The 509316-nt window shown below is 43.3% G+C and overlaps 1 protein-coding gene, 1 long non-coding RNA gene and 1 pseudogene across 2 annotated transcripts; 2 read left to right on the plus strand and 1 right to left on the minus strand.

The window, feature by feature from the left end:
* The first annotated feature begins 18365 nt into the window (after positions 1 to 18365).
* Positions 18366 to 18516, plus strand: LOC112209971 (U4 spliceosomal RNA; annotated as a pseudogene).
* A 15603-nt stretch (positions 18517 to 34119) lies between these two features.
* On the plus strand, positions 34120 to 441330 carry TMEM178B (transmembrane protein 178B). Its single transcript, XM_527984.9, has 4 exons — positions 34120 to 34748; positions 172691 to 172804; positions 398532 to 398669; positions 431486 to 441330. Exons 1-4 carry the CDS (start codon positions 34367 to 34369, stop codon positions 431734 to 431736), a joined length of 885 nt encoding a protein of 294 aa, XP_527984.2. The 5' UTR covers positions 34120 to 34366; the 3' UTR covers positions 431737 to 441330.
* Positions 441331 to 461638: 20308 nt separating this feature from the next.
* On the minus strand, positions 461639 to 479058 carry LOC107971679 (uncharacterized). The gene is made up of 3 exons (XR_010158690.1): positions 478958 to 479058; positions 475992 to 476155; positions 461639 to 461963 (listed from the first exon to the last, which is right to left on the minus strand). It is a non-coding gene; the product is annotated as an uncharacterized LOC107971679 (long non-coding RNA).
* Positions 479059 to 509316: the final 30258 nt, after the last annotated feature.

Below are 509316 nucleotides of genomic sequence, written 5' to 3' on the forward strand. Positions count from 1 at the left end.
AAATCTACATCTGATTGGTGTACCTGAAAGTGACGGGGAGAATGGAACCAAGTTGGAAAACACTCTGCAGGATATTATCCAGGAGAACTTCCCCAATCTAGCAAGGCAGGCCAATGTTCAGATTCAGGAAATACAGAGAACACCACAAAGATACTCCTCGAGAAGAGCAACTCCAAGACACATAATTGTCAGATTCACCAAAGTTGAAATGAAGGAAAAAATGTTAAGGGCAGCCAGAGAGAAAGGTCGGGTTACCCTCAAAGGGAAGCCCATCAGACTAACAGCAGATCTCTCGGCAGAAACTCTACAAGCCAGAAGAGAGTGGGGGCCAATATTCAACATTCTTAAAGAAAAGAATTTTCAACCTAGAATTTCATAACCCGCCAAACTAAGCTTCATAAGTGAAGGAGAAATAAAATACTTTACAGACAAGCAAATGCTGAGAGATTTTGTCACCACGAGGCCTGCCCTAAAAGAGCTCCTGAAGGAAGCACTAAACATGGAAAGGAACAACCGGTACCAGCTGCTGCAAAATCATGCTAAAATGTAAAGACCATCGAGACTAGGAAGAAACTGCATCAACTAACGAGCAAAATAACCAGCTAACATCATCATGACAGGATCAAATTCACACATAACAATATTAACTTTAAATGTAAATGGGCTAAATGCTCTAATTAAAAGACACAGACTGGCAAATTGGATAAAGAGTCAAGACCCATCACTGTGCTGTATTCAGGAAACCCATCTCACGTGCAGAGACACACATAGGCTCAAAATAAAAGGAGGGAGGAAGATCTACCAAGCAAATGGAAAACAAAAAAAGGCAGGGGTTGCAATCCTAGTCTCTGATAAAATAGACTTTCAACCAACAAAGATCAAAAGAGACAAAGAAGGCCATTACATAATGGTAAAGGGATCAATTCAACAAGAAGAGCTAACTATCCTAAATATATATGCACCCAATACAGGAGCACCCAGATTCATAAAGCAAGTCCTGAGTGACCTGCAAAGAGACTGAGACTCCCACACATTAATAATGGGAGACTTTAACACCCCACTGTCAACATTAGACAGATCAACGAGACAGAAAGTCAACAAGGATACCCAGGAATTGAACTCAGCTCTGCAACAAGTGTACCTAATAGATATCTACAGAACTCTCCACCCCAAATCAACAGAATATACATTTTTTTCAGCACCACACCACACCTATTCCAAAATTGACCACATACTTGGAAGTAAAGCTCTCCTCAGCAAATGTAAAAGAACAGAAATTATAACAAACTATCTCTCAGACCACAGTGCAATCAAACTAGAACTCAGGATTAAGAATCTCACTCAAAACCGCTCAACTACATGGAAACTGAACAACCTGCTCCTGAATGACTACTGGGTACATAACGAAATGACGGCAGAAATAAAGATGTTCTTTGAAACCAACGAGAACAAAGACACAACATACCAGAATCTCTGGGACGCATTCAAAGCAGTGTGTAGAGGGAAATTTATAGCACTAAATGCCCACAAGAGAAAGCAGGAAAGATCCAAAATTGACAACCTAACTTCACAATTAAAAGAACTAGAAAAGCAAGAGCAAACACATTCAAAAGCTAGCAGAAGGCAAGAAATAACTAAAATCAGAGCAGAACTGAAGGAAATAGAGACACAAAAAACCCTTCAAAAAATTAATGAATCCAGGAGCTGGTTTTTTGAAAGGATCAACAAAATAGACCGCTAGCAAGACTAATAAAGAAAAAAAGAGAGAAGAATCAAATAGATGCAATAAAAAATGATAAAGGGGATATCACCACTGATCCCACAGAAATACAAACTACCATCAGAGAATACTACAAACACCTCTACGCAAATAAACTAGAAAATCTAGAAGAAATGGATAAATTCCTGGACACATACACTCTCCCAAGTCTAAACCAGGAAGAAGTTGAATCTCTGAATAGACCAATAACAGGATCTGAAATTGTGGCAGTAATCAATAGCTTACCAACCAAAAAGAGTCCAGGACCAAATGGATTCACAGCCGAATTCTACCAGAGGTACAAGGAGGAACTGATACCATTCCTTCTGAAACTATTCCAATCAATAGAAAAAGAGGGAATCCTCCCTAACTCATTTTATGAGGCCAGCATCATTCTGATACCAAAGCCAGGCAGAGATACAACCAAAAAAGAGAATTTTAGACCGATATCCTTGATGAACATTGATGCAAAAATCCTCAATAAAATACTGGCAAACCGAATCCAGCAGCACATCAAAAAGCTTATCCACCATGATCAAGTGGGCTTCATCCCTGGGATGCAAGGCTGGTTCAATATACGCAAATCAATAAATGTAATCCAGCATATAAACAGAGCCAAAGACAAAAACCACATGATTATCTCAATAGATGCAGAAAAGGCCTTTGACAAAATTCAACAATCCTTCATGCCAGAAACTCTCAATAAATTAGGTATTGATGGGATGTATTTCAAAATAATAAGAGCTGTCTATGACAAACCCACAGCCAATATCATACTGAATGGGCGAAAACTGGAAGCATTCCCTTTGAAAACTGGCACAAGACAGGGATGCCCTCTCTCACCACTCCTATTCAACATAGTGTTGGAAGTTCTGGCCAGGGCAATTAGGCAGGAGAAGGAAATAAAGGGTATTCAATTAGAAAAAGAGGAAGTCAAATTGTCCCTCTTTGCAGATGACATGATTGTATATCTAGAAAACCCCATTGTCTCAGCCCAAAATCTCCTTAAGCTGATAAGCAACTTCAGCAAAGTCTCAGGATACAAAATCAATGTACAAAAATCACAAGCATTCTTATACACCAACAACAGACAAACAGAGAGCCAAATCATGAGTGAACTCCCATTCACAATTGCTTCAAAGAGAATAAAATACCTAGGAATCCAACTTACAAGGGATGTGAAGGACCTCTTCAAGGAGAACTACAAACCACTGCTCAATGAAATAAAAGAGGATACAAACAAATGGAAGAACATTCCATGCTCATGGGTAGGAAGAATCAATATCGTGAAAATGGCCATACTGCCCAAGGTAATTTACGGATTCAATGCCATCCCCATCAAGCTACCAATGACTTTCTTCACAGAATTGGAAAAAACTACTTTAAAGTTCATATGGAACCAAAAAAGAGCCCGCATCGCCAAGTCAATCCTAAGCCAAAAGCACAAAGCTGGAGGCATCACACTACCTGACTTCAAACTATACTACAAGGCTACAGTAACCAAAACAGCATGGTACTGGTACCAAAACAGAGATATAGATCAATGGAACAGAACAGAGCCCTCAGAAATAACGCCACATATCTACAACTATCTGATCTTTGACAAACCTGAGAAAAACAAGCAATGGGGAAAGGATTCCCAATTTAATAAATGGTGCTGGGAAAACTGGCTAGCCATATGTAGAAAGCTGAAACTGGATTCCTTCCTTACACCTTATACAAAAATTAATTCAAGATGGATTAAAGACTTAAACGTTAGACCTAAAACCATAAAAACCCTAGAAGAAAACCTAGGCATTACCATTCAGGACATAGGCATGGGCAAGGACTTCATGTCTAAAACACCAAAAGCAATGGCAACAAAAGCCAAAATTGACAAATGGGATCTAATTAAACTAAAGAGCTTCTGTACAGCAAAAGAAACTACCATCAGAATGAACAGGCAACCTACAAAATGGGAGAAAATTTTCGCAACCTACTCATCTGACAAAGGGCTAATATCCAGAATCTACAATGAACTCAAACAAATTTGCAAGAAAAAAACAAACAACCCCATCAAAAAGTGGGCGAAGGACATGAACAGACACTTCTCAAAAGAAGACATTTATGCAGCCAAAAAACACATGAAAAAATGCTCATCATCACTGGCCATCAGAGAAATGCAAATCAAAACCACAATGAGATACCATCTCACACCAGTTAGAATGGCAATCATTCAAAAGTCAGGAAACAACAGGTGCTGGAGAGGATGTGGAGAAATAGGAACACTTTTACACTGTTGGTGGGACTGTAAACTAGTTCAACCATTGTGGAAGTCAGTGTGGCGATTCCTGAAGGATCTAGAACTAGAAATACCATTTGACCCAGCCATCCCATTACTGGGTATATACCCAAATGACTGTAAATCATGCTGCTATAAAGACACACGCACACATATGTTTATAGCGGCACTATTCACAATAGCAAAGACTTGGAACCAACCCAAATGTCCAACAATGATAGACTGGATTAAGAAAATGTGGCACATACACACCATGGAATACTATGCAGCCATAAAAAATGATGAGTTCATGTCCTTTGCAGGGATATGGATGAAATTGGAAATCATCATTCTCAGTAAACTATCGCAAGAACAAAAAACCAAACACTGCATATTCTCACTCATAGGTGGGAATTGAACAATGAGATCACATGGACACAGGAAGGGGAACATCACACTCTGGGGACTGTTGTGGGGTGGGTGGAGGGGGGAGTGATAGCATTGGGAGATATACCTAATGCTAGATGACGAGTTAGTAGGTGCAGCGCACCAGCATGGCACATGTATACATATGTAACTAACCTGCACAATGTGCACATGTACCCTAAAACTTAAAGTATAATAATAAAAGAAAAAAAAGCAAACAATATATTGTATTCTTGAAAAATGCTAAGAGAGTGCATGTAAAATGTTCTCATCATAAAAATGATAACTATGTTAGGTAATGCATATGTTAATTAGCCAGATTTAGTCATTCCATAGTGTATGTATATTTCAATTTTTTTTTTTTTTTTTTTTGAGACGGTCTTGCTCTGTCACCCAGGCTGGAGTGCAGTGGTGTGATCTTGGCTCACCGCAACCTCCGACTCCTGGATTCAAGCAATTTTAGTACCTCAGCCTCCTGAGTAGCTGGGATTACAGGTGCCCACCACCACACTTGGCTAATTTTTGTATTTTTAGTAGAGACGGGGTTTCCCCATGTTGCCCAGGATGGTCTTGAACTCCTGGCCTCAGGTGATTGACCCGCCTCAGCCTCCCAAAATGCTGAGATTACATAGATGAGCCACCACACCTGGCCATAATGTATGTATATTTCAAAGCAATATGTTGCACACAGTAAATACATCTAATCTAATTTTATCTGTCAACTAAAAAAATTTTAAAATGGTCATACTAATTTCCCAGTAGAAATATATAAATATTTCTGTTTTCTCACTTCTAATTTTCATATGAGCAGATTTGTTAAGCTTGGGGAGAAATAACATCTAATATGCATATTCTGGATTATTAGCAAGATTGTATCTCATTTATCTCATTATCATTCCCGTCTCTTTTGTCACACTAAGCTGTTCCTTCTTCCATGTAATTCATCTCAGTGATGATACCACTATCCTTCCAGATGCTCAGGTCAGAAGTCTGGGGGTTATCTCTGAGTTCCCATGCCTCCTCCCCCACATCCACCCTCCAAATCCCTTTGTTTCTTATCCACAGCATTATAATGACCTCCTAACTAGTCTCCTCCCTCCAGCCTACTCTCCCTCCAGTTGATTCTGTTCACTGTAGCAAGAGTATTTGTATTTCTGAAATACAAATCTGATTACGTCACTCCCCACAGCCCCAGCATTCTCTGGTGGCTTCCCATTTCTCTTTGGCCATTTCTCTTTGGCATGGTTTACAAGTCTCATCACAAGCTGGCTTCTCTGCCTACAGCCTCATATTTCTCCACTCCCTTCCTCAAAATTCTCACTCTGGTTTTGCTGAGTCGTTTTCAGTTTTAGGATGTATCTCTACTTGGAACATTCTCTTTTCTCCTCTGACTAATTCGTCTTTTTTCTCAGATGAGGTAGCATTTCTTTCAAATAGACTTTCCTGCTGCTCTAAAACTGTGTTGGTGACTGAGTGAGTGTGTGTGTGTGTGTGATTGTGTAGTGAGGGACAGGGTAGCCTGCAGGTAAAGTCTGTGGCTAGACTGAGTATAAAGAGTGCCTAGGTTAGAATCATGGCTCTGCTATTTCTCAACCATGGCACTTTGGGCAAATTCATTTCTTCACGACTCAAATTTTCTTACCTGTGAAATGGCAATAATAATAGTACCCACCTCCCAGAAATTGTTGTTAGAATCAAATAAATTAATACACATGTAATATGCTTGGGACAGTGATGGTCACAGAGTAAGTGCTCATTGAATTCTAGCTGTATAAAAATGATATTCCTTTTTTTTTTTTTTTTTGAGACAGAGTTTCATTCTTATTGCCCAGGCTGGAGTGCAATGGTGTGATATCAGCTCACTGCAACCTCCGTCTCCTGGGTTCAAGTGATTCTCCAGCCTCAGCCTCCAGAGTAGCTGGGATTACAGGCACTTGTCACCACGCCTGGCTAATTTTTGTATTTTTAGTAGACATGGGGTTTTGCCATGTTGACCAGGCTGGTCTTGAACTTCTGACCTCAGGTGATCCACTGCCTCGGCCTCCCAAAGTTCTGGGATTACAGGCATGAGCCACTGCACCCAGCCCTCTTTCCTTTTTTGTTATAATTATTTACTTGTGTATATTCTGCACTTTAGGCTCTTGTAGGGTAGAGATTATAAGTGTTTTGTCATTGTACCCTTCAAGGCTAGTGCAGAGCCTGTTCCATAGTAAAAATTCAATCAGAATTTACAGATTGATTGAAGGAATGTGGGAAGAAGATATCCTTGAAGCCAGTCTAACTGAAAAAAAAAGTGTTCTTCTCTAGCTTTTTTTTTTTTTTTGGAGATAGAGTCTCGCTCTGTCACCCATGCTGGAGTGCTGTAGGATGGTCTCGGCTCACTGCAACCTCCGCCTCCTGGGTTCAAGTGATTCTCCTACCTCAGCCTCCTGGGTAGCTGGGATTACAGGCATGTGCCACCACGCCCAGCTAATTTTTGTATTTTTAGTAGAGACGAGATCTCACCATGTTGGCCAAGCTGGTCTCGAACTCCTGACCTCAAATGATCTACCCGCCTCTGCCTCCCAAAGTGCTGGAATTACAGGCATGAGCTACCATGCCCAGCTGGTCATCTCTAGCTATTCTTAATTCAAGTAATGTTAATTGCTCTTGTTTCTGGGTTCTTAGCCAGTTTCTCTTAATCAAGCATCATATGATCAGCACATCATAGATTCTTTCCAGATCTTGCTTGTTCACTAGGTTTACCTAACTCTTTTTCTTAACACTTTGCTAGTGGAATAATGACCTCAGGCCTGCACAGTGGATCTTAGCTTCTTCCCGCTCATAGGACTTCTAGAAGCCCCTCAGCAGCAGCATTGATTGAAGAATCAGAGCAATGGGACCGAGTTTTCAGAGTAGAAGGGAAACGTGTAACAGGCTGTGAGAATGTTCTAAGCAAAATCTTGGCGCCAGGAATGTATTTAAAATGTTTTTATTATAGAGAATTTCAAACATATATACAAGTGGAGGAATAATGTGAAGAATCCCTACTTACTCATTACCCACTTTCAGGTGACATCAACCCATTCCCTGTCTTGTTTCACGTGATTATTATTTTGAAGCAAGTCCTAAAAACATCATGGAAACATACAATAGTATGATTTCATTAGCACATATTTCAATGTACCTGTCTAAATGATTTGGACTTTTTTCTTCATTTAAAACAAAACCAGGAAACATCAGGATGTCTTCTAGTAGGTGAATGGATAAATAAACTGTGGTATATGCAGACAATGGAATATTACTCAGCACTGAAAAGAAATGAGTTATCAAGCCATGAAAAGACCTGGAAAAAACTTAAGTGCATATTACCGAGTGAAAGAAGCTAATCTGAAAAGGCCACATACTGTATAATTCCAACTATATGACATTCTGCAAAAGACAAAACTATGGAGACAGTCAAAAGATAAGTGGTTGCCAGGGGCTGCAGGGAGGGAGGGATGAATAGTTGGAGTAAAAATTATTTTTAGGTCAGTGAAACTCCTCTCTGTGATACTACAATGGTGAATACATTTTTCTAAACCTCACACAATGAACAACACCAAGAGTGAACCCTAATGCAAACTCTGGACTCTGGGTGATAATAATGTGTCCATGCAGCTTCATCAGTTGTAACAAATGTCCCAGGCTGGTGGGGGGTGTTAATAATGGGGGAGGCTGTGCACTGGGGGACTGGGGACATGTGACAACTCTTTATACTTTCTGCTCAATTTTGCTGTGAACCTAAAGCTGCTCTAAAATATAAAGTGTATTTTTTAAAGTACAAGTATTATTTTCAAAAAAACAAAAGTAAAGACAAAAACCCCCAGCTTATTCGGGACCTTGTAATGAAGTGCTGATGAGTGACATTATCATGGTACTTTGGCCTAAGGACTCATGAATATAAAGATCTGGGCTGACGTGGCCTACTCCCAAACCTGAACTCAAATCTTGGAACTTACAATTTGGACAGAGCAGAAAGTCACCTTCCAATACCAAAGGGAAAGGATCCAGACAAAGATGTTGATGTCATAGAGGTCATTGGAAAATACATCCCCATCGGTATCCAGAAATCCTAGCATTTAGATCACTTGGGCAGGAGGCAGTGTCTGAGAGATTAACACAGCCTAGCATAGCCAATGGACCACGTAGAAGAACTCTCGTTTAAGGGGGCATAATACTATTTGTAAATTACAGGCACACATGCTTGTATTAGACTGGCTGCTTCTCTCAGCTTGGTCTTTGGTTGTTTACCTATCTCATGACTAGAGTGAATTTTGCAATCCTGGGAGAGGCATGTTTTCTCTTGGCTCCCAGGAGCAGCATTTTTTTTTTTTTTAAAAGGTCTTTGGAGTCAGACAGAACTATGTGTGAATCCTGTCTTTCCTACCAATGACGCTTAGATATTCTTCCTTATTAATAAAACAGGTTGGTCACAGCTACTTAGCAAAGCAATTGTAAAATTAATAAGCATGATATGTGAACTACCTGGTGTGTGTTTGCCATTAGTCATTCCTTTCAGTTTAAAGTTGAACCTGCCCTCCTAGGAGTTACCAGAAACTTAGTATCTCTGGACTTGGTCAACAGAAATTTCATAAATTAGGCTGGGCGCAGTGGCTCACGCCTATAATCCCAGCACTTTGGGAGGCCGAGGTGGATGGATCACCTGAGGCCAGGAGTTCAAGACTAGCCCGGCCAACATGGGGAAATCCCGTCTCTACTAAAAATTCAAAAATTAATCGGGTATGGTGGCGTGCATCTGTAATCCCAGCTACTTAGGAGGCTGAGGCAGAATAATCGCTTGAACCCAGGAGATGGAGGTTGCAGTGAGCCAAGATCGCACCACTGCACTCAAGCCTGGGTGACAGAGCGAAACTCCATCTCAAAAAAAAAAAAAAAAAAAAAAAGGCAGGGCACGGTGGCTCATGCCTGTAATCTCAACACTGTGGGAGGCCGAGGTGGGAGGATCATTTGAGGTCAGGAGTTCGAGACCAGCCTGGCCAACATGGCGAAATCCCGTCTCTACTAAAAATACAAAAATTAGCCAGGTGTAGTGGTGCGTGCCTGTAGTGCCAACTACTTAGGAAGCTCACTCCGGCCTGGGGAGCAGAACAAGACTCCATCTCAAAAAACAAAACAAAAAAAAAGAAAGAAAGGAAGAAGAAATTTCATAAATTAAACTCTGTTTCTGGCATTTATTACCAGTAGATCAGACTCCTGAGTAGACTCTTTTTAAAAAAGTTCTCCATATTTCTTAATTTCTGAATCCAAAAGTTTTCTCAAAGTTTTTTCCACAATTCTGCCCTGGGTGACAGGGAGTTCTTGTCCTCAGATACACACCAGAATGTTAGAAATTCTTAGTTAATGGAAACATCCTGCCTTTGAGCAGTCTAATGATAGGATTAGCATTCTGAGAATTCCACATTTATATTTCATCATATCCTCCCTAACCCATTTTGAGTTCTTAATTGAGCCATAATGATTTGGAGAGAATGTATTATTTTCCAATAGCACCATGGGGAATCAGAGTTCCCAGGATGAAAGACAGGTTTGAAAGAGAGCTTGGAAACCCTCGAGGAACACTCATTTGCTTCCCAAATTGGACTGCAGTAAGCTTTCCCAGTGACAAGACTGACACTTCATTGGGTCTTTCTAGTATCTCTTTAGTCTCCGTGGCTTTACTCTCCCATTTCCAAAGTGATAGATAACAGTGTCAGTGGTCAGTATCCTCTGAATGGAGGCCGAATAACTTCATGTGATTTATTCATAATAATAGCATCATAATACGTACCCTAGAGGGTTAGGGAGTCAGGAGAGTGTTATGGTTAAACACAAGAGTTTCAAAGCCAGACTGTGGGTTTGAAGCCCAGCTCCACTATTTACTACCCATGTGACTTTGGACACATCACTTAATCCTTTTAAGCTTGACTTTCGTCATCTGTAAAATGGCGGTAATAATAGCACCTATTTTGTAGTGCTATTAAAATATTAAGTGAGATAACCTCTGGTATTTAAGTGCTCTATAAAAATCTTTTTATGATTGTTCTTAAAAGTCTTAACAGAGATGAAAGATGAAAGTATTAAAGTGTGAAAGCCGCAGCACAGTAGGTGCTTACTAAATGCCAGAAATTGATGATTGATTATTTTCTCTTTCTTTAACCCTTCCTTCTCCATCAAATGAGCAGTAAAAATGAAACACAAATGGCAAAGTAGTTAAAGTCCTTGACTCTGGACGCAGATTATTTGGGTTCAAACCTAAATCTGATGTTTACCAGCTATGTAATCTTAGGTAAGTTAATTAATTTCTCTGTGGCTCAGTTTCCTCATCTGTAAAGGAAGGATACTGATAGAACCTACCTCATAGGATTATTCTCAGGATTAAATGGGTTAATATTAGTAAAGTATTTAGTAACAGCCTCAACACACAGTTAGTGCTATATACATATGTAGTAAATACAAGATATTTAATTTGTAAATTTTTAGTACCGAATTCCAGGTGTGTATGTCCTCATTATGTAAATATATTACTATATGGTGAGCATAGACATCTTGAGGTTGCATAAACCATGGATTAATTGTATTGTAACAAATAGAGTTTGAAAGTTTAAGGAAGAGAAATATGAAAACCAAATTTATGTAGTTATAATAATAACTAACATTTATTCATTACTTGTTACAGATCAGTTAATGATTCAAATACTTGACATAAATTATCTCATTTAATTACACCATAAGCCTTTGAGGTAGGAGCTATTATTATCCTTATTTTATAGATGAGGAAAATGAGGCGCAGAGAGACCATGTAACTTGCCTGAGGTCACAGAGTAGAGCCAAGGTTTAAACTCTGAGTCTGACTTCATTGCCTTGGCGTGTCCTCATCATGCTCCATGGTCTTTTTGATACGGGAAAAATGTGCTCTGCAGGTCATGGGCTTAGTCCAGTGCCCTGGACACTTTTTGAGTCATCAACCCCTTTGAGATGGGGTGGACCCTCCTCAGAAAAAAATGTACACACTTAGGTTAGTGTTTATCTTCTACATAGTCTAATGCTAGTTCAAAAATTCCAATAGCATAAATCAAGTTTTTTTTCCCCCAAAATATATTGCACTGTTTATTCCAACATGTGTTTAAAAGCACAAAAATAGCCTGGGCAACATGGTGAGACTTTGTCTCTACAAAAACTTAGCCAGGCATGGTGGCTTGCACCTGTGGTCTCAGCTGCTCGAGAGGCTGAGGTGGGAGAATTGTTTGAGCCTGGGTGGCTGAGGCTGCAGTGAGCTGTGATTGCACCACTGCCCTCCAGCCTGGGCAACAGAGCAAGACCCTGTCTCAAAAAAAAAAAAAAAAAGCACAAAAACGAATACCTAAAAAATGCAGGCACTCCTGGTTCTGCTAATTACACAAAAATAAACAGATTAAGGAATAAATTTGGGTATACTGAAGGCTGGCTCAATGAAAAATAAGGTCATTAATTCAGACACAACACTGAGCTGGTGGTGTGGTTTCTCTGACAATTACATTAATGGTTAAACTTCCAAAGGCAGATAGGCAACAGATACTACAGAAGTTTTAGGATGTTTTTCTTGGGGAGTCATGGAGCAGCTATGCTTCACCACAGTTGCTGGAACACTTGTGTTGGCCAGAGTCCTGGGACTTTCCCTTGCTTTCCAAACAGGGAGAGTTTGACACTGCACCTACACTTGCTTAGGATCTGGCGTTCATCTATTGAAGCCACAGATTCCTTCGATTTTATCTTAAGCAACTGTATTAGTCCGTTTTCACACTGCTGATAAAGACATATCCGAGACTGGGCAATTTACAAAAGAAAGAGGTTTATTGGAGTTACGGTTCCATGTGGCTGGGGAGGCCTCACAATCATGGCTGAAGGCAAGGAGGAGCAAGTCACATCTTACGTGGATGGCAGCAGGCAAAGAGAGCTTGTGCAGAGAAACACCCATTTTTAAAACCATCAGATCTCGTGAGACCCATTCAGTATCACAAGAACAGCAGAGGAAAGACCCGCCTCCATAATTCAATCACCTCCCACCGGGTTGCTCCTAGGACATGTGGGAATTGTCGGAGTTACAATTCAAGATGAGATTTGGGCGGGGACACAGCAAAACCATATCAGCATCCATAGGCAACATTTACTGTTTTGATCACCTATTACACATTTGCTTTTTTTTCTGGATTAGGGCACCCTGAATTTCCTTTGGAAAACCATTTCTCCAGGACTCCATTCCTGTGGATTGTGGATTGGGTGGGGGCTCCCTTCTTTCTCCAGAGGCAGCACATGTGACCAAGGCCAGATTAATCAGGAGCAGGCCAGTGACCCAAACTGATCCAATCAATATGAATCCAGGGACTTACACCTGAGACACTGAGATTCTTCTTTGCTGGAATACAACCTGGGAGGATGAGAGCCTAGGAAGCTGCTGACTGAATGATAGTTGGAAAGAAACTGAGTCCTAACGACATCATTTGGGCTCCTGGAGCAAGTCAGGCCTGAAAATCATTGATATGGTTTGGCTCTGTGTCCCCACTTAAATGTCATGTTGAATTGTAATCCCCATTGTTGGGGTAGGGACCTGGTAGGAGGTGATTAGATCACGGGGGTGAATTTCTTCCTTGCTGTTCTCATGATAGTGAGTGAGTTCTCATGAGATTTGATGGCTTAAAAGTGTGTAGCATCTCCTCTTTGCACTCTCTCTCTCTCTTGCTCCACCATGATAAGACGTGCTTGCTTCCCCTTCACCTTCTGCCATGATCCTAAGTTTCCTGAGGCCTCCCCAGCCATGCTTCCTGTACAGCCTGTGGAACTGTGAGTCAATTAAGCCTCTTTTCTTTATAAATTACCCAGTCTCAGGTAGTTCTTTATAGCAGTGTGAGAACAGATTAGTACAATCCCCGAGGCTTTTCAATAACAAGCCCAAACCTTTTGCCTACAACAATTTGAGGTGAGTTTCTGTCACTTGCAACAAGAAGAGTCTTAACTAATGTTGCATCTGACAATTGGACTATTGACCTTTGTATTATGCATGGTAGCTTGTGCCTCATTTATAAAGATGTATTTTTCTTTTAAAAACTTGTTTATGTCTTCTTTAAAAAATATAATAAACCTTTGTGATTTTTGAGAACTTTCAGAGATCTTCATGCATCCCTAATTATTAGTTACCCTTGTAGCATACATTATTTCCTAAATCAGCAATATCCACGAGATAGCAACAAGTCAAAGACAAAAATGTTGCAGTGGGATTTCGATGCTCAGGACAGGCACCAGAGACTTGGGGCACAGGATTCTCAAAATTAACGTTTTAGCAATTTTTTTATTGCTACATGATGTGGACTTCAGAATAAAGAGTAGACTAACTCTTCAATCTAAATCCTCAATACTAGACATTATATTTCCTTACTGTGTTAATTTGTCCTACTGCAATTTATTTCCTTTCCCTGTCATTTCATCAAGTCAGGATTCCCTCCCTCCCTCCCTCTCTCCCTCCCTCCCTCCCTCCCTCCCTCCCTCTCCCTCCCTCCCTCCCTCCCTCCCTTCCTTCCTTCCTTCCTTCCTTCCTTCCTTCCTTCCTTCCTTCCTGAGACAGAGTCTTGCTCTGTCACCCAGGCTGGAGTGCAGTGGCATGATCTCAGCTCACTGCAAACTCTGCCTCCCGGGCTCAAGTGATTCTTTCATCTCAGCTTCTTGAGTAGCTGGGACTACGACGTGAGCCACCACACCCAGCTACTTTTTGTATTTTTTTGGCAGAGACAAGGTTTCGCCATGTTACTCAGGCTGGCCTCAAACTCCTGGGCTCAAGCAACCCATCCGTCTTGGCCTCTCAAAGTGTTGGGATTATAGCATGAGCCACCACACCCAGCCTGGAATTTTCTTTCAAAAGCCTTCATATCTAATATCCATGCTCCTTGAGTTAGTCTGTAGCCTAACTGTATTTGGTAGCCACTAAAGCAAAATGAAAATATTGGAAATGTTCTAGCTTCTTGTTTAATTTAAAATAAAATTTAATCTTTCCCTAAAGTCCACAGTTTATTGACCTTTACATTTTAGATTTTTTGTACTTGTTGATACAGTAAAAGCAGAGACATTTAAATGAGTTTTAATTTAAGAGAAGCTGGTATTTGAGAAGTAAGATTTATGAAATGTCTATTTGAGGAGTGATTATTTGCATGTAAAATTATTTTTCACTTTAAACAAAGCTTTCTTTATGTTTCCTATTAATATTCACCCTAGTGAGTTAACTATTTGACTTAATGTATAAAGTTTTACTTAAAATTCTAGAATTTCAGAGCAAGAATGGTACTTGAAGATACTTTTACATTTGAGGAAGTCAAGGAAAGAGGCAAGTAAAATATTTTATTCTGGCTGGGCACAGTGGCTCACATCTGTAATCTCAGTACTTTGGGAGGCTGAGGTGGGTGGATCACTTGAGGTCAGGAGTTTGAGACCAGACTGGCTAACATGGCAAAACCCTGTCTGTACTAAAAATACAAAAATTAGCTGGGTGTGATAGCACATGCCTATAATCTCAGCTACTCAGGAGGCTGAGGCAGGAGAATCCCTTGATCCCAGGAAGGGGAGGTTGCAGTGAGCTGAGACTGTGCTATTGCACTCCAGCCTGGGTGATAGAGGAAAAATCTGTCTCAGATATATATATATATATATATATATATATATATATCTCACCGGTGTCTGCTCATGCCTCCATATAGGGGCAGAATATTACCCCACCCCATTTTCAGACTTGGCCATATCACTTGCTTGGGCCAATGGAAGAGACAGTAAGTATGCCAATTCTGAGCCAAAGCTGAGTTGAGTTGAATTCTGCCTTTTCTTCAACCACTCCACATCAGTACTTCTAAATCAGGAATTTCATCTGGCATTTGGTCATTGGTGGTGGCAAAAGTTGACTCACAAGTCCAGTTCTGTGGCACTGAAGCTGAGCCTTGAGACTGTTGCTCCAGCTTTCCAAATGATTCTGTGAGCTATTAATACTTTTAAATAAATCCCTTTTCTGCTTAAACTAACTGATGAGGATTCTTTTTTTTTCACTTAAGACATATCCTCTCTACTCCATAGACACATTTTCAGAAACACTTTTTTTGTGATGAGTTCAACTGCATGCTTTCTGAAGAAATGAGAAATAGGTATATTTAGCATGCTTTCTGAAGATATGGGAAATAGGTCTATTTAGCATTTAGTATTAAACATATGGTGTGTTTAATACTTTATATGATTTCCAACCCCCGTCCCCCCAGTAATCATGTTGGTGTAGATTAAAAAGGTATTTTACTCAGGATAGTTGAGGCTGTGAAGGACCAAGAATGCTCACACTCTTCTATAGGAATGGAAATTGCTATACACTTTTTTTGGTATGAAATTTATTAGTTCAGTTTTAAACAGCCTTAGTATTCTGCATATCATTTATTTCATCCATAATTTTTTTTTGCTTCATAGAAAGAGTTTAATAATCACAGGGCTGGCCAAGTGGAAGGATGGGAGTTAATTCTCAAATCTGTCTCCCAGATAATTTGAAAGCTAGGGTTTCTTAGGGATAGTTTGATAGACAGGGGACTAGGGAATGGAGACTGCTGATTGGTTGGGCTGGGGATGAAATCATAGGGCTGTCAAAACTGCCTTTGTGTGGTAAGTCAGTTCCTGGGTGAGGGTCATCAGTCTGGGAGATGTTATTCTACTAGAATGCAAAGTCTGAAAAATATCTCAAACCCCAGTCTTAGGTTTTACAATAGGAATGTTGTCTGTAGGGGTGATTAGAGAACTTACAAATTTTGTGCTCACCCCATGTGCCTCCTGAGCAGTAAACAATGACTAGTTATCATTTATGCCTGGGTCTTAGCAGAATTCAGGCCCCTCCCATAATTCTAACCTTGTGGGCTGTCATGAGTTTTACAAAGGCAATTCTATCCTTGAACAAGGAGGGGCTATTATCATCCTTGCTTTAAGGTTAAACTATAAATTAATTCCTCCCATAGTTAGCTTAGCATATGCCCAGGAAAGAGCAAAGACAGTTGGTTTGAGAGGTTAGAAGCAAGAGTGAGTTAGGTATGTCAGATTTCTCTCACTGCCATAATTTTTGTAAAGACAATTTCCATCCCCAATTTGAGCTTGACCGTACTTCATTCTTGAGTTGTGAGCTACAGAGATGGGAAAAGGCTAATGATTGCTTTAACTTCTTGCTGACAGGGGGGTGTAGTGGGGGTAAAAGTTGGCTTATTGGTAAGAGGAATAAAACCATTTTGCTATTGTCTGCATGTATTCATGGGTGTCTTGTGGGGATCTCGTATTAGTCAGGGTTCTCCAGAGGGGTGGAGCTAATGGATATATGTATATATGAAAGGGAGTTTATTAAGGAGAATTGACACACAGGATCACATGGTGAAGTCCCACGATAGGCCATCTGCAAGCTGAGGAGCAAGGAAGCCAGTAGTGTCTCAGTCCCAGTCCTAAAACCTCAAAAATAGGGAAGCCGACAGTGCAGCCTTCAGTCTGTGGCTGAAGGCCCAAGAACCCTTGGCAAACCACTGGTGTAAGTCCAAGAATCCAAAAACTGAAGAACCTGGAGTGTGATGTTTGAGGGCAGGAAGCATCCAGCACAGGAGAAAGATGAAAGCCAGGAGACTCAGAAAGCCAGTGTATCCCACCTTCTTCTGCCTGCTTTTTCTAGCTGTGTTGGCAGCCCATTGGATGGTTCCCACCCACCTTGAGGGTAGATCTGCCTCTCCCAGTCCACAGACTCAAATGTTAATCTCCTCTGGCAACACCCTCACAGACACACCCAGAAATAATACTTTGTATCCTTCAATCCAATCAAGTTGACATTTAATATTAAACATCACAGGTCCCAAGGCTTGCATGACAAAGATACTAGTACTCTCATCTACAGTTTTAGCACAGCACTAAAATGAACAGCAGGCTGTAAGATAAGGAGTCCTAGAATAAGAACTGAAAGCCCTGGCTTCAGAAGCCCCTGTGGAACAGATCTGAAGTCTTCATCCATCAATTCTATAATGAAACTTTTTAAAGGACAAATCAGGGATGTATGAAAAGATAAAGGATGTCATAATAGCACTATTTGGAATAATATTTATAAGAAAAATGATATTTATTTATTTTTTTTTTTTTTGAGATGGAGTCTCGCTCTGTCGCCCAAGCTGGAGTGCAGTGGCACAATCTCAGCTCACTGCAACCTCTGCCTCCCGGGTTCAAACGATTCTCTTGCTTCAGCCTCCCAAGTAGCTGGGACTACAGGCATGCACCACCATGCCCAGCTAATTTTTGTAATTTTAGTAGAGGCAGGGTTTCACCATGTTGGCCAGGATGGTCTTGATCTCTTGAACTTGTGATCCACCCACCTTGGCCTCCCAAAGTGTTGGGATTACAGGCATGAGCCACTGCACCTGGCTTGATAATAATATTTGTAATAAAAACTTGGCACTTAATATTCCAAGAACTGTAGGACAATTACAAAAGATGTAACATATGCAAAATGGGACTTCCAGAAGGAGAGGAGAGAAAGGAATAAAAAAATTATTTGAAGTCATAATGACTGAGAACTTTCCAAAACATCAAATCATAGATCTAGGAAGCTCAGAGAACACCAAACAGTATAAATATAAAAATATCTACATGTAGCCATATCGTATTCAAACTGCAGAAAATCAAAGACAAAGAGAAAAGACTTCAGATAGACTCATCATCATCATCCTTCAACAGTCACTGCATGTGATGTTGGATGATTTCCTCTTGGGATTGGTTGGTCAACCATAGTGGATATCATAGCCACAATCTTACCATGCCTTCTTCATCTCTGACTCTAAGGAGTCACCTTCCTTTCCACTGTTGCCTGGTTCTGTAGTCTGTAACAGATTCATAAGCTTTGTGCAGTGGCAGTAAGGTAGCCAATGAGGTTTATTTGAGGCGCAATTATTGCTAATTGAAACAGATTCGTAGTGCACAGAGAGTGGGATTTGTAGTTAACTACATCTAGATTTTTAAATCCCCACCCCACTGTTTACCAGTTGGATAAACTTGGACAAACCACTCTCTGAGTGACTCTCTTCATCTGATTAAATGAAGATATTAGTAGTTCATAGGACTGTTGTGACAAAGCAGGTCACCAACAAATGGGAGCTGGATGCTCATAGTTTTTTTGTTTTTTTTTTTTGAGATGGAATCTCCCTCTGTCACCCAGGCTGGAATGCAGTGGAGGGATCTCAGCTCACTGCAGCCTCTGTCTTCCCGGTTCAAGCGATTTTCCTGCCTCAGCCTCCTGAGTAGCTGGCTCATTGCTTTTCTTCTGACTTGCCCTAACTTTCAGGTATCTGAGGCGGTTCAAGGGGTGCTGGTTTTCTTCACAAGACTGTCCTTTCACTGGTCCCAGAATCTTGCTTTCTGTTCATAATTCCTGCCTCCTCTCTGGCCTTTTTTCTTTCCTCATGTGGATGTTTGGGGTCCCATTATTTTGCTTCTTGATTCTGTTTCTGTGACACCACTAGTTCAGGAGTGGTGACTTACCCTCTCCACTGCCCCAGCTCGGTTCTGATTTGAGCTCCACCCCTGTCAGTTCCCTCCATAGCTGGCCTTGTAAACTTGGCAAAGTCACGTAAAGTCCTGTGCCATACCTGTGCTTTTTTACAGCAGGTGCCCATCAGACTGAAATGTACTGACCAGATGAGGGAGGAGATGGCCTTTGCCTCATAAATGTCATAAAAGGATGGAAAATTGAAAGCAGTGAACAGAGAACCCTGGAAAAAATCATGATTTTTTTTCTCCTGAAAAGACTCTTCACTGTCAAAAAGAGTAAGGCAAAAATGTATAGTTCAAAGCACTTAGAAGCAGAATTATCTCTAAGGAGAGTACTTTTAATTTTGGATGTCAATGGCTCCTTTATAGATTTTGTGCTTTTGAATGAATTTGTTCAGTAGGAATTTCGGGAAGGCTGGCTACATGGAGAATTAATCATACATACAAGCCTTTGAATGTGAGTACCTTTACTATCTTAATATGGCCATTATTTTCAGATGGTAATACATGTTCACGTAGAAATCTAGAAAATACAAAAGCCCTTGAAGAGAAAATAACCCAGAAATAATCCTAACATTGTGGTATATTTCCTTGTCATTTATTTTTCTTTACAACATTTGGATCAGATTTTACCCACAGTTTTATATCTTACTTTTTGCACTTACCAGTATCTGTTTGAGTATTTCACTACATTCTTAAATATAACACCAACATGTTAATTTTAATAGCTGCTTGTCATTCTGTTGAATGACTTATCTTATGACTTACTCAGCCAACCTCTGGTTTGTTATGAGTGAGCTGCTTTTTGTGCCTGTGTCAGCTGTGGCAGGCTGTGGCCGTGTGAGCATTCTGTAATGCAACGCCCTCGGCTGTGCCTCTGAGGCTTGCACAGGCCTTTGTTGACAAGCAATTTCTTTTCTAGAGTGGGGCGCTTCCTAGTAAGGCGGGCATCTTCAGGAAGTGGTGGCAGAATGGAAATCCCCACACTCAAGTTTCCCCTTGATAGGAATGACCTCCACTGCCAAGCTGGAGTCTGGGGTTGGCTGGGCTAATGTGGCTGTATTGTGGTGGGCCAGGGTGTGTTTGTGGGTGTGTGCATGTGTGTGTGTGTGAGAGAGAGCGAGAGAGCATAGTCAATAAAGCCATCCACCACAAAATTCTCACGCACCCTCCAAGGATTGTGCAATTTTCTGTCTTTCCTGAGATGATCCCCCTTTGTCTGAGATGATGACTTCCCTTTGGCTTTGCTTTGATTTTTATTTGGACACCATGAACTGAGTGGTTTAAAAACAGATATTTGTTTTCTCACAGTTCTGGAGGCTGGAAGTCCCAGATCAAGGTGCTGGTGGGTTTAGTTTCTGCCAAGGGCTGTCTTCCTGGCCTTTGCTAAGTCTCTTTGCAGATGGCCTCCTTCTCACTGTGTCCTCACATGGCCTTTCTCCGTGCTCATGTGGAGAGAGAAAGAAAGAGAGAGATCTCTTCCTTTTCTTATGAGGTCACCAGTTCTATCAGGTCAGGGCCCCACCCCCCTAACTTTAGTTACCTCCTGAAGACCCTATCTCCAAATATAGTCACACTGGAGATTATGGCATCAACATACAGACTTCAGTGGAACGCATTCATTACATAACACCTACATTATGGTCTATTTTTTTTCCTACAGCATTTATCATCTTTTAAAATATGGCCAGGCACGGTGGCTCATGCCTGTAATCCAAGCTCTTTGAGAGGCTGAGGCAGGCAGATCATCTGAGATCAGGAGTTCAAGACCATCCTGGCCAACATGGTAAAACCCATCTCTACTCAAAATATAAAAATTAGCCGGGCATGGTGGTGTGCACTTATAATCCCAAATACTTGGGAGGCTGAGGCAGGAGAATCACTTTAACCCAGGAGGCGGAGGTGGCAGTAAGCTGAGATCACACCACTGCACCCCAGTCTGCACAACAGAGAGAGACTCTGTCTCAAAAAAAAAATTTTTTTTTTATTAAGTTGGTTTTTACCCGTTTCCCATAGTAGAATATACGCTCCAGGAGGGCAGGGATCTTTGTTATTCATGGAGGTCTCCCAGGAACCTAGAAGAGTACCTGCATCTAGTAAGTGTAGAATGAATGAATGAGGTCAGCAACCATGGCTGTCAATGTGGGGAAATAAAAAAGGAAAAGGATACAATGAAGTCCTGGTAATATGTAGAAAATCCCCCTCCCCTGGAAATACTGGATATCTAGAAGGGGAATTGAGAGTTATCCCACTCTAGAACTGTCAATACCTTGTCCTGCAACATGTAAAAATGTCACTTGATTGGGCAGGATGTAAGGGAGACCCTCCACATTATGGTTCAAATGGGGGCAATGGTGCCATAGTCTACTCAGTCTACTATAAGAACATACCATAGACCAGGTGGCGTAAATGACAGAAATTATTTTTCACAGTTCTGGGAGTCCAAGATCAGGGTGCCAGCATGGTCAGTTTCTGGTGAGGGCTCAGATACTGGCTTGTAGACAGCTGCCTTCTCACTGTGTCTTCATGTGGCAGAGAGAGAACTCTGGTGTCTCTTCCTCTTCTTATAAGGGCACTAATCCCATCATGAGGGCCCCACCTTCATGACCTCATCTAAATCCAATTACCTTCAAAGACCCCATCTCCGAATACCATCACATTGGGCATTAGTGCTTCAATATAAGAATTTTGGGGGAACACAATTCAGTCTATAGGAGACAGTGTAGCAAGTGATCAGGACTTTCAGGATCCAGCCTCAGAAGTCAGGTTAGAAGTAGAATGGGATGCTGTCCACATAACCTATGCCTCCTCAGCCCAGAATTCAATGATTGGAAAACATTGAGGCATTGCATAGGCCGAGGGGCATCGCTGTGCACTCATTCAGGTCAAAACCTGGCTGGGCAGCTACCATTTCCTTGTCACTTTTCCAGATCTTGAGGAATTGTAGTCACTTACAGATCTAATTTCTTACAAATCATGTTTTTCATGATTTTTAATGAATCATGTCTTGTTCTTTTTATTTATAAAAAAATACTGAGGCTTCTGGGATGGGGAATGCAGAGTCTAAGAAGTGGGTATCACACTATTTAAAATACTGTGATTAAAAATATTTTAATATTTATGAAAGATTATCCCTTAATAATATTTTCGCTGTTGTCATGAATATTTTTTCAGATTACCTTGAAAATTATTTTTTCAAGTTCCAAATCAAACAAATGGAGATTTCAATTGGCACCATATTAAATCTATAAATGACTTTGAAAAGCATCGGCACTTTTATAGTATTGAGTTGTTTCATTTAGGAACATGGTAGGTTTTCTTTTGTTTTGTTTTGTTTTGAGACAAAGTCTTGCTCTGTCGCCCAGGCTGGAGTGCAGTGGTGTGAGCTCGGCTCGCTGCAGCCTCTGCCTCCTGGACTCAAGCGATTCTCTTGCCTCAGCTCCCGAGTAGCTGGGGTTACAGGCGGGTGCCACCACGCCCAGCTGATTTTTTTTGTATTTTTAGTAGAGATGTGGTTTCACTATGTTGGTCAGGCTGATGTTGAACTCCTGACCTCAGGTGATCTGCCTGCCTCGGCCTCCCAAAGTGCTGGGATTACAGGTGTGAGCCACCGCGCCTGGCCAGAACATGATAGGTTTTTACATTTTGTTTATATCATTTGTGTCTCTCAATGAAGTTTTGTAGTTTTCTTCATATCCTCTCCTTTCTTTGTAACTGTTATTCATAAGTGTGTTATAGTTTTTGTTATCTTGAATGGAAGAGTTTTCCAATATATTTTCTGATAATTAATTGCTATTATGTTTGAAAGTATTGATATCTGTTTATTTTTCTTATATTCAGCCATCTTATCCAACTCTCTTATTAGTGCTACTAGCTTGTTAGTTTATTCTTTTGAATTTTCAGTCATTTTCTGTATATAGTGATAGTTTTGCATCCTCCTTTCCAATGGTTATAACACTTATTTTTGTTTCCTGCCCTTTTCTTGACCTCTAATATATTAAATAGTAGTCTGATGCAGTGGCTCACTCCTGTAATCCCAGCACTTTGGGAGGCTGAGGCGGACAGATCGCTTGAGGTGAGGAATTTGAGATCAGCCTGGGAAACATGGCAAAACCCCATCTCTACAAAAAAATTAGCTGGACATGGTGGTGCATGCCTGTAGTCCCAGGTACTAGGGAGGCTGAGGTGGGAGGATCGCTCTGGGCTCCTTGCTTGAACCCAGGAGGTGGAGGCTGCAGTGAGCTGTTAAGTGTGCCACTGCACTCCTGCCTGGCTGACAGAGGGAGACCCTATCTGAAAAACCATCATATATATACATATGTGAGACAGCATATTTATCTTGGTCCTGATTTTATTGGAATGTCTCTGAAGTTTCACTGTGTGCCAGTTCACCGTGTCCTGTTTGCCTTAACATCTGTTCCTTGCCCTTCCCTGCTCTGTTGTACTGCAGTGGACTGAAATCGGCGTGTCCCAAGGTTCCCATGTCAGCTGGCTTCCTGCTGAGTGCAGGCCCTGGGAGGTTCTGGCAAGAGATTGGTGAGTAGAAGAAAGGGAGAAGCCCAGGTATTCCTCCCTTGTTCTCTGCCACAAGTAGCAACTCTAGCAACAGCTGCATCTGTTTCGTGGCTCCAGCTCTGGCCAGACAGGTGTCTCCATGGGTCCAGCTTCTGTTGGGCAAAGCTGGTTCCAGGTTTCAGGAAATACTTCTTCCTTTTTTGTTTCTTCAGCTAGGCTGCCCTTAGTCCCCACCAAGAGGGTCCCTTCCCAACCCCACCTTAGAGGGCTCTGCATATTCCAAACACACACAAATAACTGAACTGAAGAATTCATGGTTGCCTCTATGTCTTGAGTTCCTGCATCAGGTCTGCACGGCATGGACTGTGACCCTAAACTTCTGCTCTTCTGGTTAACACAGAATGGGCCCCAGGAAAGTGCTCTGAGATACCTCTTGGCCTGTATCCTCAAAACAAAAGACAACTGCATCTGAGTGCCATTAAGTGTTTTGGGTTGTGTTGCTGCTGATGTTGGGGGTGGATTCTGCTTTGACGTGCTGAGAGGATCTGAAGGTAGAAGCACTTAGACACAAAAGAGGACAAAATGATTAACTTGTCAATCTTTTCTCCCAGACAGCATGTGTTCAGTAGATTTTTGAATAAGGAAGTATAATTTCCCAGAAGGCATAAGTATCCATTTTCTGTCTTCCTTTGGTGTTCCAGTTCATGGTTCTGGAGTTACACGGGAATTAGGATGATATTTTGCAACAGTTGTACACGGTACCTGAGGACTGTTTTGCGATATTAAGCAATTCATGTTGCTCTTAACTATATTTCTTGACCCATTCTGAATTTTGGCCTAAAATACAGAAACATGCTAATGTCACATATCGTTCATAGTTTAATGTGTTACTAAGAGATGTGGCCTCAGCTTGAGCCAATAGTCGTAAAATTCTTTGGAGAAATTAAAAGATTATAGGTATTTATGCTATATCTTGAATCTATCCACAGACAAAGCATATTTAAATGTGATCTTATAGCCACTTGAAGACATATGATGGAAATTCTGACTAAAAAATGCTGCCAAAGTCATTAAATTTTATTTAGAAAATACATAAGGTATACTAGATATAAGATGTACCAGCTACCTGAAACAACAGATGATGCTCACATATAGAGCAAAATGTGGTCTTTGGTGGAAAAGGAAATCAGTTTTGGATTTGTGCTATCCACAATTCTTTGATGTGAACTATTGCTTGTTATTAATAATGTAAACAAAATAGGTAGGAGGTCCTGAAAGGGAGTCCTCCTTAAAAGGTTTCTGGCTTAGTTTCCTTTCTTTTGAGGATTTTTAACATATAAGCCAAACGAAATCCAAGGATTAAACTGAAAAAAAAAGTAAAAAAAAAAAAATGTACAGAAACAAAAATCTGTAAAAATTAGATCTGTAAAATCTTAGATCTGTAAAAATTCAGATCTAAGTTTGGCAATTTCTCACTTAATTTTTAAAATATATTTTTAAATTTTAAAGAAAATGTTTTTCTCCAAATAGAAATGAACTGCATGTGAAATCAAAATGATATTCTAATAAAATATTAGGACATTAGAACAAGAAAATGAAAATGTTTTTATGACTTTAAATTAGTCAGGTGTGGTGGTGCATGCCTTTGTCTCAGCTACTTGGGAGGCTGAGGCATGAGAATGGCTTGAACAAGGCACATGTACCCTAAAACTTAAAGTATAATAATAATAAAATAAAAAAAAAGAAATATCCAGATTAGGCAAATCTAAAAAAAAAAAAAAAAAAGAAAGACTTTAAAGGAGAAGATTAATTATCCCAAAGTAATGTCTATAAAAACTATTTTCCAATCATTATAGATCAAGATATGGTCTTGATTAAAGACTGATTTTAATAAATTAAGCAGTATGTTTTGATTTTTGGTCTCCTTTATCCTAGCATTGGAATATTTGAAAGATGAACTTAAGAAATGTTATATGGATCTAGATATTACTTTAAGAGATGGTAAAACAAAAAGGTATATATGATCGATCATGATTTATATGATAAAAGTAAAATATAATATTGTTCTGCACTATGAGCTTTTCATAGATGATTGTTACAGTGCTTGAAAATAACATAAAATTTCAAAATAAGTATGCTTTAAACATTTTACCAATACTTCCAATAAAAGTGTTACTGCCTCAGTAGAGTGAAATTTGTCCAAGTTGAAATTAATAATGCTAAAAAAACCTATCTGGCTGGGCATGGTAGCTCATGCCTGCAATCCCAGCACTTTGGGAGGCCAAGGTGAACAGATTGCTTAAGCCCAGGAGTTTGAGACCAGCCTGGGAGCCATGGTGAAACCCCATCTCTACTAAAAATATAAAAATTAGCCAAATGCGGTGGCATGCACCTGTAGTCTCAGCTTCTCAGGAGGCAGAGGTGGGAGGATCTCTTAAGCCTGGGAGGTCGAGGCTGCAGTGAGTTGTGATGGCACCACTGCAATCCAGCCTCTGCTACAGAGAGAGACCCTGTCTTGAAACAAAACAAAAAACGATCTAAAAATTACAATGAATCAAAAAGTTGTTAAAACATTTGGCATTACCATCAATAGAAGTAATGTGAAAATCTTGATTATAGCAATAGGATTAATGATTTTTCTGGAGTAAACATCAAGAAAAATAAGAAAAAATATGTATAATTAGTTATGAATTATGAAATGCTTTTATTTTACTATGTATTTGAACATTGCTGGTTCACCAGCACATGCTATTTTGCCAACTTTTATTTATGCAAGAAACATAACTTGCTGGGCATGGTGGCTCATGCTTGTAATCCCAGTACATTGTGAGGCCAAGGCAGGAGGATTACTTGAGCCCAGGAGCTTGAGACCAGCCTGGGTAACATGGTGAAACCTCATCTTTACCAAAAATATGAAAATTAACCAGGTGTGGTGACACACGTCTGTAGTCCCATCTACTCAGGAGGCTGAGATGGGAGGATCAATTGAATCCAGGAGTTTGAGGTTGCAGTGGAGTACACTGCTGCACTCCAGTCTGGGTAACAGAATGAGACCCTGTCTCTATTAAAAAAAAAAAAAAAAAAAAACTAAAATAACTTTACATGTATTTATTTCAAAATTTTGTCATCATAAAGGTATTTGTAATATAGAAGGATAGAACACACTTTGATTTAACAATTTGTCATTTGACTTATTTTAAACATTGAGACTTATGGTATGTGGACCTTCATTTGTATGCTTGCCCTGGGGTCTCTCAATGTTGCTTTTAACCCAGGGTGCTAGTGGCTTCCTGCTGTCAACTTACTGTTGCCTACTTGGCTTTTTACCCTTTGATTTTGCACAAATAAGTAGATACATGTATATTTTCTTACGCTCCCTTTTTTTTCTGTATGAAAAGTAGAGTTATGGGTTGAAGTCCTAACCCCCAGTTCCTCAGAATGTGATCTTCTTTAGAAATAGTGTCATCATGGCAGGGTGCAGTGGCTCACGCTTATAATCCCAGCACTTTGGGAGGCCGAGGCGGGTGGATCACGAGGTGAAGAGATCAAGATCATCCTGGCCAACATGGTAAAACCCCGTCTGTGCTAAAAATACAAAAATTAGCTGGGCGTGGTGGTGTGTGCCTGTAGTCCCAGCTACTCGGGAGGCTGAGGCAGGAGAATCACTTGAACCTGGGAGGTAGAGCTTGCAGTGAGCTGAGATTGAGCCATAGCACTCCAGCCTGGCGGCAGAGCAAGACTCTGTCTCAAAAAAAAAAAAAAATCGCATAATCGTAGATGTAATTAATTAAGATAATTAAGATAGGTCAAACTGGAGTAGGGTAGGTCTCTATAGCAATATGACTGTTGTCCCCATAAGAAGAGGGAAATTTGGAGATGGAGATGCACAGAGGAGTGATGTGAAGATACACAAGAGGAGATAGTTATGTGATGACATGGGCAGACAAGTACAGAAGGATATCTGCTGGGTCATAGAGACATGTCTTTTTCATCTTAACAGTGACTCCAAATTGCCCTCTAGAGTGGCTCTATCAGTTCATGCTCCTACCAGAAGTGCATGAGAGCATGTTTCTCTATGCCCCAGCCAACACTTGATATTAACAGACATGTACATTTTTTTCCCCAACTGGTGGGTAAACAACAGTATTTTAAAAACATTTGCATTCTGTAGATTACTAGTGAGGTTTTTTTCGCATGTTAATTTTCCATCTCAATTTCTTCTTCTGTAAATTGTCTTTTTATAAACTTTGCACATTTTTTTCTCTTGTGTTGTTTTATTCCTACTAGTTTGAAATATTTCTTTATGTAGGAGATGATCTTATTCATTTAAAATTATCTCTAGTTTAGGAACACCTTTTACATATCAAGAATGTTTGTTGGGTTTAATTGGTGGTCTTTTTAGCTTCTAGTGAGATGATCAAATGATGTTTATTTGACCTGTTGATATGAGGCACCTGTAATTGTAAGGCTCTTAAAAACCAGAGCAGTGAGATATTATGTGGGCAAGAGGAATGATACCAATGTGGAGCTTTCAAAACATGTTTAGAGGGTGTTTCTTTGAGAGTGAGGAAGTCATCGTTAGAGGCTAGGCTGAAGCCCTGGGCAGAGTCTTATAGAGATGTAAAAGGTCTGAACTTTACAGTACAGACAAGGTGAAACTACTGCAGAATTTTATTTTATTTTATTTTTAAGACAGACTCTCATTCTGTCACCCAGGCTGGAGTACAGCAGCATGATCTCCGCTCACTGCAGTCTCTACCTCCTGGATTCAAGTGATTCGCGTGCCTCAGCCTCCCGAATAGCTGGGATTGCAGGCCTGCACCACCATGCCTGGCTTATTTTTGTATTTTTAGCAGAGACGGGGTTTTGCCATGTTGGCCAGGCTGGTCTCGAACTCCCGGACTCAAGTGATCTGCCCTCCTTGGCCTCCCAAAGCTGGGATTCCAGGTGTGAGCCACTGTGCCCAACCCTACTACAGGATTTTAAAGGATAACTGTGGAATTTAAGAAGATTAATATGGTGGTGGGGTGGAGGAAGATGAGGAAGAAGAGAAGGAAGGTAGTTAAACTAATATGACTCTCTAAAGCTGACTTTTTTTTTTTTTTTTTTTGATACTGAGTCTCACTCTGTCACCCAAGCTGGAGTGCAGTGGTGTGATCTTGGCTCACTGCAACCTCTACCTCCTGGGTTCAAGTGATTCTCCTGCCTCAGCCTCCCAAGTAGCTGGGATAACAGGCACCTGCCACCATGCCTGGCTAATTTTTGTATTTTTAGTAGAGATGGGGTTTCACCATGTTGGCCAGGCTGGTTTCAAACTCCTGACCTCAAGTGATACCCTGCCTCGGCCTCCCAAAGTGCTGGGATTACAGCCATGAGCCACCCTGCCCAGTCTTAAAACTGAGATTTAGAAAGAAGATCTGCATGAGAAAAGAAAGATACCTGTTCGCCCATAAATACTAGCATGTCATTGACCTGGGAACTGTGTCAGGAGGGCTAGAGCTCAAAATAACTTTTGGGTTACAAATAATGTCCAAATTGTGCAAAGTTAATTATGAAAAAAGAAATAAGAATATGTAGGGAAACTTTGCTCTAGACAAATGATGTATTTTTTTTTTTTTTGAGGCAGGGTCTCTCACTCTGTTTTCCAGGCTGCAGTACAGTGGTGCCATCATGGCTCACCACAGCTACGACCTCCCAGGCTCAAGTGATCCTCCTACCTCAGCCTCCTGAGTAGCTGGGACCACAGGTGCATGCCGCCACACCCAGCTTTGTAGACATAGGATCCCACTATGTTGCCCAGGCTTGTCCAAACTCCTGGGCTCAAGCAATCCTCCCACTTTGGTCTCCCAAAGTGCTGTGATTAGAGGTGTGAGCCACTGCACCTGGCCAAATTGTGTAATATTAATATTGATATGTGGCAGAGAGAAAGAACATCTCATCAACTTATTTTGCTTTCAATTGACAATGTCAAAGAGAGATTTTCAGGCCGAAGGTGTGGTATAGTGTAGAACAATATGGTAACTGAAGGCAGTTCAGAAGGGGTGAAGAAATTGGAGGAAAACATCTGTCTGCTCCAGGTGAACTGTGTTCCAGGAAATGGAGAGAACTTTGAATGATGTCTCAACCTTTGTCGGTGACTTTAGAGAGAGCTTGCAGAATGTTAATGTTGCTTTAAAAAAGGGAGTGGGTGGGTGTGAACAAATGAAACGCCAAATTTGAAAAATGCAGATTTCACAAATCACAGATCAATGACCTTAATGCCATTTTGGAGCAAGATTCTAGGAATGGCTTAAGAAGGGGATGACTTATGGGCTCCCAGAAGAGGAAGTGAGGATCATTAGAACTCCACAAAGGTCATATAAGAACATGACAGACTTACCAAATTTTCTTCATAGGTTTACATGACTTCTAGATGAAGGAGGTATTAGCTAAAAGGAACACTAACAACCAGAAAGTATCAGAAACCAGAGAAGAGCAATCACAAGAATGAACAAGGGGTATTTAGTCTGGAGGAAAGAAGGTGTAGGAAGAACATGATGACTGATGTCAAGGGCAAGAAGGACCACTAAATGGAAGACAAATCAGGCCTCATCTGTGGGCTTCTAGAAAGCAAAAACAAAAGCCAATGAGTATAATTATACAGACTTAGGAGAAAGCTCAGTATAGGGAAGAACTGTGTAGCTACTTTCACTGTCTGAAGTGGAGTGGGCTGCTTGCAGACAAAGTGATTCCCCCATCACTTCAAGTGTGCAAGCAGAAGCTGGTCATTCACTCTTTGGAAAATGTTGTAAAAGAGATTCATGCATTATTACATGTGTGTTTGACTCTAAAGACTCTTCTGATTTTGAGATCCTATGATCTGGGATGGTGTTGGTGCAAATGGGAAGAAATAGGTTGGAAACACAAAGATGGTGATGCTATAGCTAGCAGAGTGGAAGGAATCGGAAGCAGGCAGTAGGAAGAAACTTAGATCACCCAATTAAGAAAAGATAGTCATGCAACCGTCTTAGCCCCGAGGACCAGGATCATCCCGTAATAATATAGGGCTGCCCAAGGTAATTGCACTTCAAAGGAGGCCATGAATCAATAACTTTATAGGATTTTTGGGATTTCATCAAGGACAAACATTTCAAAATAGAATTTTAATGATGTTCAGTAAAGAGGAGGATAGTGTACCATTTGGGTTGCCACTGCAAGCAGGGCCCGAAATACAGGACTGCTGAGGACCTTGGGGAGTGGGCCAGGCACATCCTTGGAAGCAGGCCTCAGGTACAGGCCAGGAGAAACTAGATGGGTGGCACAATGGAAGAGGAAGGAAAGATAAGGACAAAATAAACAGGTACATTTACTAGGAATGAACAACTGCCTGGACTGCCAGTGGTCTCAGGGGCACCCCCTTCAGCCGGGTTTAAGAAGAGAGGAAAGCTGGAAACCAGGAGACTGGGGCTTGAAGGCCCCCTGTGCCCTGATTTCGCGAGTGACCTTGTAGATGTCATTTCACCCCTTTTCTACCTCCCTGTTATCAAATGCAGGCAGCTTGTTAGCCTAAAAGTGCTCTCGACTTTAGTGAAGAAGATAACTTTAGAAATTTAAGATGTTGTCTGCATGAGTGCAAAGTGTTTGCGCTTATTTGTTTCTCTATTTTCAAGGTTGGGGGAGGGTGCACTGGTTAAGGGGGGTGGGTAGAAAGGAAGATTAGAAGACACTGGGGCCAAAGTCACTTGACTCCATCTCGACATCCTAGGGCAGCCAGAGGGCAGAGATCTGGCCAAGGGCGCATGCCTGCAGTCCCTCGACCAGCCGGGCACCAGAGAATCCAGCGGGCCTCCTCAGGCTCTGCTGTCCCTTGGGCAAATCCCATTGCAGAATCCAGGGGTGAAAAGCGAAAGCGAGGCACGCCCCTCCCCCACTAGATGGCACTGAAACGCCTCGTTCGCGCTTTTCAAAATGCAGGAAGGGCGGGGGAGAGAGAGAGAGAGAGAGGGAAAAAAAAAAAAGACAAAAAGAATATGGTGGAGGTGCGCTCATTTTGGCTCACAAGCCCCGTTGTGCAAAGCAGGGTATCAGACACTCTCTTTTTCCCCAGGGCAACTCTTTACCCGGCAATGCCGTACCTCGACTTTGGGGTGAGGGTGAAAACGAGGGGTGAGCGTTAGAGTGAAAAACCCAGCGTTTGATGCCGGGAGGGAGGGTCCCAGCCTTTGCGGCGCCGTCTCACGTGAGCAGAGCAGGGGGGCTGAAGTTGGGATGAAGCGGGGCTTGCCTGGGGCCCACCCGCTCAAGGTCTGGGGTCCGGCGCTACCTGCCAGAGCCCCTGCAGAGCCTAAATCCAGCGGCCACCCTTACAAAATGACAAACCCTGCATCGAGGTTTCTTTTAACCCCACCTTCCCTCAACGCTCGAGCTCTCCAGCGTTTTCAAAATATCTACTAACCGACCATCCCCCATCCACCATTAAATTTCTCTCCTTGTCTTGAGTCGATCAGCCAAATTTCTTCTTTCTGTTCCTGCCGAGGAGGGAGGGCAGGTGGAGGTGGGTGTGTGTCGGGGTGCCTGGCTCTGGCTTGGGACTGGACTGGGGCTGGCCGGATAACTCCGCAGCCGCTCTCAGCTCAGTCCTGGGTGGAAACGCCTGTAGCTTGCAAGGTAGCGCCTGTGGCTTTCTGGGGAAAAAAAGATCAAATGCCTCCCAAGACACCAGCGACCCAAACCGGGGATGCAGGGAGCTCGCTTGGCCCCTTTGAAGGCCGACTCCGCAATAAGCAGTTTTTCCTTTAAATAACTGTAGTGGATTTGAGAGAATTTTCCATGGCTGAAAAGAGAAACAGGAGCTGTAGGCAACATCCCTAAATTTATAATAATGCATGTAAACATGCTACATACCACATATATGTATATGTGCATAAATATGGATGTGGTTGGGCACATACCTATCTAGACACCATTGACTTGCCTGGTCAAAGAATAAGACTTAGACATTTCGTGCCTGGGAAATGGTGCAGTTTATCTTTAAGGAGACTAGAAAAATAAGAGATGAGGCTCACGTTGCACGGATGACATCACTAGCTTTTGGCTGCGCGCTCGGTGTTCTCGTCTGTGGGTTTTAGCCAAGGCTGCAGCTACCCGCGCCCGACGAGAGAGCGCGGCAGCGGCTTCCTCCGGCGCCCGCACCCGGGCAATGCGATTTCCCCAGTCCCCTGGGCGCAGCCTGGGCTCTCGCGCCTCCCGGGCACCAGCCGAGCCTGCGAGGCCTCGGAGCCGCCGCGGCTAGAGGAGGAGGCGACGAGGGGAAGCCGAGTGACCCAGCCTCCCTCCCCCATCCTCTCCCCATTCATCTCGGCGACCACCGCGCGCCGGGAGCCGGATCGTGGGACGCCGAGGCCAGGACGGGATTCTCTGCACGCTGTCGAGTGAGCCGGCATCTCGGCGCCCGGGTGGGCTGCGAAGAAAATGGTGCAATCTGAGAGCGACTGAGCCCAGCTGGGCAGAGCAGACGGGGTGCCAGAGTGCCAAGGGCTCAGGTGGCTGGAGAAAGGGGCGGATTGTTTGGAGGGGCCGGGACCGGGGTTTTCTTCGGTGCCTGCGGCATTTTCTTTGCACCTGGGCGGCAGGCTCCCGGGGCTCCCGGGTGCCAGATGAAGTGAGGCGGAGGCGTCGCGGGAGAGCCGGAGGCGTCGCGGGAGAGCCGGAGGCGTCGCGGGAGAGCCGGGTCCGGAGGCGGCCGGGTGGACACTCCAGGCAGAAGACGGCGCTGGGAAGAGCTGCGTGACGCTCGGGGGCTGGCGGCTGGGCCGGCAGCGCGCCGTGGCGGCGTGACCTGTCCATGGTGTTGAAGGCGCGGTGGGCCGAGCCCCTAGCGCCGCGCGCAGTGAGCGCTGCCTGGTGCGCCCTCCGCCGCGCAGCCCGCCCCTCGCGTCCGCCAGCAGCCGCCCAGTCTCCGCAGACCCCAGGCCGGGTCTCGTCCGGTAACGCCGCCCGGGTGAACACGCTGTCGGCCCGAGGGGCCGTCTGAATGGCGATGCCAGAGGCAGGGCACCGGGGAGCTCGCGGGGAAAGGTCGGCCGAGAGCGTGCGTCCGCGGGGAGTGCGCCTCTGAGCGCAGCACGCGGGTCAGAAGGAGCAACCGACCTGCTGGTGACCAGAGAACGGAGATTTTAAGAGGACCCTACCCAAAGAGGAAGAACATTTCTGGGTGCGCGCCCCAGGTCTTTGCTTGCAGACGGGCAGGGGGAGAGGCTCTGAGCCAGAGACCTAGGAGGGACTCCGAGAAGCCGGCCCCAGCACCTGGAGGTTTCTTTCGCCCGCCGGCCGCATCCGGGGCGTTCTACTTCACCCGGTGGTCCAGTGGCGCCTCCTGACAGCACCCCCCGTCCCCCTCAGAGAGACAGGCGAGTTCTGTCCCGTCACCATCCTGCACAAAGAAGCCCCACCGCAGCCGAGGACACTTGGCATTTAGTTTCCGGCCCGAGGGCAGCGGCGCCCGAAGCCGGGCTGGGAGCCGAGGCGGCTGCTTCGGGGCAGTCGCTTCCTGCGGGGCGGGGAGGGGGCGGGAGGCGGCCGCGCTGGGTTCGCCGCCGCCGGAGGCTGCACCTGCCTCAGAGGATGCCCAGGAACCCGCGGGAGCCTCTCCGGATCAGAACTTTTTAGGCCGCCCGCCCCCATCCCCGCAGTCCCCGGGCTGTGCTCCGGTAGGCGGGGGCCGAGAGGGCGCCGCGGCGCGAGTCCCTTTCCTGCCCCCTCCCCCAGCTCGGCCGCCCGCCGCTTTGTTCCGGGTGCGGCGAGGGAAGGCGAGGCTGCGGCGGATCATGCCCATGGTGTAGCCGCCAAGCGGAGGCATGGCTGCCGGAAGGTTACTGCTCTACACTGGCCTCTCGCTAGCGCTCTGCGCCCTCGGCATGCTGGCCGTGGCCATCTGCTCGGACCACTGGTACGAGACGGACGCCAGGAAGCACAGGGACAGGTGCAAGGCCTTCAACACCCGCCGGGTCGACCCCGGCTTCATTTACAACAATAACAACAACTTGCCGCTCCGGGCGAGCCGCTCGCGCCTGGACCGCTGGGAGGGCAAACTCCTCCGGGCCCGGAATCGCCGGCAGCTGTTCGCCATGAGCCCCGCGGACGAGTGCAGCCGGCAGTACAACTCCACCAACATGGGCCTCTGGAGGAAGTGCCACCGGCAGGGCTTCGACCCCGAGATCGCCGCCCTCATTCGGAAAGGTAAGCGCCGGGCGCAAGGCGTGGCGCTGCGGAGAGCCCGGCGCCTTTAGGCCCCGCAGCCCCTCGCGTCTCCTTCCCAGGCCACAGGCTATCAGGTCTCTGGGTTCCAGGCGGTCCGGTTATCCAGGCCTGGCTGAGCCTCGGGGCCAGGACTTGCCTCCCAATAGCTGTTAATGAAGCTTGGTACAGGCTTAACTCTCTCCCCTGCCTCTCCTTTCGCGCGTCTCTGTCGGGATTCGAGTGGAACCTCATGGTCCAGGGTTCTTATCCAGGATAATGCTTCATCAGCCTCTGAGAAGAAGGGAATCTGGAACGTTGTTTGTGGTCTTAAAGGAAGCCCTTTAGGAGTCATGTGTCAGGGGTAGACAGGTCCCTAATTTTTGTTGAACTGATTTAATCAAGGAAAATTGGGGGAAACATTTCACAGAGAAGGCCTTATTCATACCAGAAACGTTTGCTGAGCGCTATACTATACCAGATATGGTGTAGGCACTGGTCATATAAACATCAATAAATCACAGCCCCTGTCCTGTAAGCAGCTCCAAGCCAGCTGACCAGCAGCATCATATCACAATTCTTTATGTCTCCTTCTGAAACAGTGGTTGACTGTAGTGACTTCTGTGCATCGAATATCAACAAGGTCTAATAAGTAAAAAAAAAAAAAAATAGTTCTTTCAGTAACATCAAAGTGGGCATGTCAGAGAAAAAAAAATAAGATTTTCAGAAAATGTATATAAAAATTCCCAAAGTGTACGTCAAAACACAAAACAAGCTGCATTTGCTAATGATAAAAATTTATTTGATACTTTAATATGATCACATTACTTAAAAAATTCTGCTTATCTGATGGAATTTGTAAACCTTGTGTGATTTATACTTTGGAAACCATCCTGTTGTCAACCCACTGGAATATTGCTTGAATGTGTATTAAAACTGCTCTGGAGAAAGGAATATGTTCTCTTCTATGGTAGCTACATCCTAGGAAGATGTGCAGATTTTATGAGTCTGGTTTTTTTCCCCTTGTGTTTCATTCTCTTTAACTATTAAATGGTGATGTCAAGGTGACAAAGATACTATTATTTGCAAAGTTTTTAAGGCCAAGATATAAAAGCAGTTCTTAGTGTCTCATTATAATGCTGTGAGGTTTGCTGCTGTATTAAAATAATATTTATGAGAACTGATGTTCTTTGATGGATACAAGTGTGCAATTGATCAGAAAAAATTGTTAATTTGCAAAAAAGTCAAGTGTTTAAGAATGACAAGCAGTGGGTCTGGTCTAGGTGGCCAGCTCAGATTTAGGTGAGGTGGCTTCAGAGACAGAATCTATCTGTTTGTTTTGTAGCTTCTTTAGAATGACTAGGGATTTTAGCTGATTTTGTCATTGGTGTGTTAATACAACCAATATCCCATTTGCTTCACAATTGGGTTCTTATTGGAACCAGGTGACCCATTTGGAGCACTACCACTTTGTAAAGATGTACAGAATATTAGGGGAGTCCAGAAGAGACCAACTTGGGTTTGGCTGCCAAGGCAGGAAAACAAGAGGGCCTAGAATAGTTTTTGACAATGAGTGACCTTATAACAGTGTTGAGATTCTCAGATTTATAAAGTGTTATTTTATCCATGATTTTCTGCTTTCTTTAAAATTGAAATGAGAGGAAGTTAGCTGAAATGTGAGGGAGAATTCATGTTAATAATGAACAGCAAACACTGGGAGAATTTGTTGAAGGATATTCTTACTTTTCCTTCCTTGAGTGCCTTCTAGAATAAGAGAGGTATCCCTTCTTGTGTTGGTTAACCCCACTTAGAGAAAGGGGGATGGAATTCATGGTTTCTGGCGGTTCCATTCAGAGCTTTGATTCCCTGTTGCTCTGCTTGGCAGTCTGACTAGAAAGGTTGACTTGGTCTGTGCACCGGAGGGGTTGGTTGCCATAGTGACATGTTCTTCCGGTGAAGCTGGAAACAGAGACAGGGAAAGGGATAGGGGAAGAATGTACAACATTTTGATTTTGTATCGACTGATTTTTAATTGCAGCAACAGAAAATGGACATGGCACAGCAGGGGTATTGAATACACTGATACCTAGAGTTGGCAGGGCATTGTATTTCACTTGAACTAATGGAAATGGTGTTCCCCATCGCCCAAAATACAGCAATCACTGTCAGCGGCAAGCACCCGCTTACCATGGCTGTTTCTGTCCATTTGACATTCTTGTTAGGTATTATTGAGATAGATGACATGCCAACCTTACAAATCTTGAGAGAGTTAAGGTCACTATCTTCATTTTTAACCTCAAAACACACTCTTTGAAAACCAGATCTTCCTTTTCTGAGCAGCAATAGACACATTTTGGAAATAAGTGCATGTTATATTAGTAGAATTCACAAGCAATTCCAATAACATATAGAACACAATTTTTACACTTAGTGTTCCTCTTAGATGGGCAGATTTTATAAGGAAGTTAAAAAGAGAAACTGATATCCCTATATTTAAATGAGACATTTTAGAAAAAGATGTTTATCTCACATTATTCATTAGAAACCGCAAAAGAGATCTCAGACCTCTGTCTTCTTTGAAATATCTACTTTGATTAAAATTCTGGAAGATATGTAATGGGCAAGGGAAAAAGAAAACCAGAGAAAAGACTTTAAAATCTGTTAATATGTAGGAAAATTAGAGACTTATCTAAATGATCTAAAGAACTTAGTTATTTGTTAAATCGATGTTCATTACATTAGAAAGTGCTATTTGTGCATTTCAACATAAAACCACATAATTAATAAGAAAACGAACATCAAATCTATGTCTGATTTGAAGGTAAAGTCCTCTGGATTCATATTCATTCTGAAATCCATTCCCCTCCAGGACCTTCTGTCATGCTGTACCCACACGTATGCATTTCTCATCACTGTGTATTCATTTGTTTGCATTATTAAACTGTAAGTTCCTAGAGGTCAGGAAAGACCATCATTTGTTAAATACATTCACCAGATGCTTGGTATTTGGGAAATATTTCATACAAATTAGGTTCACAGAAATGTATCCATCCGAGCTTATTCTAATTATAGAAACACTTGTGTGAGAATTTAAGTAAAAAATTAGAAAATCGTGATTGGAAAATATGAAACAGTGTGGCTGTCAGGCCCGGTTGATATTGCAACAAATGCTACATAATCTATGAAGGGACGATTTCTTGAGCTTTGCCAAAGAATAAGGAAAACAGACAATTCTGTTTTGGATAACATGTCACTAAGCAGACACATATCACTTGTGGACATTATTTTTTATGATGGATAAGGTTTTAATTATTTCCTTCTTGGGGGTAAGATTGGATATAGGGTACAGCAAGGGTAGATTACCCTGAATTCCCATTTGTTGGCATCCATGACAAGTCTTAAATCAGGTCCTTTTGTCTTCTTGCTTTTAAATCTCATCCATGTCTCCCTAGTAAGTGACTGCAGGCACTGGGGACAGATCAGTGACAAGATCAGTTTCTGAAATCCAAGAGACTTCCAGACCCTTAGGAGGAGGAGTTATAGGTAGGATTTTGTTCTAGGGAACTCTAAGGGGAAAATTATATTATTTGGTTTGTACTAAAATATTATATTGATATAGTTTGAAATAAGTAGAACTTCAACTGATACTCTAAGAACTTTTTATTATTTGAAAATTGGCCTTATAATAGACTTTGACTTAAAGAGTTCCCATAATCACAGAGTGGTTGTCAATACTCCAAAAGTAATTTTAAGAAAACATTCACATATTTAAAAATTAATAATGGGATCAGCAAATATTTACTACACATGTATTGTGTTATGGGCACACATTGCTAGGATGAAGAAATGCATAAGATCTGGTCCTCAGAATTTGCATAGTCTGTTAGTGTCAGAGAAAATAGGTTACAACTACAGGATGATGAGAGCAGCAACAGAAACAGATGCAGAGGAACACAGAGAAAGTGATGGTGGATTGTGTCGGCAGTAGCGGGAGGTAGGCAGGAGGAGGTTAGGGAAAGTTGTCCTGAGGAAATGAAATCTGAACAAGATGTTTGATAAGGTTTGGAGGTGGATGTGGAGGAAGGATATTTCAGGCAATGGGCCAGCATATGCACAGCCATAGAGGTGTGGAACAGCAGTTTGGCCTTGTGAGTGTTGATTTCTGGGGCAAGGAGAAGGAGCAGACCAGGAGCTGGAGAGCAGCCATGGACCAAGTCAGGGAGCTCGTATATCAAATCCCCTACAGCTATGCTGCCCAGTTGGGGAGCCACAACCCACATGTGGCTGTTGAAGTTAACAATAACCAAAGTTAAATAAAATAGGCTGGGCACAGTGGTTCACGCCTGTAATCCCAGCACTTTGGGAGGCCGAGGCAGGTGAATCACTTGAGGTCAGGAGTTCGAGACCAGCCTCGCCAACATGGTGAAACCCCATCTCTAGTAAAAATACAAAAATTAGCTGGGCATGGTGGTGTGTGTCTGTAATGCCAGCTACTCAGGAGGCTGAGGCAGGAGAATCGCTTGAACCTACGAGGTAGAGGTTGCAGTGATCTGGTATCATGCCATTGCACTCCAGCCTGGGTGACAGAGCGAGACTCTGTCTCAAAAAACAAACAAACAAAAATTATTTCCTTAGTTATATTGGCCACATTTCAAATGTTCAGTAGCCGTATGTGCCTACTGGCTATTGTATGGGACAGTGCAGATTACAGTGAACATTCCCACCATCGGAGAAAATTCTGTTGGACAGCGCCACGCAGAGCCTATAGCCTCTAAAAGAACCAAGCACATAACTTTGTTTCACATGAGTATAATTCCATGATAACTTGGGTTTAAATTTAAGTATATCATTCTACACTTTAAGAAACTTTGCTACTTGAATATATTGGGCAGAAGGCTTTAGTTCATGGTCAATTATGGTAAATCTATATTTTAATTTTCTATCATCAACTCACAGAATTCTCACAAGCTTCTCCCTTCTTCCCTCCTGCCCTCTCCATCTCCATTAAACATCACTTGCAAAGTTGGTGGGGTGGGAAAGAGATTAATGATAATTATAGCCAATCTTGATGACAGGTCTTTCCTAAAAGTTTTATATGTATTAGCTAATTTATTGTTCATAATAACCCTAGGAAGTAAAAGTATTATTTTAAATTCTCATCCTAAAGTTGAGGGAACTGAGGCACAGAAAGGTCAGATAACTTGTGAATTCTCACAGTTAGTTAGGAAACAAAGGTGTCAGAATTTGAATTCTGGCTCCGGATGTGGGAACTCACCCACCACACTCTACCATCATCTTAGAATCTATCGGGGCAGGAGTGAGGTGGAGAAGAAACTGGGATATTGATTCCACAAATTGAGAATAAAAAGGAAATACTACTCTTGGAATCTCAATTCTAAATTGAAGTAATGAGAGTGGCTCACACACCCTGTTTTGAAGCTCACTGACCAAAGTGCATACACATTTTGTCATATAACTTTTGCTTATTTACTTCGCTTGCTGTGGTAGATGCTGAAATTATAGACATGAAGGACACATTCATTCATTCAACAAGTATTTATTGAGGGCCTTTGGGCTGTGCATCAGGTACAGTGTTGGACCAAATGGAGAAGCTTACATTCCAGAGGGGAGAGACAGACAATAAATAAATACTCACAGCTGGGCACGGTGGCGCACGCCTGTAATCCCAGAATTTTGGGAGGCTGAGGAGGGCGGATTACGAGGTCAAGAGATTGAGACCATCCTGGCCAACATGGTTGAAACCCTGTGTCTACAGAAAATACAAAAATTAGCTGGGTGTGGTGGCGCATGCCTGTAATCCCAGCTACTCGAGAGGCTGAGGCAGGAGAATGGCTTGAATCCAGGAAGCGGAGGTTGCAGTGAGCCGAGATCGTGCTACTGCACCCCAGCCTGGGTGATAGAGCGAGACTCCATCTGAAAAAAAATACTCGTAGAGTAAAAATAATATCTAATATATGAATTGTGTAATATAGCACAGGGTAATGGGCACCATGAAGGTCTGCCCTTACGAAGCGCAAAGGGGAAGAATGACAAGTAAGGCAAAAATGAAATGCAGTCATGTGCCCCGTAACATTTTGGTTAAAGACAGACTGCAGTGGTCTCATAAGGTTATCATGGAGCTGAAAAATTCTTATGGCCTAATGACATCATAGATGTCACAGTGCAGCAACCCATTACTCCTGTGTTTGGGTTGAGGCTGGTGTAAACAAAGCTACTGCACTGCCGGCGGTATAGAAGTCTAGCACAAACAATTATGTACAGTATGTAATACTTGATAATAAAATGACTGTTACCGGTTTATATATTTACTATGCTATACTTCTAATCATTGTTTTAGAGTGTACTCCTTCTGCTTATAAAAAAAAGTTAACTGTAAAACAGCCCCAGGCGGGTCCTTCAGGAGGGATTCCAGAAGAAGGCATTGTTATCATAGGAGGTGACAGCTCCATGTGCGCCATTGCCCCTGAAGACTTTCCAGTGGGCTAAGATGTGGAGGTGGAAGACAGCGAGATTGATGATCCCAACCCTCTGCAGGCTTAGGCTAATGTGTGTGTGTGTGTCTTAGTTTTTAACAAAAACGTTTCAAAAGTTGAAAAATAAAAAATTTTATAAACAGAAAAAAGCTTATAGGATAAGGATATAAAGAAAGAGGCTGGGTGCAGTGGCTCACACCTGTAATCCCAGCACTTTGGAGGTTGAGGTGGGCAGATCACCTGAGGTCAGGAGTTCGAAACCAGCCTGGCCAACATGGTGAAACCCCGTCTCTACTAAAAATACAAAAAATTAACCAGGCATGGTGGCACATGCCTGTAATCCCAGCTACTTGGGAGGCTGAGGCAGGAGAATTGCTTGAACTTGGGAGGTGGAGGTTGTAGTGAGCTGAGATTGCGCCATTGCGCTCCAGCCTGGGTAACAATAGTGAAACTCCATCTCAAAAAAAGAAAAAAAAAAGAAAGAAAATATTTCATACAGTTGTAAAGTTAAAAGAATTAAAAAGTATATAAAGTAAAAAACTACAGTGAGCTGAGGTTATTGTTGAAGAAAGAAAAATATTTTGTATACGTTTGGTGTAGCCTAAGTGTACAGTATTTATAAGGTCTACAGTAATGTCCTAGGACCTCACTTTCACTCGCCACTCACCTCTCACTCACTGACTCACCCAAAGCAACTCCCAGTTTTCTAAGCTGCATTCATGGTAAGAGTCTCCACAGGTGTATCATTTTTTGTCTTCTCTACTGCATTTCGACTGCATCTTTCCTATGTTTAGAAACACAAATACTTAGCATTGTGTTATAATTGCCTACAGTATTCAGTACAGTAACATGCTGTTCAGGTTTATAGCCTTGGAGCAATAGGCTATACCACATAACCTTGGTGTGTACTAGGCTACACCATCTAGGTTGTGGAAGTACACTCTGATGTCTGCATGACGACAAAATCGCCTAACGATGCATTTCTCAGAACATATCCCTGTTGTTCAGTGACATGTGACTGTAGTTCCATACAAGGAGGCTTTGGGTGTTGCAGGGAAAAGAGGTGGTAAACCTAATATAGACTGGAGTTCAGGAGGTTTCATTAGCTGAGGGGCCTCCACAGGCTCTTTCTTTCTGCATTCTTTATTGAATTCCTAGAGGGCAGGAACTGTTTAATGTCTAAAACACACTTGGGGTCCTGTACTTAGTAGGTTCTGAAAAACTGTTTGCTGATTAAAAAACTTAAGACATACTCACCTTCAAAGAAACACATGCAAACATCCATAGTCTTGTATACATTATGTGCACCTCCTTGCATATACGCCATGTGTATGCCCATATGTAATAAATAAACACTCATAGTCTCACCTCTCCTCCTCAATCATCCTAAAACTCAGCTAACCAGTGAGAGTCAATGATTCAAGAAGAAAACCTGTGACTTACTGGGCAAATGAATGGATGGAGTAAAGAGATGTGTTTTGAGCACCTGCTGTGTGCAGAGCTCTTTGCTACGTGTGGAGGGAGAACAAAAAGGCATGGTTGGTTCCTGTCCTAAGGGAGCTTACACTCCAGCTCATGGTTTCCCAAGTTCATTGTCATGTGCAGTGGTATCAGGTGCTTCCTCAGGAGGTCTTACCTGCATCAATTGGATAAGGAATCAACTAGTCAGGGAATGCAGGAGTGAGCTCTTTTTATTGAGTCAACAAAGTCTAGAGCCTCTTTTTCTGTTGAAGAGGTCAGTTTATTTATTCTTTTACTGTAGGGTCAATTAGAGGATCAATACTGTATATTCCACTTCGGATTGTCAGTTGAAAACATTTCCCCCTCTTTGCTATTAGTAAGTAATCCTAGGCCTTCAGGCAGAATGCTAAACACACTCTGGGTTAGTTTGACCCATCATACACAGACACGCACACCTCCCCCCACACACATCTAGATGTTAGATGTTACAATCACAAGCGTCTATTTAGATGCAGATATGTTTGTAACTTACTACTCCCAAACAATCCACAGAGAGAGGAGGAAGGGTGTGACTTGGTGAATGAATAGATGGAAAAATCATCCTAATGTCTTGATTGCTGTTTTCGAGAGAATTCATATATTCTTTTATATGACTTATTTTCTCATATGTAAAATAATGTGTTTAGATTCTATAAACTCCAAGCCCTTTCATACTTTTACATTTGATGAGAAATTTAGATTTAGGTGTCAAAGAGTAGATAATAGGTACATGGTTGAGGGAGGGTGACAAGAGGGGCAAGGCAAAAGTTGATGGGGGGTGGGAAGAGAAAGAGGGAGGGAGAGAGAGAGAGAGACAGACAGACAGACAGACAGATGTGAGAGACAAAGCAATTTCTAAAGAGATCACCCTGGGTTCTAGTTTGCAATAGGAATAGCTAATTTCTTACCGCTCTAAAAACATGTAATAAAAACGAACTTTTCCTCTTTCAAATGGCTTGAAATGTGATTTGCAGTTCAGGGTTTAAAATGAAAAACCTAAGAGAAAGGTGATGACAGATGCACAACACTGTCAATGTACTTAATGCCACTGGACTTTAAAAGTGGTTAAAATGGTAAATTACCCCCAGGAAAAAAAAATACATTTAAACACTCAACAGAGAAAGGAACTGGATTCTGTTTAGTGTGTGGAATACTTCGTAGCCAAGGCTCTTCATTCATTCAGCAGAATTTTTTTTTTTTTTTGAGACAGAGTCTCGCTCTTGTTGCCCAGGCTATGTAGCTGGGATTACAGGCACATGCCGCCATGCCTGGCTAATTTTTGTATTTTTAGTAGAGATGGGGCTTTGCCATTTTGGCCAGGCTGGTCTCGAACTCCTGACCTCAGGTGATATGCCTGCCTCGGCCTCCAAAAGTGCTGGGATTACAGGTATAAGCCACCACGCCCAGCCTATTCAGCACATTTATTGAGCACCTACTATGTATTAGGCACAGCTAAAGTATGCTTGGGATGCAGAAGTTAGTAAAACATGAAATTCCTGCCCTCGTAGGGCTTACAGCTAAACATTTTTGAGCCTTAGATTTTTTTTGCTTTTTCTGAACAGAGCTTTTAAGGAGTACCAATATATAAAACAAGGAAAACTAATGAATACATCCCTTGGGCCATTTAAAAATCATTGAATGGTGAAGAACATTTCACTGAACTTATTTTAAAAATGTCTATTAAGCACCAACAATGCCAGGCACATTACTTGAGGTGAAAGATTTTGAGTGAAATCTGTTGTTTCTGTCCTCATGGAGCTAAAAAGTGAGGAGATAGGTAAACTCACAAGTACGAGCCCCCTGGTTGGTTCTATGGGAGATTTCTGTGCTGGGAGCCTGGATGGCTGGGCCCCATCTGGGAGCCGTCAGCGCATGTTTTGCAGAAAAGCGGACATGTGATCCTAAGATGTTCTTAGAGAGAGATTTGTGGATTGATAAGGTGGAATCTCAGCCTCCCTTTAAAGTTATGAGCCCTGACTAGGTAATGCTTGTCTAGTCTCCCTGCCACCCCTGCTTGTCCCCCAGATGCCTGTCCTTCTCCTAAAAGGCAGCCATTGCTGCCCAAATTTTATAAATCATATCATATCAGAGATCGTATATTCATGATGTTTAAAAACAGCAAGTATAAATATAAGCCGGGCAGCGAACAGGTGATTCAAAGATGAAAAAAGTTTATTGTTTTGTAATTTTTTTTTTTTGTTTGAGACCGAGTCTTACTCTATTGCCCAGGCTTGAGTGCAATGGCACGATCTCGGCTCACCGCAACCTCCGCCTCCCAGGTTCAAGTGATTCTGCTGCCTCAGCTTTCTGAGTAGCTGGGATTACAGGTGCGCACTGCCACATCACGATCTCGGCTCACTGCAGTCTCTGCCTCCCAGGTTCAAGTGATTTTCCTGCCTCAGCCTGCTGAGTAGCTGGGATTACAGGCACCTGTCAGCACTCTCGGCTAATTTGTATTTTTTTTTTTTTTTTTTTTTTTTTAGTAGAGATGGGGTTTCACCATGTTGGCCAGGCTGGTCTCGAATTCCTGATCTCAGGTGATCCACCAGCCTCAGCCTCCCAAAGTGCTGGGATTACAGGTGTGAGCCACCATGCCTGGCCTATTTTTTGTAAATTTGTATGCACAGAGATGGCATTTAAATGACCTTCCAGGAGTCACTAGGATTCAACTACAGGTGATGTTTCGTCTGAGTAGAAGCTGCTGTGAGCATTCACAGAAGTTTGACAGATTTGCTGCTTTTATGGGAGACTGCAGTATCTGAATTATTTCAATTGATTTTTTTTTGGCGTCAAAGTATTTTGCCAAGAAAAGGCAATTTACTTTATATTAGGTCATCGTCATGCATTTATATCATTTCCTGCTTTTTAAAATGCCCTGCTGTTCTATATTCTGGAGCTCACTCTGTTGGACACTTTATTTGCTCTGGAGTCCCTCTCATTCAGTTTTGCCCTCAATTTCTCTTCATCTTTATAATAGTGATTCTATTTAGGCAATGCAGCTCCATTTCCCCAAGGGCCTGGAGTATTCGCAGGCCTGGATGGGCTAGGGTTGTTTTTACCTGAAAGAAGCTCCATGCTCAGGCGATGCTGCCTGCTCACTGGCACAACACTGGAGAGAGGTGAGGTACTCTCTCATGAGGTTGAAGATGTGCGTGCCTGTGGCCCAGCCCTTCCACTTATGAGCACGTGAAGCCCATCCAAGAATGTCCATGGCACCACTGTTTGTGACGGTATCACAAAATAAACAAAAGATGTAAATGTTCATTAATAAGATAATGATGTATGGTATATTCATACAATAGAAATGTTCATGGTATATTTGAAATACATGTATTCATATTAATTATTATTATTTTTTGAGACCGAGTCTTACCCTGTCGCTCAGGCTGGAGTGCAGTGGTGTGATCTTGGCTCACTGCAACCTCCATCTCCTGGGTTCAGATGATTCTTGTGCCTCAGCCTGCTGAGTAGCTGGGACTACAGGCGCCTGCCACCACTGCTGGCTAATTTTTATACAGCAGGGATGGGGTTTCACCATGTTGGCCAGGCTGGTCTCGAACTCTTGACCTCAAGTGATCCGCCTGCCTTGGGCCTTCCAAAGTGCTGGGATTACAGGCATGAGCCATCATGCCTGATCCAATTAATATTAATATTAAAACATGTATTTCAAATATACTGTAATCATTTCTATTGTATAACACATGTATGTTAATATTATTACATGAAGCATATGTATATATTTCCAAATGGATAAACACAACTTTGAGTAAGAAAGGTAGGGTGCAGAATGAAATATAGAATAGGACGCCATTTATACAAAGTTCAAAAACAGGTAAAACAATATTAGATATTCTCTAAAGAAACATACTTGCATTGTATGCATAAAAATATGCATGAGACTAATAAACACAAAATGAAGGATGGTATTTACTTTTCTCAAGAAAGGGAAAGAAATGGAATTGGGAAGGGTGCCAGGGAACTTCCAAAGCATCTGTGATACTTTATTTATTTATTTATTTTTTGAGATGGAGTCTTGCTGTGTCACCCACGCTGGAGTGCAGTGGTGTGATTTCTGCTCACTGCAACCTCCATCTTCTGGGTTCAAATGATTCTTGTGCCTCAGCCTCGATTACAGGCACCTGCCACCACGCCCAGCTGATTTTTATATTTTCAATAGCAACAGGGTTTCACCATGTTGGCCGGGCTCTTATCGAACTCCTGACCTCAAGTGATCTGCCTTCCTTGGCCTCCCAAGATGCTAGGATTACCGGTGTGAGCCACCGCATCTGGCCTGATATTTTGTAAAAAAACAGAAGATCTGAAGCAAATATTCACATGCATGCACATTCAAGCCACATGAGCGATTGTTACAATTCTGATAAAAAAGGTAAAATTTTATTCAGATTGTGTTGTTCAGTGTGCAGGATGCAGGTTCTTTAAGGAAAATTACCAGAAAACTTTGTCCCTGGGGCAGTCTGTGGTTGACTTTTGTAAGTAGGAACAAGAAGCATTTAGAAAAAAGGGGAATCAGTTCATCCCTAACCAACAGTTTTCCTTGAAATTAGCTGTTAGAGAAGAGTGTAGACAGAATAACATTTTGCTTTATTCCCTTCTGATGTGTAAGAGGAGGAAATCAGGGCTTTACAATGATTGATTACTGAGATGGAGACTAATGGACAAGTCATTCCAGCCCCTTTTAAATTTCCTGCTGCTTGTGGAGAAAAAAAATCAAGAATTCCAAGAGCCACTAAAGTCACTTTTTCAATTAACTTGATCATAGATTGAACTTTAAATAGATAGAGCACTGAGACAGAGAGTAACCAGCTATTGAGGGTGTGAGACAAACCCAGAATTGAGCACAGACCTCTCAGAAGGCATTTTAACCCCAGGGAAGATAATTCAGCGAGAACTAGTAAAGAAAAGGTGAGAATTGATAAAAAAGAAATAGAATATATTTGTCTTCTTTAGCAGTTTTCATATCATTTTTGAAACTGAGTAGAGAGTGTTAGTAAAACTTTAAGGTATTGATCATTTATTCTGAAGATTATGAAGGTGGCTTCAGCCAAGAGTCCTTATGTTAAGATCACGTGTTTCTGCCTTCCCTATTTATACAAACTATAGCTGGAATAGAAAAATCCCCTCAGAATTATAGCAAGAACTCCATTTTTCAGTTTATAATGCTTTGAAAAAACCAAAGCTGGCCTCTCATTACCAAGGGATCATGAAAGTTCCAAGGGATTTCAGGGGTGTTGAAGCAGAATAACTTCAGTGCTCATGTTTTGGTAACCACAGGGCTGGAAGAGATGCCCAGATGCAGCCCTGGACAGGCCTGGGCTGAAGGTCCCAGGTGGGTGTTCTGCTTGGTTCTTGATGCTCTGCAGGGAGGGAGACATGTTGCACTTCATGAGGTGAATGACCTTCCACTTTGGGAAAGCCTGGCCTCTGTGTCTTCAACCTCTTCTCTCTCACTCCTTCCTCAATGTCAACATCAGTGGAGTGGAAGGTGACTTGCTTGGCCCTTGTTCTTTTTAGTTGTGGCGTCTCTGCTTGCCTGGCTTTCTTTCCTTCCTCGTGTGCACCTCCCATGCACTCCCATGTGCTAGGTTTCCTCACCCATCCCCCTCCTGAGACTGCTCCTGAAAAACCTCACTCCCTGGCTTTCCAGACACTGTTCTCTACCAGATCTGTGTGTAGCTCTATTCTTATTCCTTCTTCTTTGCCAGTTTTTCTTCCTCAGACTGTGTAGATATCCTTCAGAATTCCACTTCTCTTTCTCACTCTCCACCTTCTCCTGGATCAGTCTCAGCCACGTCTAGGGCCATTTTCTTTTATGCTCATGACTAGTTGCACCGGGAATCTCTAGCCAGTCTTTCCATCTGAGCATCTTGCCTATTGGATATCTCCACTAGGATCACCCATGGGTCCAAAGGAATCTATTTCATCTTTTTCCTCCAGACTCATCTCTTCTTCATTTTCCTCTGTCTTGGAGAACATGGCTCACTGCCATAAATGTGTTCTTTTGAGAATTGTGTGTTCATATCCTTTGCCCACTTTTTGATGGGGTTGTTTGTTTAAATTACTTTGTGAATTGGGGATATGGAGGCTTTAAGAAAAAAAATAAACCTTAAAAAAGAAAATAAATTGAAGTTTATTATATGCATTATAAAACAATTCACATCATTGTTCCTTTTAATAGTGAATCCCCCACCCTAGCCCAATGAAGTTATGAATCTTTTAAAAATGAGATTTCCAGATCTAGTGCATTAACTGAGATAAACTTTCATTCATTCAACAAATATTTACTAAGTACCTATTATGGCCCATGCATTATATCCATGCATTATGCAAAACCCTGTGGATAAAAAGGTGAATAGGAAATAGTTCCAAAATGGTCTCAAAAGGGAGGGAAACATATGGGTAAGCAAATAAATACGACAAAATGTCACTATTGCTGGAAAGAATGTATGTTTGGTGTGTCCAGAAGCCTAAAGGAGGCAGAAAGCACTTCGACCTGGTATTTGGGGATGAGGGGACATCCAGCAAGACTGGGAGGAAGGGCTTTAGGCTGATTCCTAAGGGATTAGCAGGCACTGGACAGGCAGACTTGGAGGTAGGGGGCCGAGATGGGGAGGAGGCTTCCAGACAAAGGAAGCATCATGAGCAAAGGCTCCCAAGGGATAAATAGGAACACTTTTACACTGTTGATGGGACTGTAAACTAGTTTAACCATTGTGGAAGTCAGTGTGGCGATTCCTCATGGATCTAGAACTAGAAATACCATTTGAGCCAGCCATCCCATTACTGGGTATATACCCAAAGGATTATAAATCATGCTGCTATAAAGACACATGCACACATATGTTTATTGCGGCACTGTTCACAATAGCAAAGACTTGGAACTAACCCAAATGTGCATCAATGATAGACTGGATTAAGAAAATGTGGCACATATACACCATGGAATACTATGCAGCCATAAAAAACGATGAGTTCATGTCTTTTGTAGGGACATGGATGAAGCTGGAAACCATCATTCTGAGCAAACTATTGCAAGGACAAAAAACCAAATGCTGCATGTTCTCACTCATAGGTGGGAATTGAACAGTGAGAACACTTGGACACAGGAAGGGGAACATCACACACCAGGGCCTGTTGTGGGGTTGGGGGAGGGGGAGGGATAGCATTAGGAGATATACCTAATGTAAATGACGAGTTAATGGGTGCAGCATATCAACATGGCATATGTATACATATGTAACATACCTGCACGTTGTGCATGTGTACCCTAGAACTTAAAGTATAGTAAAAAAAAAAAGTCTAGCCACCACTTCATGATAATCTTGTCCACTTTTGCTACCCTTCTTGCCTTTCCCAGACTCTTCCTCTCATCAGCATACTTGGATACAGAGAAGCCTACTGCCATTCTTGTTCCTATCATGAATATAAGAATTTCCAAATCTGCTTCTGGACCTTTAAATTTTTTTTAAAAATTTAATTTTAGAGACAGGGTCTCACTCTGTGGCCCCGGCTGGAGTGCAATTGTGCAATCATAGCTCACTGCAGCTTTGAACTATGACCTCAAGGGGTCCTCCCACCTCAGCATCCCAAACCCCAGAGTGTTGGAGTTACAGGAGTGAGCCACTGCACCCAGCCTACTTCTAAGTCTTTTACTGGCATATCCAACTATTTCCTCAGCATCCATTTCCAAGTTTCTCAATGTTTATCAGCAGTAATGTCCTCGGGTTGTCTTGATGAAGCCTCTCTCTCAAACGTTGTTGAGAGCAGCCTCCTCATATCTCCTCTGATAATGACTTTGGTCAGATAATGAGAACAGACTGATGAAGGAAAGCAGACTGTGCTTTCTGTAATTTCCTCTTCTTTGGTTTATTCCTCAGTTCACTTTTCATGACTTTCAAAATGAGTGGGTCAGTGATGTTGGGAAAACATGGTGGGTATCTGCCTCTGATTCTCTGATGTATCTGTCCCTATTGTGGTAGGTGAACATTACAGAAAGCATTTGTCCCCCATAGGGGGATTCAGGGACAGAGAGATGTCATGGCCAGCCAACACATCTTTTCTTACAAAGACCACCAAATTCCAGGTTAACAATATGTGAGAGAGTTTCACTCCTTAGGGTCTCACCGAGAAGCAGATTCTCTTTGGAAATGCCAGTGACTGTTGTTCAGTCCAGGTCATCTCACAGTCAGGGTTTTAAGGACTTCTCCTTTAGCCATAATATCTGAAGGGCACAGCCCATTGCCACCTAACTCAGATAAGTAGAGTAATTATTTTGCTTTTAGCAGATAAATATAGATATGGCTGCATTGCTTGGCTCTCTAAACTAGGTTGAATAAATGATTCATATCAAGGAAATATTTCCTATGACCCCCATAACTCCTGGATTTATATTAGGAGTTAATTATGCTATGTTAAGCTGGAAAATGATTTCCAGCACTTTCTGCCCAAGTTGTATAAAGTGCTGTAGGTCAAAATTCAGTAATAACCATTGGGTAGGCATTTCTGTTAAATTTGTGTTTTGAAGAGCTGGCTTTAATTTAAAAAAAATTGTAAATATTATTAATGAGTTATACAGTAATTCAGGTTTCATAAAATGGTGGGTAACCCTTTCACTGGAAAACTGTCTCTTGTTATATATATATTTATTTAAAAACCTGTAGGAACCCAGTGGTCTATTTCAAACTGAAGGTGGCATTTCTTCTCTTTGGGTCAGCAGAGTTGTTAACATTTCAAAGAAGGACATTTGTGCTCCTCTGCCAGCAGCATGCCTGTATCAGCTTTTATTACACATATCTTTAGTGGTGTGGTGGCTGGCTGGGTGCTTGTAGATCAATAAGCTGCTAAAAAGGGAGCTGCATCAGAGACCATAATGGCTTCTTCATAGGAGATAGATTGTCTCCAGGTAGTGAAGTGCATTTAGGAATAACAACAAGAATATCCCTGCATTGAGATCCTTATTATTTAGAAGAAAGAAATAGATCCTTTCAAGGTGATGAGTCCTAGAATGTACTTTGTTAATTTTTTGAGACGGAGTCTTGCTCTGTCTCCCAGGCTGGAGTACAGCAGCGCGATCTCGGCTCACTGAAACCTCTGCCTCCCAGGCTCAAGTGATTCTCCTGCCTCAGCCTCCTGAGTTGCTGAGACTACGGGCATGTGCCACCATGCCTGGCTAATTTTTGTATTTTTAGTAGAGACACGGTTTCACCATGTTGGCCAGACTGGCCTCGAACTCCTGACCTCAAGTGATCCACCCACCTCGGCCTCCCAAAGTGCTGGGATTATAAGTGTGAGCTACCACGCCCCACCTAATGTACTTTAACATGCTAAAGATACATTCCAGGAGGTCTTGTGTCCACTGTTATAGCTGAATTCCATACAAATTCAGCTTCTGTTAATGGAAGAATTCCCAGACCGAGAAAGACAGGATTAGTTCCCTTGGCCTCAAATATTTCTTGATTATAGTAATTCTTGGTTACCCTACCAATTTAAAAAAATCTTGTAATCTGAACACTGATTTTTAAGAGACTTGGGTGGGCTTGGATATAGCATCAGTGAGGAACTAGGAAAAGTAAAGGCCCTGGAAATAAAGTGATATAGATGGAAGTGGAGGGTAATGGAAACCTGCAGAAGACAGCATGAACCTCCTTGGCTGAGTTTCTTGACTTGAAGGCTGGGGACACTTACAGTCTACCTGTGCAAAATGTACTTATGTACAGGTGAGGTCCTAGGTCCATATGAACTGAGGGAGGATGGTGACTTTTTCCAGTGGGGTAACAATTTCTACTTTATGCTTCTCCTTCATGATGCATGGGTAAATTATATAGATTATATATTCGCTTGTTCAACAAATATTTGATGAATACTTACATGTCATAATTTGTACAGGGGGCTTAGGATGCAGTAGTTCACTAAATAGGCAAAATCTTTTGCCTATATGGAGCTCATATTCCACTGAGAAAATGGACAATAATCAGATAAATAAGTAAAACATATAATACATTAGATAAAGCTTAGTGCTAAGGAGAAGAAAACAAAGCATGGAAAAGGGATAGGAAGTGTGAGGTGGTGAGTTGAAATTGCAGATGGGATGGCCAGAGAAGAGTGCACCAATAAGCTGACATTTGAGTCAAGGTCTGAAGAACATGAGGAACTAGCTATGGGGCTCTCTGAGGAAGAGGATTTCAAGTGGAGGGAATAACAAGGGCAGTGACTTTGATGTCAGAGAATGGTGGCATGTTATAGAAATAGCAAAGGTGGCAGAATGAATGGGGCAGAGCAGGTGAGGGGCTTGTAGTCAGATGTCAGGGAATTAAAGATCCATGTTACGTAGTGTTTGAAGGTCATAGGAAGCACTGTAGGATTTTGAGAAGAGGAGCGATGTGATTAAATTTATGGCTCAAAAGGATCCCTTGGGTAGCTGAATTGGTAATAGATTATAGAAGGGCATATATAGAAGCCAGGAGACCAGCCAGCAAAGATGGTGACTAGAACCAGAGTACAGGGAGAAGAGACTGGATTCTGGATGTATTTTGAATGGAAAGTTATCAGGATTGGCGGAGGGATCAGATGCAGGGCAGATGAGAAAAAGAAGTCAAAGATGGCACCAATATTTCAACAGGAGCTGGCAGAGCAGAGCTGCCATTTACCATGATGGATAGGACTGCAGGATCTTGTTTTGAAGATCTACTATTTTGTGTATGATAATCTTTGAGGTGCCTTTTTAGTTGCTCAAGGGGAGATATCAAGAGTTAGCTGGATATATAGGACCGAGTTTGGGGGAGAAGTCTCACTGGGGATGTAAACAGAGGAGTCATCAGCTCATGGTACTGGAAGTTGTGAGACTGAAAGAGATCACCTAGAGAGGGATTGATTGTAAATTTGGAAGAGAAAATATCCAAAGATTAAGCCCTGGGGCACTCCAGCTTGATAGAGCTCAGGGAGATGAGTTGGAATCTGCAAAAGAGACTGTGAGGGACAGTCAGTGAGTTAAGAGAACATTCGGGAAAGTGTGCTGTCCTAGAAGCCAAATGAAGAAAATATGTTAAGGAGGAGGAAGTGGTCACCGCTGTGAAGTGCTGTCAATGGGTCAAGTTCAATGAGGCCTGAGACTTGAATTTTGGATTTCACAATGCAGAGGTCATTGATTTCAGTGTTGGGGGTAAAAACTTGACCAACATGGGTCCAAGAGTGAATGGAAGGAGAGGAATTGGAGACGGTGAGCAAAGACAAATTTTTAAAGGAGTTTTGGTATAAATATAAAGAAAGAAATGGTAACTGGACTGAGAAAGTTAGGTCAAGAGAGACTTAAGTTTTTCTTTTTAAATTAGAGAAATAAAAGCATAGGTGTAGGCTGATGGGAATGGTTCATAGATAGGGACAAAACTGATGGTGCAGAAAAAACAAAAAGGAGAGAATAGAATTGCAGGAGCAACTGCTGGATAGGGTTGAAGTAGGAAGGAAGGTGGGAAAAAAAAGATGGAAGGAAATGAACATGGCCCAGGAAGAAACACATGTTTTAGGTGAGGCAGGAAGAAAAAATTGGAGATGGCCTTTCTTGATGCAAGGCATCAATTATTTTACTCACATTACAACCTAATGGGAAAATAGAGCAAAGAGCTTTATGCTTTTTAGAAGAGAGTTTCTATAGTATTTTAGCATCTTTTTATTATTGAGTAATTAATGGGAGTTCTCTGAAGAAAGCAGGATTGGAAAGTGAACCTTACTCTATTCTATTTGGGTATGGTGGTTTGCATTTGCTTTATAAAAAGGATCTCTGGTCAGAGTAGCCTAGCTATTCTAAGCACTGGGTGGCTGGTGATTGGTTGGACATTCTGAGACATTTTGGCCTCAGTTAGTTGGAATGTGACACGCTGTGTCTTGAAGTATGGTGCTCTGAAAAGCATAAACAGGTTTCATTTTTTAAAAGAGAGGACAGTGCATCCTCAAACCTCTCTTTCTAGTTGCTGTCTCCTGTAGGGATCCTTTAGCCAATGGTTTCTGCAGTTTTTAATTTAATAGCATCACTCTAATTAGAATTTAGGGTGCTTTGGCTCTGATGACATTCAGGTCATTTTTTGAGATAAAGCTGCTTTATTTTCAGGCTGAATAGCCACATTCTTGCCTTGTCATCCTAAAAATGCTTCACTGTGTCTGCATTTCAGAGCCTCTGATTAAATGACTGAAGACCTATAGTGATGCAGAATCAATTTCTTTGTTATTATACTGTTAAGTTCTTTTTAAAAATGAAGTGCAATAATTCCTTGTAACCTCCCCACAACAAGTATTTTCTACATTAATATAGAAATTACGGTCACAAAACCTTCCTTTCTTGGAAAAAAGAGTCTGGCTATTGTGTGAAAATTATTGGCCACATTTATAGGCAGCCACTTTGTAGGTTTTTTGAGAAGGTATGGATGTCATTAGCCTTTTTTATTTCTTCAGTGGGGTTTGTAAGGACTCAGAATTCTAAGAAAAGCTGTGTATGTTCTGGAGACAAGGAATAACAGGTGCAAGTTAGTGGAGCAGGTGGTGTATCATTTTCCCCGTTGCCTTCTACTCAGAAACGGTGGGATACTAGTTTCCAATTTGGAAACCATGTGAGAAATGCCATTTAGTTCCACCTGTAATTTGCCTTTAACTTTTGACTTTTTCTTTACCCTTCTGATGTGTGTCTGGGAATATGATGAGTTCTACCTGTAAACAAGTAGATTCTTAATTTCCATAAAATGTATTTTGGAATGTGTGTCATGACCAATTTTATTTTTTCAAACTCTTGGGAATTTTTTAGCTTATGATTTTTCTCTGTTACATTATTGCTGCTTTCTTCCACAACTATCCCAGTACATAGGCTTATTGAATAGATTGCTCTCCTCCATAATCTTTGGTTGCCCATTTGCTTTCTGTCTTTCAGCAGCTGTGTATTCTCTCAATCAGATCATTTCAACAGTACTTTTATTTTCACCAATCAAACCCTGAGCCACCTCACCAATGTGTGTGGCATGCAGAAGATGTATGATTATTCTCATTTTACATACAGAAGACCTGAGGCTCAAAAATGTTTACCATCTGTTGCCTGGCTAATAAAGAGTGGAAGCAGATCAGAACCATTGCCTTTTCCAGTGATCTTTCAACCACTGCACTCCAGGATGCTGCCTCATGGTGCTGTGTTGAATTGGGGGTGTGCCTGTGTGTTTTCCTGTTTTGTACTTTTACCTGTCTTTCATCACCTGGTATCCATAGGAGTGGCCAGGTGGGTGAAGAGAAGTATAAATGCTGATGGTAACGTAGGCAACCAACCATATCCTACAAGGCCACTACTGGCATTGATGGCCTCGCCCATGGTATCCAGAGGGGACTATACAACATGATCAGCCTCTTGCTCTGTCTCCTCATAACTGGCATTCTTCCAGCTTTGAGGGGTAAATATTTAATAGAGTAGTATTCTAGTCATAGATATTTTGTTACACTATGCTTTAAATTGCATTGCAGGTCAAATGTTTGCCCACTGAACAGACAGTGCCTTTCCTTATGGGTGTATAGCCAGGCTATTTTCCTCAGCATTCTCTGCAGTTAGAGTTAGGTGTGGCTATGTGACTGGGTTCTGGACAGTGATATGTGAGTATAAGTGGTATATTCCACTTCCATGTCTGTCCCATAAAATAATTCTGTGTGATTGCCTATTTTCTTCTATCTTCTCTCTGGATGCTAATATTCTGGGTGATGTTAGAAGGCAAGGACTGAAGATGGCAAAGCCTTGAGAAGCCTGAGTCCTCGAATGTCAGAAAACAGTGACCTCCCCTGTGTTGGTGGCCAATTGGACTTTAGTGAACAAGAAATAATCTTCTGGAGCTTCTGGATAGCTGACCATGTGGAGGTTCCTAGAAGGCGGTGTAACCAGGGAGGGCAGGGAAGCTCCATACCCCTTCCCTTATACTGCACTCTATAGTCTCTTCTGTATCTTTTGTAATATCCCTTATAATAAACTACAAAATGTAAGTAAGTGTTTCTCTGAATTCTGTGAGCTGCCTCAGCAAATTAATCAAACCCAAAAGGGGATCATGGGAACCTTAACTTCAAGGTAGTCAGACAGAAGTTCCAGAGAGGCTGGGTGGGTGGCTCACACCTGTTATCCCAGCACTTTGGGAAGCAGAAGGATCACTCGAGCCCAGGAGTGTGAGACCAGCCTGGGCAACATAGCAAGATCTCATCTCTACAAAAAATTTTAAAAAGTTAACTGGGCATGGTGGCACGTGCCTGTAGTCCCAGCTACTCAGGAGGCTGAGGTGGGAGGATCATCTGAGTCCAGAAGATCAAGGCTGCAGTGAGCTATGATTGCACAGCTGCACTCCAGCTTGGGTGACAGAGTGAGAAGTTGTCTCAAAAAAAAAAAAAAATTCTTAGCGAAGTTACAGAGATTTTAAAGTTACAGTAGCTAGTATTCCATTAGTTATACATGTATATAATAATGCATCGCCTTTCAACTGTAATATGAATCCTATATCGCAGCTAACATTGTGGCGGGCGCCTGTAGTCCCAGCTACTCGGGAGGCTGAGGCAGGAGAATGGCGTGAACCCGGGAGGAGTTTGCAGTGAGCCGAGATAGCACCACTGCAGTCCGGCCTGGGCGAAAGAGTGAGACTCCGTCTCAAAAAAAAAAAAAAAAAAAAAAAAAAAAAAAAAAAAAAGACAAAATGTAAACTGTCTACATCTAGGTTAACACAATACATGTTATATTAATCTGTATGTATTTATAACAAGATTTGAAGAAATAAAGAATAAATTCAGTACTTTTTTCCCTCTCAAAAATGTTAAGAATGGTCAAGGGTCTCTTAACCTCATCCTGGTTACTATTCAAAAATTGAAGAGAATCAGTCCACCTTGACCCATTTTGGCCAATAGAGCGATACGGGGTCTGTCCATGGTCCTGAAATCTTTAGCATTTTCATCAAGTGCTAAATTTGCAAACTTTCCCAAACCTCATCATCTTTGATGTGTACAGTACTTCTTATATAACTTATTCATCATATACTTATTTTTCTCCTTCAACAAATTGCCATTCGCTTTATTTTTCTTTTCTTTTTCTTTCTTTCTTTTTTTTTTTTTTTTTTGAGACAAAGTCTCACTTTGTCACCCAGGATGGAGTGCAGTGGCACGATCTCTCTCACTGCAGCTTCGACCTCCCTGGTTCCAGTGATCCTCCCACCTCAGCCCACCAAGTAGCTGGGACTACAGGTGTGTGCCAGCATGCCTGGCTAATTTTTGTATTTTTTGTAGAGATGGGGTTTCGCCATGTTGCCCAGGCTGGTCTCGAACTCCTGGGCTCAAGTGATCCACCTGCCTCGGCCTCCCAAAGTGCTAAGATTACAGGCATAAGCCATCACACCCAGCCAGATTTTCTACTGTGATTCATGACATTACCAAAAGTCCACCATTCTACATGTTCCCTTACCAAAAATATGAAGCCTTACAACTTTTTCCCAGTGAGAAGATATCTTTCCAATTTATTATCTCTTTTACTCACTTGATGTTAGAGTCTGTGCCACTTGAAACTTTTGGTACTGGAAAATGTCCCCAGTGTCAATGGAAGAATGTTCTTCTAACCATAATTCCTCATACCAGATTAAATACAGAACTGCCCTCTTGAAGGGCTTAATGTTTTGGATCCCAGATTTATCAGATTTGTCAGGACACAATTACAAATATTTTTTGTCTTAACCCAATTTAAAGGCATTTGTATGTAAAGTGGTTTGTCTAGGCTACTGTTTTAAGTAGCTTCTGTAGAGAGTGAGCAGTGAAGAGTGTAGACCCTGAAGTTATACTGCCTTCAGATCTCAGCTTTACCGTTTACTATCTGTGTGACCCTGAGCAGATTACTTAAGCTTTCTATGCCTCAGTTTCCTTATCTATAAAATGGAGATTATATTTGAATTCTATCTTAGAGATTTATTGTGAAGGTTGAGTGAGTTCATACAAGTAAATGCCATAGAATAGTACCTGGCACATAGTAAGTGTAGGCTATTGTTATTATCTTTAAAACTCATAAGAAAATAGAATGGGTTGACAAGGCCATTTCCATGTGCGTATCTGCATTAGATAACTGCCAAAATGATTTCTCTTGTCAGAAGTGCTGTATGTGCAAGTGCATATCTGAAAGTCTCCAGTTGTGATTTCTTTGGGGCTTTGCCTTCACCTTTCCGATGAAGTTTACCCTTTTAATAATCTGTCTGGCTCCATCTCGGCCATTGTTATTTACAAAAACCAAACCCAAAACAAAACAAACAAACAAACATGTTTAGAGAAACCGAAAACAAAAGTCTTCTAACTTTGCTAAAGCCAATTAGACCATACATTATCAACCAGGGCAGAATGGAATCTAGGGACAGCTGTGAAGTTTGTCTTTGGAGATCCCAGCCTCCTCCTTCAGAATATTTTCCTCCTTGATATGAATTTTCCTCCCTTTTCTATGAATGAAGTCATTTCTCTACCTTCCTTCCTATTGGCAGACCCTTTATTATTTTCAGTTGTAAATGACTAATAAAGTTCAATTCCTGGCCCTTCCCAGGAGAACATGCCACAGATATGGAGACTAAGCTTTAGGGCAAAAGGATACATTTCTAATGTGAAATTTAAACTATTAGGTAAGATGAGTATTTTGTGGCCACACTTTCCTTTTAAACATTATTATAAATAGCTACTTTTGAAAACTTTCTTACATGTCTGGGTCTGATTAAGGGTTTGCACATTAATTCATCCTGAATTGAATTGTCAATGTGCTGAATGGACTCATATGTAGCCAGCAATGTATTGTTAAAGAACCATAAGCTGCAGCCTCTCAAAGAGGGATGCAGATCAGAATAGACCTCCACACTCAGTAATGTTCTAATCTCTTGATTTGGCACAGGAGCTTGGTTTGCACTATTATAGATCTATAGCAAATCACAGTTTCTTATGTATCAACTGCATTCATGCATTATGGTCCTTAATCACAGCTTTGGTGACATTTAATGGAAAGATCACTGTGCTAGGTTGAGTCAAAGCATTGACTCCTATATCCAGCTCTGCTGTTTACCTGGGTCACTGGCCCCTTTGGAGCTTGTGTCTGTAAAATGAAAACGGTGTCTCTTTTTTTTTTTTTTTTTGAGACGGAGTCTGGCTTTGTCGTCCAGGCTGGAGTGCAGTGGCATGATCTTGGCTCACTGCAAGCTCCGCATCCCGGGTTCACGCCATTCTCCTCCCTCGTAGCTGGGACTACAGGCACCCGCCACCACACCCGGCTAATTTTTTGTATTGTTAGTAGAGATGGGGTTTCACCGTGTTAGCCAGGATGGTCTCGATCTCCTGACCTCGTGATCCGCCCGCCTTGGCCTCCCAAAGTGCTGGGATTACAGGCGTGAGCCACTGCGCCCAACCAAAATGGTGTCTCTTAATTCAGACTGCAATCCTAATCACCTGGGCAGTTTTAGAATAAGCAGATTCTCAGACCCCACATCTGTAACGTCTTTTTTTTTTTTTTTAAATAAGTAACTTGTAATTCAGCATGTTTGGTTGGGCCATGCATTCTATAATATAGCTGGATTGGGAATTACTGGATACGTCCATCTTTTAGTTCCTTTGGAACTTTTGATTGAGTGGTCGTTTTCTTCCTGAAAATTCTCACTTTGCTCTCTGTATAAGTGCAAACACTCATACACATTTCTTTTTGGAAAGTATGAGAGATGCTAGCATTTTCTATAACCAGCTTGGAGTAGATAGCATGCTGTATTTTGTGGAGGAGAGACAGGAAAACTAGTCAATCTCCCAGATATTCCTGATTCAGTCTGGCTCCCTAATCATCATGTGTTTGTATTATTTTAATTAACATAAATTTACAGAAGTTCCAATACACCTATTTCTTACAATAAATAGAAAAGCATGCTTCATCAAATATTAAATAGAAATTATTTTTAGACTCTTTGCTCTGAGGCTCTTCTGTAGATATAAACAAGGGCTGACTGTATTGCACACAGGTACATATATGAATGTAGAATACATATATGCAGAATGTATACATATTCTACATATATATGTAGAATGTGTGACAATAAACTGATTTTCTTATGTGGCTCATAAACTAATTCAAAATTTATTCCGAAAGAGGCATTCCAAATGTCTTCTGAGTAATGGAATAATTATATAGGCCCAAATGTAAAGTACTAAAGGGCTTTGAGGAATGAAACTGAGTGTATACATTTTGGTGTTTGTTCTGTAAAGAAACAGATGCCGTCAAAGAATCTGGCTACTTCATAGATACACATATTTTGACTTATGTGCCCTCAAGCTATTACACCACTCCCTGGATCTTTGGAAAGGAGATAATGTAAATTTCCACAGGCTCGATTTGATTACTTTTCTAAGTTATTAAAATAATTCTTTCAGATATATCCTCTGGAGCATTAGATAAGCCACCAAATTCTGAGTGTAACCTGTAAATCTGGGAAAAAATATTTTGGCTCTTTTGAACCTAATTTGGGTTTGGCAGAAGTTACTCTAAATCTGTTGCTTGTTGTCTAACTCTTGATTAATTAATTAATGAATGACAATAAAATGTTTCATGCAGTCTTTCTGTTTTTCCCTTTAACCTTTAAAAACTGGAATAATAGATTTTTACCTCTTTCTGTCTTTTTGCCTATGGTCATGTGGTAAACATTGATTTCTTCAGCAACAAACCTCACCAGTGATTATACAGCCCTAGTTGTAATGGTTGAAGTGATTAACTCCTGTTTTCTCTGGTACAGGTGAAGACGCCCTTGTGGACACAGGGTGTGTTAAGCTACTCTGAGATAATTTGAACTTGGAAGCTGCCATAATGGTAATAATCCTGAAACAAACATGTCTCATGATGCATTAGTGCTTCCCTCTATTTTGTGTGGTGGCAGCAGCCGGAGAGACTGATGGATAACAGATAACTATCTATAAATAAAAATACACGCAGCATATTCTGGTACAGTCAACTCCATTAGGTATCACATATTTTTGTTGTGGTAGAGTTTAGTTTTAATGGCCTATTACTAAAAATTACATGTCCAGTGTGTAGTGAGCTGAAGCCCTGCTCTTCATGAATTAGCCAGTGCAAAGGAATAATCGGAACATGGGGATCTTCTAGGATGTTTGTCAGTACCCTCTATTTTTTTTCTTCAGGTGCCTGGATAGTGTGTGTTAACGTGTGTGTGTGTGTGTGTGTGTGTGTGTGTATATACATACATGCTCATACTGTATGCTTAGTTATGTGTATGAGTAGATTTTGGTTTTTTTCAGTAGGTTTGATTAGGATGTTTGAGGTGAGACTCAGCGAAAAACAGGGAGGCCTGTTGAAGAGTAATTGCTACTTGATGGCAGAACTAAAGCACTGTAAAGAGGTTAGCAACCCTATTTTATTGCCTGCAATGCAGAGATTTTGTAATTAGTAGTTTCATTAGAGAGTGCGAATGACTATTAAAGGGTTCAGCCAAACAAAGCATTCATTGTATTGGAAAATTTACTGTAATCCGATAGAGAAAGTACTGTTTTTGTGAATCATTTGTTAGGGTGGGTAAAGAGTTTCACTATCTAAAACCTTTCTCTTATGAAGAAAGGTTTCTATTCATAGGCTTTGACCTATATAGGACAGTGGTCACTTTGCTAGAGACCCTATTTGCATTTATCATGCTTGTGTCTGGCTGCATGGGGTTCCCTGGTCTAATTGCAGGGTATATTTTATTCAATTGACAGGGGTTGGTGTTCAACATGTTTTTTGGGAGTTGGGACAGTTGTGTTTGGCAGTGGTGTTGCCTGCTACAGATTTAATTTTTCGAGCTCTCCTACACTGCTGCTATAAGGCCAACAGAAACGTGCTAGTTTCTAAGCATATGCAGGTTTCCTGGCATAGAAAATGCTTATGGGGATGTGCCCACACACCAACTGTCTCTGTTTAGGAGTAGCTGTCCCTATTTTTTAACCACATTCACACTTTGTCAATCTAGAGGAGTACAGTGTATTTTAATCAAGCCCTAAGGCAGCTCTGTGGCTAGGTTAATTATAACCCTCTCTTATATTTGCACAGTGTTTTTGAAGCTTAGGAGCATTTCCACTGATCATGGTTCCTTTGATTTCCCAAGCTTTCTGTGAGGCAGGCAGGGTAGCTGGTATGACCCCATTTCACAGAGGAGAAAGTTGAAGTTTATGAGATTGAATGAAATGTGTCCAGTTAAGTGGCTAAGGCGGGTGGAGCCAGGCCTCTGGAACCACCATCTGGATCTCTCTCCATCACAGGCAGCCACACTCACTGACATCCCAAGGCTTGTGCTCTAAGGGGCAGTTAAATCCAGGAGCCCAAAGATACCCAGAGTAGCACTTCATGTCATTTGTGGGTTTTCCCTACTGCTATATCTGTCATTTTCCAGCTACCTAGTCTTCTTTCAAATGCGGAAAGGAAAAAAATTATTGCTCCCCAGGTGGGGTCAACTCATCTCTTCTGAGAACGTTGAAAGGAAGAAACCAGTCTAGACCTGCTGAATCACAATTGTGGTTGTAGATCACCGGGGTAGGAAAGAGAGGGGCAGTTGATAGTGGACATATATTGTCAGGCTGAGTTGAGAGTATAAAGCATTGTAACCAGCATGTTTTCTCTCTCGTATCCTCTTTGATTGGAAGTTGAAATTCAAGTGCCTTCAGAATCCCATGTACAATGATCACCTTTCTGAGTTTCCCTGTCTTCTTTCACTTTGCCTCTGTTGGAGCACATATCATATTACACTATAATCTATTGATTTTTGTGTGTCTACTTTACCTGATAATGAGTTTTTTAAGGGCTCTATCTCATTTGTCTGTTTATTCTCATTTCTGTCACCCTGCCTGGCTCATAGTCAGTCCATGGGAAATGCTGGTTGACTGAGTGAATTTTTAACATTGGTTTTAGAAGGAGGATTAGGACTATCTTTGGGCTTCTATGTAGCTTTAGGGAACAAAATTTGACCTGGAAGAAACCTGAATTTGTGCAATAATGAGATGTGGTTTTTGAATTTGTACCACATAATATGTTTTTTCTATTTATTTAAAACACTATTGCTGACATTTTCTCTGAAGATTTATTGGCAGATTTTACTAAGACTGTATTAGTGGTGGAATTATGGATTTTCCCTGGTAAGCCCTTATCATTGCAAAGAAAACAGGGTTGATTGGATTCAGGATCCTTTCAGGAACCAATTCCTCTGCATAATCACTGTTGACAGAAGAGTATCTTCCCTTGGGGTCACTGGGTATCATTTGAAAAAATAGAAACTATTTTCTTCCGTTCTCACCTACCCCCTGCCATGCACAACCGAAAAAACCATTCATGCATTTTCAGAGTGACCAGTGATTTTAGTTGAATCTGAGCCAGGTCAGAAATTTTATGAGTTTTGAATGTAAAACAAACATGATTTGCTTTTCCCTGACCTCCTGAGATGCAGGAGCTTCATCCTGGGCAGCTGGTAAAGCCTTTACCTCACTTGGAGACTGACGGCATGTGGGCTGTCCTGGCCCCTGCTGTAGAGGTGAAGGATCCTCTGTTTTCAGCCTGTATTTCGAGCACAGTGACCTATGGAAGGCTGAGGTGGGCCTCCTGTGGAGCTCTAGAAAACATTCTACTGCCAGCAGGAGAGATGACACTCCTCTCCAGGTGCAAGAATATATTAGAAGATGTGAGGAGGGAACTACTGCAGGGCAAAGCCGGGATTCTTTCTAGGGCTAAAAATGCAATTTGGCATTCAGAGTTTTATCCTCCCTCTATCTGCTGCTCTGTCTCTGCCCTCTCAGCCCTGTCATCAGCTACCTCTGCTGCTTTCTACTCTCTCGCTCATTGAGACTGAATCATGTCTCTTATTTATGGGCTATATTAGTTTGCTTGGACTGCTGTACCACAGACTGGGTGGCTTAAACACAAAAATGTATTTTCTCACAATTTTGGAGGCTAGGAGTCTGAGATCAAGGTGTTGGCAGGGCCGGTTTCTCCAGAGGCCTCTCTCCTGGGCTTGTAGTTGCTGTCTTCTCCCTGTGCCTTCACGTGGTCTTTCCTCTGCACCTGTGTGGTCTTCATCTCCTCTTATAAGGACACCAGTCGTATTGGATTAGTGCTCCTTTAATGACCTGGCTTTACCTTAACTACCTCTGTAAAGACCCAAATACAGTCAGATCCTGAGGTCTCCGGGGGTAGGGGTTCAACATGGGAGTTTTAGGAGAATACAATTTGGCCATAACATGGCCTGAAAGTCAGAACTGTTTGTGAACTTTGAAGACAGTTGCATTGAATGAGAGTCACAGATCTGACTTAAACCACCACAGCAGAGAATTACCCCAACCCCAGTGTGGCCTTTCATCCCAAAGTTGACATGATGGACGTGTGAGGTGGGAGAGGAAAGAGGGGCAAAGAGCAGGGGTCACTGTGGGAAAAAGGAAGGGCCAGCTGGCTAAACTGTCATTGTATGAGCAAACCCCTACTCCACCCCAAGATTTTATTTAAAAGAGGGAACATTGGCTGCCGCGGTGGCTCACGCCTGTAATCCCAGCACTTTGGAGGCCGAGGTGGGCGGATCACTTGAGGTCAGGAGTTCAAGACCAGCCTGGCCAATGTGGTGAAACCCTGTCTCTACTAAAAATACAAAAATTAGCTGGCGTGGTGATGTGTGCCTATAGTCCTAGCTACTTGGGAGGCTGAGACATGAGAATTGCTTGAACCCAGGAGACGGAGGTTGCAGTGAGCTGAGATCGTGCCACTGTATTCTAGCCTGGGCAACACAGTGAGACTCCATCTCAAAAACTAAACAAAACAAAACACAAAAAACATATTTCTTTTGTTTTATTTAGCTACAAATAGAAATGCACATTAATATCATTTTCATTAAAAGCACTCTTCTCCCTAATTTCACTCATCATTCATAATGACTTCTTCCAAGTTCGAGCTGCTAAAGATGTTAGGGGAAAACCTAAAATGCTCTAAATAGCTCTAGAACAAAGTGTTTGGTCATTAGAAGACTATGAAAGCAAAGCCAGAAGTTTGCACAAGGTTCACATAATTCAAAAGAGCCTTTTAATAGAGCCTTTAAAAATGATTAGTTTGGGGCCAGGCATGGTGGCTCATGCCTGTAATCCCAGCACTTTGGGAGGCCAAGGTGGGTGGATCCCTTGAGCTCAGGAGTTAGAGACCAGCCTGGGCAACATAGTGAAACCCTGTGTCTACTAAAAATATAAAAATTAGCCGGGCGTGGTAGTGCACACCTCTGGTCCCAGCTACTTGGGAGACTGAGGCATGAGAATTGCTTGAGCCTGGGAGACAGAGGTTGCAGTGGGCTGAGATCTCAGTCAGTCTGGGCAACAGAGTGAGACCCTGTCTCAAAAAAAAAAAAAAAAAAAGAAAAAAGGGTCATTTTGGGTCAGCCAAGGCAGAATTGTGAAAAGGTGAGTTTGTATTTATACTTCCATTTGACTTTGCATTCTTCATAGTTGTTTTCTGACAGTTCCAAAGTGCCCAGTGATTCTAAAACTGGGGTTCCCCTGCTTCCTAGGGAGTGCATGATGCCCAGAGCAGACATGGCACTCTTTTTCTAGCTTGTGCATTTTAAGATTGTTTAGGAAATCAATTAAATCGTTAAATAATTTAACAGTATTTGTATATTAAAACACATAGATATATTACAGAGAGGAACATAAAATGCATCTAACTTTTAAAGTGAAAATATGATTCTTTAAAGACATTTAGGTTTTGGTGGGCCACGCCCACCCTTCATTTCCCCTAGGAGTACAAGCTCACAGTTATTTCCTCTTTGGAGTAGGTTGACGGGTTGTGAGAAAGTTTTAGAAATACTTAAACTCTCTCTGAGATACCAGATATCTGGAGCCTTCTTTCTTCCTCAGGCCACTTTCTGAAGTAACAACTAGATAATTTGATAAACACATTTGTGTAAATGTGCTAATAAATGCTAACCTGTTCCTGGGAACCCAGTGGTCCTCCCCCATCATCACCATCTTCACTCCTGGATAAACTATGTATATTCTAATTGTTACTTTTAGTAATCTTGTCTCTGCCTCTCATTTACTGTATTCACTTAACACATATTTCATATTTATTGGGTGCTCATAGTGCGCCAGGCACTGTTCTAGGCATCCAAAATTCATGAGTCAAAAATAAACAAAATCCCTGTTCTGCCTGAGCCTAGGATTCCAATGGGGAGACAACAATCGGAGGCTGATGAATGTTTTGGGAAAAGATGGATCAAGGTAAAGAACATGGGGAGTGTGAAGTTGGGGTGTTGGTTTGCAATTTCAAATAGACTGGACAGGGAAGAAGAGCTCACTAAGAAGATGACACTGAGGGAGATACAGGACTAAGAAATATTTTTCTGGAGTAGGAGGGGGAAGAGTGAGGAAGCAGCCTGTGCAAAGTATCTAAAGCTGGAGTATGCCCAGTGTGTTTGAGAAACAGCCAGAAGGCTGGTGGCATGGAGTAGAGTGAGTGAGGGATAGAGCAGTAGAAGATGTGGTCACATAGGGCCACTGTCAGGTCCTGGCTTTTACTCTGAGATGAGAGGTTGTTGGACCATTTTGAGCAGACCAGTGATATAATCTGCTTTATGTTTTTCAAGGATCATTCTGGGTACTGTGTTGACAAAAGACAGTAGTGGGGGAAGAGTGGATGCAGGGAGATCAGTTAGGAGCTGCGTTTCCAATGTAGGCATGGTGATGGTAGCATGGGTCACAGTGTTGGCAGTGGAGCGGGTGAGAAGTAGAGATACTTTAAAGGTACAGTGAACAGGATTTTCTGATGGATTGAGTATGTAGAGGGGATATGAGAGAAATATAGGGCTCAGGGAAAGCTCCACAGTTTTGCGTGGCCAAGAATGGAGTTGCCATCAACTAACATGGGCATTGAGATGGCTAGCACAGGCTTTAGGGAGATAAGGGCTTTGGTTTAGGGCATATTAAATTGGAGATGTCTGTTATACATCAGAGAGTAGGCACTTGGATATATGTGTCTAGAGTTTAGCAGAACAATCTGAACTGGAGATACAAATTTGAGAGTTGTCAGCGTTGATGGTATTTAAAGCTATAATTAGATGAGATCACCAAGGGAGGGGACAAGAGAAGATAAAAGGCCCATGGACTGAGGCCTGGGACACTATAACAAAAAGAGTTCCTGGAGAAGAAAAGGAATGGCAAATAAGATTGAAAAGATGTGATTGGTGATGTGCTAGAGTTTGTGGTGTTCTGGAGGTCAAGTGAAGAAAGTGTTTCCAGGAGGAGGAAGTGGTCTGTGTCAGATGTTGCTGGTCGAACAGCTGAGGACTGAGATTTGACCATTGCATTTGGCAATTTAGAGGTTATTGGTAGTATTAGCGGTGGAGGAGTAAAAGCCTGATTGGACAAGGTTCATGAGAAGATGGAAGGAGAAATATTGGAGGCCGTTAAGAGAGAGAACTCTTTAAAGATGATTTGTCATAAAGGTGGTAGAGAAATGAAGCATTAGCTGGGACAAGAAGGGATTTTGGGAGAAGGATTTTCAGAGATGGGAAAAATAACAGCATATTTGAATGATAATGGCGTGGTCCAATGCAGAAGGAAAATTTGCTGATATGGGAGAGAGGGAGAATCATTAGAGTGATGTTATTGAATAAGCACAAGGGGATGGAACCCAGCGTGCAGGTTTGCATCCAGAAGGTTTATGGGCAATCCATCTATAGTAGCAGGAAAGAAAGCAGAGTGTGTCATGGTTAGACTCGTGCTGTTAGGTAGACAGATGTGGTACTGGGAGTTTGTGGAAATTCTTTTGATTGCATCAATTCTTGGTATTGAAGGATGCAAGATCATCACCCAAGAGTGAGATGGGGGAGCAGGTGATGGAGGGGCGAAGAGGAAGGAAGACATGTGAAATAACTCTCCAGATGCTTGAACAAGTGGGTGGACTTAGACTTCCAGTATCCCGGCAGGCAGGTTTAGGGCTCACTTGAGGGCTGTGGTCCCAGGTATAACATGAGACTAGTTTGGCATGATTGTGTGTTTTTTCTCTAGCAGTGTTCTGCTGTGTTAGCAAAAGCATGGAGAAGGCAGAGAGTTGGAGTTAACCAGGAGTGTATTAGTCCATTTTCTTGCTGCTGATAAAGACATACCTGAGACTTGGCAATTTACAAAGGAAAGAGGTTTAATGGACTTAAAGTTCCACGTGGCTAGGGAGGCCTCACAATCATGGTGGGAGGTGAAAGGCACTTCTTACATGGTGGCGGCAAGAGAGAGAATGAGAGCCAAGTGAAACGGATTTCCCCTTATCAAACCATCAAATCTCATGAGACTTATTCACTACCATGAGAACAGTATAGGAGAAACCGCCCCCATGATTCAATTATCTCCAACTGGGTCCCTCCCACAGCATGTGGGAATTATGGGAGTACAACTCAAGATGAGAGTTGGGTGGGGGACACAGAGCCAAACCATATCAAGGAGTTAGTTGGAAGTGAATGAGAGGCATGGGAATGGAGTGATATAGCGCCTGGTGATGGATTCTAGGCTGAGATATGTGGACCAAAAGGACAGGAAAAGGTAAGGGGTGGTGAAAGGGTGATGGGATCAATGTGTTGTAAGTCTTCGTGGAGTTAAATGATTGATGGAGAAATGGATATTAGAGAGAGTAAGCTGGAAACTCAGGGGGTGGTGGACAGAGTGTGACACATGAAATTGTGATTATGGAGGAGTTGCAGTTATTGGCAATGACAAAGCTTTTGGATTCTTACCTGATCTCCTGCTCTCACTTTTCAAAGGCCTGGGTTCCTTTTCTTCAGTATACTTAATTCAGTTTAATTAATGTTTATTAGTGTGATCGTTTCCTTTGCTAGATTGTAAGCATTGCAAGAGGGGGGGACCGTGTCTTTCTCCTCACCATTAACCCCCCTTGTCTAGGACAGAGGCTGGCAGATTGTAGGAGCTTGATAAATAATTGTGGAAAGAAAAGTAAGTCCCATGGTGAAGGTAGTTAATTTGGGAGAAGCCTGTGGCAGGAGATGGCTGTTGTGGCTTTTGATGACACTAACACAGGAATAAAAAACTGACTGTTGGGCTGGATGTGGAGGATCATGCCTGTAATTCCAGTGCTTTGGGAGGCATAGGCAGGAGGATTGTTTGAGTCAAGGAGTTCAAGGCTGCAGTGAGCTATGATTGTGCCATGGCACTCCAGCCTGGTGATAGAGCGAGACTCTGTCTCTGTCACTCTCTCTCTCTCTAAAAAAAAAAGACTCTTAAGCAAAAATTAAACAGGATTTTATAAAATTTATGACTTATTGATTAAAAGATAAATAAAACCCTATGCCATTTTAAAAAGCCAATTTATAGGAAAAAATGTACATGGTAGGAAAAGTAATAATTGGATTTTAGCAGCTTATTTCTTTAATAATTTTATTTAAAACCGTATCTTTTAATTTGGTGTGTGGTAATTGTTGTTTCTTTATTCATTCAACAGTTGTATGAAAGTCTATTATGTATCAAATGCTAAGTAGCTGTGGATTTCAATGGAACAAGACAAAGCCCCTTCCCCCAAGGGCTTATAGATTATAAAATTTGTTTGAAGAAATAACTTTTTTAGTAAATAAGTAGCGGAAGTCCAATAATACAATTTGGAACATATAGTTACATCAGAACTTGTGGGAAGAACACACAAATATTGATTCAAATTGTGCTACTTCCACCTGAAGCACCACATTAATGTATAGAGGCAGCATTTGGAGAACCAATAAATATACACTCAAAGGTTAATAGACAAAACTATAGGTATGAAGAAGAGAGGCAGCTGTTTAGATGTGAGCACTTATTCATGCTTGCCTGTTCTCCACATGTGTCCTCTCCTTTTTCTTCTCTTTCCTTTCACCATCAGGGTAATGCCTGGCACATAGGAGAGCCGAATAAATCTTGACTGAGCGAGTAACTAATTTTCCTAAATTCCAGAGAATAGCAAATTTCTCCACAGATACTGTTATAGACTGAATGTATGTGTCCCCCTAAAATTCATATGTTGAAGCCCTGACCCTAGTGTGGCTCTATCTGGGGTAAGGGAGTAATTGAGATTAAATGAGGTTGTAAGGCTGGGGCCCTGATCTGATAGCATTGGTCTCCTTGTAAGAAGAGACCCCTGAGAGCTCGCTGTCTTGTTCTCCAACTGAGAAAAGGTCATGTGAACACACGGTGAGAAGGAAGCCAGCTACAAGCCAAGAAGAGAGGCTTCACCAGAAACCAAATGCTGCTGGAACCTTGATCTCAGACTTCCAGAAATGAGAGAAAGTAAATATCTGTTGTTTAAGCCACGCAGTCTATGGTCTTTTGTTATGCCAGTGTATTAGTCGGTTCTCATGCTGCTGTAAGGACATACCCAGTAATTTATAAAGAAAAAGAGGTTTAATGGACTCACAGTTCCACATGGCTGGGAGGCCTCACAATCATGGCGGAAGATGATGGAGGAGCAAAGTCATGTCTTACATGGTGGCAGGCAAGAGAGCGTGTGCAGAGGAACTGCCCTTTTTGAAACCATCAGATTTCATGGGGCTTATTCACTATCGCAAGAACAGGACAGGAAAAACCACCCCCCCAAGATTTGGTTACCTCCCACTGGGTCCCTCCCATGACACTTGAGGATTATGGGAGCTACAATTCAAGATGAAATTTGGGTGGGGACACAGCCAAACCATATGAGGCAGCCTGAGCCAGCAAATACAGGCACTGTGGAGACTGGTGTCTACAACCTGAAGAATATGGCATCTGCTAACCTGTCCTTATCTAACATGTTAATTTGCCATTTTTGTTTTACAGGATTGCTTCAAAAATGCTTTCTTTGCTGACAATTCATTAGCCTAGGGAAAGTCCCTTAAATATAGGTGGCTTCTTCTTGTCTCAGCTGTGAAGCCAGCTTGTGTAGATCGGAGAAGATGAATGTTAAAAAGTTGGAGGGGATTTGCCAATGTTAATTCTGGATGAAGAAATAATTAAAGAGAAGGAGGAATGGTCAGAACTGAAAAGGCTCTTAATCATTTCCTCAGATAGAGGGCTAGAACACTTTATAATAATCCTGGAGGAAAAGGAGTAAGACAAATTAATGCCATTGTGAATTGTGTTTATATTTACTTTTCTATTGCCAGAAATGAGTGTTTGCCTATATCAATATTTTCATTCTGATTATACCCCTCAATAAACTGAAGTGTGTGTATTACTTTACAGTAGTTGAAGTTAACAATCTTGGCATTTCCTGACAAAGGCAGAAACATTTGTCTCTAGAAGTATTAAGGATACACAATTTACAAAGTCAATAATTATTTTTCCTGCTATTTGCTTATATTTGAACTTTAGTTTTTGCCTGTATGTATGTGTATATTAGCCTGTTCGCTGGTAGTCATGAAGAACGAACACACATAGGCCATTTTCATGCTTTTTGGGCTAATTTTAATCTGAGAGATTTATTCACCTCAAAGTGGTTTATTTTCATAAACTACCTCATGAACTCATGAAGTCTATTTTTTAATTTTTTAATTTTTTATTTTTTAACCTTTTTTAAAGGCAGAGTCTTGCTCTGTCATCATGCTAGAGTGCAATGGCATGACCACGGCTCACTGTAGCCTTGATTTCCTGGGCTCACGCAATCCTCTCACCTCAGCCTCCTGAGCAGCTGGGACAACAGGTGTTAGCCACCACAGCCTGGCTAATTTTTGTATTTTTTGCAGAGATGGAGTCTTGCTAGGTGGCTCAGGTTGGTCTCGAACTTGTGGACTCAAGTGATCCTCCTGCCTTGGCTTCCCAAAGTTCTGAGATAACAGGCATGAGCCACCACGCCTAACCGAAGTCTTTTATTACTGGATTAGAATTTAACAATCTGTTAATAGTCTCAGGCCAAAGTATCAGTAATTTCTTCTCTTCCTTGCTTTGCTGCCCTACATATTTTGCAAGGATACCTCTCCATCATCTCCAGGCATGTGACTCTAGGAAATCTAAGAGGGTAAGTATTGCTGATCACAGCAAAGAGTGGCGCTCTCTCTTTTTTATCAGAGAGAGGAGAACTCACCTGGACACCTCTCAAAACCATGCATTTTGTTCTGCAAATAGCCACTCATCCACTTGGCCAGGGTGATAAAAGGCTTTTGCTGGGTGAGTGGCCAGGAAGTGTATTTCATTTATCTTACTCCTCTAGCCCCTCATGTGGGGAAGAGGTATAAAAGGAAGTAAAATATACTGTGACTTGGGAACTTGCTTTGCATTTTAACCAGAGGCAGACCACTGGGTATCAGCAAATACTTTATCAGGCTTCCAAATATTAAGTAGATATTTGGAATATCTACTCAAGCTGTCTAACAATTCAGAGACAGCAGGAATAGTTGGAGACATTTTGAGAGATGCTGAAGGATGAGAGTGAGAAAACTCAAGGCCCTTGCTCATGTCTGTGTGGCTGATTGGTGGTGGGGTAAAGTACTCAGACTGGTGCTCTTAACTCCAAGATTGGTTTTTGGGTTTCAGATGCTTGTTTAACAGTAGAGTCCATTTTGTTCTCACTCAGCTGTTCTAGTTGAAGCAGGAGGGGTACCCTCAGAGCCCTGCGCTCTGTCCCATCTGTCCCATCACTGTCCATCTGTTCCCTGAGATCCTGAGTCTCCACATCACACAGCTTGCACACCATCAGACTTGAAAACCATTGGACTTGAAAACCATTGGACTAGACAGGCATGGAAGGTTCAGGTGAGGGCATTGCACAGCCAGATGGGACTGCTGGGACCCTTTTCCCTCCTATTCTCATACCTCTTCCTGGGAGGATCCTTTCAGACAGAATGACCAGTCAGAATGACCACCCACCTCAACACCCCATCCTTTAGGAAGCCATTCCTAATTACCCAACTGGAATGGGAGTCCCCTCCCTTTGAGCTCCTTCCGTGCATCTGTTTCTCTGGGGGTTCCTCTTGATGTCTACCTCACAGTGAGCTGGGCCATCCTCAGTCTGAGGCCGGGGACCATGGCATGCACATCATTACATGCCAGCACCTGCAGCAGCAAGCCGTGTATCACAGGGACTCAGTGAATGTCTGTAGAATTGAGTTGAGGACAACATTTTATTTGGTTACCATTGAATGGGCATTTGAGCTATATGACCTCTGATTTATAGGCGTGGTAATTGTGCTATCTCAGACAGGGGAGAAGGTTATTTAGATAATGTGATTAGTGTACAGAAATGCTATATAGAAATCTAACATAGTGGTTATCTATTGTCTTGCTATTTTCACAGTTAAGGGCATTTTAGTATGAGAATCAAAGATGGTTTATAACTGGTATAAAGAGGAAGCCTTGAGATTTCCAGATCTGAAACCAGATGACCACAGAAGAGCATTGATTAATATGTGAAAGCCCTAAGGGAGAAATATTTGCATTGATTCTATAGGAATTGCAACACACCTCCTTTCAGCATAGCATCGTACTGGTTGCTGAGGCAGGCAGGCATCTCTGTGTCCTGTCTCACATCCTCTTTGTCCATCTTGTACTCTGATCATTGCTGGGCAACCAGCCTCACACAGATGTAACTAGACAGCATCTCTCTTCAGCTGCACTGTATATCTGTGTATCTCTCCCTTCAGCTGCACTGTATCTCCCTTCAGCTGCACTGTATCTCCCTTCAGCTGCACTGTATCTCCCTTCAGCTGCGCTGTATCTCCCTTCAGCTGCACTGTATCTCCCTTCAGCTGCACTGTATCTCCCTTCAGCTGCACTGTATATCTCTCCCTTTCTGCCCCAGGGTTTCTGTGAAGCATCTTTGGGAGACCTGTTGGACTTCATGCCTGTGCTACCTGGAGATGCAAAGGAGTCAATAGCTGTCAGGCCAACACTTGACCAGTGAATAGGAGCTGGTGGTAAAATGCTCTCTCCTTCTGCCCTTTGGGCAGGTGATTCTGAGGCCTATTCTATTTGTCTCTTTCCAAAGTCTCCATGGGGCTGAGCTCATTAATGTGCCGGTGCACTGGCTTTCTCCCCCTCCTGGGCTTCCCTCTCCCCCAGTTTTTCACTCCTGTTCTTTGGATCCATCCCAGATAACCTACTGCATATAAACTATTATCTCAGACTCTGCTTAAGCGGGGAATTCAGGCTAAGGCAGGGGAATAAAGAATGTAGTAAGATATTTTCCCTGTCCTCCAAGATCTCCCCCTTTGATTGGAAAATGGTGTGGAACACTGGGGTTACTTTAGAATGTCTTGTATGGGTAAAGGCCAAAGTGGGTGACTCAGCTTGGGTAGGTGTTACCAGAGAAAGAAAAAGAGAAGGGCAGTGTACATGGAGCTTGTGGACTAGATTGATCCCAAGAAGGTCAGTTAGGATCTGTGGGATTTGTGTGTGTGTGTGTGTGTGTGTGTGTGTGTGTTTGTGACAGAGTCTCGCTTTGTCACCCAGGCTGGAATGCAGTGGCGTGATCTTGGCTCACTGCAACCTCCGCCTCCTGGGTTCAAGTGATTCTCCTGCCTCAACCTCCCGAGTAGCTGGGATTACAGGTGTGTGCTACCATGCCCAGCTAATCTTTTTTTTGTATTTTTAGTAGAGGCAGGGTTTCAGGCCAGGCTGGTTTTGAACTCCTGACCTCAGGTGATTCACCCAACCTGGCCTCCCAAAGTGCTGGGATTACAGGTGTGAGCCACCATGCCTGGCTGGATCCATGGGATTTGAATGGGCTGGGGAGAAGGACAGAGGGGACTCCAGTGTTATGTAACAGTAGGAATGAGCAGAAAAGCCGGGTGGGGCCTAGGGGTGTTATAGGGAAAGAGTGAAAGGTGTATTCGAAATTATCAGATTGTTTAAAATTTTTAACACCAGGCATAGGACTCAGAACTTTCCCTTAATTTGATGAAAAGTAGGAATTGATTTGTGGAAATTTTAAAACTTAGAGGCTATTGGATGGAGAAGGGAGAGAAAGGGCTAAGAAACTGTTGAGACATAAAAGTAGGGATCAGGCGAATGAGGGGCAAAGTTCCCTGGCTCAGTCAACTGAAAACTTCACTAGCACCTGCTAGAAGCAAGGATCCCTGGGGAGGGCAAAGAGTGACCTTTCCAAGGGCATTCACCTCTGAGGGCAAAGGCCTGTCTGCAAGGTTGAGAGCTGCATTTAAAGGAAAACATTCTTCTGAACCCCCAGAGTTGACTTAGATTATTTTTATTATCATGTTATTTAAATATGTATAAAATAAAGCTAGGTATAAACTCCTAGTACTTAAAGCTCTCATATATCCATGAAACCAGATGAGATTTACACATTAAAAACAAATAAAATGACAAAACCAATAAAATGGAAATTAACAACATTAATTTAATGTGATGGATGATGTTTTTTACTCAAATGAAATTGCTCTTGGCAAATGAGTATGGCGCTGGCAGCTTCAGCTCCGAGTTCAATGTTTCATGTGTCCCACACTGACTTCATTCTCTTTGAATTTCTCTTTGAACCACTGAGAAACCTTTGTTTGAACAGCTGGCCATGACTGAATGCATTATTTACCTATCGAGGTGCCTCTGTTCTCATTAGCCAGAGACAATTTGGTGTTCTTTGTGCCAACACAGCCATAAGCCCAAAGCAAAGGTGGGTGCAGACACAGAATGGCAGAGTATGTTTCCCTCTGCCCTGTGGCCTTCCAGGAGGTGCTGGAAGGAAGCTCAGAGATGGAGGTGAAAGGGAAAAAGAGGACTCAGGAGTACAAACAGCATCTCCTGAGACCAAGAGGGATGCTAGATTCAAATGTTTAGTTCATTTAGGGAGTTGAAGTCAATTTCTTTGACTATTAAATTCCAATGAATTGAATCTCCAATGAATTGACTCTGCAATGAACTTGGAGACTTTTTTTTTTTTTAAATACTTTAAGTTCTGGGATACATGTGCAGAACGTGAGGGTTTGTTACATACATATACACGTGCAGTGGCGGTTTGCTGCACCCATCCTCCCATCATCTACACTAGGTATTTCTCCTAATGCTATCCCTCCCCTAGACCCCCATCCCCTGACAGGCCCCAGTGTGTGATGCTCCCCTCCCTGTGTCCATGTGTTCTCATTGTTCAACTCCTACTTACGAATGAGAGCATGCAGTGTTTGGTTTTCTGTTCCTGTGTTAGTTTGCTGAGAATGATGGTTTCCAGCTTCATCCATGTCCCTGCAAAGGACATGAACTCATGCTTTTTTATGGCTGCATAGTATTCCATGGCATATATGTGCCACATTTTCTTTATCCAGTTTATCATTGATGGGCATTTGGGTTGGTTCCAAGTCTTTGCTATTGTCAACAGTGCTGCAATAAACTTGTGAGCATGTTGTCTTTATAGTAAAGTGATTTTTAATCCTTTGGGTATATACCCAGTAATGGAATTGCTGGGTCAAATGTATTTCTGGTTCTAGATCCTTGAGGAATCACCACACTGTCTTCCACAATGGTTGAACTAATTTACACTCCCACCAACAGTGTGAAAGCGTTTGTATTTCGCCACATCCTCTCCAGCATCTGTTGTTTCCTGACTTTTTAACGATTGCCATTCTAACTGGCGTGAGATGGTATCTCATTGTGGTTTTGGTTTGCATTTCTCTAATGACCAGTGATGATGAGCTTTTTTTCATATGTTTGTTGACCACATAAATGTCTTCTTTTGAGAAGTGTCTGTTCATATCGTTTGCCCACTTTTTGATGTTTTTTTTTTTTTTCTTGTAAATCTATTTAAGTTCTTTGTAGATTCTGGATATTAGCCCTTTGTCAGGTTGATAGATTACAAAAATTTTCTCCCATTCTGTAGGTTGCCTGTTCACTCTGATGATAGTTCCTTTTGTTGTGCAGAAGCTCTTCAGTTTAATTAGTTCCCATTTGTCAATTTTGGCTTTTGTTGCCATTGCTTTTGGTGTTTTAGTCATGAAGTCTTTGCCCATGTCTATGTCCTGAATGGTATTGCCTAGGTTTTCTTCTAGGGTTTTTTATGGTTTTAGGTCTTACATTTAAGTCTTTAATCCATGTTGAGTAAATTTTTGTATAAGGTGTAAGGAAGGGGTCCAGTTTCAGTATTCTGCATATGGCTAGCCAGTTTTCCCAATACCATTTATTAAATAGGGAATCCTTTCTCCATTGCTTGTTTTTGTCAGGTTTGTCAAAGATCAGATGGTTGTAGATGTGTGGCGTTTTTTCTGAGGCTTCTGTTCTGTTCCATGGGTCTATATATCTGTTTTGGTACCAGTACCATGCTGTTTTGGTTACTGTAGCCTTGTAGTATTGTTTGAGGTCAGGTAGCGTGATGCCTGAACTTGGAGACTTTTTGGGGGGTTAAGGGACCGTTCTATGGCATCTGTGGTGGAGTAAAATATTTGTGAAATGTTACATTATTTGCTATCCCTTATACAATTTTGGGAAATTATTGTGTTGTAAAACACTCCTGTGGAAGGGAGTTTAGTTGCAAAGTTCAGATGGTGGGACTCGATCAGCACTGCAGATGTTTCTGTCTGTGGCTCATTCCTGTGCCCACAGTGGCCCCAGCTCTTTGAGAGCCTCTCTTTCAAGGCTGATTCCTGGATTTAGGTTGGCCTCCAACTCAAACTGGATTCCTTTTCGAAGCCTGGCCTGTCTGCCTTTGCTAAGGGCCCACAGGTGAGAGCCTGTGAAGAGCCCTGAGTCTAGATTCAGGCAGCTGGGTTTCAATCTTAGCTTCTCCATTTGCTATGTGACATGAGACAAGTTACTTAAACTCTGTGCCTCTGTCTCATTATCTGTACAATGGGGAGGATAATAAATAATGCCTAGTTTGCAGGATGAAATGAGTGAGTATATGTGAAGTGTTTAGAACATCCAGCGTATAGTAAGTGGTATACAATAGTGACTGATGGTGATGGTGATTATTCTAGTTAAATCAGGGATCTGTGACCCCAGCGGGGAAGCTCTGGGCCTGCTCGTTAGCGTCCTGTACAAGTATTGTAGGACGCCTGAATGGCTGACAATTTTGAAGACTCTTTGCTAAAGAGGCAACACTAGGGTAGAAAATATATCAATGATCAAGAACTCTCATTATTTCAGATCTGGTTAATTTGCCTATTTGAAAGACTTTGTGGTCAGAAGAAGTTTGCCTTCGCAAAGAAGAAAGGGTACTGAAGAAATCGTATGAAGGAAACAACGGTGTAAACAAAACCGAAAGGGTCTTGTTGAAGCCACTTCGGAAAATCTTACTTCCTAACAAAGTTTATTTTGCATTAAAAAAACAGATGTGCTAATTATGTGTTAATCTTATCTATTTAGTATAGCGGGTCCCCAAGGATAATTATTTGGCACGCGCGGCTCTCTTAAGACATTTTGCTGAGTCAGGCAGGCCTTGTATTAGTTTGAGTTCTCCCAGAAGTCCTGAAACAAGGGAGGAGGAAGACTGGAAGGGGCATGGGGGAAAGGAAGCCTGCAGAGGCTGAGCTGTTGAGCAGGTTAGTGCTGGGGGCACCTGGGGCTCCATCCCACTGGAGACTGCTGGGAGACAGAGCAGAAAATGGTTCAGGTTACTCAGCCTGACCCATGAGGGTGCTGGCCTATTTATCCATTTATCCACTGATTCTCCTCAGTCATTTGTTGAGGCCTGCTGGGGATGGGGGCATTAATTACCTGGCACTTCTGGTCTGTCCCACTTGGTCCCAGTGAGCTCTAGTGGCTAGAGGGAGCTGTCAGGCATAGGCTTGCAAGTGGAAGATGTAGAGGGCCTGCAGGGCCTGAGGAGCCCTTAGGATGGGGGCGGAACACTGATGTGGGCTACTGCCCTTCCTCAGACTAGAGTGACTTAGTGTGATTTTACAGCATGTGTACTCTCTCTGCCTAATGTCGATTGCTCACTACACAGAGACGGTTCAAGCCTGTGTTCTGTGTAACATCTACACCTCAGGGTGGCACTCAGCGCATCTTTATGCACATGCTTTGATGTATTTTGCAGGTATATTTGTTAATTGTCTTCAGTGGGGAATCCCTGTCTTTTTTGTTTGGTTCAGCCTCAGAAATAGGGAGGGTAAGGGTGAGATGGAGGAAAGGCTGGAGAAGGGAGCCGGGGTTATGTGGGTTGAGAGAAGGCGATGAGGCCCTTGGAATGTGAGAGGGCTTTGGATTGGATACCCTCTGGTGCAGCTCTCAGTGAGGCAGAATGAGACCTCAGAGGGCATTGCGGGCTCTCTTTTCCTCCTAGTGTTTGGAGGCCTGGAGCAGGGCAGAGCTCTGCCATCACCATGGGATTAAAAGTGTTATCATCAAGGCATAGTCTGCTTTTATTGGATAGTCCAACTGTAATGAGAAAGTGGCCAGATCTTAGACAAGAATGGAAGGGTGAGGTGAGGTGGAGATGTGTCTTGTAACCATAGCTTTGGGAAGGGCAATGTTTTTCTCCATATCTGTAGGCAAAATTTGGTGACTTAGCATTGAGGGATCTGGCTTAGAATAGTGAGGCGATCTCAACAGTGTGTGCCATGTGGACCTGAAGTCAGAAGCCCTGCATGGAGTCTCAACTCTTCCCTTTAGAAGTCTTGTAACCTTGGGCAAGTTCAACCTTCCTTTCTTTTTATCTGCAGAAGGAAGGAAATGGTAATATGCAATTTATCAGGTTGTTGTGAGAAAATATATCTGTTTATGAATGGATAGCATTCATATCCATGTTAGTTTTTTAAAAAATGGTGGACTACTTTAAAAGTTTCTATTCAATAAAATGCTTTTAGTAACATAATGCAATACCATACAATTGTGCAAGATTATACAAGATAATCGTAGCTTTTATAAAATGTTAATTCAGAATATATATTAATAGGACACAAGCTTTTAAATCTAGTTTTATTTTTATTAATACTTTTTAATCAAACTGCTAATAAAATACAACTAAAGGTGTCCTAAAGAAAAAAGCAGTCCCTTGCCTTCTGTTTCCTAAGCCAGTTTTTTTAGAGGCAATGACTTTGGAAGTTTTTAGTTATTTTCTCATATATCACCATGTTTAAAAATAATATACTTTGCTGGATGAAGTGTCTCACTCCTATAATCCCAATACTTTGGGAGGCAGAGGTGGGAGGATCCCTTGAGGCTAGGAGTTGGAGACTAGCCTGGGCAATATAGCAAGACCCTATCTCTACAAAAAATAAAAAAAAAAATAGCTGGATATGGTGGCACGTACCTGTAGTTTCAGCTGCTTCAGGGATCAGAGGCTGAGGTGGGAGGATCACTTGAGCCCATGAGGTCAAGGCTGTAGTGAGCCATGACCATGCCACTGCACTCCAGACTGGGTGACAGAGCAAGACTCTGTCTCTAAATAATAATAATAATTATTATTATAATTATATACTCCTTCTGCTATTTCTTGGAGAGCATTGCATATTATGACTTTCTAGCATACTTGATTGGATTATAGTCCTTATACCTCATCCTTCCCCCCTTCCCTCTTATTTTCTTAATATTACTGTATCACTATTTTTGGTTAAATCCCTTGTCAGTGTTTACATTATTATGACTGTGTAAATATCATTTACTTTTAAGCCAAATTGTATTATGATGATGTTTAATTATTGTACATTGTTTTGTTTTCCTAGAGGTAATAATCACCTTTAAAATCTTTTGCTTAGCTTTTTATCTATCTATGGCTAAATTTTCCCAAAGAGTATAGTAGATCTGTGAAACACCTGTCAGTATTGTTTTCCAAACACCCACACATGTCAGATACTCTGTAAGTTCCGTTTCCCCTTTGCAGAGCCCTCTTTCTTCCAGCTTGAGTTAGTTTCTCTTTAGGCTGGGAGTGTGGTCTCAATTATTCTAGGCTTTAATTGATCACACTCCTGATTAGATCACCTCTTCCATGAGTGCTCTGTCTTCTTTTTTCTTAGTTTATTTCTTCTTTTTGTTGCAGTACATCCTGTAGTAGCCTCTTTAAAAAGGGTGTGCATTTTTGAGTCCTGTTTGCCTGAAAATGCTTTTATTCTCTCAGTCTTGCCTGATGGTTTGATTGGGAAAAGAGTTCGAAATTAATTATGCCTCAGTTTGAAAGCACAAATCTCTGGGTAATGAGAGATGCGATGTCTCTTAGATTGTTTCTTTTTATGAGACCTGATCTTTTCCTCCCCATGAACCTGGTATCATTGTCTTAGGCTTTCGTTGGGTCCCTGGAGATGAATCTCCCTTCTTTTTAGCACCCCCTTTTTGACTTGCTGAGCTTGTTAACTTCCTTTGCTCTCTTCAGTCAGCTACTCTCACCTGTTCTCTTCCTTCCAAAAGTTTGTTGCAATCTTTCATCTGTTGAAGTCTCCTTTCCCATTCTTTGTCTTTGTGGGTTGCAGGCATTTCCCCCACTTAAACCCTTTCCTTCCATTGGTAGATTTCGTGAGGATAGGAGAAAAACAAGTGCTATTGGATTTGCTCTGTCCAATTAGAAGTCTGTTATTATTAGAAATAAATGAAAATGGCCTGAATATTTCACTGGAAAACTGGAACATAATTTATTCAAGGTCTTCTATTTAATAAATAAATAAGACTTTTGCTGGGTAAGCAAACAGAGAACAGTGAAAAGGAAAAAAAGGAATGGAAAAAGGAAGGGAGAGAGCTCAGTAGAAAAAAATATGCCTTGAGGAGGGACTTCATAAAGACTTTTCAAAAGGGGAAAAAAGCGGAAATCTAGGCCAGTTCTGTCTAATGCAGGCTATTCAGACACTGTAGATTAGGGAATTGTTATTGATAATGGATTTATCAATGGACAATTATTGTAGCATCTTTTTCAAGGGCTGTCACATGTAAGAATTTTATGCTTGTCAGTCTCAGAGCGTCTTAAGGACACAAGATTGTAAAACAAAGGGATGTCGATTCTGCAAAACAAATTCCATCCTGTCCTAGGAATGGTGGTTCACCTCTATCAGAGAGAGACCACCAGCATCGTGGGAGATGAAATGCTGGGTCCAGGGACATCTCCATGTACTGTGTGGAGACTGTGGGCCTAACTTTAAATATGATTACACAAATGTAATATTATTTATGGTATGGGAGGAACCATAATATCATGATGGTATGGGAGGAAATTATGGATAAGGGCTTTTTCCTTTTTCATCTTGCCTATTATTTTTCTTCTTTCTTTCCCACTTTTCTTCTTTGTAAATCTGAAGGCTCTGAATGAAAGATAACCATAATAGCTTGTTTGTTTGTATAGCTATGAAGATAACCATTACAGCTTGTTTGCTTCCATAGCCAAACATTATTTCCTGCCCACTTGCAGGCGGATCAAGGCTACTGGTCAGAAAAAGAAGAAAAACATTCTCAAAGCTGGAAATTCCAGTTGTGGTCAGCCAAGAGCCTCTGTCTGAATTTCAGTCCAGTTCTACACTCTGTGTTATGCCTGACATTCTGAGGCTGCTTCTGCTTCTTCTCCTTTAATTATTTTTATTGCCGTCTCTTGCTTTAAGGCTCTTCTGAGTGTCCTGCATGTTGCCTTAGCCTGTCTTTTCTCTGTCTCTTGATGCTGTATCAAGGATACATAGGAAAATAGAAATTATGCCCACCTTGTGGGAAAAGAGACTTTTGGAATCAGATAAGGCTGGGAAGACAACACTGAGCTTTAATGGACTGGGTGTTCAGGTGGCCTGGGAGTCTCTCCCTTTATATCTTCAGGCCTAGTGCCAAGACTAGTGGTGTCACTGTCTGTCATTGTGAAGATTCTCTGAGGTCTGCATGGCTTTCCATGTCCTGCAGTAGATGTAGGAAACAACAGGAACAAGAGTGTCTTCTCCTCTCCTCCTCATCACATTATCCCCTGAAGCTCCTGGAGGAGTTCACAGGCTGAAGTGTTTGCATTCATGCAGAGGAGATGGCAGCTGTTAGTGGCTGTGCACCTGCCTCAGACCCAGGGACATGGAGTCTAATTCCGGTGTCTGTACTGGTGACCACTGTGAACTCAGGCAGACCTTGACCTCAGTGGGCTTTGGCTTCCTTCATTGGTAGTGGGGGAGCTAGAGATTGCTGCAGCCCTTTGAACTAGAACATACTCTGAAGCTCTTGGCTGATATACATGCTAGGATGGCATACTGCTTACTTCTCCTTTCTTAGAGTCATATAAACAGTTAGGTTAGGTTTTTTTTTTGAGACAGAGTCTCACTCTGTAACCCAGGCTGGAGTGCAGTTGCATGATCTAGGCTCACTGCAGCCTTGACCTCCTGGGCTCAAGTGATCCATCCACCTCAGCTTCCTGAGTAGCTGGGACCACAGGCACACACCACCATGCCTGGCTATTTTTTTTGTATTCTTTGTGGAGACAAGGTTTTGCCATGTTGCCCAGGCTGGTCTCAAACTTCTGGGCTTAAGAAATCTGCCCTCATTGGCCTCCCAAAGTGCTGGTATTACAGGTGTGAAACACCATCCCAGGCCTGAACACTCTGTTTTTAAAGGTTTCAAACAGGCTGGGTGCGGTGGCTCACACCTGTAATCCCAGTACTTTGGGAGGCCGAGGTGGGCAGATCAACTGAGGTCAGGAGTTGAAGACCAGCCTGTCCAACATGGCCAAACCCTGTCTCTACTAAAAATACAAAAATTAGTCAGGCGTGGTGGTGTGGGCCTGCAATCCCAGCTACTCGGGAGGCTGAGGCAGGAGAACAGCTGGAATCTGGGAGGCAGAGGTTGCAGTGAGCCAAGATCATGCCACTGCACTCCAGCCTGGGTGACAGAGTGAGACTCTGACTAAAAAAACACAGAAAAAAAAGTTTCAAATAAATGTGAACTTCTGCCTCAATGGACACAGGTTAGTCTATCTGGTAATGAATATCAAACATTAAGAAGTGATGATTTTTCTTGTGTCTCCTTCTGCCTCCTTTTACTATTGGCAAGCATGGTTGCCTCGACTGTAAGCTCTCTGAGGGCGGGACTCCTGGTTGTCTTATTTTGGAGATCCCTTCAGAGTATCTACTTGTCCACATTCCTGAAAGTGAAAAAGTGGGTCACATTTTATTTATTTTGTTTCCCCAGCACCTAGCAGAGTGTCAGGAATGTATAATAATAAATATTTGTTGACTCCAATGCCTAACATATGGTATTCTAAGCATGCATTGTAAATGTTTGAAATTGCAACATAAGCAAGGTAGGGATATGAGTATTATATTTTATTTTTTCTAAAAAAACATACACTGTGTGAAATAAAAACCTTTCAAAAAAAGATTACACAGCGGTTTTCTTTCTCATTACCCATCACTTTTCTCCTCCCTAGAATTTCAAGACTTATTTTCTCACCAAACAGAATCAAAAGACAAAATTGTAAGAAAGCTTCCAGAATTACCTGGGCTACCTACTATCCCCCTTTATGTTTGTTGGAAGTTAACCAAAGATAAAAGAAATATCTGAGGCCCCCTATTGGGGTGTTAATTAATTGTTTCTTGTCCAAGGAATTAAAAAAAATGCTTCAAGAGAGTCTGTGTTTGAATTAGCAGACAATCTCTCTCCTATCTCAACCTCAGTTTTCTTAGTTGACATTCTCAAGTGTCTCCAATTAGCTTAAGGAGTGTTAAGACATTAACAAAAATTCCCAAGGCAAAATTAATTTCAATTTGCTTTGGCTTAAACAGATATGCCACACATCACCTCAGGAGGAAGAAGCCTGTTATAAAATCTGGCCAGCAACAACAATAACAGTAACAACATAAAAACTCCGCAAACTGAAACAACTCAGATTTCTCCCTGCTTGTTAAGAAGTGAAGCCCGGCACCGGATGTGGTGGCTCATACCTGTAATCCCAGCACTTTGGGAGGCCGAGGAGGGCGGATCATGAGGTCAGGAGTTTGAGACCAGCCTGGACAACATGATGAAACCCTGTCTCTACTAAAAATACAAAAATCAGCCGGGTGTGGTGGCACACACCTGTAATCCCAGCTACTTAGGAGGCTGAGGAGGAGAATTGCCTGAACCCAGGAGGTGGGGGTTGCAGTGAGCCAAGATCATGCCACTGCACTCCCGCCTGGGCGACAGAGTGAGACTCTATCTCGAAAAAAAAAAAAAAAAGAAAAAGAAAAAGAAAAGAAGTGAAGTCCAGTGCCACAAGCCATTTGAAACCTACCGGAAAATGAAGTTGTAGTTTTAATTGCAGTTGGCATTTGCAACCCTCCAGGTAAAAGAAGTCAGTTTGCTAGAAAATTTCTTTTGGCACTGGAAGTGCAGGAAATTAATAAGAATGAGCTGAATATAAGTTGTATTTAACCTATTAAAGCCCAGCTTTGGAATTTCTCCTGGACCCTCAAGTAACCTTGTCTTTTGTCAGTTGGTAGACTTTGTTGAGTGACTGCTAAGGGACACCACTGGCCTTTAATGCTGAGAGCTCCCTTCCCTAACAGGCTTTGTGCTAGTTAGCAGGAAGGGAGCAAGAGAGTTACCAAGCGATGACCAGATTGTGTGAAATGAGTGATCAAATAGTTGGTGTGGTAGGAGTTCGGAGAAAGGAGAGGACGTCTTGGATTGGGGTGGAGGAAGAAGACATTATGGAGGAAAGGATTCGGAGAGGACATTTGGTTTGCAGGTTGGGGAGGGGATTGGGAAGAACATTCTAAGCTGAGGAATAGCATGAGTCAAGCACTGTCCTGGCATGCTGGGATAGAGGGTGGTGGGGATGGGGCCTGGAGGAGGTGAATGGGAGATGGGGCAGGAGAGGTGGGCTGGGACTGGTTTGTGAAAAGCTTTGTAATTTGAGCTAAGTCTTGACGCTGTAGATCCGTGGTTTCCCACATTTATTCATTTAGCCTCAGAACCCTTTCTTAAGATGCAGTTTTACGTGGAAGGCTGTCATATAAAATGGGTAGAAGTGGAGATGTGCTATTGAAATCTGCAATGTTACCCTCAAACCTGACCCTCTCTATTCCTTCATCCGATACTCTGCACCTTGTTCCTGCTTAGTAAGTGGAAAACCACTGGGAAAACACTGCTTTAGCAATGGGCCATCAGTGATGCTTTTTGATCAGGGGAACGACATGCCTGGAAGATAATGACACAGTAATTTTAAATTCAGTTTTCTATTGTTTTATGTCTTGTTTATATTCGTGGGCACTTGATGGACAGGCTAAGTTGGATTGGTGTTTGGTGTTAAAATCACGTGCGAGACCTTGGTCTAGAAAAACCCTGGGGGAATTTTGAGACCGAAACTAACCATCTCCTCTTTGGTATCTTCTCAAAGCGTGTGTGTGTGTGTGTGTGTGTGTGTGTGTGTGTGTGTGTGTGTGTGTATGTGTGTGTTGAGGAGTGGGCAGCCGATATTTATGGTGACCAAAAGTTGCAAAGTGTGGAGGCTGTAGGATCAGGCGGATTTGCAACAGATGCAGCTCTAACATATTCAGCCATGTGACCCTGTGTATCGCTGACCTTCCCAGGCCATCAGCAGTGAATACCAGGAAAAGCCTTGCAGGTGAGAGGTGGACATGACCAACAGTCCAGCTGTTCCTTCTTGGACACAGTGGCCATAAAATAGTGTCCCTACCTCTTGGGCATTTGGTTCTCTTAGCCCCTTTCTCCTGCAAGGGATCGAGCTCTTTTTCTTCTTACTCCAAATTTAGCTCGGATAGACCTTTTGAGTTTTTAAAAAGAATATTTGGTAAACTTTGACTCACCTGGGAACTGTTTTGTACGCATTTATAGTGGGCTGAATGTCTAAAAAGTTATGTTCATGTCCTAACCCCTAGAACCTGTGAAGGTGCTCTTATTTGGTAAAAGAGTCTTTGCAGATGTAATTAAGGATTTCATGATGAGATCATCCTGGATTTGGGGTGAGCCCTAAATCCGAAGACAGGTGTCCCAATAAGAAGAAGAGAGGCCACAGAAGTACAGAGACACACAGAGGGGAGGGCCATGTGAATATGTAGGCAGAGATTGGGATGTTGGAGCACCAAAGATACTGGAGGATTACCAGAAACTGGAGAGAGGCGTGGAATAGGTTCTCCCCTACAGCCTCTGGAAGGAGTCAGTTCTGCAGACACCTTGATTTGGGCTTCTGGCCTCCAGAACTGTGAGAGAGTAGATTTCTGTTGTTTGAAGTCACCCAGTTTGTGGAAGTTTTTTATGGCAGTCCTAGGGAACTAACACAAGCACTGTGGGTTAGAGCCTTCTCTCCCCTTTGTGGTCAGCCCTTTTAGCTTCCCTGAGAAGTCTTTGCTTCTTTAGGGGTTTTCTACTTTTCCTTTTCTGTGAGGTCTTTCATGCTGGTAGAATAAGAATTTCAAGTTTTAGGTTCCGTTCTTTTGCACCATATTACCTCTCAGATTCTGTTGGCTGTGGGATCTGCACTTCTCTGAGCAGGCCCAACGCGAACCACAGGGCATAAGAGGATCTGATCCCCTTTTCCTAAAGGCTGTGTGAATTCCAGTTCACTGGCTATTTCTTCCTGTATTGATAAGGTGATTGCATAAATTATTGTCCCCTTACTGATAAGGTGAGCATGTAAGTTAAGTGAGACATACTTGGACACCCTTGAGAATAAAAGGGACACTATTAATATTTATAACAGGTGTAAACTGGGACTATCCCAGGCAAACTGGGACAACTGGTCATATCTAGAACCTGAATACAGTTCCACTGGGCCTGCTTTTTGGTCTTGTCAGTATTAAGTCAGGAATAATTGCTTGCTTGGCCTTAGGAGGAATTGTTGGCCTTCCCAAGTCTCTTTTCTCTTGCTTCCTTATTCTCTCCAAAGGTTGAATATTTCTTTATAGCTAAGGAGTTATCAAACTTCTTTGGTCTTCAGACTTATTTGGCAAGGCAAAACAGCCCCTGGGCACCTTACGTGTCCTCATTTTTGCTACTCAGCATTGTAAAAATGCTTCTCTACAATGAACAAGCACATCAGGCTATTTTGGCTGTAACATCAATTAACTTGGATCCTTGAAAAAAAAAAAAAGCTCCAAAATATGTTAAACAAATTGTTAATTCATGCCAGGAACAAAGCACAGTTTGTCATGTTTCATACATTAATAGTGCATGGGGTTAACTCTTGAACCATCTGGAGGGCAGAATTCCGGGGCCCACGATGAGTGTGGTAGGGAGGAACTGAAGTCAGACATTGTTTCCTGATTCCCACATCACTTCTCCTGCTAAGAGAACAAAGAGTCATCTGTTAGATGTTCCTCTGGAGAGTAGAAGCCAGGCCACATTCTCTAAAATTAGCCTCTTCTCTGCTGTTGTCAGAAACAAGGAGCCTTCCAGGAGGATGTTTGCCATCACCACCAAGAAAGACCTAGAAATGTCAATTGTAATTAAACACCATGATTGGAGATATATTACCCATATTGCTCCTCAGAAGAAATGGATTACCATGCATGATGTTTCAGTTACTAAATTAAAAATTAGAGTCTAAGGTTTCTCCTGTGGAAGTCAGTGAAATCCTGCAAGACCCTGTGGTCACATTTAGAGAAGCTGCCACCAGTTGCCCCAGGATAGTGGGTTACATGGCTGACTGCCCATTTCAGGGATGCCCTTGAGGGTACGGATTGTGTTGTGATGTTCATTCGTGTGTCCTGGGGAGCTAGCATGGTCCTGGCAGCTGAGAGATGCTCAGGAAATGTGGATTGAATGAATGAACTATTTATGATAGAGGAGGTCCAGCATTCTCATTTACTGCAGCCATCAGTAGCTGAAAATATCTGAGATATCATATTAGAAATATTCATATTCCCATAGGTACATCTTTATTTTGCTTAGTTGCACTTAGATTAGTTAGAAATTTTTATATTGAGGTATAAGCTACATACAATAAAGTGCTCAGCTCTGTAGTGAACAGCTCAATTAATCTTTACACATGTACACACCCATGTCACCAGCACTCAGATCAAGATAACGAATGCTTCTAACACTCAAGAGCATTCCCTTGTGGATCCTTCTAGTCAAAAACTCCTGCCAAATAAATATAAACACTCTCTGACTTCTATTATCATAGGTTGGTTTTGCCTATTCTTGAACTTCATATTGTTGATGAAAAGAGTCAAACTCTTAAAATTATTTGAAGAGATATATTCTGAGCCAAATGTGAGTGACCATGGCCCATGATATAGCCCTCAGGAGGGCCTGAGAACAGGTGCCCAGGGTGGTTAAGGTGCAGCTTGGTTTTCTACATTTTAGGGAGACATGGGACGTCAATCAAATACATTTGAGAAATACATTGGTTTGGCCCAGGAAGGCAGGATAATTCAAGGGGTGAGGGGCGGGGCGGCGCGGCTTCCAGGCTATAAATATTTTCCAGTTGACAATTTGTTGAGTTTTTCTAAAGACCTGGGATCAATAGAAAGGAAATGTTCAGATTAAGACAAAAGATTATGGAGACCAAGTTTCTTTTGAAGTTTCAAGTCTCATAGTGGCTGCCCTTAAAGACAATAGATGACCGATGTTTCCTATTCAGATTCCTATTCATACCTTTAAAAGGTGCTAGACTCTCAGTTAATCTCTTCAGGATTTGGAGGGCCTGAAAGAGAAAGATTTAGCTATATTAATAGAGATTCTTTAAAAATGCGAATTTTCCCCCACGAAGAACGGCTTTGCAGGGCCATTTCAAAATATGGCAAAGAAACATGTTTTGGGGTAAAATATGTAGATTTTCTTCTTTGTCACATAACATTATGCAAGTCAGATTGGAAAGTAAGTCATCATATACAGTTAAATAAAACCCATCTGATAAGAATTTACAGTTTGTAGGGCATGACTCCCCAGACCCCTTAGATAGGAATTTGGGCAAGATAAGAAAAATCAGTGCTTACTCCTCAATATAAATGTAATTGTATAGTATGTGATCTTTTATGTTTGCCTTCTTTCACTCAATATTATATCATGAGAGTCATCCAAGTGGTTAATTGCTGTGTAGCAGCAGTTTGTTCTTTTTATTGCAAGGAGCTATTCCATTATATGACTATACCACAATTTATTTATCCATTCTACTGTTTGGGTAGTTTCCAGTTTTGGCTATTATGAATGAAACTTTTATGAATATTTTTGTTCATATCTTTAATTGCACATATATTCTCAAAGTTTATGTTTTTCTTATAAGAGAGGAGGGAGAGGAGGGAAATAATAATGATAATAATAATAACTGAGACTTATTGAAAGCTTACTATATTCCAGGAATTATACTAAGCAATTAACTAAATGCTCTATCACCATAGCCCATGCATGCTTTTTATTGCTATACCATTCTGCCTTCCAACTTCACACCTTAATTAGAAAAACTTAAAAGCAAGATGGCCTTTTAAGTACAAACTGAGTATGTGATCAGTCAGCATCTGAAATTATGTAATTAACTTTTTTGTTTATTTTATAGCTGACCCTCTCCCACTGCTGCCATTTCATTCCCCATTAGAACGGGAACTCATCAGTTTTAGGGTTGAATTCCCAGGCACTCAGTTCCTTGCCTGGACCTGGTAGACTCTCAGTAAATCTGCTTTTTTACAGGAGAGCTATTTTCTGAAAGATTATTTGTGACCAAGTTGTTTTTGAATCTCAGAAGGCATTTGCTGCAAAACTCTCTTGGACCAGTCCACCCAACCTGATATTATTGACCTAGAATGCTAACAGTAGCTACCAAAACTTTGTACATTCTTTAAAGAGAGCAGATCTCTCAACTCAGTTGTTTGCTGGTATTTTTGTGTGCTCTTTATTGGTAATCTTATACTAAGCAGCTTAATTTTTTTTTTAAATTGAGTGTTCATTAACATACAATAAAATGTCCAGATCTGAAGTGTTCTGTTTCATATGTGTTACCAGCTGAGTGTAACTATCACCCAAAATAAGATGCAGAATGTTTCCATCAGCCCATTAGTCTCTCATCAATTCTCCACCTTCTCCCAGCCCCAACCAATCACAAATCTGACTTCTTTTAGTATAGATTAGTTTTGCCCACTTTAGGGTTACGTATAATTGAAAACATACACTACATGCTCTTTGTCTACCTGGCTTCTTTTACCTATCATAGGGTTTTGAGATTCACCTTGTTCTGTTTATTTTTATTGCTGAGTAGTATCCTCATAGTATGAACATCTCACAGTTTGTTTGTCTACTATCTTGTTGATGGGCATTTGGGTAGTTTCTAGTTTTGGGCTATTTTGAATACATTTGCTATGAACATTTTTGTGTAAGCCTTTTTGTGGACAGATTTTCATTTCTCTTGGGTAAATTCCTAAAAGTGGGATTATTTGGTAAGTGCATGTTTTAGCTTTATAAGAAACTGGCTGTCCTCAAAAGTGTTTGAACTATTTTATACACCCACCAACAATATAGGAAAGTTGCAGGTGCTCTGCAGCTTTACCAGCATTTAGTATTGTTATCATGTTAGTATGGTCATGAGTATGCAGTTCTGTTTGTACACGCACTCATTTCCCCCAACATTTGCTTTTATATAATTTCACTCCTCTTTCTTTCTCACCATAGACTTTGAACCTTTATTCCTAGTCCTAGGCCTTCGTTTTGAGTGCTGAGGCTGAGGATTTCCTTCACTCTGAAACTCACTGTGGATTCAGTGTTCTCTGCTTGAGAAAAGAAGACTATTAATTCCTCCTACCTATCTTTGTTTGGCAGGTCATAAGTTCCTATTGGGCTTCTAAGGGCAGACTACCATTTCTGTTGGATTTTTGGCTGTAACCAAATTTAACTAGAAAATAAGCTTTCAAGATTGGGGACCTTATCTGATTTGATGATCATTATATTCCCAGCTTTCAGATCAGTGCTGGCACATAATAAATATTTGTTTAATGAACGCATTTTAAAGCTATGAAAGTAAACATGTTACACTTTAATCAACATTTAGCAATGTACTTATTAGGAGTTTCTGACAGTGGCAAAGTTAATATTTGAATTTTTCCTTAAAAACAAAATGTAATATGGTTTGGTGATAGGGTCTGGAAATAGCCTCTGACACCCACCTGCACGTGCCACCTGGGGGCCTGGGAACTGGTCTGCCCAGCCTGCCACTGCCACTGCTGGTGCCCACATGTGCCACTTGGGGGCTTGAGGATTGGCTGGCTGATGCTACCACCACCACCCATACCATGCATGCTACCTAGGGGCCTGATGACCCTCCTACACACCCAAGCCACCATTGCCACTGTAGGCACCCAAGCAAGCTGCCTGGAGGCCCAAGGAGCCACCTGCCTGAACTTGCTACCACCAGTGCCCACATACGCCACCTTGGGATCCAAGGACTGACAATTTCAGTTCACTGCCACCACCACTGGTGTCTGATGACCAGTCTGCCTGGCATCCCTGTCTCCCACAGAGCCTTGCCATAACCTCCACTAACAACTGCAGCCTAAACCACTGAAAAATTCATAGACACCTCTGATGCTGATTATAGCTAAAGAAATCATACAGACCCTACACTACTGCACCCACCCAGAATCAAAGCCAAAGTATCCTACCCAAATAACATTATATATATATCTATAGAAAAAGTCTTTCCCTATGAAAGCCAATTCATAAAATTGGAAGAAGCAACTGTTACACTAAATGTGCAGGTATTAATGTAAGGACACAATAAACATGAAAAAGCAAAAATATATGACACCTATAAAAGAATACAATAATTGTTCAGCAACAGATTCTAATGAAAAGGAAATCTAAGAAATGCCTGAAAAAGAATTCAAAATAATGACATTAAAGAAACTCAATAAGATACAAGAGAACACAGATAAACAATACAGAGAAATCGGGAAAACAATTCATGATCTGAATGAGAAATTCAACAAAGATATACTTACCATAAAAAAGAACCAAACAGACATCCCATAACTGAATAATTCAATGAATGAGATAAAAAATACAATTGAGAGCTTCGATAACAGACTAAATCAAGCAGAAGAAAGATTTAGTGTTCATGAAGACAGGTCTTTTGAAATAACCCAGTCAGACTTAAAAAATAAAAATAAAAAAGAATAAAGGAAGCCTACATTCCATACAGGATGTCATAAAGCAACCAAATATTTGAATTTTGAAAGTTTCAGAGAAGAGAGAGGCAAAGGCCTAGAAAACCCATTTAACAAAATAATAGCTGAAAACTTTCCAAGTCTTGCAAGAGATATAGACAACCAGGTACATGGAAATTCAAAAATTCTCAAATAGATTCAACCCAAGAAGATCTTCTCCAAGGCAGATTGTGGTCAGACTGCTAAAAGTCAAAGACAAAGAATTCTGAAAAATAACAAGAGGAAAGTATTAAGTTACATGTGAGAGAGTTCCCATCAGACTAACAAAAGATTTCTCAACAGAAACCTTAGAGGCCAAGAGAATATATCATGGGATGATATATTCAAAATGTTGAAAGAGGTGGGTATAATGGCTCATTCCTATAATCCTAGTGTTTTGAGAGGCTGAGATGGGAGGATTGCTTAAGGGCAGGAGTTTGAGAGTAGCCAGGGTAACAAAACAAGACCCCATTTGTACAAAAAATAAAAACATTAGGTGGACATGGTGGTGCATGCCTGTAGTCCCAGCTACTTGGGAGGCTGAGGTAGGAGGATCACTTGAACCTGAAAGTTTGAGGCTGCAGTGAGTTATGATCATGCCACTGCACTTCAGCCTAGGCAACAGAGTGAGACTCTGACTTGAAGAAAACAAAACAAAATAAAACAACAACAACACAAAAACCCAACACAACAATGTGCAGAAAGGGGGGAAAAAAAGAAAAGCCATCAGCTAAGAATACTAAATCTAGTAAAGTTAGCTTTCAAAAATTAAGGAGAAATAAAGTCTTTCCCAGACAAGCAAAAACTGAGGACATCCATCACCACTAGACTGACCCTACAAGAACTGCTTAAGGGAGTCCTACATCTGGAAATGAAAGAACAATATCTACCATCATGAAAACACACAAAAGTATGAAAGCAGGTGGTAGAGCAGACACATAATGGGAAAGAGAAAGGAGTCAAATGTTACCAATACAAAAAACCACCAAACTGCAATGATAAACAATAAGAAAGAAAGGAACAAGGAATATACAAAACAACCAGAAAACAATGAACAATAATGACAGTCCTCACCTATCAATAATAACTTTGGCTGTGAATGAATTAAATGTCTCACTTAGAAGATATAGAATGACTGAATGGATTTTAAAAATGACATAAGTTTGTGCTTCTTACAAGAAACTCACTTCACCTGTAAAGACACATATAGACTAAACATGGAGGGATGGAAAAAGATATTCCATGCTGATATGGTTTTGTTCTGTGTCCCCACCCAAATCTCATCTTACATCTCCCATAAGTCCCACATGTTTTGGGAGGGAGCCAGTGGGAGATGACTGAATCATGGGGGTAGGTCTTTCCCATGCTGTTCTTGTGATAGTGAATGAGTCTCATGAGATCTGATGGTTTTAAAAATCGGAGTTTCTGTGCACAAGCTCTCTCTTTGCCTGCTGACATCCACATAAGATGTGACTTGCTCCTTCTTGCCTTCTGCCATGATTGTGAGGCCTCCCCAGCCATGTGAAAAAGAGACAAAGAAGGTCATTATATAATGATGAAGGGATCAATTCAGCAAGAAGATATAACAATTTTAAATATATATGCACTCAACACTGGGTGCACCCAAATATATAAAGCAAATATTATTAAATTTAAAGGGAGAGAGAGGCTTCAATACAATCACAGTAGGAGACTTGAACACCCCACTCTCAGCATTGGATAGATCATCTAGACAGAAAATCAACAAAGAAACACTGGACTTAAATTGGACTTTAGACCAAATGGATGTGACAGACATTTACAGAACATTTATCCAATAGCTGCTGAATACACATTCTTCTCATCAGTACATAGAATGTTCTCCAGAATAGGCTGTATTTTAGGCCACAAACCAAGTCTCAATAAATTTTAAAAACTCAAAATCATATCAAGTATCTTCTCAGATCACCATGGAATAAAAGTAGAAATCAATAACAAGAGGAACTTTAGAAACTGTACAAATGCATGGAAATTAAACAACATGTCCCTGAACAACCATTGGACCAGTGAAGATATTAAGAAGGAAGTTAAGAAAAAATCTTGAAACAAATGAAAATTGAAACACAGCATACCCAAACCTATGGGTTACAGCAAAAGCAGTTCTAAGAGGGAAGCTTATAGCAATAAATGCCTATATCAAAAAAGTGGAATGATTTCAAATAACCTAGTGATGCAACTCAGGAAACTAGAAACACAGAAATAAACCAAATCCCAAATTAGTAAAAGGAAATAAATACCTAAGTGAAATAGAGACGAAAAAAATACAAAGGATCAGTGAAATGAGAGGTTTTTTTTGAAAAGATAAATAAAATTGATAAACTGCTAGCTAGACTAACCAAGGAAAAGGAAGAGAAGACCCATATAAATAAAATCAGAAATGAAAAAGGAGATGTCCTAGAATTCATATGGAACCACAAAAGGCCCCAAATAGACAAAGTGATACTGAGCAAAAAGAACAAAGCTGGAGGCTTCATACTACCTGTCTTCAAAATATACTACAAAACTATAGTAACCAAAACAACTTGGCGTTGGTATAAAAACAGACATATAGACCAATGTAACAGAATAGAGAACTCAGAAATAAAGCCACGTTTTTACAGCCAACTGATCTTCAACAAAGTCGACAAGAACCTACATTGGGGAAAGGACTTGCTCTTCAATAAATGGTGTTGGGAAAATTAGATAGACACATGCAGAAGAATGAAACTGGACCCCTATGTCTCACCATATACAAAAATCAATTGAAAATGGATTAAAGACATAAGACTAAAACTATAAAACTACTTGATGAAAACATAGGGGAATTGCTTCAGGACATTGGTCCAGGCAAAGATTTTATGGCCAAGACTTCAAAAGCATATGCAACAAAACAAAACCAAAAATAGACTGATAGAACTATATTAAACTAAAAAGCTTCTGCATAGAAAAGGAAACAACACTTTGAAGAGACATCCTGTAGAATGGTAGAAAAGAATTACAAACAATTAATCAGCAAGGGATTAATATCCAGAATATATAAGGAACTCAAACAACTCAACAGAAAAACAAAACAAAACAAAAAGCCCAATCCCATTAAAAAGTGGGCAATCGGCACAGTGGCTGATGCATATAATCCCAGCTACTTGGGAGGCTGAGGCAAGAGGATTGCTTGAGCCCAGGAGTTCAAGGCTGCAATGAGCTATAATTGCACCACTGTACTCCAGCCTTGGTGACAGAGTGAGACCCATCTCTACAAAAACAAAAAGTGGGCAAAGGATCTGAATACATATTTCTCAGAAGAAGACATATAAATAAATGGTCAACAGGTATATGAAAAGATGCTCAACACCACTAATCATCAGGGAAATGCAAATTTAAGCCACAGTGTGTGAAATATAATATCACCCCAGTTAGAATGGCTATGATGAAAAAGACAAAAAATAACAAATGCTGGGTTGGGGGGATGTGGAGAAAAGGGAATTCTTATATGCTGTTGGTGAGAATGTAAATTAATATAACCATTATGGAAAACAGTATGGAGGTTTTTAAAAAAACTTAAAATAGAACTACTATATGATCCAGCAGTCCAACTACTGGGTATTTATTCAAAAGAAAAGAAATCAGTATATCAAAGGGATACCTGCACCCCTATGTGTATTGCAACACTATTCACAATAGCCAAGATACGGAATCAACTGAAGTGTCCATCAACAGATGAATGGATAAAGGAAATGTGGCATATATATGCAATGAAATACTATTCAGCCATCAAAGAAAATGAAATCTTGTCATTTTCAACAATGTGGATGGAACTGAAGGTCATTATGTTAAGCAAAATAAGCCAGGCACAGGAAGACAAATATCAATGTTCTCATATATGAGAGCTAAAAAGTTGATCTGATGGAGGTTGAGAGTAGAATGATATTTACCAGAGACTGGGAAGGGTATGTGTGGGGCATGAAGAGAGGCTGGCTAAGTTCTAGTGTTTGAAAATATAATAGGGTGGCTATAGTTAGCCATAATTTATTGTATATTTCAAAATAGCTAGAAGAGAAGATTTTGAATATTTCCAATACAAAGAAATAATAATTGTTTGAGGTGATGGATATCCTAAATACCCTCATATGATCATACACATTGTATGCATATATCAAATATCACAGGTATCACATAGATACGTACAATTATTGTGTATCACTGAAAACAATTGTTTGAAGGATATGAAAATAGAGAAAATACACTGAAGTTATTAATAATAAAATGCAACTTCTGAGTTGACACAGTATTTAGTTGTCCATGTTGTATGATGGAAGGGGGCTGCTGTAAGTTTCCATTCTAGAAAATATATCTCCCACCAGATTAGCAGAACTCCTAAAATGCATATTAGTAAAGATTTGTTTCTTGGCTTAAGGTGCTCTTATTTTCATGAGATGTCTTTTAAAATTCAATTTTTTTTTTTTTTTTGAGACAGTCTCGCTCTGTCGCCTAGGCTGGAGTGCAGTGGCGCCATCTCGGCTCACTGCAAGCTCCACCTCCCGGGTTCACGCCATTGTCCTGCCTCAGCCTCCCGAATAGCTGGGACTACAGGCACCCACCACCATGCCTGGCTAATTTTTTGTATTTTTAGTAGAGATGGGGTTTCACCATGTTAGCCAGGATGGTCTCGATCTCCTGACCTCGTGATCCACCCACCTCGGCCTCCCAAAGTGCTGGGGTTACAGGCATGAGCCACTGTGCCCGGCCTAAAATTCAAAATTTTAAGGGAGAGTCATATGGGTCCTTATGGAGAATTAGTTTAACAGATTTTATTGCCAGTTCCTTTGTAAGGTCTGGAGAAGCAAGACCCCAGAAGAGAGAAGATGGCCCAGGTGGGTTCATCCCAGGGCCTTGCCTTCTGAGGGTGGGGGTGGAGGTGTGTGTGGGTATGGATGGGGAGTTTAATCATCTCATGTTTTGGGAGGTGAATGTGGACTTAATGCTGGACTTGGGAAGCAGTAGGGAAGGCACTGAAAAAAAAAACCTGTTTCAAAATTTAGTCAAGCTATTAAAGATAAGACTTACAGGTTGAAAGTATAAAAGTGGTGGCCGGGCGGGGTGGCTCACGCCTGTAATCCCAGCACTTTGGGAGGCAGAGGCGGGTGGATCACGAGGTCAGGAGATCGAGACCATCCTGGCTAACATGGTGAAACCCCGTCTCTACTAAAAAAATACAAAAAATTAGCCGAGTGTGGTGGCACGTGCCTGTAATCCCAGCTACTCGGGAGGCTGAGGCAGGAGAATGGCGTGAACCGGGGAGGCGGAGCTTGCAGTGAGCCGAGATCGCGCCACTGCACTCCAGCCTGGGCAACAGAGTGAGACTCCATGTCAAAAAAAGAAAAAAAGAAAAAAAAAGTGGTTCCCCACTTTCTTTTTATTCCTAAAATCATGTACAAAAATGACTTACATGTTTTCAGGAGGGTTTTTTCTCAGAGATATAAAAAATTATGGACGCCAAAGTTAAACTTTATCTTTTAGACATAATCTTCAATGAAATCACCTCAACATTTTAAAGATATTTTTAAATTTTTTCTTTTCTTTTGCCATTAATCACACAGTCAGCTGAAATACAATGAATATGCAAAGATGAGTTTGGTTTCACCTATATTTTTACCTTTTCGGCCTGCCTAATGGTTTCCATCTTTGCTCAAATGTGTTTACGAGACTTACAATTTTTATCTTCAATATTTCATTTCCCATTCACTTAAAAAAATTTTTTTAGGCAGAGTCTCACTGTTGCCCAAGCTGGAGTTCAGCGACATAATCATGGCTCACAGCAGCCTCACCCTTCTGGGCTCAAGAGATCTTCCCACCTCAGCCCCTGAGTAGCTAGGACTACAGGGACATGCCACCATGCCTGCCTAATTTTTTGTAGAGACAAGGTTTTGCCATGTTGACCAGGCTGGTCTTGAACTCCTGAGCTCAAGCGATCGTCTGCCTTGGCCTCCCAAAGTGCTGGGACTACAGGGATGAGCTGCCACACTTGAGCCCCCATTTGCTTTTATGAAATGAATGATTGTAATTTCCATAGTTGCACAGACATTGCTCTGCTAAATAAGATGGCTGTACTGAGAAACTAAACTCCTGTTACTTCTTGGTGAACTTAGTATGAAGTTTTTTTTTTTGAGACAGAGTCTCGCTCTTGTTGTCCAGGTTGGAGTGCAGTGGTGTGATCTTGGGTCACTGCAACCTTCACCTTTTGGATTCAAGCGATTCTCCTGCCTCAGCCTCCCAAGTAGCTGGGATTACAGGTGGCCACCACCACACCCAGCTAATTTTTGTATTTTTAGTAGAGACAGAGTTTCACCGTGTTGGCCAGGCTGGTCTTGAACTCCCAACTTCAGGTCATCTGCCTACCTCAGTCCCCCAAAGTGCTGGGATTACAGGCACGAGCCACTGCACCCAGCCAGAGGTTCTTCTCCTTACTATAGCCTGTAGCATCAAGGTCTTGAGTGTCTGGCGCTTGCATACCCCCTCAGCCTTATTTCCCTCTGCTCCACCTCTTGTTTATGGCACTTCAGGCATCCGGACATTCTCTCCATTCCTCAGATCTGCCAAGGTCCTTCCTGCCAGAGGGCCTTTGCATGAACTGTTTCCGAAGATCTGAACTTTCTCCTCTCCTTACAGGACCCAGACCTTCAAGTGCAGGCTTAAAGTGAACTCCTCAGTGGGGCTTTCTTAGAACACCCTGTTTAAATTAGACTCCTCTCTCCATTTATATACTTATTTTTACTAATAGACTTTATTTTTTAGAACAGTTTTGTATTTACAGAAAAACTGAGCAGACAGTATAGAGAGTTCTTACAAATCCTGCCCATAGTTCCTCCTATTTTTAACATCTTACATTAGTGTGGTGCATTTCTTTCCATTAATGAGCCAATGTTATATCAGTATTAATGCAAGTTCATAGTTTATTCAGATTTGCTTAGTTTTTACCAGATGTCCTTTTTCTGTACCAGGATCCCATCTAGGACTCCATATTAGATTTATTTCTCATGTATCCTTGGGCTCCTCTTGGCTGTGACAGTTTCTCAGAATTTGTTTTTGGTGACTTTGACGGTTTTGAGGAGTACTGGTCAGGGATATTGTCAGATGCTCCTCTACTGGAACTTGTCTGATGTTTTTCTCATAATTAGACTGAGTTATGGGTATTTGAGAGGAAGACCACAGAGGCGAAGTGCCATTTTCATCACTGTGTATCAAGGGTGCATGCTATCAACGTGATTTATGAATGTTGACGTTGATTTTGATCACCTGAATGGGGCAGTGTTTGTCAGATTTTTCTACTGTGAAGTTATTTATTTTTCCTTCTTTTCCTACTGTACTCTTTCGAAGGAGGTCACTAGACACAGCCCACCCTAAGGAGTTGGGAGTTACACTTCCCCTCCTTTAGGATGCAGTATCTATATAAATTGTTTGGTATTTTTCTGCATAACAAATTTATTTCTTCTCCATTTATTAATATATTCAATCATTTATTCATATCAGTATCAACTCATGAATATTTATTTTACACTTTAGGTTATAATTCAGTACTACCTTGCTTATTTTGTTGCTCCAATTGTTCCAACCTTGGCCTTTGGTAGCTCTTCCAGATGGTTCCTGTGTTTCTTTGACTTTGCCCCATCAATTTTTTTTTTCATCTTCTTACTTTCTGGCAGTACAAGATACTCTAGAATCATCTTGTATTTTTCCTGCCCCAGTCTTGGAATCAGCCATTTTTCCAAGGAGCCCTGGCTCCTTTTATTGGAGAATGGCTTTAGAAACTGAGATCTGGGTGCTAGGTATGCCCATGGCTACTGGTGTGTTCCTCATTTGTTTTTTATTATAGTACCCTGATTCTTTCATCCATAGCTTAAATTATACAGTATGTTATGATTCGTTTGCTTTCCTATTTATTATCTGTCTCCCCACATATATTGTCAGCTCCATGAGTTCAGGTGCTATGTTTCACCCACAGTGCCTAATACATAGCTGGCCCTCAATCAACATTTGTTGAAGGAAGAAATGAATGAAACCTGGCCAGGAAGCAGAACTTTCATGAGAGAGCTTGCAATGTTCATTCAACACCTGATGAATTAATGCCCAAGTTTAACATATGAGCCATGGTTTAAACTTTATGGGTTTCAGTGCATAAAGTATTAAAGAAAAGTTAGACTGATTAAAAAAAGCTGAATGTATGAAATTGAGGATTCCATTTATGTATACAGTACTTAACAAGTTCATTAATTGTGTTGATGTTTATATTCTAATTCTCTAGGCAACTTAAAAAATAATTTCAACTTCTATTTTAGATTCAGGGGGTACATGTACAGGTTTGTTACCTGGGCATATTGTGTGATTCTAAGGTTTGGGGTATGATTGATCCTGTCACCCAGTTACTGAGCATAGTATCCAATAATTATTCCACCCTGTCTCCAATGTCTATTGTTGCCATCCTTATGTCCATGAGTACCCAGTGTTTAGCACCCACTTATAAGTGAGAACATGCAGTGTTTGGTTTTCTATTCCAACATTAATTTGCTTAGGATAATGGCCCCCAGCTGTATCCATGTTGCTGCAAAGGACACAATTTCAGCTTTTTCATGGCTGCATAATATTCCGTGGCATATATGTACCACATTTTCTTCATCCAATCCACTGCTGTTGGGCACCTGGACTGATTCCATGTCTTGCTATTGTGAATAGTGCTGTGAGGAACATATGAGTACATGTGTATTTTGGTAGAACAAGTTATTTTCTTTTTTCTTTTCTTTCTTTTTTTTTTTTTGAGGTGGAGTCTCGCTCTGTCGCCCAGGCTGGAGTGCAGTGGTGCATTCTCTGCTCGCTGCAAGCTCTGCCTCCCAGGTTCATGCCATTGTCCTGCCTCAGCCTCTCAAGTAGCTAGGACTACAGGTGCCCACCACCATGCCTAGCTAATTTTTTGTATTTTTAGTAGAGACGGGGTTTCACTGTGTTAGCCAGGATGGTCTCGATCTCCTGACCTCATGATCCACCCGCCTCAGCCTCCCAAAGTGCTGGGATTACAGGCGTGAGCCACCACCCCCGGCCGAACAATTTATTTTCATTTGGATGTATACCCAGTAATGGGATTGCTAGGTCAAATGGTAGCTCTCTTTTAAGTTCTTTGAGAAATCTCCGAACTGCTTTCCACAGTGGCTGAGCTAATTTATATTTCCACCAATAATGTATAAGCATTGCCTTTTCTCTGCAGCCTCTCCAGCATCTGTTGCTTTTTGACTTTTTAATAGTAGCCATTCTGAGTGGTGTGAGATAGCATCTCATTGTGGTTTTGATTTGCATTTCTTTGATGATTAGTGATGTGGAGCATTTTTTCATGTTTGTTTGTTGGCTGCAAATATGTCTCTTTTTGAGAAGTGTCTGTTTATGTTTTTTGCCTATTTTAAAATGGGATTATTTGTTTTTTGCTTGATGAATTAAGTTCCTTATAGATTTTCGATTTTAGACATTTGTTGGATGCATAGTTTGCAAATATTCTTCCATTCTGTAGGTTGTTTACACCGTTGATAGTTTATTTTGCTGTGCAGAAGCTTTTTAGTTTAATTAGGTCCCACTTGTGAATATTTGTTTTTGTAGCAATTGCTTTTGAGGACTTAGTCATACATTCTTTCCCAAGGCCGATGTCCAGAATGGTGTTTTCTAGGTTTTCTTCTAGAATTTTCATAATTTGAAGTCTTACATTTAAATCTTTCATCTATATTGAGATAATTTTTTGTATACGGTGAAAGGTAGTGGTCCAGTTTTATTTTTCTGCCTATGGCTAGCCAGCTATCCCAGCACCACTTATTGAACCAGGAGTCCTTTCCCCATTGCTTATTTTTGTTGACTTTGTCAAAGATCAGATGGTTGTAGGTGTGTGGCTCTATTTCTGGTTTCTCTATTCTGTTCCCTTGGTCTATGTGTCTGATTTTGTACTGGTACCATGCTGTTTTGGTTGCTGTAGGCTTATAATATAGTTTAAAGTCAGGTAATGTGATGCCTCTGGCTTTGTTCTTTTGCTTAGGATTGCTTTGGCTATTCATACTTTTTTTTTGGGTCCATATAAATGTTATAATAGTTTTTTTCTAGTTCTGCGAAAAATGACTTTGGTATCTTGATAGGAATAGCATTGAATCTATAGATTGCTTTAGGAAGTATGGCCATTTTAACAATATTGATTCTTCCAATTCATGGGCATGTAATGTTTTTCCATTTGTTTGTGTCATCTATGATTTCTTTCAGCAGTGTTTTATAGTTCTCCTTGTAGAGATCTTTCATCTCTTTGGTTAGATGTATTCCTAGATTTTTTAAAATTTTATTTTTGCAGCTATTGTAAATGGGATTGCATTCTTGATTTGGCTCTCAGCTTGAATGTTATTGGTGTCTAGAAATGACATGGATTTTTATACATTGATTTTGTATCCTGAAAGTTTACTACACTTGTTTAGCAGTTCCAGGAGCCTTTTGGCAGAATCTTAGGATTTTCTAGGTATAGAATCATAGCGTCAGTAAAGACAATTTGACTCCTTCTTTTCCTATTTGGATGCCTTTTATTTCTTTCTCTTTCCTGATGGCTCTGGTTAGGGCTTCCATAACTTGTTAATTAAGCTTTATGATCAGAAAAGGTATCTGTGAATTCTAGCTGAGTATTGCTTTCTGTAGGTGAGATATCTGGCTGGTATTTATTTTATTTTATTTGCTGTTAGGTATAATAAAGACTAAAGTTTTTTCCTATGCCAAAAATAAAATAAAAAGAATAGCTGAGGGCAAAGAAGTACAAATAGAGGCTCAATAAATGTGCTAATTATTTTTTCTCTGTTGAAGGTAACATTTTGGAACAAAGCTAGAGATGTGACATGGTAGAGCACAGAGGGCTGGATGGGGCTGATGGAGCGCTCTCCTTACAGTGCTGAACCCAGACACAAACGATGCTGGGAGGCCTGAGCACTGGGGGTCGGAAGTGTTTCTAAAGGATACTGGCTTGCAGAGAGCAGGACTCTAAATTCAGGCAAGGGACACAGGAATAGTCCTTTATTTAAGGATGGGCTCAGAGATTTGGGCACAAAGGAGGTAGGAGCTCCTTTCCCAGACATGCAGTTCAAGGTGGGAGCAAGAGTGAAGGGCACAATGCCAGGACTGGACCCTGCAAGCCAGACCCGAGGCTGAATTCTCAGTTGGCCCACAACACCGACGTTGCTTGTTTTCACTGACCAGGCTCAGGGTGGCTGAGGCTGCAGGGGCTCCAACTTGGGTGGGGAGGATGGTCATGTCATCCTAGCTCTAGGTTGAGGGGAAATGCTGAGTCTGATGTTGGAGTCTTTGGTTGCTATCTGACCTTTAGCTCTGGCATAATTACTTTTCTGAGGAAATTATTCTAAGGTCACTTTTGGTTGCATACTGAGTCAGTCGGCAAGACTTGCCCCAGGCCTGTGACTCAAAGTTCTGTTCCTGTGCAGCATAAATACCTGCGTCCTACCAGGCCTGGTGGACCCTCGGGTGCCCCTTGGCTCTGCTCCCTCAGGCCTTGAGCCATGCTGCTGCCCTCGGTCAGTCCCTGGTTCCTGAGGAGGGCTTGAAGAGGACTGTTAGCGTCCTGACTCTGCCACTCCAGCCAGGGGTTCTGTCCTCTAGGAACTGCTCTCTTTGGCCTCAGATCCACCTCTTCCCTCAAGGCCCAAGCCTGGTAGAGCTAACCCTGTTGTGCCTAGCTTTTCTGGCTTCTGAAATCTGGACAAGGAAAACCCAGTGACTTCCCCTGGAAAAATTCCTGGAAACTCTATTTTAAGAGGGCTCCTTCTTTCTAGGAACAGAAAGATGGCCTTTGTTTATTTCCTGTCTCCTATAAAAGAAGCATCCAAACCTGCCAGCATCATGGCTCAGTGCATTGACCCCTGAGCCAGGCATCTTGCTGGAAAACAAGAAGTGTCTCTTTTACTCTTTAATTCAGTGGCTCTCACACATGAACGTGTACAAGAATTTCACCAGCAGAGTTCAGGGCCCCTTCCTGGGAAAGTCTGATTCCGTAGATCTGAAGTAGATAGTTTTAGGTCCCCTTGATGCTGATGCAGGAGTTGAGAACTGAATTGCCTTCAGGGGCTGGGGGTGGCCATCTGCAATTGCAAGAGCTGCTACTTGCTGAGCTGCTTGTCTTGTGGCCTAAATTAGGGCTCCTGCCCAGTTACTAAGCCTTTTAAAATACTTTGCTGGCCAAACACTATACATGCCAGAGGGCTGTAGTTTGCAATTTTTCGTCTAATGCTTCTGGAAAGCATTAGGTTCAGGGAGCTGAAGGGTAAGTATTTGTTGGAGTAACAAGGGGAAGGGATTTCTTATTTGTTGAGTGCTTACTATATGCTGAGCACTGTGTTCAATACTTTTATATCCTATATCCATTTAATCCTAATAAAGCTCGGCAAAGTAGGTGTTAATACCCTCACTTACGGATGAGGAAACTGACACTCAGAGAGGTGAAGTAACTTGCTAAGGTTTCCACGAGTGGGCGGCAGAGCTAGGATTTGGGTGTAGAGCCAGGATTTGAATGCAGAGCTAGGATTGGGTGCAAGTCCACTTGACTTTAAGGCTGGTGTCCATCCCCAGAGGGCCTGTTACTTCCTTCTATTCCATGCTGCTTTCCTGGAGGAAGAAGACATCCAATCCCCAACTTCAGCATGTGAGTGCCTAGTGGCCTGCGAATTACTCTTGGGCAGGGTCTTGTATTGCAAGGTGGATAACAGCACAGACCCTGGACTCTGACAGCCTGGGTAGGAATCCAAGTTCTGCCACTTTTTAGCTAAGTGACGTTGGATATATTACCTAACTTTCCTGCACCTTGTTACATCATGTATATATAGAGTGTAATTATAGTATCTATCATGAGATTACTATGAGGATTAAAAGAGTTAGTACAAGCACAACACTTAGTGTCTGCTATATAACAACCACTATCATTGGCTGCTATTACTATTATTATCAGTACTACTAAGGATCTTCATAGCCTTATTGTGTAGCAGCATGGCGTTTGGCCTGTCACTGGGGCTTAGTGAATGTTGGTGAATGAATATATCCCAGTTAGCTCTTCCATGGTCATTCTTCCTTTCTCCCATTTACCCATAATCCTTCTACCATCCTTTCCCACCCCTTCTCCTGCTCCCTAAGCCGCAGAAGCATGGAGGTTTGTATCTTCAGGCTGTGTCTGCGCATGAGGATTTTAAGGTTAGTTATGGGAAGGCGCTTGCAGCTGGATCACCATCTGTCTGTGTCTTCTGTATCTGTGTATTTCTATGGGTGGACATATCTATAAGAGAATGACTATTACATGCATTTGCATCTTGGAGCATGATTTTGCATTTTTGGTTGTGTCTTTAGTAATGAGAATGTATAAGAGTGGATATCTACATGTGCAGGTGTCTTATATGGAGGGGTGCTGCTACTCCCCTTGAATTGGAAATTAGTCAAATGAGGGTTTTGGAGAAGCATAGTGAGTGAAGGAAAGATTGGTAGTAAAACCAACCTTTTTTCTTTCCTCCCCTTCCCTCCCTCCGTCCCTCCTTCCCTTTCTCCTTCCCTCCCTCCCTCCCTCCTTCCCTCCCTCCTGTGTTCTAATAGAGGAGTGCATTTGGGGTAGTGGAAGCAGGGGCTGTGGTGCAGAGGAGGTGAGGCTGGGTGGTGGTGAGGCTGGGTGGTAGGGGTGGGAGGCAGGCGAGGAGAGCCTTGTAAGCCGTGTTTAGCAACTTGACTTTTATCTCAGAGGAATCTATGAAAGGAGGGATGTGTTAAGATTTTTGCATTTTAAAAAGAAAAATGCCACATGGAGGATGGACTCTAGGAGTTCAAGGATGGAGGCTGGTGGCCAGAGGGAAGGCTATTGTGGAAATCAAGGCAAGCGATGAAGAGGGGTGTGATGGAAGCAATGGAGAGGAGGGGTGAGCATATGCAATCTAAAGAGCAGGACTTGGAGATTAATTGCACACTGGGGAGAAGGAAAGGAAGTCCCTAAGGAGCCCCACGTGGGAGAATGGGCACACCACGCTGCCATCAGCTGAGACAGAGAACACAGCGAGAGAGACAGGTTGTGGGGGAGTGGGAGAGGGATTGAGCTGAGGGTGTATTGAGTTTGGGGTACCCACAGGACATCCAGTTAAAGATGTTAAGCTGTTGGATGTAGAAGTCTGAACTTTAGAGAGAAATATCCACTTATAGATGGCAATTGAAGCTAGGGATGAAGATAAAGTTGCCCAAAGAGAACATGTACAGGGGAGAAGAAGAGAACAGCGTTAGGTTTCTGTGCTGCTGTAACAAACTGCCACAAACCTAGTGGCTTGAAACAGCACAAATTTATTATCTTATAGTACCAGATATCCAAAGGCTGAAATGGGTCCTAGGGGGCTAAAATCAGGGTGCGAGCAGAGCTGTGTCCCTTCTGGAGGCTCTAGGGGAGAGCCCATTCCCTGCCTTTTTCAGCTTCCAGAGGCTGCCCACATTCCTTGGCTCATGGCCCCATATCACTCCAACCACTGTTTCTATTGTCCATCATCTTCTCCAACTTTAACCTTCTTGCCTCTCTTTTACAAGGACCTTTGAGATTACATTGGGCCTACCTAGATAATTCAGTATTATTTCCTCATCACAGACCCTCAGCCATGCAAGGTAACATACTCACAGGTTCCAGCGATTAGGATGTGAACATCTTTAGAGGAGCATTATTCTGTCTACCACAAGGACCTAAAACAGAACCCCAAGGTTTACGGACATTAAAGGCACAGACAGAGGAAGAGGAGTGTGCAAAGTAGGCAGGGAAGTTATAGTTAGAGGAGCCAGGAAACCATGGCCTGGAGATTGGTCAGGGATGAGAGAAGATGGTCAAGAATTTCAAGAAGAGGGAGTGATTGTTCCTGTCAAATGCGATAGGTTCAGCAGGACAAAGATTGAAAAATGCCTATTGGACTTGAAAATCAAGAAGCAGTTTATTTATTCAACAAATATTTATTGAGCATTTATTGTGTGCCAGGCACTATTCTTGGTGCAGAGAATAGAGCAGTGATGGAGGTACAGTCCCTGCTCATATCCTACTGAGGGTGACGGGCAATCAATCAGTCACATGGTTCTAAGTGCCATGTAAGGAATCGAATTAAGAAAGGTGTGAGAAGATCTCTGGGAAGATTTCTGAAGACGTGATGTCTAAGCCTATGGCTGAATGACAAGAAGAGTGGGTCATTTGAATCTTGGGGGTGGCATCCCAGGCACAGGGAACTACTAGTGAAAAGGCCCTCACTTGGGTGGTCCTTAGCTTGTCAGAGATGGAGAGGAGCTCTATGTGGCTGTGGCATGAAGGTGAAGTGGAGGGCAGTAGGAAGTTAGGTTGGGAGAGGCTGTGAGGATCATGGCTTTGGGCTTTGAATGCCAGGTAAGGAGTTCAGATTTTGTGCTAAGGTTTTGTTGTAGGAGGGGTCAAGAGTGGAACAGGGAGACTAGTAAGAGAGAAGACTGCAGTAAGAGATGATGTTGGGTTGGACTAGATTTCAGTAGTTGTTATCCTCCAAAAATATATGTTGAAGCCCTGACCCCTGGCACCTGTGAATGTGACCTTATTTAGAAATAGGGCCTTTAGGCCAGGTGCAGTGGCTCAGGCCTGTAATCTTAGCACTTTGGAAGGCCAAGGTGGGTGGATTGCTTGAGCTCAGGAGTTCAAGCTCATGGGAAAACCCCGTCTCTACTAAAAAAAATACGAAAATTAGTGGAGCATGGTGGTGTATGCCTATAATTCCAGCTACTCAGGAGGCTGAGGCAGAAGAATTGTTTGAACACTTGAGGTGGAGGTTGCAGTGAGCCGAGATCGTGCCGCTGCACTCCAGCCTGGGTAACAACAACAACAACAACAACAACAACAACAACAACAACAAAAATAGGTCCTTTACAGATGTAAGTTAAGATGAGGTCATACTAGATTAGCATGGGCCTAACGTAATGTGATTTGTGTCCTTATAAGCAGAGGGAAATTTGGACTCAGATACAGAGACCCCTGGGGAGAACGCCTTATGATGACTGAGGCAGAGAAGGGAGTGATGCAACTGCAAGCTAAGAGCCACCAAGGCCACCACCAGAAGCTGGGAAGAGACAAGGAAGGGTTCCGCCCTGCGGGTTATGGAGAGAACATGGCTCTGCCAACGTCTCGATTTTGTCCTTCTGGCTCTAGAACTATGTGACAATACATTTCTATTGTTTTTAGCTGCCTGGTTTGTGGTAGTTTGTTACGACAACCCTAGAAACTGATGCAGCAGTGGAGATGGGGAGAGGTGGCCTGGGGGTAGAGCTGACAGGATTTGTTGATGGGTGGAAAGTGGGAGGTGAAGGAAAGAGAGCAACTGAGGACAAACTACATTTGTGGCCTGAGCACTCGAGTGGCTGAGGAGTCTCTTTACTGGGGTCGGAAAGACTATGGATGGAGCAGATATGGGGAGGAAAATCAAGAGTTGAATATGTGAGTCAGAAGCTGAGCCAGAGGTATAAATTTGAGGGTCATTAGCATATAGATGGCATTGAAATAATGACAGTAAATGAAGTCACCCAGGGAGAGGAAGTTTCAGACAACCCTGAACGGCCTTGAAACGTCCTAGTTTGGAAAAAAGTATTTTCCAGTGTCGGATATTCTTGACTTTTTGTAGGTCCAAGTCAGGATGCAATTTTTCCCCCACAGCTACATGGGCTCAGTTATATGTATGTTTCTTTTACTTTAACTGGGTTGAAAACTGGACCAAAATATTTTGAAGCTCTTTCTATCAGTGGGTAGAGTCTGTTCTTCCCTCCAAAGTCCTCCCCAACAAAGAAACAGTTGTACTGGTCTTGGGACTTCCCTTGACCCATGAAAGTGGCAGAAGGGACGTTGAGCTAGTTTCAAGCCCAGGCTCCAGAGGTCTTTCAGCTTCTGGCTTTGGCTTCTTGGCTCACCCCTGCTGTCACGGAATGAAGCCTGGGCTGGACTTCTCTAGGATGAGAGAGAGGTCCAGCTGACAGCTGGGGCTGAGGCCATTTTGGGCCAGTCATTTCAGCTGCTGTCTGACTGCAACCAAATGAGTGAGTCCAAGTGAGACCAGCAGAACTGCCTAGTCAGCCGACAAGACTGGAAGAAATAAATAGATTGTGGTTGTTTTAAGTCACATACTTTTGGGGTGGTTGATTACACAAAGGGATACACTTGGTGTAGACCTTGTATCCAGATAAGCAGGATAATATGGAAGAAAAGAGCTACACTGTTCAGGGTCATGGAAATAAATCAGGATTTAATGTAGATGCATGATTAAATGAAAATCCAAAAGGTCACGAAATAATCCATCATTCATGAAATGATAAAATACAGAAGGTACATCTCAGAGACCAAATGTCATTCATTTAATTATTCCTTCAACAAATATTTAAGGGTCTGCTCTCTACAATATGCCTGGCAGGGTGGTAGATGAAGGACACAGAGGAAAATGGGACGAACACTCAAAATACTGTCACTGACTCTCCCCTTGGCGTTTATTGTTGAGTGTACAGCATCCCTGTGTGCTAGAAATGGCCGTGGAGATAGAAAATGTGGTTAACAATAATAATGGCTGCCATTGATTGACCTCTCACCAGGTCTCAGGTACTTTATATTCATTATCTTATTTAGACCTCACCACAACCCTGTGTGGTGGGGATTATTCTTCATTCCACAGCTAAAGAAACTGGGTCTTGTAAAGGATAAGTGGCTTGGCCGGGATGACACAGCTGGAAAGGGGCGGATGAGGCACCAGCTGGGTCTGACTCTCAAGTTTATATTCTTTCCACCAGGTTGCCTATTTTCCATGAGTCCCTCACCTGACTCTAAGGCAGGGGCTAGATCCAGATTGTAGGATGGGCTCGGTGGATCCTGTGGTCAGACAGAGTCCCTGACTGGGCTGGCAATTAGCATCGGGAGGATTGATGGTGAAAGTCACTGTGGAGATATAGTTCTCTCTCTGCACAAGGAGAATCAGGACCTCAGCGGGAGGGGAAGGCCATGTGAACCCACGCCATCATGATTTTAATCTGTGTGATCTTGAAAGACACCCCTCCTTCCTGCCAAATAGGTCTTAACAGGCAGGGCTACTCTAGGACATTGTCTCATTATACCAGATTCAAGACTCAGCCACATGTAGGGGGTGTGGGTCAGCTACAGGGGGGGTGCCCCTCACCTCTCAGGTCCCTTCTGGCCACGCTGTGTCCTGTGGGCTCCACAGCATGGATGCTGCAGCCAGGATTCATGGGTACAGCCTGACACGTGACGTCACAGCCATTGGACAGTGTGCTACAGTGGGGGCAGTAAGCTAAGATCCACAGAGGACTTCCCTGTCTCTGTGACTCGTAGGGAGAGAGGGGGCTCAGTGGCCAGTGAGTTGCCCTATGCTGAGAGGCATGGCACTGTGCAGGATTGGAGGAAGCCTGTGGCAGCTGCCTCCCTGGAGCACATGTGGATAAAAAACTCCCAAGCCAGGAGACCAAAGTCAGCATTCAGGATGGGATGCAGGCTGACTGAGCCCCACACTAGGAGGCTGGGAAAGACTCTTGGCCCTGGGAAAAGGCATAGAGCGCTCTTGCAGCAGCCGGGCTTTTCAGCCTCCAGCCCAGCGTGGGTTGCTCTCTGCAGGGAGGCCCTTCTTGGTGGCTCAGGACTGGTGGGCACCGTCTCTGGGAGGAAGGGCCTCAGAGTTCTGAAATGTCATGCTAGTGTGGCTTCCAGACTTCAAAAAATTGGGGTCACCTCAAAGACAGTGATCACCTCTTTTTGCTTCCTGATGCTCATTTATAGACTCCAGGTTTCTGCGAGTCCTGGAACTTGAGGGCAGAGTGTGACCCTCTGTCACTTCTACATCAAGAGACCAAGCTTTGTCCTGACTGGGATACTTAGGAGGGTTTTGAAGTTAAAGTTTTTTTCTGAGATAGCATTGTGGACTCAGGAGCAAGAACATTAGCAGGGGATTGGGAGGTAGAAAGTGGGCTCTCTCGTCCAGTGGTTCAGTGGGGGGGCCTCCAACCCGAGGGGCTGCTTCTCCCCTTGGACACAGCTGGCCTTTCCACTGGACAGGCAGTTAGGTAGACTCTATTAGACCGCCGTGGAGGCCAAGGCCAAATCTCAAAATATGTTCATTTCTCTTTTTAAATAATAGTTACTATTCATTTTCTCTAATAGCAGTAGCTAACATTTACTAGACATTTACTATGTGCCAGGAATTGTGCTAAGCACTTCACAGAGATTATTTTATTTAATTCTAGGAGATAGTACCAGAATCCTTTTTTCAACAGATGGTGAAAAGGAGGTGCAGAGAAAGTAGATATTTTGTCTTAAGTCACATGGCTGATAAATCGTGGAACCAAAAATTAAACCAAGGCCTGAATACTTAACTGTGCTTCTTCCAGATGAAAGACACATGCTTTCGGTGAAAATTTGCAAAACATAAAAAAGCCAGATTGTCTATAGTTTCTCTATTCACAGATAGCAACTGTTAATATTTTTTCCATGTACCCACATGTGTATTTTTTTAAACAAATGGATTTGTGAAAGTGCTGATTTATAGACTGCTTTCCCCCATCTCTGCAATATATTTTGAACATTTTCCAACGTTGAAGATTTTTTCAACACCTCGATTTTTAGTGGCTGCAAAGTATTTCATTATCTCAGAATCCATAATTTACTTTTAAAAATCTCTCCCTTTTGTTGGAACTTTAGTTTGCTTATAAATTTTGTTGTTATAAATAATGCCATGATAAGCAACTTTGTTCAGGCATCTTTGCAAATAGACTGCTTGAGGATAAATTCTATTAGTGCTATTTCTGCATCAAAAGGCATGTACATTTAAAAGCTTTTGGTATTATTGCAAAAACGTTTTCCTGAAGATTTACACTAATTTACTTTCCCACTAGCAGAGTATGATAATATTCATTCTTCACAACTCTGCTGACAGTGAGTATTTCATTATTTTTAAACTTTGTAAATTTTCTCATGTGAAAAATACCTTTTTAAATGACAATGGACACTTTTTATATGTATTGGTCACTTGTTTTTCTGTGAATTGCCTTTATTTTATTAGAATGTTTATCTTTTTCATATTGATTTGGATGAGCTCTTTATATAAGACATAAGCATTTTGTCCTATGTTACAGATATTTTTCCATTTATCATGTACTTTCATTTTTATCATATCTTTAACATACAGAAGTTTTAAATTTCTAGGTAATCAAATCTACCAATCTTTGGCCTTATTGTTTTTACTTTTGGTTCTATGCAGGGTGATATAGACACCTTCATTTAAAAAAATCAATTCTTTTACTCATTTTGAAGTCTTGATGAATATTTATTCAGTGCTGTTCTGTACCTGACACTTTCTAGGCATTGGGGCTACATAAGCAAGGTGGGCAACTTTCCCATTTCTATTTACTTTTGCTATCCATCTGAGATTTATTTTTAAATACGGTCAGCTGGGGGCTGATTGAATGCCTCTGCAGTGGCTCTGTCTTCCATAGGTGGAAAAGATAAAGAGGAAAATTCTTTAGACAAGGCCAGAATTTGAAGGCTTGTGCCAGAATGGCTTTCTGCCTAAAGGAAACATGTATTACCAAGAGATCAGACAGTAAAATTGCAAAGCCCTTGCCTCAGGCCAGCCCATGCCACATGGGTCGCTGAGGTCCTCATTGCTGGAACTGGTCCTCGAGGGCAGGTGTGGACCCTCATCTAGGACAGACCGAGGCTCTGCTATAGACTGGTTGGTGTCTTTGTTTGTGCAGTTAGTTCTGCAGAGGTGGCTTGGTATGGATGGTAAAACTTGACCCACTGAAGGTCATGTGGCTCCCCTAAACTGATCACATAGTAGTGTCCTTTGTCAGAATCTTGCTTTTCTGGGTCAGGGCAGCTGTTCTTGCACATGTGTTTTCCAGTAAACATTGGATCCTTTCTCCATGGAAAGGCGATGGGCCTGGATCCACGGTGGCCCTTGGATACTTATAGTTCTGTTTCTTCATGAGTTAGCTGGAGCCCTGGAGCTCTTAGTCCCTGGGGTGCAGCTGTTAACTTGTTAACTATTTTTTTTTTTTTTTTGAGGCAGAGTCTTGCTCTGTTGCCCAGGCTGGAGTGCAGTGGTGCAATCTTGGCTCACTGCAACCTCCACTCCCCAGGTTCAAACGATTCTCCTGCCTTAGCCTCCCAAGTAGCTGGGACCACAGGCGCACACCACCATATCTAATTATTGTATTTTTAGTAGAGATGGTGGGGATCTCACCATATTGGCCAGGCTGGCCTTGAACTGCTGACCTCAAGTGATCCACCTGCTTCAGCCTCCCAAAGTGCTAGGATTACAGGTGTGAGCCGCTGCACCTGGCCCAGCTGTTGATTTTTTCAGCTCAGGTTAGGAAAGGAGAAAACAGGTTGGTTTCCTTGCTGTTGCCCAAACTCGGCCAATCTGTGGAGGACTCATAGGACACAGTGTTAGGCGGGTCCAGGGCCGAAAACAGGGGACAGGTGTGGGCAGCAAGAATCAGGATACTGGGATTTTAGGCAGAAGATTTAGACAGAGAAGTAGTTTGTAGAGATCACATTAGGCACATGTGAGTCGGGTACTCATCATACAGGGATGCAGCCCATGGGGCTTTTGCTGCCAAGGATCTGGGTAGGAGCTCTTTTTTCCTTGCTAATTCTGTTTTTCCCTCTCTGAGTATCCCTGTCTGTGGGGATGGCTCTTCTTAATTTTAGGGCAGGCCATGACTCCCTGATGGGGGCATAGCACCCCATGGTCTAAATACACCCACCATGATTTCAAGCTCTCAGCAGTTTAACAGCTGGCACACAAAATGAAGCTTTTGGTTCTGAGCTGCTGGCACAGGCTGGCTCCAGCACATCATCAGCAGTGCCCTCACCCTTCCAGTGGTGTTTGGCTTCCACGTCTGATGGAAGGGGTATGTGTGCTCAGCCATCCTGGGGTCAGGCTAGCATCTGAGGTGCCAGTAGCCCTGGCAACCTGCTGGCTCTTCAAGGAGGTCCCAGTTTCTTCCCAGGCAGGGCCTTTTTCTTTTGTTATTCAACCTCTGCCCAGACTTGGGGCATGAGTCCTGGCATCAGGCATCTTAACAAATAAGGGGTCGGGCGTGGTGGCTCACATCTGTAATCCTAGCACTTTGGGAAGCTGAGGCGGGTGGATCACCTGAGGTCTGGAATTCGAGACCAGCCTGGCCAAGATGGTGAAAACCCGTTGTTACTAAAAATAGAAAAAATAGCTGGGCATGGTGGTGGGCACCTGTAATCTCAACTACTTGAGAGGCTGAGGCAGGAGAATCGCTTGAACCCAGGAGGCGGAGGCTGCAGTGAGCCGAGATTGTACCACTGCACTCCAGCCTGGGCGATAGGGTGAGACTCCATCTCAAACAACCAAAAAAACCCCAAAACAAATATGGAGTGACCCATTTTCAGTGACTCCCTTAGACACTTGAGCTTATTTTGTATTTCTAGCATGATTCTGCAAATCTCACTGATAGTACTGATTGCTCTGCCAATAACCAGCTCTGTAACTGGGGGAAGATCAATTACCTTCCTTGTGCCTCAGTGTCCTTCTGTGTAAAATGACAGCTTTGGAACTGGATCTCTGAGGTCTTTTCCAGCCCTACTATGCCATGATTATAAGAATTTTTAAATGACAGCAGTATTTATAGGCAATGATATTACTAAGGCAATGTTGAGGCTGACTTGAAAGCTGTGTGAAGCAGAGAACATGCAAAGTCCCTTGGGAAAAAAGCGGTTATTTTTGAGTACCATAGAGCCTAGTAATAAAACACAGATTCAAAAATGAAAAACGTCAGCCACATTTCTTAGGTACAAAAGATGGACGCCTTGAAAGATGATGGGGTTAATGGATTCAGCTCTGATGCTCCCAGTGACTTCAGCGGAAGAAGAAACGGCCTCCTGGGAAATCAACAGGAACTTGTTTAGACGGATCAACTCTAAATTATGGAGGGATTATCCAGGTTAAATCTTGCTTTCATGCTTTTTGACTGCATCTATTCTGCTTAATTACTTACTTGGTTGGCATCTCAGATTTCCTCTCTTTTCTTGCAGCCTGCAGGGAATTCCTTTGATGAGATAGGGTGGGATGGTGAAAAAGCTGTGGATTAGAAATCAGGAGACCCAATTTCCAACTGGTTGTAAGGCTCTAGCAGATCATTTCTCCAGCCTGGGTTTCAGATGCATCTGTTGATAAATGAGGGATTTGGGGTAGATCAGTGGTTTGTAACCAGGGGATGTTTCAGAATGCTGCTGATCTAAGCTGGGCTGGCCTCCCAGCTGTAGTTGGGGCTCAGGTCTTCTCCACCCAGCTCCCAGCTTTCAGTTTTCTGGGGCCAGCAGACGACCCTGAGTATATCCTTCTCTTAGCAGTGGTGAAAGTGGAAACACGCAGTACTTCTGGAGGCCTGGGGGGAGCTGAGGCTCACTGTCCCTTCTGCCCTCTTCCCACTGGCCAAGACAAGTCACATCGCCAATCTGGACAGACCTGGGATGGGGATGGATGCTCTGCCTCTCTTGGTGCAAACTACCAAGTCTCATGGTGATTTTGAGGACAGGAAAGGGTGAAGAATTGGGACAGTTGGTGCAGTCTACTGGAGAGGACCACACACTTCCTCCTCTCATGCTGGAGTCCTAGGAGAGGAGCTTCCTCATTTTATAGAACAGCTTTAAGGCAAGAAGCATAGCAAAGCAAAACAGATCCTCTCTTTCCTACTCCTGCGCGCGTGCACACACACACACACACGCACACACACGCACACCAGCCAACCAACAAGCAAACAAATGAAACTCAAAGCACCCAGGGACAATAGCAGAACAACAACAACGACAACACAGAGAGAGGAGGTCTGGGTCCAAGAGAGTAACAGCTGCTTCCTCATCTCTCTCAGCAGCCGGACCCCAGGTCCTGTCGCTGGCAGTCTTACTCAAAAAAACTTTTAGTTATAACTAAGCCCAACTTGCACATCTGTGAAATGGGGATGATAACCCCAATCTCACTCCTCGCAGGTGACTGTGAGTTCTGAGCAAGGTAACAGTGATGACGCTTCCGGCGTGATGCCTGGCACATCATGGTGATAAGATGTTAGTTTCTCCTTCTTGCTCCTCTCTGAGATCCTCATTTCCTCACAGCTGAGTGTCATCTTAGCCTCCTGGAGGCCCTTCCACCCTGCTTCCTGTGTGCTGCTCACTGGCTCTACTGTTCCCCGCCTCTGTGCCTCTAATGAACCACTCTCCCCTGCCTGGTGCATCTTTTCCTCTCCTCTCTGCCCAAATTGGGTTTTTCCTTGTAGGCCAGCACGAGTCCCACTCTCTTTTGCTAACAGACATCAGTCTGCAACAGTCTCTTTCTCTTTACCATGCGGTATTTAAGCTTGTGTGGCCTCAGATTGCCAATTTTTTGTTTTTTGAGATGGAGTCTCACTCTGTTGCCCAGGCTGGAGTGCAGTGGCGCAATCTCGGCTCACTGCAGCCTCCACCTCCCAGGTTCAAGCGATTCTCTTGCCTCAGCCCCCCAAGTAGATAGGATTACAGCCATGCACCACCATGCCTGGCTAATTTTTGTATTTTTAATAGAGACAGGGTTTCGTCATGTTGGTCAGGCTGGTCTCGAACTCCTGACCTCAAGTGATCCACTTGCCTCAGCCTCCCAAAATGCTGGGATTACAGGCATGAGCCACCATGCTTGGCACCTCAGGTTGCCAACTGATGTCTGTCCTGAAAGTTCTTCAAGAGCAAGATCCGTGTCTGATCAATGTCTGTATCCCTTATATCCGGACATTGCTAAGAACACAATAGGTGCTTAGTAAATATTTGTTGAATGTTTAAAGACCAATCTCAGCCTCCCCAAAGCCATCCTTTATCTATAAATGTGGCAAGGACAAGAAGACCAGCAGGAAGAACAAGACTCCCAGGGACTTGAGAAGAGGCCGAACCTGTGGACAGGGTCACTCTCTGCCTGGAGCCCAGCTGGGGATGCCTAGATCTCACGCTGTCCTCTGAGCACTGGGATCTGCTGACAAGTGTGGATGGCTGATTGGCCAATTCTCAGGCCTCTGCTTGGAGATGCGGTCTGACTTCCTGCCAGCCTGCATGCCGAAAGAACAAGCCTGCATGCTTCAGTAATGTCTTGGTCCTGTGGGTGACCTCTTGATGAGTCACTTTCTGTTCTTGAGGAGGCAGACAGGGAGCCTGAGAGAATGAAGGTTAAATGGAAATTTAGGATTGTAAAAAAATTAGAGATGGAGAGGACAAGGGAAATGAGGAAGAGGTTAGGCAGGGCTTTGATACCTTTTGTGAACTATTTAAAGATATTTATATCCCTTGCTTTTCTCTGATTCTGTGAATGATGTCACCATGCACCCAGGGAATCAGGCATCTTCAGCGGCCCCTTCCCAACCTCTCCTGCCTGCACCCCTGTTCTATCCCCATCTGATGGTTGCTTACATCTCCTCATCTCCTCTTTCTTCCCTCTTCTCTTTCCAGGGCCTCATGATGACCTTCTAGCTGCAGTGGTCTCCCTGCAGTCACTCTTGCTCCCACAATCTATCCTATGTGTTACCAAGCCAGAGGGATGGTTTAAAAATCCAAATAAAATCATGTTACTCACCTGCTCAAAACCGTCAGATGACCTCCAGTTTCACTTAGTTTAAAATCCCAGCTCCTCGCTCTGGAAAACAGTATGGTAGCTCCCTCAAAAATTAAATATAGAACTGCTGTATGATCCAGCAATTCTACTTGTGGGCATACACCCCCCAAAATTGAAAGCAGGGTCTTGAAGAGATGTTTGTACACCCATGTTCATAAATGCATTATTCACAGTAGCCAAAAGGCGGAAGCAACCCACATGTTCACCGACAGACAAATGGATAAACAAAATGTGGCATATTCATAGAGTGGAATATCATTCCATCTCAGAAACGAGGAAATTCTGACGCACGCTGCAACACGGATGAACCTGGAGGACATCATGCCAAGTGAAATAAGCCAGACACAGTAAGACAAATACTGTAGGATTTCACTTATATGAGATAGAATATTCTTTCTACTTAGAATGGACAAATTCATAGAGACAGAAGGTAGAAGGGTGGTCGTCAGGGGGTTGGGGGATGGAGGAATGGGGAGTTGTTTAATGGGTGTGAAATTTCACTTTGCATAATGAAAATAATCCTGGAGTTTGGCTGTGCAACAACATGAATGAACTGAACACTACTGAGCTGTTAAAATGGCTAAGGTGGTGAATTTTAAAAAAATTATTCAACAATGGGGGAAGCATTGTTTATTTTATATATATATAATTTTAATATATAATATATATAATTTAGATATGTAATATATAATCAATATATAATATATATATATAATTTCAATTGTTTTTGGGGAACAGGTGGTGTTTGGTTACGTGGATGTTATTTAGTGGTGATTTCTGAAATTTTGCTGCACCCATCACCCGAGCAGTGTACACTGTACCCAATGTGTTGCCTTTTATCCCTCACCCCACTCCCACCCCTTCCCCTGAATCCTCAAAGGCCACTGTATCCTTCTTATGTGAGGTGATGAATTTCAAGCTGTCTCTATCTTACCTTCTGACTCGCCAGCCTCCCATGCTGGGCCCTGGTACACAGTGATACCCCGGCACCAGCTTCACTTCTCCTTGAAGGCTCCGAGCTCACTGGCTTTTGCTGTCCCACTGGCCTGAGCATCTCCTCCCAGAAGAGACTTGGTTTGGCCGGTCACTGCCTCCTCCTTGCCCCTCCTTCCCTCTGCCACATCCCCACCTATCTTGGCCTTGCTAGTGTCGTCATTCTCTAGGATGGATTACGTTGCTCTCTGCCTCCCTAACCTGCTGTCTGACTGTGCCTTGGTGGCCAGAAGAGTGCTTGCCACATGACACATGCTCCATAACTGCTTGTTAAGTGGTGTTTTCTGAGGCCTGTGTTTGAGTGACTATTGAGAGCGGGCATATGGGGCATATGTTCTGCACCGTTTTCCTTATGGTGGGTCTGAGTCATCTGGAACCAGCCATGATCTCTGGTACACTGAGCTTGTGCTCAGTGATGGGAACTGGCCGGATGTGGGATTAACACAATTAATTGGCTTGCATAGAGATTCAATTATTAACCTTAAATTCAACACATTTTTATTGGATTTCTTTTTCTTTTTTCTTTTTGTTTTTGAGACGGAGTTTTGCTCTTGTTGCCCAGGACGGAGTGCAATAGTGCGATCTCGGCTCACTGCGACTTCCACCTCCCAGGTTCAAGTGATTCTTCTGCCTCAGCCTCCTGAGTAGCTGGGATTACAGGCATGCACCACCACGCCTGGCTAATTTTGTATTTTTAGTAGAGATGGGGTTTCACCACATTGGTCAGGCTGGTCTTGAACTCCTGACCTCGTGATCTGCCCACCTTGGCCTCCCAAAATGCTGGGATTACAGGCATGAACCACTGCGCCCGGCCTGGATTTCTTTTATGCTCAAAGCATGAAGGAAGGGGAAGAGAGATGTAAGGATGAATGGGACACAGGACCTGTCTCGAAGAGCTTCTGTCTGACAAGATTGGGATGAGAGTGGCCAGGGCTATGGTGGATGGCGAGGTGGTGAGTGGTCTGAGGGAGCCACAGAGGGAGGGGATTTTACTCTGAGCCTCGGGGCTGCAGAAAGCCTCGACGGGAAGGCTCTGCTGGAGGTGAGCTGGGAAAGGCAGAGGATTCTAATAAGTGGGAGGAGGCCTGGACGGTGACCCAGGAGCGAAGCCAGAGCCTTTGTGGGTCTGTTGTGTGGCCATTATTCTGTCATGCTGGGGGAATCAATGGCTTCTTAGCAGAAGAGTGACAAGATCAAAGCTGAGTTTTATGAAGGTCATTTGTGACCATGCGCAGGAAGGCCTGGGTGGGTTGAGGGACTGGCAGCAGTGGTCCCCCAGATCCAGAGGCTCTTCCAGGGGAACAGGTGGGAGGCAGTGCGGGCCTGGGCGTGGGTGCCTGGGAAGAGGGTGAGAGACATTTCTGAGGTGAGCTGGACGGAACTTGACAACTCTGTGTGTGTCTGTATAGGTGAGAGAGTGGGTGGTGTGTGTGACAGTGTGTGTGTTTGTGTGTGAAGAGTGTGTATGAGAGAGTTTGTGAGGGTGGTGAGTGTGTGAGAGAAGCAGAGTGTGTGGCATGTGAGTGTGCAACTGTGTGGTATATGAGTGCAGCAGTGTGGTCTGAGTGTGCAAGAGCACGTGAGAATGTGTGTGTTTGTGTGAGGATTTGTGAGAGAGCGTGAGAGTGCGTGTGTCTGTGTGCACTTGCAGGCAGAAAGGGAGGCATCCTTCCCAGCGCTGAGCAGCCAGCACTCCCTTGCCAGGAGCTAATTTTCCAGATGCCCCACAGTCAGGTGCCAATAACCGCCTTTCTCCACCTGCAGGGCTTGGCCAGCTCCCCTAGGATTCCCCGTTTCCCCACAGGAACTGCAGAGAAGCCTAGAACGAAACAAGAAGCCATCTCTGATTTGGAGGCTGACGCGTGACGCCTTGCGCCCTGCAGCTCCTGCTGGCTGTCGTCCTGCTCTTTGTCTCCAGCCACTTGCCTCTCACCTTGTTCCGCTCATGTTTTACATCCCTCAGCTGTCCCTGGGCTCTGTGGCCTGACCGTCCTTTGACCCCCTGTCTGCTCATTGCTGGCATGCGATACACCCTGGGCTTTGCTGGTTCCGGATGCTGCCCACACCCAGGGCTGACACCTGAACAATGTTTACATAGAGCAAGTTGAAGCTTAATAAGTAATTGTGGAATGTTTGAAAAATAAGCAAAATGGGCCCAACTAAATACATTTGCCTTTTAGCACTACTGCCTATGGGAATAAAAGCAATATTCATCCCATTATAGGATGTTGACATCTAATTTAGTTTCTTACCAATGCATAGTTAGGAAAGAATCTCAGTCCCATGGTACCAACACTAGCATTTTATTTCATTAATCAAAATAGGCATGTTGGATTGAATTTAGGCACAGCAAAAGATGGGGTCTGGTATAAATGGTTTTTAAATCATGATTTCAAGAGGTGGTATTGTGTAGATAACTCAGCATTTGAATGTGCTTTTATGGGAGTGAAGAATAAAGCTCCAGAGAGTGTGTAGGCAGATTTCCTGATCCATTTGTGGGCAAAAGATTGATTGTGCATGTGGTGCCAAGCGTGTGTGTGGATCCCTCACTTCACTAGCAAACCAAATCCATTTCCTGTAGAACGTTTTATGGCATATATATATAGCCAGTGCTTGCCAAAAATAGATTCCCTTCAAAGTTGAGGTTTTAAAGCAGTGTATCAGCTAGCTTTTGCTGTGTGACAACCAACCACAAAGCCTCCGTGGCTTACAATGAACATTATTTCTCCAGTGTCTTCAGGGTGCAATAGATCTGTTCTGTTCTCTGCTGTGTGGTTCTGCTTCTTGGCTGGACTCATTCATGTGTCTCTAGGTTGATGAGAGCCTGCCTGAGGTGCCTTAGCTAGGGCGGTTCTTCATGTACTTATCCCCCTACCGGAACCAGCAAGCTAGCCAAAGCATGTAATTCTCATGATAATGGTGGAAGCCGCACAAGTATGGAAATACATAGGCCTTCTGGAAGCCTAGGCTTGGAACTGGCATACTGTCACTCCCACCATATGATATTGACCAAAACAAGTTATGTGGCTGAGCTCAGATTCAGGGGGCAGGGATAACGACTCTACTTCATTGGTGAGAGAAACTGTGATGTTTCATAGCAAAGAGAAGGGTGAAGAATTGGGATCATTAATGCAGTCTACAACAGATTGGTATTCTCTATTTAGCAAACAGCAATTTTTTTTTTTTTTTGAGACGGAGTCTTGTTCTGTGGCCCAGGCTGGTGTGCAGTGGTGCAATGCTGGCTCACTGCAACCTCTGCCTTTCAGGTTCAAGGTGGTTCCTCATGCCTCAGTCTGCCAAGTAGCTGGGATTACAGGTGAGCGCCATCAAGCCTGGCTAATTTTTGTATTTTTAGTAGAGGTGGGGTTTCACCATGTGGCCAGGCTGGCTTTGAATTTCTGGCCTCAAGTGGTGTGCCTGCCTCAACCTCCCAAAGTGCTGAGATTACAGGGTGAGCCACCATGCCTGGCCAGCAAACAGCATATTTTAAGCAGATTTAGTGAAGAATGCAAAGGTATAGACATTTGAAATAATCATTTATACATAGATAGTGAAAACTGAATTTTTTTTAGTGTTGTGAAATTATTGATTATTAGAATTACAAGGAAACCATGGGAAATCAAATCCCAGCTAATCCTCTAATTTTACAGACTAAGACATTTGTAACTCAGATTGGGGAAGTGACTTTCCCTGGGTTTTTAGGTTATTAGTGACCGTAACTACTGAAACCTTATTTTTTTCTGAATATAATACTCTTTGATAGATACAATAGTACACATTTTCCTTTGTACAACCCCCTTTTAATGAAAACCAAGTAAATATAACAAATGCATCATTTTTAATATGTGAGTCTTTGGTTCCTGAAACTCAAAATGTGAAATTCACAAAATTATAATTTGCAGACGTGTTGCTGTGGTCAGTAATCTATTCCGAAATGTTAGATTTCAGAATGTTATCATTAGAGTGAGATAGGCGAGTCAGTGTGACAATCAGAAAAAACCTGCATTGCAGTATTTTACCCTGACTTTTATGGGTGCGATTATATTAATGCTGCAGGGCTGGTTTTTGGAATTCTCACCAACCAGTGAGACCCAGTGGAGGAAGCTGGACTGGGACAGGACTTGGGTTTCTGTGTTTGCTTTGTTGTCGGTGATGGGACCTGGGCACATGTTTCAGCTCTTTGGTTCTGTTACTCATGCGAAAAATGACAATTTGGACTAGATGGAATTTAAGACCAAGTCCAAGGCTAAGATTCTAATTTTTATATCAGTGATAGAAATTGCGCAGGTTTTCATTCTATTGCTGTTATTAACAAGGATTAGGTTTGGCTGCATTTGATAGGAAACCCCCAAATAAGTGGCTTATAGAAGATACAGGTGATTTCTCTTTTTCATAAGAAAAAGAGGTTTGCAACTAGGAGTTCAGGGCTGATAAGAGGGCAATGAGTGTTGTCATTAGGGATCTAGGCATCCATCTTTCTGCTCTGTTATCCTCAGGACATGACTTCTATCCTCAAGGTGACTTCAAGGTCACCTCATGGATCAATAGGGCTGCTGGAGTTCCAGCAATCACCATCATTTAACAGGTAAGCAATAGGAAGAAATGGGAAGGGTAGCACTTGCCTCTTCCTTTTTGAAAGACATTTTATTTTGAAATAATTTTAGATTAATAGAAAATTTACAAAAATAGTACAGAGAGTTTCCGTGAATCCTTCCTTTAACTTTCCCTAATGTTAACATCTTACAAAACCATGGTACAGCTTTCAAAACGCAGAAATTAACATTGGTACAATATTATCAACCTGATAATATTATTTAATAGAATTTTGCCTATTTTTATACTAATGTCCCTTTTTGGCTCCAGGATCCAATCCTGGATCCCACGTTGCATGTAATCATTATATCTTCTTAGTCTCCTTCAACCTGTGATATTTTCTCCATCTTTTCTTGTTTTTCACGATCTTGATAGTTTTTAAGAGTATTGGTCAGGCATTGCATAGAAAGCTCTTCAATTTGGGTTTCTCTGATGTTATCTCATGGAATAGTCTGGGTTATTAGGTTTTGGGGAGAATTTCACAGAAGTGAAGCCCCCTTTCATTGCATCATATCAAAGTCCATGATATCAGCATGCCTTACTACTGGCAATGGTAACCTTGACCACTTGGCTAAGGTGGTGATTGCCAGGTTTCTCCACTGTCTAGTTATTTTATTTCCCTTTCCAGACCCTCTTGGTTAGAAGCAAGTCTCTCAGTTCAGCTCACACTCAAGGAAGGAACATTCAGCTCCACCTCCTGGAACCCCCTCCTTTTAAAGGCATGTTCCTGGAAGTTCAACACAAAACTTCTGCTTTTACAGCTGGAATTTAGTGTAGTGTAATGAGTGGTGAAGAGCTTTGACTGGGGTCAGGCCGCTTGAGTTGAAATCTCAGCTGTGGCACTCATTAACAGTATGAATTGGGCAAATTACTTAACTTCTCTGGGATGTTTGCCCTGTAAAAAGGAGATAATCACTGTGTCTCTCATAGGGTTTTTGTGAGATTAAGTGAGTTTATGTACAGAAAGGTGCTTAGCATTGTGCGCGGCACATAGTGAGGGACTGTCATTGTTAGCCATGGGCATTGTTACATGGCCACACTTAGCTATGAGACAGCCGTGGAAATGTAGTCTTTATTTGTTTTTTTCCAGGAAGCGACAAGTCTAGCTAGCTAAAAATTGGGGTGCTGTTACTGAGGAAGAAAAGGCAGGCTGGATAGTCAAAGACAACCAGCAGCATTTGCCACAATTGCTGTACTCAGACTCTGGGCCAGTAGACCTATAGTAGGTGGGACCCAGATGAAACCTTCTTCCCAATTATGAAGTCCCCCTTGTGCAGGATCCACAGTGCTCTCTAAGGGGCCATTTTGGGCTCTAGGAGAGTGAGAAACACAGATTGCAACCAGACAGGTGCTAAGAGGTCATCAGGAATTAAGGGTCCTGCTGGGTTTATTTGATCATTGGGAACAATCAACTTTCCTCTGTGTCGGAATCCCAATGGAGGAATCCTTTTGAGTAGTTCACACCAGTGTGAGCTGGTGGAAGCAGCAGTGCATCCATGTGAGTGTTTGATATGTTTGCTTTCCTCAGAACATATTTAATCTTCATAAAGGGAAGGTAGCTCCTTTGGAAACTGCCATAAGAGATGGGGTGGGCTAGAAAGCTTTGCAAAGATCAGAGCCACCTTATATTATCTACTGACAAGAGGGGATAGGAAGAAACATTCCTGGGGATGTGGAGGGCTGCTACCCAGGAGACCCACAGGAACGGTCCCAGAACCTGCCCTAACCTTGTCTTTCATGTATCAGGTGCTCCTTTTTAGGACAAAGAGTAGCACCAGGAACCAAGAACTTTATCACTGCCAAGTCTTGCCTTTGGGTTTTTAGTTTTGAAAGATGAATGAGAAAAGACCAAGGACAGCTTCTCCTGCAGATGGGAGCTAAACACTGTGATCATGGCTGGAGTGCAGTGTGCCCTTTCTGGCTATTGCTTTTCCTCCTGAAGTTTGATACCCACAGATTCCTCTTAACAAGCATTCATTCCCCTTTCTTGTCCTTGTATGGGTGACTTGGAACAGATGGTTTCCTCTCAGTCTCATGTTAACTCTGCCAGATTCGTATCTATCACTTAATATTATGTTTGGAAAATGACAATGTTAAAGATCATAGCCAGTAGCTTCTTGTGTGGCCTATAGCTAGTCATTTAACTTCTCTGGGCTCCAGTCTTCTCATCTGTAAAATGAGGTTGTTGACCTATGTGATCTAAGGTCCCTTGCAGCAGAAGCTGCTCTGGGCTCTTTGCTTTGCTCTGAGGACACATGGAACTAGTCTCCTGACACATTATCTAGAGTTGCCTGTGAGTACTACATCTTGTCCTTCAATGCAGGACTTAAGAAATCGCCTCTTCGCCCATGCGTCTGTTACCCCAAATGCCCCTCACTGTCATTTGTCTCCCTGTATGAGTGCAAGCAGATCCAATATAGGACACTCTGTCTTGCGTATCTCAGCATCCTGGGGCCCTCAGTAGCAAGTTGGCATGAGGTAGTCACTGTGAGTGTGCGCGAATCGTGTTGCCCTCCTGCCAGTTCGTTGCTCCTCATTCCCGTCAGGTTCTATTAGGAATGACAACTCTGAAGTGGATTTGTGCCTTTAGTCACGTCACCATGTACAAAGGGCCTGGATCTATGTCACTGACATCCCTCGCTCTTTTTCGTCCCTTTGATCACAGCCCATGTCTGATATGCCCTCTCACAAAGGGCTTCCCTTCAATCCCTTAAAATTTTGTCAAATGCTCAGGCCTGTGCTGGCCTCAAATGCATAATTAGTGAATGTAGGGTAGCTCTCTTCCTGATTCTGAGGCTGCTCTACCCTTTTAAGGCCCTGTAAAGGAATGCAGCCCTGGACAGGGCCGGTGTGCCCTGGTGGCTCCTCCCAAGGCCAATTTGCCAGCAATCTGAGAAGCCTACCCGTTGTGCCCCAGGGAAGCAGCTTTTTCCTGCTGCTCTGAACACAGAGCAGCATCCCACCTTATATTTGCCCCTACATTTTTGTAAAATCTCATAATCATTTGGCTTCCTTTCACGCTTTCATGCACTCACTTAGCTCCAACATTTATTGTGAATTTGCTGCAGCCAGACTCTTCTATAGATAGCACTTTCAAGTTTATGCATCTTTTTCAGGCACATTTTCTTAACATGTTTGATTTTCATGACATCCCTGCGAGATGGCCAGGGCAGAGACCGGGAATCTGAGTCCCATAGTGTTTAAGTGACTTGCTTGAGCTGGTGGAGATGGATCACCTACCTAGCTGGGTTGTCTCTCTTTTCTAATCCAAACATCTCTGATATTTCATGCCTTTGACTTGGTGTAATTTGGTTGGCTCGTGGCTTCAAGTCATTCTTCTGGTGACCTTCAATTTAATGCAAACTTCATGGCATCTCCTTCCAGAGACACATCCTGCCTTGGAGAAGGTCTCTAGGCCTTGGAGAATGGGAACCAAGGCTATTCTGTTCTTGTGCACTTGGCATTGGGGATTGTAATTTGTGGAATTACATCAAAGGGGCAAACTGAGAAATTTTTAAATCCAGCACTCTCTTCCCCAGATTTTGCTCTGATTTCCTCTTTCAAAAGATGATTCTGCCTGTAATCCTAGCACTTTGGGAGGCTGAGGTGGGTGGAACACTTGAGGTCAGGAGTTTGAGACGAGCCTGGCCAACATGGTGAAATCCCATCTCTACTAAAAATACAAATTACCTGGGTGTGGTGGCGAGCACCTCTAATCCCAGCTACTTGGGAGGCTGAGGCAGGAGAATCGCTTGAGCCCGGGAGGTGGAGGTTGCAGTGAGCTGAGATCATGCCACAGCACTCCAGCCTGGGCGACAGAGGGAGACTCTGTCTCAAAAAAAAAAAAAGAAAAAAAAGAAGATGATTCCTCCTGGATATTTTCTTTTTGTTTCATTTTGTTTCTTTTTAATTTTTATCGGGACATAATAATTGTATGTATTTATGGGATACATGTGATATTTTGATACAAGCATACAATGTGTAATGATCAAATCAGAGCAATTGGGATACCCATTACCTCAAACATTTCTCATTTCTTTGTGTTGGAAACATTCCAAATCCATTCCTCTGATCTCCTCTTTTAAAAATTAGTTCTTCCTGAATATTTTATGTGTTTAAATTTAACTTTTATTTTAAGTTCAGGGGTACATGTTTGTTATATAGGTAAACTTGTGTCATGGGGGTTGGTTGTACAGATTATTTTATCACTCGGGTATTGAGCCTAGTACCCATTAGTTATTTTTCCTGATCCTCTCCCTCCTTTCACCCTCCACCATCCGATAGGCCCCAGTGTGTTGTTCACCTCTATGTGTCCATGTATTCTCATCATTTAGCTCCTGCTTATAAGTGAGAACATGTGGTATTTGGTTTTCTGTTCCTGTTTTAGTTTGCTAAGGATGATGGCCTCCAGCTCCACCCATGTTCCTGCAAAGGACATAATATCATTATTTTTAATGGCTGCATAGTATTCTATGGTGTATATGTGCCACATTTTCTTTATCTGGTCTACCACTGATGAGCGTTTAGGTTGATTCCATGTCCTTGCTATTGTGAATAGTGCTGCAATGAATGTATGTGTGCATGTATTTTTATAATAGAACATTCATCTGGTTAATATCTAGACACATGGCTCTTGGGGTAATCAAGGCTCTGACAGGCTCTGCAAAGAATCATCCACATGCTTGCTTGTAGCATTTCCTCAGTATTTATGGAGAAAATAATCACTTGCAGAAAACTCTGGGGATACAAAGGTGAAAAAGACACTTGTCCTGGCCTCAAAAGGCTCACAGAGATTATTGGAGCTATTAGAAACCTTAGAGATTCTAGCACAATTTTCCGCGTTTTGATTTTCAGACTTTTATATTATATGCCAATAATGTTTAGCAATATTTGTGCAACTCTGGATTAAAGAAAGATAAAAAATTCACCACAATCTTTTTGGTCAAATCAAACTGTTTTCAATAGTGTATGTTCCCTTCCACTGTTTGTTCACATGAATACATAATTTCTTTTGCATAAATGAAGATTTTTCTTCAATCTTATGCAAATATTTTTCCATATTGCTACATAAATACAATCAAGTGTGTATTTCACATTCTTTGGCTTTCCATTACTATTGGATACTTAGATTTCTACATTTTTGCCATGATACAGCTGCAATAAACATTATTTGGGTATAACTTTAAAATTCTTTGGGTTCTTTCCTTAGCCTAAGTTTTCTCAAGTGTGATTACTGGGTCAAAGACTAGGCATTTTCATGGTTTCTGGTAAGTATTTTCATATTGTTATTCATATGTTTGTATTAATTTATTCTGTCACCAAAGTGTGAGTTAATTTTCTTGATCTGAATAGTCCCTGGATAGAGTCCCTTCCATTTATAATGAGTAATTTTTGGGATTCTTACAGGACCCCCAAAATAGGTATAATCCGTCTTACAGTTGATTATACCTTGTTTCTTTCACTGCGGCTCTTCTCAGTTTTTTATTGAGTGTGTTGTGACCGGCCATGAGATCATGGGTAAGTGACTTAATATGAGTATGCCTCATACTGTTCACCTGTAGATGGGAACCATCAGTTGTTTCTCGTTGTTATAAGGATCAAACAATGGAATTTATGGAATTGCTCTGCAAATGATACAAAGGTCAGCTGTTACCGATGGTGTAACTGATTGCCTCTCAAATTCCCCCCCATATCTGCTCCAAATGACCCTTCCCAGAATGGCTGCCACTAAGTTCCCACCAGCTGACAAGGACTGTGTGCAATGCATTGCTGTATCAAAGTTGAGACTGTGGGGCGGGGACAGACATAGCCGCTAACAGGGAAATATCTGGAAGTGCCCTAGGCAGCACTAATCCTGGACCAGCCCCTGTTGGTCAGGTCTTCATTTAACTGCTGTTGCTCTGCCTTCCCAGCCGCACTATCATAAGTCCTGTGCCTGACCCTGAATACACCAAACTGCAAGGCACAGTCAGCATTCCTCTGTCAATCAATGTCATGTGACTTACATGTTCTACTTCACTCTGTGATTGATCTACAGCCTTTGAATAGTTATTACAGGTTCAGACTACACATCACACACACATACACACACACACACACACACACACCCTAAATATAAATTAAAATAAATGCTTGAAGTGTAACTCTTCACTTTTGAATCTTCTAGTCTACTCTTAGCTCTTCAGGGTAGGCCTGTTGTTTATTTAAAAATAGGTTGGGTGCAGTGGCTCATGCATGTAATCCCAGCACTTTGGGAGGCTGAGGACAGAGGATCCCTTGAGTTCAGGAGTTGGAGACCAGCCAAGGCAACATTGTGAAACCCTGTCTCTGGAAAAAAACCAAAATTTTATACTTTTTACTGTGTGATAGGCAGTGTTCTAAGTGCTTACACACATTATCTTACTTTGTTTATATAACAATGCTATGATGTAGGTACTTCTGTGAAATCGTTTTTACTGACTGGGAAACAGTCTGGGAGCTCGAGTAACTTGCCCACAATCACTTAGCTGGCAAGTGATGGAGACAGAATTAGAACTCAGGTCTTTTGACTGTTCTGCTAGTTGGTGTTTCTGGGCTGTGGGTTGGCCAGACTCACGCCTATAATTTATTCTGAAGTGGGGATGCACGACCACCTTGCCAGGCCTCGGTCTCCCGCATGACACTGTCTTCTGAGTGATGCATGCAAATTCCAGACAGAGGGGATGGCTGTGGTGTCACAGCAGAGAGCCAGCAGACAAAGACAGTGTCTTAGACAGGGCAGGGGGTAGAGAGGCGACAGTTAAGCAAGGCAGTGTGAACATGTGCAAATGTGGGCCAGCTTAACACCATGAACCCAGTGCCTAACACCGTGCTAGCATTTGTCAGGCTCTCAATACACATTTGTGAATGAATGAATGAATCAATGAAGGGCAATGGCAAGAGGCATGTGTGCCTTCAGGTCTTGTTGGAGCCTCTACACATTAATTCTCAACAGGTAATTGTTGAGTACCTATTGTGTGCTAGTGCTGTGATTGCGACCATTTATTGTGTACTTACTATGAGACAGGCACCGTAGTAGGTGCTTGATACATGGTTTCTGTATTCCTTTCACGGATGCTGTGTGTTACACATTGCCCTTTTACAGATGAGGAAACTGAGGCATATAGAGATTAAATACCTTCCCCAAGGTTACAGAGTTGGAATCAGTATTCCAACTCACAGAACAGTGAACATAAAGTAGTCTATTTCATAATTTTGCTTCATCTCATTCATTCATTCATTCACAAATGTGTATTGAGAGTCTGCCAGATGCTAGCATGGTGTTAGGCACTGGGTTCAAGAGTGAAACCTCTGATCTGCTGCTGCCTGGGAGGATATTAATCATGTTACATAGGGAGTACCAGACTCCATGTCTCTGCCCTTGATGGGGAGTGTTGGGAGTATTTTTCATCTTGAATGTAAGCTGAAAGTTATTTTTCACACCAGAAAGGAAACCAAGACCATCTTAGACATGCAGTGAAGCAGAGAAAACAAGGCTGAGGAGGGGCCCCTGGAACAGGGAACCAGAGTAAATTTCAGGGCCCTGCAACCTCAGCAAGTGGTGCTATGTCTAGCATCTACAAGGAGCAGGCTCGGTTTCAGAGCCTCTTGAGAAGTAACTGACCAGGACTCTGTTACCTCCCAGCAGCACAGGATGCCACAGAGGAGGACCTGAGGAGCAGATATAGCGGGAATGGATGAGAACAGAAATGATTGCTGGCCACATTGGCTAAGGGAGGAACAATTAGTGATTATGAGATGGTAAAGGTGTAGTACTTCTAGTCTGCTGTACTTAATTTTGTGTAAGTTCCATCTCAAAGCAAAAATCATCATTCTCCATTAATTCTTTTGTTCTCCTTGTTAAATCCTGATTAAATTATTCCCTATAGTATTGTACAGATGAGATCTGCACAGATGTATTGTGGTGTGTGTGACTATGTGTGTGCATGAATATCAGAATATCACTGTTGAAGTCCAGATTGTACGTCCTGAACAGGGTGACCAGCTAAGTCTCCCAGAGACTGCTGAGCATTATACTTGGCTCTGGGGATCCAGGAATCCATCACTAGAATTAATGTGGTATTGAGAAAAGTGAGTAGGTACTTGAAAAATTGGTTAGTTTTGGGGTCTGAGTCTATATACCACATTGAGAATTCTATGATGGATCGTGTAACGAATAGTGCAACTGGAATGAACATTATAGAGAAGTAGTCTAGTTTGAAGCACTTGAAACAGAGGTAAATACTGCAAGGTAGACTGTAAGCTCCTCGAAGGCAAGAACAATGTCATGTGTAAATTTATATCCCCAGTACCTAGTATCATGCCTGACACAAAGTAGATGCTCAGTAAATGTTTTCTGATTGAGCTGAATCAATAATATACAAAATGTTATGGAAACAGAGTTGAACCAGTCGGTTACTCCCTGACCACGCTGCCTCCAAGGAAGGCTTCACTGAGGTGGGAGTATTTGAGTCAAGACTGAAAGATTGGCCTGCAGTCACAACTGCAGGATGTGAAGATATCAAAGAAGATAGCCTATCTCACATGAGAAACTTGCAACCCTGACAATATATAAATCAAATTTAAGGTCATTGAATAATAACTTATGCCTGGGATCATTTCCTTCTGAATGTCAACCTCAATCAATCATAATGTTTGTCTGAATTTGTGTTGAGGGAAGGATTCTGAAGTCTTATACTAGTTTTGGATTGATTGGCCAAGTTTGCCATGGGTGGGGGAGGATTACTTGTGTCATACATTAGCCATTGCCATATTAAGTCTCTGGACTCTTCAAAGTAACCCCTTCTCCTTTCTTTTGACTCAACTCCATATATAGAGTTAATAGGGGCCAGCATTGTGTTTTGTGCCAACTCAAGCAAGAGGAAGAGACCATGAAAGTGTGAGAAGTGATTCTCTACCTTTCTAATCAGTCAAGTCCTCCATCACAAAAACATTTTTTAAAAATTATACTTTAAGTTCTGGGGTACATGTGCAGAATGTGCATGTTTGTTACATAGGTATACATGTGGTATGGTGATTTGCTGCACCCATCAACCCATAATCTACATTAGGTATTTCTCCTAATGCTATCCCTCCCCTAGCACCACCCCCACCCCCTGACAGGCCCCAGTGTGTGACGTTCCCCTCCCTGTGTCCATGTGTTCTCATTGTTCAACTCCCACTTACGAGTGAGAACATGTGGTGTTTGGTTTACTGTTCTTGCATTAGTTTGCTGAGAATGATGGTTTCCAGCGTCATCCATGTCCCTGCAAAGGACATGAACTCATCCTTTTTTATGGCTGCATAGTGTTCCATGGCGTATATGTGCCACATTTTCTTAATCTAGTCTGTCATTGATGGGCATTTGGGTTGTTCCAAGTCTTTGCTACTGTGAACAGTGCCGCAATAAACATAAGTGTGCATGTGTCTTTATAGTAGAATGATTTATATTCCTTTGGGTATATATCCAGTAATGGGATTGCTGGGTCAAATGGTATTTCTGGTTCTAGATCCTTGAGGAATCGCCACACTGTTTTCCACAATGGTTGAACTAATTTACACTCCCACCAACAGTGTAAAAGCGTTCCTATTTCTCCACATCCCCTCCAGCATCTGTTGTTTCCTGACTTTTTAATGATCACCATTCTAACTGGCATGAGATGGTATCTCATTGTGGTTTTGATTTGCATTTCTCTGATGACCAGTAATGATGAGCTTTTTCTCATATGTTTGTTGGCCATATAAATGTCTTCTTTTGAGAAGTGTCTGTTCATATCCTTTGCCCACTTTTTGATGGGGTTGTTTGTTTTTTCATGTAAATCTGTTTAAGTTCTTTGTAGATCCTGGATATTAGCCGTTTGTCAGATGGATAGATTGCAAAAATTTTCTCCCATTCTGTAGGTCGCCTGTTCACTCTGATGATAGTTTCTTTTGCTGTGCAGAAGCTCTTTAGTTTAATCAGATCCCGTTTGTCAATTTTGGCTTTTGTTGCCATTGCTTTTGGTGTTTTAGTCATGAAGTCTTTGCCCATGCCTATGTCCTGAATAGTATTGCCTAGCTTTTCTTCTAGGGTTTTTATGGTTTTAGGTCTTATGTTTAAGTCTTTAATCCATCTTGAGTTAATTTTTGTATGGGGTGTAAGGAAGGGATCTAGTTTCAGTTTTCTGCATATGGCTAGCTAGTTTTCCCAACACCATTTATTAAATAGGGAATCCTTTCCCCATTGCTTGTTTTTGTCAGGTTTGTCAAAGATCATGTGATTGTAGATGTGTGGTATTATTTCTGAGGCCTCTGTTCTGTTCCATTGGTCTATATATCTGTTTTGGTACCAGTACCATGCTGTTTTGGTTACTGTAGCCTTGTAGTATAGTTTGACATCAGGTAGTGTGATGCCTCCAGCTTTGTTCTTTCTGCTTAGGATTGTCTTGGCTATGCATGCCCTTTTTTGGCTCCATATGAAATTTAAAGTAGTTTTTTCCAATTCTGTGAAGAAAGTCAATGGTGGCTTGATTGGGATAGCATTAAATCTATAAATTACTTTGGGCAGTATGGTCATTTTGACGATACTGGTTTTTCCTATCCGTGAGCATATAATGTTTTTCCATTTGTTTGTGTCCTCTCTTATTTCGTTGAGCATTGGTTTGTAGTTTTCCTTGAAGAGGTCCTTCACATCCCTTGTAAGTTGGATTCCTAGGTATTTTATTCTTTTTGTAGCAGTTGTGAATGGGAGTTCACTCATGATTTGGCTGTTTGTCTGTTATTGGTGTATAGGAATGCTTGTGATTTTTGTACATTGATTTGTATCCCGAGACTTTGCTGAAGTTGCTTATCAGCTTAAGGAGATATTGGGCTAAGACAATGAAGTTTTCTAAATATACAAACATGTCATCTGCAAGCAGAGACCATTTGACTTCCTCTTTTCCTACTTGAATACACTTTACTTCTTTCTCTTGCCTGACTTCCCTGGCCAGAACTTCCAATACTATGTTGAATAGGAGTGGTGAGAGAGGGCATCCTTGTTTTGTGCTGGTTTTCAAAGGGAATGCTTCCAGTTTTTGTCCATTCAGTATGATATTGGCTGTGGGCTTGTCATAAATAGCTCTTATTATTTTGAGATATGTTCCATCAATGCCCAGTTTATTGAGAGTTTTTAGCATGAAGGGTTGTTGAATTTTGTCAAAGGCCTTTTCTGCATCTATTGAGATAATCATGTGGTTTTTGTCATTGGTTCTGTTTATGCGATAGATTACGTTTATTGATTTGCATATGTTGAACCAGACTTGCATCCCAGGGATGAAGCTGACTTGATCATGGTGGATAAGCTTTTTGATGTGCTGTTGGATTCGGTTTGCCAGTATTTTATCGAGGATTTTCACATCGATGTTCATCAGGGCTGTTGGCCTGAAATTTTCTTTTTTTGTTGTGTCTCTGCCAGGTTTTGGTGTCAGGATGATGCTGGCCTCATAAAATGAGTTAGGGAGGAGTCCCTCTTTTTCTATTATTTGGAGTAGTTTCAGAAGGAATGGTACCAGCTCCTCTTTGTACCTCTGGTAGAATTCGGCTGTGAATCCGTCTGGTCCTGGACTTTTTTTGGTTGGTAGGCTATTAATTGCTGCCTCAATTTCAGAACTTGTTATTGGTCTATTCAGGGATTCAACTTCTTCCTGGTTTAGTCTTGGGAGGCTGTATGTGTCCAGGAATTTATTCATTTCTTCTAGATTTTCTGGTTTATTTGCATAGAGGTGCTTACAGATTCTCCAGTGGTAGTTTGCATTTCTGTGGGATCGGTGGTGATATCCTCTTTATCATTTTTTATTGCGTCTATTTTATTCTTCTCTCTTTTCTTCTTTATTAGTCTGGCTAGTGGCCTATTTTGTTGATCTTTTCAAAAAACCAGCTCCTGGATTCATTGATTTTTTTGAAGGGTTTTTTGTGTCTCTGTCTCCTTCAGTTCTGTTCTGATCTTAGTTATTTCTTGTCTTCTGCTAGCTTTTGAATTTGTTTGTTCTTTCTTCTCTAGTTCTTTTAATTGTGATGTTAGGGTTTCGATTTTAGATCTTTCTTGCTTTCTCTTGTGGGCATTTAGTGCTATAAAATTCCCTCTACACACTGCTTTAAATGTGTCCCAGAGATGCTGGTATGTTGTGTCTTTGTTCTCATTGGTTTCAAACTTCATTTCTAACTTCATTTCTTTATTTACCCAGGAGTTATTCAGGAGCAGGTTGTTCAGTTTCCATATAGTTGTGCAGTTTTGAGTGAGTTTCTTAATCCTGAGTTCTAATTTGATTGCACTGTGGTCTGAGAGACTGTTTGTTATGATTTCCGTTCTTTTGCGTTTGCTGAGGAGTGTTTCACTTTCAATTACGTGGTCAATTTTAGAATAAGTGTGATGTGGTGTGGAGAAGAATGTATATTCTGTTGATTTGGGGTGGAGAGTTCTGTAGATGTCTATTAGGTCCTCTTGGTCTGGAGCTGAGTTCAAGTCCTGGATATCCATTTTAATTTTCTGTCTCATTGATCTGTCTAATATTGACAGTGGAGTGTTAAAGTCTCCCACTATTATTGTGTGGGGGTCTAAGTTTCTTTGTAGGTCTCTAAGAACTTGCTTTATGAATCTGGGTGCTCCTTTATTGGGTGCATATATATTTAGGATAGTTAGCTCTTCTTGTTGAATTGATCCCTTTACCATTATGTAATGCCCTTTGTCTCTTTTGATCTTTGTTGGTTTAAAGTCTGTTTTATCAGAGACTAGAATTGCAAACCCTGCTTTTATTGGCTTTCCATTTTCTTGGTAAATATTCCTTCATCCCATTATTTTGAGCCTATATGTGTCTTTGCACATGAGATGGATCTCCTGAATACAGCACACGGATAGGTCTTGACTCTTTATCCAATTTGCCAGTCTGTGTCTTTTAATTGGGGCATTAAGCTCATTTACATTTAAGGTTTATATTGTTATGTGTGAATTTGATCTTGCCATTATGATGCTAGCTGGTTATTTTGCACATTAGTTTATGCAGTTTCTTCATAGCATTGATGGCTTTACAATTTGGTATGTTTTTGCAGTGGCTTGTACCGGTTATTCCTTTCCATGTTTAGTGCTTCCTTTAGGAGCTCTTGTAGGGCAGGCCTGGTGGTGACAAAATCTCTCTGCCATTTCCTTGTCTGTAAAGGATTTTATTTCTCCTTCACTTATGAAGCTTAGTTTGGCTGGATATGACATTCTGGGTTGAAAATTCTTTTCTTTAAGAATGTTGAATATTGGCCCCCACAAAAACATTTCTTAGCAGACTGGATAGAATAGACTTTGAAGAGATTCTAGTGAAGGTGTTTCTTTAAAAATATTACTTATTGTAAAGAAATTATGCATCTGGGAAGACATAGAAGCATTTTAGCACTGTCCACTTTAATGTAATAATCCTAATCATTTCTTCTATAATCATTGACATATGAGCTGGACCACAAAGTTTAAATTTCCAGATTACTTACGCTTTGTGTGACAACCTACACAAAGCTTAAAACAATTTCATTGACAATAACCATAGAATTGGTTGTAGAAATTATTCCTTCTTAAATGGCTTGGCTTGTTTTAGCCATGATTTAAAGTGATACGTTGGTGATACGCTGTCATCATCAAAAGGTCAAGTATTCTGTTTTGCTGTAATGCAATTATGTGCTCCCTGGTGATCCCTGCACTGAATGGCCCCAGGTTGTTCTGACTTTTGAGATCTTCTTTCTCCTGAGTCCTACTTTGACAACCACAGACAGCCTCTTGGCTGCTGTCAGTTTGCCAGCTTTTAGCAGTAGTTCTTTCTGGTTATAATTTTCCGTGGCCTCCAAAATTACACAGTTTAACTTTGCTAGACTTTTGTCTAGAGGAAGCAGCAGCAGACTCTGAATGGAGGCCCGAGGGACTCTCCTGCGACTAAAGAATGTGCACTTTCTGTGAATGGGTGCTGGGCTTGTTCCGAACCTCTTTTCACTTGCTTTTGGGTTCTCAGCTGACTTTTGCTTAGTTGAGGTTGATCTGTAAGTGCCCTTCAGATAATTCAGGTGGAACTGTGCTGCTAGAGAGCTACTGATTTTATGGACAAGCCCTTGACATCAAACTGGAAACCACTGGTCTATAGAATAAGACTTCAGACTAGAAAGCTAAAGGTCTAGATGTACTTGCTAGAACTTGCGTAGCTTCTCTGAAATTTGGAAGAAAATGCCCTCCTCCAGCCTAGTTTAGTTTTCTGGATAAAGGGCTATATTAATATTGGAAAATTATAAAAGTTAATGCCTGATTTGAAGGGTTAATAATAATTTAGGCAAAGTAGTGGCAGCATTTGCCAATGGAAAAAAATGGATACATTTTGGAAAAAAAGGGACTTTTCTTGATAAGTTAATTTTTTTCTTTTGAGGGACAGAAGGCAAGGAGAGGCTTTCTGATAAAAAGTCATCATTTGAAATGGTTGCATAATATTAGTCAGTTGGCAAGTCCTTTAGCATGGATGCAATGTGCTGCTACTGTAATATGCAGTGTCACTGGAAGCTAATCTCTTTATTGATTTTTTTTTCCCTGTGAACTTGCTGACAGCAAAAGATTAGGTCTAGAGAAATAGTTGTAGTTCAAGTTCTATTTGAAAATATTTAGAATTTAAACTGACCTTTACAAGAGAAAGGGCTGCAGGGAGTGGGATTTAAGTGGTTAGGGACAGAGCACCGTATGAAGGGTGAGGTTGAGGGGAACGCCTTTCTAATGCCAGTGTCAGAGCAGGCCATCCTGGACAAGTGTCCTCTGTCCCGAGGGCCATGTGAGAGCCCAGGGCCAGGCTGACCCTTGGCCACACTGCAAAGAAGATGAAGTTTGATTTTGTCCCATTTAGTACTTAATGCACTTTACTCTCCCTTCTGTAGCCTTCTCCCACAGCTCCTCTGTCTCTCCTGGCCTCGCCGGTTTGTCCAAAGCTCCAACTGTCTACTCTTCTCAGGCCCTCACACTTTCAGTGCCCCATGCTCCCAAACCACCTCCATCACGTCTTCCATCTCAGCCCATTTTTAAGAGGAAAGCAATTTAATTAAACCAACTTAAGATGTAAATGGCTGGTGGTCCATAACTCTCCGTGAAACAGTATGGGGAGAAATGGTGTTTTTCTTTGTGCTTATCATCGATATGTCAAAATGGTAGAGGGGGAGAATTGATGGCCGTGTTTTAAAAAATTATGAATCTAAAGAAAACACAGGCCAGGCGTGGTGGCTCATGCCTATAATTCCAGCACAGGCTGAGGCTGGTCGATCACCTGAGGTCAGGAGTTTGAGACCAGCCTGGTCAACATGATGAAAAATGCAAAAAATTAGCCAGGCTTGGAGGCGGGCACTGTAAATCCCAGCTACTTGGGAGGCTGAGGCAGGAGAATCGCTTGAACCCAGGAGGCGGAGTTTGCAGTGAGCTGAGATCGCACCACTGCGATCTCCAGCCTGAGAGAGACAGAGAGACAGCCCATCTCAAAAAGAGAGAGAAAGAAAAAGAAAATATAAATCTACAAATCCATGCAAAAGTATGTCATTTGTTCCAGCCCTGTCTTCTAGTTTACCTCTGCCCAGAGGCCTCCCTTCCTTTAGTCACTTCATGGGAACAAAATTAATGTTTCACTTGTAGACTTATTGTATCACATAATTGGGAATATCCAAATTAATACAATGGGTTGTTTTGACATATTATCTTTTTAGTTTTCAATACCACCTTGCTGAGGACAGTAGTGTCTCCAAGTTCTCAAATTGTATAATTATCTATTACTTGTGGTTTGACCTAAGACTTGTCTCCTAATTCCTCTGGCACTCAGTTTCCTTATCTGTGAAATGAGAAATATAATCAGATATCTCCAAAGTCACTTCCACTTGTAAACTTCTAGGTTTTATTGTGCCCTGTCCTCTGTTGTTTCTAAATCCCATTTAAAAAAGGCTCCATGTAAGGAAAATTCCATCAACATCCATTCATCCATCCTCCTCCCCACCCATCCACCCATCTGTCAATTCATCCATCCATCTCTCCATTCCTCATGTGCCAAGTATGATAGTGAACTGCATAGGGTAGCATGGTAAGGATTCAAAAGCCATAGAAGGTATGATTCCTTTCTCCGGGGAACTTACCTTTCAGTATTTGAGGCAAAATTAGATACATGAAACAGCCAGAGACTAGGAACAAATGCAAGTGTGTGTCATTACAATGATGTGTTCATAAATACATCTTCAAATGTGTCATTAGATTGAAAGCCCTTTGAGGCCTCAACACACAATAAGTTCTTGATACTTTTGCTAAAACTCATGATAAAGTACATACAGTGGTAATATACAATACAGGATGACCAGTGTAGACTGGCTGACTGGGGAAGGGTTGATGTAGGCTGGCTGACTAAGGAGAGGCTCAGTGTAGACAGGTTGACTCTGGAAATAGTTGGTGTAGACTAGTCAATTCTGAAAAGGCTCCATGTAGGCTGACTGTCTCATAAAGGGCTCAGTGTAGGCTGGCTTCCCACAGAGGGAAATATTTGAGATGAGTGGATTGGGAGGTTATATCCTGTGCCCTAGTTCTGCCATTAACATTGCATTTCTTTGCAAATAAATGTACCTTTGTCACTTCAAATCTGCAATTAGCATTAACTGTCAATGACAAGACTAGGGTGACAGTGAGTTCGGGTTCACAGCCACGAGCTAGGACCAGGAGAGCCACAGCCACATATACTCCTCTTTTATCTCTGGTCCTTGAATGTTATCATGCTAAACTGCATCCCTTATTTCCTGAAAACTCTTGGTAAGTCTTCCTCCTTGGGTGCTGATCCTGTTCAGGATCCGCAATCACTTTCTTTAGAATTATGGTGCTACTGGCTGCCCAACTAGGAGGCTCGCCTCAACCCAAAGAGTCCTGCTGCTGGAGTCCACCTACCAGCTTGGATCCCTTGCCTGTGAACTAATCTAGTTTTCACTAGCGACACTGATATTTAGACTGGGGGTCATTATCATTCAGGCTAGACCTTGAGCTGAGCAGTCTTTTCACCCAGCCCTGCTCATTCCCAGTGCACACCCTTTCCTATTGGCTTACTTTTGAAGTTCTCATGCCTTGAAACTAGACCTATGAGAATATGACACAGAGAAACAATATGACACAGAGAAAGATTTTGGGGGCCTGGACAGTCAGGGGTCTGGAACCAGGTAAGTGTCCTGGGCACTGGGGGAACTCATGCATGCTCGCCAGGCAGCAGCCTCAGGCCACCACAATTGAGAAGGCCTGCATAACTAAGGACATGTTGCAGCCAGGAAACTCTTTAGACTCTTCCTACTGGGTCCAAGAGGGTGGGGCCAACAGCCCTGGTCCTTGACTTGTGTGTCAAGAAGTTATTGTGTGTTAAGGTCTCAAACTTATTATACTGGCTTGTTATACTGGTCATCCCTGTATTGTATATTCCCCTTATATGTATTTAAACATGAGTTTTAACAAACATATGTCAAGAATTTATTGTGTGTTAAAGCCTCAGACAGTCCAGTTCTAGGGAACAGTCCATCTGGAATCACACAGGTAAGAGAAGAGAAGTGGGTCACCTGGCCGGAAAGAATTAGTAAGGGAAACAGAAGAGTTGATGGGGACATTGGGTTTTGATATGGCTTGGCTGTGTCCCCACCCAAATCTCACCTTGAACTGTAGTAATCCCCACTGTCAAGGGTGGGGCCAGGTGGAGATAATTGAATCGTGGGGCGGTTTCTCCCATACTGTTCTTGTGGTGGTGAATAACGCTCATGAGATCTGATGGTTTTATAAATGGGAGTTCCCCTGCACAAGCTCTCTTTTCCCTGAGCCACGTAAGATGTGCCTTTGCTTCTCCTTTGCCTTCCACCGTTTCCTTAGCCATGCTGAACTGTGAATCCATTAAGCCTCTTTCCCTTATAAATTACCCAGTCTCGAGTATGTGTTTATTAGCACTGTGAGAACGAACTAATACAGCTTTGAATAGTCAACATGTTGAAATGATGTTCATCAGACATTGAAGTAAGTATGTCAAAGTCCTGAATTTTGTCACTAATCAGACCTTTTTACTGGAGAATCATATGTGCTTGAATGAATGAAGTGCACTGCCTTAATGGCTAATATTCCTGATTGTAAAAACAATGTTGGCTCTACATCCTAACACCTTATGAGTCAGAGGACCTCAGAGTAAACATTTTGTCCTTGATCTCTTCCAGACCTAAACTCTTTCAGCAGCATGGGGTTAATAAACCAAGGGTGGGAGGGAACAGCTTGTGATCTTTGGCGGCCTTCACAGCCCACCCTGTCATTAGAATGTTCCCTCTCAAATTCTGGGTCCTCTGATTTGCCCTTAATTGTTGAAAATGCACAGGAAATTAATTTGGTAAGTGGCAAAAATTAGTGCCCTCTTAAGTCAGACCTTTTCATTCTGCAAACAGCTGGGTTTGAAATTTTTCTTTGTGTTACCTACAAAAAAGCAGTTACTTATCTGTATTAGAAATGTAAATAAGTATCATTTTCTGATTTCAAACAATTTAGAGACACCTATTTATATCCTAAACACTGATGTGTTAGTCACCACATAGTTCTTTATGTTTATTAAAGCCACAATTCCTTAGACTTGCCTTCTCTCCTCCTCCTTCTCATCTTCCTCCTCTTTGCTCCTCCAAATAGATGACATTGTTACCTGCTAAGGCCGAGACTGCATTTTCTTACTTTTCTCAACCCAGCACCTTGTGTTGTTCATGATACCTAATGACATGAATGATGGATAATTATGAATATGTATATGATTATGATGTTTGAGAAATAAGAGCATTTTCTGGAAGTGACAGGTCCTGAGCTGAGGAATGTGGGTTCATCCACGTGCTGGTTCATGGTGGAATTAGCCCCGGCATGCGGCCTCCTTGGTGTGCAGGACAGCCAGGTTGGCCTCAGCAAAGAAGCATCACGTTCAGACACGATGGAACTGGACCTCTCTGAGGTCAGACTTCAACCAGTGATGCTTCTTGGAAACTCGTCCCTGCACTTGGTGGGTTTTTATTAAAGGAGAGACATTCTTTGTGAGTTTTCTTGGGGGATTCCTCTCCTTCGCAGAGTTCCCTGCAGAACAGCACAGGCTATCAGCCATTACCAATGAGAACAGCAATTGCTTTTGAAGCTTGAGGCAAATATCAGGGCCTAGTAATCTATGTAACATTCTGGAGGCCATATTTCTATTATCTTGAACAGTATTTTTCACAGTTGCTCGGTATTTGTTCACTGGATTTTACCTGATTGATGTGATAGATCTGCAGTTGCTTTATTGTCTTGGATCAGGTTTTAAGCCTGATTTTCAGTCCTTCCTCCCCCACTGTTACTCTTTAGGGACCCTCAAATTCTTCCCAGTGGGTTCAGAGAGTCCCCAGGAGTGTCTTACGTGTTTCTAAATGCTCTTGACTCTAGGCTACCTGGAGGGCTCTGACATTTCCTTCACCCTGTCCTCTCTGCCAGCAAGACCCACACTATGGCTTATTTAGCCCCAACTTTGAGGGTCTCCTGCCACTCCCCATGTCTTATATGTGGGAGCCTCTGCTCTCCTAGTCAATTTCACCTACTTGTGCTGCCTTGGGTGTGTGGCAATGTCTTGTGGGGACTTTTGGCTGTGGGCTCTTTGTTTATTTTGTTAAACTTCTCTTCTCTAGGGCTATGACATCAATTCCCGGAGCACGGAGCTTGGGGGAACTCCAAAGCAACACATCCCCCTGCATTTGGAATCCCCCTCTCCTCACTATGATCTATTGTCCTTGGACCAAGTTTACACGCAGTGACCCTTTTCTCAGGATGAATATTTTCCTGGCCGACTCATTGATCCTTGGTACAAATAAACTTCTGGAAGACCCAGAGAGAGGAAAACACAGGTAATCCTGGGACTAGACTTTAGATATTCTGAATTCCAATCAGCACTTCTGCTCTAAGCTGCAGCTGCCGTACTGTCCCTCTGGACGTGGCCAGACACATCTAAAGCTCAGCGCAGTTGAAACGGGAAAAGTTCCCTTGCACCCCTCGCAGGACGTGCGATGGTGATGTGGCTCACTTCTTCAATGCCCTGCTGCTCAAAGCTCTAGGGGAGCAGACAGATAGGCAGGCTGTGGGGCTCCAACCCCACGGCAGTATCTAGGGGTTGAATGTTTACAGCTGAAGCCCCAGTGGGCGTGTGTTACAGGGTGCTCTTTAGTTTAGCCGTCCGTAGGTGGCTTGTGTTAGCTCAATTAGCCTCCTGCCTTATCTCCAGGACAGAGGGCTTTCTGTATCCCAGGTTTCTTGCCTTGGTGTACTGGAAGAATCAGATCACACATGGGCTTGGAGAATGAGTGCAAGGTTTTACTGAGTGGAAGTAGCTCTCAGCAGATGAGGGAGCCAGAAGGGAGATGGTGTTCCCCTGGAGTCAGGCCGCTCAGCGGCCTGGGCTCTCCTCCGACTGTCCTGGCCAAACTCCATGTCGTTCTGCTTGGTCAGTGGCCTGCTGGCATGTGGGTGCCTGTTGGTGTGCGCCCAACATCCCCTCAACGCGCAGCCGCTTGTGTGTTCCTCCACCAACGTGTTTTCTCCTATCTCCAGCTGCTTGTGTCTTCTTCCGCAGATACGTGCCTCTCGACGTCCAGCTGCTTGTGTCTTCTTCCGCAGATACGTTCCTCTCGACGTCCAGCTGCTTGTGTGTCTTCTGGCTAGGGTCTCTGGGGTTTTTATAGGCACAGGATGGGGGTGTGGCAGGCCAGGGTCGTCTTGGAAAATGCAACATTTGGGCAGACAAACAAAAATGCCAGTCCTCACCTCGGTCCGTGGGGGTGGAGCCCTAACCAGGGACCATGCCCTCCTCTACCCAGCACTTCCCTTCCCCCTTTCCATATCACAGTCGTGGCTTAGGCTGTTAAGATGTTGCATTCAGGGCTTTTCTGGGGAGCTGATATTAAATGCCTCAATCAGAGACCTGCACAGAGCAGATCTCTGTAGATGATCTTAATTGTGATATTAATGTGGACTTTGGTCTTTGATCGGCTCCTCCTGAGAATTCTCTCCTTTTGAAACTTCAATTTCTTGAAACCTTCTAGATCCTTAGTAACTTATCACCTTTCCTGCCCACTGTGACTTGATACTATAAAAAAGAAAAATGGGGTTTGGGTAGGGGTGTGTATGTGTTAGGGTGGAGAGAAAGCCATTATCAACCTGTAGCAGGTTCGGTGTGTAGTTAAAGAGGCAAGGTCATGGATAGGAAACCAGAGCTAATCCTAGAAGGTCCAGTGGGTGCCAAGAACCAAGCAGGTGGTGCCAATAGTCCTGGTCCAGAGAGGGAGTTGTGTTTTGAAAGTTGGATGCATTTTTAGGGTACCAAGTCTGTTTGGTTTGACATCAGGAAACCCACAAAGATTATGTGAAGTAAAGAGGGTGAATTTGCATGGCATGCCTGGCAGTGGTGTAAACTGCAGCAGCCCCATCCTGCCCTTCCTCTCGGGGCCTCTGCTCCTCCTTCCCCATCTGCTGTCTCTACTTAGCTTCTTCCTTGTCCATCTCCCTCCTGCCTTAACCTACATTTTATTTCATTTTATTGATGTTGTTTGTTTTCCTTGACACCAGCTTAATCTTATAGTCCCCTCTTCACTTCAGCTGCATTCTTTCAGTGTTTCTGGCATCATCTTCACTTGAGAGAGGATTTGATCAGCCTCGTTCAACATCTTGTGCTGGACCATATGGCATGGGTGGCCAAGGCATGCTTCTCTAGTTTCTAGGGGATGGAACTGTGAAAACTGTTATGTGAGTGGGTCTCTTGATTCCCAGGGACAATAAGTAGCCCCACCAGTGGCTACTAACAATGTGGCTGCCTTTTCACCAGGGCTGTTGGCCCTGCAGTGTCTTAGGGGTCACCTGGTATCTGGCACAGTGGAGCAGCACAAATCCATGTGGATGGCACAGAGCCTGTTTCTCCTAGAGAAGCTTCTTTGAGATGATGCTTTTTTAAAAAAAAAATTTATTATTATTATACTTTAAGTTCTAGGGTACATGTGCACAACGTGCAGGTTTGTTACATATGTATACATGTGCCATGTTGGTGTGCTGCACACATTAACTCGTCATTTAGCATTAGGTATATCTCCTAATGCTATCCCTCCCCCCTCCCCCCTCCCCACCACAGTCCCCAGAGTGTGATGTTCCCCTTCCTGTGTCCATGTGTTCTCATTGTTCAGTTCCCACCTATGAGTGAGAACATGCGGTGTTTGGTTTTTTGTCCTTGCGATAGTTTGCTGAGAATGATGGTTTCCAGTTTCATCCATGTCCCTACAAAGGACATGAGCTCATCATTTTTTATGGCTGCATAGTATTCCATGGTGTATATGTGCCACATTTTCTTAATCCAGTCTATCATTATTGGACATTTAGGTTGGTTCCAAGTCTTTGCTATTGTGAATAGTGCTGCTATAAACATACGTGTGCATGTGTCTTTGTAGCAGCATGATTTATAATCCTTTGGGTATATACCCAGTAATGGGATGGCTGGGTCAAATGGTATTTCTAGTTCTAGATCCCTGAGGAATCGCCACACTGACTTCCACAATGGTTGAACTAGTTTACAGTCCCACCAACAGTGTAAAAGTGTTCTTATTTCTCCACATCCTCTCCAGCACCTGTTGTTTCCTGACTTTTTCATGATCGCCATTTTAACTGGTGTGAGATGGTATCTCATTGTGGTTTTGATTTGCATTTCTCTGATGGCCAGTGATGATGAGCATTTTTTCATGTGTTTTTTGGCTGCATAAATGTCTTCTTTTGAGAAGTGTATGTTTATATCCTTCGCCCACTTTTTGATGGGGTTGTTTGTTTTTTTCTTGTAAATTTGTTTGAGTTCATTGTAGATTCTGGATATTAGCCCTTTGTCAGATGAGTAGGTTGCAAAAATTTTCTCCCATTCTGTAGGTTGCCTGTTCACTCTGATGGTAGTTTCTTTTGCTGTGCAGAAGCTCTTTAGTTTAATTAGATCCCATTTGTCAATTTTGGCTTTTGTTGCCATTGCTTTTGGTGTTTTAGACATGAAGTCCTTGCCCGTGCCTGTGTCCTGAATGGTATTGCCTAGGTTTTCTTCTAGGGTTTTTATGGTTTTAGGTCTAACATTTAAGTCTTTAATCCATCTTGAATTAATTTTTGTATAAGGTGTAAGCAAGGGATGTTTTTAAAGTGACTTTCAGTATATCAATCTCTTTAGCTCCTGTGTTGTGTGTAATGGCTAAACCCACATCTTCACATGCCCGAACTCATTGGATCATCACAACCACCCCTTGAAGTAGGTACGGGTTGAGGATCCCTAATCCAAAAATGCAAAAATCTGAAATTATCCAAAATCTGAAGACACTCAAAGGAAATGCTCATTGGAGCATTTCAGGTTTTGGATTTTTGGATTAGGAAGGCTCAATGGTGAGTATAATGCAAGTGTTTCAAAAATCTGAAAAGATCCAAAATCCAAAACACTTCCTGTGCAAATACTCAACTTGCGTAACTGCTCTTATTAGATGTAGGACGAAACTGAGTCAGCAAGAAGTCAAGAGACTTGCCCAGTTATACACAATGAGCAAGTGAGAGACAGATCTAGCTTCCTGACTTCCAGTCCCAAACTTTTTTCCTGTATGTTCTACATCTGTATGCCTGCCTTGTGCTTCCCTAGGTGTTATGAGGAGATAAAACAGAAATAAGCTTACATTCTAGTTAGGATAAGCTGCAAACAACATCCATTAAGACAGTCATTTGAGAGCTGATTGCTCTGTGCTGGTGATTGTGACCTTGAAGTACTCACACGAGAGGACACACAAAAATTACAGGCTGCTTTGCAAAGTCTGGGATGCGCTGCGGATTGAAGATAAGCCTGGAGAGAATCAAGGTCACAGACTTACCCAAACCTGAGAAACCCTGAAAAGAGCCAGCGTTATTCATTGGTAATGCTGAGCTAGAAGGTGTCCCTGAATCCAGCCGCCTGAGGAAGGTCCAAGGCCACATGGCCTGATGCTGAATTAGTTGACAAGGAATCAGGCCCAAACCGAGGAGGTCACAGTGTCCTTTGGAAAGACAGAGTGGTGGACCCAGTGTAGCTCTGAAGGTCTACAATGAAGCCATGTTTCATCTTTCAGACAGCTGTGGTACCTGGACATCATAAGAGGCTTTCTGAGCTGTTTGAATATAACCCAGAATGAACATCAAATGACAAAAGAGAATCCCTCACTGCATTGTGCTAGAATGTAGCCAGAGGGAAAGACTTGAAGGCCTGTTTCCAAGAGCAAAGCTGTAATGGATTGGCCACGCGAAGCATTGAGTGAAGGCAGAACTCTCCCATGCAGTGGCTGCAGGGGCACCCAGAGTAGAGGAAACCCTTCCAGGGCACTCTGGTGTCAGGAATGAATAGCTGAGCCCGGCCTGTGGGCCGATGCTGGTGGGCGGGCAGATAGCAGACGGGCAGAGCAGCAGGAACTTAAGGGCAGCCTGTAGACTATTGGGTCAATTCCTAGGTCTGGCAGCCAGGGACCAAGCCTCTGAAGTTCATCTGAGGCCAGGAATCCAGAAGGTGGAATCCTCAGCTTAGGGAAACTGGTGACTGAAGCGGTCATCACAGTCAGGCCCTGGTCATGGGAGAATAAAGCAGAGGCCCAGTTACCCAGTCTGGTATATAAGGTCAGGGCAGAGTTCGTGGTGGCAGTGACAGAGCTGGCTCCCACATCAGCATGAGCAGCATCCTGACTGTGTCAGCCATTCTAACGTCTCTCTAGGAAAGGTCAGCCCTGCCTTGGAGTTTAGAGAGGGGTGGCCAGAGTTGTGGGGAGAGGAGGGCTCTGAGTACCAGAAACTGGATGGTCTCGACCAAGAACCACCAGGGCTGCTGGGCCCTGTGCAACTGTGAGTGTGGAACCCTGAAGGGCAGGGCTCAGAGTCTGAGGTTCAGAGAGGGGAATTGGCCATCCCCACATCATCCTGGGCAGAGCTGGAACAGACCCATATTCTTTTTTATGATTTTAACTTCACCTTGTTTTGTTTTTTAGCATTATAATCAACATTTAAAAAATAGGCAATACAATCACATGGTTTAATGTCTTAAAAGCAGAAAAGGATAAACAGATGTTCCTTGACTTACGACAAGGTTTTGTCCTGATCAACCCATCATAAGTTGAAAATATCAGCAGTAGAAAATGCACTTAATATACCTAACTTACCAAACATCATAGCTTAGCTTAGCCTGCCTTAAATGTGCTCAGAATACTTACATTAGCCTGCAGTTGGGCAAAATCATCTAACACAAGGCCTATTTTATAACAAAGTGCTGGATATCTCGTGTAACTTTTGTTTTTTTTTCTTTTAGACAGGGTCTTGTTCTGTTACCCAGGCTGGAGTACAGGGGTGTGATCACAGCTCACTGTAGCCTTGACCTCCTGGGCTCAAGCGATTCCCATGCTTCAGTCTCCCAAGTAGCTGGGACTACAGTCATGTGCCACTGTGGCTAATTTTTTTTTTTTTTTTATAGAGATGAAGGCTCTCTATGTTGCCCAGGCTGGTCTTGAACTCCTGGGCTCGAGTGATCCTCCCACCTCGGCCTCTCAAGGTGTTGGGATTACAGGCAGGAGCCACCATGCCCAGCTCATGTAATTTACTGAATACTGTATTGAAAGTGAAAAACAAGTTGGTCGTATGGGCACTTGACATATGGTTTCTACTGAATGTCTATCACTTTCCCACCATGGTAAAGTTGAACAATCTAAGTCAAAGTATCTTAAGTTGGGGACCATCTGTACAAGCAATGTTTCTTTCCCTCTCATTTTCGCAAACTCCCAAGTATCCTTCTGTAGACAACCAATATTACTAGTTTGCATCCAGAGATGTTTTATGCATAGGCAAGCGTATACCTATTCATCTATATTTATATTTGTCACCTCTTTCCCTTTTTTTTACATAAATGTGGTATACTGAGTCCTCACTTAACATCGTCAATAGGTTCCTGGAAACTGCAATTTTAAGTGAAGCAACATACATCAGGTCCTTGAATAACATTGTTTCATTATAATACTGATGAGAAAAAATAACTGGGTTCATTATACATCATTTCGCTTAAAGCCAGTTTCCAGGAACCTATCAATGACATTAAGTAAGAACTTATCGTATATATTACACCTTGCTTATTTTCATTTAGTTTATCTGGTAAGGCTTTCCATATCAGTTTCTAAAGCGTCTTGTCTATTTTTAAGTGGCTGTATTGCCTTCCATTGCATGCATGTACCATAATTTATTCATTCTCCTATTGATGGAAATTTAGGTTGCTCTTATGAGCAAAGTGGCAATGAATAACCTTGTACATCTGTCATTTCACACCTGTGAAACATCTCTTGGAGAAATTACTAAATGTGGAATTTCTGGGTCAAATTGAGGCTTTGTAATTTTGAGAGATCCTGATGGATTGCCCTCCAGAGAGGCTGAACAAATTTACAAAATTTACACTCCAACGGCAACTCACGACGGTGTCTGGTTCTCCACATCTCACCACTGCCATCAACCTTGCTTCCGGGCCTTGTCCAGAATGATAGTTACAAATGGCATTCAGTGTAGATTTAATCTGTTAGCTGTCTTATTTTGAGTGCTCTTGAGTATCTTTTCATATGTTTAAGTAACATTTGTATTTCCATGAACTTTCTGTTCATATCTTTTGCTCATTTTTAAATTGTATTGGTTGATCTTTTTCTTATCAGTTGTAGGTGCTTTTTTAATCTTTGCAGCAAATGAGTTCTTTGTGATGTGAGTTGCAAGTACTCCTCTCAGTTTGTTTTTTGATTTTGCTTATGGTAGGTTTTGCTATGTGAAATTTTGTATTTTTACGTGTTCAAATTTATCAGTATTTTCTTTTTTGGATTTTGGGTTATAGTTGCAAAGGCTTTCTTTCTTTTGGGCTATAAAAAGGTTTTAATCGTGTTTTCTTCCGATGCTTTGTGACTTAAATTTTTCCAAACAAATATTTGATCCATTTGGAATTTACCCTGGTTTAAGGTGCAAAGTGTGCCTTCAATTTTATCTTATTTTTCCCAGAGGGCTATCCAGTTTACTGAATATCATTTATTAAATAAACCATCATTTCCCTTACTGATTTGAGATGCCACTATTACTATATAGTAAATTCCCATATTTTAAATTGAGCTGGATTTTCTGAATTCTGGCCCAGTTCTTCTATCACCTAGGCAACAGAGAGAGGCAGAGCCCTACTGGGAAAGAAGCACCAAGTAGCTATAGAGAGAGGACAGGCAGAGGGCTCCAGGTCTGCAGGGAGTGACCAAGATCAGCAGAGACACCAGAGGTTAGATAAGGACCATCAGGGTGTGGAGGGGGAGATAGGCCATGTACCTGGGGAAAGGAGAGGTGGGGGTGGCCGGTCCAGCAGAAAGAAGCACCAAGGCAGATGTTCCAGGAGCTAACTGGGAGCTGCTACAACTTGGGATGAGAGATGGGAAGGAATGGGGACTCTCCATGCAGTGGTCTTTTTTTTTTTTTTGAGACAGAGTGAGCGAGATCGCCCAGGCTGGAGTGCAGTGGGGCGATCTTGGCTTGTTGCCAAGCTCTTGCCCCAGCCTCCCGAGTAGCTGCGACTACAGGCGCTTGCCACCACACCCGACTAATTTTTTGTATTTTTAGTAGAGATGGGGTTTCACCATGTTAGCCAGGATGGTCTCGATCTTCTGACCTTAGGTGATCCACCCAGCTCAGCCTCCCAAAGTGCTGGGATTACAGGCGTGAGCCACTGTGCCCAGCCAGTGATCTTCATTTTTAGGTGTTTACTTCAGTCTGTTTCAGTACTTAGACATCACTTGCTTTGGTGGTTTCATATCTGCCACTTTATTCCATAAACATCTCTGCGATGTGCGTTTTGAAGTCCTAATTCCCAGGGGGGAGGCATCTTACTATTTGATATTTATTTTTATTTTAAAAATCTTAATGTATTCCATCTTCTGTAAGCAGGAAAAAATGTAGGAAAATGGAAATTTCTCCAATGTTAGCTGCCCATGCCCTCTATCTAATTGTTCCACTCTGGCCATGGTCTCTGCTTACCTCCAACTCCTCTGCCCGTCCTCCAGTCAAGCCCTGCCCCTGCAGCCTTCTTCTCCTATGAGGCGGTGGCCCTAGCATCCTCTACCTCCAGCCCTTCTGCTAAACCATCCCTGCTCTTGGCTGTGCTTTTGGGATCCTGAGTTCCCCTGAGAAGACTTCCTGGCCAGGCTCGTGCAGCACCAGTTCTGTTCACCACAGTGAATGGAGTGGCAACCTGAGGCCTTGCAAAACTAGATAAGAGACAGCTGTCTGTCTTATCTCTCTCTGCTCCTGTGTGCTGGCTTCTGATTTCAGAGAGGCCCTGAATGCAAAACCTAAGGGACCCCTGGAGTCATGGGAATAATGTGCTTATGCAGAGGAGTTGGGCAGCCCTTCCAGGGTCAGGTGACTCCATCAGCACGAGTTGCTCCTCTCCACTCACTCTGTCTGGATGCCTGGGGTCCCAGGGGGTACCCACTTGCCACCTCTTAGCTCTTATGTTTGGGAAGTGAGAGTGGCTGTTGGACTGTGCTGCAGGAGAAGGGCGAGCACAGTGTGCAGGGAGGCCTAGGCCGAGCCCATCCCTGCAAGGAGCAGTCAACTTCAAGGGGACCTGGAAGCCAAGTGTAGACTGGATGGGCTCCTGTGCATCCACCCTACCCATGTCTGCAGCCATACTCAGGCCCCCACTCTGGTGCCTGGACAAGCACAACAGCCCCAGCCCAGGTCCTTCCCTGAATGCCCTGCTGCCAGTTCCAAGGGCCCCCTGCAGGACCCTGCCCAGTTATGGCCCTCAAAGTACTTCTGTTTCCTGTTGAGTGAGGTGCAGACTCCTCATATGCCATTCCAGGCCTTGTAGGCTGGCCTCAGGCCACCTCATATACTTCTTACTTGGCAGCAACAAGAAAAAATGAGGGAGAAGCAAAAGCAGAACCCCCTGATAAACCCATCAGATCTCGTGAGACATATTCACTATCACAAGAATAGCATGGGAAAAACCAGACCCCATGATTCAATTACCTCCCCCTGGGGCCCTCTCATAACACCTGGGAGTCCTGGGAGATACAATTCAAGTTGAGATTTGGGTGGGGACACAGCCAAACCATATCATTCCACCCCTGGCCTCTTCAAATCTCATGTCCTCACATTTCAAAACCAATCATGCCTTCCCAGCAGTCCCCCAAAGTCTTATTTCAGCAATTACCCAAAAGTCCACAGCCCAAAGTCTCATCTGAGACAACACAAGTCTCTTCTGCATATGAGCCTGTAAAATCAAAAGCAAGCTAGTTACATCCTAGATACAATGGGGATACAAGTATTGGCTAAAAACAGCCATTTCAAATGGGAGAAATTGGCCAAAACAAAGGGGCTACAGGGTCCACCCAAGTCTGAAATCCAGCAGGGCAGTCAAATGTTAAAGCTCCAAAATGATCTCCTTTGACTCCATGTCTCACATCCAGGTCATGTTGATGCTAGAGGTGGGTTCCCATGGATTTGGGAAGCTCCGCCCCTGTGGCTTTGCAGGTTATAGCCTCCCCACCAGCAGCTTTCCTGGGCTGGTGTTGAGTGTCTGCAGCTTTTCTAGGTGCACGATGCAAGCTGTCGGTGGATCTACTATTCTGGGTTCTGGAGGATGGTGGCCCTCTTCTCACAGCTCCACTAGGCAGTGCCCCAGTAGAGACTCTGTATGGGGTCTCTGACCCCACATTTCCCTTACACACTGCCCTAGCAGAGGTTCTCCATGAGGGCCCCATCCCTGCAGCAAACTTTTGCCTGGGCATCCAGGCATTTCCACACATCTTCTGAAGTCTAGGTGCAGGTTCCCCAACCTCAATTCTTGACATCTGTGCACCCACAGGCTCAACACCACGTGGAAGCTGCCAAGGCTTGGGGCTTCCACCCTCTGAAGCCACACCCAACCTGTACATCAACCACAGCTGGAGTGGCTGGGACACAGGGCACCAAGTCCCTAGGCTGCACACAGCACGGGGACCCTGGGCCTGGCCCATGAAACCACTTTTTCTTCTTGGGCCTCCAGGCCTGTGATGGGAGGGGCTGCCATGAAGATCTCTGACATGGCCTGGAGACATTTTCCCCGTGGTCTTGTGGATTAACATTAGACTCTTTGCTGTTTATGCACATTTCTGCAGCTGGCTTGAATTTCTCCCCAGAAAATGGGTTTTTCTTTTCTATCACATAGTTAGGCTGCAAATTTTCCAAACTTTTATGCTCTGCTTTCCTCATAAAACTGAATGCCTTTAGCAGTACCCAAGTCACCTCTTGAATGCTTTGCTGCTTAGAAATTTCTTCCACCAGATACCCTAAGTTATCTTTCTCAAGTTCAAAGTTCCACAAATCTCTCAGGCAGGGGCAAAATTCTGCCAGTCTCTTTGCTAAAACATAACAGGAGTCACCTTTACTTCAGTTCCCAAGAAGTTCCTTATCTCCATCTGAGACCACCTCAGCCTGGACCTTATTGTTCATATGACTATCAGCATTTTGGGCAAAGCCATTCAATAAGTCTCTAGAAAGTTCTAAACTTTCCCACATTTTCCTGTCTTCTTCTGAGCCCTCCAAACTGTTCCAGCCTCTGCCTATCACCCAGTTCCAAAGTTGCTTCCACATTTTCGGGTATCTTTTCAGCAACACCCCACTCTACTGGTACCAATTTACTGTATTAGTTCATTTTCACACTGCTGATAAAGACATACCCAAGACTGGGAAGAAAAAGAGATTTCATTGAACTTACAGTTCCACATGGCTGGGGAGGCCTCAGAATCATGGCAGGAGGCGAAAGGCACTTCTTACGTGGCAGCAGCAAGAGAAAATGAGGAAGAAGCAAAAGCAGAAGCCCCCAATAAACCCATGAAATCTCATGAGACTTACTCCCTATCATAAGAATAGCACAGGAAAGACCGGATCCCATGATTCAATTACCTCCCCCTGGGTCCCTCCCACAACACATGGGAGTTCTGGGAGATACAATTCAAGTTGAGATTTGAGTGGGGACACAGCCAAACCATATCAGTATGATACTGTACGTATCAATGTGCAGTTCTATTTGCTTTTAATATTATATTTTGAGATCTGTCACTATACACACACACACATGCACACACACACACAGTTCTATTTCATTTATTTTAATGACTCTGTAATATTCTATCATGTGAATGTGACCACCTTTTACTTTTCCACTTTTTTCTGGTTTTTACTCTTTTTTTGGATATTTGGTTTTCACTCTTTTTTGCAAGCAATGCTGTATTGAATATCCTTGTATATATGTCCTCCTCAGGCACACATGTAGGAGTTTGTTGAGGGGCTGTAAATGTGGGCCATAGGACATATACATTTCTACTTGATTTTGTCAAGTGTTTGGAACAACTTGTATTCTAAATAACAGTGTCTGGAAGTTTCTATTTCCCCTGTCTTTACCAAGTCTTGATATAATCTGTTAGGTTTGCTGTTGTGATTGGGAAGTGGAATGTGGAGCAGCGTTTCTGAAAGTTAAAAAATAATAAATTCCATCTTGGCTTGGACTCATCAGGTTAGAGCTAAGGGTTGGGGGTTAGGGGACACTTGTTTAACTAACCTGTATCACCCTTGCAGGTCAAAGGTGAGTCCTAAATCATGACTCCCCTGGGTGCATCGAATATCAAACTATATTTGGTGCTGAGCAGCTGCAGCCATGTTTCTGCTTTCATGTCTTGGGGATCTCGTGCATGCGTGGAGGAGATGTGCTGGAGAAGCTCATTGGTGTAATTGGTCTTCAAGGGGCCTGGAAATCAGGGCACAGTAGGCTCAGTCGTTGAGCCAGGAGTAGGATAGCAGGACACAGCTAGGGTTACAGTGTAATGGGAGATGCTGCCTTGGGCTGTGAGTGGGGATGGGGTGAGATGCCAGCAACATGGCTGAGAAAGAAACTGAGATCAGTAACCGAGGCCAGAAGAAGACAGGATGATAGGAAGCTGTCTCCTAGACATTCATTTCTTTTGTTAAACCATGACAGATTTGTGCTTGCTGCATATCTTAAAGGACATTCGTGGTGTCTGACATATATAATCTGTGTCCCAAATGGTGCCATAGTATAATAATAGCAATAACAATTATGGATTGCTTATGACATACCAGGCACAAAGTGCTTTCCCTGTGTGAACTTATTGAATTCTCACAGTATCCCTAAGGGGGTAGATACTTGCACCACAGCATTTTAAAATAAAGACACTTGGGTATAGAGAGAGGGCTTCATTAATTTGGCCAAGATCCCATATCTAGGGATTCTTAAAGCCAGGATTAGAACCCATGGCAAATTGGTTCCAGCACCCATGCTCTTTATTCTGCATAGTGCTGCAGGACACAGGAGGAAAAGAGTGAATAAGTTGCTTTTCCTTTTTTCAGTTCTGTTTTTGAATTTCATTGCAACTAGGGAGTCAGGATAAGTTAACCCTTTAATTAACATCTGTAATCTAGCCAAGCCATTTAACTTAAACACGGAAATAATCAATTTTGTGAGTAGACAGAGGTATAAAGAGAAACATAATTCATCTATTTGGGGTTTCTACATTCTGTCTGTGATCTTTAGTTTCCATTCAAGTTTTTTGTTTTTTGGTTTTGAGATGGAGTCTCACTGTCTTGCCTAGGCTGGAGTGCAGTGGTGCGATCTTGGCTAACTGTAACCTACACCTCCTGGGTTCAAGTGATTCTCCTGCCTCAGCCTCCCAAGTAGCTGGATTATAGGCATGCACCACCACACCTGGCTAATTTTTTGTGTTTTTAGTAGAGATGGGATTTCACCATGATGGCCAAGCTGGTCTCGAACTCCTGACCTCAGGTGATCCACCAACCTTGGCCTCCCACAGTGCTGGGATTACAGGCATGAGCCACCGTACCCTGCCAGTTTCCATTCAAGTTTTAGCTAAGGCATATAACAGGTTGAAGAGGAAAATAGTCAATCATCTGAATTGTGTTTCTCAAGTACAACTCAGTTCCCCCCAGTTCTTCCCTAATCTCTTCTTTCCCTCTCTCTCTCTGAATTAACTGGTAAAAAGGAAAATCAGCATTATGTAACTCCCTTTTCAAAGGAAAAGTGGAAAACTCAGTGATATGCATTTTTTTTTCCCTAGCTGAACCTAAACATTCATTCAGCTGTTTGGAAGCATCTGTGTGGCTGTTTGAATCCTCTCATTTTTATTGAGCTCAGTCTGTAGGAAATGCCTGGCCTTGGCCTTCTGGAGGTGCATACCTGGGGGAGGCAGACTTGACTGGGGAGAAGCTGGCCAGCAGAGTGTCTGCCATCAGGTCCCAAAGCCACACCCAGAGGTGGCAGCGGCAGAGCCCAGGAAAGCCATCTCTGTCCTGGCATCTGCAATTCTGGTGACTCATGAACAATCATTTTACTTTTCTCTGAAGAAGCAGGAATGACGAATTTCCAAGTCTGTTTATCTTCTCTTTGTCCCTTTCCTTTAGGACAACTGCCTCATGCTGAATCCTTAATTTAAAGAAAATGGATGTTTCCCTCTGGCCTGAGAGCTGGGGATTCTTATCAAAAGTGACATTAAAAAAGTGCCAGACTGGCCTCCTTCCCCTTGCTGGCCCATCCTTCATCGCCCCTGCCTGCCTCCATCACTGTCTCCCATCTCCAGATCTGTCTCCACCTCCTGGGTCCCCAGAGAGAAAGCATGAGCTCATTGTTTTCCAGTGAAAAACCAGATCTGGTCTCCTTCTCGCCTCGTTTGTCTGTCAGAGCCTGGAGATGGATGATTCTTCCCCTGGCTGAAACTGTACCTGGAGGAGCTGCGCCGGGTGTCTGCACCGGGCGTGTGGGGCCGCAGGCCGGGTGGTGGCAGCTCGCGGCTCTGAACTTTCCCAAAGGTCATTAGGGATGTGATGGGAATAAGGGATAGATTATTTACTACACCCCAGATGGTAATCTAAAGCCACACCTCACCTTCTCATTCTTTCCCAAGAAGTCTGTTTCAGGCTGGAAAATACATGAGCGAAGTGGGGAAAAAGAAGCCAAAAACACACAGGCAGGATGGGCCATGAGGGGCACAGACGGTGACAGCTCATGCTTTATTTCCTCTTGTGAAGAAGCGACTATGTAATGACATTTAAAAATGTCTTGTTTAAAACATGCAAAAAAACTCAGAAAAGGGGCAAAGGCATTCAGAATGCAGGAAAAAAGGAATTAGGATAAAAAGGTGGTAGCTCCCACTAAAGATGAGGTGACCTTTACAACAGAAGACTGTGAAATGTTATAGGTTGCTGCAAAAGTAATTGCGGTTTCTGCCATTAGTAGTAATGGCAACCTAGTAGGTACTTTAGTTAAGAAAAAGAGTCTCTTGATAAAGGAATGAAAAGAACCTGGTTAGCAAATGCAATGATAAGGCAGAGAAATGGAAGCCATCCGGCATAATTTGGGGAAGATCTCCATCCGTTATAGTGGGAGAGGTGCCTGGTGGTCCCCCAGTGGGGAGGCTGCTTCTCTCTCTTTATTCCTCGCTAATTTTCTTCCTTTCTCCTTTGCTTCCTTTTTCCTTCCTCTTCTCTCTCTCTTTTCTTCTTTGAGACAGGTCTTGCTCTGTCACTTAGGCTGGAGTGCCATGGTGCCATCATAGCTCACTTTAACCATGAACTCCAGGGCTCAAGCCATCCTCTTGCCTCAGCCTCCAAGAAGGTGAAACTACAGGTGCAGGCCACCATGCCTGGCTAAATAAAAAAATTTTTTTGGCAGGGCGCAGTGGCTCACGTCTGTAATCCCAGCACTTTGGGAGGCCAAGGCAGGTGGGTCACGAGGTCAGGAGATCGAGACCATCCTGGCTAACACGGTGAAACCCCATCTCTACTAAAAATACAAAAAATTAGCTGGGCGTAGTGGCGGGCGCCTATAGTCCCAGGTACTTGGGAGGCTGAGGCACGAGAATGGTGTGAACCCAGGAGGCGGAGCTTGCAGTGAGCTGAGATCGCGTCACTGCACCCCAGCCTGGGCAACAGAGTGAGACTCTGTCTCAAAAAAAAAAAAATTTTTTTTTGTAGACAGGATCTCGCTATGTTGCCCAGGCTGGTCTTGAACCCCTGGGCTCAAGTGATTCTCCTGCCTCGGCTTCCCAAAGTCTTAGGATGGTGGGTGTGAGCCACTGTGCCTGGCCCATTTTTATTTCTTAGTTGGAATGCTGACCACCAGATGATGTGAAAGCACAGGTAGAGGTGGCTTTCTAGTGGGGCTGTCCTGGTTGCCGGGGGAGACAGGATGGCTTAAGGGAGCTGTGGAATGCAACGGTGATTTTTCTAGTGGGCTGTCCTGGTTGTAGGGGACATAGTTTTTCAGAGGTGGTTTTTCTAGTGGGGCTGAGAGGTGGTTTTTTTAGTGGGTCTGTTCTGGTTGCGGGGGGAGACAGGATGGCTTGAAGGAGCTGTGGAATGAAAAGTGCTGTGAGCCTGGAGGCAGGTGACCGGTGTCTAGATTTTCAATGAAAGAGAGCACTATCAGGGGATTCCGTGAATATGGACAAGCAGCCCAGTTAGAGGGAGCCCTGGAAAGCTGTCCAAAAGGCTTATTAAACAGATGGTGGGTGAGCACACAGCGAGAAAGTGGTGATGCCGGCAGAGTGAACAAGCCATGCCAAGCTGACCTCATTCCCTTTTTGGATACGGTTCTTAGACAGACTGATAGGGGTGAACAGTGTGGGCAAGGTCTCTCATGACATCCAGGTGGACAAAACAGGAACATACGGAGGCAGATCAGGGAGGGAGCTGAGTTCCTGGCAGCGGAATGATGGCACCCAAAGTGCTTTCTCCTAACTGCTTGATTTCGGGTCACGACAAGGCTTTGTGTGTGTGTTTGGGTAGAGTTCTGCCTCCAGCACCGCCCTGTGGAAAGATTTTAGTGATGGCTTGGCGAGGATGGTGATGGCCTGCTGATGCAGCATGTGGGACTAATTGCTAATTTGTAGAATGACAGAATCATGATCCAAAATTTTTTTCAGGGGCCGGAACAAATAGAAGATCCTACACTGAGGTAACAAACCAAAATATTTAAAAAAACTGAAAAATGAGAAAGGACAGCTGCCCATGCACATGAAGGGGCAGAGTTGGCTTAATAGCTTTGTTGGAGGAAACCACGTCAGCGCCATCCCCTCGGGTGACAGCACCGGCACACAGCAGCCCACAAAGCTAAGAGGAGGCCAGGCCACATGGCCAGAGCTGTGACACCAGACCTGGGAACCGGTGGCCCTACTGGGTTTGCACAGGTCTGACTGTGCACAGGAGTGACTGTGCTCAGTGCTCCGTGTGACCCTGGGAAAGATTCTCAACCACAGACTGAACCTGGAGGATGGCCAGTGTAGTAATGGGTTTTGTGACTGTGTGGTTGGGGGAGCCGGGAAGTGTTCAGCTGGAAGAAAAGGAGACTTGGGGGTGGGGAGGGGCATAAGCATTGTCTTTAAATATTTATGGGCTGTTGTATGGGAAGGGGATTTTATTGAAGGCTCACCATGGAGCAGGTTTTACATGGGTTATCTCATTTATTCCTCATCTGTTTTCTGAGGGGTGTGCTATTATTACCATCAGTATTTTGCAGATGATGAAATAGAGGCTTTGAGAGGGTGAGCCCCAAAGGCTCCTGCTGGTAAGTGGCTTGTCCTGGGAATGGGGACAGGAATGTAGCTGAGACTTAAGATGTCAGATGCGGGCTAGTGAGCACTCTGAGCTCTCCTTCACTTCTGTGCTCTGTGTTACTGCGGAGCTATCTTCTCTCCAGCTTGTTAAGGGAGCTATGGAAGCAAACATTTTGTCTTACTCTGATAAGAGCAGTAGAGTCTGTAGGTGCTGAAAATCCCTGCAAATGGAAAAGTTTTACTTTATATGTTTCCAATATAAAACCTTGGAAGATCTCCTGCTTTCTTTCAGAAGAGACTGGTATTTCCCAAGTTCTTTTCACATGTGTGGCAGGCGTACTTAAGAGTGTGTTAGGTGGATTTGAATCCCACCTCTGCCACCTAATAGCTATGCACTTTTGATAAGGATACGTCTCTAAGCGTCTCAGTCTTCATATATGAGTGGGGATAATAATGCACCTTTTAGCATTAAACAAATGAATAAAACAGTTCTGTGCACAGTACCTAATACACAGAAAGTATTCATTAAACAGAAGCTATTGTTAAAATGAATAACAGTACTCAAAGCATCATTTTCACCATCAGGACCACAAAGGTGAAAAACACAAGCTCCTCTATCTCAGAGCTTTTACCATAGATAGAAATACCTGGTGAATATATAATAAATGTGTTGCAATAGAACCAGCAGAAGGTGTTTAGGGGCAAGGTAAGGGGGTCAGAAACATGATGGTCGGGTGGGCGGGTGGGTGACAGGTTTTGAAAATGAAATTCCATGTGTGTAATGAGGAGGGTCCCCCGAGCACCTCTCATAACAAACATTTATGTAACATAGAATGGAAAGAAATTAAATATTTAGAACTCAGTCTACGCAATGCATACAAAACAACATTAAAAGGCCACATTGATACGGCAGTACAAAAAAACAAAGCATACACAATGGAATGCATTTGAAAGCATTGAAAATAAAAACGTAGATAACACTTTTCCTTAGCATGAAGAAAATAAAACCTTCTTTCTGGCTGGGCCTGCAGCAGCTATAAGCCTTGCAAATCCTTGGACTCAGAACATCTGGGAGGAGCAGAAGGCGCTAAAGAGAAGACGTGGGGGAGGTGGGGTGTGGAGATTTCTTGAAATAAGCTTTTGTGAAGAGTTGCCTTTTAAATAGGGAGAGCTCCTGTCAACATTGCCGGTCTTGGTGGAGGTTGCCAAGGGTGTGCCTTCTCCACCTCTCCCATTTCTGCCCCATTTGGGGACAGGGCTGTGGGGGGTGTGGGAACCACCAGCATGGTTTGCCCACTTGGAAGCCCCAGAATATTCCTGGTTTGCTTCCTGCACCTTTCATCACCGACAAAGTTTCCCTTTTAATCTCCAATCTTTAAGCCCCGAGACTCCTGTGTTCCTCCACCCAACTCTCGTGGTCTTTAAAGAGTCCAGTGTGATAATGCGAACGCATCTGATAAATGGCCTTCTTAATGTGCTAAAGAAAAATCTCCCTGCTAAGATGTTATTTTCACTTTTTTCTTTTTTGAGAAAATGCTCTTTAAAGAGGAGACGAAGCCTGAGCCTTAAATCTCTAACTGGTTTTGTCTTTTTTTGTTGGTGGTTTTTTTCCATGTGCTCTTTCTACTTTTGATTTAATCTTCCATATATTAAGTGCGGGGGATTAGCCAGGCCTCGGGCTAGAAAGTCTAAGAACTGTCAGCCCATTGGGTGAGACAGCGTCAAGTCCTAAAGGCTGACACTGTGGTGGGCAGAGGCCAGCATGTGCCACTTGGAGACCCCACGTGGGCTGGACACTCCAGACATTGTCACCGTGGAAAGGTGAGCAACATATAGGACATGGACGATGTCCCTTCCTCCCTTTCTTTCTTTCCTCATCAGTGGATGTATTGAGTTCCTTCCATGTACAAGGCACTGTGGCTGCAAAAATAACCCTCGTTCCCAACAAATCTTCCACCCAACAGTGAATCCTTATAGCCGTGGTGTCTGAAACTGCTGCACTCATACTGGAAAGCACATACCTGGGTTAGTGAGGCCAGACTCTGCATCCCAGCTTTTCCCCTGGCTGGCACAGATGAAGGCCTGGAGGCCTCTTTTGTGAAACAGGGCTGGTCCTAGAATACCCCCTCCTGGGGTTGTCATGGGGACAGCATGGGATAATACTGGCATGTGGTCGGCATTGAATAGATTTTTGTTTGTTTTAAAAAAAGGAACTCTGGGGTGGAGGAAACACATGGACTCTCGGAAGTGGTCCAGTAGTGTGTCCTGGACTACTAGAGTCTATCCCTTTGCCTGTAGATGGGTGAATACCAAGAGAGGAAAGGGCCTCGGGGGAACCAAAAAGGAAGAGAAAGCCTGCTTCATCCAACAGTGCTGATAGGACCCTTCAAAGTAACCGCAAGACTAAATTGTACCAGTTCCTTTTTCAAGCATGTAAACCTGTCTGCTACACTCCTCTAAGTCATTGTTCTTAGTTTGGGTTCTTCCAAAAGTAGAGCTTGTGACAGGGACTCTGAGGGAAGCAGGTGGGCAGGAGCTGGAAGCGTGAGACCGGAAAGAGGGGAAGCCAGTCAAGAAGGTGAGGTTGAGCCAGTGACTACTGTGAGCGTCAGGTTCAATTCCAGGGGGACCCTCTGAGGAACTGTGAGAAAGCATCTCATAATTACTCTCCCAAAGGACGGGGCTGTTGCTCTCCATCTGTCACCTCTGTCACCCCCTTAGTTGAGAGCTGCTTTCCCGTAGTTGCTCAGCGTGGGCTCAGTGGACTTGGGAAGGGAGTGGAGGTAGGGAGGGCTGCTGGGTGCTTGCTGTGGGCACTGTCAGCTTTCCCAGGAGCGTCCACTGAAGCTTCAGCTGGAATCGGAGGTGAACGGAGGGGATGTGGCACAGGACACTGAGGGCGATTGCACTAGTTTTGTCCACAAAGATTCCAGACTCATTTTAAGACATTGTGTAAACACAGCTCGTGGGTGGGAATTCAACCCTGGTTTGGCTTTGCTGGTTGCTCTCAGATATGGCTTCGGAGAAGAGAGCAGCAGATACTTGGAGCCATTACTCAATTTACCTAGTAGATCATTTGATCAAATAGCAGGCCTTGATATCTATTTTTCACTCATCCAAATATAACTCAGGGCTTCCTATGTGCCCTTTGCTGTGCGAATGTAAACAAAAGAAATGGCTTCTGACTTTTTTTTAAGAGACAGGATCTTGCTCTGTCACCCAGGCTGGAGTGTGGTGGTGTGATCACAGCTCACTGAAGCCTCAAACTCCTGGCCTCCAGCAGTCCTCCCACCCCAGCCTTTTGAGTAGCTAAGACCACAGGTGTGCAACACCACACTCGGCTAATTTTTAAAAGTTTTTTTTATAGAGACGGGGTCTCACTCCATTGCCCAGGTTCGTCTTGAACTCCTGGCCTCAAGCGATCCTTCCACTTTGGCCTCCCAAAGTCCTGGGATTGCAGGCTGAGCCATGGCACTTCGACTGATTTCGATAAACTCTGTCTAGTGCTGGAAACTGTTCTTTGAATAAAAAATGATTTGGGAATAAAGGAGTCTAGGAAAATCTGCTGTAACTGTCCCTTTTTGGGGCAGTCACAATGTATATTAAAAACTCTTAAAGTCCTGCAATAAGGAAGCTGTTTATACTTTGTTTAACCCAACCTCTCCTAAATACACTGGGCCATCACGTTCCAATCCTACCTCACCACTTGTAAAGTGATGGGTGGAGAGAGTTCCCACATTCCAATTCTTCCTCGGCCACCCTGTCAGCACCAGGTGCCCAGGTGCCGTTGTGAGTAGTTTAGGGCCTTGCCTTTGCCTTGGGTGCTTCATCCCTTCTCAGCATCTTTGCTCTCTAGGCATCCTCTGTAGCTGAGGGGCCCTCCCTCTGGAGGAAGGGGATCTGGGATCTCAGCCCTTCAGACTTATTTACAAGAGCTTTAACAATGGGTGTCCAGGAGAACAATATTTGATCCGAAGGAATGACTCTGTAATGGAGATATAAAGTACTACAGCATTTGTTTAGGGAAGATAATTTTAGATGGGCTGAACTTAGGTCCCAGCACTGCCTCTAAAACCACTCTGCCTAGAAGGGCCCTGCTTAATATATATTACCCTTGAGTGATAGACTTCTTTGACAAGCACTTAGGAAGCCCTGGATTGCTGAGAGCTGATACATATGGGAGAAAAACTGCCTGCTGGCATTGCTGTAGGTGTGACCAGACTTCAGAATTCAGTGTCACTGCACGCAGTTTCTGTGCCATCTCTGGCACCCTCCCTTCCTTGGTCTCTGTTTCCGTACATCAGAGCTCTTGCTCCACCAGCCTCCTGGGGCTACTGTGTGCGAAAATTTATACTCGATAGACATAGATCTGTGTTTATAGCATGATGCAAACATTTCAGTAATATTATTTCTGAGTTCCTGTGTTCATGTCCCCTTAAAGTAGTCTTAGGACAGCAACTGATAAGAATAACTAATATTTACTGAGCACTTACTAAGTGCAGGGACCACACTTAGTACTTGATGTGAGTTGTCATGCTATGTTTGGGTCTTAGAAGACTTGAGATGGAGAAAAAGTAATGGAACAGTCTCTTCCCATTGATGCTTCCCCATGTCTTCCTTTGCCACCAGGGACCTCTAGGAAGGAAGAATGTGCTAGCATTGGACAAAGTGGAAGCTAGAGTGATGCATTTGGAAGTGGAAGAGTGAGGGGAGATGTGAGAGGAAGAGCCCTGGAGAAAGAGAGGAATGAGCTGGATGTTTTGTCTGCCTTTCCAACCTGGCCTCTGTCTTCTGCACCTGCTCTGAGCTCCTGGAGGTTGACCTACCCTCCGGCTTCTAGTTTGGGTTGTGCTACTGGGAGGAACTGATGGGAGATTGAAGGTTGGAGCAATGAGAGGTTGGGTGTTTCTTCCCTGCCACCTCACCACAGGTTGGCTGTGACTCTCCGCCAAAGGCCGCATCATCTCTGTCCATATGGCCGCCCTTGCCAGGTCCTGGTGACAGCTTGCTCCTCTGCCCCTCCAGGCCTTGGGGTCATACCAGCTGCTTCTGTTGCCAGCCCTGGGTCCTTTGCACCATCCTTCACTGGTCTCTTCATACTCTGTGTTTAGCTTTGTAAATTGCCCTCCCTGTTTTGCTGTTAATGTAGTAAGGACATTTAACATGAGATCTACCCTCTTAACAGATTTCCGAGTGTATAATAGTATTATTAACTATAGGCATAAGGTTATACAGCAGATCTCTTATTTATCTTGCACAACTGAAATCTGTATCTGTTGAATGGCATCTCCCCATTTCTCCCACTCTCCAGCCCCTGGCAACTACCATTCTCCTCTCTATTTCTATGAGTTTGACTAGTTTAGAGAATTCATATAAGTGGAATCATGCAGTATTTGCCCTTCTATGACTGGCTTATTCACTTAGCATAATGTCTAGATTAATCTATGGTTGTCGCATGCAGCAAGCTTCCCTTCTTTTTAAAGACCGATTATATGGCATTGTAGGGATGCAATATTGCATATCGCATGGATACAGCTTTCCCTTATCCTTCATCTGCTGATGGACATTTAGGTTGCTTGTATGTTTTGGCTATTGTGAATAATGCTGCAATGAACATGGGAGTGCAGATATCTCTTTGAGATAGTGATTTCAGTTGTTTTGGATATATGCCCAGGAGTAAGATTGCTGGATCATTCGTAATTTTTTGAGGAACCACCATACTGAGCCCCACCGTGGCTGCACTGATTTACATTCCCACCAATAGCATGCAAGAGTTTCGCTTTCTCCGCCTCCTCGCCAATATGATTTACTTATTTATTTATTTTGATAATAGCCATCCTAACAGGTATGAGGTGATATCCCCTTGTGGTTTCAGTTTGCATTTCCCTGATGATTAGTGATGTTGGGCATCTTTTCCTGTTGGTCATTTGAATGTCATTGCCTTTGGAGAAATGTCTGTTCAAATCCTTTCCCCATTTTTTAATCAGGTTGTTCTTTTGCTGTTGGGTTAAATTGTCCTTTTTTGAAACTCTCCTTAATTACCTGTGTCTTGCTATGACCCTGACATATGGGCAGGAGGGGTCACTAGCTCAGAAGGCAGAGCATGACTGAGGGTTTAAAGTGTCCCACCAGGCCAGGGATGGTGGTTCACGCCTGTACTCCTAGCACTTTGGGAGGCAGAGGTGGAAGGATCACTTGAGCACAGGAATCTGAGACCAGCCTGAGCAACATAGTGAGACCCCATCTCTACAAAACATAAGAAAAGGCCAGGTGCGGTGGCTTGTGCCTATAATCCCAGCAATTTAGGAGACTGAGGTGGGCAGATCGCTTGAGCCTAAGAGTTTGAGACCAGCCTGGGCAATATAGTGAGACCCCATCTCTACTAAAAATAAAAAAAAAATTAACTGGACACGGTGGCATGTGCCTGTAGTCACAGCTATTGCAGAGGCTGAGGTGGGAGAATCACTTGAGCCCAGGAGTTCCAGGCTGTAGTAAGCGATGATTACGCCGCTGCATGCCAGCCTGGGTGACATAGTAAGACCCAGTCTCTTTTAAATAAATAAATAAATAAATAAGTCTCCCACAGGGGCCACAGGAAGGAGCCACCCCTGGGATCTCAACCAGCCAGTCCTCCCCCACCTGAGGCTTCTAGAGGGAGAACAGAGACTCTGGGCTGGGATGCAGGAGTTTGGTGAAGAAGGGTTTGTCCTTCCTTCCAGGTGTAGCCCCTCTGCATTGTGTGCTGCAGGAAAACCTGTTTGTATTAGGCAGCCCACATTCTGGGCCTACTTATTTGGTGCCCAGATGGTTCCTGTATTTACAAAAGCCCAGCACACTGACAGGACCTGCAGACACATGGATAAATATTTTGCTTTTCTTTTTAGGCAATATTTGAATCTTTCAAATTTAATTGCTGTCAGAGGCAGGATGCTTGCAATCCCCCAGGCAAAGCAAATAGCGAGGGCCTGCAGCGGGGCTGTGGTGGCTGCTCCAGGCAGGCTCCCTAGCCAGTCACCTGCAGTGCCTGTGGGTTGGCTTCTTGCTCTTGCTGAATGTCAAGGGCCTCTTCCCTCTCTGGCTGGCTGGGCTGCGGTTGGAGGAGGTTAAAGGAGCTGGCTCCAGCCTGCCTGGAACCAGTGGCAACTTGTTGAGTTTCTGTTGAGGCTGAGAGAATCTGACCTGAGCTAAGAAATCAGGTACTTTCCTCACACAAGAGGGAGTCACCAATCTGGCCATTCCCAGTGGGATCTGGTTTTGTGTCCCAAGGCTGGGTCTTGGAGGTGTTTTGTTGAATCTTGAGATTATTGTAGGTAGGGCTGCTGCTAGCTCGTAAGGCAGCATTGTGCAAGTGAGACAAAGGCAGACCTTCTGGCAGGGGCAGCCCCCAACACCCCCCAGCAGGGTGCAAGGCTTGGCCAGCAGAGCAGCAGCTGGGTTTCAGTGCCCAGGTATCCCTGGGAAGTGCCATTGTGCAGGACACAACCTGCCCAACTGCACATGTCCAAGGCATGATGGTATTCTTGTTACAACCTTCTACCCTTTATATCTTCCTTTCCTCTTTCTTTGATTCCTTTTTTTCCCCAAAACCATTGACCTAGTTGCCCTGGGGCTACATTTACCAAGTACATTGAGACACTGTTCTGTGATCATATGCCATTTTCTTCTACCTCACTGTGATTAATAAGCCTCTCCTTGTATTGTCCAGGCAGGGAAGAGGCATTTGCTATAGACTCACAGAGTTCTGCAACAATCGCCTCCTTTAATTCATTAGATTCTAATTTGCCTCAATTATTTTAATTCCTTGCATGTAATAAAAGCGGTTGGATTCTTTGCCCACTGCAGTCTTACAAAGAACACCTCGTATTATTCATTTCTTTCCTCAAAGCACATGTTATTGGTGCTTACCTTGTGCTAGGGGCTGGGAAGATAAAGATGAATGAATAAGGCAACATCCCTGCCCTTGAGAAACTCATAATCTAGTTGGGGAGTGAGGCATGTAAACAGATACATCACAGTGCAGGAGTGTGTTTGCTGCAGGAAGGACAGAAGCAGGGAAGCTGCTGGTGGAACGCCTGCTGCTGGGGTGCAATCTAGATGCAAGGAAGGCTTTGCTGAGGAACTGTCATTTGAGCCATCTCTTAGGATGAGTAGATGTTTACTCATCCTAAGGGAAAGAAAGGCAGGAAAGAGAATAGATGCTAAGTCAGGAGTGAATATGGCATATTCAGGGTAAGGTGGGAGGTTCACCTAGCTGGAGCCTGGGTATGTGAAGGCTGGGGCCTGAAGGGAGCTGGGACTTTATGCCTGAGGAGTGTAGGGTTTATACTGTGTGTAAGAGGCCAACAGAGGGCCTGTGAATGGGGTGTGACATTATCACATTTTCCTTTATAGAATACACTCCACGTGGGAAGGTGGCCTGGTAGAGGAGGCTCTCTGGTTAGACAGTCCTGGGTTTTAATCTTGGCACTGCTACCTCCTTGGGTGAGTCATTTAATCTCCTCATGCCTCCACTTTCTCATTAAAAAATAGGGATGAGGGGCTGGATGCGGTGGCTCATGCCTGTAATCCCAGCACTTTGGGAGGCCGAGGCGGGTGGATCACCTGAGGTCGGGAGTTCAAGACCAGCCTGACCAACACGGAGAAACCCCATCTCTACCAAAAATACAAAATTAGCTGGATGTGGTGGCACATGCTTGTAATCCCAGCTACTTGGGGGCTGAGGCAGGAGAATTGCTTGAACCCGGGAGGCAGAGGTTGTGGTGAGCCGAGATCGCGCCATTGCACTCCAACCTGGGCAACAAGAGCAAAACTCTCTCTCAATCAGTCAATCAATAAAAATTAAAAAAATAGGGATGAGGATGGTAATGCCTACTTAATGTGGTTGTAGAATGGATTAAATGATTAAATGAGATGATATCAATAACAGAGTTTCCCACTGGTGGAATAAGTCCAGAACCCATAAATAGGTTCCAGGTGTGCTGGAAACCCTGGCTCCTTCAGTGCCCTAGGAGCCTGGACAGAGCCATGGGCAGCCTCATCTGTTTACTCCAGGGAGCCTTGTAAACATCTTCTGTGTGTGCACCATAGCATAAGTAAAGTTGGAAACCAGTGGTCTACAGAGCCTTGGCGAGTCCCTCCTATCTCGTAAGTCCTTAAACAATGTGATTGCTGACTGTATCAGGACAACTACTACAGGAGGAGGGGAGACAGAGAGTAGGTGCTGGACTCCAGGGACATTTCTGAAGTAGACCTGGCAGAATTTGGTGACCAGCTGGATGTCAGGAAGGCAGGGCGCCCTTGAGGAGGAGGCAGCATTTGCAATGACTGCAGGATTTATGATGTAGACTGGATGGGAGGTGATGCTATTAATGGAAATTGTTATGGAAATTAGAGCGTGTGGGGTTGGAGGTGTGAATGTGAATGGAGGAAGTGGAGACTGGCTGGTAGACTCCTTTTTCAACAAGTTTTGCAAGTTAAGGAAGGAGGATGACAGGATGAAGGTATGAGGAGGAGGTGTGCTTAGGGGGAATGCTGGGGACATGTGAGAGGCTTCAGGATGCTTGTGGGCTAAAGGAAAAGAGGCAGAAAAGTTGAAAAATGGAAGATGCAGGAAGAGTGCATACTACTCTCTAGAACGTGCCTCTTGGACAGCGTCAGTCCCCTGGGAGGAGCGTCTGCCAATAACTGGCAACTGGGCAGTTGTCCAGATATGATTTACAATAAGGCATCAGTTTCATGAGGCACTGTCTAAATTATTGCACTTCACCAATTGCAGGTTCCCTGCTGACAGTGGGCCAGGGGGTCAAACAGTTCAATCATGTGCACCACTTATAAATTGAAAATCAGTGGGGTGCAAAATGGATTACCATCAAAATCCATTCAGGTGCAAAACAAAATTTAAAACCCCCTAACCTTTGAAAATCACCCCTTTCCTGATTCTTCACAATGCTCTGATATTGAGTCTTTATATCCCCCAGATGAGCAAGCGTCAATAGATAGGCTGCAAGAAACCAAAAGTAATGGGGGAAGAGCTCCCCACCGTCCCTTCCTTTTGGAATTTGCAAACATAAAGGGTGGATTTATGCATTAATACACTGGCAATTTTGTTAGTTTCTCCAAGGCAGTGGTTCTCAAACTTAAGTGTGTAATAAAATCCCTGGAGGGCTGATTTAAATTCAGATTGCCAGGCTCTACTTCCTAGTTTGACTCAGTAGGTCTGGGGTTGAGCCTGAGAAGTTGCATTTGTAGCAAGTTCCTAGGGAATGCTGATGTTGCCAGCCCTGGGACCACACTTTGAGAATCTCTGCCCTAAGATCTAAATTTGACAATCTAAGATCTATTTTGACAATCGACTAGTAAAGCATGCTTTGATTGGTGTTGAGTCTGTTAATAAATCAAAATTTTGTTCAAGAAACCTGAAAAGAGACTAGTTCAAAGAGACACGGATTGATCTGAGTGCTTTGTGTTCAGAAGTGAGGTTGGGAGGATGAGGATGGGAGGATGGAGGCCCCCACCCACCATTCCCCCAGCTCACCATTCCAGAAAATTGTGTGTGCCCAAAGCACAAATGATATCATTAAGGCTTAACAAATCCTGCTGTCTGCTGGTCCCGGGGTGGAAACTGTTGATGTCCTTTCATGCCAAACTTCCTCTCTTGACTTGAAAGTTGATTTTCTTGGGAATGTTAGACAAGCTGCTATCAGCCTAAACATTGGTTCTTCCCACCTCTGCATGATCCCAAAGAGGTATTTTTCCATCTAAATCAATGCTATTTGATTGTAGTTCTACTCTCTTGCTCTTTTTGAGTTGAAGGTATTGTCTTTCTGTAGTTGTCACCAGGCCCAATATGAAATAAGTCTTCTTCTCCAGGATGGAAAAATTAATCCCAGAACGAGTCCAGATGTGGTTGCTGCTTCCTTAACATTTTGTTTCCTATTTCTCTTTTCTAGGAGAAATTGAGCGATGTACGTACATCAAATACCACTACTCCTCAGCAACCATCCCCAGGAACCTCACTTTCAATATCACGAAGACCATCCGTCAGGATGAGTGGCATGCCCTACGTAAGTGCACCTGAGTCTCAGTGGCTGTGACTGTGCTGTGAGGTCCCCTTTGGAGGGATTGGAGGATTGGATGTGCCTCCTTCTGGGATCTGTGGATGGTCTCAGAACATTGAGATGGTTCCATAAAGTGCCAATATCTTTGGGTTAGAATTGCCTCAGTTGGTTTTGATTGCATTATAAATTTGGGGAGTTTGCTTCTAAAATTAAAGAAAGAACCAACCGTCAAAACTTCAGAAACAACTAGCAATTAGACAGTCATCTTATTTCACTACCCTGGTAGACATGTAAGATTTCACCTACCTGACTGAACCAACTCTTGGGATTTATTAATAATTCCAGCCTGTCTTCAAGTTGCTTGGAATATTATTGTGGTAACCTGTTAGTCCCTTGGGTTGCATTTGTAAAGGATGAGACCAGCTGGTGGTTGCAGGATGCATCACATTGGAGATTTGCATCCGGGTGGGTCACTAAGAAGTAGGATCTGGTCTTTAAAGCTACTGTTTACCCTCAAATGATAGGTTTTGGAACCCTGGTTCATGTGCAATTCCTCAGCAAAGATCAGAATATCTGTGTGCATTGGTTAGGGCATTTCTTGGCCAGGGATCCTCAGAGACTTAAATGACAACGAGAGGGTTAGTTCATGAGCAAACAGAATTTGTTGGCTATTTTTACTCTTCTGCGCCATTGGGATACATTGCTTGTCTGTGGCAGGAGAGCTCTGCTTCCTGCAGGCACAGTTCTTCAAGCTGACACATTCTTACTGTCAGCAGGTTCATGCTGCCTCTGTTGATTTGTCATGCATTCATAGTCCATCTTTTTTCACCAGATTCTGAAAGGTTAAGATTCTGTTTTCATCTATATGTGAAGGATGATTCTTTTATTGTTTCCTGATAGTAAAGATCCCTTTATTGGTAAACTTTGAAGATAGTAGATCTCTAGATGGAAAACATCTCTCTTCTCCTTATAGGTGCTTAGTTATGTTTTTCGTCTATTAGGCCCACCAGGTGTATTCTACTTTTGGGATTGGCTTTAATTAAACCACCACAGCTTCGGATGGGAGTGGGAGGTGAAAGAGACAAGTAAAATTAAACAGAACAATCATTCATTGGTTTCAAGAAGTATATTGTGGCTGCGTGTCCAGATGATTGTCACTAAATACTCCTGGCCTGAAATGATAGAGCAGGTGCCAATGGCTGAGATAGCATTCACCGGGCTGTTTCCCCTACAAGATTTATCCATTACTAGAGACACTAAGCAGCATATGGGAATGTAGAGCTAATGTTCAAAGAGGATTCCCATGTGCTGGCATTGAGCTAAGCATACCACTTATTTAATTTCAATGTTATATTTGCCTTAGAGACACTAGTCATCAGGGTTATTAATTTCCTTTTCAAGGTAGACATGTAAGGACTAAAATGTAGAAATATACAATAACTGCTTATTTCCCACAATGTATTGGTCTAATATAGTCCCTTCTTAGGAGCCTAAAAGGGATGTTCAAGATTGATAAGTCCTGTTGATTAACCATTGAAATCTAACTTAAGTTATGGGGGTCGTAATAGGATTCAGAATCTAAGAAGGAAGAAATTATTGACATAGCAGCTTGAATTCAAATTAACTCCATTTAACCAAAGTTACTGTGTTTCTTTTTGTGCCAGTGAATACTGAGGCCACAGAGGGCTCTTTAGGGAGCTCAAGTTCAGGGGTGGAGGAGGGTGGGGGATGGGGAGAGACATTCATAATACAAGTAATTACAAGGCAATGTGATAATTACAATATAGTAGAATTGCTTTAAGCAAGTAAGATAATTTGGAAATTTTTTAGCAAGAAGGAAAATTATTTTAGTGTAAATTGCACAGATACTCTTCAGGGAAACCTGGTAGAACTCTTTTGACTGCACACACTGTAGATACGTGGAATTCAAAGAGATTACCTAGGGAGGCATCGCTGGAAACATGTCACGAGGCATTGGCAAAGACAGAGAGGAGAGGATAATGCCAAGCTTTGTGGGGTCTTCTTTGAGCCCTGCGTGTCTCCAGGTTCTTATTCCCAAACTGTAGTGCTGTAGGGTTCTGCAAAATCTAGTGTGCAGCCTATGCTGTGAACTGGGGTGACAGATCTATTTTTAACTGATAAAAGCCATCTCAACGACTGATATATGAAAAGGTCTCGGGCACTTGGTGTGGGTGAAGTTGAGGCCACCTTTTGGTGAGGGATTCATCTGCCTCTTTCACAAAGCCGCCTAATGGGCTGTTAAGCAGAGAGAGGGAACATTTGCCATTTCTGACATCGATGACAGTTATTTTTAGCCAGAGGGCAGGTGAGCATCTGTCACAACTGAATTTGGTACTAAGTGTAATTGGGAATGCTGGCAAGAGGGGAAGCATAGGAAGTGTCGATTTTAATTTTTAGAGGTCAGATATTGATGACATTAGGTGGGAAGTAGGCACATAAGCCCCCTTTAAAATAAAGTAGAAATGATTAAATATTAGCTAACTCCTGATCAAACATTGGAAATGAAAAAAAATCAGTTTGATTTCTTTACTTGGTTTGAGAGTCCTGCACTCTTTAAGTGGAATCAAGTTAATTCTTTTCATTCTAGATTGGTTATCATCTTTATTATTATTATTATTATTATTTTTTTTTGAGATGGAGTCTCACTCTGTTGCCCAGGCTGGAGTGCAGTGGCACAATCTTGGCTCACTGAAACCTCTGGTTCCCGGGTTCATGCGATTTTCCTGCCTCAGCCTCCTGAGTAGCTGGGACTACAGGCGTGTGCCACCATGCCCAGCTAACTTCTGTATTTTTAGTAGAGACAGGGTTTGACCATGTTGGCCAGGCTGGTCTCAAATTCCTGACCTCAAGTGATCCACCCGCCTCAGCCTCCCAAAGTGCTGGGATTACAGGCATGAGCCACCGTGCCTGGTCTGGTTATCATTTTATAATTTGACCATAATATCTTGTATTCTGTAATTTTTCCTACTATATAGTTTTTGCCAAAGGAAAGACATTTGATTTTTTTCCTGAAACACTTTCTGGCAAATATTTGGACTTTGGTTAAACTTGAATTATATACTTTCCTTTCTTTCTTTCTTTCTTTCTTTCTTTCTTTCTTTCTTTCTTTTCTTTTCTTTTCTTTTTTCTCTTTCTTTCTTTTCCTCCTTCCTTCCTTCCTTTCCTTTTTCTTTCTTTCTTTTTTTTTTTTTTTGACAGAGTCTTGTTCTGTTGCCCAGGCTGGAAGTAGCTGGGATTACAGGCATGTGCCACCATGCCTGGCTAATTTTTGTATTTTCAGTAGAGACCGGATTTCACCATGTTGGCCAGGCTGGTCTTGAACTCCTGGCCTCAAGAGATCCACCTGCCTCAGCCTTTCAAAGTGCTGGGATTACAGGTGTGAGCCACTGTCCCTGACCTGAATTACATACTTTTCATCAGGAATTTGCATGTGGCCTCATCATCAACCATTGATATAGAAATAAAATTTTCAAGTAGGAAAAGGCACAATTTGGTTTAAAACTACATTGTGGTTTTTGAAAAGTTAAGCCTACCAATGGGAGGCTTAAATGATGGTGTGTGCGCTCATACACCTTATGGTCGGGTGACTAGCCGGTGAAAGGATAGAAGATTCTGGAGGCCACTAGGCTTACAAATCTAATTGTAAAGAAAGAATAAACTCCATAGGGAGTAAAGGCCAGAGGATGAAGCCTGTGTGTGTGTGTGTGTGTGTGTGTGTGTGTGTGTGTGTGTGTGTGTGCGTGTGTGTGTGTGTGGTGGGGAAGAGGGGTGATCTTTGTGGATGAGGTTCAAATGCTGAGTTGTCCAGGTGAACTGGTGTGTGTGTGTGTGGTAGGGAAGAGGGATGATCTTTGTGGATGAGGTTCAAATGCTGAGTTGTCCGGGTGAACTGGTGACCAGGTTCTCACTCTGGCTTTTTAGGTGATTGCTGGTGGGTACTGTGGGTGCCTTTCTCCTTCTCACCCTGGGAAAAGGCAGAATTCCTTTTGGAGTTGGGATCCATGTCCTTAGTCCACCCAGGCCTGGTGCAGCCCCTCTGCCTTCCTACCCACCCACTATCTGGCTTGAGGTCCCAGCAGCCCTGGGTGGGCTGCGGTGTGGTGCGGTGCCCTGGGGTGCAGCGCGAAGCGAGGTAGAACAGCATTTATCCTGCCTCTGTGGGCTCCAAGGGTAAGCTGCATGCCTGACCCAGATCCTCTGGCTGCCTCCAGGACACAGCGGGACAGGCAAGTGTCACTGGCCAGTGAGGAGGGGACAGGCAGCTGCAGGAGGTGAGCTGGGCTGGTGCTGCTCCTGGGTGGGCTGTCTGGTTTACATTTTAAATATAACAGAATCTGATTGACAAGATCAGGGGAAGTGGTGGCATTTTAAATGGAGCTGCTTCACTCTCTCACTAGACTATGTCTTTATATGCTTTTCATATCCCACAGTCTATGGTAGCAGTGCTTGTTTGGAGAGTTCGGTGTCCTCGGACAACCCCCAGGAGCTCCTGAGGCCATCCCCAGTAGCTCTGCTCTTGTTCTCCCCGCCACAGGCATTGCCCTTTCAGCACAGGTGGGGCCTGGGCCTTTCCCAGTGTGGCACAACAAGGGGAGGTGGCTGATAGGGAGTGGGGGGTCTGCGACAGGACCTGGGCAGCCAGGGTGGGCTATATCAGAGGAAGCTGAGAAAACAGGGGATGGGAAGATGTCGCTGAGAGGTCAGTGCATCCGTCCCAGGAAGGAACTGGGATGGCATGGAGCTGGGCCTTGGCTGCCCCAGGTGAGGACCCCAGGGAGGCTGGCAGAGGGCACGGCAGTAGAGCCTGCCTGAGGTTGCAGGGCAGACACCCATTGGAAGGTATTAGCTTTACTTCAGCCTGGGTGACAGAACGAGACTCCATCTCAAATAATACCTGCCTGAGGTTGCAGGGCAGACACCCATTGGAAGGTATTAGAAGTGGGTCTTCTTTGCCCCTTGATCTGCTGATCTGCTGGGCAGAGCCTCTGTGGGCAGCTGTTACTAAGGTTCCCTCAGGGTCAGATCCCTGAGACATGGACTCACTGTGACGTGAGCTCAGATGTTCTCATTCTGCTTGGCGTTTTCAAGATGGAGGTTTTTGCTCCCAGTAGATTGCCCCTGGCAGCGAGAATCAGGGAGCTGGAGCTCTACTTTCCTGCAATCAGATGCTCTCTGCTATCTTTCGAGTTGCTGAGAGCCAAGAAACCCAGAGGTGTTTTTTGAAGCTTTCTTCTGTCAGGACTGAGGGTTCAACTAATTAGATTGGGTAGTCACACAGCACATTTCCAGCTGGCCAGGGAGGGAAAGAGTGAGAGACGATTTCCCCTCCGAGACTTCCCTACTCCCTACCCCCAACCCCGCAGACACACAGACACGAGCTCACTCGTCGGCCCTGTGGCTGTTGCCTCAGGCAAGCTGAGCACATACCAGGACCAGGCGGAACAGGCTTCTCATCTACAGCATTGGGGGTCCTCGTCTTCACCAGCACAGTGGATCCTTGCACACCTGGGGCAGAGAACATCAGTGCCAAGGAGCCATCCTGAAGCAGGGTACAGCCTGGCTGGCAGAGGGAGGGAGATGAGAAGAGGAGGGAGGGAGCAGTGGGGATGGAGGAAGGGAGGCAGGAGACCAAGACTTTGTGGATGAGCAGGGACATTTTAGTGTCCATACCACTAGGAGGGACAAGAAGTAAAAATCCAGAACTGTCTCACTTACTGCAGACACGTGGATGACACACTTGGCTCCCTGTCCCCACAGCTCTTGATCTCTCACCACTGCCTGTGGGTTGGCTCAGTCTTAGGGGACCAGTCCTGACCCCAGGCTGGTGTATGGTGGGAAGCCCAGCGTGTCCTGGTGCTCTGGTGTGGATCTTGGGGCAGGACTCTTAACTTATGTTTCTTGGCTAAGCCCAACCCGGCCCCCCACACCTGGACTCTCCCGTGCCCTCTTCCTCGCCCTCTCCCTTTCCAGAATTAGAGGGTCCTGCCCCTGAACTTCAGGGTCCCTGGTGCTGTCTAGACTCTCTCCAGCCACCCTGGGTCCTCCACTCCCCACTGGCATCAACCTTCTCACCCTGAACTTGTGTTGGCTCTTTGCCTGATGGTACCTGCCTTCCCTTTCCCGGTGGACTCAGCTGGCCAGTTCTAGCCCAGCCTGCTCCAACGTAGAATGGCCACCTTCTGAACTTTCTTCCCACTCAGAACTCTCTGGCTTTCTCAGCCTGGGAGCTGCCTAGACACCTGGTCCCTCCTCCCCCAGCCATCCTTGTTATGAGAAGATGAATGCTGTGGACCAAAGGGCTTGGGATGAAACTAACAGTAATAACAACAGTAAGCACCTCTTTTTGTTCAGTCAGCTGTAATGCTGCTCAGAGGATGACTCGACGTTTCCTCCCAGGAGCCCCTCCAGTGTTGTTGTGGCTCCTTTGCAGATGAGGTAACCGAGCCAGTGGGAGGGGCTGCCTAGAGGTCCCATCTCAGACCTCAGAGGAATCCGAGGGTGAGGGCTCAGAATCCAGGCCTGAGCTCCAGTAGGGTCCCTCCAGCTATTTTTTTCTTCATGTTTTTGGCTGATGTTATGGAAAACAGCCTAATGAGGTAAACATCCCAGACATTAGAAGCTCAGGTCCCCTGCAGCATCAGCCATTTTCCTTCTCCCACATCCACATCGGTGCTCAGCCAGTATTTGCAATCTGTTGTTAGCTGCCTCTTGCTTGCAAGACTGGGATCCACGGGGGTCATCACTAGCAAGAAACCACCTCCTTGCCCCAGAACTAGAAAAACTTCGTAGCAAGAAAACTCAGCCAACAGCGTGTCATCATAGGTTGCCTTGAGTCCTGAAGTCTTTGCTTTTTGCAAACCATTCCTTGTGTCTCTGCCCCAACCCAGCCCCTGCAGAGAAGCTTGTAAACCTTTCAGTATACCCACTGCCTCATGCCTGTCCTCCCAGAGCTCTGGTGGTATTTATGCACCAGGCCAGGCAGAGAACACAAACCCCTTAATGTGATATTGCACCAAGATCTGTTCTTGCAGAAGTAACTCATGCCAGGACATTTCCTTTCCCTCTCAGCTTTCCTGCCTGTCAAAACTGACCTCTTATTTGTCCCATTCCCTCAGGTTTCTGTTGGAGAACAGGCTTACTGATTTGATGAACATGCTTGAGCTAGGGGGTTAATGTGTTCTTGGATTACCTTCCCTGGATAGCATTTTTATTTTTCAGGAGGCCTGCCCCAAGGAATGATGGCAAGGGAATTATAGGTAACAGAGATCCTTTAAAATTATGAATGTTGGGCCAGGCATGGTGTCTCATGCCTGAAATCCCAACACTTTGGGAGGCCGAGACAGCTGGATCACTTGAGATCAGGGTTCGAGACCAGCCTGGCCAACATAGTGAAACTCGTCTTTACTAAAAATACAAAAATTAGCTGGGCATGGTGACATATGCCATACTTGGGAGGCTGAGGCAGGAGAATTGCTTGAACCTGGGAGGTGGAGGTTGCAGTGAGTGGAGCTCGCGCTGCTTTACTTCAGCCTGGGTGACAGTGAAACTCCATCTCAAATAATAATAATAATAATAATAATAATAATAATAATAATATAAAAAATGCATGTGCATGTACAGCTGTGGGTCCCACCTACTTAGATAGCTGGCCTGGCTGGGGGTCAGTGATTAAAATGCACTGTAGCATGGCTGCCTATACAAGGGCGCCCTCTACATGGATAAGAGGGAGAGTTTATTTTTGAGATGACCTGGGGGGAGGGAAGGGAGGAGGCCTGGAGTAGGGGTGGGAGGGAGTACAGTACAGCCTTTTCTGTTAAAGACATCCACGTCCTGAACAAAACCTAAGAACCACTGTGCTGGTATAATTACAGTCTTCAAGCCACAATTCATGTGAACGCACAGGTCCAATTTTGTGCTGGGAATTAGTTGGAAGTCTGGCCTGGAGGCATTCTCTCAGCTTCTGCAGATTGGAAGTGGTTTTCTTCTGGCTGAGTGCCCTGATACGGACACCACACCATGAAGGAGAACTGGGAGAACAACCCCACTGTCCGCCTTCATCCATTTGTTCATTCAATAGTTGTGGAGTGTCTGTTCTGTGAGAACCCCCATGTTGGGTGCTGGAGGGGATATTAAAAGGTATTCTGCTTCCCAAATTGGATGATATATTTCCAGGTGCCAACCAGGTAAGGGCTCAAATTACTTGTTGTTTAATGTTTAAACATTTAAGACTACCTAGAGAGTGCAGGCTAATGCTGCTGACATGTACACTTCATGGGTCCCAACTTCCATACTTAAATCAGCAAGGATTCATTGCAGGGGAAAAAAACAATATATAAGACAAACTACCTTATCTCGGTAAGAGGCGTGGCCTGCTTTTTACAGCGAGGGAAAAGTGGGCATCATCCAGGACTCGCCTCTTCTTTGTCCTCTAGGGGAACTGTCCCAGTTCCAGGTGCTGAAAAGGGAGCTTAATATGGCAGGTGATTACTCTTTTCAAAGTTAAGACAGTCTGAGCTCAGCTTCCGGGCAAACTGCTGCAGTGAGGAAGAGGAACAGGAACAGGTGCTCAGCACTCTGGCTGGCAGAAACAGCTCAGTGATGGAGAATCTGGGTTAGGTAAGACATGGATGTCAGAGCAGGCAGATACCTGGCATCAATAAAGTCAGTCAGCAGGTATAAGTCCTGTAGGTGCTACTTTGGCATTCCAGACTGAATGAGTGAACTCCCAGGGAGGACTCTTAGCCAAAGGAAGAAAAGCCCCAGCTTTACAAGAAATTTGGAATAGAAGGGTATTAGAATAAGAAATAGACAATGGTGGCTGAGAGAGGAGCCCACTTATAAGAACCAGGGCACACAAGGCAGGTGTGCTATGCCCAGAACAAGATGGGAGGCTGTTATAGTCAGAGCACCAGTCACAAACAGTGATTGGGTTTGATCCTGGATTTTGGGGGATGGGTGTTCTGAAGATGGGGAGGGCAGCAGGAAGGTGGCTGGGAACAAGGATGGGGTAACAGAGCAAGTAACCAAGTTCATGTTGTGTGATGAAAGTCCTACCAGAGTCGAGGCCAGTGCTTCCCAGATGGGGTCCATTGCCTGGAAGTGTCTGCATTATCTGGGGACTTGTTTGAAATGCAAATTCTTAGAGCCCAGCCTAACCTACTGAGTCAGAATCTCTAAGGGTGGGACCCAAGAATCTGTAAGACCTTTAACACATGAAGGTTTGAGAGCTCTTGGTCTGGAGAGCATTGATGTGGATCGTAGCGGTCAGAGAAGGGTCAGGGCAGGAGAGCATGGGTAGGCTTGGGATGGGAGATGGAATATAGCAAATTAGCACAACCTCTCAGGGAAGCAGGACCTGTATTTGTGTGCTGTCTGTTTACTGGCTATAGATTTGGTAATTTACTTTCCTTCCATATTTCTTGTGGTTAGTTGAATACAACAGCATGGAAGAGGTGAGGTGATTTTTTGTTTTGTATTGTGTGTGTTAGCTAAGGGAATCTTCCTAATATCTAGCCTCCAAATCTCTATCTTATGTTTTTGATGTACTCCTTTAATGGGAAACAGGATTCAAGCCCCATGGAGTCCAGCAGATATTGGATTGAGTTCCACCTCTGCCACTGTCTAGGTATATGACTCTTGGAAACTATTTAAGCGTTTTGACCCCAGTACACTCATTTGTAAAACAGAGATGGTAATACCTGCCTTGAGGATTAATATAAAGTTTAAATTAGATAAAATAATTCATGCACAATCTCTGAGTAAGTTTGCAAAGTCTGATGCCAGCCAACATGAGACACTATTATTATTGGAAGGCAGGGGTCCCATACTGAGGTCCCATGGGAGCTGGGGGGAATGCCTCTGAAATGACATTTCATCGACTCAGGGGCTTTTCTGTTTGACTCTGTGCAACCTGTGCAGGTGAATTGGCCTTGTATGTGGCTGTTTGTCTTGGTGAGTGTTGGGGGTTTGCTGTCTGCACAGGTATGTGTGATGGGAGCTTGCATTAGGTGTTTACAATGTAGGAGTAGAAAGTGGCTGACTATTATTTACTGGCAAGTGTAGCATATTGTGAAAGGAGTTTCAGGGCAGAGAATTATCAGTGTTTGAGGTCCTCAGTGTGGTGGCAGCAGCAGAAGCAGCTCTTTAATTTATCAGTTGTGCCCAATAAGAATGCAATTTAGACACAAACAGTCTCTAAAAGAAGATTTATGTACTTAGTGTCTAAAAAGTAACATTTCAGAGCTTTGAAGATAAATACAATATGAGTACAATGTATTGAAATTGTTGAGGGGAACCAAAAGACTCGCCTGTCTAGCCCGGCCCTGCCTTCCGTTTGCTATGATCAGATCCTCTTCTATTCTATTTCAGATGTGTGAAAACACACATCTGAAAGGAGGATGCTGCAAGAATGTTGGACATAGAGAGAAAGGAGGGCCCAACAATAGGATAAGAGCTGCGGTTAGGGTGGAGGGGAGGCCATAGAGGTGACATTACTATACTGTATTACTATCCCCTTATTTTCATCTCTTTGCCCTGGTTCTGGTGCTGGCTATGTCATAGATTGGATTATGGGATTATGGAGTTGGGGTTACCAGGCAGAGCTAAGATGTTTGGGGTGCATGGAAGGGCCTCTTCAGATGATTCTGAGAGGAGAACCCCTTCCTTTCTTAGGCTTTGGAGCTGATGTTCTCTGCTGTTTTCACTCTTTTTTTTTTTTTTTTTTTTGTATTTCCCTGATATCTAACTCTGGTTTAACTTTGGAGGTCATAGCCAAGAGGCCTGCATGCTTCTGGGTCATTCTGGCTTGCCTGGAGTAGTTGTGCATGGAATTCAGCCTTCCACGTGCTGAGCTAGAGTTCTGGGAGTTTGGGGGCGGGGATTGAAAGCCTAGTGGTACTTATCTTGTTTCACTCTCTATGCATATCCATCTGAGGAGCCTTCTGGGGAAGCTTGGCACAGAATACAGTTCAAACCTTCCTAGGTCCTTTACAATTCAACGTTCCAATCAGCACCATCCAATAGAACTCCCTGTAGTGATGGAAATATTCTGTAAGTCTGCGTGATAGCCACAAGCCACAAGTGGCTACTGAACCCTTGAAATATGACTAGTTCAACTGAGGAACAGAATTTCAAATTTTACTTATAAACTGACATGGTTTGGCTGTGTCCCCACCCAAATCTCACCTTAAATTGTAGCTCCCATAATTCTCACCTGTTGTGGGAGGGGCCGGTGGGAGATAATTGAATCATGGGGGCGGTTTCCCCCATAATGTTCTCATTGTAGTGAATAAGTCTCACGAGATCTGATGTTTTTATAAAGGGTTTCCCGTTTTGCTTGGCTCTCATTCCCTCTTGTGTGCTGCCATGTTAAGACATGCCTTTTGCCTTCTGCCATGATTGTGAGGCCTCCGTAGTCATGTGAAACTGTGAGTCCATTAAACCTGTTTTTCTTTATAAATTACCCAGTCTTGGTTATGTTTCTATCAGCAGAGTGAAAACAGACTAATACATAAACCAACTTAAATTTGTGTGTGACACATGGCCAGCAGCTACCATATCAGACAGAGCAGTTCCAAACAAGCAGTGCTTGTATTTCTTTTACGGATTCGATCTCCAAGTTATAGACTCTTGATTACAAGCATTCATACATTAGAAACAAAACTTTATAGGTGACCTGGATGCCCCAGCCATTTTCGGGGTATAGGAATGCACATTTCCTTGAGTTCCCAGATTCTTGCTCACCACTCAGCCCTTGGGCTCTCAGCAGCCCCAATCCCAGAGCTACTTGGGGTGTTCCTAGGCCTTTCTGCCAATCTGTGTCCTCTGCAGGTAAGGAGAGAGAGGCAGCAGGGCAAAGATCTCAACATTTACCCAAGCCAACTCTGGGCCAGGCTGTCACAGGCTGAGTTCCCTGGGAAGTGGACTCAGATGGAGTTCAGTTCCTTAGGACTCATGCCTGTAGAAGGGCAGGGGAGGAATCAGGTTCTGGCAGAAGGAGAAGTCAGGCTGGGATGTGGGTGTGATGACACCCCTTGGAGGGCTCTCATCCTAGAGCGACCCTTCAAAGTCTCCTGAATGAGGTTGAAATGGCTGGGTCTTTACACTCCCACATTGGGCACTTCTTGGATATAGGCACTGGAAGTGGAGTGACCTTGAGTATGTGGCTCTGGGTGTATGAGCAATCTCTAAAGGGATTGACCGCTAAAGGTTGACAGCCTTTCTAGAACCTGGCAGCAAGTCTTTCCTTGCAGGGAGGTCTGGAAGGTGCACCACAGTGCCTATCATGCGGGCATTTGTCTGATGCAATCAAGGTTGCCAGTGATGGAATTGAGACAAGAGATCTAATACTTCCCCCAGAGCTACAAGAAGAGGCAGGACTAGAATCCAGACAGTTGTGACTGCAAAATTCATGCCCTTTCCTTACCGCCAGGGAGCCCCACACATATATCGTGGGGCAGGCCTACTGCCCTTCTCTTCTCCCAAAGGACCTCCCTGCTCCATCCTTCACCCCTCCCCCACCATAGGCTCTATCCTATTATCTAAAGTAAGTGAAGAACCCTTCTCTTTGTCCATTTGTTCGAAAGAAATGAAAGAAAGCTATTTATTTTCCACTTCTCAGTTTTTCTTTTTCATTTAATTACTGCTATCACAACAGGAATTTTTTTCTATTCCTTTTCATTGCAAATGTATAGTATTTCATTGACATTATGAGTTAAATAGGCTTTTGTGGACTAGCTAGAAAGCCAGTCATCATTTATAACAGACAGGACTTCTCTGGAAATGGGTTCTGAATTCTAAATAATTGACTTAACAAATGAGATTTTGGAATGGAATTCATTGCAAAGCTGGAGACTTACATCTTTCTATTTTCCAGGCAGTTTTGCCTCTGAATGGGCTTGCCATCTCTGCCCCCTACCCCAGCTACATCTGTCATTTTTAGACTGGATCCCCCAAATTGGATACCCTCAACTCCCATGATGAAAGTTCAGATTTCTCTGTCCCTTGTAGCCAGCCCCTGATACAAAATCGATGATTGCCCCTTGATGTGCCCTGTGTAGGCTTGTATGAAGTCCAGAAACCCAACCAAGGGACATCCAGCGTCCTTGGTGCTGGGATCATCCAGTCTTAGGCCCCAGTCTCAGTTCACGTTGGTAAAGTGAGACCCATTCTGCCACGTTTCCCTGAGGCTCTTTGCTTGGGCGCCTGGCACCAAATTAGAAATGAGCAATCAGGTGTGTGTGGTGTGTGTCAGCTTCCGAAACCATGAGGCTGCTAAACATGGGTGTGGAGGTAACACATTTGACTGACATCAGCATCTGTGTTCCATCCGCCACCCCATCCACTGCCTCACTCTTGGAGCTTCTAGTGCTGCACAGTTGCCAAGGAAACTAGAAAAAGCTACTGTGCACAAGTCACCTCCTCCCCAGAGCTCATGGGAACACCCTCTTGGGGGAGGGTGTGAAGAAGGAAGGAGCTGCTCTTCAGGTGGTTGTTCATGAGTATGGATGACAATGCTGACTGACACCAGCCCCGAGTAGGTAGCTCCAGGCCGACTACCCTTCCAGAACCCTCCCCAAGGCTGGCTTTGTCTCCGTGTTGCCTGAGTCCCACACACCACCCTCTCTCATCTCACATTGCCATCAGTACCTACTCAGAAGAGATCTTTTCATTTTCAGGAAGTGAAAATTCCTTTACATCAAAAAGAATAGGGACTTCTGGTTTTATAGGTGAGGTCTCAAATACAGCTACTGTTTAGCTTGGCAGAGCTAACAGAAACATACAGTTTTAAAAACTACTGGCTAGGCATGGAGGCTCATGCCTGTAATCCCAGCATTTAGGGAGGCTAAGGCAGGTGGATCACTTGAGGCCAGGAGTTCAAGACCAGCCTGGTCAATATGCTAAAACCCATCTCTACTAAAACAAAACAAAATAAAACAAAAATTAGCCGGGCATGGTGGTGCATGCCTATAATCCAGCTACTCAAGTGGCTAAGGCATGAGAATTGCTTGAACCCAGGAGGCGGAGGTTGCAGGGAACTGAAGTTGCACCACTGCACTCCAGCCTGAGCAACAGAGTGAGACTCTACCACTCTGAAAAAAAAAAAAAAAAAGAAAAAAGTAATTACTAGTTCAGTTTTGATCCCTCATTAAATTGAAGGAGAGAGGCCTGGATTTTTAGTGTTTACCATTCCTGGCTGGAGCTTTGCAGATCTGGTTCACGAGGAGCCATCTTTGGTTGTTGTTGGAATGACTTGCAGGGCTGGTCCTTAGTGCCCAGTGTGGACTGAGAGTCCACTGTGTGGACAGCACTAGAGCTGGGCAGTGAGAGAGACACCTTAGGGAACCTGAAGTCTCCCAGGGAACACAGAGCAGTGACACAGACTCAGGATGGCAGAGGCCGGGGCTGGAAGTGTGGTAAACAAAATGCTTTTGGCTGCATCCAGAGGAGGAAACGACCATCTTAGCTTGGATAACTGGCCAGGAATAGTGGCATCTGAAAGGAGCCTAAAATACTTCACTCATTTACTCAAGTAAAACGGTTTGAGTTTCTCTCACTTACCAGACACTGTTCTAGGCATTAGATGGAAGAGCGGCAATCCCTGCCCTCATGGAGCTTGCATTTGTGTGCAATAATCACCACTTACTGACAGATGTGCAGAGGCTGTGCTAAGTGCCTGACATACCTTATTCACTGAAATCTCAAATGTACTATGAGGTGAATATTATTATTATATCTGTTTGACAAAGGAGGAAACTGAGGCTAACAGAGGTTAAATAAGTCACAGAAGAGCCGTGTCCTATGAGCCTTATGATGACTTTAGGAGGTCTTAGGAAATGCATCTGTCAGCCAGGCATGATGGATGTGAATGGGCAGAGTCCGGACTGTGAGGAGCCTTTGTGACATTCCTGCTCTGAGAGAATGGGTCTGGACTAGACTCTCAGCAGGAGATATGAAACTTCGCAAAATAGGGAGGTGAGGCCACCTGCTAAGGTGGTGGTTGCCCTTGCATAAGTGTTTTAGGGCACAGCAGAGATTCTGAGGAGTATGGACAAGGCCTGAAGAAGCTTCTGTGGCTGTTTTCTAACCCACTCTCTAAAGGATCGTAGTGACTGTCTTTATCTCCAGGAAGACATTTATCAGCACTAACTATGGGTGTGGAATATGAGAAAAATCCTAGAAAGCAAGATTTCCTTGAAGTGTAGGGAAGAATTAACTATATTTTCTTATAGCTTACATTTCTCTGTCCATACAAAGAAATAAGGTGTGTGTACACACACACACACACACACACACACGCACACACATATCACATTCAAAAGCAAATTCAACTTAGGCATCTAATAAATGCATGAATCGTGTGTCTTTTTGGCTTTCAGGTCTCACATCATTTTTATTGTGTTATTAAATAAGATCACTTTGATTATGATCATTAATCCATAAAAATAGTTTTCATATACATGTTGTATTTAAATAAATTTAAATATACCAAGGTCCTTGCTTTTTTTCCCTTTTCTAATCAAGTCCAAGATATCAGAATTATTCTTCAGAAAAATGTCAACTGAAACACAATTCTCAACTTCACTAATGATTCACGAACTCAGATTTAAGATAGACTTTCTTCTTTCTTTTTTTTTTTAGACTAGATTCTCACCTAGGGGTCATGAAGGGGGAAAAAAATCAATGAGTAGCTATCACTTACTCTCAGAAGAGGGGTTCCTCTGCCTTCCCTGATTGGAGCTGTGAATAATTCAACACTGTCCCAGGCTCCCTTTTCCTTTCTTGAGGTTGAGCTTATTAAAATTGCATGGCCAAAGGACACTGGTGAGGAGATGGCTGGTGCCCTCCATATCGGCTGTCAGGATCTCCAGTGCAGCCTCATAACAGCTTAAGCCTCTGCTCTGGGAGCACTGAGCTGCCGCCAGCTAGGGGTGACCAATGGGTGAATGAAGATAGCAGTGGAGGAGCAGCCAGCTGTCTCCCCGACTTGTATCATTTTCCTCCATTCGCTTGGCATCCATCCTGGTGGGGTGTGGAAATGGAATGCTGTCTCCGTGCTTACTATTGATCAACTTCGTCATCATGGTTGGCCTCATCATTAAGTATTTATAGTTCACTGAGTGAAAGGTAAGTGCTGAACAGACGGGGCACCCCTTTTAGAAGCTTTCCAAGACTATAATTCATCTCCTTCAGTGAGATGGAGTCTCCAGAGACAGAATTTGAACAGTCCATGGATTAGAGTCAGTACTATCTTTTTTTTTTTTTTTTTTTTTTGGTTGTGGGGGTGGAATTTGATTACATGACTAGGGAATTTTTTTTGCAAAATGATGTGTGTGTGTGTGTGTGTGTGTGTGTGTGTGTGTGTGAAACTTTTTTTTCATGGGTCAGTGTATGAAGTTTCTAGGACCAGGTAGGATTCAACTGGAGGCTGAATATGATGGAACCAAATCAGACTTAAAATTCCATGGACTCAGGTCAAGATTTTTTAAGAGTTGTCAGGGAGATGGAAACCTAACAGTAAATCCAGCTAATCTTGAAAAGAGGGAGGAAATTTGGGTCAGGCATTGTCACCGAATGCTACTCTGGCAGCATGCATTTGCCCATCCTCTGAATCCTGTAAGTCTCTGGTTTCAATCCTTCCCTGTAACCACCTACCCCATCCCCAGTTCCATGGAGCAGGGGAAACATCCTTTTCTTCCTCATTACATTAATGGTTTCCCTTCCTATTATTTTCTCTTGCGTTTTCCATCGGCTTATTTTATTTCTCCTGATCATCAAGATGAAACATAATTATTATAGAAAAAAATCAACAGAATAGTATAAAAGAAAAGCAGAAACAACCACTTGAAATGCTATAATCAATAGGCAAATTACAGGCTGGGCATGATGTTTCATTCCTGTAATCCCAGCACTTTGGGAGGCCGAAGTAGAAGGATCACTTGAGCTCAGGAATTTCAGACCAGCCTGGGCAACATAGTGAGACCCTGTCTCTACGAAAAATTTAAAAAAAAAATAGTGGAGAGGATTGTTTGAGCCTAGGAGTTTGAGGCTGCTGTGATCTATAATTCCCCACTGTACACCAGCCTGGGCCACAGAATGAGACCCTGTTTCAAAACAAACAACAACAACAAAAAGAGACAAACTACTGTTGTGGTGTATATCCTTTGTGTTTTTCTTTGTATTTCTTTTCATAGCATAAATTATACTCTATAATTTTGTATCCAAAATTTTGTTCATAATTCTATGATAAGCATTTTCCCTTGTCATCAAACTCTTCATAAACATAATTTTAATTACTTCATCATATTCTACCATGTAAGTATACATAATTTACTTAACCTTTCTTCTAAAGTTAAATGTTTATGTTGAACTAGTTTTGGGCCATTATAATAATGTTATAATGATAATCCTTGTGCATAAATCTTTGATCATATTTCTGATAATTTGTTTAGGATAAATGCCCAGAATTGGAACTACTGGCTCAAAGATATGAACATTTCTTAGGTTCTTGATATATAATGCCAAATTGCTTTCCAGAAAAACTGAGGCAGTTTATAGCCCTACCAAATTTTACCTACATTGAAAAATCCTTTTCCCCTCAAGATATATGCTGATTTGATTGATAAAAAAAGTTACTCATTTTTGAAATTATAAGAAAGGTTGAATTTAAGAAATGGTTATCAGCCACTTGTACTTCTCCTTTGTAAAGTTCTCTCTTTCTTTTCTTTGTCTCTACTGTCCTGTTACCTTACTTTTGCCATCTCTGAGTAGATCAGTGTCTTCAGTGGGTGTGCCACTTGGCCGAAGACTCCTTACTTCTCTTGTTACCCTCTTCACTTTCCCCCTTATTTAATCTTTTCCACTCTTTAAAAAATTTATTTTTTAATTTTTGAGACAGAGCCTCGCTCTGTCACTCAGGTTGGAGTGCAGTAGTGCAGTCATGGCTCACTGCAGTCTTGAAGTTCTGAGCTTAAGCGATCCTCCCACCTCAACCTCCCCAGTAGCTAGGACTACAGGTGTGCTCTACTGCACCTGGCTAATTTTTATTTTTTATTTTTTGTAGATTACAAGACAGCTCAGAGGTTCTCTCATAGGACAGCAGAGGCTGAACCTTGCAGGCAGGTCACAGGGTCTCTCTGGGTTGCCCAGGCTGGTCTCAAATTCCTGGCCTCAAGTGATCCTCCTCCCTTGGCCTCCCACTTTCCTACTCTTTTAGATTTCTGTTGCAGGGCAAAAGAAATGGACAACCTTTGGATAAGAGGCACCAAGCCCTAAGTGATGTTCAGAAAGGAAAGCCCAGAAGCTACTTAAATGGGTTCAGGAACATTTGGGATTTTTCGCTCTTAAAGTTCTTTTACAGCTTGGGAAACTCCCAAGAGGACTGAGACATTGTCCTGTTTGCCTCTGCATTTCCAGCACCTAGAACAGAGCTGGTGCATACAGAAGGCAAGCAGCTCAGTGCATATTTATTGAATGATCAAACAAAGCCTTCTCAAAGTTCAGGTTTCTTTGCCATGCTTTGGGGCTCCTGACCTAGAGCTCAAGAGAAAAAAAAAAAAAAAAACACGACAAGGCTGCCAAGGAAGTTTGAAATTAATCTACATTTTGCAATTTGTACAAAAATGTAATTAGATTCCTTCTCCAGAGGTAATCCATTAATGTAATCAATGATTGCAGTTACTCAGTATGTAACCTGAAAAAAAATTGCTGATGCCTCAGAAAAATAAACACTTGCTTAGTAAAATAATTCCGCACCCAGTGCCAGCCATTTCCTGTTTTCTTTTTCTATTTGACATGGTATCTCCTCTGCAGCATTCCTATTTAGAGATGGAAGCAAAGCCTGCTCCCTGGGGGCTGGAAGGGCCCTCTCTGCCACTGCACCTGCAAGGTGGAGACTTGCTGCTGCTTGGTGGAAACCGCACAGTAGCATGGCTCCCTCCACTGGCAGTTCTCCCACGGTCAACTAGCTGGGCTTCAGATAACTGACCACATGATCTAGCCTAGGCAGCATTGCTTTTTCTTTCTTTCCTTTTTCCCATCAACTTTTATTTTAAGTTCCGGGGCACATGTGCACAATGTGCAGGTTTGTTACATAGGTAAACATGTGCCGTGGTGGTTTGCCAAACTGATCAACCCCTCACCTAGGTATTAAGCCCAACATGTATTAGCTATTCTTCCTGATGCTGTCCCTCCCCTTGCCACCCCCAACCCTACAGGCCCTGGTGTGTGATGTTCCCCACCCATGTTTCCATGTGTTCTCATCGTTCAGCTCCCACTTATAAGTGAGAACATGCGGTGTTTGGTTTTCTGTTCTTGCAATAGTTTGCTGAGGATAATGGCTTCCAGCTCCATCCATGTCCCTGCAAAGGACATGCTCTCTTTCCATTTTATGGCTGCATAGTATTCCATGGTGTACATGTACCACATTTTCTTTATCCAGTCTATTATTGATGGGCATTTGAGTTGATTCTATGTCTTTGCTATTGTGAATAGTGCTGCAATGAACATATGCATGCATGTATCTTTATAATAGAAGATTTATATTCTTTTGGGTATATATTTAGTAATGTGATTGTTGGGTCAAGTGGTATTTCTGGTTCTAGGTCTTTGAGGAGTCGTCACACTGTCTTTCACAATGGTTGAACTAATTTACATTCCCACCGACAGTGTTAAAGCCTTCCTTTTTCTCTGCAACCTTGCCAGCATCTGTTGTTACTTGACTATTTAATAATTACCATTCTGACTGGTGTGAGATGGTATCTCATTGTGGTTTTGATTTGCATTTCTCAAATGATCAGTGATGTTGCAAACCAAATCCAGCAGCACACAAGCACAGCATTGCTTTTTCTATACATTTTAATTCTTAGTTGAAATAGAAGTAAAAATATGAATTAAATGCCAATAAACCCATGTAACCTTAGGGGCTCAGCTTCCTTACTTCCTCTTTCTGTAGCTTTCTTCTCCTGCCAGAAAGCTTTCCCTGGCTCCATGGTGTTCATGGATCTCCAGCCACCCTACTTTTACCAGCAGGCAGGGCTGTGTCCCATTAGGAGCCCTGAGCCCCCTGCTACAAAGCCCTTGGGGATCCAGCAGTCATGCCCCAAACTCAGGAAGCAGGAGATTAGTAATGGAGGCACCACAGCCTGATTGAGAGAAGCTTGAGGAGATGATCTGAGTACAGCTGTGAGCTGCCCTCCCTAATAGCCAGAGGGGAGTGGATGATGTCACTCCCTTAGGTGGAAAGTTCTCTTGTAACTTGGAACAGATGGAGCGAGAGTGCATTGATTCGAATGTGGTCATCCTGGAGAAGTGTGTTAGTTCTGAGATTGAAACCTCAATCTTCCCTGCTCCTCTCTCCAAGGCAGATTGGGAGTCTCTCCTGTGAACACTGCTGTCAGCACACTATTTAAGTTACAATTATTCACTGCTGTGCTTGTCTATGCTAGGGCAAGGGGCATACCTTTTTATCTTTTAATCCCAATGTCTGGTATGATATCTATCTGGCACATAGTAGGCACGAAAGACATTTCTTTAATCAAACAAAGTTAAAGAATGTGAGAGTGGAGTTGTTAGGTGCAGGATTAGCTCAAAGCCTAATGGGGGTGACCCAGGAAATTGCTGAAGGTCGAATTTCTATTGCTCTCAGCTGCGCGAGCACTGTTCTGAGAATAAATTTTCTCCATTTTTCCATATTAACCTTGGAAACCTTTCTCCAAGTGATAGTCCACCGTAAGCTCTTCTTCTATTTTGGGCTACTCCTTCTCAGGGTTCCTATGCATTTCGGCACAGACACTTGTTAAGAGCTAGACTGGGGGTGTTATAACTTCCATGTCCCACTGGGGTATGTGTTTTGTGAGGGAAGAAAGAGTCTTAGGTCCCTTGTAGCACAGATACCTTCAGGGAGCTGGGTGTTTATATAGAGCCCTGAGCACTTTGACATGGACTTTTGCTGGTCAAAAGAAGGTTGAGAGCCCTATTCATTCCCATGAGTTCCCTATCAAAATGTTCTTCTCCCTTTTGCAAAACTGGCAATGCCAAGTTCGACCTCTTTGACTTCATTGTGCATCTGTCCCTATCACATGAAATATTTCCCAGGGCAGAATTGTCAAACAGTGATCCCAGGACCACCAGCATCAGAATTACCTGAGTGGGCTTGCAAAAATGCAGATCCTTATCCTGCCATTTCAGACTACTGATTTAAAGATTATTCCTTTGTGCTAGCCAAAGTTGGATAACTTCTGTCTTCAGGCATGGGGAGTTGGTCCCCCTAGGTGCAGTAGTCCTCTCTGATGCTTCTAAAAAGATGTATGGTCCAGATTGCACTGGGAGAAGGTGACTACTCTCTTTTGCCTGCCTCTTGCTGGTCTATAGTTATATGTAAAGTCTGTGATAGGCATTTGTGGGGATAAAATATCAAGACACTGCCTCTGTTCTCTGTTGTGTAAAACTTAAAGTGTCTATATTCATAAACAAATCACTTCAATAAAGGGCACGTTGGGGCAAATCAAATGCCGTGAAACATGGGGAGAAGGAGAGATCATTTTGCTGAGGTTAGGATGATCTGGTGAGAGTTTTATGGGATTTCAAATTAGGCCTTGAACAATGGCTGGGACTTCCCAGACAAGAGGGAAACAAAGACTTTCTAGATTGATGTAGCAGCTTGATCAAGTCATGGAAATGAGGAGGCCAGAGGGATGTCTGAGCAGCAGAGAGGAGTCCTGTGTGGCTAGGAGGGAGAATGCAGGAGGCTGTACCATGAGAGGAGAGATGGATGCTGCTTAAAACTCAGGCACACCAGGGCTGTCTTCTGTGTCCAGGGTGGTGAGTCAGCTTTTCCAGCAGGATTAGATGTGATCATTCCCCCTCGTGCAGAACCTGGTCCGAGAATTTCCATGCCCATCACATTTCCTCATTCTGGGTTAATCAAACCCTAATTCCCTTTGCATCTTCTTGTACCCCATGACCTCAAAATTGTTCTGTGCCATCTGCACTCTCGTCTATGTGGCAGAGCCAAGCCTTGATGAGAGAGCAGAGGACAGGCCAAGAAGAGAAACAGTTGGGTCAGTTCTGTGCCGTCTATGCAGACGTGGGAGGTGAATAATCTGAAACAGTGGGTGATACAAAAGGCATTTATATTTGGCTTTGGAACGCACGACATGATTGCTGGCAGCGGGGGTAGCAGATTTATCTTCCTAATTAGGCAAATATTCAAATGAGTTGGCACTCTCTGAACAAGCCACCAAATCCTAAGGCCATGTAAAAAGAAATCCTAGGATCAATTTTCATTTCAATATGAGTATTATTTATGTTAGTACTAGTTGGAATGTTCTAGAGTATTAGCATTCAAAGATTCCCATCACATTGACTTCTATGGCGAATGGGCTTCCATCGGCACATCTTCATTTGTGACTGATTTTCCGTGAAGCTGGGAATGACCTTTACCAAATTTCAGAATCATTAAATGAAGCCTTCTGATTTGTTGTGGTAAGGAATATGTTCTTATATTAATAATAGTTTAATGGTTGGTGTAGAAGACTTGCTCGAAGAATCATTTCTGTGCCTGTGTTGCGGTGTACACAGCAGGCTAGAAACAGCCAATCACAATTCTAATTCCTGTTTGAACTTTAGCTTCCAGTAAAGTACAGATGTAAATTATTGCATATACTCTAAGCCCATGTGTAGACAGAACAGAATTGATAACCATCAATAAAAACATTCATTTTAAGTTATTAATCTAATCATGGAATTTTATAGCTAGAAGTGACATTTGAGGTCATCTAATCTAACTTTATCATTTTAGTGATGAGGCCCAGAGAAATTTAAGGAACTTGAGGATGAAGTACTAAAGGTACTATGGGCTTTTATCCATGGGCTAGTCAAGGAGAAAAAAGTGCATTTGTTGCTAAAACCAAACCAAACCTCAAAATCCTCTGTGGATAATTCCAAACAGTTGATTGTCTATGCATATGTTAGTCCCCATACTTCATGGGGTACATGATGGAGAGGATACTCCTAATCATTCCTTAACAATTATTGACCGAGCCCTAAGAAATTGCCAGGGCCTCGGATACAGTGAATAAGATAGGTGTGGCCCTTGTCCTTTGAATCTTACAATCTCCCCTAGACACGCAGTGCTTTCCTGCTGGCTTTCAGGCCTGTCTTGGCTGTCCCGGCTCAGCCTTCCCAGTCCTGGATGTGGGATAATCTTTAAGCCTGTCCACTGTTTAGTTTTCTGATGAGAGCAAACAGAAGAGTGTAACAGGGATTTTCTTCTCTCTTCTGGATCACCAGCAAGAGATGGGGATGAGAGAACCAGACCAGAGCTCCCTAATTCCAGCTTCCAAATGTTCTCTGAGATGCAAACCTAGTCCACACCCCACCCCCTTACCCCCACAGGTCCCTGTGACTATCTGGAGGTAGAGGGTACAGGGAGCTCCAGTCTCAGAGAGGGTTTGTATTGAGTGGGAGAGGAAGAGGAAAGTTTCCCCAATATCACTGACTAAGCCGCTCCCAAATTTGAGAAGTTACAGACATTCGGTGAAGAGAAGCACAGAAAGGGAAAGATGGGAAAGAGAGGAGAAAGCAGGTGCTTGTGTGCAAGTGGGGTGGGGTTACCAGGACCCCTGGGAAGAATTCCCAACAATCCTGGACATTACTTCTTTCTCCCCTGGCTGCAGATAGATGCAGCCCTTGGGAGGTAAGCAGGGGCACTGGGGCACTTTCTCTTGGCCCTGTGTGCAATGTCACAAGAAGATAACAGAACCAAACCACCTGCCTGCAGCCTGCATCTTCCCTCAAATATTGCAGGCCATTTGAAAAGGATCACCTCTATCTTCACTCCAGGGACAATTGCAGCACATGGGATGAGTGACGAGTGGGAGAAAATAACCTGCAGTGAGGGAAGCCCTGGAGAGAAGCTGATTAGAAATGCCTTGAGAGTGGGAACAGTCAATGGGAAACTATTAAACAAAGCAGGAAAAAGAGGTGATTATGTATCTGATGCCCTGATGAGGGAAAGATTTTTCGAAGCTTAAGGGAAATTACAAAGGAAAAGATTGATAGGTTTGTTCACCTTCAAATTAAAAACTGTGCAGGCCGAAAAGTAATGAAAAATTAAAAGGCAAGGAAATTGGGAAAATACTTGCAACAAACATGCTAGACAAAATATTAACTTTCCAAATATGGTAAGAGGGCATGCAAATAGATTCAGAGCCCAATAAATAAATGCATAAAGGATGTGAACAGGTTGCAAAGAGAAATGGACATTTCTAACAAACATGAAAAGTATTTGGTTTCACCAAGTAATCTGAGATGCAAATTAATACACTAATAGCATATCTTTTGTTTTGTTTTGTTTTTTTACCTAACAAAATTAGAAAACTCTCAGTCATTGTTGGTGTGTTCATAGGAGATCAAATTGATACAACCTTACTTGAAATCAGTTTGGCAATATTTATCACAAGTCTTAGAATGTTCATACTCTGTGACTAAGTAATCCCATTTAAGGGTCTTTATCCTAAGGGAACAATGTGAAATATACAGAGAGTTTTAAATTCAAATTGTTCATCACTAAAAATTGGTAATGATCTTAATGCTCAAAAATGGGGTAAGTGTTAAACAAATTATGGTTCAGTTATATAGTAGAGTGTGCTATAACCATTAAATGTGACATTTGCGCAGTTTTTAGACATAAAGAAATGCTTGCATATTGAATACAAATTGAAAAAAAGAATAATGTAAAATGAGATGTAGATTATCCGTCTAGCTAGAATGTTAAAAGATAATATATACACATATACATAGAAAAGGGCTGCAAGGAAATAAACCAAAATGTTAACAGTGATTATCTCTGGGTGGTGGGATTATGAGTGATTTTTCCTTTCAAGATTTTTTTTGTATTTAATCTTATAAACATATGTGATTCATTGAAGTAAAATAATAACAACCACCACCATCACCATCACATACTTTATTTTGAAAGTAAGGACAGGGCTGGGCGTGGTGTCTCACACCTGTAATCCCAGCACTTTGGGAGGCTGAGGCGGGCAGATCACCTGAGGTCAGGAGCTCGAGAGCAGCCTGGCCAACATGGCGAAACCCCGTCTCTACCAAAATACAAAAATTAGCAGGGCATGCTGGCACATGCCTGTAATCTCAGCTACTCGGGAGGCTGAGGCAGGAGAATCGCTTGAACCTGGGGTAGCTGAGGTTGCAGTGAGCCGAGAATGCACCATTGCACTCCAGCCTGGGTGACAGAGCAAGACTCTGTCTAAAAAAAAAAAGAAATTAAGGACAGGAGGAGGTAAACAGGGCACAGTTTGGGACTGTAAAACCCAGTCCCAAGCACAGACTGGGAAACCGGTTGACTTCAGTGGAGGCTCATGCTCAGGAGCTGCGTTAACAAATCCTGTTGCTGTCTCTAGGCTCAGAGTCCAGGGAGTAGGACAGGTTGTTGAGAGGAGCTGAGTCTTACCCTGAAGCCTAGGAGTTAGATCCAAGTCCAGTTTGGAAAGGTCTCACTTCTCTATGGAGAAAAAGGGGCAGCTCAGTGGTGGTCAGTGTTATGACAAGTGGGATAGAAGCCCCCAGGGAAAAGAGAGGGAGGAAAGAGACCTTCGGGAACCTGGAAGATTGTTTTATATCCTCCCTGGGTCTGGCTTAGCGTGCGATAGAGAGCCGTGCTTTTGATATATCTTAACTGTGTGTAACCTACAACCCAGGATTCTCTAAACTTTAGAAAAAATACCTGTGCAGTTGAACTACAGTATCAGGGCTGCAGTGGACCAGACAGGGAAGTAATGCTTCAGAGAAGAAGAGAAAACAGGGAAAGACCAGGAACCCAGAAGACCATCTCTGGGAGAAAAATCACTCTTAGTGATGGAAGCAGTGAGTGAACTGAGGCAGGTTCAGCAGTATCGCGGCTGGGGGCAGCCCCTGTCTGGGTGTGCCACTGTGAGTTTCCTGACCTGGCCACTGTTTATGCGGATCTAAGCCTGTGTTCCCACATAGCTTCCCTGTGACCAACAGCGAGAGTGCTGCTGGGTTCTGTGTGGTTAGGGGTGCAGTCTGTAGTCAAGGAACAGAATGAAATTAATTAGCCCCCTTGGGATAGCTGCAGCCTATATCTTTGGACTCGTTAGCAAAGGGCTCTAACTAGGTGAGATAACCAGCTTCACGGGTAGGTTAGCTCTTGGCTGTCAGGATTTCTATTCTCTGCCCAATAGAGCAGAGGCTGAAAAATATTTCACAATAATCATCACAATGGAGGGACTCTGCAGGAGCCGGTAGGAGATAGGTTTTTTTTGTTATTGTTGTTGTTAGCTGACCCAACTATCCTGACATCATTCCTGGGCCTGAATGCAAAGCAGATAAAGTCCCCTCTGTGCATGTGCATGTGTGGGGACGTGTCACATGCATGTGTGCATATACATTTTGCTGTAATGTGTTCTTCAGATCTGGGGATATCTTAGGTGGGTTCATCCAGAAGCAGACCTTGAAATGGAGCTTTGTATGCAGAGGTTACTGGGGAGTGCCATGGGAGAGAGGGAGGGAGGGAGGAAGGCAGGGGAGCAGGACTGGGCAGAGGGAGCCACTGAGCGGCAATGGAGTTGCAGCAAACGTCTCAGTCATTTGGACCTGGGATAGCCCTTCAGAGTGTCCTGTTGTTTTATGAAGTCGGTCACTTCGTACCCTCCACTGACCCAATTGACCTGTCATTGGGTGCCAGCCATCGCTTGGAAAGGGTCATACCTTAGGTGAAACCTTACCTTTGGCCAGGATTGATTCCCCGGGTGGAACTCAGCCTCGAGTCTCAGCAGGGGGATAACTAGAAGATCCCATGCCTCTGCTCTGAAGTGGGATCTTGGTGGCATCCCACGGCACCCACCACAGGGGGTGATGAGGGTCTTAGAATCCCTGCATTCTGAAAACTGTTCCCATCCTGGGCTCATCCATGGTGGTTTCCAACAGGACAGCCTTCCTGATGGTCCTGGTCACTGTATCAGGTGGCTACATGGAGCTTTTCCATAGGACTTGGTGGATCTGCTTCTAGAATACCATCAACCTCATGACCTGTGGCGGTGAACCTGGGCTTTGCCCCCTAGTGTAGGGAGCTGAAGTTGGTCACTTGAGCACTGTCCGGTAGAAACAGAACATAAGCCACAGATTTAACATTTTTCTTGTAGCCACCTAAAAAAATAAAAAGAAACAGATGACATTAATTTTAATAACATAGTTTAACTTAATATCAAAATTTTATTTCAACATATAATCAACATTGAAAAATATTTTAATTCGATTTAATTATTTTGTACTAGGTCTTTGAAATCACATGTTAATTTTATACTATGGTGCATCTCAATTCAGACTGGCTACATTTCAAGTGTGCAGTAGCCACGTGTGGGTAGTGGCTACTGTATTGGATAGTTCTAGAGTACAACCTCTTTCTGCCACGAATTTACTCCTCCCATTTAAAAAAATGAGGTTTTTAATTGGGACATGGCCAATAATTCAAATTAATTACCATTATTATTAAAAAACATGTACAACACACCAGATTGAATTTGTTTTATGTGCAGTACAAAGAAGACTATTCCAGATTGGTATTTTCCTTCTAGAAGTTTCTAAGCTTCTGCTACAGTGTTTACTGATTTGGCTTCTAAATCTGTATTATCAGTCTTCAGCTCAGGCTGCAAAAGTAGAATATTCTTGTCTCTTCCATGGATGATGACACCTTCCACTTTCCCAAAGTAGAAAGTTAATGATTTTCTGTGTTGCAAGTGAGGACAAGAATTTCTGTGATTACAAATTTTACTTTTAAGAATATTTCTGGGTAAAACTATTTAATTGATTAAATTGCATTTTAATACCAAAGAGAACAGTATTATAAATGAGTTAGATCTCCTTTGCCTTTGGCAAACACCAGGATGGATTTTCTAGGTATAAACACACAGCTGTGTGCACTGTTTTGCTATTATTTATATGAAGCCAATTGCTTTCTCATCCTCTACTGCGCTGAGTTTGTGTGTGTTCCTTTTGCTTTTCCATGTCTCTGTTTCTCTCCTCCTCCTTGTGATTTGGTATCTGCTAGCTTTTGATAAGTTTTCTGAAAGGTGGGTGCTGGGAAGGTTGCACTTCTGGACTTCCTGCCTTGTGACTCCACCTGGTGGGAAGCCCCCATGAGTGGAGGTTCCATGAGTTGAGAACATTGTCATGTCCTCTGGGATCCTTTTTTTTTTTTTTTTTTTTTCAATTTATTTCATAGCTTTTGGGGTACAAGCGTTTTTTTTGTTCTGTTACATGGATGAATTCTATAGTGGTGAACTCTGGGATTTTAGTGCACCCGTCACCCGAGTAGTGTACATTGTACCTAATGTGTAGTTTTTTTTTAATCCCTAGCCCCCTCCCATCCTCCCCCTTCTGAGTCTCTGAAGTCCATTATATCACTCTGTATGCCTTTTTTTGGTTGAAGAAGTTTCCTGCTTTCCTGGTTCATCTCATCCTAGGCACCAACATTACAGATTATTTAGAATTTATCAGGTTCTGGCCTGGCGCAGTGGCTCACGCCTGTAATCCCAGCACTTTGGGAGGCTGAGGTGGGCGGATCACCTGAGGTCAGGAGCTCAAGACCAGCCTGGCCAACATGGTGAAAACCCGTCTCTACTAAAAATACAAAAATTAGCTGGGCGTGGTGGCAGGCGCCTATAATCCCAGCTACTCGGGAGGCTGAGGCAGGAGAATCACTTGAACCCAGGAGGCAGAGTTTGCAGTGATCTGAGATCCCGCTGTTGCACTCCAGCCTGGGGAACAAGAGCGGGACTTCGTCTCAAAAAAAAAAAAAAAAAAAAGAATTTATCTGGTTCCTCAGCTACCAAGGCTCCAGCAAGATTTGAGGGCACGTGGTGGCGTTGGTTTCTGTCAGACCTCTTTAAAGGAGCTTCGCTTTGCTTCCTTCAGAATAGGCCTGGCTAGTTGAAACACATGAACTACATACCTAATTTTAGATTTTCCAGTAGCCACATTAGAAAAAGTAAAAAGGAATGGGTTGACTTAAATTTAATAGTGTATTTTACTTGGCCCTATATATCCAAAATATTATTCTTGTTTCAATGAATAATCAATGTAAAATTTATCAAGAGATCTTTTTTTTTGCACTAAGTTTTCAAAATCTGGTATACTTAAAACACATCTGAATTTGGGTGCTACATTTTCATCAGAAATACTTGATCTATAGTTTTATAGAGTCCATAAAACTGACAATTGAAAATGTGAATGCACATATCCAAGTTATTCCAGACATATTTAAAAGTTTTTTAATAACTGAATTGAGTACCAAAAAAATCAGCTTTAATATTCACGTTCCTATTAATAGAACTGGTTTATCTTTTTGAAATAAGATTAACTTTGAAGCAGATTGACTTGAAGCAGAGTGAAAAGTAGTCCTACCAAACAAAGTTGTGTTTAGTGGCAACAGGCTTTATATTGCCTTCATTTTAAAATTTAAGTGGAAGTTTAATTAAAATTACATCAAAGTCGAAATTTACTTTCTCAATCCCAGTAGCCACATTTCAGCTAATCAATAGCCACATGCCCGGCTATTTTAGAATCTTTTAAAGTACTGTTGAATTGAAACAAACAATATAAACAGAGCAGAACTGCATAGTGATTTCCTCATGGTATTCGCTCTGTGGCTATTTTCACACTTTGTGTGAGTGTGTGTGTGTGTGTGTGTGTGTGTGTTTCTCCATTACCTACCTTCCCGATTCTTTTCCTTTTTTTTTTTTTTTGAGACGGAATCTCACTCTGTTGCCCAGGTTGGAGTGCAGTGGCACGATCCTGGCTCACTGCAGCCTCTGCCTCCCAGGTTCAAGTGATTCTCCTGCCTCAGCTCCCGGGCAGCTGGGATTACAGGTGCTTGTCACCATGCCAGGCTAATTTTTGTATATTTTCAGTAGAGACAGGGTTTCACCATATTGGCCAGGCTGGTCTCAAACTCCTAACCGCAAGTGATTTGCTCACCTCTGCCTCCCAAAGTGCGGGGGTTACAGGCATGAGCCACCGTGCCAGGCCCCGATTCTTTATATGAGATTCCAGCTGCTGTCTCTTTGCCTTTGAATTGCATTCGCTCCTGTCTCCTGTCTTTATGTCATTGTTTTCCACTTTTCCCTCCATCTACCTTTTTTTCTTCCTCTTTCTCCTCCTTTTGCATCTGATTTTCTTCTTGAACTAGGCACAAAGTCTATTTTTTAAATGTTCTTTTGTGTATTGGCTAGCTTTAAATCCCCAGGAATAAAATAAGAGAGACAGTTTAGATTTTTCATTCACGGTAAATAAAGTAAAACTTAAACAAACCCCCAACAACCAAAGTCATGTGACCCTGGCTTGATTGCCTTTTTTTCGGGTCATTGACTAATGAAGGGGAGAACTGTCTCTTTCTCGGAGTCCATGCGAGGTCAGCCTGGGACTCTGTGTGTGCTTTTGCAGAGAGGGCCTCTGGGATGGTCACTTGTGGATTTTTGTTCTTTTGTTTTTGACTCCAACCGTTAACTTCTGCTTGGAGATTAAAAATGACACTGAAGTCTCTCAGCACTTCTGTCTTTGTAAGGGGTGGAGCACGGTCAGCTCTGCTCTATGGGGTTATGGCAGCCATCAGAAGTAGGAAGAAGCCTCTCAACCAAGGATGTGAGATGCTGATGAAGCTGAGGGAAACGTCAGCAGGGGCTGGTGGTGTCCTCAAATGGAGACTGGAGGAAGGGGAGCAGAGGGGAGTGAGGCAGGAACCTCAGGTTAAGTTGGGCCAGTAGAAGTGTGACCGTTACCAGGTCACTCTCCTCGCTGGGCCTCGGCTTCCTTCCTCCTTCTCAAATCCAGCTGCACTCTTTGTGGTTCCCCTACTGTACTGGCCCATGGGCCCAGATCTATTCTGTAGAACATTCTCATTCTCATTGCCAGCCATGCAGCCAGTGACAGAGCTGAGAAGAGGTGAAGCCAAACATTTGTATTATTAAAAGTTATGAGGGGAAGGAAAGTAATAGTAGCGAGTGTATTTTCATGTTCCATTTCACTCCTGGAATAATTCAAGTCTGTGTGGACCAGTTTTGCTTGACCTGTCAAGGCCCAAACATGTATCCACCACTGAATACCCCTGTGTATCTGTGTCCTCCACAATGCCTGCCCTCATGATGGTCCAGTATTCATAGCCTCCCACTAGAGCTGGTAGAAGAGGCAAAACCGGGGCTGCGGACATTTTGGGGGAGCGTTTTGTGCAGTTCAGTCTTACTCAGTTTACCAAATGTTTCTTACTATTTTTTCAAACCTATATTTTTAGGCTGTTATTTTGCACCAGGCCCTGAGATAAGCATTGCATAAAGCTCAGCTCATTTACTTATGTGCCAGGGTAGACGGGTCCTTTAAAAAAATCCATACAGTTCCTTTCATCCAGAGCTTGTAAGTATGTGTATATAACATAACTGATGGTGTAAAACATAACTCATGAAACAGGTAACTGTGCAAAGCAGTGTTGTATTAAGTACCCAAATGATACTATGGCAAATAAATGCATCAGACATTCAGAGAAGGGAGAGATGACTTAGGACTAAAATTGAGCCTTGAAGGTAGCTATGACTGGGATAACTGGAGAGAAAGGAAGATGACATTTTGAGTTGGAATAAAAGGGGCTAAAATTTTGGTTATGGTGGGCTAGAAAGGCTATAGGACACAAAGGATACACATGTGAGTAATTGTTGAATGAACAAACGGATGACTCCAGGCTTTTAAGCCTAGGTGGCAGAACCTAGTGAGGCTGTGAGAAGGAGTAATGAGAATGGTGACAATGATTTCAGTTTGAAGCACGTAGAGTCTGTGATGATGACAGGTCCGGCTGGAGATGCTTGTGGGCACCTGAGTTAGAGTGTCAGTGAAAAATTGAGTGAGAATACAGATTCGAGAGTCATGAAATAGAGGTGATAGTGAAGTCATAAAATAGGATGTGTTTCCAGGATGAAAGAGGAAGGTGTGAAGTGCACATAGGTTGCCCTCAGGGGGAATAAGAACTCAGCAAAGGGCACAAAGAAGGATGCACAGGGCCGGGCTTGGTGGCTCATGCCTGTAATCCTAATATTTTGGGAGGCTGAGGTGGGCAGATTGCCTGAGCTCAGGAGTTTGAAACCAGCCTGGGCAACATGGAGAAACCCCATCTCTACTAAAAATACAAAATTTAGCAGGCATGGTGGCGTGTACCTGTAATCCCAGCTACTCAGGAGGGTGAGGCAGGAGAATTGCTTGAACCTGGGAGGCAAGAGAATTGCTTGAACCTGGGAGGTGGAGGTTGCAGTGAGCCGAGATCGCACCGCTGGACTCCGAACTCCAGCCTGGGTGACAGAGCAAGACTCCATCACCAAAAAAAAAAAAAAAAAAAAAAAAGAAGGATGCACAGGGGAGGTAGGAGGAGAGCCAAGAAACATCATGTTAAGGGGCCCAGGAGTGAGAAGGTTTCGCAGTGTGGGCTGCCTCCTGGGAAAGGGAGGGAAAACAGGACTGTGGAAAGGCCAGAAGCAGAACCCAGGCTGCTTCTGGAGTGGAACTGGGGAAGGACATTTGTGGATGGAGGTTTGTTCATTTTACACTTGCAGATAATTTTGCCCAGAGGCCTGAATGTTAAACTCTTGCTATAGAGGTTAAGACTTCTTTTGAGAACATTTTGCAAAATAAAGAAACGGCAAAAAGTCTCTGATAGTCTGTTGAGTTTACAGCAAGAAGAGAAATCACCGAGGTCTTAGAACTGTTTCCCTTCTCTTCTGAGAATCCTCTCCTGCAAACTCTCTCATTTCTGCAAATAGTGCTCATACGCTTTCACTTGTCCTTAAGCTCAAATGCAGCCACATCGTATATATAAGCCAGCTCCCCTGATAGAACTCCACAGGAATTGGGAATGCCTATAGATTTTTCAGCAGAAATAGAGGCAAGAGAATTGGCATGCTGTGAGTCGATCTTCATCCAAACCTTTTCCAAATCCATATTCTTTTCGTTGTGTAAGTTTGTCCAGTGAATTTCATTATGGTCCATGATAGAAATGTTATTGTGTGGAGACAGATGTAAATCCACTTCTGTTATATAAACAAGTACTTTTGGACCTCACTCTGGAACCACCGTCAGACTGGAAAAGGGTTTGGAAGTAGGGATGGGAGTAGTAGAGTTTGGGAAATGATGCGATTTTTTTTTTCCTGAATTCCAACTAAACCTGTAAATTTTTAAGATTTCTACAAACTTAGGAAAAGCCTGTTTAGCTTAGGCCTATCACAACTTTTTATTTTTGTTCAAATTTGTTTCTGAGGGGATGAGTCTGAATAAGAATCAGGTTGCTTCCAGATCCCAGACAGCTACTGAGGACCAGCAGCAAATGTGTCCATTTTTTGTTGATAGTTCATCTCTATGGAGCCATGCTTATTTTAGTTCACATAAAAATGTATTACCAAATATCTATTACTTCCTGAGTAAAATGAAATTGAAAAATACTTACAGAGTAATGACCCATTTCCCCATGTGGATGCAAGTGGCAAATCTTTTCATTCATGATTTCAGCATGTATTTATCAGGTTCAGTACAATGTTTCTGAGACTACGAAAGGGTATTTGGAGTAACATCCATCCTCTAGGGGGTTGTAACGTAGGTAGAGAGACAAGAAGATCTTCAATAAAATGATTTAAAAGTAATTTGGCTAAATATGTAAGACACTTTGTAGCCTATATGCTAAGAATTCAAAATAAGTATTTTTTTAAGGGGTAGAGAAACCAGAGATGGCTTCCTGGAGGAGGCAGATCAAGAACTGGATCATGTAGAGTTAAAACTGGAAAAAATTTGTGGAGGCTGGAAAAGAGTGTGTGCAGGTAAGCAACGGCGTAGAGGTGAGAACAAGAGACATGGTGTAGGTGAAGAATTTGTGTTGTAGAGAAACGAAGGATGAGATTTGGTAAAGGGGCCGGGGTCAGAGTACAGAAGGGCCTGAGTGCCAGACTCGTAAATGCTGTGCACACCTTAGGGGCTACGGGGCTGCTGTAGGATCTGAATAAGGGAGCATGTCCAGCCACCCCCAGCACTCTTTTCCCCATTACCAAGCATTCATTCTTTAAAGAGCTTATTGCTCTCTAAAATAAACGTCTGGTTATCTGTTTGCTTCTTTGTAGATCATCTCTGCAGCTAGAATGTGAGCACCATGGGGTCAGGGAACATGTGTCTCTGATTCGCGATAGGACTTTTCCCAGTATCTAAAACAATCCTGACAGAATTATATATGTATGTGTGTACATATGTATACATCTTTCGCTCTCTCTATATATGTATATATAGAGAGAGAACTTTGTGGAAATAGATATTTATCTTTATACATAGATATCTCTCTCTTTATAGGTTTCTCTCTACACACACACACACACACAATTCAAATCAAGATATATGGCTATGTAGATATAGATATTTATATATACACAGATATAGATGTAGATAATTCTTTATATACATGGATATATCTCTCTGTAGGTCTCTCTGTCTCTCTATCTATATAAGCTTCCTGGAAAATAATGCACACTTAGAATTTTTTGCCTACGGTTTTAGACTGGTTACCTCCCTATCACAGTAGTCCATCCCCAGACCCATGAGGAACCCTGAAATGGGCTTAAGATCACAGGTTCTGCTCGAGATGTTTGAATTCAGCTGCCTCCAAGCGACATCCATAGCTTCTCCCTCTGTCACGTGGGAAAGGGATTTTCTTTGGGCTTTCATTCTTTTTTTTTTTTTTTTTTTTATATTATACTTTAAGGCTTTCATTCTTTCTGGCAGTAGGGAAAGGGAAAGAGGATGGAGCCATGCTTTGTCTTTGTATTTCTAGTGGAGGATGCAGAGGAAGAAGAATGGGAGAGAACTTCTAGCAGATTCTCTAAAAGGTGGGAGCTGTAATACCAGGGCATATCAGAGGTGTGATTGTCAGGTAATGTAGGATGCCAAGTTACATTTGCATTGCAGGTAAACATTGACCAAATTTTTTCTGTATGTTCCAAGTATTTCCTAGGATATACATATACTAAAAATTATTTGTTGTTTATCTGAAATTCAAATTGAACTGAGTGGTCTTTTTATTCCCTCTAAATCTGGCAACCTTAATTAATTGGGGGCTCTCAGGACCCTCATGAGATCTTGTGTCTGGCACCCCTCCAGGCCCTGTCATGTGTCCTCCCCTGTCACGTGTCACTCAATCCTCTGTTAATACATATGTGACCAGTCTTCCCCGTTCTCTTTTTTTTTTTTCAGTCCATCTCTAAAGCATTGTGCAAGTTGTTTCTTAAATTGCAAATATAACCATGCATGGCTTAAAGATGGGGATATGTGGCCGGGCACAGTAGCTCACGCCTGCAATCCCAGCACTTTGGGAGGCTGAGGTGGGCAGATCATTTGAGGTCAGGAGTTGGAGACAAGCCTGGCCAACATGGTGAAACCCTGCCTCCACTAAAAATACAAAAGTTAGTCAGGTGTGGTGGCAGGCGCCTGTAATCCCAGCTACTCAGTAGGGTGAGGCACGAGAATCGCTTGAACCTGGGAGGCGGAGGTTGAAGTGAGCCGAGATTGCGCCACTGCACTCCAGCCTGGCAAACAAGTGTATCGGATATTCAGAGAGTGAGACTCTGTCCCAAAAAATAAAGATGGGGATACGTTCTGAGAAATGCATCATTAAGCAATGTTGTTGCTGTGTCAATATCCTGGAGTGTACTTATACAGACATTGACGGTATAGCCTACTACGCACCTGGGCTACATGATATAGCCCATTGCTCCTAGGCTACAAACCTGTACAGCATGTTACTATACTGAATTGTACACAATGATAAGTATTTGTATATCTAAATATAGAAAAGGTACAGTAAATATAAGGTATAAAAGGTAAAAAATGATACTTCTGTATAGAACACTTACCATGAATGGAGCTTGCAGGACTGCAAGTTGCTCTGGGTGAGTCGGTGAATGAATGTGAAGGCCTATGACATTTGTATACACTACTGTAGGCTTCATAAACACGATACACTTAGGCCACCCTCAATTTATGAAAGATACTTTTCTTTCTGCAATAATAAATTAACCTTAGCTTACTGGATGACCACTGTCATATATGTAGTTCTTTGTTGATGGATACACCTTAGCTGGTGTATGGACTATATTTTGTTGCGTGCTCAGAGCTGGGTCTCTCCTATTGTGACTTTAGAGTTTCCTGCTGAGATTTTTGAGCTGCAGATAATGTGGGCTGTTGGATGTTGGTGGTTCCTTATAGAAGAGGGGCCTACTTGGAAGAGGAAGAGTGACTGATATGGTTTGACTGTGTCCCCACCCAAATCTCATCTTGAATTGTAGCTCCCATAATTCCCATGTGTCATGGGACAGACCCAGTGGGAGATCGTTGAATCATGGAGGAGGTTTCCCCCATACTGTTCTCATGGTAGTGAATAAGTCTCCTGGGATCTGATGGTTTTATCAGGGGTTTCCACTTTTGCTTGGGTCCTCATTCTCTCTTGCCTGCTGCCATGTAAGATGTGCCTTCTGCCATGATTGGGAGGCCTCCCCAGCCACGTGGAACTGTGAATCCATTAAACCTCTTTTTCTTTATAAATTGCCCAGTCTCAGGTATGTCTTTATCAGCAGCGTAAAAACGTACTTATACAGTAAATTGGTACCGGTAGAGTGGGACAGTCCTGTAAAGATTCCTGAAAATGTGGAAGCGACATTGGAACTGGGTAACAGGTGAAATGGCAGAAGTAGGCAAGAGTGAGAGGGCAGAAGAAGGCCCAGTTCAGGGAGGGTGTTAGCAGGATGCTGACACTGAACTCTGCCCTGTTGGTAATTACATGGGACCCAGTGAGAAAAGGGGCTCCTTGTGATGTGCCTGGCCAAGGGTGGAGTTGTCTGGAAAAATGGAAGGAGGCTTCCTTCCACTTGGAGAACTTTCTCTGCTCTAAATGGGAAGCTTATCTTCTGCCATTCCAATGGTTGTTGGTACTATTTCATCTTTTCCCTGGAGATGCATTTCAGATAGCAGAATTTTGAAAAGAAATTCTGTGTGGCTATATTAAATCTAATATGAGACTTTCCTTTATCTAATATCATTCTAATAATTCAGAGGCAAGCTTTAGTGGAGATGATTAATTCAACATGGATATTTCTTACCTTAAGGAAACAAAATTTAAACTTACAAGACCAACGTCGTAGAGATGAATTCTTTTTAAAGAAATAAAACTCCCAAAATGAAATATTTTTGGGGCCAAAATAGTTAACTATTGGTAATAATAAAAATAACTAATTTTTTTTTCTGAGCAACTGCTGTATTCCTGGCATTTTAGATTGAATGTATTCACTACCTCCAATCCTCTCAAATACTCTGCAAGATGCCTATTATTAAATAGCTAGTTTTATAGATGTGGAAACTCAGTCTCAGAGAGTTAACATGGCCAGTGAGCTTGCAGGTCACCTTTACAGCACTCATGCACTGATTTATTGAATCTTCATACCAGCCTTATGCATAGGTACTATTATCATTATCCCACTTTATAGATGAGAAAATTGAAGTGCAGAGAGCTTAAGTAACTTGTTCAAAGTCACACAGCTAGTGAGTGGCAGAGGAAGGATTCGAACTGGGCAGTCTGGCTCCAGCATCAATGCTCATTTCCACTACAATATGTCCTCTCCGTGTAATTGGGACAGGACCAGAAGGAAATATATTGCTAAGGAAAGAAAGCATGACAGAGTAGGGAGAACCACTTAGTTCCAGGAGCTCAAAGGAAAGAACACAGGATGGAGTGTCTGATGTTCTCATGGGAGCTAAGTGGGGGCTCTGTGCTCACCTTCCTTTAATCCTCCTGGGCTTCTTGACATTTATCACAATCAGCCTCTCCATAGCAAGAGGCTCCTGCTGAGCACCTGGCCACGTGTGGTTCTTCTCTCATCCCCCCTTCCCAAGATGCACTAAATCAGTTTCCTTTGCCTGTTACCTTTTAATAATTTCCAAGTGGAGCCCTGGCCAGCATGGCCTCATTGTTTGCCCAAGCCTTTTTCATACCTGACAGGATCAAATGGGTCTAATCACACTACAGTCTTTCTTTCTGAAAGCATTTAGGTCCAAAGCATTGTCTCTGTTTTCTTCCCACCTCGCAATAGAAGGGCATTTCTCAGCACTCCAAGCTGTGGGAAAGGAAAACTCCTTTCCTTGGCTTTTCCTTTGCATTCAACTCTATGTTTCCCTAAAGGGTCAGCTATGCTCCAATGTACCTAAAACACAGTTCAGATTTTGCAGATCTTTTTTAGGCATCTTCTGTGGGCCATGTGGCTCTGCTGGGCCCTGAGGTTACAGTGATGAGTGAGAGAACTCCTTCATCTCAAGAGGCTCACAGTCTAACTTGTATGGGTCTCTCAATCCCTAAGGAAGATGCAGTCTCTTTGCCAGAAACTTCTATACTGGAGGTAAACAAGCAAACAGAAAAAAACAACCAAACAAGCAGAAGCACCCACAGGAATCAGAGAAGCATTAAAAAATGACAGCTAGAGTGGCCTGGGCAGTGCATTACAGACAGATATGCAGGGAAACACATCATATGTGTACCTGGGAATGGGCCAGAAAGGGGTGTGATGCAAGACAGTACTAGGCAGTTTGGGGGAACATGAGAGGGTGAAGAAAGAGCAATGTACCCTCATGGCTTCCAAAGTTCTGCAGCTGGAGATACTGCAATTAACATTTATTGCCAGGACCTACTAGGTGCATGATATAGAGTTCCCAGGCAACCACTTAGCCTACAAGATTACTGCATCAGTAAAAATTATTAACACATTAAGCCATAATTATTAAGTGAAATAGCGACAGTAATAACTCCAGAGCAAACTTATAAAACAAATTTAGAGCCTTTATTACCCCAGGTATACTTTATCCACCCCGTGTTGTACCTGTTACAGTGTGCCCCAACCCACGGTCCTCTGTCCAAGGTCAACAGACTAATATTTATTTGATTTATTAGTAGACTTGGCCTTAAAATCACATTTTCTCTTGGGTCAGATCCCCATGAGTTTTGCACCTGGGGATTTCAGCAGCACCTGACAACTCACCTTTTACTGTCCCTAGGGTGCAAGGGGGAAGTTGCTTTTCTCTGAAATGTCATTCGACTTGATGTTTTCTTTTATCATTTAATTTTTTTCCTCTTAAGAGAGAGACATTTCTCTAAGATCCCTGTTTGCTTAAGGCTTAAAAAGTTGCAATTCTACTATGTGTTAGTGTCCCTACCGAAGATGCTATGAAATAACTAGAGGAAGACTTTGTAAAGCTACAGGACTGAAGTCACTAGAAGTACTAATGAGACAGGAAAGACTAGAAGGCCTGCCATTAGAGGGCAGAGTGTGGACCTATTGTCCAGAGGGTCTTTTCCCCACTAGCTGGTATGGGGCAGGTACCAGTCCATGGATGGGAAGGTTGCAAAAGAGAAGGGACCCTTGCAATAGGAGAGGCTGCCTGCAATGGTGAGGACTGGACAGGGGGTCTCTTCCTGCTATTTTGGGGGTCTGAGCCCTCTGTCCTGCAGGCACAGCCTCACAGGTTCTGGAGTTCAGGATGGTTCATCTTCCAATTGTGCCCATATTTGCTGTTCTCAAAAGAAACAAGGGAGGCATGTGAAATTCTGAACTCTTCGATAACCCCAAGGGAAACTGGCCACGATGTAGACGTCGTTCTAGTGATGAAGTTGTTGAGAAATGAAGATGAGAATTCCTTGGGCCAGTTTCTGTGCCCATGGATTTGATGTCTGTCTGAATTTTGGAGTTAGTAAACACATCAGTGTTACATAGATTGAAGGGCTCTTGTTGAAAGCCTTGTGATACCTGTAGTAGCTGATGTGTTATTACTAATTCTACACATCTCCTGGATATATATAGCTCCTGGATCTACATAACTCCTGGATGAAATTGAGTCAAAGAGACCACAGACTGTATGGTACAGTCTCTTACCTAGAAGTCTAGATGTGTTGTTGTCCAAAGTCTGAAAGCCAATACAGCAGTGGCACAGTTAGCACCAGGTGTCCTGGGTCTCAGTCTAGGGCTCTTTACTGGCTTGGCTGCATTTGCCCCAGCTCCATTCTCCTTGCCCTGTGAAGCTGATCTCCATGGACAGCATTGCCTGAGCTCCCTGGCTTTCTGCCTTCCACTTGGGTTTGGCCATTGGGAGGCACCACCAGAAAACCAGAGGGCAAGAGAAAAGAGGTGGCAATCTGTATGTGCACATGCCCTGCCCTCTGCCTCCTCCAGTTCTGTGGTGCTATGCTCCTTTAAGGCACATCTTGTGCAAAGTGGCCTTTCTTCCACAGTTTTGGCTCCTGCAGGCTCTCAGGCACACACAATTCCCTTCCCTGGTTCCTCAGGCCTAGGGGCAGTATCTGCTTCCCCCTTGTTGCCAGTCCCTTTGTGCTTCCCTATCCCTTATTGGTTCCTTTAATTCTGAACACAGCTGTATGCAGAATTCCTTCCTGAAACTCTTTCCCGTTAACTCCCTCTGAGCATGCCCACTGTGTTGGGTCCTGATGGATCCAGGTTCCTCCTTTCTCCGGGGTGTTTGGATCTGCAAATGTGCAGCTTCAGCAGCTCCATGCTATGCTCTTTTAAATCCTCTGTAGCAGGTTTATCTTTGTTTACAAAATAGCTGTGCTCCAAAAATGCTGCATTAAGTTAAATATTTATTAGTTGAGTCCCTGTTTTTCTATACTATTTTCATTTTAGATACACATTTTCCCTTCTTTTTTTTTTTTTTTTTTTTTTTTTTGAGATGGAGTTTCACTCATGTTGCCCAAGCTGGACTGCAATAGCACGATCTCAGCTCACGGCAACCTCCGTCTCCCAGGTTCAGGTGATTCTCCTGTTTCAGCCTCCTAAGTAGCTGGGATTACAGGCGCCCACCACAGCGCCCGGCTAAATTTTGGTATTTTTAGTAGAGACGGGGTTTCACCATGTTGGCCAGGCTGGTCTCCAACTCCTGACCTCAGGTGATCCGCCTGCCTCGGCCTCTCAAAGTGCTGGGATTACAGGCGTGAGCCACCGTGCCCGGCCCCCTTCATTTTTGAAGGCTCTACAAGGAGTTGTGACTCCTAACACTAGGGACCTTTGTTAGGAGCCCCTACATAACAAAACCTGCATTTGTATCCCAGGGCAAAGCTATACATCTTTTGGCAAAGGAAAATATGCCTCCCTGTTCCCTTACTGTTTCGCCACTTTCAACTTTTTGTTTATGAGTTTGGAATTTTGCTTTTTGAAAAGGTGTCAAAAGTGGGGCTTGCCTGGACTCTGCTAGTAAAGTAGAAGAGAATCTTCCCGGTGGAAAGGAAGGACATTTATTTGAATCTGCTTTGTTTCCTAAGTGAGAAATAACCAGTTTCTCTCTTGTTTGATTGGCATCTGAGGATGGGGCCATCCTACCAAAGTACAGAGGCAGCATGGGTGGGAAATGGCCTTTCAGAGGTAAGCCCTAACAGGTGATGCCAGCAAGGCTGCCTGGGTGTGGGGCAGCTCGTTTGCTGAGATGACCCCAGCTGCTTACAGGTGCTACTCAGGGTTCCCAGGAGAGCACCCCCTGCCCGCCTCGGCTTGTCTCATTGCTTTCCTTCTCACTTGAAATTAAAAGCTTGTTTACTGCTGGCTAGGTGTGGTGGCTCACACCTGTAATCCCAGCACTCTGGAAGGCCGAGGCGGGTGGATCACCTGAGGTCAGGAGTTCGAGACCAGCCCGGCCAACATGGTGACACCCCATCTCTACTGAAAATACAAAAATTAGCCAGGTGTGGTGGCAGGCACCTGTAATCCCAGCTACTCAGGAGGCTGAGGCAGGAGAATGGCTTGAACCCGGGGCGGGGCGGAGGTTGCAGTGAGCTGAGATCGCGCCATTGCACTCCAGCCTGGGGGACAAGAACGAGACTTCGTCTAAAACAAACAAACAAACAAAAAAGCTTGTTTACTGCAAGTAGAATTCAAAAGGGGTGATTTTTGAGTCGTAGTGATTTTCAGTGTACACAATTCTTAGATACCAGAATCTAAGTAAAAGTGACCCCCATTTTAACAGCAGGTGATAAATAAAAATCTGTACTTTCAGAAATATATGAATCAGGGGGCAGTCTTTCTCCATATAAAATAATTTTTCACTTCACAATCTGAAAAGTTCCTTATCTCCCTTGAGTGTTTCGAATCACTGGTTCTCAGTAGAGATGAGAGAAACTTAACTGTGCCAGGGTGCATTGTCTCTTGAAACACAACTAAGAAGGAAGAAAACTAACCATGAGGTCAATGGGAAGATGGGACTTAATATGCAAAGCTTATTTTACACACAGTTTTCAGGAGCATGATGCAAGGTCTGCCTGTTTTTCTCATTTTTCCCTTCTCTTATCAAGGTCCCTGCCAATGGGATCGGGGCATCAGAGGCAGAGCTGGGGTACAGAGGTTGGATTCCACTTCCCGGCGGGATAGGGGTGAAGGTAGTACAAGAAACAGCTCAATTCAAGGCCAGACTCTAGCCTTAAAGGAACAAGCATACTTTGCATGTTGTTATTTGACAAGACTTTGCAATTATTAAAGACTTTGCTCACAGGAAAAAGGCAGAAAAGGAGTAACCAGAAACAGTGGTTTCTAACCCTTTGATTTCATTAACAAACATATGTACCTCTAAAACAATGGAACACAACATTGGATCACTAGTAAAGAAATTGCCAAAACCTAGTTACCACTTACTATCACTTTTGCTTTGTAAAATGATGAGAATTTTAACATGAATTTTAAAGTATAAGGACAATCTCAACATAAAGGAGAGTTATAAAAATTCAGTTCAATGAAAGAGTCACTACATTATTCTTATTTTTCTAGTTTTTTTTTCAGGGTGAGTAAAAAACCTAATCCTGTACCGATATGAATCTGTAGACTGGATATTGTCCCTGACCCCTGCCTTTTTTTAAGATACAGGGTCTCGCTATGATGCCCAGGCTGGTCTCAAACTCTTGGGCTCCAGCCATCCTCTCACCTTGGCCCCCCAAAGTGCTGGAATTACAGGCATGAGCCACTGCACCTGGCCATTTGGGGCTTCTAACTAAAGCAAAAGGTCAGGATGGATCAGGCATCGAGAGAACTGTGGTCTCTGCTGAGGATACTTACATTTCCCATACCTAGGGATGAGAGAAACCTGTCATCCATCCATCTATCCATCCATCCATCCATCCATCCATCCATCCTTCCATCCATCCATCCATCCATCCATTCATCCATCCCTCCATCCTTCCATCCGTCCATCCATCCTTCCATCCATCCCTCCATCCCTCCATCCATCCCTCCCTCTGTCTATCTATTCACTTATTTATTCATTCAGTGAATATTTAAGGAGCACCTACCTGTGGTAGGGCGTATTCTATATGCTGGGGATTTAGCAGTAAACAAAATAGACATTCTTAGCTCTGATACATTCCAATATAAATAGAAGACCATAAACAAGTAAACTTAAATTAAAAGAAGGGATAGGGCTATGAAGAAAAATAAACCAAGAGTGTTTATTTCAAACACAGTAATCAGAAAAATGCTCTCCCATGAAGTGAGGGCAAACCCCAATACATTTAATGGGAAAACCAAAGCGATACTTGGGGGAAGAGCCTTACAGGTGGTGCCAAGAGCAAGTGCCGAGGCCCTAAGGCAGGAGGTACTTGGAATGTATAGTAACTCAGGAGACCAGAGTGGCTAGAGCGCAGTGGCTGAAGGTGAGAGTGGTAAGGGGTAGGGTTGGGGGTGTAGCCAGGGCCAAGTTCATGTAACCTACAGCAAGATGAGCCTCTGAATGTTTTCCAAGTGTGATGGAAAGCTCTGGAGAGTTTTGCATGGGGAACTGACATAATAAGATATATACTTGAAAGGTCTGCTCTGGCCTCTAGGTGGAGAATTTTGTCTCAAGGTAGAAGGATGGAAGGAAGGGGAGCAGTTGGGAGGATATTGTACTTAGCCTGGTGAGAGATGATGGTGATTTGGACCAGGTAGTAGTGGAGGTGAAAAATAGTTGGATTTGGGATACATTGTCAAGATGTTGCTGACATGATTGGATGTAGGGTGTGAGAGAATGGAATTATCAATTTCTGAGATGTGCAACCCTAAGAAATGCCTATTTGACATCCACATTGGGATGCTGAGTTGGACAGTACAATATTTGTATCTGGAGTTGAGGGGAACAGGTTCAGTGTGCATGATATTGACAGTTATGGTGCTGGACGAGATCACCTTCAAAGGAAGGGTACAGATGAGAGCAGCCCAAGAACTCATATTGAGACAACCCAACATAGAGTCATGGAAATTGGAAGGATCCAAGAAAGGAGACTAAAAAGGAATGTCCAGTGATGTGGAAGGAAACCCAAGAGATTGATGTTGCAGAAGCAGGTAAATAAGATATTTCAAGAAAGATGAAGTGCTCAACTCTTTCAAATGTAGTGGAAGCCTGGATGAGGTGAAAATTCAGAACCAGGGAAACTAGCTGGTTGTTGGTGATCCCCTAATAATGGAAGAAGTAAGTCCCTCACTTTCTTCTTTCTCTGGTTCTAACTTCAGGTTCAGTCCAAGCTGTCCTCCTAATAGCTCTTGCTGTTGAGAATTATATTTTCAAGATGTTGACACAAAAAGTCTGTAGGATCTATGTTTCTGAATACTCAAATTCAAGTTATGTCATGTTTTTCAGGAATATGACTGTTGGAATATGTGGGGATTCCACAGTTCGCAGCTTTTTAAGAGCTGAGTGACCATTGAAGTTTTAAAATCCAGTCCTCAGATCACAGACTGCTTTCTAGGTATTCCTACTCTGACTGCAAAAACTCCCCTCTGACAGTTTCCGCTTTCAGCTCCTCAGCTCTTGATATGTGTGCTGTAAGAACAGCGAAGCCAGAAGATGGAGCGGGGAGGCAAGGCAGCTAGGCAAGAAGCTCTACAGCATATAGTGGGGTCTTTTTATCTTTTATTTTTAAATTTTTATTTATTTATTTATTTTCTTTTAAATCTAGATGGACAGTCTCTGCCTTTTGATTGGAATGTTTCATCCATTCACATTTCATGTAAATATTGATATGGTTGGATTTCCATTGGCAGTTTTGCTATTTCTTTTCTATATGGTCTCCTATCATTATTGTTTATCTGTTCCTCCCTTCCTTTTTTGTTTAGTTAAATAGATATTTTCTAGCATACCATTTTATTTATTTGCTTTAAAAATTTTCCCTGTATTTTATTGTGTTTTTTTAGTAGTTTCTCTAGAGAGCACATTATGATCTTCAGTTTATCATAATCTACTTCAGATTAATACTAATTTAATTCTGGCAAAATGTGGAAACTTTGCTCCAATAGAACTTTATTTCTTTCTTCTCCTTTATGCTATTATTATCTCATATATATATATATATATGCATGTTATATATGTATATATTTCATCTTCATATGTTATAAACCCCCAGATATGGTTCTTATATTGTTGTTTAACATTGTTTAGCAGGGATGTCCAATCTTTTGACTTCCCTGGGCCACATGTAAAATACACTAACACTAACAATAGCTGATGAGTTAAAAAAATCGCGACAAATTCTCATAATGTTTTAAGAAAGTTTACAAATTTGTTTTGGGCCACATTCAAAGGTGTTCTGGGCCACATGTGGCCTGTGGGCTGCAGGTTGGACAAGCTTGGTTTAAAGAATAAATCTTATGCCTTTTAAATGCATTAAGGGCAGAAAAGAAAAAATATTTGCCTAGTCATTTATATTTACCTTTCTGTGCTCTGTTTTCTTCATGTGGATTCACGTTACAGCCCAATGTCATTTCCTTTCAGCCTGAGGACTTCCTTTATTATTTCTTGTAAGGCAGGTCTGATTCGATGAAATCTCTCCATATTTAATTATCTGGGAATGTCTTTATTTTGCCACATTTTTGAAGCATCAGTTTGCTGGATATAGAATTCTTGGTTAAAAGAGTTTTTGTCTTCTTTCTTTCAGCCTTTAAATAGGTCATCTCGCTGTCTTCTGGCCTACTGTTTCTGATAAGAAGTCAACTGTTAATCAGATTATTGTTCTCCTATATATATGAGTCAGTTTTCTCTTGATGCTTTTAAGATTTTCCCTTTATCTTTGGCTTTTAACATTTTGACTGTAATGAGCCTGAGTGTGGACATTCTTCTGTTTTTCCTGCTTACAGTTTACTAAGCTTCTTGAATGTGTTGATTAGTGGTTTTCATCAAATTTGGAAAGTTTTTGGCCACTAGTTCTTCAAATATACTTTCTGTTCCTTTCTCTCTCTTCTTGTCTTCTGGGACTTCTATTATATGTATGCTTGATAGTATCCCACTATTCTCTGAGATGTTCTTCGTTTGTATTTATTCTTTCTGGTCTTTAGAGTGCATGATTTCTATTGTCCTGTCTTCAAGTTTGCTTATTCTTTCTTCTGCCATATGATATACTCTTTTAAGCCTCTCTAATGAAGTTTTATTTGTTGTTATAGCTTTCAACCCCAGAATCTCTGTTTAAAAATATTTTTATTGATACTACCTATTTGATGAGTCATTGTCATACTTTAAAAACTCATTAAATATGGTTTCCTTTAATTCTTTGAGCATATTTATAGTAGTTACTTTGAAGTCTGTCTGGTGATTCCAGAACCTGTTTAGAGTCATTTTATATTGACTGCTTCTTTTTCGCCTTGAGTGTGGGTCACACTTTCCTATTTCTTTGCATATCTCATAATTTTTGGTGAAAACTGGAAATTTTAGATAATATATTGTAAGAACTCTAGGTTCTGATTTTTCCATGGGGATTGTCACTGTTGCTTGTTGTTAGTTTAATGACTTGTCTGGGCTAAGTAAGATCTGTATCCCCGAAAATACGTAGCTACTAATGTTTCTGCTTAATTCTTTACTTCTCATTTTTATTTTTAAGCTGGTTTTCTAGGGGTTGCTTCTAGGTCAGCATAGCTTAGTGGTTAGCCAGCAATTGGTCAGAGGCTATGCCCAACACCTTAATCTGGTAGGGTCTCCATCCCTTGCTGAAGAATCTGTGGATGGATTGGGACATACACTCAAAGTTCAGTCAGCTTATAGGTCTCCCTGGCTTTTACTTTCCGTTATGCCCTTTGTGTCTCCTCTGTCTGTGCACAATGCCTCACATTCACCCAGGGGTGTGTGGATAGCTGGGGCCCTCTCTGATCTCTCCTGAGTGTGAGGACAGCCTTGTAATGCATGCAGCCTTTCAGACCACCAGGGTTATATGGGACTGTATCAAGACCCCGATGTTTTATTTTCTGGATCTCTTTGTTGTATGTCTAGCTTGTCTGCCATTTAGTTGCTTGCTTCACCTTGGCATTGACCTTCCTCATTTATTTGCCACCAAGATTGCTACTGTTTATGACAATGCCCAGGAGATTGCTTTGTTTTGTTTTGCAATATACTCCAAATCAAGCCAGCTGCCTTCCTCAGCAAAGCTGATGGTTTTCTTATCTTGTTCCACCTTAATTGAAGTACTGTTTCATTGGAGGAAGAGGTGGGTGGGAACATCTCCTAAGCTAAAACCCAGCAGTTTCCCACTGATCTTGGATAAACGTTTTTCAATTTGATGTATGTCTTTCATCAATGTCCAAACTTTTCATATTGTTTTTTTGACCATTTTTTCCCCCAGTTCTATCACCGTTTGTTGGGAAAAGGATTTTGCAGACTTCCCACCACCATTCCAGAAGTCCCTCCCCATCCTTGTATTTTGGTCATCTCTGACTCTGCCACTTTTGTGTAAAATCATCTCCCTACCTCATCCTTAGGAAGCAGGTAATAGTCAAGTAATCTTATTTATGCAGCACAGGGCAACCCAGGCCCCATCTGGAATATGGTGAAATAAACATGGTGCATCTTCTAGAAGTTTCTATTTTACTTGAAGATTTGGAGTGAATGTTATGTAGGTGGTAAGTAATTTAAAAAAACATTATTTTCAAATTAATAAATCTAGATACAGAGTAGAAAACAAAATTCACAAAAAATATTCTTTTTAAAGATAAAACCATGTAAGATATCAGAGGAATTTTACACTTACTGGGGCCACTTTGGAGTAACCCCACAGGTATCACTTCATGCTCAGAAGTATTTCCATTGGAAAATTACAGAAATATTATAGAGATTAGGCTTAAAACAGTTAATAAAAGATAATATAGGCTTTATTGTGAGAAAGCTTTAGGATTCATTAAACTTAAAAAGACCATTTTGTAATAATATAAATGATAACCCCAGATCAGCCTTAGTGACTGAAAAGAATTGTGAATTCTCAATGCAGTATATTTCTGTATTTAAAAAGAAATCCAAAATTAATGAATGTATTGCTTGCAGTCAAAAACTGTTGGGGTGGAGGCTTAATTTCTGCATAACCATTTTGTTTGGGGCACAAAGTTTTTATAAATTCAATTTGAATGCCCTGTTCGCGAGGAAGAGGGCAATGCACTCTGTTCTATTAAGAGGTGGTTCTGCTTCTTCCTATTTGCCTCAAATTGGGAAACCTCACTTGTATAGGTTTTTTTTTTATTGTCTCCCAAAGCCATTTGACTTTGTTACCCTTAAATTGGTTGAAATCTAGGTGAGGGCTCAGGTGAAACAGGGGCAGAAGTTAGAACCTTTGTCTGCAGGAAACGCTACCATTGGGGTATAGGTGGAACTTTTGGGTGGTTGGAAATGGGACAGATGAGGCAAAGAAATTGTAGATGCAGAGGAGGGTCCCAAGTGCAGGGATCGTTAGTCATATATGGTTTCAGAGCTAACAAAGCAGCAGTTCAGGAAGTCTAAGACCAAGTGAGTGCTTGAGAGCTGTGAGTGAACGTGATTATCATTACAACTTCCCCAGACTGAGCTCCTGCCGCGCTCCAGGTCCTCTGCTGGGTGCTTCTGCCTCCATCACAACTTCAGGAAGTAGCACAAGGGCCAGGGAAAGAAAAGTGGAGTCCAAAAGTGAAAAGAAGTGGGAGACAGGGAGTGCGTGCTCTGTCTGTTGCAGCTGCCTTTAACCCCTGCATGCATCTGTCTTATCTACCAACAGACAGTAAGGGAAATTACTCATTTTGCACCTTGAGCTTCATAGAATCCTGGCTCTTAGACCTGGAAGGAACCTTGCTAGGCTCCTGTTTCCAACAAAATAAATTATTGTTATCCTTAGCCCCACAGGCAGCTAAGGCCAGAAAAGAGCCCTAGAGACTTAGAATGTTAGGGCCACAAGGACCTTACAGCTCATCCAGTTTCCTCTCCTACTTTTAATAGATAAAATAACTGTTCACAACAGGAGTCATCCAAGGAGAGAAGATAGCGGTGCCAAAACTAGAACCAGTTTGCAAGCCAAGGCAGTTTGCTTCACACCAGGAACCCTGGGCCATCTTTTATAAAGTGGCTTCACTTAGTGAATCCATTTGATTTGCATACTTCTCTGGGCTCAGCAAGTGTCCACTTTTTCAGGCTCTGATTTTGAGTGGAATCTATAGAACATCAGGGTTTGGTGCTCTCTTTCTCCCTCTGCTGGCTCTCCAGGCTGATTCCCTGAAACTGACACAGATATTTGGGCCAAGAAATGATTTCAAATAAAATGGAGGCATGCATGTGAGTTGCTTTGGAAACAAGGGAGAAAGCGACAGCTTTTTCTTAAAGAGGTAAAACCATTCCAATGGAAAGCTTGATACATACATATAATATATATATATATATGTATATATATATATCCCTCCCTGCCTTTCCTGGTTTCTCTTGACTACACACAATGGCAAAGCAAAAATGGAAAACTTGAAAAAAAAACTTGACAGCATTTCTATGATTCAGCTGGCAATTTGCTACGGTATCCAGGGAGACAGCTTCTCACATACATTAGCATAATGCGAAATGGCAGCTAGAACCAGAATTTACTGTCTAAGCAACTCAGCCTGAACAGTCATTGACGACAATGCAATTTAAAGGAAAGCCAAATATTAGGCATAAGTGACTGATATAGCCCTGAAACCTCTTCATTTTAAACATATGGGGTCCAGTTTGTTCCTTCATTTTTACTCCGTATTCTTGGGGCAGTTGGCTGGGACTCAGGGTTAACAAAGGAAGATATTGTGGCTAGTTCAGACCCAATATAGCATTCAGCCAGCATCAGCTCACTCTAGGCCTTTATCACCAAAATGCATTTTCTTTCCCTTTTGATTTTTTTGAGGCTTTCCATTTCCACTGGTATCCAAATGCTGACATTTCTTCTTCCTGTATTTTCCCCATGAGCCTTGACAGAAGAATGTACCTCCTTGCTTCCCAGTTATCTGGACACTAAATCACTGCAGATAGCAGCACAATCTTGAAAAGGAGCTTTGTTTCTAAGCGGAGGGGCCCAGCAAGTGGAGGGAAGACATCCTTACAGGGGTGTGATTCCTGAGGATTTCAGACGTTGTTGTGGCTGACACTCTTACTGACCTCTGGCTTCCCTGAGCATTCCTCTGGCTCCTTTTTCCTCTTTCTTCTGCCTATATAATTTCTTCTCTTGGGCTGAGGACCAGGCTCAGTGGAATAGTGGCGATAACATTTTCCAGGCTGATGGGAGACATGGGCACAGGTGGCAGTTTCCCAGGTACAGTCTTCCACTTGATATTGCTTCCAATTCACCACCTACCATTGCTATTTATGCCAGACTTAGAAATCCCAAATAACCCAGAGATAGGACCTCTCCCATATTGTACATGGAGGTCAGAGGACAGAGTGAAGGCTGGGGTAGGGGAAAGGTCTGTCTGTATACATTAATTCAGGGAGTGTTGATCATTGAGACTACACAAGGACTTGCAAGTGAAGGCAGAGTAACAATTTTATGCTTTGAGGTTTGCCTTATGATGACGACAGGGGATGGCCCAAGGATGTGGTTGTTCAGTTTCCTGGAAACTTCCTAGTACATACTGGAATCTGGCTGCTCATCTGCAGGGATTTTCCCAGTGGCCTCTGCAATGTTAGAGGAACAGCCCGCAAGACTGCCCTCATCTCTGACACCAACTGTAGATTTAGAGGTCCCCAGGACCACTTTTACTTTCCATAGTTCTGTAGAAGGATGCATAGAATGTACCAAAAGTGTTTATTACATGGTACAGTTTATTACAGTTCAATAATACAGATTAAAATTAGCCAAGGGAAATGGCACATAGGGAAGAATTCAGGAAAATTCCAAATGTGGAGCTTCTGTTGTCCTCTCCCCTTGGAGTCATGGAGAGTGGTACTTTCTTGGCATCAACATGACAGTATACATGGAGCATTGCCAACCAGGGAACACACCTGAGCCTAGGCATTCAGATATTTTGGTGGGGGGCTCCATCACATAAGTAGGGTTCATTCCAGTCTCCAGTCCAATCTTCAGCTGGAGGTTGAGCTGACTCAGCAAGACCCAAAGCCCTCACTGTGTCACATTGTCACATCATACTAACTGCATGACCCAAGGTCCTAGGCAAACCAAGACACTGCTCTCAGGACTTTACATTTCAAGGGCTTAGAGACGACCTCCCAGAAGCCAAGGGCAAAGGCCAGACTCTCTTTGGGCAAGGTTAATTCTTTACTACACAGTCTATCTTTGTTTGCCTGTATCTTCTTTGGGACTTCCCATGCCAGATGCAGAAATGTGTTCCGTTGTGGTAGGGTGTTCTGGAGCTGTAGGAGGCAGTTGGCAGTCATGGAAATGGAGGTGAGAGAACCACAGATGAGGGAGGGGGGTGAGGAAGTGACTGTAGCTGGCAAGGAAGGGATCCGCTATGAAGAAGTGTGCTGAAAGCTTATATATGAATAGAGTGGGAGACATGAAACCCAATGGATTTGTTGGTAAGTGAAATACTGTTCTAGGTTGTGATTTACTCTTTCATTTTGTCCATCAGGTGGGTATTACACCAAGGATAAATATATCTTAACCTTCAGGACTGAGAGATAGTCTTGCCAAAAAGGCAAGATGAATTAAGGTCACAGTTGGAAATAACTTGCTCTGGAGTCAATGGAGGTTTTGTTTTTGTTGTACATCCATATAGGCAGTAGAGATACCAAGTTGCATGGGAGGAAATGGACTGTGTTTTGCGAGCATGTCAATAGTAATGACTATTATAATGATAAATAATAAAGGCTGCCATTTATAGAGTGCTTCCAAGTGCCAAGCACTGTTACATTATTTACCAACATTATCACATTTAATTATTTGAATATCACTAATGGGGGAGATATTATTCTCTGAGTTTTATAAGTGTGAAAATTAAGCTTTTGAGTGGTCAGTTAGCTTAAAGACTCACAGATGACAAAGCCAGGATTCAAACCCAGGTCTTTCTGACTTTAGTGTCTATACTCAACCTGCTGCAAGTCCCCATGATGGACATGGTTAACAGGGCTTCGCAGGTAGAGATAAACCTCTGGTTTCCTGGTTTGGTCTTTCATGTGTTTATTTCAAAAGTGGCTTCAAAAGACTGTATCTGCTAAGACTGAGGCTGGGTGCACCAAGAGCCTCAGTCATGAAAGGCTTTGAATGGGGCCATGATGATGGGGTGGGGTGGGAGAGGGCTGAGTTTCATGGCTTCAGGACTGTGGCACAGACTTTACCTCAAGGGACTCCCTGGCTCACAGGGTGAGGTTGCATGTTCATGCCTGTTCATCTACACCAGGAAGGAGATGGTTTATATTTCCTCCTGGTAGAAGGGATCTTTCTGGGGTGGGACTCACAGATTAAGAATATAAAAAACAGAGATAGGAATAGGCAGTGTTGGAATTCTCTAAGGGTATCTTATTTATTGTTCTGTCTCCAGCATCTAGCATAGTACGTGGCACCCTGGAGAAGGTTAGTGAATATTGCTGGATAACCAAGTGGGTAGATACACAAGGCAGTTAGGTGGGGCACGTCTCTTTTGGGATTGGGTTGGATGAAGAACAAAGAAGCAGAATCAGCTTTTCCACCACCAGGTACATTTTCAAAAGGCTCCCAAGTACTTTCAAAATAACACTTGACATTTGTAGTTTAAGGTAAACTGTATAGTTTAAGGTGCTCTCATGTACTTCCTTGGTGAGTTGCTGAAGGCCACATAACTCATAGAGAACCGAGATCTTGATTATTTGGAGAGGCATTGTGACAAAAGGTCTGGGTTTCCCCAGCTGAAGGCTCTTTACTAGTTGGGCTAGAGCTCACCCTCATTCATCAGCCTTGGATGTGGTGCCTGACTGAGGGATCAGAGTCCCCTGTGAGCTTGTCCTGAGTGTGGAATTCCTCCTGCTTCATCATCTAGCCCATTCTGGAGCACATCAGCTCTTCTGGCATCAGAGACCTTAACTCAGAGGCTGTTTAGGGACTAGAAGAGACAATGTCTCTTAAAGACCCTCTTAAATGCCTTAAGAAAAATACCGATATTTGAAGCTCCAAAGCCTTGAGCAGCCCCTCTTCTGGTGCAACTCATTGGGACTTCCCTCTGTGGGGGAGAATCATTGCATTCATCTTCCAGGTGCCTTCAGAAGCCACCTGGACCATGATTAGTAACTGCCTTGCTAACTGGCCAAGGCATGCCTGAGGTTGGACACCTCACCCCAGTGACCCTGGAATGTTGAGTAGAGAGAGAAGCCTCATTTCTGGTGCCCATCAGTTATCTGTTAGAAACTCAGAATCCTGAGTGTAACTGCTTTCTCAACAGATGTTGTACACTCTGAGCTGTTTGTTCTGGAAAACCCTGTGTCAATGGAGCATTCCCGGTGGGTTTAGTTCTGCATACTCCCTACCTCAGGAGGAGTAACAAAGGTGTGGTTCCTGCAGGCTTTTGGCTTAAGGAAGTCTGTGAGAGTCTTCCGGTGGGCTAGGGGCTGCCTCTGGACATCTTGAGCAAGTCTCAGCCACACCTGTTGCAGCTTCTGTGCGAGCCATTGGTGCCTTTAGTCTCAGGGGGACTCAGGACTAAGGATGACTTGTGTAACACTAAGGCATGAAAAGGGAGTTATTATTTACAGGACATTTTCCAGAAATACCGCATTGCTGTTGATTGATGATGAAGTTGTTACTCACATGGGAAACTTATTTATTAACTGAGATAGGAGAGGACAACCAGACCTGAGTTAGGGAGCATTTTTCAATGCTCTTACTACAGTTGAATTTTCTGAAGATGTGGCTGGCCCAGATTGTTTCCTGAGAGCTGTCCACAAGCCCACAGGGCCTGCCTCTCATTTCTCTGAAATGAGGCAATCCTTCTGGAGGCTTTGCCCTTGGCCAGGGTGACAGTAGTAGGTTAGCAGGTGTGTCACCTGCCCTTTCCTGCTACCTGAAGAGGTGAGTATGGAGCAGGATGAATGTGACAATACACAGCATCCTCCCATGACAGCCAATCTAGAGCTAAAAGCTTGTTGGCCCAGGAGAATTCAGCCAACAAGCGAAGCTCTGTAACCTTTCTTGGTTCTGTTTCCTGGTTTCTGGGTCCTCTACTTACCTCAAATTTCTATGGTTAATGGGTTTTCCTGTCTATCCTGACAAGGCCTTAAATAATTGTTAAATTCGTTCTCACTAAAGTAGTAGGAGCTTGAGTGAGTCCTACCTAGAGTACAGCTTTTGTTTTTTTAGAGAGAACTGAAAAGAGAGGACATTGCCTAATTTAAAACAAGGCCCAGCCAGTAGTGGGTTTGGAGGCCTTGGTAACGGAGAAGATATTGGAGGGTGACCCTCATTAGCTCATCATGTTGTCGGCTCCCCTCAGCCTCCTCTTCCTCTGCATTAGGTTGGCTATGACTTTGACCCAACATCCTCCAGGGCCCAGGCTTGGATGTGGGCATCCCCAGTTATGGACTGACATCAAGCATCAGGCTGGAAACCAAGCCATGTCTGCAGAGATGCAGGAGTGGCTACCAAGCCTTGTGTGCTTCAGGCTTCACCGGCACTGCTACAGTCTTCTCTGGGCTTTTCCAGCTTTCTTGCTTGAGCACTTGGGACATTTTTATATTTAATTTATGATATATCCTTGTCTAGAACAGCTTTCCTTTAAATGCCTCTGAAGGGCTCTGCTGGCCTGATTCTCTACTCCTCATCATATAATTGGGGGAAGGGGCAAAAGAGGGCCAGGCTGATAACCATTTCCTCCTCAGAACATAGCAGGTGCCTGCACTTAGCAGATGTTCCTTAAGTATTCTCGAAGTTTACCCTGAAAGTCAGTGTTGGAGCTGATAAAGGGGCACGAGCCTGATTCCAGCCCATTTGTGGCTCTGTCTCCCATGCCACTCTGCTTATATAGACCTACAGAATTACACCGAGCCCATGCAAGCATTCTACAAAATGTTCATGGAAAATGCATATTATGAAAAAACTATGCAATGGATTTCTAATTTTTTTTTTTGCACCAAAATAAACTCGCACTAACTTGCAATAACATGTCTGATCAGGACCCAGTTTGAAGCACTAAGAAGGATAAGACATTAGTTTAAAAAAAGTCCCTGTCAGAGCAACATGTATTCTGTTAAAATTGAAGCAAGAACAAGCATCAAATTTATGGTGAAACTTGAGCGGAAGAATGGTGAAATCATTGATGTTTTATGAAAAGCTTATGGGAAAAATGCCCCAAATAAATCAGCAGTTTACAAATGGATAACTTGTTTTAAGAAGGGTTGAGACAATGTTAAAGATGAAGCCTGCAGCAGCAGGTCATACACATCAATTTGTGAGGAAATAATTCATCTTGTTGATGCTGTAATTGAAGAGTACCCGTGATTAACAGCAGAAACAGTATCCAACACTACAGACATTTGAACTGGTTCAGCTTATACAATTTTGACTGAAAAATTAAAGGTGACACAACTTTTCACTCAATGAATGCCCAAACTGTTGCACCCAGTTCAGCTGCAGACAAGAACAGAGCTTTCAATGGAAATTGTAAGCAAGTGGGATCCACATCCTGAAGCATTTTTTCGAAGAATTGTAACAGGAGATGGAACCTGGTTTTACCAGTGCGATCTCAAAGACAAAGCACAATTAAAACAGTGGCTTCTAAGAGAGAAAATGAAAGCAAGAGCAAAGGTCCTGCATCAGTTTTGAGATACTCAAGGCGCTTTGCTTATTGACTTTCTGGTGGGCCAAAGAGCAATAACACCTGCCTATCATGAGAGTGTTCTGAGAAACTTAACAAAACTTTAGCAGAAAATGCCATGGTGGAGAGAGTCCTCTACCACGGCAATGCTCCTGCTTGTTCCTCTCATCCTTCAAGGGGGTTTTGCAAGAGTTTCAGCAGGAAAATTGTTAGGCATCCCATTTACCTTACAGTCCTGATTTGGCTCCTTATGATTTCTGTTTGTTTCCTAATTTTTTTTCTTTGAGACATTCTCACTCTGTTGCCCAGGCTGGAGTGCAGTGGCATGATCTTGGCTCACAGTAACCTACACCTCCCGGATTCAAGCAATTCTCATGTCTCAGCCTCCCAAGTAGCTGGGACTACAGGTGCACGCCACCATGCCCAGCTAATTTTTGTATTTTTAGTAGATATGGGGTTTCACCACGTTGGCCAGGCTGGTTTTGAACTCCTGACCTCAGGTGATCTGCCTGCCTCACCCTCCCAAAGTGCTTTCTGGGATTATAGGCACGAGCCACTGTGCCTGGCCTTTGTTTCCTAATTTTAAAACAGCTTTAAAGAGAAACAATTTTTCTTCAGTTAATAATGTAAAAAAGACTGCATTCAGATGCTTAAATTCCCAGTGCCCCTACTACTTTAGGGATGAACTGAATGGCTGATATCATCTCTTACAAAAGTATCTTGAGCTTAATGGAGGTATGTTGAGAAATGAAGCTTATATTTTTTATTTTTATCTTTTAATCTTTTTTCCATGAATTTTTGGAGTCTTGTGTTTCTCATTTATCAACAGTATGAAATGCAGTGACTGGCTAGACATTCATGACAGGACAGATTTCCCTAGATATCGATGACTTTATGTCTTTTGAATGGAGAGCTGTGGTACCTGAAGTTCTACTATAAGAGTTGTGTGACTTTGCGACCAGGCACAGTGGCTCACACCTGTAATCCCAGCACTTTGGGAGGCCAAGGCAGGTGGATCACTCGAGGCCAGGGGTTCAAGACCAGCCTGGCCAACATGGTGAAACCCCGTCTGTACTAAAAATACAAAAATTAGCCAGGGCTGGTGGCGCATGCCTGTAATTCCGGCTACTCAGAAGGCTGAGGCAGGAGAATCGCTTGAACCCAGGAGGTGGAGGCTGCAGTGAGCCAAGATTATGCCACTGCACTCCAGCCTGGGTGACAGAGTGAGACTCAGTCTCAAAAAACAAACAAAAAACTCATAAAAAAAACACAACAAAAGCAACAACAGAAAAGAATTGTGTGGTTTTGGAAGAATATAGTAGCAGAAGTAAAGACCTTTGAGGGAGCACCCTGTTCAAAGCTCTGATTTTTGTATGGTCAGTACACAGCTCTGGGGAGCACCTGGTTCAAGCCCAGACACTCAGGTGGGTACAGACAGTCTACAGCTTTGGGGAGCACCTGGGTCAGGCCCAGAAGCTCAGGTGAGCATTCTACATCTCTAGGAAGCATCTGCTGTAGGTGGCACAATCTTGGCTCACCGCAGCCTCTGCCTCCTGGGTTCAAGCAATTCTCCTGCCGAGGGACAATAAGAAGCTGACATTCAGGAATTTTCTTTGGGTAGGTTCTCTCAATCCTAAAGATTCATGTAATGTAGTAATAAGTGTATTCAGCCACCTTTTAACATTATTTCTGGTTGTGAAATGTGTTCACCAAGAGTGTTTCACTACCTTGAATGATTGTTTTGTTGCTATTCTTTCCAGTCTTGCTAAAGCATCATTTCTAATTAAAATATGGGGTTTTTAAAAACACTATAGGATTCGAGTTGAGGTTTAATCAAAAGGATGCAAAGAAAGATAAATTCTCTTTACAAGCCTCCAGAAACTGAAGCATAGCTCTTGCTAGCCTTCGCTGCTAAATGTTGTCATGTCCTTAGTAACGATGTCGTTATCTCTCTAGTATCAGAAAAGAAAATGCCACTGCACTTTGGCCACTGAGCTAGCTTGCTTAGCCCAGGTGTGTAAGAATGTTTCCATCAATCAGCCTCTTTTGTCTCTCCTGTGCCTTCCCAAGCCTCCTGGTTCTTTTCACTTCTGTACCTTTCTGCTGTACCATCTTCAACACTGTGGATGGTAGTACTAGCTGACAGGCAGGTACATTGCAGGCCTTCTCATTCCCAAGTCCTCTAAGCCAGGGATGTTCAATATGGGCTCTATAAGTCTCCCCTGGGACTTCAAAGGGACAATCGATTGTCTCCTCCATTTGTCTGTTGCCCCGAGTAACAGAGGAGTCCCTACCCCAGCAATGGCTCCTGGATGAGACATGCAGCTGTATCTGGTTCCAGTGAGTATTGTTCCTTCATCCATTTCCTGAGAGGCTGGAGTTGGGGTGGGAGGAGGTCTGCTTCAAAATCTCTCCACGTCCCAAGCATTGTAGCAAGTACTCTCAGTCATCTCTGCCTTCAGTAAACTCTCATTTCCTGTGGTTTCCTGAGGGGAAGGAATGAGGGGGCAAAGATTGTAAGGCACCATCCCCAAGTATTTCCCTGAGTTGGTTTCCTTCTGACTTTCCTCTTAGGAGCTTTTTGGTCTAAAGAGTGTAACTGGTGTAGGAGCTGGGCAAGGGTGAATGGACTCCATTTCTCATGCTCATCATGAGATGGGCCCCAGTGCATAGGAAGAGTCTGCTGGTGTTGATCGTGGTCCCTTTTCCTGAATCACTCCCTTACATTCATTTTCATGAAAGGCACCACGGAGCTTCATGACCCATTTCCTCTCTCTGGTCATTAGTTGCTGTTTCAAAACAAGATCCTTCTGTCATTGATCTTGGCTCCAGCGTTGAGCTCAACTCAAGGGTTGCCTGCACTCTTTCACAATCTGGCAAGTGTAACAATACTGCACATTGACTGCGGGCTTTCCCTTCGTTCCAAGTATGGTTCTGCCTAGTGCTTCACTTGTATTATCTCCTCTATTCTCCATGACAATCCTGTGAGGCAGGTTCCTCTAGTATCTCTCTTTTACCATGAGAAAATGGCAGCTCAGAAAGGTCAAACTTGCCCATGGTCACACAGCTTGTAAGTATCAGCATTTAAACTTGCATTTCCACCTTCAGATCTGCCCTATTGTGCCTCATCTTCATGTCCTTGCACACATTGTCCCATTGCTTGGGCCTCCTTCTCTCCATGCTTCAGTGCTCAGCTCAAGTCCTACCCCCTCTTTGGACATCCCAGACAGAAGTGATCTCTTCTATGGACTCATATAGCTCAGGTAGCACAAACTGCTTACCATTCACTGCCTTATGCTATAGTTCATTTTCATGCCTCTGCTTACCAGTTGAGTGGCACATTTTCTGAGGGCAATTCCTAATGCATTTCCCATCTCCTGCAGTGGTTAGCATACATTCCCACATAGTGTTATGTTTGACAAATCCTGGTTGTTGATTATGTTACTTTAAATTTGGGCCATTACCTGTGAAGGCAGGAATGCATCTCACTGAATTGATATCGTGCAAAGCAATTTGAGAATTTTACTAGCATAATTCACTTTTCCAATCCCCCTTATTTAAGAAATAATTTGGTTCTAAAACAAGGCATAATATATGGCTATTTCCATGAAATGATTCACTGAAAACAAGAAAAATGGTTTAAACCTTCTAAAGTTAAATCTACAAATAACATTCAGTGTCAACTATGCTGTTTCCCTGCCAAAAAACAAAACCTCCATTTTGAAATGTAACTGTTGGGTCATTCCACCAGAGGTCCCGAGAGCCCCAGTGCTGGGAATTATATCCGTAGGCACAACCTCTTTTCTGCCCACAAATCCAGAGATTCTGAGAGCTCCCCTCTACACATCAGCCCGTGGGCTGCCCTTGCCATCCACCCTGAGCAGTGTAGGCACTGCTTCTCATTGCTGCTTTTAAACATGACTTGCGGACAAGATAAGAGCAGCAACTTGATTTTCAGCCATTGTGGAGAACAGCATGAAGTTCCTCAAAAAATTAAAAATAGACCTACTGTTCTATCTAGCAATCATCTTCTGGGTGTGTATCTAAAGGAACTGAAATTAGTCTGTCAAAGAGATATCCACACTTCCATTTTTATTACAGTATTATTCACACTAGCCGAGATATGGAATCAACCTCTGTCCATCAATGCATGAATAAAGAAAATGTAACATGTGCGCACATACATACACACCATGGAATATTATTTAGCTATAAAAGGAAGGAAATTCTGCTGTTTGCAACAACATGTATAAACATGGAGAACATATGCTAGGTAAAATAAGCCAGACAAAGAAAGACAAATACTGCATGATCTTATGTATATGTGGAATCTAAAAAAATCAAACTCATGGAAGCAGAGTAGTAGAATGATGGTCACCAGAGGCCGGGAATGGGAGAATGGGGAGATGTTGATCAAAGAGTACAAACTTTCACTTATAAGATGAACAAGTTCTGGGGAGCTCATATACAGCACAAGTGGTAATGGATGTGTTCATTAATTTGGTTGTGATCATTATTACAGAATGTCTACATGTATCAAATTATCACATTGTGCCCTTTAAATATGTTCTGTCTTTATTCATCAATTAAATATTTAAAAAATGCTACAGAAACAAAATGTTAAACCCTGAGGGTCCTTGGAATATAAGAAGCGAGTGAGAAATGGAGCCATTTTTGAAGAAACATTAAGGCACAGATATGATGCCAAACTAAGATATAATTATAAAACCAAACCAAAGCATTGCATTCTACAACGAATAGAATAGTGATTATTAATCATCTAAGTGGATACTATTTCAGAAAATTGACCAGTAATTATGACAGCGGAGAGAGCGTGTACTTGTATTTATTCTCTCATTGGCTCCAGTTATAAGCAGGTCTGCCAGCATTTCCCTTGCCCGAGGCTCTCACTGCTCTCACCATCTCCCTACAGGCACTAGCAATGCCCGTTTCTTTATCTACAGTACCACTTTTGGTCCTGATCTCTGGACTTCTAGTTCCCACTGCCTGTTGGGCATGTGGACATATGTTTGGATGTAATAGGTTTCTCAAACTCAACAACTAGTCTCTAAAGATGACTTACATCTCCTACTCCTTGGTTTCTTCCTCACTGAGCCCCATCCATACCACTTGGTGGTGGTTTCTTCAGCAAACCAACTGCTGCCTCTGCCCCTCTACATTTGCCCTTCAGTAAACTGAACACTTAGAACACTTTCCCCAGATATTATAATGACTTGTTCAGAACTCTGCTCAAATGTCACCTCTTTAGAGAGCTTTTCTATGCCACTCCTCTTCTGAAAGTAGTTCCCATTCACTCTCCCGCCTTACTTTTTCTTCCTTGCGCTTGTTACCACCTGACATTGTAAATGGCTTTGTTTTTTGTCCATCTGTCCCACCAAAATATAAATTCAACCAGGCCCAAATCTTTGTTTTATTCAGTCTTATGCCAGGCACATAAGTTGGTGCTCAACAAATTTTTATTAAATGACTTAATTAACTTATAATATTTCTTCCCATTCCAGACCCCTCCTCTGTGTGTGTTCTGGTTCCATTAGCAGCATATTCGTCCATCCAACAACTCACTTGCTGCAAAAATTTGGATTTCGTAGGTTCTGACTCTCTATCATAAATCACTCCTGGAAATGTTAGATTGTATACCTGGGCCCAGGGCTGAAGCAAGAGTGCAAATGGAATCCAAAGAAGGCCCACCCCCTTCTTTTTCTATTCCGGCTCTGTTCCATTCCAGGAGGGTCCTCACTTCCACAGGTATGGCAACCCAATCTGCAGGTCCAAGCTCTGTCCATGCCCAACTCCATGCCCTCAAGGGAAGAAACATGAAGAATAGGCTGTTTCTTTGGACAGAGAATTCCAAAGTCCTGGACGCTTGGAGTTTGTGATCTAGAAGGAGGGCGGAGGGTGAGGTCTGCATGGGAACATCCCTTTGGCCCCTGGGCAAAGGCACAGCTGGAGGAGGGCCAAATCAGGGCCTTCTAAAAAGCAGGGACCGAGGAGGCAGCTCTGTTGCCCTGGTCTAATGGCAGCGCTGCCTGGGATGAAATCCAAATTCCAACCAAGGGTGGATGGAACCAAACGAGTGAAGTCCCAAAAACATGTGCCTTCCCTCCGCTGCCTAAAAACCGAAGATTTAAGTTTTATATCTCAAGAGCTAGCAATGTGGAGGTTTAGAAAAGGAAACTTAGATAAAAATACTATCAGAAAACTGGACTTTATCAAAATGTAAAGCTTTGGTTCTCTGGAAGACACTAAGAGAGTGGAAAGACAAGCCAAAGACTGGGAGAACTATTTGCAAATCACATATCTGATGAAGGATTTGTATTCAAGTTACTAAAAACTCAGTAAAAATAACAAACCATCCAACAACAACAACAAAAGTTCCTATGCCCAGCACTGTCTTGGGAACTGGGAAGAGTCCCAGCAAGACTCTACCCAAGTGTAGTACCTCTTCTGAGAAAAGACAAAATCAAAGCCATATTTGAATAAGTAAAGTACTTATAGCTGCAGTTTTTATGAATATATGCAACGGGGTATCCAGATGACTTTGTGATAGTGAGATGCTGAAAACTGTGTAGTTTGCCTTGTAACACCCCACTCATCTGCAGGAGCTTCAGATGAAAGGGCACTGATGTCCAGCCTCTCCTATAAGATAGTTGGCAATAATCCTTTGAACCCTGTAGGGGAAGGATGGGAGCACCACCCTTCAGCATCCAGAGGGGGTGCTCATGGGTGAGTTTCACTGAAGGACTGTTAGTATCTGAAAGCAGGATAAAGAAGTTGCAAACCTCTCTGCTTACCTTGCTCATAATGTAAATAGCTCAATCAAGGTGCCTTCTGGATATAAGACTATGCTTTCTTTAATTTCATTATAAGGTTCATGGAAAAATGACAATATATACAGTCCAAGGAAAGCACTTCTATACATAATTATTTGTTGTACAGAATTCATTATCACTTAATCAATGACAGACTGTTTCTCAAGGCCATTGGCTGGAGTCTGGAAGCATCATTGCTGCAGAGAACAATGATTTGTGAAGATTCAGAGGCTTCTCATGCTATAATGGATGTGTTCATGGAGAGCTGCATGTTAAGTACATATGGGCACATCTGATCATATTTTATAAAAATAAATTCATGACAACTTTTGTAGAGGGAATCCCATTCTAAAGTAAAGGATGATTCTTCCTCTGTTTTGATTAACCTCAGTGCTCACCAGTTTGTTCCAGATGTTTTTCCTGAGTATTAGAAAGGCTGAGGGGACATGGGGAAAATGCAGTGGGTCGGGGCTCATGGAAACAGTGAGTTTTGAGATGGCAGTGATGGGAACTGAGGAAGGGGAGGGTCGTAGAGATCCGGGTGTGCCTGGGTGCCAGCAGGCTGCCTTGGGGGCATCCAATGAGTCCTGTGGAAACAAGCATGAGTCACAGCTGGAAATACACTCATGCATCGCTGAACGACGGGGATATACCCAGAGATATGAGTTTGTATTAGTCTGTTCTCATGTTGCTAATAAAGACATACCTGAGACTGGGTAATTTATAAAGGAAAGAGGTTTAATTGACTCACAGTTCTGCATGGATGGGGAGGCCTCAGGAAACTTACAGTTATGGCAGAAGGGGAAGCAAACAAGTCCTTCTTCACATGATGGCAGCAAGGAAAAGTACTGAGCAAAAGGGGGAAAATTCCCTTATAAAACCATCAGATCTCATGAGAACTCGCTCACTATCATGAGAGCAGCAGCATGGGGGTAGCTGCCCCCATGCTTCAATTACCTCCCACCAGGTCCCTCCCATGACACGTGGGGATCATGGGAACTACAATTCAAGATGAGATTTGGGTGGGGACACAGCCAAACCATATCAGTGTTGTTAGGTGATTTTGCCGTTATGCAAATACCATAGAACATACTTAACACAATCTGGATGGTAGAGCCTACTTACTATACACCTAGGCTATACAGCATAGCCTGTTGCTGCTAGGCTACAAACCTGTACAGCATGTGGCTGTACTGAATATGGTAGGCAACTGTAACACAATAGTATTCGTGTATTTAAACAATGTAAACATAGAAATAGTACAGTAAAAATACGGTGTAAAAGATAAAAATGCTATACCTGTATAGGGCACTTATCATGAATGGAGCTTGCAGAGCTGGAAGTTGCTCTGGGTGAGGCAGTGAGTGAGTGGTGAGTGAATGTGAAGGCCCAGGACATTACTGTACACTGCTGTAGACTTTATAAACACTGCACACTTGGGCTACACTAAATTTATAAAATATATTTTTCTTTCTTCAATAATCAACTTTACTGTATAAAGCTTTTAATTTTTAAAAACTTTTTGACTGTTTTGTAATAATACTAGCTTAAAACACCAACACATTATACAGCTGTATAAAATATTTTCTTTCTTTGTATCCTTATTCTATAAGGTTTATTTTCTATTTGTAAAATGTTTTATTTCATTTACTTTTTACTTTTTAAACTTCTTTGTTAAAAACAAAGATACACATACATTAGCCTAGGCCTGCATAGGGTTGGGATCATCAATCTCGCTGTCTTCCACCTCCGCATCTTGTCCCACTGGAAGGTCTTCAGGGGCAATGGCACACAGGGAGCTGTCATTTCCTAGGATAACAATGCCTTCCTCTGGAATCCCTCCTGAAGGACCTGCCTGAGGCTCTTTTACAGTTAACATTGTTTTTAAAATATATATATAAGTAGAAGGAGTACATGCTAAAATAACAATAAACAGTATAGTATAGTAAATACTAGATGACAGGAATTTTTCAGCTCTATTGTAAACTCTTGGGACCACTGTCATATACGTGGCTCACTGTTGGCTGAAATGTCGTTTTGCAGCTCGTGACTGTGTGTATGTATGGAGGGGCAGCTGACCTAAGTCTTCAGGTGCTTGCCCCTGGGACTTAGATGTGATTCATCAAATGTTGAGAGTCCTGGGCAAAAGGATATTAGGGTAAAAATGAATCTTAATGAACCAGCATATATATATTGAATATCTGCTGAATGTTACCATGCTGAACATCTACACTTATTCCTAACATAAAAGTATACAACATTCCATCTCATGGACCTTATAATCTTGTTGGAGAGATAAGATATGAAGATATGAAGAGTCAGATAAGAACAGAAGACACTAACTTTGGAGACTAATAACAATAAATACAACAGGGCTAAATGTTAGAGAATTCTTCTTAGATTTAAAATACCAATGAAGAAATTCAGAATTGGGAATATCTAAGAATTTTAGATGACTACAGTCTCATACATGTCGGCAGTGGGAAATAGCTTCCAGAAAGGAAATATACACAATCTCAAGCTTCAAAATGAAGGCTTTGTTCCCAGGGAAAGAGGGCCGAGGGGCCTTCGCATTCTGCATAGCTAAGCCCCTCTGGTGCATGGCTTGTGCATGGGCATGACATCAAAAGATTGCAGGGCTGGACACGGTGGCTCACGCCTGTAGTCCCAACACTTTGGGAGGCCAAGGCCAGTAGATCACTTGAGGTCAGGAGTTCGAGACCAGCCTGGCCAACATGGTGAAACCCTGTCTCTACTAAAAATACAAAAATTAGCCAGGCTTGGGGGCTGCGCACCTGTAATCCCAGCTACTTGGGAGGCTGAGGCAGGAGAATTGCTTGAACTCGGGAGGTGGAGGTTGTAGCGAGCCAAGATTGTGCCATGGCACTCCAGATTGGGTGACAGAGCGAGACTCTGTCTCACAAAAAAAATAAAAATAAAAAAATAAAAAATAAAGATTGCAAATGCCTCTTGAGGGGTATGGTCAGGGAAGTGAAGGGTCTAGAAATCATGTTGAATAAGGAGCAATTCCATCATTTATTCTTCAGCAAACACTGCTTGAATATATATGTGCAACCAGCGCTGTGGAACGTGTTAGGGGTTTAGATGGGAGTTTACTGAGGTCCGTCTAGTTAGCCTGGAAAAGAGAGGACTGAAGGGTGAAATTTAAGAATAATCATGTAGAAGAAAAGTTCCAACGGGCAAAATAAGGGTTGAAAGGTGGAGATTAAAGGCAGGCAGAATTGGGACCCAAGTAAGGAAAATCCTTTATCACCATTAGACCAGGGTGAGCACTTTAGCTCTATCTGCAAAATAGCTTTGTGATGAGAATCCACCAAAATTAATGTGAATAAAGCATGTGTGAACATTATGTAACCTCAAAATGTCTGATCAAGGTAAGATTCTGTTCAGAGTGAGGTCAAACAGAGGTCATATGCTGACCGTCGATGAGTCCTTGTCTTGGATTAGTTGGGCCAGAGAACTTCCTAGGTGAGTAGCTCAGGAATGCTTTTCTGCAGTCTGGGGCTGGTCTACGAGGCCATTTTCTCTGGTCCAAAGCAAAATGAAAAAAAGTAGAAAGAGGAGACAGGAGATGGCAACATAGTAAACTTTTCATTTGTTTATTCTGAGATTGTGTGTTTCAGGTGCTTTTCATTTTTCTTTGGTATAAGAACGTTCTTTATTTCATGATAGGATGGTGTTAAAGGGTTTTGTTTTTAAAACAGTGTTACTTTTAGCAAAATAATAAGTTGGCACTGCTTTTATGAGAGGATTTTATAGGCCTGTGAAATTTTAAATATTGGGAAACACTGTCTGATTTTCTTTCTGACTCGAAGGCTGTCACAGACTGTAAATAAGAAGAGTGATGGGGAGAGCAAATGCTGTGACAAGTTGTAGAAGGGAGAGCTGGCCACCTTTGTTCTAGGCAAAGTAACTGTTCCCTTAGCAAGGCAAAATCTAGCAAGCTGGACTCAGAGGCGTGCACTCCTGGCTGGGAAGGAGAGGCTGCCCTGGGCCTCAGGTGGGGTTCTGCCAGGGCAGCCCCAAGCTGGAACCCTGAGTCTGACCTCAGTTACCAAAATGACTGGAGTGTCTCTCGAGAAGCCAGCCGTGAGGAAATAGCACTGGCTTCTCTTCCTAGATGGCCCTTTCTGTAGCCATCGGTGGATTCCCATTGCATACCTCCATGATTCCCAAGTTATTCACTTCTGGAATCCTAGAAGTCCAAACTCTCAAATAGACTCCATTTTCACTCATTGACTTTGTGTAATACACAATACTCTTTCAGTTGCAAGTGACAGAAACCCAGCTTGGTGAATCCAGTTGCAAGCTCACTTCCCATGGCATGAGAGGGGCAAGGGTGGGGTAAGTGGGGCCCCCATGGGCCTTCCTGGGCTCATCCTCTAGAAAAAGGAAATAAAGAGAGGTGCCGCTCTGAACAAATAAGAAATGTCTGGTATTGCATGTTTGGGAAAGTTCCCTGTCTGGACTCCATTCATATGGTGGACTCCCTGCTGGCTTAGACCAGTAATTAAAGCATGATTTTTTTTTTTCATTGAATGAGTTGAAAGAAACAACCCTGGCTCTTGACTACCCAAACAGGTCAGAAGCAGGCCCATGTCTCTGGGCACCTGATATAGTTTGGCTGTGTCCCCAGCCAAATCTCATCTTGAATTGTAGCTCCCATAATTCCTACGTGTTGTGGGATGGACCCGTGGGAGATAACAGAATCATGGGGGTGGTTTCCCCCATACTGTTCTCGTGGTAGTGAATAAGTCTCACGAGATTTGATCATTCTATAAGGGGAAACCCCTTTCCCTTGGTTCTCATTCTATCTTGCCTGCTGCCGTGTGAGACGTGCCTTTCACCTTCCAGCATGATTGTGAGGCCTCCCCAGCCACATGGAACTGTGAGTCTGTTAAACCCATTTTTCTTTAAAAATTACCAATAGCAAAGACTTGGAACCAACCCAAATGTCCAACAATGATAGACTGGATTAAGAAAATGTGGCACATATACACCATGGAATACTATGCAGCCATAAAAAATGATGAGTTCATATCCTTTGTAGGGACATGGATGAAATTGGAAACCATCATTCTCAGTAAACTATCGCAAGAACAAAAAACCAAACACCGCATATTCTCACTCATAGGTGGGAATTGAACAATGAGATCACATGGACACAGGAAGGGGAATATCATACTCTGGGGACTGTGGTGGGGAGGGGGGAGGGGGGAGGGATAGCACTGGGAGATATACCTAATGCTAGATGACGAGTTAGTGGGTGCAGCGCACCAGCATGGCACATGTATACATATGTAACTAACCTGCACAATGTGCACATGTACCCTAAAACTTAAAGTATAATAAAAAAAAAAAAAAAATTACCCAGTCTCAAGTGTGTCTTTATCAGCAGTGAAAACGGACTAATACAGCACCACTAACAAAACTCCATTTTCTGGGGCAGCTTTCTTTAGCATGGAGTTGCTTTCCAGAAAACATGCATTTAAATGACACTTTTTTCCTCCTAGCAGAGGTTCTGATTCCACGGGTCTGGGGTGAGACCTGGAACTGGCATTTGTGCCCAGACCCTGGGTCTCGGGGGAATGACACAGGCGGCCTGCTGGCCACAGTTGGAGGCTGCTTCTCTTTCTTGTTTTTTCCTGTTTTTCTGCAAAGCATTCTGGTCTTTCCTTCAGGCAGTTAATATTTTGAAAACGAATGGTTAAATGTACAAAGTGAACTATTTCAGGGAATCTAGGAATGAATGCTTTTGCAAGGTGAAGCACAATCTTTTGATGACGGAGCCCCCTTGTTCTCTTTGCTCTGCACCCTCTCCTGGGAAGGGATATTGTGGTTTGTCAAAATTCTGTGAAGGGCCTTTTTTTTTTTTGGATTCAAGGCACCCTGTTACCGGAGAGCCTGTGATAACTCCAGCTATTAGTATTAGTTTATTTTAAGTCTCAGTTTTAAAATAGCTGCAGGGCTGCACCTAGAATAAAAATGAATTAAAAAGAAAATCACGGAGTGGAATTTAAATAGTGCCTCAGGGATAGGCTTGCTCTTCTGGTGCCATCAGTGAGACCCACACGATAGAGTTTTTTTCCTCCTGAAAGCCTCACAGAATGCCACTCACATGAGCAGACAGGACTTTTGTCATCTTTTCTTTTCTGGGGTTTAAAAATATCCTTTTGAAGGAACACTTGTCTACCTTCCAGTCATTTATCTAGTCTCTAGTTGAGGACCGAGCAGCGAACGTGCGTCGTCTGTCTGGCAGGGACCAAGGACTGCAGGGCGTGATACTGGGAACATGAAGTCCATTAAGACACGGTCCCTGGAGCTTTCTGTCTAGTGTGAAGGTGGAGAAGCAAATGCACCCTGGTAATGGGAGGGTTCCTGTTTGTCCTGTGTGCTACCGGTGAGGAACACAGAGACCTCTTTCTGGGGAGTCAGCTATTTCGTAGAAGAGTCACCCTGGAGCCAAGTCTCCAACGATGGGTCAGAGTTTTCTAGTGGGGGGAGATACTTTCAGCAGAGGGAACAGCATGTGTGCAAAGGGAGGGACACGACATTGTGGAGGTGCAAGTGAATGAGAGGAGAGCACAGGAAAGCGGCAGGACAAGTGGCAGGCAGGCCTGGGGGCCCAGTCAAGAGTGGATTTGTGTATACCTGGAACTGTCTGGATGTTATTCTGGAGGTGAAAAAAAATTAGGTAAGAGAGTGATGTGATTGGATTTGCTTTTTGTTTTGAATGACCATTTTGCTGGTAGAGTAGGGATTGTATTGGTAGTTGTGTGAGATTGACAGGGAAACCTGTTTGACAGCTATGGCAGTGGTTTGGGTGAACAGTGCTACAGGTGTGAACCAAGCCAGGGCACTGGGGATGAAAAACTGGTAGAAAGAAGAGATGTTTAGAAGGTACAGCAGAACAAGAGGTACTCTAGACCTAGATGGAGTGGCCAGGGAAATAGGAGGAAAATCAATTGCCAACGGAGAAAATTCAAAGAAGGAAATATTCATAAGGCCTGAAAAATACCCCTGGGTTTGCAAGTTATGGGTTTGCCAATTGTGAGGCTTCTGTAACCCTGCCCTTGGGGAGAACAGTTTTGAAGCATCCACTGGTGGATTGGAGAAACAGACTGCAGTGGTTGGAGAGAGGATGGAAGAGAAGACGCTAAGATAGGGCTCAACTATAAGGAATGAATTGTAGAATTAAGCCACCTGCCTATAATCAGTAGAGCTTTCCTTTTTTATCTCTTTTGCTCATTATTATCACACCATATCCCTGAGGGTGAAGAACAACTTTGAAGAGGCAATGCCTGATAAATCTGGAATAGGGGAGAATAATTGGGAAATTCATTAATGATCACTCCATTTGTAATTCTTTTACGGAGTCCAAATGGTAGTTTACAACACCAATTTAAGCCTTATCGCATGAGAGGTATTGACTTAGTATGAGTCCCTGGAGAGGAATGCTAGTGAAATTCAAACATACTTGTGAATGTAAATTCAAACCCACATAGGACTGTAATCAAGGCACAGCCTATTCAGCAAATGAACACTTGAAGATGCAGGAATGGCAGATAACAATCTCAAAATATTTTCATTTTTCATTCTTTCTCCCCAACTGCATTGGGATGAAAAAGAAGGACAGGAAATAATAATGAAAAATTCTAGGTATAATGATAGATATAATTTATTGAATGCTTAGGTGGTGCCAGACACTGTGCTAAGTCTAGTTTGCAAACTATCTCATCTATTAGGTTGGTACAAAAGTAATTGTACCAACCTAATAATGCTTCCTCTAATCTATAAGGGAGGGACTATTACTATCCCCGTTTTGGCACTGAAGAACTTGAAGGCCAGTTGGTCACAAGTCTGGTTCCATGGATGTCACCATCCCAACTGGGCAGGCCTGGCTGTGTCCTAAGAGCATAGACTCAGCTCTTTCCCAAATGCACTGGCTCTCAGCTTATTTGTCAGCAAAGGGAGGTTGGTTCAAAATGCCTCTAACGTGCTCTCTGGCTGTAACATTCAACCAACTTCTTCCTCCTGTGGTTGCCTTTGCCTCTGGCCCCAGGAATCCAGCAAATGTGCTTTAGCCCAAGCTGAGAGTGACCAGTGGGAATGAAGATATAAGTCTTCCAGACTGGGGAAGCAGACGGTGAATTTCAAGTGCACCAGAGGAATATGGGAGTCCCAGCAGTGGCTTCCTTCTTAAACATTTACCATCCTGTGTCCTGCAGCAAGAGGATGGCATTCCCCCTGGATGGACTCTGATTTGCTTTTAAGTGTGCATTTCTCTAGAAATCTTTTTTTCTTATTCTTCACCTTTTAATTTTGTATGTTTCACTTTTGACGTGTCTTATTGCAAAGACAAATGTCTGAAGTGTTTTTTGAGATTTCCTGTTGTTCTTCCCGAGGCAGCCACAGCATAAGCTCTTTGACCCTCTACTTCTCAGCACATAAGCTTTCTTACCATCTATCACTGGAGTCAGGGGTGAGGGGAGGACCGCATGACAGTTGGTTAATATACACTTATTTTTTGGCAAAAACGTTTTCTCTGGGACCAGAATGATCTTGATACTGAAAAAATTTCTGGTGCTAGATCCTCTTTCTAAGTGTGAAAGGACTTATCTGGAATGCTCCAGAATGATCCCAAGTGTTGAGCTGAGAGGGACCTGGCAGCAGAATCTGATTATTGAAAAGTGGCAATTGTTGATTTATTGAAGACAGAATAATAACTCAGCAGAACTGTTATGTTGAGCTGAACCCGACCTCCTTCAGCCGAATCATGTAAGAATGGCTGCTGCATGGCTGTTGCTGCTACTTATTAAGGCTTGGTGTTCTGGGCACAGTGCAATGCATTTTTACATGGTTGATCCTCACAGCAAATGAACAACACAGGCTTAAGGAAACAAGCAACTCTCAAAGTCCTGCAGTGAGTAGAGCTTAGCTGTTGGTAGTCAACATGCCAAGCGATTCGGGACTTGAGCCTGTCTTCAGAGGTTAGAGATGTTCAGTTTCCTCTTAAGGTTCTTACGTAGATTTTTTTCATGACTTTATCTACATCCTCCTTAAATTTACGTTTTTAGTCCTTACTGGCTCTTGATATCACCAGTTTTGTTGTTATTATTAGTAATTTCTAACTGCCCTAAATTTGTCTGTTTTAAGATTCAAGGGATGATACCTCAGTCTGTTATCTGGAATATGGTTTACAAATCCAGTTTTTCTCTTCAAGGCTTTGAAAACATTGACATTGTCTCCTCCTAACATTTTTATTTGTCTTGCAGACTCCTAATTTATTTAATTTATCGTTAGGAAGACGACTTTTCTGTCTTTTGATGATTTTAGCTGCCCTTCTCTAGACCTTGCTGATTCCATTATCTTTACCAAGAATTGAAAGTGAAAGTGGCATTTGTCATAGAATGCCATGGTCTTATTCCAAAGTATCTTAGGATGGAACAATACAAGGCATAATATGGGGTCAGTGAGGTTTGTTACACGAGTGAATGACCACCAACACTACTGTCTGTTCAAACCCAGTCTGAAGGGTGAATCAGACCGACCATTGGCCTTGAGGGCCTGGACTGCTCAGTATTATCTCAAGGATATCAAGGGTTATTGGAAACTGTGTAATCAAAGGGGCTCCATGACTTTATGCAGGGATTCAGTAGGGAGCCAAGAAGGTTGAGAATAGTTCAGAGAACAGAGTCTAAGACCAATCAAGAAGAATGGATCAATTAGAGATATGAATTCTGGTGCTTATATTTTTGTGGAGCTGGTTGTGAGATAAAAGGTCAAGCCTACCAGACTGAAAAGTGTATGTGAAGGCTCTTTAAAAAAAAAAAACTACATACTTTATTTGGAGATCACCAGTTTTTCCACTAATGTCCCTTTTTCTGCCCCAGGATCCAATTCAGGATTCTTTTTTTTTTTTTTTTTTGAGATGTAGTCTCGCTTTGTCGAGTGCAGTGCCATGATCTCGGCTCACTTCAAGCTCTGCCTCCCGGATTCACGCCATTCTCCTGCCTCAGCCTCCCGAGTAGCTGGGACTACAGGTGCCCGCCACCACGTCCTGCTGATTTTTTTTGTATTTTTTTTTTTAGTGGAGACAGGGTTTCACTGTGTTAGCCAAGATGGTCTCGATCTCCTGACCTCATGATCCACCTGCCTCGGCCTTCCAAAGTGCTGGGATTACAGGTGTGAGCCACTGCGCTTGGCCAATTCAGGGTTCCACAGTGCATTTAGAATTGCCCCATCTTGATCATCATATAGGTACATATTGTAATGCATATTTTCCTGAAAATTTATGTAGAAATTGGATTTCTGTACCATTTGACCCAGCAATCCTATTACTGGGTATATACCCAAAGGATTATAAATCATTCTGCTGTGAAGACACATGCACACGTATGTTTATTGCAGCACTATTCACAATAGCAAAGAGTTGGAACAACCCAAAAGCCCATCAGTGATAGACTGGATAAAGAAAATGTGGCACATATACACCATGGAATGCTATACAACCATAAAAAGGATAAGTTCATGTCTTTTGCAGGGACATGGATGAAGTTGGAAACCATCATTCTCAGCAAACTAACACAAGAACAGAAAACCAAACACCGCATGTTCTCACTCATAAGTGGGAGTTGAACAATGAAAACACATGGACACAGGGAGGGGAACATCACACACCAGGGCCTGTCAGAGGATGGGGAGCTAGGGGAGGGATAGCATTAGGAGAAATACCTAATGTAGATGACGGGTTAATGGGTGCAGCAAACCACCATGGCACATGTATACCTATGTAACAAACCTGCACGTTCTGCACATGTATCCCAGAACTTAAAAGTATAATAATAATAATAAGAACAGCTTAAATTAAAAAGAAAAAAAAAGAAATTTGATTCCTGTAAATCAAATGACTTACATCATAAATTATCAAGATAACTGATTCTATCTATATTGTACAATGACAGAACATATGCATTTTTACTTTATACTCCTAAATTATTGAATATTAGCAAAGAAAGGAGGGTCAACAGTCATCTAAATATATAACTTTTTATTTTACAGAGAATTACCCAAATAGGTGGAATGGCTTAGATAAATTCACATTGTTTTAGGTATAGAGCCAGGCCCTCAGTTTTCTTCCTAGTCTAGTGTTTTTCTAGTGTATATTTTGCCCTTATCCCAACCATTACAACCCATGTGAAACCTCTTTCTTTAGAGATGGTATGGTAACTTAAAGAGCCAGCTGAAGATAATCATTCATGTGGTAGACATGGCCTGGCTATCATATTGTTTGAAGACAGAGATGCTGGCTTCTCAAGACCCTTCCAAGCTTGGGTCATTTGCTGTCCATGCGAGCCTGTCCAACCTCGGGGAGAATCACACTTACCATTGGTCTCCACAGACAAGAGGACCCTAAGTCTTCCCAAAGCAGTGCCCTGGACAGACTGCATAGAGGATGTGTGACCCTGAGCCAGCACTATAAAGAAGAATGTGGAGAGTCCTCCAGAGTTTGTTGTGTTGGTATTTGGCTTGTCTATAATTAATCTGTACAGAACATTGCTTAAAATAATCAGGCCAACGTTAGAGACTGAGGATACTTTTACAGTTCTGGGATTTTTAATGAAATTTATTCAAATTTGAATTACAAATAATCTAGGCTAGAAAGTTAGGGGAGTTCTTGGAGGTTATATATTAAATGTAACTGTAAGAAAGTCCTTGAATCGCTTGTTTACTACAATTACATCCTTTCCTTTTTCTGAGGATCCTTGGGAGAAGTCTCTTTTGGGTCTAGTCTCAGTAATAATTGCCCTTCTTTTCTTTATTCCTTTCTACCTTTCTGTTTTTTCGCCCTCCTTCCATCCACCTCCCCTTATATCCTCTTTTCTTCTTGCCTGCTTTTATAAATTTCATAGATGGTGTGAAATGAATAATTGATCACAATTCCCTTTTGTTGTTGCCTGATAATTTGGCTCTAAGAACATTTAGAGCCAAATTAGTGGTTCATCTTCAGCAAGTGAATAGAACTTATTTTAACAAGTGGATAGGACTCTATACTGCACATTTTATTATTGGTCTTATTTATGGCTCAATTTTTATGTCTCTCATATCCTTTGTTTTTCTTTCTCATATATTCATAATTTGTAGTGACTTAGTGGATTTTTGGTGTCCCTTTAATCAACCCTCAACCCTTTTTGGAATGATATAGGTCATAAAAACTAGCAGCATAGTTGTCCCTCTTAAAATATAGAAATGAGGTTATGTAGCACAATTTATGAACCCCAGTGGCTTTCAGCAATCAACATCTCTTCCATATACTCAGGAGCCACCAGTTTCATAATTAATTCCATTGTGGGCTTTAGCTTGGGCTTTTGAGGGTGTGCCTTCCCCCTCTCCTCCCACCTGATCTAGACAAAATCTGAGCCTCTTCAGGTCTCTGGCATCTCTTTGAAAATGTCCCCAGACATGGACCTGTGAGCCCCACCTTCAGTGCTGGGCAGTGCTTTGTCGGGGCCTGAATAGTTGAACTCACTTAAAGAAGCCAACTGTTCTCCTATTATCCTTTCACTCTCTTGTGCTTCACTTATTTCTTTATGATGTTTATTCTACCTTGCTTCCTCTCGAGATCATTTTCCTAAGGAAAGGCAAACAAACTAAGAGTTTTGCCTTCTTATTGCCATCTGTGAGCATTAAATTATCTTCTCTGAGCAGTGGATTCATCATTTCTCGCTTGTTTTTCCCCCCCCCCCAATACGTAGCTCAAAAATTCTTTTAAAAATGTTCTAGCACTTTTTGAGCCTGCAGCCCTTCTGACAGATGCCCTGACCCCTGTGGCGGAGCTGTGTGCCCGTGCGGTTGGGGACCCCTCCTCCCCACATTTGTCCCTGTCACTTCAATGCTCCAACTCTGGCAGACAGCTGGTGACTGTGTGGCCCTCTTTAGATGCCTCTACTCTTTTTTTTCCCCCTCTGGGATTGTTTGTGATTGTCGCGCTGAAACTTGACCTGTCATAATCTTTCTTGCTTGAAGGGCTTACCCTGTTGGCCTGCCTAGCCATGGGATTCTACCTATTTTTCTCCCCAGTAATGTTTTCCATTCATTTTTTTCTCAAGTCCAGGTGCCTACCCAGTGCCTCGCTCCATCCTTTATTCCTCGTCTGTTGCAGCTTCAGTTTTTCCTGCTGGCTCCTTAGCTTCTACCTACAAAGATAAGCAGAGCATCCCTGTCCAGAAAAAAATGAAAAAAAAAAAAAGATTTAAAATAAGAAAAGAAAAAATGATAGAAAGAAAAACCCTCTTTGATTGTGTTATCCCCTCTGGCATCTCTCTTACATCTTCCTTTTGCATTTGCACCCACATTCCTTGACAGTCCCGCTGCCCTATCATTTGCTCCCACCCACTCTTTCCTTGGTCCTTTGCAGATGGACTGCTGGTCTCCTGATGCTTTGAAACTATGAGCTCCAGTGCGGTTGTCTGAAAGAGCTGTTCCCACACAGGCAGCGAATACCAGGCTCTACAGTAAAGAGTGACGTTCCTCACTGTGTGCTGGTTGACTGCATCTCTTGGCTTATTCCTTACCTTGCGTTCTGCTCCAGTGCTTTTTCTTACCTGGCTGCTGACCTAGCTGTTCATTCAACCTCTCTATCCTCACCTGCCCTATCAGACTGACAGGTTCTCATCCCTCTGGGCTAACAGCCTTGGCTTTCCTCCCAGTTTTGTTTTCATTTCTTTCCCAATTAGTCTCAATGCATTCAAAGATAACCCTGGAAAAAATTTTCTCCTGCTGGTCTGACCCCCAGGATCTTCCTGCCTATGGACTATTCCCTGCTTGCATGTATCATTCCCTGCTTAAAAATCTTCAACTACTTTTATGATATAAAGGATGAAGTCCAACATCATTTGCCATAAGCTCTGGTCGCGGAACACATGCCTTTGCCAAGACATGGGGGAAAATAGTAATAGGGTCGAGAGCACCAGCTCCAAATCACTGTCTGGGCTCCAGCCCTGGCTCTGCTGTCATCCTAGAAGCCAAATAGCCTTATGCAGGTTACTTATAGTCCACAATATGTACCTACAGGTTTATTGCAATAACTCTGTAAAGTGCTCAGTTTGGTGCCTGGCATATATTATCATGACCTTTGGGTGCAGTCTCAGAACCCATGCAATCCAGCTTGACTTGAAAAGGAGAATGCGGCTGGGTGTGGTGGTTCATGCCTATAATCCCAGCATTTTGGGAGACCGAGGCAGGCAGATCACATGAGGTCAGGAGTTTGAGACCAGCCTGGCAAACATGGCAAAACCCTGTCTCTACTAAAAATAAAAAATTAGCTGGGCATGATGGCATGTGCCTGTAATCCCAACTATTCGGGAGGCTGAGGCAGGAGAATCACTTGAACCCAGGAGGAGGTGGAGGTTGCAGTGAACCAAGATTGAACCACTGCACTCCAGCATGGGTGACAGAGAGAGACCCTGTCTCAAAAAAAAAAAAAAAAAAGAAGAAAAAAAAAGAAAAAGAAAGAAAGAAAAGGAGAATGCATCAAGGTGCAGGGCTTTCATGGGGCTCCCACACAAGGAGAGCAGCCTGACCCCAGAGGACTCAGATCAGGATGGAAATGGAACAAAGTTGGCCAGGCATGGTAGCTCATGCCTATAATCCCAGTGCTTTGGGAGGCTGAAGCGGGAGGATCATTTAAGGCCATGAATTAGAGGCCAGAGACCAGCCTGGGCAACATAGTGAGACCTTGTCTCTCCTCCCCCCAACAAAAAAAGAAGAAAGAAGAAGAAATGGAACAAGGCAGGGGCTAGTATGGTCCCTTCTGTCCTGATAGCTCATCTCTGCCTGTCTGCATTTCTCTGCTTCATTCTACTCATTCTGCAGACTGCCTTTCACTTCTTTTGGTTCTTAGGAGCAGATGGTCTCCTTGTAGCTCCTGAGTTTCTGCACCCATAGAGCAGCAGACCAGCAGATAATCCAAATTCTAAACTCTTGGGAGAAAGCATCTGTTTGGTTCAGTTTTTGTCATGTGTTCACCCCAATTCAAACAGCTGTGCTGGGGTGAAGTGTGAATGGTCACTTAGAACAAATATGGTTGCAGGAACTGATTCTGAGGACAGAGAAGGAGGTGTGGCTTACTAACACTTAAAAGACATTTACTACCTTCTGTCTTCAATCTCATGGCTTAGTGTGTCCTTATAGGAACTCTCCACTGGGCCAAACTCAGTGACCTCCCTGCGAACATTTACATCCTAATTCTCCAACCACTGCCCAGGTGTGAAATGTACATTCCTCCTTCACACACATACACATGTGCACACACACATACACATGCATGTACACACGCACACACACATGCATGCACACATAAACACATGCACACACATGTGTGTGCTTTAAATAATACATCACCTTCCATAGTCAGCTCAAGTCAGATTTCTGTAGAATAACTTTTCTATCACATCACCCCACCCACAAGATAGTCTTCCTTCCTTGAATTCTATAACACCTGCCCCTTTCGGCCTCTCCTTTGTCACAGATGAAATGCCTGCAGATATGACTTATCTTCTGGGTAGACTGCAAGCTCTTGGAAGGCAGGAGGCATAGCTGGTTTCTGCTCAGAGATGATGGCTGGGAATAGTGACCACGTCCACCTTCAAGCTGTGTCCCTTCCCAAGTGATTACACTTTATTCCGAAATAAAGTGGTTACTCACTCAGGAGATTCCTGCCACCTACCCATCGCTGGCTGGCTCTTCCTTGATGTCAGAATTGTGTCAAGAAGAGTAGTTTCCCTAATTGCTTTCTCTACCATTTGGGAGGTAAAATTGTCAGCAGGACAAGGCAGGAATCTATTTGATGTTCTACATGTAATAGAGTGAGGCCTCCAGGAGATAGCAGGATTCTCGATAGTGCTGCTGTTGCTGGATTCGGAGAACGCTTTGCCATCTATATTGGGAAAGTGTTATTTATCCCCTGCAGCTGGAGGAGTGTTCTGTACTCGATTACCTCAACCAAAATGACTTCTGGTTGTGTCTCCTATTTTAGGAGACCCTGTGGGAAATCTTTTTATGATCTCGAGGCCTGACATCACCGTGTATCAGACTCTTATTTCTTATAAGAAGCAGCTGAAATTAACAGACGGTGCCTATCGTCTGTTATTCTTAAGTAGGTTAGACCATGATGTGTGCCCCCGTTCCTGGAAGGAAAGCTGGGCAGTAGCGCGAGGAGTGAGAACACATAATGGCTACAGGTTTCCTTTTAAAACTCTTTGTTGAGTAATCACACTGACTTCCTTTCTTTGTTGAGTGAAATGTGCCACTCATGTCTGGAAAGAGGTAAGAAAATTGACATCAAGGCTCACAATTCCTGCCCCATGGGGAGGTGGTAAAAGAGGTGAGAACACCTTACTCCTTCCCCATCCACCAAGACAGTACCAAGAACCCTGTGCCGATTGTAGGGTTTATTGAAGAATCGCACTTTCAGTTTTGTGGGAAATTTAGAGACAACAAACGCCTTTTGGTCCAGCTTCCTCTTTTGGAGTGCAGAAATTTTCATCTTCTTACAATGAAAAAAAAAATCACAGTCTTGTTGAGACCATCGTGAGGCAACCAGAATTTTGGCAACTTGCTGGGCATCTCCTTTTCTCTTCACCTAAATGTGGTCCCTGGGGATCTGCCCTTGGTTTTGTGTATGTCATAGAGATCATTTTTTTTTTTTTCAAATATCAAAGCCCTGCCTGCTCTTTCCCCTTTCCTTATTGGCTCTTTGTTATTTCATCTTGGATACACATTATGGAAAGACAGCATTCTGCTTTGTCAGGTTACAAATAGCCATCCTGTGCCTCATGGGAGGGAGCCTCCAAACACCAAGATGTACCCACCTCCTGCCCCATGACCGCAGGTCGCTAATGTTTCCTTCCACCTGTGTGAAAATTTACCAAGAATTTACTTAAATGTTCTGTGAAGCATGGAACACTGTTCTTATTTAGAAGATCCAGAATATTTATGCATATGGAGCACAGCTGCAAACTTGTTGAATTTCTCCCCTCCTTCTCAACCTACTGTGTCATATTCTTTGACATTTTCCCCTCTTTGGTTTATTCTAATTTCTCAGAAATATCTTCTCACTGTCAGCTTGCCATCTTGTCTAGGAGTCCTTTATCTTGTCTAATAAACCAGACGTAAAGAATCATTCCTCAAGCACCTTTCATCTTTGGGACAGAGGAATGAGCTTGCCCTTGCAAGCTCATCTCCCTGGGCAGGAAAACAAGAGGGCAGCCCACACATGCCCTGGAAGTCATTGGCCGGGAGCCCATGTTCTCGCATCACTAATGAACCAATATCCTTCCAGCTTCTTCCCCATATTTCACCTTTGAATACCCCTCTGCCCCCTGAAGTTTGCTTTTAGGTCTTTTTTTTTTTTTTTTTTTGAGATGGAGTCTCGCTCTGTCACCCAGGCTGGAGCACACTGGTGCGACCTCGGCTCACTGCAACCTCCGCCTCCCGGGTTCAAGTAATTCTCCTGCCTCAGCCTCCTGAGTAGCTGGGATTACAGGTGTGCACCACCATGCCCGGCTAATTTTTTTATTTTTAGTAGAGATGGTGTTTCACCACGATGGCCAGGCTGGTCTCAAACTCATGACTTCAGATGATCTGCCCGCATCAGCCTCCCAAAGTGGTGGGCTTACAAGTGTGAGACACCGCACCCAGCCAGATCTTCTTTTTATTGAATTCTCTGACTACTGCTCTGTGGAAGTGTTGAGCCTGCAATAGTGAGATTGCCAGGGTCATGGCAAAAGGTTCCTGTGAAATAAAAATGTTACAGAGACCTATAGGTCCACCGCAATCCCAGAGATTGTTCTATTTTTGGAGGCAAGACTGGGAAGAAACCAAATCACTCTTATCTGGACAGGAGGACTCATCTGGGGTTTGGAGATGAAACACACTTGAAATGGCCTCAAAGATACAAGACCTGACTTTAGTCTATCATATTGGGGACCCCTAGAAAAGGACCCACCTGGGGGCTCCTCTGCTTTTCCCAGACATGGCCAGACCTGAGCATCTTCCAGGTAGTCACCTGTTTCCAGATCTTCCTCTCTCCCTGGAAGGCCTGCAATTCACTAGGAGTATGGTCTTTGGCATTCCTTTCATTTAGAATGATATACTTGGCTGTTAAGACCCCTGACTTGTGCCTTTTTGTTTGCTTGCTTTTTCTGGGTAAAAAGTGACTTTTGGAATTGGAAGTACTAAGGAGCTTATGCATGACAGCTGTATCTGCAGACCCCTAATGATGAGGGGGAAGTGGAATGGTGGCTAAGAGTGGGATGCAGGCAGAGGAAATGGAAAAAAGAAAAGGAAGTTGAGACCATGGGAGAGCTAATAATCAAGAATGTCAGCTTCACTCAATTCAGTCTTCTGTTGGACATTCACCAGGAACTGCTTGATGTTGTTCTGCATGATGGACAACAGAGGTTCTCTTTGCTTCTCTCTAATTTGTTATTGGGAGGGCAGAGGAGAAAGTTTTGTCTACAGCAGAAGGGCTTTATGTGTAATGCTTGTCAGGGTTACGAACCTGTAACCAGCACCATGCCTGGCATGTAGAGAGTGAGTAGGAAGTCTTTATAAACCTCTAATAATAGAAGGCATCTCATTGTCCCATCACAAATGTAGGAAACCCAAAAGAATATGAAGTTCTTATGTTGTTATTTCCTTCTTAAGCTTTTAATTTGAAAGGTAGCAAAGGTTCTGCTCTTTGACATTTCTACCCCCTGCAATTCTGTCAGGAGAAATAGGTCACATCATGGTGGGAAGAGCAGAGAATTTGAATGGGGAGACAAGGGTTTGAGTCCCAAGTTTGCCACTTGGTGGTAAGGGATGTTGGGCCAGTTTGCTACTCTCTCTAAACTGTGGGTAATGGTTCTTGCTCACTCCCAAAGTGCTGTAAGATAAAATAAAATGATGTGGACAGGAGGAGTCTGGAAACTGCAAATGTGGTCTACAAGTATTAGTTGCAATGATTACAGAAATAAAGATGTAGTTTCAGGGCCCCTTAGTTCCTCTCCACCCCTGCTGATCTCAGCTATTTGAATACGGAAAAGAGAATGCAGCCCTTCTGAGAAAGCCAGGCCTTTTATTTTGAGACTTAGGATCTCAGACCCAAAGCAAGAAGCAGCAGGACACCAGCTTTCTCTCTGACAGCCTCTGGTGCAAGCAGGTCTGGCTGGACTATGTACATAAAGATGCTTAACAGAAAGAAATAGGCAGTTGAAAGAGACAAAGTTAGGCTCAGGGTGAGCATCCTTTCTCAGCCGTTACAGCTTTCAAAAAATGTTAACTATACTAAAACCCCCAATTAAAGACTTTATACATGGGGAAAACAAGCTGAGTCAGGGGATTGTCCTTTAGAGACCCAGTCCTCTAAGATCCCAGTCTGAGTCAGCAAAAACAAAGGTGGTTTCAGGGGGCAGGGATTTCATACCTCTCTCCCACTGAAGACCAGACTCCTTGAGAGAATATAGAGAAGAGAATAGAGAGAAAGTACATCCTGAACATTATTCACTTTACCCTCATTTCTCTCATATAGAAAATAATAGAGAATCTCTTGTAGAAGCCCCTGCCTTTTCCGCCTTTCAGCTGTGCTACATCCTGGTGGAATGCACCCTTGCCATGTGCACAGCCCTCACCTGTGAAGAGACATCAGGCAAACGTGGGCCCTTTTCAATCTGATATGATTTGTCAGAACTCTGCTTGCATAGGTAATTTTGCTGTTTTAATACCACTAGATAGAGAGGCTGCTTGGGGCTTGCTGCCCTCAATATGGGTTTGGGATGATGTGATGAGAAGTGTTCTTCCCTTTTGTGGGGTCTCCCACAGCCAGAGCTGCCCACCTGGGAGCCTACTTGAAATATGACAGATGTCTGCACCTGCACGCTTGCTCTGCTATTCTGTGGGAGGTCCTGGACACAGGTGAAGAAGGTATCCAGATTCCAGAAACCTGAACACTGGCTATGAGGGAGATGGGGGTTGGAGGAGATCTTTTGCCCTCCACCATGGTTAAGTGAATTGAAGTTAGGTATTTGGCTTGGGAAGCTGTGCAGAGAGGTGAGGAAAGAGGACCTCTACAGCAGGCCTGTGAGAGGAGGCTACTGCACATCCAGCCCAGAGCTGGTGACCCAGCATGTGTAATCCACTATTTTTTTTTCTTGTCTTTTCCAGGCATTAACTGTCTCTTGGCCTGCTGTGATATACTCCCAAGAGGATTCCTTATAAGGTATCCTTATTCATGAGTGCATTTAGCTCAGGGTCTGGTGGGTCCCAGATGCTCAAGGATTATTTTTATGAGGCTCTATGAAGAGGCAGAGGCAGCAGCTACCTGTTGAGCTGTGGTTGGTAAGTGGGGAGTGTTTTCTTTGCAAACAGGCTTGGCCTTGCCTTTGGTTTCTGCAGGGGGCCAATTCCTCTGCTCATTCACTTTATCTTGTATCAAGAGAGGCAATTCACAAAGCACACGGCCAAGAGCAGGGAATGAAATTAGAGCAGGTATTTTGGCTGCCAACCTGGAGGCAGGTGAAAGAGCAGAGAGGGAATACAAGCACAGAAGAGAGGCGAACCTTTGTCCCCACATTTCCAGAAATCTGAAGATGGCCCAGCCACAGCCCTGTTCCCATTAACCTCCCAATGCTAATGGTGGCTGGTTTGCATCTGTGTTAACCTTTCCAGGCTTGGTGTCTGTAACTGACAGCAGCGCACACATGTCTCTTCTAGTCGAGGTTTCCAAAGATGCAGAAAAAAATTAAATGCAACAAAACCCTAAATGTTTGCACTGCAGCCAAAGGGGAAGCAGTACTTTTTTTTTTTTTTTTTTGACAGGGTCTCGCTCTGTTGCCCAGGCTGGAGTGCAGTGGTGCAATCTCAGCTCACTGCAGCCTCCACCTCCCAGGTCCAAGCAATTCTCCTGCCTCAGCCTCCCGAGTAGCTGGGGTTATAGGTGCGTACCACCACGCTCGTCTAATTTTTGTATTTTTAGCAGAGACGGGGTTTCACCATGTTGGCCAGGCTGGTCTCAAACTCCCAACCTCAAGTGATCCACCTGCCTCGGCCTCCCAAAGTGCTGGGATTACAGGTGTGAGCCACTGCACCCGGCCGGGAAGCAGTGTTTTCCACTGGTCTTCAGGGGCAAGGGTTTGGGAAAGAGGGTTTGTGTGGAGATTTAACATTTCTTATGAGTCTATGGCAGGCCAGGCACCATGCTAGGCTGAGGATGCAGAGATGAATAGACAACAGTGCCTGCTTGCAGAAAGCCCTGGTCTAGAGGGAATATGCTAAGACAGCCAGCTCTCTGAGATAACACAGATTTATTTTAATCGAGTCTTAGAGACCTAGGCTTCTGGCAGACTTCTTTTAAAAACTTCTTATTTTGAGATAATTTTAGATTCACACGCAGTTGTAAGAAAAGGCACAGAGAGATCCCATATACCCTTCACTCAGTTTCCCCCAGTGGTGACATCTTGCATCACTCTAGTGCAATCTGGCAGAATTTTAAGTCTGTTTAGGCGTGTTTTCTCTGCACCGTCTCCCATCTCCTCTTTTATTCTCTTCTTTTAAGATCTTTCTCATCTCACCCACACAGCCTTTGCAGGCTACAGGGTCTCTGCAGCCATGGAAGAAAGTCACTTAATTAGTCAACATATTCATATTACAGTGGCAACTTGTGTGCTTCGAGCTTGTTCTGGAGGGAGAAAGCCTACAATGGTGGTTCTTAGTTCTATTTGTTTTCTCACCATTTACTTGTACATCATGGTACATCCCTAGGGAAGTTGAGATTTACTGAGTTAAAAGAAATAACCACCGTTGTTATTATTATAACAGCAGTAACGTGACCAAGCCTTTGCGTTGTATGTACTGATGTATGTTTTCCTTAAAACAACTCTAAGGGGCAGTGCCTGTGACCTGAGAGGTTAAGGATATAATTGCTAATAGTAGAGGCAAGATTGTCTAACTCTAGACTCTTTCTTTAAAGTAGAAGTTAAACAAAGGAATGAATGGGTAACAGTGGACTTTCAGGAGCCCAAGCAGTGTTGTGGGAGCAATGTCAATAGGACAGGGAATCTCTTTCTGGTGCTTCTTTTATTATTATTTTTTTTTATTATACTTTAAGTTCTAGGGTACATGTGCACAACGTGCAGGTCTGTTACATATGTATACATGTGCAATGTTGGTGTGCTGCACCCATTAACTCGTCATTTACATTAGGTATATCTCCTAATGCTATCCCTCTCCCCTTCCCCCACCCCACAACAGGCCCCAGTGTGTGATGTTCCCCACTCTGTGTCCAAGTGTTCTCATTGTTCAATTCCCACCTATGAGTGAGAACATGTGGTGTTTGTTTTTCTGTTCTTGCGATAGTTTGCTGAGAATGATGGTTTCCAGCTTCATCCATGTCCCTACAAAGGACATGAACTCATCCTTTTTTATGGCTGCATAGTATTCCTTGGTGTGTATGTGCCACATTTTCTTAATCCAGTCTATCATTGATGGACATTTGGGTTGGTTCCAAGTCTTTGCTATTGTGAATAATGCTGCAATAAACATACGTGTGCATGTGTCTTTATAGCAGCATGATTTATAATCCTTTGGGTGTATACCCAGTAATAGGATGGCTGGGTCAAATGGTATTTCTAGTTCTAGGTCCTTGAGGAATCGCCACACTGTCTTCCACAATGGTTGAACTAGTTTACAGTCCCACCAACAGTGTAAAAGTGTTCCTTTTTCTCCACATCCTCTCCAGCACCTGTTGTTTCTTGACTTTTTCATGATCGCCATTCTAACTGGTGTGAGATGGTATCTCATTGTGGTTTTGATTTGCATTTCTCTGATGGCCAGTGATGATGAGCATTTTTTCATGTGTCTGTTGGTTGCATAAATGTCTTCTTTTGAGAAGTGTCTGTTCATATCCTTTGCCCACTTTTTGATGGGGTTGTTTGATTTTTTCTTGTAAATTTGTTTCAGTTCTTTGTAGATTCTGGATATTAGTCCTTTGTCAGATGGGTAGATTGCAAAAATTTTCTCCCATTCTGTAGGTTGCCTGTTCACTCTGATGGTAGTTTCTTTTGCTGTGCAGAAGCTCTTTAGTTTAATTAGATCCCATTTGTCAATTTTGGCTTTTGTTGCTAAAACGTACTCCAGTCCTATTCCCTCTTGCCCTCTCCCTTTAAAACCAAAGCTGGGCCCGATTATCTTCAGTGTGAACTCCAATAGAGTAGCTGGCAGTGGAGAGAGATCTGGGGTCACAACTTGTGCAGACCAACATTGGGTAGAATTCTTCAGAAGTTTATTTTTAAGCTTCTTGAATTTATATTCATGAGCCTCCAATAGTTCTCATCTCACTAATCTGGAATGTATGGGATCAGAGTAGAGATTGGCCTGGACTGGTCAGTACTATCTCAAGGATGTCCAGGGTGATTGAAAAACTAGCTTTTCTAGTACCTCTTGGAGGGAAGGAATCTGGTAAACAAGTAAATATGGTGAAAAGAGGACCAATTCCTTATATGCACTTGGACACATTTGCAGATATGCAATCCACATACCAATTTCAAAAACTTTGTTTTGATTTTTGGTAAAGAAGGTCAGTTAGAGATTGAAGTTGAGAAAGATATGGAGAGATCACCTCATTTACAAGCCAGGACTTTGACCCCTACTCCAGCCTTCTCCCAGCCCTATTTTGCTTGCATGCACACCTGAGTTTGGTAGGAACATGTGGGATTTTGTCTGCAGGAGATGGGAGTAGAAGGCTGTTTCTGGGAGGGGTGGGTGAGAGAGAGATATGTCACTGGAAAAGATCTATTTTGGGGAAAAGGAGAGCTGCCTCGTAGTGGTGGTGGTGGTGGGCTAGAATGGTGTTTCAGAGAAGGGGGTTTATCCTCTGCCTCTTTCTTCTTAGAAAGCAAGCCAGTTTCTTTTTTCTCTTTTTTGAGATGGAGTCTCACTGTGTCACCCAGGCTGGAGTGCAGTGGTGTAATCTTGGCTCAGTGCAACCTCCGCATCCTAGGTGCAAATGATTCTCCTGCCTCAGCCTCCCAAGTAGCTGGGATTATAGGCATGCGCCACCACACTCAGCTAATTTTTGTATTTTTATTAGAGATGGGGTTTTGCTTACATTAATGACGGTAGTCTTTTGCATTTTCCAATCAACGAGCAGGTTCCCAGAATGTCACTCTTTGCACCCAAAACCCCTCCTCAGGCAGAGCGGAAGCACCACCTTCCAGATCCATAGCCTTCCCTCAGGGTCTCCCTTCTGCAGGCCTCCCTTGGCCAGGCCTGCCTCCTTCCTGCTTAGCTTCCTAGGTTCTTTATCCTGGAGGTTCCCTAACATCCTTCTCTAAGCAGGATAGGAAGACCCCATGGGATCTTTCCCTTTGGTTCTCTGCAGAATTTCTACTGGGGGTAGAGGAGAGGAAATGAAGGTGTCCTCTCTTCTGTCCCTTCTTCCTTGCCACATACTTATAGGCCAGAAAATCTGGAATTCTGGAAATCAGTTCTGTGAGGTCCACAGAGTGACTTCTTTTATTTGTTTTATTTTGGAAATGGGGTCTTGCTCTGTCACCCAGGTTATAGTGCAGTGGTGTGATCTCAGCTCAGTGGAGCCTTGAACCCCTGGCTCAAGTGATCTTCCCACCTTAGCTTCCTGAGTAGCTGGGACTGCAGACATGTGTCACCATGTCTGGCTAATTTTTAATTTCTTGTAAAGATGGGGTCTTGCTATGTTGTCCAGGTTGGTCTTGAACTTTTGGCCTCAAGTGATCCTCTCACCTTAGCCTCTCAAAGTGTTGGGATTATAGGTGTGAGCCACCATACCTGGCCCCTCTTGTTTGTATTTTAATTCAATGTCAACACTGAACATATTTCACACAAAAATTACAATCCACATTTGTTCGTGGAGCCATCAGGAGGAGCCACGTGGTGGCTGCTCCTTCTAGGATGTACTTTGTCTTGTCGGTCAATCCCATGACCTCGGTGTCTGTTGCCACCATTGCCTGCCCCACTGGCAGGCATTGAATCCAGTGGGACAGCAACTGGCCCCATTAGCTTCTGTTCAGCTGCTTGTAGGACATGTCCTCATGGGACTCATGTATCTGTGATCAAGCAATGGTAGTCCTCAGGAAGAAAGGCTATTTGATGAGCTCTCAGTGTGGGAGAGATGAATGAGAAAGTGAGGGAGGATGGGCCACACACCTGGTCCACTAGAAAAAGAGTTCAGGTGCCTTCCTGTCCCAATCCACCCCTCTCTCTGATGAAACAGTGGAGGAGAGTGAGAACCTTTGTTTCTCCTCTCCGCGAGCTTGGATCCCTTCTTCTGCTTCTTCTCCTTCCACCTCTTAGTTTCTTGGATCCTCCCATCTCTCACCATTTGTGGCTGATTTCAAAGTGTAGCTAAGGAACATCCTGGAGGTGGGGGGTAAAGCTTTTATTTCCAACATTTATCAAGGTTGTTGACCTACACAGGATAGCACAGAATCCCAGTGTCCTGTCCCTTCCAGCTTTTCTCCCAACGCCACCACCCCACTACTTCTTCCCGTTGCCAGACCCCATTCCCATCCTTCCCTCTTTCCTCTTTTCTCTTTCTGTGTTCATCTCTGTTTACCCTTCTTAATTTTATTTTCTTTCCAACTCACAATTTTTAGTTTTGTATTTGCATTTCTATGTTTCTAGAAAATTCCCCAGCTGGCCCTGTCTGCCTCTCCTGAATAAGTCCCCTTCCCCCACATCTCTCTTTGGCTTCCAGTCCACTTTCCTGGGTGGTGCAATATACTTCCCAACTGCAGAGGAACACTTAACTCTGCTCAAAAGGCTTTGTTCCAGATCCTTCTGAGTACCGCAGCACCTTACTCTGAAATGTGGGTACGTTAGAAAGAATGCTCCACCACCCAGGAAGTGAGCTTATACCTGAAAGACCTGGCAGTATTTGGAGGAAATTGGGATTTAATTAGCATTTCCTTTTATGCCACTGTCAATATGCTTCTGTTACGTTTATGGGACTGTGTGGGTATCCTCTGGTGGCTAATTACGTGAAATTTATCTTCTTTGTTAAACTTTAATAAACATGCACAATATATAAAGTTGAAACTGGTTCTTTTGCCAAAAGTGAGATTCTTAATTTGAATAGGGACTTATTTTTCTTCTCTTTAAGGAGAGGTAGTTTTACGTATTTATGTTCTACTGCTGGGTGGGTGATATTTGTAAATTTTTTTTTTCTCTTGTAGGAGATAATGAGTAATCAAAACCAGCAACATGTTCTCTTTTCGTTCAGGTGCAGAAAGATTGTGATGGAAAGAAAGCTAAATGGGGACTTAAATTTAGATCGTTCCTGTTGTGCCTGGTTTTCCAATCTCGAGCTAAGTGTGTTTAATTATTCCAAGAGCAGTGTTTCGTAGGTGTGTGTGAAGGTCAGGAACAACTCCACTCCTTGCCATGTGGGAAGTGTTGGCCTCTTTTCCTGTGGTGTGTGGGACCTGTGCGTGTTCCCAGATGTCCTCCAAATCCAGCAGCCACCAACAGACTGCTTGTGAGCACCAGTGCAGAAAGAACTCAAGGGAGCCCCGGGGGGCCCTCATCCCACAGAGAAGAGAGTCCTGAGCTGAATGGAAATGATGCAGTGAGCACCCAAACAACTCCTGGGTTCGAGGCTGTGATGACAGCATCCATTGTTCAGATGAAGAAGTTGAGGCTGGGTACAGTAAAAAGTCTGGGCAGGTGTGGTTGCCAGGGGTTGGGGGAAGGAGGAGTGGGGAGTTAATGTTTAATGAATGTGGAGTTTCAGTTTGGGGAGATAAAAAATTCTGGAGATGGCTGATGGTGATGGCAAATGTACTAAATACCACTGAACTGTACACTGAAAATGGTGAGGTGCTATGTGTATGTTATCATAACGAAAACAAGGTTTTATAACTGCTAGTCTTTAATTTTAAAATGCAAAGATTCAGATGAATGGATAAAACAATGTGGTGTATCCATACAATGGTCCATTATTCAGTCTTAAAGAGGAAGGAAATTATGATGCATGCTCCAACATGGATGAACCTTGAGGACATGATGCTACGTGACATAAATTAGTCACAAAAGGACAAATATTGTATGATTCCAATTATATGAGTAGTCCACTTATATGAGTATACATAGTTATATGAGTAGTCAAATTGACTTTGAGTAGTCACTTATATAAGTAGTCAAATTCATAAAAACAGAAAGTAGAATGGTAGTTGCCAATGGCTGGGGGAAAGAGGGAATGGGCAGTTGTTGTTTAATGGGTACAGAGTTTCAGTTTGGGAAGATGAAAAGTTCTGGAGATGGATGGTAGAGATGGTTTCACAACAAAGTGAATGTACTCAATGCTACTGAACTGTACACCTAAAAACATGGTTGAGATGGCAAATTTGCTGTTATGTATATTTTACCACAGTAGAAAAAAAAGTCTTGGCAGGCTGCAAGGTGCCAACAAAACTTATCTACTGTCCCACTCCAGTGCTCTTTCCATGAGTGTTAACTACCTCCCTGGGAACACTGTGTACACAGAACTAGAAAAGATTTCTCTGTCCTGACAGATGCCCAGCATTACTGCATGCCAGAGAGCAACAGGCAGCCTGATAGAGACTTGACCTCCGGGCACAGAAGACGCAAACTCAAATGCCAGCTTGGAAAAGGGATTAATGATTTAAACGATTTGAGGCAAAGAAAATGCTATTGCTGCTGGTTTGGCTTACTGAGAAGGGTTCATTAATTCACATATAGGAGTTCCAGGGGGAGAAATGTTGTCCTAATTATGTCTTGGGTAATTTGGTCATTTAAATGGCTAACCAGTTTGCAACTAGGTTCTTTCTCGAGGTATCACATCTTTATTCAGTGCCATTCCTTCCTGCCAGGCGGTTCTTTGGATGTGTGCATCGTTGTGGGGATGTTAGCCTGTCTTTGCCCATTGCTACGCTTCCTCCTCTTCAATCATGTGACCGTGTAGCTTTTCTGTGGGATTGGAAATGTGTCTAGCTGGAATTATCGCCTGTGTTAGCAGGATTCTTGTAGCCTCCAGAAGGTACAAGGCCAAATACCATGTTTGCAGCATCTTCCATGAATAGTTGTCTTGGGTAAGGATCAAACAATTATACTTCAATTAAGGGGAGATTCAGAACCCATCCAAATTCAATCCTTGAGAAATGCCTGCTGCAGGAGCTGGCTTCACATTGACAGCCAGAGTCCTGCTGCCCGGACAGGGCTCACCCTACCGAGATGGCCTCCCCAAACCTGACAAGCTGCGTGCTCATGAGAGGCGCGCCATGCTCAGCTGTGAGTGAGGCTTGTTAATTGAGAGATGAGGCCTGAGGCTGCTCTTGCTGTTGTTTCCCCAGGCTGTACAACATGTGCAACCAGGTTTTGGTGGAGAGAGAGCTTTAGGATCAATGATTCCTACTTTATGCCTCCACCAATCCCCATCACCTCATGGAGGCAAAGACATTGAATGTTTTGGGGGTAAGAAAATGCAGTGTTCTTCCCAAAGCAGGGGAAAAAGGAGCAAAGCATATTTATTGTCAGGGTCTCCTTTGATATTAATAATGGACAAATGCTACTACTTACTATGGTCAGGCACTATGCAAAGTGCATGCAACATATTGCTCTATGTAATCCTTAAAATAACTCTATGACGTATGGGTGTCATTGTCTCCATTTTAGAGATGAAAGAAATGAGAGGTTCAGTGACTTGTCTCAGACCACACAGCCAGCAAATAGTAGAAACCAGATTTCAATCAATCAGGTTTTTGGATGCAAATTTCCAGATTCTTTCAGCAGTACTGTAGCCACTCAGGGGCTGATGTTTATTGCAAGAGCTAAATATCTAGGGCTGATGAAGGAAGCTGCCTTTAATCCAGAAGACCAGACAGCTACAGTATGTGGTTATTAATTGGTTCGATTTTTTAAAAGCACTACGTATTTCTCCTTTTTATCTTCCCACCTGAAAGATCTTACATGCTCTGTGAGGTACTGGCAATTAAGGATGGAGGTAGAGGAGAATGTAGGGGTGGATGCTTGGGGAAGGGGGTGGGCAGAGTGGTCACAGGATGGCAGAGCTCCATTCTTCTGAATGGGTTCTATGCTGTTTTGAGACAAAGGAGCGAATTTGCTCCATTGCCTCTGTGCACTGCCTACCACCCCACCCTCTTCCCACCTTCTGCCCAGCATATGCAGACCTTCCCCAGGCAAAGTCTATCCTGAGCTGCCTTCTCTTCTCTTGCACACTCTCTTCTCCAGGGCTCTCAACCACTGCTTTACTTCTGCCACCATGGCCACTGCTGTGACCACCATCATCTATGGGGTTCTGAGTTCTACATCACCAGCCCTAGCCTCTCCAGGCTTCAGGCCTGCTGCCCAACTCCCTGTTGCACAGTTGCCCTTGGAGTTGCTGCAGCATCTTGATTTAGCATGCTCTTCATCACCTTATCTCCCCTTCCTCCCCACTCTAGCACTTCACCCCACCTGACCACTCTGTGGCACAATTCTCTAGCCACCTAGTCCAGTTCTCTTCAATACCTTCATCTCTTATTTTCCATATCTAACTTGTTGCAAGTCCTGTGATTTCTGTGTTTGCAATGTCACTAGCATCCATCTCTTCCTTTTATTCATTCACAATCTCCTTACTACACACCCACTATGGGGCAAATGCTTTTCACACCGCTTGCATCTCCCAGTCCTGATTCTCCCAAACTTTTTCAACAGACAAGCAGAATAACTTTTCTGGTGTCTCTACCTTCAATCTATTTCCACTCCACACTGTCCTATGCTATTGCCAGATTAATGTTCCCCAGGTAAAACCCAGATCATGCAAGCTCTGTCAAAAATATTTTATGGTCTATGACATATTGGGCTTTCCAAACTATGAACCTCAATCACCTTTCCAGCCTCGGGTTCTACCATCACTTCACTGTCCCAAAAGAGAAGGAGCAGTAAAAGCCATGATTATAACCCTAGTAATAGTAGTAAAGCAACAACCATAATAAAGGTAGTAGCCAATGCTCATAGAACACATTCTGGGGGCTGAGCACTGTTATAAGTGCTATGTATATATTAACTCATTTAATTGTCATACCCACCCAATGAGTTGGCACTGTTCTTGTAGTCAATGCACCACCTGCTATTGCAGATTAGGCCCTGTGCTTTTCTTTTTTTCTTTTTTTTTTTTGAGATGGAGTCTTACTCTGTCACCCAGGCTGGAGTGCAGTGGTGCGATCTCGGCTCACTTCAACCCCCGCCTCCAGGATCCAAGCAATTCTCCTGCCTCAGCCTCCCAAGTAGCTGGGATTACAGGCGAGTGCCACCATGCCAAGCTAATTTTTGTATTTTGTATTTTTAGTACAGATGGGGTTTCACCATGTTGGCCAGGCTGGTCTCAAACTCCTGACCTCAAGTGATCCGCCCACCTTGGCCTCTCAAAGTGCTGGGATTACAGGCATGAGCCACTGTGCCTGGCCGGCCCTGTGCTTTTCTTATGCACCTTTTTTCCTACTGTTATCCCTGTCAATACTCCCTCTGTACCTCTCCAGGTCTAAATCTTAACCCTTTCTCGAGGTTATCATGGGTGGTCTGTCCTCCTGTGCTTTTCCACAATGCTGGTCATCTATTCCCATTAGATGAGCTCTTTATGTTTCTGCTTCTCTCCCATTGCACTCCTCATTTTCTGCCAGGTGTCGTAGCCATGTATGTACTTGGGTTATTTTGTCTGGTCTCTTGAAATACTCTCAAGGGCATGGACTGTCTCCTCTAGATCTGTATACCACGTAGCATCCGGCATGTGCTTTATACATAGTAGATGCTAGATATATTTGGTCAACTGAGCTGAAGTTAATAGGATTGAATTCACATTCCAGATTCCTTGGCTGCCGTTAATGTCATTCATATAGCCTAGTCCCTTGCAGCTAAAAGGCTAGATAAACCCAATCAAATCAGAAAGAATGAAGATGCCAAGTGCGAGTAAGAGGCAAAATCCTCTTTCACCTGCTCATCAGTATTCAGTAATTGTCTGTGCTCTTTAAAAGAAGCACATGGGAGGGGCCATCATGGAGGGATGCCCTTTGCTGAAGGGGAAGGAGAGGAGGGATGCGTTTTTGTGGCTGTGTTAATAATGCACATGGGATCTGAAGGTACAGGTTCATGCCATGAGTCACAGGAAGGAAATTCTGTATCTAGAAAAGGTGTCCCCTTTCTGAGTATGGCTTTCTTGTGTTATGCCTAATTAGCTTTGAAAAATCAAGCATTATTAGTATAAGTCATTCTTGTAGGTTTATTAATATGAGCAGCTTCAAGTAGGAAGAGGTTAGAGGCAAAAATACATGGGGTTTCCATGGTTCTGAGAGTCTGTTTTTTTTTTTTCTGGTCTCTCTGGTCTCCTTAATTAAGGCTGTTCCAGTCCACCTTGCCTTCTTCTAAAAGCCTCGTCTTTGCTGTATTCTATTCTCTTTGTGCCATCCCTCTGTTTAAAAAACCACAGTGACTCCCAGTCCTGATCTTCCCAAAGTAAACCACACTCATACCTACGTCACACTGCTTGGCCTTCAAGCCATAAATAAACTCCCATCTCTTCTAGGAAGCCTTCCTTGACTTCTTCATTCCATACAAATGCCACTTCCACTTTCCCAAACTTCTGCAGACTATGTGGTCTGTCCCACACAATTTAGTACTTAATTATATCACCATATATAATGGGACTGTCTTCGTTTTTTATTGGGTATTGGCTTTGTCTCCCAAATGGATTGGGGTTTTCTTGAGGACAGAGATCTTATTCTATTTTGTTTTTCTGACTCAGCAGCCCTTCACACCATGTTGAGCATATATAATGTACATATTTTTCCTTTCAGATATTGATTGATTGGCTAAATCATAGAAATTGGGGATGTTGGTACCATTTTTATATCACTTTTTTCTGAACTATAATGCTTGGACTGTAGCCAAGTTTAGCCTGACTATTGAAATCAGACTTTTTTCCATTTAAAGGGGGCAATATTTTTGTTTTAAAAATGGAAAATGGATTAATTTAGCAAGGATTAACTATCACTTTTGTAATAGATAATTTCCATACGGGTATATTTTAGCAATCTGTGAAGGGTGCTAGTCCACCTCTGTGGCCAGGTACCCTAGGGGATGGCACCGGCAGGGGATCCTGGCAGCGGCTGCCACTCACTTGCTGGGTCCCCTACATGCTTTCCTCCTCAGTAGGGCTCCTTTCTGGGAGCCCCCACCCATAGGCCAACGGGAGGCTCCCATCAGACTCTGCCGGAGCACATATATACCAGAATCCGGCATTTCAGAGGCACTGAGGGGTCACGGGACCTCTGAACTAATGGGTGTGATTGAGGGGCACTCCCCGTTCTCCCTGACTCTCCCCATAAGGACAGAGATTAGCCTTCCTAAAAATGGGATAAATAGGAAGTAAGAAAACACTTGCTTTCAATCTTTCAATCTTTTCTTTATTTTCTAGGAAACCAACCCATGTTCAGTACATGTTGATGGTAGGGGAAGCTAACTTCCTATATTCCAGGCACCGGGCTAAGGGCTTTGTCTACATGACTCACTTAATCGACATGTTGAATGTAAGCCTAGCAGGGTCTTTAAGTTTGGTCACATTGTTAGAAATATGGAACCAACATTTAGTGGGTGATTAGTGATTGTTTTTGAATGAATGAATACAAGTGTAGGGCTTGTGATTACCTTTACTGTGAATAACTTGACTTTGCAGAGCAGATGTTTTGTATAAAGCAGTTTTCACTTATTGTGTCTTATTGTGTCTATAACATTCTGTGGTAGAGATTTGATTTGTATCCCCATTTGAAGATGAAGAAGCCGGGGAAGGAGGGATGAATAACTTGCCCCAAGTCACACATCAAATAAATGTCAGGGGCAGAAACAAGACTCAGATTCTCTGGTTCTAAGACCCAAACTCTTACCATCTGCCTACTATGAAGTGGAACTCCAGCTGAAAGAGAGAATTCTGAGTCATCAGACTTGTAGCTCAATGGTCAGATGAGATAGAACCAGTCTGCTGACAGGTGGGGCGGGAAGCTCTGTGGGAAATATTGGAAATGTGTTGTACATTTTTCACCTGTAGTTTCAAAAAATTTTTTAAAAGCAGAACCATTTGTGTGTATTTTTTTTTAGAGACAGGGTCTCACTCTGTGCCCCAGGCTGGAGTGCAGTGGTGCAAGCATAGCTCACTGCACCCTCAAACTCCTGGACTCAAAAGATCCTCCCACCTTAGCCTCCCAAAGTGCTGGGATTACAGGCATGAGCCACTGTGCCTGGCCTCAACACATTTTTATGTAGAACCCCAATATGTAAAACAGATACATGTGGGGCTGCTTTGGTTGAGAGTGGGGTTCAGGGCCTGAAATCCCACCCCAGTTGGTCTCCTATCACCCTAGAGTAGCTCCCCAAAGAACACAGCATGAAAACCATGCATCCGGCCCAACCTTCTTATTTTAAAGATGACAAAACTGAGTTCCAAAGAGGCTGTGCAACCTGCCCGATGCTGGGCCATGAGCTGGGTGGGGAGGGGCCAGGACCCCGGCTCCTGAATCCCCAGCCTTTGTTGTAATTGGCCACCTTTGTCATATTTGTGTTTCCCAATTTAACATTACAGACTGACCCAAAAGCACAGAAGTCAAACAAACATGGTATAAAGCCATGCTGATTACTGAGTACTCCAGGGGAGGACTCAGGAAGTGGATTAAGTGAATTTTTTAGAGGAAAGGAGCCCAGAGCTTCAGCTTGAACTACAAGAGGCTTTATTTTGTTGTCAGGAAGAGTAAAATACTTCAACAAACACATTTTATTTTTTATGATTGCAACAATAATACATTTACATTATAACTTGAAAAAGTATAGAAAAAATTAAAGAAGAAAATAAAAATCACCTGTATCTCCACAACCAAGAGATATCCACTCAAAGCTTTGTATGGTGTATCTCTTTTCATTATTTTTCTGTACATAATGCAGATATACCTAAGTGGTATCAAATTGCTTTATATATTGTCTCGTGTTCTGCCTTTTGCTCTTTAAATAGCATGTGAATTTTCCATTCTCACCAGTATATTGTTGAAAACATAATACTCTCTCTCATTACAAAAGTAATACATGTTCATTGTAGAAATTTGGAAACTATAGATAAGCACTAGGGAGAAAATAAAAATCGCTGATAATCTCAGTACCCCAAAATAACTGTTGCTAGCATTTTGGTGAATATTCTTCTGGTCTTTTTATTATACCTACTATGTAGACATCCTTAATATGATTATGTGTGCTTATTTTCCACTTTGATAGATTAGGGATAGATATTAATTTTATCTTCTCTTGTGACTTGATGATAAACTAAAAAAGTTTATTGATTATTTGTTATTCTTCCACAAATTACCTATCCGTGTCTTGTCATTTCCTATAGATTTCTTATAGATTACTTAAAAGTTTTTACTACTATAAATAATGCTAACTGACTATATTTGCACACAGATCTTGTCTGCATCATGCCTTTAGGATTGGGTTAGAGAAATAGGGTTCTTCAGTTACTCAACACCAGAAGTATATGCAGTACCCATTTCTCTAAACTTTTAGCTGTTATCTTTAAAAAATGTCCAATTTAACCCCTTCCTTACACCTTATACAAAAATTAACTCAAGATGGATTAAAGACTTAAATTTAAGACCCCAAACTATAAAAATCCTAGAAGAAAGTCTAGGCAATAACATTCAGGCTATAGGCATGGGCAAAGATTTTATAACAAAAAACATCAAAGGCAATTGCGACAAAAGCAAAAATTGACAAATGGGATCTAATTAAACTGAAGAGCTTCTGCACAACAAAAGAAACTATTATCAGAGTGAAGAGACAACCTACAGAATGGGAGAAAATTTTTGCAATCTATCCATCTGACAACGGTTTAATATCTAGAATATACAAGAAACTTAAATTTACAAGAAAAAAACAGTCCTATTAAAAAGTGGGCAAAAGACATGAATAGACACTTCTCGAAAGAATACATTTATGAGGCCAACAAATATGAAAAAAGTCATCACTGATCATTACAGAAATGCAAATCAAAACTACAGTGAGACACTATCTCATGCCAGTCAAAATGGCAATTACTATTATTGTTATTTTTATTTTACTTTAAATTCCAAGATACATGTGTAGAATGGTCAGGTTTGTTACATAGGTATACATGTGCCATGGTGGTTTGCTGCACCTATCAACCCATCATCTAGGTTTTAAGCCCTGCATGCATTAGGTATTTGTCCTAATGCTCTCCCTCCCCTTGTCCCCCACCCTTCAACAGGCCCTGGTGTGTGATGTTCCCTTCCTAGAATGGCGATTATTAAGAAGTTAAGAAACAACAGAAGCTGGCGAGGCTGTGGACAAATAACGCTTTTACACTGTTGCTGGGAATGTAAATTAGTTCAACCATTGTGGAAGGCAGTGTAGCAATTACTCAAAGACCTAGAACCAGAAATACCATTTGGCCCAGCAATCCATTACTGGATATATACCCAAAGGAATAGAAATCATTCTATTATAAAGATACATGCACGCGTATGTTCATTGCAACACTATTCACAATAGCAAAGACATGGAATCAACCCAAATGCCCATCAACCATAGACCAGATAAAGAAAATGTGGTACATATACACATGGAATACTATGCAGCCATAAAAAGGAATGAGATCATGTCCTTTGCAGGGACATAGATGAAGCTGAAAGCCATTATCCTCAGCAAACTCACACAGGAACAGAAAAACAAACACTGCATGTTCTCACTTATGAGTGGGAGCTGAACAATGAGGACACATGGACACAGGGAAGGGAATAACACACACCTTGGCCTGTTGGGGGATGGTGGGAGGGAGAGCATCGGGATAAATAGCCAATGCATGTGGGGTTGAATACCTAGGCGATGGGTTGATGGGTGCAGCAAACCACCATGGCACACATTTACCTATGTAACAAACAGGCACATCCTGCACATGTATCCTGGAACCTAAAATAAAAATTTTAAAATGTCCCATTTAATAAGTGAAAAATGGCCTCTTGTTTTAATTTTAAATTAGTAGAAAGGTTAATTTTTTCATATTTGATCATCTATTTACATGAGTGCTTTTATACTGGCTAATATGCTTTGCTCTTTTTTCAATTAGATTGCTGGTTTTCTAACTAATTTATTAGAGTTTCAAAAATATAAATTCTGAATATTAACATTGTAATATTTGCTACAAATTTGTTTCTCATCTTGTACCATGAATTTTATATTTGATTTAGTGTTATTTGCTATTTTATTTTGTATGGTTAAATCTACCAATTCTCTTCTCTGATTTTCTACCATTTGTCTTTATGCTTAGACATTTCTTTAAAAAACTATTTTTTTCTGGTTCAATTTTGTTCAGTTAGCCTTAAAACCCATTGTGGGTATTTGTGTGTCATCTGTCCGAGGTGAAACAGTTTAGGAAAGATTTTAAGGGAGAGTGAGGACAAAGTTTGAGCAGTCATCTGAAGGCATTGTGAGCTGGCTGAATGGAGTGAGTGGGGAGGAGGATGTAACTAAGAGAGAAAATGGCACCTGAATGGAACTGGGATTTAGGATGTAGAAGAGAGGCTTGTGACAACTGGACAGGGTCACGGGATGCATCCCCAAAGAATGTACTGATTAGCACCGTTGAAATACAATCAGAAACCAAGGTTGAAAGAGAGAAAGATGACTTCTCTACTTTCTGCCATCCCTACCTCAAGGTGGGGCCCTGTGGCCTCTACTCTGTAAGACCTCCTGGGTGGTCTTACTTATTCTCACACTTCCCATTACCTCCCATATGCTGTGGACTCCACTCCTTAATTTGAATCTTCAACCTGGACCTCTTCTGAAATTGAAGTGAATATCCAACTACCTAATGGTTGGATATCTTCTCTCAGATTCAACATGGTCTGAACTGAATACATCATCTTCCCTCTTCCCCTGCAGAATCCAATTTATTCAATGTGCTCTTCTTCCAGAGTTTTCTATCTTAGTGAATGGGTTGGTTAACAAAGTGGTTCTGAGCTCTACTTTCAGAAAGGTATGGTTAAGAGAAAGGGATTCACATCTCAGTGAGAAACTTAAGTAATCATGAAGCTATTCTGTGGCTAACAAAGAGAAAGCACTAGAGTAGGTCCCAAGGAAAGGTAAAATGGGAGAAAGAATGTTCTTTGAGTTGGGAAATAAAGCTCTAACCCGTAGATATTTCAATGGCCCTGAGAGGTCTTTGGGAGACAAAAGTTTCTGAGGATTGCTTCAGTGTAAGGATTCCATAAATAGCCTCCCCAGTATTCAACTCGCAAAGTCAATCTCCAAAGGTCACATATTCCAAAACAGTTTCTAAATTTGCTTCAATGATTTGCATTCATAGGAAGATGCACCTGCAGATCATGTAGGGCAACAACTAAGCAGTAGAATTGAAATCCTCTGCTGATGGTCCATGGAGGGTGGTAAATGCAGTTTCTAAAGCAGGTGGAAGCCTTTCAAAGAGTGAATTCTCAAACGTCTCATTTGAGCAGAATTGGCTCTTTATTGTATGTTTTTAATTAAGTGAACACACAAGTTGATTGGAATGGGGCCGGTTCTTTTAAGATAAGCACCTTAAAGTTTTAAATAACAGATGTCCAAATTTAGGCCAGTTACATCTTTGAGGGAGAAGATAAAGAATGCCTAGCTGTCTGGGAATGCAGCCCAGTAGGTCTCAGCCTTATTTTACCCAGGCCCTATTCCAGATGGAGTTGCTCTGGTTCGAATGCCTCTGACACAAAGGTTGGAAGGTGAGAAAGTATTTTTTAAAAAAGTCTATTTGGAGGGATTGGAGTCACTGTTTCAAAAATCAGAAAAAAGTGAAACAGCATCACTTGTCACTCTAGTACTGACCGAGTGGGAAAGAATGTTTGCAATTGCTAAGGGGTATAATAGAAGATTTTGCCATGACTCCTTCTGTCCATGTCCTCACCATGTCCTTTCTGGCAACCACTAAGCTGATCAGAGAACTTCCCCTTTCCCTGCTCTTGGGCTCTCTCACGGTTTGCTCTCACCCTCATGGCTCTCCCTGGAAGTTAGGCTCTCTCTTGCTCTCCCCATGTTCATGATCTGTCTCCTTTCCCTTGATAAAACCTAGTCCTGCTGGGATACTGCCACTCTCAGCTTCTAATCCAAGTGCCTCCTGCTAACTTGTGGAAACAGACCACAGACATTTTCTTTTGAGGAAACTTTGCAGACCTTTAGAACGAAGGCATTAATTCCTACACAATTACGAGAGAGAGTTCTATGCCAAAAGGAGGCTTGGACTCCAAACACTGTATGCCCTTGGCCAAACGCTTTGCTTCCTTCTCTGTGTTTTGGCTGCCCTTTGCAGAGACTTTGCTACAAGATCATTCTGCGAGTTGACAGTCTGAAAGCAGAATGGAGATGTGGCTTCCCGTGGGCAAACTGGACATATTTTTATGTTTAAAACAATTCTGGCCGGGCGCGGTGGCTCACGCCTGTAATCCCAGCACTTTGGGAGGCCGAGGCGGGCGGATCACGAGGTCAGGAGATCAAGACCATGTTGGCTAACACGGTGAAACCCCGTCTCTACTAAAAATACAAAAAATTAGCCGGGTGCCGTGGCGGGCGCCTGTAGTCCCAGCTACTCGGGAGGCTGAGGCAGGAGAATGGCGTGAACCCGGGAGGCGGAGCTTGCAGTGAGCCGAGATCGCGTCATGCCACTGCAGTCCGGCCTGGGCGAAAGAGCGAGACTCTGTCTCAAAAAAAATAAAATAAAATAAAATAAAAATAAAATTCTGCATTTGCACTTTGTGCATTGCTGATGTGCGTCTTTGGAAGGAGGGCATTATTTCAGAAAAATGTAGAGGCACACTTTTGTTAGGACCCCCCTGATGAGACCAAGAAATCAGCATGTGCAAAAATCACTGATTGAAATCCAGTCCCTGATAGGGAGCAGACAAGAATGAGAGAGAGCTTCCACTAAACGATTCCAGTGAGATCTGAGAGCAATGAGGTGAAAATAAACAGAGCAAAAACTTTTGGCTGCATGTGGCGCAGCCGTTTCAGCCTCCGCCTCGGCTGAGTATCACCACCACCTGACCTGTCTTTCATTTAGTTGCAACAGCCATAGCTTCTTTGCTTGGAAACCCAGGAGATTTCTTCTCTCATCTCTCTCCTTCTTGGGAACGTTTAACCCCTGCCAACTGGAATCAGTATTGCAGGGAAGAAAGAGCAGCCATATGGCTTCAACTCTCAGGAGGACAGGTTTCAGGCCTCTCACACATCATTGGTACCATGGAATATTTTTTCTCCTGCAAGATTTTGGGCTGGCCTTATAAGAAAGAGAGGATCTGATTGCACGATGTTTATACTCTTTTGGGGACAGGACAAGGTTCCTTCTGATGGGGCAGGGATGAAACTCTTGGCTGGCTATGCCATTGCAGTCACTGCCATGTTTGTGGCCATGTGAGCAGTCGTGTGGTTGCTTATATCAGTGCTCTCCTTCCACCACATACTCATTCCTCCTCCCATCTCTTTCTGGCCCCTGTGGTCTAGCTTCTGTCCCCACCAGGCTCCCAAGATGACACACTTTGAGGAACTCACTGGCTCAGGCCCTGTGTCCTTTCTTGGGCATCCTCATTCATCTTTCCTATTCAGCAATCCTTGCTGCTGCTCCTCTGGCCATAGGTCAATGTCTAATCTTGCTTCTCTTCTACCTTTATGACTGCTCCTTCTCTGTCCATCAATGGCTCTTGTGTCTCTCCACTTTTCCTGGATGCTTACTCTGTCCTTCATTGCAGACTCTCCTCCCATTGAGACCTCAATCACCCCAATGGCCAACTCATCGGCTCTATTCAGATATTTCCAGTCTATGCTCTACTTTTAAGAAGTTCCAGCAGAATATGGACCAGATGCTTAGTGGCCATTTCTACCCAGGTATCACAATCACATCACAGGTATTATTGTTTCCAACCCAGTCTGCCTAAAATTGATCAAATCCTTCTCCATCCACATCTGAGCCTTCTTCCTGATGTGCTTCAACCTTGAAAGCCAAGGCTTATGGCCACTTGGTTCTGTTTTGGGGCATGTATCCAATCAGTTGCCCAGGCCTGCATCATAGTTTTTTAATGTCCCTCCAATCTGTTTCATGTTCCTTGCCTGTCTCAGTCTAGTTACACCTGAAGTTTTGCCTGTGAACTGGTCTTTCTGCCAGCCTCTGACCAACTTCTGTTGCACCTCTGTCATATAGATTAATCTTCTGAAATCCCCTCATGCCTCCACCAGGTCCTCTGTGCAAACTCTTTACCATTGTCAGCAGCCTAAAGTCTACCATTTTCGGGCCATCATTAAAAAACTCTGATTCAGGCCAATGTGAATCCACACCTCCAGTCAAGTTGAGTGACACTGTGTCCCCGGAACACGCCAAGGGCAGTCCTGTCCCACACCTATGCTTGTGCTAGTTTCCTTGTCTAGAATGCCCTCTCACTTTCCTCTTCTCGTTTGCAAATCTTACCCCTTCTTCAAAGTCTAGATTAGGATCTATTTTCTCAAGAAACTTTCTATAAATATTCATCTCAACACTGATATTCTGTACTTACCTTACATTTAATCCCATACTTTCTGGTATCTTTTGCATCTTTTGGATTTAGATTTTTTCCCTTTTCATTTGCATGTTTTAAGGCCCTGATGTGATTATAAGCTCTTGAAGGCAAGAGCCTTCCACTTACCTCTTGTGTCCCGCTTATTACCTGGTACAGAGCTTGACATGTGGAGTTGCTTGGCACTAGAGTGCGGAATGAAGTTTAAGGTTATCTGGGACTTCTACCTTATTTTAATCAAGAAAGCCTGTATTTCAAACAGCTATTTTACAAACTTATTTATTAAACTGTTCTTCCCTCCCAACTTCCCATCAGTATGTAAAAATACAGTTTTACTCATCAAAAAATAGTGCTGTTTATCGTTTATGAGCTTGATTATGTATGATTGACAGCTGAGGCCTCCTAATAGGATCCTTGTTGCTAAAGACATGTCGGCTCATTTTCCTTGATGAGCCTGTGAGAGAGATGCCCAGGGTGGAATTTGCCAGTGGTCATGTGTTTGAACTCTAGGGAGGGAAGGAAGTAGCAATACTGCACACAGCAGCTGCTAAACGGGATTCAGGCACAACTTGGCCCTGTTGACTTTTGCATTGAAGGATATTAAAGAAAGACAAGATTGGCTGGCTGGTGGGGCTGGGCCTATTTCTCTGCTTGGCAAATTCAGAAGCTTGATTTAATTGCTCACATTTTTCTGAGGGGGAAATTGATATTCACCAAACCTATAAATGCTGGTTATAAAAGCAGCATTCCATTGTATTAACTCACAGTTAACTTACAAACTTTAGGAATTTATATGTTTATATCCATTTCCTAGGATTGTATGTGGAAGGTATCAAGGCATCTAGGCAAACTAATTCTAAGTCAGAGAGTTGATTTATGATGATTATAAGTGAATCAGAGCAGTGATCTAGGGGGAGTCTTTCAAACTCTGGGAAAGCCTGGAAAAATTGCCTCTGGACTGCTGTGTGTGTGTGTGTCATCCACACACTTACACACATACACAAATACAACACACATTTCCCACACGTTTACCTCTGACATGTGCAAGTATCTATTGAGTACCTACTAAGTGCTGAGGACACAGGCACTATTCCTGCTCCATGGGGTTCATAGACAGGTGTCTGTTTTCGATGTCATTGAGTAAATAGTAGCAAACTCTTATTCATCAAGTTGTTTTTCCTAACTCCCTGCAGATGGACATTTTCCTTGTCTTAAAACTCATTTCTTAAGTTGGTATGTTTATAAAACTGGCTGTTCTCATCAATTTTGTGTCACTTTATTTTTGTGACACACAACTGCCTCTCCTGCAGTTGTGGATGCTGCTGGCCTTGCATGCAGGTACAAACACTCCAGTAATGGGAATGATGGTTAGGCATTTGCCACAGTTCCCCAGTTCTGGCTTTGGTGCTGGATATCCTTGTTCAACTCAGATATATCAAGGAAGATGACCCAAACTTTCCAATCTAAATATTTCCTTTTTTTCCTTTAGTAGACATAGACCATGTGACTGTGAGTTTATCCTACATCTGTCTTGAAACTTTGCTGTATTGCATACAGAAGCAAGAAGAAGCTCCTGTTAAAGCAGCCATGGTCAAGGCAGGAAGTGCCATTGTATTCAAAAGCAGCATCTAGTAGCACAGCTGTTTTTGGAGATGCCTATAGGGAGGGGACTTTTACTTTTTTCTTAAGGAAGAGAGTGGGAGGTTGCCTTCTGAGTCAGAAAAAAGAAGTGTCAGGGTTTCATGCTGAAGCGAAGAAAGGCCCTTTGTGGTTATAATCCTACCTTTCTGTTTTGCCCACCTGGCTGCAGGTGCATCAGTGAGAACAGCAGAGCTTTTCTAGCTGATGAGCAAGCAAGAAGGTCAGGCTGAGGCTATGTCTTTAATTAGTGTAAACAAAACAGGTGGCACTAGCACTAGACCTGGAGAAAAACTGCTGGTGTCCAGGAGACACTAGGAGGACTTTTAAGGCCAAGATGACTTGTGGTCCTGGGGCCAAAATGCTGAGGATGTCTGTCCAGGAGTGATAGGATGCCAAGATAAAGAATCTCTGTGTGCTCTGATCAAGCTTTCAGCATAAAACTGATTAGAAACTCCAGAACCATAACCCAGTCCTAGGAGTTATTTTATTCCAAGATATGATCCAGAGTGAGTTAGAACAGAGCATTTAACCAGAATCTAGGGATAAGACTCAAGTTCATCTGGTTCTGCCAGCAATTAAGGGTTTAGTGACAAAGTCTCAATTTTTTTGATGTATATTGGGAAGTAAATTGTAACTGCGATGGTTGCCTAGAGGTATCAAAAGCTGCAGAATGTGATTCTTGCCAATATCCACAAGTGTAAAATGCCAGAAGCATTTGTCTACCACCTAATGTTTATTTTAATTTATTTTATTAGATTTTGGCTTAAAAAAAGAAGATGGGTGTTTGGGGAGGGAATTATAGATTTATTTTAAATGAAAACAATTATTGAATAAGCTTTCTTTTCAGATCTTGTGGTAATGACTGCAGTATAATCACAGCCTGGGGTATTATTGGATGACCATCCATCCATCCTTCTGTCCATCAGTCCATCCATCCATTTGTCCATTCAGTAACAGATCATTGAGCCTACAACATGGCGTTCCCTATGTAAATGTCACACAAGTATATTGAATGTTGAGCCTGTAAAGATAAAGTATGATGATGGCTGGCCATTCTTTCTTATAACCCATTTTGAGAGTGGGAATGGGGCTGCGAAATCAATAATTGGGTGTTTTAATGCTACAAAGCTTGGTTGTTCACATATCCAAGCTGGCTTGAATTAATCTAGTGGGGGGAAAACCCAAGTGTTTGGTTTCAGAAAACCGTTCAAGTTTTTATTTAGCTTTCATTTCTTTGAATACGTGTTTTATCTGATTTTAAAACTTTTCACTCACACTAAGGTAAATACCATTTGTCACTCAATGAGAAATAAAGATGTATTGGAGACTAAAATATTCCTCATCTCTTCAAACCCGTGCTGTGTTGCCCAGTTGTTTGATAGCTAAACCTATGCCACCCCTTCAGAAGCCTGTACCAAGACACTTAGAATTTTGCTGCTTTAAGTCTGTCTGATTCACAGCTCATCTTGATCTTACAATATCTGCTACCTTATAGAGAGCAACAACAGTTCTATCACATGTGCTAAGAATAATACTGTCGAATATTGTTAAACTGCTAGGAATCAACTTTTGGAAAAGAGCTAAATGAATGTGTGTTTCCCATGTTGTCTCAATTCAGTTAAAGAGATCTTTTTTTAACCATATGTGCCAGAAATGCTTACCTTGGATCCAAGCTTGAATATGAGATATTTCTGCCAAAAAAAAATGAACAATTTTTACCAAGTTTCAAGTGATTGAAAAAAATAGTGACTGTGATGGTTGGAGAGAATTGTCAAAAACTGCAAAATGTGATTCTAGCTGATCTCCAAAAAAGCAAAGTACAAAGCAGAAGGCTTAGAAGTAGCATAAAATCAAGAGATTTGGCAATCCTAGTGGACCACTGTATTTAGAACAAGAGTATAGGAGAGTCACTCTAGAAATAAATTGGCTTTTAACGACCTGTCTCAAAAAGCAGTGATTTACATTAGGTTTCCTGTAGGAAGATAGTGCCTCATTGACAGACTGCACAGCCCTGGCCAGAACCTTCTGGCCATTTGTAGCACTGAGCTTGGGCCCACAGGCAGAAGACTCAGGTGTTCCCTCCTGCCTTCAACAGGCTTATGAGCTTGACAGTTACAATACCTATGCCTATTTCACTGGCCTTTTGGTGTCTCTGTTAGTTTAAACTCATTTGCTTAATATCCATTGTCAGGCCTAGGGGGAGTTTAGGCATTTTTTCATGGTGGAAAGATGTAATATAGAGGCCAACTTCTGAAGCATGCCATTGAAAAACAGCCTCCCTCATTGTGCCAAAGTGTTTGTATTCTTTACTTTCTTTCTTTCTTTTTTTTTGAGACAGAGTCTCACTCTATTGCCCAGGCTGGAGTGCAATGGCATGATCTCAGCTTACTGCAGGTTCAGGTGATTCTCCTGCCTCAACCTCCAGAGTAGCTGGATTATAGGCATGCACCACCATGCCTGGCTAATTTTGGTATTTTTAGTAGAGACAGGGTTTCACCATGTTGGCCAGGCTGGGTTTGTCTTCTTATCACAGAGTTCAGAAAAATAGGCTTTAGAGAAAGACTGCTTGGGTTAGAATCTCTGCATTTCTACTTTCTAGCTGTGTGGCCTTAAGCAAGTTTCTTAATATCTCAGTGCCGCTGTTTTTCATCTGTAAAAGGGGATGTACTAAACCTGACTCATAGGATCAGTGTGGTTGATATGATATGGTTTGGCTCTGTGTCCTCACTAAATCTCATCTCAAATTATAATCCCCACATGTTGAGGGAGGGACCTGGTGGGAGGTGATTGGATCGTGGGGGTGGTTTCCCCCATGCTGTTCTCATGATAGGGGGTTCTCATGAGATCTGATAGTTTAAAAGTGGCAATTTCCCCTGCATGCTCTCTCTCTCCTGCTGCCATGTAAGATGTGCCTTGCTTCCCCTCTGTCTTCCACCATGATTGTAAGTTTCCTGAGGCCTCCCCAGCCATGTGGAAATGTGAGTCAATTAAACCTTTTTTTCTTTGTAAATTACCCAGATTCAAGCAGTTCTGTATACCAGTGTGAAAACAAACTAATACAGTGGTGATTACTTATATTAAGGGGCTCAGCACAACGTATGTGTTCATAACACATTGGCCATTATATGAGTCAGAGAACTCCACCAGGCATGCATATTTGAGCTGGAAAAGTTGAGCCAACACCTGTGACTGAGGTGACCTCTGGGGAAGCAGAAAGATGACTCAGGATTTCTGAGCCTTGTGAGTTCAAAGGCTGTGTCTTTCTACAGGCCTCAGTGTCTGGCCCATCTCACCTTGGTTCCTCTTTCTGTCTCCTGAAGCTCAGGAAATCCCTCACACCTGGAGGCTCAGGCCCATTTTCCATCCTGAGCTAATTCTGGAGCGCTTTACATATTCAGTCATCATCTGTTTATATATTCATTCACTCAGCACATTGGTGCCATACCATTTGTTAAGTATTTTGGATATTGCCTTGTATTTAATCACCAAAAAATCCTATGACAGAGGTATTATCTGTAAAATGTCCCCATTTTACAGAAAGGAAACTGAGGCATAAAGAGGTTAGATAACTTGCTCAAGGTCATACAGGTAATAAGTAGTGTGGGATTCAGACCTGGGTTATCTGAGTCCAGCTCCTGCTCTTAAGCTCCAGGCTGTGGTACCCCATCTTGTGAACTTCCTGGAGAAGGACTGGCCTTTCAGGTGGGGGGAACCTTGCAGAAATTGAGATGTTTTTCAGTTTGTTTCCCACCTGGGCCTACTCTAAGAGTCCATTGTTGAGAATACACCCATTCATGGCCACTGGTGGGATTTTGTTCCATGCACATACTTCTTAAGAAAGTGCAGTTCTTCCTTGTGTGACTCCCCTCTATTGAGAAGTTAAGAACACAGTTACAGCCTGGGTGAGACTTAGCATCTGGAGGTAGCCAACACCAAGCACACATCCCTGATGATCTCTAGAATTGACCAAGGAAGCTTAACTGATCATCAGTATGGTGGCTGCCATGCTTTAGGATTTAACATCCTGTAAAATTGGGCATACCTTCCCAAGATGCCAATGGCCTTTCTCAAAGCAGATTGCCCCTCACAGGCATGGGCATCATTTTCCTAACGTGTCAACACCTGTGTGCACAGTAGGACCTCAAGTGACATTTGTTGGGTGTCATGCATGCCACACACTGTGCTGGTCACTGGAGTCCAATGAATGAAACTAGACTTCTCAAGGAAGCCACAGCCGAGTAAGAGAGTGCAGTCAGGAGGCAGTGGTCACTATTCACGCCTACAGCCATGTCCTCATTCTCACCTTTTCTCTTACCCTTGCCTGCCACAATTCCTTGAGTGTGGCTTTAAGGGCTCAACTGTGGCTCCGTTACTTGTAATTTTGTTCTGCTAAGAGTACCAGGCCTGAATAGAACACCAAAGAAAGAGGGGAGCTGCTCATAATTGCCATATGACAAACCTTGAGACCAGAGCAGAGGTTCTCAATCTTGGCAGCCCATTGGAACCACCTTTTAAAATCAGCTTTTAAAGAAGCATGGATGCCCAGGCCCTGTCCTGGAGTTTCTGATCTACTTGTCCAACATTAAAAAAAAAAAAAAAAGCTCTCTAGGTGAGTCTCACGTGCAACCATGAAGGAAGATGCTCCAGGACCCAGGAGGCTTGTATTCAAACAGATATAGAAGCCATTTCCCACTGACCAAAGGCAGCCTGTGCTCATCACTATTACTGCCAGCGTATATTTTGTGGAGCTCCTCGTTCTCTGTTTTGTGCTGGGAAATGAGAAGGTAAAATCAAGTTAGACGCTTACAGATTGGCTGGGGATCTGATATGGTCTGAGGTCCAGGACCAGCCTGTTTCATTCATCATACATCCTTACTACCTGCTCGGTTGTAGAAACTCAATAAATGTAGCCTATTTTGTTGTTATCATTAACAATAATGATGGGAAATCACAATGCCGAGGAGTATAACTTCAGTGTCCATTAGAGATGTTATAAGAATAAAGAGTAGGCAGGGCCTGGTGGCTCATGCCTATAATCCCAGCACTTTGGGAGGCTGAGGTGGGCGGACCACTTGAGGTCAGGAGTTCGAGACCAGCCTGGCCAAAATGGTGAAACTGCATCTTACTAAAAAAAAAAAAAAATTAGCCGGGCATGTTGGCATATGCCTGTAGTCAGTCCCAGCTACTTGGGAGGCTGAAGCAGGAGAATCCCTTGATCCTGGGAGGTGGAGCTTGGAGTGACCCAAGATTGCACCACTGCACTCCAGCCTGGGCAACAGAGCAAGATTCTGCTTTAAAAATCAATCAATCAAACAAACAAAGAACACAAAGAATACAGAGTCATAGGAGTCTGGGGTCAAAAAACTTCCTGGCAGAAGAAGACTCTAGCAAGTTCAGATGGACAGGGGATATTCAAGGCTGGGACGTGTCGAGAACAAAGGCTTGGAGGTGCATGGGGTATTGGCAAACCTGGTTACCCCAGCCTGCCTGGAACATGGCCTTCGACTGAGGTTGAGTGTCCAGGAAAGGAGAGGTTGAGGGTGGAATGAGAGCAGGTAGCTAGGAAAGCACAGGCTTTCTTGTGAGGACTCCTCCCCTCTCTCCTTCTTCTCCCCTAAACCCCCCTGCCCCATTGTATTTTGAGGTTGGGGTTCAAGAAACATTAATTAGTGAGCTAGACTTCTGGCTATTAACGTGCTTTCTCTGGTCCTGGTTTTTTAAATTTTTATTTGTATTTTACCATTTCCTTATGTGCCCTTTTCTTGTAAGGGAAGGAGATATATCTTCCTTTGGAATTCTGAAGTGCCAGTTGTCAAATAACTTCTGGAAGGTTGAACTGAAATGGTTTGAATGCTGCTTTTTACAGAATGTTAAGTTTAGTCAGGCTCTCTGCAGGTAGCTAAACCTTGGTAAATGTTAAAGAGAAAGCCCTCTTTAAAAATACTCTGTTTAAAAACTGCTTGTTGTAGAAAATCCAATGCAGAAGGAATAAAGAAAGCAAAAATCTCCTTAAATTCTTCTACCAAGATTGGCTGATTTGCCTCTCTCTTTTTCTCTCCTCTATCATCTGGGTACACAAATACATATACATACAAATGGAGTTTTATAATAAACATATGAGATACATACATGTTTCAAGCTCATAATATTTTACACTAGGGTGATATACCTGCTGTTTTTCAACCTTCTTATTTGACTTAATATGTGTGGTGATCTTTCCACATTAGTGAGTAAATTCTACATCATTATTTTAAGGGCTGCATAGCGTATCACTTTATGGCTGTATTATTATCTAACCATTTTCTTGTTTATAGGCATTTAGGTGGTTCTAATCCTTTTCCAATTACATTTTGTTATTAACTTGTAATTAACAGTTGGAGTGCCAAGTACTGTATTTTAGCATTCATATATTCAACAAGTATTTACTGAGTGTCATACACTAGGCTAGGCACTATAGCAGTGGTTCTTCATGAACAAGAGACAAAAATCCCTGCCCTTGTAGAGTTTATATTCTACTATGAGACATGGATAATGAACAAGATAAATAAATAAAAGATAAAGTATGTTAGGTAGTGATAAGTACAAAGTAGCAAAAAAAGCATGGAAAGGGATATGAAGTATTGAAGAGGGGATGGAAACAGATTTTGAGACGGGTTGTCAGGAAGGCCTCAGAGAGTGGGGGACTTTTGGATACAGACAGGAGGAAACTAGCCATGGGATTACAAGGGGTCAAGCAAATTGCAGGCAAAGAACCAGCAAGTGCAAAGGTCCCGAGGCATCGAGATGCTGGTACATTCAAGAAACTGCCTGGAGGTCAGTGAACGTGCAATAGAGTGAGTAAGAGAGAGCTTAGTGGGAGATGATGTAAGAAACGTAGGGGGGAAGCAGATCATTTAGGCCCTTGGCTTTTGGAAGGAAAGCCATTGAGAAGCTTTGATCAGAGGACAGATATTATATGAATTGTATTTTCATAGGATCATAGCCTGAAGACAGGGCAAACTCAGAGGCGGAGACACAGGAGGCTACTGGAATATTCCAGGTAGCAGAATGTAGCCGCCTGGGGAGAGTGACAGCAGGGAAGATGATGAGAAGAGATAGGACTTTGGATATATTTTGACCCAACAAGATTTGCTGACAGATTGGATATGGAGTGTGAGAGCAAGAGAGGAGACCAGGGTTGTTTTTTTTGTTTGTTTGTTTTTTTTCCTGAGCGATTGAAAAATGCAGCTGCCATTAACTGAGATGGAGATAAGTGCTCCTGGTGTGAGGGTAGGGGGTTGGGAGGGGCTTCAGGAGCTGAGTTTCAGACTCAAAAGACCGTTGGGATGCAGCATCCCATGCCTTTGAGCAATTTCTCTTTACAGCTCTTCTCATTTAAAGCACAGGTTGCCTCCCAGTTTTGAGAAATGCAACTGTTAGATTTTAGGGGATTTCCTCATCATATTTTTAATCAGAGCATATCATCCCTTTCAAGAATAATTTGCTACTTGTATGTGTGTGTGTGTGCATGCACACATTTGTTTTAGCCATAAATCTGTTCATCATCGATTACATTTTTGGTTGGTCGTCTTTGTGGATTCTTTGTAACTATGTCCCTTTGCATAAAAACAGGGCCTTTTGTTTCCGAAACCATGATTAGCTCCTAGCCACACTCTCCAATTGAAATCATAATCTGCTCTTTGTGACAGCATCGTGGTTGCTCTTGGAAATGATTAGGATGTCACAATTGGGATTAGGACTCCAGGTGGAGAGTAAGTGTGAGGGGCTGATGACAATTTTCTCAGAAGCAAAAAAATTCCTGCCTCCTACTCCCATGCTCTTAGTGATAAGGGAAGGAGGCCAGGAAAATGTATGATCTGTAAATAGAACTGCTTCTAAGGAGCCTGCTGAAGGTTTCATTAGGCATCAGAAAGTCCTTTACACTTAGCAATTAATGGCATTGATTTGACTGCGCTATAATATAAAGATGGAGAAAAGGAACCTAGATGTGCATCTTTGTGGAGCAGATGCAGGCAAAATGCCTGAGAGAACTCTAAATGGGGGCTGTAAATCTCACGTCATCCCCCCAAGCCCCCAGATTATAAAAGCATCTCGAGGAAGAAAACTTCTGCATTTCTGTGTTAACTCTTTATTGTTGATGCTGTGCTTTTGTCTGTCACCCCAGGAGCTGCCTACCCGCAACAAGGGTATCCCCAGGATACTCACTCTCCCACTGTCCCCCAGGGACCAAAGGCCAGCACTTGATGCTTGACCTTAGGTGTGCCAATCTTGGCACCTCTGTTTTACCTGGTCTCCATAGGGACTGGGCTTATGGTCTGACCCCATCAGCATGATGCTCAAGCCTACTGCACTGACAGGGCCCAGAGAAGGTGTAAAAAGCCTGAACTTCTTGGGAAGACCACAGGGGATCTTTTTCTTTACACTGGTCCATGTTCTCAGACTTGGAAAAGTGACATCAGAAGCCACCTCCTCCATTTTTCCTGAGTGAATTATGTTCAAGCCAAGCAGCTTTTCCACCTGGGATGGTTTGAATCCAGATAGATGACTTTGGTTAGTCATGGAAGACAGCCCTGGGAAAAAAAAAGTCTGCTTCTCTATGGAGCTCAGTCATAAATAGACAGAAATGTAAAGACCTTGTAGGTTTAGTCCTGGGAATAACTGAGGATTTTTTCACCTTTTTAGATCACAGACACCTTTGGTAATCCAATGAAAACTGTAAGTCACTGCAGAAACTCTCAGATAGAGCCAGCATTGCTAATGTAGTCAGAAAGTTTACAGAATTCCTGAAGTACAGTTGTGAATAACCCTATTTTTATAATATTCAGACATTTTAAAATTCAATGAATATTTATTGTCTACCATGCATTCACCACTGTTCTAGGTACGAGGAATATAGCAGTGAACAAAGGAACCATGTATTTTTAATTACATGTTAACAATGGTTAAAAATCTCCTGAGTAGAAACTCAGGTAATTCTCTTTTTCTTTCTTTTTTATCTTGCTTTCTCATTTTTCTAAACCAAACATGCATTATTTGTATTAGAGAAACATAATAAAAGAGACAAAATTCATGGTTCATTTCTGAGAATAATGCACAATGACAAATGCTCCTTTGAAAACAGTAGTGATTTGAAATGAATTTGTGTCTTATCACTCATGATAATACAGAGGTATTCTGATAAATAAAGATACTGGTATGTGATGGACATGTTATTTAGTCTAAAGCTATGATTGCTTGTAGTGCCTATGGGTAGATGCCTCACAGTAATTAAGGCCTCCTGGGAATCGAATGTTCCTATTATAGATTAAGAATGGTTCCTCTAAACCAAGGCTTGGCAAACTTGAACTACAGACCAAATCCTGTTTTTATAAATAGTTTTATTGGAACACAATGATGCCCCTTCATTTACATATTGTCTATGGCTGTTTTTATACTACAAAAGCAGTGTCGAGTAGTTATGACAGAGATGGTTTGGCCCACAAAGCCTGAAATGCTTACTAGCTAATCCTTTATAGAAAAGTTTGCTGATCCCCATTCTAGACTTGTGCTGTCCAATAGCACCTTCTGCAACAATGGAAATCTTCTCTATATGTTCTCTATATGTGTTGTCCAATATGGTAGCCACTAACTACATGTATCTACTGAGCCCTTGATATTTGGTTAGTGGGATGAGGAACTGACTTTTGAATTTAATTTAACTCACATTTAAATATAATTAGCCATGTGTTGTTGGTGACTACTGTATTGAGCCATGCAACTCTAGACCAAACCATGAAATTCTTTCCATATGTCTCCCCGAGCCCTATTTTCTGTGCCATTGTTCAAGCTGAGTGCTATTCTCTTGGTTCTCCCCAGGCTCTCTAGACTAAAATGTTTTTCTTTTAAACGTCTTTTACTATTCCTAAATTGGGTAGACGGTGGCCTCTTTGCATGATGTAGAGAGTTTATGAAGTTTCTGCCCAGAAAAATCCCATAATGGGAAAGACAGATTTGCCAGAGGAAAATGTTAAATATTGGGCAGAGAGTGTAGAAAGAGCTCAAATCTGTTTTTAAAAAAATTAATAAACTTATTTTTCTGGAGCAGTTTTAGTTTCACAGCAAAACTGAGCAGAAGGAACAGAGGGTTCCCATATATTCCTTGTTCCCACACATGCACAACCTCCCCCACTATCAACATTCCCCATTAGAGTGGTACATTTGTTATAATAGATGAGCCTACATTGGAACATTATTATCACTCAAAGTCTATAGTTTATATTTGGGTTCACTTTTGATGTTATAGATTCCATGAATTTTGACAACTATATCAAAACATGTTCAAATCCCTTTTTGGGGCATAAGAAGGACAAGATGTATGCTTGGTTTCTATGTGTCCCAGAAAGTTTATGTGTTGGAAACTTGATCCCCAATGAGGACATGTTGGGAGGTAGGACTTTCAAGAGGTGTTTAGGTCATGAAGGCTCTGTTCTTATGAATGAATTAATGTCATTATTGTGGGTTCCCTATAAAAGGATGAGTTTAGCTACTGCACCCAGCCACAGTTGTGTTTTTAATAGAAGATATTCTATTAAAGTTGCATTATAGTTGAAAACAACTTCTAAACCAGCACCACATCCATATAGAGTGTGTGTAATTCAGCATGAACACTAAGTGAAAGTCAGTAACACGTTGGAGAGGCACCAAGCTGAGCTCTTTCTGCCTGGCTTCCTCATGCATTCCAGACACAGACCCTGAGTACTGGCTAGCACTGGGAGTATTTAGCCAGCTTGAGAAGTGGAGCAGTGAATCTTTCAAGGATCTTAACTGAACCTGGTATCATTCATAAGTGCATCACAAGATCTTCACTTGCATACTCAATTCTGTTTCCCAGGTGGAGAAGATAGGGGTAAGGTTGGCTCCTGAGGGAGAATGTATCTATTTTCCTTTCTGGTCATCACATTTCTTCTGGAGGCACAGACCCCGTTATTGTGACTGGAATGACGGAGAGGAATGCCAGCTGGAGTTTCTATCCAAACTTCACACAGTGGTATGTTCTATCCAATACCTTTTTTAATGGGGGAATAAGAGAAGGAACTGTGAGACACAGTATCTTCTGATAGGAAGAGAAATAAATAGGCTTTTTCTCCCCACCCTCAATCCTTTCTTTTTCCCCTGGAGGAGGCTAGAGACTCAGGGAGGGAGTTCCAAGCCTAAAAAAGTCACTTTGATGTGGTTGGAAGAGCTCTTGCCTAAGAGATGAGACAGCTGGGCCACTGAAAGTGTAACTGGGTCACTCAGGGTCTCTGGGTCTAACCCAGGAACAGAAGGGGAGGAGTATCTGTGAGTCCCTGTGAGTCCTCACACTGGTTTGTAACCTTCTCTCTCTTCACCCTGTGCCATATCCTTCTGCAACACTTGGCATGAAGCTTTCCTTCTGCTCAGAAGACGTTGAAGCTGTTGTCACAAATCTTCTCTGACACAGGCCAAGGAGCCTGGCCAGTGCCATCTACCATTCCCAGGTTAAATGACCTAGGCCAAAGGTGCCTTTCATTTTCTTTTCCTATAATGAATCTTAGGCTTGTTGACTTGCAAAGGGCTTTGAAAACAGCTAGTATAAGATCAGCTATACTTCCAGCACCTTTTTCTACAGGTGAGGCTCAGAGAGTTTCTGTGAATAGCTCAAGGTGACTTAGGAAATTAATGGTGAGAATCAGGTCTCATGACTTTCAGATCATTTTGATATGCTGTGCTTCCTTCCTGATTGGCCTTCTTTATAAATTAACATATCCCCCCCAATCTATAATGTCTTTAGATCAATTGCCCTTAGGTGTTCTTGGAGTCAACCCTGAAGCCTTGGAATGGGAGGCAGGGTACTTGAGGCATTGATTCTGGATATCCTAAAATTCCCTGAGGGGCACAACATCTGTTACTCCCCTCCAGCGTCCAACCTGAGATATCTGGCAAGAGATACCATGGAGTTTTGTTAAAACATTACATGGTGAAATGAGTGGAGTAATGCCACCCCTCAAACTCTCTTCCCACCCCCTACCTGGGGTGTGGATTTGTAAAAGTGTCTGTCTGGGCAGCGTCCTGGGCACCCTCCTCATATAAGACAAGAGGAAGAAAGCTGGGGCTCTGGCTATCTGGCCATCATGGTTGCCATTCTCATTATTCCCTCCCATGACTGGGTAACAGATTCTGCAAGGCAGCGTACAGCCTCTTGAACCACCGTATCAAATCATCATCCTTTTGTCCCGAGGCTTATCAGGTCAGCAGAGTTGCCTTTTATTCCTCTTCCACAGGATAAAGCTTTTCTGTCATTGCAATGTATTCAGGTAAAGTCATTTGTTCTTGGTGTTTTTGTTCAAAAGAATGGAAAAACTAGTTGTACTGAATGGCTAGCACATTGACCATCCTACAGAACATTTTATAATAGCCACTGCAGATGTGCTGGGGGAAGAAAATCAACCTGTGTTCCAGAAACACTTACCCAGCATCCCTTTACTCAAGTTACACAGTCTGTTCTGCCCTGTTAATTAAACAAGTATCAAGCGACCTGCTATTATCAGGGAACTGATAAAGGGACAGAAAATAAAATAGGAGATGTGATCCCAGCTCATAAAGAGCTAAAAACAATCTGGCTGGGGACATGAAACTCACACAAAGAGGGGAACTCATCAGGAAGTATTCTAATGACAGGTTAACGAACGTGGTGGACACAGAATCAATGGTAGCTGAATGTGCTCACCAAGGCCTGTGGCCAGGAGATACACTAGGACTGTCACTGCATGGTGAAGATGGCCATGGTAACCCTGAGAAATTTAATCTTCACCCTGAGGGCAGTAGGATCCTATTGAAGGGCTTTTCTTTTTGGTTGAAAGTTTATTTTAATTATTTAATTTGATATAAACTTCTGGGATACATATGCAGGATGTGCAGATTTGTTACATAGGTAAACGTGTTCTATGATGGTTTGCTATACCTGTCAACCCATCACCTAGGTATTAAGCCCCACAGGCATAAGCTGTTAATATTGATCCTGACACTCTCCCTCCCCATGTACTCCCAACAGGTCCCAGTGTGTGTTGTTCTCCTCCCTGTGTCCATGTGTTCTCATTTTTCAGCTCCCACTTATAAGTGAGAACATACGGTGTTTGGTTTTCTGTTCCTGTGTTAATTTGCCGAGGGTAATGACTTCCGGCTCCATCCATGTTCCTGCAAAGGACATGATCTCATTCCTTTTTATGGTTGTATAGTATTCCATGGTGTATATGTAGCATATTTTCTTTATCCAGTCTATATTGAAGGACTTTTAATTGGAGGGTAATGTGATTAGATTTCTCACTTAGAGAGAAAACACTGCCTGCTGGGTGGAGAATAATATGGGAGGATGTGGATGGTCTTGACACAGAATCAGAGAAGATGGAAGTGAAAGGTAGATCAGTAGAAACTGATGGATTTGAGGGAAACTCTTCAGTGGGAAGCCACTGGGAGGCTTTGCGAAGAAGAATGATGTGATCCAACTTGTACTTTTAATAGGATCACTCTGGCTTCTGTGTTGAACATATATGTTTCGCTGGAGGTGAGAAGAGGGCAGTAACAGAGAGACCAGTGATTGTAATAATCTAGGCAAGGGATGACGGGCTTTGACCAGGAAGGTAGCAGTGGAGGTCATGAGAGGTAGTCAAATTCTGCCTTTAATTTGAAGGTTGAGCCAACAGGCTTTGCTCATAGACTAGGTGTGAGAGAAAGAAAAGTCAAGCATGACTCCAAGGCTTTTTTGGTCTTAGCAGCTGCAAGTTGTAATTGCCATCAACTGAGATTGAGAGGAAAGCAGGAAGGGTTGGATTTATAGGGGAAGTGCTGGGTGTTGACATTTGGCATGCCTATTGGCTATTCTAGTGGAGCTATTAAGTAGGCAAGTGGACTACAAGTCTTGAGTTCAATGTGAGGTGGGGACTGGAGACATAAATTTGGGAGTCTTTGGCATGCAGATGGTCTCTAAGGCCATAGAATAGATGATAACACCAAGGGAGTAAATGTAAGTAGAAAAGAAAAGTATTGGACTGAATCCTGGGCACTTGAAAGTTAAGACGCAAAGGTGATCAGGGAGGAGCAGCAAAGTAGATGGAAAATCTGTGGTCTGTGAGTTGTTGGAAAACCTGGTGGTGTGATGCTTAGAAGCTGTGTGGATAAAGCCTTTTGAGGGGAGGAAATGAGGAAATGCAACAGTTGCTACTGGTGGGTTAAGAAAAAAGAGGACCGATGAGCTTCCCTTGGAATTAGCAGCATGAAGTGCAATGGTGAGCTTGATAAGAAGAGTTTAGGGGAAGTAGAGGAAGTAAAAATGTAATTGTACTGGTTTCAGAGAAAAATGGGAGACAAAAAATTGGATATAATGACCACACATATCTCTTGTGAAGAGCCTTGCTGCAAGGGAAAGGAAGGAAATGGGGAGGGGTAGTTGGAAGTGGAAGTGGGGTAAAGGAATTTGCTGGTATTTGATGACAGTTTCAGCGGCTGATGCAGTGAGCCTGATGGAGGGCAAGTGTCTATCTGCTGAACCTTCAGAAAGGGTGAGGGCTTTGGGCCAGTGATTGCATGGCTCCAGGGCCAGGGGCAGACCTTGGGGTTTTCTTCCTGGTCTCTTTGTAACTCTCTTTGTGTCTGTACCCATTTCAGTGTTCTAACCCATTTGTCTTTTTATTCAGAATCTCCTATGTCTCCCTTTGGAACATTGCCTCCTGAGGCTGTGTCCTCTGGATTGGTTTTCCCCTGTGTTCTCAGGACACTTACCTGTACCCCTCCAGTGAGTGAGGAGATGACCTCCTGGTTGTGACTGTCCATCTTCACAGCTCTGACCTTCACATCTGTCATTCGAAGTCAGTCTAACTGAACTCATGGTTCTGAATTGTCTTGTGTTGCTGCCCAAGAGCCAAGACCCTCTTCCAAACTTTCATGCATAGTTTTGTTCATTAATATATAAAGCAGGTGCCAGTTATTCAGATTCACATTCCAAATATTTTTAACTCTCATTCTTTTAATTACATACATTATATTGCCAGAAAATTAGAATATACTTATAAACAAAAGGAAAATAAGCCTCCGTCGGCTCACTACCCTCAACTGGCTGCTGTTAACATCATATGGTTCATAGATGTACTAATACACCTAAAAAGAAACATGTTCCGTTGAAGAATTCTGTTCATTCAGACCAATCAGCAGCCAACACGATTTCTGCAACCCGTGACCCCATTCTTCCATGAGCTTTTACTTTTTTTTCCTCTGAACACAACTCCCTTCATCGTCCATTCCTCTAGCTCACTCATCATGTGAATGTCACGGGAATGTCTGTGAAGGTTTTCAAGCATCTCTTCCAGATATTGTTTTCACATTATACAAAACAACAGTATGTGTATATGGGAGGAGGGTAACACTTGAGTTTGCCCAGAAAATAGAGGCATGAAATGCAGATCAGTTTGTTTCCTGCCTGCAACTCTATTTCTCTGCACCAAAATGTATCTATTGCCCATCTCACCTGGAATATGCAAAATGTGTCAGGTTTCTTTAGTGTTTCCCCACCTTGTAGTGAGTGTTGCAAATTAAATTCCAGACTCACCAGCCTGTGCTTCATTCATTGTTTTGGGAACTGACATATTTTGGTGCTTTGCTGTTCATTTCCTGCTTGCTGGATGGCACAGTTTTAGTAGGTTGCAGGGATCTCCTTTTGCTCACACCAAGAGCACTTAGCGGAAGAGTTGGCCCATCCATTTGGAATCCACCATTTTGAGAAATTTTCAAGTTTATCATTATATCCTCTCTACCCAGCCCCTTCCTTGTTCCTAGAGGTCAGCAGCCCCTAGGGGTGGCCCAGAATTAACATCTACTTCTTCCAGATCTCAATGACATCTCAGTGAAATAGCCAGCTCTCAAATTCTATGGTGTTGAAAACAGCGTTAGACATAAACATTGATAAAGCTTGATCACGTGTTAGTTGGCAGGCCTTGGCCAGTCTGGGACTACTCACAATTCATGTAGGTATGGAGGTTTCCATTTTCTACCCTCTTCGCTTCCCCAGCATCAGCCCTTTGTCACAGCCAAGCACAGCTACTTTGAATTAATAATTCCATTTCTGGTTTCAGCAATCTCTTATTTGGCTTTTCTGCCTATGAAACCAAATGCTCCCACACAATCATTAGCAAGTGTGGGAATTGTTGTTAGGAGCTGAATATTTATTGTACACCCACAAATTTTTAGGTGCCATGCAGAACATCATTGCCCAGGATTGCTTTTGTCTAAGATGCCAGAGGAAGTTAATTAGCATTTGAGAGAAATGCCTGCATTGCAAAATGGCCTCCTGACCATTGTGGCAGAACAGGAGGGGTGCTGGAGGAGCAGCAGCACAGACCAGAATGGGCCAGAGCTGACCCAGACTCTGTCCATGGTGCTGAGTAGAAGTCCTCTAAGGCAGCAGTCCCCAACTTTTTGGCATCAGGAACTGGTTTCATGGAAGACAATTTTTCTGTGGACTGGGGTGGAGGGCGGAGAATGGTTTCAGGATGAAACTATTCCACCTCAGATCATCAGGTATTAGTTAGAGTTTCTAAAGGAGCGCGCAATCTAGATCCCTTCCATGTGCAGTTCACAATAGGGTTTGCGCTCCTATGAGAATCTAATGGCGCAGCTGATCTGACAGGAGGTAGAGCTCTGGCGGTAATGCTCACTCGCCTGCCCACCTGCAGCTCACCTTCTGCTGTGGGGCCTGCTTCCTAACAGGGGGAACCCCTGCTCTAAGGGCCCAGGAAGAGGAGGGTTGGAAGAGAAGCCAAACCTAGGGGGAAGAGGCTGAAAGAGTTGAGGAAGCCAGTCTCCAAAACTGTCTGGTATTTGTTCATCTTCACTCCACACAACCCTGGGATAGAAACCAGTATTGATTTCTGGAGCTTCTCTGGAAATGTGTGGCACTTGCTCAGGATGGGCTTGAGATGCAGTATAGGGTTTTGGTCAGACCGATGTGTGTTCGAGTCCTGTCTCAGCAATTCATGAGTAGGTGTCCTTGGGTAAGTTACATAATGTATGTGGGCCTCTGTTTTCTCATCTGAAAAATGGGCATAATAACATCTCCATGCAGGTTTATTTTGCAGCTTAGAAATTAAGTATATTGTGAGCCTGGTACTACATTTGTCTCATAGAAGGTAGTCAGCACATGCTAGCTATTATTAATGGCTGTTGTGGTCAGTTCCTATTGCACACTTGCAGTCATGTATCTACAGGGACCTGAAGAAGATGAATCCTGGGCCAGCTACCCTAGGCAGAGTCCCAAAGAAGATACACAACCAAGTTCCTTGGGAACAGGGGGAAAAAGCTGTCTGTATTTGAGCATGCAAAGATCTATTGAAGGGGGTAGGCGAAGAAAGCCCCACATAGTGGTCACCATCCCATAGACCCTCATCCTCCTCCTCTTTGCAAATCAAGAGTGAAAAGCCTGGGAAATGTGTGTAGCTGGCATTCTGAGCCATGTGTATGCCATGTCCTATAGAAGGAGAGCACTTGATCCAGGTAATTAAAAGTGTCAGCTCCTTATCCAGGAGAGGGTTCTATTAAATTATGTGCAGTAAATATTTTTGCAAGTTGGAACTCTGAAGAAGACTTATTGATCTGTGGCAAGCTGCCAGGCAGCTGGTAAAGATTTGGAAAACGGTTCTCAATCCAGGGCAGGTCCTAGGAGAAGTGGGGAGAAAAACCAGTCTGGAGGATCTTTTGTTTCACCTTTATCTTTTCCTCCCTCAAGGGGCCTGCAGTTTCTCCTGGGGCTGCCAGATCAATAGCAGACAATGATATAAACAGCTTGGTTAGTGCAGCCTCCATGGTTCTGATACAAGCCACAGCACAGTTGCTCAGGTTGGGCAGCCTGGATGCAGTCCTGGATAAGGAGGGAAATTAATGTCAGGAGACCGAGAGAGTCTGGTCCAGCAGAGGGAATAAGCAGCACTATTAGGAGACGGGCAGAGGGGATGAAGCTACCTGGACCCTCAGCTCAGCTTTCTCCTCCAAGAGAGTTCCTGACCTACGCACTGAGGTCAACCCTCTTCTCCTGCCACCAGGGTCCCTATCTGTCTCTCTTCCTCTCTTCTGCCTCAGCACTTGGTGCTGGCGCTCTCCTCCCAGAGGGCGCTCTGGAAATGATGCTGCTTTAGAAGTTGGGTCTTGAGAACAGATGGGAAGTGAAGCCGGGTTTGACCAGATCTCTCCTCATGGTCTTGGTTCTGGACAATTGGACAGGAACCCTGTGGAGGAGCCCAAGGCAACAGCTGAGAGGACCACCCAAATTCCCCCAACTCATGAGAAGTTTCATGAGAAGCTCATGAAAACAGTCACAATACAGTGCACAGTTTGGGATTACTATTTTTCCCCCTTTAAACTTCTCATTGCCTCACCTCTCCCCCATTAGCGCAATTTGATGGGATCTTGTTGGCATCACAGATGTGTTCATAGCAGAGATTTGTGGTCACCTCTGTTGGGTCAGGTTGGCATTCCAGGTGAGAAATTCGGGTGATGTTAGAGGGAAGGCTGGGGAGATGGTGTGTGTGTGTCCTAGGTAGTTCTGAGGCCATATTCTTTTTTCCTAAATCTGGAGAAACTTTCTAATTTTTCCCCAAGTGTCTCTGGGAAAAGGAAGCCGGGCTCTATGCGTGAAGTTGAGCTCTCCGCAGGGAGCCATTAGTTTGTTGTTTAAAGAAGGCTTTATGCTTCGCAGCTTTAGATCATTTCACATGATGAAACACCGTCTCACTACTGACAATTGTAATTTAAAATGTTTGACAGTCTTTTCAACTGAGAAAGAGTAATCGTCACTTGCCAGGGGCAGACTTGGAGAGTCGCTGTTACGCGCCAACTGGAAGAATCTTGCTGGCCCTGCCCTGGTCATCCTGGGCTACACGACTTTATTTGCTGCTCTTCCTCATCCTGACTCTTTTCACCCACGTTGGCCACTCTCTACTTCCAGGCTCCTCTACTCCTGCCCACGTGTAAACTGCATTCTGGTCCTAACTCCCTGGCCTCCTGCCTGTCTGCCTCCGTTTCCTCATCTATTAAACTCTAGGTGTCTACATCCCTGCCTGCCTCTTTCACTGTAGGACCAGGCAGTGGGAAATGCTGAGCTTTTCAGAGATCAGTCAGGAGGAGAATGTTTGTTAAATGACAGAATCCTGGTTGTGCCACTGTCCACTGCTTGGCCTTGGTCATTCACTTCACTACTGTAGGTCTCTAATTTCTCATCTGTAAAATAAAACTAGTAACACCTACCTGTTTGGGCTGTTGTGACTTGTAGAACCAATGTTGTAAAGTTCCTAACACAAGGATTGGCTCAGTTAGTTTTATCATAAGGATGATATCAATAGGACGCTATGTTTCAAAAATAATATAATTATATAAATGCATTGTTATACTGCTCATACACTATTGTCCAATGAACTACACATTATATAACTCTTACTACCATCACTTCTAGCATCCCACCATCACCACCACCAACACTACAATCATCACCATCACCACCACAACCACCACCATCATTTCTAGGATCAGCACCACCACCACCATCACCACCATCATAACCACCACCATCATCATTACCGCCATTTCTAGCATCAGCAACACCACCACCACCCCATCACCACCATCACCACTACCAGCACCATCATTGCCACCACCACCACCACCATCATCATCACCATCATCTCTAGCATCAGCACCACCACCATCACCACCACTACCACCACCATCACCACCACCACCACCACCACCATCACCACCACCACCACCACTACCACCATCACCACCACCACCACCACCACCATCACCACCACCACCACCAACATCACCACCACCACCACCACCACTACCACCACCACCACCACCATCACCACCACCACCACCACTACCACCATGATCACATCATCACCACCACCACCATCACCACTACCACCACCACCATCATCATTACCACCATTTCTAGCATCAGCAACACCACCACCACCCCATCACCACCACCATCACCACTACCACCGTCATCACCACTCCCATCACCACCATCACCACCACCCCCATCACTACCACCACCATCACCACCACCACCTTCACCACTACCACCACCACCATCACCACCACCACCACCACCACTACCACCACCATCACCACCACCACCACCACCATCACCACCACCACCACCACCAACATCACCACCACCACCACCACCACTACCACCACCACCACCACCATCACCACCACCACCACCACTACCACCATGATCACATCATCACCACCACCACCATCACCACTACCACCACCACCATCATCATTACCACCATTTCTAGCATCAGCAACACCACCACCACCCCATCACCACCACCATCACCACTACCACCGTCATCACCACTCCCATCACCACCATCACCACCACCCCCATCACTACCACCACCATCACCACCACCACCTTCAGCACTACCACCACCACCATCACCACCACCACCACCACCACTACCACCACCATCACCACCACCATCATCATCATCACCACCACCATCACCACCACCACCACCACCACCACCATCACCACCACCACCACCACCAGCATCACCACCATCACCACCACCATCACCACCACCACCACCAGCATCACCACCATCACCACCACCACCAGCATCACCACCACCACCACCAGCATCACCACCACCACCATCACCACCATCACCACCACCACCACCACCACCACCACCCCCACTACCACCATGATCACATCATCACCACCACCACCATCACCACTACCACCACCATCCCCATCACCACCACCACCACCATAATCATCATCACCACCACCATCACTACCACTACCCCACTACCACCCCACTACCACTATCTCCATTAAAAACAGCAGCAAGAAACTCTTATTGGGCTTACTTGCCAAGTGCTATTGTAAATGCTTTACATGTAATTTACTCAGGTAATTCTCAAAAAAACTCTATGATATATTCAAATATCACTAGCTTCATTTTTCAGTATTATTAGCTTATGGTATAGATGATAAGTTTAAGGCCTAGAGATACTCAATAATTTGCCCAAGGTCATAGAGTTAATAAGTGGTGATGAAGCCTCTGTTCTGGCAACACTTTTGGCTACATCTTTCAGGATATTTATGTGTGTGCTTTTGTATTTGTCTGTGTGTCTGGTATGTTTTCCTATATAGGTCAGTGCATGCTTTGTCATTTAGACAGTGAGGCCCATGGGGCTCTTATAAAGCCTTTTAGTCCACTGCAAACAAACAAAGGTGGAAAATATTCAAAAGAGATCCAGCAGATAGCATAAAATGGTTTGATTTTTTTTTTTTTTTTTTTTTGAGACGGAGTCTCGCTCTGTCACCCAGGCTGGAGTGCAGTGACACAATCTCGGCTCACTGCAAGCTCTGCCTCCCGGGTTCACACCATTCTCCTGCCTCAGCCTCCCAAGTAGCTGGGACTACAGGCGCCCGTCACCACGCCCGGCTAATTTTTTGTATTTTTAGTAGAGACAGGGTTTCACCAGGTTAGCCAGGATGGTCTCGATCTCCTGACCTCATGATCCACCTGCCTCGGCCTCCCAAAGTGCTGGGATTATAGGCGTGAGCCACCGTGCCCAGCCGATTTGATATTTTTTAAAGCGAAGTTATTTTTGAAAATCTGTGATAGAAATTAATTAGAGCAATAGAGGTATAACAAAGGGAAGGAAAGTAGAATTTTGGTCATGATGTAGTTAAAGCCTTTATTAATAAGTCTATTTTGTTTAAAAGTTTATTATAATCAGCGGAGAAATGCTGTAGATTAGTCAATTATGTAATTGAGCATTCTCTGAACCTTTATTTATTCCCAACTTTGTTTTCTTCCCTGTCAATCAAAGAAGCATATAAAAGCAATCTTTGGGGTTCAAGCTGGAGGGCACTCTTATTCTGGCCAGAAACATCTTATTAAAATAGTTAAGAATGAAAACGCCTGGAACCCTAGAGTGCCTGCCCTCTATTTGATATTGGATGGGGATGGGAGAAAGACAGGGGTGATGTCTATTTTCTTACCTTATTTCGAACAAAAGAAAAAGAAAACTCCCTTTTTAGTGATTTCAGACATCAGTACCACAATGGATGGCTTAACTGCGAGTGCGTTTGGGACACTGTATGCAGTATGAATTTGCAGGGAGGGCAGTGACCAAACTGTCCCCCTGGCCAGCCACTGGCCTATGCAGCAGTGTGGTGGGTGGGGTATGCAGAGGGTATGGCGGCTGACTTGATAATTCCACCTCTCACTGTCAAAACCACTTCAAGCTGGCCAATGATGACATCTCTGCATAAAAAGTCACATTATTTTATATTTTAGAAAATAGGGCCTTAAAAGCTTGCTCTAGGTATATTTCTTGCCCATCACAAATAATTGTGCAATGGGGAGCTACTCTGACCTAGAAGCTATAGCTGCCTATTAAAATGAAAATTGTTATTTCAGAAATATGTGGGGACTTCCATGGCGGGTGTTGGGGAGAGAAGGTGTGCATGTGTATGCGTGTGTTTGTGAGCGAGTGAGACAGGTTGTGGGGCCTTCACATGTAGTAAATTTCTTCATACCAGGTTGCGATGGCTATAGCGATGTTCCCTGGGGGCTGCTTTCTATCTCTTTGGCTTTCTTGTCCCTGAGGAGTGGAAAGATGGCCCTTCCAAGGGATGGTGTCTGCAGGTGGGGAGTGATCGTTTCCACACTGGACAGCTCACATAGCCAGGAGGGGTAGGGCAGCCACCTCTGGTCCGCCTCAGTGGACAGGGCCCAGAGAATGGGCAGTGTGCTGCAGCAGATGGGCTCACATGGGGCATGTGGAGCTGAGCAGTTGGGAGGTGGAGCAAGTCAGCAATGGTTCAGGAAACCAACTGTCCCAGCTACTGGAGTAAGTACAGATTTCAGAAGTCAGGCCAAGCAGGGGGTCAGGAAACCAAGACTACACTTCAGCAAAAGATCTGCTAAAAGGGATGAAAATTAGCAAAGGAGATTTTTTAAAACTAGGGAGTTCATAAAGTGGAAGGTGCAAATATAAAATAGAATAGAAAAACGAGGACATTCATGTGGTTCATGAAAGAAAATGTAAACATTAAAGCAAATTCTCACCCCATCTTCAAGGATATGTGGCCTTTGGGGCAGAAACCAGTTGTTGATGCTGTAAGTGTAGGGACAGGCAGTGGAGAGCACCTGTCTAAGCTGGGGGAGAATGTAGGCAGGACCAGGGACAGCACAGACTGCCCTGGAGGCAATGGGCTCATGTTAGTAGAAACTGCAAAACATTTGCTGTCAGCCTGGCTTGAGGCCAAAGAGCAGGACATTTGTCTGCATGGCAGGATTTAGGACAAGTTGGAAAGGTCGTTTTGTCAGTCTTGGAGTAAAACCAGGATCAAATTAAAACATGATTGTTAGGCATGATTTGATGAAAAAGGTACTGTGTGGACAGAATAATGACCCTCTGTCAAGATAGCCACACCTTAATCCCTGGAACCTGTGAACATGTTATCTTACATGGAAAAGAGGACTTTGAAGATGTGATTAAGTTAAGAGAGATTTGAAGATGCTACACTGTTGGCTTTGAATATGGAGGAAGGGGCCATGAACCAAGAAATGCAGGCAGTTTCTTGAAACTGGAAAAGGCAAGGAAACATATTTGTCCCTAGAGCTTCCCGTGAAAGCATAGCCCAGCTGACAGCTGGATTTCAGTCCAGTGAAACCCATTTTGGACTTCTGACCTACAGAACTGTAAGATAATCGGTTTGTGTTGTAAGCCACTAAATTTGCGATTACTTGTTACAGCAGCAATAGATAACTAACACAGGTACCAATTTCTTCTGAGATACTCATTTCTTCAGTTTGCTGTAGAAATTTAATCTATAAATCTTGTTATTATAATTTGGCACATGTAGCTGTATTAATATTCTATTTAAAGAAGGTTTTATGTTTTTCAAAGAGGTAAAGTCATGCTTCTTTCAATTTTTGTCAAAAGTCGCCTATGTCAAGAGATATTGTGTGCTCCTCAGAGGAATCCGATTGTGGCCATACCACCACCTGTTGGTAACACAGTCTTCATTTCAGGAAAATATCTAAGGAAAGCACAAAGCACATCAGGAGCAGTGCAACAGAAAAACACTAAAGTAAAAAGTAAAAGGAAAGGAAAAGAAATATCATACCTTGACATGAAACTGTACCTGATCGTTTGGTGGGTCATTGACGGATTTTATAAATATTGCATGAGCCTAGTACACTTTTAGAAAACAGCTTCTCTCCTTCTCGGGTGTATACAGAATACTGTATGCTGTTATTTCTGCAACATCATCTAATCCTTCTTATTTTTTCAATAATGTATGAATTATGTATCTGTTTGGTTTCAGCTTTGTCACTAAATATGAAACTCACCGCTCCCTTCCCCCAAATCAGAAAGAAAGATAAGCTCTAAAAAAAAATTTGCAGCCAAAAAATATTGAGGGAGCTCAATGCATGGAAATATATATGCACCTTCACAACAAATCCACACACAAATATAGGTGTGCATCTTCTACCTTCTTCCTCAACCCAGAGCTGTTTTTGACCCCGTTTGGAGTTATCTGCACACAAGCTGGAGAGAGGGATGCAAACTACTTGCCGGTTGTTGTTTCTATGGAAACTGGCAGAGACAAAAGGCCACAAAAATGAAGGAATAAGATGACATCTAAGGATTCAAAAACAAAACAAAATGAGATTTTCTTTTCCTCTCTCCACACTGTGCTACTTTAACTTAGTGAGCGCTTTGGTTTACTGAGCCGGGAAGGTGTGGGGAGGAAAATAAGAAGGAAAAAGAGCAAGGATTTCTCTTCTGCCCAGTCCCATTTTACCTAAGGGGTTTCTCTTTGATTTCTCCTCACCTTTTCTCTCCTCCTAAAAAAGAAAAGCATCAACCCATCAGTCTGAAGGCAGCACACTCATCTCTCATTTCTCTCTGAGAAAGGAAGTGTGCTGATTTCAGCTCCCCCTGAGGAAGATCCTTCTAAACCACGGACCGACCATCTTCTGACTGTTTTTCGTCTTCACTGCAGACAGGCAGTGGCTGGGAGGCTGCTTGGGATGACCACTAAGGGCTCTGCCAACTCTCCTGTCTAGCAATTTAGTGATTAATCATTTTAGTCATTTACTTAGAAGAAATGGGACTGAATTTCAAATGCATCTCCTTTTAACTAGAAAAAAAAAAATTATGGCAAAGCTCCTGTCTTGAAAAGCCCAGAAATGTTCCCTGGCCTTTCCATCAGCCCTGTTCTACCTTGACCTGGGACACTTCCTACACTTGGGGCTCCAGTGACTTTTTCCCACTTCAGAAATTAGTTTTGACTTCTCCAATGTCTTCTAGTAGGAATGTACAAATTACGTCAAAATACAACTTTTTTTCTTTTTTGAGACCGAATCTCATTCTGTCACCCAGGCCAGAGTGCAGTAGTGTGATCTCAGCTCACTGCAACCTCCGCCTCCTGGGTTCCAGTGATTCACCTGCCTCAGCCTCCCGAGTAGCTGGGATTACAGGTGTGCACCACCACGCCTGGCTAATTTTTGTATTTTTAGCAGAGACGGGCTTTCCCCGTGTTGACCAGGCTGGTCTCAAACTACTGACCTCAGGTGGTCTGCTTGCCTCTGCCTTCCAAAGTCCTGGGATTACAGGCATGAGCCACACCCAGCCCAAAATATAACTTATAAGCAAAGTGTTGAATAAAAGAGCAATAATGGATCCTTCAGTATCATTGGTTCTAACCTTCCCGATGTGGATAAGTGAATCACTAAAGTAGTATTTCTCAAACTGGATCATCTAAGCCACGATAGGTGGAATCCTTTGTTAAAAATGCATATTCAAAAAAATTCGTTTTCTCAGAACCCCTTCTCAGACATTCTGAGTGAGGAATCTCTTGGGAGGGGCTGAGGAATTTGCTTATTTTGTCTTCAAGATCCAGCTCCTCCTTCCAGCCGAGGTCTTCCTGATGACCCTCAGGGAGGCAGAAAACTTGGGCTAGGCTCACCTGTTAGGTGGTTGCGTAGCTCTTTGGTTGATAAAGAATTTCTTTAAGGTAAATTTTAGCAAATTCTCCTCCCTTGAACAGAGAGAAGAGCAAGCTGAGTATCCACTTTCACCAGACTCTTCTCACATATGGATAACTTAATCATTCCTGTTTTTTGTTCCTTTCGAGTTTCCGCAGTCAGTGAGGTGTGAAACTCTCTGACCTATCTCATGTCGAGTCAGGCTTCAGTTTCTCTCAGCTTGATTGACTGTTCTGCCCACTGTCGGTAGGTTCTTCAAACCATGAAGTTTTTGTGATGCCTATCCTAATAGAATGCCAACTTCCTGTCATTATTTTGTCTTCCATTGCTCATGTCTAGCTGTGCCTCTTGAAAACATCCTGTACCACTGTTTCTCAAACTTTAGCTGTATGGGACTCACCGGGATGGCTCGGGAGAGAGAAAACACAGATTGCTTGGCCCACCCCCAGGGTTTCTGATTCACTAGGCCCGGGCTGAGGCCTGAGAAGTTTCATCTCTAATGAGCTCCCAAGCGATGCTCACGCTGCTGGTCCGGGGACTGCATTTAAGAACTGCTGCCCTAGACTTCACTCACATCTCTGGACCATGTAGGTCTGATTCATCCCCGTACCACTCGCCCTTGCATTGCGTATGACAAAGCCATGCACAGTAAACATGTATTTATGCTGAAGCAGACAAATGAAACAGGACACCTCCATGACCTCACCCTAGTCCTGGGATTCTGATTATGAATTTCCAAGCCAGATTATGAGTTTCCAAAGCCAGAGAGGGCTGTGGGGTGGCACTCCCCATGTCTGCCTGTGGCCCATTGTCAGATTCATTTGCAACTTCAGATTATAAGGCCAGATTGGTGCTCAGACTGTTGACCTTCCTGCAGCTGCCTAGCTCAGAATCAGGCTCTTATAGCCACAGCTGTGATGGGAGCACTTTTTTTTTTTTTTTTTTGAGATGGAGTCTTGCTCTGTCTCCCAGGCTGGAGTGCAATGGTGCAATGGTTCAATGGTGCAATCTCAGCTCACTGCAAGCTCCACCCCGCCGGGTTACACCATTCTCTTGCCTCAACCTCCCAAGTAGCTGGGACTACAGGCGCCCGCCACCAAGCCTGGCTAATTTTTCATATTTTTAGTAGAGATGGGGTTTCACCGTGTTAGCCAGGATGGTCTTGATCTCCTGACCTCAGGATCCGCCCACCTCGGCCTCCCGAAGTGCTGGGATTACAGGCGTGAGCCACCACACCTGGCCGGGAACTCTTTTTAAGCCTTTGTGCTCTGACTTGGTCTTAGAGAGAACTGTGGGGCTGGCTGCCCGAGCCCCTGATCTCCTGTTGCAACCCAGAGGATCCCTGATCTTGGCCTGTGATTCTCAAACCTCTTTGGGAACAAAATAAAACCACTTATTCATACTGCAGAGGAAAGGACAGCTTGGATTGTGACAGATTTTAAAATACGGAGTATATGAGATATTGGCTCCTCACTATATGCTGATCTAAAATTCTCTGGAATTATTAGGTTGGTGCAAAAGTAATTGTGGTTTTTGCCATTACTTTTAAGGGTGACACAGCTTAATAATGGTCGTATCAACAGCAGCAGCAGTTAACATGGATTATCTCATTTAATATTCTATGCTATAAGGTTTTATGAGTCCCATTTTAAAGATCAGAACAGTGAGGATTAGAGTGATTGAGTAACTGGTCCTTAGCCACAGAGTTCAAGATGTTGGTTTCAGATCTCTGACTTCAAGGCCTGAGCTCAGAACCCCTGGTCCGATAGCCCTTCAGTCACTGAACTTCATCAGATGACATTTGAAGGGATCCAACTAATGTTGAGTTCTGCTTTATAATGAAAAGTTATAAGTTTCTCACACATTTTAGGCACTCTTTTTACTTTGAAATTTTTAAAAATGTAATTTTAAGACTTTTTAAAGCTGGGATTTTAGTTTCTCCCTCCCTCCCTCCCTCCTTCCTCCCTCCCTCCCTCCCTCCCTCCCTTCCTTCCTCCCTTCATCAAAAGACCTCTCAGAGGGAGGAACAAAGTATAAAACAATAAAGATGGACACAGAAGGTACAGCACCCCCCAACACACACACACCAGGCCCCTAGGAATTCAAAAATCAGTTTGAATACTACTGGGGATTGTAAAGATTTCAAACTTTTGGAACTCAGAAGACCTGTCTGTTAACTGTGGCTCTGCCACCGGCTGGCTGTGGAAGCTGTGGGAGTAAACTTGGTGGTCTTGGTTGTAAAGTGACAGAAATGAACAGGACCACATCTCTGATGCTACCCATTATTTAATTACTAAACATGAGTTAATAGCTAACAAGATGTAGTAAAGAAATAGGTTCTACTTTTATGAAGAGATTAAAACTAGTCATAATTAGCATGTCGCATACAAATATGTCATGAAAAAGAGCTTGGAAAGAAATTTTGTCCTAAAGCAAGTAAAAAAATTACAGATATATTTCATATATATTGCTACTTTGCTTGGGATACCCCCAACTCTCACTTTTCCATTTATATATTGAAGAGACCTTACGTTTTAACCTAACCCTAGTCAGATTGGAACAAATTCATGATCAATAGTACCAAAGTCAGCAACAGGTTAATTGTCAAAACCCCAAAACTTACAAATAAAGTTAGAGAGGGAGTTAATAATTCCGTGATAAAATCATTTAGGCAAACAACTCGAGATTGATAATATCAACAATTTGAGATTGGTAGGAAAGATTTTTTGGAGAGTTTCTGGAAAAGTAGGGTATCTCCTTCTGCCTTGATTTTGTTTTGGTTTTGTTTGTCCTCATCGTTATAGTACTTAGTCTCTTTCTTTGCCAAGCTACAGTAAAGATGGCACCGTTGTAGTGAATGATAGAGTTATCACACAGCAAGCTGTGTTGTGTGCCTCAGGGTCATGTTATCCTTGTTATGTTCAAGTATTAGGTGATTTTGTCATTCTCTTCACCCTGCAATGGGCTTGGTACAGATGGTTCGTGTTTCACAGAAAATGCAAAAGGAGATCTCATGTGAAAACGAACACTTATCTCTCGAAGAAAAAAGTTAAAGAGGTTAGTTTAATTACTAACTCAAATTATAAGTATTTACTAAAAAATGCTTACTGATTGTTTTATACTAACTACCATTTTTAACATTAGACTGGCATTTTTAACTTTTAAACTTTAAGAGAGTTGTTAACTAAATGAGACCTGCAATTTGGGCATGCCGTCACCAGTTCTTATCTTCCACCACCTTATAAGGGACTTATAAAACCTTATAAAACTTTTGTTTTGTGGCATATGATTCAGATCTTATCTATGAAATTTATATTTATTTAATCCTAGTACTTTGGGAGGCTGAGGTGGGCGGATCATGAGAGACCATCCTGGCTAACACAGTGAAACCCTGTCTCTACTAAAAATACAAAAAATTAGCCGGGCGTGGTGGCGGGTGCCTGTAGTCCCAGCTGCTTGGGAGGCTGAGGCAGGAGAATAGCGAGAACCCAGGAAGTAGAGCTTGCAGTGAGCTGAAATCATGCCACTGCTCTCCAGCCTGGGCAACAGAGCGACTCCATCTCAAAAGCAAACAAACAGAAAAAAACAAAAAACAAACAAAAAAAACTCTTTACCCAAATAGATGAATATAAAAAACAGTAAATCATGCTGTAGAAAATTGGATAGAGAAATACTAAAAAATAAAGACCTAGGTGTAATTTTGGACTATTTTCAACAACTTTTACTTCAACCCTGATGTTATCACCAGACTTCCTTCTTTCCTAATTTATCTAAATGTTACCTGGAAAAATTAGCCCCTCTTAGGACAGTACCTACCTTCAGGGCTTGACTTATAGTCAGCTTTGTGTAAGATTTGTTAGGACCTTATAAGTATCATGTGCCATTACCTGTACTTCTTCCCTATTCTCACTCCAGCCACCTCACACATAGGCAATAGACATGTGTGTACCCATACACACTCCACACACACTGCTACACACACACACACCTCTAATTCTTTGCTTTTTTTTTGGAGTCCTCATGATTCTCTTCCACACAGAAGGAGAGAAGAAAGAAAGAGCCACATGGATATGTATATACCAACAGTGTGTGGTACACACACACACACATGCTAATAGGATTACATGTTTTACAATTAGAAAGCAAATTTCCATAACAAAGTAAATTACTCATTGATATAATTTAGCTCTGTGCCCCTACCCAAATCTCATGTGGAATTGTAATCCCCATATGTTGAAGGTGGGGCCTGATGGGAGGTAATTGGACTGTGGGTGTGGTGTCTAGTGGTTTAGCACCATCCCCCTAGTGCTGTCTCATGATGGAGTTCTCACAAGATCTGATGGTTTAAGTGTGGTGCCTCCCCCTTGCTCTGTCTCTCCTGCCATCATGTGAAGAAGGCCCTTGCTTCCCCTTCACCTTCTGCCATGATTGTAAGTTTCCTGAAGCTTCCCCATCATGATTCCTGGTAAGTCTGCAGAACTGTGAGTCGATGACAACTCTTTTCTTCATAAATTATCCAGTCTCAGGTAGTTCTTGACAGCAGTGTGAGAACAGCCTAATATACTCATAAAGAAAAGAGAGGTGTGTCTTGCACCATAAGGAATCTTCTGGATCAGGTTCTACTTAGATTTTCCTTCAAATTTAAATATAGTGTGGAGGAGGGCCATGATATTGTATGCAGACTCTAAAGTTAGGGTGTAAGATCAATCATTCCCTTGGAAATCTTTTTGGGCCATGCCACATTGGAGACAGGCATACAGTCTCTCGGGTCTCCTGGCAGAGCTGGTTTTCCTTTGGTGTGGGAACAGACCACTGTTCAGCTGAACATCCTATGACATAATTGGCTGGCGTTTAGGAGCCACATTGTGCAAAAATACTTATCTTTAAGCACTAGCATCATGCTCCATGTAGCAAGATGCTCATGGCTGAGGGAGTCATGGTAACCAGAGATGCCTCTGGGGCCAATAGGCTCATGGCCCTCTTCTGGATCCTAGTCTGTCCACACAAGCACAAAGTCTATGTGTGGTCTGTGTCTCTTACTCTCCACATCTCCCCTACCCCCCCTCTGCCTTCTCTGTCTCCTCATCTGTCTCCTTTTCCTGTCCTCCTCACCTCACTTTATTCTGTCTGTACCCCACCTCTCCACTCTGCTGCACCACCAACTGTGGAATTCACTTAAGTAGAAAGTATGTGTAATGTAATGAATGCAACCTCAGGACAAACAACTGGGACAATCTTGCCTTATCACAGTAGTTACCTAGGAGAGATGATTTCACCAATAGCCTCTGTCATAGAACCTTTCAAAACTTAATTTCCAAAGGTCCACCTCAATGAGTACAGAACAATATTTACTGGCTGGGAGAGAAAAGGGTTTAAACAGATCTAACCACGTTTAGCAACAATGCTTACATATGCTCTTGTGTCCTTGTGAGATTTTATCAGCCAGGTTATTTTACTTTATTTTATTCTTGTTTTAGCTAAAATCTTGGGTTTTACGATAGCGGGTTGGTTTTTTTGTCATTGTTTCTTGTTGGTTCATTTCCAAATTTCGCAGTTATTTCATTCTACTGAAAAATAAGGTCACAAAATCAATGAAGCAAAGTTTCCTTTGTAATAAAGCCCAAATTGTGTGACAGTTTTCTAAACTCGCCATTGCAGAAGCTATGTAATGCATTGCATCCAACGTGTAATTCAGATGGGCAAGATTCATGTGGTCTTTACAGGGTGCTGGGCTTTTTTGGGGAGAAGCAGCGTGGTGAGGAGGCTGTGAAGGAACGGCATTCCGACTGGGGAGTCAAGTGTTAGAAGAAAGACAGGTTTCTGGAAGAAGGAGACCATCTCTGGGCCATCTTGGCAATTGTAATTTAGGGGGAGAGCAGTCTGAAATTAGTTAATCTAATTTAGACTGTGAGGAAAATGTAGCCATTTACGAAAGAGTGTGGATAATTTCAGGCTGAAAGCAAATCTTCACCCACAAGAATATCTCCAGTCTAGTTAAGCTAATGAAACCTTAACTAGGTTACAAAGAAATCAGAATATAGGAGTTTGAAATGGACCTGTAAAGAAAGGAGGCAATTGTAATTAATGTGTATTACCCTGGGTGGACGGCTGATTTTGTCTGAAAAAGGATATCTTTAGTCTAGTTAAGCTAATGAAACCTCAACTAGGTTACAAAAAAAATCAGAGCATTAGCGAGCAGAACTGACAGTGGAAGCTGTCAGCATCCTGTTGAGAGTGACTGGCGGAGCTCATGACAGAGTGACTGGCGGGGTTCATGACTGGGTAACGGCGGCAGAGTATCGCTGATTGACAGGACCATGAAATGTTCCCACAGTGACTGACACACAGCAAAGGAAAAAGATCAAGAAATAACAAATAATATAGTTTATGTATATTTTGTTATCTTTCCACTAGACTTTTCTTCTGCACTTTATTTAATAGCTAATCAATATTGTTATTGGTTCATAAATAAACAATCCAGCTTTTATTTATAAACTAGAAGTGTTCTGTATTTTTAAAGTATTCTATTTCTGATTTATATATTGAGTATATTTATATAGTATTTATTTGTACTGATATTTCCTTTGTGTATTGAGCTTGCTGGAATGTTCAGATTGTCAAAAGACACTATGTATATTTATATGCACATTAGTCATGGGAGTAACCTACAATCTCTGGGTAGAAAAAATGACCGATGGATCATCCTAAAAGCAGACATATTGCAGGAGAAGATAGACAGGAAAGGGGCCCAGACACGCTTTAGATCAGGCTCTGGAAACCCTGAGATGGATGGGTTCACATTTAGATATTCAACATGCGTATTTTGAACTCTTGCTGTGTGCTGGATCTATATGAGGTGCTTGGGTTGCAGCAATGAGCAAAACAGACAAAGATCCCTGTATTCAGGAGCTTGCACTCCAGTGATGGAGACAGACAAGCAATAAACAAAACAAATAGGTCAATTATCTGTTATGGCAGAAGGCAATCATTTCATGGAACAAAGGAAAGATTCAGCAGAATAAGGGGACAGGAGTGCCAGTGGTTGGATCACTGATTTTCTTAAAGAGGGGAAGAAGCTATAATAACAGTGTCAAGGCCTTTTAATTCTTGGGTGAGGTAGGGTGGGCATGTGCTGGATAGGAAGAACAAGGCAGAGCCAGGGCAGAATGTAGTGTTAAACTGCATGGTCAGGGTAAGCCTCATGGAGAAGGCAGCCCCCTCATTGTTTATTTACTGAGTTCTCACTATTTGCTGAAACCCTGAGGAAGAATCCATGCATCCATCCATGCATCCATCCATGCATCCATCCATCCATCCATCCATCCATCCATGCATGCATCCATCCATGCATCTATCTGTCCATCCATCCATCCATCCATCTAGTAAGATTGAGTGCCTCCTATATGCCTGGCACTGTGCTGGGCTTGAAGTTACAGAGATGAATAAGACACAGTATCTACCTTCCAGATGTCACAATGAACCGAAAAAACACAAGAAAACCAGTTGATTACATTGTAGAGCTCTGTCTTCTAGTGTCCTTTCATTCAGGCCCAGCTGAACTCTTCCTTCCTTCACCAATGAGGCCTTCTTTGACCATCCCATCGAGAAAAGCCCTCTCCATGCCTTTCTAATCCTTGACCAGGGTTAATTTCACTCTATGGTATGTATCACTCCTGGCATCGTAACATGTTTATTTGTATTTTATCTTCCCCCACTAGAATGTAAGGTCTGAGAGGAGGGACATTGTTTTGTTCAGGGCTGTATCATTATTGTCCGAAACGATACCTAGTATGGAGAAGATAATTAATATTTGTTGAAAACATGAATAAATAAATGAAGCGCTATAAAAGAGGGATATATTAAATATGGTGCTGCTGACCTTGTATCTCCTAACATAGCAGTGAGCAGAAAAAGCAATATTCACATAGAATCTCCTGGGAACAGTGTAAGGGAGATGATTAAAGTAATGTTATTATAGTAAGAAAATGTAATATATGTTTACCAGGTTAAATTTTTTAATTTTAAATTACAAAATATTTCAGACAAACAGAAAAGTACATCAAATGGTCATATATACCTTTAACGTGTATTTTTGTTTTCTTTTTCTTACATACACACACACAAAACAAAAGACTTCCCTGAAGGTTTTATAGTGCTTGATTCCCGTGATTCAAAGCAGCAGTACTTAGTAACAAGCAGCCCTTGATCACTTAAAAACTATAGAAGTCGTGTCTAAAGAGTCAAAGAATAACCCCTATCCCTGGCTTGGTGAAACTGTACCTGGGGCCCTCCTAGAACACGTGACTTGCTCATCCTCTGGCATTCTTATTAGCAAATCTTACCTCCATATGGATGATGGATGGAGTGCTGTGCAGCAGGAAGTGATGTTAGCAGTGTGACAACTAAAACTCAGTGTCTTTGGAACTGATCTCCTCTGAAGCACTGATCTCCTTTGATGTAGAAAGCCAAGGAAGAGTGTCTCACCTATTCCTTTTCCAAAGATAGTCCATCTTTAGCTTTTGCTACAAATGACCCCCAAACTCTCGTGACATAAAGTAACAATTGTGTATTTAGACCAAAAGTTTCTGAGTTGGCAGTGTGGTCTGGGCTCAGCTGGGCAGTCCTTCTCATCTCCAAGAGGTCACTCATGCATTTACAGTCAGCTGAAGTTGGCTGAGGGCAGGCTGGCCTAGAATGGCCTTAGCCGGAACGGCTGGTCACTGCCTCTAGCAGGCCAGTCCAGGCTTGTTTACTTGGCAGTTTGGCAGGTTTCTGAGAGAGAGCAGCAGTGTGCGAGGCACAGGTGTGCAAGGACAAGGTTACTTTTGCTGTATTCTGTTGCTCAAAGTAAGTCACAAAATCAGCCCACATTGAAGGGGTGGAGAAAAAGACCCCACCCCTTGATAAGAGGGGCTTCAAAGTCACCTTTGGAGGAATGTGGATACAGTAGGGAGAATAGAATGGTTGTGGCCATTTTTGCTCAGAATCTTCCCAAAGACTGATACCATTTTACATCAATCTGAATATCTACTTTACTTTATCTTCTCATCTCATTTTTTAAAAATTGAAAAAATGTCCTACCAATTTTATGACCCTTTTTAGCACCCCCCAACTTCAGATCACTGAACCAGGTATTTTTTAGAGGTAAGAAATGAACAAATAATGAAGTGGTATGTCCCACCTTCAAAGATGCTCCTGCAAACAGAAAGAAATAAGAAAGAGACTTGAGAGGCTGTGAGACGGGGACAGAGAGACAGAGGCCAGGGCAGCATGTCCAGGAGTGGAGTCCACCACCCACCACCACTATGCCAGAGAGCTGGGACAAGGATGTGTACCCCAAGTCCCCATGCCCTCGCTGCAGGCCTTGCTCCCCAAACCCATCACCTACTTGATGAAGGCCTTTGACCTCCTCATGGCCTTTGTGAGAGAGTTTATAAAGGGGCAGCATGTGAAGAAGGTATTACTACTACCACTGGGAGTATCGCCACATGCCAGACATCATTGAATGCAAGGAGGATGTTTTGTGCATGTTTGGAGCTGAAATGCAATGGAGAAGGGACCACAAAATCAGTCAAGAAATTGTTGACCTCATCCAGGAGAGGCTTAAGGAGGGAGCTCCAGACAGACTGTGCCAAGGAGCTGGAACCCTTCACCCTGGTGGCCAAGGCATGCCAGGACCGCTATCATGACCAGGGAGTCCACTATTTTTTTTTTTTTTTTTTTTGAGACCGAGTCTCACTCTGTCACCCAGGCTGGAGTGCAGTGGTGCGATCTTGGCTCACTGTAACCTCTGCCTCCCAGGTTGACGTGATTCTCCTGCCTCAGCCCTCCTGAGTAGCTGGGATTACAAGCACGCGCCACCACGCCCCACTAATTTTTTTTGTATTTTTAGTAGAGACGGGGTTTCACCACATTGGTCAGGCTGGTCTCAAACTCCTGACCTCATGATCCACCCGCCTCGGCCTCCCAAAGTGCTGGGATTCCAGGCATGAGCCACTGCGCCCGGCTGGGAGTCCACTATTCTGAAGTACCTGGTGAAACAGAGGAAGAGGATGCTGGTGGAGAGAAAAGCTGCAAAGGAGGCTGCTGCTGCCTGAGGCAGCTGTGTGGGTTCCCCCTGCGCTATGTGGCTTTATATGACTATCACTGTATTTCTGAAATAAAGTGATGCAACCTGAAAAAAAAGAGACTTGAGAACAACACGATTTCATAGAAGTTTGTTGAGTATCCCAAATGTGCCAGGCTCAGTAAGAAAAAAGAGAACCAAAGATGGATAGAATACAACTTCTCTTCTTGAGGCATTCACAGTTGTTTTCAAATTATTTAGCATTGTTTCTGGTGGTTCACTCTCCCTCACCCCTACATTCAAACACAAAGTCCCGTGGATTTTGCTTTTAAATGCCTCCTTGGATGCATCCCTTCCACCACCACCTTGGTTCAGTCCTCTTCATCTGTTGCCATGACTACAGCACACCCTTCTTGCTGGTCTCCTCACATCAATCTCTCCTTCTCTGCCAATATATCGGCTGAGTTCACATTCCAACTGGAATGTCCTCTGACATGCAAACTTAGCCATGCAACATGCTCATAGTAAGAATGCCCTCATGAGCATTCTCCTAAGGATCTTTCCAGCCTAAAGGTTCACAGCTAAGGATCTTTCCATGCAACACAAGACTCATTTTGAGCTGGCATGCCCTCACCCCACCGTCTCTCCAGGCTTATCTCACATTTTATTCTCAAGGAAAACAGAACTGTTGGTAGTTTCTTGAACATGCCAATCTTTCTCAAATCTTTTGCTTTACATAGATGTTGTTCCTTTTGACAAGAGCCACTCTTCTCCTACTTGTCTGCCTATAGCCTGTAACTTTCTTTGAGGACAGGTCATTCTCAAAATTACTAAGAAGCTGTATATGATACTCAAAACATACACTATTACTGCTGTCTCTGATGACTTCAGACTTCCATTCCTACTTCAAGCATAAGCCCCATTGCTCCTTTCCTATTAAGATCACACTGCACCATCATTGCCTTTGTTCTGTTTTGTTCAGTCTCTGTAACCTTCTTTAAGACAGTGACCATATCTTTTCAGCAACTAGTACTTAATAAATATTAATGGAATGAATTAAATCAAACCAGAAAGAAGTGGAAAATATTAAGTTCATTTTAGTTATACTAATGGACAGGCAGCAAAGTATCCTCTAATGATCATTGAATTTGATGCCAGAAGAGGCCGCCTTGCCCCTTAATAGCCATTTGACCTTGAGAAAGTCTCATTCTCTCTTAGAGTTTCAGTTTCCTCATTAGCTAAACAAGAATAAACCTACCCCTGTCTACCTCATAGTGTTAAAAGGATCAAATGAGAGAATGAAATGTGGGCATCCGATTATATGCAAAGCAAATCTGAGAACTAGCCCAAATCCTTAGAGCAAGCTTTAAAGAGTCTACAGTCTTTTAGCCCACTCTCGGGCTCCACAGTTTATGGTCTGCAACTCGTAAAGTCTCCAGGAGGCAGTAGCAATATATATGATTTGAGTATGAATGTATGTTATGTTTTGAGCTTAATATAGACTTCAAAATACTGTCATTTTTGGTTTCTTTTCTTTAGAATAAGATATCCTCAAAGAATGTTAAAGAACTTATGTATCAGAGAAATACATTGTATTTGGCAGAAATGTTTCTGGTGCTGAGGCGGTTATGCTATGCACAGTAAGTTCTCTTCCACTTCCTGCCACAACTCTGAAACCTCAAATTTGGCACAGCAGACAGTTCTGACAAAATAATGAAGCAGCTTACTCATTCCAGTATGGACCAGGAAAATGAGATGTTCAGGAGTCTGAGTGTATGTGTTCACATGTGTGTGTGCTCAGGCCTTGAAGTCTTTTCTTTTGGGAGCAGTTTCTTGTATTCTTTCGTATCCCCTTCCTACTTATTCAACCATATTCCTCCATTATTAACCCCCAAAGTCAAATCCTTTTAAGCCTTAGAAACCTACCATAGTGGCCCATCTTTATGTCCCACACTCTCCACCTCTGTGGTTTCGTGGTTCCTATTTGTTCACTCCCTTTAGTTCCATTTCTGTGTCCTTTGTTTGTTCCTGAGCCATTGTTACTTGCACCACCTCCTCCTGGGACATTGCACTGAGTTTCTCTCTTTCCTTTCATCTCCTCAGGACTCCAGTGTCTTCTGACTTTTCTCCCCTTTCTGTGAACTGATTTTGAATATCCTGTTTAGCAAAATGTTTCAGAGATTCTAGCTGCTTATTTTAAGATTCCAGTTTTCCCCTTTGAGTTTTTATTTTTATTTTTGTTTTGCTTAGAGGAATCAAAGTTGTTTATGTTAATAAAACATTTCACTCAAGGCAACCAGACCAAAGTAAACAGCTTCCTCCACCAGGATCTCTGCTGCTGTGATGGGGTGGGGGTGATGGAAGGGATGAAGGGCTGTCCCTTGGGAAAGCAGAGAGAGATCCAGGGTGAATAATGATCACTTTCTAGGGCCGTCTCCAGCTTTATTGAAGGGAATCAAATGTTCTTGCTAATATTGTCAGGGCTTTGGCTGCTGTTCAGACTTGGTGACTAACTCAGGAAATAAAGGGAGTCAAAGGGGTGGATGGGAAATCTGGGGAAGAAAAACAGAGCCATGACCAGTCAGGCTTCCCTTCTTGTGGTGGAGCCTTAGAGAAGCATTGGGACCCCCATGGACTGATAATCCCTTCATCAGTCATGCACCTGCCATGAATTGAGAGAGATGCAGAGCAGATGAAAATCACTGATTTTCTTAAAGAGAAGAAGAAGCTGTAATAACTATGCCAATTCTTCAGTGAGGTGGGGTGTGTATGTGCTGGATAGGAAGGACTAGGTGGAGCCAGGTGAGCCTTGATTGGCATTCAATGCAGATGGGCATTCAACACAGATGGGCATTCAATGCCGATGCATTCAACGCAGGTTAGGGTTGTTTTTTCTGCAGAAGCTTTTTAGTTTGACATAGTCCCATTCATCTAGTTTTGTTTTTATCACCTGTGCTTTTTATTCAAATTTTATTTTAGATTCAGGGTGGGACATGTGCAGGTTTGTTACAAGGGTATGTGTGATGCTGAGGTTTGAGGTACGATTGAACTCGTCACCCAGGTGGTGAGCATAGTACCTGACAGGTCATTTTTCAATTCCTTTCCCAACTCCCTCTTTCTCTCCCCACTCTAGTAATCACATTGTCTATTGTTTCCATCTTTATGTCCATGTGTACCCAGCGTTCAGCTCCTGCTTATAACTGATAACGTGATATTTGGTTTTCTGTTTCTGTGTTAATTCTCTTAGGATATTGACGCCAGCTGCAACCATGTTGCTGCAAAGGACATGATTTCATGCTTTTTTATGACTGTGTAGTATTCTATGGTGTATATGTACCACATTTCATTTTCTTTTTCCAATCCGTCACTGATGGGCATCTAGGTTGATTCCATGTCATTGCTATTGTGAATAGTGCTGTGATGAACATACAAATGCATGTATTTTTTTGTAGAATGATTCATTTTCCTTTGGGTACATGCCCAGTAATGGGATTGATGGGTCAAATGATAGTTCTATTTTTAATTCTTTGAGAAATTTCCAAACTGCTTTCCACAGTGACTGAACGAGTTTACATTCCCACAAATAGTGTATAAGCTTTCTCTTTTCTCTGACACCTCACTGACATCTGGTTTTTTTTGGTCTTTTTAATAGTAGCCATTCTGGTTGGTGTGAGATGTTATCTCATTGTGGTTTTGATTTACATATCTCTGATGATTAGCAATGTGGAGCATTTTTTCATATGTTTGTTGGTCGCTTATGTGTAGTCTTCTGAGAAATCTGTTCATGTCTTTTGCTCACATTTTGATGGGGTTATTTGTCTTTTTGCTTGTTGAATTGTTTAACTTCCTTATAGACTGTGGATATTAGACCTTGTCAGACCATAGTTGCAGGGTTGGGCGTTGGGGGTCTCTGCCTTAGGATGAGCTGTCCAAGTTGCTGAGTGGCCTCACTCAGCAACTTGGACAGCTTCAAATGGCCTCTTGGTCATTGATCTGATTCTCAGAGTTTCTGCCTCAGAACTTGACTACCTTTGAATCTTGCTACCCTTGGCACTATGACCTCATACCATCCCTCCTTCCAACATATTCTCTGGATCCTGCAGTCACTCTCTACCCACTTCACTGCAAACATGATATTTTGTGGTCCATAAAATATATCCTAAATCAATAACTGTGAACACAGACCCCTTAAGCTGGGGTAGTGAGGAAATGCCCATTATGTAATTATGGTGGATTGCATTGTAATTTGTTTTAATTGTGAAAAGAGAAACTGATTCAGAACAAGAGTAGATTCTTAAAGAAGAAGAAAAGTATTGCAATATTGGTTCAGAACCACCATCTCCAACTTTCTTCTGCTGCAAATAATATCCTCAAATGAGGGCTCTATTATTTTCCCTAATGTCAGCCTTAAAAGTTAAGTTGCCCAAGCTCTTCTCTTTTAGGAGCCTTTTGTAGCTAAAGTTGACAAATTTGTCCAAATCCCTTTTGAATCTTTTCATATTTCCAGTTAGTACCACCTACAGAAATAATGAGGTGTACATCTTTACAAAATTTGTTGTAAAATTACCCTTTTTTGATCCTAAACTCATCTCATTTGTGTGTTGTATGCCCTCTCTCCCACCTGTCTTCTTGTTTGTGGACGTGTGAAATAAGTTTGTTTTATGTACATTATTCATTGCATGATAAGCATAGATCATTGTCTTTCTCAGCCCTTGCTGTCATAGCAGGAGCACTAGCCTGGGGCTCCCCAGCACCTAAGATATCTGTGAGAGAAATACAGGTGATTCATGGACTTGGAAGGGAAAAATTGCATCTTAATTTAGTATTTTCTTCCATTAAAAATACCACCAATAGGCATCACAGATATTTTCATATCATGTTATAATTTTTGCGGGTGTATTTAAATATCATTTATATGCATCACTACTTCGAATTTATGGAATTAGTATATCTGCCATCAGCCCTTGTTACTTACAGTGTGAATAAAGAAACACATATATCACTACATCACCAATTTTTAATACAAGTGTTTTGATAACTAGGTAGCATTATTATGAGTTTTCTTAGTTGTAGAGTGTATTCTATTTTGTACATGTGAGAACATTATCCAGAGAAGGCATTCATAAGAACACTAGACTGCCACAGGTGTCCAGGTGCAAAACAGGTGAAGAATCCCTGTGTTACAGACTACAGAGTCCCAAGATTTTTGGAATTCTGTCTTTGTACAGCAGCTCATGTATCCTGGAAATCATTTTAACTGCCCTTTATCTAGAGCCCCAGTTCTTGAGAACAGAATTGAGCATAGCATTTAAGAAACTGAAATGTTATTGTTTATATAAAGGAAAGGTAGGCCTTTCTGCCTTATTTCCAATATATATTTTGATGATGATTAATATTTTATTGAGCTTGGTCCCTAGCAGCACACTGGCCTGGTATCCTCAGGAAACGTCCTTTCTTAACAGATACTCAGTATCTAATTTCACATGGGAAGTTGTTATCATTTATATTGAAATGCATTGCCTTGTTATTTAAAGAAGCATGCTCCCCCCTTCTTTATTTGCCCATTGCACTGGTTTACAAGTGTTTCCTATATCTTTTTCTCAATAGCTTGTTCCTCTCCCCACACAGTTTCATCTACAAGAAACCTCTATGTCTTTTCCCCTCAACATCATTTATAAAGATGCAAAAAAGTACTGGTCTGCAGCTTATCTCTGAGAAACCAGCTCTTTACATTATGTTTCTCTACCCAGAGACAGGGATGTTCTTTGTTCCCTAAACCAACTCTTTGTATACATGAACTTCCAACCCTACCCTGTCTTCTCAGTCCCATGAAAACTCATTACATAAATTAAAAAACCATTGAGCTCTTTCATAAAAGTTTCCCAACTTTTCTTAATGACTAACATTTTGTTCCTCTTTATCTAGATGCCTACTTCCTTTCTCAAAGAATTCTAATAAGTCGGCAAGCATTCCCTTGTTTGAGCCATCTGGCTTTCCCTTAATAGAGAATGATGTTTAGATTTTATAACTGTCCATTAAAAAGGAATATTTTTGTAACTATTAGATCTCAGGGAGATGGGGTTTAGACAAATCATCAATAGATACAGAATTCTGATTTTCGGAAGCTTTGTTAGTTACTAAAAGTCATTCCCAGCTACTCAGTCCTTCACACACGTGCCACATGCACCCACTCACCTCTGTACGTACTCTTGTACAGACAGTTCATAATTACTAACCAGGTGACCAGCTGCTTTTCATAAAATGGCTTTGATGAAACCATTGCTTTGATAACTAAAATGGTAGGAAGCAGCTACATGTATCATTTAAATGAACTAGCCCCAAGAAATTCTATTTGGGAGACACTTTCATATAAAATCCAGGAAACTTGCACTAGCATCTAAAAAAGAAAAAAGGGAAAAAATACCTTTTCACTCAGTGTTTTATTGATGATTTGTTTTCTTCCTGACTCTCCAGAGTACATTTGGTCTCAGTGAGATGTGTTCATCATTTCTGCCCCAGGGTATAGCCTCCCAGCACGGTGTCCTCTTTGTAGTTGAGTCTTGCATAATTAACACATTTGATGGTATTGTTGAAGTTCTGTATTGAATCTCTCTTTACCATTTTCTTATAGTAACTGCCATGCTCTCATTCAGCCTCTTGGATTCACTCCATCCAAACCTGTACTCCAATCTCTCCTAATTGACCCATTATCATTAACTCAATTGTTAGCTTACTCTAACCATAATGACTGTAAACAATCGTGATGATAAGCTATTCTTACAAGGGTTACTGAAACAATTTGACTCACAGTGGATCATATCCTCTTATTACAGGCTCGATCAGCCATTTCTCCAGGTCCATCTTGGAGTTCTTGTGAATAGGGAGTGCATTTTCAATTATCCAGTCCAGAATTGGGGGCTGTTTTTATGAGTAGGCTACATTTTTTGGCCAGTCGTATTCTTGAAATTCCTTCAGAACTCTTGACTGCCTGCCACCTGTATTAGTCTGTTTTCATGCTGCTGATAAAGACATACCAGAAACTGGGTAATTTATAAAGAAAAAGAGGTTTAATGGACTCACAGTTCTACGTGGCTGGGGAGGCCTCACAGTTATGACGAAAGGCAAAAGGCACAAGGCATGTCTTACATGGTGGCTGGCAACAGAGCGAAAGGGGTTTCCCCCTTCATAAAACCATCAGATCTCTTGAGACTTATTCACTCCCATGAGAACAGTATGAGGAAACCGCCTTCATGATTCAATTATCTCCCACCGGGTTCCTCCCACAACACATGGGAATTATGGGAGCTACAATTCAAGATGAGATTTGGGTGGGAACACAGCCAAACCATATCATCACCCCACTCTGACAACTGACTTATATTTATTTCATAAATTTAGCTTTGTGCCATGCTTTACCTGCATAGAAGCCACATGACCATGCCTTTCTTACTAACAAAATCCTGATTCTGTTCAGATAAGGATAGGGAAGGGAAGATAGGGATGGCAGGTTCTTCCTGGAGCCTTGGGGAATGAGTCATAGTTGATATGAGCCAGCCATGGTAATCCCATTCTGCTCTCATAGAAGCTCCTTTTCTTGGCCTCCATGCATCAAAGGATATTTGTAGGTATTCTCTTATTGCAGCTAATAAGAGGAAAGAAGATGTCTTCTGGAGGCTTCCAGAAAGGATTTTGATTCCAAATCTAAGGCCAGGTTTTCACAAAGAGTAAGCCTTTTTTCCTCGCTCATTCCTTCCTGCTTGGCATGCTAGTGCACAGGCAGGATGTCTGCAGTGGCTGTAGCTGTCTGACAAGTATGACGGAGTGGTCAAGAGAAACACAGAATGCTGACCCAGCAGCCTAATGTTTCTTTGCCCTCACTAACTCTGTAGGAATCCATTTCCAGACTTAGCGTTATGTAGGATAAAGAAACAACTTCTCATAAATCAGATTTTCTGATACTTGCAGCCAAACACATTCTTAACTGATTTGGGCTTAAAATAAAACAGTGTTTTAACTGTGATTTCCATCTGGGATTTAGGTTGGAATCAAGTTCTACGTTTTGGTTTATAGGTGTACTGATAAGTAAGAATCAAACATTTTAGAGGACATTTTTAGGAACAAAATACCATCCAATACTCCATGGTGGAAGAAAAAAAAAAGGTGATTTGGTAATTCTTGGGAGCTGTAAGACCAGTCAGCAAAGAGAACATTAATCACTGGGCCACTCAGCCAGAAGAGGCCTCCAAGAAGGGAACAATCAATGAATAGGTCTTCTCTGGGCAGACAGAAGAAAAGGTCAAAAGCATTAAGCCAGGAAAGGTAGGGGCATCTCATGTACATTTTCCAGGACTGTGTGTCAGAATAATAACTGTTTCAAGGGAAGCAGTCTGGTATTTCAAGAGAGGCCAGTCTCAAACACTGGCTTGGGAATGTCCTGCCACTGGCTGGTGGTCCTTGCTCCTTTACTGGAGTTGTATCAAAAGCAAGTATCACAGGGCCATTTGTCTTCACCATCCCTCTAGGCTTTAGGGTGGGGAAGCAGGAAGTAGACAAGCAACCCAAATGGAGCACCAAGTAATTTGAAGAATGTCCTGTAAAACCAGTACTAAAAAAAAATCTTTGAAATGGAAAAATCTTCAATTTCTCTATGTCCAAGCACAGTTGGGGGAGAGGAGAATAGAGGTCCTGGTTTGGTAAGATGTGTATTGTTTGATGTACACACTTTACATGTTTAAAAGATTAGTTGCCAACATTTAAAAATCAGGAGATTTTACATAAAAATCTATGTTTCTGATCTCTTTTTAAAAATTAGCCATCCTGGCAATATTAGGCCTGCATGACATGACATCCTGGCAATATTTCTGCATGACACAGTGGTCAGAGCAGAGTAACCCTTGTCCCGTTTTAGCCTGATGTGTTCTCTCTAGTTTGCCACCATCACCCTCTCTTGATTGTCTCCATGACACCGAGGCTGAGTGTTAGTTTATCTATCATCACTCTTGCAATGTTATTTTTCTCATAATTGAGACTGTCTCTCTCAAGAGTAGGAAAACAAAAGAAAAGATAGAGTAGGCTGCATGTTTCTTACACCCAGCCCACTTCATCATTAAAATTAGCTGCCTACCAGCACCTGTAGGCCTTAGAATTTGCAAACCCTACTATAACTGTACTACAGACCACAAATGGAAATTTGTCTTTCTGACACTTTCAAACTCACCCTTCTTGGAAAAGGGAAGGTGATAAGGTTGATTTTTCTTACAAGGCAAAACATCTTTAGTGCATGGCAATGGCTAAATTAATTCAGCTTTCCAGACCCTTTCCTCTAAGACAGCTAGTCTGACAAATGCCATTGCTAATTAGCGCATCGAGTCATGGCAGAGAATTCTGGAGGTCACAATTAGTGCTTTTCAACAGGCCCCACAGATTAAGATATGATTTGCAATCTTTGTCTGGCACTGAGGAAGTCCTGGGTGTCAGGAGTAGGCCCTTTACTTTGTATTGGCAGAGGGTGCCCCACCAGGGCCATTTGCTGGGACAAAAATCACTCAATTCCAATGCAAGAAAATAAACATATGGCACCATAGTCATGACAAAGTGGACCTGTTTTGGCTTTGAAGTGTACAGACAAGTTGCCTGCAGCCTGATCATCTCTCATGCTTCATAGTAAAATGCTGTCCCCATGGTGCCTATAAAACCGCTGCTTTCCTCTTTGATTCTCTCCTAAGCAAGAAAGCATAACACATGCACTTTTTTTTTTAAAAAAAAGACCTATTAATTGGTCAGACAATTAATATATCCACTAAAAGAAAAGTGCTCTGTGGAACAAGGAGGACTAGATAATTTTATGATGAAAGTGTCAAATCTAAGAATCATCACTCTGTGGGGGCATTTAGTGCTTTGAGGTCAGCATCATAACTTTGCTGGCATTCTGGCTGAAGGACTGGCTTAGGGCCTGGAATCTGGACATCCATGAGTAATTGGGAAAGCATCTGTGAGTTCCCCCACCTCAGCTGGGCAGAGATGCAATGAGCAGTTTGAAAGTTACAGGAGAAGTGGAAAGGAAACCACCCGGGCTGTAGCCATTTCTCCTGGAGCGACAGAGACACTCAGGGGTCAGTGCATGTCATCCAGACACAGCACACCTCTGGCCGGCCATCTGGAAAAGCGCTCATGAGGTCAGACATGGCCAGAACCATGGCAAAGGGAAATTGTTTGAGCAGGTATAGCAAAGGCTGGGAAGATAAAGACGGGTCTGTCCTCTGGAGACAGAGCAGGCCGAGAGCTCCCATGCCAGTGGATTCTGCAAAATTGGCAAGGCGGAAAATTTAAAGGAGACAAAAATCATCGGAAAAGTCCCAAGGGCCCTAACACCAAATAGCTCATTAATGCTTGGAAAAAAGAGCGAGCGAGTGTTAATGTGAGTCAGCATGTTGTGACTTGTGAATGGGACTGGCACAAACCTTCGGGATTCGCCTTTGCTGGGTTAGTAAACAGTTAGGAATTCCTTTAGGATCTTGCTGTTGAGAGCCAAAATATTTTGAGCAAAATGCATCACACATCACTTTCTTCCCTGAGTCTATTGCACATATCTTTTGGGTGTCAGTTTCTCAAGATATCATAACTTAGTTCACAAAGTGCTTCCACACGTGGCCTTGTAGGGCCCTCCCAGTAAGTAACCTTCTGGAGTTGACGGAAGTATTTTAATTTTCACGTGAGAGAAATTGAAGATCAGTGAAGTGATTGGCCAGGGTCAGGCTCATGGGTGGGAGACCAGGACTTGAACGCAATTCTCTGATTCTAACTGCAGTGCTATTTCTGCTCTCTGAGGCTGAATGTTTTCCTGAGATGAGGTTGGTGTGTCACGAAGAATTATCCCCTTCTGTCCTTCGTTTATCTTCAGAAGTGGAAAACAGAGAGTTCTGTGGAAGTTAGGTCTCTTGTAGTTGCTCATTTGAAACAAAGTGCTGTTTTGAATAAAGATAAGCCTGGACACACAGGAGATGTGCTCAACCTTCCTGAGGCTATTCTCAAAGTTAAGTAGAGGATCCTTTCAGCCCAGGAGGTTGAGGCCGTAGTGAGCCATGATTGCGCCACTGCACTTCAGCCTAAGCAACAAAGTGAGACCCTGTTTCTAAAAAATAAATAAATAAAATAATAAAAAAGAAATAAGAATATTTAAAAATGAAAATAAAAAATAAAAATATTAAATATTAAAGAATTTAAAATTGAAAAAAAAATAAAGGTTAAGAAGGCTTCATACATCACCTTGACTCACTCCTAATATCTGTTTAGGCTTTTCTCACCCATGAATGTATCTATACTATGTTTAGGTATAGTTACAGCTTTCCATCTTCTAGAAGTAATAGATTTATGTTTTCTGCCTACAACAAAAAATGTGGCCTCTTTTCACTTGTCCTATGACTAACTCCTTCAAATGCTACTTTGCAAAGTGAGCAGTTCCCCTTTCCTGCCCTAAAATAATTTCCCAGTAGCTGTACCATTTTAGTTCAGTTAGAGATGCATTCAATTGTACTGTGCTTCTGGGCTATACTCCCTTTCAAAGAAAATACCTCTCCCAGATACTTGTTCCCAAGTATTAGGAACACATTAAAAAGTTGGGGCTGGGCACGGTGGCTCACGCCTGTAATCCCAGCAGTTTGGGAGGCCAAGGTGGGCGGATCCTGAGGTCAGGAGATCGAGACCATCCTGGCTAACACGGTGAAACCCCGTCTCTAGCCAAAATACAAAAAATTAGCCGGGCATGGTGGCACGTGCCTGTAGTCCCAGCTACTCGGGAGGCTGAGGCAGGAGAATTTCTTGAACCCAGGAGGTAGAGGTTGCAGTGAGCCAAGATCATGCCACTGTACTCCAGCCTGGGTGACAGAGTGAGACTCTGTCTCAAAAAAAAAAAAAAAAAAAAAAAAAAAGTTGGGCCAGGGATCACACAGTGAAATTACCACACTACAGGCCAGGTAGGTAACCCAAAGAATGGAGTGGGCTGGGTGTCAGAAAAGCAGCCCCGTAAGAGTAATGTAAAGGGAAAGTCCCTCAGCCTCTGCGTGGGGCAATAGGGAGTGGAGGGGGCTGAGGATAATGCCCGCTGCCGCTTCTCAGCTTTGACTCATGATGCTGTGTGAAATATAGGCCAAATGTTGCCAGATCTTTTGGTTTTTCAATAAAATCTGGAAGTCCATATTTGAACGTAATGCCTCCTGACTTATTGATGTTGTAACTCATTAAAAGAATTTTAAAACATTTTCTGGACTAAACGAAACACATCTGTAGCCTAGTGATAGTGGCATAGACTGACTCGGGGGGCCTGTAGGCCCGTCTCAGAAACCCCATCTCCTCATTTCTTTAACATGGACACTTGGCATTTTCTCAGCCTTATGTAAAACACTGGGTAAATGCAGCTTTGAGAACGCTCCCTCTTTCCAACCAGATTGCTGTCTTCACACCCTTGCTGTAGACGTTCTGGGTTCAAATTGACCCTTATGATGTCAATTAGAAACTAAATTGGAGTGTGACCTTGGCAAAGATAGAGGACATCTGTAAAATGAGGCAGACAAGCTTGAAGGCCTCCAGGGGACGCTTCTGACTTGATGCCCTCTCAGTGTGCTGTGAGATGGTGGCCACCAGCTTTGGGATTGAGCCTGTTTTAATTCATATGCTGGGTGCTTAGGACCTGTATGAATTGGGGCCCATCTCCTTCACCCCTCTGAGCCTCAGTTCTCCTGTCTATAAAATGGGGATTGTAAGGATGTTCTCAGGACTAGAGGAAATGTATGTAAAGATCTTGACACAGAGCTAAATCAATGTCACCATAAGTTTCTGTTTTCAATGGAAGATAAATGGACTGGCCTGGCTTACAGCATATCTCCAATCTCTGCCTTTCTTCCATCACATGGCTGTCTGCTCACTGGGTGCCCGTGTCTTCACACGACATTCTGTCTGCAGGTGTCTGTCTGTGTCTCTTGTCTTCTTGTAAAGATACCAGTCATATTGGATTAAGGGCCTACACAACTCTAGTATGACCTCGTCTTACCTGACATCCTAATTACCTCTACAAAAATTACCTGACATCCTTATTACCTCTTTCCAAATAAGGTCAGCATCACAGGTTCTAGGAATTAGGACTTCGGTGTATCTTTTTTGGGGATAGAATTCACCCTGCAACAGTGATCTCAGGCAAGTCATTTAACCCTCAGAATGTCACTTCCATCTTTTGTCTGCCTCTCCCATCTCTTGGAGCAGATCAAATGCAATAACGTTGGGAGAAACGTTTCTATAAAGCATAGAGCGCCTTTATGGCTGTATTAGTGCTTGTTCTCACCCTGGAAGGGATGTGGTAAGGTCAGAGATGATGACTGCTGAGCATGTGCGTTCCTTTGGAGCTATCATAAAAATAAAAGCTTGTAGCATTTATTATTAATAACCTGTTTACCGGATCCCTGGAGACCAAAGAGCCTGCTGATGGGATCCTTTGACACACTTCTCATTTTTCCTACTCCTGACCACTCCCTCTCCTGAAAGCATGTCTGTGACTTCTGGCTTGAAAGGGAAATGAATGTTTTGTTTTCCCTCCCAAAGAAAATAAACGCTATGCAAGGGTCACGACCAATTTGTTTCAAGGAATTTTGCTTTTCGAATCCATGCTGACTCCCTGACTTGGTTGCCTGTTAGCCCAAAGGATACATTTCCTTGTGTTTAAGGCCTCTTTGTTTCTGAAGGTTTAAAAACATGCATGTCTGGTCTGTATGTGCTCAGGGATCATTTGCTTTGGGGAGGGGCTTCTCTGCATTCTTGGCATTTCGACCTCTTTGTCTTCCCAGCTGCCCTTTCTTGTCTGCCTTTGGATTTCTTCTTATCCTCTTTATGGGGCCATTTTGTTTGGTTTTCTATAACTTTTCTTTAACGGCCATTTCCCTCTCTACTTTTCTGCCCCATTTTCCTTCTGCTTTTCTTCTTCACTTCTGCTTCCTTTCCAGAATGTAGATGTCCCTCCCCTCTCCCACTCACGTCCTTTCCTTCATCCGATTTGGATGGGCTCCTTGGCTAACCTCTGGTTAATTTCATTCTAGGGGCTGCTCAGGCTCTCCGGCCCACAGTATACCCTGCAACTCTTCTGTGACAGTTTATAATCTGTTTTATGGACCTGAAAACTATTCACTCTCCTGGCTCCCTAAAGGAGACTGCTGATGCTAAATTGAATGGGGAGGGTCTGGGTGGTGGAGCTGCTCCTTGATGGACAGCTGCTTATTTATGTCCCTCTGTTGTTTGTTGAGGGATTGTGCTGCTGCCATTCAGGGGGCCACATGACTGCAGGGGGGAGGGGCGGGGGGGCAGGGGTGGGTGGCCAGGGCCTGTGAAGACAGCACCAGCCCAGTGGACCAGCAGAGGGAGGAAGGGACTCGTTCTGTCCTTCTCGAAAGGTAGGAATTTCTTTTACAAACCAATTATTTGATAACAGAGTGGGAAGGTACTCCATTCACTGGTTCAGCAATTACCTTTTTTTTTTTCTTTTGAGACTAAATCTCATTCTGTTACCCAGGCTTGAGTGCAGTGACATGATCTCGATTCACTGTAACCTCTGCCTCCTGGGTTCAAGCTCAAGCGATTCTTGTGCCTCAGCCTTTTGAGTACCTGGGATTACAGGCATGTGCCACTACACCTGGCTAATTTTTGTATTTTTAGTAGAGATGGGGTTTCACCATGTTAGCCAGGCTGGTCTGGAACTCCAGACCTCATGTGATCTGCCTGCCTTGGCCTCCCAAAGTGCTGGCATAAGCCACTGCGCCCAGCTGACAATTACCCTTTGAGCTCCTGTTAGGACCCAGGCATGATGCTGGGTCCTGGGAGTATAATGTGAGATAAAACATTTTCTTAAAACTGGAAGATCTTATTGGTCAATACACAAATAATTATAGAAACAAGGTATAATTTCAGGCTATGCTGAACACTGTGGAGTATAACCTGACCTCCTCTCTTGGGAAGCAGAGGGAGGAGACTGAGGGGTTTCCTTTGGGACAGGGACCTTGAGCTGAGAGCTGAGAGGTGGTTAACCAAGGCAAGGTGGAGAGGATGGGGTTCCAGGCAGAGGACAGCACGAATGCAAAGACCTTTAGAGCAGGTTGACCTTGGAGCGTCTGAAGCTCTGAAGACAGGACTTGGGAGCTGGAGAGCATAAAGGCTGAAAGGCCCAAGACCCAAGAGAAGGAGGCAGAGGCCATGCTTATTCTGGAAGAGCAGGGATATGTTGAAAAATACAAAAAGGGGCCAGGCACAGTAGCTCACACCTGTAATCCCAGCACTTTGGGAGGCCAAAGTGGGCAGATCACTTAAGGTCAGGAGTTCAAGACCAGCCTGGCCAACATGGTGAAACCCCATCTGCACTAACAATACAAAAATCAGCAGGGCGTGGTAGTGTGTGCCTGTAATCCCAGCTACTCAGGAGGCTGAGGTGGGAGAATTGCTTGAACCTGGGGGGTGGAGGTTGCAGTGAGCCAAGATTGTGCCACTGCACTCCAGCCTGGGCGATAGAGTGAGACTCTGCTTCAAAAAGGAAAAATGATCTGAAACCCTGCTAGTCACTCTTCTGAACTGATATCATACTATTTTGCATGTTTTAAACTTCTCTGAGCTGTAACATATAAAGTGCATAAAGTGTATTTATCATAAGTGTACACCTCATTGGATTTTTACATGAACAGGTTCTATGCCTATATACTTGGGATTCCATTTTTTAATGTAACATTATATCACAAAAATTTTGCACTGTTAAAAGTACTTCAAGAATATGAAACATAAAGACTGAATACAATTCTACTACAGGGGGCTTCTTATCCATGCTCAGTGTGTACATTTCTTTTGTGTTGATTTTTCCCGATGGATCTGTGCACTGAACATTATTGTGGATAAATGTTGATGCATATCTGGTTATCATAGAAATCCTGGAAGTAAAAGAGGCATACAGGTGAGGCTCTTGATACATATTGTTAGATTGCTGAAAAATTCCTTTTTTACTTCAGAATTTCCAATGGTATGAAAACATTCCCAGATCCCCTCTGTGTGGTTGTCTCTTCAACTGGGTCTCTCACTAGAGGACCATGCCGCTCCTGCTTTGCTCCCTTACATCTGAGTCTGAACAAAGAAAAATTCTCAAGGAAGGGGTTGTTAGTGAGTGTTTGACTTGATGGGAAAGACTGACATGTGGGCCGTGGGCCCCTCCTGTAGATGGGGCCGACTCTAAGAACAAAGTATGGGGCTCTTGCTCACCCCCCTTTCCCAGTAGACTTGTCAGTAGAAGAGGTTTGCAAGCCATGGAAAGAGGTAAACATCCCTTCAGCCTCAACTGGGCTTCTCAACTGTTCCTCTGGTATTTCTTTCCCCAGTGGACCCACCCATTCCCCATAAGGTACAAATATTCAGTATTTGTTTGTATTTGTTGAATTAATAAAGAGGTAGTTTCTTAAGTGATACTGCCTAGTATAGTTTCCTCTCATTATTATTCTTTTCCAGTCTCATCTCTCTTTCTCTCTGTCTCTCCCCGCCGACGTGTGTGTGTGTGTGTGTGTGTGTGTGTGTGTATGTGTGTGTGTTTATGTAGAGGAGAAAGAAAATAAATATCACCATAGAGAAGGTAAAATTCCGTTGATCTCTTTGGCTCTGCCTTTCTCTCAAAGCAGCAACTCCTTACAGGGTTTCTGGGCTTCTCCAGCTGTTTAAAATGGCTGGCCTCCTGTGTGCTTCCTTGTTTGTATGTCTGAGCAAAGTGGAAAATTCAAAGGAAGGTGTTTTGCTTTTTCCCTGAGCAAGAATGCCGAGCAGGGAAGCACCTCCACCCCGCGTTCCTAATGGAGCTTGCTCTCTGCAGACTGGCTGTGAGCCCAGGTTTACAGAAATTCACTTCAGACAAATACATTCTGCCACTTTCACTCTTGGGAACAGACATGGCAGAATCCCAGTGGGTCATTCCATCTGTCCCCTGGAGCCGGGATTACTTCCTACCTTATAGCCACAATGACTTTTTCAACACAACTTTTAAATAAGCCATAAAATGGAAATATGCCTGGCAAGTGGGGAAATATTCTATTGCTTGAAAAGGCCCATAGAATCAAACAGCTTGGAGAAAAACAAATAAAGAGAACAATATAAAAGCAACAACAAGGAACAAATTGCTGCTTATTTTGTTTCTCTTTTTCTCAGTACAAGGCCAACCTAGTCCTTAGTCCTCCCAAATAACAATGGGTTCCATGTAGGTTTTGAACTCACAGGCCTGAGGCAAGGGGGGCCTGCCCCAGGTAGGAGGGTCCTGGCTCCAGTGGAACTGGGAGGAACCCCCCAAGTGTGTGACTGGACCACAGAGAGGGAGAAGTCATAGCAGGGGTGGCAGCAGAGAGAAAAGGAATGGAACATTGCAGAGAGATTATTAAGACAGAAGGCCCAGTTTCAGGATATTAAGAATGGTGGTGAAGAGACCCAGGAGAAGGCAGTGAGGATCTGCGGTTTTAACTGACCAGCAATTCAGGGAGTGAGGTGCATTTTGGCAGCTGAGGAACACCTTGGCAAGAGGGACAGGGCTGGGCTGAGCTACTCTTCCAGATGAACCACCCTGGAACATTGCTGAGCTTTGCAATGTGCAAAATGCATAAGACATGGTATCTGCCTTCAAAGAGCTTTTAATCCAGCAAAAGAGACTAATATGTGCAACACGTTGGGTAAAACAACATGTGATAAAGTGTTCTTGTACAGATAATAGACAGGGACTTTTATTGGTGCTCAGAAGGAGGAGCTAGTTTAGACTGATATAGTTAAGTAGGATTTCCTGGGAAGACAAGGATTTGTGCTAAGTCTTGGAGGAAGAAAGAGATTTGGACAGGACTTGCAAAGCATTGCAGATTCTGGCTCTGTGACATTTGCCAATATTTAGTAGGATCGTTTCTGCCAGGGTGACCCCTTAGAGTTTGTGTAATTGCTCCTAAGGATTAGAAAAAACACAGCGTTCCTCTTTGCACATGGCAAATGCAGAGGATATGCACATTGGTCTCCACCTAGGCAAGGACATCTGCTGTTTGACCACAGATCAAGACTGTCAGTCATGCGGCTCAGAAGCCCGATGTTGTCTGCATTCTGAATATGGATCTGTCTTTTCTGAGAGGATGCACGGTTACCAGGTTCAGGGGATGAATGTAGAAAACCAGAACATTGTACTGTGTACTCACACTGACAGATGAATGGGCACATAGGTGGAAATATTCATTAGCTTATGTGACCAGCTCTTGTTTTCTCCCATGTAGGCAGATCTATGAGCAAAGCTGAATTATAAGCAACAGAAGTTACTGTGTACTACAGGTTGGATCTTTGTCCCTTCCAAACCTCATGTTGAAATTTGGTCCCCAATATTAGAGATGAGCCTAATGGGAGGTGCTCGCATTATGGGCTGGATTGCTCATGAATAGACTAATGCCCTTCCTTGGGGGTAAGTGAGTTCTCACTCTATTAGTTCCCTCTAGAGCTGGTTGGTAAAAAAAGAGCCTGATACCTCCCCACCTCTCTTTCTTCCTCTTTTGTCAAATGATCTGCACACCCTGGCTTCCCTTCACCTTCTGCCATAGTGGAAGCAGCCTGAGGCCCTCACCTGACGCAGACACCAGTGCCGCGCTTCTTATACAACCTGCAGAACCAGAAGCCAAACAAACCTCTTTTCTTAAAAAATTACCTGCTTCAAGTATTCTCTTGTAGCAACACAAAACAGACTAAGACACTGTAGATACGGAATAAGTGGGGCTAGAAGGAAGAAGGAAAAGGGATTTAATGGCACTAGGCTGAAACAAACTAGATATGTTGATCTCTCAGCTACCTCTTATCTCTTCTGTGAGAACAGAATGCATGACACCAGAACACTAAAGGTCTGAAGGCTGTGACCCCCAGCATACCTCTCTGCATTAGAGGTAGACTTACCACTAGGGCCAGGATACCAAGTGGCCACTGGCTAAGGCCACTCAGCCCATCTGTCCGCCTACACAACCTCTCTTCCCCTTCTCCTCCCTGCTAAAGCCAGTCCCTCTGCTCCTAGCTAGATCCCATCTCTTCTTAACTACTAAAGACATTGCCCTACCAGTTCTCCACTTCTCATCTTCTTTATTTCCTTTTCTCCATTGGGTCAATCTCAGAAGTGTACAATTATCTGTTATTTTTCACTTCTTAAATAATAGTCTTCACTTGGACCCATGTTTCCTGCCAGCTAATCCCCCACATCCTTTCTCCTTTTTTCAGCAAAGCTTTACAGAGAGTTGCCTTCTCCTCACTGGTACCAGTTCCTCTACTTTGTTTCCCTCTTAAAGTCACTCTAGTCTGACTCTCACCACTCCCTCACAAAATCTACCCTTGGCCAAGTCACCAATGACTTCCACATTGCTAATCCAGCAGCCAGTCCTCAGTCCTCCCCTCACTTGACCTATTAGCATCATTGGACAGAATGGATCATTCCCTTCTCTTGGTGACCTACAGCTGCATCTCATTATCCACCATCCTCTCCTCACTGTCTCTGCTCGGGACACGCAGATCTCCAGGCTGTTCATCATGCAGGCCAGGTGCGCTCTTGCTCAGGACCTTGGCATAGGCAGTTCCCTCCCTGCAGATTACCCTGTGGGTCACCCCTTCACCTCCTTCAGGTCTTTACTCAAATGTTACCTTCTCAGTGGGGCTGCCTTCCATGCAGCAGTTACATTATAAAATGCATATATCTGCTTACATTCTAGGTTCCCAAAGCCCATTGCCTCTCTGATCAGAGTCCATTTCTTCTGCAACCCCAGGGGACAATCACATAGAACCTCCCTCCTCATCTATATGGGTTTTATAAAGGACACAAGAGAAGTTGCTGGAAGTGTCTATGTTCCCATATAGAATGTCAGTTTAATTATTTTAAAATTATGAACACAACCTCAGAGAACTGCTTTGAAAATGCAGAGAACTGCTTTGAAAACTATGTGTAGTTCTGAGGATGTCTTCCGTAAGTATAAGAACTTGGTGGTTAGATTTACTATTAGAGCCAGACTTGGAACCCAAATGATTAGACGACTTCCACACATCTGAGCCGTCCAGACTTGTGAGAAGACTGGAGGCAGCGGTGATGAGGAATGGGGTGGGGTGATGAAAACTAAAAGGCTCTTAACTAAAAGGGATGGAAAAAAGGAGAGGGAAATGGCTTAGTGATTAAGAGTATTGGTTTTAGCATCAAGACAGCCTGGAGTCCACCACTGTCTCAGACACTTAGTAGCTGTGTGACTTTGGGCAAATTATTTAATCTCTCTGAACCTTGGTCACTTTATATAAAAATAGAGTTAATTGGGCCTTCCCCTCAGGACTTCAATGATGAAATGAGATCTTGCATATGAAATACTTCTTGCAGTTCACAGCATATTGGAAGTGCTATGGAAACAGGAACTCTGGTATTCTTGTTGCTGTGGTGCAAGCTCTGAGAATAGGCAGAGGCCAGAGCAAATGGTGAGAGAAAGGTCACAGATGAGATGAAGTCTATGAGATGTGATCCTCGGACCCAAATAAACAACAACAACAGCAAACAACAACAACAACAAATCCTGGGGACCAGTATGGAGCCACAGTTGGAAGTGTACTTGCAGAAGGTTGGGTTTCCCTGGGAAATACACTACGAGACTGAGATTTGAATGCAGGGGGCTTCTCAGGGGATGCTCTTGGGAACGACGCCTGGAAGGAGTGAAGGAAGCAGGACTGCTCAGAGTGGGAGGGGGAACTACCATGCAGTTGCAGCCAAGGCCTTTGCCAACTTATGAGGTGCTCTAGAGCTTGGGTGGCCTCCTAAGAAGTCCCAGTTGAGACAAGGGGATCAGGCCTAATACTGCCACCCTCCACCCCCCCAACACACATTGGGCAGGCTGCTCCCGGGGAAGGGGCATTCCCTTGGGTGAGGCAGCCTCCACTGAGCCTACAGCAGCCAACATTGCCCATAGCTGGGTGAGGGAGGGCTTGGTTCTGAAGGGTGAGCTGGGCAGCACACCACAGTATTCACTACAGGCTGGTCCAGAGGCAGGGAATTGAAAATATTTAAATCTCTGCTCAGGAGTCAAAATGTGAACCTAAATTTTGTGAAAGAGGACTCACAACTATGCCCCCAAATTCCTCACATGGGCAAACATTTAGTTAGGCATGAAATCCAACTCTGGGGGATGGACTTTAACAGACAAGGAAATGGCCATGATTTTCAATAGGTCCTCCCCTCCTTCCATTTATTCCTTAAAGAATGGCTATGAAGAGAAAGCTTAGATCCACCCTGTAGCTGATGACATGGGAAGCCCTGAGCTGGGTCACCAAGGTAAGCGTGTTTCTGATGTGCAGTCCGGGACTGTAAACGCCCAGGAGCAGCTCCTTCTTCATAGCCTTGTGGTACTGAGGTGGGGCTTCATCCAAGCTTCTTGATTTGAAATCAGCATTTAAACGGGATTCCACCAGCAGGTGTGTCTGTGGCTCTAATGGGAGAGACTGTGGCATCTCTTAGATGATTTCCTGGGGCTCCATAGTGCCAGATGCCCTATTTGGCTAACCACTCTTTAAAACAATACTTATTTAGGCACACACACACACACACACACACAGATACGTAGCATAGACAAAACTCACTCTTGTGCATACAACCTTCTCCCACCTCTTCTTCATTGTGTGCATTGGAGTGGAGAGAAGCGTACACAGGTGGGTGAGAACAAGTGTTTGTTCAGGGGAGAGAGCTGGCCTAGAGGTAGACTTGGAGTGAGAATGAGCCCAGTAGCACAGCTTAAAAACCCCACGCGCATACAGCGTCAGAGTCTCTTCCATCTGCGAAACCGCCTCTTCCCGAGTGCTCTCGCACATGCCACCCCATGTGACAATTACTTAAGCATTCGTGGGACTTCCTTTCTCAAACCTGCAACTTGTCACTTGATTTTACTCCGGTGTTTACTTTTGTAGGCAATTTTCTCTGTGCGACTATAGATTCATCTTTGGTATTTGAACTAAATTTGTGAAAATTTAATCTGATAGATGAGATCATTACTAGAGACCTTGCCTTCCTAAGACTCCATGTGTGCCAAAGGTAATGAAGCAGTATACCAACTGCATTTACAAAATCCCAGGGCACACGACACCTTCTGCATCCTCTTCAGTATTCATTTTGTAGTTGTCTTAAGATATATGTCCCCATGTCCCATGGCTGGGATTTGAGAGTTTGTCTTCCTGTTTCTGTGCTGTTTCTTGTTCGTAATTTAATGTATCCTTGGATACTGACAGATACTTTCCCTTCAAGATTTTGCAGATTTGAAGAACAGTTCATCGTCTCACTTGATTTACCGGATGATGGTCATGACCATTTGCTTTCATTTGCTCCTTTAAAACGCTTAAATGTTGTTCCCTCTTTCTGTGATTTTAATAATTAGGAGTAATTTATGCCTAGGATTATATAACCTTGATGAACTCTGACACAATGGAAAGGTTTCAGTGTGGTCCATATTTGAAACTGCTTGCAGCCTGAAAATACTGTCCCCATCATTTCAGGGTCATTGTGATATGCCATGTGAATTGCAAAAAGTGAGTCCTTCCATTACATCCATCTTGACTGCACCTGCATAGAGATTGTCAAAGTCAGACCCTTATTTTTAAATGAAAAAGACAGAGAGTTACAAATATAGTAGAAACCTTTTACGATGCTGATTTTAGCAGACAGGACTAACATCTGTGTTAGAAGCAAACTGCATTACATCCTGTTTCTTTTTATAGTAGTAGGTAATCGTTGTGTTCCAGGGGAAAGTATTTGACTCCAGGGGTTCTTCCACCATTTTCTGTTAAGGAAGCCATGAAGAAATGAGCCCCCTGTTACTCTGTATAATTCTGGGTTATTGGAGGCTACGGTTATTAAATTATATTTAGGAAGCCATGGTTATTGTGGTGTATTTAGAATTGGTCATGTTGTGCGTCTGTAAGAATTTAATACACTGCTGTATTAATTAGGAGGTAGGGAGGCTCACTTACAAGGGGAGATCATTTTTGGGGAAAAGGCCAGCCTCTTAGACATAAAATAGAAACAGAGAGGGCAAGCCTTGGGTGAGTAACAGAAGGAGACAGGCCTCTTGGCCATCGGCCTGCAGGAGTTCATATCGACCAACGGGGAAGTAGCCCCAGAGCTGGCAACCTGGGGACTAAGGCAAGATGACCCTAAGTTGTGCCAGTCCTTTGGGGACCTATCTTAATCTTTGTAAGCCGAAGCAAGCTTCTATTTTATATTTGTAATGCCTTCAGCATTTGTCTCCCTTTTGATCTTCCTTAATGCTTAGCAAGTCTTTTAAATGCTTCAGCCAGACTTCCTGTCCTTTCTGTAAGGAACTATATTTAAGGGTAACCAAATAGTCCCTGTTGATGAGGGAATGTTCTACTTTACAGAAGAAAGCCAGCTAATAAGAAGAAGAAGAATTAAAAAAATAGTTTTGCCAATCTCAATGGAATTATTGATTTAGGCAAGTATTATTAACTGGCAGTAAAATCACTGGATATGTACCTACTTGGGAAATAAACATTTGTTATATTACCAAAAATTATACCAACTACATAGGTTACTTTCTGGTCTAAAGAGGAAAACATAACTCTAATATAGGAAAGAGACTCATATCACTGCAATCCAGTAACCATAACATCGCTAATGATGTAACAGCCTGATGTTATATGTCTTTGATCTAATTAAATACAACTGCAGAACACCATCGATGTCTTCTTGACAAACATGTTTAACATTAATCCATCAAAATTTTAGATAGATATTTCAGTGTCAGGGAATACAGGGGATAGAGAAACAAGCTCAGCATCACCACGAAGAAGCAATCACACAAATCCAATAGGTTGGAGCAAAAGTAATGACGTTCTTGATATTTTAATGGCACAAACCACCATTACTTTTGCACCAACCTGCTGGAAGTTGAGACATTCTGCAGGACTACTGGCTTGGTGTTTTCACAAATCAGGGTCAATGGGGAGGACTTGCTAGATTTGAAAATATTTTAAAGGACATGACAATCAAATATAATCATCCTTGATTAGATTAAATTGGAGAGAAATTTGAATATGATAAAAGTATTAGATGATGTGAACATGTACTAAAATGGAAAAGAAGAAATCATTGACTGGAAAAAATTGCTGTAGGATAGTGTGCAACCTAAGGTCTCATGTTGATAAATATATATGTACACATATATCAGGAAAAGAGCCAAAAAGAAAATATGCCCTAAGATTGTAACAGCTGATTTCCAGGTAGTAGAAATGTGATAGTTTGCTTTGATTTTTAATTTTTACTTGTCTATATTTTGTAATTTTCTGTAATCCATGGGGGCTACTTCTGTATTTATTTATTTATTTATTTATTTATTTATTTATTTATTTATTTGAGATGGAGTTTCGCTCTTGTCACCCAGGCTGGAGTGCAATGAAGCTATCTCGGCTCACTGCAACCTCCGCCTCCCGGGTTCAAGTGATTCTTCTGTCTCAGCCTCCCTAGCAGCTGGGATTACAGGCGCTTACCACCACGCCCAGCTAATTTTTGTATTTTTAGCAGGGACGGGGTTTCACCACATTGGCCGGCTGGTCTTGAACTCCTGATGTCAGGTGATCTGCCTGCCTCAGCCTCCCTGCTTCTATTTTAAGAAATCACTTCGTGACCAGCCTGGCCAACATGGTGAAACCCTGTTTCTACTAAAAATACAAAAATTAGCTAGGCGTGGCAGTGGACACCTGTAATCACGGCTACTCAGGAGGCTAAGACAGGAGAATCACTGGAACCCAGGAGGTGGAAGTTGCAGTGAGCCAAGATTGCACCACTGCATTCCAGCCTGGGCAACAAAGAGTGAAACTCCATCTTAAAAAAAGAAAAAAGGGAAAAAAAGAAAGAAATCACTATAAATAAAACATATCAAAAATAAATTAAGATTTCATTTTATGTGATGATCTACTGGTTCTTTTGGAAGTTGAGTACTTTTTAAATAAATTTTTATTTGGGAGTAATTTTAGATTTACAGAAAAGTTGCAAAGAAAGTACAGAGAGTTCCTGTGTATCTTTCACTCCATTTCCCTTACTGTTAACATATTATATAACTACAATACATTTGTCAAACTAAGAAATTACCATGGTACATTATTATTAATTGAACTCTCAACTTTATTCAGATTTCATCCCTTTTCCCACTAATGTCCCTTTTCTGTTCCACAAAGCCACACTGCATTTAGTCATCGTGTCTCCTTTGTCTCCTCTGGTTGGTGCCAGTTTTTCAGCCTTTCCTTATTTTTCATGACCTTGACAGTTTTGAAGAATACTGCTCTGGTATGTTGTAGAACGTCCCTCATTTTAAATTTGTCTGATGTTTTTCTCATAGTTAGACCGGGGTTATAGGCTTTGTGAGTCATACCATGGAGGTCAAGTGCTCTTCTTGCATTATATGATATCGACATGACTTATTGCTGGTGAAGTTAGCCTTGATCACCTGGTTAAGGTAGTGTCTTCCAGACCCCTCCACTACTTTTCTAGTGACTATTTTTTGAAGTTACTATTTTTCCCTTTCCATACTTTATTCTCTGGAAATGAGTCACTGAGTTCAGCCCATATGGTTTTTTTCTGAACCCTCCCCCACTGCCCCCACCCAAAACCAGAGCACTCATTAATTTTAGCTGAGCTAAGAGGAGTTAATTTTTGGCTACTTTTGAAAGAGGCATTGCCTGGTTAACAGCACACACTAGGGTGGTGGCATTGCCGGAGATGGTACTGAGGGAGAGGCCCCTAAGCGAAGGTGGTACCTGGGGCATAAAGCCCAGAGTCCTTATTTAGCCTCTACAGCTACATACTGACCTTTGCTAACCTGCAGATCTGTTCCAGGCTAAATTAGAAAAGCATGCATTTCACTTTATTCAAGAGGTAGTCCTCCCTTAGAGGGGCTATTTTTTATTTCCACAGAGCTTTCATTGCTACTGGAGAAGAAACTGCAAGAAAAAGGAAAGGATGGTAGCGAGAGTGAAAGAAAACTGCCAGCCAACTTCTCTTCCCTGTTGGACATCCCTTCCCACTCTGGGAAGTGGGATATGCTGCCACTAGCCACGAAACATTTCAGAATTGCCCTTGGGGGCACCCTAGATGTGCAAGTTATGTGACATAACAGCAGTCTGTTTCACAGTGCACAACATGGGCACCAAGGGGCCTCAGAAACATCCTCTGCTTGGGAGAAACACAGAGCAAAAGGAGCCACTCCGGATTTGGAGAGCCATGCAGGGGCATCCTAGTCTCTCTCCAGTCTCTGCTCAGACAGGCCATATAGTCCATAAGCTCTGTTGGACTGTCAGTTAACAGAGTGTTCTGGAGCCTTCTAAAATGGCCAGACTGTAGGCTGGGCACAATGGCTCATGCCTGTAATCCTAGCACTTTGGGAGATCAAGGTGGGAGAATCACTTAACCCCAGGAGTTCAAGACCAGCCTGGTCATCATAGTGAGACCCCTGTTTTTCTAAAAAAAAAAAAAAAAATTAAAATGTAAAAAGTTGGTTGGGCATGGCAGCATGCACCTGTAGTCTCAGCTACTCGGAAGGCTGAGTCAGGAGGATTGCTGGAGCTCAGGAGGCCGAAGCTGCAGTGAGCCATGATCATGCCATTACACTCCATCCTGGATGACAGAGTAAATCCCTGTCTAAAATAATAAAATAAAATGTCTAGAGTGCCCCTCAGCAGGTTCATGAGAAGCAAAACCAAAGCAGTCACATTATCTTCAAAACAACTTGGTTTGTTATTATTTTTAATCCTAGGCCTTGCTGGTTTCCCGCAACTTTGCCCAATAGAGGGCTGTGTGCTGTGCCATTCAGTTTTCTGTGGCATGAGAATCCTTTCATGATATTTAGATGGGGTCTTCTCCAAGGACACAGAGCTTCATAGATTCATATGGTACCTTATATCTGTTTTCCTTCCATCTCTCTCATCCACCTTCCTTCTCTCTCTTTCTCCCTTTCTTCCTTTCTTCATTATGAGATTTATAATGTGAGAAGTGAAGGCTTCTGGTTCAGGCTAACACTAAAGAGTTCTTAGGAGATTTTCATCAAATTGGGGGATGTCTCAAGTATATTACAATTCTACCAGAAAATCCTTTTACCTTTAGAGGGTTTGGAAATGAATGTAAATTTACAGAATTTTACATTGAAGGCTTTTTCTGTCCATCTTTTCTTACTACTCTAGATGTAGACTAAGAAGTTGCTTAGCTCACCACCCTCTACCCATAAATATAAATCTAAAAACAAATTTAGTCGAATTTTAAAAATGCATATTTCAGCGACAAAATGTTGAGGTCTAGATGTGTATTTTGGGGAATACTTGATTAAAGTCCCCACACATTGGTGCTGACTACTTCACTAGCCTAGAACTGATTGTAGTTCTATAGCTCTTAGTGAGGGACAGCAAGAAAGTCAATTATGTCAGCATTTGTTCACTGTGCACAAAATCTAATCTTTAAGTCATATTCTGTTATTTTTGTGAAGACCTTCCTAATTGAATAGGAGACTCTATGTTTCTTATATTCAATTGTAAAAAACTTTCTGCAACTTTAGAAAATGATATCCCATACCCCTTCTTTGCAATATCTAAACTTGATGACTTTCATTCCAAAAATTTTTAGGTTTTTAGTGTTTTTGCCTTCCTAACTGGAATATACATTTTCCTAAGTGTCTTGCTCAAGTAGAATATGTTGTTTACTACTAGGATTATTTTGTGCTATGTATAGGTCTAGTAGTTTGATTAAACTTGGGGAAAAAAGAATTCTATGTCCTTTTTAGTAGTGGAAATCCAACTGCTTATTGTTGTTGTTATTTATATATGTGTATGTGTTTGTTTTGGGGAGTATTCTGTGCCTTCCTATAAGCAAATATTGATTGTATGCATTTATCATTCTGATCCTTGAGATAATTATTCATATAAGTTACAATCATTCTCAGCTATAGTATTAGATCTTTTCAGCTGATCATGGCATGGATGTGAAGTAGTCTCAGCATGCTAATCTCAGTGCATTTTAAAGGCAGGGAAAGAAGGCTATACCTCTCAGTCTGTTAGGAAATTTCAGATTCAAATATACATCTAGGAGAAAGCAGACCTAACTGGGGATTACAGAGGCTAACATGGTGGCTGCTGAGTACCTGATAACAGATCCATCACTGTCTCCCCGTACCCACCCCATAACCACAACACAATTCACATCTTACCTGCCTATACAGCATATTTTGTATGCACACTTCACTGTCTCATAATACTGCAGAGGAGTGAGGTGAGACAAATGGAAGAGTTCCCAGTCCTTGAAGTTGGGGCAAATGTAGCATCGATGTGACTATAATCTTTACATGGAATTCAGTGATGTGAAACCCCCCACCTGTTATTAAAGTCTTGTAGTTAATAAGAAATAGCTTCTTCCAATTCTCCTCTCATGGCCTTGCTCACAGCTCTTAAATTCTTGTAGATCCTTAAGCCAAGTAACAGATAATTCTAGTTTTTTATTCATAATAAAGATGTAGACTCTTTCCCTGTAGTAGTAGAAGAAGTAATTTCCATTTGATATTCCTGTGCCACATTTGGTTTGTCAGAGAACTAAGTGTTGTGTGAAATTTGTCCTTCCTTAGAAGAAGCAGTGTTTGTTTTTTATATTTCTTCTTTTTCTTTCCTGAGCTCCAAATACTTCTGTCTAAATGTCATTATTTCAAAAGTCAAGTCCTATTTCTCTTAATTCTTTCCAGATATCCCACCAACCTTATTTGATTAGGACATAAGGAGTCTCAAATATATTTAAGTGAATAAAAAAAATTGAGGGCCTTAGTAGCCAACATTGCCTATATTTTTAAAAAGCCCTAACTACTTCTCTGAGGTTTTGTGTAATTAGGGCTGGTTGGCAAGGATAGGAGCGACTTTTATGTCTTAGGACAATGACAGTTCAGATCCCCCCCTTTTGCCCACAAGGATGGTACATTTTCTATTTTATCTGAGGGGCACTGAATGTATTTACACTCATCTATTTTGTTTTGGCTAGAATGTTCCCCATTTTTAATACAGAGAGTGGGCCTCAGAGATCCATTTGTTCATGCCAGATTTCAATCTCAACCCTACTCTCTGAGCTCCAGGATCAGATACCTTCTGCTATCTAGTTAATGTCTAACTGAGATCTTCACAGAATGTCTAATACTTATCTCAAATGTAACTTGCCCCAACAGGGCTGGATTCTCCTCTCCCATTCAACGAAGTATGATCCCTCATTGGCCCATTATTCTCCATAGGGAGAACTGTTCTACCTCCTGCCAATGCTCCTCCTATCATCTGTTCTCCATATAGCAGCCAAGGTGGCCTTTTAAAACAGAAATCATGTGTCAGTCCCCTGTGTACAAAAGCCCAAAGATGTCCTATTACGCTTAGGTCAATATCCAGACTCCTCATTATGAATCATTAGGCACTGTGTTTTTTGGCTGCTGGCTGTCTCTCCACCTCTTGTGTGCCAGGCATCACTGTAGGCACAGGAATCTGTGAAGTGCCAGACAAAGCCTGCCCTCTCCTAGAGCTGAGAGTCTGTGGGATTTTAAAGGATGGGTCCCAGGACCTTTGAGAATCCACCAATTTGTGAATATTGCTTGTTATTTTAAGATCCCTCATAAATTACAGTTTCTGCACTGACTGAAACACTCATAAATTATGTTTTCTAATTTTCCTAGTCCATATAAGTGAACTTGTCATTTCATGTGTCTGATCTGCTGCCAAATTTAATATTCTACTTTTACTTTATTACAAAACTCCATTTTCTAAGACCTCTTCTCATCTATTACCAGCATTAACACTGGCTTTCTTTAGTGGACTGTATTTCACAAGAAAGGCAATTTTAAAAAATAATCACTTTATGCATGTTAATATTAATATATATGTAATGACAAAGAGAAAACAACAGTAACACGTTGAGTTGGGTATGTCACTAGCTAAATGATTCAGTCCCACAAACAAACCTCACAATGCACACAACTCAAAGTAATGCCTTAGCAAAGGGGTGTTTCTTTATGTCACTGGAGTCTTTTAACAAATGTAGAAATCACAGCAACATTTACCAATGTGAATCCACAGAAACTTCCTTGCCTTCCTTTCAGATATCTTTATCATCACTGCCCCATTCTCCCACCCCAATCTCCTTGGAAATTTGGGAGCTTGAAAAGCAAACTCATTGCTATGCCCCAAGTTGTGGCAAAGCTTTGGGCCAGGGTAGGAGGCTGCAGCCCAACCTTTACTTCCTTGATAGTGCATGAGTTCACACTGGCATTGAATTGCTGCTTTTAGCATTGCTTTTATTTTCTTTCTTTCTTTCTTTCTTTTTTTTTAAAGTCTAGCTTGTTTAATAAACAAGAAAACAGAGTAAGATAATTCTTTTTTTTTCTTTTTTTTTAAATTATACTTTAAGTTCTAGGGTACACGTGCACAACGTGCAGGTTTGTTACATATGTATACATGTGCCATGTTGGTGTGCTGCACCCATTAACTCGTCATTTACATTAGGTGTGTCTCCTAATGCTATCCCTCCCGCCTCCCTCCACCCCACAACAGGCCCCGGTGTGTGATGTTCCCCTTCCTGTGTCCAAGTGTTCTCATTGTTCAGTTCCCACCTATGAGTGAGAACATGCAATGTTCGGTTTTTTGTCCTTGCAAAAGTTTGCTGAGAATGATGGTTTCCAGCTTCATTCATGTCCCTACAAAGGACATGAACTCATCCTTTTTTGTGGCTGCATAGTATTCCATGGTGTATATGTGCCACATTTTCTTAATCCAGTCTATCATTGATGGACATTTGGGTTGGTTCCAAGTCTTTGCTATTGTGAATAGTGCCACAATAAACATACGTGTGCTTGTATCTTTATAGCAGCATGATTTATAATCCTTTGGGTATATACCCAGTAATGAGATGGCGGGTCAAATGGTATTTCTAGTTCTAGATCCTTGAGGAATCACCACACTGTCTTCTACAATGGTTGAACTAGTTTACAGTCCTATCAACAGTGTAAAAGTGTTCTTATTTCTCTACATCCTCTCCAGCACCTGTTGTTTCCTGACTTTTTAATGATCACCATTCTAACTGGTGTGAGATGGTATCTCATTGTGGTTTTGATTTGCGTTTCTCTGATGGCCAGTGATGATGAGCATTTTTTCATGTGTCTGTTGGCTGCATAAATGTCTTCTTTTGAGAAGTGTCTGTTCATATCCTTTGCCCACTTTTTGATGGGGTTGTTTGTTTTTTTCCTGTATATTTGTTTGAGTTCTTTGTAGATTCCGGATATTAGCCCTTTGTCAGACGAGTAGATTGCAAAAATTTTCTCCCATTTTGTAGGTTGCCTGTTCACTCTGATGGTAGTTTCTTTTGCTGTGCAGAAGCTCTTTAGTTTAATTAGATCCCATTTGTCAATTTTGGCTTTTGTTGCCATTGGTTTTGGTGTTTTAGACATGAAGTCCTTGCCCACGCCTATGTCCTGAATGGTATTGCCTAGGTTTTCTTCTAGGGTTTTTATGGTTTTAGGTCTAACATTTAAGTCTTTAATCCATCTTGAATTAATTTTTGTATAAGGTGTAAGGAAGGGATCCAGTTTCAGCTTTCTACCTATGGCTAGCCATTCCCAGCACCATTTATTAAATAGGGAATCCTTTCCCCATTTCTTGTTTTTGTCAGGTTTGTCAAAGATCAGATGGTTGTAGATGTGTGGTATTATTTCTGAGAGCTCTGTTCTGTTCCATTGGTCTATATCTCTGTTTTGGTACCAGTACACGTGCTGTTTTGGTTACTGTAGCCTTGCAGTACAGTTTGAAGTCAGGTAGCGTGATGCCTCCAGCTTTGTTCTTTTGGCTTAGGATTGATTTGGCAATGCGGGCTCTTTTTTGGTTCCATATGAACTTTAAAGTAGTTTTTTTCCAAATCTGTGAAGAAAGTCATTGGTAGCTTTTATTTTCAACATGTGGAGGAGACACTTTACTGGCAGAGTTACCCATCTTTCTATATTGTATTGAAATCTGTTCTCAGGGATTTGCTTTCTACAGATCAAGTTCTAGAGATCTCACTGATCTAGTATTTTGATATTCTATATAGTGTGGAAATCCATAATGCATAATTGATCTACTCATCTTCTCTTATGGAGCGTGCTAGTAGTCTTCTATTTCTATTTCCACATTTCTTTGTTCTTAGATAAACCAAACCATCTTTCTACATTTGTTATGTACCCCTGAATTCAAAATGAAACCCAAAACATTCTTTGCTCCAACTAACCATCAAAACTTAAATGTATGTGGCTTTTAGGTCACCCAATTTTTTTCTACTACAAAGAGAATCTTTTCCCACTTTTCGTATTTTTCCAGATAAATCTCATGACACTGTTCCTGATGTTTCATGGTCCTTAATTATGGCAGCTCTTCAGTAGCTGCAATGTGTCCATCTCTGAAATCAAACAGTATGTTGAAAGAATAACCGTTAACAGGGAACCAGTCCCCTTGGGCTGTGTATACATAATATGGCCCTGCCATAAGATGGTCTGCTCTAGGGGCATTCTCACGGGTAGAATGTCTTTCTGTAAGCACGGTGGGGATTCTCAGGGATAGTCCACACAACCCAGATATTTGGGCTTTTTAAATAAAAATGTACATTGAAAAATTCAGAAAACATTACGTATAACTGTGAACTCTATTTATAAGTAATTCATACCTAGAGCAAATAGTGGGGAAAACTCCAGGCTCCAAACACATATCATTAATGCTCACCGAAATACTAGCAAACAGTGTTTCCCATCATCCTTTTTGTTAAGGAGTCAACAACCTTTTTATCCAGTTCTACCTGTTTATCCTGCTTATTCTCAGCCATGTTTCAAGACATAAATCCTACTTGCACCATTAGCGCCTTTCCTGTTATTCCTGGACCACCTGCTGGTCTTATTATCCCTGGCCTAGGTGAGTCTAGGAACAGCTGTTACCAGTCCCTTGGGTCCACTTCCATTTCTGCAAGAAGAGCAATTCCCTGACAACACAGAAGATAACTCCTTCTCTCTCCACCACCCTAACTTTAAAAATGATTCCAGCTGCTAGTTTGGCCCCACCTGGGCCTGGTTGTGTTGCAGAGAGATTGGACTCTTCTTTTGGGGCTTCTTTCTGAACTCATTAAATCACACAAAGGTGACAGATTTTCTGTGAAGCGCTGGACTTGCTACAATATTCCTCTACCTTTCAGCACTTCTCAGCATTCATTCATCAACTCAAGAGGACCAGAAATCTTGGGCCTTATGAGCAGGTGGCCTCTAAAAAACAGAGATTTTGAGGGGCCAAAGGGGTTTGAAAGCTTTGCTCCCATCTTCTGGGCTCAGAGTTGTCATGGATTTAATTAGTCCTCCCTGTTTCCTCCTTCAGCTCCTTTCTCTCCTGGGTGATGACCCTTTGTAGTAGAATGCCTCCACTGGTGCCATTCTATACAAAGGGTTGTTTGGGGACCTTGCAGAAACTTCGGCAGTATTCCCTGGACTCTGAAATATGGGAGAAGTCAGAAGCATTAAAATCTGCTCTCAGGAACTTTGCTTTCCACTGAGTGAAATTAAGTGCTACTTTTGCTTTCTATGGAGCTGCCTATTACCTTACATGAAGGTCTTGTATTCTTGGTTTTTTGTTTGTTTTCTCTGGACACGCTGTGTAGTTACACATATTTATGGGGTACAATTTGATGTTTTGATACATACATGTTGTATAATGATCAAATCAAGATATTTAGTGTATCCATTACCTCAGGCATTTATTATTTCTTTGTGGTGAGAACATTCTCGGGTTTTAAACATTCTAGGGCGATGTCATGAGTACTTTGAAACTATTACAAAAGCTGTGGATCTTCTTCCAAACACTGCGACTATGCATATACCTGCGTTATCTTCGGCCCGTCCTTTGTTTGCACGCAGTGGAGATCAACTCTGGCTAATTTAATCAAGGAAGGATCCTGGGGTGGCTCATGAAATTGAATAAGAGAAAAGTGACCTGGATGAGGGCAAGGAAGTTCCAGGGGCTCAGCAGCCGGGGTTTGGGGGTTCTCTTTCTGATGCACCATCAATAACTCAGCTTCAATAATCCCCAGTGCCCATATCTGCCCCAAATTTCAAAATCCCGGAAGAAAGAAGTCAAATTATTCTAGCTTGAGTCAGAATCTGTGGGCTCTTCCAGGAGGTTGGGATGCTTATGAGGGTCCAGTGGTGGAGGGTGAGGCCATTCCTAGCAATGGGGAAGTCATCATGAGCTAGGCAGGCATTTCTCCTAAATCTCAAATTTGCATGCAATCTCAGGGCATTCACAGTCTTCCTGCTTTGAAGGAAGATATGACTAGTTTTGACAGAATTCATGGAATCTTGACTATTAGAGTTGGAAGGAGCTTAGATTATATCTACATAGCTTTATTGAGCATTTACTATGTGTCAGACATCAGGCTAAACACTTTACATGCACTTTCTCATTTTATTTTTACAGTAACCCCATAAGACAGGTGCATTTTTATTCTATAGATAGGGAAACTGAGACAATCACCATAGAAAAGATAGTTTGGCATCCCCTAAATGCCTCATAATTTATTATAGTCAGAGGAAGAAATTCTACCCCTTCTTCTGAGCTCCTAGAGATCCATATTTTATATCCAGTTAATAAGGTAAATTACAAAACAACATTTTGTCCCCATCTAAAATGGATTTCAGGGCAGACAAATCCCCCCTCATTCCTATCTTTTTAAATGCCATAGTCAATCAGGATTTTGAAGAGGTTTTCATAGCGAGGAGCTATATTTAGCAGACTCCTTTTAATAAAGGAGGAAGCGCTCAGCCTTCTCGTATCTGCGCACCCCCGTTCCTGTCACCCGGTGGGTGGCCTCCCTCTGCCCACCTGCCCACCTCCTGCTGCGCTTCCCTGTGGCCTGACACTTGTCTTCCATCTCCACATGTCTCACCCACAACTGTTCCGTTTCTGGGCCTCTCATCCACCCACTCTTGCTCTGTTCTTCTGTCACAGAACCCAGAACTCCTGCAGATTCCTCCTCGCCTTGGTGGTCATCCTGTCGGCCACTCCCCCTTTCCCGCAGGCAGCCCACTCCCTCACTCTCTCCCCACCTGCACTGAAACCTGCCTTCGTCCACTTACCTGCTGTCACCTGCTCTGGCTGCCAAGCCGCACACCCTTTGAGCTTTCATCAGCAGATTCTGGGGTGTGTGTGTCTTCCTGGGTGTGAGGTGGTGACCGCAGATGACATTATACGACATGTCTGTCAGTGAAGCAGCTTTCTTTACTCAAATAGTATTATTTCAGCTTGAGCATGGTATCAGGTGGCTGTAAAGTTCCTGGAGGTTAGGAGGAGGAAGCCCAGGTGTGTCTTTGGCTCCTCCAGACTTGCCAGAATGCCAGGCTCATCGTAGGGTCTCCGTAAGAACTCGCCGTGGACCACCCCACTCATGTCACTAATAGTCAGGCTTCGAATGGAGACATCTGCCTGAGATAAATGATGGAAGAAGACGGTCTCTAATAATACCGCCTGTTTTGCTGTGCATATCACTGTGAACTCACTAAAGATTGATCTACTTTCCTCTAGGTAAAAAATATTCTTGTCACTTTAATTGATTCATGCTGAATTCTTCTAAACAATGAGAAAGTAGATTAATTCTTTCTTCCTCCTGAGGTTGTTTTGCTCCCCTCCCTCAGCCTCCACACCCATTCCTGCCCGTCAGAAGACTCGGGTTGTGATCTCCAAAACCTAATCCTAGAAATGGTTAAAGAGCTAATTGAAAAGTACTAGAGTAATAACTACTCCGGGTTGGCATTAATTTTTTCCCACCAATCACTGCAACATAAGTGGTGAGCACTGGCTTTCACGTGTTCAACTCCTTTGTCATTTGGAAGTTGCATGATGCTGGATGTTTTATACACAGTTTGGGGCTGATTTATATAGGGTCAGAAGACTTACTCTCATTTCCAAAGATCTACATACATAAACAAACAAAAATGAGTTAAATCAAATAACCTGGAGCTTCCTGAAATTTTTATTAAGGAAGGTGCAGATGTTTTAAATAATACCACTTTGGCAAACTCATCTGCATGAGCAGTATCCTGGGACAGTCCAAAAGCTCACTTGTGGTACCTTACTCCTGGCAGCAGTAAGGTTTCAATAGCTTTTCCTAGGTTCCAAAGTCCAACCGAGTCTAGTATAGTGTCACCACTTATTGATCTACAGGATCTAGGAACTGGGCCTTTTTGGGTTTCTTTAAGCTGGCAGAAACAAACTCCAAACCCTAAACTCCAGCCAGCGGAAACATGCCAGCAAATTCATCACTTCTTCCGGATACCACTACTCACATTAGGTTCAAGAGGTACGAGTACAGAATGCATAGTGAAAAACACGTAGCTATTCTGGGCTCTCCTCTGTCAATTACATATAATGGATAACGTAGAAGGGAAAGGGTATCTGTTCTCTATTACCAGCTTGCCACAATGAGTAAGTCACATGTGCTCTCCTGACAGCCCCTTCTGGACCCTGGAGTGGTCTGTCTAGTAGATTGGTTTTGAAACTGGGTCATATCCAGGCCTAGACTTCCATTTGTACAGCCTAAAGGAAGAAAGAAGGTACATCTGTACACAACATAGTATAGTAAAAGAAAGAGCAGTGATAGCTATTATGTGTTTATCACTTAGAGCTGGGAAGATTGATGGGTGTGGGAGGCCCCGATGTTCCCATGATCTTAAGATCTCTGATGAGCCAATAATAACACACTAGTGCACCAACTATGCAGCTGTCACGAGGCAGCACCAAGCTGTCAAAGTCATCAATAGAATGACAGCCCCCTTTACTTTCAAAATTGTCCTTGATCAGTGTCAAAGCCATTATTATTAGGAGATGTCTAAATGAATCTAAATGGGAAAATTATGTGGAGTCTATGGTTTTTACAAGAAATCTTTGAGTCTGAATAGGGAGTCATTCAGAGACTTGGGGGGAAAAGGCTGTTCCTAGTGACCCCGGTCTTTCAGAGGGGTGACTGGCATGAGCACCTCGAAGGTCTGCCTGGGATGTCTAGAAAAGGAGAATCTTTTTCTTTTTAAAAATGTGGCTGCTTTGGAAACCGAGCAGTCTCTGACAGAAGGCAGCCTTCAGGGACCAGGCACATGGCTGGAAAATGTCTTGTTCTAGGCCCAAGCAATTACCACTAAGGGACATTTTAGCTGCATTTCACCTAGAACTACTTCAAGCACTAAAATCCATTTCCTCTCAGGTTAAAATTCCCTTTTTAAAGAAAAATAGAAAGAAAGAGAGGGAATTATTTAGGCTGAAAGGACAGAATGAGAGAAGCCAAGCCAAAACTGAGTTAAAAGGTAGATCATACCTCTCTCTGCGACCTTCCTTCCTTCTTTCCTGGGCTTTGGGGGCCACACCCTCTATGTGAAGTTGGGAGGTGGCTCTGTGTTACTCTTTTATCACAGGCACTGGGGGCTCTAAGCCCCAGGCCTACACTCTTCTACTATGAACAGGCTTTGGTGGTTTCTATTCTCAAGTGACAAGCTTTTTGTTTATTTCTGTTTCCTATTTCACAAAAACATTTTACTGTGGTTTCAGACAGATCAGCTCCCACTCAGAATCAAGTGAGTTTTACTGGTTGATGAAATCCTCTCCTACTCCACAGGGGCTGGCCTCATCCCCAGCCCTTCCAGGGGCCACCTGGTATCCCAGTGGGGTTTGAAGAACGCATGTCACATTCTACAATTTGGTTCACCTTGCCTTTGCATTTTCAAAGCCAGAAATTCTCAAACTACCTGCCCCGTTCTGACACGACATGTGATTAGACATTTTAGACATAGCTTGGGATTGAAGGCAGGGATCATAACTTCCCAGTTACGACCTTTAGCTCTCAATCCCATTTTACTCAGAACCTTTCTAATGTGCATATTTTCTTGAAAGAAAATTTATGCTTCTCTACCTCTGCAGGGAATCTCAGATGAATTATATACACAGTGTACTCAGCCTTGGCCAGTATCTGAACATTGATTTTGTTTTTAAGAGCAAACAAATATTTATGGAGAATACAAACAATTTGCGGCAGGAATTAGGGAAAGAATCACTCTGGTAGGGAGAACGAGGGAGGGTTTTAAAAGGAAGATGGCATCTGAGCTTGACGCAGAAAGTGAATGCGATTTGACAGATGGGAAAGGAAGAGAGAGTTCAGAGGGCAGGGCTAGAGATGGTGAAGTGGCCAAAGAGGCTGGGCAGGAAACCCTTGGCAGAGCTGAGATGGTCTTGAAGGCCAGGCTGTAGTTTACTGTTTATGGTGACAGTTTTGTTCTTTCAACCCCCTGCTTTTTTTTTGAGACAGAGTCTCACTCTGTCGCCAGACTGGAGTGCAATGGTGCGATCTCGGCTCACTGCAACTTCCACCTCCCAGGCCTAAGTGATTCTCCTGCCTCAGCCTCCCAAGTAGCTGGGATTACAGGTAGGCACCACCACGCCCGGCTAATTTTTGTATTTTTAGTAGAGACGGGGTTTCACCATGTTGTTCAGAAGAGTCTCAATCTCCTGATCTCATTACCCGCCTCGGCATCCCAAAGTGCTGGGATTACAGGTGTGAGCCACCACATCCGGCCTCTTTCAACTCTTGAAAAACACTTTTTAACACACCATTGCTGGCTTGAAGTGATTTTTTTTATTGTGGTTAAATATACATAAGATTTACCCTTTTAACGGTTTTTGAGTGTACAGCTCAGTGGTCTTAAGCACATTCACATTGCTGTGCGACCATCACCTCCATCCATCTCCAGAACTTTCCATCTTGCAAATCTGAAACTCTGTCCTCCATAGACACGAATTCCCCCATTCTCCCCTCCCCCAGCCTCTGGTAACCCCCACTCTACTTTCTGTGTCTATGAATTTGCTGACTCTAGGGACCTCAGATACACAGAATCACGCCTGTTATTTTGTGAGTGGCTCATTTCACTTAGCATCATGTCCTCAAGGTTCATCCATGTTGTAGCATGTGTGAGAATGTTCTTCCCTTTAAGGCTGAACAACATTTCATTATATGTGCATGCCCCAGTTTGTTTATCCATTCATCCGTCAGCGGATACATTGGTTGCTTCCACCTTTTGGTTATTGTGAATAATGCGTCTGTGAACATGGGTATGAAAATATCTGTTGGAATCCCTGCTTTCACTTTTGGGGGAGTATACAGAGGAGTGGAATTCTATGTTTATTTTTTTGACAAACTGCCATATTGTTTTATTATGAAAAATTTTAGGCATGTACAAAAGTTGAAAGAAAAGTACAATAAACAATTATATACTGATCACTCAGATTCAAAACAAAACAAGTCTCAAACTACCTAACCCTAGAATGCAATTTGATTGATGATCTTACATATAGTATGAGATAGAGAGACAAAGATTATAATATCCTAGTTCTGACCTTTAGCACTCAATTCCATATCATGCACAAAATTCTGATACTTATTTGCTTAAAAGAAAATTTATCCTTCTATGCTTCTAAAGTGAACAGAGAAATCCATTATCCAAATCTAACAAGTGCTAATATTTTGCCATATTAACATCATCTTTCTCTCTTCCTCTCTGCCTACCTATCAAAAAGTTTGATTTTCAGTGATCCACTTCAGTGTAAATTGCAGGCTTCAGGACCCTTCATCCCTGCATACATCAGCATACCTACATACCCACATTGCCATGATCACATCCAACAAAGTGAGCTATGATTCCCTAACATCACCCATGCCTCATTCATTTTTTAATGTGCACAAATGTCCCCCAAATGTCTATTATGGTTGGGTTTCTTTTTCCAAACCGGAATACAGTAACCAAGGATCGCACATGGCAGGCCTTTGACTCTATCCAGCAGCTGAAAGGGAGTCTCTGGAGGTTTTGAGCAGGAGAGAAAAGATCAAATCTGGCTCAGTGGACAGCAGCATCTCTCTAGGTCCCTGGGAGCCATAATCTAACTCTTGGTGGGTGGATTTAGAAGACTCAAGAATGAATCCCTACTCAGAGGCAAACTAGATGTAGGTTCTAATGGGGCTTTCATCTGTCATATACTCTTGCCAACCTTCAACATAACTGAAAAAAAGACAGAGTAGTCATTACCAAGCAACCACAAGTTCTGCATTCACCATCTCCAAGCCTTGTTACTTAAAGTAAATAATGCACCAGTTGCAGCAATCTTAGCCTGTGCTTTTGTGGCACATTTAGATGCTGGGAATTCACAGTATGTATGATAACTCATTTTCTTCTGCAGGGCTCTTCCTCTCCTCTTTGGTAAAGAGAACTTGCTTCTGGGGAAGGAGGCAGCCCTCCTGGGGCGAAATGGGAGGGGTGTTTTTCTTCTCCAGGGCAGCTCTGTCTTTAGCTTACTGTGAAACCAAGAACTCTTAAATTCTTAATCTGTCACTGAATCAGCAGTGTATTTACTGAGAGACAACTATTTACTCAGCATCGAGGGGAAGTCACAGGAAATATAAAGCACTTGAAACCAGGAGAAAGAAAACTAATAGAAGCAAAATAACGACAGAATCCATGCTTTCAACCAAGAGTACAAAGTGTAGCAGTTGTTCAAATTAGGGAGAGATCAAAGAGGAAGGAAGGAGCCAGAGGACTTCCAGGAAAGAAGGATGCGTGGCATGTGGCTAAGACGTCAGGAGCAGGGGAAGGTTTCTATCTTCTGGACACCATGAGATCAGAGCTCAGTGCTCTTCATGGAAACCATCCCCTCCCATGACTTAGTGGGTATACCAGCAGCTGCTCCAAAGAGAAAGAGAAAGGTCCAAAGAGAGACGACATTGTTAGAAATCTCTTGCAAAGATGTTCTCATAATCTCAAGAAAACTAGAAATTTATTCCTCCTGGTTGTTTATGCTTGTGGTTATCACAGATCATACCCTTGCTTTCCTTCAGGGAGCCGTGTTTGGGGCATGGAGAATATTGGGTAGGCCAACTAGACAAGTGAATTTCAAGGTTACAACACTCCATTGTGGGGAATTCATTCAAAGACATGCTTTTAACTTTCATTTAGGAGGAATTTATTAGCCTAGAATATTTCTTTTCTTCTTTAGACAAAGGGACAGCTTCATTCTTTGATATTTACCCTCCATTATTTATGTTCTTTTTACCTTCAAAAGACTGGACACATTCAAGGGAAACTCCTCTTTTTTTTTTTTTTCCTCAATGAATCAGTGGCAAGCTCTGTCACTTGAGGTCCTGATGACGTGCAGTTGGGTTTCTTGAGGATTTTGCTTTTGTGTTGAGAATGATTCCACAGAGTTTGGTAAGGGGTTTTTCCCCTAACAATCACAGCCGTGCCCTCTGCACCTTCCATGAGACCCTGAAAAGACTGGAAAGAATGCGTCACCTCCGTGACAGCTTCTTCACCCCCGCCTGTTGCTGGTCTTGGTGCTTGTCTACAGAGATTTAGTGTCACGGCAAGAAATTAGGCTTTGGGCCTAAAAGGGTTTAATTCAGATATGGCCTCCCCACATCCTTGGTATGTGAACCTAATATCACGAAGACCCTCTCCTGTGTGGTGGCTTGGGAGTGGAATCTGGGTTTGAAGCCCAGCTCTGCCAGTTACTGGCAATGTGGCCTTGGATCAGTTATCTACAGGTTTTTGAACCTCAGTTTCCTGATCTATAGGATTGGGGCAATAATATCTAACTTATTTTGGGGATAGTAAGTTACATTATAAAATGCCTCATCTTCCACAATGCATGAGAACACCAGCCAAATCATAGCCCCTGTGTAGAATAATAACCTGTGTGGTATCTCCGACCCAGGGATACAGTCCCTGACATAGATATCATTTTCTCCCAACACCAGTGTTCATGTGGATCTATGGTATTTTGAGCAAGTTCTGTCATTTTCCATTTTGCATCTATGCTATATTAGTTTACATATTCTCAGACTCTACTAAGATACAGAATAGAGGAATGACATAAACAGTTCTTTTTATATATATTTTTTCTCCTCAGCTATATCTCACCCCAAATCCTCTTTTGCCTCACTACTCTGAATGTCTTCCAGCATACAAGCCTGCTTTAAAGTTCTTGTTCTATGTTTTAACTATGTGTTCCCCATGAACTCTGTGACCACCTATGATCCCTTTGACCTTTCATGATCTCACAGCTTCTCTTTGTCTACCCTCAGTACCCTGCCGCCTCTTCACCTGCAATGTGACCCTCTCACTCCTGTTTCCAATTTGCCTTGTCCAGACACTGGGCAGTCCTCCACTTCTGACCCCTGGACACCTACTTGTTTTTATCTAATCATCCTGATTCTAGTCCCTTAGTATCCATAGAAATTTGGCTGCAAATATACTCCAGGAGAATCTACGGAAGGAATCCACAGAAGTGTAGAGCAGTTACTAAGAATTTCCCAACCTGGGCAATATGGTGAAACCCCATCTCTACAAAAAATACAAAAAAATTATCCACACTTGGTGATGAGCGCCTGTAGTCCCAGCCACTTGGGAGGCTGAGGCAGGAGGACCACTTGAGCCCAGGAGGTTGAGGCTGCAGGGAGCTGGGATCATGCCACTGCACTCCAGCCCAAGCGACATAGGGAGACCCTGTCTCAAAAACAAAATCAAAAATAATTTCACCTCACAAGTAGATAGCGTTGCTCAGTTTCCAGAGTTTCCTTGTTTTGGATCTCCTCAGAAGCTCAGAGGAGGAGCAGAGCTGGTTGGTTACTCTCTTCTTAGGACAAGGAAGCTGCAGCCTAGTGACATCAGAGGTCTCCCCAAGGCCTCCCTGCCAGTCTGCAGTGGTTCCAGAACCCGAGGTGATGGCGTCTGGCTCTGTCCTCGCTCCACCACGCTCTGCTCCCCCTCAGTCAATGGCAAATCAGCACTGTATATTCATGTGCTTATTTATACACATATGGATTTCTATATCAGGGGAATGGGAGAGAAGGATGGGCATGGGGGTTGGGAATGGGTTGGAACCAGAGAGCTATAATTCATCCTTTCTCCCACACAAACCACTGAAATACCACATATAATAAACAGTGTCACCCACAAAATGCCATGATTATACAGCATTGCTTCATATTCAGGAGGAGAGGGAGGGGGCGGCACTAATTAACAGGTGGATTTGGGAAATTTACAACATACTATTACTGGTAATAGAATTATCTTCACCCTTAGTCATCAAGGAGATACGGGGATCCTCCCAGCTCTGCATCTGGCCATGCCCTGAGAGACAGAGTGATGCAAGGGGCTTGGGGGTGCTCACCAGCTCTCTCAGAGAGGGGAGGTGGGGAGCCAGGCAACAGCTCAGGGTTGGGGGTGGCCATGCCATCACAGCGGGGAAAGAGTGGCATTGTCAGGCCAGCACGCCTCACCTGTTGGGCATCCCAAGTTGTTCCCAGTCTTCTTGCATGCCTCCCCTCCCAGGAGTTTGCTGCCCAAAATCCAAAGTAAGAAGAGTAAGAGTCTGTTTCAACATGTTAAAAGAGGCAAAGAGGCAAATACCCTACCACTTTCCCATCGCCCATGCCTACTCCCACCTGCCACTCGCCTGCCTTTTTCCCAAAGGCGCCCCATACTTACTCTGCTGTGCCGCAGGGGTCCCTGGTTCTGCGGCATTTGCCGCCTTGAAGGTCTCTGAGAGCCAGAATGACCTTCAGGGCTCAACGGGTCTGGGCCTCTCATACTGCAGAGTGGAAAACAGAGCCTCAGAAAGATGACGCGACAGCGCTGGGACTAGAAAAGTTTCAACCCACGCTTGGGCTGACCACTGCCTTTCTTCCTCCCATCGTAATATCTGCATCTGTTCACGGGCTAGAGGCTGCTCCATATGTGGCCTCAAAGAAGAGAAAAATGGGATAAGGTTTAAGGAACAAGACACAGACAGTGGGCACAGTGACCCGTCTTAGCAGTCTGTTAGATGTCCACATGAGCCCAGAGAGAGGATAAAGAAGGTAAGCATTGCAGAGTGGAAATGAGAGACAAAGTGATAATGGAGCTGGTAAAAAACACACTTCAACAGTCGCTGAGGGTTGGGTGTTGTTGAAATCTCACCATCAATTCTGTATGGGGACAATAGCTCTCCAAGACATTTGTGATTATTGTCATTCATTCAGGAGAGAAAAAGAGAGCCAACAGGACAAAATGTCATCAAAATTGAGCTTGGTTTTTTGTCCCATGAGCATTGTTGAGGAGGGAAACGAGATGTGGGAATAGTGTCACTATTACTGCCATCATCACCGTAAGAACACCATGGGGTCAGCTCACGTTCATTGAAGGTTGAGGGCTGCACAGAAGATGAACTTCAGTTGGTGCCTGAAGTGATGAGATCGTGGAATTTTCTGCCCAAAATCATAGTGATTAACTGTTTCCTCCAGCTTCTTTCCCCCAGAAATGGTACAGTGAGAGAGGAAAAATAAAAACCAATTTAAGTAAGCAGAGCCTTGAGAGACAAGAAAAGGTTCTTCTCTTGAGTAATTTTTGGACTTCCTTTAACATGGGAATCCTGAGGCCATTTGTGCTGTGAAGATCCCTCTGTTGGCAAATCAGGTCAGGAGTAACGTCACTTCCCCGAGTCAGACCTCTCCAGCAAGCCCTCAGACGGACGGACCTTACCCAGAGCCACCAGCCTCCAACTTAGAATGAGCCATGGTCTGGATTTTCTCCATAGTAGGTGACTTGGAACTTGGAACACATTTTCTGATAGGCATCATGCTATGAATGGCAGACAGGTTCTCCAGCCAGTGAGTAAACACCCGTCAGCCCATTTGTAACTGAGCTGGGAGTTAGGAGCCCTGGATTCTGGTTTCAGCTCTGTCACTAGCTGCCTATGTGATATGAGCAAATCCTTTAGTTACTGCCCCTGATTTTCTCACCCCAAGTCTGATTATTTCTCTCTATTGGCTAATATAGAATTTCATTGCCATTAGGAATACTTTCATAGGAAGCTATATTCCAGTTCCTCATGTGTAATGACAAGAATGCATCTCTTCGCCCACCCGAGGCAGAGGCAAGGAAGTTCTGCCCACACTGTCCCCAGCAGCCCAGAGCCTGGCTGCAGTAGTTATCGGGCAAATGGGGACTCAGAAGAGAGCTAGAGCTGTGATATTGGCCCCTCTGGCATCAGGGCAGCAGGGAAAATGGGAAGGGGTCCAACTCAGCTATACCAGGATCTGAGTCAAGTTCATTTTCAGAGTCAGGAGATTGGTAGTGGTGTGTGGAGTGGGCAGGTAGGAGAGGTCACCAAGGCCAGTTTGGGGAGGGGTGTCCCAGTGTGTACAGCTCAACTTTCTAGTGCATGGGGAATTCTGTAAAGAGGATTTGACCAGGGTTAAGGGCGATATCAAAAGCAAACTTTAGGATATTTAAGACCTTTGCCTGACTTTTACAGTCTAGAACTTCATGGCAACTCCTTCAGGGGGGTAAATTTGAGTTCTATATCACCATTTTGAAAAGGAGAAGCCTTTTCCATGCCTTTTGCTTCTGAAACACCTTGGACATCTGGGAACATTGAGGATGGAGGGATCCTCTGTTTTGCTGTGCTGCTTGGGTAGCAGCTGTGACCCAGCTCCTATGCCTTGGAGTCTGGGGAATACCCAGAGAAACAGGAGGACGGCACAGGAGCTGACTCAGGGGAAGCTGCAGTGAACAGCACATCCCCTCCTCTCCACTTCTTTCCTCCCATCCCCTCTGTTTCTCTCTTTCCCACCACAATGAGGTTTCTTTTGTTCCCAAGGTTTGAAGCCTCAGACACCAGTGTGGTATTTTCACTGGGACATCTGCAAGAGCACATGGGAGGTAAATTTGACTGTTCAGCAGGAAGCAGGAAATGTGATTTGCTGGAATAGTTTGATGGAAAACTCTGAGCTTTCTGGAAGCCACAGGGGGTACTGTGGGAGGGCTTCAGCAAGCCCAGGGTTGGCAGGTGATTCAGGTAGCTCTTGCCCAACTGTCTCCGTCTACAGAGGAGGAATCTAAGACCCAGAAAGATGAACTGACTTCGCCAAGATCATCAAGCTAGGAGGTGACAGAGGAAGGGCAGTAACCCCACTATTTGTCATTATTAAAGCTCCTGGTACATTTTCAGAGAAGAGGCATTAAGGAGAGATGGCTCAAAGGGCATCTTCATCAGTGGGAAAATACGCCGTCTCCCCAGTCATCCCAATTAGAAAGTATCAAGCGGTAATCAGTGTGCTCTGAATATGCGGACAGCACAGATTCAGCACCTGTTTTCTTCCTTTGCTTTTTCTTTTTTAATTTTGGAAAGATTTCATATCAATGCTAATTCTGACCAGATTTATCTCCTCCATCCTGACTTCCCTCCCATTTTCTTGTTTCTTATCTTCAGATGCCTATCACACATCCCCACTCAGACCTTGCCTTTATCTCAAAGCACGGCACAGGCCAGTTGAAGTGCTTTTCTCCTTATACCTGGACTTTGGCTGCAGCTGTCTGACTGGATTCCTGGCCTTCAGTCTGTCCCTGACTTGGGTAACACTGGAGTCTATTGCTAGCGTAAGCACTGTGGGGAAGCTAGTGGGAAATATGGAGGGTGGTGGCATCATATTTGAATATATTAGCTGATATATAGTCAGGGCAGAATCATGACAAGACCTCAGGTCTCCTGATTCCCAGTCTAGTGCTTTTTTCATAACATTCCAGTATAGTAGAAGTAAAAAGTGGTGCCCATTCTTTGGAGTCTATGGTAATGAAATGTTCTCAATAATCACAAATGTCCAAGGAGGGTGGCTTGTCCTTAACTAAGCTTGCTAGACACCTCTGGGTCTTTGCAGAACAAGTCATTTCACACCTGTTTTCTAAGCATGTGTCTTTGCATTTCTCCGAAGATGGTTTATGGGCATCATTTTGTTCGCCTTCGTTGTTTGCACCTTAAACTACATTAAAGGGAGTATCAGATGGCTTCCAGACTGCTAAGTCAGCAAGGGCTCTCTACATCTCTATGAATCCTTTCCTCTGCTGGCCCTAGGGATTTTCTACTTTCCTTTCCTTTTTAAAGTTATGTCTTACTTTGGGTCTTGAAATTTTCATTGCTCCTCCCTTTCTTCCTTCCTATATTTGAAAATAAGTGCACCAGTATTCTCCATCTAAAAAGAAAATGTAGTGGCCAAGAAAAACTCATATTCAGGAACTTTACAAACAATCAGTCTCCCATGTGTCAAACTCTGTGTTGGGTTCTGGGAACACAAAGATAAATAGAAGCTGATATTTGATCTCCAGGAGCCCATGGGTACAGATGTTTAGAACATGAAATTCCAAGTGCTATGGGTCGTCATGCATCACTGCAGGGATTCTTCTAGTAGAAGGCCACCCCTCTATACTGGGAGTTCTAAAGTTTTGGACCAAGCTTAGCAGAGGTCTCTGCTCATATTTTTTATCTTTCCTGCATCTATTCAACAGGTGACAAAGACAAAGATAGGTCCAAATGAAGTAAGACGGAGGTTCAAAAGTACAGAGAAGTTTCTATATACTCTCTTCATTTCACCCTTCCTTGAACTTCAAGATGCTCTTTCCCCTGGCTTATTCTCTCAAACACATTTGCATTTTGCTGCCACTGCTTCAACTGGGGCCCTGGGAGGTATGTATCCCTTAGCTTGGGCCAGTTCTGCCCTTCTTTTTCCAAGACTGTTTCATCTTTCCTAGAACCTCCTGTCTCCTCCTCCTCCTCCTTGTTTGAGGCAGGGAATACACCCACCCATTCCCAGAATAGTGCCTTTCACCCATACTCTTGTTTAAGGCAGCTGGCAGCTTTACATCAGAGTTAAGTCTTTCACGTAATTCTGTCAAAGGGTGTTTAAATCCTTTTGCAAAGCAAGGGCCTCCTTAACACTCTCACGAAGAAGGCTGCAGCCTGCTCTTCGTGGGTTGTAGGAATGGTCAAAGAGGGCTTCAGGAGAAAGTAACCTTTCATCTGGGCCTTGAGGTGTGAGTAGTAGAGTGGGGAAGTATTCTAAGTACAGGGAGTCACTGGTGGGACACACAAGAAACACAGAGTGTGCAAGGACATGGTGTGTCACCATCACCCGTCTGGCTTGTCTTCTCTGCCCCCCAGCTTAGATGGTAACCAGTTGTCTCAATATTGCATGTCTTCTCTTTTAGCCTCTGAGATCTTCTCCAAAGGCCTGAGCATCTCCTCCTTCAGAATGACTATCTGAAAGCACTTATCAGGGGCAATAAAAGTGTGGGCCAGTGGTCATTAAAGGTCCAAGTCTCCAGTGGGTCATTGCTGATCTAGGGTAGCTATAGCCTGGGAGCTTCTTCTTCATCCTCAGGTTTATCCAGTGTCAAAGCATCATTTTGCAAAAGTTAAAAACATGACTCATATAAAATAGAATGAGTACATTTCAAAAATATATTCAATTAATGAATGAATGAGGGAACCCACTAAGATGGTAAAAAACTGATTCTAAGACCATTAAAGAACAAGAGTTTATTCCTTCCATAGGGAAAGGCATTTAAAATAACATTTAAAATATATTAGAATGAGATTGCTAGGTAAGATATAAAATTGGTTCAGGTACCACTGGGCAATAAACATTAAGCACAGGGGTTATCTTTTCTTTTATTTTCTTATTTATTTATTTAGAGACAGGGTCTTGCTCTGTCACCCAGGCTCGAGCACAGTGTGGTGCGATCATAGCTCACTGCAGCCTCAAATTCCTGGACTCAACTGATCCTCCTGCCTCAGCCTCCCAAGTAGCTGGGACTACAGGTGCATGCCACCACACCCAGCTATTTTTTTTTTTTTTTTTTTTAGAGATGGAGTTACGGTATGTTGCCCAGGCTGGTCAAGAGATTCTCTTACCTTGGCCTCCTAAAGTGCTGGAATTACAGGCATGAGCCACCGTGCCCAGCCTGCAGTTATCTTTTTTACAGGACAGAAATCATTTGTGTCTCTACAGACCATACGCATCTGCCTTGCTGTTGGATGGAATAATTTACTTGGCTATTGGTTTTTTAAAAGTTAACATCCCTGATGGAGTTGTAAATATCCTAATCAATAGTAAATAGCAAAAATCGAACCAACGTGCACTCCCCTAAAACATCAGATAACTCCAGGTAAACACCCCTCCCACAGCACTATAGTAAAAGGACCTGCAATCAGTCCTTTGCTGCATCTCCAAATCCTGCACGATTGTTTCTAATGCCAGGATGGATGTTCTTAGCAATGTTTTCTTTCATTAATAACACCAGCAAACATTTACTGAATGCTGCAGCGTGTAAGGTACTCCACGGTGCCAGAGAGACACAAGGAAGGGTGAGCAACAGTCCTGCCCTCCGGAGGACCCGATCACTACACTAAAAGGCACTCCAAGGAAGGGTTACAAAGGAGGAGCCGCACAGGCAATGGACACTATTCTAGTTCTGGAGAGAGAAAAATCCATTCTAGCATGGGAGGGCCAGAAGGCTGCTGAGGAAGCTCCTTTGCACCTGCGAGTTTAGCTCACTCCGTTTTCCCCTTGTCTGGTGTGTGGTATTGGCCAGCGTGGGTGTAGGCCCCCTTTGTGCATTCTGCAGAGATGGGAGTCCGGTCTCTTTCATAACTGCCTTCCTCCTTCCCTCCCCCTGCTGCTCATTCCTGCTAACTTTTCACCTGCCATGTGGGAACTGCATCTTGGTAGAGCTCAAGTGCTGCTGTCTCTGGCTGTGCAGCTGGTATACCTCAGCGTGCCAAGCCACCAGCACCCTAGGGCCAAGCGGGCTGGTGCTTCCAGGCAAAGACACAGCTGAGCAAGGGGAGGAGAGAGGATGGAGGGTGGGAGAGAAGTGAATTTATGGGCAGTTGCCTGAAGACGGGAGGTCAGAGGTGAAGGGACCTTGACAGATGGACTAGAAGAGATAGATGTTGTAACTTTGGCTAGTTTGGGTCTGTAATTAGCCCCCACCAACCTGTGATGACAGGCACTTAGGCACTCCAAGGTGAGGCCTGGGGCTGCCTGCGCACTGGAGGCCTGAGTGCTGACAGCAACTGCAAATCTGCAGAGGGCTCTGGCTTAGTAGCAGAGGGAGTAGAATAGAGACGTGTGGATACTTAGCTTTCCTTTGTTTCTCAGTTAACTGCTATAAAGAGGAACCTACTGCCCTTGGCAGCATTCTCTCAAAATGCTATTTTCCGTAATCCTATGGAAGCAGGCCCCAAACAGGAAATGGGGACGTGGGCATTTGTTTCTTTGTGGCTGGTATAAATTTCATTTGCCCTGAGTTTGTGGCTATTTGAAAGATTGGCTTTGAGGCCACAGAGGCCCCAGAGATAAGCCTACAAGGCTGTTAAGGCCAAAGCAAAACACCGTGACAAAGTTATCTCACCCCTGGCCTTCCTACAGGCTCTCCGGAGAGGTCAGCGGGGCAGTGGTTCATGCAGCCGGCCATGTGTGATGGTGGAGTGAGTGAGGGTTTGGTGTCACGGGGGCCTCATCAGACCCTCTCTCTACTACTTGTGTGATCCTGGACATTGATTTTGCCTTTTCTGAGCTTCAGTTTTCTTTTCTGTCAATGGACACACTAAGGCTGGTTTATGATTTAATCTGATCAAGTGTCAGGGCCTTTTCCAGTGCCAGGCATAGTGTAGATGCTCACAGCAGGAATCAGTATAAGAAGTGTCAGAGCTCCCAACTGCTCAGCCCCTACAGGGAGAGAGCCTGGTTATTATCCACCCTCACAAGACAGGCAAGAGCTCAGACTCTTTTGACTGGAGTCTTGTTTCTGCCACTTGCTTTACTATGATCTTGGGCAAGATGCTCAATATCTGTGTCTCATTGAGAAATGGGAATAATAATGGTCTGTATTTCACATAGCTATGAAAGCACAAAGTGAGAAAATCTACATCAAGTACTTAGTCCCATGCCTGGTACATGGTCCCCCTCAATCATTAATAGCTAGTCTATTGTTACAGAAAATTCCTGTCCCTGGCAAATGCCTAATACCCAAGGAGGGAAGTGGTCACGAGTAGTTATTACAGACACAAATTTCTCCAGAAAGACCAGAGGTTCTCCCTCAAAATGCATCACTTCACTACTTTGTCCCTTGCAGTTCAGAAAGGGGGCTCCTTTGCAGTCCATCCTTTGAGTTCCTCCTCGGAAATAAGCAGGATAAGGTGTTTACCCCCAATGTATTAGTTTTCTAGGGCTGCCATAACCACCTGTCATATACCAGAGGCCTTAAAACAATGGAAATTGCCGGGCATGGTGGCTCATGCCTGTAATCCCAGCACTCTGGGAGGCCGAGACGGGCGGATCACGTGGTCAGGAGCTCGAGACCATCCTGGCTAACATGGTGAAACCCCATCTCTACTAAAAATACAAAATATTAGCTGGGCGTGGTGGTGGGCACCTGTAGTCCCAGCTACTCAAGTGGCTGAGGCAGGAGAATGGCGTGAACCCAGGAAGCGGAGCTTGCAGTGAGCCGAGATCATGCCACTGCACTCCAGCCTGGGCAACAGAGTGAGACTCCATCTCAAAAACAAAAACAAACACAAACAAACAAACAAACAAACAAAAACAACGGAAATTTATTCTCACAGTTTTAGAGGCTGGAAGTGCAGAGGCAAGGTCTTGGCAAAGCCGTGCTCTCCCCGAAGGCCATAGGGGAGGATCCTTCTTCGCCTCTGCCTCTAGCTTCTGTGGCTTCAGGCACTCCTTGGCTTGTGGCACCATCACCCCATCTCTGCCTTGCTCTTCACGTGATCCTCTTCCCTGAGTCTCTGGGTCTCAGATCTTCCTGTCCTTTCTCTTCTAAGAGTAAGAGGCATTGGATTTAGAGCCCACCCTGGATCCCGGACGACTCATCTCGAGATCCTCCATTCAATTACAACTCTAATTAATTACATCTGCTAAGACCCTATTTCCAAATAAGGTCACATTCATAGGCACCAGGGGTTAGGACTTACACATATCTTTTGGTATAAATTCAATCCACTACACCCATTTTATGTATAAGGAAATTGGGGCTCAGAGAAGTTTCCTGCCTTTTCTGAGACTGTCTGGCTGCTTAGTGACACAGCTCAAACTGAGATCCAGGTCTCCTGATGTCTTGTCCAGCGCTGTATCCACTGCTCTGAACAACCCTCTGACCAGCACCCAACAGCCCAAGGGCAAGGCTAGGGGTGAAGTTTCCCGTCCACCCCCTTGCAGTATGTGGCCACACGGAGCTCCTGTTCTGGGCCTTTTAGGCCCTACCCTCTCTCTCTCCTACATCAGCACAGGCTTTTCCATGTGTCTTCCTCTGTGGAGCTGTTTCATGCTAATTTCTTCCAGTGGAAACTAACCTGTATCTGTGACCCTCCCCTCTCCTACTTGAACCACAGCCAGACGTAGAGGCCTTGAGTACTAATCCAGTGGAGGGCATAGGGATATAGGAATTGCAGCTCCTCTGACAAACTGGTGCTGTTTGGGCAATCGAGCTTTCAGATACCTTGACTCATGCCCAAAGACAGCCAGCCACCTGGCATCTATGCCAAGGGCTCGGCCTGGCTAGGACAGTGCCATCAACCACATGTCCTTGGGCCAGAGGAGGGGACCTCACCATCATGGAGGCCTTTCCCCAAGTCCAGAGACAAGGTCATAAGCTGCCTATGGAGCTTACCTTGACTTGGACCTTATTTGATTTTGACTGTGGGGCCAGTTTCCTAACTTAAGGAGGAGAAAAACACACTCCCAGCTATCTCCCAGGCTGTGAGGATCGCATGAACTAACTTATATAAAAGTTCTTTAATACAAGTGTGAGGATTAATTATATGGTGATTAGCCTCCCACTTTTGTCCTCCCCACATCATACACAAACCAAACCCAGACTCCTGACAACTGGACTCCTTCACCAGGTTGTGCACCTGTTCCTCTTCCCAGAGTTCCCAGGTGCACAAAAGTGATCCCCTGCCTTTCAGAGGGGAAAGGGTCTACAAAAAAGGAGGAGGCAGGGGCCTTGAAAATGTCAGTGGGGCTCCCCCTTGCACTACCATGAAAACCTCTGAGTCTCCTTGGAGTGGCGATGGGGCTTCCTGGTGTCACGAAGTAGCTGTGACAGGCTCTACAGATGGATTTCCATTTTAATGGATGTGTCAGGGCATCAAAATGTCTCTGTTGTGTTCATTCCTCATTAAAATGGAAGCCCATTGCTACAGGACACAGAGGAGGTGTGCTGCATTATTTATTGTTTTTTATCTGTTTTCCTAAAACTGGGCTGTTCAGGTTCAAATGGCAGATAAAATTGCCACCCACCTCTCTCCACCCTGTCATTTTCCAGCTCACATCTGTTCACTGCACATTGTATGTTAAATGTTACACTACCAGAATGTCAGAAGCCCTGAGCAGTACCTCCAAAATCTGATTTGTCTAGCTTCCTGGCAACTTCTTAGGAAGGTCCCTGGCTCTGGCTTCCATCTCTCTGCATTCTGGCCTCTTCCCCATCTTGTATCCCATGAAGCCACTGCCCTGAGTGTGAGGAAGTTCCTGCCTCTTTCCATTGATGACTTTGTTCCCTGCCTTCCATCTTGACCCTGTACTTAACCAAACCCCTAATCCTCTCTCCCAGATTATGATAGAGTTGGATGTGAAATAAAAACTCCCTTCACTGCCCATAAATCCTAAGGACTTCTAACAGGACAAACAACTACTAATTCAGCCCCACATCACTTGGAGAGCTGTGTCTATGTTTATTGAGGTTACTTATCATTGCACTGATGTTGTTACACAATTACTATGCATATATGCTGGATCAAAAGGACCATATTTCCATAATTGTGACGAACTCCTAGAAAGACAGAGATCACTTGAAATGGCTGTGGTGCACTTAAAGTTTTACTTAACCAAAATATATCATATTCTAAGTAGGAGGAGAAAGAAGCAGTTTGTGTAGGCAGACATGGAAAAAATTTTGTTTTATAATGCTGGACCTTCGAACGTCATCTGTTAAGATAAAAATCCTATAACAAGCGCCACATGACTCAAATTCTGAAGTTGAAGTGGGGTTTTGTTACAATGCATGTATTTCTAGAATTCGCACCTCCAGGTTGCATAAACTAGAGATAAAATAGAGTTGATAGCCAGTTTCACTGTAATGAATTAGGGAAGGGGAAAAAAGTATCTTAAATGGGGCAAGGAGGGACCACCATTCTATCACCTCATATCCTTGTTTCTCTAAGCCAACAGTCAGCAAATTATGGCCCATGGGCCAAACCCAGCCCACCACCAGTCCCATACAGGAATACCTATTGCTTCCTATATTGCCTATTGTGTTTTCATGCTACAGTGGCAGAGTTGAGTAACAGAGACCATATGGCCTGCAAATCTGAAAATATTTACTATCTGGCCCTTTACAGGAAAAGTTTGCTGGCTTCTGCTCTGAGCTGTTGACGCTCTGTGCTGTTTAGCATCCATGGGTGAACTTTCTGACAGAAGAATCTGAAAGGCTGCCCTGTTTGATGTCTGCAGCAACCAAATAAAACCAAAACAAAATAATTTGTATTTCACAGTCTGGAGCATAGAAAAACTGTACAACCCAGTGTCACATAGTCAGAAGATTAACTATGCTTCTTCTTTGTAGATTGCTTGCTCCTGGATGTGCTTTTCCCCTCAGGAATGAAAATAGCACCATGAATAATAGTAATACTGCATTAGAATGGTTCCCAGCATTTATTGAATGCTTCTGATATGCTTTGAATAGCTTACATATATTCGTCTACGGCCATACCACCCTGAACGCTCCCAATCTCGTCTGAATAGCTTACATATATTCAAACAACCCTGGGGAGGTAGGTGGTAATCATGACCCACTTTATAGATGAGGAAACTGTGGTCCAGAGAAGGTAACTGACTTTCCTGTGTCACACACCTGGAAGCATTAGATCCTATTGGAACCCAATCTGATGCCCGAACCTACATCATGATCCAACACTCTGAGAAGCATGTCTTTTTATAGCATTTGTTGAAATGAAATTTTATCTAGATTTTCACAGAATCATAGAATTTTATAGCTGGAACACTTTGGTACTTGATGGCCCAGCCTGTCTCATTTTGTCAGTAGTAACTAACATGTATATGATGCTTTAAAGTTGAAGAAGCACGTTTACATAGATTCTCTTATTTGATACACATGCCAACCCCATGATGTAGGCAGGTCTCCTTTTCCAGAAAAGGAATGGAGGACCAGAGACTTTACACACATCGCTCAGTAAGAGCCAGGACTGACTGGGCCTCATCCCTGCATTTTCTGACACTGAGATTTATTAGATTTCCAAATGCCACATGACCCAAGGATTCAGTGATTTCATTTGTTCCAAAGTCTCCTAGCTAGTTGTCAGCAGCACCAGGGCTAGAAAAAAAAAAAAAAAAAAAAGGTGAACCTATAATCCCTGGGCAAGAAAGGGGAGCTAGTCCAGGAATGTCTGTTCATCTCCCTGGGGAGGACGGGGCAACATGAGGCCTCCTGAGGCTTTGGGGTGGCTGGTTTCTAGTGACAGCTGCAGATCCTTTCATCCCACGTGTGCTGAATATTATGTGCCAAGCACTGTATTAGAGTAGTACGTCTCAATCCAGAGAGTTTGTGAAAAAAGAGATTGCTTGGCCCCACCCCCAGATATTTCATTTCAGCATGTCTGGGGTGGGCCTAAGAATTTTCATTTCTACCAGTTTCCCAGAGTGGCAGGGCTGCTGCAAGGGATCACATTGAGAGAATCACTGTATTAGAGGCTTGAGACATGGTGACTGAATCAGAAAGAGTTGTGGTTCCTGCCCTGAATGGAGCTTGCCTATGTGAGTGAGTGGATGAATGAATGAATGAATGAATGAGCGTGGGGGCAGAGAGAATGCAGTGTGTAAAGAACACCTTTACAACACTGTGTGGAAAGAACTAGAATAGAGATAGGTATGGGGAACTGAATAAAGAAGCCAGCTTAGTCTGGCTGAGTACAGAAGGCTTTGCAGAGGAGTTGGCCCCTGGTGGGCTCTGAAAGTCCCAGACGTGTCAACCAGGCAGAAAGGGGAGGTGAGTTTATTCCTAAGAAACAGCTGGTGAAGAGGCACAGGGTAGGAGAGTGGGAGGGCTGAGAGCCTCCATGAGCTGGGGAATTCATGGTAGATCTGACTGTCATGAAAGGTGTATTTGTGTGCAAGAGACAGGGAGGCAGGAAACAATGAGAGAAAAGGCCAGGGGGCAAAACAGCAGCCATGCCACTGAAGGTCTTGACTTGCATATCAGAAGAGCTGGGATCTCCTTCTAGAAGCAGTGGGGAGCCACTGAAGGAGTTCAAGGTGTGGAATAGCAAGATCAGGTGTGCATCGGGGAAAGATGCAGAGACTCGATGCACGTACTGTCAGCTGGAATTAGGCCACCCCATGTCACTATCATGTGAGAGGACAAAGGGCCCGTGGGAGAAATGGGCAATGCCACTGCAGATGGCTGGCAAGAGGAGGGAAGAAAAACTGTTCCCAGATGCATTTTATTTGGGACTCTTGCTAACTGCATTTTAGACCTTTAAAAAAAAGGTCACCAGAGAGCTATTGAGTGTCTCAGGAAGAACAAGGGAATGTTTGTTTTGATTCTACTTTGCTGTGTGACCTTGAGCAAGTTACTTAATCTTTCTGTGCTGCTGTTTCCTCATCTGTATAATGAGGATGGCAGTGAGTTGTGAGGATTACATGGGGTAGTATAAGTAAATTGCCACCAAGTATATTCTAAGTGCTCCACACATATTTGGTATTTTTATTAATTTATTTTAGTTGGCATCCTTTCCTTTCCTGGGAGAGACGATATGGTTGAATATTTTTGTTTCATCTCTGGTCTCTGTAATTAGCCTGCTTTCTTCAAGAAAGAGAACAGCAAGAGTTCCTCCAGTACGCAAACACAAGTGCTTGTCCTTTTTGACTGTCTTTGTCTTTTTTTTTTTTTTTTTTAGAAGTAATTTCATGGCTCATGCACTTGATATTCCATCAGGAAAGCTGGGCCCCTCTATCAAGCAGATGATCGTCCCTGCCGGGCATTCATTGGCAAATCACAATTCTGTTAATTAACACAATGTGGGATTCCAGCTCTCAACTCCTTTCAAACTCACCCTTTCTTCCTTGGGTTTTGAGTTGCAGCCTCTCTCCTCTGCTGAGCCCCGGGTGACATATGTATCTTGGAGCCATCTCTTTGTCTTTGCTTAGCCCTGGGCTCAGCAGCCGCCAGACCATGGGCCGCCTGTCTCCTCCACCTCCACCTGCCTTGCACATCCTTGCTCTGTGCCTGCCTTTTTATCTCAACATCCCCATCACCTGTTTTCTGGAAAATTTCCCGATTTCTCCCCAGTGTAAAAAGGGGCATGTGTTTCTATTCCGAGCACTTTGCTTTGACTTGGCATGCCTTCATGGACTTCAGCGGGGAGTCTGGGTCTGCGTAATGAGCCTCTCAGCATCGCAGCTGCCAGCCTAGAGGAGCACTGCTTTGCTAATGCAGATGTAACAAATTCCACCAAACGAAACTCCCTGAACAGACGCCTTCACAAGTCAGGGCTCCAAGCTCTGCCTTTTGTTATCACTTTGGCTACTTCCCTTGAGACTGTGTCCTTGGTCCTTTTCTTTTCTTTTCCCTCCCTCCCTCCCCCATCTCTGTCTTTCTTTTTTTCTTTCTCTCCTTCCTTCCTTCCCTCCTTCCTTCCTTCCTTCCTTTCTCTCTCTCTCTCCTTCCTTCTTTTCTTTTCTTTTCTTTTCTTTCCCAGGTCAGGGTAATGGGTTGTAATAATCCACCTACATCCTCTGGCCTGGTACCTGTCACCCGAGACCTAGAAATCGCAGCCTCAGAGGTGCGGTGACTTATAAAGTCCTCAGCGGAGCCAGGTCCTAACCCAAACCTCCTCACCTCTTTTTTGGCACAAACTCTGAAAGAACTTTGAAAGGTTGAGAGGACTGTGTATATCATGCAATCTCTTGTTGCTGTTGCCATGACGATCGTATTAAAAGTGGACCCCCATGGGCACTGGATTGTACACTTGAAAATGATGAAGATAATCAATTGTACTACAGTGTTTTAAAAGGCCTGAAATTCCGACGCATGCTACAACATAGATGAACCTGGAAAACATGCTAAGTAAAATTAATCAGATACAAAATAACAAATGTTGTATGGTTCCATGCATTTAAGGTATATGAGTGGTTGAATGCATAGAGAAATTAGAATGGTGTTCATGAGGATTGCCATTTTACTCGAATAAAATAAAAAAAGAAAAATTTTAAAAAAGAAATTAGAATGGTGGAGGCTAGGGGTTGAGGAGAAGATGGAGAGTTAATGCCTAATGGGGACAGAATTTTAGTTCGGGAAGATGAACAGTTCTGCAAATGGGTGGTGGTGATGGTTGCGCAACAGTATGAATGTATTTCATGCCATCAAACTGTATATTTTTTAATGGTTAAAATGGTAAATTTTATGTTATGTATAAACATAATTTTTAAAGGGGGAGGAAGGAACCACCATGAAAGCATTTTTAAAGCCCCAAATGAGCATTTTTAAAAAAGCAAAAAATGTAAAAATAACTTTTTAAAAGCTCCCTTTATTGACTCAAAGTCATTCTCTTAGCTTTAGGATATAAAAAATGGATTATGTATAATTTGGGTTGTTCACAAAAATCATCGTGTTTGTTTGGCGCATTCAATTTAAAAGTATAACTCAACTCACCCATTCATTCAGCACATTTATGGAGATGGTGTGGGAGGCAGAGTGCTCAGCCTGAAATAAAACAATCAGCGCAAACTCGCTAATTGAATTTCATTTAAAACGGTTGACATTTTTCTTACAAATAGGTTGACAAGCTGCTGAACCTAAGGAATCCAGCATCTTTTGATTCTTGTGGGTTGTATTGGTGAGTCTGTTTCAGGTTACTGGGAGGAGGCAGGTCTGGCTTGTCTTTGGTGACAGGCTTTTGTTGCAAGGATGCGAGGGAATGAAGGGTGCAGGGAAACCATATTCTCCCTGGGTCCCAGGGCTTCCCAGGTTGGACTCTGCAGAAACTGTGACTCAGTGTTGTTTGGGTTTCAGGCTGAGCTTGAATAAGCTGCCCTTTCAGTATGCCCTTCATAGTCCTGTATCCCCAAAGAGCATCTGATTGGGTCAGCTTGTCTTTGTTCAGTAAGAAGTGACCACATAGGGCAGGGCGTCCCTCCACGCCATCTCTGAAGCATAAGGTCATTACGACGATTAAATGAGTTAAATGGAGAGTCCTTAGAACAGTGTTTTATTCAACACATGGTGAGTGGTGAATCAATGTTGTCATTCTTATGAAACAAGACACAACGCAAGACCCTAGGATGAGAGTGGGAGAGTGCAGGAACGAAGTGTAAAATCTAACCAACGTTTGAATATTCTGATTCAACCCCATCCAGATATAAATTGTTCAAGAGCCTGCTCTAAAGGTGATCTGGGCTTTAGAGTGGAGGCAAGTTCAGAAGAGAAGCAGCATGACCATCTCTTAGGTCTCTGCCTTGGGATCATGGGCCCAAGAGAGTTGCACCAGCCTGAATTGGTTGACAACACAATTCATGATGTATATTGACAAAAAAATTCCACTTATACATTTAGATTCTGCAAAATGTTGAGTTTTATTTGATCTGAACCGTTTGCTAGCGAGTATTTGGATAGATTCAGATGAGGGAAGGAAAAGAAAATGGCTTTGCCAGTGACGTGCAGTGCTCAGCGGAGCTCGGGGGAGTCAGGCTCACCCAGTGCTCAGTGTCCCACATAGATCACCTTCGTGGAGCACATAGTATGTGCCATGTGTGAGCCCCTCAACTCTCACATTCTGAGGGGAGGCACTGCTATTAATCCCATTTTACAGAGGGGGAAACTGAAGCATAGAGATAACCAGTCTGACAAGAGCCAATGTTCGTACCCAGCAGTCTGACTTCAGACACTTTTGGGTCTCAAGAGTCTCGATTTCTAGTTTTAATTTAACAGCATCACTGTAATTGGTGAAGTCTTTTGTTCTTCTTTAGATCTTTGGAAGAATGCTCAGCTTCATGATGTCACAGAGAAGCACAGTTGATTGTGCTCTACCTCAGTGTCATTTTGATCTTCCATGTTATGAAAAGCGTTGGTCCGCCAACCATGAATTTTTACCTGAGCCCTTCTATGCGCCACTCACAGTGCCATGTGTAAAGCAATTGTATGCCACCCCCATCCTCTGCCTGACATTCAGGAATTTTACAGCTGATACATTGTTTAGGGTATCTGAGTTTCCTTTTTCTATTTTTCTATAGAAAACTGATTCCAAATCACAACTTTTTTTTCTTCCCCCAATCCCAACATGTATCTGTAAATGTGTAATTGTTGTGAGTCACATTGATACTTCTTTTAGAGATTCCTGTGTATATTCCAATTCTTGAAAGAGACCTACTCAAAAGATTGCCTCATGGACAAATGGCATAACAGCCTTAAGGATCTTAAGGAAAAGCAAAATAAAATTAAAAAGACTTCTGCCCATGCGTATTGTCAATCATGGACAGAGACGTTAAAGAAAAAAGTGCTCTGTTCTTTTGCAAGACCTTGGATCCTTTTTTCTGGCATTCTTGGGTCATTTTCCTCTAAGTCAAGTCTTTGAGAGTATTTAGCAGGCAGCTGCTGATAGTATTTGGTTCACAGAGGCTGCTGATGAGAAAACTTTCTTTGTGGAATCGAAATGCCTCCATGGAAGGACAGCTTCTGCGTAGAAGATGCTGAAAAGAGCTGTTTGAACTTCCTTTATCCTTATATTCCTTATGTAAGCTCAAGGACATTTGTTTGTTTCTGTGTTTGTTCTTAAATAATGTTTTAAGTATTTTCCTCTTTGATGTAAGAGCAACACATACTTATTATTGTGGGGAATTTAGAAACCACAGAAAACGATAAAGAGGAATAAAAAAAATCATTGAAAATTCTCTTCTCCCACTATTAACCTTTGGTATATTTCCTTTTGGTCTTTTTTTCTTGCTTATTATTATCATTAGTGTTTATAATCATTATAATTACGTATCCAGGAGCAGATAAAACATACAATTTCATGTCTAGTTTTTTCCAACATTACTTAATTTCCCCAAAAACATCATTTTTATGGCTGTGTAATAGCTCATAATGTGAGTATACCATAATTTCTACAACCATATACCAATTGTTGGAATAGTTTAGGTCATTTTCAGTCTTCACAATAGAGTATTTAATGTCTGCAATATGCTTCTTACATAAAAGGATATAGTTGGTCAGCCGATAACATTTGGAAATTAATACTTCACTAGAGAGTATCTGCAAATGACTTTTCCTTCTCAAACTAATTTGCTAGATAGAAAGATGTAAATGTTTATATAGAAAGCTATTGTCTAGCTTATATCTATCTCCATCTTCTCTGAGCATCTCTCTCCCTATCTATACTCACATACCCACAAATACACTGTTATTATAAATGTGTATTTATATATTTAGTAGTAGCATCTGCTTCACATAAACATTATCTAACTTTGAGAAATTAAATGATCCCTGCAGAGTTCCAAAAGTTGGGTCAATTATATGTGTGCGTTATTATTTATTCTATTATTTGCTACAAATCAAGCTCAGTTGATCATTTCCATGTCATTAGAAGATAAGTGTATCTTTCTGAGGGCTAAGGGTCATGCTGAGCTAGAAGGTTGCAAGGCTGGAGAGGAAGTGCCTTCTTTCCAGCGTCAGCAAAGGCTGCGGACAAGCAGGGCATGAAGCAGGGCATGGAGAAGGGTGAGCCAGCTGCCCACTTGGCCATTGGCACTGAGTGTGTGAAGGAGGGAAGAGAGAAAGGAGATTGTGCTGGTGAGGAGGGTCACACAGGAAGGGCCTAAAACCTAGGCCTTTCGTGTGCACTTCACTCTGACAGACAGTGGGAAGCCACAAGGCTTGAGCACGGAGGAGAGAGAATGAGGTTGGCTTTAGCAGAAGTCATCTGGCAATAGGATATGAAATGAATTGGAGCAGAGAAACTCCGGAAAGACAGACTCTGGGGAGTGGATCTGCAAGAGGGAAGAAGACCAATGCTTACTGAGCTCCTGCTGAGGGCCAGACAGCATTTCATGTAAACTATCTCATTTTACCGCCTGTCCATAGAGATGGGAAAATTGAGACCTGTTGAAAGTCACAGGGCAGAAAGCGACAGAGACAGTGTTAAACTGAAAACTGAAGCTCAGGCTCACTTGACTATGCCGAGCTGCCTGGGTTCAAGGGAAGAAGGGCAGAGTCAGAGCAGAGGCAGCATCTCCAGGGGCCGAGAGGAGGAGCTGCAAAATCTAGTTACTGTAGAGGCAAAATCAGGTGAACTTGTCAACCTATCAGAAATCCAGGGACAAAAAGGAATGAAACTCAAAATGTCCCTGAGATTTGGGGGACAGACAGATTGCGAGGATGATGATGCCATTGTCATCAATAGGGGATGTGCCCTTTGATAGTGAAGATGAGAAACTGGGTTTTAGAAGTTCTGAATTAGAGGCACAGGCAGACCACTCAGGTTAGCATGTCCAATCAGCTGTGAGAGATGTGGATCAGAAGCCCAGGAGAAAGATTGGCACCACTGATGGAGATGTGATAGACATAAGATGCATAGAAATGCACTTCTGATTCATGTAAGTTACAAATATATATGAATGAAGCTAAAGCACAATGTAATATTATAAGCTTATATAAATGTAAACTCTCACCTTTCAATAGGGAGAATATTCTTTTTAAATTCTTTGTTGAGTCATAAGATCTGAGAGCCAGAAGGAGCCAGGTTTCTGCTTTCTTCCAGTTCCAAAACTTTGAGTCTTGCTGTGTGTTCTCTTGTGCTGAGTCTTCTGAGCAGGCAGGACAGTGAGTTCCTTGTTTAGCCTTGTTAACTTCCTCAAGAACATGTGGAGGACACACCAGTGAGTCCGTCCTATTCACAGACATCGGAGGTGCTGTCCCAAGTCCAGAGACATTCCCACCACCTCTACATCCAAATCCTACAAGCACGGAAGGCCCTGACTCTTTTTCTTTTCCAGTGACAGAGACCATGTCTCCAGAAGGCAGAAATAAATCTTGAACTTGGGAATTATTTTGTGCTACTGAGTAGGAGGACACAGGAAGTATAAAGACTCCATGAGCTAGTTTCAGAGAAATATCTTGCCTCTTGCTCCTTTAGGAATCACCTGGAGAGCAGAACAGGCTGGCTATCAATATATAAACATCTTGCCTTAAATATTTTACCCATCATACTTTAAAAAATCCACGATCCATTTAGTTTTATTCCAACTTGGAGGTAAATCAAACACACCGTTTCCTTTGGGAGAACTGAAAAACAAAGGCTTTGCCCAAATGTTTCTCATTTTGTTCTGGATTTTCACGTATCTGCCAATGACCTTGGCCTCATTAGTGAGCACCTTATTCAAGCAGGCTTCGATAGCCTGCCACAGAACAAAGACAACATCAAGGGCAGAGGGAGAGATTGGCACACATGGGGCTAACGGGGTGGGGATGCTTGTCTCTTGTAGAACCAGACACAGAGTACATAACGAGCATTTACTTAACAAAAGACCCAACAGCAAAACACCGGCAAAATTCAAAAGTGACTGACTAAACGTGAAGCATGAAAAATGTTTCCAGTCATGTGAGACGCTTCAAGCATAGAAAGCAAACCATGCAAAATGGAAAGCGTTGGAAAACATAAAAGCAAAGCCATTAGACATCACTTTTGAACAAAACAAATAGAAAAGCCTTTCTCATCATCCGCCTGTAAGTGAGCTGTGTACAGTGCACTGTCGATGGTTCCTGGCACATAGTAAGTGCTGAGTAAATGTCAGCTCCTTCCTCCCTTGCTACCTCATCATCCAGGAGAGACACTGTGGGCTGCTAGTCATTCATGCTCCTACCAAATGGAATAGATGGATTCCTTCGTTCCATAGCGATTTAGAGCTTCTGCTATGTCTTAGATGCTGTGAGAGACACAAAGAAGAAAAAAATGCAGCCTCTGTTCTCCAAACAATTGGATGACTGCCTAAGATGTGGGAGAACAGTAGGAAAGAACACAACAAGAGAACCCCAAGGCTTTCTGGACCAGCGGCCTTCTCAAGACAGAAGGGCTGGTGTCTTACCCATCTTTGTCTCTTCAGGGCCTAGAATAATACCTGACTGAGAGAGAGACCTCAGTGAATGAACAAATGAATGAGTCAGTGAATGAATGAATGAATGGGCACTAAGTGAGAGGTCCCACCCACGATGATGCTACATGATTGGCACTTCTTACAGAATGGGTGATTCTAGAGCTGGGAGTGACTTGGGAAGAGGAAAGGTGCCTCTCACCTGTAAACTCATCCACTTTTCTCCCTACCCCCCACCTAGCAAGCTGTGTTCTCTCTTGTTTCACTCTCCACTAGCGCCTTCCACTGAATGTGCCTGTGTGGGTGTACCTGTACATTGCGTGTCTGTTTCTAAGCCTTTTTGAGCACTTACTTAGCAGTTACTTTGTGCCAGCCTCTAAGTAATATGCAAGTATAATTCTCATAACAATCTCATGAGATAGGTACTATTATTAGACCTTCTCAGAGCTGAGGAAACTGAGGCCCAATGATATTAAGGTCACATGACTAGTAAGAGGTAGGTCCAGAGCTTAAGTCCAGACAGTCTGACTCCAAAGCAGTGTCCTTTACCGCTGAGCTCTGCTGTCCACGTTTATCAAGTAGAACCAGGAAGAGCTTCCCTCAGTTTGCCTGTGGTCTGCTATATTGACTTGGATGAGATTCAGAGCATGGGAAAGGTTAAGTCCCAGGTATTAGGTTCATCCTCTCTGCTAAGTCTTTCTCCTCTTCATAGAAATATACTTAAGTCTTACATCCTTTATAAAAAAGAGAAGTCCTCCCTGACTCTGTGTTCCATCCACACTCACTGCTGCTCCATTTCCCTCCTCTTCTCTCCAGCCAGGCTACTTGAAAGCATACTAGTTAGGAGTGACTTTCACTTCCTTACCTCCCACTCATCCCCAGTAACCCAATGAAATTGACTTCCACTAAAAGAGCCCTTGACAAGGTCACAGGGGACCTCTTCTAGTTATAAATCTAGTAGGGGCCACGCAGGAAAAAAACATGCTGTAGTAGAAACCATGCTTCCTATCATTAGCACAATGCCTGGCACACAATCAGCACTCAGCAAATTGCAGTTGAAGGTTTTATGATCTTATGTCTTATTTGATCCCAGTAACATTAGCCATCAGTGAAACCTGTTAGTTCCTTCACTTCCATGGTGTCCCTTATGCTAGGTTTGCCCTACACTTTTAGGTCATCTGAGTTCATTCTCCTTCTCTTCTTCTTCTTATCCCTTAAATGTCGGTATTCAAATTCTGTTCTTACCCTTCTTATCTTCTCACTTTATGTTCCATCTCTCGAAAAGCAGGCATTCAATCCTACAGCTTTAACTACATGATTTTCAAGTCAGTATCTCAAGTAGTCATTGCTCCCCTATGTGCTAGACTTGTACAGCCAGTGCCATAAAGGGCATTTCCAATTAGGTGTGTATTAGGCACTTAACGAATTAAACTTGACAAATTTCTCTTCTCTTATGAGATTTGTCCTTCCGTGCTATTTTTATTTATTTATTTATTTATTTATTTTTAGAAGAAGTCTCACTCTGTTGCCTAGGCTAGAGTACAGTGGCACAATCCTGGCTCACTGCAACCTCTGTCTCCCAGGTAGAAGTGATTATCCTGCCTCAGCCTACCGAATAGCTGGGATTACAGGCATGAGCCACCATGCCCAACTAATTTTTTTGTGTTTTTAGTAGAGATGGGATTTCACCATGTTGACCAGGCCAGTCTTGAACGCCTGACCTCAAGTGATCCACCCACCTTGGCCTCCCAAAGTGCTGGGATTATAGACGTGAGGCACCGCGGCTGGCCCCGTCCTTGCTTTCCATCATGCCCCTCCAAAAAAAAGAAAGAAAAAGAAACCCCAAAAGAAAGGCAACACTCTAGGTCTCCTCTTTGAGTCTGTGTCTTGGTCAAGGACATCACCAAGGATATCATTTTCCCCATCATCCAAACCAGAATCCTGGGAGTCATCAGTGGCTCATCTTTCCCCTTCTCTCATATTCAATTGATCACTAATTCCTAACAGTCTGACTGCTTTACTATCCCCTGAATTCAGCCTCTCAACCCTGTTCTCTGCTATAGTGCAGGTCTTCATCATTTGTGGGATTGTCTTGTCTCTAAGACTTTCTTCCTCCCAGTCAGAACTCCACTCTGCAGCCATGGTCACCTTTCTAGAGAAAACAAAAACCTAACCAGCTTCTCCCCAGCTTAGACTCCTTCAGTGGCTCGCCATGGCCTTCGGGATGAAATCCAAGCTCTAAGCATGGCATATGGAGTCCCTGGTGAGTGATTGACCAAGTGAATTCCTCATTAAAAGCAGTTTAATTGACCAAAAATCTCTATCCCCTTCTCTAGTCATCAGGATGGAAAATTGGAACATGTATTTATTCCCAGAAAGAGAACTTAGCTGGTTACAGCAAGTATATCTTTGTTTCTAACAGATCACTACGATCTATTATATGGCTCTAAGTCAGCATGTTATAATAATTACGTGGCCAAAAAAACCCATTACACAGGAGTATATAGAACATTTACTCTTTCTCCTATTCATCAAATATGATAAGCAGACTCCTGCCTCAGTGCCTTTGCATCTGCTGTTCCCTCTACCTGGAATACTCTTCCCCCAGACATTCACATACCCATTCCCTCCCTTCCTCAGGTGTCTGCTTAGATGTCACCTTATTGAGAGCGCTTTCTTGACCTCCGTATGTTAAATAGCAACTCTCCTACATCTACTTCATTACAGCTCATCCCCCAACCTACTTAATTTTTTCTCCATAGCATTTATCACTGCCCCCCCCCACTACATACACATATATATGAATATGCATGTAGTTTGTGTCTTTCTCTGGAAAGTGTGTTTAATGGAGCCAGTAATTCGGTTAGGTCCACGCTTCACCTCTTGCACACAGCAGCTGCTTGAGAAACATGCATTGAATGAATAAATAAATGAATGTAGGATGAACCCAAAGAGGGAATTTCTGTTGATGGAACTTTTTTTCAAGTGAGAGGTAAGATACTGACTTTAGTTTCCTTCTACAGAGTTTCTTTTCTTGGCAAGATGTTTATTTGAATGAGCTTTAACCATCTGCTAAAAAAAGCCTGGGTCAACATAGCCTTCAAAAATAAGTCAATAGAGCTGCAGAGAAAGGCACAGGGGAAAGGAGAGGTCGACCGAGCCCACTCAATCTTTACAGGTCACTAACAAGCATCTCCTTAACAGGAGAGGGAATGAGTGGAGAGAAGGAAGCACTGCCTTTGAAGGAGGGAGGGGAGAAGGCTCTGTTACCTCAGGCACAGTGACTCCCAGCTTTGTGGGAGGTACACAAACCTGTTATCATTGATTTGATTTATGGTTCCTCAGCCTTCCTCAAAAATGGCTCCATGATGTATTATTAGTGTTTAAATAACGTTCTCTTAGTTTGCACATTTTGCTCCATCTCTTGAGATAAAGACAGGCTGGCATACTGCATATATACATGGCATTGAGAATCACAACTACTGGGGCAGAGTCATCTGGTCTACCCCCTAACTTCTAGGTAGCAAGGAATGTTATTCCAATGTCAGAAATTAGACAGGTAAACACAGAAATTAACCTGCTTCTATAAAGTAAGAACTAGAAGAAGGAGTCAGAGGCTATCTCCTGTTCCCAGGACAGCAGCCACTAGTATCCTTTAGTCCTCACTACCCCTAAACCCTCATTTTTCCTGCCATATTGCTTGATCCTGCCCTCCTATGCAATGGGCTTTGGAAAACATCCTTGCTTATATGTGGATGGAGGTAAGAACATACTCTTTAGGCCCCTTCTCCATCATGCTTCTAAATTAGAAAAAAAATTTGCTAGAATTTTAGAATTTAAAGATTTTTTGGGGGAAAAAATAAGTTGCTACTCTCACATTTCCACTTTGTAAAGACTGGTATATCCTGCACCTGTTAAATACACATTGGATGATACCAGTCATACTCACTGAGCCTTGTATTTGTTCCTCGCCTCGTAGCATGGCAGTGAACACAAATCATCACTGGCATTTGTGGTAGCACTTTACAGTTTACAAAGGGCTTTCACAGATCTCATCTGATCAATGACTCTAGGAGACCACAGAGCACAGTGAATAAAAGCGTGGGCCTTGGAGTCAGACCAAGATTCTCACCCTAGTTCTGCTGCTTCTAAGCTGCCTGCTTGGGGCAAGTTCCTTATGATCTCATGGGTAAAAGGGAAATGAAAAGCTCATCAATTCTGGGGGAGGATTTAAATGTGACAATGTATAGAAAATTCTTAGAACATGCCTAGCACATCAGAAATCCTAGCTTTATCATCATCACTGTCATCATCATGATAATCATCATCATCATCATTATATCATTCTTGTCTCGGATATGACTTGCATAAGGTCATCTGTAAACAATTTATTTAAAAGACTGTACCTACAACTTTTTTTTTTTCTCACTACAACCTTTTAAGCCCATCCTTTCTGAGCTGCCATATCCATTCCTAGGTGATATCTATGGGAGACTCCATAGATTTGGGGGTAAATTGTCACATATTCATAAGCTTTTATTTATAGGTATTAAAATTTGATTCAGATCTAATATCAGAACCTCAGTCTTATATTAATATTTAGTTTACATCTTCTCCCTTTCCCAGCTTGGGCTTGACATTTTCTTAGAAACCTGCAATACGGAAAGAGATCTGTTCAGCTTCTTTATTTTTACGATTCTACCTGCTCCCTGTTAACCCTATTACTTCTGGCTCCTCCAGGGCTGCGGTTGGTGAAAGGAGGACAGGTAAAAGGCCAAGGCTCTGACTTGCCTGGTGTTATTGCTCTCCGGGCCCTCCATGTGGTGGGGCCCAAAGGCTGGCTCTCCCTCTCTTGTACAGGACTTTTGGGGTTCCTTTGGGAAAGCTTTGCAGGAATTGGTGTTGCACCATTGATTGTCTCCTGATGTGGGGAGGACACCTTCCAGCTGAGCTGGTTCTGCTCCCCCTTCACCTCCCATTTCTGGTGCTACCTCACAATGGAGACTCTTCTTGTTGGTGTGATCGTACGCTAATGGGCAAAGCTGTAGGACAGAGTCTTTTCAAGGCGCTTTAGTCTTCATTAGCATCCACTTGGTACATGGAGAAACCACTGGATCCTTCCTCACACAGAGCCTGTCTTGGCTCTGTTGCCACAGGCAGCATGAAACAGCCTCTGGCCTCATTGTTTCAGGCCACAGCTAGGCACCCTCCCCTGTGTCCTCTAAATTCTAGAGTACCTGCACATAGCTCTCTGTGTGGTTCTCTTGAGGGCCTTTTTCTGTCCTTGAGCCAGCTACCACCAGCTTGAGACGTGCAGTGGCTGGAGTGGGGAAGCTCCCATGGGGAGAGAATAGAAATGCAAGAAACTGTCACTCACCAACCTTCTGCGTCAATCTCCTGGTCTCTTGTTACATGTAAACTGAAGGCGGCGAGTGCGCTATGAGTTGCAGAACTAGATTGGGGCACTTTGTAGCAAGCTCTACACAAGGTCTCATGCCTCTCTTTAGAACAGTGCTGTCCCATGGAAATATCGTGCAAACCACATGTGTAACTTAAAATGTTCTATTAGCCACCTTACAGACACAAAAAGAAACAGGTAAAATTAATTTTCATTATTTATTTATTTATTTTGCAATGGAGTCTTGCTCTGTCACCCAGGCTGGAGTGCAGTGGCGTGATCTCGGCTCACTGTAACCTCCGCCTTCCAGGTTCAAGTGATTCTCTTGCCTCAGCCTCCCAAGCAGCTGGGGTTACAGGTACCTGGCTAATTTTTGTATTTTTAGTAGAGACAGGGTTTCTCCATGTTGGCCAGGCTGGTCTTGAACTCCTGACCTCAGGTGATCTGGCCTGCCTCGGCCTCCCAAAGTGCTGGGATTACAGGCGTGAGCCACCATGCCCAGCCCATAATGTACTTTATTTAATCCAATATATCTAGATGTTCTCATATCAACATGCAATCAATATAAACAATTACTATTGAGATATTTTACAAAAAGTCATGCTGAGTCTTTGACATCTGGTACGTATTTTACACTTAAGCCTGTATCAATTCAAGTGCTCTACACCCACATGAGCTGGTGGCTACCATATTAGACTCTTCAGCTTTAGAATATGGAGGAGGAGGAGGGGGCTTGCCATCTATTGGTCTCAGCTTTGAGGGCTCAGAACTAAGAGTTTGTTTGTGACATATACAACGCTTTCCAACCAGGATGTGCAGAATGAGGACTCAGATGCTGGTCTTCTAGCCTTGAGTTCAGTATTTGTTTGTTTGTTCTTCCCATGCTGTCATGCTGTTCAAACGAATTGCCATGCTTTGTTCCTATGAACCTCAGTAGTTAAAGGGGCAGATTTGAGTAAGAAGATTTCTATAGTGACATTTGTTTTTTTTTTTTTTTTTTTTTGAAATGGAGTCTTGCTCTGTCACCCAGGCTGGAGTGTAGTGGCACGATCTTGGCTCACTGCAACCTCCACCTCCTGGGTTCAAGTGATTCTCCTGCCTTAGCCTCGTGAATAAGTGGGATTACAGCTGCATGCTACCATGCCCAGCTAATTTTTTTTTTTTTTTTTTGTATTTTTAGTAAAGATGTGGTTTCACCATGTTGGTCAGGCTGGTCTTGAACTCCTGACCTCAGATGATCCACCCACCTTGGCCTCCCAAAATGCTGGGATTACAGGTGTGAGCCACCACATGCCTGACCTCAACATTTGTATAAATTTTGTTTGAGATTCCGGCATGGTCCCAAAGTGCCTTGCCACTAAAGTGTGAGATATAGTCAGACAACAGGTACTCAGGGAACCAGACACACGTCACTGAAAGCATCACATGCAAAAAAGGCAATGGTTGCCATGACACCTTAGAGCCCCATTCCTCCTTCCTGGCAATCAGCCAGTGTTGGCCTGCACTGGAGCTGCCAAGTAAAGGAAGCTCAGGCCTCCAAAGGTGAACATCTCCACAGTACATGCGCACTGTTGGCCAAAGAGGAGCATGGCAGGTCTGTAGCTTTCACTGTAAAAAGAAAATATTTAGTGGCAATATTTCTTTTAAAAGACAAAACTTATGAGATGCAATCGGTGGCCAGGCCTCTCTTCCATCAGAGCTCCAGTTAGTGCAGCTTGCCTCATGATCCGTGCTTGGAATTTTTAAAAAACAATAAAGCTCACATCTCTCAAATAACTCAAAAGCTGATTGTTAAAGTAACACATCCTTATTGTAGAAAAGAACAAACAAAACCCAAAATATCACAACCCAAAAAAGCCTCCCTGTTAACATTTGGTGTACTTTTCCTTTGCTTTTCCCACGTGGGTAGACATGCATGGCAGCACAGAGATACACCCGCAGTACTCAGATGGGGGTCATAAATGTAGGCTTGTGCATTATTCTTCATTTAATATTCTCTTATGAATTTTCCTCATGTCCTTCAAAAGAATACTTTTAATAGCTGAATAATATTCCATTACATTTGATTGAATGTCCAGTTCCCTTCTGGGGTTTGAAGTGGCACGGATCATGAAATGCACTGAGGAATAGAAAGGGCATGGACAGACCAAGACACCTTCCCAGAGCTGCCTGTTACTGGCTGTGTGACCTTGGCCAACTAAAATCTCTTTGTCTCAATTTCCAAACCTACAAAATGAGAAAAATAGCGCCTACCTTATATAGTCGGGAGGATGAATTGACATGTGCTATGCAAATTGCTCAACACATGCCTGCACTTAGTAAATGCATAATCAGTGTTAATTCCTATTTATCTTCCCCTTTCCCAGGCTTTTCAAATCCTTTGCCATCAGCCAAATCTCAGGCACCTGCAACATTTTTCTGGGTTGGCTAACACCCTCTAGGGTACCCATGTGTTTTAAAGCTCCCATCTTCTAATTGTTTTGTAGTAACCCTCTGGGGGAACATTCTTGCCAAGCAACCCCAAATTCCTGCACTTTGCACTCTGCACAGCTCTCAAGTGATGTGTGATATAGGGAAGGAGAAATGGAAGCTTCTTTGGGGTGGGGTAGCAGATTGTACCAACCTAGTTTGTCTTCATCAGTAAAGACAGCCAGAGGACGGAGAAGTAGACTCCAAGCTGGGTCTACCTAAGCACACCTGGTTGGCTGAGCTGCAGTTTCCTTTCATTCTTCCCTTCTGCATTTTCTGCTCTTGGCTTAGCAGCGAGAAAGGGGCCATTCTTGTGAGTTTTGGGTTTGCGACTCTGCCTCTTGGTCTTGCGTTTTACCCCCTTCTTTCTTCCCTCCAGGCACTTGTGTTACCAGCTGACCTAGCTTTCATCAGGCGAGTACAAATTTTGCAATTTTTCTTTCATTGTTTTGACAATGGATTTGATTTGTATATGTCGGCCTCACATAATATCCCTATTTAGAGCAATTCTCTGATCCGGAGGTAGGATTGAGGAGGAGGAAGTGTCAAGCCTGTCTTCTGACCCAGAAACCACTTCTTGTTTCCACAGAAACTACCTTCCCCCACTATCTCTTCCTGACTTGGGGGAGGGACAGTGCAGAAATGTCTGTTGGGTTCCTAATCTGTGGGCTATCATATGTGCTCATTAAACTTTATTGCTGTGTGCCATCTGGAATCTGGCCCCATGTTGATGTTTTCATTGTAGACAGCAAAAACTATGTTGAATTATTAAGTGATAGTTAATGCTGGCTTTAAAAAATGAGATTGGAGAAGAGAAAAATTGACTTTAAGTTGCAATTATATTTAAGTCACTGAAGTGGATCCGCTCTCCTCACCCTACACTATGCCACGGTGCATACAGTTTTAGCAATTCTTGCAGAGTGGAATGGTGATCTCACTTAGCAAATAAATATTTAGTGAGCACCTGCTTATGTCAGGCAGTGCTCTGGAGACTAGAAAGACAAAACAAACCAAACATGAATGCAACCCTCAACAAGCTTAAATTTATTGGTGAGAGGGAGACATAAATAATTATAAAAAGATGTGGTAGTGATATCAACCAACTGCTCCAGGAACCCCAAGGACTGGATGTGAGTGTCTACTAAAGTACCACGGAAGTTTCCCAGAGACATTTACTTTTTAGGGAACTCTGCAAGGATGATGAGAAACTTGACAGATGGAGCCAGTGGGGACCCATGTTGGCAGAGAGCACAGTGTCATCATGGAAAGAGGAAGGGGAATGGCAGCTTGTTGTGACTAAAGCATGGGGGGCTTAGAGAAAGATGGTGATGCAGGGAGAGGCAGAGGACAGTTCTGAAGGGCCTTTTAGGGATCAAAGCTCCAACTCATGTACTTTTTCATGGAAACATAAAAACTATCTTATTTTGACATAAGAATAATTATTAAGTATAACTACATTATGTAGTTATATAGAGAGAAAACCCTAAACACTCCATTAAAAAGCTATATTTATTATAACTAATAAACTAATACTACATTTATTATAACTAATAAAGTTGCAAGTTACAAAATCAACATACAAAAACCAGTAGCATTTCTATACATTACTAGGAAACTATTTGAAAAAGAAATCAAGTACAGTACAGTAGCTACAAAAAATTTAAACACTTAGGAGTAAATTTACCCAAAGGGGTGAAAGATCTCTACAATGAAAACTATAAAACACTGATGAAAGAAATTGAAGAAGACACTAATAATGGAAAGATATTCCATGTTCATGGATTAGAATAATTTATATTGTTAAAATGTTCATACCTACCCAAAGCAATCTAGAATTCAGTGCAATCCCCTATCAAAATACCAAAGACATTCTTCACAGAAATACAAAAAGCAATTCTGAAATTTGTATGGAATGACAGAAGACCCCAAATAGTCAAAACAATCCTGAGCAAATAGAAGCAAGCTGGAGATGTCATACTTCCTGAATTCAAAATATACTACAAAACTATAGTAATCAAAACAGCATGGTACTGGCATAAAAACAGACCAATGGAACAGAATAGAGAGCCCAGAAATAAAGCCACACGTTTACAGCCAACTGATTTTCAACAAAGGTGTCAAGAACACACAATAGGGAAATGACAGTCTCTTCAGTAAATGGTGTTGGGAAAACTGAATATCTACATGCAGCAGAATTCAGTTAGAACCTTATCTCTCACCGTATTCAAAAATTAACTCAAAATGGATTAAAGACTTAAACATAGGCCTTGAAACTATGAAACTACTGGAGGAAAACAGGGGAAATGTTTCATAACATTGGTCTGGGCAAGGATTTTTTTTTATATAAGACCTCAAAAGCACAGGCAACAAAAGCAAAAATAGACGAATGGGATCAAACTTAAAAGCTTCTGTACAGTAAAGGAAGCCATCAACAGAGTGAAGTAACAATCTACAGAATAGGAGAAAATAGCTACAAACTATACATCTGACAAGGGATTAATATCCAAAATATATAAGAAACTAAACAACCCAATAATAAAACAAACAATTCAGTTTAAAAATGGGTGAAAGCTTTGAATAGACATTTCTCAAAAGAAGACATACAGATGGCCAACAGGTATACACAAAAATGCTCAATATCACTAATCGTCAGGGAAATGCAAATTAAAACTGTTAGAGCAGGTAGTTAGGCAGACATGACCAGAACAGGAGAGGACTCCCTGTGAATGCCAGGTGACCATCAGGTGATGGTCGGTCAGTTGTTAACTGTCTCTCTATTAATAAAATAATAATTGGTCATAGCTGGTGCCAAGGAAAGACAGTCTCCCAATAGATAGAAAACACCTAGCCTGACCAACATGGAGAAACCCTGTCTCTACTAAAAATACAAAAAAAAAATTAGCTGGGCATGGTGGCACATGCCTGTTATCCCAGCTACTTGGGAGGCTGAGGCAGGAGAATTGCTTGAGCCTGGGAGGCGGAGGTTGTGGTGAGCTGAGATTGCGCCGTTGCACTCCAGCCCGGGCAACAAAACTGAGACTCCACCTCAAAAAAAAAAAGAAAAAGAAAAAGAAAACAGATGAAGCTGGTGAACAGCAGCTTCCCAATAAGATCTCAGGAGTTGGGTGAGCAGGCTCAAGCATTCACACTAAGAGGCAAAATGGCAGCGTTTAACTGGTATATGACCTTCCTGTGAAAATGCTAGACCAGGTAAGGGAAAAATGCCTCATGGAGGATGTGCACAACTTTAGTAAACACACTGTGTGTGCAGCCCCTCCCAAGTCCTGGCAGGCCACCCCGCATGTGGACAGCCGCTCCAAGGGAAAAATCAAGGGGAGAGAAATGGAAACCCTGGAACCATGCCAATGTATAAAGCCCCATCTTAAGGGCCAAGCAGGGCACTTGGATCTCTCAAGTTGCCCGCTAGGCCCTCTTCCAAGTGTACTTTGCTTCCTTTCACCCCTGCTATGAAACTTTTCACTAAACTCTCACTCCTGTTCTAAAACTTGCCTTGGTCTCTTCCTCAGCCTTAAACCTACTTCTGCCCCTCAGCTGAATTCTTTCCTCGAAGGAGGCAAGGATTGAGTTTGCTGTAGACCCACTGGATTCACTGCTGGTAACAAAACCACAATGATATACCATCTCACCTCAGTTAGAATGGCTACTATAACAAAGACAAAGGATAACAAGTACTGAAAATGGAGAAAGGGAACCCTTATACACTCTTGGTGGGAATGAAATTAGTACAGCCATTATGGAAAACCATATGGAGGTTCCTCAAAAAACTAAAAATAGAACTGCCATACAATCCAGCAATTCCACTACTGACTATATACCCAAAGAAATTGAAATCAGTATGTTAACGAGATATCTGCACTTTCATGCTCATTTAGATTATTCACAATAGCTAAGACGTGGAATCATATCACCTGAGTGTCAACCAATGGATGAATGGATAAAGAAAATGTAATATATATATGTATACACACACACACACACACACACACACTCATACAATAGAATATTATTCAGCCATAAAAAAGAATGAAATCCTGCCATTTGCAACAACATAGATGAACCTGGAGGACACTATGCTAAGCCAGGCACAGAAACACAAGTACTGCATGATCTCACTCATATGTGGAATCTAAAAAGTTGATCACATAGAAGTAGAGAATAGAACAGTGGTTACCAGAGGCTGGTGTGGTTAGAGGTTAGGAGGGTATGGGGAGATATTGCTCAAAGGATACATAATTACAGTTAGATAGGAGAAGTAAATTTCAAGAGATCTATTGTACAGTAAGGTGACTATTGTTAATGGTGATATATTATATTCTTGAAAAATACATAAAGAGTAGCTGTTACGTGCTCCTCCCACAAAAGTGATAACTGTGTGAGTTCATTTGTTGATGAGCTAGATTTAACCTTTCCATTTTGTATATGTACTTCAAAACATCATGTTGTACATGATAAAAACATAAAATGTTATCTGTCAATTAAAAAAGTGAAAAATATATAATTACATTATGATGCGGAACCAACTTACACCCTAGAAGAAAGTCATAGGCAAAACCTCCCATTATGGAATTCGCTGTTTTAGTTCTTCTTAACTAAATCATTGATGCTTTCCCAGCAGAGTCTCAGTCCTGCCCCATGTCTTTTCCTTCCAGATCAGTGCAGTGCTTACTGCCAGAGCCCAGGGTTCAAACAGCCTCTGTAGCCACAGGCGCCTCTGCTATTAGCTGCTTTAGCCTCCAGCTGTTTTGGTCCTCGGAGGATAGGCAGCACCAGCTCCCTGGGGTGGATGCAACTCAGTATCAATAAATTAAGAAGTAATGCCTTCACCTTGGCCTCTCCAGGTACCTGAAAAGCATAAGAACAGCTTCCAGAACTCTGCTTTCTCTGGGTCCCAAATCCTTAATCAGGGGCATATCCCAACATGTTACTCAGCACCTTATGTGCTCATGTATGGCAAATTCGAGGGATGTAGCAGTACATGAAAAAATGAGAACTGCTTTAATTTAGGTGACTTCTATTTCTATTTACACTTATATAGCTCTAGCATTGCGCCAGGTACTATTATAAGCAGTTTACACATATTTACTTATTTAATCCTCTTAACAGCTCTTTGAAGTAGGTATTGTCATAACCTTCATTTACGCATGTGGAAACAGACCCAGAGATGGGGACTACTAATTGGCTTGAGTTCCCAGCACCCTGGCTGCGGAAGAGCCAGGATTTGAATGGGAACAGCCTGATTTCTCCTGTTCCTGCCAGTTGCATCTCTATATGGCTTCCCAGAATTAAAACCCCCACTTCCTTCAGAGGTGGTTGCTGTGCAGTGATTGGGCCCTGGAATCTTCCCTATCCTTTGAATTAGCTTGTCCTGGTTGATCCCGTGGCTAGCAGGTTCATTGCAGATTCTCTCTCTCTCTCTTTCCACCTCTTACTTCCCAGACCGACTGATCCTTTGGGACAAAAACACTTGAGTTCTGCCCTCACCACTTTGCTGTGCCCTTCAATTCCCGTGACCTTGATTTTTAAGGGCTTGATTAATTCGTGAATGAATGTCCGGCTCTCAGGGCAGCTAACACCCTCCTGCTTTGTAACCCAGGCTGCGTGCTCCTATCATACAGAAGGGAGAATTTCCAGCAGACCTCCCCAAGAGGTGCCCATGTGGCCATCAGAGGACCATGGCCCTGCTGGCTTCCAGCTGCAGTGCAGCACTACAGGCACTGGCTGCTGGGGCCATGAATCCAGCGGTATTGATGTGCTTCTTTCTCTAGCCCCAGTAATTACCATCGCAACAAGGTCTAACGCATACTTACCCTCACCATTTCTGGGTTTTTTTTCCATGAAAAAAAAATCCCAGTCATCATCATTATTTGTGCAAGGTCTTTAAAGAGCAAATAGAAAGACATTCAGCCCATATATTTTCTTTCTCTAAGTGGTGTTTATTTAAATGCAGATATCCTGGTTTCCTGTGTAGAGTTGCAAGCAATACCTATCCATTTAAATGTTAATAGGAGTGTAAACTTCAAAATCAAAATTTTTCCATGAGGGAGAACAGCTTTTTCTGGTTCTATTTAATGGTTCTCCTTGCCTTTCCTCCTCCACCTTCCCTCATTATCAACCTCCCTCTGCCCACTCCTTTCCACCACCCTGAACTCAATTCAACAAAGCATAAACGCACCTTTGTCATTTCAAAAATTAGAATGTTAAACGTTAGGGTCATGGAATACAGATAATGGACTCAAGCCTGACATGATTCGTGAGGAGATTTTTCTCTATCTTGGCCTTTGCCTGCAGAGTCAAACTCACCATTCTGGGCTCTTTCCAGGGGGATTATTCTTAGGCCAGTCCCACATCATATTTTTCCAAGGCCTCAGAGTTAGGGTTTCCTCCTTGTTCTTTTCTTTTTCTTTTCTAAAAAGGCAGGAAGAGATGGGGAAAGAAATACAAGCTATATATATGTTCCCGAGTACAAAATACTGCTGTGGGCACAGTTAGCAATCACAAAGAAATAAAAAGGCAGTTTCTTACCCCTAAAGAGAGGAGATTGACGCATAGGTTAACGAGGATGGGCAGGAATACATGCACAGGCCTTTCCTTGGGCAGAGAAGCAATCAGGACTTACTCAAGTGCAAATAAAAAGCAACAAAGATTTTTTAAACAATGGAAATAATGTCTAATGCCTTTAAGTGCAAATATGGGATAGAATAACCTTCCTGAGGACCGCATGGGCCAAGTTTTGTGTGTGAATGTGATATCTGGCCTCATCTTCCTTTTCTTTCTTTTTCTCTCCTTCACTGCATCTTTTTTTTTTTTTTTTTTTTTTTTGAGGCAGAGTCTCACTGTCGCCCAGGCTGGAGTACAGTGGCATGACATTGGCTCACTGCAACCTCCACCTCCTGGGTTCAAGCAATTCTCCCTGCCTCAGCCTCCCGAGTAGCTATGATTACCGGGGCATGCCACCATGCCCGGCTAATTTTGTGTTTTTAATAGAGACAGGGTTTCACCATGTTGGCCAGGCTGGTCTTGAACGCCTGACCTCAGGTGATCTGCCTGCCTTGGCCTCCCAACGTGCTGGGATTACAGGCGTGAGCCACCACGCCCGGCCCCGCATCACTATTTTTATCCCACTCTACTCTGTGCGTTTTGTAAGCCTGCTTAAGTCTTTTTTGGAACATGGCAGGACTATTAATACATAAGTTAGAACTGAGTATATAAGTTTCATAGATTTTGGTCCCATTATTTTATTTCAGGTATTCTTTTTGTTCCCCACCTAGTTCTTTTTTAATAGTATTCTGTTTTTGTTTCACAGAGGCAATATCTTTCTTCTCTTGTCTCTCTGCAGATATCAAAAATAATTTTGAAATTTTTTTTCTTCTCCCTGTAACTTGTTTCTGCACACTGTTTTTCTCCCCATTCATGGGCTTTTCTCAGATATATGAAGATGGTTACTTGTCTGCTCATGTTGAAAAATGCCTGCAGGCACTGAATGAACCCCAGTTCAACTGGGGCTTCATTGTAGAGGGGTCTGAGGGGCGGATTCTGGGGCACTGCTAGTGTCTGTAGGTCTTTCCTCTGTGCTGGTCATCCCCAGAAAGTCTTCTCCCAGTCTCTAGGCTGGAGGGCAAAGCCCTGGCAGCAGGTCTGAGAGCCAAGTAGAAGAGAGCTGGGATCAATGCTATAACTCAACATCCATATGCACACAGTCCATAACTCCATCAGGGTGCTGTAGTGAACTTCAGTACAATACCCTGACCCTCAACTGTGCTGGCTGACCCTCACCTGTTGATCTCCAAACCTAAGGACTGTGTTTTATGACCCCCTCGTACCCTGATCCCAGAAGTCAAGGGAGAGAGGAATCCCTCAGTGATATGCAGTGGCCAAGGCGATGTAGGAATCTAGATCCATCTTAAATAACTTCCACCAAATCCCTGTTTTATTTCCCTTTCTTCTGCTTAACAACCAGATCCAAATGGACCTGCTGGTGCCAGTTCATGAGCCTTTTGGGGATTCCACAAGTTGGTTTTCAGCTTCTCTGATACTGACTTTAGATTTGACTCTTTAGGTCCAATTTTGACTCTTTAGGACAGCATCCGTCAGCCCTGCAGACTTTTGTTGTTGTCATCCCTGTCTCCTTTTCTATTTTCCCCATCCTTGAAGACTTCCGTCTTTCTAAGAAATCTCTTGACTGTAGTCTGGCTTGGTTTAGGAGGAGGAAATGCTAGACACATTTTTTTCAATCTGCCGTTATAACCCAGAAATCTTTAATTGCATTATTTTCTCATGTAACTCAAGAATGCAGCTCACTCTTCTTGTAGTACACTGGTTTTGAGATTATTTGTCAATAAATTATATAATTTCTTTGGATATTGCTCTCCTCATCTGTAAAACTGGAACATTTCTTGTCCTATCTACCTTATAAGTTGTTGTTGCAGCTTCCCTGAGTTACCACATAGGTCTAAGGACAAAGTAACCAGCTGTTCATGCACGGCTCTGGCAAAATAAGGTTTTCAGGGTGATGTGAAATCTTTCCAGGTTAGTGGAAATACACAGGCCTGGCCTCTGATTTTCATTCTTGTTTCTAGATCAACAACTTAGCACAACCCTCACCTTCTGCTGACAAAGCCCTTTGGGAGGAGGCAAAGAGTACCTCATCTGTGTTAGAGGACAACAGCCCCTCCCCGACCTGGAACACAGACTTTTGGAAGAGGAATTATTGTCTTCATTTTGCTGCTGTTCTGCCTTTTCCTCTGTTTTCTTCTAAGTAAAACACTTTGTTCTCATTCTCCAACAATTCTCACCTTCCCTCTTTTTCTAATTTGCATTTCCATTTTGTTTTTCTGCCCAGCCCACTTTCCCATCCGTGGCCAAGGTGGACACCTCTTATTGACCCATTGTCCACTTAATTCCCCCAGGTAGAACCTTTGCTCCCTGGCGTCTGCAGAGCCTGGGGAACAGTACAGGCCTTCCAATGAGCAAAGCCAGGTGACAGCTGGGCCTCCAGCAAGGTGGGACTCTGCAAAGTTGTCCTGTCTAGTGCTGCCGAATGGGATAGGATTTCTCCTAGAAAGAAACCTCCACACATCGAAAAGAGAAGGGTGCAGAAGATGAATGTGCTGACCGTTTATACCTCCTGTTTGTTTATTTTTATCAGTTTCAGATATTTGTACATTTCTGGGATACGTGTGATATTCTGATAAATGCATAGAATGTATAATGATCAAGTCGGGATATTGAGAATATCCATCACCTTGAGCATTTATCATTTCTTGGTGTTGGAAACATTCCAAACCCTCTTTTCCAGCTATTTTGAAGTACACAATACATTTTTGCTAACTGTAGTTACCCTACTCTGCTATCAAACATTAGAACTTATTTCTTCTAACTGTATGTTTGTGCCCATTAACCAATCTTTCTTCATCCACACCCGTCCCAGCCTCTGGTAACCGTTACTCTACTTTGATTAGATCAACATTTTTAGCTCTCACATATGCGTGAGAACATGCAATATTTGTCTTTCTGTGGCCTGGCTTATTTCACTTGACATAATGACCTCCAGTTCCATCCAGGTTGCTGCAAATGACAACATTTCATCCCTTTCATGGCAGAATAGTATTCCATTGTGTATATGTAACACATTTTCTTTATTCATTCATTGAAAGACACTTCGCATGGTTTTGGTATAAAAACACATGAATCAATGAAACAGAATAGAGAACCCAGAAATCCACATATTTATAGCCAACTGATTTTCAACAAAGGCAGCAACATACGCTGGGGGACGGACATCCTCTTCAGTAAATGGTGCTTCGGTAAATGGAAAGACTGGATACTCATATGCAGAGGAATGAAACTAGGCCCCTGTCTCTCACCAAGTAAAAAAATAAACTCAAAATGGATAAAATACTTAAACGCAAAATCCAAAACTATACATCCTGTTTAAGGAAGTATAAGCCCCTTACAGGGAAACCTTCTTTTCATTGAAAATAAGCTGTTCTCTCTTTTCCTCTTCCCACCACCTTTTGGCCCTTGAAGATGATGGGGAGTAGAAGCATTGGTAGTAAAGAGTATCCCATTTCCAGGAGATGATCCAGATGGGATCACATGTCAAGCGGGGACCATTCTCTACTGAGAAGGCAGCTCAGGCCTCGGTCACTCCAGAGTCTCTTGTGGTGGTGGGGAAAGCAGGGACTAAGGTATAGGGCTGGTGGCCATGGAGACAGCATTTGGGGAGACGGAGGGAGAGGACGGCACAGATGATTCAATAAGAAGGGGCAGGAGTGCTCCTTCCCTTCTCTGACTGGCTGTGGCTGCCCACGCAGGCCGCTGGCCTCACAAGCTCCTATTGTGATCAAACGATGGTTTCAGCAGTTCCATCTGACACATATGGTAATATGAGCAGGGGGTGCAGTGCTGCATGATAATCAGGCACCCTGGGCAGTTCCCATAAGTGACTGTAAGCATCACTTCTACCTGGCTGGGACAGGCATCCCGGGTCAGCCAGGGCAGACAAGGGCGGCCCTAGTAGAGCAGGAACCTGCCCTGTGGCTCTCAAAGATCTCTGCCTCTGTGACTGGAGCCCTGTCCTCCTTCCTCTGTAGGCCCCTCCTCACCAGAAGGAAGGGTCTGCTGCTGTTCCCCTCCTGTGCCCCGTCTCTCCCCACTCCCCGGCCAACTTCCTCCCTGGCCGGGGGCTGTCAGTGTCTGATGGTCAATGTCAGGACAAGAAGGGTGGTCTGGATCCCTCTACAGAGGGGTCTTAAGCCAAACTGCACCATATGACTTTTTGTTTGCTCTGCTGGGGTTCCCCATGGGGTGGCTGGAGTGAGAGAGAGGAATGGAGGGGATGGGACCTGGACACCTTTTGAGGTATGTGGTCTCTGAGGTATTCTCCAAAGAGACCTGTGGGGTGTTTGTTTCTCAGGGTTGAGAAAAGATTGTCCAGGCAGGCTGCAGCAGCTGGTGTGCTTGCACGGGGTGTGGATGTGGTTTGCTTCAGGCACTTCCGTTTGACAGAGAGGGACCCCCAAGGATCCTCCAGGCTGTTCTGCAACCCCCTGGGAAGCACAGACCCTGGGGCAGAGGCAGGATAAATAGCTTTGCTCCTGTGTGGAGCCCCACTGGCAGGCTTAGGGCACAGGCTCAGAGGTGGGTGGGTGGAGAGAGGGCCCAGGGAGCTGTGGTGGGTGTTGGTGAAGGGTAGAGGAGTGGGTGGCATGAGCAGAGGGTCAGAAGGTTGAGCTCTAGAGAAGGGGTGATGGATGAGGAAAGTGTGCCCGGAGCTGGTGGGGGCTGGGGTGCGGTGGGCACGTGGAAGGGTAGGGGGCTTGAGAGCAGCTCTGGCTGCCTCTGCGTGCAGGAGGGCAGGGGTGGGCGCTGGGGAGGAAGCCAAGCCAGATGCTGAGTGGCCAACTGAGCCATGGCAACAGCTCTGCCCTCTCCCTTCTGCTAAAAATACTGCCTTTCCAGACAACCCTCTTCCTCCTGGAGCTGATGGGTCAGCCAGGCGTGGAACAGAGAAGGGCCTGACTCAGAAAGCGGGGCTGACCCGGGGGTGGAGGAGATGGAGTAAGTGCAAGAAAGGGGTCTGCTCTGGAGCTTAGAGGAGAGCAGGAAGTGCTCTCCTCCTGCAGCCCTGCATACAGGGAAAGCTAAGCCCAGGAGCCAGCTTGGAGTTGAAGGAACAGAACACCAGACCCCCCATGCTGTTAGCTTTCCCTCACCTGCAACCTCCTAGTGAGACCGGGAGAGCCTGGCAGGTGCAGCCTGACTACCCAGATCCAGCAGCCCATTTCTGTGGTTCTCAGCTCCTTGGAGAGGCTGAGTGATGCTGTGTTTGGAAGCTGGGAGTGCTGGACAGGTCTGGGTTCCAGTCTCTGTTCTACCGCTTACTAGCAGTGTGCCTTTCAGCAAGTTGCTGCATTTTGCAAATAGGAATAAAGATAGTACCTGTCTCAGAAGGTTGAGATAGATATATAGCTAGGCAGCGCTATGCCTGGCACAAAGGAGGCATAGAAGAAATGGCCACGATATTGTAATGATCTGTCCCTGTGCTTAGGATCCAAACTGCTGTGGCCTGTTTGTGCACACAAGGATAGAGTCACCACAGGGGATCCTCCCTCTGCAAAGATTGTGTGCTCCTATCTGAGAAGGGCAGGTTGCCTTCCTGCTCCTGGAGGGCCACTCCCTCTCTGCACCCACCCCAGGCCTGGGGTATACCCTGGCCCTCAGTCCCAGGCTCTGCTGCTGACTGTTGCTCGCCTGCTTCCCCACAGACCTGCGCAGAATGACGGCTGGCTTCATGGGCATGGCGGTGGCCATCATCCTCTTTGGCTGGATCATCGGCGTGCTGGGCTGCTGCTGGGACCGAGGCCTTATGCAGTACGTGGCAGGGCTGCTCTTCCTCATGGGAGGTAAGGCTGCAGGCTCGGCTTGTGGGTGGCAGTGGACAGGGTCCTGTTTACCACAATTTGGGGAGAATGGCCAGAGGGCACAGCAGAGGGGACCATGACGTGACTGGGGTTCTCATTCACTCATCCATTGGTTCACAAGCACTTCTTGAGTTGCTTTTAGCTCCTCACCACTGCACCAGCTGTTGGGGATACAAAGGAAAATAAGACACGGTCCTCATCTTTCCCTCAGAGCTGACTGCCTGTGTGGAAGAAAGACACTTACGGAGATGATCATGAGATGGGTGGTTACAGCAGATGCAGATATCAGACCTGGAACAAGCATGAGCCCAGGAAGTACTTGGGCATTGCATTATATGCAGGCCCTGGGCATTAGTGTGGGAAGCTGGAAGCAGGTGCTATCTGGGCACTTTCCGTCCAAAAGTCTATCTTCACCTCTGACTTATGGATCCTGAAGCTGCCCCCCTTTCAAGTAAGGCGGGGGTGGGGCAGGACTAGACCGTCTCTTATATCTGTCTCTCTTACTCCATTATTTTACCATCATGTGCATAGGACCACTCCAGCGTCCCTCTAGAGGGATTCTACATAAGGAGAACTGCACAGCTATGTGGGAATAGGGGTCCAGTCCATGGGAAGTAACAGTGAGTCCACTCCTCTTGTGCCTCTTCTTTCCCTGTAAGAGCTAAACTGTGCTTTTTGGTCTCCTGGTTTGAGTCGCAGTCCCAAGCTGAAGTTGACCACTGGGTATGTCCATCACCATCTACCCCTCAGACAAAGGTAGATGGGTGGATTGTGTGGGGCTCAGTAGAGGGAGATTGGGGCCTGGACAGAGGGAATTAGAAATATTGTGGCTCACACCTGTAATCCCAGCACTTTGGGAGACCAAGGCGGGTGGATCATGAGGTCAGGAGTTCGAGACCAGACTGGCCAGCTTGGTAAAACCCCGTCTCTACTAAAAAAAAAAAAAAAAAAAAAAAAAAAAATTAGCCAGGCATGGTAGTGCGTGCCTGTAGTCCCAGCCACTTGGGAGGCTGAGGCAGGAGAATTGCTTGAACCTGGCAGGCAGAGGTTGCAGTAAGCCAAGATCGTGCCACTGCACTCCAGCCTTGGTGATAGAGCAAGATTCCATCTCAAAAAAAAAAAGAAAAAGAAAAAGAAAAAGAAAAAAGAAATGTTTATGGAAAGAGATAAAAGTAAGTCCTGCATTTAGAAACAAATGTCAGTTAGAATTTAGGCACCTGTAGCAAACACCCAACTCAGGTCCCTTCTGTGAGCCACCAGGCTCTGGGTTTCTGAACAGGGGCAGAGGGTGAAGGAGAGAGCCATGCTGGCTCTTTGTCTGCAGGTCAAGCTGGGGACAGGAGGAGTTCATTGCTCTAGGTGTATGGAGTGATCTTGGGGGTTAGTGAGCTGTGGGATTTGGCTTGAGTTCTGAATTTATTGAAGGTCTACCCTTATTCCCTTGAAACACAGCCATTCTGTGCCAAAGACAAGCAGGGTCTTTCCAAGGAAAAATCACTCAGGGCTAAAAAAACCGTCTGCTGTTAGAGTCAGGATGCCCCATGCCAGAGCTGCCTCCTCAGTGAGCCCCACACCTGTGGTTATGGCAGAGGCTGGGGGAGTGAGGGGGACGTGATGGCTCTGTCTAGTAGTTTCCACACTCCTCCTTCTGGTCTCCCACAGAGACAGAGGCTGACAAAACCAGGCATGCTTCCCTGCTCTGTGCCTCAGCATACCCTTCAGTGAAACAAGGAGTCAAACTAGCTTGATGATTTCCACACTATATTTTAGCAATGGAAGCTTTTTTGGTTTTCCTTTTGCAATCCAATCTTATGTAGCCCCCCAAAATATAAAAAGATAAAAGTGGAGCAGCTCTGTTTGTAGTGAGTGTTCTCTCTAAGACTCTTTTGGATATATAAAGGCAGGCTCTGGTAAAACAAGGCTTTCCTAAGGCTCTAGAGAGGTCTCCCAGGAATCCAAGAAAAGCTGAGCAAACGGGCCTCGGGCAGATAAGGAATCCAGTGAGCCCTGGGAGCCAGCTTCTTTCATCTCCACTTCTTTGATGGCATTTGAGGCTCCTGCATGGTTTTTCATTCTCCCTTCTCTTCATGCCAGGCACAAGGTTCAGATCCTGCCCAGGTGCTACATCTCCAGGACTCTTCAACTCTTTGACAACTTCCCTCTGGCCTGTTGAAGCCAGCTTCCAGAGAAAGAGATTGTGTAATTCGCTGGCTTATCTTTTCCAGACAGGGAACACATCACTGGTCAAACAATAAAGGGACAGAATTTGATGACAGTGGTTGACCAACAGATGTGACTGTGGTAGGGTCATTGGGCTATATCCCACTTAACTGAGACCTTGGTGAGCACCCTCCCAGGATGGAGTGTGGGGGCAGTGAGGGATTTGAGTGTCCCTGGAGCCCTGCCCTTGGACCGTGCTGAGGCACCTCCCAAAAGCGTAGGGCTCTGGGGAAGACCTCTGAATGCCCCTGGGCTCAATTAGGAGTCAGAGGCCCCTTTCTATAGGGTGAATGAGTGAGAGCCTTGCTTACCTTTGTCCAGGCAGTGGTTCTCAACCACTGCACTTTAATCACCTGGAGAGCTTTTAAAAAAATACTGATGCTGGAACCCCACTCCAGACCCATCCAAGTGGAACTTCTGGGGATGATCTTAATGTACAGCCAGAGTTGGGAACTAGTGGAAGAGATGAACTTTCCAGTTCTTTCTAGCGCTAATATTTTATGGTACTAGGGATGAACTGGTTAGCCAAGACCTCTCATGTTTTTTTTTGTTAACTCCAGCTTTTAAGGACTATTTCTCCATACTTTATGCTGCAAGAGATAGGGCAGGGCTGAGATGGGGCCTCGATTATTACTGGGAAAGCTCATCCAAGCTTTTACTACTGAGGGTCCCAGGTAAATCTGCTTTCTTGGGGACATGCAATCTATTTTTTAAGTGGCAAAACCATCCTGTAAGACTGTAAGATACAGTGTTAGCATCACAGAAAGATCTGGGGAAGCTGCTGTTCTAAAAGCTGCCTCTTGCTGACTGCGGCACCTTCCAGGATGGAGCAAATTCATCTCATCCACAGATCAGGTCGCCTTCTTATTTGTCCTGGTGTGTTGTTACTTGTGTCCATAGGTAAAGCCATGTCTTCCTGAAAGAGTCTGGGGAAAAAACGGATGTCCACATACCTTGTGGGTACCATTAGGCACTAACAGAAGGGGCTGGAGAACAAAGCCACTAAGAGCTGGTCCCTCGAAGTGTGGTCTTTCTTGAAGATGACTCTCTCAGGGGTGGGAGGGCACTCCCTTTCTTCTCTGGTTAGGGTTCTTTCCAACTGGGTTAGACATAGCTATGGGAGTCCAGAAGTCCCAGGCAGCTGCCATCTGCTGACTGTGAGCTAGGGACTAGGGAAGGAGCAGACTAGAACAGAAGCTGCACTTCCCCTCTCCTTGCTCAGCAGATAGAGCAAACTGAGAGCCTGGGGCATCAACCCAAAAATGATGCCTTGACCTCTAGAACCCTGTATGTCAGAGAGACATGTCAGCACCACCCCTCTCAGAACCTGGCCAGTCCCTGCTCTCTAGGAGTTAATCTTTAGGGGTTGGCCTGTTGAAGAATTTGGAGAGTAAGCCACCTGTGACAGCCACCTCATAGATAGAGCAGAGCAATCAGCCACTCGAACCATAGAGAGTTATCACAAAGTGGGACAGAAAGGCCCCGTGGCCTTAGCTTTCACCCAGGCTCAGGTTGCTCACCCAGGCTCAGGTTGCTCACCCAGGCTCAGGTTGCAGGCATCTATAACCGAGCACCGACAGGAGCCTGAGGGTTAAAATGGGGCTACAAGTGAGAAGGGTGGGGGGACAACATCAGCAGTGCCTGGAGCTGGCCAGGCCTGGATGTGGAGCAGGTACAGCAGGAAGAGGCAGCAAGAATGAAGAAGGTAAATTTGGAGACAAGAGTTCAAGAGATGAAATTGCAGGTGACTTCAGAGGAAACTGCCAAGGCCAACATGAAAATGGAAGAATTCTATTCCCAACCTCTCCTATCTTCCAATATGAAGGAAGATGGCCTGCGCTGGGCACTTTTCTGTTCCAGGTTTAACTATTTCCTGGTCAAAGTAGGGGCACCCTGCACCCTGGGAAAGAATTAGCAGCAAATTGTTTAATGAACGCTCAGCCCCGAGGAGATGATTAATTAAGTAGGGCAGCTTTGCTCAACCAGGAGGCCGGGGGTGGCAAGTGGGATCCAGTTTTCCCTTTGGCAGGGCCTTCAGGGGAGAATCTCGCCCAGACTGGCACAACACCATTTGTGTGCCTGATGAATCACCAGTGACATTCAGAAGCTCAGGAACAGGATGCCACCAGGGAAAGACTGCAGGCAAGGGAGCACGTGACTGCTATGAGTTCCTGTGATTCCCTTGCTGGGTGCACCTCAGTACTGCTTCGTGGATACGGATCCCCAAGATGAGCGTAAACATCAACGTATGCCCTATCCCATCAAGACCCCTCTCACACACCCTCCCACACTCCCTGGAAGACATCCATCGCCTCCTCCCCGAATCAGGTCTAAGGCTCCATGATCTTTTGTCTAGGCTAATGCTGGAGCCTCCTCTCTAAACGCCCTGACTCCACTCTGGCCACCGTGCAATCAGTCCTTCACAGAGCAGTTAGCATAATTTTACTTAAAACCATAAATCAGATATGTCAGTCATCCACTGTCAATGGCCCAATAGCTTCCAGTTGAACTTAAAATCTGAACTCCTTACACCTCTTTAGAAGCTGTTTGTAATCAGGCTCATGCTGCCTCTCACCTCCTTTTCTGTTTCTTTCCCTAAAGTCGGGTCACTCCTACCACACTGGCTGCCTTTCTACCCTGGAACACCCAAAGTTTTACTTCAAGGCCCTGGAGTGATCTGACCGCTTTGCACATAGTGTTTCCTTGTAATCCCTTGTGGATGGCTCATTTTTCCAATTCAGGTTCCACCCTTTTAGAGAGGACTTTCTTGACCACCCAGTTTCATGCAGCCACCTAGGCATGCTCTACACTTTATTTAATTTTCAGTAGCACCCTCTTTATTTTCCAAAACGTTTGTGGTTGTGGTGTTTTCATTTTGGCTGATTTCTTAGGAGCTTAAAATAACAAACACTTATTATTTCATAGATTACATGGTTCAGAATCCCAGGTACAGCTTAACTGGATTTTCTGTGGAAAGTCCCACAAAACCGTGATCAAGGCGTCAGCTGGGGCTGGGTTCTCATCTGATGTTTGAGGCCCTCTTCCAAGATCACAATGTTGGCAGAATTCATTTCCTTGCACCTGCAGAACTCAGGGAAGTTTGCTTATTCAAGGCCAGCAAGAGAGAGAATCTCTGACTTCTTCCATCTCTGACCTCTAGACCCTCTGTTTGTTTGATTTTTAATAGACCTTATTTTTAGAACAGTTTTAGATTTACAGAAAAATTGAGCAGATTGTAGACTTCCCATAGTATCCTCTGCCACTGTATCCAGTTCCCTGTATTATTAACATGTTACATGATTATGATACATTTGTTATTACTAATGAGTAAATATGTACATTATTATTAGCCAACGGCCCCAGCTGACTCCGATTCCCTCAGTTTTTACCTGATGCCCTTTTCTGTTCTAGGATCCCGTTCAGGACACCACACTGCACGTCATTCTCGAGTCTGCATAGGCTCCTCTTAGCTGTAGCTGTTTCTCAGACTTTCCTTGTTTTTGACGATCTTGGCAGTTTGAAAGAGTACTAGTCAGGCATATTGTAGAATGCTCTTCTATTGAAACTTGTCTGATGTTTTTCTCACGATTAGACTGGGTTAGGGGTTTTGGGGAGAAAGAGGTAAAATGCCATTTTCATCACATCATTTCAACATGATTTATGACTGTTGATATTGTCCTGATCATGTGTTTCTCAAGTTTCCACACTGTAAAATTATTTTTCCCCCATTTCCCATGACTTCCTCGGAAGGAAGTCACCACGTGCAGCCCACGCTTGAGGAATGGGGCGTGAAGATGGAGTGCTGCGATGGAGATGCTCCTGTAGGATGGAGTAGCTATCTAATTTGGAATTCTTCTGCGTGGGAGGAGGTCTGTCTCTTCTCCCCCATTTATTAATTTATTCAGTCATTTATACCAGTGTGGACTGATGAGCATTTATCTTACACTTTGGGTTTAATCCGATACTACCTTCTTTTGTTGCTCTCATTGTTACAGCTTTGGCCATTGGGAGAGCTTTCTGTTGGCTCCTGTGCCTGTTTGAGATACCCCCATCAATGTGGGTTTTGGTTTTGACTACTTTTTTATTGTTTGCTTGTTGGAGCACTTAGTTTTTGGCAGGCTTATCTTATATATTTCCTGCCCTAGACCTAGAATCAGCCGTTTCTTCAAGGAGCTCTGTTTCCTTTTATTAGAGAAAGGTATCAGAAACCAAGATATGGGTGATTGGGTGCTAGGTATCTGAAATGTTTTTAACATTCTGGATTTGTTCACTGTCTCTCTCCCTGAACTTAGATATATGCTCCATGATCTCCAGAACTTTGTCTGCTTTCATGAAGGGATACCTTCCCTAAGGTATCACTAATGTCAGGAACAATGTCTGTGCTCTTAATAAATATTTGTGGAACAAATATATAGGAAAAGTGAATTGTGTGTAACAAACAAAATATTTTGGTTTTGTCTCAATAGAGCAGCAATTCTTCAGTAAAATACCCCATCTTATCTTCTGTTCCTATTCTAATCATCTCCCCTTTCACAAGATTTCTTGTCCTCTTGTTGTCTTTATTTGAACAGTCCAAGGATCTACTTCTGTTATAAACTATCTCAAATTCTTTTTGGAGATAGAGTATGAATTACACTTGAATTCATGAAGAGCTTTCTGTCTTGAACTTGGACTCATAGATATAAAATAAAAGGGACTTTAGAGACCAACCAGTTCCACTTCCTTGCGTCACCAGGTAAAAGTAGTCATGTCAAGTTGTCCTAGGTCACCTGGCCAGTGAGTGGCAGATGAGAGCTGGAGCCCAGCCTGGGACCCAGCCTGCTTTCTTGCATCCCCAGCCCTGCCCCTGCTTTTGGCACCCCGTGTTGAAGATCTCCCATGTTCAACCCCGTGTTGAAGAAGCAGGGGCCCCACAGCCCCTGCTTCTTCCCACACTAGCACAACTCTGGTTCTGGGCTTCTAAGTGGGTGCCAGTATGTGTCATTCACTCTGTGTCTCCCTCTCTCCCTTCGCTCCTTTCACAAAGCACAAAGGGGCATATGGAGGAGACCGCGGCCAGAACCAAGGGCACGGGTGGTAATGAGAAAAGGAAATCATTAAAGTTTCTTTTCCTACCACCTGTGATCAGTGTGACCTTTTATACCTTCCCAGTCAGTCAGGGGGAATGAAGAGAATGCCCTAAAGAAGCTCAGGCTATTATGTGTGAGTGATTGCAGTGATTTGCAAACCGATGATGCCACATGTCTGGCATCTATACCCGCTCCACCAAGCTCACCAGAGAGCAGTTCAGCTGTGTGATGAACCCCCAGACACTCAGCATAACACTCTTCTGCTGCTAGACAAAGATCTTCATGGAGGCCTGGGCATTCTGAAAATATACAAGCCTAAAATGAAAAGTCCAAGCAATGGCCATCTTGCCTGGAGGACTGTTTCTTTTAGACAGTAAAATGATTTAAGGGATCTTATAGAACAACATTCAGGTTTCCCCACCAGCCTTTCCCCACTGTTATTCCTAGCTTGCTGTACTTAGAAACATGCTAGGTTGATGTTTCAAAGTAATTAAAAGTAATGACAAAAATGGCAGTTACTTTTGCACAAACCTAATATAAGTTCAGGAGGCATTATATCTCAAACTTCATGACTCTTAGGTCAGAGAGGGGAGACATGGAGTAAAAGGACCATATAAGTTAGATATTTTGGGGAGGGAGAATATATTCAGTAAGCTAATGACTTACTATGAGACAGGCTTACAATAAACCCTTGATAAATGGTGCTGTTACTGTTACATGTATAGCCTAAGTGAAGTCCATTTTAATAGGCAGAGAAGTATCTGTGAGCTATCATGGTGAATCAAGGGCAACTCTGGCATAAAACCCATCTTCTTACCCTGCCAATCTGCTTTTATAGTTTTATGTGAGATTTCACTAGAACATCACAACTCATCTCTTGACTTTTTGTCTTATAATCTTTCTTTCAAAATCCTGATTAGAGACTCACAAACTACTTCATACCCTGGAGCGTATCTTGCCTCTTGGAAAGTGCAGATTTCAATATTTATTAGCATTTGATGATTACAATTAAAACAAATCAGGGAGGGGGTAAGTCATGTCACTAAAAGACATTTGAGGGAGAAGGCACATTGTCAGGAGGACTAGGAAATAACATCCGGGCTTACCTAATGTACCTCACATAGAATGAGTGGCCAGGATGCACCACTTCAGTAACCCAGGCAGCAGGAGGGCCTCATTTTCACACTGAAGCTGGGGCAGACCCAAAGGAGTTTCACCTTTGCCACCCAATGGGACCTGCCCCTCCTACAGATGTGGGGTTCAGAAGAGAACAGGGAGCAGCCTTATCCAGATGAATCCAAATCCGGTCAGCAATTAAAAGCCATGTCAGAATGCCCCATCACTCACCTGCCAAGCCTTCAGGAAAGCCACAGTGCCACATGTTCGCCAGAGCAGGAGGAGTCTTTGTCATTGGCTTTCTGGTTGGAAATGCTAAGACAGAGCAGCCCCTGGAAGGAAATGCAAAGGAGGATGGTTGGTGAAGGCATCTCAGAGAGTTTCTTTGGGAAGAGCCAACCCTTGTCTACACTTGCACATGAGCTGTCTTCCATTCTCTGCCTCTTGATTGGGGGTGAGAGTCCTAGTTAAGTGGAATCACCCAATTGAAGAGGGAATTATGGTTTTGTCATGGAGAACCAGTCCAGGACCAAAAGAGTCTTGGACTAGCCATGTGGCCCTAGGAAAGTTTCTTATCCATTTTTCATGCCTTGCTTCAATTTTCTCATCTATAAAAGAGGTCCAATAACAGGACACACTTCAGGCACAGCTATGAGGCTTGCAGAGTTAATACATGTGAAGGGCTCACAACAATGCCTGGCATTGTGCTGAATACCTTTTAAGTTATTATTATTATTTAGCTACTGAAGTACTTCTTTTTTTAAATAACCACCTTTAGTGACACTGCCCTGAGCAGCATCATCCCATCACTACCAATGCCACACAAACGCATTACATGCCATCGAGATGAAAAAGAAGAAATCTTTAGACAGGTAATGTCTCTCCGACTGATCACCCATACTCATTCATTTATTTGTTTGCTCAATAAATACTGATTGCCCATTATGTGCCAGACACTGTCGAGGCACCTAGGATACAGAGAAGAGCAGGATAAAGTCCTCAGGAAGCTTACGTTCAAGTTGGAGAGACAGACCAAAAGCAAGTGCCATAAAAATATAGTGCGATGTTAGGTGATAAGAACTATGGAGAAAAATAAAGCTGGGAAGTTGATAGAGATGGGGGCATGGCTGTCGTTAGAGAGGGCATGGAGGGCCTATCAGTGGTGGTGATGTTTGAACAGGGCTTGAATGTAGGGGGCAGGGAGCCATAAGAAGACTTGGGGCAAGATCATGCCAGGTAAAATGAGCAGCAAGGAGAAGGGGCCTGGGAGAGGACTGAGCCTGTTGGGTCTGAAGAAGTTGAGTGAGAGGATGACCGTGATGGGAGCAGAATGAGACAGAGATGACTCTGCCAAGAGCAGATCATTAAGGGCCTCAGAGGCGTGGGCAGGGGCTGATGGACCGAGGGGCGTCCGTCCCCATTCTGCTTGCCCTGCTCTCTATCTGTTTCACAGCTTGCCCTAGGCTTCTTTCCTGGGCAATCATTTGATACCGTGTGACTTTTATCAACCTCTCTGGCTATGTCAGCCTCTCTACCACCTGCCACTCCCAGTTCCAGTGAGTGGGGTGCTGTGTCTGTACATATCTGGAGAAGCCCGAGCAGGGTTAGGGGCTGGCATGTGCCCCCTGAAGATGTTGCAGGGGCAGCCGCACCATCTAGCCTGTACCAGCTATACAATTTGTGGGGCCCAGTGCAGGATGAAAACCCAGGATGCCTCGTTCAAACATGATTAAGAATTTCAGGACAGCAACAGTAGAGGATCCAAGCAAGTGGGCGACTGCATAGATCACATGCCCATGAAGCCAGTTCTGCCTCTAGCATTGTCCCACACTTAAATGCCCTGAGCCCGGAACTCCATAGACTTTTGCTGCAGGGGCTCCCAGAGATCTTAAGAAACCAGATCTCATCTCTATTCTGCTTGTAAACCCCCTTCTCCCTAACCAGTCTGCTGTGCTTAAGACCACCGCTTGCCTTTGATGACTGAATAATCACACAAAGCATGTGTGCCTCTTTCCTTATGTCAAAAGCTACTCCCCAAATATTGAGAACACAACCTGTTAATCAGGAAAAGCTGTTAATAAGACAATTGCTTTCTGTGATAAGAGAGAATGTACCTTGAAAAACTTTGGCAGGGCCTCCAGGGGAGGGAGTAAGATCAGAATTTATTGAGAATTGGATGTTTGATTTAAAGCCATTATTTCAGTGTGGACATGTGATTAACGTTGGGTATGAATAATTAGATAATGATTGGGTAAGAATAATGATAATGTCCTGGACTGGTGGGAACAGCAAGGTGAAGATTTTGAGGCCAAGGATTCAGAGAATCTTGGGGCACATGCTGTCAGTTGATGCTTTTGATGAAAGTGTTGGTGGATCTTTTGGAAAGTTCCTGTAATGAAACAATCAAATCATTTACTTGCACAGGACAGTCCCAGAAGTGTAAAGGAGATGGCAGAATAGGAAAGCCATGTTCCTGTAGACAGTAAGGTCAGGCTTTGGTTCTCAGTGTCCAGACTGAGGGTGGGGGAGACGATTTGAGTTCTCACTTAGGATGAGTGATTTCCCCCAGCCCAGTGCCCTCCCAGCTGGCCTGCCTCCACCACCACAGCCATGCTGGACATGTCCAAATGACTGAATAAATGCAGTCCAGGCTCAGACTGGGACCGTGACACCCTGAGGTCTCCTCCCGTCAGCATTAACAAGACCCTGTCTTCTCTGGGGTGGAAATCACTAAACTGTGCTGAGTTGGGGTCCGTTGCTTCCATACCACGGACAGACAAGCAAGGTGGGCCAGGAGGAGGGTGAGCAGGAGGAGAGAAGGGGGACAGGGTAGATGAAGACCATCTCTACCTCTGGAGTGGTTGTCGAGAAGGGACTGATTCCTCCAATAGCCCTTTCTGTGGAAATAAAGACCTGGAATGTGATGATGACTCCACAGTGCTGGATTGCTATGGAAACTTAGGTCATTTCTAAAGTAATTTCAAAAGTCTCCCTCTCCGTGGCTCTTCTGGGATGCTCTTACAGAGGTTTGTAAGCCTCAGAGAAAGGGAAGTTGTCAGGCAAGCTTCTGGCCCTTGAAACAAGTCACAAATCAAAGAAAAATGCTGGTTTCTGAAGTAAATGGAGAGACCCCTCCTATTAGACTTAAAAGCTGTTCCCAGGAAACAAGAGGGACAAGCAGGTCAAAGCAAAGAGGAGTTTTCTCTCTCCTGTTCTCTGAGGATGGGGGCATTGATTGCAGGGGTGGGGGCAGGTTGAGAGTAGAGGGGTTAAAGACAGGTAAGAAGTGACCAAAAATAGCCTGACCCAAGGAAGGGAGGCACTCTCTGCCCTCTTGAGGCTCTTTGTCACGTCCAATCCTTGATGGCTGAGATGTACTACAGGGTCTAGAGCCTGGAGGATGGAATCGAAGCCACCGGGCACCAGGGCAAACCGGACCAGACCAGACCAGACACAGGGTCCCCCTGAGATAGGCTTAGAGCACATTCTCAGTGAGTAAGTCAGAATGTGCAGACAGGAGGGAGGGTGCCTGGCTCCCTCTGGGTACCAGAGACTCGGAGAACTGGCCCAGATCGAGAGCTGGGGAGCAAGGACTCGGCAGCAGCCCTCACTATGAGCCGCCAGACACACCTTGGCCCAGGCAATCTCTCTGAATCTCACTGCAGATGATGCACCCCTGCAGAGGAGGTGGGCGAAGCCTGGCAAGCCTGAACAATTCAGCAGTCTGTACAATACAGGGGCATTTAAGGCCTAGGGGAGAGGGACTCTGGGAAGGTCTCAAAGCATTACACTGGAGAGGATCTATGAACATAGTGCCTGAGCTGTAAATGAATTCTGCTCTTGTGGATGTATCTGCTCATCCTAACAGAGTCTGGGCTACTGGGACAGGCAGGAAATGGTTTGCCTTTACTCACCATGTCTGAAATAATTGGGGAATGAGGGTCTATGCAAAGCCACTGTGCCTCCCTGACTTTCTGAGTCCTCCTGATTTCAAACATAGTTTCCTATGATCAGATCATTTCTCATCCTTTGTGTCTTGATTTGGGGTTTGGAAAATGCACTCACCCTATCTATAGATGCTATCAAAAGGTCAAGGACTTCCAAGATCTGGCTGTGAAGGAGGCAAGCCCATCCCCACTTTAGTGAACCATTTGAACATGCCCAATGCTTGTTATTCATGAAGTGGGCAACCAGTTGTTAAGTACCTACTACGTCCTGGGTGCTGTGGAAGAGAAAATAAAATCAAACCCATCTCTGCCTCAGGGTTGCTCACAATTGTAGAGAGGAGCCAGACACCTGGATCAATAAGAGATATATTAGCTGTTTTCTTTTTCAGGACTGAAACCCTTAAGTGCAAAATATTTAAAACAAAAGAATTTTGTGTTGTTTCAGCAGAAAAGAGGACATTGCCAATCCACCCATTCACCATTCTTGGGGCAGGAAGTTTGTGGCCACCCAAAAAGGGAGGAAAGGGGGCCATTTATGTTTTGGGTAACACCTTACAGTTCACAGAGCTTTAAAGGGAGGATAAGGTCTCATTTGACCTGAAAACCCCCATAGGAGGCAGGTGGAAGAGGTGGAGAGGGAAGAAGATGAGCAGACAACCTATAGCAGGTCAACAGTAGACACTGTTCCAACATTATCTCCTTTCATCTCAGCAGCCCTTTAAGGTCAGCATTACCACCCTAATTTTGTAGATAATAAACTAGACCCAGAGAGCCATGAAACAAGCTTGGAGTCATGCAGTTAAGTAAATGATGGAGTCTTAATCTAAGGTCTTCAGACTGGTACCCATTCTTACTTTTGTGTTCCTGTGACAGTAGGATAAAACAAAAGGTTACTGGGAATGCCACCTGCGGTAAAGGGACAGGCCTCCAAAACACAGGCTTACTCACATGCATTTGTAAGCCAGAGGGTCCTCCTCCACTCCCACCAGCAAGGGGCAGGCAGATGTTATTTGGGGTAGGAAGGAGGAAGACAGGTCAAGAAGGCAAAATGGAGCCACTTCTGCTACCGAAGTGTTAACAAAGGCCTCAGGGCCAGATGGAATGAATGTTATCTGGAGTCAGACTCAAAAGTTCTGCAACCCTGGGCAGATTTCTCCTTTATACACCTCTGTATCACCACCTGTAAAATCATACCTGCCTTGTACGGTTGTTATGAGAATTAAATGAGTTGATGTGCAAAATGCTCAGAACCATGCTTGGTCTGTAGTGAGCACTTAGTACATTTTTAATAATGTGTGCTCAGTTTAGCACTGACTCCTACCTTCTTTGCAGTTCCTAGTACTCGCTTAGAGTTTAAGTACCTTGGTCAAGGTACTTGGCCACATCATTCCCAAAGCCGGAATTCAAACTCAAATCTATTTGATTCTGAGGCCAGGGCTTTTAATTATGCAGCACTGTCTTCCAAATAACCATTAACTTACTGACACGGCTGTGATCCTCAAACAGCTCATGACCTGGTAGGGTAAGAGACGACTCCACACGGCCATCTCATCATGCATGGTACATGAAGGGCAGTGTTCTTGGGCTGGCAAGAAAGAGGAAGCTGGTTCTGTTCATAAAATATTTCTTAGAGAAATAGGAAAATGAGTCTCTTTAGCTGGATATATGAACATTTTTATGTGTTTTAAGACAAACGGCAAAGCTTGGGGCTCATGAGGCAGAAAGGATAATCCTTACTTATTACTTCTAGAGCTCCACTACCAACCCACTTCATCTCTTGGAGTCTCTGTTCCCGCCCTGTCTCGGAAGCTGGCTTCTTGGAGATGTGCTTACTCCTGGCTGTTCCACCTGTCACCTGTCCTTGACCGTCCTGTTCCTGACCTCACTAGGGTTGACCTAGCTCCATCTTTCGTGAAACTTTCATCTCTTGTCTTCTATAACAATACCCTTTTGATTGTTCCTTTTTCCTTTTCTGTTTTCTTTGCCCTTTTCTACCTATAAATATAGGCTTTTGACTCTCTTTGCTTTTTACCCAAAAACATGTCCGCTTGTCAACAACACCCACCATCACAGTGATGATTATCTCTGCACAAATGAATCTGGAACATGTTATGAAACAGTCTTTCCTGAGCTCTGGCCTCATGTTTTAAAAATGCTTTCTAGACATCTCCACCTTTCTGGAACCTCAAACATACTTTGACCCGGATTTGTCCTTTCTCTATATACGTTGTGCATGTGCTTTATGTTTATTGAGTACATGCTAAGTGCCTGACTGACTGTAGGCACCTAACACATGTCTGCTCTGATCTTTCCCTTCCTCCAGCAAATTAGCTTGTTTTCTTCACTTCCTTGCAGATCGGTCTATTACCTGAGTCATCTTCCAGTTTTCCGTTTTCACCCTTACCTTTCCATCAATTGCCAGCATCTGCCAATATTTCCTTTGCAATATTGTTTGCAGCTCATTCATTTGTTTCCATTCCCTGAGTGCCATCTGGGCCCTTAGTACTATTGCAGTAGTTTGGGAGTCATTTAGCCCTTGGTGGAAATCTCTGTCCCACCACTTAGTTGGCAACCTCTGAGCCTGCATTTTCTCATCTGTAAAATTGACATAGTGCTGCTTACCCTGTAGGGTTGTTGTTTAGATAAAACAAGTTAATATATTAAAAAAAATATCTAGCAGAGAGTAGGCACTCTATAAATGTTCATTTCCCTACTTTCCACTAAATTCATCCTTTACAGCATACTGCTTTTCTAAAGTACACTTACATCATTTCTCTGGTGAAAAAATATTCTGTGGCTCCCAGTTGTTAAGAGAATAAAGGCCAATGTCCCCAGCCTGGAGTTGAATGTCAGACACAATCTTGTCTCATGTCTCAGACAGGCCCATGAACCACAGGTGTTCCAGTCACCCCAGTGACTGACTGTCACTGCCTCCATGACACCCTTTTCTGCCTATTGAAGCCTGAAGCTGTTGTCAAGGCTCAACTTACAGTTAGCGTCTTCTAGAAACCTTTTTGAATGATCTTACCTAGACCCAGACTCCTCCTCTGAACTCGGACCTCACTTTGTTCCATTTTGATGGCATTTGCCTCATTGTGAGTGTCTTGGACAGTAGTGATCTAGTCATTTCCTAGCTTTTCTCTGAGTCAAAACCTCCTTGGTGGCAGGGGCTCCCTGCCTTGTGGGTGACTCCGGTTGTTATTTTGCTCATCTTTATTTTAAGGTTTCTGGTAACTTTGACTTCTTGGCCTTGGGTCCTTTCTGCTAAAGTGACATAAATTACAGCCAGTGCCTTTTTCCTCCAAGTCTTTCAAATATTTGGAAACAACTCTATCACACTCTTAATTATCTGCTTTACAAACTAAGTTCAGCTAAGTAAACATTGATTGGATACCTACTGTGTGCTAGACATTGTGTTAATATCTAAGACACTCAAATAGTAACTTGTATGGTCCCTGTCCTTAAAGACTGCCCAGGCAAGTGGTAGAGGCACGTAAGTGCTCAGAGCAGCCCCATGACAAGTGCTATAACAGGGCAGATTGTGGGAATATGGACAAAGGGAGCCTCCCTCTGCTGGGGAGTCAAGAGGCCTCACAGGGGAGCTAATGGTTGAGGCTGAAGCAGGAATGCCCCGTTCTTCTCATTGCCCCTCGAAGGGCTTTCAATGTCCATCTATCAAAGGAAACTGCTCCTAGACCTAGAACTGGCAACTTTTCAGAAGCAGTATGCCAAGTCTTTATTTATTCATTCTAGTTTAGGATTTCACATGTCATTAATAGATTTCCATTTTTATATATCCCTATGTAACTAAACTCTGTTGTGAATGAAGCAAAAAATCCCTTTTATCTAAAAAAAAAAAAAGCTTAAGCAGCTTTACATACAGTTAAAATGTAAATCTAGTATGATATTTGACCCTCCAATTTGGGCCCTGGGTAATAGGGAATGTCAAGAGCTGTGTCCTTGCCATTGCCACCCTAGCAAAACCTAAGAATCTCTTCTTGAAGTTTCTGCCACACTCCCAGGCACAATTTATTTAAAATAATAATTAATATAATTACCCCTCTGGCTCAGCTCTTAACATTTTCAGATAAGTTCGATCAAAATCACATTTCCCAAAAGCCTCTGGCTCACGGCTTTTTATAGCCCCTGAGTTAGCATGGCTAAGGGAAGTGGGGCAGCCATTCTCTTCTCACCTTGGCATTCCATCTAGACCCCATGTCATAAAGTAGGAAACTTCTCTCCTCTCTTTAGGAGGATGCAGACTCCAGCTTTTAAGGCCTTACAGAGAAGTGACTGCCTTCTCTGATGGTGACATTGGTGGGAGAGAAAGCCAAGCACGTGGGGCCCAGTACCCTTTGGGTCCCCTCCCCTTGCTCACGTCTCCATGTGGTCAGCCTTCCTGGGGTCAGGGCCCAAGACCCAGGCCAGCTTCAGGAGGCCACTTTGGGGACCTTTCTTCCTTTCCTCCTCTCCTCTCCTCTCCTCTCTCTCCTCTCTCTCCTCTCTCTCTTCTCCCTCCTCTCCTTCCTCTCCTTCCTTTCCTTTCCTTTCCTCACCCACCAATATGAGTCAACACTTCTGGGTTAGTGTATCTGCTCTACAGATTCAAACGTTCCCTCCTAAAATGTAAACCTGGAGAGAAAGTATTGGGGATCTTGACTGTGGCCATGGGACAATGGAACAAGCCACAGTTGCCACTGTAGACTTGTCAGTAACAGAGCTGGTATATTTCTCCTCATCTGCCTCCTTTCTGTGGTTCTTTTCTCATTAGAGTTTGAATTCAGAAGGGTGCGGAAGATGAGTGAATAATTCTCATTCCTCGAATAAACCCCCGAGAGGAAAGTAGAGCTAAAAGGGCTGCCAGGTAGAGACCCATTCCCAAGGCAGAGGGCTTGGGGGAGGGCCTGAAGGGAGAAGAGGACATTCCTGATGGGCTGAAGTCCATGCTGAGCTCCTTTGGGCCCTCTTCTGACCACCAGCTTCTTCTGTCCACTGGTTTAGTCCCTGACCTGTTGAGAAGCTACAGGGATTCTCATTGAAAGAGATTTAGTGCTCTGATCTTGATTCATTTCCTTTCGTGACCTCTCTATCCTAATCCTTATAGAAAACTCGTGTCCCTTCAGAAGGAGTCACCCTTCTACCTGACACAAATAATGTGTGAAGTTGTATACAGGTTGTGATAGGCTTCCCTAGTTCTATGAAGTAGTCAGATTTTACCAACTCAGCCTGAGTCTGAAGGGCCCTCAGAACCTCCTTGGGGCCACATCGGATAATGATAAGCCCTCTTCTTCCAATCTCACCAGCTAGTTGATGAATCTTATTTAAACACCACTGTGTGTAGGGTCCTACTGGAGAAGAAGAGAGATTCTCTGCTTATATTAATTTCAGTGCAACTGGAGAGACAATCATACAGGTGTACATGAAATTGCTGTGATGAGAGGCAACTTAAAAAGTGGCTAAAGCATGGGTTTGAATCCTGGCTGTAGTATTTACTGTGTGGCCTCAGGCAAATTATTTAACCTCTCTGTGCCTCATTTTCCTCATCTAAACCTTACAATGTTGCTTCGAGGATTAAAAGAGTTAACATTTGTAAAGCTCTTGGAACAATGTCTATCATATTATAAACATTACATGCAAATGATTTATCCATATAAAGCTATGTATGCATTCAGTGACCCAGTGGTGGGGTGACAGCCTGCAAAATTCACTTGGGTTTAGGTTTTCATCTCAGAGAAAGGCTAGGGCCAAGCTGATAAATGTGCTGGGCATATGGAAACATAGCCAAACCAGGTGGCAGGCTTGCCTGATCTTTTGGCTACCACCCCAAGCTTCTCCCTCTACTAATTAACATGGCATTGGCTTGAATCAGATAGGGCAGAAGCCAGAGAGATTTCATTCAGGACACAATTTATTCCAGACACTTAAACAGCTGGGGCCCAATCCTTCCATGCTTAGAATCAAGGCAGTTTAGAGCTGAGCCTCATATGCACATTGATGTCAAATAATGACATCTAATGGTCTCATCCACCACCCCTTCTGTGCATGTCAGGAGGTGAGAAGCAGTATCCTCTCTCCAGATAGTTCATGTTTGACAAAATAAGTGACAGCTAGTCCTAGAGCAAGTCAGAGAGAATAGCACCTTCTTACCCCAATATCTAGAGTCATAGGATCATTTAGATGAAAAAGAAGGACCATAGAGATCTGGTCCTACCCCTGTATTTTATGGCTAAAGGGATCATGATCCAGAGAGATGAAGTGATTTGACCACTTATGGGCAAGAATGGGACCAGATTCTTGGTAGTGTACACTTTCCACAAAACCACACCCTTGTATGTTGTAGCTCCCCTACCAGGAAGCTGGTACAGGCTGTCCTGATGTACCCCCTGGTCAAGAGAACCTTATGACTACCAAAACAGGAATTCAAATGCAATGATAGATCTGTGTGTCCTGGGCCTCATGCCAGCCCTGGGGGAGTGATGCAGCTTTCTTTGCAAAAGCCTTGCATGGTACCTAGAAGATGAATGGCCAGAGCAACCAGGAAGATGCAGTGTCAGAAAAGGTCTGCAGGAAGTTCTGTATTATTGTCAGTCTTGTTCCCAGCAAGAAACCCAGGGCAAGGTTTCCCTCTGCCCTACAGATTCTCCAAGTTTGCTCCATGGACCATTGTCATTCACCAGAAAGAGTTGGCTAGAAGAAGGTGAGAGAAGAAAAGCAGGGGCAGGAAGATGGCACGCTCTAAGTGGCTTCACTCTTGGAAGCACACTAATCACAGCTTGAGGATGCTCCTTACTGCACAGCTGTAGGTGCCACTCTCAGTTTAGTTAAGAAGCCAGTTGGATCCCACTAACTCTCAGCTCTGAACCAAGGCCCAGATGGATAAGAAGCTGCAAAGATTCACTTGGAAAGAATATGGATGGTGCACTCTTAATTTGTTTCCTTTCCAGAACTGTCCTTCCCATCCTATATAGAAAGCTCATAGCAGATCTTCACAACTTTTCATTTCACGGGGAGCATGAAATATCCAAGGCCAGGTGGGCCAAGTGGAGGGGGCTAGAGGTTACTTCCCCTGGAGTATTGTTTTTTTTAATGAAAGCAGTGGAAGCAAGTGGAATGGATGGTTCTCAGATGTTTCTGCAGCCAAATAATTTGAGGCTTTACAGCAAAATCAAATGTTTGCACTGTCACATGCTTTGAGACCTTCAGCAAATTATTTAGCTTGGGATGACTATGTCAATTACATAATTTATTTGCTGTATATATCCTAATATACCCACATATAAAGAGGTGTATATATGTAATTTTCATAGGCATATATATGTATGTATGTGTGTATACATGTGTAGATCTGTATAATCTCACAGCAACCCCAAGAGATACAGAAGATACAGAAACTGAGGCCGAACTTAATTCAGCCTATGCCTGAATTAATCACTGTGACTACAGAATGGCTTCCTCATAAGAAAGAATAGTGGTGATGTTTTAACCAAAGGAAGAAAGAAGGAGTGTATGCTATGTAGATTAAAACTAATAAAAATGCCACTCTCACAGTCATTTAATAAGAAAGTGTGGGGTAACCATCAATGGCAGCTCTATATTCCAGAGAAGCCAGGGTCAGAACCTCTGTAGCACTTACAAAAGGTCCCCAACTTGGATATTTACTGCAGGATTCTTTGTAATACTGAAAAATATGCAACTGTGCAAACATCCATCAGTGTGGAGGAATGGTAAACTTGGTACATGCATGCAGTGTAACATATTTTGTGGTTAAGATTTTGATATATAGGCATGGAATGTTATCAAAAGCACATTAAGTGGTCAAAGCCAGGTACAGAAGAGTAGGTATGATTTTATAGGTATAAAACTTACAAAAATGTATAAGAACAGAAAGAAAAATGGAAAGAGTACACACCACACTGTTGGCAGTGTTGGTTGAAAGTGATGGGAAAGTCAAGTAGGAAGAAGGACAGTATCTATTTGAGTCATGTATCCCTTTCTAGATGGATGGTGACCTTTTCTCTCAACTTTTTATTACTTTTTGTTTGTTTGTTGTTTATTGTTTGAGATGAAATCTCACTCTGTAGCCCAGGCTGGAGTGCAGTGGTGTGATCTCAGCTCACTGCAACCTTCGTCTCCTGGGTTCAAGCAATTATCCTGCCTCAGCCTCCTGAGTAGCTGGGATTACAGGTGCGTGCCACCACACCCGGCTGATTTTGTATTTTTTAGTAGAGACTGGTTGAGATATGAGCCTAACAAGCTTCTTCACAGACCCACCAATGTCATCATGTACCCCCACTGGAGGCTGTAAACTCTTAGATCTAGGAGATAAGTTCCATTACCAAGGAGGATCTGTCTCAGAAGTGTATCTTGAGATCCTTCCAAGTTCCATGCTTCTGGTTCTGACAAAGCCCACAGAATGAAGGGTCCTGAGTAAGCACTTCCTCTGTTCTCTGTTGAGAGCAATTGCTCCCCAGAGTAGCATTTACAAACCTGGGGTGGGATTGAAGGAGAATGGAGTGGGTGATGGAGATGAAAACAGGAAACATTTTTTTTTTGTCCTTGAGAACAATTTTTCTTCAATCTCACTTAAAGCTTTCCATTTCTAATATTATACCTTACATGTAGAAAGCAATTTTAACTCTTCACATTCATTATTATGGCTCTTCAAAATAATCCTGCAGAGAGGGTATTATTCTGATGCTGAAGTCCTGCAAAAAAAGAAAACTGCTTTCCAAAATCCAAGGTGTCCATTGAAACACAAGGTGTGTACATGCATGGGTGCATGCACCTGTGCGCGCACACACACACACACATACACACAAACACAGCAATATAATGCACAAACACCTCAGCAATCACATAACAATTTAAGAAAGGGGAATGAGGGGACAAGGCATAGTGTGTTTACTTCATTCTCCTTTAGATTTCAATGTTTTTTTGGTTTGTTTGTTTGTTTGTTTTTTGAGACAGAGTTTCACTCTTATCGCCCAGGCTTGCGTGCAATGGCATGATCTCGGCTCACTGCAACCTCCACCTCCGGGGTTCAAGCGATTCTCCTGCCTCAGCCTCCCGAGTAGCTGGGATTACAGGCATGCGCCACCACTCCTGGCTAATTTTGTATTTTTAGTAGAGACAAGGTTTCTTCTTGTTGGTCAGGCTGGTCTCGAACTCCCAACTTCAGGTGATCCACCGCCTCGGCCTCCCAAAGTGCTGGGATTACAGGTGTGAGCCACCACGCCCGGCCAATGTTCATATTTTTAGTTATAAGCTGCACAGCCTAGAAATCCCATTTGTCCAAGTGATAAGGATTGAATGCTCAGTGCTGTGTGTGATACCAAAGGAGACACCACCATGCCAGTTCTTGAGAAATTCACAGGCTGGCTGAGCACAAGCTCAAACAGAGGATAGGAGGTGCAATTAATTGGTAGCTTGCTGTTTCGGACCATAAAAATTTTACAGATTCAGAAAAAGTGTGGATAATCTCGTGCTAGGCATACTTGGGGAAGATGTCTTGGGAGATTCAGGACTAGGATTAGACCATAATGGGTAATTTCAAAGACTGTGTAGACCGCATGGAGGATGAGAATTTCAGACTCCGGTCCAGGAGACAGGACAATGGCACTTTGACCTTAGTAAATTCCCGTTGTAATGAAACCCTTTGAACACGCTGCCAATGTCCCCTTCCATTTGCTCAGTCCTTGGGATGGCTTCAGAAGTTTGTAAAGGCTCTAGCTTCAGTGTAGAGTCTCCCAGGGCCACTGATCTTGTGATCCAATCTAAACTTACACCCAAAAGAACAAATGGATTGAAGGGAGCCGAGTGGGAGTGAGCATAATTACCTGGGTGAGGGAGAATAGATGGAGAAAAAAAAAAAAAAAGAATACAAGATGCCTAACAGGTATTATTTTCTGTGGCTATGTTAGATGCATGTTCTGGCTAGAGGATGGCCACAAGGTCTGGCCACACAGATATTCTTATTTCATCCTGTGTTGCAAAGTAATATTAATAAGCCAATTATTGTATATTCACCTATTGTATTACTTTGTCAGGGATGCTATGACAAAATACCACAGATCAGGTGGCTAAAACATTACAAATTAATTTTCTTACAGTTCCGGAATCCAGAAGTCCAATCTCAAGGTGCCAACAGGGTTGTTTCCTCTGAAGCCTCTCTCCTTTGACTTGCAGATGGCCTCCCTCTTCGGCCTCTGCACAAGGCCGTCCCTCTGCGTGTGCACGCACCTGGTGTCTCTTTGTATGTCCCAAGCTCCTCCTCTTATAAGGACACCTGTCAAATTTGATTAGGGCCCACCCTAATGGCCTCATTTTAATTATCTCTTTAAGAGCCCAATCTCCAAATATAGTCACATATGAAATACTAGGGGTTAGGGTTTCAACATATGAATTTTTCAAGGGCAAAATTCCTGTGTTTCCATGGCCATCCGTAGATGTGTAAAAACCAAGGGAGAAGACTCCAGGTTCTAGGATAGGAATCTGGATGTATTCTCTTTGGAAATGAGGCCAGCCTCTATGGATGGACCAGTCCCTGTAGTCGCTTGAGTTGGGATGCTGTTTTGCTGTGGAAAGCTCACACCTGGGTGCAGAGCAGCCGTGTCGTGTATAGACACAGCCTCAGGAACACAAACCCTGCTTGCCCCAGAGGCTTGACTCCCGAGTTCCACTCCTGGCAGAGTCCTCCTGGAGTCTTTGCACAGCTTGCAGAATGATCAGTGATTTTTGCCTCAACTCAGAGCCCCATCCCACTCAGCATGTTCTCTTTCTGAACACATCCACCCTCCCCTGCCTCATCCCGACAAATCCCTAAGGCGCCTTTGATGTAAAACCCTGTGACCTGCCTGTTGAGTGCTGATGATGCAATCGTGTATAATTCAACAGTAATTTATATTCCGTGCAGGTCTGAACAAAGCTGTAAAATGCTCTCGAGAGCTAAATGCGGCTGAAGCGTTTAATCTAAGCAAAGGCAGGGTTTTGTATCATCTACTTCCCAGGACGGATGTGCCACTGTTGAAGGAGGAGGCCCTCTCCTTCTGTTTGCTGATTTGGTTCTTGTTGGTTTTAAAGATTGGAGAGGGAATAGAGGGAGGTGTCTCATGGAGGACTTGGCTGCTTCTTCTCTGACCTCCCTGATACACAGCCACGTGGGTGTTTCTTCAGAGCTTGCCTTGCAGCGACCTGTAGGGCTCCAGTCAGAACACAGGCCCTCTCTCCACATAGCAACAAGAGAGGAAGCCAGGACTGGGGATCCGCAGACACCGTTCCTCATTCCTGGGAGCAGAAAATGTCACACAGATGGATATCTGGATCTAGAAACCTGTAGAAATTGTGCACCAGTGAAGTTGTGGGCATAACTTGGTCACATAAGGATTAGATATTTGGGCAAATGCCTGTGCACACAATGTGTAACTGCCCTGAATCTCTGTGAGAAGCCTCGTGAGGGCCTCAGTTTCCTAGGAGACGGCTTCTTGAATTAGTAAGAGCATTTCTGCTGCCTAGCCTGAGGCCTCAATTTTGATGCTATTTCTCCACAGGGTCCATTGCTGTGTCATGACTGCCGTGGCTTCTCTGAGAATCCCTAAGCGGAGTGGAAACACATGTTCTAGCCTCCCCTTTCTGTGTAGGCTAATCCAGCAACAAGCACACAGGAAGCACTGCCTTGTCCACCTTATACACCTGCAATTAGCACTCAGAGTGAGCTGAGCAGGGAGTTGGCTCCATAACTCTGCATATCAACTCAGAAATATTTTGGTCATTAACCTTTAAGGTGATACTGGGAAAGAGCCAATATTGAGTTGGCTGACTAATTGTTTGTTCCCTGGTGACATTTCAGGGTGGCAAAAATTAGCTGCTCCCCAACAACGCTATCCCTACCTGGCACTTCTAACATTAGCGACACATTCCAGGGATCCAAGTTTCTGTTTCCTCTGGCTACCACGTGGTGCTTTCTAACTTTCAAGCAGGGATTCACTGATGTCATCACTACAACACTACCCATTGGCCCCAGAGCAGAAAGCGGGACTGTGAGGAAACAGCAGAGAGGGTGGCCATTTGGACTCTCTTAGCCCAGGACTTTCTAGTTTTAGGGCTGAAAGTCCCATGTTCCAGGCACCATCCTCCCTCAAATTGCAGGCAAACTGGAATGGTTAGTCATCCTACTAGGGAAGCAAGACTTTGAAGGAATAAAACAAGTCAGGAACTTACGGAAATTTGGGCTTATGGAGGTAGCACTAAAAATTTGTGTGTGGCCAGGGAACACCTTGAATATACCGTGCCCCTGGGGATGGGGTGTAGAAAGAAAGAAATAATCACATGAACCAGTCGTGGGAGTTCAAGTCAGAGGAGGGGAGGATGTTGCCAGCGAGGACGTGTGATGTGGGGAGAGAGGAGAGCTGGGAACTGCAGGGCTGGAAAGACCAGTGGAGGGTGGGAAGGACTGAGGGGGAAGCCTGGAGCCAGGGCAGCTTGGAAACCGAGGAAAGAGATAGCCAAGCAGGAGGAAGGTGTCAGGTAGCCAAAAAACTAAAATTAGCAAGAAAACCAGAAGCTAATATTTGGCAACCAGAGAAATATTAATGAGGGATGGCAGCAATGTGAATGTGAAAGAGACGGAGGAGGCAGCTATGTTTGGTGCTGGGACAAGGAGTGGGCAATCTGGGCATGAAAGTGGCTTCCTCTCTTTCACCTTCACAGTGTGAAGGGGTCCTGGGGGAGCAGCAGGTCCAGAGCACCGAGACTATCCTCCCCTCTTCCAGCCAGGTGTTGACAAGGGCTCAGAGATGGGAGTTGCAAGGTGATGTTGTGGATGTGATTCCTGAAAGAGCTTCAGGAGGGGACAGTCATCAAAGGAAGCGTGTGTGTCTACATAGCCCATTCCCCACCTCGGCCATGCCTTCCCACTCACAGGTGTTTACAGACGGGGACACTGGAGCTCAAGGGTCTGCAGGGTGCTGCTGCTTATGTGTCAGCAGGTCTTAACAGCACAGCTCTCGGCCTGCAGCTACTTGGGGTGGTGCCATCCCTTCTTCTAAGTGGACTCCTGAACTCTGAGCCAATGCCAGTGAGAGTCCTGGCACAGAAACGGTAATTCGTTTTCGTTTCTCATTCCAACCAGCTGCGACTGGCTGGCTCCAGCTAGCTGCCTGGAGGACTGGGTTGAGCAGGAGTCTGAGGTCCCTTCCAGAACCAGCAGGAAGAGGGTTGAGATCAATTTGCTGTTTCTGCCAACGGCATGGCCTTGCCACCCACAGAGCAGCCACTGGACTTTGCCATCCAAAGGACAGTTCCTCCAATGACATACCTTAGCTCCCCTTGCAGATGGACAAAGCCGGTGATTTTCAAAAATGTTTATGTCACTGGAATTCTGTCTTCCAATGAAATTTCACATGGAAACAGATCAAATCAAAGCTATTCTGGCCAAATAGAAGAGAGGGTTGGGAGTCTCTTCTACTTCCTGCCTTCCTTCCCAGTGGCAGCTCCTGAGCTGCCGCCATGGATCAGGGTTTGAAAACCACTGGGGGAGATGCTACTTCCGAAGAAGTCCAGGGACAGTCTGAGAGAATGACATTTGAACTGAGATCTGAGCAGAGCTGGAAGAAGGCCCTTCTGGGCATGGGAACAGCCAGTGCAAACAAAGTCCCTGAGGTAGGGCAACCTTCACTGGCTTGAGACAGAATGCTCTCTAGTGTGGCCAGAGTGTAGGGATGGTGGGAGTCAGGGTGATAAACGAGGTTGGCTAGGTAGGCGGGATGCACTCAGGTAAGGAAAGACGCGCAGGATACAGGAATAGAGGCATTTGGATTGTGTTCTGAGTGTGATAGAAGCTATTGGAGGGTTTTAAGCAGCAGAGAATCATAATCTGATTAATTTTTTTAAATACCACTGGCTACTCTTTGAGGGCAAAAGTAGAAGGCAGGACTCCAGTGATCTGTTACAGCGGTCTGTGTGAGAAATGATGGAAGCATGACTCAGAGGGTAGCAGCGAGCCTTTCAGAAGTTAGAGGCATAGTAAGTGTTGTCTGCGAGCATGCCGTCTTACTGCAGGCACAGAGCCCTAGGACAATGGGGCACTGAGATGAAAGGAGGGGACCTTTGGGGACCCCTTTCTGTTTACTGTCTGCAGAAACCCTGTCCCTCCTTCAAGACTCTACTCCTGTGGGAAACCCTCCCCGACCCAGCATTGTCGTCTGTATCAGAGTATAACTCTTACCAGTTGCTACTGGTTATTTATGACTCACGCTCTTCCTAGAGACTACTAGACTTGGGAGGGAACCTTACAGTCCTCTACTCCAGCTCCCTGATTTTACAGATCAGGGACCCACCATTCAGGGCTGATAACAAACTCAGGTCTCTTCCACCTCAGTCTGATACTATTTTCACTTCATCTTCAACTTTTCATTTATGCATGTCTCATATCTCTGCCTAGAGTATAAGCTTTTTTAAAAAGCTTTTTATTTTAGATTCATTAAAGATTAATTCTTATTTTAGATTAATTAAAGATTCTTAAGGGCAGGGATCATGTCTTATTCTTACTTTGATGTCCCTAGCATGTATCATAAAGCTTGACCCAAACATAGAAGTTCAACAAATATTTGCTGATTTGCTGTTCTGCATACTAGGGCGCCCACAGCCACAGGAATGTCTCCCTCCTTCCCCATCATCACAGTTACTATGCCACCAATGCCCCCTCCCCAAGACCTGACATTACTTACCACCAGCCACCAGTCCTACTGTCATGACTGCCCTGGCCAGGGTTATGCCTGGCACTGCTTACAGCCAGTGTGTGGAGCACGCAGCAGAACCCAGCTCCCAAAGGAAGGGTTGGGGGCAGAGTTTTTTCATGTTGTTGTTACACCACGACTACAGTTAGTATTGGAGTCTGAATGGGATTAGGCCCAAACCCCAATTCATAGTGGGCGTTACTAAGAAGATATGACTATGCATTACTATTTATTCTAGTTCTTGGATCCTCACTTATGTATCAATAAATGCTCATGTGAAATACAATGAAGACTTAGCCCCAGAGGCCATGGTCTGCTCCTGCTGGGGAGAGCAGGACTTTTATCTTTCCCATAGAGGGGACGCATACGGACTCTTTTCTGAGTAGAAGCCCCCTCATCTGCATCAGTAGCTCTCCCCAGGCTTGTGCCACTTGCACAAGGGACTGCTGAACTTTGGGTAATGGAGGAGGTTGCAGTTCCCATGCTGTAATTAGACATCTTTTAATTAGACATCTTTTCCAGCAGAGCCATTTAAAATATTTTCCTAGAGGACCTGCCCCCTAACCTCAGCCAGTCAATGGGGAGGAGTTTTGAATGCCACACTCCCCAGTTTGCCACCAAACCACAGGCAGAGAGTTGTGTTCATCACACTAGACAGAAATCTGTGTCAGTCAGGGTCCTTGCCCATATGTCTCCCCTTTGTCCCCCTCTGTACGGGATTCAATCAATGTTTGTCAAAGCATATCATTACGTAAACTGTCAGAATACGGTGCTGAGTAGGAATGGCACCGCGTTATTCATTCAGTCCCTTTATCGAGGATCTACTATGCACCTACATTTATCTATTTCTAATTATTAGTACACATTTTCAAATTTGAACTTCTATGTGGAGAGGTACATAAAAATATAAATTATTGGCTGGGTGTGGTGGCTCACATTTATAATCCTTATAAGCCCAGCACTTTGGGAGGCCAAGGTGCCTGGATTGCTTGAGCCTAGGAATTCGAGGCCAGCCTGGGCAACATGGTGAAACCCTGTCTCTACAAAAAATTTAAAAATTAGCTGGGCATGGTGGCATGCAGCTGTAGTTCCAGCTACTAGGGAGGCTGAGGTGGGAAGATCGCTTGAGCCCTGGAGGCAGAGGTTGCAGTGAGCTATGATTGCACCACTGCACTCTAGTCTGGGCAAGAGAAGAGAACCTGTCTCAAAAAATGTATATATTAAAAACATATAAATCCTTGCTCATAACAGAAAACAGTAGCATATATGGAAATTAATCAAACCTCTTCCAACTCTTCCCTCTTTGACACATGGAATTTCGAAGCAAGTTGTATCACTGGTCTACTTTAAGGGCCATCTCAAGTGGGAGACATAAAGGTGTTTTCCCATCTGTGGGAATATTGACAAGAGCTAACAGAAAGAATTTCAAAAGGTTCCACAGCCACAGAGCAACCAACAGGAAGTGAAGGCAGGAAGATTCCTCATCAACTCTATTAGTATAGCAGAACAGCAAGATGAATGTTATGAAGAAGTTGAGTCATTTTCTACTGGTACTTAGGTCCACCCGGACCTTATCCCTTCACTCCCCATTCATCAGCCACATCCTTTGTGTCTTGCCTGCCCTGCTGTGGAATATGCCATGAGAATCATGTATATCCAGCTTCATCAGCTACTGTCAGCTTGGGAAGACCACAGTTTCCTTGAGGTTGACCTCCTGTCTCAGAACAAATCACTGGACTTCACCAGCATAGCATGGCTTTTGATAAGAAGAAATTTCTCCATTTCTTTAAGTATCCTCTGTAGAAATAGTTTATATAAAGTCCTTGGGTGACCTCAATCCCATCCACAGCTTCAATTTATGAGATGATGACTCAGACCACATTTCTGGCTCAGAACTTTCTATCAGGCTCCAGATCCATGTTTCCAAATGCCTTGAACATCCCAAGGGTGGCTTGAACTTGAACTCACCTCACTGCCCCCCCTTTCTGTCCTAAATCTAAATTTTAGTAAATTATAGCATTACATATCCAATGATAGGTTCACAAACCAGCAATTGGAAGCATCCACAGTAGGTGAGGCACGAGCAGGCTGGCTTTGGTCTGCTGGAATCTGGTTTATTTGAAACTAATGCCAAGACACAGCTTCCTCTTATTCTCCCACCCCAGGCAATTGCTCTTGCCTTGGCTGTGTCCTGCAGGCTGCCTCATTCTCCTCTCCTGCCCCTGCTTCCACCCACCTGGAATCACTTCTCCAGGTCATACAAAGCACCTTTGCCCCACACAAGGATTCAAGCAGGCTGACCAACAGAAGTCATCTTGAGGAACTTGTAAAAACTATAGATTCCCATGCTCTTACCCAAGACCCTCTGATTCAGGGAGTCTAGGTTGAGACCTAATCCACCCTGGGGGCCATCAGAGAATTCAGTCTGAGCCCTAGTGCACAACATGAAAAAAACTATGATGTTCTGTAACTCCCACAAGTTTGGAGTACTGTTCTCACAAGCATTGATGGCACTACACACACACATCACACACATGCACAAATGCATCCACACACATGTACAAATACAAATGCATACATGTGTGACACAAATGCATTTTAGTCATACTGTCACTGTGCCCAGGTCACCTTCAGTTGTTTCTACAAATAATCATTGAGTAAACAATCATCTACTAAGCCATTCGGAGCTCCCAGCTCTGCTCCCACCTTGCCAGACTTGCCCCTTCCCCCGATGACCACGGCAACCTCCTAACTGGTCTCCCTACCTCTGGGCTGCCCTCTACACTTCTGACTTAGTGGTCTTTGGAAATGCAGATTGAAGTCACCAAAGTGCCTTGACCCCACATAAAGGTCAAACTTCTCAGCTCTGAAAACAGTGCTTGCCCAGTATCTGGGGCTTCATTTGGTCTGCCCTCCGACAGCCGCTCCTCAATGCGCCCTCACCACAGACATCTTCATATCTAAATCTCACACATGTCCATACCTAAATATTTGTCCCCAGGTGGGATTATTTTCTTAAAGTGAAATTACTAGGACGAAGGTGTGAGTATTTTAAAAATCACCTTTCTGCAAGGAAACACCAGCTTACACTCCCCCTGGAGTCTATGGGATTGTCTATTTTACTGCCCCCTTACTAGTTTTGGAGATGATCTTTCAAAAAAAAAAAAAAGCAAAACAACAATAAAATAAAGTGTTGCTGATTTGATAGATTATCATTATGCTTTTAATTTTCAATTCTTTGGTTATTGGTAAAATTGACCATTTTTCACATGTACAATCCATTTGTATTTCTTCCTCTGGATCTGGGCTTTGGCCGATTAAGTTTTATCTTTCTCCAGTAAAAACTTGTTTCAAATCCTATAGCTCCAAAGTGTGGTCATTGAGCCAGCAGCATCAGCATGCCCCAAGAACTTCTTCAGGATGCAACTTCTCAGGCCCCCACCCCAGATCTCCTGAACCAGAAACTGTGGGTGTGGGGCTCAGCGATCTGCTTTGAGTCCTCCAAAACTACAAACTGCCCTAACCCATGCCGAGTGAGAGAGAAGGCATCTGGAACCTAGGTGTGAAATAAGGGAAACCCATGAAGTGACCCACTTTGCCTGGCACCAGTTGTGAACAGTACAGTGGATGAGACTGCAAGCTCTGGAACTAGCCTGCCTGAGTTTGTAACCTGACTCTGCCAGTTACTAGCTGTGTGATCTTAGGCAAATGACTTAAGCTCTCTGGGCATCAATGTCCTCATCAGTAAAATGGGGATAATATAACCCACATCTTAGAGTTGTTTTATGAATTAAGGTTTTAGTACATGCCACATACTTAGTGAGGCAGTGTCACTGTCTGGGGTAATTATCCGACATTTGTCATTCTCACGCCAGGGAACTCGAGGACACAGACACACAAGAAGTGGGTTTAGGACCGGAGGTTTAATAGACAAAAGAAAGAGAAAGGAGAATAGCTCTCTCTCTTGCAGAGAGAGAAGGGTGCCCAAGTGGGACTTCCAGTCTGTGGCGAAGTGCATAGGGTTTTATAAACCCGCTTGAGGTGGTGGCTTCTGATACATAGGGCTCAAAGATTGGTTGAACCAGGTGTGACATTTACATAGGGCACGAAGAAGCTGGCCACCCCATCCTAATCTTTTCATTATGCAAACGGATTTTCTACCTGGCAGGCACCATCTTGTTTCCTCCTTACTCTTCATGTGGTTGACAAAGAAAAGGGAAGATGCAGCCACCATCTTGAACATGCCTAGCCCCCAGGCAGCCTCTTCCTATTGGCACAGCTGCCAATATGCACCCATGCAAGCTTCCAGCTTGCTTATCTATGTCTGCAGCGCTCAATTTTACAGGCTGCTCATTTGCTCAAAGAAATGATTTGGGGGTTGCTTTTTATTAAAAGGAAAACCTTACCGAGGACTTCTTTACCCTCACTATCTGCCTAAATAATTCATTTTTAACCACTGTATCATTAGAACAGTTCCTAGCACATAGCACTTAATACTTATTTTAGGGTCAACGGTGGCCATTTAAATTATCACGAGCTCGTGAGCCTCATTCTTCCACTCTATATTTTCTTCCTTGTCTTCCAGGAAGCTTCTGGAAAAAATTAGGCTAGATCTTAAAGAAACAAGGCTCAATCTTAAAGAAACTTGGCTGTTAGAAAGCGAGAGTTTTAATAATAAATATAAAATTGAATGCACCTCCTTTTGTTCCTTCCCTATAATAATGCTTTTCCTTTTTCTTCCTTCCATTGACCCAGCCCAGCCTTCCCAAACTATACATCCTTCTTCTGCTCATTGCTCTCATATCAGTGGTTACATAAAGAACAGAAAACACGGCAAATACAGAGGAAAGTTATTGAATTCATTTTAGGCACACCAAAAACTTGTTGTATTAGTTTAAAATGGGTTTATAATTCTAAACCATTTTATATCATTCTACCTCTTGTAGCAGTTTTCTTATTAGAGACTGATGTAAGTAATGTTTTTAAGAGGACGCCCCATCATCAATAAGTTTGTGAAATTCGGCATAAAGTAGGGTAGATGAGTTACCTTAATATTAATGTGGATGATGCGTGTTCACGGGTGAGAAGTCATGAGCAGGATTCTCCGTCTTTTGACTCTGCCTCCCACTTTGTAAAGGATCTCATAGCGTTAGCATTCCAGAGAGAACACTTTGGGAAATGTCTTATAGGAAAAAGGAAAATATTTCCAGGTTTTGGAAGAATTGTTGGTGAACAGATTAAAGGAAAACCTAATACTGTATGAGTAAGTTGTTATGTATAAGAAAGAGAAAAGATTGTTTTTCTCTTTAAAGAAGTAGCAAACAGTAGGTGTTTTCCATGTCTCCAAAGAAATACAATGAATTTAAAATACTTTAGGAAAATGAACTGAATGCTCTTCTGCTCACTCTACCCCACACAAAATGCTCACGAGATATCTATTTAGCATCTTCCCAAAGGAGAGACTTCCCGAGTGTGTCCAAGACTGGGCCATTATTGGAGAGTGATGAAGTGATGATCCTTTAATACTATTCTCTGCTCCATGAATATTTCCAGATATTGACCTTGGTGATAACCTGCTCTTACCTAGACTTCCCAGTTTTCCTACTCAAGAAAATTGAAAATGTAATAATATTAACTTTTCTCTTTCTCTCTCCCGCTCCTCTCCCCTTTCCTTCTCCATTTCCCCATCCGGTGTCTTTTCCCTTGTCCTCCAGGAACCTTCTGCATCATTTCACTGTGCACCTGTGTGGCCGGGATCAACTTTGAGCTGTCACGCTACCCACGCTACCTGTACGGACTCCCTGATGACATCAGCCATGGCTATGGCTGGTCCATGTTCTGTGCATGGGGGGGCCTGGGCCTCACACTCATCTCGGGATTCTTCTGTACCTTAGCCCCTTCTGTTCAACCTGTCCCGAGGACCAACTACCCTAAATCCAGACCCGAGAATGGGACAGTGTGCTAAAAAACAAACCCATACATACATATATATATATAAATATATATATATATAATATACATATATAAAACAAAACTAAACTAAATCAAGATGATGCCAGTGCCAAGGTAGAGTTGAGTTGGCTCAGGCACCTGCATCTCGCCGGACTTTGTGTTGCCTCATCTCTGAGATGGGGAAAGTTTTTCCATCCTGTGGCTCTTCCATCAGTTCTTGACTTTTGGCTTCCTGGTCTCTTGAAGACAGAGCAAACACCACCACTTGCGACCGCGTCTTGATCCCCATCACTGGTGAGGATGGGGTGGTGAAGGGACAGTGGAAGGGGTCTGAGGCAGCACAGATGTAGAGAAGGAAGTGCCACCCACTGGGTCAACGGGAGAGGACGCCACCCCTAACCAGTCATATCACAGGGTAACAAAGCCCTTAGTTCCTAGAATGTAACCAAATTATTGAGGCCATTTTCAGAATCACTTCTTCTCCTGCTCTTCCTGTTCGGACTTCCTTCCCAGCCCACCAGCAACACACAAGGAGTGGAAGAGAAAACAAACTGAGAAGGACGTTTTCTCTTTGCTGCCAAACTTTTGGACCATGTTTCATAGGTGGGAAGGGAAGAGAACATGCTGAGAGGCAAGATCTGCATCAATGAAAGGACGCTTCGGTGGATGCTCAGACAACCCAGTCTTACCTTCCAGCTGCCTTACACCCAGTGAAACAAGAGGCCACCCTGTCCCCAGCCGCACCTGCACTCCCTGGGCAGACTGGAGCCTTGGAGTCATGCTGTGATGTGTGTGTGTGGGTGTGCGTGCATGTGTACTTTGGGCGGTTTCCTTTTTTTCTTTTCTACCTTTTAATTGGAAATACTGCATTATGACTGTTGTCTCTCTTATCACTGTAGTGGTTTCATGGCCCCAGATAGAGGCCCAGAGACCTAGAAATTGTCATGAGGGACAGGCCTATAAGGGTGCCAATTCTGCAGCTACAGATCCCTGGAGTGGTGTGTGCGTGCGTGCGTGTGTGTGTGTGTGTGTGTGTGTGTGTGTGGTGGATGTTTCTTGAGCGTGGGGTTTTATTGTTTGTGTTGTGTTTTTTTAAATTGTTTCTGGTATAGCTGAAATTTCCAGAGGGCAGAACCAAGAACAAAGCCACTGGGCCAGAGGACCCCCGTGGTTCTCCACATTACAGCTCTGGGACTCTGCACGATTTAGTCCTCTAATTTTGGAAGTTCAAGACACAGCTGGGCACATAAGCCATGAGAGAAGAGGGGGAACACACGGTTCAGGAGAGAGAAGAAATGTTGCTCTGGTTGCTGTTGTACAAGAACATAAACCAACAAGACCTTCACTCCCCATTATAGAAGCTGTCCTTTGTCACTGGACATCTCCCCTTTCCCTAGGGGTGACCTCTGTACAAACGAAAGGAAGTGGGTCACATGCAGAGAGAGCACCTCCATTTCCCATGGGCTCAAGTTTGTATGATATTGTGTAAATTAATGCAGAACTCTTGACTCTTTCCATCCTCTTCCTTTCCCTCTTGATATTCAAGGCCATGAATCCCAAAATAACAGTCTTAGTGGCTAGCACCCAAACAGAGGTGGAATAAATCCACCCCAGTGTCTCGGGCTCATTTGAGCAAATTAGCACTGCAGGTGCTGGCAAGCAAAGTCAGCCAGAGAGTTGTGAACGCTGTAGGGGTGGGAGTCTGCTGGAGTGGGCTGGAGCCGCTCATAGTCATCTCAGTGAGCCTGCTGGTGCCCAGCAGCCCTGGGGAGGCCAGGTGAGAATCCCTGAGCTGGTGTAGCCATGGTCAACTGTGTAGCAGAGAATCCCATTGTTTCATAAACAAATATGCTTTGGGAGCTTTGCCAGGCACTCAGCAGCCTTCCTTCCACTGCTGTGTGATCTGTTTCATTTACACGTCTTCCAACCCATCTTCCTACCACTCTCCTCCTTTTCTCACCTACTAACCACTTACCTTCTCTCTCTTCTATCTTCCACCCTCATCTGCTCCTTTGAACTGCGTGTGTGTAATTCATATCTGGATATGATATGACATCTGATGTGCATGAATGGGGTTGAATGTGGATCTCTCTGTATGTGTATCTCTCTGGTGCATTTTGTGTACGTTTGTGTCAGTACGCATCTGCACACAGGTGTGGGTGCACTACTCAAGACTTCCTTACTGGGGACTCTGGTCAGCTTCTGCAAAAGGTCTCATGTGTGAGTTCCCTGTGTGTGGGTGTGCTGGGCGATAGGGTAAGGTGTGCAACGGGAAAAGTTGTTAGCTTCCAGTTGGGGTTCTAAGGATTATTTTTAAAACAAAGGATTTATTCTATGAGAAGGGAAATAATTTTCAGGAAAACCCAGTTTTTCAATTGGGCATTTTATTTCTAATTTTCTTTGAAAAGTTAGATTTCTCCCTTAAGGGGAAGGGCATACTTGGGCTTAAGGAAAAGTGAAGAAAAGTATCTCAGATTGAGAGGCCTTTTGTCTTCCTTCCAAGTGTCCTGAAGGGGCTCTGCCAAGGAAGGGACAGACAGGTGTTCACGAGCATCCATTTGGGGGAGAGGGCTTGTCTATGACCATACTGAAATTCCAGCTTTTTTCCAGTTGCAGGAGAGAGGGGAAAAATTCTAAATGGGGAAATTTGCTATGAACCATTTAAACTTTTTGTGAGTAATCATGTTTGAGGATGCTGGCTCACAGACCTATCATTATTTATATCCTCTTTTTAAAAAAAATCCCATACTTTCAATGAATAGATTATCTGCTCTATCCAATTATTGTCTTTGTGACAGACATTTAGCAAAGCTTACTGCATCCCTTTGAAACCTTGAGAGTTCCTAAAATGTTAGAAAGCTCCCAGGAAAGATGTAAACAACCTGGGCTCAACTCACCAGCCCAGAGCAGGGGCTTTGAGTGACTTCTTTGATAGCGGGGCCAGATAAGTACGAACACACTTTGGGATCTGATCCTGCTGGGAAGCAAAAGACGCCCAGCCACATGACCAGGATAGAGGCCCCTTTCAGACGGCAAGTCCTGGCCAATGGGAGGACTTCTCAGGTGACCTTGATCCCTCTAGCATAAGGGCTTGACCACAGATTAAAACATGTGACTCCAACCAGTTACGGAAGCTTTCTGGCTGTGAGGTAGCTGAGGGAGATGAGGAGGAGGAAGAGAGGAGCCTTGACTTGTGAGGCTCTGTAGGTCAGACTCTGCTAACTCCAAATCAAAGTGGAACCCAACCTTATGAGGGCATTTAGGGTCAATGACCTCACTAAAGTCACCAGCCGCAACCCCAGGTCAAGTTCAAACTTCTTACTGGCATATGAACATGTATGTGCTTTGAGCTCCATGCAAGTCAACCTTGAGCCTGGGGCCCATTGCAACTTTTATTTCCTTCCCTACTCTACTACCTTGAGATTCAGGAAAGTGAGGTATTCTACCTAGAGAGAGGTCCCATATCTTTTTCTCCTTATTTTGGGAGTTACGGTTTCTTCTTCTGTTTCCGTTTCCTCTCTCTCTACTCACTCCTACTTTCCTCCTGCATCAACTTTGGTCAATTAACATAGACAAGTGATTCATCTGTAGAGAGGCTCCTAGACTCCAAGCAGCCCCCTTCCTTGTTCATTGTGGCTGTAGGTTTTATAAGGAGGTCTGTGGCTCCCTGGCATCAAAATATGAAAAATAAAATCTGTGCCTGTTCCAGCTTCAATCCTCCTCCAAGCCTTAGCTTTTCAACAACCCTACCCTTTCAACTTCAGGGATCATGGAGTCACAGAGACTGGACAACTCCTCCAAATCTAGACAAAGACTTTCTTAAGCGCCCTGAGCCCAGGTGCATATCTTCCCATCAGGGATGAGTGGTCCCACCTAGCAATGCTTGCCTCTCCTGTGACAAGAGGGTAGGATATCCCAGGACTCTGAGACTGGGCCCTATATCTCAATATTCATCCACACTCATGATGAGATGCCGGAAATGAATGCACTGTGTGTAGCTGTCTTGATTTAGTGGGAGGATGTGCTGCTTAGGTCTCCAAAGATGCCCACCTGGGTCAAATTCAGAATAATGAACTCAGGTACATCACCCAGAGGCATTTAGAATGGACTCTCTCTTCACCTGGATTATGTGCTGAGTGTTAAGTGATTTTTCAAATATCTGGGGGAAGGAGTGGGAAGAGATACACTCTGGTCATCCTTTGGTGTGGTTTGTGGGGGATACTTGGTTGATTCTTGTAGTTAAAGTGAAGTTGCTTTTCTGAAAATGTTCCCTGTCTTCAGGGGACTTACCCATCCCAGGGGACACATCCATCCCAGGGGACACAGCCAGCCCTTTCCAGGGAAATACGATGTTTCTGAGTGAGAGGTGATTTCAGTGCAGATAGAAAGAGCTGGTGCACACCAGCAGGGTTGCCTTCCATGCCATCTTCCAGCTGGTGTGGGATAGACTAAGGGGGCAGATTTTTAAGAACCCCACCAGAGTTGACATACACACGTGATTCTCGTGTCTGTCTCTCAAAGTTCTCAATGTCTGGGGCTGTGTTTGCCCTCTTTTCATTGATGCTGCCATGATGCAAAATGTTTCTTAAACATTATTCCTGGTTCTTAGAATATGTGATTACTGAGTATTGGATTTCTTTCCTGAATAATAACTGCTCATTGTAGAAAATAAGAAAAATAAAATACAAAAAAGACTACAAGATTTTTCATAATCCAGTCACTCTGAGGCATCTACTGCGGGCCCAATCCAAATGGTCATGACCTCAAAACTTCCCCAATGAGTGCTTGTCTCTGGGTTGGCAGCTGGGGCCATGTGAGCAGTGTACACCACAGAACCACACTGGTCTGCGATGAGTTGACCCTGTGTTCCTGGCAGCAAGAGTGCAGGGCCCTGAGCCCCCAGAGATAGCAAAGAGGCCTAAAAGTTTAATGCCAGACCTTAGGGGCAGGATGGAGCAGGGCTAAAAGATGTCTCTTTGGGCCTGTCTGCCTGCTTTCCTTCCTTCCTTTTCTTTCCTTTTTTTTTGGTCAGTTGCCATCTCAATCTAATCATAGATGTAAGAATGCGGAAGCCAGAGTAACTCACTCATTAAGCTACACTTGTGTAACAGTTACTGTAAATTTCACTACAGCTCTGCACTGAAATGATTTGTGACTCTGGGCACTGTGTCTTCTCCATACTTGAACTTCCTCATCTACAAAATGAGGATAAGTGATAACACCTTACCTCATGGTATATTAAGGGTGACAAAGAAATTGCAAAGTGATTTGCAAACATGAAGTATCATATGAGTTATGTATGTTCTAATTATCCCTCAGAAGACCCCCCGCTGGAATGGAATTCTCACATCAAGTGTCTGTGCCTCGCTGCTGAAGGATAACCCAGAGTGCAAGGTCATCTGTGTTGCTGAACAGGGCTGGACCTGTCGCACTTAAGCACACTTAAAGGATTCTTTTCTTCATTCAGGTCCCCCAGATAAATTGGCTCCTTATTTTTCTTTACCTATTCCTAGACTTCCTTTTGTCTAGAGCCAGTTTTGCGAAGGGCACTTTTATCCATCTCAGTTATTCCCAGAGGTGACAGAATGAGTAAACCATATGGGGCAAATAGCATATATGAGCTAAACCAGTTAACTGTTAACCAAGGCACATGGTCAATGCCTTAGTATTTTTTTTTTAATTCTCCTAACGTTATTTCTAGCTGTACATTCCCAAAAGGAATGGGTGGAAGCAAATCAGATTCTGAAAGGTTTCAATGATCTTTCAAGTTTAGGATGAGACCAAGTCTCAAGGAGCTGGGATCTTCTTTCTCTTGTCAGTTGCTGAAGCCAGTAGCTTCGTCAAAAACATATGAATTCATATAAGGAAGCCCTTTAGATGGTACATTCACTAAGATGTGTCTGGGTGTGATCCTGTTTGGGAAAAACAGAATCCTAGGTTCTAAACAAGAAAAGAACGCCCTTCCCAAAGGGTCCGCACACTTTCTGCTTTGCAGCGGATCAAGTGTCCTTGTGAGGGTGAGACTTCCTTCAAGGGAAGGGAAGCCATTGCTCTCTCTGTAGATAGAGCCCAGCTGGTAACGGGGGAGCCACCCAACTGCAGGGGGGTGTATGTTCAGGTGTGAAAAACAGAAAACTGGGTCTGAACATGAAGAGTTGCACAGCAGTAGTTCGAAGAAGCTGGCATCTCTTTGGCAAACACCAACCTCAGCAAATGCAACTCCTACACTTCATTCCCAAGGACCAGGTGTTGCTCCTTAAGGAACTCTGTATCCCTCTCTCCTCTCCAGAACCCCATTCCTCCCACTGGCTGAGCTTTTCCTTTCCTTTCCGGGTCACCCATAGACCCTCTCCATCTGTACCAGTGCGTCTGTGTTGTGAGCGTGACGAAGCCTTTCCTGTGAAGAGCTTTCACGAACTCATTCTCATACTCCTTCCCCATTTCCACCCATGGTGTGACTGTTTTGCTATTCAAGACTATCTGTAAAAATGTACAAATAAAAGTGAAAACTGAAAATAAAGGGGAGGGAGATTGAGATTAAACAAATGCAATGATGTAGCCCTTAGTTTTCTGAGGACTTCTGTGGACGGTCCTAAAATCCTGAGTTAGGGTGGGATCTGAAGGGAGGGATACCATTGACACAGGAGGTTTTTTTCTGGTTGTTTCTCTCACAGTCATCAGTGTCTGCTTAGAACTCTCTGTTCTAAAGGTTTTTCCCTGTAAAGTAGAATGCACTTCCCCCAAAATAAAAGTAAATCAGCAATGTTTGAAGGGTCATGGCAAGGGTCATGACAAAGACCTGACTCTGGGGTGGCATGAGTGGCCCTGTCACCGGCTCACTCAGGGCCTTGGGGGAGTCTCATTACCTCACCTTGTCTCCACGTCTTCTCAGCCAAATGGGGATCAGGGGCTTCCAGGGCTCTGGGGGTGCGCAGTCCCCTTGTGTATTTTGCTGCTATTTCTAGAGAGACTTTGAGCCCTTGCTAGTGCGTGCTTACTGCGTGGAGGTAAATTAGGAGACGTTTTCTCTCTGCTACTCCTGGCCTCTGCTTTCGCCCCTCAGAAAGTGACCTTGAGCTAGCAGCCAGTTTGCACTCAGAGTCCAGAGCCTTCTATCTACCTTTTCATTCTCAGATTCCTTTTCCCACCCACTTTGACGATCTCATTTTACTATCAGTCTCTACTGACTGAGCTTTGCTGCACTGGGCTGGGGTAGGAGAAAGAGCATCCAAGGAGATGATGTGTGAATTGCTTTGTAATTTATGACTCACCATATAAATGTGGCTTGCAGTGTCAGAAGCAGGGAGTCTGGCCAAGGGTTGCTACCAAATAAGACTGAAGATGGTGGAGGCAGTGGTGGCGTGGAGGCAGTAGGCAGAAGATGTGGGTTGGGAGCAGAGGTAAGATGAACGGAGCTTTGGGAAGGACAGATGGCAGAAGCACCAGAAAATCCTCAGCAAGGCAGCAGAGAAGGATCCTCAAAGCAGTAACCCTGAAGTAATAGGAAGTAGGAAAGAGGAGCAGGGATTAGGTAAATCTGCAGCATAAACAGCTGTCTCCCTGCAGGACTGGGAAGACCAGCTGCCCCAGAGAGGGGGGGCATGTCGAGCTTGGCCAGTGACCCAACCCATGATTAGAGGCACCTTCAATCCCAACTTTCCTCTCCTCTGCTGGGTCACAGTGATGGAGCCAGCTTCAGGAAGGTAGTATAGACCAGCGTCATCCAATGGAACCATGATCCAAGCCACATATGCAATTTAAAATATTCTAGTAGCCACATTTTTTAAAGTCCAAAGAAACAGCTAAAATCAGTGAAATTAATTTTTAGACTACATTTTAACCTAACATGTCAAAAATAGTATCACTTCAGCATGGAATCAATATAAAAATTACTGGGATATTTTACATTCTTTTTTCCAAATGAAGTCTTCAAAATCCAATGTGATTTTCCTCTTAGAAAACATCTCAGTCTGGCCTATCCCTATTTCCAGTGTTCAATAGCCACACCTGACTACTGGTTGCTGTATAGGACAGCACGGACTTAGGTTCTTCATTAGGAGACTGATGGGGGGGTCCTTCCTGGTGGGTCACTCACTGCCATAGCTCTTGTCATAGCTGATGAAGGCAGGAGTGAGTCTTATTGTGTTGGCCTAGAGTAGAAAGCACAGAGCTATGTCGAGGCTGCTGTCTCAGCCTCTGGAAGTTCTGCTTCACCTGCTTAGTAAGAGGAGATGACCACTCCTGTGGACTGCATGTCCCATCTGCCCCCAGAGGGTGTCGGCGCTGCCCCAGTCATGTCCCTGATGACCTGTCCAAGTCCTAGAGGCCAAAGCAGGTCATATTCTTCAGCTGCAGGAATGTCAGCTACTGCCTCCCACCCCTTAACCTGATCCCCTTATCATATAGTGGGGAAGGGGCAGGCAGGCCTTCTGTCAAGAACAAAGATCTCTACAACATTTCGTCACCTGGGCCAGTCACCTGCTAATATCATCTCACCAATATTTGGAGCTGTTTTCTGAATCCCTTAATTTTCTTAAATATTTATCTTAAAGTCAAATGCTAAAAAGGAGATACCCTGGGAAGGGCAGTGGCCACAGGCAGACTGGGTCTCCTAGGAGGTGGTGGTGTTGGTGACAAGTTCTACTTGGACTGGGACTCAACCCACCATTGCCTACCTCTCTTCCCTGCCTGGAGACCTTCCTTAGGATTGAAGAAACCTCTTTTGTTTGTGAAAAAGATAGGTATCGAGATCTTAATGGAGAGAACAGAATAAAATGCAAGGAGCCAACCCCTGGGTATTCTCAAAGCATTTCAACGGTCAGTATAACAAGGTTTGATTGATTTAAAATATAACATTCTGAGCCCTGTGTTACTGAGCAAAAATGAGCTGATTTGGTGAGTATGTTTTATATATGGTCATTAGACAGGGACCATAACTGACAAAACTCTCAAACGCCTGGAGTGTTTATGGCCCACCAGATTATTGCTCAGTCCATATAAATTTATTTACCTTTATTTTAATTTGCATAGTGCTTTCTGATTGGTCAGACAAGGAGTGGTGTGTACCGCAGGATTCTAACAACGCCTCTGCCCTTGGAGGTAGCAATTCCTGTGGTTATTGGTGCTAAAATAAGATAAAATATTATGTTAATTTGTTCTGATATGATGTGAATAAATGTGTTGTTTAATCTTAACAAGAATGCTACATCTTATCAGATCTATTGTACTGTCTGTTCCTTCTCATAATTAATTAATTACAGGAAAGGCGATTCAAACCAGATCTTGAAACTATTGTGATATTCTGAGAGGTAAATTTAACAGGGAAGTGGGAGGGCGGATGAAAAGGGAAATTGCCAGGTTCCTGTGACTTTGAAAGGACTGAGGAAGCAGAGAGCATTTGGGGACTTCACTGAAACTGACTGCATCTTGCAATTTTCTTTTTCGAATTGGCAGAAATATTGTATTTCCATCGATTGAAGAAAAACAAGTGTCTGGTAATTAATTAAATGACTTGTTCATGGAAAAAATAAAAATAAATAATCTGTCAGTTGTGGAATGTAAACTGATTAAACAATTAAATAAAGAAGATTATGTTGTGTGTTTTAAAGGATTGTGTCTGCTTAGGGGTAGGGAGCAAGATGGGGGTGGGTGGAGGCTGCAGTGTTTGATGGTGAAGGGTATTTTTCCCTCAGGTTCTGTATAGAAAAAAAGTCAATTATTATGTAGATAACCAGCTGAAAACTTGAATCCAGAAGAAAATAGATAGCAAACATTTCAATCACGTGAAGGCCAAAGGTACATGCTTTGCACATTGGGTGGAAGGAGAAAACATGGAGAGGGATTCAGAAGAGAAAAAGAGGGAAACTGTTGTTCTTTTTTTCCTATTACTGGCATTAATAACTCTTTTTAAAAGACTTTATGAGATGCTGGAATGACTAATTACATTCTAACCCCTCAACCTGTTTCCCAGTTCCCAGTGAAGAGAGAAATTTCTCTCCTAGTCTTCATCAGCTTTGTCCCTAACTTTGAGTCACAGTTCCTTTCCACCCATCTACCTCTTCAAAGGTTTGGGCTCACACCTGGGTGGGAGGCTAGGGGAGGAGGGGAGTGGACTGGAGAAGCAAGTGCTCTGTAAAGGGTGGTGTATCTCAGCCAGCATTTACAGTGAAAGAAACTGGCTGTGTCTGATATAAGTGGGAAAGTAATTTACTGATGAGACATGGGTAGCTGGAAGCCTGTAGGAAGGAAATCAAGAAGAAACGCGTGGCTGAGCAGCCAGAATCACATCTCACGCTGATCTGGACCCTGCAGTCACCGCTGCTGGACTCTGGGCACCACAGCTCGCCCGGCTGCTGCTACTGCCCTGAGGCCGTATGGCGCTGCTTCTGCCGCCACCTCCACCAGGATGAATCCCCAGGGCCTTTCTTCTCTCACGCAGTAGCTCTGGTGTCAGAATCCCACATGGGTGCGCCATCTAAGGAGACTGAGAAAACAGGTTTAGAGTCTTTTAATCTTCTCTCTTGAGGGATGAGCCCTGCCTCCCACCAAGATGCATGGAATAGACAATTCCCCAAACCTAGATCTGGGCAGCCCGAAAGAAGAAATGTCCATTAGAGGTGGGATGGCTGAGGGAGAGGAAGGATACCTGAATGAGAGGTATATTGCTGCATCTCCGTGTGGTAGATCTCTAGGGTGGCCAAGTGGGTGTGACATAAACCATGACAGTGATTAGTGTCGTGGCTAGTAGCCTCTGTGGAAAGATGGGCACAGTGCTGGGCCTTGCACAAGAAGACCTGCGTGGATTTACTCTGATACAGAGTAATATCAGCTGTGGAACTTCTTTAAAAGGGGCATCCTGGAGGTAACAGAGACAGTAAAGCATTTCAAAAGTAAGTGCAGGTGAGGGCAGGTGGCTTATAGAATAGATGAGGGAAGGGTTTTACAAGTGGAAAAGAACTTGAAGAAATGGGAGAGCCCCACCCCACCTTGGTAGTAATGTCCCTTAGAAGAGAGAAAGAATGGAAATACCACTGATCTTAAGAAGTGAGCAAGACTTTCCACCCTTGCACCTTCCAGGGAAAACAGGTGGAATTAAAGAGTGTCTGCCCCAGCCCGGGCAGGGGTGAGTAGGATGGGGAAGACGTTCTCACCAGATCCTGGGACTTCTATGCTGCAACATCGTGACCTGAGGGGTGGATGCAGTTGCCAGCAGCTCTTTGAGGCAGAAGGCCCCGATGCTCTGTGGACAGCCTCAGGTAAGCCACAGGAGACATTCTGTTCTCCTTTTTCCAATGCAGCACCACTTTGATTTCCGTGTCTCAAATGAATTATGCAGCCCACAGAGTTTAGCAGAGACCTGGGTTTGTGGGAAACACACCTACTCCTCCTCACCTTAGCTTCAGAGCTTCTGGGCGCAAATGTTCCTAGTGAGAGCTGTTAAATAATTGCAGACAGGCAGTTCCAAGAGCCATAACCAAGCCCTCAAAATACCCAGGGTGGTTCATAGAGGGCAGTCTCCTCCAGGAAGCCTTCCTCCCTGAACACCCACCTGGGCGAAGAGCTCTTTCCCTAACCCTGTGGCAGCATGCTGTGTCTCTCATGGTGCTTAGCACCTCTGGATGAAAGTATTGCTTTCCTTGGGATCCTCGCAGGCACTAAGCTGTCTTGAAGCACAGGGATTCTGACTTACTCATCTTGGTATCCCAACAACTAGCAGCACCTGGTGAGCAGTAAGTGCTCAACAGGTGCTTACTGGTCTGAACCAAACTAAAGCCTTCCCCCATCCACCTCCACAAGTGGATTCTTAGTGGCTGGTATTAAATTCTTCTTTAGAGGTCCCCAAGACCACGCTCGGATTCAATGATTTTTCTGAAGGACTGACAGAACTCAGAAGAGCTACTATACTCAGGGTTATGCTTTATTACACAGGAAAGATACAGATTACAATCAGCAAAGGTAAAAGACACATAGAGCAGGGTTCAGGGGAGACCAGACGCAAGTGTCCAGTTGTCCCCTCCAGTGGATTTCAACAGACAGCACTAAATTCTCCCAGCAATACTGTGAGAAAACATGGAAGAAGCATTGGCAATCGGGAAGCTCACCTAGCCTTGATGTCCAGGGATTTGTGTGTGTGTGTGTGTTTGCGGGGGCGGTGGGGGGGTGGTGGTAGTCACCTAGGCATGAAGTACCTATGTGGCTAACCTTAGTTACTCGGTCTCCAGCCCTGTCAGAGGTCAAACTGATGACCCATGGCCAAGGTCTCCACCATAAGTCACATTGTTAGCATCAACTATCTAGCATGACCCAAGGTACAGCAGGTGAACAAAGGCATTCTCATCAGGCAAGGTATTCTAAATGATCTATGGAGGTAATTTAGAAGTGATCTATCTCCAGGAGCCAAAGGCCAGAGCTCCCTTGGGATGGGCAGAGTTGGGGTAACCCAAGCCCAGAGCTGAGTCAACCCTCTACTACACACTGAGCTATGTGCTGAGTCAGAGCAAACAAAACACACTTCCTGTCCACATCAGAGTTCCTTTCATGTATCCTGTATTCCTTCTCTTTCCCTCTACAGACAAATCCAGCCATGGCCCTCTTTCCCCGGGAAGACCATTATGTCTAGCGGTCTCCTTTCTCTCTGCTTCTTCTCAGGCAGCTCCATGCACCCTTCATAAGAGGCTGGGGACAGGGGGATGAGGGTGGAAAGAGCACAGTACTTGAATCATTAAGCAGGTCTGGATTCAAGTCCTTCCCCATATAAATTGTGCCACTTGGCCTCCTCAACCTGTGTCTTGTAAAAACAGGTATTCCAACACCTCTGTCCCATACCACTTTAGAAAATGGAAGAGTTAGCAAATATGAGAGTGCCTTGCCCAGAATCGTTATTCAGTAACTGTTAGCCTCCCTTCACCTCCCATGCACAGTTAGTCCTTTTTCTTTGTTAAGCAGATTCTATATCTTGCCCTTCTTCTTTTTTTTTTTTTTTTTTTTTTTTTTTTTTGAGATGGAGTCTCACTCTGTCGCCCAGGCTGGAGTGCAGTAGCACGATCTCAGCTCACTGCAAGCTCCGCCTCCCGAGTTTAAGTGATTCTCCTGTCTTAACTTCCCAAGTAGCTGGGATTCCAGGTGCCCACCATCACGCCTGGCTAATTTTTGTATTCTTAGTAGAAACAGGGTTTTACCACGTTGGCCAGGCTGGTCTCGAACTCCCGATCTCAGGTGATCCACACGTCTCGGCCTCCCAAAGTCCTGGGATTACAGGCATGAGCCACCATGCCCAGCCTAAGAAGTATTTTAATACTGAAACCTGTCCAGTGCTTAGTGTCCCACACGTACCCCACTCACCACACCCAAAGCTGACAGCAGATGTACAGTGGATTTATTAATATTTTAAGTGAAAACACATTTATTGTATTCAATCACTGTTTAGTCTTTGCAACTATCCTATACAGGTATACAGCTATGTGTAATAAAATCATGCTTTGAAATATTTTTAATTCAGGAGAAGAGAAAATCTGGGATTGAAAATACTCATTCCCTCTGCAGAACTTTCCTTTGCTAGGAGTGATAGAAATGTTCTAGAACCTTGCTACTCCTCCACGGGTGATTCTCGGACCAGGAGCATCGGTATCACTTGAGATCTTGCCAAAAATGCAAAATCTTAGGTCCAACCTCAGGTCTACTGAATCGAAATCTTCATTTTAACATGATCCCCAAAGGATTTGTGTACACTGGTCTGGAACATTCATTTACCTAGGTGTGGTTTGAAAGATTGCTTCAACACTTCTGCTAGGTTTTTGTTTTTGTTTGTTTGTTTGTTTTTGAGATAGAGCCTTGCTCTGTCACCCAGGCTGGAGTGCTGTGGCTTGATCTTGGCTCACTGCAACCTTGACCTCCAGGGTTCAAGCGATTCTCCTGCCTCAGCCTCCTGAGTAGGTGGGACTACAGGTGCACACCACTACGCCTGGCTAATTTTTGTATTTTTAGTAGAGACGGGATTTCACCATGTTGGCCAGGCTGGTCTCAAACTCCTGACCTCAGGTGATCCGCCCGCCTCGGCCTCCCAAAGTGCTGGGATTACAGACGTGAGCCGGGCTCAGCTGCTAGTATATTTTATCTAGAATAATGATCACATAGGACTTCAAAAGACAATGAAAAAAAAAATCAGTCTGAGGTTTCAAAGCCACACCAGAAAAAGCATCAATTTAAACTAATGTCCATAGAAAAACCCTTCCTGCTGGGTCTAACTCTGGTTTTTAGGGTAAGTACCAGGGGAACAAGGCCTAATGAGCAGGTGTCAGGGAAGCATTGACTCTATAGTAGCCTGAGAGCAGGTGTGCATAAGACCACATGGGTTTCAATCACCACAGGAGAGCAGGCTTGGGTAGTCCCAGGAGAGGAGCTTGCTTTTGCCTCTTCCTGAGAAAGCCCGGACCATGTGACCAAGTAGATCTGAAGGATGAGGGAACTGGAAGCCATCATCCTCATTGTCACTTCTTTTGTGTTCTTTGTAAGCTAGATTGCAAAGATTTCATTCATGACAGTTTAACTCACGGTTACACGTAAGGACTCTGGAGTCAGACCACTTGAGCTCAAACTTGGCACCATCTGCTAGTGTTGTAACTTTGGGCAAGATATTTAGCCTCTGTGTGCCTCGCTTTCCTCCTCAACAAGTGGGGATAATAAAATAATACCTGCCTCACAACATTGTTGTGAGGATACAGTGAGTTAATCTCAGCCACATGCTTAAAACACTGCTTAGCATATTAGTAGATACCATATAAGTATTTATTATTAAATAGTTTAAAATATCAATGGCCTGTGCAAAGTCCCACTGGCTAATGAGGTGATGTGACTCTGCAGCTGCGTCTTAAAGCAGATCCTTCATAAAGAATACCAGTGGGAAAGGATTTTCTGTGGAATAGCACTTTGAAGTCGATGATGGTGCAGGTCATCTGGAGTTAGTGGGGAAGGCCTTTCTCCATGTCTGGTGGCATCACTGGCTGGGCCTGGAGCTACCCATGTCAGGGTGTGATGCCACTGATTGGGCTGCAGCCCCTACGGTGATAATATCCACAGTTCCATCCCCTGTCCGGTGGCTGGGACTGCAGTTGGACTCCCTCTACATTCACAATGTACTTCAATCTCTCAGTTGTGTTAGGGGACCAATAAAGAACCCTGCTTTAGCTTGTATGTTCATTGCAGCACTATTCACAGTAGCAAAGATATGGAAGCAACCTACATGTCCATCAACAGATGATTAGATAAAGAGAATGTGGTGGTGCATATACCCAACGGAATACTATTCAGCCATGAAAAGAATGAAATCATACCTTTTGTAACAACATGGATGGAACTGGAGGCCGTCATCTTAAGTGAAACAAGTCAGATGCAGAAAGACAGACACCATGTGTTCTCACCTAGAAGTGGGAGTTAAATAATGTGTACACATGGACATAGAATGCAGGATGATAGACAACGGAGACCCAGAAAGGTGAGGGGGTGGGAGGGGAGTGGATGATGAGAAATTACTTAATGGGTACAATGTACATTATTCAGGTGATGGATACCCTTAAAGCCCTGACTTCATCGCTAATCAATGCATGTAACAATATTACACTTGTATCCCACAAATTTACACAAATTTTAAAAAAGAGCCCTGCTTCAGGACCCTGTCTGCCCCCAGTGAGGTGGAAATGACTGTGAAATGAGTCTTTCATATACCTTCAGAGTCCATCTTGTGTTGTCACTGAGGTTTGGAACAAGGGGTTGCCTAGGGTGGGGGACTCCTTAGCTTTTGGTCTCTTGGTTCCCTACACTACTCTTTAAATTTTGGCAATGTGCTACATAGGGTTAAGACTAAGTAAGTAATTCTCCCCCTCCATGGCCTTTAAGCTACAAGAAAAAATTGCAAAAAGAACCAACACTACTTATAAGTAGAATTGTTTTTTAAGCACATATTTTGTGTCAGGCACAGTCCTGGGTTATGGGGATGGAGCATTGACCAGAACAAACTAATCTTTACCCTGAAGTTGCTGACAGTGTCATGTGGGGTAGGGAGAGACCAGTAATGAAATAAGTGGTAGTCAATATCGTAATACGTTATCTGGAAAAAAAGACAAATCAGGGAAAAGGAATGGAGGTGCTAAGGGTGTGGTTTTAAATAGGGACAGATGACATTCTGATAACAACCAGAAGGAGATGAGGGTATGGGGAAAGATCTGCACTCTAGGGACACAGATGCTGTGGTCCCTGGGTCAGACTTTAGGAACACAAGCAGAGGGAGGAGGAATGGGGAAGAGAGCAACAGAGCCCATTCCAAGTCAAATGTTCGCTGCAACTTCATGCCAACATGCTGTTTACACAAACTGTGGGACTCAAATTGGGGTTTTCACCACACTGTGATGCTGCTGAGCCATTTTTTACTCTTTTCTTCCTTATAGCTCAGCTTCTTAGTAAGAGATGGACCTACCAAGGGACATGCAGTTTCCTTTGGCTCCTTTCAGCCCTGAAAGTGAACCACTGAGACTGGTATTCAAGTATCTTTTTGAATGGAATTAGCCTATCTGGCACAGTAAAACCCAGTTCACCAAAGGTCTTCTGCCCTCTGTATTAACACGTGTTCTCCATCCACGACAATGGAATTCCATTGTTGTGTACTTCAGGAATCACAAATCATTTTAGTGGCTTAAAAGACTTTGAGCCAGGTGCGGTGGCTCACACCTGTAATCTCAGCACTTTGGGAGGCCGAGGCAGGCAGATGACTTGAGGTCAGGAGTTCAAGACCAGCCTGGCCAACATAGTGAAACCCCGTCTCTACTAAAAAATACAAAAATTAGCCTGGTGTGGCGGCGCATGTCTGCAGTCCCAGCTACTCAGGAGGCTGAGGCAGGAGAATCACTTGAACCCGGGAGGCAGAGGTTGCAGTGAGCCGAGATGGCGCCACTGCACTCCAGCCTGGGTGATTAGAGTAAGACTCCGTCTCAAAAAAAAAAAAAAAAAAAAAAATTGTGGACTTCACGACCTCCCTTGCTCACAAGGATTATCTCTGCTTGAGAAGAAAAAGGAAACATTTCAAAAAATGTAAAATATAAACGTTCAATTAAGACAAACTTTTCTTGTTCTGCGTGCTCCTTCCCCGCAGTGGCATCTTTGGAGTTAGTTTTCTTAATCTTTTCAGCAGTATCCAAATTCCTTGGGTGTTTACCACCATAATTGGTGGTTTTAATAACCTGATAAATGCTCTAAAATTGTAGGCCTTAAAAGATAATTATCTCTGAGGTTCATATACTAGAACAGTGAAGGGTTGGGACCTAAAAAAAAAAAAAACTTTGATAATCTATATCTACAAGGTGAGTGGGAAGAATCTCCATAAGGCACTGCTTTAGAAGGTAAAATGATGCTTATGCAAAGTAGTTCTCATTAATTCTGAACCAAATGGTCATAAAAACAAAATGGCCTTCAGAAAGTACTCTAGCTATCCAAGCTTGAGAATTTGGTTTCTAGCCCCCAGAGGTCTGCCTTTTAATATAACTTTCAAATGCTGAAGGATTGAGCTTCATCTACACTAAAATTAGGACTAAGCAAAAATAAAATCTATCCTTAGCTATTTTGGAGGCCAAGTGTGGATTCATCCTATTGGATATTGCATGGCTTGGAATATGCATTTTCTTTTTTTTTCTTTTTTTCTTTTTTGAGACAGAGTCTCGCTCTGTCACCAGGCTGGAGTGCAGTGGTGCAATCTTGGCTGACTGCAACCTCTGCCTCCCGGGTTCAAGTGATTCTCCTGCCTCAGCCTCCCGAGTAGCTGGGACTACTTGGGAGGTGCATGCCACCATGGCCAGCTAATTGTTGCATTTTTAGTAGAGACGGGGTTTTACCATGTTCGCCAGGATGGTCTTGATCTCTTGAGCTCGTGATCTGCCTGCCTCAGCCACCCAAAGTGCTGGGATTACAGGCATGAGCCACCGCGCCCGGCCTGCATTTTCTTCTGGAACAACCCAGTTCCTCTGATACTGAAGACTTTTCTGAAACTAAAATATGCAAAGACTTTTAAGTCATTTTAGAAAAAAAAAAAAAGATGTCAGTTTATCTGCACTAAGAACTGCAATTTAAAAAACCAAAGGATTCTTAACTTTAATTTTTTTTCCCCGTTGGAGAAAATAAGGAAAAGGCAAAAGAATAAGGAGGAGGAGAAGAAGAAGGAGGACGGAGGAGGAGGAGGAGAAAGAAGTAAGAAGTAGGGGGCATCTGCAATATCCTACCACCTAAAGATAACCACCATTAACATTTTGACATACTTTTTTCTGGTTGTTAAAATATTTGTAATCATGTCGAATACACAGCATAAGTGTTTTTACATACTGGCTTGTAAAAATCAGGGGCATTCTCTTCTTTGTGCTGAATATTTCATCCTTCCATCTCTTATCATCTTCCTGCTTCAACATCAAAATACTTCAGCTTGAAAAGAGGCCAGACTTTGAGCAGCAGCTCCAGCCTTGATCTGGAAGCCCATCTCAGTTTTAAATCCTGCCTTCAAGTGCATAACAGTGAAGCTCCACTTTTCATTTTGCCCCCTTTTATCCCTTAATAATTAGCACAATGGTTCTGCCAATAGCTAAGATGCCGGTTGGCTTCTTCTCCATCATTTAATGAATTTCCTTATCAGAGCCATTATTAAAGTGCTGCTTTTCCTGTTGTTAGCGATTTTGAAGGATTATATACAGGTTATTCTATTGTGACCTCTTACTTCCCTCATTTCTCTTTCCTTCCTCCTCTCAATCTCCCTCCCTCCTTCTCTCCCCACTCCCTTCATGTATGTCTCTCTCATTCTCTCCCCACTCCCTTCATGTGTGTGTCTCTCTCTTTCTCTCTGTCTCTCTCCTCCCCCCTGCCACAGGCACACACATTTTCCCATATTCTACCAGCAGAACAGAAGTAAACCTGAATACTCAGTTGGGAAACTTGTGGGAAAGCAGTTGAGAAAAACTGAGGTGTAGGGATTAGATGAGGGCTCAAGATTTTTGCATGCTTTCGTACAAAATAGACTATAATGTAAATAACATCCTCTAGATTTGTGCAGTACACAACCTGGACAATATTCACAGTGGCCCAGTGGTGCAATCTCAAGGCTGAATCCCAACGAAGGTGAAAAGAGCACACAGGAAGCAGAGCTTGATGCTCGCTCATTTGTATAGGGGCTGCTACAAGTGTTAGAGTGAACACATGGATGCGATTGTCTGGTTGCCCTCAAGCAAGCTGCTGTTGCCTATTTGGGAGTATTTGACTTAGTGAGGAGGGGCTCCTAGGAGAGATGATTTGCAGAGTCCATCTGTGAAGAATCAGCCGTGGTCTTCCGCTCCCTCCCCAACCTCCACACTAGCTGTGGAAGCCTGGACTAACTTCATACTCTGACATGGAAACAGTGCTGGTGTTACTATGAATTGTGTCCCTCCAAAAAGATGTTGAAACCTTAAGCCTCAGTACCTGAGAATGTGACCTTATTTGGAAATACGGTCTTTGCAGATGATTAAGTTAAGATGAAGTAATTAGACTTGGCCCCTAACTCAGTATGAAGGGTGTCTGTAAAAAGAGGAAATTTGGACACAGAGACGTGCACATAGGGAGAATGCTAGATGAACATAAAGGCAAAGGCCAGGTGACACATCTATAAGCCAAGGAACCCCAGTGATTGCCAGTAACCACCAGCAGCTTGGGGAGAGGCATGGAACAGATTCTCCCTCACAGCCTCAGGGGGAACCAACCCTGCCAACACCTCCAGAACAGTGAGACAATACATTTCTGTTGTTTAAGCCAACTGCTTTGTGGTACTTTGTCACAACAGCCCCAGCAAGCTCGTACACCTATTGAGTGTGTAGAGAAGCACAGTGTGGAATCTCCTTCTCCAGCGATGCCTTTGTCATTTCAAAGAAGCTTTACCTTTTATGGAGATGGGTCTCCTAACCCCTAACACATCAGCATAAGTTTGCTCCCTTTCTTCAGCAGCTTCCCGTTTACTGAACCCTTGCTAGGTCCTAGGCCTCATGCCAAGAAAGCCCTTTAATGTGTTTTTTAATTCACTCCTCACCATGTCTCTATGCAGAAAGCATGGCTATTAGCTATCTTTGCAGATGAGAAAATGCGCTCAAAGAGGTTAGGTGACATTTCTGAGGTTCACACAGCTGGTATGTAGCAAACCTAGGATTCAAAATCCAGATCTGTCTGCTCCAAAACTCATACTCTTTTTTATTTTTTATTTATTTATTTATTTTTTTGAGGCTGGGTCTTGATCTGTTGCCCAGGCTGGAGTGCAGTGGTGCAGTTATGGCTCACTGCGGCCTTGACCTCCCCAACTCAAGCAATCCTCCCACCTCAGCCTCCTGAGTAGCTGGGACTGCAGGAGCATGCTACCATGCCTGGATCATTTTTGTTTTTAATTTTTAGTAGAGATGGAGTCTCCCTAGGTTTTCCAGGCTGGACTCAAACTCCTGGGCTCAAGTGATCCTCTTGCCTTAGCCTCCTAAAGTGCTGGGATTACATGTGTGAGTCACTGAGCCCAGCCAAAACTCATATTCTTAATGATTATAATGTATTTTCCTTGCCACCATGTAGTTTGTATTTTCAAAATCCTTAAGCATCTTTAAATTTACCTTTTATTTGCTCTCTCTAGATTCTTTTCATAAATCCAAACTTCTTATTTTGTTAAAGACATATTTTTATTGAGGGAAAACACTCCCTATGTTCACCCTATTATAATTTTACTTGACCTGAAATTGGGCAGTTTGAAGTTTTCAGTGACTGATAACATAAGCTTCCATTTTTCGAGCATTTACTATATACCAATCACTTTACATTAATTGTCTCTCTCAATCTCTATACCAAGTCTCATTTTTCAGACATGAGTTTAGGTAATTTGCCAAGGTCACATAGGAAGCGGGGGTCATGTCAGATTTTGACTGTAGAGCCTGCATCTTAACCACTTTGTTTTATCGTATATCGGTTTTTTCCCTACTGAAGAGAATAAACAAGCAAAACATAAAAGCACTTGGAGCCTGGGCCCTGTTGCAGGAATGCCATCGCATGCCCTTTCACCTGCCTCCTCATTTCTCTCCTGGACCACCACAGTCATCAGCAATCTGCATCCTCCCACTCCACACCCTCCCATTCAGTCTGTGCCCAGCAGCCATATTGAAATGAAATACACATCTGATCACAGCACTCCTAGGCTGAAAACCATTCAATGGCCTGCTGTTGTACTAAGAAGAAAATCTACATGCCTTCTGAGGCCTTCAAGGCCCTATTTCTTCTGACCTTCCCTATTATTGATCCTCATCTGCCTACCTCTCCTTAACGCACTAATCTGACACCACCTCAGTCTAATTCCAGTTCCTCTAGCAATGCCAGCATGTCCTGACCTCTCAATCTCCCCATGTGGTCCCTCTGCTGCTCACAGTCTCCCCATTTTTCCCTCACTCCTAATCATCCTTCAGATCTTGGCTTAAATGACACTTCTTCAAAGGCCTTCCCTGATCCCCCAAACAAAAGTAAATCCTTCTCTCTTAGTCTTAATATCGGACCCTGGCTTTGCAATGCACTTTTATTCTAATTTGCAATTATGTTGTTTGTCTGCTCATTTGTTTTTGTCAGCCTTTCCCACTAAAAACTTACGTTCCACGAGGGCAGGGCCTCTGTCTTTAACTCTGCAGCCCCCGAGCCTAGCACAATGCCTGGCACATACTGGCCTGCGAAATGTGTGTGGAATCAATAAATAAAAGGAAGGAGGTCAGCACCTACTAGGAACCACATAGATATGGACCGCTAAAGGCGAGTTTCCATAACAGGACCTCTGAAAAGAGGTGGGAACGACAGAAATGAAAATGGGAATAAATTCTGCTTGTTCCTTCCACCTTTGTTTCATTTTTGAGGTTTCTAGAAACAATGAGCACATCAACTGCCTGATATTATAGCTGAGCTGCTAACCACCCCCTCTTCCTGTTCTCACAAACCCCATTCCTGACTCCTCTCCTCTTGTCCCCAGTGAGAGATGGCCATTCAAACCACCACCTCCCACCTGTGCTTCAAAAATGTATTTTCCTTCCCCACATCTTAGATCTCACTGTTTTCCTCATTTTGCCTCATTTCCTTACAACAAAGAGTCTGGTGATCTTAGAGGATTATTAAAGGGGGAATAAATATTGATGTGTGTGTGTTGCAGTTGTAGGGAAAAGAGGGAAATGTAATGGAAATTGCCAAGTAACGGTTCTGCCTGTTACCTGGTTGCCAAGGTAATTGTGAATCTCTATCTTGCTCTTGACCAGCCATGGGCAGCTGAGAACACTGGTGGTACATGTCTCCCCAGAATCCACCTGAGTCCTCTGCAGGTTGTCTGTGTGACATCTCCCCAACCCCAACTCCCCTCCACAGTCTCTCCCCTCCTCACGACCCTCAGGAAGAAGCAGACTCTTGGCCTGTGATCTTTGAACAGAGACAGGTGGTTGTTAGAGCCCTTGCTATGTTTAAGTGAGAAGATGTTGAGTCTAGATGTGTGCGCACTTGTGTTCGGATGAAGGACAGAGACGATGCCCTACAGACGTTGGAACAGCAGAAATGCAACCTCTTCAAACCTTGAGGACTGTTGACTTCACAAGAGAGAGAAAGTACCCACCCCTCATCCTTCCCAAACTGTTTTTCTACTAAAGCATCCAGCTCATGGAGAAAATAGAGACACGTGGCATCCCTAGCAGCTGGAGCCCACCTGCGGCTGCAGTCCAGGAAGATCTCAATTCTGTCTTCACCAAACCACAAGGAGAACTGCAGGTAATTTTTTTGTTCATTTTCTCCTCCATCCTGTTACACCACCAGCTCCATCACCTTCCGCTGCCCTGACGTGAACATGAAGCAAGGAAGAGAGATGGGCAATGGTCTCTTTTTTTCATCTTCCAAGAGTTTCTAGTAATATTTTTGCTTTCCTGTCAATGCATATCTTCATTTTGGCTATTTTCCCTTCCTTCACCTGGTCTAGATCTAGATTTTGATGGAATATACATTTTTCTCTAGAAATACAATTGCTGCCAATACAAATTCAGTAGGGAAAATACTGGGTGTGATTTAGAACCACCTGGTGAGCCTCATTTCTCTAATAAAAATTTCATGGCTCTTGAAAACCTATGTATGCATCCATTATCTCATGTGATATTAGAGCCACCAATGGCCTTGCTTCACTTCCAGAATCACTGGCAAATCTTACTTCTTTCTTCCTTTCCCCCCTCCCCATTTCCCAGTTTTCTAACTAACACGATTATTTTAAAGGAGTATCTGTGAGATTAAAACAAATACTATATTAAGATTATGTGCCTTAAAATGAAAGTAGCTTCTATCTCTACTTCATTTTGAAAAGTACTTATCTACCAAGAGGAGAAGATAAGGATCCCCTGACTCTGCCATTTCTCTTTTATAGAGATAAGAGTAGACAGATTTTGTAACTTTTATTGAATTCGGTGGACACAATGACTTTATAACTATTATATACAAGTTATAGAAAAGTTGACTCTGATTTCAGTTATTGCAACAGGCTTTTTCCTATTCCTTTCTTCTCATCCTCAACACCATCTGAAAATTTTTAGATTTGTATGTCCTTTTTAGCCCTAAAATTCTAAGAAAAAGAGGCAATGAAAGTCAGAGGAGTTATCTAAAGTCACCCAAGGAGAAAGAGACAAATCCAAGACTTGAACTCAGTTCTCCCAACTCTGAACATTTGCTTTCATAACATTTAAAAAATCATATTAAAATTGTTATGAGGCCATTGGAAATTTGAACACCAACTGCACTGAGTATATTAAAAATTATTGTTCAGCCCAGAACAGTGGTTCATGCCTAGAATCCTACCACTTTGAAAGGCCAAGGTGGGAGGATCGCTTGAGCTCAGGAGTTTGAGACCAGCCTGGGCAATGTAGTAAAACCTCGTCTCTAAGACAAACAAACAAAAAAATTATGTTAATTATTTTAGGAGTGTTAATGATAGCATGAGTATATGTTTTTAAAGAGACCTTATATTTTAAATGTAGACGCTGAGATAGTTATGGGTTAAGTGATAAGATGTCTGGGATTTGCTTCACGATAATATAGGAGGTGAGGAATTGGTTAAGGTACAGAAAAACAAGATAGGTGATAAGTTGATAACTATTGAAGCCGGGTGGTGGGAGCACCATCACATGATTTTCTATATTTTTATATATGTTTGAATTTCCCATAATTAAAGTTTATTAAATAGTAAAAATAAAAACCATGTTTTCCTCATACATCTTTCCAAATAACAGACTATAAGATCCTGATTTTGGGATTTGCATCTCACAGTTATTGCAGGGGACCAACATGTCAAATCCCAAAATAGATTTCAGAGCAGACATGGGGATTAAGAGACCAGCTAAATATTCAGCCACAAATGGGTCATTGCTGAGGGAAGCCAAGAGTCCACTAGAAATGCAGGGAGCATGTCACTAGGTTGCCAAAAATATGCCCAGATTCTGACAGATGTCCCCTCTGAGGAAAGCACAACCGTGCTCTCATCTTCAGTGGAGTCAGCACCCAAGGACCCCTAAAATAGCACCAACAATGCCTTGCTGGTGTGTTAAAGAATAGCAAAAGACATTTTTAGTTTCCTCAACATGATTTTCATTCTTCTTTCTTAGTGCGTTATCAAAGAGAAGCCTTCTTGGGCACCATTAGTGGGTGATAAATTGGTGGAGGTGCTTTAGAGGACAACCTGACAATATCAAGATTTGAAAGGCACTCGCAGAAATTCTCTTTCTGGAAATTTTGCCCCAGTTATATTTATATACAGATACTTACACAAAGATATTCATTGCAGCACTGTTTGCTATAGCAAACATCATAAACAACTTAGCATTCATTCTTGGAAAATGGCAAACATAAATCTGATCGTATAGTGGAATACCATATAGTCATTAAAACAACCAAGGTCAATCTCTGTGTGTTGGTTATAGAAAGACATACAAGATAACCATTAAGCAAAAAACACCAGACATGTAAGTTTGATCTTAGAGGAGACTAGCAGTTTCCAGAAGGTGTGTGAGTTTGTCCTTAGACACAGTTGAGAGTCGCCCTGGACTGGGGGAAGAAAATTGATAGAGCCAATATTCAATCCAGGTGTGTCTGGCCACAAAGACTGTGTTCCTAACCATTCACAGCCTCTTCATGTTTACATACTTGATCTTTTGCAATTCTGGTGGCATGAACTTGGGGATGCGGCCATTCTCTGCAGTGCCCAGCACTTCCTTGGACCTGTGGGCCCCAGAGCTCTCTCAAAAAGAGCTCCTAAGCTCTGGGGCCAGATGGAGCAAGCTAAGCACATGCTCCTATGAAGACCTGGCCCCCAGTGTCAGTCACTGGAGATGTGGCCTCTTGAAGTTTTCCCCTTATAGTTGGGACACAGTGTCCTTGTATTTTTCCCAGGGATTTCTCCTGGGGCAAGATGGAGGAAGCCAGCTCTTGAACTTTTCCCCTTGCTGTCAGTGGCCTGTGAGAACCTGGTATGTGATCCATATAAGGATCTTTCTCCTTGGCATGTCTTTCTTTCAGCTTTCTTTCCTTTGCTTTCTTCAGGAGAGATTAAAAGAAGCTTAAAACCTCTGTAGAAGGGAAAAGAAGACATGACAGAGGAATCATTTTAAAATCACTATGTTTCTCCAAAATATGGAATTACTGCAAAAAAAATGGTCTAAAATCAAAAGAATCCTAGTTTTTCACTTCTGAAAGTCAATGTTGAGTCTCTGTGTTTGACCTATATATTTCCCCATCGTATTCAATATACTGATACATAAAGAAAGCATCTCAGTATGGGGGTAAGGTGGTAGTGGTTCAGACTCCCACAGAGATTTGGTGAAGACAGGGAGAAGATCTTTCACATACAGGCTGAAAACAAGTTCAAAAATCAGGTAGAGGCTACGAGATTGCTGTGGTCAATGTGGGGCTGCAGGCGTGAGCCTGAGGCTGCTCAACCAGTTTTGCTCTTGAAGTCCCAGTAGCCAGCGGTGGAGGTGATGACTTAGACAGTAAGAGCCCTGTACAGGTAGAGAAGCCATCCCTAATAAGATCTGATTGTGAGAGGCTGCAAGTTTTCACAGAGAGAGACCTCAGGCAGGGGATCTTAACCTTGACCAGAAGGTGAGGAGGCAGAACGTGCTTCTAAAATTCTATGCTGAGAGGCCAGAAGGTTGGAGAGAAATTTCTGGCTGAGACAACTCTCCTTCCCTTTTCTCCTTTCTTTCCTCCTGCCTGTTGAAGCAATCAGACAATGGATGGAATCCAAGAAAATGGTTGCCTTTAGCAACCCAAATTCCTTAACTTTAAGTTGTGATTTTCCGTTACTTTGTTACCCCCTTTGGGCTCTCTCTTTTCGAAGTGTGACACACTGAGCATCATATTGAATAGAGATCTAATATAGACTGTAGCCTAGTGATTGCTTCGTGGGCTTTGCATGTCATCCTTCTATAAATACAGTCTGGTATCATTTTGGCTTTTCAGCAACAGCAGTCCACTGCTGCATCCCTCCGTCTGTGGGCAAGCATGACCTCTCTTGTCTTTGTGTTACACCTGTGCCAAATCTCTCCTCCTCAACCCTGATTTTCCATGACTGGCTTCCCTGTCTCTAAATTTACCACTTTCTATATTCCCACTCTTAGAAACTGCGGCATGATATTAGCAGAAGCCAGAGTTATTCAAATCCTTCTCTTTGACTATTGTCTAGAAAGAAAAAACATCTTCAAACTGGAAGGAGCAGAAATAAAGGCTGACGGAGCAACTACAACTCATGGACAAAAGCAGCAGCAGCCTCTTAAAAAGAATGGAGCCTGAAGCTGCAAAGCCCTGGGTTCAAGGGCAAGCTCAGTTTTTTTCATAACCGTGTGAGCTTGGGCAAGTTTTCTTACCTGTGAAAGGAGGCCATTTCACTACCTTATCTCTAAGCTACCTTTTAAAGACTCAAGCATTAATACCCCACCCTGCAATAAGTCCCCTTTTGGAAAGCTTATGGACTTTTGGAGTTCCAGAGTCAGATGGAAGAGACAAAGCCTGACCTGGTTTTCTAAATCTTAGGATATTTTATTAATCTCATTATGTTTGACACCTCATGGAAACAAGAACATGGATATCTTCTACCAATTCCAAGGCTTACATTCTGAACAGGGACTATAGGAATAAGAGGAAAACTCCTTCCCCCATCAGGATATTTTCCAGTTGCCTCCTGGTTTGGCACCATCTTCTCAGGATAGCAGCTTGAGTTATGATCAGGGAAGGAGTGAGTCTGCCCTGTGGCCTTCACCTCTAATTCTGGCATGTTTGACCTGGAAGGTCTCCTTCTTCTAAGTCCTTGGCATCTTGTGACAACTAGCTTGGCCTCTTTATACCATGGGAATCATTCATGGCCTTAATATGTTCAGCCTCAAAAGAACAGAAGAATACCAAGATGTATAGAATCTTCAAGTCAACTAGGGAGAAGGTTTAAAGCTTCCTGAGATGAAGATAAGCAGCTTCTCACCAGGTGGCTGTGTTTGATAGTTAAAGATATTTAAGGTGACAAAGTCTGTTCCACTGCCTCATCCTTTAGCATTGGACAAAAATCAGAAGAAGAGTAGTAATCAGTCTCTGACAGCAGACCCTTGCCACTAAAGTGAGGAATCCAGGAGAGCTCTCCTACACTTATTAAGGCCAACCTCAAAAAGTTTATTTTCAAGTCTAAATAACTTTATCTGTGGATGTTTAAAGAACTTGTACTATAGTCTCAAAGTCACAGTTATTAATTTTTGAGGAATCATGAAAGAGATAAATAAGATTGGAGATAGCCATCAGATGGGATGCCAGTCGTGGAAAGTCAGCCTAATATCAATGCCAAGGCATATGCTAAATTAGACTTACTTAAAAAGCAGAGGGTGGTTGGAGGAGACTGTAGAATTTAAAAAAGCTTGCCACCAGTACCACAGCCACCATACGCATGCACCATACTTGCCTTGTTTCATTTAAGTTTTAATAGATTATTTGGCTGGCAAGCTTCAGGGGCTACTGTGCTTAAAAGTATTTCTGTGCTTTAGACAATGTTTTTAAAACGTCATCTGTAAGATCTTTGTGGATAAAATGGTAAAATAAGGGATGTCTGGTAGTATTTCAGTGTACATTTCTAGCTGTTGGTTGATTACCCAATATGAAGGGGGTGACTCTTATTAGAGCTAGTCCTAATCCTTCCAACATTGTCAAAGAGTGGGATAAAAATGGAAAAGACGGCTGCATGTTGTGGCTTATGCCTATAATCTCAGCACTTTGGGAGGCCAAGGTGGGAGGATTGGTTGAGCCCAGGAGTTCAAGACCAGCCTGGGAACCATAGGAAGACCACATCTCTACAAAAAAAAAAAAAAAAAAATTCAGCCAGACATTGTGGTGCATGCCTGTAGTCCCAGCTACTCAGGAGGCTGAGGTGGGAGGATTGCTTAAGCCTGGGAGGTCGAGGCTTCAGTGAGCCATTTTCAAGCCACTGTACTCTAACTTGGGTGACAGAGTGAGACCCTGTCTTAAAAAAACCAACAAAAAAAACCCCACAAAAGATATGTATATCGAATTTGCCAGTGACCTTAAGCCAGGAAGGATTGCTAATGTCTTCACTGACAGCATCAAATTTAACGTGATTTTTGTCAGACTTTACCTTGAGTTAAAACAAAAATATATATAAAGTTCCTACCATTTGAGTTCAAGATCAATCACACACATGAAGAATGGGAGAAAAGCAGCTTGGCAGAAATCCACATGCAAATATCTTAGCATTTCAGTTGATCACAAACGTAATGTGATGTATCTTTAAAAATAATCCAGTGCAGTGTTTATTTTCTCCAACCAGAAGTAAAGTATTCAAGCACAAAGCATTTTTTTTCTCCCTGTATCTCGTGCTGCTCAAAGACCTGGGAAACTGTGTTTAATTTCTCACCTTTACAATTTTAAGAGAGTTACTGAATAAAACTGTGTATAGAGGAGAGCATCCAGATTGAGAATGATAACGATAACACATTTTTTAAATGGGAGTTTCTTGTTACTATTTAACCAAAATTTATTGACCATCAATTATGTGGCAGGCACTATCATTGTCCCTGGAAATTCAGGGATACACAAGATATGAGCCTATTGTCAAGGTGCTGATAATCTAGGAGAGGAATCAGACAGGTGTACAAGGTGAGGCATAATGAAGCCAATACTGCAGGGTAGGAGCATAAGCCGATGGGAATGGATGGGCAGGTGCAAGTCATTTTGATTGAGAGGCTCAGGAAAACTCGGAGGAAGTGCACTTCAAGAATCATACCTTCCTAAGTTGAAAGAAACCTTTTTCTTAGGGCATATAAAATTGGGAGGAGGGGGTGGATAATGGCTTCTTCTCAAAGATCCCTTTAACTCCAAACTCTATTTTGTATCTGAAGACTGGTCCTTGTACTACAAGGTCACATAGCTGGTTGCAGCCCTCAAGTTAGAATTCTATGGCCGTGTAGTCCTACGGAATTTCATCCCTTTGTTTTTCCTGTGGGCCATTTTTCCCCAATTGCTAAACCTTATTTTGCATGATTTTCTGCTAGAATTCAGCTGGCCAGCCAAATTTAGTATTGCCTGACAGTTTGACAGCCACATACTCAATTCCTTTGTCCAGATCACAAAGCCTCTGACCAGAATAGATCCGCCCTCAACCCAGAGCAGGTGGCTTACCACTAGGTATGTCCCAGGCTGCTTTCCAAAGATCTTTGCCAAGGACAGGATGGGTGTGAAAGGACCTCAGGCTTGTGACGGAAGGAAGTAATAAGCTCGAATGGAAATTCTATTACATTAAGAAAAGGCAGCCATGAAAATAAAGCTAAATAATCCTACTGAGCTCAGCAAGATAAATATATATGTATTTTATCCGTGTTGAAAATAGAGGAAGGAGAAAGAATGGAAGACAACTTGTATAGTTTGTTATCTCTAAAGCATCTACATCTTGTTGCTTGGGAGGGTCTCCAGTAGATGTGCCAACTGGGGCTTCAAGATCAGAATTTGCATTTAGGAAGTTCACTTTCATGGGGTTTATCCATCTGTGTTACAATGGTAGCTGTTCTTCAAGGTGAGGTGGACTCCCACAGGTAGGTCTCAGCGGCGCCCTTCCACGCTGTCTTCATTAGCTCTGGTTCCCTTGAAACTTTGTGGCCAAGAATCAGGTGAAATCTTAAATTTATTAGGAGAAAAAAAAAAAAAAAGGAGAGTGAAAATTCAGTCAACAGAGCACGTACTACCACCAAGAACCTCCTAGAATCCACATTCTCTCCACATTTTATAGTCTTCTCCTTATCTACATGATCTCATATTTTCACTATTGGTATAAATGGGATGATTAATACACTGTGATGGTCTAATTTTATGTGTCAACTTGGCTAAGCCATGGTGCCCAGATATTTGGTCAAACACCAGTCTGAATGTTGCTGTAAAAATATTTTTTTAAAGATGAGGTTAATATTTAAATCAGTAGACTTTGAGTAAAACAAATTACCTTCTGTAATACAGGTGGGCCTCATTTAATCAGTTGAAGAAATCCTTACTTGAAAACAGAGTGAAGTCCCCAGAAGGAGAAGGGAATTCTGCCTTAGATTGCCTCTGGACTCAAGTCACAACATTAACCCTTCTATGGGTCCCCAGCCTGCCAGGTTACCCTGCAGGTTTTTGGACTTGCCCCAGCCTCCACAATTATGTGAGTCAATTCCTTAGAATCAGTCTCTCATGCTCTCTCTCTCTCTCTCTCTCTGTCCCCAGATAAAATCTCACCTGCTACTTAGCAGAGGAAAACTAGGCTCCAGATGTAAACTCCTTTCACTTTCCACTCCTATACTCAAGGAATCACCTGGGCTTGCACGTGTCCTCACCTTGTACCTTCAAAGCTAAGAGAAGATGACCCATTTTCTGTTCTGAGTTGGTCTGTCCACCTGTGCTCTTGATCCGAACCCTTCCCATCTTCCCCCAAACCGAGACCTTGCTTCATCTGTTATCCCCTTTCCAGTACTTACAGCTGTGCATCCACTGCCTTCCGTAATACTTAAAAGCATGCTCGAATATCTCCCGTGTTTTACAAAAATAAGCAAAACACCATCTCTTTGAACGCCTTATCTCTCTCCTTTCCTTCACAGCTAAGCTCCTCATGCTAATTTTTCCCACTGTCATCTCCCATTCACTCTTCAACCTGCTACATTCTACCTTTCACCCCTCACCATGCCATTAAAATTTACTCTGCCAAAGGCACCGATGATCCTTAGTTGTCAAATCCAGGGGTTGCTTTTCAGTCCTGACTTTGCCTGGCCTCTGTGCAGCCTTGGACACTGACCACTCCCTCTTTGGACTTCTCCACTCCCAGATACTATGACTCCATCTCTCCTGGTTTTTCCAAGTGAGAGATTCATACTGTGGTGGCAGAAGAGATCATCTTAGATGGTACAAGGTCACAACTAGAGCTGCGTATGCTGCGTAAAATTGTACCTTCTGTATCTGAGCCTTCAACACTAATAAAACACAAGTTTTATAGTGAGAAAGTTGATGCTTTTTAAATTTTCTTCTAATTTTTCTGATTCAAACAAAGAGAAAGTCTCAGTTTCATATTAGTATGTCTTTAACACCTCTCTAACACTTGCTCATCTTCGTTTTCTAAAAACAGAGAGAGAGCAGTCTAGATGTAGAGCCTTCTCTGGCCAATAGTTACCAGCAGAAATGTAGAAAAGGAGGTTTTGGTTTTTCATTTCCATTGGTAGATATTTTAAGATTACTTTCTCTTTATGACAATTGATACTACTTTCTCATCTATTATAGGGATAACATGTTCCCTTTCAAAACTTACAAAACAAAGAGAACTGAATGGAGAAAAAAATCCCCAGAAAATCATAGCACAGGTGACATGAGCCTGGGGTTTGCAAATGCCCGAGGTTCGGGAAACGTGGCCTTCCCTGTCAGTGTTTCTCAGGACTCTGACCTTGGCCTCCTCCCATGCCATACAATCTTCCTGCGATTTCTCATCTAGTCCCATAAATTCAATGATCTCTGATAAAATGCTGACCTCCAAATCTCTCTGTAGCTCTCTCCAGAACTGTCTGTCAATACAGATTTAACCACCTCTGGGATATCCCCATGAGATATCCCACAGGTGTGTCAAATCATTGTCCTCCTTCCCTCCCTGCATTCCCTGTCTCAGTGAATGGCACCAGCCTGTCAACTAAACTGAGCAATTTGGAGTCATCCTTGGAACCTCCTTCTGCCTCACCACCACCCAATATCCAGAGTGCCTGAGTCTTTATGCACTGAAGTGAGTCCCCTCTTTTCTCTCCTCTGTGCTGCTGCCTTAAGGTAGTCTCATCATCTCTTGGAAGGGTCCACCATGTGCAACCTCTGCTAAGCTTTTGGGGCGCTGATTTTCCCCACATACAAAAACAAATGGGCCATATGAAGAGTGCGTCTAGATCTGAGATCCACAGATGGGCCCCATGGGAGTCTTGAAATTGATTGCAAACCTTTCTGTGAGTGACCATGAATGCATTTCTCTAGGATAAGAGCCCATGACTGTCCAGATCCTCAGAGAGACTTTTGAGGCTAAGTGGGGAGCCCTTTCTCAACAAACAGAACCGTCATGCAGACTAACAAGGAGACTGAGTGAGACATGGGTTGCACTTAGGATTCTCTAGCCCTAGCCTCAACCAGGCTTTGCTTTGGGAGGTTCTCTCACATCTGCATCGCTCACCCAACAAACACCTACCTTTTGAAGCCCTCAGCCTCTGTATAATGGCACACTGCTTAGATAATAACCTTAGCTGTTTGGGGTGTCTCCCTCTTAGATGTGTAAAGAAGATAATGAGGGAAGATAGATGCTTCTATGAAGGGAAAAATGCAGAGTTAGAATGCCACAGGCAACTCTTTCAAAATATTCTTCAAAACCCCAGTTAGAGTATTCAGGGCCTTAAGGGAGCCATGAGGAACACATGTATCTGTCCCTCACCATTACAGGGAAGGAGTGTGGGGTTGTGTGTGTATTTGGTCATCATTATAACAAAAATAAAAACTACCCTTTCTGGAGTTTACTATTGCCAGGTACTGTGCAAAACCACTCTACGGTATATGTTCTGTTACTATCCACATTTAACAGATAAAGATACTGAGATTTGGAGTAATTAAATAACTTGTCCATAGTCCCAAGGCTAGTAAGTTACAGAGTTGGAATTCAAGTGCATATCCTAACCATTTTGTTATGCTAACAAAAGCATAATCAATTTTTCAAAGTTTATTTATATCTACTACATCAACTGCAAAACAAAAGTCACAGTTCAATTTGTTCCATGCATTGCAAATATTTTACCCAAGATAGAAAAAAAATACCTACACTATCATATTCAAAGGCCTGGTACCCCACCCACTTGGAAACATTTTAGTCAGACTATGTTTACGAGTTTTGGGAGGTTAGGGGGATATAGATTAAGTCGCTTGCCCCATTATTGATTAAATGATGGCACAGAGGCAAACTTTAAATCATGGACTGTCATGCAAAGGTTTTTGCGAAAGCCTCCAGCATATTGGGAATGCAGGAGGGGCTCTGCCATGCCAAGGCTACAGGGATCTTCAGGGGGCAGTCCAGACCCACACCACCTCTCCCAGTCTTGTCCCCACTCTCATATCCTGCTAGTGTTCCAGTGACTACTAAGGTTCAGAAAAGAGGCCGGGGTTGGTGTCCATAGAACAGAGCCAGCTTTAATGCCTGGAGGTTTCCAATAATTATGAAGAGAATCCCCCAGGCATCACCAGTCCAACGGGCTAAATCCGAGGGAACTCTAAAGAGAAAGGTTAAGACAGCTGGTCATAGGCATCAGGAAGACATATAAGAAATATAGCTGGCTGGTTGTGGTGGCTCACGCCTGTAATCCCAGCACTTTGGGAGGCCAAGGCAGCTGATCACCTGAGGTAGGGAGTTCGAGACCAGCCTGACCAATATGAAGAAACCCCGTATCTACTAAAGATAAAAAATTAGCTGGGCATGGTGGTGCATGCCTGTAATCCCAGCTACTCGGGAGGCTGAGGCAGGAAAATCGCTTGAACCCGGGAGGCGGAGGTTGCAGTGAGCTGAGAGCGTGCCATTGCACTCCAGCCTGGGTAACAAGAGCGAAACTCAGTCTAAAAAAAAAAGAAAAAAAAAGAAAAAAGATAAAAAGACAGCCATTACTGGCACAACATAAATGGTAATAATCACTATCATTTATTGAGCACTTACTGGGTGCTAGGTACTGTTCCAAGGAATTTAATGTTTAATCTACCAACAAGTATGGAAGAGACCAAATTCATTTCTTTTTCCTCCTAGACACAGAGACTTCATTTCTCAGCCTGCCTTGACATAAGTGGGTCCGGGGTATAGTGCAAAGTGTATTGCCTTTAGGTCTGATCCATAACCCCTCCCCTCATCCACCCAGCTCTTCTCCAGACGATCTTCCTCTATCTGGCAGTTAGCAGAACCACAAAATGGAAGGAACATGAACTGAATTTCCATGTGGAAGGTTGCCCATTGAATACTCATTTGGACTATTTTACACATGGAGTCAACCTTTATTATACTAAGCCAGGAAGATTCAAGGGCTCACCTGTTAAAGCAGCTAGAGTCCCTACCTAATTGCACAAGCCCACAAGTAGTGCTATTACTATTGTCATTTTCAAATGAGGCTTTTCAAGAAGAGAGTAGCTTTCCCAAGGCCTCAACGAGTAAGTACCAGAGTCAAGATTCAAATCCAAGCCATTTGGTGCCAAAGCCTATGCTGGTAGCCACTAGTTCTCTCCTATAAGGAGTTGTGGGGATGAATGAGATAATGCATACACAGTGTTAGCATAGTGAAGGAAGCGTGGCCACTGTTAAATAAAGTCAACTCAATGTACTTGTTCATGATTATTATGAATGTCCTGAGGTCCTTCGTAGACTCTTCTTCCAGTCCCATCCTGATGCCCCAACCCTCAATGTGGGGGCACATTTCTGTCACCTGAAGAAAAGGAGCCATGAAAAAATAGGCAAATTTGTATTCTAATAAACCCTAACTCACACCTACTATGTGTCTCTGACCAACTATAGGGAATAAAATATTTGCTACTTTTCTGCTGTCTTTTTCTGTGTGATTATAGCTATATATTGAAGTTTCATGTGCAAGTTGGGGCAATGTATGTATGTGTTGCTTGTAGAATAGGTCTATTTGCACTGTGGTAAAGTTACAGATCTGTCCTGGTCTGGGTTTTTAATCACCAGATTGAAAGAACCTCTTCATACGTATGTGTATCAATTTGGAAGTTAGGGGAATAGCTAATACGATAGAAGACAAAACCCAGACTTCAACTGTTCTCAACAGGCTGGAATGATGAGCAAGAGCCAGGAAGAAATTTAATAGAGAAAAACAAATGGCAGAATTTTAGAAGAAAAGACCTTATAGGTCATTGACTGGAGCCTCTGATTAAATCCTTGAACTAGATAGATTTCCTCCCTCCTGATTTTTACTATTCTAATCACACCTGTTTCTGACGATCTCTGAGTGTGTGAAGAAATTACTGTATCTGTTTAAAAATCTTGTTAAATTCCAATTAAATGAACTGGGATAGCTTAGATTTTTAAACCCCAAGCTTTTAAAGTACATATATCAGAGGCAGACTTGTATTTAATCCCGTGTGTGTGATCTGTACTTTGGAAAGTGTTTAGTGAATACACTTCAGTTTTGTTTGTTATTGATTGGTACAGTAGTTCTGGCAGGGAAACCATGGTGAAGCTACAATTTAACTGGTCATTTTATTTATTTCTGTCACCTGAAGAAAAGGAGCCACAAAAAAATAGGCAAATATGTATTCTAATAAACTTGAAGTCAGGTAAATAGAACAAATTTATTAGTTTCCTATATGAGAGAAGTGTTCATAGGTTTGATGTCTAATAAATTTGCTAAAGCTGAATGCTCCTCAAAATGTTCCAGTGTTAACCTAAAAAATTCAAAGTAAACTAGTCCCACTTAAGTACAAGGTAAAAGCAAAGGGTTAGACTGAACAAAGAGTGGTAATATCATCACTAATAATTAAAACAATCTTTCTTTTTTATTTCAATAGCTTTTGGGGTACAAGTGGTTTTGGTTATGTGGATGAATTGTATAGTGGTGAAGTCTGACGCTTTAATGCACCCATCACCTGGGTAGTGTATATTGTACCCAATAAAACAATCTTTCTTAAATTGCAAAAGACATCAGATTCACTTTGAGCGCTTAACAAAATGCAGATTCCTGAGTCCTGTCCCAAGACTATCAACCCGGAATCGCTGTGGACAGGGCCTAGGCCTGTATTTTAACAAGGTCCTAACATATTTTTTTAGGCATATGTGAATCTCTGGACTAGAAAGAAAATATCTAGATATTCCTATTTCCTTACAGAAATAGATAATTCATGATTTAAAACAATAGTTTATGTTCTGCTAGTACTAGTTTATGCTGATCTGGTTTTATTGAAGATTTGTATTTTTATGCAAAAATATAACAGAGCAGAAAAGCATGCTATTCAACACTCTATAGAAAGCCTAGTGGTTTGGATTATAAATCCATAACCAAGTCACCTCCCATTTCATCAGTGGCAGGGCACCTAATGGCAATCAAGTACCTGGAAGCTAAAAAGCATCCACCACTGTCGGGCTGTAAGCCCAACCTCTGGTCATAGTAAAGACTGCAGTGAGAATGACCAAGTCAAAATAGAAAGTCCACATCTTTCCCATTTATTTTAATTGTAGGTCAGTGAATGTTTTCATATCTGCTCCCCTGCTCATTATTGTCTGTGTGCCGTTATGAGTCCTCGCTACACTGAACTCAACTCCCCTTGTGTCCCTTTCAATCTGCTCTGGAGGCTAGTTTTTGCCCTGGGCCTGGCAAGTCCTGGGCAGGTCTTCAGATTTGTCTCATCCTGTTAGTCATGAGAGTAAGTTTCTTCTCATAGTTAATATGCCCAGTCCCAGATAATACTTAATCCCATCTGAAGCTTTGCTGCTCCCTCAACTCTGTACTGCCTGCCGAACAGGACTGGGGCAGATGGCTGCTTTTCTTTCTCTACTGGCTCTTAACTACTTGCTAGCTGCTATTTCTGGCCCTGATGAGGATGGATAAAGGGATTCAGGAAAGGGTACAGTTTCTGGCTGCTGTGCAGTTGGTGGCCTCTGGCCTTGCAGAATTTCCAAGCACACTCTTCACTCAAACTTTATCTCTGTAGTTTCTCTGAGATGGCCCTCAAGAGCCTCCCAATGGTGTCGTAGTAGACCAGGTGCTGACTCCCCACAATGGCTGTGTCAGCTTCCAACACTCAGGCTCTCCACTGCAAGGGTATACCCCTCTGCTGGTTCAGTTCATCCCACCAGGCAGAGGTTGTGGGCCAGGTCCCTTTGCAGATGACTCTGGGTCATCTCCATCCAGCATATCACACATATGGTCCACCAGGAAACATCATTGCTCTACAGGTACACGTGCAAGCACACATTGCTCCCAGGGCAGTTCTCTGTGTCTCTGTCTCTGCCTCTCAATCTCTGCTCTGCCACTTCAAGCCTTTTTCTTTTATATTTTCAAGCAAGTATTAGATACTAGTTCCTAATATTCCCTAAGAGACATGTCAGGCTCTCTGAGTGATCCCAGCAATGCCTGCTGATTTGAGAGGAGTGCAAAGCATCTGTATCATTTTGTTTTCACACTGCTAATAAAGACACACCCAAAACTGGTAACAAAAAGAAGTTTAATTGGACTTACAGTTCCACATGGCTGGGGAGGCCTCAGAATCATGGCAGGAGGCAAAAGGCACTTCTTATATGGTGACGGCAAGAGAAAATGAGGAAGAAGCAAAAGCAGAAACCCCTGATAAACCCATCAGATCTTGTGAGACTTATTCACTATCATGAGAATAGCACAGGGAAGACCGGCCCCCATGATTTAATTACCTCCCTCTCGATCCCTCCTACAGCACATGGGAATTCTGGGAGATACAATTCAAGTTGAGATTTGGATGGGGACACAGCCAAACCATACCATTCCTCACTTGGCCCCTCCCAAATCTTATGTCCTCACATTTCAAAACCAATCATGCCTTCCCAACAGTCCTCCAAAGTCTTGACTCATTTCAGCATTAACCCAAAAGTCCACAGTCCAAAGTCTCATCTGAGACAAGGCAAGTCCCTTCCGCCTATGAGCCTGTAAAATCAAAAGCAAGCTAATTACTTCCTAGATACAATGCGGGTACAGGTATTGGGTAAATACAGCCTTTCCAAATGGGAGAAATTGGCCAAAACAAAGGGTGTTACAGGGCCCATGCAAGTCTGAAATCCAAGGGGGCAATCAAATTTTAAAGCTCCAAAATGATCTCCTTTGACTCCACGTCTCACATCCAGGCAACACTGATACAAGAGATGGGTTACCATGGTCTTGGGCGGCTCTGCCCCTTTGGCTTTGCATGGTACAGCCTCCCTCCCAGCTGCTTTCATGGGCTGGCATTGAGTGTCTGCAGCTTTTCTAGGTGCACCGTGCAAGCTGTCAGTGCATCTACTATTCTGGGGTCTGGAGAACAGTGGCCCTCTTCTCACAGCTCCACTAGGTGGTACCCCAGTAGCAACTCTGTGTGGGGGCTCCAACCCCGCATTTCCCTTCTGCACTGCCCTAGCAGAGGTTCTCTATGAGGGCTCTGCCCCTGCAACAAACTTTCACTTGGGCATCCAGGCGTTTCCATACATCTTCTGAAATCTAGGTTCCCAAACCTCAACTCTTTTTTTTTAGATGGAGTTTCACTCTTGTTGCTCAGGCTGGAGGGCAGTGGCATGATCTTGGCTCACTGCAACCTCTGCCACCGGGGTTCAAGTGATGCTCCTGCCTCAGCCTCCCGAGTAACTGGGATTACAGGCGTGCATCACCATGCCCAGCTAATTTTATATTTTTAGTAGAGATAGGGTTTTACCATGTTTGCCAGGCTGGTCTTGACTCCTGACCTCAGGTGATCCTCCTGCCTCAGCCTCCCAGAGTGCTGGGATTACAGGCATGCGTCACCGTGCCTGGCCCAAATCTCAATTATTGACTTCTGTGCACCCACAGGCTCAACACCACATGGAAGCTGCCAAGGCTTGGAGCTTCCACCCTCTGAGGCCACAGCCCAAGCTGTATGTTGGCCCCTTTCAGCCATGGCTGAAGCAGCTGGGACACAGGGCACCAAGTCCCTAGGTTGCACACAGCACAGGCACACTGGATCTGGCCCACGAAACCATTTTTTGCTCCTGGGCCTCTGGGCCTATGATGGGAAGGGCTGCCGTGAAGGTCTGACATGGCCTAGAGACATTTTCCCCATGATCTTGGGCATTAACATGATGCTCCTTGCTACTTATGCAAATTTCTGCAGCCCGCTTGAATTTCTCCCCAGAAAATGGAGTTTTCTTTTTTATCACTTAGTCAGGCTGCAAATTTTCTGAACTTTAATGCTCTGCTTCCCTTACAAAACTGAACACCTTTAACAGTACCCAAGTCACCTCTTGAATGCTTTGCTGCTTAGAAACTTCTTCTGCCAGATACCCTAAATCATCTTTCTCAAGTTCAAAATAACACAAATCTCTAGGGCAGGGGCAAAATGCTCTAGCTTTAGCAGTCTCTTTGCTAAAACATAACAACAGTCACCTTTACTCCAGTTACCAAGAAGTTCCTCACTCCATCTGAGACCATCTCAGCCTGGATCTTATTGTCCATATCACTATCAGCATTTTAGGCAAAGCCATTCAGCAAGTCTCTAGGAAATTCCCAAACTTTCCCACATTTTCCTGTCTTCCTCTGAGCCCTCCAAACTGTTCCAACCTCTGCCTGTTACCCAGTTCCAAAGTCACTTCCACATTTTCGGGTATCTTTTCAGCAGTGTCCCACTCTACTGGTACCAATTTACTGTATTAGTCCGTTTTCACCCTGCTGATAAAGACATACCCAAAACTGGTAACAAAAAGGTTTAATTGGACTTACAGTTCCACATGGCTGGGGAGGCCTCAGAATCATGGCGGGAGGCGAAAGGCACTTCTTACATGGTGGCAGCAAGAGTAAATGAGGAAGAAGCAAAAGTGGAAACCCCTGATAAACCCATCAGATCTCATGAGACTTATTCACTATCATGAGAATCGCACAGGAAAGACTGGCCCCATGATTTAATTACCTCCCCCTGGGTCCCTCCCACAACACATGGGAATTCTGGGAGACACAATTCAAGTTGAGATTTGGTGGGGACACAGCCAAACCATATCAGCATCAAAACTCTGTAAGTGTATGGATGACTCCTTCCATGGGACAATGGCAAGTGATGGACTAACTGCAGCAACACTGGTTTCTTAAGCTCGTGAGGTATTTTGCATGTGGTTCAACACCTTCTAGTATATGGGGAACATGACATCTATTCCATTGTTCTCTATCTTTAGGGATTTGGTGGAAACAATAGACCTCAGGAAGACTGGTATTAAACATCCTATTACATGTGTACATTCATAGACATGCCATTGTGTGCCAGTTGAGCATGGGAGAGAAGGAGAACTTATCTGGATGGTATGTTCTTTAGAAGATAGCATCAATGAGAATAAATATGAAGATACATGGTAAATATAAAGTGATGATGATTTCTATGCTATCCTATGCTATTTATGTGGGACTCAATTGGTGGGTGGAAAAGCAGAGAATTTTAGGAAATAGAGTAAATAAAGAGGAAGGAGAAAACCACCAAAAAAGTAGTAGGGAGGATAGAAAATTTCAGAAGAACAAGTGAACAAAGAATTTGAAGAAATAATTAACAATTTAGAGGCCAGGCACGGTGGCTCATGCATGTAATCCCAGCACTTTGGGAGGCCGAGGCAGGAGGATCACCTGAGGTCAGGAGTTCGAGACCAGCCTGGCCAGCACGGCAAAACCCCGTCTCTACTAAAAGGAGAAAAATTAGCTGGGCATGGTGGCGGGTGCCTGTAATCCCAGCTACTCAGGAGGCTGAGGTAGCAGAATCGCATGAACCTGGGAGGCGGAGGTTGCAGTGAGCCGAGATTGTACCACTGCACTCCAGCCTGAGCAACAAGACAGAGATTCCTTCTCAAAAACAAAACAAAACAAAACATTTTACAGAACCTCAGTAGAGAAGGGAAAGGTACACTGAGCAGAAACTTGGTAACCCAGCTCCCCTGTGACCCTGATGATCAGCTGGGCATGGAACCATTTTCCTGGTCTACCTATCCTGAACGTTACAGATGCTTGGAAACACTGTTGGTTTCCTCTCACTGTCATGTTTCAGCTCTATTAATCCTCCGCATGTCCTTTGGGAACCACTGGACTAGAGGATGTCTAAGGTCAAGTCAAGCTCTGGGAGTCTACAAGGCACTCTATTATCTAAAGACAGTCATTTTGGGAGCTCAGCTCCACAGCCTTCCTTCAGAGTGGCAGTATCCTGAGTAGAAACTGAGACTAAGGTGGAAATTAGGCTGTGTCTCTGGAATAGCAAATAGACTCAACTTCTTAAGCATGTTCATTTATAAGCAGAACCCAGCTGGGACTTGGCAACAGAGGATGCTAGCTTCCGGGAGCCTGCTAGACACTGTAGGTCAAGGTAATGTGGTGACAGGGTTGGGCCCTGCAGCATCCAGGTAAGCCCAGTATTGCCAAGGCCAGGGACTGGAGCTGTGAGAAGATAAGATAACTCCCTTGTGTAGTTGTTCCAGAAAGCAGGCTACAGAGTTGCTAAAATAAGTGGAATTAGAGTAAAGGAAGGGCCAGGAGACCCTACGAGCAAGAAGGAAACAGAGCGAGAACTAAAAGGAAGAAGAGGTCTATAAGAATGGAGCTCAGGGGCCGGGCGCGGTGGCTCATGCCTGTAATCCCAGCACTTTGGGAGGGCGAGGCAGGCGGATTATCTGAGGTCGGGAGTTCAAGACCAGCCTGATCAACATGGAGAAACCCCATCTCTATTAAAAATACAAAATTAGCCAAGTGTGGTGGTGCATGCCTGTAATCCCAGCTACTCAGGAGACTGAGGCAGGAGAATCCCTTGAACCCCAGAGGCGGAGGTTGCGGTGAGCCAAGAACGCACCGTTGCACTCCAGCCTGGGCAACAAGAGTGAAACTCCGTCTCAAAAAAAAAAAGAATGAGCTCAGAAAGTGCTTGGTGGACCCAGGCAACTCAGGCAACCCAAAACCCTTGGTTTCCAAAGCTTCCAAGAGGCAGACAGAGGTAGAAGCAGGGACGACACCAACTGCCCATGCCTTCCCCCAGCTTCAGGAAACCCAGCCCAAAGAGCCACAAAGAAGGGTGACAACTGGGGGTACATGGAAAGGGCATTCAATCCATGCTTAGATATTTGAGTGAAACAAGATTGGACCATTACTGTCACTGTTGATGTGTAACTGAAGTGATGAAGTGGTTTTTCTAGGGAGCTTGGAACGTCAGCTCCATTATTTTAGAACTGTGCAATGTATTATCAGCAGTTCCAACGAAGAAGTTGCTTTAAACAACTGTAAATTGTGCATTTTTAACCCACAGGCTTGGGATGGAGTTTGGCAGTGAGGAGACTTAGTGTAACAGAAGAAAGTCATCCAAGATGCCTGAGGAAAGAAACCTTCAATTGAGGTGGCTTTAGTGATGCCCTTTATATTAAGTGCTCTGTATACTGGGTAACATCCGTGGGCCCAAGAGAAGTCTCAGATGTGGCCCAGAAAGAAGAACAAGAGAGAAAGAGAGAAGAGAGAAGCTGAGAGAAGGGGAGGGGAAGGGAAGGGGGGATGGGGAAGGGAGCAGAGGAGGGAGAAGGAGGGGGAGGGGGAGGGGGGAGGAGGGGGAGGGGGGACGAGAGGAGAGGAGAATCCAGGCTGCAGTGATGGAGTGGAATATGACACCATTCAGTGAGGTACAAGGCCACAGCTTCCCCAGCTTTGGGAAGCTTCCCTAAGGAGGGAATAACCTCCAGGACCCCCCTCCCCGATCCCCACCGGGCCTCAGGTGCCCTCCCTAGCCAGCACGTGAGTTCTCTCCAGTGGTGCGACCTGTTCTGCTCATGATCTGTCTGCTACTAGCCAGCCGGCTGGAAAATGTTGCCAAGAAAACCGCAGAGACCAATGTTCGGAGGAGAAAACCAGAAAGAGGGGCCTGCCTGGCCCCTTTGATCCTTTATGGCCGATTCCGTGGACATTGCTGCTCCTCACGCCGGCAGCCCTCTCTTGAGTACCTCAATTGCAGTCTCCAGACCCTCCACCCCGCCGGGCATTCCTGCGTCGGTGTCCCAGTCGGTCACAGTCATCGGATCCTCCTGCAGAGCAGTAGAAAGTCCGGGAGGGGTCCGTGCCCGTGGCTCCAGGAAAGGAGCGGCCAGGTACCTGCCAGGTGAGACCAGGCACTTCCAGGTGCGACCAGGTACCTCCCAGGTGCGGCCAGGCGCCGCCTCATCTCTCGGTGGGCGAGTGTATTTATTCCAAACCCAGACTGAGAGGTGACAGCTTCGAGTCTGCTCGGGAAGGAAACACCTCGCAGGCCAAGCACAAAGGGGCTTACTCCTTTCTTTTCTGCAGCGGCAGCTTTCCCCCTCCCTCCTGTTTCTCCGCTTTCCCTCCTTTCCCTCCACCATTCCTCGCCCACTCCTGCCCTTCCCGGGTGGGACACGTGAGCTGCTTTGCTGCCCGGATGGAGGCTGTAGGGCTCCGCAGCTCCCAAGGCGCTTCTGGATGAGTCTGCGGCGCGTGAAGCGACAGCCCTGCGCCAGCCTCGTGGCCCACACCTGCGGCTTGATGTGTCTCTTAAAGGGCCCTTCCCTCTTTCCCGCTGCAGCTGACCTCTCTTCAGCCTCCTCGCTCGCCTTAGTTTCACCTACTCCAAGTTCTTGCCCTCTCAGTGTTTGTCCCCTACAACCCCTTTCCTTCCTGTATTGACTTTCACCATTACCTTCTCTTCCGGTTCTCTCATTTACATGTCTGTTTTTATCTTCACTGTTTAGCCGGGGTCTCACTCCTTCCCCCCTTCCCCATTAACCCAGCCTTCTCCCTCCTTTTCTTCTTCTCAATGTTTTTGAACCCCTTTTCCTCAGTTAGCCATGAGTAACACTTGACAGCAGTAGAACCTGGCTTACTTGCAAACTAGAAAGAGGTCCTAGAAATAACTAAATTTAGGACACACTTCACGGACATATTAAACAGAGCACAGATAATGTACTTAAACCTTTCTTGATGACTCAGGTGGGCAGTGTTCAGGATGAGCTGTGGTGGGAGGAACTTCATGGATTGACTACACTTTGAGGTCAGCATGGTTGGGTTATCAAATTGCAGAATCAGCAGCTTTATCCTTTTGATTCACCAGGAGCAATCACACGTTGTAGAGTCACACTATAACATTCGCAAGAGAACAAAGACAAAACTAGATCATCAGTGTATTGATTTATTAGAGGGGATAAACTGTTAGTGGTATAGATGGGCTAGATGCTCACCAATCCTGTTTCTTCTGCTTGGGCACATAGGGAGACTATATTCCCCAGCCTCACTTGCAGTTAGGTGAAACAATGTGATTGAGTTCTACCCAGGTGAATGTGGGCAGAAGTGATATATGCCACTTGTAGATATAGCCAAAAAATGTCTCAGGTGCTGGAAGTGAAGGACTTTGCAATGGAGGAGAAACACAGTAGAAGGATCCTGGATACATAAGTCACCACATGGAAGACAGCCACCAGGAGAGATGCCTGACTCACATTGGACTGTCATGTGGACAAGAAATAAAATGTTACTGTGTTGAGACACTGTGCTTTAGAGATTGTTTATAAGTTAGCATTAGTATATCTTTACAGGGGAAAAATAACTTGTTTCCACTGTTCCAAATACCCATTTCCCATACCAAGGTATATAAAAAACCTTGTTGTCAGAGCCTTGCTTGGTAAGCATGAAATAGAACAAAGCCCTGAGAGTTAGTTTATTTAACTGCAATTCAACTTAAGCAAGACTTTTTGCTTTAGCTTAGAATACTGGAAAAAAGTTGATATTGCAAGTAAGGTGGGAAGGGCATTTAAATGGTCATTTTTGAAACATAGGGTACCATCTAACTACCTGTTCATCTTTTGATTTAGGAGGAAAGAGGAGCATGAGAACTCAGAAGAAATTGTACCTACTCAGAAGTGTGGAGTGAGGATAGAAGTTCCCAGATTCAAAGGCATCATGAAGTGTCATGACAAGATAGAAAAGACTTTGGGCTGGCCAAGAAGGAACTGGATAAAATTATGAGTGAGGTAGGTGTTAGTTAAGTTCCAGGCACACATATGGTTTGCCATCTTGTCAACATCTCCATGTGGTTGCCTAATCAGTGTTAACAGAAAAACTTTTGACAAATTAAATTTAACAGAGTTTATTTGAGCAAAGAATGATTCATGAGTTGGGCAGCACTCAGAACTAGAAGAGGTTTGGAGACTGCCCTGCAAAGTGGGCAGTGAGTACTTATAGACAGAAAATGGAAGTGGAGTACAGAAATAGCTTGATTGGTTACAGCTAGGTGTTTGCATTATTTGGACATGGTCTGATCAGTTGGCTAACTCAGTTGGCTGAGTTAGCTTGCAGTTTGCTACATAGTGAGTCAAAGTAGAGAAACAGCCTCAGGCAAATGGCCTCCTGCTTATTTAATTTAATACAGGCCTTCCAAATCTAGCAAATCTAAAACTTCCTCTCAAAGCCCCTCCCATTTCAATAAACATTTATTCTATTTTTCCAATTTCTTGGACCAGAAACCATAAAGCTTGTCTTAAGTCATCTCTTTCTCTCATGCTCCACATTAAGTCCATTAGCAAATTCTGTATGCCCTACATCAAAATATGTCCAGAAATCAGCTACCTCTAGCATCAGGCTGTGCCACCTTGTTCCAAGCTACAAACTTCTCTTCCCTATGGAGGTACAAAGGTCTCCTAATTGCCCTCCCTGCTTCCAGCCTTGCTCCCCTACTATCTATTTGCAGTCACAACATTTTTATTTTAAGATGGAAATCAGATTACATTAGTCAAACTCTCCAAATGATTGCCATCTTACCAAAAATGAAATCCCAAGTTCTGATAGTGGTTTCCATGATCTGTGCCCCTGCTTCATGAGAAGAGGAACTTAGTCTGTTTTGTTCTGTTTTGTTTAATGCTGTGTTCCCAGCAAGAATGCTGCCTGGCACACATTAGGATTGACTAAATATTTATTGAATGATGGACATAGAGGTAGAGACTAGGAAGAAAAAAAAAGGAAAGAAGAATATTTGAGGCCATAGTCACAAACATATACAGCATGGATTTAATGACCTTTGGTGGTGATAGCTCAAATGCTACAACATGAGAATGTCACCATTGTATAAGGAAGATCTTGGAACACACTCAGTTTCCTATTTTTTATGAAAAATGTGAGGCTTTCCCCAATGAAAATGAGGAAGACAGTTAATTCCACAAGCATCTTGGCTTCTTGACTTTTTATTTAAAGTATTTTTTTATTTTTATTTTTTGGAGACAGAGTCTTACTCTGTGGCCCAGGTTAGAGTGCAGTGGCATGATCTCAGCTTACTGCAACCTCTGCCTCCCGGGTTCAAGCAATTCTCGTGTCTCAGCCTCCCGAGTAGCTTGGACTACAGGCACACACCACCACGCCCGGCTTATTTTTTGTATTTTTATTAGAGATGGGGTTTCACCATGTTGGCCAGGCTGGTCTCAAACTCCTGACCTCAGGTGATCCACCAGCCTTGGCCTCCTAAAGTGCTGGGATTATAGGCATGAGTCACCACGCCTGGCCTTCCTCATTTATAACATCATTCATAAATTCTTTTAATTTAGAAAGTTCTACTAAAAAGTAGAAGACATGTACCACTATGTAGCTTAATGTGCACATGTCAAGGGCATTGTATATTCAGATACTGTATTTCCTTTGATAGATGCAACCTTGCAGGTGGATGTTAATGAATAAGCATAACCAAAAATATGGAACATCGCTCTAAATCTGTTCTGTTGGATATGAGGAGTCCCAGCTCATTTCCTCATGGTCTCTTGTTTTCCTTGGCACACCATCCCTGTGGGTAGTGATTCGGGTCTCACCTCTGCTTTATGTCATCCTTCAGGTTCTAGCTTAAATGTCTCTTCTCAGAGAAACCATCCCTGACCACTATCTAAAGTAGGCAGCCTCTACCTGGTAATTCTCCTTCATAGAGTCCTCTTGTTTTCCTTTGCAGCACTTATCAATGATCTGTAATCACATATTGGTTTCTTGCCATTTATTCAATGTTACCTATCTTCCCAGAGTGTAAGCCCCTTGAGGTCAGGACCATGTCTATTTTGTCACAATGGGATGCCTAGTGCTTGACTTCAGTAGACACTCCATAGTAGACGCTGCATAGGTATTCGGTGGATACGAGAGTGAAACAGTGAATGAAGGAAGGTGGACCTGGGCCAAGGAGCTGGGCGGCCAAGGTCAGGTTTATGCCATCAGCCCCACTCAGGACAAATGTCCCGACTCCTGCTCGGAGCCCTCTTCCCAGTACTCTGTGCTTCCCACAGCTGTTGATCATCTCACTGACAAGCAGGCTCAGCCAAGAAAGTGGAAAGAGGAAAAGAAAAATGAGGCACAGGAGGGTAGAATGGAAAATCTCAGCTCTTTTAGCAGCCACTCTTCCTTATTTCTTGCTAGAGTATTGGCACCTTTAAAAGCCTTGGCTGTCCTCCCCAACCTCCCCACACAATCACAAACCGCAGCACCTAGAAAAAAATAAAGGCAAAAATCAATGTGCTAAATCTCAGTTGGGCTCAGTAGCAACTCCCTGCAGCTTCCCTCTGCAAGCCATGGAACTGAGCTCTCCAGCCCTCTCCCTGAACTTGACTCCAGGGTTGGGGAACTTGCATGCTAAAAATATGCCCTCTCCCCTTCGGCAACCCATTCCCAACCTGGTGAAGACCAAGGAGGAAGCTTCTGAGATTCTCCTCCTTGCCTTCCATTTGCAGCTCAGATTGTCTGTCCAATGACTTCATCTACCCTCTCCTGCTGTCCACTCTCTGCTCCCTTTCTTCTCAGCCCTCACTTGGTCTCTGCCCTACTTACCCAGCCAGTGGCCTCTAAAGTTTTCCATTCAGAATTTCCCTCTTTACCTTCTCTTTTAGATATGTAGAAAGTGAAAGGGAAAAGGGGATTGTTATCTGGGTACAGACGGTTGAGTTGGGAAGAGAATCATATTTTGATTATTAAAATATTAAAATGATACAGTTTCATTTCCGCGCCCCCCCCCGACCTTTTTTTTTTTTTTTTTTTTGAGACAGAGTCTCACTCTGTTGCCCAGGCTGGAGTGCTACTGGAGGCTCACTGCAACCTCCGCCTCCCTAGTTCAAACAATTCTCATGCCTCAGCCCCCTGAGTAGTTGGGATTACAGGTGTGCACCACCACGCCCAGCTAATTTTTTGTATTTTTAGTAGAGGGGGGTTTTGCAGTCTTGCCCAGGCTGGTCTTGAACTCCTGGCCTCAAGCACTCCACCTGCCTTGGCCTCTCAAAGTGCTGCAATTACAGGCATGAGCCACCGCACGTGGCCCATTTCTCCCTTAACCCATATTCTTTTCAGCTTTTCCCCTCTAAGTCTGAACCAAGGAGTCTACTGCCCCAGGGAAGGAGAAGGTGAGAGCCATGGATAACTAAGAGGCAACCAAGCACCTTTTGGTGTCAAATCTCACTTGACCACTTAATCAGGAGCTTTCTCTTGAAAGCTAGGCTTTGTGGAAAAAGAGCAGGGATTTCTAAATTCTAGAACTCTTCCTTTAATGCATCGAGAGCCCTGCCTGGCTGGCTAGATGGATAAATTTTAGGAAAGGACAGTCCATGTCAGAGAGAAGACTCATCTCATTGGGTGCTAGAAAGAAGCATATGAGGGATACGAAGAGACAGAGCAGGGACAAGAGATCACATAGGTTCTCATTCCTAGGGACAGACACTCAGGTACATGTGCGTGTGTGTGTATGCACGCTCATGTGCGAGCGTGCATGCATGCCTGTAGGTGAAGAGCAGGGGAGAGAAGTGGGGAACCTGCAAATGTTAAAGTGAAAGGTGGGCTCATGTCACACGTACCTGGGCATACCTTAGAGGAAGCTCCCAGCTCCCAACTAAAGTCCCACTTCTTCAGGGTGAGAAGAAGCAGTCATAAGGCATCCGCTGAGGAAGTGGCTGGATGAGGGAGCCTGGGGCAGCACTCCCAGCTCTCCACTGCTGGCTCAGGAGGAGCAGAGGACTCAGATGATCTTACCAGACCCAGAGAAGATGCTGAGAGGGCTGGAGGCCCACAGAGGTTCGTGGTCAGGAAAAAGGGACTGTTAAGGACAGAGACTTTGAGACCAGGGCCAATGGCTGGGCCCTGCCACACTTCTCAGTCCTTTTTGCAGATGATCCTTTATTCCTTTATATCCTTTATTCTTCTTTGTATATGAACCCTGGACTTCCTAACTCCCTCTCTTAGTGATATAATCCAATGTCACAGCTTTAAACACGTGCATGTCTCTAGGCCTAGATCTTCCTTGAACACTAGATTGTTAAAGGCAGTTCCTTCCCCACCATTTCCACTTACAAAATAAAAGTATCGGCTGGGCATGGTGGCTCATGCCTGTAATCCAAGCACTTTGGGAAGCCAAGGCGGGTGGATCACCTGAGGTCAGGAGTTCAAGACCAGCCTGACCAACATGGTGAAACCCCCTCTCTACTAAAAATGTAAAAATTAGCCAGGCGTGGTTGTGTGCACCTGTAGTCTCAGCTACTCAGGAGGCTGAGGCAGGAGAATTGCTTGAACCTGGGAAGCAGAGGTTGCAGTGAGCTGAGATCATGCCACTGCACTCCAGCCTGGGTGACAGAGTGAGACTCCATCTCAAAAATAAATTAAATAAATAAATAAATAAATACGTAAATAAAAGTATCCAAAACTGAGCTGGGTGTGGTGGCTCATGCCTGTAATTCCAGCACTTTGGGAGGCTGAGGCTGATGGATTCCCTGAGGTCAGGAGTTTGAGACCAGGCTGGCTAAAATGGTGAAAACCCATCTCTATTAAAAATACAAAAATTAGTTGGGCATGCTGGCACATGCCTGTAGTCCCAGCTACTCGGGAGGCTGAGGCAGGAGAATTGCTTGAACCTGGGAGGTTCAGGTTGCAGTGAGCCGAGATGGCGCCACTGCACTCCAACCTGGGCAACAAAGCGAGACTCCGTCTCAAAAAAAAAAAAAAAAAAAAAATCCAAAACTGAACCCCTTGACCTCTTCCCTCCCTAGAAAACTGCTCCCTCTCAGTCTTTCCCTTTTTTTTATGGAAACACCAGTCTTCTAGTTGCTCAATGAAATCCCACGAAGCATGTGTGATCCCTTTTTCTCCCCTGCCATTAGTAAACCTTGCCTACTCCACCCCCGGTGCTGCTACCCTGGCCTGTGCCCTTGTCATCTACCTGAGGATTTTGCAGTTGCCTCCTAACTCACCTTTCTTCTCCCACTCTTGCTCTCTACAGTCTATTCTCCACACAGCAGCTATAGTGAGACCCCTAAAATTTACTTGGTGCAGAATCCTCCAATGTCTTCTCATCTCATTTAGAGTAAAAGCAAAACTCCTTCCCATGGTCCACCAGGCCCACCACAGTCTGTCTGCCCACTGCCTCTCCTGTTCACCTGCTCCAGTCCAGCCAGCTGGCCCTCCTTGCTCTTTCTCTAACATCACACATGCTCTTGCCCGAGGGCTTTTGTACTTGATAGTCTCCATGCCTGGAAGGCCCTTCCCCATATTCAGACCTTCACTTTCTTTGGGACTTAGCTTCAGATGGCTTCATATTAACGGGGACTTCCCTGACCACACTACCTAGAAAATGGTGGTCTCACCCGGCACGCCCTATTTCCCTCAGCCTGCCTCTCCACGCCTTATATTGCTCATCTCCCCGACATATGGCAAATTATTAGTCTATTTATTATCCATTGCACATCCAGAAGAACATAAGATCCATGAAGCCAGAGGGTGAGGACTTTGTTTTGTTCACTGCTGTATATTCGGCACCCAGAATGCACCTGGTACATAGTAGGGGTTCAATCCATATTGTGAGTGAGATGATTGAACAAAGGTTCCGGGTCCCCCATCTCTGCCACCACCAACTCCTGAAGACTCTCTACCTTTCCATGCACCATCCTGGAAACGAACCAGCTGTGGAGGAAATCTGAACAACTGAACTTGAAACCAGAAAGAGTCTGAGTGATCTAGAAGCAAGACTATCTGTGGCCAAATAAGCTATGAAACCATACACTGAGCAAGTATTACTTTTCTTTCTCTTAGTAGTTACCCAGTGGGATGGGAGCTGCTGATGAAGAACAGATCAGTTATGAGAAATTAAAAAGCTGCATTTTCTTGGCACATCTGAGTGAACGGCAGCAACAAACATTTCTGCACATGTGAATCTGCGTGGCTCCTTGCATGAGTCCAAGGAGCACATGTGATCACCTGCCTTTGTGTGCAGTGTGACAGAGGATGCATGAGACCAAATCTCTGCCTTCAAAATGCTAGGTAGCTGGGGTGCTATGATACATATTGTAGAGTTGGAGACATCCTCGTGAAAGCAAGTGGCCAGATTCGATTATACAACCACATAACCACAAAATCTTTTAACAAAATTGTCCTGGTGTGAAAATATTAGGAAGAATGCATGTTCCTCCAAACTGGGTTGTAGGAGGGACAGCTGAGTGGACATGGCAGTGTCAGGTCTCTATTACCTGACTGAGTGGACCAGGCTTGGAGCTGGGTGTCAGAACAGTCATGTCTAGACAGCCCCCTAACAAACAAAAGGAGACGTGACTTCTCAGAACTCACTTGTTTCCAACCCTTGGGAACCATTTCTCAGAACAACTGCTCCAAGAAAGACTTGAGAAACCATCCTGTGGATTGAAAAGGATCAAGAAACCACTGTTTTCTGTACTCAAAGGGAAAGAAGGGTCCATCTGAAGTCTCTCTGGCAAGGAATCCATGTCCTGATTTGCATATACGGAGTGTGTAGGGATCTCAGCCAACAAGAGCTTTATTTCTGCTACCTAGCGTTTGTGAGAGGGATGTCTAGATGTGACTGTTCTGACATGCTGTCACTGTTACCTGTCTTCTTCTACAGTGAAGGCACTGCTCTTCAACCAACAAATGTGGATTGCACACCAAGCCCGTCCCTGTTCTCCATGGCAGGACAATGCCTTCATTCAGGGAGTCACTGTTTGTAAATCTGAGCTACCCTTAACGCTTTCACATGGATGTGTGAACTGCACAGGCCAAACCTCTCTCACAAATCCCTGCTAAGGGCAGCAGTACTAGGTGATTCCTGTAGTATTGATCTATGACTGACTCACAGACTACCCCAAATCTAGCCATTTAAAACAGAAAGTATCAATTACCTCAAGGTTCCTATGAGTTAGGAATCTGAGTTGGTTTAGCTGGTGCTTCTGGCTCAAGGTCTCTGGCCAGGGCTGCAGTCTTATCTGAAAGCTCAAAGGTAGAAGAGCTGCTTCACAGCCCACTCATGTGGCTGTTAGCAGGCCTCCAAAGATCTGCTTCCAAACTCATTCATGTGGGCTGCCTCCATGACATGACAGCTGGAATCCCCAGAAAGAGAAATCAGAAAGAGAGCAAGAGGCCGGGCGTGGTGGCTCATGCCTGTAATCCTGCACTTTGAGAGGCCGAGGCAGGCAGATCACTTGAGGCCAGGAGTTTGAGACCAGCCTGGCCAACATGGCAAAACCCTATCTCTACTAAAAATACAAAAAAAAAAAAAAAATTAGCTGGGTGTGGTGGTATAGGCCTGTAGTCCCAATTACTTGGGAGGCTGAGGCACAAGAATCACTTGAACCCAGGAGGTGGAGGTTGCAGTGAGCTGAGATCATGCCACTGCACTCCATTCAGTCTGGGTGAGAGAGTGAGACTCCATCTGAAAAAAAAAAAAGAGAGAGAAAGAGAGAGCAAGAGAAAGAAATCAAGATGTAAGCCAGAGTCATTTTATAACCTTATCTTGGAAGTGACATACCGTCACTGAAGCAAGTCAAAAAGTCCAGTCCACATTCAAGGGAAGGGATTATATAAGGGTGTGAATACTAGGAGGTGGGGCCCACTGGGGCCATCGTAGAGGCTGCCTACCACATTTCCTTAATCCCAAATTTCCTTCCTGCTACCACATGGATGCTGCTTCCTGAGCCACAGCTACTTGGACTAGGAGCAGGCTCCTGACTCAGGCACATCCAACCCGCAAGCTGGCCAGATGTGTCTTGGTATGAGAGTTAAGCCCAACAGAGGTGAAGATGATAAAGTCCAGCCAATTACTTTCTCTCTCTATGTTCAATTTGATCTGAAGGTACAGCAGGTGGGAACAGTGTCACTGAACCCTATCAACAGCAGAGCACGAGAACGTGAATTCCTGCTGCTGGGGAGACAATGAAATGATATGGGCCTTCAGATGTCTATGAATCCTGACCCACCGTGGGTGCCAGTTTTCAAGAGGGTAAGCTGTGCTACGTTTTCACCCTTTGAAACCTGCTTGTTCTGCCCTTCTCAAGTTCCCAGAAGTTATTACTGCCTGGCTGAGAGATTCCTGTTTTACTTATTTTCCCATAAAGAAACCATCTCTTAGCACTCATGCCCTAAGGAGGACTATGCCCCGCCATCAGAGGAGTCTAAGACCATGTGGTGACATCAGGTGGTATACCACAAACATGGTCAGGTCAATAAATGCATGGGTGCTCACAGCAAGAAAAGATCTATCAATCAACAGGTATTTTTAAAAATAGCCACCATTTATTGAAGGTACTCATCTCAGTGCTTTACCTGAGTTATTTTATTTAATGCTCCCAATAACCCTATGACCTCTGTCTTATTATCTCTGTTTTACCAATAAAAACAGAGCCTTGGCCAAGTTCAAATAGCTGATAAGAAGCAGAGTCAAGATAAGGGTCTAAGTTTTTCTTATTCTAGAGCCCATACATTAAGCCACCTTTCCAGAAACTTCCATTTCCAGGTGTGTCTCCTTCCATTTCAGGTGTGACCTTAGATATGTGTGTAGTAAATAATTTAATGTCGCCTAAAGAGAGGACTGGACTTTGTGCTTCACTCTTGAGAGGCAATTTCTAAGCTCTTGGAATGTCCCACCTGATAAAAGTTTTCCTGGGGGCTTTGGGCCACACCAGAAGGTCTAACATTGTGATGTATGGTGGGGTCTTTGAGTCATGTGGTATCAGCTTAACTTCTAAAGGGGCTGGGGACTTAGGCCAGCCACATGGGCAGTGACCATGTCTATGTGATGGAACCCAACATGGACTCTGGACACCAAGGCTTGGGGAACTTCCCTGGTTGGCAGTGCTCCATGTGTATTGTCACACACCATTACTGAGAAAGTAATGCTGGGTATATCTCTCTGGGAGAACACAACTGGAAGCTCTGTGTGTTTGGAACTTTCCTGGATTCTACCCCATGCATTTATTTCCTTAGCTGTTTTTATTCTGTTTTCTTTCACTGTAATAAACCATAATTCTGAGTAGAACAGCTTTCAGGGAAGCTGTGAGTCCTTCTAGCAAATATCAAATCTGAAAGTGGTTTGGGAAACCCCTGGACTTGCAATTAGTGTCAGAGTCAGGGCAATTTTGTGATCTATTCCCTCACTTTGTAATGTGTCTCTTAGGCTCTCAGCCTGAGTTTCCTCATCCATGCCACTGGACAAGATGATAATAATTGCTTTACTTATGTGGAGCCAGATACAGTGTGGGTAACAAGCTCTGGAGTGGCGCAGTGCACATCCTGAGAAACCGTATGTGGCAGCCCTGGTTATCTTGCAAGTTGTAAGGACTGAATCTTTTTGACATTTACTAAGCATCTGCTCTGGAGATCCATAGATAAGTAAGACATGACACTCATCCTCAAGGGCTTATCTTATAGGGATGAGACCAATAGGAAAGAAACATTTGATAAGAAACAGTGCCACAACCATGTTATTTTTAAAAAATCTTATTGGAGCATTACAAAGATACAAAAAGTAGGCACATTTGCTTGTATGGCTCAACGAATGATCAGGAAGTGAACACATCCATGTAACCATCCATGTCAAGAAGCAGAACATGACCCAGAAGCATCCCAAGGCCCTCGTTCTCTTCCTAATCACCTTTCTTCTTCCTCCCCACATGAAGCCGCTACCTTGACTTCCAGCAGCGGGCTTGCATGTTTTTTAACTTTATATAAGCGGAGTACTACCATATGTATTCTTTTTGTGTCTGGCTTCTTGCTTCACGTTATGTTTGTGAGATCCATTCAAGCTGGAGCTTGAAGCTGTGACTCATTTATTTCACTGCTGTAAAGAATTATGTTTTATGAACATACCACAATATACAATATATAAAAATCTACTCTACTCCTGATGTACATTTGGGCTTTTTCTACCTTTTGGCCAACAAAGATTATACTGCGTTAAGCAACCTCAGAGGTGTCTTTGGAAGCCCATGTGTGTGCACATCTGTTGGCTACCATGGGAGGCAAAGTAATGATCCCTCAAAGATGCCTGTCCCCTAATCCCTAGAACCTGTGAATATGCTACATTTCATGGCAGAGGGAATGAAGGTAGAAGATGGAAGTAAATTTGTTAATAGCTGACCTTAAAGTAGGAAGATTATTCTGGATTATCCAGGCAGGCCCAGGGTAGCACAAGGATCCTTAAATGTGGAAGAGGGAGACAGAAGAGGAGGTCACAGTGGCGTAATGTGAGAACTCCCCTTTGCTAGCTTTGGGACCATCAGACAAGGACTGCGGCTGGGCCTCTAGGAGCTGGAATGATTAAGGAAATGGGTTCTTTCATAGGGTTTCCAGATGGAACACACCTTAGCTGACACCTTGATTTTAAGTCAGGAGATCCATTTCCCACTTCTGAGCTGCAGAACTGTAGGATAATATACTGGTATTCTTTTAAGTCACTAAGTTTGTGGTCATCTGTTATGGCAGTGATCGAAAATTAATATAACTGTATTCTTATAAGTAGAATAACTATGTACATGTTCATCTCTTATAGAGATTGTCAAGCAGTTTTCGATTGTGGTTGTATCAATTATACTCCCACCAGGAATATATGAGTGTTCCCATTGCTCCACACCCTCATCAATGCTTGGTGTCATCAGTCTTTTTAATTATAGCCATTCTGTTGTGATATCTCATTTCTATTTCAATGTGTTCCTCTAATTACAAAGGCAGTGGGGTAACTTTTCATATGATTATTGGACATTTGGGTTTCCTCTTAAGTGAAGTGCTGATCAAATCTCTCGCCATGTGTGATATTGGGATATAATAAGATATATTTGGCCTTCATCCCCAGTTGCTGCCACACAGCTCCTGAAACTTTTATAATTTCCTCTTGGTAAAATGTTTAATTAACTGATCTTCTTCGATATCTTTTATTCTAGTAGGGAGCATCTTTTATTCTAATATTTGGTCTTTGACCCCAGTTCCTGACACAGAGCTCCTAAATTCCTTGAAATGTTCTAGGTGATAGGAGTGTCGTTTGTCAAATCAGATGACTCTTGGTGGGTCCCTGGATAGGGGGCTGCTCATCAGAAATATATGACACTGCCATGGTTAGACGCTTGGAACTTTCAGCCCTACCCCCTATCCTCCAGGAAGGGAAGAGGGCCTGGAGATTGAGTTAATTGATTATGCTTATGTCATGAAACCTCCATAAAAATCCCTGACATATGGGGTTCGGAGGAGAGCTTCTGGGTTGATGAATACATCCACATGCTGGGAGGGCGGTGTACCCAAACTGTAAGGGGACAGCAGCCCCTGCATTCAGGACCCTTCCCCACCTCACCCTATGCACCTCTTCATCTTGCTGCTCCTCTGTCTGCTTTATTATATGGTAAACCAGCAAACATCAGTGTTTCCCTGAGTTCTGTGAGCTGTTGTAGCAAATTGTCAAACCTGAGGGGAGTTGCGGGAACCCCTGATTTGTAGCCAAGTCGGACAGAAGTGTGGGTAACCTGGGGACCCACCACTTGTGGTTGGCATCTGAGTGGAGGGCAGTCTCGTGGGCTGACCCCTTGACACTAACTGCACTAACTCCAGGTAGGCAGTATCAGAATTGCACTAACTCCAGGTAGGCAGTATCAGAATCTGCACTAACTCCAGGTAGGCAGTATCAGAATTGCTTGGTATGGGAAACCCACACATTTGGCGTCAGAAGTATTGACTATAGAAGGAAAAACAGCTTTTTCTTAGTACCGTGCTATACCTGTTTGCTGTTGTGATAAAAGAGGAATAGACTTTAGAACATAGCTCTCTATTTATTCATAAAGCCATTCTGCATTCTCAAGTAACAAAATTAGGATTTTCTTTAATATTTTATGAGATTTTTTTCTTTTCTTACTTGTCCTTAAAATAGTATTGCAAACAGGAGCAGATTCTTCGTCTGGCTATCACAGTATGGCTATTTTAGTGGGCTACAACATAAACCCACACATATATACACACACACACACACTCACACACACACAGAGTTGCAAACATATATGGCACAGTGGAAACAAATATGAAACAGCTCTTAAAGCCACTAATGAATATTTTTAAAACAGTAGTCATAAACACTAACAGACCATTAGGATATTATTTATAGATTAATAATCTCTGCATGAGACTATTTCATTCAGAGGCTCTGTGATGAGTGTATTTGGGCTGGCCTGGGTATTGAATGATGAGATTGATACATGATTTTCTTCAGCTGATATAACTTCTAAAATAAATCATTCATACAGTTGGTGACTCATACAATCCATTTCAGTATGCTCAGCTACATGTTAGGAGATTTTTATTTAATTTAAGCATTTTCATTATTGTAGATTTTTATTGTTCACTGTTTAGTTTTAAGTCTTGGGTAATTGCTATAATAAGGTTGCTAGTCAGAGACTGCAGATAAAGAACAGCAATTCAACAATTAAAAGGCAACCAAGAATGCAATCTGTTGAGTAGCAAAAAAAAAAAAAAAAAAAAAATCAGATCTGAAACTGCATGAAGATGGGCTGAAGGCCAAAACTATTAATGCAAAATATGATTATTTCCAGTGGTGAACCAATATGTGTTGGGCTCCTGTGTTACATGGGGGGTTTTGTAAGAGAATCTGAGCACCAGCATTTGGTAGGACACAATTAGACTATCTCCTCCCAGAATTCCCTTTTTAATACTTTCAGGATTTATTATACCAGGTCCTAATCCTTTCCTCTTCCTCTTTTCTTCTGTGTTTCTTCCCTTTACCATTCCTTTTTTTTTTTTTTTTTTCTTGAGGTGGAGTCTTGCTCTATCACCCGGGCTGGAGTGCAGTGAGGCAATCTTGGCTCACTGCAACCTCCACCTCCCAGATTCAAGCGATTCTCCTGCCTCACCCTCCCAAGTAGCTGGGACAGGTATGCACCACCACACCTGGCTAATTTTTTTTGTATTTTTAGTAGAGACGGGGTTTCACCATATTGGCCAAACTGGTCTCAAACTCCTGACCTCGTGATCTGCTTGCCTCGGCCTCCCAAAGTGCTGGGATTACAGGTGTGAGCCACCATGCCCAGCCTACAATTCCTCTTTCTATGTGTCTTTCCATGCTCAGAAAACGTAAGTCTTGAGGGCAAGGACCTAGTCTTCTTTGCATATCTTTCTAAGTATCTTTGGAAATTGTCTGTTCACCTCTGCTTCCCTCAGCCTAGTTCAAGCCACAATTTCTCACATTGCCTCCTGTGGACTCCTGGTCATTCTACAGCCGTCCTTACTCCTCCCCATCCCTCTTCAACCCTATCTTAGAAAGTCTTCACCCAGCGGCCAGACTGATCTTACACAAATTCGATGGAATCATTCCTGTACTTAAAATGGCTTCTCATTACTCCAAACTCTTCCACATCTCCTGAAGGTCTTTCCTGGTCAGCCTCCAGCCTGCCTCACCAGCGTCTTCTAGAATCTCTCTCCTTCTTGCTTTGAGTTCTCCCTTTCAGATCCTAGAACATACTGTGCTCCTTTCCACCTCAGGGCCTTTGCACACACCGCTCCCCCGAGTTGTGAAGGCTTTCTGTGTGATACCAGCCCGTTGGGTCTCAACTTAAGCATCACTTCCCCAGACCAGCCCTCCAATAATCCCAGCCTTGGTCAAGTTGTGTTAAAGTTTGTTCTCAGAGCAAACAACCCTTATTTGTCCTTTCCGGGACTTACCACAATTGTGAAATTTTAACTGTATAATTCATTCATTCCTTCAACTTTCTCTAGCACTTAATATGTGCCCAACACCAAATATATACTGATGAACAAGACAGACCTGTCCCCAAAGACCTTATAGTCTGGGCAGGATGGGGCATAGGGCATGGAAGGGGGAGCAGCTGATACTAACGCATAAATATATATTGCAAATTATAGTAAGTACTTAAAGGAAAGAACAGAGTGCCATGAGAGACAAGTGCAGGAGCCCCTACTGTAGTCTAAGGAGTTAGGAAAGATCTCTCCAAGGGGATGAGTTTCAAGTTAAGACCCAAGGCAGAGAAGGAGCCAGCCATGGAAATGCCTTCACATGTGCTGTTCCCTCTGCTGGGACAGGGAATTAGGTGGGAAAGAGTTTGGCATGTTTGAAAAGAAGGAAAGAAGCCAGGATGATTGGAATGCAGTAAGTGACAGGGAGAGTAACCCATGGCAAAGCTGGAGAGTAGGCAGGGGCTAGATTGCATAGGGGCTTGTGGCTTAGGATTTAGGAGACTACTGTAAGGGCATTGGGAAGGTTTTTTAAAGATTTTAAGCAGGGTAGTTATGATGCAACTCCTTAAGTGGAGAATAGACTTTTGGAGGCAAATGTGAAGGCGGGGATTGCAACGGGGCTATTTCCAAAAACTTCCAGAAGGGAAGTGTAATCCCTTGGACTAGCATGGTGGTGATGGAAATAGGGGATAAACTGGTTATGGAGGCAAATCTAGAACTTAGTTTTGAACATGCTGGTTTGAGATGTGTGTGAGACACCCAACTAGATGTGTTCAGCAGCCAGTCATACAAGCTAGAGTGAAAGATGAGGTGTCGGCTAGAGATGTAGTAGAATCTCATCTGACTTCAGGGTTAATTTGTAAAGTCAACATGTAAGGCCAAAGAATAAACAATTAAAAATCATCCTTCAAAAACCCTTAGAGCTGTGGACCTGAGTCTTTGGAAGCTCAAAAGATAGGAGTTAACTTGTTTTTCTCCCTGATGTGTGGCCACAACTTCTCCCATCTCCCCTCCTCTCCAACAGTATCTTCTCCGGTTTAAGCGAAGTCAAAGTCTGGTTTGTAGAAATGGAAATATGGAAAAAGTAGGGTTGGCTTTTTTTTTTTTGTCAAGTGACTAGAGTTGAATCACTGTTCATCTAATGTAGCTTTACTGTATTACTTGGGAATCATCAGCAAACAGATGGTTTTTAAATTATGGAGATGGATAAGTTCACTTAGGGCAAGAGATGAGAGCTGTGCTAGTTTCCCAGGGCCATCATAACAAAGTACCAAACCTGGGGGGCTTAAAACAACAGAAGTTCATTCTCTCACCATTTTAGAGGCCAGAAGTCAGGAATCAAGGTGTCTGCAAGGCCAGGCTCCCTCTGAAATCTGCACAGGAGAATACTCGGCCCCATCAAGCCTCTGGTGTTTGCTGGCAGTGCTTGGCATCCCTCGGCTGATCGACGTGTCAGTCCCACTTCTGCCTCCATGGTCAGCAGGCATCCTCCCTTCGTGTGTCTGTGTCTCTATGTGGTATTCTCCTGCCCATGTGTCTTTCTCCCTGCCTCTTAAAAAGACACCAGTCGGATCAGATTAAGAGCTCACCTTACTCCTTATATGACCTCATCTTAAATAATTGTAGCTGCAGAGACCCTATTTCCAAATAAACAAGGCAGTGGGGGTTAGGACTTCAATGGGTCTTTTTGGGGAACACAACTCAATGCGTAACAAGGGTGCACGGCTCTCTCTCAGCAATAGCAATGGTAGAAGTCTGGTGGGCTGGGCAAGGTGAAAGAAATAGCAGCTCATCTGGGCTGTGCTCCCCATTAGAACATCTAACTTCCCCCTCAGAATGTCACAGACTGCATGCAAACGAGGCTGCATCTTTCCTGTTCCCCACTGTTCCTCAAAACTGTGGGTAACAAATGTGAAAATAAGTTACCTTTGATAGGCTGGGCGTGGTGGCTCACGCCTGTAATCCTAGCACTTTGGGAGACTGAGGCAGGTGGATCACTTGAGGTCAGGAGTTTGAGACCAGCCTGGCCAACATGGTGAAACCCTGTCTCTACTAAAAATACAAAAATTAGGCAGGCCCGTTGTGGCAGGTGCCTGTAATCCTAGCTACTCGGGATCCTGAGGCAGGAGAATCACGTGAACCTGGGAGGCAGAGGTTGCAGTGAGCCACGATCATGCCATTGAACTCCAGCCTGGGCAACAGAACAAGACTCCATCTCAAAAAAAAAAAAAAAAAAAAAAAAGTTACCTTTGCTATGACTTTCTAAACCACAGTCTATTTCTCATAGGAAAAGTTCCACTTTCCAGAGACATTTCACCAGTAATCTCTTCACTTTCTAGATTGGTCTTCCCCTTTCAGGCCACATCTCTACTTACTTAAGTTTCATCCACCTTCCTGAGGCTGGCCAGAACATACCGCAATAGAGACAGCCACTACATAAGAATCACAGTCAGACGACACTTCCATTGCATCCGCTTTGCCCTGGTCATTATATGGACATTCCCAATCTACTTCAGTCCTTTCCAAAATGTGTCTTTCCAGATTACACATTCCTTGCTGTACTTTTTGTGAACTGCTCGCCAACCTCAAAGTGCAAACATGACCACAATCTCTTTTATTTTTCTATTCAATTGCACAAGGGGCCAAATGACTAATTTGCTGAAAGCAGGTGCCTGTGTTGGGAACTTTCATTCCCCTCGTCCACCATGTTGAGGAATTCTGGAGGTTTATACGGCCTCCAGAGGAGTCAGGATGGTCTCCATAACCCCCTAAAAGAGAAAATTAGGGTCTCCAGTCTTCTATTGCTATTGATTGTCAGTATCACGAGGTGTCACTGTTGAAAACTTGTTCTATGCAGTCTCAGAGCTAACAATGATTTGCCCTGGGATGATGCTTTCTAGAAGGCCCAGATCCCATCACAAGCCACTGTGGTTTTCTTAAGGGAACAATCCCACATTCTCAGTACAGGGTTATATATATTTGTCCCTAGCCTCTTCTAGCTGGTCTCTCTGCTTTCATTCCTGCTGTAATGGATTATCCTAAAAGTGTAGAGGAAGCTAAAATCCCAAAAGACACTGGAGGAAAGAATGGGTGGTAGTGCTGGGAGAAGAAAGTACATTGAAGATGCTGTTTTCTGCATGAGATCCTTGCATTAAATCATGTCAGCCTTAGTGTGAAGTCTTGAGTTATACTTTATGTTGTATACCTCTATCAAATTGAGCTCACCTAAAACCCTAGGAAAGACGCAGAATAGTCACTGGAGAGTGTAGGGGACTGATAACATTTCCCCTGCTTGCAAGTGTTTAGAATATAGAGAAAAGAGCTCTGGACCTGGAACCAGAAGACCTGGGTTCAAGTCGTTGCCTTGCTGTTTATTAGCTGTGTGGCCTCCAGAAGTCACTTGATTTCTTTGACCTCAATGACCAATCTGTGAACTCAGGGCAATTCTAGTCTTTTCCATTTACGATGTTCTTGTGAGAATCAAATGGAGTAATTTGAAAACTGTAAAGCACCATGTAAATATGAGGCTTTTCCTCTCAGGCTTTTCATTTTTTTTTTTTTTTTTTTTTGAGACGGAGTCTCGCACTGTCACCCAGGCTGGAGTGCAGTGGCACCATCTCGGCTCACTGAACCCTCCGCCTCCAGGTTCAAGTGATTCTCCTGCCTCAGCCTCCCAAGTAGCTGGGATTACAGGTGGCTGCCACCACACCCAGGTAATTTTTTGTATTTTTAGTAGAGATGGGTTTCACCATGTTGGTCAGGCTGGCCTCGAACTCCTGACCTCAGGTGATCCACCCGCCTCGGCCTCCCAAAGTGCTGGGATTACAGGTGTGAGCCACTGCGCCCAGCCCCTCTCAGGCATTTCTAAAAATTAATCGACTTTTCTGGTTTACAGAAAAATTAAGCAGAAAGTAGAGTCCCCATATATTCTCTACTTCATCCCGTTTCCCCTATTATTAACTCCTTGCAACAATTTGTTACAATTGAACAGCCAATATTGCTATATCATTATTAATTAACAACCATAGTCTACATTAGGGTTTATTCTTTGTGTTGTACATTCTGTGGGTTTTGGCAAATGTATGACACATATCCACCACTATGGTATTACACAGAATAGTTTCACTGCCCCACAAATCCCCTGTGTTCTGCCTATTTATCTCCTCCTCCCTCCCCCTGAACCTCTGGCAACCTCTGATCGTTTCACTGTCTCCATAGCTTTGTCTTTCCCAGAACATCATATAGTTGGAATCATACAGTATGCAGCCTTTTCAGATTGGCTTCCTTTACTTGGCAATATGCATTTAAGTTTCCTCCATGTCTTGTCTTGTCTTTATTTTATTTTATTTTATTTTTTTTGAGATGGAGTCTCACTCTGTCACCCAGGCTGCAACCTCTGCTTCCTGGGTTCAAGCATTTCTTCTGCTTCAGCCTCCCAAGTAGCTGGGATTACAGGTGCACACCACCACACCTGGCTAATTTTTGTATTTTTAGTAGAAATGGGGATTTCACCATGTTGGCCAGGCTGGTCTTGAACTCCTGACCTCAAGTGATCTGCATGTCTCAGCCTCCCAAAGTGCTGGGATTACAGGCATGAGCCACAGCACCCAGTCACCTCCATGTCTTTTAATTGATAGGTTGATAGCTCATTTCTTTTCATTGCTGAGTAATATTCCAATTTATAAGTGTATTCCCAACAGAATTTTTACTTAAAAAAAAAAATGACCAAAGACTACATTGCCTTAGAGTTCAATTAAAATAGTATCAAGAGCTACGTGAAAGAGAAAAAAAAGGTGAAGAATGGAAGATGGATATGGGAGGATGGACGGAGGCTATAGGCCCTCATGCAGATGTTGTGTTTTGGAGGAGGGAGGGATTCTGGGCTGGTTGTAAATATAAGAAACACAATATATCCACTCTATCCCATCCTTGAAATACAGCTTAGCTGCCAGCAGCCGGATCCCCTAAGTGCAGAGCCTGAGCGGTCACCCTAATGCACCGTACCTGGGTTCGGTACTAATGGCAGATCGAGAAAGAAATGCTAGAGTTATGTGTCTCTCAAACCACAGCACTACTAGCTGTATGCCTGATCCATAAGAGCATGCAATAGGCTGGGCGTGGTGGCTCACGCCTGTAATCCTAGCACTTTGGGAGGCCGAGGCAGGCAGATCACCTGAGGTCAAGAGTTCGAGACCAGCCTGGCCAACATGGTGAAACCCTGTCTCTACTAAAAATCCAAAATTAGCTGGGCGTGGTGGCACGTGCCTGTAATCCCAGCTACCCGGGAGGCTGAAGCAGTGAACCTGGGAGGCGAAGGTTGCAGTGAGCCGAGATCGCACCATTGCACTCCAGCCTGGGTGACGACAGCGAAACTCCGTCTCAAAAAAAAAAAAAAAAAAAAAAAAAAAAAGCATGCAGTAGATGCTTGAATGAATGGTTGAAGAAGCACAGGATAGGCCGCCAGACTTGGGGACTGAGGGAAAGTGGAGGGAGGAGGCAGAAAGTGAGGGTCATTAATGATCTTTTCATAAGGCCTTTGAGAGACTATTGCCAGGCCCCAGACCCCCTTTACAAACTGCTGAGCACTGCAGGGGGACTATTTGCGTCAGACTTAAGCCAAGACATCTCCAAGATCCCTGACAATAAAGCAAACACTAGGCTGGCGCTGGCTAATAGAGGAACCCAGAGGGAAAAACGCTTTTCTGTTTATGGACAATTCTCCTTCTACAGCCGGATCTTCAGCGCCACCTAGTGGTGTGCTCTTCAGGCTGTCTGCACTACCAAAGCAACCGACTAAGATTCAAATGCCTTGGTTTAAAGCTGCAAGGATTAAAACTTTCCTCTTAAGGTCTAAGATAAGAGACTATGTGGGCATAATGAGCAAATTGAGAGCTTTAGGATTCACATCAGAGAATTCTAAGTCACAAAACTTAATCTCAGCAATTACACACACAGTTAGTAGTAGGATTTTGTAGTTGCCCATACCGTTTTGCAGTTTTGGACATTGAGTAGTTTTGGACAATGAGGCCAAGATCAAAAGTTAAAGCCGTGCAAAGGAAATGCAGAACCAAGAAGGGAAAAAGAGAATCTGATCCAGCCCCTGCCGCCAGGCAGGGGAAGTGTTATTTCCATTTCATATTTAAAGCAAGTAAAACCCTACGAAATGTCCAAGGTCAAATGTCCAATATATGAGGCAAGGACTTGAATTGTGTGGAGTGTGCCTTTTCTTTTGCTATGCTGCTTCAAAGTACCCCTTTTCTTTCAATATTTGCTTTGTTTTGCTACAATTGCACTGATATTCTCCTACCAATGGATCAATAAGCTTCATTTCTATTCTAAACTCACAAACTACAGTGTTCCCCTAAAGGCTTGGGTCATTCTGTCTGTCTCATGCAGGAACTAGAATTCCCTAGAATGTTCATAATGTGAATGGCAGTTCATGTGTTATATATACATTAAATATCTTATGTATAATGTTAACTCATATTCCTTTTACTTGTTAACTGACCTTAAATTAGGTCAGTTTCTATATGTAATACTGTAAATATTAATTAGATTGCAGTTAATTTGTTGATAATTCATGGTGATTATATTAGTTATACAATTCACAATGAATTTTTAAAATCTGCCTTTTCTTTAAGGGAATGTGGTTTGGAATTAAGTGGAGAACTTACATTTATTCAGCATCAGATATTGACTAGGTGATTTTACATATACTAATTTAATCTTTATGATTAACACTATGAGGTAAGTCAAATAATTATCTTTATATAGATGAAGAAAGAAAGACAGAAATTGTAAATAACCACCCCTAGATAGACACTAAACAGAAGAGCTGGAAATTGAAAGTGGACTTTCTGTCTTGAAGTCAAGTAGTATTTCTACCAGACCTCTTGAATCCACTAGACTCGAAGTCCAGAAGTCTAAGTTTTATTTCCAACTTAAATACCACATACAATGCTGTGTACTATAATATCCTTTTGAAAATTCACTATGCTCATTTGTATATCCACAGTCCTATTGAATTCTAATATAAACATACATGTTTAGCAACACTCATGGAATTATTGTTCTTTTTCGGGTTTTTTTTTTTTTTGAGTGTGTACGTATATCTATTAACTCTCCTCTGAAATAGTGCTCTATAAAGCACACAGTGATTAGTGCTGGTCTGGAAGATAATATGCTGGAGAGCCTGATTGGAGCGATCTGGACTAGAGAGATAGCTGTGAACTGAATGAGGATTCAGTCTTCCAAAATAGTCCTTGGGCACACTTGCCAAAAACAGCTCACAGCATAATTTTGTTTTAAAATACTTGTTTGTAACCTTGCTTGTTGAAGAAAGAATTAATGTAGGAGAACAGGATTTCAGTGGCATAATGGTTATCACCAGGGCTCTCAATGAGAATGTAAAACGTATCTATGGCCTCCTCTCTCTTCCTTTCTTTGACATCTCTCTCCTCTTCTTGGATTGCTTCCCGCTCTGCTGGCTCATCTTAACCTGCCCCTCCCAGGGCTTACTGGGTTTCAACGTTACCTCTCACACCTCTTCCGAGTTCCTCAGTGCTTGTCAGTTTGATGTTAGGAAAACAATCTAACCAAATCGATATTCATTATATTATGAGTCCTTTGTGCTTCAGGAGTATTTGTGATGGGAATAATTAAGCCTCCTTTAACTGGAAAATTTCAAATAGCTTCAGGGAGGTTTGGGAGAAAGAGCGTCAGTGACTGTCTGAGTCTGTAACCCCAAGCTTGTCTGTTCCATTTTCCTGTGTCACATAGCCTCTGCCAGTGGATTCAGTGCTATTTATACTGGGACTCTCATCCCAGTCCTAAATCTAGCATAGGAGCAGACAGATAGATGCCAAAAAAATACAGCAACGATTCATGATAAAAACTCCCAGAAAACTGGAAATGCAAGAAACTTCCTTAACCTGATGAAGAGCACCTATGAAAAATATATAGCTAAGATAACTCTTAATGGTGAGATTCAGAATGCTTTTCTCCCCAAATCAGGAACTAGACAAGAATATCTACTCTCACCAATTCTATGTAATAGTCCCCTTAAATACTAATTGATAATATAAAGAAATAAAAAGAGATAAAAAATATTGAGATTGAAAAGCAAAAAGTAAAACTGCCCTTATTTGCATATGACATGATTGCATACATGGAAAATCCTAACAACTACAAAATGTACTATACCAAGGAAGTGTATTTAGTAAAGTTACAGTATCCATTTTTTACATGAATGTAAAAAAAAAAAAGTATATCTAGGCTGGGAGCCATAGCTCATGCCTATAATCCCAGCACTTTGGGAGGCTGAGGTGGGCAGATCACCTGAGGTCGGGAGTTCGAGACAAGCCTGACCAACATGGAGAAATCCTGTCTCTACTAAAAATACAAAATTAGCCGGGCGTGGTGGTGCATGCCTGTAATCCCAGCTACTCGGGAGGCTAAGGCAGGAGAATCACTTGAACCCAGGAGGTGGAGGTTGCTGTGAGCCGAGATCGTGCCATTGCACTGCAGCCTGGGCAACAAGAGTGAAACTGTCTCAAAAAAAAAAAAAAAAAAAGTAATCTAGGCCGGTCAAAGTGGTTCATGCCTGTAATCCCAGCACTCTGGGAGGCCAAAGTGGGTGGATCACCTGAAGTCAGGAGTTCGAGACCAGCCTGGCCAACGTGGTGAAACCCTGTCTCTACTAAATTTACAAAAAATTAGCTGGGCATAGTGGTAGGTGCCTGTAATCCCAGCTACTCAGGAGGCTGAGGCAGGAGAATCGCTTGAACCCAGGAGGTGGAGGTTGCAGTGAGCCGAGATTGCGCCATTAGTGAAACTCCATCTCAAAAAAAAAAATGTATATCTATATTCTAGTAATCAACAATTGGAAATGGAAATTTAAACAATACCATGTATAACAGTACTAAACAGTGGAAAACACTGGAATATATTTAACAAAATATGGTGCAAGACATGTACACTTAAACTTAAGAAACATTACTAAGAAAAATGAAATAATACCCAAATAAATGGAGATAAATACCATATTTATAAATTGGAAGGCTCAATTTTATAAAATGATTAAATCTTAAATTGGTCTATAAATTCAACATAATCTGGATCACAAGCACAGTTTTATTTTTTGTAGACAAAAAATAAATTGACAAGATGATTCTAAACTCTGTATAGAAATTCGAAGGACTTAGAATAGCCAAAATATTTTGAGAAAAGAGAACAAAATTGAAGACTTAAGCTAGCCAATTTCAAGACTTACTAAAGAGCCTTATTAATCATGATAGCATGGTATTGGCATAAAGATGGACATACAGATCAATAAAACAGAGTAAAGAATCCAGAAAAACTCCATACATACATGGTTCAATGATTTGCCAAGGTAAGTCAGTGGAAGAAAGGATGGCATTTTAAGAAATAATGTTGGGCCGGGCACCATGGCTCATGCCTGTAATCCCAGCACTTTGGGAGGACAAAGCGGGTGGATCACCTGAGGTCGGGAGTTTGAGACCAGCCTGGCCAACATAGTGAAACCCCATCTCTACTAAAAATACAAAATTAGCTGGGCATGGTGGCGTGTGCCTGTAATCCCAGTTACTCGGGAGGCTGAGGCAGGAGAATCGCTTGAATACTGGAGGCAGAGATAGCAGTGAGCCGGGATCGCACCATTGCACTCTAGCCTGGGCGACAAGAGAGAAACTCCATTTCAAAAAGAAAAAAAAAAAAAAAAAGGAAGAAAAGAAAGAAAAGAAAAGAAATAACGTTGGAACAACTGAAGAGAGGCATATGGGAAAAAGAACCTCAACCCCTACCTCACACAGTTCACAAATATTAACTTAAAATAGGTAATAGACCTAACCAAAAAATAAAAATAAAAATTATAAAACTTCTGCAAGAAAAAAAAACATTGGAGAAATTGGAATGATATTGCATTAAGCAAAAAACTCTTAAATGGGCCCTACAAATATGAACTATAAAAGAAAAAAAATCAATAAATTGTACTTCACCAAATGTAAAGCTTTTGCTTTTCAAAAAGCACTGTTGTAAAAATAAAGCACAACATAGACTGGAAGAAAATATTTGCAAAATATATCTGAAAGGGATTTGTATCTAAAATATATAAAGAACTTTAACAATTCAATAAGAAGAATTTTTTAAATGGGCAAAACATTTCAACAGATGCTTCGTCAATATCTTCTACAGATGATTAGATATATTAGGATGTCTTCAGTTTTAAAACTAACATACCAAGTGCTGGTGAGGATGTAGAGCCATTGGAACTCTCATATCCTGCTTCCAGGAATGTAAAGGAGTGCAACCAGTTTGGAAACTAGTTTGACAGTGTCTTAAGAAGTTAAACACACTTACATAAAACCCAGCCATCACTTCCTATGTATTTACCCAAAAGAAATAAAAACATAAACATATATCACAAAAAGACTTGTATACAAATGTTGAATGCACCTTTGTTTATAATGGCAAAAAGCCTGAAACAACCTAAATGTCTGTCAACAGGTGAATGAATGAAAAAAATTGCAGTAAACCCATGCAATGGGCTACTAGTCATCAATAAGAGCAAACTACTGAAGCACACAATGGATAAATCTTAAAAAAAAAAAAAACCGTGTTGAGAGAAAAGCCAGAAACAAATGGTTCTATATTGTACAATTCCATTTATGTAAAACTCTAAAAGATACAAATTAACATACAGTGGTAGAAAGAAGATTAGTGATTGGCTGGTGTTGGGGTGGACTGAGGGAATGTGGGAACTGACTGGAAAAGGGTAAGAGAACACTTGGGTGGCAATGGAAATGTCTGTATCTTCATTGTGGCCAGTATAGGAACATACGCATTTATCAAAAGTCATCAATTGCACACTAAAAATGGGTGCATTTCGTTGTATGTAAATGTTATGCCAATAAGATTTATTTTAAAAATTGTAGTGGGAATGCAAGGAGAAGAAAGGGGGTAATTTTGGTATATTTCTATGTTAGAGTGGGCAGATTTTGAGTAGGTTTATATGCTAAGAGGAAAAGACAGTGGAGATGGAGGGAGAAAATACCAGAGGGAGGAAAGGACTGATGAGGCAGATTTCTCGGGGACGGGAAGATGGGGGTGCCATCCCAAGCACGGGTGGATGGATGAGCTGTGGATGGGAGGAGTGAACATAAGCTCCCTGAGTCTGCAGCAGAGGAAAGTGGTTGTACTATTAAGTTTGAACAAAGACAAATGTAATTTTGTATGTGGGAGGGCAGAAAGCAGAGGAAGTTCATGGCTCATTCAATCATTCAACCTTTATTTATTTTATGCCAGGCACTTTATAAATAAAGATATGGATATTCTGTAAGAAAGAATAATACTGTTTCTGCTCTCATATAATTTAGAATACAGTAGATGGGGGGCATTAAACAATTAAAGAACTAAATACATAATTACAGATTATTATGAATGCCGTACAGGATAAGGAATCTATTAAAGAGGGCAACAGAAGGAACCTAATTTAAACAGATGGCTCAGGGAAGGTCTCTTGAGTGAAGCCACCTTTCAGCTGAGAGGAGGAAGGTGAGAAGGAGTTAGGTGATAAGTGAATGGAATGGCTTCAGTGAAGACCTTAAGGTTGGACAGATTTGGGTACATTTTGATACAGAACAATAATTATATGTGAGTTTTAAGAGATTAATATAAAAAATGAAACCATAGAAAACTCCAAGAAAATATAAATACATTTTGATCACTAGATAGAGGACTCTCCAAGAATATGCCTGAGATTTAACTACATAAAATTCAAGAGGTTTTTTTCTTTACTTTTATTTCGAAACATATTGTAAACCAAGTGCTAAATATTTGCAACAAATAAGTCAAAGGATTACCATCCTTACTACATAAAGAGCATGTATCAAACTGACAAGAAAAGCATTAAAACATCAACAGAATCCAGTTAGTAGATCATCCTTCTAAAATGATTGATCCTTTAGTCATTTAGGTAAGTTTATAGAATTTTAAAAATAAAAATAAACATAAAAAGCAAGTTGGGAAAATAGAATAAAAATACAAGTAAAAGACAGGCAAATTTCTATGGAAGAGGAAAATGGCTGGATAGATGAAAAAATAGTTTTACTCATAACCAAAGAAATTTAAACTGAAAAAATGAAATACTATCTTCCCAGCAATTAAATAAGTAGACATTGGGCAAAACAATACTTATTGATGGCAAGGGTGCTATGAGAGGCACTATCCAGTGAAGATAGTGGGAACATAAATTGGTTATAAGCTTTTAATTAAAAAATTTGGAAAAATGCATCTGGAACCTCAAATATATTTCCTCTGATTCATTAATTCTAGTTTTAAAAACTAACCGTACATTTATAATAAATGACATCAATTATTTAAATTTTTTAAGTTAAAATCTTATTGGGTAGTCATTCAACAGTAAAGGAATAGACCAGGCGAGATGACTCACTCCTGTAATCCCAGGGCTTTGGGAGGCTGAGGCGGGCAGATCAGTTGAGGTCAGGAGTTCGAGACCAGCCTGGCCAACATGGTGAAACACTGCCTCTACTAAAAAAATACAAACATTAGCCAGACGTGGTGGCACGTCCCTGTAATCCTAGCTACTGGAGAGGCTGAGGCAGGAGAATCACTTGAACCTGGGAGGTGGAGGTTGCAGTGAGCTGAGATCATGCCAGCCCCACTGCACTCCAGCCTGGGCAGCAGAGTGAGACTCCATTTCCAAAACAAAAACAAAACAGTGAAGGAATAAACAGTGATATATTCAATATTGAAAATATTATGATCTATGGTCACTGGAACAATGTGGCCCTAAGGACAAGGGACTTTTACTACCATACCAACCCCAAAGACATCACACTGGCTAGTCCACTGCATCAATGCATCAGAGTAGGGGGAGGGCGCTGTGCACTGCACCTTCTACCAAAAGAAGGCACATGTTTTCGAGGCAGCAAGTATAAGATTTGTGTGTGCTCCAGTACCCACTTGAGAGGTGAATGAAAAGCTACCAGGTTTCAGTGAGCTCAGAGCATGAGAAGATTCCTCTGCTGATCTGATATGATCTGATTTTGTCCTTTAGATCTAATCATGCTTCCAGTGTCTACAGACAGCTGAGCATATAGTAAGACCCCATGAAGGATTCACAGACTTGGTTTTGGTCATGCTTTGCCAGAACCACTGTCTGGGGACTTATGGTAGGTCTTATAAATGATTGTAGTTTCTTGGACAACATTGCTTCTAACCAAGGACCCCATGTTAAATAATGGGTTATAGCAGACGAGAATCACTGGTCTTATCATGTGATACCCAACAACCCAGAAGCAGCTGGCCTTATAGAATAGTGGAATAACCTATTATACTTCACTCATGCCCTCAGTTAAATAAATGCTTTCAATATAAAGTGCTGCCTGTAAGATTAAGAATATTCTTTGAACCAGCTCAATATATGATGCAGTTCTTCCATTAACCAGAGTACATAAGTCAGGGAACTAAGTAGTAGAATTGAAGATGGACCATCTCACAAATACTCAATGACCTCTGTTCACAACTTTTTGTTCCATGTCCCCATTGTATAGAACACTTAATACTCAATGAAGGAACTCTAGCACCAAGAGATTAATAGTCATGCTGAATTTGAAGCTTAGACTAGCAGCTGGTCAATACAGGTACACAACAGGGTTTTTAGTCAGTGTGTCCAACACATTCATTCATTCGTGACTAACGGCTCCACTTATCTCTTTTCTAGCTGTCACTGTGGTGACCAGCTTTGCATGTGCTCTGGCTGACTTTAGAGAGGCATTGTCAGATGGAACCAAAGCCTCCTGCCTCCTTTTCCCTGGGCTTCCTTGTTGGCACAGCTGTGAAGCCCTGCTCAACACCCACACCTGTGCTTCCTGGAAGTGTAGGTTGTTAACACACTGTGGGGCAAACTTTTGACCAGTGGGAGGCAAGAGCTGGTGGATAAATCCTTCCACCTACCTCTCCTCTATGGGATGGTTCTTGAGAGTCAGTTTATATGGATTTTTTGGAAGACTGCCCCTTTGAATGAAGCAACTGGTCACACTTAACAGTGGTCAGCTCAATACCACATCCTCATTTGGGCTGTCCTGCCTTTGCACTCCCCTTGCTTCTCATCATCCTCCTTGGAATTGCATGTCTTAATAAACTAACAACATATGAGCCCTAACCCACAAACTCTACTTACTGAGGAACCCAGGCTGAGACAGCTAGCAATGTGCAAGGGGCATGGGTGAGCATGCACACATATGCACACACACATACACACCCTGTATCATACAAATACTACTGAAATGTAAAGGAAGGTTTGTTGAGAAAAACAATAGTGGCAGCAAAGGGAGGAGGAGGAAGAGAGTGCATATGACATGATCCCTTAAATTCTTATTATTTCATATTGAGGTGTTCTTGGATTGGGCACAGCTGGTCATACTGTGGAAAGTCCTCCAGGAATGGAATCCTGTCCCTTCTGCTTTTGATATTTCTAGGGAAGTTGGGAGACAGACAGAAACACCGGGTCTACTATGTGATGCTGGGAGCATCCACACCAAGGAAATGACTAGGATCTGGAACTTAGCTAGGGGAGTCTGCACAGCAAGCCAGAGATTTTGCATTCTTTGTTGAGCTAGCTCAGTCCTACCAACTGAGCTTATAGTTAAGCCTGCTAAAGTTGGGAGGGAAGCAAGTCACCAGAGGCCCTAAGCAAAAGATTTTTTCTCGTGAGGGACAATTCACCACAATTTTCAAGGGGAAATAAAGTTGCTGCTGTGCAATGAGGGCAGGAAGGTGAATGCATGAAACCCAGAAGAACACACTGGACACCTCTTTATATTGCCATATCCAGTGGGAGTGTTAATGAAAGACGACTACATTTCCAACCAGGCAGGACCCAGAACTCAATCCTCCAGGAATGAAGATCAGATCCCCCTTACCCCCTGCAAAAACAAACCAAAACAAAAAGCCTAGCTTGAGACCAGGTGCAGTGGCTCACACCTGTAATCCCAGCACTTTGGGAGGCCAAGACGGGGGAATCACTTGAGGGAGGCCGAGGAGGCAGATCACTTGAGGCCAGGAGTTCGAGACTGGTCTGGCCAACATGGTGAAACCCTGTCTCTACTAAACAAACAAACAAGCAAACAAACCAAAAAGTCTAGCCAGCTGAGGGCTGGCCTGAGGTAAGGAGGTATGAAATGAATTACAGAGGGGCAAGTCAGAATCACAGCCACAGCCCAGCAGCAAGTGGCAGAACCAAGAACGGCAACCTCCACTCGTGTTTCCCTTTTGTAAGGTCACATGCATTTATATGTTTCCATTTAATTTCCTTTGCTTCCCTGTAAAATTTGCCTTTAATGTTCTGCAGTTTCAGTCTGATGTATCTGCTGGGTTTGTTTGTTTGTTTTGAGACAGAGTCTTGCTCTGTCACCCAGGCTGGAGTGCAGAGGCCTGATCTCAGCTCACTGCAACCTCTGCCTCCCAGGTTCAAGGGATTCTCCTGCCTCAGCCTCCTGAGTATTTGGGATCACAGGCACCTGCCACCACGCCCAGCTAATTTTTGTATTTTTTTTAATAGTGATGGGGTTTCACCATGTTTGGCCAGGCTGGTCTCGAACTCCTGACCTTGAGTGATCTGCCTGCCTCAGCTTTCCAAAGTGCTGGGATTACAGGCATGAGCCACTGCACCCGGCCTGCTGTTATATTTTGAATGCTGCCTCTTCCCATCTCTCTACTCTCTCATTCTGGAGCTCCTATTAGACATCTATTGGATTTCATTCTGTCTTCCAGAACCTTAACTCTTATTTATATTTTGCCTCTCTTTTTTCTCTTCTTGCTGTATTTGGTTAATATCCTCACATCTGTCTTCTAGTTCAATAATTTTCTCATCAGCTGTATTTAATCTCCTCTTTAACTTATCACTGAATGTTTAATTTTAGTAACTATTCATTTTAAAAATTTCTGGGTGTTATACTGAGTTCTTTTAAAAATTTGCTATTTTGTTTTTCTTTGTGCCTTGTATTCTTCTTAAGATTAAAATTTTTTTCTTTAGTAATGATTTTCATCATTTTGAACTATTTTATTTTAAACTATAATTCAATTATTTTAAGTTTGTGGGGCTCTAATTCTCCTATGGGTTTTTTTTTCCTCACTTACTCAGAGTAAATCATTTTTTCATGTATTTTGTGATTTTTTAAAATTGTGACATCTTTAGAAAGGTTTTTTAAAAAATAGGAAAATCCTTTTTGGCCTGGTATGGGAGCATTCCCCCAGAGGCCTTTGTGTTTGCTTCTGTCAGACACTCAAAGCTATTATCACTATGAGACTAATTTTTATATTAACTTTCCCAGTTTTGAGACTCTGTACCACTGAGATAACGTGTATTCAAATCAGAAAACCCACCCTAGGCACAGATTTGGTGTTATCACTTATCTGGGGACTCTTTTTCCACCTAGAGCTCAGGCTGGGACACACCACTTCCTTGTCATCTTCCTACATTGGTGAGTAGATTTTTAAAAATTTTTTTCCCTAGTGATTGTAGTCAGAGGTTTTACTTCCGGCTCCCTGACTTTGGAGGACCCAAGTTCTCATGTCTTGTGCTGAGACATAGCTTCTAGATTGTTGAGCCAGAACCCTCAAGCCAGGCAATGACATCATTGGCTCATATATTTCTATTTTAGCTTTCAGGTCCCGCTTATTTTCTGGCCCCATGGGATGAAGCTTCCTTTACGGCAAGTTCAGTTATGCACTATGAATCCTCTTGTTATGTTTTAACCCGAATTTCTAGGTATTGGAATAGGTAGACTTTTCAGGTCTACTACCTTGCCAGAACCAAAATTCCAAAAAAGTCTTATAATGATGGTGTGTACCTGTTGTTCTCCAATGCCCTATACTTAGAGCAATTTGTAGTTTAAAAAATAAGAAAATTCAGAGTTTTTATTATATGGTCACTTATTAGGATGACACTACCATAATTACTATTTTGTTTGAAATTTGGTTTCCTAAAAAAAAAAAAAAAAAAAAAAAATTAAAAAAAAACCACTGGACTCTATGCTCCTGGAACTGAAAAAATGAATTACCAAAGTAAAAAACTTAAAATTCATTCCAGGTAGAATTTCCCTTTTCTTCTTCCAGGGTACTTAGAATTTGGGTTACTCCCGAAAACCAAAATTTGCAAAACAATGTTGGAGACCTGGCTCAATACAATCAATGTGGGCCCTACCTTTGTTCCTACTCACTGCCATATTAAACAGGCAGCTGGGAAGTGCCGACCAGGGCCCAGCTGGAGTCAGGAGGAATAAGTGGCAAAGGATGACAAGAAGACACATTAACAAGAGAAGTCACATTCAGGAAAATGCAGGGCCCATATAGATCACGGGTGACAATGGGCAGCGTAGAGGGTTCTTATAAAACCTCATGCAATGATGTGAAAAAATATTCTCTCTCCTAGGAACCTGTTGGTTTCTTGAAAGGCCTCATTTACATGTTTCCAATCTGGTAGCAATAGATTCAGTGGATATTAAAGGTCATAATAAGGAAAGGATTTTAAGCATAAATACCACAAGAACACCATTTCATATTTTTTTCCTTAGGGGAAACAAAGTAGTCTAAAGAAGTATCTACATGCAAAAAATGAGCAAATAAACCAAGATAAGTCTTAAAAGAATTTGTACATAATTTTCCATGATCAAAGTACTCACCCTGGGAAGCATCTGTTCCCACAAGCAGGTTTCATTGGCGATGCTACATAGTAAGGTTACTAATGGTGATAAGGACACTATATCTTTTTTTGAACTTTTAACTCTATTTTAGTGTTAATGAATCTACAGAAAAAGAGCATAGCACAGGTCCAAGGTCCAGGGAAATGACTGGAGGATGATTTTAGGAAAAACCAAAGGTTAAGCATCCCATTGATGTCAACTTGCTTTCTTCTGTCATCGATTTTCACCCTTAAAACCTTGCCATAGGCCAGTGTTGTGGCTCACACCTGTAATCCCAGCACTTTGGGAGGCTGGGGCGGGTGAATCACAAGGTCAGGAGTTCGAGAGCAGCCTGGCCAATATGGTGAAAGCAGTCTCTACTAAAATACAAGAATTAGCTGGACTTGGTGGCCCATGCCTGTAGTCCCAGCTGCTCAGGAGGCTGAGGCAGGAGAATCACTTGAACCCGGGAGGTGGAGGTTGCAGTGAGCAGAGATCATGCCACTGCACTCCAGTCTGGGCGACAGAGCAAGACTCCGTAAACAACAACAACAA

Source organism: Pan troglodytes, chromosome 6 (assembly GCF_028858775.2).
Source record: "Pan troglodytes isolate AG18354 chromosome 6, NHGRI_mPanTro3-v2.0_pri, whole genome shotgun sequence".
Taxonomy (NCBI): Eukaryota; Metazoa; Chordata; class Mammalia; order Primates; family Hominidae; genus Pan; species Pan troglodytes.

Coding starts and splice junctions, on each gene's coding strand:
- TMEM178B (XM_527984.9), top strand. CDS start 34,367: ATGGCTGCCGGAAGGTTACTGCTCTACACTGGCCTCTCGCTAGCGCTC. Junction 172,805..398,531: donor GGATGAGTGGCATGCCCTAC/GTAAGTGCACCT, acceptor GCTTCCCCACAG/ACCTGCGCAGAATGACGGCT. Junction 398,670..431,485: donor GCTGCTCTTCCTCATGGGAG/GTAAGGCTGCAG, acceptor CTTGTCCTCCAG/GAACCTTCTGCATCATTTCA.